We start from the raw sequence: 535587 nt of genomic DNA, 5'->3' as shown, positions 1-535587 counted from the left end.
TGCAGAGCTTTTATGGCTGCCGATGATAAACGCTCATCATAAAACTGAGTAGACTCCAGTCAATTGTTTCGCTTAGTACATACTTGTCCAAACGGAAGCACAATGCACAGACAGGAAAACTAAGTGTCACAGAACTACAGAGTGGTTAGGGTCGAAAGGGATCTCAAAGCTCATCCAGATCCACGCCCTGCCATGGGCAGGATCACCTTCCACTAGACCGGGCAGCTCCGAGCCCTGTCCAAACTGGCCTTCAACACTTGCACGGTTGGGGCGGCCACAGCTTCTCTGGGCAACCTGTGCCAGGCCCTCACCACCCTCACAGGGAGGAATTTCTTCCTAATACCCAATCTAAACCTGCTTGCTTTCAGTTTGAAGCCATTTCCCTTTGTCCTGTTATTGTCCACAAAAATCAGATTCATTACCTGGTGTGCAACATGCCAATAATTAAACAAGAGGGTCATTGATGATTTATTTCAGAGTTGTACAAGCCTGGGTGCTCAGTGGACTTCCACAAATAATGCATGCCAGTTATGAAAATGTTTTAATACATTTTAGCAAACAAAGGAGTTAGTATTCATTGGCTGCAAGTTACATAGTTCTCTTATTAATTAGTATTCTATTTGCTGGTTTTTAATGATTCTTGCTTCTCATGCCAATTAGTCTTTTGAGTCAGTGGGTTTATTGAGTTGGTGGTCCATGAGTCAGTGGTAATGATCTCCCCCTGCCAGAATTACCCTTTACCCAGTTCAAGCTGATTTCAGCATGATTGCTGAGTTGGTTTTATTAGGTTTTCTTCGGCCAGATATCCTTGTGGCCCATAAATTCTGCATGCTATGTGTCCACTATCAGTGGGTATCCTTCTTCCCTTTGTTATCCTTCCCCTGCACCTGAGATCATTAAAGCATGTCAAGCCCTAAACCTTAACAAGGCAATTCTCCCAACAAGTAATTTTCTTTTCTAACACCTGGGCATCACTTAGAACTTGCTTGTTAGCTTCTATCTATTTCAGGGATTAAATCTCCCTTCTTGTTGATTCAACTTGAAAGTATACAAGGACCAAACATTAAGGAATATCCTTTCTTATGAGAATTTTATATATTCCACATTTCACAAAACTTTCACTGCATGCCCTTATAAATAGTCTCTTTCCATCTTCCTTGTGGACTCCCTTCAAGTTCTGGAAGGCTGCAATTAGGTCACTCCAAACCCTTTTCTTCTCCAGGCTGAATCCCAGTTCTCTCAGCCTTTCCTCACAGCAGAGGTGCTCCATCCCTCTAATCATCCTGGTGGCCTCCTCTGGACTCACTCCAACAGGTCCATATCCTTCCTGTGCTGGGGACCCCAGAGCTGGATGCAGCACAGTCAAGTCCTTGTTATCCAGGGTAATGCCAAGTAGTCTGCTCACTACAGAACATGCTGAAGAGCACTTTGGAGGCCCACCTTGACATTTCTCCTGCCAGGAGACAGTGGATCTGCTTTAAGTTTGACAAGTTTTATTAACTTTGCTTCTGTGCCACACAAAGTCAAATACACTGTTTGAAGACAAGAAGTTCAAGGCCTCAGAAATAATACTGCAGTACCTGAGCCTGTAAGCCAACAGAGACTATTACCCACCTCTGCAGCAGGCTGCCTGCAAGGTTGGTTAAATCACTTGATATGTGTTCCTTAAGTAACCTCAGGACAACACAGTTTAGTTTTACTGTCCTATGATTCTTAAAATTGAATCAGTTTTACCCTGTAAAACGGGGTAACAGGGTAACAGTTTTGTACACTGCCCCTGGCAGTATAAAAAAAAAATTAACAATAGAGGAAAACTATGAATTTGCCCCACAAATGAACTTCAGAAATTCTGTATGCAGTTTTGCCAGAAGTATTTGGAGGTAGATGCCACTTGAAGCAGAAGATGGAACTTACTCAGCCATGTCTATCATGACCTAGCAGTGTGGGCATTTCCAAAAAGCCTTTCTGGGAGTTGGCACAAGGGGCATAACCCCATTTATCCCCCTCTTCTTTTTTCCAGGGTATCTTGCACCACACTGCAGCAAGGGAAGAAGGAAATATCCATCTAGAGTCAAGATACCAAAAACTGTACTTTGTAAAGCAACTTCCGTAATCTAATGTTAGCTGTGGAGATCAGAAGAGGTGCTTACTCCTAAGTCAGCACAGAAAACTTTAGATTCTATGAACTGATGGCTGTCTGCTAGTGATACAGCTTGAATAACTCCTTGTACTTTGCCCTAATTCTACAAGTCTTTGTACAAATTTTTCTCATTATAATCTACAGTCTCTCTGTGCCAGTGCTGTCTTCTGCTGCCTCCAGGTATTTGTAAAGAGTTTAACAAAGACAAGTGCCAGATTCTGCACCTGGGATGGGGCAGCCCCAGAGGTATGGACAGATTGGGGAACAAGACACTGGAGAGCAGCGCCGGGGAAAGGGACCTGGGGATCCTGATCTACAGAAAGTTGGATATGAGTCACAGGAGGGCCACCTGTGCCCTAGCATCAGGAGGGGATTCTCCCACCCTCCTCTGTGCTGGGGCGGCCTCATCTTGAGTGCTGGGGGCAGTTCTGGGTGCCCCAATGTCAGAAGGGTAAAAAGCTATTAGAGAACATCCAAAGGAAAGCTACGAAGATGGTGTAGGATCTTGAGAAGAAGCCCTGCAAGGAGTGGCTGAGGTAATTTGTCTTGTCCAGCCTGGCAGAGAGGTGACTGAGATGTGTTGTCATTTAGGAATGGTACTCCCCAGTTTATTGCTTCCACTGAAACCGTGACTGCTCACTGCCCCTTCTTCCCACCCTACCCCACCACACCGTGGGCAAGAGAGGAGAACAGGCAGCACAAAAGGTAAAGATCATGGGTTGAAGTAAGAGCAATTTACTGGAAACAGCAACGAGTTTAGAAAACAGACACTAACAGCAACAATATTTCTGACAGAGGAAATCAGCAATCCACACAGAAACCCCCCAACAGGGGACAATACCTGCTCCCTCAGCAGCACTTACTCCATTGGACTTCTGTGATCCTTGTGGGCCCCTTCCAACTCAGGATATTCTATGATGGTGTGATTTTTGAGCTGCCCTCTTGGTACAGTGCTTTTATCAAAGCTTGTTCTACCTACATTTTAAAGCCAGAGTACCACTAAAATCAAAATATGTATGTTTGTGACTATGAATATAGACTATATATATATGTATTAAGCTGTATTAAATTATCACTAAAACATCTCTTTGTGTTACAACCAGGAGTTCTTTGGGACTCACTGTCTAATCATGACTTTGACTTTTCCTTGATCTTTTTTTAGCTATGCATCTGCACCATTTATATTCTGCACAGACATTGCCATGCTAAAGGACCATGCAGAGGTCAGAGGGTTGGCTATTGGCTGTTGGCTGCACTTTCACCACCCAAAATCTATAACTGTGCACATGGAAATCCCCAGCTTATCTGTAGGCACTTGTTTGTCAAATTCTGGGATGGTAAAATTTTAACAAGATCTTGGGAAGTTCATAAAAAGGACAGAGTGTTAATTTTTGTTTGGTTATTTAGCTGTGGGAACCTGAGCAATGGAAAAGGGGGGATTGAAAAGCATCTACTGAAGTGTGAGTAGAACAATTGTGTTTCACCAATAATACTGACACCTGGCCAGTGAAAAAAATGTGAGTGGCATCTTGAGAGAAGGCTAAGGGTCATGCTGAGTTTGCAGAGAATCATGCTTAAACCTGAAACAGAAGATTGTGACCTGCATAGTGCTAAACATTCAGAATAATTCTCTTAGTAACAGCAGCAGCAGTTACTTTAGCTTTCTCCAGACTGTACTTGCATCACTTGTGACATAATGGGAAGGAACAGACTGATCAACTAGAGTATGTCTAATCAGCTAAGTACTACTTAGGTCATTGCTCCGCAGGTCCTGGGTTAAACGCTGCACTCATCCTGGGCTTCTCTTGCTTGTGCAGAGGATTGCAAGCTAAACAGGAAAGCAAAATTTCCTTACCATTTGGTATTCTTACCTCAGTGTGTGCTCTCTGCTATAGCTAATCCAGTTAGTTTGAGTCGCTGGAAAGCACTTCTGGGGATTTTAGAGGAGTATTGCCGTTGCATGGAAGTGTTCAAAAGACTTTTAGATGAGGCACTGAGGGACATGGTTTAGTGGTGGGTTTGGCAGTGCTGGGGGAACAGTTGGACTCCATGGTATTAGAGGTCTTTTGAAACCTAAACAATTCTGTGATTCTACCTGCACGAGTGACAAGAATTCAGAAGTTCCTCAAAACAAGCAAATTGGAAAGGGTGATAGTCTCAGAAAGGAATCAATGCTATTTATATTGAGTTCGTATTGCAGGTACAAGCAAGACAAGTGTTGTGACAATGGTACAGTACTCAACAAAATACAATCCAAGAGCCTTTATTTCATCAGAGAAAGCAAAATTGTTGAGATCCTTCTTGTTTTGTTGCCATAAGAAAGAAACATAATTGGGCAAAAATGACACATCTTCTAGATGGTGAGTTCTGTTTTGCCTGAGAAAATGAAATGCAGGATCAGATAAGGGCTAGAGAAACACCTCTCTTCAGTTTTCAGCTTGGTCATATGGGAACTCTTATCCAGTAGAGTGCACAGGAGCCTGGGAATACCTGGAAATACAAGCCAAGTGCTATTGAAAGTTCAGCTGTTCTTGTTGGGTGTGAAGGACTTACCAGTACCTATGTGGTGGTGGAAACTTGGAGAATGCCAAACTGAGGAGTGAGGGAAATAGGAATTTAAGGCTGTAATTGGAAAAGATAGGAAACAGTGGAAGAGAGGGACAAAGCCAGTATTGAATAAATGAAGACTTCTGCAGAAATAATACCCAAATGAAGCAATGAAGAGTAGAATAAATAACATCTATCTGCAGCCTCCTAGAAACAAGCTACTACCACATCTGATTTACATTTCTTTCAGCTCTGCAAACACTAAGCGGAAAAAGATGTAGCGAAAAAGGCAGGATTCTGAGATCAAGACCACAACTTATGCTGACTAGTGCCTGAGCCACTGAGATCTGTGGACTTCTTTCTTCACTCTGTCATATCATGATTTTGATGCCATATCAATTTTGATATCATGACTTTGTCGTGATGATCATGACAATTTGGAATTTTCTAAGGATGGTCTAAACCAGTACTAAATCTTCAGGACAGAGACAGAGGCTTTTCCAATTTTTAATATTTTGTTTCTCTGCCTAAATAATTTTAAAGACCTTCCCTAAGTAACTTAAAATTTTGTTTCTCATATCACCCCCATTATTATTTGAGGATTAATTTTAGGGTTGTTCATCATGTGTCCTCTGAATATACCTGTTGAGAAATTCATTCATTCTCCAGAACTCAGGTCAGTGGGGGTCTTCTGGCCCAGGGTCTGCAAGGGCACTGTCCTTCTTGCTGCCAGCGTGGAGTGTGACCCACCAGCGTGACCTGGGGAACTTCAGTGTGTCCCGTTATTTCCTGGCTACTCTGTCAGCCCCATGTATCTGCCAGCAGCTCAGAAATTGGCCTGAATCTGTGCCTGGTTGTGAATCAAAAGAACTCTAAAGACACCCATGCAGCCCTCCTTTCTGCACTGCAAAGCCTGCCCAGCTGTAACTAAGAACCATAGCTCACACTATGGATTATGCATAGTCTTTCCTACATGGTTCTTGAAGTGTTTAAAGAAATGTTAATGAATAAATGCTGAATCACACTCCAAGCTGAAACAGTGGAAGAGTGCCATGTATAATATTTTCACTGTTAAAAAATTTTTTATGGTTTTACCCAATGATAATGTAGGTTAAGTTACTAATAAAAGTGTGGCATATTCAGTTAATCTATTGTCAGATTTAGGAGTTATAATAAACTATCCCAGACCATCAGTAGGGTAAAAATAAGGGAAATCTTAGAACAAGTGGGATTACCAGTTGTATGACACGGTTGTATGATATATGGTTCCAAAATGTTGAAAATGTCCTGCAGACTTCTCAGTAGCTCTAAAGAATAGATTATTTTCAGTTGGGCATGTATCTCTACTTACCTGTGTTAGAGGATTCCAAATACATGCTTTCAATGTTTCTCCCTGAAATCTAGAATAAAACAATGAGTCCTCTGCACAACATACAGTCTCATAGAAACCTGCTGCTTTAACTTTTTGTGTCTATTTCTTGGTTTAAGGAGGCTTAAGTGAGATTATGGTGATATTTGTGAATGGTGGTGTGAAGAGGAATAGCAAAGCCTTCTAATATGTGGGTATACAGAACTTAAAAGAAAAGGGGTTCATCAGCAAGAAATTAGAAAATGTTTCCTAATTTTCATTTTTTGCAATCATTAATAGCAAATTATGCCTTGTAAAAATTTTGTAAAAGGAAAAATATTTGAAACAGTTTTCTTATACTTATTTTTTTGCATTTTTAAAATTCAAAACCAGTCTGTCATGTCTGTTTGCCACGGTTTTCGTAACTTTTGAAAGTAAAGCTTTAAAATTCAAATACCATCAACTGCTAAACTGTGGTAATACAAACTGTCAGTTCTCTGTGCAAACAGCACTCTATAACTTTTCAAGAATTGTGAGCTTTATTAATAGCTGGCTTAGCTCATTTTAAACCACTTTGATTTTATTTATGGCTGTAAAACTCTAAGAACTAGGTGAATGGGATGGGAGTAATTTCTCTTTTAGCTAGTTCAATAGTAATTTTCTAATTCTGCATTGTGTTTGAAGACTTGAAATTCTCAAGTAACAGACAATTGATCATCCAAATTGTAACCTGGAACGTACAACTTTTCCCAAAAAATTTATGTGCACACATTTTTTTTCGAATCAGGGTTTAGATGCCTCAAGCAGGAACTGCAGCAGCCTGTGTCTAGTTCATGGTGCTAAAACAATTAGCTGGTACTGCCAATGGAGCTTATAAAAAAATTATTACATGTTTCGTTTGGAGATTTAATTTTGCTTTTGGATTATTATGGATGCTAATATGAAGAAAATCATAAAATCAAAAAAAGAATGTCACTAAGGGCTAGCATGAATTTGGAAAGGGGGAATCAAGGTTCTTTTTTAGACAAAAATTGCTGTAGCAAAAGCAATTTCTTAAAGTAATTAAGGAGTTTTACATTATTATGCCATATTAGCGAACAGTCAGTCGCAACATAGTCAATAGGCTTCAAATGCATGAGAAGAACATGGACCTGTTGGAGCAAGTCCAGAGGAAGCTGCCAAGATGATCAGAGGGATGGAGCACCTGTGCTGTGAGGAAAGGCTGAGACAATTGGGAGTGTTCAGCTTGAAAAAACAGAAGGTTCCAGGGTGACCTAATTGCAGCCTTCCAATACCTGAAGGGAACCTACAGGAAAGATGGAGAGAGACTATTTACAAGGGCCTGGAGTGACAGGACAAGGGGAAATGGCTTCCCACTGACAGAGAGGAGGTTTAGATTGGATATTGGGAAGAAATTCCTCCCTGTGAGGGTGGTGAGGCCCTGGCACAGGTTGCCCAGAGCAGTGGTGGCTGCCCCATCCCTGGAAGTGTTCAAGGCCAGGTTGGACGGGGCTTGGAACAACCTGGTCTAGTGGAAGGTGTCCCTGCCCATGGCTGGTTTGGGACCAGAGGATCTTTAAGGTCACTTCCAACCCTGGCCATTCTGTGATACTGTGAATTTCTAGAATGTGCCCTCTGAGGGGCAGCATTGAAGAGCAGGTTTCTGTAAACAGCTACTTCTAGTTATACTATGGATTAGGTGTAAAGAAGGGATTAAAAAACTAGAGCTTATTCTCTGTTGTCTGGAATTACTAGTTTTCAAAGGTAAGTCATACGTTTGAGAGTATTAATGCCAATCTGTCAAAAACCCTGTAGCAAACAGGGTTTGCAAACTTAAACTTTCAGTTTAAGTGATAAAACCATCAGAATTCTTTCCTGTGGACTACTCAAAATCAAACAAAAAAGGTGGGCATTTTGTTAATTTTGGGTTTTCTTTGCTTAGGTTTTGGTGGAAAACTGATGGCAGAGCCAATTAGCATTTCTTTATTGTGAGATATATCAATATCATGTCATTTGAAGATGCAATATGTCATCTTGACTGATTAATTAAATGTTGAGTCTTTCATGTCAGTATTGCACTTAGACAGTATTGTGTGGGTGTGGTGACCCACTTTTAAGGGGAAGGAAATGCCTGATATTCATAAATGTTCATTGGTCAAAAGGAATGACAAAAATCTGAGGATCTGCAAACAGTTAGAAAGTTTTATTAGTGAGTTACACACTTGGCATGGAGACTGGTGTTAGTCCCTGACCTAGTATATAAGCACACAGAAGTGGGGTTTGGCTAAAATGGTAGGGTGAAAGAGGGGAATTAAAGAGGGAGGAAGGGCGGCAGGAAAGCAGGAAGGCAGGGAAGGCAGGAAGGAAGGAAAGTAGGAAGAAGAAGAGAGAAAAAGAGATCACCAGTCCTGATGCCGGCATTGATCCAGCAGAGGGGATGCTGATCCTGGTTTCAGTGGTGATCCAGCTAATAAGTGGTGATCCAGCTGTGTTGATCTGGCCCAGGAGATGTCCAGGGTCCTGGGGCACCACCCAGGCTTGAGGGGGTATCTTTCTAAGAGCACATTTCTCCACCCTGAAGACAGGTTTCTCACTTTCTGTGTAAGTTGGTTATCATGCACAGTCTGTTCTTTCAGGCCTTTCTGGAAATGGGTTGGAGGGCTTCAGGGGTCTTTTGTGGTCCTTATTCCACCCCACAGTCCATGCCCATTCTTGCCCCTATGCCATACTCTATGTGGTTCTTTCTCAAGGAAGAGTGCTGCTGCATCTCCACCTTGGCCCCCTTCTCCAGCCACATCTTGTTCTTTCTCATGGGGTGTTAATACCAACAGTCCTTGTTTATTACCAACAGTCCTTGGTTGTTTCAACAGCCATCCAATATCTATGTTTGAGACATACACATTAGCTCCCTTATCTTCTGGGAGTAGAGAGCTCAAGGGGTCTCACTTTGGACTGGGGTTTATAGAGTGTCTTGGTTTGAAAGACAGGTGCCTGCCAAGGAAGGCGGGAGCCTCCCTTGGAACAGAAAATATGACACACACCCTGCCCCCCCCCCCCCCCCCAAATTATTATACCTTTGAAGTTATGGGGATTTCAGACAAAGATATGGGAAAAGGAATAACAGTTCTTTACTAGAATATATGTATAACAAGACAAACAAACAGCACCACCAGCAGCAACAACCAACAGAACCAGGAACCCAGTGCCAGCCTCTCTCGGCTGTCGGGCCCTTTCCCCTTCGGTGCAGTTCCGCTCACAGCCGGCAGGGGGCGCTGGTGGCTCCCAGCCGGGCAGGGCGGGCGCGATGGTTCCCCGCGCCTGCAGGGGGCGCTGTGGCGCGAGCTCGGCCACCTCTCCACATGGTTAAGGGCGCCTCAGCCCGGAGGAGAGAGAGAGAAGGAAAGCAAACTAATGGAGGGCAGCTGGTTCCGGTGCCCCTCCGGACAGTGAAATGGGCTGTAGCAGTAACCTCAGAGCAGCAGGCTGGAGCAGCAGAGGCGAGTGCACCTGGGATGGCAAAACAAAGTGTAGCAAAAACTCTGGAGCTGTGCCAGGAACCACAGGGTGTGTGAGTGGGCAGGAGCTGTCAGGTTAAAGTGTAGCAAAAAGCCCGAAGCAGCAACAGGAAACATCGGGGCTGGGCGGTGGGAGATGGGCTGCTGCAGGCAGCTGCCACACGCAGTGGGAGATGCTCCCTCTGGAGTGGGGAGGGGGTCAGGGTCCTGGGTTTTCCGCTGGGGCACCCAAGCAGATGGTGAGGGTCCTTCCCAGTGAGGTCGGATGTTGAAAAGGTCCCAGTACAATGGCCGCTCTTACCAGCAAAGGCTCACCCACAATAGGAGAAGCAGTAAAGGGCTGAACTCTGTGGTGGCAACAAATTCTTCCCCGCAGTGGCGCCAACCTGACCGTTCCCCTCCGGTCCCGAGAGTGAGAGAGAGTGAGGAGCTGACCCCAGTCCCTCACCCCCCAGCCAAAATCTTGTGATATATCTGCATGTCTCAAGAGGAAGCTCCCCAGCCAAGAGATGGCAGCAAACCGCACCCTTCCCCCTCCTCCTTCTCCCAGCCGCATCTTTTGTCTCCCAAGTATCATCGTTCCCATCTCTTAGGCAACAAATGGGAGAAAATTCCCTGAGAGAAAGAAAAAAAAAAAAGGAAAAATCCTAACCTCCAACATAGAGTCAATAGAGAGTGGGCTTCACTATGCATTAGCCCCTTAAAATTGCGAGCTCCAAACAACTCACTTTGAACCACTGTTTATAGAGTTCAAAGAGAGTGGGACCTTAGTCATAGCAGTTTTTCATCCTGGCTGCAATTCAGGTCAATACGTTTTTTGAAGGTTCAGTAACAAAAATATTATTCCATTTGGGCTGTTATTCAGGCCAGAAAAATAAATTTCCAAGGCTGTGTGTTAAAAAAATAGGTGCTCACTAGGCACCACTGTTTCCTGGGAATAATGTTTCTGATAAGCTCAAGAGGGGCTTAGCCCAGGTACAGTTCATCAAGGTTGATATCTAATGAGCATTAGATCATAGTCGAGCCTGGGGAGGAGGATGCACCAGCACAATCCATCCCATGACTAAAGTCAGCTTCTCTGGGCCTCTGCAGGGGGTCACTTAATACTGGAATATTCTGGAGTCTTAATATGACTGACTGGCTTAATCCTGTACATTAGATCACAAGAATACCTGCTTCTTCTTTATTAAATTCCTGTGACAAGAGGAAAAGTGTGGTATTACTAATGACACAATGGTATTGCTTAGCCCTTCACTTGCCATCAGCTTCAGGGTGATCATTTATGAAAAGCAAAGTTCAAGGGCTATTTTAACCCCCTCTGAAAAAGCAGCACTTTACTGTCCTTACCCAACTTTTTCTTGTTAGTGTCCTAGAAGAAAATTGGCAGAGTCTTTTTTTTTCTGGACAGGAGCTGTGCCTAGGTACGATAGTCTTTGAAATTGTCTAATTTATCTTGGCAGACTAAATATGATTTCTTGTCTAAGTAGTTCATTCTATGGAACAAGATACATTCACATACCCATATCCTGTCATTGTATGATAGTCACATGCCTGATACATCTATCATACTGCTCTTTCTGGTTATAATATTGTAACTTTTCAGGGAGAGAAGATCATAGTCATAGAATGGTTTGGTTTGGAAGGGACCTTAAAGCTCATCTCATTCCGACACCCTTGACACCTTCTACTAGACCAGCTTGCTTCAAGCCCCATCCAACCTGGCCTTGAACACTTCCAGGGATGGGGCAGCCACCACTGCTCTGGGCAACCTGTGCCAGGGCCTCACCACCCTCACAGGGAGGAATTTCTTCCCAATATCCAATCTAAACCTCCTCTCTGTCAGTGGGAAGCCATTTCCCCTTGTCCTGTCACTCCAGGCCCTTGTAAATAGTCTCTCTCCATCTTTCCTGTAGGTTCCCTTCAGGTATTGGAAGGCTGCAATTAGGTCACCCTGGAACCTTCTGTTTTTTCAAGCTGAACACTCCCAATTGTCTCAGCCTTTCCTCACAGCACAGGTGCTCCATCCCTCTGATCATCTTGGCAGCCTCCTCTGGACTCGCTCCAGCAGCTCCATGTCCTTCTGATGCTGGGTGCCCCAGAGCTGGACACTCCATTCCAGGCGGAGTTTCATGACAGCAGAGCAGGTGGGGAGAATCACTTCCCTCAACCTGTTGGTCATATCTCTTTTGATGTAATCCAGGATACAGTTGGCTCTCTGGACTGAAAGTGCAGATAAATATCTAGAGAAGGTGTGAGGACTTCCTGGACTATTATGAGCTGCATTTGCTAATGAGTTCTTTTTGCTAATAAATATTATAGGTTTTGTTGTTTCTAAACTCTGTCTGCAGCTGGCAGTATTACCAAAGATGGTTTCAGTGCTGAATCAGTAGTGAGGTTTCGAGTATTGCCAGAATACCAGCTGCTGTTTGGGATTTTGCCACATTCTTCTGCATACTGATTTCTTCCTCAGAGCAGCAAAGCTTCATGAAAGAGTGTGTTGCCTTGAAAGTCTTGTGCATGTACCCATGACAGCATGATGACCTCAACTATCATCAAGTGAGGCTGTAATATCTTGTAGTGTCCTATTCAGGTGAGCTCTTAAATAAGATAAGCTAAGCATTTCCTTCAGGAGCAGCAAGTCCAGTTGCAATGGAGTGATTACTCCATTTTACATGGATGTGAGAGAACTATCTTTCTCTTCTAGGACCAAGCTGAATGTAATTTAGCTGCACAATTGGTAAGCAAAATTGATGCGTTTTTGTTTAAATGCTGGTGTTTCCAGTCAGCCAGTGCTAGCCAATGCTGGCTCTGAACATTCAGCTGCTGACCTCCCAGTGAATTGCTGCATACTGTCTACCTGTATCTTCAGCGTTCCCTGCTGAGATGAGCCACCATCATTTTTCCCAAAATTAGTTTCTAAAGGTTATTTTCATCTCTATGTTGATGTGAGTGAAGTGTGTAAATTTGCACCTGTTGATTTCTGAAAGTAGTGAAGTTTTTCCAGTAATATTTCTAACTACAGTTTTCATCTTGTTTTCCATGCAGAGTTACTCAACGGTCTTCAGTAGCATCATATCTCAAAGGCTTCAGTTTTCTTCCTTTCAGCAGAATTAGCTTTTCACAATTTCTGCCTGGAGTTTGCTGTGGAAGTGATGGGATTTTTCACCACTTGGGTTTTCAAATAATTCACAATGTAGTTATTTGCAGATGATCTTAAGGCAGGTGTAAAAATTGCTGGGTCAGCTCCTGTAAATCTGCATTACCTTGATTAAGCCAATCTCTAATTTCTCTGCAGTAATCTCCTTTATTAGACCTGTGTGATCCTATGTAAGTGAATTCAGCTATTGCATACCAATTTGCCATTAATTATAGCTTATATCCTCTTTTATAAGTCAGTGCACAATGTATTTTTCCTGCTGGTGTTAATGCTTTAATTTAATCTGATGGGGTTCAGCCATTTATGAGAGTAGAGCTTTGGGGAAAGTACATTATTTTACCTGTGTTAAAATACTACCTAGGCAAGGAGACCAGAGGTAATACCTAAGAACACTAATGCTCTGTCAGTTGCTCCAGTTGTCAGGATATGGGATGTTGGATTGTGAGTGATTTTGCTCTGTGTGCAATTTCAGGCAATACTTTTTTTTTTTTTCATTTCTTCTTGGAACATCTTCCATATGCTAGAATATTTAAAGTGTATTTTTAAATAGTGACCGGTAATCTGTGAAACACCATTTTAGCATGAATGAGGTCATATGCTACTAAAATACTACTTTTAGTAGGACACTGAGAGGAATTGAAAGTAGCACGCTAAAAAAGTGAAGGCAACAGGTGTTTTATTAGATTGCAGATATTGGCTTTTTTTAACATCTTTAGAATAACTGATACTTCATCCTAAAACTTTTTGCAAATTTGCATGTTTCCACTACTGAATATCAGTAAGTCCCAGTGTTCCTAATTTAGAGTATATTCCTTTAAGGTGTTTTTGACTAATAAAACATGATATCCTCTTCTAGCACATCACCAGTTTCATAATGTGATGCAGGACTGAAAGAATTTTGCTTGGATACCAGGCACCTGATGACTAAGAGTATACTGAAAAAGGAACAGGGCAGGCTGTGCTCCTACACAAAAAACCCCTGGAGTTATCAGCATTCTGTAATTTTCACGGAGATGACTGTAAGGTGTATGTGCAGCCTGTCAGGGAGAAGTATTTTTTGTGTTGGAAGAAATTGGAGAGTAACTTGTTTTGGTGCAATTATTTTAATCACCTCTTTAGTAAGTAAGAAATGTGGGATTTATCTCTACCCAAATGCCTTGGACTATTAATTTGAGCAAGTCAAGGAAGTGAAGCATCCTAGACTTCAATTTCCCTATTGTTTAAAATTGAGTTCTTCCCTATTTACTCTTATTAAAATAATTCAAAGAACTTCTTAAAATATGCTGTTTGAGTCCATGCTGTTGAGAGTTTTAGCACAATCACCCCAAGAATAGATAGATGATAAAACAATTACAGTCAAATCATTCATCCTGATGCTTCAACTTTGATCTTCTGTATGCAGAATGCTATAATAGTCTCACATTTTAAAAATATGCCACCTCCCATAAAGTAGTAGTTTCAGGTGACTAATCATTGTGTAAAGCACAGAGCTGATACTTAAATGCAAATCGGGGGCTTTTTGGTTTGTGCAGTTTTGGATCTTAGCCCACAATTCACAGTTTTCAGAGGCAGCACGCTTCACGGAAGCATGTAACTGTGTCCTGTTCTGGGCTCCTCAGGACAAGAAAGACATGGAGATACTGGAGAGGGTGCAGCGGAGGCCACAAAGGTGATGAGGGTTCTGGAGCATCTCTTATGAGGAGAGACTGTGGGAGCTGGGCTTGTTTAATCTGGAGAAGACTGAGATGGGATCTCAATAATCCATGCAAATATTTCCAAGGAGGGTGCCAAGAGGATGGTGCCAGACTCTTGTCAGTGGTGCCCAGTGACAGGACAAGGAGCAATGGCTATAAACTGAAACCCAAGAAGTTTCACCCCAACATGAGGAAGAACTTCTTTCCATGGAGGGGGGCGGAGCACTGGAACAGGCAGCCCAGGGGGCTTGTGAAGTCTCCCTCTCTGGAGACAGTCCAAACCCACCTGGACACTTTCCTGTGTCACCTGCTCCAGGTGACCCTGCCTTGGCAGGAGCAGTTGGACAGGGTGATCTCCAGAGGTCCCTTTCAGCCCTAAAAACTCTGCAATTCCATGAGTCTGTGAATAATACAGATGTAACTAGAAACAGTGAAATTTAAAAAAACATGGATACAGTGGCTACAAGACATGAAATGATGATGTACTTAATTTGCAAATGCACATGCTATTTAAACTGAGTGCAACTGAAGTGTCAGGCTGGAAATGTGGAGTGCCAGAGCCATCTGGAAAAAAACACCCTGTGCTATTCAGTCATCATTTCTGTCCAAGACCCTTGCTGTCATGGCTACTGGAAATTCTGCCTGTCTTAAGATTTTATGTAGAGAACCTTTCTTAGGCTTTACTGTAATGGCATGTAACAAAGGCACTCATCCCATCTGAATACCACCTGTCCATACAAAGAAGTATCTTATGATTTGGGGAAAACCCTGGCTCCATGAAAACTGATGCAGAATATTTTTTGTGACTCCATTGGAGCTGGGATTTTCTGTGTCTTCCAACAAATACTTTCACAGTAATTTGATGTGGAGCTGGAGACCAATACCAACTGCTGGTAATATTGAGCTGTAGAATGTTATTTGCAGTAATGGTTGTGATCAGAGGCAAATCTCTCTTCTGCCCCTTCCGAAGGAGAGATTTAGGGAGGAACCCTCAGTCTTTTCAGAAACACATAGAGAAAAGAGAAAATGGTCAGTGTAGTCATAGGTGCAGTCCAGCTTTCCACTAGCTGTTTGGGTCAGAGCTCTGAAATCCCACTGCAGTTAAAGACCGTCTCAAGAGATACCTGACTAATGGTGTAGCTGTCTGATGCCTTCCCGGGTCATTGCTGGGGTAAAGGTAGTGTGGGTAGGATATTTTTGCAGTTTAGTAATTTTGAAGTATAAAAAAGGTCTTTTGAGGCCACAAGGGCAACTGCTAGCTTCCAGAGTTTTGCCCTGGTGAGATCACTCCTGGACTAGGGCCAGAAGGTGAGAGAGTGAGGAAGGATGAAAATTTGACTTCAGACCTTCATGTCTTAATTTGTCCTGCAACCTCTCTATAGCTCAGCTGAGCCAAGGGAATCTAGGAATGTGTCTGTAGAGATCTGGGTTAGATAAGCTCTTTCCATCTGGAATTTAGAGATGAAATATACCTTCACACACATTTTAAAGGAGACCTGCTTTTCAAGCACTAAACAATAAAGATATTCTGTAAAATCATTCTGTAATTGTTCTCCAGTTTTCTCCATTTGTTCTAATGACAGTGGTAGCACTCAATCAAAGAAGTCATGTAGGCAGTACATGTGCATGACAGGGATTAAACTTTTCTTGTCTGGCAACAGAAAATAAAACTTTAGGCTGAAGAAATTAATCTCTTGTAATACTTCAAGATTTATCTATTAAATTGCTTGCCAGTGGTTTGAAAAAAAAAAGCTATCTGAAATCACACTAGGAAATCCTCTGACTTCAGTCAAATCTCTGATTGAGTCAGCTTCATTTATCACCACCATCACCAGCTGATCCATAAATACATCTGCTTTTACAGCCTACACTGAGATTTGCCTGTTATCTCCTCAGAAGAGCAAGGCTAGTGGCTTCTCTTAAACAAGCGTGGCTTAGCCAAAGCCAACATGAACCTAACTAAGCCTAAGAGGCCAAGCCCATCGGTTGTTGTTAGCTTTGATAGCCACTGCTATCATTTGAGAGTGTGCTTGTAGCCAGTCCAAGTTGGCAGTGTCAGCCCAAGCTGATTGGAGCTGCAGACATTTTTGCTGACTGGAGTCATGCTATCTTTGCCAGTTTGCTGGAATAGACACAGACACTGATTGGGTCATGCTGAAAACATTCCTGTCCTATGAAGCAAGTCTGTTTGTATTTCAGGTTTGCCAGGACTAATGAATTAAAAATCTTGGGCTCACCAGAGTTTGCTGCCTAATAATGCCTGTGACAGAAGGATTTTTTCCTCCCTGAAGTGTGACAGCATCATAATCCCTCATCCCTGGCAAGGAGAGGAAGGAAAAGCAGAGTTGTGGAGAAAAGTGGAAAAGGGTTATCTTTTGGGTCAGCAAAGCCTATGGGAAGTGCAGGTAGCAGCATGTTGCCCTGACAGCTGTCTCAGCTTCTCAGACCTTGTCAGTTTGTTGCTATGCAGCAGGTGCAGCCTTTTCTTTTATTGAAGCTTTACTCCATAAAGGCAACGACAAGCCAAGGCAGTGGCTGGCTCTGGATTATACAAGTGCAGACACTCCGCTAAGTGAGGTAAGGCAACAGGTGTGAAAAAAATCCATAAATCTATAATAGCATTTAATCTGAGTTCTGCTGCAGGTTTTTTACAGAGGAACAGCAGCCAGCCAGCTCTATAGGCAATTATTGGGAAGAAAAGAGCTGCTCATTAAATTTCATTAAATTCCAGATTGCCCACTCACTCTCATCTCCGTCTACAGAGATACTGTTCTTCATTCATGGAGAAAGCATGTGGGGAATTGGGGGTAGTTGGTCTGCATGTTTCCTAAAATCACCTTATTTGCACACAGGCTTCTTCCATCCCTCTCTGTTCTCTGTGATTGCTTTTTGTGATGAAGAGCTTGAGGATTTCTCAAAAAAAGGAGCGAAGGCATAAATGCAATATAAAAAAATTGGTAACAGGGTAATTGCTGTGTATAAAGATGAGTTTTCTTTTTTCTGAATTAGAATAAAATGAAAACTTTCTTTTGTGTTTCGATAGAATTCACCATTTCTTACTGAAAGGTTATTGATTTTTGCCCTCACAGAGTAGATGGTTAAAAGAGTTAATTTAAAAACATTGAACACCACAGAGTATGTGATTGGGATAAAATAACAGTCTTGTAGCAATATTGTTATGGCAACTTTAAAAACTCTAGCAGAATGCATCCTTTTTCATTTCTTAGGCTATGATGTGAAATGTGAAGTATACTCTTGTGTGCAAGACCACTTGAGATAGTCAGTCAGTGTCAGGGAAAGTGTACCAACAGCACAGAGTGATGAACAGCCTTGTTTTAAGGATTTGCTTATCACTTAAAATCTCTTCATTCTGAAGGTTTTTTTCTTTATCTTGTGTGGGGAAGTAAGGAAGGGAAATATGTTAAAGAATTTTGCATTGGTAATTCTGTTGTTTTTTAAAAACAATGAGATGTCTCAGATGTTTCTTATGAAGTGAGGGTGGGAAAGAGATCAACAATGCTCAGAAGGTAAAAATCATTTACTCTGATGATATGCACTTCAAAATAAAATATTTCTGTTGACTCCAAGAGTCTTTTCCTGAATCTAAAAACATACATGGCTGCAATTTATTTGGTTTTTCTTTGCCTCTGCTCCATAGATAACAGTTCCATTTTTGTGGGTCTTGAATAATGGGGAACTAAGAGCAGTCCCCAATATCCTTTGTATACTAGCAGAAGGAGACACTTTCAGCTTCAAATAAAATTTATTTGAAATAAGGATTTTAGATTATTTGTTGTTATTATAAGAAAAGATTATGCACTTCAAATAACAAGTAACCGTATCACTTTGCTAGCTAATATCAAGAGAGACAAAGCAAATAAACAAGAAATGGTGAAATTAATGGACCCAATGCAAATTTGATCCTCTTCCACTGATTGCATGGCAGTGATTCCAGAGAAGTGTTTGATTCACTTGTGTACCACCAAGGAAGATGATACTCCTGAAATAGTGTTCTCTTCTATTGACTGTTTGAGATTGCCAAATAATTCAGTATGAATTAGAATAACTTGGTAGAATTTTCATGCAATACAATAGCTGCTTTACTGAAAAACTGCAAGGCTATTGGCTTGGGAAACTGGCTTTTGTTTTCACTAGCTAAATACTCTGTTGTCTGCTGACAATGAATTAGTAAATTCATTGTATTTTCCTAATGAATTTTGTTTCTAATTCCCTGAGAAGTTTTAATGGTAATTTAAAAGCATAATTGTTCACGTATTTGGTATGAATACAATGCATGCTGGATACCAGTCCAGAGTCCTAAAATAATTTCTTTATGGGTAGATCTTTTGCATGCATGAAGTCCCACTGACTTCACGTTCTCCACACATAGTGCTAAACAGAAGATTAGTATCTTTGAATTTTAGCAGCTTTGTACTAGATAATCAAGGAGATTGTTTGCATTCAGCTATTCAATAGAGTTTAACCAAAACTATTCATTCGAAAGGTTAAATATACATAGTAGAGCTCAGAGTACAACTTTTCAGGGCACAGAGATGTTTTAATTACATTATTAGAGATCAAAAGTAGCTAATTCTTTTGTTGCTCAACAATTCTTTAGCGCCATATTTGAAATGAACTAGCAGTTTTCTTAATGGACAGGGTTTCATCACAGTAAAATCACTTTTTGGAATTGATGGTCTCAGAAGAATAGACGGAGGGCTGAGTAAGGTCCTGACCCAGGAGCCAAACCCATGCAGACAGACTCCTACACCTGCACAGGCTTCCACTGAAGAATCACCACCAAGGTTTGGAGACCCCATGAATTTTTGGTCATGAAATGCGTGACTTGCAGGCAGAGTTGGACCAGGGGGGTATGGGTGGAAGATAGGAGGATGAGTGCCTCCTCATTGACACCACGTGGAGTGGTGTGAACGGTTCCAATCACAGGGCAGGCTTGGGGTCATGTTACTCTCAACTCCCCACCCCTTCTTCCTTCTTCACCTTCAGAACCAGGCAGCATTGCCACGAGTCAAGGCTTGCTGAAGGGGCAATGGCGGGGAGCAAGCAGGTGAGAAGAGAGGCAGCTTCCTTTGCCATCATTCTTTCTAATCTATAAATAGCAAAAATAAAAGCAGTCTCTGCACTGAATTTCACTTAAATTCTTTTTAAATGAAAAAGTGAAATGGCGCTCCCTTGACTTTGATTCTAAACATTGCTTGGCTAGAATGGGAAAGGCAGCCGTGAGTGCATGAAAAGCATTAAAACTCATTTGTTGAATGATGTCACATGCTCTGTAATAAATATATTTTTTTGTATTATTGCAGCTGGAACAAACAAGTAAAAGCATTGACTCAAGTGCCCACATGATCACCACTGCCAGGGTACCTGCTGATAAGCCAGTACGAATTGCCTTCAGCCTCAGTGATTCCCCAGGTACAGTTTAATTTATGGAGTAAACCACAATGCTTTTATTAAACCACAACTGCTTTTAAATTTTACATTAACTTACCAGTGTTTACAATATCAAACCTAGTCCAGTGTAATGGATGGATTTTTTTCCTCAGTGGCAGCATGTGACCAGTTTCCCTGTCTGATAACTTTTAATGTTTCCATTAACAATTTCATTAGACTAAACCCACTAGATTGACAGGTTCAATCTTAACTTTCTTTTAGTGGTTTGTGGAATGCAATTAGAACTGTAATTAACTATCAAATTTACCTGCATGTGCAGTATGTCTGATTTTGTGAAATTGTAAAACAAGAAAAGTAAAAGGACAAATTTGAGTGAGCCTAGAACAGGAAGAGATTTTTTCGAGGAGGAAGGTTGGAAAGTGCCACACATGCCCAGCTTGGTGAAAGGTTTCAGGAAACAGGTGCCCCACATGGCGTGTTCTCTGAGACAGCAGCAGAAATTTCATTGATGTTTATCCTATCAGCTAGTGCTGAGGGAGTATTCATTTCCCCAAACATACCCTGTACACACACGGACCCTTTGGAGTAGATAAATATTATTAGTTTCCACCTTCAATATTGCTAAGGACCAGAAAGCTGTTGCCGAACAGTGAAAGCCAGAATGAAATAAGTCCAAGGGGAAGCTGAAAAGCATCACATAAAAATTGGCTGTTGCTTTTGCTAAAGGTGAGTGCCTTGGAGTCAGGGCTGAGATGTATTTACGGTATGAGGTATAAGGACGACTGAAACCTATTGCTGTCAAGTGCTTTATGGGACTCTATGCATTGTAGGATAATGTGTGAGGTCGCTGCCTGAGGTTTGTGTGAACAGAATCTCAGTTTGAATGCAATTTTCTATTTTAAAAATATTTTAGAATATGCATTATCTTTGCTAGCTAATTGTTGTGTACTGTTAATTTTCAGCTACAATACTAAAATACAATCTCATCCCCTAAGCAAGGGAATTAAAAACAAAAAGTCTTCATATATTATTGAACCTAACTTTCAATTCGTAAAGATGAGTGACAAAGAAAGACTGGGACAAGGAATATAAAGAAACATGTGATAATCTATGTGCCCTTTTTCATAAATTAAAATAACCTGGTAATTACATTTTCATTACAGAAAGCAGTAAGGAATCATTCACCTCTCTCAAGATACAGTCACATGGTAAATTTCTTGCAGGAATTATGGCACAAATAGGTCTTGAAGAGAGATGTAAAAGAAAGGGGAGTGCTCTTACAAATTATGGAAAAAGAATGCTAATGTGAGACACTGAAAACAAGTCAGGGAAAGCTGAGACCATGGGAAAATCAAAGAGAGCAGAGTGGTTTGTGACAAGAGACGGCAGTAGGAAATGACAAGGTTGTGAATAGCTTGGAAGAAGGGGACATGAAAGGCAGGAAGCCTAGCTTCCTTAACATTGCATCATATTTTATTTTTTACTTTTTTATCCTGCTAATAATTCCAGCCTCTCTCTTAATGTTTACAAAAATAAACTCAATTAGACAAAGGTAATCTTTTTCTTCTAAATATTGTTAAATTGTTCCAAATGTTAAAATTGGTAACATTTTGAATCCTTTATTGTATATATACAAATGTTCCTGCAGTATGCAATCCAGAATCTTCATGAGTACTCATAAAAAAAGTAGCAACCAGTAGAGTGAGTGCCATGTTCCCATCTGCATTCCCTTTGGGGATACCAGGAGGTCTAAATTTACATTATTGTTTTACTATGTTATAAGAATTTCAAGCGGTTTTATGTTTGATATATTTCAAGAAGGCAAAGGAAATAAGCTTTTAATAGGTGTGAAAATTTCCAGCAAACCATAGTTGAATCAAGAGACTACAAACAAGTATTTAACTTTTTTTTTTTTTTAAGATGAGCTACAAAAACATTCAACAGATAGACCTTTAGGTATTCCTTAGCAGGTGCTTTTTTTTTTTCCCCTTACTCTTTTATATTTTTTCACTTTTTTTTTTCTCCTTGACAAGGATATTTGTTTTCAGTGCAAACAAGAGTTACATGATGTGTGATAGTAAAGCATCAAGCTGAAGCTCATGCACTGCTAGGATACAGTAAGCTCTCCACAAGGGCTAAGTGGTGAGGAAATCTCTCAGACTTAAGCTTTTCCTTAAATTCTACCTCACTTGAAAGGCACAGTGACACATTTCGCCAAGAAAGGCTGCATCCTCCTTCCGGGGGCTGTGCAACTGCTTACTAGGAGGAACTGACAGCATAACTGGATATAAAAAGAGGAAATGGAATGCTTCTTCTGGGTGGTGATTATCTCACTGGCTAGGATTGTAACCAAGCAGTGGGTGTGAGGAGCAGTGAAAGGAAAAACTACTCTCAGCTCATGAGAAGAAATTACTTTGTGTTAACTGACCTCCAAGACCAGAGCTGGCTTATCCTGACTGTACAAGAAATAATTTGTGTTACATTATTTGTCAGTCAACACCTGATGACTGAATTTCTGGCCAGCTTTGTGAGGTATTTTTAATGTGAGAGTAGGGTAACCAGTTCCCTAAAAGTCTCAGGAGCAGCCCATCAGCAGGTGCAATATAAGAAGACAGTTTTATTGTGTATCTCTTATTCCTGTATATATAAATGTTTATGTTTGGCTCTTTCACTCAAGTTCACTAACACATGTTTCCCAGGGTGGGTCTGCACACTGTATTGCAACAGTTTGACTTAAGCTACCATTTTAAAGTAATGAATTGGAAACATATTATTTCAACCGACTTTACATCACTTGGAAACTAAAACAGCTTGAACTGAATGTGGTGTTCCAAGATTCAAGTAAGTGTTACAAAGCTGAAAATTCCCTGTGGTTTGTCAGCATCAATTTCATTTAACCAGTGAAATTCAGTGTGTCGTAATTTTTATCAATCTTACTTACAAATATATGAACTTCATGGAATTTAGACAGCTGGATTTGTTTTGTGTAATAGTTCAAAGGGAAGGTTTATAGGTCCCTATCTCCTTGCTTCCTAGAATAAAAGCTTGAATCTAGCTGAGAAGTTTTGCTCATGGTATGCGGTTATAAATGACAGGGTCTAAAATTGTTAGTGAGTTCTTTAATTTGAAATTAGTCTACCTCTGACTTTCCAGAAAAATCACTAACAACAAAGGCAAAACATACATCTTCTGATGAACCTGACAGACAGTGGAACAGTGCCGTATTTTTGTAAGCATGGCAAAATTACTTATTTTACTCCTCTTTATGCTTATTATCCTGGTGACTACAAGGAATTTTTTGCTTTTCTAGTTGATCATGCAAGACTGTTTTGCATTGGTTGCTTCTTCAAAAGCAACTTTCAAATTCCTACCCCAGCATCGTATTGGTTATAATGGCAACAGAGGCTTTCCAGCACATTGATTGAAAACCAGTGAGGATTGCTAAAATATATGGCTAAAATTTACAGAGCTAATTTCCTAAATCTACACCCAGCCTACAGGGTTCGGTCCTTGGGGAATTAGATGGGAAATCAGGTGATATACCCTCAAAGGGACATTCATCTGAGGATGCTTAGGCTTGAGTGAAAGTATATGAAGTAGAAGGATTTTGCTCTTACCTCTTCTGTTATGGACTGTTTCTATTTTTGGGAGGTCCACAACTCTTACTATTTAGAAAGCCTTCACATCCTATTCCTGGGTGGGGCAGTGACCGTTCCCCACTATTTTATGAGTGAGGTAACTGCGAGGTTGTGTAAGGTCGTGTCAGGCAGGGCTGTGAATAGAAGCCCTGGAGCTCCACAAAGCAGTGCCAAGTCGCAGTCACTTAGCCACACAGCCTTCCAGGATGAATCGGATGAGTCTATGCTTGTCTGTCAGTACCCAGCCCCAGAGCTGCTGGATCCCACAGCCCTCCCAGGACCAAGACTGGACCCTGACATGCAGTTTGCCTCTGTTGTTGGTGCAAGTTGTGGTGCTTGCAGTTCAGTTTGAGCACTTTTCCTGTGCAAGGGCTGATCCACTTACAGGATCGCAACCTACTTATGTTACCAATTTAATTCTTTAATTTAGAAGGAAGAGATCTGAATACATTGGCCCACACATGTAGCAGAAAAAAAATAGTACCTGACTGTATAATTAAATACTGGATCATAACTCAGTTACTCAAGGAAGTGGAGCTGTGATTGGCATTTCCTAAGTTTCAAGTGCTTGATATAGCAACCTTAATGTGCTTTCAACACATTTAAATTTTTATATTCTATTTCTGTCTATCTTTTTGAAGATCATAGAGAAACTAACTTGCAAGATTATACTGCAAGTGAATCAGATGTTGTTTTTAAAGGATTTACTGCCTTTAGCTCACAGTTCAGTTAAATGGAACAGCCATATAGGAAAAGATTTGGGTATTACACTTCATTGTGCCAAACATGGTGTCAGTCAGACAGCAACATGTGAAGGATTTCTCTCATTTGACTACATGATGGAGGTCTGCGATACTGGAATCTCCAGGAGACCAGAACATGATTAAATAAGTGATGCTTTCTGGAAATCAAGATTCATTTTTAAATGTGCAACATTAGCATATATCAGCTGCCTCAGGGCAAGTAGTGAGCCTTTTGTACAAAGACAATCAGTGTTAGTAGAGTTCAGATGGTCTCCGTTACAAATGACAGTTTTCAGCAGCAAATCAAGTGAGCACATGAACCTGGTGAAACAGACATGAAAATCACACTATTTCATGCACATGAACTGAGTCTTTGGTTAAAAATACATGGGTTTTAATCAGGGTATAGGTCTTTAGGGCATTTTTAAATATAGAACTTCAAAATTAGATTTGGGCTCTATGGGAAATAAGGAAATGCTACTCACTTAGAAATCATGTTACAGATACATTAACTTAGGTGGCTGTAATGAAGTCCCTGATCTGATTCTTTCGCATCACAGGATAGTGCTGTTGAGTTTGCTGGGGTGGCCATAATATACACATGTACGTTTTTTGTCCTTTCTTGTTTCCTTTTGACCAAAATCTTGACCCATTTTCAGGTGCAGTGAGTTTCTGTCTCTGATTTTTAAAAATATTTTTATTTTGAACAAAATAGGTTTTCAACATCCAGCTTGAATTATAAATAATTTTTCTTTGTCTTTCTTTATAATGACTATAGGGATGAGATGCTGTTCATAGCTGATGAAGAATCAGCCTAGATATTTTCAGGGCTTTGTGGTACAGAAAAGCCACTAACTTTATTATAAAAGGGGTCTTTAATTATACCAATGATTCCTTATACTAATCTAGATACTCATTAAAAATGGATAATTAATTGAGAAAAGGGGAAAAAAGAGGTATTTCAGAGTTTTGTTTTCTAGTTAAGGAGAGGTAGAGCAGAAGATAAACACAGATCAGGAGCTAGTTTTGAGAATGTTTTGATCTTCAGAATATTTTCATTGGCATTTCAGACATTTCTTGTATCTGATTTTTAGAGTCAATAGATTTTTAAGGCTAGAAGTCAATGTGATTTTGACTGGTTTTCTGCATAACGCCCAGTATTCTGCCTTGTAAGGGCAATAGCAATTCTTTGGAAAAAAATGCAAGAGTTTATATCTTTCCCCTTGACTTTCTGAAAGTATCCTCAAAAAATTTTAGGAGGTGAATAACTGCTTTCATTTGCTTTCCCCTTGTGTGAAATTACAGCGTTTCATTATTACCAAGTGATTTTTATTGTTATTGTGGTTGTTACTTTGACAACAGTGAAATAAGGACTGATCTGAGGCAATAATTTATTTCACTGAAAGCTGTGGGGAAAGCCTTTTGTTGTTCTTTTTGTGGAAAACAAGATTGCAGTTTGCTATGAGGATTTCTGTTAATTTTTGTAATCTAAATACTTCAGCTGAAATTCTCAAAAGAGCCTAAGAGAATTAGGAACTCAGGATAATTTCAAAGCACTGAAGTCTGTAGCATTTCTTGATGATGTTCTGCACATCAGATGATGATTTAAACAAGTCTTAAACTAGTATAACTAAAAAAAACCCCTAGCAGCTGTTCAATAGATGCTGGGGCAGGCCCATTATAAAATGTACTATGGTATGTCATAATGGTTAGGATACCAGTACATTCTATTTTTAGTACCATTGACTCAGTCACTTGAGTTCAAAAAATAAGCAGGGAACATCTGTTTATTGAAAGGATTTCCTCTACACTAATTTCTTTCTCTATTCCATCCTTTATAAAGTACTTCCAAAATTTTTAACTGATTCTTTTCAGAGTATAATCCACTTTATTTTCCAATATTCTGACACTGCATTAATTTTATTTTCTTATTAATAACTGATGCTGTGAAAAAGTAATTACTGTCTGCTGTTTCTTAACATTTTTTTTTTTAATAATTTGGAGTGTTGCTTTTGCTATGTTTTTCTGAATTTTAAAGATGCTCAAGATCCCTCCATAAAGCTACTGTACCAAAAATCATACTGCTGGATTGTCAAAACAAATAGCAGTTTAACTGCCATCTATGACTCTGGTCCAGTATCTCTGTCAGAATATTTATCAGCTATTCAGCCAAATACTCGTAGAGCAGCTGTAGCCCTAGTCAGACTGAGTCTTATTCTGTCCTTCCTTTTAGCCTTGCCGTATGATTCATCTTTCTTCTTTTAGAATATTAGTCTATTTATATGTGGTAGAAGAAAGCAATAGCAAATTAAAGGTAAACACATGCATATTAGCATGATACAATTCTATACAATTAAAGCAATTTAAGTATTTTCCAGAATGGACATGCTTGGCATATGGTGTGAAAAAAGGAGGGGGACACTCACATGACATGGGTATGGCTTTTTGATAATGCTACCAAGACAACTACTCCACAAAAATACAGGAACTTCACTTTGTTTTCTGAGGAAGTTCAAGAGCTTTTGCTTTTGTATGACTATATATTTTTTTCTTCTCTGAGCATCTCTTCCCAGAGGCCACCCAGCTCTAGCTATTTTATTGAGTAAGGCTCTGACCATGTGTTAGCCAGTATGTTTATTTTTCATAGGATAAGGTGACTTATTTTACTTTTTCCCCCCTAAGCTCCTCTGCTGTATAACCACAGAGGTTAGGAGAAAGAGGTATCAAATATTTGACAAATAATTCAGATCCTAGTCTGATCTCTTTTAGAATCCTGCTTTGATATGAGGGCCTCTTGATCTTGTTGGGGTTTTGTTGCTGTGTTCAAGTCTACAAGTACACAGCAGGTTGAAGGATCTGAACTGTGTTAGCAATTTTCTCCTGTAAGAGCCATCCTTATTTAATTTTGACACATTACAAATAACTGACTGTAAGCTAATAGTAACACTCTCTTCACCTCCCATAACCTGTAGTAAGATAAATAAACAGTCATCACAATCCAATGCAAAACTGAGAGTGTGAAAGTCACTGAGAAATAAATACTGCAGCAGCGCTACCAAGTGTGATTCATATTTCTGATCTCAGTCCAGCTACTAGCGGGCAGGTATCCACATCACAACCCTGACATAACTGGCACAATCTGTCCCACCTTTGCTGGAAGCCTGTACTAAAAAGAAAGAAACAAACAAATAAAAACACAGCTTGGTTTGTTGTCATGATTGAATTAACTCTAGCCCATAAGGATTGTAATAGATAGGTTAAAGTCCTTTAAGACAGTCCTTAGCAGTGTAATGGAGAGAGCTCAGAAAGAAAGACAGTTTAGATTTATTTGTTTTATTAAAATATCACATGTTCTACTGGGCTAACTGCTTTGTTTCTTAATCACTGCAATGCAAAATAAACTTTCTGTATTTCCAAAACATAAACTTTTCTTATTACCAACCCATTAGTGTTTTCAAGGATTCTAGTGAGGCATCTCAAGTGTAAAAGATAAGATGGAGGTGTTTTCAGGAGCCAGATATTACTGTCCATATTTGCAATATAGAACTTCATCAAACAGATTACTTGAAATGCCCTCTTTGGTAGACAATAACTGTTAACATCGTGTTTACCTTTTAGATGATGCTTCCCCTGAAAACTTCTCTTTGGCATTTCCAGAACTAGATCAGCAGCTGCAGGTAAACTTTTATTTTGTTATGACAGTTCTACTTCACATTCACTATATTTGTTGTTATAAATAGCCTCTAGTTGTTACACTAAGGTGGAAGTTTTTAGTGGTGCTTTTCTAGCCTATAAACATTTAATAAGACCGTATATATCCATAGAAGAAAACATTGTCTTTTCAAGATCTACAGAAAATTTAATTTAACATTTTTAGTCCAGCTGCAGGGAAATTACTATTTTAACAATTTCGCCTGCTTTTAAGATTTTCTATACAATTCCTGCAGTGCTGCTGCAGTGCAATGAAGAGAGTTCTCGTTCATTTGATGGGAGAAGGAATGAGACAGGCATTATATATTCTAATGCCTGCAGGCTGCACTATGATATCATCAGTTTTCTCAGAAGCATTCCAAGAGAATAGTTTTGTGACCAGTCTGATTTGTCAGCATAGGATGATGGGCCCCCAATATACTAGACAGTGAGCAGTTGATGGCAGCTCCATGGTTCACCAGGCACAAAGCCTGTTCTGCATCCAGGGATTATTTTTTCCTCTGTGGTGGTTCTGGAGTGTTTGCTAGCTTTTGTAGACTACTTCAGATCATCCGAGGAGCATTTCAACTTCCCCTGATATTTCACTATGAAGGCATTTGTTTCCTGACTGTAACTTGAGAAAGGTATTAGTAGACCATTCGTTGTCCAATAATGTCATCTTTCCTGTACCCATCAACTCGTGAGACAACACAGGAGGGCTGCTGACTTCAAGGGCTGACGCTTCTGTCCTGCTGCTCTCATCAAAAGGATGACTGAGAAAGGAATGGAGGATGACAGAGACTCTTCTTGCTCTATCCCTCTCATCCTGAGGATATGTGCAGGTTCTTCAGGCATAAGTAGGAATTAATAACTGCTTAAGATTTGGGACAAAAGGAACAGGGTAGGATGCTAACCTCTTTATTCTACTAACTTTCCAGCCCAGCGAACATGATCGGTACTTTTTTTTCCTCAGAAGAATTGAATTTGAGAAAAGCAATCATGTTTCATGGCTGAAGCACTGAATTGAAAGTAAAGAACCTGCATTTTGCTTCCAACTCCATCAGTGACACGTTGCCTAATCCTGGAGTTTCTTCATCCCTCTGTTCATCTCTGAAATTAAGTTAATGAATTTTACCTTTTTTGTTAAAGAGCATTAAGATCACTGGGTGAAGGTTGCTCTAAAAGAGCGAAGTATGATTATTGTTGCTGTTGTTGATACATAAAAACAAAATCACTAGCATAGATATAAGTACTCTACAGGACAAGTGATGATTTTTTTATTAGGACTTTTATGACCCATATTTCTGGAACCTATAATATACTCTAAATATGGAATTTCATGATAGACTGAAAATGCTCCTCTGGAAACATTCAAGTGTGCTGGATAAATAATAGCTCTTCAATAGGAGTTTTTAAGTACAAACTAACACAATCCCACTAAGTGTATCCTATTGGTCTGTTAAGTACTTGACTTTTTTTTCAAGAAAACCTTCCTTTACTCTCATGATCTCAATGTGATAACAAAATCAAAGAAACAATCAAAGGCTTTGATTCATATAATGTTCTTTTTATTATCCTTCATAAACTCTCTTGGTAATATCAGGGTAGCTGAAAGAATAACTTATGAGAACTACCTGTCTGACTCAACCACTTAAAAGTATAAAATTTGTGGTAGCATTTCATCCTTTAGCTTTTCAAGCTTATGTGCATATTTATATTTCGATGCCTTTATGTTCATCCAAGGGCAGTTAAGTCAACACAGGATTCTGAGCTGATGGAGAGGTAACATTGCATTCAAATTTAGCAATAAAAACTTGAATTTCCTTGCTTTTGTCAACCTGCATCACAGCTTCATGTGATAACTATTTTATGTAATTACAATATTTTTGATCACTTTAAAATTTCAAACAAATTTTGATACAAAGTAATCATTTACCTCATTACATTTCTTATTAATTGTGGTTTTTTTCAATTGCTATAATCCAAATTGCTGAGGGTTTGTCAGAACTGTATGGCATGTGCTTGCAATTCATGCCATCTTTGAAACAGGTAGCTCCTGTATTACAGAAACAAGTAAACATGGGCTTCCCCAGGACCTACAGAAGTAGTGAATGGTGGTATCCCTTGTCATTCCATCCATGCTTTTTTCGATCCCAAAGTGCATTAATATAGAGCACACACATGAAGGGTCATGTAAATGAACCTTTTAATCAACTGTGGCAATAGCAGCCTGAAATGCTTGAATTTGTAACAATGCTGGTACATATGTTCATAATAAAAATATCGTATCTTAGAGCCACAAGATTTTCATCAGTGTGCCATAAATACAGTCAAAAACATTTGAATTTTATTTAAAGAAGCAAACTATAAATCCAGGTTAGGTGGCTATGTAGTAATAAGCACCTTAAAAAAAAAGTAATAACTTTTCAGGTTTCAAGCATACAAAGGAAAATTTTGAAACCTGTTTTAAAAACAAACAAACAAAAAGCCTAAATTAGCTGATCCTTAAGCTGGATTTTGAAAGCAGCTTGAAAGCTATGCAAGTTCACCGAGTCACTTGGAAAATCAGAGCCTTAGAATTCTATGCATGCAGGCAGCAGACCACAGCCTGAGTACCAAGCAATTTGCACCTCTGTTTTAGGCTTCAAGCCCTCCTCTTCCTATGTTAGGCCCTGGCAGACAACTTGGCTATTTGAGCAGAATTACCTAGTGGTCCCACTTTTCCTCCCACAATCCTTCCATACCTATTCCCTGGGCAGCAGTATCAGATGGCAGGGCAAAGTTCAGTGCAGCCTCCCCTTGGCAGGGTAACAAACCCTGCTGTCCAAGCACCCAGCTCTACAGAGGTAGAGGTGGGATTGCCTGGAGACAAGGTCTTTCTAGGAGACTTAGTAAAAAAGCTCGTTTTCTATAAGAACTCTTACTAAAGGATAGTTGTATTTGCAGCTACTTTCTGAAGAACAAAAATGATCAGTATGTGTATTCTGATGTACTAGCTAGCTTCAGACTAACATGTTTTATTTTCAAATTACTTTTTTGAATGTTACATTTTTCTACATGTTCCAAGAAGCAATTTGTAAGAAAATAACTCAACTACTCTAAATCAAAACTGATATGTGGTCAACCAGACATGAAAGCCCTACATATGAGAACAGAGTAGCTTAAGCTATATTTGCAGCTTTATTCTTAAAAAAAACCTCCACAACTAAAATAACTTCCTGCTAAGTTATCAGTGAAACAAAACTCATATTAATTAATTTCTTGCTTTCAATTCCTTTTGTTTGCAATATTGGAAATTATTCTCTTCCCACTAACAAGCATTACCTGCTTATTTGGGCTTTGGTGTCTTTTCCCCCCTCCTGTGTGTGAGCCATTTGGTGGGTAGTGCAGCAAGGGTAGGCTGGTTACACTTGTCACTCTGTCACTGGGAAACTTTAACCTTTGCCTTGTGTAAAAGCTGGACAGGTCCTTGGAAGGCACTTCCTTGATTAGCTGCATAGTGGCCCCTCTGACAGACACTTTACTGCGGGTTATCTGCTGTATTTAGAAACATACATCAGCATGAAAGGCCTTGTTTAGGTCACTGAAGGGAGAGGAGGGTATCTAGTGTAAAGTACCTGCATTGCTATGCCCATTGCGTTGTCTGTCCCGTCCCAACACTTCCTGTGACTTGCTCAGTTCATCTCTCTGTTCTCCATCGAAGTCTTTATTCTAGCTGAGAGCTGGATCCTGAAGAGGGAAGAACACAAGTCACATATGGATACACAGGGTGTTCTATAATTCTTTATCTTTCAAAACCAGGTTGGATGGGGCTCTGAACAACCTGGTCTAGTGGAAGGTGTCCCTGTCCACGGCTGGGAGTTTGAACAAGGTGATCTTTAAAGTCCTTTCCAACACAAAACAATTATATGGTTCTGTGGACTCCTCTCATGAAATTGTGAGCTTGAGAGACATTTATGTCACATTTTGTATTACAAATCTGTGTAGTTAGATGGCTATAAAATTGCTGCAACAGAGAAAAAGCTCCAACCATTTATAACATCAGTTTTTTAAATCAAAGGATAGTTTTTCTTGCTTTAGTGGAGAATGCCCATATAACAGATGTAATGAAAAGTTATGAAAGTGGCAGTGTGTTGTGTGTGATATAAGCATTTAGCAGAAACCTTGTTTACTCTGGAACTTTAATTGCTTCTACTGAATGCCAGGATTCTTGTTAGACACATAAATTAATTTCAGAAAGTTTAAAAGTATACTGTGTTTTTAAAGAGGATGCTATATTTTTTTGAAATATATATTGATTCCCATGAGAATTCCTAGAGCACTGTGGTGCTCTATAATTAGATTTGATTGCCTATGAACTTGGCATGTCTCCTGTAATGCTGCTGTGATAACTTTGGTCTTAGATTATGTAAGACCATGTTATGCATGTATGTTAACATGTATGCATGTTCACCAAGTCAGAGCATCATACTAAGGTTAGAAAAGAATGGAAAATCTCCCAGGAAGGAGAGCAAAACTCACAATTGCTCTCATCCAGTTGACCTGAATTATTTGGATGAAAGAGAACTGCTTACTTTCATAGTAAAACTAGACTAGACTAGATGTATCCTAAAATAGGTATCTGAAACTGGTGGAAGAGTTCCAGTTGCACAACAAAAAGTAGCTGCAATGTGCTATTTTTGCTTGGCACAATGTGTTTTTTTCCATCGTAGAGGAGTGCACAAGGCCATATAATGAACATAGGCCACATTCAAAACATTGGCATTGGATTTTCCGGTTTTCCAGCAGAGTTTAGCTGAAAGTTACCAAATTTGCAAAAAGCAAGACACCACTCTTTAATTAGACCAGTGCAGAAGACTTCTAGACAAGTTCACGTGAGCTGGAAAAACTGCCTGATACATTGTTTTCTTGAAACTTCAACTTTTTCAGGAGAAAGTTTTAATTTTTTTTCCACAGTTAAACAAACATGTAAATGCAAATAAACTTCAGTGAATTAGAAAATCAACTGTTTTAAAGTTTTTGAACGCTTGAATGGCACTGTCAACTCTACAGCTTTTGTGGATATGGAATGCTGATATTCATATGGCAAGGCAAAAGAATTTGTCACATGAGTGAAGCAAAAAAAAAAAAATCAAACCTGAAAACTGTCATTCTGTGTCCCCCCAGCAAAGATTTTATTTAGAATACCTCCTTCAACCTGCCTTAAAAAGCAGGCAGAGAGGAAGTCAACCAGATTATTAGAGGAATGGAGCACCTCTCCTACAAGGAAAGCAGGTCCATTCCAACCCAAACCATTCTGTGATTTCCTATTTCTTCATGAACTGCCTTTGCATGTCATCTTCCAACATCTTTCATATCTGGATTCTGAACAAAAGTCTAAATAAATAGTGCATATGTCTTGTAAAGGTCTACATATATACGTGCAGTTACAGGATGGTCTATAAGAGGATCTCTTAGTGTCTACCTGCTGGATTCTGCAGAACATTTATCAATGTTACAGTGAGTTACTCAACAAAATACAAGGAAAAATCAGACTTTGTTGAAAATCAGGTGTAATAGGATAGACCACCAGTATAACTCACAGCTGTAGCTTTTGTACTAGCTTTGTGAGCAAAATCAGAGATGCTGCATGTGCATATTTTGCCAGCACAGGAAAATGAGGTTGGATGACACTGGAGCCTGAAATGAACAGGATGAAAAGTAGCAACAGTTGCCATTTAATGCAACTTACTTTTGCAGGGGTTTTTTTGCTTGTCTAGCAGGTATACTTTTATTTACATTAATTTATGGACAGGCAAGGTACTTCATGAAGTAGCAAGCTCAGGCTGTCCTAAGAGGAAGTTAAAGTATGGCTGTTTGTTTCTGAGTAAAAAATACCCCATACTGCAAATTGAATTTTTTAAGGCCTTCTGAAATTAGTCACCTCAGTAAACTAGCAATCTCTTAACATAAAAATATTATACAGACTTCATGGAATGCCATTGGATAGTATGTGCAATACTTCCCATTGCCTGGCCACAGACATTTAGAAAAGTCCTTCCAGGTGGAATGAAGATTTGTATCTCTCCTTTTCCCATGTTATTGCAGTAGAAGGTGTTTTCTAAATAAGCCCGTTTCATATCCTACTGACCAGAAATTACTCATGGATGCTGTAGATACTATCTCTGAAACCTTTCTTAGAAGTCTTCAAATTACAGAAGAGCAAACCAAATTCTCCAGTTCCAGCTGCTCCATGACTGGAAGTGTTCAAGGCCAGGTTGGATGGGGCTTGGAGCAACCTGGTTGAGTGGAAAGTGTCCCTGCCCATGGCAAAGGGGCTAGAACTAGATATTCTTGAAGGTCCTTTCCAACCCAAACCACTCTATGATATGATCCAATGATATTCTATCTAGTCATTTGAAAACATAATCACATTTATGTTTAAAAGAAAAATACACTAATAATTTAAAGGTTCTTGATATAGTGCTTAATACCATCAGACAAATTGAAAATAATTTTATTAACAGAAATTAGTAAACTGATTGTATAATTTGTTTTAAGTTTAATTTAAGTGCTAAAATATCAGTGTAAGAAAAAACGTCACTGAAGAGGAAACAATAATAGGAAGGGGTTTAAAAGTCAGCAACTGGTTCTAAGTGAGACTTAGATACTAAGTTTCTGCATGACTAGATAATTTTTAGCTCTCTATATATATCTTTTGAGTGGGAAGCTGGAATATAGAAACTGAACACTGTTTTAATTTTTAAACTGATTTAAACCAGCTAGATTAGCAGAAACTAAATTGGAAGCAAATCCAAGGTGGTTTTTGCTTTGTTTTTGCTGTGTTTTTCTTTTGAAGTATCACTGTTTGGGGACTTTCCCCTTGGTACTGTTCAAAATTGTTTTATTGTGACGCACTTGTTGGTGGCTGATCTCTGGTAGATAGCAGAGATGCTGCTTTGGCTCATCCCTGCATTCTTGGATTAGAGCACTGAGACTTCTATATTCAGTCTTGTTAAATTTATGCTTATTATTTGGGTAGCTATATGAATGGTGCTACTGCTCATCCACATTGAAATGCAATTAAAAGCCCTTTTCTAGGGATTAGATTCATCAAGTAATGAGCTGTCCTTTTCCTTGGGTTACCAAAATCTCCAAGATCAAGGAGGATGAAACAATGTGCTGCAAAACAATTCTGCTGCAACAGTTTCACATTTAGAACATGGAAAATGAGTGTCTGTGTTAAAATTTCAGGGAGGAATCACATACCATCTACAAGTACTTGCAAGGTCCATATATTACTTACATCTGTGATTTGGGTTATGTCTGAAGCCAGCTTACCCTGTCTCCTGAACAAAAATGTTTTTAATCTTTGACTCTGAATATGCTTAGTAAAATTTAAATTTCCAGTTTAGATAAAACAAAGGATTACAAGATCATAAATAGGAAAAGTCCGACTACTTGTGCTTTTCTTTTCCTAATAATGTCATTAAGGGAATATTATACTACATGGAAGAGTCAGGGTAGAACAGAAAGAAATGCAAAATAATCTACTAACTAATAATCTAATAACTCGATTGGATATTATTTAACTGGGCAGTAAAGGAACTATTTTAAGTGTTTCCTTTTACTTCAAACACGTGGCTCAAGCGTGCTATTTGGAGTTCATTTACAGTCAATAGATTCATGATGAATAACTTAAAAATACTTCCTGAAAGTGTTATGACCAAAATGTGACAGTCAAGCCTGAAGCCTGAATTAAGATGCATTCTTTTTTAAGGAGCAAAAAGCGCCTACATTTAACCAAAATGTACTTTCAAGAACTTTGATGAAATTCACATGAGGAGTCCTAGGACAGATTGGTTTTATTTGGCATATTTATTACATTCAGTGTGCGTTGAAAAAAGGCTGATCTTGCTGCAATGATATCATTTCCTGCAGTGAAAAGATGTGTGTGATAGGTCTGACCAATGCATCAGCTTTAGCATTTACATATCACTCTAGCTGAAAAAGAGGGAGGTAAGGGAGAAATCCTTATTTGAAAAATCTTCAGAGATATTTTGCAAAGCTGACAAGGAGAGTTCTGAAAATTCTTACAATGTTTGAAGTTTTACACATATGCAGGGAACTATTCTGGGCTTTTTCCTTCCATGAAAGGCCATCACTAGGAGTAGCTGGCCATATCCTGCAGTTAAGGGAACAAATTCTTTAGGTATTCTCACAGGAATTTAGATAAATACTGTATCTTTCAAAATATGTGGGGTTTTAACTAATATTTCATTCAAAAACAGTGGGGTTTTTTTCTTCTTTTTTTTTCTTAAAGCCTCTGCCTCCTTGTCATGACTCTAAGGAATCTATGCAGGTGTATAAACAGCACTGCAAAATAGCAGAAGAGTACAATGAGGTCAAGAAAGAAATTGCCCTGCTGGAAGAAAGAAAGTGAGTAGCTTTCCCAAAGGATTTACTGTTGTATATTCTCTTTGTAAAACCATGTTTGAAACATGAAGGTTTAACACTGTATTTTCTGACCTTATATACATATACACTTATATATGTATATACTTATTTATACATACCTTGTAATTGTGGCCTTCCAGTATCTGAAGGAAGCCTACAAGAAAGATGGAGAGAGACTACTTATAAGGGCCTGGAGTGACTGGACAAGGGGGAATGGCTTCCCACTGCCAGAGGGCAGGGCTAGATGGGATATTGGGAAGAAATTCTTCCCTGTGAGGGTGGTGAAGCCCTGGCACAGGCTGCCCAGAGAAGCTGTGGCTGTGCCATCCCTGGAAGTATTCAAGGCCAGGTTGGACAGGGCTTGGAACAATCTGGCCTAGTGGAAGGTGTTCCCTGCCTGTGGCAGGGGGTTGGAACTGGATTATTTTGGGGTCCCTTCTAACCCAAGCCATTCTATGATTCTATGATTTCATGCCTCTGCCTGATGGTCACAGTAGAGTACAAGTTGGCCATTGCTCTGTAAGATCAACTGAGGCCACTAAGGGCTCTGGGCCCTCAGCTTTGTGGATGTCCCTTAAATCCTTCATTGACAGCCTCTAGGTCATATAACAATCCAGTTCAGCTGGTACAGGTCCCCTTTTCAATTTTAGGTTTTTTTCAATAAACTTTGCATGCTTTAATGAAGAACATAATGGATCCTCATTTAGGCTTCAAATACTTGACAATATTAGTAAACATGTTTTTGTGAGGTAGGAATCTTCAGCTGCAGAAACAAGATGATGGGAGGGAAAATGTTAAAATCCTGTAGTCTTACAAGACAGCCAAAGAACTCCCTGAATCCAAACTATGCAGCGTAAGAAAGTGAGATGTCTTTATCCGGGTTGATGGCTATAGGCACAATATAGTTACTTTTTGCCTGAAGTGTCAAAGCTAGTTGAAGTTTCCCACTGCAAATCCCTTTCCACTGAAGGACCTGGTGTAGCACTCAGATGCTGACAGACTGGAACAAAAGCTAAAAAAGAAGATGTCCAATGTCATGGGAAAATGCATTTTGCATTTGATTCATCATTTTGCAGTGTTTCCATTTGATCCATCATGAATTGAACTAGGCCAATCAAAAGTAATTGGTATTTTAAAAAATATTAGAAGATAATTAATCATTAAAAATTTGCAATGATTTTTCAAATTTGGTTGTCTAATATAAGCTGCTCACATATGTATTTGGCAATCAATTCAGTGGAAACCACATGTCTTTGTCTACTCTGAAAATCCAAGCACAATATAAAATATTAAATGGTTGTTTAAGTGCTTGACTTTAGTTGTATAAACACCAAAGGTAGCCTTAAATCATTTGGGTTTTAGAGTCTAATATAAATCCATTATTATTATTATTGGCACATCCCTGAATCAGTTATGCCTATTTATGAAGAATGCTTGGAGCCATGAAAATGAGACATTCATTTATATTTTTGCACTTTCTGGAATTAAAAAAACATTGCTGTTTGAATGCAATTTTTTTAATCGATAAATGTGTGGTACTAGCTAACTTAGAAATGGTTTGCTTCTTGAGAATGGCAGGTAGATGCACAAAATTGTTTACCTGAACTCACAACTATCCTACTCAGCTTCTGAGCCCAGAGGTCAGCCTCTCAGTGGTGCTTGTCCTGGATGAATTAAAGGGCTTCAGGCTGGCATTTTCCTTCATTCCACCAATGAATGTCAACAGTGGAACAATGTCAGGAGGCTTCCACCACTGCTATCTTTGCTGAACCTGTTCTGTGAATTCCATGCTCCCATAAACATATGTTAAGAATGGCTGAATAAGGCAACAAATGGAATTATATTATTGTGAGTCTTATGTACCTTCTAATTACATATTTGCTGCCTTATGTTCACATGCTGTATAGCTGTGAAGTGCCTAAACATGACAAATATCATGGCAGCACTTTTCACACCTCCCATGTGTTTTAATCTGAAAAAGTGATCCTACCACACTGGGATCAAAGACGTTTAATTTCCTACAGACTGGTGCACTGTGGTTGTCTGATTTTGAGGTTTAACAAGCTGCAAGTGCCAGCTGAAGGTGTTTTTTCTCCAGATGTGGACTGTTTATAACTCTTCCATCCAGGCAGATTATCCATTTTGTAGTATTTTGGAGCAGGTCTCATGAGACTGCCTTTCCCCCATGGGCTATCTTTCCTTTCTGTAGCAGTCTGTTTTTATTAAACCCTCCAGAAACTAACTGGGACCTCTTTAGCACATGAAGTTTGGTTGAAATTGAAAGGTGGATTAGAAAGTTATTAGGACATGTGTAACTTTACATACATGTAAGCAAACAAACCTGAACACGTTAGCCTTGATTTTTATCTAAAGCTAGATAGAAAGGGAGTATAAGTGTGGAGGCAACAGAGTAAGTGAGAAGTAAAAGAGTTTTGCTCTAGTGTTCACGGATTGATGTCTAAAAACATTATCAGCACTTACAGTTTGAGAGTTAAAAGTAGTTTAGGGGGTAGCATATACTGAATGAAGAGTGGATTAGAATGGCTGGGGTGGCATGCATGTTTTGCACTGTGTGTGTATATATATATATATATATGCATGTATATACTTATGTGTGTATATACTTATATATGCACCTTGCAACTGTGGCCTTTCTCTGCCTGAAAGGAGCCTGCAAGAAAGATGGAGAGAGACTATTTACAAGGGCATGTAGAGATAGGACAAGGCAAAATGGTTTTAAACCAATAGAGAGTAGGTTTGGATTGGATATTAGGAAGAAATTCTCCTCTGTGAGGATGTTGGGGCACTGGAAATGGTTTCCCAGAGAGCCCTGGCTGCCCCATCGCTGGAAGTATTGAGTATTCCATTTTTAGAAGGGAAGGATGCTTTAACTTGTCTAAAATGTCTGATGAGATGCACAAGCTTTTGATTTATAATCAAATTGAAAACATGGAGTTTACAGTTTTCTAAAATTCGCCCCTGCTGTGGTCATCTTCTTCTACATTTGAATTTGAATGTATGGAAACGAAGATTCCCAATTGCCTACTACACCTGCTATCTATTGTCTATTTCTCTTAAATACTATTTTGATAAAATGGACGGTGATCAATTTTCATCCCTTGTAATGGGAACAAACAGCTTTTATAGTGTATATTTTTCAGTGTACATTTTTATCAAAGGCAATCACAAGTGCTGTTGGATGGTACCCTTGCCAGTGCTCCCAACTTCTCTCCACAGATCAATTCACTTGTGTCATTCCAATGGCAAGTCCCACCTGGCAGCTTCTGTACCTGTGGTATCTGCTGATAGTACACACAGAATGCTGAAGGCTGTGACTGACAGGAAAAAAGCAGAAAATTGATTGCGCAAATATTTTTTATTTGTTGGCTAGGAGGAAGAAATAATATTAACCTGACATAAATATCTGTACAAGTATTAGAGCTTTTTAGCAAAAAAAAAAAAAAGGAATAGAGATAATTCTACTTTAAACAATTTTTGTTCCAACCACCAAAGTTCAGTGTAACCTTTCATACATGAAATAATACATGCAGGTATATTTTTATATATATATATGGGGGTTTTTTAAGAAATAGAAAGTTGAAAAATATTGTTTTATAAATAGTGAAAAACATTGAATCTTTTACAAATTTTCAAAGGCTTTTACTTCTGCTTAGCTTGACTTGTAATGTGAACATCGAGTATGGACAAAGTAAAAAGTCAGTGAAGTGAAATGACAAGGGTTGCTTTTCATCAAGGCAAGAACAAAGCTTACTTAGTTTTTCTTTTGTGCAATATAGATGGCAAGAAAATGTACTAGGCTGGCAGTGGGAGAGAAGATGACAAGAATTTCACAGGAAAATGGGAAATGCCAAAGAGAAAAAGAGGTTGCAGTTTCAAAAAAGGGAAAATCAAAGGACAAAGCAAATAAGGAAAGGAAAAGAAGTTACTCAAGAACAAAAAAGGAAGCAAGAATTTGAAAGTACATTGGGTAGATTTTTTTGCTAATTTAATCATAGCTTTGTTTGCTATCTTCACTCAAACTCTTCACATTTATGCCAGCAATACGTAGTACAAGGGGAAAAAACCACTCTGGAATGGGAGACATGCTTGAAAATAAAAGAAAAGGGTGTGGAAGCGAGAACACACCACATTTAGGGCACAGAATGTAATTTAATTTATGTTCCAGAAACACACACGTATTTCCATAACAGATGGTTTTGGGTATCTAACTTTGGGTGAAAGGGATGGGATGGCTGGTTATTTTGAGCACTTGTTATATTGCTATTACTAGATAATGACCCTGGATTATGTAGTTAAATATTAGAGTTGCCATGGTTGCTAGCTCTATCTTATATTCTTAGCACTGGCTGATTATCTCTTTTTCCTCCCCCAGACAATTCTAATATAACTCTACAGAAAATATCATTTGATCACCACCTGGTTTAGGATCATTCATTTTCTTGGCCATGGATATGATTTCTTTTCCTTCTTTTACACATTACAGTAGACACAGAATCATAGAATTGTTAAGGTTGGAAAAGACCTTTAGGATCATCAAGTCCAACCACCAACCCAGCACCACCTCTTTGTTCACCATTAAACTGTGTCCTCAAGTGCCACCTCCACGTGTTTTTTAACACCTCCAGGGATGGTGACTCCACCACTTCCCTGAGCAGCCCATTACAGTGCTTGACAAACCTTTCAATTAAAAAGTTTTTTCCTGATATCTAATCTGAACCTCCCCTGGCACAACTTTAGGCCATTTCCTCTCACCCTGTCCCTTGTTCCCTGGGAACAGAGCCTGGCCCCCACCTGGCTCCACCCTCCTGTCAGGGAGTTGTGGAGAGTGAGAAGGTCCCCCTGAGCCTCCTTTTTGCCACGCTGAGCCCCCCCAGCTCCTTCAGCTGCTGCTGGTGCTCCAGACCCTTCCCCAGCTCCATTCCCTTCTCTGGACACCCTCCAGCCCCTCAATGTCTCTCTGGTAGTGAGAGGCCCAGAACTGGACTCAGGACTTGAGGTGCGGCCTCAGCAGTGCCCAGCACAGGGGAACAGTCACTGCCGTGGTCCTGCTGGACACACTATTTCTGATAAAATCCAGGATCCCAGTGGATCTCTTGGCAAATGACATACAGTGGAGATGCCTGCTTAATTTTGTGGGAGCCTTTCTTATGTTTTAGGTTGCTCTCATGACCGTAGGACTGTTTCTAAGCTTTTTAGTCTAGAGGATTTCTCCAGGTACACTGTTTCTTGAGTGTCTTTCTCAACATTGTGAAGACAAGTTGTTTTCAGACTTCCAGGTACTTCAGAAAAAGATTGGCATAAACCTTAAAGGCAACCTTTTAGCTCAGTAATTTTTTGCATTCTAGACCTGTTTTTTCATCATCTCACATGTATGCAAAATATACGTTACTTGCCAAATACTAGAAATTAAATTACAGCTTTTCTAATACGGAGACGTCCTCTTCTAAAGGAAGTGTTCTTGCCTTTGGAAGGTCCTTTCCAACTCAAACTTTTCTGTCATTCTCTGACCTTTTATGTGTTGGCATCTGAGACACATTTACATTAAAGCAAAGTTTAATGTCTTTAGTGATGTTGTTTTTAGATTAATTAGTAGACTTTGAACATGCAAGGACAATCTCCTCAGACAGCAGTTACCTTACAGTGTGTCATAATTCCCCATTATGGGAAAGCCATGCCAAATATGGGAAGAGAAAATGACCTTATGGGCACCAGTACACACCAGTTGTCGGGGAAGATACTGTACTGCCACAGATGCATGATCCTGGATACCTTGTTCACAATGGGGGAAAGACAAATCTGATTCTTTGTATTCTGGAAACTGTTTTCCTTGTGTCCAGTCCATTTCTAAATACACTCATCTGCAGACAGTTATCTGCTTAGTCTGTCACTTTTCTTTGTATTTATTCCTTGTGAATATGAGTGTTAAGGAGCTCTGTTCTCTGCATGTTCAGTCATTAAGGCCAGAACAAGAGAAATAATTTCGCTAAGACCATGCGTGCTTTTTTCCTGTTTTGGCATGGCTTATGGTTTATTGGTTTATGATGCAAATCACTAATGTTGCCTCCCAAACCCCTCCCCAAAAAAGAACACTTCAAGTGCAAGTTACAGATTGTCTCAAAGCTTTGAGTACCTCAGCACTAGTTTAGAAAATACCTTATCAATACCGTTAATATTTAAACTTGGGGTAACCATTAACAGAAAACACACATTACACAGTGCTACATCTATTTATTAAGCATCCACAACAAAGTCTAGATGGTGCAAGAGCTTAGTATGGTGTTCTCTAACCTCTGAAAGCTAAGTTCAAATCTTGGATTAGATCAGATGTAAATGTTAGTTACTGTCCTCATCCTTTTGTGAGCTCCGTAAACTACACCATTCATAACATTTAGCAATTCCCTGGTACTCTAATTTTAGATCTGTGGCAAGCTGACAGTATTAGCCTGAAACATCACCCTATCCCACAAACAGGTGTTGATCCTGATGGGAAGGGAGTAAGTAGGTTCTGCTGACTCAGAAGTGGGCAATTTTACTACCTCAGTGCAAGGAAATTGCTTTCTGTGAGGGAGGTACGAGAGTGTGGACTACAGCAATAAGTATATTTTGATTTTAATGCACTTAGAGTTTGTTTGCTAGCAAAGCTAAATCCTGGGAAGGGGGGAGGGAAGTTATCTGTGCTACTTGAGTATTACTGGAGAGCAGCATGAAAGCCATGCCTGCACAGAATGTCATCAAATCAGGACTGACATTCATTAATAGAGCTGTCTGAGTTTACACGTTGCCTTTCTGTGCCTCTCCTGGCTCAAGTCCAGAGCAGTCAGTACCATTCCTTTTCAAGTACTGAAAGTCCCCACCTGCTTTTAAGATGCTGATTACCTATTAGTGTGTTCACTGCATCTCCCTTTTAAGAAGCTCATGAGTGTAAGAAAAGTAAGGAAGAATGATTCTGAATTCATTTGTTTGGACACTTCTGATTTAACAATCTGTAATTTGAAAGAACTTAATTTAGCCCTTCAGTCCAACATTGCACCAGAGAGTAATTGCAAAGAAATATTGCAGAAGTTCTGATTTGCTCTCCAGAGACAAAAGTCTTCCAGAGAAAGTCCAGAGAGACTGGGAAAAAAAAAAAAAAAAAAGGCAACTGGAGTTGTAAAACCTCATTGTCCCTGAATGTATTTCCCACATTAAATCATTCCTCCATGGCCTCTGGCCCATGAATAAGAGCTGTCTAGCAAGACTGTCTTGCCCTCTATGAAAATTGGTTGATCTAGAATGGCGCAGCCACAGAGAAATGAAACTCTTAGTGGCTTGCTGTGTTTAAAACTTGTACAGCTATGTTGTGTTAAATGTAAACAGAATGCTACTGAGCAAAAATACCCTTTTGATATTTTCTCTCAAAAGCCTAATTGAATGCACCTGTCACCTGGTGAAAGGAAAAAGAAGAGGCTTTGCTGCAGCATAGCTGCATTACCTCAGTAGTAGAAAACAAAGACATCATATAGGAGGGTGCCTATATGCTGCCTTTTTGAGATGAATTAAAATTTCTGTAACAGTTGCTAACTCTTCTCTCTTTTTTTCCTTTTATTTTTTATCTAAGGGAAGCACAGTTGGTAGAAATGGCTGTGCCAAGGGTCTCTTCTAACTTGTGACTCTTTGAACTGCGGTAACTGTGACTGTAAACAGTCAACTAAACCATGGGCACACATGCTATCACTGAAAGCTGCAGTAAAGACAGAGGAAGGTCAAACTGATCCTAAAAGAAGGTCAGACAGAAGTGTTTTTCAAAAGCAAGATTTACAGTTTTCCTGCTCTAAGTGGTAGCTTTGCAACTACAAGTAACATAAGTGATCAGCAAACACAGAAATGTTCTCTTTTCATGAATACTCTGACCTGTGGGAATAGAACTCCTGATCTGTAGGAATTTCCTGTCTGAAAGCATTGGTCTAGCCTGACAAGAGGGCTCCTTTAAGGACTGCAGTGAAATCTATCCACTATGAAGGCATTAACAACTTCCCACTGATGATCTACAAGCATTGTTTTGACATGACTGAAAAATAAAGTCACAGGGCTATGAACAGTTAAAAGATTAACTAATCTCTGAGATAGAATGATCAAAAGAACCTTTTAGAAGGGACTTCCTGTAACGGAATTTTCGACTTAAAGGGAAAAAAAAAACCCAGAGGCCAGGCTAGCCTGGTGGGTGACTAAGGGGAGAGCAATTAGATACTCAGTGAATTACTCATGCCTTCAGTGTGTTTTAAGACCTCTTTTATCTTAACTTGTGCTGAGGTAATTTCAGTTGATACTATACAGGAAACTCCGGCTCCTGGCCAGCTCTGGTCATACAGGGCACTGTGTGAGTCCATCCAAAAGAAGCCACAGCTTAAATCCTCCTGTGTCTCCACTTAAGAAGACCAGGAAGGGTCAGGTTTGCAGCTATATCACTCTTCCTCAGCAGCAGGGCTAAGGTCTGAGCCTAAACACATTATAGAAACAATAGATGTAGTTCAGATTCAGTGCCTAGTACTTACTGACTGGATTTGTCTGTAGTAGAGAAAAGGAAACCAGGTACACTTCACAGAACTTACTGATAAATCTAACCAACCAAACAAAAACACCTCGCTCTCTTTCAATGATATCTGGTATCAAGAGAAAAATAAATTGTTATTCTTCTGGCAAAGTATTAGCAAGACACCTCCAGGAACTTGATTCTCCACCATGAACTGCATGTTCAGCTCTTACTGACGTTAGAAATCACAGAATCATGCAATCAATAGAATGGTTTGGATTGGGAGGGACCTCAAAGCTCATCCAGTTCCACTCCCTGCCATGGGCAGGGACACTTGCCACTAGACTGGTTGCTCCAAGCCCCATCCAACCTGGCCTTGAACAGTTCCAGGGATAGGGCAACCACGGGTTTTGGGCAACCTCTGCCAGGGCCTCACCACCCTCACAGGGAAGAATTTCTTCCCAATATCCCATTTCACCCCGCTTTCTTTCAGTTTAAAGCCATTCCCATGTCTTGTCACCTGTGTGAGGAGTCCCTCTCCAGCTCTGTTGGAGCCCCACTTGGTACGGGAAGGGGCTCTAAGGTCTCCCCAAAGCCTTCTCTTCTGCTGAGCAGTCCCAAATACAGACACATGAACACAGCATTTTTCAGGTTTGGTCACTGAACAGCAAACCTATCAGAGATTTTGGAAGCTTCATCTTTTAAAGGGAAAAAGCAGGACTCTAAAAAATTAATTTTCTAGGTCCTTGTTTCACGCAAGTTCAAGTAATACAAAGTAAGTTAACAACCCACAGCCCATCTTTGACCTAACACATGACAACAAATTTTTGCCTACTGCTATTTTTAATATTTGGGGGTTTTTTTCATAATCATCAGAAAAGAGCTGATTGCCAGACTGGAACAAGTGGAAAAAGAAAGCATGGATGCTGCTCAGCTGGCTAAGGAGTATGCAGAACTGACAGAGGAGAACCGAACACTGAAGCTGGCCCAGACGCAGTGCGTGGAGCAACTGGAAAAGCTCAGAATACAGTACCAAAAAAGACAGGGTTCCTCATAACTCCCAACTAGCTCATGTGAGGCAGTTCATACAGGATTGTTCCTGTGTTGGAAAGAGATTTTAAAATAAAGATCTGTTTAATATGTTGCAACACTTTACTACAGATACAGAGTATGTAGAAGTCTATATTTGATTTAATGCTTGCCACCCAGTAGCTTAATATAATGGATATTTCATCCATTATATAATGGATGCTTTATTTCAAGTAATGTAATTGAAGTTAATCTATCCCCATTATATGTTCTAGTGGATCAGGTTTCTTTTCTAAACATATTTCTTCCAATTTAAGAAGATATGGACACACTAGAAAATTATATAAATAGTCTCTGTGCTGGAAATTTGGATCATACTAAGGCATACAGCAGGGACAATATTAATATATGGAATAGATGCATGTTAATTTTAGTTTGGTGAACTCTTTTTAAATTATTTTTCCTCATGCCTAAAGTGTTTGGAAGTTATCTTGAAGCAGATCTCCTCACTGGTAAAAATTATATTTCATGTCAATTTCACACTGTTGTATAAAATCTGAGAAATTTCACATTTAAAGTTGAAGTAACAAAATCATTTTTTATCAAATAAATGCACTGCCAGTGATAATTTGCAAGTTATAAAATTAAAAGCAAACATATGAGATCAAACTTACCTTCCTCAAGTGTAAAGATTACTTGAGAGCCTTTTTGTTGTACTTTTGGCATGCAAGGAATGAAAAATTATTGTAAGAATTATAGTTTCATCATAGTTTCAACTGAGACTATGTCAGTAAAATTGTTATGAGGATCTTTTGTTCTTATTTTCTGGTCTGTTTTGAAACATAAGTGGCTGTAAGTATGGACAGGAGTTCCATGATACACAAATAACCGGGAAGTAAAATGTCAGTTTTACTTGCTCTATTTATCCCTTTATTTTCTTAGATCAACTGAAAAATCTTTGTTATACTTCAATTTCTATTCATACAGCAGTTTTTCATTAAAAGTTGATGTAGAAAAGCCCTTTTATGTTCTGAATGTTCTCAGATTACCTTGTATTTTAAACTCTGCTTGACAGATGCAGCTTGTCACATCTTCATGAGCTTGGAATTCAACTTAATGTGTTATTAGTACTGAAATGTGTCTTAGTAACTGAAAACTATGAACTTAAGATTTCCACCAGAACTTTAGCTTTGATTGTTATCACTGATCTATTATGAAAATGGAATTTGATGTTAATCAGAACAATTCCTGGCAGCAAAGGGGACAAATAAAGAATGACAAGCTGCCCGTTATTGTTCTGTGCTAATTGCCTACAGTATTCCCTGCAGCACAGGTGTGAAAACTGGCTCTGCGTTACTCCAAGCACCTGGCACTGCAGCAGGAGATCATGAAGAGGTAGCCAGAGAGGACAACCTTGTTTCCACTTCTCCTCCTGAGCCACCAGGGCAGCGTCACCATCCAAACCTGGCACTGCTTCTTGCTGTACCTGGGAAATCACCATTCTTGAGGCACGCACTTCCTGCTGGGATGCTCCTGAGCCATATAACACTGTATTTATTCCTCTTTCCTTATTATCTGAGGATCCAATTTTCCCTGTACCTTGTGGAAGTTGAAGAGGAAAAAAAAACATAATAAAAACCACTTGGAATATTGGGCCTGGAAGTGCTGGAAAAGCCTTGTTTGAGTTTTCCACTGATGGGAAACATAACCTGAAGAGGAATCAGAGTTTTGTTTTGACCACAGAATCTAGAATGTACTTTTTTGGCCTGTGTTTATGCCTTTTGAGCAAGAGAATACTCATTTTAAAATAGTTTGTCATTTTAGTCAAAGGTTTTTCTATCTAGCCTTGAAAACATCATCCAGTCAGATGATTTCAGTGAATTCATTGAAAACCATATAAAGTACATAAAATCAGTTTATTGACAAACTGGCTTTGGATGCAAATGAATCAGACAGCAGACCTTTACTTACAAATAATTGTGTTCGCCTTGAAATTTTCTATTTAAGTGCAGCCACTATGCTTTAGAGATCAGAAAAATAACAGATCATATGCTGGGAGAAAAACCTGAGGGAGAGCCACAGTCAGGTGGAGAAGGAAAGCTTGGGCCTCATTTGTGACAACCAGCATTTTGAGAATAGTCAGGGAGTATGTTTTTCCTAACCTGTAGGTACTGACCAGTCTGGAAGAATTCAGGAAATATTTTACAGATGTGCAGACACCGAATTTTTGGTGTGGTCCAGCCTACCAGCCTGGATAAATATAAAATTCTTAAACCATCCCAAACTAATTCAAGTCAGATTTCTATTCAACTTGGACTGTAGCTATGTGCAATCAAATTTTCCTCCTGCTTTTAGTTATGGTGAAAATAAAAAATTAACAGCCTTGTATGAACGTATTTGCCTGCATGCATGCTCATGTGCCTCAGAGCAGTGACTCCGAGAAACTGTATCAAATACAAATGAGTAAAATTGATATAGAAGTACTAAGGAAGAAAAATTAAAGTATCTCTTGAAAACTATTCTTAAAAGAAAAAATAGTTGGGGAAGTGGGATTCAAAGGCAGGAAGGCAGGGAAATGGAATTTTCCAAAAATATTCAGAGGCAAGTTAAATTAAAATGTAGCATAGTCAACATAACCCAGAAAATCATCCAGGTGTTGAAAAGAGTAAAGGTAGCTGGAACTACCTTCTGAGAGGTAACTGCTGTGTCTATCATCCATCTCCTGATCTGTTTATCAAGAGCATAATAGTGAGAAATATTTCACATTCAGTAAGTCTCCAATTTTGACATGCTGAGTTTTTCTCTAGATACAGTGGAGCTCTGCTGACTAAATAGCTGAAATTAAGCTTTTTTAAAAAGCATTTATCATATTGATCCTGTATTTTCCAAGTAGGCAATATGATTTGTGCCCTGGTTGAAGTGGCCTGCACATTGGGTGCTGTTGTATGTATCATGCTATAAAAACAAGTTTTATACAATTATTTCAAAGATGGTTTTACATTTTATTTCACCCAAGAATTTAGAAACCTGTTTCAGCTTTTGAAATCATGTGCCAATGAAAGGTTCAATTTTATAACATGTGACTACAGGCTGTGAGAACTGCAGTTATATTACAAAGTGTATTTCTTGTTGTTATCTAGATTATTCAGGTTAGCAAAAGTAAGCATGCCACTACCATGGTAAATGCATTTGCTTCAAACCACTTAAGAAACAGTGAAGTACATGGGTTTAAAATAAAAACAAGACCTGTGCTTTCCATTTTCTATCATTGCTAACTAACTTCCTTCCATCATAAAGAATGCTGAACAAACTCCGTTTAAGGCTTCCAGTTAGCAAGGATATGACTCATGCGGTCTTGAAACAGCCAGAGCCAAGGGTGACACTTGGAAAGTCTGGAAGATGAGGACCTGTGAGTCTGAGTTCGGTGCCTTTTTTTTTTTTTCCCCAATGTTTCCCTTTCCAGGACTACCTCTATTCTGTCTGGTTTTGTGAATTAATGATCTTTGGAAGTGTGTCACCTTCCCCCAGAGGCTTTATTGCCATCTGGGCCTTTGTGAGGATTACATGCTGCTAATAGTGGGGACAAATAGGCGCAGGTGGGACAGAAAGGTGTTCTCAGCCTTCCTTTGGGTTGTGTGGTTGGGGAGCTCTGCCATGTGACCCTTTGCAGCTTCATCTCCAGCCACAGAAAACCTTGCAGAAATGAGCTAGTCACAGTCTTAATTGTGAAGCCACTTGGTGGTTTTCCCTACCTAAAATTCCTTTCTTGATCAATGCACAAAGCAGAAGTGTCTAAAGGAACAAGGAAGACTTGTCTGGAGGAGTCTTGCCTCTCTTTCTGTGGTGGATACAAGATGTGCAATCTTGGAAAAAACGGGCTGCAGGGAAAGGAAGTTCAGTCCAGGCAGTGATGATACAGAAAGAGCACTGGCCCTGTCCAGCAGGACTGTGAGGAGAATTGACAAACCTGGGTGCTGGCATGACTTTTCTCACCCATCCTCATACTTCCACAGTCATACCTGTGCACCCACAGCTCTGAGGGTCTTCTCCCTCCTGGTGGAATGTCGTGGCATGCACATGCATGGATGATATGGTGATACATATCCTTGGATAACCCAGGATGAAACTACTGTCTTCATGACAGGCCTGGAAGGTGTGCAGCAATGAAAGACTAAGGCTGAACACTCTAACACTGTACCAAAAAGCTGGGTCCTGTTGTCCATCTTAATGGACTTCTCTGGCACACTACCAGACACTGACTGCATGACTGCACCACAGCGCACATTATGGAGGGAGGCAGGGAAGGTAGCAAAGTGGAGTTGGAGGGGCAACCTCAACCTCACGATTTCCTTCACAGAGTCACTTGGTTTTGCATTGTTAAACTGGGAGTTATCAAGATGGTCTTTCACATGCACACCAAAACTGTCAGGCTGACACTTTAAATTCAAAGTAGATTATTTTATAAGAATCTGCCTTGCTTGGGACAGTGCCAGTCACCTCTAGGTTCTTCAGTGCTCCTTACAAGTAATGTCATATGTTACTCATACCCATATGAATGAAAGATGACAACCATTCACAAATCACTGTTATCCTGAACCCAGGCTTCCTCCACTGCATGTGGTTTATTCTGTAGAAAGCACAAGATTTAGCATATGAGTCACTCTGTTTTTCTACACACCAATTATCAGTTCCCTGTTCTAAACCTCAGTTCCTTTAATCCCCCCTGACCACAATCCATCCCCACTGAGTAAGCAGCGTCAGCCTAGAGCTCAGATCCAGTTGGCTGGCGATCTTATGACATGGTCTGATGATCACCATGTGCTCAAGGTGGTTTCCAAATGCTATGTGGGATGTTTTGTGGTTCAGTGCTGCTATGTGGCAGCAAGGAATTCTACCAGCATGCAGGTGCCTGCTGTGACACATGCTTGGTTTCCTTGAACTGGTTAGAAAATATGACGGTAGGTGGTCTGTGGATTTAGTTATTTGTCTGAATCTTATCTAAATATTAACACAGGAATTAGGGAAATGAAATGAGGATGTGTGTGCTGATGTAACAATTGTGCAGCCAGATGCCAAAGTGTGCTTTGGGTGCTTAGAATGAGTTAAGTGATATGAGAACTGTAAGTGACGGAAAGGAAGTAGGTACAGCTAGGAAGAGGAACTGGTGAGTGAGCTGTTGCCTTAACTGCTTGCTTTCTGGCTGCTTATGGCTTGCACCAATAGAACATATAGGCTGTTGTCCCGAGCTCAACATTAAGAAGCTTTTGTTTGGATGTTTCCCAAAGCTTTTCCAAGCCTAGTTTACACAAACATTTTATACTGGAATATTTACTTCATTAAGGTTATGTTTTTGTCAACTATGTTTAGGATTAACAGAGTTATGCTGCAATACAGATGTCAGAGCATTGCAGATGGTTCTTCTACAGAAAGAGGAATAACCAGTATCAGGATATGACTGTATTCCGCTAATCATAGAATCATAGAAAACCTTGAGTTGGGAGGGTCCCATAAGGGTCATTGAGCCCAATTCTACGTCAACTGCTGTATTTGCATTAAAGATAAATAAAGCCTTGATAAATAGCCTATGTAGAGTAAAAACTGCACTGAAGCCAGAGCATTTCAGTACTGAAACAATTGCATCCTCAGTAATGGGCTTTTGCTGCTTTCACTGCACAAGTAGAGTTTGGTACTTCTATGAACTAGATCCCCAGTTTCCCACATGAAGGGAGAGCAGTGTGATGTTCTGTGATTGAAAAACTTTCACCTCTGTCTTGTAACTTTCTTACAAGTGTATGACAAATCTCAGTGCACAGCCCAGATTGCCTTGTGGCCACAGACTTCTCCACAGCCATTTCATCACAGTGCTCTCCCCAGCTTGGGCCTTTGACTCTCACATTCCTTTGCTATGTGTGGACAGCTGAAATAAGTTAACCACTCTGAACTTTTTAAGAGCAGTCAGAAGCAAATGCATCATTTAACATTACCTTGACTGTCTTGTGGTCAGACCTTTTTGTACTCTTGGTCTGCAAGTATGTCAGTATATATGTTTACTGATTAGATGTTAGTACAAAAAAATACAAATGTTAGTATTCATGGAAGACAGAGGCACATTCAGACATACTCCTATAAATGCTGTTCTAAACAATAGACTTATTCAGGGTATACCCTCCATGGCTGTGAAAATAAAAGCCAGCTACTCACGTATGAAGAAGTACCTCCTGATGAATTATCTGTGCCAAGAATGCAAACACTTCTTTTTGAAATAATTTCAGAAAAGGAGTATTCTTTCAAGCAAAAAAACCCAAACCACCCACATGACAGTTCCCAGCTAATATAGATTACATCCAGCTATGCACTAACTGCTAAAAATGTGCTTAAATCTATTTATAACCCTTCAAATAGCTCTCACTAATTTACATTGGTGGAACAGGCCCTTACATTTGACTGAGCTCCCTCTGGTGGGTAGCGAGACATTATTGTTACAAAGCAGAGATACCTAAGAAAATGTACAATTACATTTGTCCAAGAGGAGCTTTATTTATTTGTTTATAGCAAATAATTTTTTATATAACTAGGTAAAGGTCAGTGTACAAATTTATCACTATCTGATCACATCTGAAACTACCCAAAGAGTGATATCCAGTATTTTTAAGATACTAGAGATACTTCAGTGGAGGTGTAGTTTTCAACAAGACCTAACACTGAATAGTACCTAACATGAGCACCTGAGTTAAATGAGTGCTGGCATCCTACAGAAGCTGAGAGAGCTCATAATTAAAAATTATTACTGAAACTGAAAGTGGGTAGGTTTAGGTTAGATATTTGGAAAATATTCTTCCCTGTGAGGGTGGTGAAGCCCTGGCACAGGTTGCCCAGAGAAGCTGTGGCTGCCTCATGCCTGGAAACATTCAAGGAAAGGTTGGACAGAGCTTAGAGCAACTTGGTCTAGTGGAAGGTGCCCCTGCACATGGCAAGGAGAATGGAACTGGATGACCTTTAAGGTCCCTTCCAACCCAAACCATTCTATGATTCTATCAATTATATCATAAAATCTCTGTTTGTCTAAACTACTTTTGGAGTTCAGCTGGATTTATGTGCCTGGAAATCTGGCCTGTATGGCTTCAGACGGTACTGACTGACTGCAGGCACTTTGCAGTGCTTATTTAATGGTACAATAACTAAGAGTGAAATATGCTTTAAATAACACTGTACAGAACAACTGACTAACATGCCTCTTTTTTGCTGGTAAATTTTGATATGCCTTAAATCTCATAAACCCTAGTATTAATGAGTGACCCATTTCTAAAAGAAAGCACAAGTGTTCTCTTCCTATTTTTCTCTTTGTATTTAGGTTAAGTAATCTAAATAGGGGAAGTGTCAGGCTTTGGAAGAGTATTCTAATGCATAGGCAATGTTCCAACCACAGTTTGAGTTTCAATGACCCAAAGTGGTTGTGCTGGAATATTAGGATTGTTTTACCAGTAAGGAATTTAGTGGCTCTTGCACATCCCACAGTCTATTTGAACAAACTTGGTCTTGAAAAATTTGGGTTCCTAGAACATTCTGAAAGGAAAAAGAGCAGAAAAAGTGTGCTACTAAGTTTGGTCTTCTACTTTAGCTGCTTCAGAATTCACCTTCAATTAATAAAAATACGTTTATGTTTTGTCATTTGGCTGAAACATGGTAACAGGCAAAATTCTAGTTACACTGTATTTAAAGGTGAGACATGGAGATGAAACATATGGAGGATTTTACCAAAGACACCATTTTTACTGGCAGTTTTTGAGATCTTTGTATCTCCTGAGTATGACTGACTGTATGTGCAGTGTTTTCAGATGTTTACAATATTCTTCTAATCCTGTAAATTCTGTTCAAGGGAATTTCAACTCACAGTTTTTTATAGAGTAAATCTACCACTATATTACTGTCCAAAAGGAAATCATCACTGAAATTTTATCATGAGAAAGTGGCATTTAAAAGTGCTTAACATTGCTTTTGAAATGAAGGTGTCCAAGTCTAAATGAGCCTGGTAAGAAATCAGCAATGCCAAAAAGGCACCACATGGTAAACTGGATTTAGGCTCTGGTTCAAGACAGCACTTACTGTGGGGCACTGTGGCCACATCAAACAAGTCTCTTGAACCTATACCTAACTTGAAGCAATGAGTAGTTCCCACTGATTTGCCAATAGGACTATTCAAAGTAGGTTTATTCACACACTGAAGTGTTTTGCTGATTGAGGCCAGAGAGACCAGTGCCTCAGCTTGAACCTTGACTGTTTTGGGATTCACTGGAATTTAATTACATGCTTGGAGTTTTCATACACTGCACTGCAACAGGGCCTTTCCATTGAGCTGTCTGTGAGGGGGCTAAAAAGATCTGCACAGCATCTAATAGCAGTGAAGACCTTCTTGTGGTAAGGTGCATACAAAACCATCTTGCTGCAGCACCAGGAGCTGTGTCTAGATCCAGCTGCAGCTGCCATGCAAGCCAGCTGCTTGTAATGCAGAAGTAGTGAACAAAACGTTCTCTTTGTCATTCCTGGTAAGGACATTTGTTCCCACTCACACATCTGAAGTGACTCTGTAGGGCCATTATTTGAAACTATACGAGTATAAAAAGAAAAAAAAGCAAGCAAACACAGAAGGAAGGTCAAGTATTTACAAAGCACTATAAAATACATTCAGAAATTGCTCTTGACTAGAAGACTAACAGCATAATACTATTAAAAATTTTAGAAATGCTCCTCTTGCTTTGCTTTTTTTTTAAAAAATGTAGCAGAAATACTGGACTAGGACAAAAGTGCCATGGGTGTCTGTCAGGTGCCATTCCTCCTTTTCTCTTTCTTCATATATCCCTCCCTGTTCTTCCAGCAAGAAGAGACCTCAGCTGCTTCAAAGATGAGATAGAGAAATAAAATGTTTCCCAGAGCTGTGGTTGTAGCACCTTTTTATTGGAGAAAGTACCTTCTGCTTTTGATGCAGGAACTGGGCAGAGGAGGAGTGCTTGGATTAAAGGTGGGTCCTCTGCTCTCCACATGAATTGCTGCTCGAATTTCGATGTGTGATAAGTAAATGAAATTTTCAGTTTGTATGTGGTAAGTAAAGATGTAAAGCTAAAGCATTTCCCAGCTGAACTTACTCTGTAACCCAAGAACTTTGATGCATTGGCAACAATTCAGCACACAGATCTCTCTCCTCACAAATGCACACTTCACACAGGCCTATGTGGCCACAGACAATGCTGCTTGTGATTTCATCTCAAAATTTGATTCTCCCATGCTGTCAGCTATTCCTTTAGTCTTCGTAAATTGTGAAGGAAGAATATCAAGTTCAAATACAAAATAATCAAGTATCTGGACCTAGGAAGGAAGAAAACTCTCCCTTTAAATTTGGCTTGAACCTGTTACTACTTTTCTGATTTGCTAATCAGAATCATCGATCAATACTAATCAAAACGAAAGCTTTCATTTCCCTTCCCTTTAACAGCAACAGCTGCATGCTAGTTCAAAGAGAGCCCAGAGGTCGAGCACGGTCCCGTCCACTCTACGGCAGTCACACTGAAACACACACAAGGACACACCAGCAGACGGAGTCGAGCTCCTCAGCCGAGGGAGCTTCTCTCTAAGCTGATCGAGAAAGTATGCCAGCAGAGGAAAAGAAGTAAAAAGAGGGGACTCTCCATTTGTGCTCCACACAACAACTAACCCACGCGAACTGATAGGGACAAAGAGCCAAGGAGCTGAGGGTTTCCAGGGGTTTTATAGCGGGGGTAGGAAAGGCGGGGAAAGGGATCTCGGCCAATGGGATAGAGGCAAGTAGGCGGGGTTGACAGCAAGGGAACCAATGGGAACAACACATAGGAGGGACTTAGGGAAGGATCCAATGGGGCGTTGAGGAACAAAGAACTTTCTAGAATTGATACACATTAAAGAAGGGAAATGAATATACATAATATCATACATAAATCAGGGAGGGGAAAACATTAACCAATTGGGAGAAAACATGCAAAAGAAAGAACAAGGGACTCATGGGTTCTCACGATGACTGCAGTGATATACTAAACTTGGGTTGCTGACCACCACAGCAGATTGTCTGTGTTCTCATCAGGAGACAGTGTTTGGGGCTACTTGCACTACCACATGTCTTCTTTTCTTTTTTTTTTTTTTTTTTTTTTTTTTTTTTTTTTTTTTTCCTCCTTTCCTTCTCCACTCAGTCAGGAGTATTAAAAGATATGCCTGCAAAAAATAAGGAACTTTGAGTGCCTATAAGATGTCACATAGCAGTGAGCTCAGACCTATCATGACATGTACAACTAGACAAACAAAACTACTATTTCAGCAATTGGAGATTTTTGTCTGATGATGCACTTTCCTGTTTCAAGAGAAGGATTTATTTAACATCCCTCTGCAGCAAGCAAAGGATTTATGAAGCACATCATCTTCAGCTAGTCTCAGCCTTACTGATGCATCATTGAGGACTTTTATTTTAAAACAAATAAAGACTTCCAGCCGCATTTAAATATTTATTAAACACATTTCTAAATACCATTTTAGTTAAAAGAGTCAGTGCCAGCTAAAGGATGAAGTTAGAAGGAGTAGTCCATAATGGGCTTAGATTGCTCGCTGCGAAGTCTGAGTTTTCAAAACTAAGTACTACTTGGGTAAGCAGCATGCCATGTCTCTTGGGACTTCATTCTCACAGACTGGGTAATAGGGCTTCCTGAGTATCTTATTTTTCTGAAATAAACAAAAATTGACATGTTACATCACACCAGACTTCACCTTTGAAATTTAAGACTGTATAAAGATCTTCTCTGACATCTGACATGAACACCACAGAAAATGTCCCAGTGAGATATGAGCAGCTCAGATCACATGTTAACTGCGCTGATGCTGCCCTGGGAACGGTGTCAAGAGCAGGCAGTAAATGTTTGTTCAAACTTTAAGTGCCTGGGATAGAGGTCTTTTACTTCTGCAGTGACTGTTTAGGGATGTAGGGGTCTAGTCACCCACCAGCTGAGTCTCCATGGCCCTCTTCCTTTGCTGTCAGAGTGGTGAGGCCCTTGCACAGGTTGACCACAGAAGCTGCAGCTGCCCCTTCCCTGAAAGTGTTCAAGGCCAGGCTGGACAGGGCTTGGAGAAACCTGGTCTAGTGGAAGCTGTCCCTGCCCATGGAAGGGGCATTGGAACAAGATGAGCTCTAAGGTCCCTTCTAACCCAAACCATTCTATGGTTCTATGATTCAATTAAAACTTGGCTCTCTGCACTCAAATGCCTTCTGGGACTGCTGTTAAGACTGAGACTCCTGGTATTCCAAGTCATGTTATGTGGATATAAAAAGTACCTAAAACTCAGTTTCTGAGTAGCATTAGCACCATATTGTTTTGGCTTCTCTTGAAAGAACCATTCGAAACCAAGTACTTATCAACAAATTATTCTGCCAACCACACAAAGGTGGATACGGCACAGGCACAAACACAACACAGGACAGGAAACTTCAAATCCTTATGTTATGTCTGTGAAGCTGCAGTCATCGCTCTCTTGAAGCTGGGGGTCTGATGTAAAGCCCCACTGTGGGCCACACACAGCACAGCAGGTTTGTGTGACCTCTGTTCCTTATGGAGTCACCTCCAACTTTTGCAGGGCAAAGCAGAGCGAAAGCTGCTCCACAACTTGCTCTGCTGATTCTGCCTGTTGCTCTTCATGTATCTGGGAAAATGCAGCAAAGTTTTTAGAGAATAGAAAATGTGGCCCTTTGTCACCAGGGCTCCAGAGGTGCTATCAAAGAAGAAGCAAAAAGAAGCAAAGAAGAAGCCCAAAAGATTTAAAACATGCAGGGCAAGTGCTCCTGCAGCTCCAGAGAACTCTAAAAAAAAAAAAAAAAAAAAAAACACCACACTAAAACGAAGCAACAGTTTTAAGAAATATATTACTGTGTGGCTGCAATGAAGCAGTATGAGACACAAACTGACAGTTGTCTATACTGTATGGACAAGGATATTCAAGAAGAACTTGAGCTTTTTCACGGTTCAACTTGCAGCTTCTTCCAGTAAGTAGAAGTCCTGGAGAAAGATGGCTGATCAGGGGCAGGACACTGCTTTCACAACATGCTGAAAGAATGTTACTGTTTGGTGATCTGAGCTCAGAAATGTAGGAAATGTACCCTACAAACAAGTTTGCTCTTCTTCACTCTTTGACCTCCAGAAGGTTTTGGTGATGTCTCAGCTTAAGAACAGACTTAGCAGAGTAATAAAGATCTGGAAAGATGTGAACTATAAACTTTGTGACAGTGTATGTGGGTCTTTTGGAACTTCCTTGGAAAACTGTTTGGCACCATTTCATTCATGTGCAGAGAACAGGAGGAGAAAAGCATGCAGTGATTTCCTACCAATCTTCCTCTGCAGAACCAATCTGTAGGGTCAAAACCCCCAGGACACACCTGCTGATTCATCTCTAGTGCTGCAGGAGCTCCTGGGGACTCCAAGCAGGAACAGACCCTCAAGAGAGGGAGGGAGGAAGGAAGGGAAGGAGAGATGCATGCAGGCATAGTGCCTGGGCTGCCTGGCATCCTTTGCTGTGCCCACTTTGCCCATTAACTCTGGACAGCTGATCTGGATTACTATTTTTTTCAGTTGCTATTCCAGGTGATTCTTTCCTTGTTCTTGTTACTAATTTTCTTTAAAGCTGGGCTATGCACTCCATGAAGTCATCTCCAGTTTCACCTTTCCTTCTGCCTAATTATTTCTGGAAACCCTGTGAGCAGTTTAACCATGCATCAGGTCTGAGCCAACAGTCCTTTTTGATAAAGCTGAAATGTTTAATGTTAATGCTGTTTACTAATGCTCTCAGGGCTGAACTTTTCTGTTACCTTTCTCTGCTAGAATTTTTGTTTCTCATTTTCTTTTTTGAATTGAACCATTTCATTGTGTTTTGCTTTAGAACTGCTCCTACCTTCTGTCAGATGGCTCTTTTTATAGGAAAATTAACTTAATACCCACACCAGTGTTTTATTAAAAGAAAAAAAGAATTTGTTGGTAGCAACACAACTGTCTTAATTTATTAACAGTCAATTAACTTCCTTAATGGGTATCTTTTCCCCCCATTGTACAAGTCTGTAGCAATTAACTACTTGTTTTATAATTACTCTGCTTTCCAATCTCTTACTGACTGGCTGATTTATTTTTCCTCAATGCTCTTTCGAATGCCTTTCTTGTTTGTTTTTTTTTTAACTAACAGCAACAGGCTTTCTCCCTACTATAAGCTGATTTCTCTCTCACTGCCTGTAGGGTAGGGAGCGGACTCTGTCTCTGGTATGTCTGCTTTGACATTGATAGTCTGGAGGCACCTTTCCTTTCTGGAATTCATTTTCCTAGAAGTTTGTTTTCTGCTTTTATCTGATAATGCAAAGATATTTTGTACTTCAACAGCTTCTATAAGCATGCTGACTTTAAATTCAACAGACAACAGCACAACCTTTCTCAGCGCTTCTCATTCTTTTTCTGGATAAGTTTTTGGTTAACTAATTCAAATTCATTCCATCAGTGGTTAAACTTTATGTTTTCGCTGTAAGGATATTCCAGGACTTTATCTACCTAAATACCCTTTTTTTCCCTGAAAAAGCTTCATTATTATACACACACACACACACACACACACACCCCCCCCCATAATACTTGCTCAACTATGATGGCCATGTAGCCAATGAATCAAGGACATCTTGGATCTGAAAGTTAGCTAGCACAGTTGACAATATGTTTTATTTTGCTGTTTGAAACTCCAACATCTGAAAAAGCTCAGTTTAATCCAAGCTAATTATCACATTTTTAATGGCCTGCTGCCTGTATTTATAACTCATTAATTCCAAGCTTAAAATAATGCACATGGATTAAAATGAAATCCAGGTGATGTGTTCAGAAGAGCAGTGTTTTCCAGGTGATGTGTTCAGAAGAGCAGTGTTTGATCAACGTAAACAGACTAATGTCTGAAGAAATAATGATCAGAAGTAGATGAGAAGAGTTATGGAAAACTGGTGATGGCAGTTTTGTTATTTGTGACTTTTTAGTAATTTCTACCAAAATTATTCAAAGAATGCTCAGAGAAAAGTAATGGAAAGTCTTGTCAGCTTCAAAGACAGTGTCCCACCACCAGAAAATAGGCTGAGGAAGTCAAAGGATATAGGCAGAGGATGAACCCTGATCCTGTCCTGTTGCAAATGGGTCCTTTCCCAGCAACTTTTGCAAAATCTGTGAGCAGGTGGAGAGCAAACAGGAATCGGAACACTAATGTTTGGGTACTGGAGCTCTCCACCTAAATTTTGTACTTCTATTTTTGAAATATAATTCACAGGTGAAGGGGCCAAGGGTGAGGGGCCAAGTCCTTTCTGTTTCCAGCGAGGTGCCCCAGTCGGAAGGCAAAGGGCTGCATTTCATCAGAGGGCTTCACCTGTGCTCACAGACTGAGGAGATTGGAAATGCCACTCCTGCACCTTGAAACTCAAGCACTGCACCTAATCAGGGACGAGGCAGCAGCTTTCCTGGGCTGTGGCTGCTCTGTGAGTGCACAGCTGGGGGCACTGAGAAGATGCTCAGGTCAAACAGGGAAGGATGGAGCAAATCGAGCTGTGCTCAGGAGAAACAAGGAACATACTGCATAGTTTTGCATTTTGGAGGTCAGTTTCAGAAAACCAGGTGTATTTGTATACCTAGATACACCCAGGCATATTTCCAAACTTCTCCCACAGAGCAGTATTTGCAGTTGTGCTACTCTGTCACCAGCTCAGGGCTGCTGTTTGAACTGCTTTATCAAATTCAGTGTTTCAAACACACCAGCTATTGTGAAGTTGCCTCCCTGCCCTTTCAGCCCAGTTAATATTTTACTTCTTCTAGCTCCCCAGAAGAATCACTGAAGAGCAATACTTGCAAATAAAATGTACACTCTTCGTTTTGCAACACAAGTTTTTACTAATGTCTTTGCCAATTATTTAGCTAGAGGCCCTACCTAACCCTAGGGTAGGAGTGAAGGTGGGTCCCCAGGCCCCGATTAATACAGTGACCCCCGTGAGACACTGAGCACAGCAGGACCCCCCAAGGCTGAGCTGTGCAACCCCCTGGAAAGTTCCTGGGATGTGGGTGTGCTCTGCTTTCCCGGGGGCACTTGCTTTCAAATTAAGACTAAGAGCCTGTAAGAACAGGCTCCCCAGGGCAGTGGTCATATCACCAAGCCTGACAAAGCTCAAGGAGCATTTAGACAACTCTCTCAGGCACAGGATGGAATTCTTGGGGCTACCCTGTGCAGAGTCAGGAGCTGGACTTCAAAGATCCTTGTGGGTCCCTTCCAGCTAAGGATACTCTGTGATTGATTCTATGAGTATATGACCATGCTTTCTTTGTCAGAGACCACCATCACAGGCTTTATCTGATGAAAATGCTGTCTTTCTTGATTGAGAGAAATGTATTCTTTACTATCATTCATCAGGGGATTTATAGTACCAGTGGAGTTGTGTCACCTTGCACATTAACTCACGACCTTCTGGTTGTCCACCTGTTCTGGTAAATCACAGCTTTCTGCAGCAGCAGCAGCAGCAGACTGCTCTCCAATACACATTATTCTTTACACTACTCTTAAGATATGTTGTAATTTAAGAAAGATCATGAAAATGAGACATTTAATTTAAATATAATTTTTAATTTAATATTGAAAATAACAAGATAGGAGTTAAGAAGTTGCTTCTAATGTTGATTTCTCTATTCTGACCAGCATCAACAGTGTAAAAACTTGGCAGCAGTTGAGTTCAAACAACTGCAGCACTTGTGATAATCGATAGTGTTATTTCAAAACCAGAAAGTACCTAGAAAATACAACTGACTCTTCAGCAGTTTTTTTCTGCTGCATCATTTCCACTGCAATTGGCAAGTAACAAAAAAACCCAAGCAGGCTGCTCATGTCTCGACAGAAAAAAGTTTTCCTTTGCCTTGTGCAACTGAGAACCTTTAAACCCAAATCTATATCCAAATGTACATTTGAGAAGTTTCTAGAAATTTTTAAGTGGTTATCAAAAGTATTTCTCGCTTTAGCAACAGCAAGTATTGATATCAATGACAGCCAACTTTATATTAATAGAAACATGTGAAGCTTAGTCATCATGTCCTTACAAATACAACTGCTGGCAACATAAAAACAGTTAAAAGTTTCTTGTTGGTAGAAGAACAGCTATTAATCCCGATCAGCATGGCTGTGATGACACATGACCTCTCTCAGTCAAACAGGCAATGGACAATGAGAGACCGAACGGGCAGAACCTCAAACTGTGTTTTATCTAAATATCACTTTAAATTTCAGCTAATGTCTTAGTCTTAGCAGAAGAGGGACTCAGCCCATACTATATTCCATTTTATTGTCCCTTTGGAGTATTTAACTCACAACTCTAGAGTTGTATCATTTTGCATAAACACTATTAACATAGGCTATAAGTGCCAGTCCCAAAGCCTACATTCCCAGCTGCAGTGGCAGTTCATTTGCATTCCCAAATGCTTCTGTTTCATTTGTTATTTAACTTCAGAAGCACTGTTAAAAATGCTCCTGTATTGTTCACCCTCATCCACACCTCATGAGCTATTAATAAGGCAGGAGTCACTACTGTGTATTTACATGCAATTTCTGCGTGTATTTATTAAATTCATGTTCAGAGAAAAACATCTAATTCTGATTCATCTAAGGCATGTGAGGGAGCACTCAGAGCTGAAGGCTTGTGTCTTATCAGGTCCAAACCTTACTGTGCTCTGCTGTGTCTGCAAGCAGAGATGTAAACAAGTTGACCCTAACTTGCAAAACTCCACCTGAACTCCAGAATCCCAAACTTTCCAAGTTATTCTGAGTTGGAGGGACATGAGGAGAAGTAGGTGATATGCACAGGTACAACACACTATGGAGAACATCGCTGGCCCAGGGCATTTTGAGAGGTTGGTCAGCAGCAGGCTGCTCTGCCAAGCACTTCCTCTGGAAGCCCCAAGAGTAGCAGTGTGCTTGGCATAAGCAGGTAGAGAAGATTGCTCTGCAGGTCCTGTAAATGGTCACATCCTTTTAGAAAGGCTCTTGGGGAGTACACCCACCCCTAGACAGAAGTCTTACACAAAGCCTTACTACAACCAGCTACCCAGTAGGACAGTCCTTGAGTCAATACAGCTGGAATTTGCTAGATAGATAAAAAGAGGAGGATTTTGTACTGGAGAAAAGAATCACAGTGGCAAGGGAAATAATATGAGAAAATTAATCTCCTAAGCAAAACAACAGTTGGGAAACATCTTACAGGAAATTCAAGTTTGTAGGTCTCTTTATCAGGAAGTAAGTCTGTGGGCAAAGAAGGACCCACAAAAACTGGATTATCTCCCAGCCTTTTGGTAGTGTGGCAGCCGTTCACTTCCTCTGCCTTCCTTCCTCTTCCTCAACCTTCCAAACACTTGCTGAGGGGTAAAGCAGCAAACATAACTAAGCCGGTCTCTCCTGGGGACTGAAAACCCTGTGTGAGCTCTGCAAACAAGACATAGGGGCCAAATTCTGGAAAGATACAAAATTTGCAAAGAAACTGTCACCAACATACTCACACGCTGCTTTTCACCACTGCACTCAAGCCTAACATACATTTGTCCATTTTGGATATCAAACCATCTCCAAGACATACTGTAACAGTAGGCTGCTGCACAACCCAGGATGTATTTAAAAAGCCTTCAAGGACTTTTTCAGGTGTTTTTCTGCAGACTCTTTTGAAAAGGTCCCAAGCTATGTAAGCTCTGGCTTAACAGAGCAACCAGGTTCCAAAAATACTCAAGACCTGCATTGTCATTAAGCACCGCATTTACAGGTTTGTCTGAAAAAAAGCAAGCCTCAAAATTGTTTTAATCATGCAAGAACAGCGCCAGAGATTTTTGCTGATATGACTTTCACTAGGCATCTTGGCCTACTTCAGCCTTCCTTTGGTACTTCATCACCGTTAAGCAAAACCTGAGGGAGGATCTTAACAGGTGAAATACCAGAAGGGTTGGTATAAAGATGATGGACATGAGCTCTTCTCAATGGCATCCAGTGACAGGCAATTGGCACAAACTGGAACACAGGAGGCTCCATCTGAACATCAGGGAATCCCTTTTCACTGTAAGGGTGACCAAGCACTGCCACAGGTTGCCCAGAGAGGCTGTGGAGTCTTCATCCCTGGAGATATCAAAAAGTGTCTAGGCATGGTCCTGGGCCCTGTGTGGCCCACCTTGAGCAGGAGATTTGGACCAGATGTACCTTACAACCTCAGCCATGCTGTGGTTCTGTGAAGGGAAAGGGGAAGAGAAACACTGTTCCTGAAATAAGCTTTGACAGTGGTTTCAAGAAGCTCCTGCTTCAGTGTGAGAAACCCAACTCCAAAAATTTCTAAAAGAAGGTTGTAGGTCTCCTCAAGTCCTGGTAGAACCAGACTCCTAAGGTGTGGATCCTGAGCTGTACAAAGGAGGGAGAGGAAAATTATGAACAGTAGGAAATTCGCTGATTATTGTACGCTAAGCTGTACCTCATAAAAAATTAGCTAAGAATCAAGTTATCAGGAAATGACACTGTATAATCAGTTCCATCAGTTCTATAACAAGTTCCAGATTTGCAAGCGCACTTTCCAATTGTCAACTTGCTGTTTCCAGCAACTTTCATCCTCTGACAAGCACCAACCACTAGTTTGTGCATCATCCAGTGATCTGGTTTTGAGAAGCTATCAGAGCCAGTACAGAGAATTGCAGGTTTATGTCTCTCTCTCTCTCTCTTTTTTTTTTCCTCCTTTTTTTTTATTTAATTTTTAATTTGGATGTTGATGGCAATATCTCCTTCTGTGTCTGATTTGCACTAGGTTACTTTTTGCTGTGTGTAGCAGTTTTGGTGACTTTCACAGAACTAACCTGGAGATAAAATCAAAAGTAGAGTTAAAATTGGCCTCATTTTCCCTTCAGTAGAGTTGTGCACTTACACCATGACTCATCATGACTTGCAGTCACACCCAGGCCCATGATGAGCTGACTGGCCGGTCTTGAGAACAGAAGGCAATCCAGATAGACACAGCAGATGGGTGAAGGTTGGCTCCCTCCTCTTACTGGATCACCGCAGTGACAAAAAAAACAGCAATCACCCTGGTTTCTCAACTGAGGTTCCAACTTGGTAATGAATCCCAGAAACTGAACAGCCTCTGTTGTGGGGCATTTTAATATGCAGCTCTAGACAGAAGTAGATACTGAATCAACTTTTCCTCTGTTATGACAAATGGGGAAATGTACAACCTCAGAAAAATGAATCCCCTTTTCTGAAAGCTTTAACAGGAGAGTGACTATGTCAAACAGTCAAACCATTTTCCTGGCAAGTCATTGCATGATCAATACATGAATAAGAGCCTTATACTGTGAAATTAAAACTTAGCCGTGTTTGAATGCATGGTACTCTCCTACCTTCGGTATGCTTTCCGGCCTTAGTCAGGTCTTCAATACATCATTCACTTTTGCAATCATTCTGTGTAGCGAAAGCAAGGTGGGTGATCATAAAGAAGAATTTATTTAAGCAAAAGAGTAGGTTCATAAGGTAAAAAAATTATTTAAAAATTATTTTTAAAAAATATATTTTATCATCCTCTGAAAGCAAATGCAATTTCATTGTTCTCTGTTCTGGTCCTGATATATTCAGAGCACACTTCGGACAGCCAAAGTCCTTCAGAAGCTTTCTACCAACAAATGTTAAAACTAATCTTTCTTCAGGCATTAGACTCAAAAAGCGAATATACTTTATTTCCATATTTTCTTTAGGAGTTCTTGAACTGTTTCAGTCCAATGCCAGAAAACCTAACCTTCTGAGTCATTTAACCAGTGTTTTTGTTGTTCATCTGTCTGTCTTGGTTGCGTCTGACCTCTGGGATGATTGCAATAGAAAAAACATTCAGTTTTTCTTTCTTTCCTTTCTTCACTATGACTCAACATCCTTCTCCTCTCAGGGGTATGACTACAATTCATAGGGAATAGGTCCAAAGTTTCAAAATTTCAAGTGTCTCACCCACAAATACTTTTGTCATATAAGAAATCTCAGGGTACCTATTTTCACATATAGACTGAGCATTCCCTGAGTTATAATCTGGGGTGGGGAGGGTTAGCATTTTTCTAGAGGAGTAACAAACCAGTACTCCAGACAGCCCTGATAATGAAGTACTAAGGAGTAGACTTCTGGGTTAAAGCAGTTCAGAGTGAAAGCAGAAACCAGATACATGTGGGAATATTGCACTACCAGCAATTAGTTCTCCTAAACTAAGCACATGCAGAGGGGTCATCCCAAATTGCTACTTCAGGAGACTCTCAATAGACAGTATTAAAAATTAAAGAAAACAGATGGGTTCTTCCCACCCTAGTAGTTTGTTTTGTGAAGAGATGACTCTTTTCCCCAGCATGACCCCTGCACAGGGGAGGGCACACGGAAACAGTGGGGTCTGTTATGCATTTAGTCTGTGGTGCTGTGAAGGCACATCCTCAATCCTCCAAGCATCAGGTGTTTCACTAGGTCTCCCTCCATCTTCCCAAACCCCTGGTGCTTCCATCAGTCCATGTGTGGATCTGCATCTGGCTGGAAACTAAGAGCCTGCTGGTTTCAGGCACGGCAGTTTTCTGCCTCAGGGACTTAATTGACCCAAAGCCCTCCCAGGTTCGATCCCACAGCATTACTCAAGCCTGGAAACACTCATCGAGCCCTGCATGACATACTCTGGTTTTCCCACACGTACTTGGGTTTCCGCCTAGGTTTGAAGAGAGACACTGTGTGAAAATGCCTGGCTGTGGTAATTTCACTTCACCTCCTGAACACCTCTGGTCTTTTCCCAGATCAATCAGCTCAGGCATTGCTGTCTGACAAAATTAAAGCCATTGACAGTGTTTACTCCAAGTTCCCAGGAAGGCAAATCCATTTTTCACAAATAAATCTATTGTTTTCCTCTTTTAAGTTAAGTACCTTTATGGGGCTTTTTTAGCTGTCCTGCTGCAATTCTCGTTCTTTGGTCTTTTCATACACCTCCCCCAGTCTATCTAAGCAGACCTCTTATTTTCCACAGCTAGACACTTCTAAATTTGTTTCCCACCTTTTTGCCGTTGTTTACACATGGTTTATATCCCTTCTCACAGAATCAAAAATAATTCTCGTTCTGTTCAAGAAAAAAAGTCCCTTTTTTCCCCATTGAAATGTTACTGCTTAATTTAAGGTTGATGGGTTTAAAAATAATATCTGGGGGGGAAAAAAATGGGAAACAAAGCAGATTTAACCGAGACACCAGTTTTCATTTTAAGAAGATTTGATGTGAATCTGGACCAAATTAGCTGTAGGTTTAAGAGAATCACATTTACAATTGCATTTTAAAAGACAGTTTACTAGAATAGGATTTACTTCTAGATAGAAAGCATTTTGTTCTCATTTTTTGTAAAGAGGGAATGTAAAAATATTTTCCTATGATTAACACCATGCTTTCCCAGGATGGACAAAAGACTTTTGTAAGCCAGAAACCACAAAAAATAAGCATGTGTGTTCCCAAGGGTTTGAACAGTATCATACAGCAGAAGATGGTATGGAAATAAATTCTAAAATAATGTATTCAAAGGCTTCAAAAACCATTTTAAAATGAGAGTCAGTTTTTCAGCTCATACATATTGACACAGCCCTGAGGTTTCAGTCACTTAAACACATACCACAGTAGCTCCTTGATAGCTCGATTTACAGTTAGAAAATGTTATCTAAATGTAGATTAGAAAACAGCTTTTGTGTTTGCAAGTTCACAGGAGGGAGTGGTTTGGCTTTCATTTACTGGAATGTAAAATGGACTAATCTTCTGTATGATGGCCATAGAAGTCATATTTGATGTGGCCATGTGTGCAACAGGTCCTCAGCCTCTGCCCTGTGAATCTAGATGGGTCTTCAGCATCAATTTTTCCTAATGACTCCTCAGCACTTTCCCTGTGAAGGATTCTGATCGCAGCATCCTGCAAGAACTGTGTGGCCACGGGTTTAATGTGGGCGTTGTGTCTCTAGCCTAACCCAGTTATACACATTCCCACCACAAAAGCATAGGACAGGCGTCTCCAAAAGGGGTTCCATCACATCTGTCTCAGACACCAACCACAGAAAGGGAACAATTACCCCATGGAGATGCATATCTAGTTCCGTCAACTACACGGGACCCTAGATGAGTAACTGAGATGACAGCTAAATTTTAGTTGGCTAAAGATAGGTGAGATGAATCTCACCTTTAGCCTTGGGATATATCACAATTTACCTCTGGAGAATCTGTAACTCAAGTGTCTATGGTAGGAAACCAGCTTCAGCACAGAAAGCATAAAAAGAGGGGACAAGGGCAGAAGAGAACACACCCAATATTAAAGATGGTCTAAATATCCCATAGTATAGGCTGTGCCCTGTAGTCCACACAACTAACCTGCAGATTAGAGCACTTTCATCTCTCTGGGCCAGTATCAATCCACAGAGCAGCCAGAGCTCAGTAAATCGAGTTACAAACTGGTGGTAGCTGAGGCTGATGCTTTCAGTGTGCCAGAAGCAGTAAACAACACAGAGACAGCTACAGCCAGGCTTCGTAAGGAATTAACAACATTTGATAGAATGGGACTTAGAGTCCCATTAATGCCACCAATGTATCAGAAAAATAAATCTATTTCCAAAAAAGGGACATTTTCCCTTGCTTTTTACTGATGATATTGTCATTATTTGTTATCACATACACTAACTTTGTGAGCATTTATCATCTAAGTTTTTATATTGTTTTAAATGCTTAAAACATTTATTATTCATCTGCAGGAAGATGTATGTCCTTGATTTTCAGCTTAGATTCCCAGATCTCCTTTTCATTGGTTTTACTTCTCCTTTTTAGGAAAAAAAAAATTGACTAGTTTTTTTTTATTTTTCCTCTTCTAGTTGCGTCTAATTTCAATGCAGAAAGTACTTACGCAGTTCTTCAGTCTGACTATGAATGAGAACCAAGCTATTACACTGTAATTTCACTCCCTATTGTGTGGGAAGTAAGAATTGCATCATCCCTAAGATCCAGAACAGGAGATGAAGATCCCTTCTTGGTGGGTGCGGTCCAAGATTTCATAGTCAATCTTTCAGCCAAAGTAAGAGCTCCTTTTGTTTTGATTTGTTTCTTCCCTCTTCTGTTTCACTTTCTTCCTGACAAAAACCTTTGTGGAAGACCAAAAAAAATCCCCAAACCCCCAACTTCCAGTCTAGTAGTAGGCGTTTTAAATGTTATGCTTAAGCATTGTGAACATCTCGTACTTCTGCGACTCAATTTTTATCATCTAAACAGTTGTCTTTAAGCTCCCCTCTTCACGTGTGAGTACTACGGGATTAGGAATTCCCAACATGTGTAACAGCATGACAACTACAAGTCATAGCAAACTTAAAAAGCAGGCGTAGAAACCTGGATTCAGAATACCTTAAGTACTGTTAGTACTCAAATCTCAAGCCAAATGCTGCTTTTTGGGTATCATTATCTAATAGCTGTTCTTAAATTTAAATTTCAGTGAATTGCTTCTGTTATTTTGTAACGCAACTCTTTGTACTGGCGAATATGTTGACCAACTAGTTATAGGAGAAAGTTTCACGAAGGATGTCTGGACTTCAGGTGGCTCTCTTGAAAGCTGTTTATTGCATAGGTGAAGTTACAGCATTTCAGGGAGTGGGTATCCAGAGCCAGCCCTACAGCTGCCAGCTCCAGCTTGTAGGCATACCTGAAGCTCCTTTCTGTTCAAGTTACAAAGCATTATATACTTTTCTTTGCAGAGTATCTTAATACATAACAACCAATAAGCACCATACACAATACCTTTACATTTGCCTATAGCCTATCATAACTACTACCATCACCATATTACAGTCATTATTAATCCAATCACAAGAGTAAGTAAGTTACAATTTAAGCTTACAGTGGAAAATTCTTAGACCTTTCTTCTTCTTGCTACATCAACATTTCTTGTTTGCCTGCCATATCTCTCTTTTTGGTAAAGACATGTTTTCTATTTACTTATGCTCTTCTTGAGACTTATTTACTTGGTGAAGAAAAAGTCTTTGTTTGTAATCACATACCTTTGTCCTGCTCCTAAAAATCTCCTTCCAACTCATCTCCAACCTTTGCCTTCTCAGTTACTCAGCGATCACTGTTTCAGCAAAATATCTTTTATTCTATATCAAAACTTGCTTTCATTTCTATCTCATCCCCAGCTTCTACATTCACAGACCTTTCTGCCAAGCCTACATACCTTACCAAACTTTCATCCTCCCCAACAACTAGTAACTAAAAATAATTAAATTCTGCCGTCTTAAGAAGGTGAAAGGCCACTAGCGAACAGACATTTAGGAGAATCTGTATTAGCCTCTACCAAAACTGAAAGCCTACTGTACAAACAGCTGGAGAAAGTTATGTGACACTTAAATACAGCGTAAAACAGTGTGCGTCACTCTATGAGGCATAAAACCAATCATTCAAAGGCACACTAAATTGTTAAACTGGGTTAGAATATCTTAACAATGAAATTCCCATCAGCACTCTTGGCAGTGCATCATTTGGTGTCATTAACGTTTTATTCAGGAGCTTCTGGAGGAGGCTGCCTTCGCTGGTACCCTTGGATAAACAGGTACGTGGCATCTGGGAGGGAAGAAGGGAAAGGAGAGAGGGAAGGAGGAGAGGGAAAGGAGAGAATGAGAGAGGAAAGGAAGAGAGGGAAAGAAGAGAGGAAAGGAGAGCAGGAAGAAGGGAAGAGAGCAGGAAGAAGGGAAGAAAGCAGGAAGAAGGGACGAACGCAGGAAAGCAAGGGCAGGGCGCGGGCGGCCGCCAGGACGCGGCTCTGCCGGGGCGCTGCAGCTGCCCCGTGCGCCGGCGGAGCCGCGCATGCGCAGCGCGCGGCGGTGTGGGCGGCCGCGCGTCGGCGGCAAGCGCCGCGTCCAATCAGCGCGCGGGGTGTGCGCGCGGGGTGTGCGCGCGGGGGGGCGGGCGGCGCTGCGGGCAGTCACCTGACGGCGCGCGCCGCAGTCGGGCCGCAGCCGGAGCCGGGAGCGGCCGGGCCCGGGCGGCGCGCACGGGGTGAGAAGGGACGGGGTGAGGCGGCGGCGCTGCTGCTGCCGCCGCCCTCCGGCCCACGGCGGCGGGCACCGAGGTAAAGCCGAGCCTCACCGGCCGCCGGCGGGAGTGTGAGCGTGCCCGGTGAAGCGTTGGCGGCGGGGGTACGGAGGCAGGACCCTTCGGGCGGAGGGCGCGGCGAGGCGGGGGTCGCGGCGCGTTCACAGGGGTGGTGTCTGGGATGCGGCCTTTTTCACCCCGCAGCGCGCATTCCGTGACGCGGCCCGGCCCGTGCAGGGTCGGGGGTCCCGCCCGCGGGGGCGCCGGGGCGGTGGCGGAGGCCCCCGTCAGCGCCGGCACCGGCGGCGGCTTTCCCTCGGCAGTGCCGTGCTGCGGGCAGTGCCCCCCTTCCGCCGAGACCGCTGCTTACTCAGTGTCTCGCCCCCGGTTTGCTCGGGTGCCCTTGTGCCCCGCTGACACAGGCGTGACTGTCCCACCTCGCGTTCCCCGGTACTGTGCGAAAGGGCCAGCTCAGCCCCGCTGGGAAGCCGGCGGGAACCCCGCTCTGCCGGAATGAGACGTGAAGCTGGTATGTTTCCCTTTGGGGGGAGCCGGGGAAGGTCTGTCTTAGACTGTAAACAACGAAATACAAATCCTGTCCGTCCTGTTCTGTGTGGTGAGATCCTTGGCATGTTTTGGGGCATGGTGAAAATTTAGTAATTACAAAAGAACAGATACCCAGTTTAGCATGACAGTAATCGCAAAATCATCTACAACTCAGTCTTCCAAATGCTTATTGAATTTAAAAAGATGAGAGAAAGTGTTCTAGCAGTGAAGATAACTGTAGGTAGAGTAAATTTTGACAGACACGTTAATTTGAGGCACTTGAGGAAGGCAGTTTCTCTGTGTGAAAAACATCTGGCTGCAGTAATGGAATAATTGCAATCCAGAAGCACTGTAAATTAAGGTGATGTGGCACTCAGAATGCTATAGCATATAGAATCAGTTCTTTAATCTGGCGTAAATCACACAGCAAAGAAAAGGAAGGACTATAGTCTTGTCAACATGATGAGTCTGAATTAAACTGTCTAAGGTAAACCACGAAATACGATTTGTAATATGAGTTTAACTTTAAAGGTTACTTAAATAGCATAATTACTCTTGGATGCCCTAACACTTGTGAGTAAGCCTTTGTGTATGTTAGCAAGCAGTAAGGCCCAAAATAGGTGGATTTGCAGAGAAAAACAGTTGTCACTGAAAACTGAATACCCACTGTGTTTTTCAGAAGGTCTTCCTTTGACCTGGCTTAGTAAATCTGAAAAAAAGCGAAATTCCTTAGTATTTGAAATTCTTGAGAATTTCTAGAGTGTGTTTTCCAATTTACTCTAAAAAAGAACCTACTCTTGTTGGCTAGTGCATCTTGTGAAGTGAACAAAAGCATACTAAGTGGGGTGTTAGAGAAGTTTGCTTCACTAGCACACTCCTGATTTTAACCAAAATGCTAAAGTGGAGCTTTTAACTTTCATTAGCTGTATCTTTGAGTTGATAAGCTAAAATGTGGAAGATCTTAGTGTGTTAAATGTTGAATTTTTTAATAGGTTCTAAAATTCTTATGCAAAAGATATTTTGAGCACTAATAAACTTGTTATGGTAAAAATGGTCTAGTATTAAAACCCATACCCTTTACCTGATCATTTGGATCAGGTAGGCACTCTTGTTAGGTGTAGAATAGACAGGTCTTTGCACATGAGTTCTCTAAGTCCCAAATAACTCTGCCCTGTGGTTTAGGGAAACATAACAAGCCTCCTTGTCATGTCATCCCCCACCTTGCAAGTTTGATAATCAAAGTGTTCCTATAAACACTTTATGGGTTTTCTTTTAATCATAGTCCTGTCTCCCTCCCTGCACTGGGCATGCTGGTGTGGGGGCAGGGAAGAATGGTGGATCCGTCAGAGGGTTCACATTTGTGTCTGAATGCTGGCATTTTAATTGTCCTGTAGAATTCAACCTCTGAAAGTTTCATGGGGGAGGTTTTGGGAGTAGGAACTGTGGTATTCATAATGTGAATGCTGTTTATATGTAGTCCTTAGTTAAACCAGAGGAAGCGCGTTAGTTGATGCAAGTGTGGGTAGGAGCAAAACCTTGAGTGAGCCAAAATTAGGTGCTGAACCAATCATTAAGTTGTGTAGATTCAGCCTAGTGTGACCACAGTGGGGATAATGTGTGAGGATCCACCTGCAGCCTTCCCTGCGCCCCCCTCTAGTTCAGAGGTAAGCAATCTGGAGAGGGGACTAAAAGTAATGGAAAGGCTTACTTTGCTGTATCGAATCATAGGGTGCATCACAAGTCACTCTGTTTCCAGCAGTATGCAGTGTTTTTCAGTTAAGGCCCTCTTAAGGGTGGAAGAAAGTTTTGTTCTTGTTAAGTATGAAGGGAAAGTGTAGTATTTTGTATAAATGTGAGTTAGAAGGTCAGAATAAGGCTCAACTGACCAAACAGGTACTGAAACTTTAAAAAGGGGAAAGTGCTGTGAAGGGTAAATTGACTTTAGAAGCATTGGTGAAATACAAATAAATTGAGTTTAATCATTAAGCATACATGGGAGAGGTGTAACCTAGGATATCAGTAACTCAATGTCTTTAAATGAGAGCCTGTGTCTTAAAGAATATTCAATTAATCTTTAGAGTTGTGTTGAGATATTTTGTTTGTGAATGACTTTATTTGAGCTGTCAACATAATGGTTGTAGGTGTTTGGATTCCAGTCTTGGCACATTGACAAGTACTTTGATAAGTAAATATATGGCACTTGCTCTTCCTCCTCATGCTACTTCTAAGGTCATCAAATCACAGAATCCTAAAGTGGTTTGGATTGGAAGGGACCTTAACGATCATCCAGATCCCACCCACTGCCATGGGCAGGGAGGGACACCTTCCACTAGACCAGGTTGATCCAAGCCCCATCCAGCCTGGCTTTGAACACTTCCAGGGATAGGACAGCCACAGCTCTGGGCAACCTGTGCCAGGGCCTCACCACCCTCACAGGGAAGAATTTTTCTAATAGCTAAGCCTGTCCTCTGCCAATTTGAAGCCATTCCCCCTTGTCCTGTCCCTCCAGGCCCTTGTCCAGAGTCCCTCTCCAGCTCTCTTAGAGCCCCTTTAGGCACTGGCAGGGGCTCTAAGGTCTCCCTGGAGCCTTCTCTTCTCCAGGCTGAACACCCCCAACTCTCCCAGCCTGTCTCCAGAGCAGGGGGCTCCAACCCTCAGAGCATCTTTGTGTTCTTCTCTGGACTCATTCCAGAAGATCCATGTCCTTGTGATGTTGGGGTCCCCAGAGCTGGAGATCAGCACTTTATTTGGTACCATCCCAAAAATGTTTATTTACAGGTCAGCTAGTAAGATCACTTCTTTTGACATCATATGTCAGATAGGAAATCGTCTTCAGTTTCAGGATGGGAAAACTGAGGCAGCTTGATGTGATTTGATGGAGACCTTTGCTAGTGCTGCTATCTGAAGCCTGGTCTAATGCATGTTTAAATTTAGTTTATTTTTATATAGATATTGTTAGTTCTGATAAACCTGTGCTGTTTGGTTTTCACAGAAATGTTTCTGAAGTTCTTTCTGATTTATGTCTAAAATATTTGCAGATTTCTTTCAGTTTCACATACTGTGAAGAACAGTTGTGGACTCAAATCCAAGTTAAACAGATAATACCAGAAATGAGATTCTAAATATAATTTCCAACAAGTATTTTCTTTGACTTGGCAGTATAGCTGCTTCACAGTTATTTCAGGTTGTTTCTTGTGTCCTTCTAAGTTAAAGTACATTAAATGGTTAATTTAGTATTTATCATAAATGTTTTGACATATATACATGTAAATGGATTGTGATAGTCATTCAGCCAAGTTATTCATGTGGTTTGTTTAACTGTAGCAGTGAGTAGAATATGTAGCTCTAAGTACAAAGGTGTTTGTCCTTTTAGCAAAGGCAGGCATTGACAGTAGATTTTAGTTGTGCATGCTTTACTTATCCTAAGTGAGTATTTTATTATCTAACCTAGTTCTTATTTAAGAAAAATATAAAACCAGTTTTTACTTCTATTTTTGGGGTGTTGTGTTTGTGGTTATTTTTGTTGTTGTTAGGTGCGTTGAGGTTTTGGGTTTTTTTAAGATCTTTAGAAAGTCTGTGCATTGTTGTCCTTCCAGAGTAATTCTCTTTGAATACCAGCACAACTGAAGGGCTGTAAGTGATGGAATTTTTCAGGGAAGTCTCTGAAATCCCTTCAGACCTATTTCATTTTTTAGCAGTGAAACATACCAAATCCCACAACATGATTTTTATCCCTGATCCAAAAATTAAACAATTAGTGTAATCTAAAATAATGGTAAACTGCAGAGTAATTTGGGGTTTTTTTGGCTTTGATATGGACTTTGTGTCATCTTCTGAGGGAAACTTTTCAAACTTCTGTTCTGTGGAAAATTTCTATAGTTACATGGTATCAATCTCTTTTTTCCTTTTAAAATCATGGCTTCTGGAGGGTTGTGACTACTAACGTTCTCAGTAATCCCCCATGCTCTCCTTCCCATGTCCCAAGTTCTCATATAGTTTGCGAATACTGAGAAAAAAGTGTGTATTCAGTCTTAAAACCTGGAAAACAAATTAAGACTCTTAGCAGAGACTTAAGACTTGCCAGACTTCCCATGATTCTTTTTTATACTCACTTGTGACTTGACAAGAGTCCAAATGCAGTGTTAAGAATTATGCTACAAAAATACAAACTAGTAATTTTTAAAATTTTCATTTCTGTAATTTTGAAGAATATCATCCAGGTGTTGGACTAATAAAAAATACAATTTAGAATTATGACTCTGCTAATAACTGAAGATTGAATGTACTTTTTTCTAATGGAAAAAGCATTGTTCTTCAGCAGCAAAGCTTGCTTTTTTGCTTTTTTATCACTTTTTTCTTTTGCAGTCTTTTTCAAGGTGAAGCAATGAACATGCACACTAAAATGCTTGTTCATTCTTTGTCAGCATAATGTGAATCAGCAGCTATTAACCACCGTAGGCATTCATCTGTAATATAACTATTTCCTTAAAAGGAGAGATAGCTGGGGGCAAGGACAGAGAGAGAAAACTAGGAAAAAAGCCTTTGCAGTGTGTTTTGAATGAGCTGTGTCTTATCTAAACTGTCTTGTTTTAGCAGTGGTAGATGATAGTTGTCCCTTTGGACTTCACATCTGTGGATGACAGAAATTTTTTTATAGGCTAAAGTAAATGTAAATGTCAACCCTAAGAGAACTGATGGAGATGACTGGCCTGTTAGAACTTACTCAACAGATCAGCATAATAGTCAGGAGTAGCACCAAGAGTTTGTTTTCTCCAGGCTATATTTTTGAGAGTCTACAATTTTATTTTTTCCAACTGTTGAGAATTTGAAGTGTTCCAAGAATACAGGTATGTTAGAAGCATGGTGCTAACTGAACAGACCCTTATTGTGTGCTAGATGATAAATTAATCTTGCTAGTTTTATGATTTTGGTGATCACAACTGAATTTACGTGTGAGTGCCCAAGTTCAAGCAGCTTAGAGAGCAGTGTCAAGGTGTGTCCTGCCTGGGTTCTGCAGCTACCAAGGGGAGTTTTGCTCTCTCCTCTCTTATTTCAGAACTCCACCAGTGTACAAGTGACACTGTGATTGCTAGAGAGGATTGATAGCCAGAGTGGTATTGCTGGATGCTTGTTCAATAAGGAAAGATTAAGGAACAAGGTTTTGTTTACATTTTTAGCAATTCAAGTAACTTTTAGGTGGATCATGTACAAGAATTATATGGTAGGTGCAGATCAGAAAAAAGCCAAACACGTGTAAACTGCATTGATTTGGATGGTAGGGCTGCATAATTTATATCTGAGTCTAGGAGTAAAAGGTTAGCTCTTCTTTATGGGAATATCTGAATTGGATTTATTCACCGATGGAAAATAAGAGGCTTTTGCTCTTTAAAAGAAAGCACTGAGCTCATAGGATTGTTAACTCCTGTAGCTCAAGTGTTTTTGCTTGGCTCTTGCTAGAACTGTGGCTTAGTGGAGCTTAAAACAGAAGGACCGCAGGTCAATTTTTGCTAGTTTATTGCCCCAGTTCCTCTTAGGTGTGTTACGATGGATGGTAACAAGGTAGATTCCTGTGTTTTATTTGGCAGTGAGTCTTTGAGACATTTGTTAGTTTTGGACCCTAGATTGGATTGAATCTGGGTGCCTTTGGATGAGTCCTTTCTTCTTCCATGTTCAGCTGGTGATAAGGAAATTCCTGGTCACAGAGGCACAGTGAGGTCCTGCTGGACAAGAGTAGCTGCTCTGAAAGGCTTACTGGAGGGCCTGGTCCTTAGCTCCTGTCCAGGAGGAGAGGGAGAGCATAAAATGATTTATGTATCAAAACCTTCTCCATTCTACTCTGCTCTTCAGTCTGTTTTTTCCTGGATTTGAAAAACCTGTAGTTTGGAGGGGGGAAAAGGATTTGGAAGACAAACTTTGATATGTGGGGATGGATGCTGCCTCTGGATTTGGTGTTCCAGTTGTATCTTGGTGACCGTTAGATACTGGAATTTCATTGTCCAGGTCCTTGGATTTAGCACCAAGAGTTAAGATTGTAAAATGTTATCAGCTATGTTTTTCCTGAAAATACAAGTCTTCAAAGTAGTAAAGGTATGGCCGTCATTGATTTCCATGGGTTTTTGTGCTCTGATTTAATATTTTTAATGACACTTGAAACATTCAGACTCAGAATGTTCAAAAAGCATTTTGGTAAACATGTACACAAATGCGTGTGCTTTTGTCAGCTTCAGTGACAACCTGATGCTTTTTAGCTTCCTTCAACTCTTATGGACACGTTTGTCCACAGAGGTTGAGCGCACTTTTCATGTGCTGGTGCTGAGCTTGGGTGAAAGTTTGTCTACCTTGTGTGAGATTTTTGTGTGGATGAGGAATACATCACACTATTGTGAGTTCTACTCTGGAACTCTGTTCCTGCTCTTGTACTCTACCTGCACTGGGTATATTCTTCAACAGTATTACCTGTTTTACTACTGTTTTTCTTCTGTAACTTAGCAACAACAGTTCCTTATGGCTTTACCTGGTTTCAGCCATCATGATTCTCATCTTTGGAATACTTCTTTTTTTAGGTATCAGTGGGGAGACTTTATGGTTTACCTGAGGATATGCACCAAGTGACTCTTTAAAGCAGAGATTGTGGTGGGAGGAAGTAAAGGATTTTATATCTACCTTTATTCTCCAGTCAGCTAGTAAAGAGCAGTAATTGTTACCAGTTGTAAGCAATCAGATGAGCAAACCTGCAGCCTAATTTTAAACTACCTCACACTCACTATACCTCACAATTACCTTCCTGTAATAATGTAATGAATGACTTTGAATGCATGAGAAAAATGAGCCTTGGATGAGATATGGATTTTACAATGAGTCCTGATAGGCATCTTGCTTTGGTCTCTATACTGTGTACCTAAACATGTATTTTTTTTTTAATGTGGTTGCAGTACTGATTTTCATTAAGATAGGTATTTATATGTTTTTTGGAAATAAATATGTATATGTATAGTCATTTGGATGTAAAGATGTCTAAATTTACTGAAGATATGGTAATTTTGCAGGTAACTGTTGGGCACAGTTTTCATAATTGTATGGTAGTAAGGAGAAAAAAATGGAGTTACTTTTCTTTGATAAGGCAGAATAAAGTTTTATAGCTGGTACTTAGGAGGAAATGCTTTTGTCGTTATGCAAAAAATTGTTTATCTCAAGATCACTGATAAAGAATGAAAACTTCATAGTCGCAGGCTTGGTTGTGTTCTTAAAGCAGAACTTGATTGATTGTGCTTCAAGTGTTCACGTAGGTTTTATACTAGCATGTGTGTATGCTTATGTTCACTTCTTCTTTTAATTTTCAATCTCAAGAGTATGAGGTTACTAGGTGTGCAGGGTTTCAGGTGAGAGGAATTTGAGGAATGCTCACAGTACTAGTTTTCTTCCACTAACTGAGGGTTTGTAGTAAGTGAGCTTTCACGTTGTTATTTCTTTCACCCTTCCAACCTGTATTGTAAAAGTATTTTAAGTTTTGGAAGATCTTTCTGGACTCTCCATATTTTTGATGGTAATGTCTGTAACAAATATCTTAAAGAATATTCTTGCATGTTTTTTTTTCTTAGTATCTTTTGCGTTCAGTCACATGGTTGTTGACACCTCCTTTGTGAGCAGTGATTTCGACATACAGTCATCTGCTGACTTGTGGAATACTTTTCCGAGTTATCTGCGCTTGATTGAAGGTTACTTTAAAAATACAAATAGCATGATAGGAGTTTTAGGCTGCTTTCCAAGGATATGATTTGTTATTGTTGTTTGTAGTGTCACTTTTCCTTTTTAATACCTGGTTGCTGATGTTAATAATGTTTCTGAGAGTGGAAAAAAAACCCTGAAAATAATATTTGTAGAAAATTAAATTATGTAAAATGGACAGAAAAGCCTAGAAGGCCTATTCTTGTGACAGTTGCAGCACAAACTTGTAAGTTTTATAAAACTTCTTTAAAAAGCATCATTGAATTGTTTTCTCTGCTTCATACCTTTTCCCCTTTTTGTCCGCCATTCATAAATAAAACTAATTTTTAAATTCTGTGTGCTCTAGAAGAACAGTTACAGTAGAAGAGAAATTAAACAGTTTACAGAAGAGATGTACTTTTTCTCTTCGCTATGACAGTAAGCGTTCTTGTTGTGGATGTGTGTATAACAAATCTAGTTATAGAGAAGTTATATTGTACTCACCCTGCTGTGGAAAATCTGGTTGGCTGTTGTGACAGGTACTATCATAAATGTGGTACTGTGCTTTTATTACACAACTGGAAAACAGAATTTAGACCTTCACAAGTGTGACCTCTGTTAGTTCTTAAGTGTAACAGCTTTTTACAGTGGTTACATTTTCTCTTTCCCATTTGATGCTTTTGTTTTCACCAGCATTTTCAGTTTTCTGGTGCTTTACCTTTGGATTTCTTTTTATTGTATTTGATAGTACCTAGATTTTACAAAGACTGAGAGGAATTTAGTGTAGGGGCGGCGTTTTTTTGTTTTTGTAGGGGTTTTTTAAAGGTTCTCTTAAAGCAGGAAATGCTTATAAAATGCAGCATTTTATATTATGGATACCTCAAAAAACCTGTCATCCTGTTTAAATATAGCAAGGGCATAACTTGGCTGATGAAGTTCTCACAGTTAGGAAGCACAACATTCTGTCAGAGTAAAGTGTTAAATTGAGTTATGCTCAAACTAAGTATTTAATTCACTTCTCAAGAAACAGAAGGTAGTGTTTCAGTGTTGAAAACTGTTTTATTTTTTTTGGCAGCTGCAACATTGGGAGCTTGCTCTCAATACTTCAAGTAGTCCGCAAGCTGTTTTGAAAGCATGGTGTGGCCTCACAGAGATAAGTGAGAAGGAGCGTTAACTCTTCTCTGCATTCATGTCCGTATCTATAAAAATAGAAATAAACTAGTGTTCGTTTTAGCCTTCTGTGCTATGGAAGTGTAATGAACTGGACATTGGAGTTGATTATTTTATCAGGAAAAACCCAAAAGCAGCATATATGATATGTGTGTTGTCTATCTGAGGGTTCTTTCTTCAAAGAAGATAGAAAAAAGAGCACTGTAAGGCTTGTCTTAAAACCCTCATGAGTTTTGTCTAAGTGTTCACCCAGAATATGTCCTCACCTATAATACTTCCTTGTGCTTCCCCACCACTGTGGATTCAGTCTTCAGTTTTTCCATTTTGCCCTCTGTTCCTTTTTGGTGTTTTGGGTTTTTTTTACCTTGTAACAAATACAGAGTTATACTTTATTAAACTCTGTGTGCTGTAAGATATGACCAATATAAGTTAGGCTATAGAGCAGTCCAGTTAGGAATATATAATTTATATTGCACTGGTTGCTTCTCTTAAGCTCTTATAATAAAAATAGAATTTCATGAATAGCAGTTCCATGAGGAATTTTTTTATTCCCATGTAAATTCATTGGAAATTAAATATTTCCTAAGTTAATGAATCTATAGTCTCATTATTAGGTATGTGAAAACATTTGAACTGTTTCCTTCCAAAAATAGGCCCTTTAGAGTTAATAGTGCATGGTATATAGCACTTTTCTTTACCACTTCTTAGAGGGGAAAACTCACGTTTGTGGAACTTTTGGGATTTTTCCCCTCAAAACTTTTACTTTCACCATACATTCGTACATTTTGTTGGTGAAGTTAAGCATACAGTGTTCCATAAGGGAGTGGGAAGGGCAGGTAATGCTGATGTGCTCTGCACTTTACTGGGGTCCAGACTGGTACTGTGCTGCTGTTGCCACTGGAAATGGGGATCTTTTTCTTCCCTCTTTCTATTCAAAAGTTCACTCAAAATGCCTGTGTGCTATGCAGATAGCTTGAGCAGTGAGTAACCAGGAGCACAGCTGGCAGCGTGGTTGCTTTTTCCACAGTGTGTTTAAATATGGCCATGCCCTCTGCCCTCCCCATGTTGTGAAAGTTTCCCCACATCTGAAACCTGAGGATTTGCACTGGCTACAGTTTTGTTATTGTTGGGAGCTGGCAGATGGTAACCACCTCTGTTGAGCAATAGAACGATGAGGTAGTCCCATGTCAGCTGAAGTGAGTCTTCACAGCTGTGCTCAGTTACAGGAATTCTGGGGTAACTAGTCAAGTGTAATCTGAATGCTTGGTTTGTTACCATATTTTCTTTGCAGGATAGTTCCAAATCTGACTTAAGTGGTTTCTTGATTAAGCAAGGGCACTTCTTAGTAATCTCTTTTCTTCCTTTTAATTGGAAGAAGGGCTCAATTGAAAGTGAAATACAGTGTAAAGATCAGACTTGGAAATACTTCAAAACTTTGCACTCTCTACCAGAGCTGCCTTCTCCCTAGCCCTTCCTTTTTTTTGCAAATTTAGGAATCTTCAGAACTGTTTGATATGAGTTACATATTTCAAGGTTTTAAATATTGTATAACTTTTACTGTTGTTAATTATCCAATGGATACTGTCATTTGAGAACTTTGTCAGAAAAGAGATGGTATTCCATTGCTGGGTGATCTGAATCATAGTGATCCATTGGGAAAGCAAACTTGTAACAAGTATGACAAAACAAATAGTCGTGAACAGAAAAGGGGGGGGAAAAAGGTTGCACTAAGGTGGGAAGAGAATTCAAATTTAAAAACAAAACACCAACCTACTAGAGAGAAAATCAGGGTATTTTACCAATGCCTGATTCAGTTAGCAGACAAAATACTTTTGAAAGAAGACAGAACATATATATTTTAGTCTGCACTAGGTGAATCAGTAAACAGAAGTAGCTCACATAGTATTTTGGTGAATTTTAGTTTAATGCATCTGTTTTATTTCTCTTCACATTTTCATAGTGTTGGAGTTAGACTATACCAATTACTAAGATTGAAAGTTTAGATAATTTCTAGATGTTACAGTAAATTTATGACTCTGAATCACTTGCTGAGGAAAGAACTGTTCTTTATTGCTGAAGTCATTTTTTGGTCCGTGAGACTACAAAAGCAGTGTTAAGATGTACATATCAAGGTCTGGGTACTTTAAATGGTCACAAGCATGTTTTTATTTGAAGTACCAATTTGAAGAAGAATTAGACCAGGGCAGTGCATGTTTGACATGCTCATGTTTCAGTACCGATAGGTTCCTGTTGGACATGACTTTCAGGTGTACAACTTGTTTCTTTGCTCCCCCAGGTCTGAAGCACAGAAGCATGCTTTCCACTGAGCCTCACACTACCACCTGTGATACAGAATGTCTCTAAGTGAGAACAACAGTGTGGTGTTTGCCTATGAATCGTCAGTGCACAGTACCAATGTACTCCTCAGCCTAGATGATCAGCGAAAGCAAGATATCCTTTGTGATGTTACAATTTTAGTGGAAGATCAGCGATTTCGGGCTCACAAAGCTGTGCTTGCAGCTTGCAGCAGTTACTTCCTTTCAAGAATTGTGGGCCAGGTGGACGCTGATCTTATCATCACTTTACCGGAAGAGGTGAGTGTCACTCCCTTCTGCATTTTACCTGCCAGTGCTTCTAATCTGCTTTGTTCAATTCTCTTTTATGGTAGGTTGGGGTTTAACTGATGAGTTAAAGTAGGGCGTTTAAGGGCTGAAGGGAAGGAATTTCCAAGTTGTAAAGCTGCTGTTGGTTGAGGTAAAGGCTAGACAGATCAGAGTGTTTATCACAGGCTGCAAATAAGTGAGTGCTGTCATGGGAAATATATAGGGGAGATCTTTTCAATTAAATATATATTTTTAAATTATGCACCTATTTTAAAGGATATTTTTGTCAAAAACAGGTCTTCAGTGGTAAAGAGATACTGCACATCTAGTTCTTTTATATGACAAGAACATTTTTCAAGTAATAAATAAAGCTTAAAATGGTAATACCTTTGAATTAGTTTCATTAAGATTTGGGTTTGTATGTTTGAGTAATACAACTGTGCATATTTTCCTTGCTGCTTACTGTTATTTACAATTTCCTTTGGCTCAGTTTTCCATCCTTTTTACACACTAATCATTAGCAGCTTGAGGTTTTTTTTACTGTATTTTATTACTGTTAGGACTGAGAAAATGTATTGCAATCACTTGTTTCCTTTTTATACCCCTAAAATACATATTCTTAGCTTTCATTTAAAGGCATTCAGTGGGAACGAGCCAGAACCTGACATGTATTGGAAAAAATATATATTATTACATATCTGGAGCATCCAATACGTTTAATTATACTAGTTAATATTTAGTTAAGTTATAAGAGGTATGAGGCATGAATCCATTAAATAAACCAGAGTTGGAAGGAACCAGAGTTTGTACAGAAAATGGAAGAACATAATGGTGGTATTTACTACAAGGTAGACTTAAGAGGACACAATGTATTTAAGTATTACTGATGTAAGAACTGAATCTGCTAAAGCAACTAGCAAAAATGCTGACAGTGAATCTCATCTTCTAATTATTTGATCTGATCACTTACCTGGTAAAAGCATTTTACGACAGCAACTTGAGCTTCTCTTCTGGGAAATGCTGAAGATTTTGAAACAAGTCAGTTTGTGTAGCTGCATATCTAAGATTAGAGACAAACACTGATCACGTGGTTTGATGTGTGATTTTTTGTTTTTAAACCTTTTTAATCATCCAAAATACTTGAAGTGTAAATTGAAAGACACCAGCCCACAATCTGGGATACCAAAAATATTTTTTAAATTGAAGTACTTCATATATATCATATTGTAGAGATTGTCATTTTGGTGTAGGGTTTGTTGTTTTTTCTGCCACTGTTTTTATTCTTTGACTTTCATCCCAAATAAAAATAAAATAAATGACTACTACAAGAGTTGCTTTTCTAGGTCAGTCAGACTAAGCGTCTAGGGTTCTCTTTTGTTTGAGCATAGCTAGCTAGGAATGGGTAAGAGAAAGTGAAAGAGGTAGAGTGTTTGTCCCCTCTTGATCCTTGCAGTTTTCGCAGTCTTTCTCCCTTAAATAGAAGGACGGTAGAGTTTTAAAATACCATTATATTTTTTTCTTTCAGTGTCATTTATGAATGCTACTTATTTGTAAATCCACTTTAATGTTTTGTTAACTACACTAAGTCTGAAGACTTCTTAACATCTTATGGATAAACTGTCTTTTACATTCTACTTCCCCACATTATAAAGGATGACTTAATGTGGTGGTGTAATCATTAGTCTCTCCAGAGCATATTTCAAATGCTATTTTAAGAAATCTTTAGGTAGGTCGTAAGAGTTTACCAACAGTTTTGAAGAATGGTCTCTGTGCAAATCTCATCAACTTCCTTTCCTGTGTTGTGATCTTTAAAAAGAATGCACCAAGCAACTACTAAAAAACCAAAGTAAACAAACCCTTAGCTGATTCTTAAATTGAATTGCATGAATAGTTTATTATTTTGCTGGCAGAAGGATTCAGTGTAGTTAATGCATTGATACAGTGCTTTATTTAGCATAAAATACTGTTCGTTTTAGTAAAGGCAGGAAGCAGAGTGTGGACTTGAGTTTGAGTACTAGTAGTGGACATACTGCTTTATTCTTCATTTGCCAAGAAAAGGCTAAAGAAAGTGTCATGTAGTTGGTAATATGGGGATCTGTTCGTGCCTTTGTACTTGATTCCCTAGACACTTTTTCATGTGTAGAAGATCTTGTGCAGTTTCTAATGATGCAGTTTTGATTTATCTCTGGATTCCATGAGAGGCAACTGTTTTGAAGACATACATGTTCAGTTAAAATTACTTACTCTAAAGGGGCTTTAAACTGAGCATTCTGTTTGGTGTACAGTTTCTGGGTGCATTTCTTCTGATCTATGGGAGGAAGAAGGGAGTAGGTGGCTATAGTAGTAAGCAAGCTTATGTGGTCAAACTCCATTTTTTCAAGCATTTTTTACATCAATGGTGCATAAGACTAAGTGATTAACGCTAATTGCTCTTCAAAAAGTACAATTAAATACCAGCAGCATACTCCAGAGTAATTCGTATACAACTTGCTTTGAGAGATATCTTTGTGAGGATGGAATCCTGTTACTGGTTTTCAGCATACAGCAATATTTTTCGCTTTTAGTACTGCATTGCCAGAACATTTTATTAGGAGTTTGATCACAGTAAAGAAAACTGTCACAAAAAATGTAGGATAAAATTGTATCAGAAGAATTGTTTCAGAATGAGTTTGACCAGGTTTTCGCTATAGAACAAATCTGCTGCTTTTGTCCTGTACTCTGTCCTGCTGGCAGGACAGGTAAATTTGTGTGTTTCTCTACATAAACCCAGGTTGACTGTACTAATGGTTGGTTTGCTTGTTTGTTTTTGTAATAGGTAACACTTAAAGGATTTAGTCCTTTGCTTCAGTTTGCATATACAGCAAAACTTGTTTTAAATAAAGACAATGTGTCTGAAGTTTGCAAATGTGCAGAATTTTTGGGAGTACGCAACATTGAAGAGTCCTGCTTTCAGTTTCTCAAATTCAGATTTTTGGACTTTAAATTGGATCAGCAGGAATGTCCTCGGAAGAAATGTTGCACACAGCATTGTCAGAAAACAAACCCTAAAACTGGCAATGCGGATGATGGAGACCTAGAAATAAATGATGAAGTAGAAGCACTTCTAGAAAAGGAATATAGTCAAATTCCTGACACAAAGCCCTGTAAAGATGAAGAAAATGCTAAATCATCGCCTGCTCTCCAAGATAATGCCAATCAAAACTGCGATCCTGTACATTTAGAAAGGGGTAGTATTTCCAGCTTATCTTCCCAATGCCCAAAGTATAGAAAATTCCAGAAGGCTTTTGGAAATGACAAAGTTCATACTTCAGAGTCCAATTCCAGTATTAAAGACATTCAGGTACCACCATTTGCAGCTTCTCTTGAGAAGGAAATACCTGATAATGATGGCATACAAAAAGCTCAGGAGTGTGTGCCTATGCAGCTGGTCTCAAACTGTGAAGAGACTCAGGTAGAAATGGAAGAAGGGGAAGAAGGCATTCAGAAAAAAGAAGAGTCGAAGAGAGATTCTGTAGCTCCGAGTGTGTCGTGTCCTGTGGAGAAAATGGATCTTGCTGCTTTTCCCCAAAACTCTGCTGCACCTCATGGACTCAATTCTGTGTCTATTTCACATAGTTGTGAGCAATATGGTAACTTGAATTTCAATAGTATGCAAAACAACACGGTCTTGGCTGGAAAAACTGTGCCAGGTACTGGAGGTGGAAATGACAAAACTGAAAGCCAAGGTAACCCATCTTCAAAGGTGGATTTGTGCATTAGGGAAGCCACTAACATCACCTCAGCTGGAGATCGAAGCAGTGTGGAGAGAGAGATAGCAGAACAGCTAGCACAGGGGTTCTGGAGTGATATTCACAGCACAGATGCCTGTCAAATACATTTACCACCTGCAGTTTCTAAAGAGTACTTGGAGCCGGTGTATTCAGGGAAAAAATCAGAGTGTCCATGGCTGGGGATCAGGATCAGTGAAAGCCCTGAACCTGGCTCTCAGCGAACTTTTACAACGCTGAATTCCGTCAACTGCCCCTTTATAAGCAACCTTAGTACTGAAGGATGCTCCAACACCTCTGAAATAAGCAGTGGAGATTATGTTCAGGGTCAGCAACAAGAACCATGTCCCTATAACTATGTGATAAGTTTGGGAGAGGATTCGGAGACTGACACTGAGGGAGACAGTGAATCCTGTTCAGCAAGAGAGCAAGAATGTGAGGTAAGAACATGCTGATGTATCCTTTGCTTCCTGGTCTCTTAAGGCCATCTTAAAAAATCTAATTGAGTCTTGCGTGTTTTGTTGTTTTGGGGGTTTATTTTCTGTGGCTGCTTGTTTTAAAAAGTCTGGAACTGAAACTTTAAATAACCATTCAGAGGTTTATATGGAAGGTCACTGTTAATTCAGGGAGACTGAATTGAAGTATAAAAGCATTTTTGGTCAGATGTTGAAGTGTTAGATGCTTACATATTAGATCTTTTAAGATTTTGTCTGGACCAACTTTATCAGAAAAGGTTGTGAGTGTTAAATCAAGGCATGAAGGTTCTTTCTTAGATATTTTTTTTCTTTTATCTGCTTCAGTTAGCTTTAAGAAAACTCTAAACTCCTTGGAACTTTTGTTTAATAGAAACTTACAAATTTTCTTGTTTTTATTCTGAGCTGTGGGGTGAAGATGGGAGAGAAATGATGCTTCAGATTTAATGTGAAGTGAAAATTAAGTTTTCAAGCTGGTTTCAGTAGCTGTGTATTTAAGACTTTAACAATATCACCTTCTCCAACACTAAGGTTATTTTTGTTTCTCCAACTTCAGCAATAATTTGACACTTCCTTTCTTTGGTAGTGGTTTAGGCAGATACCATACAAGTGTAGTCTAATCCTAAAAGATTTTGTGATATACCTGGAACAATTTCTGTCTCAGTTCTTAAAATCATAGAATTGCAGTTGTAACTCTGCATGATGGACCATTCAATGTTACAAAAATTCGATTATTCTTACAGCGCTAGGGTTTTTTTCTTTTCAAGATGCAGGGCCTTACTGAGACTGAACATAAGTGGAACCGGCCATCAATACAAAAAGCTGGAATGCCAAACAAAAGGCCAGGATTGGTTAAATACATTCCTCATGTTTGTGACAGAGAAGTAGATGTTATCATTGCTGAGGACAGTACTCTTGATTTTTTTATTATTATTTTTTGCCTGTTTGTCACCAGTAGTTGCCAATCAGAGAAAAGATGTCTCTATGTTCTTTTTAACCTAAATTCAGATCTTTAACCACAGCAAGGTAACATATTCTGCTACTTAATATACTCAAATGTAAGGATTAAAATAAAGTATCTTTAGTTGGATACTCAAAAAACATGGTGATTATTTTATAAAGGTAAATATGTTTTTCAGTATTAGCCAATACTTCGTGATCTCAAATGCTTTTGTAGCTCAGGTATACAACAGTAGCAAGAGCCTGGTCCCCTCTTTTCTCCAAAACAAAGAAATACAAGACAAATATTGTAACTTCTGTATTTTAAGGAATTGCCTGTTTCAGATGAACTTTTCCTGCAGGAAAAAAAAGCATAGGTGTAAAAATGTATGCAGGATGCAGTCTTAATTGCAGCTTTGGGAGAACTTCAGACTGTGTTAATGAGTCTTGACACCTGTTTTGTGCCTCACCGAACTATAACTTACTTTCTTGGAGTGTATCACCTGAATATTTTCCGCATGCACGAGTAGCTTTCATCCTACTCTGAATATGGTTGTGAGGGTCTAGTGTAAATATGCAAATACTCTATTGCACCTGTGCTTGAACCTCCTGTAGTTGAAACCCCCTGGATTTTATCCCATCATCTGATGGCTATGTTAGTTTTCTCTTGTCTCTGAGATGTAGGAAGAAGGATGGGTTGTATGGTAAAGAATCCTTAAAATGGAAACTTGACTTGTTGGTGTTTGTGTATATCAGTTCCACCTTGGATTTACAACTGTATCTCACATTCTAGGTAAAACTGCCCTTTAATGCACAAAGGATTATCTCACTTTCCAGAAATGACTTCCAGTCATTTCTGAAAATGCATAAATTAACTCCTGAACAATTGGACTGTATTCATGATATCCGAAGACGAAGTAAAAATAGAATTGCAGCACAGCGATGTCGCAAGAGAAAACTTGACTGCATACAAAATCTTGAATCTGAAATTGAAAAACTGGTATGTATAAATATTCATTGCTGTTGTAATGTCTTTCTCTAAACATCTTGACTGGCTATCTGGCAGTAGTTTGAGACTGAGGTGATTTACTACTTTTTTCACTCAAGCTTAGAAAACTTTATCAGTATTGTATAACTTCTTGATAGCAGTTCTAGATTTTTCTGAGCCTTGCTCTAAGTACACACACCTTTCCTTCAGTGGACTTGTTTCCATTCAAATAAAACATGCATCACAGCATAATTTTTGGTGAATGATGTTTCTGAAACCCATAAGCTCTGAATTGAATTGTATAGAATGATTCGCAGACTGTTATCATACACTGTTTTCTGCCTCTTCCCCTTTCCTGCTTTGAGATTTTGTTCTTCAGCTCATGGTATTGCTCATGATCAAGTTTGCAGTTACGCAATTGTTAGTTGTGTAAGTACTGTTCTTGGAATGTGTCAACATGGGCTGGCAAACTGTTTCCTGAGTTTTGAGTGTTAAAAGTGAGACCCTTGCAGAAAGGCGGAACATACAGAAGAACTTGGGAAGTTGCTTGCCTTTTTAGCAGTTGTATCAAGATTGTAGCTGAGGAATTGATGCATCCAGATTGCTCTGCAGCCATCTGTTAATATATTTTCTCCTCCTTAAGAAGGCAATAAAAAGATGAATATGTAACTTAGAGAAATGTAGGAAATCTGAGGTTAGGATTATCCAAAAATAGCAATGGCAAGGAGATAATTGAGTGACTTTTCAGAAAAACAAGTCTTTGTTTGACACTCTCATCTCAGTTTCATAGTCAGTCATACCATGTGCATGAAATAGTTCAGTCGTTTAGGACTACTGTACTCTTTTTCTTGTTTGTGGAGCATTTTAGGCTTGGTGTACCTGAATTTGGTATCTGCATCAGCTGGAACATAGCAGTCATGTTCCATTTTTTTTACTTCAAAGTGCAAAAGGAAAATAAAATTAGAGCCAAGTGCCATGAACTGGAAACTTATTTTCCTGTGATCATCATCTTTCACTGCATCTACTCCTGCTTCTGCAATGAGGAGGTAGGCTTTGAAGGAGGGCTTGCAGTGCTATACAGCTCTGATGAGCTGACAGAGCAGGTTGTGCTCAATGAAGAAGGTGCCCTTTGAGGGAGGGTAATCAGGTGATTGTATTAATAATATCCTTACTGAAGAGAGAAGTTGCATTTCTGCCATTTCAGAACTTTTTGCCTGGTTTTGTCATCATGTTGTCATTTCTCTTATGTAACTGTCAATATTTTGCAATACTTGGGCAGGGAATTAAAGGCTGATCTGCAAGATTAGACATGTGGTTGTTTAAGAGACTAATAATTATAATATTCTTTCTTCTGTGGACCTGTACTGGAACAGACTGAAGGTCTGCTGTTTGACAGGTAACACTCAGCAAGATCTAGATAATGAGTGTTGAGTCTTGAGACTTGTGAGGTGAGGTCTGTGTTATATGAATCATCTCCTAGGCACACACATGTTCCAGTCGCATATTTTTTTTCAACTGTGCTGATAAGTTTCTTCAGAAATTCCTGAAAAGACCCTGTTTGGAGCTCTTGAGCATGTCTGACAGCCAGGGATCATCAAATTTGTGTGAGTTGTACACAAATATAGAAACATTAAGATCTGTCTAGGCATGATTTCCAGGTGGGTGGAAGAAGAAAGATGTCTGTGAAGGGCTGTGTGTGGTACATCCAGGTTGCTTCATGCATGATGGTTCCTGCCTTGTTCCTGTTACTCTGGGTCAGTTGTGTCTCAGACCTGTAAGTCGTTGATCTTCTCATGGTATCATCTGTAACGCGGTTTTGAGAGGGAATAGAATGGTGTAGCTATAGTTGGACAACTCTTGACAAGTAGATAATACTCTGTACTACCTGTCAGGTGATACTTTTTGGTGGAATTCCTCATCCAGTTTCCAGTATGTGCAGCATGTTGTCTTGTATTAGTTTCTATTTGGTGTTGCTTCAATTTTTTTCTCTCTCAGAAGATACTTGTGGTGTGTTTCTTGGAAAAGTCCTATATTTGGAACAGACTCACCCCTGCCTGACTAGAGGCTGGAAACTGGCAGCTGGCAAATAGCTTTGCAGACGAGGACCTTGGGGTCTGGGCAGACAGCAGGCTGAGCATGGGTCAGCAACATGTCCAGGCTGAAAAAAAGGCCATCAGATGTGTCCTGGACAGTGTTAACAGGAGCACAGCCAGTTGTTGGAGGGCAGTGGTTGTTACCCAATTTTGGCACATGTAACACTGAATCTTTTGCTGAGTTTTTACCTCTCCCAGTTCCAGGAGCACATTGATAGACAGGAGGAAGGTTGGATGAAGGCCATTGGGATGGTCAGGCCTGAAGTACTTCTGTGGTGACAGGCAGAAGAAACAGGGCTTCTACCTGGAAAAGGGATGGGGAAACCTAATGGCTACCTGCCCATATCTGTGGGGCAGTCCTTGAGGTTATATAGCCCTTGGTAGTGGAAGATCTTCAACTTCCTGGGGGGAGTACTTGACAGCAAGAGAACAAGAGACATTGTCGTTACAAGGAGGGATTTCATCTGAGTATAAGGAAACTTTTTCTTCTAGTGGGGACAGGCAGGCAGTGGAGCAGTTCATCCAAAAAGGCTGTGCATGCCCTGTCTTTGAGGGGTTTGTGGCATGACTGAGCAAAGCCCTGAGTTGCCTGATCGTACCTGATTTCTGACTTTGTATTGAGCAGGAGGTCAGACTACAGACCTGCTGAGGTACCTCCCCTCCCAAGTGATTCTGTAAAATTGGAAATAGTATGTTAAGTTCTACTTCTGTTAAAGAAAGATACTGTTCAGTGCTGAATCTGTTACCTGAGAGAGTTACCTTTGATCATATCTCTTGATCTTTGGTACTGATAAAGTAATATTTTTACCCCCACATATAGCCTTTGCTTATTGACCTTTTAGGCGAATCTGGGTGTTCTTGTTGGTCACTAATGTTCTGGATTTGAGAATACACAAGGGCTACTTAGAGATGCTGACTTATTAGAAACAGCTCTTTCAGAGAACAAGGAATGTGTATATTCACATTCCTTGTACTTTCTCTTGTACAATGGGATCACCGTGCCTGAGCAGGAAGGTGGAGCCAGGTGACCCACTGTGGTCCCTTCCAACCCGACCCATCCTGTGATTCTCATTTCGAAACTTTTAAAATGAGAGTACTTGTGCGGGGGAGCAGAGTAGAGGACAACTGGTCTCAAGAAGCACTACTTTGCGGAAGATTCTGTAGCTGAGGAGGAGGATGTGTCCGTGATCCAAGAAAAATGTAATTGAGATCTTGTTATATATATTATAGCAGGGTGAGGTGTGTGAACTAAGTACATACATTACCAGAAGATTCTAAAGAGCTCTCAGTTTATTATGACCTCAAAACTAACTGACATTACTTTGTAGTATTAGTATAATGCTGCTAAAATAAAATAATAATATTTAAATATATTAACCTGTCAACAACTTCAGAAGGGGGGGTGAGGAATTTACACTGGAGTAACTATTTCTGAATGTTCATTTTTGTTTTAAACAGCAGTCCAGATAATTTCATCAGTCCACAATACACACCTGAGTGCCTCTACATACACAAAAGGTACTTAAAGTGATTTTAGATTAGGTGATTTGCCTAACAGAATGGAAAAGATTATTCTGATAAGTATTGAAAAACACCTGGATAACAATGCAGGCATCAGTAACAGCCAGCACGGCTTCATGAGAGGAAAGTCCTGCTTGTCAAACCTGATTTCCTTGTATGACAGGGTAACCCACCCAGCTCGTCTAGGAAAGCCAGTATGTGTACTCCTCTTGGACTTCACCAAAGCTTTTGACAGGCTCTCCCAGGATCCTTCTGAGCACAGCTGGATAAACACATCACGTGGAGGGAGAGCAACTGGCTCATGGGTCAGGAACAAATGGCGACAAGTGCCTGGGGTGACATCAGGCTGGCACTGGCCCCTGGTGGGGTTCTGCAGGGCTCCATCCTTGGCCCTGCGCTCCTCACTGTCTTCATTAAAAACCTGGGCACAGGACTCAATGGGACGCTCCATAAGTTTGCCAATGACACTAAATTGGGAGGAGTTGTCAACTCCCTCGAGGGCAGAGAGGCCCTGCAGAGAGACCTGGACAAATTGGAGTCTTGGACAATCATCAACCGTGTGAAGTTTAACAGGGGCAAGTGCCAGATCCTGCACTGGGATGGGGCAACCCTGGCTGTGTGTATGGACTGGGGAATGAGAGGCTGGAGAGCAGCTGTAGAAAAGGACCTGGGGCTCCTGGTCCATGGCCAGTTGAACGTAGTCAGCAGTGCCCTGGCAGCCAGGAGGGACATCCATGTCGTGGGGGGCATCAGGCACAGCATCGCCAGCTGGGCAAGGGAGGGGATTGTCCTGCTCTGCTCTGCACTGGGGCAGCCTCATCTTGAATATTCTGTGCGGTTTCAGACACCACAATTTAAAAATGACATTAAGCCATTGGAGAGCATCCAAAGAAGGGTCATGAGGATGGGGAAGGGTCTGAAGGGAAAGCCGTATGAGGGGTGACTGTGAGCATTTGGTCTGTTCAGCCTGGAGTAAAGGAAACTGAGGGGAGACTTCACTGAGGTCTTCAACATCCTCAGGAGGAGCAGGTGCCTATTTCTTCTCTCTGTGATCAGTGACAGGACTTGAGGAAACAGCATGAAGTCAAGTCATGGGAGGTTTAGGTTTGATATTAGGAAAAGCCTCTTCCCCCAGAGAGTGGTTGGACACTAGAACAGGCTCCCCAGAGCAGTGGTCACAGCCCTGACAGAGCTCAAGAAGCATTTGGACAATGTTCTCAGGCACAGGGTGTGACTCTTGAGGTGTCCTGTGCAGGCCCAGGAGTTGGACTCAGTGACCCTGATGAGTCCTTTCCAGTGTGATATATTTTATGATTAACAGCTGCTCCCGGTATGCTGACAAGTAGAAATCTATTCGCAAAGTCCTCTTTCTACTAATTTTAGACAAAAAGAACTGGCAACAACTGCTCTTCTTGCCAAATCCTGCCTAAACATAATCAGTTCTTCCAAAAAGAAGTTGTAGAGGTGCAAGTACGTATGAGGTTTCTCTGCAGAAGGGGATGTGAGGAGGAGTGAAAATAATAAAACTTTACAGGAGTGAATTGACATAACAGTAGTTGTAACAACGGTCCCTGTGATTGAAACTTGAAAACTATTTAAAGCTTTTTGTGTCTTCAAAACTGTATCCTCTTTTAATTGATTACAGAATTTAAAATGTATGTGTTGCAACATGTTTGGGTTCTTTGTCCTTTTCATTCAACTTCTTCATGATGGTCTTGCTTGTTCCCTGTCCTTCTTTGCCATTTCCTCATTTTTCTTTATTCAAAAAGTTGCTGGTTTCCATGATTAGACTTCTCAGTTATCAGTGTCTTTTGATCTTCAGCCAGTTGTATCAGAAGCCTCAGAAAAATTCACAATTTGAAGCAAAAAAAAAAAAGCTTGATTTAATAAAGGCTATATTTCTCTATGTGATGTTCATTAGTGAGTTGCCATCCTGTTTGTTGCCATGTGCTTGGACAATCCTGCTACAGTGTCTCTAGGTTGTCAGTTCTTCTGCACATCTTTATTTACCTTTCTTAGATTTTCTATCTAATTTAGAAACTATACTTAACTCCATTGTTTGTCCTACAGTGGACTTGGCACTTCTTGCCAATGGAAGTTATTTTCACTTAGCGGAATAGTATCAAGAATTAAAATGTGATGTTCGATTTTCAGCATTTCAGCTTTAAAATACAGATCTCTGCGAAGACTGCTTAATGTTTTGTTGACTCATTGATAATAGTTTGTGTGTTACCCTGTAGAACTGGTGTTTCAGGAATATTTACAGTAAGTGCAACTATGTTCCATTTGTTCAACTACAAATTACTCCTTTGCCAGCATGAGTTTGGAAAAAGCTGTATATCTGAAAAACTATATCAAATAGTTGAGTTGATGATGCTTCCAGAGAGATTAGGATTGGCCTTTTGATATGTTTGATTGTGTTGCTGTGTGCTTTCTTCATGCCAAATTACTTCTGTTTCAGCAGACCAGAGTATTTAAAGTCCTGTTTTAGCTTTGATAGGAGCTGAAACCATAGTTTTTAAGTTAAAATATAGACTAAAATACTGGTTTTGTTTTTGCAGCAAAATGAGAAAGAAAACTTGCTGAAGGAAAGAAACCACATTTTATCAACTCTGGGTGAGACAAAGCAGAATCTGACTGGACTTTGCCAGCAGGTGTGTAAGGAAGCAGCCTTGAGTCAAGAGCAAATACAAATACTTGCAAAATATTCTTCTTCAGATTGCCCACTCTCATTTTTGTTCCCGAAAAGAGAACAAACAGCTGCATCTGATAGTGAGCTTGTGTTACCAGCATCTGTAGAATCAGCAAATGGTCTTTCAGGTGTAACACCTACAGCTGAGCAGAGTTCCTGTTATCAGTGTGTCAAAAGTGTGTGTGAGGCCACGTATGATCAAGTACAAGAATTGCATCCAGTTTCTGCCAGAACATTGGAGCAAACGTCGCTCATGGAGCAGTGCGGACAGAGCAGTGGCATCACAGACTTCTGCCAGCAAATGACTGACAAATGCACTACAGATGAGTGAATCTCTCCTTCCCATTGCCAGCCTCTCAAACATTGCAGCTAGAAGTGGGATTGAGCATTATTGGAAAGTAACTTACTAAGTGAGAGAAAAGATAGAAGTTTAATCTTTTGAAACTACATTGACAATTACGTGGTCACCGTTATTACTTGGCAACCTTTGGGTTTGCTCTGTGTAGTTCCAGAACATAATTTGTATGTATCATCCTTGGAGCTTTTTCTGTGTGGTGATGCCAAGGAGGGTTCAGGAAAGCTGTTGGAAAGTATAAACTCCATGCACAGGTGCTTATTTGTGAGGAAGTTTTGTTCATGTATAGAGCAGCCTGTACTCTGATTTATGCCGCAGTACTTAATGCCACTCTGCATTTTAAGGAAAGCCTCCTGACAGTTGTTTATACATAATGACTTCTATACCTGGAATTCTTCTAAGACTTCTTTTTTCCTGGTAGACAAACCTTAAGAAGCAAATATAGCTCTGTAAATGTTCATTTTGTAGATGGGCTAAATAACATGACAGGATGAGGAGATTCTGGCAAGTGCACTCTGGAATAGCTCCTTGCTTCCTGCTGTTCCCCTCCCTGTCCCAGAGAAGACTTTTACTGAATTAAAGTAGTAGGCTACTACTAGTAGTAGCAGAATTGATTAGTAGTATGCTTTTATTAAATAAGGGCTTTTGTCTTGTCTCTCTAGTACAGAATTAAAAGAACTGGAGCAGCAGAGGTGCTGCCACATACTGCTCTCTTCTCTAAATTTAGTAGGAGGAATAACAACATACTGTGGAAGGCAGACATCTGAAACTGGTGCAGTTCTTGGATGAGTGTGCATTGGATCCTCTGGTATCTGAATCCCATGGGCTTATTAAAACTCACTGCTGTATTGTGACTTACTGTCCTAGCACCTTCAAGCTTGCTGCTTGTTCGTGGCAAGTTGGAATCAAAGTATTGTGAAAGTCTAAGGACAGATTTTTTTTTTTTTTTTAAGGTATTCAGGCACCACATTTTTTTCTTTCAGTGCCTAATTGCCTAAAGTAAGTTACGAGTATATTTGTTCTCTGATGACTGGGACCAGTAAAGTTCTATTTCAGAATCTTAGTCTTCGGGATACTTTATGGCTAAACCTGTAGTACATTTTCAATGGCTTGTGCTATTAGCATAGATACATAAAAAGTTTGTTGAAGAAATGAGCTGGAGATATTTCCTTTATTACTTTGCAAAGGAGAAATTCAGCTACTGAAAGTAATCCCCATTTTCTAGATTTTTACATAGCAGTGGATGCATATTGTATACCAATGATGCTTTGTTATTTAGATGTTATTCTCACACCAGAACTAAGTATCGAACCTCACCACAGAAAACTTCGGGTTTTGCTGGTTTACAAAACATGAAGAATCTTGTACAAGCCAGTGGAATTCTTCATTTCCTACCTCAGAATGTATATTAGCTTTTTGTGTCTTTGTGTGCATGTACAGTAGGCAGCAACTAAGCAAAGGCCCTTGTAAATATTGCTTTGCAGTTTTATCTTGCAGTGAGACAAAACTTGTTCTTGGCAAGGCTCTTTTTTTTTTTTTCCTCTCCCCACCATCCATAGGTAACATAGCATTAATAAATACAGTAAGCCACATATTCAAAACAAAAATTTAAAAATTGACAGATTTCAACAGGACTTCTCATAACCAGCATGTAATACAAATGACTACACTACCTCACCTCTATGGGATTGAAAGTTGATTCAAATCTCTAGTGAATCCTTGGATTTTCATCATATATCATTACTTTTTTAAGGGAAAAAGTATGCTGATGGAGCATAGCTTGTATAAATCACAATGCTTGCAGTAACTGAAATACAGAAATAAATACTACATGGCAGACATCATGATAATTGAATTGAACTTCTTTTAAATTACTATCATTGAGATATGTTGATCCTGTATAGGTATTACTTTATGAAGCTCTCCGGGCTTTTTCTCCAGTTTCTGTAGATTCCTGGTTAATTTAATCCTGTCTCCCTCCCAGGCTGCCACCCTGAGCAGCATTTTGCTCTTATGTCTCCATTTTATTTAAAAAGCAAACCATCAAGAAACAATCAAAAACAAAATTGAAAGCCCCAAACCTCTACTGTTCCTAACTACCATCACTTTAAAAGCTGGTGATATTCTGAAATGACGTGGACAGTGGCATTAAAGCATTGTCCTAATAGTGCACATACTTGGAAATGGAATTCCTTGGGTTAAATCCTCGTTATAATGAGGTGGAGCATCTTTGTAGGGAATGGCTGTCTGGGAGCTTATCCAGTGGCCCAAAGCCCTGACACACTTGGCTGCAGATGTTGGAAAACAAGGTCAGTGATGACCAAGTGTGAGGTTGGAATATCCCTAAAAAGTTGTGCTCCACTGCTGCAGTCTGGGCATCAGCCACAACCTGAATTCCACGTAGCTGATGGTGGAGGAATTCCAGGGTGGGAATCATGGCAGTTATTGACCTATGATAAATGTAATCATGTTTTTGAACCTGATATGAACTTGATGAAGTTTGAGGGTAGGTTTTTGCCTGACCAGCTGCATCTAAATAATTTTTAAAATATTTATTTAATACCATAGACCTACAAGTTGCATGTTGACTTCTGTAGCCTATATCATCAACTTGCAAATGTTAAGAATGAATGACAATTTTATGATACAGAATTCTCAGGAAAATGTTTTTGGAGTTTGGTTTTATTTTTTTTCTTCCAGTAAAGAAATACTCGATTTTGAAATTGTAAAATACTTTGTTAAAGCATGTTTTAAAATACTTTGGACAGACTATCCTAAAGCCATAAGGGTATGATGGCATACAGATTGTAAAATAAACAGATAATTACAACAGTTGATTTTGTATTTTTCATAATTCAGTATTTTCTAAGACTACAATAAAAACCACTATCCTTTCTACAAAGGCTTTTCTATTTTGTGTAAGTCTTCTACTGGTGCATTATTCATTTACGTAGTACTGCTCAAACAGTTCTGAAAGCAGCAGCAAAGTAGTCTCTATATAGTTTATAAGCTTAATAGGCCCCAACCACTAGCTTAGCATTCTTCAGACAAAGCTGCAATCTCCTAATAAGCCAGAGAGGTAATTGTACCAAAGTTGGTTATCTGCTAAACTACTCATGATATTTCCTCAGTAGTGTGTATTTTGTTCTATTTATTTTCTTTTTTAATTGCATATTCTTAAATATATTAATATTCTTCTCAACCTACTGAAGATTAAATTTGCCATGTGGAAGATCTGCTGTTTCACATAAATGGCAGAGTCAAGATAGTCAGAATTTAAAATAAAAACCCTAAAAATGGTTAACAAATAAGTAATGAGTGAGAATAATATTGCAATACAAGTAAGTTGAGTATATTTTGTTAACTTGAGAAATAACATTTAAGTCTTTCTTGATACATTATATGATAGTCTAGTAAGAATTCAGTATGATATTTTAACAAGGTTTCCTAATCTTTTACAATCTACTATTTCATATTTACTGTGAAAGAGGAGGAGATGGATGGGAGAGACTTGGGAAGAAACAAGACACTAGTAGTCAAAATAGCACCCCAGACTGTGTATATATTCAACTTCATTAACTTGCTGAAGGCCATAAGTCTCAAGCTTTCAGGTGAACTGGCATGATTTTGTTTAAAAGTATTTGGTAATGAGATATACTCAGAAATTCTAAGTCCTATTGCAATTTTATTTCACAGCCCACTGCTAATAAATCAGAAGATACATTTCATGTCCACCTGGCAACATTTGGGACTTTTTCAGGTAAGGATCTAGGAAATAAGAAAGATTTTCAGTGAACAGCCTATTGGTTCTGAGTTTTCAACCTTCAAATCTGAGTAGGTCCCAAAATTGAGGCTATACAGGAGGCCCCATGAGAACAAATTGTTACTGGCTTCTAGCTCTCCTGAGCAGCCTGTTGACTTCAACCAGCACTGGGGCTATGTGCTTTCCTTCACAAGGAAAGATACTACCATTCACTTTTTGGAGGGCATATGCAAAATTTAAATTCAATCTTCAAAACTAAATAGGGCACAGGATTACTGCCACAAAAAAGTCCCAGGAAAGAAAGGTTTTGTTGCTGCTTACCTTGCCTGGGCAGCCTACCATCTAAACAAAAAAACAGTGGGGCAAGGTGCTCTCCTTTCCCAGGAAGGCTGTTTCACCCTGTTTCTCTCTCCTACAAATTTGGATACCACTGCTCAATCAAATGCATCCAGGGAATGATCCCACACAAGAGGTTCCAGGACAGAAAGCAGTTGCTGGGCTTTATCTCTGTGAGGCAGCCTGTCATCTGCAATTGCCACACTGGGACACAGTGCCTTCCTTCCTGGGTTAAAGCACTGTCATCTCTTTCCAGGAGCTTACAGCCAAAATTTGCCTATGACTCCAGTATTGAATTTGTCCTAGGACTGATCTAAGAGAGAAAGGGGCCAGGACAGAATGGTCTTCACTGGGTAGACAACCATTTGCAGGGTGAGCTTGTTTATATTTCCAAGGAAAGGTAATGTGATTCACATTCAGGACACTAGCTCTGCCAAATGGATCCACGCTGCAAAGGCAAGAAAAGTGTTGCTGGTCTTTACCTCCCCTGGCTAAGTTATTGTCTCCTACTGAAACACATGGTCTCTGTGCATTCCTTCCCATGTAAAAGAACTGTTGTTCTCTTTCAGGATACCTCCTGCAATTTTGAATACAAATTTTGCTTGCACAAAAAACCTTTTAGGACAGAGGGCACTTGCTGGCCTTTACCTCCCCTTGGAAGCTTGTGATCTGCACCAGCGACACTGGCAGTATGTTCTTTATTTCCAAAGGAATGGTACTGTCACTCACTTCCTGGACCCCACTTGGGAAACTTCAGGCTAAGCTCAAAAATTGAGTATGTCCAAAGATTGCTCCAACACAACAGGTGCCAGGCTGGAAAGCTGTTGCTGGCCTTCACCTCCAGTGGGCAGCCTGTGATCAGCACTTAAAAACACTGGATCTCCAGGTTTTCCTTCCCATGCAACAGTAGGTTTACCAGCCATAAGAGGAAGGTAAATGCTGCTAGAGCGTGATGTGAACTAAAGGTTGCAAATGGAATCTGACAGCTAGACAAACTTTTCTGTCCTGGCACATTGCTTTTTGCCACAACTGACAATTTCAGCTTGGGATCTGCACACGGTGTTTGCTTACGGAGAATCAGAACACAGTTACCACTTTTGCAACTACACTGCCGCCATCGTGTGGAGCTGAGCAACCGTGACGGGGGAAGGTAAAAGACACCACGAGCTTTTTGCTGTTGCATTGTTAGTGCAGGAGCAGTCAGTAAACTGGTCAGGATCTTGGCTCTGTAAGAGGGAGAGAATGGGAAGGTACATAGAGAAGGAAACTGAATAGCACCAGGGTGTGCACAGGCTGCAAGTGGAAGGTGATGCCCAGCCCTGTCTTTTTTTCTAGGGCCTTATTTTGGGGGATTTTGGAGATTTCAAATTGGCAGGTGGGCTCACCAGACTGTAGGAGTATGTGACCCTGCATACAGCTGGCAAGAACAGTGCAAAGCCCCAGTGTTTGTGGTGCACTGACAGGCAGTGAGGAGAAGGGGCAGTCCAATAATTGCTTCTTTGCTGGTACACTATTCTGTGTGAGCTGTAGCTGTTTAATTTCCTGTGTCCACAGCAGCTATCCCAAAAGCCCAATTATGTCCTTTTGTGTCCTTCAAATACCCTCTCCTGAGGTAATCTATGCCCAGGATGTCCAGGGCCTCTGGGCCAGTCACAATGGGGATTTTCTGCCATTTGTTCCCAGTCAGGCTCTCTTCAGCTTCCAGCACAGTCATTTTTGGGAGCCCCCTGTCACCCCAGAAATACAGATGGATTCTGCCCCTACATATCTTGATGACATCAGGGTACATTGTGCACCAATGTCAATTAAAGCCTTATATCTGTGCCAGGCCATCAGATCCACACAGTCCAACTGATCCAATTGTCCCTTTCCTCCACCTGGCAGGAGACAGGGTCCCTTTAGTTCTGGTCATGGTACTCACTGCTCACTTCTTGTAAACATGAACTGGAAGTCCCTTCAAGAGGATCAGAAGTAACATCAGCCCTCCTATTCTGTCTGAGGATTTGCCCACAGGAAACCAGAAAGGCATTTATGCTTGAGGCATTTCCTGCAGTGGTTGTTCTTCCCACCAGCTCATATACCTGTGCTGCCAGGTCAAATGTGGGTTTTCCATCCCACTTCTTCATGTCCTCTCCATAGTCATGCAGGTAAAATGACATGTTACTTGTGGTGTGCACCCTCTCTCTCAAGCAGGAGGTTCCTCTGCTCCCAATAGCAGAGACTCTACTGGTGGGGTGTGGGACACCTCTTCTTTTAATTACTGGTAGTCCTCTTTAAATCGCTGCAGGTCCCTGGGCAGTCTTTCCATGGACAAGACACAGGCCCAGGGGGAGGGGGGTGGAAAAAGTACTTCATATAGCTGAAGTCTGATAACTATTCTTTGTTGTTCTTCTTTCCATGACATCACTGCCAGTGACTTGGCATATGACACTGGCACGTTCTGTGGGAACTTGTCTTGGGGTGACTTTATGATGTGTATCCCATATTGCTGCCCTATGCCCAGAAATTAATTTTTGTGCCTTTCTATGCCTCTAAACTGAGCCTGAGAGGGGGAAGGAAAAAACTGAGCAAAACTTTTTCAAAGCAGTTTGCAGCTTGTTCAAGGTCACACAGAGATAGTTTTTTTTTTCCAGCTGCGGCAGGGGAGGGAGGAGGCACCCGGCTTGCGGCTTTCCAGTCAGCTTTTGGCCAGTGGTTCAGCTTCTTTTTCTCCGGACAGAGACTGAGAGTTGAATTTTTTTTTTTTTCTTCCCTGGAATTTCGGATTTTCTCCCTTTTCCACTGGACTGCTACAATATTAGAACACATCAGGAGGACTTTCCACCGAGCGCAGAGGGCCTGGCCCTGGGCCAAGCCCCAGCTCCAAGGATACCAAAGGGAGGACTCTAACACTTTCCCAGGTTTTTCTCCACAGCGAGAGATTTTATTATTTAGCATTATTTTACTTTTCCCGTGTGTTTGTTAAATAAATAGTTTTTATCTCCTTCACTTTCCTTCGAGGAAAATTTTATTTTTTTCCCTGAACCTGGTGGGGGAGGGGTGGTTGTGCCTTCCCTCAGAGGATATATTTCTAAATTTGGCCAAACCGGAACAGAACTTCTGCCACACGGTTTGTACCTGGCTTTACAGGGAATTGCTCATCATTCAAATCCTTATAGATTATCTCCAACACAGCTCATTCTCTCCAAGATACTGGGTACCTTGCTCCATGGTGTTCCACTTGTCTCGGTGCACTACTCGATCACCCTTGAGAGAATGCCTTTCCCTCGTGCTTGACCTGAGAGTTTCTGTCCTCTTCCCAATCCCCTTGTCAATGTTCACATCCCAGCACAGGAATCCCAGCTGCTTGGCTTCACTACCATCCAGTTCCATATCAAGGGCTGGGATATCCCAGCACTGGAGCAGCCAGGTCACCAGGGGCTCATCTAACTGGCAGCTGAAACCTTTTCACACATCTTACAGCTCACCTGGGGACATGGATCAGGTGATTTTCTCTGGCCCTGCCTCCTCCTCCTGTTCTGAGGGTGCTGATTTTTCATCGCTCACTAACTGAACTGATCTTGTCTTGGATTCCTTCTTCCGTACAGATGTCTTGCTGATGTTCTTTTATCCCATACCCATTTTCGGTTTTGTTTTTGTTTTGTGTCCGGGGTGGTCGCTGCTCCCCCTGCCAGCTCTGGGAGTATCAGGATGGGTGAGAGCCAGCCTGGAATTTCCTGCCAGAGTCGGGGGTGTTGGGGGACTGTTGTTTCCTTTTGGTGGGGCGATTCGTCTCCACAGCTGCGCAGCGGGATCCCTCTGAGGAGAGATACAGTTGCCATGTGGCTTTTGCCCGTTTTTTTTTCTTTTTCCTTCGGCATTGGGACTGGAGCTTGCTGGCTTGCTTCTCTGCTTCTCGGGAGCCCAGAGCCAGTGCGTGCCACACTGGAACCTGGGAGGACCGTGTCCCCTGCCAGGGGCCACCCCCTCTGCGCAGCCCGAACCTGAGACCAGCCATCGCGGGTGAGCCACCCAGGAGAGCGACTGCCCACCCCAGCCCCGCTGTTCTCTGCCGCTGCTTCAGGCCTTCCTGCTGTACTGTAACCCAACATCTGGACACGCCGCACCTTCAGGCAGCGTCCTGGAGTTGCTGTTACATTTTACTTGCCAGTTCTGGGTGTGCCCGCCTCTGCCGTTTTCAGCTGGCTGCTTCCAAGGATTCCTACTGTAGTCCACTCCGCTTCCCGAGTGGCCCTGAGACCGGCTGCCCCCTGTGAGTTTGCAAAGGGAGCCCCTTCTCTCTCTCTCCTGCCGCCATTAACCGTGTGGAGAGAGGCGGCTGGGCTCGCGCCACAGCGCCCCCTGCAGGCGCGGGGAAACAGCGCACCAGCGCCCCCTGCCGGCTGTGAGCGGAACTGCACCGAGGGGGAAAGGGCCCGACAGCCGAGAGAGGCTGGCACTGGGTTCCTGGTTCTGTTTGTTGTTGCTGCTGGTGTTGATTGTTTGCCTTGTTATATTTATACCTATATATATTCTAGTAAAGAACTGTTATTGCTTTTCTCATATCTTTGCCTGAAAGCCCCTTAATTTCAAAGTTATAATAAGTCAGAGGGAAGGGGGTCATATTTTCCATTCCAAGGGAGGTTCCTGTCTTCCTTGGCAGACACCTGTCTTTCAAACCAAGACAACAGGGGTGACTGCTTCCAGCGTGGGTTGTTCACCAGATTCAGCTGCAGGTGGTGTGGCCACAGTGCCTGTTGCTCTGTTTCCTCCTCCTCCCCGAGGGTGCTCTCTACTGACCACCAATGTCCAATAAAGAGTAGCCAGGGCCCAACACACTGCAGTAAGCTACTCACCTCTGGAGTTGCCATAGCATACTCCTTGCAAATATTCTGGCACTTTATCAGGGTCCTGGAGTTGTTCAGGGGTGAACTCCCAAACCACTGGAGCAGAGAATTTCTCAAAAAATTGGCCAATTTTCTTGTACATTCCATGCCGCTCATGACTATTCCCCCTCACGACACGTCTCTGAATGGCCGCCTTGGAAATCTCTGCTCTGCCTCCAAACATGACTCTAAACAGTGTGGAGCGCACTGAGACATAGCAGACATCGCAACAAGAATGTGCTTTCCTTAACATCCAAAGGCAATTCAAAATTCTGAAAAGCTGTTGCAACAGGCCCAAAGGAGGAAAAGGGGGGAAAAAGGGGGAAAATCATCCTTCCCCCGTTCCCCCCCCAGACTGGGTACAAGTATTAATGGACTCCCAAAGGTAGTGCTGAAGTAAGGGCAGCAGGAGAGCAGCACAGAATACACATCCCAAAGTACCCTCATTGCCCTTGATGTTATCATGTCATAAACTCATATCCACAGTACAGCAACAGAGCAATGCCGATCCCTGTCCCTGCTCTGTAAAAGGTCACCCTGAGGAGCACATACAGGAATACATCCAGGGTTAGGCACCATACCCACGTGAACGGACCAAGCAACATTGTGACCAGTGGCTCTGGACCTAATACAGCAAATGCTGAGATCAAGTTTGTTTCCAACCCATTCTTTTGTGGGTTGTGCCCTCATTGTGCCTCACATACTGGGAACCAAGTACAGCTCTCCTGGTTTAGGAATTGGTAAGGAATTGGTAATTAGTACCTTGGTTTAGGTAGTTCCAGATTTACTGCTCCCACTGAAACCACTCTGAACTATGAGCCACTTGCTCACTTCTCCCCCTTCCTCTTCCTCCTCCTCCCCAAGGCAGGAGAACTGGGAGCACAAAAGATAAAGATCATGGGTTGAGATAGGAACAATTTACTGGAGAACAGCATTGAGAGAAAAAAAAATAACAGTCACAGCAGCAGTATCAATAACAGAGAACTGTGACCGCTCCCTCAGCTCCACTTGACACTTACCTGTCACTCCCAGCCCTTGTCCAACTTCCCTCTCCAGCTCTCTCACAGGCTCCCTTCAGGTCCTCTGCAAGATGATACTGAAATCAGTAACATTTTTAGCACTGAAAGATCAAATCTGTCACTATTAAATCATACAACTACAACAGTATTTCAAATATCTAAACTATGATTTATGTATATGAATTCCAGTGTTTATCATACTGTGTTCACTCCAGAAATCCAGCTTTGAAAGATGATTTCTGACATATTGGAATAGTCAACCAGAGCCAGCACCCACATAATTTCCTTCACTCCCTTCCTAAAGGAACAAAGCTTACCAAGTTGCACTGCAACAACTCCTTGACAGATGAGTTTATTAAGCAATTTTTAAAAGCAGGTATTTCTGAGTGTGCTCTATCAATCCCAACTGTTCAAAAAAACCAACTATCCAGTGTCCCAAGGAAGTGTGCATGTTACAAATGGTATGTTTTTAATATAGTCATTTATACCACGACATAAGCACCAACATTATTCAGTATGCAAATTAATTGCTACAGTTCCCCTAAAAAAAGTTGGGCACACATGGAGAGTAGCTCTTAACCCAAGGCTATGACAGCTGTCCACCTGCCTTGAACCCCAAGATCAAGTCACTAGTGTTCTGATGTGTATCAACAGATTTTGGAAGTGGTTTTTCACTTACACTTAAATTAAATGCCTTGGGTTTTTTAAGACTAGACTCAGTTGATATTTAGTGGGAAGTGTAACATTTGAATATTTACCACAATATAAATACTTCAAAGGGTTTTTTTCACTTTCATTTTGCTCCATATCTTTAGCCACACTAACCTGAAGAAATAGGTTCCATGAATGACATTACAAAACAAAATCAAAAAAACAAAGCAAACAAAAAAACCAAACTCAAACTCCCCCAACCCTGACACAACTTAAGCAACTTAGAAAAGGAAGGAGGGTCCAGAATTCAGAGGTAAACCATTACTCCTACAAAATGAAAGGTGTTTGGAGCTTAGGAAGTGCCACCATCTACACATGCACAATAATAACAAATTCTCAGTGTTTGCCTGTATCAAAAAAAAAAAAAAAATTCAGTATTGATTCAGATCTTCCTTTTGAAGAACAGTCTTAAGAGTTCCATATTCTGAATGCAAATCTCTTTTTAGCTACTCCACTTGGAGTGCAGCACAGCTGCTTTTAAAAGGTCAGGATCCACTTCAGTGTGTCCCTACTCTTCAACTCATGTGACTTTTCACATATTTGAATGTTTTACCAGCTCTTTTGACCAATAATACGATCATTTTATTGTCAAAATAAGTATTTTTTAGCAAATGAAAAGCTCATTGCAACAGTACAACATCTCTATATCCAGTGTGAAAGCAACACGGTGGTATAAATATATGCATACATTGTATTACACAGAATATATTATACACATTCCAGTTAACCATGGAACAATTAACAGGAGTAGATGATAACTGATCATGGGCACAGAGTATTTTTGTAAACAAGATTTTGAGAAACATGAGGGAAAATCTGGTTTCTGGAAAGATGACAACCTTGGGATTCCATTTTTGTTTTTAATGAAGTTAATGATTTTTATTTTTAAGGATGCTGTATATAAGAATGCACTTTGTATTAAAACAAAGATCAATACTTTACAGCTTAAGAAACTTTACATATGTACATAAATTACACATCAGGAATGGTTTTAAAGCTCAAAATGAGTTGTGGGAAAAGTCTATTTTCCTTCTATTAGAATCTTGAACTCTTTTACATTGTGATCATTTGCGACAGTAATGGCATGATCCAGGGCTCGGATACTTGCTAGAAGCTTTATGATCTGCTTGATGTGCTCCCTAAAAAAGAGGCAGGAGAAGTCAATACAGAAACAGAACCATCAATTACATTGATTAATTTTCCAACAGAAGACTACATTATGGAGCCATATATTTCATATTCCTGCTACAGATTTATTATATTTGCTTAAAGAGGGTAATGGTAGATTTGTTAAATGCTGGGAAAAAGCAGGACAGAAGACAGAAATCAAATCAGTACCTGTTATGAAAACAAGGATAACTGGATGTTTCTCTTCCAATAAAAACTTTTACCAAGTTATCATTTCATCTGGTAATTTAGAAACACACCACCAAAAGAAAACAGTTCTTAAGAAACTTAAATAAACTTAAATCCCGAACTATTACACTGAAACACAGGACTGTACCAAGACTGGAAGACTGTTCATTCCTGTGCTGTTGCTGTTCCCATAGCACATCAGTTACTTGGCCAGCAGTAACATATCTAATCCAAACTTTTAATTAAGCTGACCGTTGGATTCAAGTAAAATGACTGGGATCTCAGTTAAAACAGGTTCATCTAGTTGGTTGTGTAAATAGTCAGAACTTTTGAACTGTATACAAAATACAGTTTGCAATTTAGAAGCCACTATACAGGAATCAGCAACAGACTCACAAGATGAAACAGTCCAAACATGGTAGCTACAAAATTTGGCAGAATCATAGAATGCTTTGGGTTGGGAGGTACCTTAAAGCTTATCTCATTTCAACCCCCTGCCATGCACAGGGACACTTTCCAGTAGACCAGGTTGCTCAGAGCTCCATCCAACCTGGCCCTGAGCATTTCTAGGGATGGGAAGCTTCTCTGGGCAACCTGTGCCAGGGCCTCACCACCTTCACAGCCAGAACTCCTCCCCAGTATCTAACCTAAATATCTTCTCTTTCAGGTTTAAAGCCGCTCTCCCTTGTCCTGACAGTATCTTCTCATATAAAAAGTCCTTCTCCCTGCTTTTTATAAACCTCCTAAAGAATCCAGGACACATAGGAGTAGTGCAAAAAAATCAATGTTTCAGTATTTCCAGCAGTTACTGTTTTCAGACACCTTAAAAATATCCCCATCTACCACAATGTAACATTTCTAACGTGAATTCAAAGAAGTTTCCAAAGACACATAGCAGGATGGAGAGAGTTACCCATGTTTGCATGCATTGCCAAAATAAAACAAATCACAAGAACTGCAACTGCTTTAACTCAAAGTAAGTTACCTTGCATTTCTCTTCTCTACATCAGAGCAACCAATGCTGTTTCTGTAAATTGTATCAGCCAGGTGAACAAGGTATCTACAGAAGTTTTCTAGCTGAGAAATAGTCTTGTCTCCTGTTAGATTAGCAAACCACTGTTTAGGGAAGCAAGTAATTACCTAGGAAAAGCAGGAAAAAGGAAGTTAAACACAACATAACAAAAATTTTAAAAGCTATGTAACATGACTTGTGAAGTCTGCCTAGTAATACTGCAGTCCCAAGACCGAACTGAGTGAAAAAATGAGAAAACTACAAAAAAACGCACACCAAAATCCAAGCAACAAAGCACTGAAACCCACAGTATACCTAATCAATCTACAGGCATGAGCCAGAGAAGGTTCTTTCTTCAGTCTGTATACTAAAAAAAAAAAAAAAAAAAAAATCTACTTTTCACTGACAGTACAACTTTTGAGGTATCAAAGCCAAGATTTCATAGGCAACATCAAGTTTTAACTATATTTTCCTTTCGGCTGAAATCCATTACTTTAAACATTGTTTGATTTTACTTACACTTTGAGCTTTCTTAATGCTGTCCTCTCCATACTCTGAGTTTTGAAAAGCCATAAGAATATATCTATTTAGCAACCCATCTATGGACAGCTCCTGGAGAGTTTTGTTTGACAGGATTCCATACCACTGGAGAAAGTTTCCCAATAACTGAAAATACAACACAGGGAAAATAACTGTTCCAAAATGTACTGAAAACAGAGTTGATCAAACACATCGAACATTTAAAAATATTTACTACTTTAAAATGCTTTGCAAATCTATTCAGAATACAGCCTCCCTTGCTGCTGCAATTTAAACAGAAAATTCCAGAGAAGAGCTCTGTTTGTGTGATCATGGAGAGCAGTTGTTCGATCAACATCAGTCTCTACTTTTCTGTTTAGCTGGGAGTTAATTTTCTTCACAGTCTTTTATTGGAAATAAACTATGATAGCCATGGCTTTGAGCTCCTCCATTCCCCAAAGTAGTATCTTTTATTCTGACAAGCACCAGGACAAAAAACCCAGGGTGAGTAAGCTACGTGACCCCATAACATTCCAGTTGAAATGATGGTGCTTCCACTTGACAACCTTTTCATCTACAAAACCAAAGACCCCTGACATCGAGCCCACTCTTTGACCAAACACCACCTTGCCAACTAGACCAGAATATGGAATGCCATGTCCATCTTTTCTTAAATGCCTCCAGGGATGTGACTCCACCACTTCTCTAGGCAGTCCATTCCCATGGTTCATTATCCTGTGAAAAAATTCTTCCTGATGTCCATCCCAAAGCTCTCCTGGCACAGCTTCAGGACATTTCCCCTCATCCTGTCGCTGGTTGCCTGGGAGCAGAGCCCATGTGGCCACACCCCACTGTTAGGCAGTGACAAGGTGTCCCCCGCACCGCCTCCTCTTCTCCAGGCTAAACAACCCCAACTCCCTCAGCTGCTCCTCATAGGACTTACCCTCTAGACCCTTCCCCAGCTCCATTCCCATCTTTGGACATGCTCCAGCCTCTCAACATCCTTCCTGAATTGAGGGGCCCAGAGCTGGACACAACATTTGAGGTGTGGCCTCACCAGCACAGAGGGACAGTCACTGCCCTGGTCCTGCTGGACACACCATTGCTGGTACAGGCCAGGTGTCCTTGCCCTTCTTGCCCACCTGGCTTGCACTGACCTGCACCCCCAGGGCCCTTCCTGCCTAGAAGCTTTCCAGCCACTCAGCCCCCAGCCTGCAGCTCTGGGGCTACTGTGGACGAAGTATAGGGACCCAGCACTTGGCCTTGTTGACCCTCATCTCACTGGCCTCATCAATCCCAAGGTCCCTCTGCAGAGCCTTCTTGCCCTCCAGCAGATCAACACTCCTGCCCAACTTGGTGTCATCCACAAATTCACTGAGGGTACACTTGATCCCCTCATGCAGATCATCAATAAGGATATAAAACAGGACTGGGCCCAAAACTGAGCCCTGGGGGACACCACCAGTGACCAAACACACCGTGAAGAGGGCACAGTGTTATCAAAGACTAAGAATCGGGAATTAAGAGTTTTTGCAAATGAAGTTGAAGCAGATTCCATCTACCATTTTCCACAAACTTGAGGAGGATTTTATTGCTACACTGTCTTAGACCAAAGGTTTACCGGACGTATTTACTGACTTACCTTAACAGAAGACCAAAACTGACGTTGGAAAAACAAATATGGACCAGAGTTCTTGTTTTCTAAGATGCTGGAAAGTAAGAAATTTCTTTAATGAGCAACCAAGACCACACCTCTGTCTTGAATTTGCTGGCTTTTTCCTTCCAACACACAGTTCATTTCCATAAATATTCCCTTCCATCTTTCTTGCCTTTGCTAAATGCTCCTAGCAGGATAACAAAAGATCTGTATCCAGGCACTGAATCACACTGGGAAAAACCCCTGTTAACTATGGACAGAAGACAGTGACTTGCGAAGAAAGGTCTAACACCATAGCTGAAAGTAAACTTACTTTTTTGGATACAAGGGCATGAATACGTCATCATCTAGTGTTCTCCTCATTCTTAGCAACAATGCCTTTAAAAGCATCTGAAACAGATAATTTTTTTTAAATGTCCAATGTACTGCATAGTAGTTAAACACTCAGATACTGATTTTTAAAGCAACAAAGAACACTTGTGACCATAACTGTAAACATAGATTCAGATTTGAGCACACAAATAGTCTTAAAGAAGTCTGTAATAATTGACAGAGCTGAAATTTGACACTTTCAATTAAAACCTGAACTCCTAATATCAGTTCCTGCATTCAAAGAAGGCAAGTAAAACAATCCAATTTCCAGGCAAAACATTTGAAAAGGCTGCAAAGATCTAAAAAAGAAAAGCCTGAGTATTTGTAGCCAATCCTTACAGTGAAACTGGAGACCAACAAGTCTTAATACATCTGGTGTACTTTTTACCTCTAGTATCTATTTTGGGGAGGCTCCATTGAGTTTCTTCTTCTAATTTATCACCATACTTTACTCCCCACAATCAGGCTGCAGAGCATCAAATAATTTAAAAATACTTTTTCTTGCTGTATTTCCCAACATAAGGTATTAAAAATATATTCAAATTCCTTAACTTATGCAACATATGCATGGAAAAACCCAACAACTTACTTGTGTATTTTTGTTTTCTGCATTCACCACTGAGGGATATCCATCTATTAGTTTCTGTACAATTGCTACCATTCTAGATGTCTGTGTGGTCGAAAAGGGATCCCAGATATTTTCAGAAATTACTGTAAGAGATTAAAGAATTACTCCACTTTACAAATACTCAAATACAGGTACTGAGACATTCATGCAATTATTTACGAAACAGTAAAATCTGAAAGCACAAACAAGCATCAAACTCCACAACCCCTTTCCTCCCATTTTCTAAGCCTATACCTGTTAATTTAGGAAGAACAACTCTCTCTACAATGGTAGGCAATAGTGAAATATCAGCATCATCTTTCACCTGCTCCTGCTCTTCACAGCCATAAAACAGCAGCGACTCAAACCACAACATTGTTTCAAAATCTCGACACTTGCCCTAATAAAAAAAACATTGGAGTTAGATTCCTAAACAAAGATTTGAAGTCAATACATAGAAGTATTATGTATGCAAGTACGATATACTCAGAAAAACAGCTTTAAAACATTCTGCCAAATGAACCAATTCATTCTACCAGCACAGTCAGTAGATGTAATGAAAAGCGACGATGGCTGAAGTAAGATTATTTTTTAGCAGTTGCCACAGATTTTAACTTCTACTTACACCTGAGCCAAACAAAAGCCTACAGATTAGGGTACAAGTCGGAAGTACACCTCAATTGTGCTGCATTATAAAACCACGCCTTCTGGATTTAAAACCTCTCTTTAAGAGCACCTTGTAATTTTTCTAACTTAACAAAATGCTTACCAGCACCAGTAACAGAGAGTAGTGAATACAGTTAGACTTGACAATTATGTACCATGTCTCCAACTAACATGAGCTTTGTTTTGTCAACCTGAAAACTCAGAGAAATAGCATGGGGGAAGGGAGAATGCACAAAAACTGCTTTAAATTTAATGAGGGCATCTTTCTTAGATTTTTCCTGGTTTGATTAATGAAGTCAAACATCAAATTAATAAAATTACTTTAATACTCTGAACTTTCTCTGAAGAGGAGTCATGCACTCCTCTGCACTCAGAGAAGAGCTGACAGAAAATCCCCTTCTGCACATATTCTCTTAGTAGATAAGAAAAAAAAAAAAAAAAACACTTCTGAAAAAAGGAGGAAGAGAGGGAGTCAAAAGCCACCTGAACTGTTTGTCCTGGTGGCATCTCATGAAAGCATACGTACGCAGGCTGGACAACGAATGCGTGCCAGGGATACTGGGCTGCCACAGTGCTGTCCTGCTTTTCCCATGTTCTCTACCTAATAACTGGGCAATGAGTACTGTGAGGAAGACTTGGAAATGGCCAGCCAGAATTCTACAGGGTATGAAGGTGTAGGTGAGAAAAAGATACATAACCTAGAGACACAAGTTTAATTCCACATAAGAACAAGCTTCTAAGTTCCACTTCTGATGAAACAGCGTATCTAGACTCACAATTTTCTCTGAAGTATTTTAAAGACTAAATGTATTTTCATAGAACCATACAATGGTTTGGCTTGGAAGGGACCTTAAAGATCACCTAGTTCCAACCCACCACCATGGGCAGCTGCAGACATGGTGTACACCACTCCCTGAGAAGGAACTGGCAATGTGCCAAACTGAATTACAGTCTGCTGGGAACATAGAGGATCAACCAGTCCAGGGCAGCCCCCAGAAAAGCTTTGCCTCAAGACAGATGCCCATGTGAAACTTCATCCCTAGAACACACCTTTAAGAGAAGCGCACATCAAAGGTGCAATTTACTTTGCTCTGCACAAGTGTGAAAGAACCACCATGTAGCAGCTAATGTAGAGGAGCTGCTTGCAGAGGAGCTTACCTCCAAAGGAGTCCAGGTAAGCAGCTGAAGTCTGATTAAAGGGTTAAACAACTTTGGTAAACAGAGGCCAATATAAGCATCCTTATAAGAAGCAAAGTACTTGGAGCGCCAAGCTTCAAACTGTGACTTAATGCAATCAATCGAGTAAAAGCTTTCCAAAACATCTTCAAAAACTTTGCCGGATTCTTTCAATATACGATCTGGCAGGGGAGAAAAGGAACAAGAAGTTAATCACCTACTCCCTGTAATGCCTCTTTCAAGACATTCTTTGATGCTCACTGCCATAAGCTGACTCCCACAAACAAAACCAAAAAAAACCCCATCACCTTTAAAAGTTCAGTTACTCCTGCCTCAAACACACAAAGCTATAAAAACAGGAGCACGTGAGTACTCTCCAATAGACTGTTTTATCACAGGTCTTACTTTAAACATTTCATGGAAGGATTTTAAGTAACCAGACATAGTTAGGATGGGTGATGTACTGGGCTGTATTCAGAGTGGATCTAACTTCAAAGCTGGCCTTGCTTTGCCTCGGAGTTTCAAACAGCTGATCTCCAGGCCCCTTCCAACCCAGATTATTCTACATCTTTGATTATCCAAGGGCAAAAACAGGAGGGCATCTCAAATAAACCGACTGAATTGGCAGTTTAGACAGGGTGGGTCCTGGCAGACACCATGCTACAATGTTGCCCAGAACATGCCTCTTAGCACTGGTCAGTGATTACAGTCCTCTAGCACCTTCTTTTCTATTTTTTTTTTTTGTATTTACAGTACCAGTATTCTATGCAGTCCAGACCTTTTTCTCTCTATATAATTTTCCCTTCATCTTTTCTACTTCTCAGGGTTAGTTTCATTTTAATTAGTCATTATTTGCTGCAGCCACGGTTGTCAATATTTGGTTACACGAGTAACCCATACACAATGAACACAACTAGTACACACAGCAGGCAGGGACACGGTCGAGGGAACAGGGGATTACGTCATACAACCACACTTTTCATACTGGGATTAAGAAAAGACACTACATATAAAGTTAGTAGGTCCAAAGTGGAGTCCTCTGTTTCACTGCTGTTTCTGGACTAACATGAGAGCTACGAAGAATAGCAAAAAAGCTTTATAAATACTATACTTATTCAGAAACTGAACAAATTTCTACAAAATGCTTTTCCACACATAAACCGCCAAGTTACTAAGTGCAATTCAGCCCCATTGAGGTTTGAATCTATATAATTTAATTTAGCAAAGTTAATTATAGCACCTAACAACCCTGAACAGTTGCTCTGTTTATCCACAAGCTCTCCCTCTATGCAGTAAATCAGTGCAATCATAAAAATGCAGTAAATCAGACAGCAACTAAAGGTGTGGAAACTGTCTGCACTTCCAAAAGACCTAACAGCTAGACAGTTCATCTAATTGCTTTTCCAATCTGTTCATACTTCAGGTCTCCACAACCACCTACAGCAATGACTTTGCCATTACCTTGACTGTGAGAAGTGACCTCTTTATTTTAAACCTATCCTATCACTTAATTTCATGGTCCCTAGCTCTCATACTGTGAAAAGTCGATAGTTTTCCTACTTGAAGAGACCAAAACCATTCAATCCCTCCTCAAATACAACACAAGTAATTCTGTGTATGTGATCCTTGCTGCTCTCCTCCTCCTCACTTCTTCTAACTCAATTCTCTTTAATCAGAGCAAATGCTAATTGTACCACAAGATTTTTCCACAATATTTGCATTCAACATTGTTTTCTATCATTTGCAAACTTTGCCAGGCTGCAACAAGACTCTACAAAGTTTTTGTCATTGCACTTCTAGAAGCTTATTCACAACTCTACTAAATACTTGCCATGAGCCAAAAAAAGATTTTTAAAGCACTGAGGTTTTCAAAATTTCACAAGTAAGACAAACAGGTATTTCAAGAATGACAAACTATTTTACAAATTGGAAGGAAGACTTTCTGGCAGTCCAAAAGCTTACTGCTTGCCAGCACAAGCATGTTTGAATTAAATAAAAAGAACCTCACTAAGGATGGGCTATTCAGTCAGCTACAAGAAACACAACAGGTTGGTGATAGAGACTATTCTGGTCACAGTGATGATCCTGGAATCAAAAGTTCCTAAACTTCTCCCAAAATATGGTGAAATATATAAATAGGGCTGCATTTGGATCTTTTTTTTTTTTCCTGTCAAATATTTGGTATTTTGTTACATAAGAGAACTGGGATTATTCAACTGGGAGAAGAGGCTTCAGGGTAACTTAATTGTGGCCTTAGAGTACCTGAAGGGAATCTACAAGATGGAGAGGGACTATTTACAAGGGCTTGGAGTGAGAGGACAAGGGGGAATGGCTTCCCACTGACAGAGAACAGGGTTAGATCAGATATTGGGAAGAAATTCTTCCCTGTGAAGGTGGTGAGGCCCTGGCACAGGTTACCCAGAGAAGCTGTGGCTGCCCCATCCCTGGAAGTGTTCAAGGCCAGGTTGGATGGGGTTTGGAGTAACCAGGTTTAGTGGAAGGTGTCCCTGCCCATGGCAGAGGGTTGGAACTGGGTGGTCCCTTCCAATCCAGACCATGCTGTGAGTCTCTGATAGAAGCTTGGGTAGCTTTTCTAACCTCGCTCCAAGTTGAAGTTTGTGATATCTGTTGAAGTTTCCTCGTCATCGCTGGAAAGGCCTTCAAGGTGATCTGCCATCTTCCCAGTTTGCTCTCTCGCTTGTCTACGGCGAGCTCTGGAAAGGAGCAGCAATATAAGCCAGCTGTCACCTGTAAAACCAGCTATACTAACGCAATAGAAACCAGCTGTTTTCCCCATCTATACAATGAATACGCCCACTTAGGCTTGTCCTTTTAGTTCTAGGAAAGTCAAGCAGAAAATAACTTTTGCTGTGCCAGCACCTCAAGCATTCCACTATGCTGCTGCCTCAAACAATGAAAAGAAACAAAACCAGCAGAGACCATATAGATATGTAATGTACTTACTATGCCTTCTTCTAGCGATTTTAAATCAGTATCATGGAATATTTTTTACACTTGCATGATAAGCTGGGATAAATAAGAACACCTCTGCCCACTACCAGCTGTAGTGTTTTCTTCCCTTTGCAGGGAAGAATCAAACATTGCCACTCATGTTAGCATGTCACACAGGAAAGTTTTATCTTGCAAGCAGACAAAGACTCCTAAAGGGACCAGATATCTCATTCTCTACCTTCTAGCCTCTCTTTCTGCAGTTCGACGCTTGACTTGTTCTTGATAGATCACTCTGTCTCGCCCAAAAGAATCAAGATTTGGTGCCATCAGTGCTTTATCTGCAAAATTACATCAATGAAAATTAAAATGCTTATTTATGGTTTATAAATGTGATGTAGGCAGTTTCGTAAGAGCCTTTTACCCACTTTTAAAACTAAGAGTACTTTGAAATAGAAAGTCAAAGTTTAAAGAAACAAAACAAAACAACAAAAAACTCCCCAAAACAAACCAACCAAAAAAAACCCCCCACCAACATCCCCCAGAAGCTTGAATTCACCAAGTGTAGAGGTTAAAACAGAAAGCAGTGGAGTTTGGAAAAATTTCCACTTAAATGTCAAATAGTTGTCACCATACTTCACTCTTATCCCTCTCACAACAGTGCCAAACTACATAAAAGTCAACAGTTTTAACAGAAATAGCTTAAATGGAATGTCCAAGAAAAGAGTGCTCCTTACATAAACACATTCACCACATAGTTTTTGAGAAGAAAACTAACAAAAAAGAAAGCAGACAAGAGTGACTGGAGCAAGAATATATAATATTTCAGAGTTCTAGTCACAGTGCTTCTAGGTTTATATGCTTTAGATTGCTTAAAGTTTAAAACATATCAAAATCTACCGAAAGATAAGCCATCTTCCCTCCTTTTTTCAACCTCTGATTATCTTTGTTCCTGGCTATAGAAAACAACACAGCTAAAATAACAGATAGCAGACAGGAGTGTTTCCAGTTCCTCCTTTCCAGGTAAATTTTAAACAGTAGACTGAATGCTAGCCACTGCTCAAGTCCACCCGTTAAAGTATAAACATAAACACTTAAACAACAGCCTATCCAAACTTCAGGAATAAATTTACATGTTCTGACAAAATCTATTTACAAATTCATCATTTAAACTATTAATTATGATCTATGTCAGTATTCCAGCTCAATACCTGAACTACTGAGAGCCATCTCTAAATTTCCAGATACTAAATAAGATCTTTCTGTAAAACCCAACCTCAGCAATGAGAACTACTGCCATCCCATCATTAAATTTCAGTATAAAAGAATCCATTCTAAGCTTCTTTCAGGAAAGAGGTTTCTAATATATTAGGTTTCTAGTTCTCACAACAGCATTTTCCTGATAAAACTGCAAGGCCATGTGATGCCTAGAACTCCAAACACAGTCCTAAAAAGACTATGTATGCTAACCACTCTATAAAGGAACGACCAACACTGACACTCTGACATCCTAACACTTTATCATCTTCAGTGAGTTCTAGCTAATGGTATTTAACAAGATTTCATCTCTGGCAACCGTGGCAGAACAGGGAAATGGCACTGATTATAGGATTTTACATCAGCAACAGGACAGAAAGCTATTTTTAAAAATGGGAAGCTCTCTGAAGCATAAAGAGGATTCCTATTAATAGGGTATTTCATCCATTCATTTAATACACTGAATAAAACCTCCTCCAAGAAACATGTATTTCCATCCAAGTCAACATTTGTGCTTTTGTGGAGTTTTACATACTGAAGAGTAGCCACCACAAGAAACCTCCTCAGTGAGAATCCCCCCATCCACAAATTCAAAGTAAGCAGGAATTTTAACTGGCTATTCTTAAACTGTACTTCATATAGGATCACTGTACTAGTCTGATTAGCCTTCCAGTTCTTTAATTTACCAGTTAAGCGTCTGAAATTAAATACTTGTGCTGGCTACAAAACAGAACATTAGACGGAAGTCTAGCCCAGTGCTTTGTGGCTTTATACAGTTAACTGTACATGTTAAATGATGTTTATATAGATTCAGGAAGGTTAAAATAAATTTTTAAGAAGTCCTGATGTAAGAAGAAAATGGGGAGTCACATGCTACCACTACTCCCACTGCCACCATGCATACATTTTTAGTGCTAGGAAAGAGAAAATACAGTTAAGAGAAACAGAAAGGAAAGATGAAGTCAGAGTTAGAGCGGTTTGGAGTTTAAAACAAAACAGATTAGAGAACTTCCATCTAAGCTTGCTTCTACTCATCTCAAGAGTAAGAATAAACTTTAAGACAGTCATACATTAAACATTTACATTTCAATTAAGTCATACTAAGTAAACAAGGTTGTTTAATGAATAATAAAAACCTTCAAGATGGACTGACTTGAATGGCTTGAAAACTCCGAAGATTCATCTTTAATATCATCTTGTCGTCTTTGGACAAGGCGGGAAGCTCGCTGTTTGTACAGCTGGTGCATTGCAGATTCAAGTTCGTTAATCAGAGGCACCTGTAAAAATACAACACACCACGTAATACCCGGATCCTGAGCTGCTCAGCTTCTGGGGTCCCAGCCTATTCCGGAGCAAAACGCTGCCACTGTGCTCCCAGCAGCACGAACTCCTGCCTTTTACTTGTTTGTATCATTTGCACCAGGAGATAGTTCAAGGTGTGGGGAAAATGCATACATTTAATGTTGGCAACTTTCAATCAGAGCACGAGCACTCTGAAAGCAGCTTCCGTGGCTTGAATGAGTCTACACAGCCAGACATCCATTTCAGAGTGCGAAATATTCTTTCCAGTACTCTTGCTTTCCCTACCAAGTGTGTTACATGCGTGCAAAAGTCTGCAATTCTCCGACATCAATTATTTCTTCTCTATCTTTAAATAAGAATGTAGAAGAATTCTATACTTCAGTGAGAAAATAACCTGACTGTACTCAAGAGAAAAAACCACCCATCAATCTAACCTACTGAAGCCAGTAGCTATTGTTTTGCTCTAACTCTGATTAGCACATGCTGAAATATTATTACTGAAATGAAATCAAACCCTGCATAAGGGTGTTATGCCAACAGGTAATTCAAATCAAATACTCCTCTAGATTATCACTAAAATTAAAACAGTATCATTCGTGCAAGTTATGCATTAAGTATAACCTTGAATAATTCAGGTAGGTCAAGTCAGACCTGTCACTTTTTTTTCTTTAATGAACTATTATTTTAGTAGCATCTCTAACAAAAATAGATATTATGACAGCTGGGAATTTCCTGACATTAAATAGCATTAAACTGCTCACTTTTTTATTTTGTCATTTCCTGGGACAAGTTAAAATTAGATCATTATAAATATTCAAAGGCAAACCAGAAGTTTTCACAATCTCTTAATTTGGAAAGGCAAGTCCTTTTGGTATGAACACTTAAGCCATGTCCTCCTTACCTCTGAGACGTATGCTTACTCCACAGTCTTCCAGCCTTTTATATTTCATTGCTGCCTACCATCCAGGATTACATTTTTTTCAAAACAAAAGATAAAATCAGAAACTGTTTCCTGATGTATTTTAGAAGGTGACTCAGCAGCTATTAAAGAACCTCCTTCAGTAAAATCTAAGACTCTAGTTTACAGCTACAGGGCCATTTCAGCTCACTGAGACTGACACACACATCAGAGGAGAAAAAGGTGTTAGCTTTGTGGGATAAACTGGGCTCCAGGGATTAAAATGAAAGCAGCTCTGCACCAACTCAAAATATGCACACCTTTCTTTTGGAGAAAAGAGTAGAGAGAAAGACAAGGAGGGAATAAACTTCCAAGTGCCAGAAGTTTATATTTGGAATTGAAGACAGTTTTGAAAACAGAAATAATAAAAAATACTAATTTTACTACAGTTTACCATAGAAAATATAGCTTCTTCTCTTAAACATGTAGAGGAAATTCTAACATTGAACGGTCAAATGAAAATTTTTCAAAGCATTCCTAGCAGTTCTTTCTGTAATTTTCTCAGGATTAAAAAAGAAACCTAGTGATATATTCAGACATATGAATCCACTCAAAATACTTCCCATTTAGAATACAAGAGACTTAGAAGCCCTTATTCTTCTATAATCAGTACTGTGGTTAATGAGTGGCTGACAATTTCACTGACTACTATAAAGTTACAGACCTCATTCCCTGTTTTGTTTAGTGAGTACCTTAAATTCAGCATTTTCAAGGGGGTTTTTTGTTCACTTTCCCTGTAGACAGTGGAAAAGCAGAAAGGTCTCTAAACATTTAGATCACAAGGATAATTCTGACACACAGAGCATGTTTTGGTAATTCGTTTTTGCAGGTAAAGTAACAGTTCATCTATTTGTGCTGTCGAACGTATGCCCAGAACAATTCAATATTTCTGTATCCACTGTACGTTCCAATATTCAAAATGTAAAAATGCCATTGCGACGAGCCAGCCTTCTCAGAAAGCATAATTTTGACAGTAATTACTTCTGAAGGAAGTCATGCAATCATCTTCCATTCTATTGGTTTTCTTATTTATGGGGGGAAAAAAGGTATCACACAGGATTTGACTTTTCTAGTGCTGTTTTCTAACATCTGCATAATAGCTGTCTTCTTATACTCTCTGCTGACCCTTAAGAATGGGCAAAGTGATACTAACATTCAGAATCTCTTCAAAATATTGTATTTAAAGATACGTTTTCATATATGTATGTATAGATATACGTATATACACATACGGTATTATTATTACGCACATATATATGCACATATCCTTAAGTATATTATAATAACTACATATATTATTATAAATAATAATAACAACACTTTAAATATGAAGCAGTCAGGGCCACAGGTTGTACAAAAAAGCTGAAGGTAATTTATCTCTACACTCAAAAGATTGGAACAATCTACTGTCCTATTGCATTTAATTTAAATAAAAACTGATACTGATTTTCTTACTTGATTTTGTCCCCTTCCAATATCTCCTCTTTAGAAAACTTTTCAGTGTCCTGTGGGCTACTGGTTCTGAATTTGATGGTACTTTTGTCATGCTGCAAGCACTGAATTCCAAACCACATTATCTGGCCAAACAATATCAAAATACATGAAATGCTCCTGTTAGATTGACCACGTCACCTGCTGCTTTCGCAATGCATTTTACATACAAGTACAGCAGCAGCCTCCACCTGAAACCAGCAAAACTTGTGAATGCCCCTAAGAAGCCTGAGATGATAAAAGTCACATCTTAAAAATATTTGAGTAAGACACCTTATGCTATCAAGGAGAACCTCCAGACATGGATTATAGTTATCACAAAAGTAATTTAACAAAAGGTCTTCAGAAAGCAAACACTGAATAGAGACACAGATATTTAACCTGACTTCTGAAATACATATTTATCTCAAAGTAGTAATATAAAAACTTATCTTTAGTAGGAATTCAGCCATCTGGGTAATGAGCACTGCCAGAGCTGCCTAGGAAAGTTATTAACCTTCAACAGCTAATGCTAATACAGACTCAGGAATATGGCTTCTTAAGTGAACAATCAGTTGCAACTAATTAGTTACTAATCAATCAGCTGGATGAATTAACTGTCCCACACTTCCTGGGTTTGCTTCTGACAGTTAACTCTTTGCTTTTACAGGACGAAGACTGGACTCTCCCAATACCACTAATAGTGGACAATTAATGTCTAACCCATCAGCACCCAGAATGCTTTTCTATTCCTCTCCCACACCTAATGGGCTAGGCAAGCAGTAGTTTAAACTACTCAATTATTCTGACAAGATATTAAGAAATTACTATACTACTACTGTATTCAAGTCAGAAGACAATGAAGAAATAGCCTATATACTGCTCACTGAATTCTACAGCACCTGTGTGTGCCTAATATGTATATGTATATATACATGTATAGATATATATATATATTCAGGAGCTCCTATTATATTTACAACAAAGTAAGTAATCAAAGCATAGTGCATAATGTAAGAAAAAAGACTAAGTTTTTGACTTAGAGGTACATAAAAGTATCACACTACATGAAAGAAATAATATTTTTAAGTGTGGGTGTCTTCAAACAGCTTTGCTAGTTTTAAAACTTCTCTCCTTCAGACTCCAGAGCAGTACCAAGAAACATCTGGCAGGAGGAAGTTTATAATAACACAGAAAATACAAGTCTCTGTTATTGTGTACAGAAAGCACTCCAGGAAGTAGCAATGTCATAATTCAGCCCTTATTTTTGCTAACCTGATATCCAACCCACGTAAAAAGGAGTATCTGAGTGAAGCTGAAATGCCAGAGTATCTATCAAATCCTGAAGAAACAAAATCTGCAAGTTTTTAGGCAATCTAAAGTCAGTGAGCTGGGAAGAGAGATTGCTGATAATCAGCTTAGCATGATAAAAAGTTCTTTTCAATCCTCAAATAACCAAACCTTTTGAAGAATATGCTCTCAAATGACTTTTTTCGAAAACAGAGGGAGATGTGGTGTTTGGCATGTAATAAGAGACCTTTTTTTTTTTTTTTTTTTTTTTTTTAAAGAGATGAATGTTTTTGCATCCTTACCTTTTCACTGAAACACTCAAGCAAGTCTTGGACATACCCTCGCATTTCTTGCAAAAACTTATACCGTTCACCAATACCCCCAGAAGACCCTTCTAATCTTTCAATTGCCTTGGTAGAGTCCTCTTGGCTTTGCTGATGTTTCTCATATTGCTGCCGATTAGCTTTGTGCATTTCTTTCATAGAATCCAACCTGAAGGGCAATGGATAAATAGTAAATTTACATCCAAAAGTCTGTCTATTTCAGACCATTGAGACATCAAACAGACAGTACAGTGCAAGTACTGAGCCTATATATGGGAAATTCTGCAAAGACATTCTCAACCTTTTATTTGTCACCTTCTCCCCTCTCTTCATGAACAGCAAGGCTAATGATTGAAACTCATTTACTAGACTGTGCTGTAGTGCATTGCATTGGCCACTCCTACAAACTTTTACAGGAGCTGATAGCACAGAATGGTGTGAGGCTGTCCCTAAGGAAAAGCTGGCTGGACAGATTGGGGGTGGATGGGAACTACAGCTTACACAAAGCATTCTTTTTCCTCTACTAACTTGAGTCACTGTCAAAGGCTGCAACACTACAAGGGGAATACAAACCAATTTCGAAGACATGTAAAGTGCAAGCTGTTCATTATATATGATTTCTCACTGCAATTGCATTGTTCATTCCATACCTTTTGCATACCTGACAAGCAGATTACAGTGTTTACGCAAAAAAAAAAACCCCCCTGTATACATTAAAAATTAAATTCTTTATCTACTGAAGGGGAAATCTCTCATTCACAGTTTAAAGGAATGCAGCTTGATAAGCTAAACACCTCACTGGCCTTTCATTTCTTCACTATAAGACTGTGCAGTGTCCAGAAGATGCAACTCAGACCTGTCTTCAACAAGATCAATGGCCTCATTTTTAAAGTTTCACTTCCAGAGAAGCAATCCAAGGAGATTTTCGAACAAAGTGTCAATGTCATCTTCACTTTGAGCTTTTTTGTTTGCCTTTTTTTTTTTTAATGGATGTGCCAGTCAGTACTTTTCCAGCGATGAAACTCTGTGTTTGCTCACCGAGACTAAAAGACACCTGAGGAACAGAAACCTAGGGGACAGATCTTTAAGTCTAAAAAGATGGTCTGTCCTACCTGTCTTTAAGCTGTTTCTTTACCAAATCAATAGTAACAGGAGTCATCTCATTACTGGGAGTTTTGAAAGGAACTGTATTATCTGTTTTTTGAGACTTGGTTTCCGATGATCCATACGCAGCATAGGTGTATGGAATGCCATACGATGAACCATAAGACAGTGTCTGGTAAGTGTTCTGGTAGTACACATTATTCACTTCCGCAGGCTGACTTGGCTGAACCTAGGGGCAGACAAAATACAATTGTACTATATTAGGCTTTAAAGAAAGGAGAAACTTATTTTTCTTACGTGTGAAAAATGTAAGCAGATACAGTTACAAAGTGTAATTATCAAGTGGGTTTAAGCATCCAACATCTAAGGTAGAAGAAACAAATGCCCTCAAGAAGGTAAATGGAAAAATCCTCTTAAATGGACAAGTGGACAAATTCTTAGTATCATTATCATTCTGAATACTTACACTATTTCTCTTTAAAGAGCATCAGAATGTACAGACTTAATTTCTCAGATGAAACAGCTTTCTGTAAACTACTCAAGTTTGTAAAGGATTTAGCCAACACTTGCAGAAACAAATCAAAAAAGAGTGCACGATTATGTACATGCCTGGGGTATGTTGATTCCTTTTCGTATCTGCTCTTGTTCCCACCTACTGAGTTCTTCATCTTGTTCCCCCGCCACTAGAGCTTCATCATCGCTTCCCTCAATACCTTCATACAAGTAAGAAAAAGAAGATAATGCATTCATAAGGGCCATGAATACAAAAACCTGAAACCATGCCTCAGTGAGAACATCTCAGAGCATCTTCCTTTCCTCTTCATGAGGAATTAAGGACACTGGCCTGTGAATTATTAGCACAGGTGTTCCACTTGAAAGATCCAATGGGTAAATTTGCAATTCACTGCGGGTAAAACCCTCTAATGTTAAAAATCTATGTGTCTTACTAATTCTCCTTTTCCAAAAGGTTATTTTACCTGCTTGCCAGCAAGAAGAGTTCTATATCAAATGTTTTACTTTTCACAACTATATGCTTCCTAAAAACAGAGTACAGGAAAAACAAGAACTGATCCTTAGCGTAAGTTTCTATCACAGCCAGCAGTGTGCACAGGAATATAGTTTTGTGCTCAAAATTTTACAAGCACATTCCTCAGAAACACAATACACCTCCAGATTGTTTGAAAAAGTGTTGTTTAAAAATGCTGAATGGCAGCACCTGCAGTGAAAACAGTGTAAACATTTATCAGCTGACATTCCAAAAAAAGGGTTTACCTATTTCCTCAGCAATCTTTTGCCTTTGGGATTTTTCCTTCACTGTAAAAACTATCCTCCTCTTCTCGTCATCATCATCATCATCACTGGCATCATTTTCATCTTCTCGAACAAGGCGGCTTTTACCTGGTTCACTGTCAACAGGGGTAAAGTCTCCAAGCTCACGAGCCATTTGACGTTTTTTCCTAGCGGCATGAATAAAAGCAGCATCTGGAATTTCTCCTAGAGACAGATGTGTGCACTGTTAAACGACCACTGCAACAAAAGAGGTGTTACAATTTCTTATTGCTCAACTCTGTCACTCTACCAAATCATCTTTGCACACAGAAAAAAAAAAAAACATGAGAGGAAACAAATCCATACTCACAGAAAACTTTTGCAAGCACCTTAGACGCTAAACATGTCAACTTTCTGAACAGAAACCCTCAAATTTGGGATCAGCACAGAAAGTCTGGCTCTGCTTCCAGCAGCTCATGTCATAGGAGCAGAAGCCTGATGTTCCTATGGGAAATATTCCTAAAGAAGAGGAAGCCCTTTATAGGAGCTGACTATTGCAAAGGGAGGAAGAAAATGAGGTGCATGACTGCGTCACTTCCTATCCCAATACTGCTCCCAGCTCTTCTTATTTTGGGGGAATAAAAAGCATCAACCACTTCAACAGACGATTACTGCTCTGAGATCAAGAGGACACCAAATCAGACACAATTAATATACAGAAGATTGTACAATCAAGGGGAAACATGAAAAGCAGACCTAATTAAAAACTCTAAAATCTACAGCACAAAACTAACTCAACTTACCTAAGTCATATAAATCAATGTGTGGACACAGGACACCCATCTGGTATTTGGGGAGCAGACTACTACAGTTAGCAAACTAGTTTCAAAAATATTTCTCAGAGTGATTTCCTTGGCCTCAGGGCCTGACTAGAACCTCAGTATACAAAACAGGATAGGAAAATATTTCAGATACCTTGCAGACCATAACTGAAACATTTGAATTAAAGAATAGATTTTAACTGAAAGCAGTTAAATCTCATGTGAAGTCACCTATTCCAAATCTATATTTTCTTATAGTTTGTCATCTACTTGAGAGATAAATTCCTGCTTCTGACATCAGGATGAAGCACTCTGTAGCAAAACATTTTCTCTCACAAGGCTAGTAAAACTCAACAACTTTAGAAAATAGTTTCTTGAATTCTCAGATGCTAAATCGTTGGAAACTATTTCCTAAAATCTCACACACATTAGTCTGCTGTAAACATTGGCTAAATAATTTGGTAACTTATCAGACATATTACAAAAACCAACCTGGGCGAAGAACATTCAGTGATGACAGAGCACTTGAAAAAGCACCACCAGCTTTTGGTTTTTCTTCTTCCTTCTCACTTTCAACTTCCATTTCTTCTTCACCATGCTCACTGTTTGCAGTCCCATCTTCTTGGCCTATATCCTTATTCTGTCCTGTCTTTTCTAGTGGTGCTTCAACTGGCAAGACAGCAAAGTCCATGTTTTACTCCTTTTATAAAGATCACTCAGATGTATTTTTTTTTTAAGATATAAGAACCAAAAGTGAAAATCAAATGAAAATGTTAAATAATAATTTTATTGTTTGAGATCTAGGAAAATACACTTTCTTAACTGTGATTAAGTCATAGACATCCTCTCAAAATAAAATGTGACAAGGCAAGCCCCACCAACCACTAAACATTCTCCACATTGTTAAGCATTAAGAAAGTGGAGGAACTCAACCTTGTGCAACCTTGTCAAAGTCTCTTACATAGGCAACGAGAAAGCAGTGCCTGTGTTACACCAAATCTTTCCACAAGAACCGACTGATTTCAAAAAAACATTTCATTTTCCTCTTGGGCTACACCCTGCATTAGGTGGGCAACATACATTTTATTACATATTATTTGTACTTGCTGCCTGTGTCTGTATGTTAAACCCAGCTAGCCAATCCAAGCTGCACATATCTGAGGTTTTAGACTCAAGCACTTGTTCAGAGAATCCAGGCTACTCTCTCAGTAGTAGCCTTGAAGTCTTTGTACTATAGCCATATCAATTAGGGAGAGCAAAACAAACTGAAAATAAGCCCACTCAGCCATGTGCAAAATGCAATGTTTTAAGGATCTTTGTGACAGAAGCAAGAATCCAGGTTTTCACAGAGGACCTGAACGTTAGCGACAGAAATGATAATTTCTGGTTTTGCTCGTGCCCCACACCACTGCATAGGCAATTTAAGGATTCTCATATGGAAGAATTTGTGGGTTTTCTAAATGCAGACAAAACCTTTAAAAATAATTTATTTAAATTTTAAAAGGGTATTTCCTGCATGGCACCATGTTCAACCCCCATTTGCCTCTCTAGATCATTGCAATCATAGATCATAAGTCTCCCAACTCGTGCTCATAGCATTACATAATCTATGTAAAAACGTAAGTGGAAAAGGAGTCACTGCACTTTACCAACGAGCTTCCCAAAAACCAATAGTACAAAGAAACTGAAGTCCCAGGCTCTATTCCAAGCTCTCAAGGACTGTACATTGTTAAAGAGATCCTTTTGCTCCAACACTTTCAGTCTGTTGTCTTAATCAAATCTACCCTAAGGTCCAAGTCCTGAAACAGGCAGCTGTTGAACAATTAACTTAACAACAAAGACCACCACTCTGCTCACCCCAACAATCCTCCTTTTCAAAGAAAATGCATTACAAGGACACATCCTGTCAGACAAGCACAGGTACATATTCAAACTAATGTTAATTCCTTCCTAATTCAATAAGCAACTCATCTGTCATAAATACAGCTGCAATTCAGAATACTGATGTCTACTGACAACCACCTAACAGAGCTGAGAAGTTTCATCCTTCTATGTTAATTTCTACATGAGAATCAAAGAGCTCTCCACCAACTGCAGAACAGCATTCATAAGGCTCAAGTAACACATTTCATCTGCGCACTACCTCATCTGTAAATGTGAAATCTTCTAGAAGACTAACAATTCATCTTGAAAACAAGAAATGAAATTACAGTACTTCATCTTTTCCACTACAAAAGTTACTATTAGTTTTGCAGTTACCATCTGTTGGAGAATTGGCCTCTGTTCTAATTTTTGATTTTTCAAGATCTTCTTTGTATTCTTTCTTCAATTGTTTTACAATCTTTTTGCTGTAACTTGATTTCTTCACTTTGAAAACTTCTTCAGTTTCTTTAAAAGAGGAATTGGATAACATTACATTAGCTCTGTCAAGCATACTTATTTAGTAAATCTCTTAACTTTGTACCTAGAACTTCACAAATGCCATTAACAAACATTGTGGGGTTCTTTCCCAGTCTAAAATGAAATTCTATGCTTTCAGTATTTCCATCAAGATTTCAAATCACGAATCTTAGAAACCAAGTTCCAGTGATTTCAAAAGAATTTCTTCTAAGACGACTCAAAACTATACAAACTGTTCAGACAACAGGCAGTGAGTCCGAGGTGACCCGTGAACACCAGCCACATCAGATTAAAACAAACTCGACACAAAGCCACGGGATAGATGCTCCTCAGCCAACACTGATGGTTCCAGGGGGTGGCTACGGGCTGCACCTACTCCCGCACAAACCTGCGGGCCACCCAGGTGCAGTGAACGCAAGACAGGTGATGCACCAGCAACACAGAGCAGAGGCAGTCTAGCGCCCTACATCACAGCTAAGCCCGCTGGGAGCATGCTGGCCCCGCAGGAGCCAGGTCGGACTGGGGAAGGGGCTCCCTACCCGCGCATCCCTGGCTGCCCGTACCATGCCCTCAGGGCTCGCCCCCTCTTGTGTGATCCCACATGACCCCACGGCACACGGGGCAACCCGACTGCCTGAAAAAATAAGCACGGATCCCGGCTCTTTAGGAGGGCCGGGGGCGCGCAGGCGGCGGGAGGGAGGCCCAGTGCAGGCTGAGCAGCTCCGGGTCCCTTCCGCAAGAAGCGACCACTCGCCTCACCCTCCTCCTCGTCCTGGAAGCTGAGCAGGCTGGCCCTCGGCACCTCTTTGTTCTCCCGCGGCCGCTTCTTCTCCTTGGGGCGCCCGGCCGCCGGCAGCCCATTACCCTGCTGGGGCTGCGGCGGCGGCGGGGGGCGCAGGACAGCGGGCGCTGGCAGAGCCCCCAGGCCTGCTCGGTCGCCTCCCATCAAGCCCAGCCCCAAGCCGAGAGCCGCGCCGTAGCTCGCGGCGCAGGCGAAGGCCGCGGGGCTGCCGGGCAGGGCGAGGGGCACGCAGCCGGCGGGCAGAGGCAGGAGCCCGGCGCCCGACGCCAGCGGCATGGAGGCCTCGCTGGGCCCTTCCCCCGCCACCCCGGCCGCCGGCGCCGGCTCCTGAGGCGGCTCCTCGTCGCGCTCCTCATCCTCTTCCTCCGAGTCGTTCCGCTTTCGCACGTTCACCCTCCGCGCCTTGCGGAACATCCCGCCCGGCACCGACCGGCCGCCCCGCCAGGCCCCGGTGCCGCCCGCTCCGGCCGCCCCGCGCCGCGGCCCAGGCCCGGCCCCGCGAGCATGGCACCGCCGCCCGCAGCGCCCCCTGCCGCCGCCTCGGCCACCGGCGGACGGAGGGCGCGCCACTGCGCCTGCGCGGCGGGGAGCGCGCGGAGCGGGGACTCGAGCGGCCCGCCCCGCCCCCGCTGCTCCTTCACGGCCGCCGCCATCTTGTGTCGGGAGAGCAGCGTGACACGGGCGGGAAAGGTGGGTGGGAGGGGCGATGATGTAAGTATAACGTGAGTTATATTAAACAAAAGGTTCGTCATACGAGATGAGTTTGTTATACAAAATTAGTTTTATTATACCAGGCGTAGGCACGTTTTGGAGACGTTGCTCTGGAAAAACTCTGTGAGCTTCTAATGCAGTACTTCCATAGGGCAAAGCCATATAAAATAGAACTGGGAGAATCAGGTTCTTGGTATCCGCTGGAGCAGAATAGGGGCGTTGGAAAGGTCACTGCAATATCGGTGCTGTGGATTTCTGTAGTTGAGGATTTTTTGCTCTTCCCAGGAAAAAAGCCCTGCAGTACTTACTTGGGCACTGGAGTAAAAGGTCTTTTGCACCAGCCTTATTCAGAACACTACAGTGGCAAAAGTAACTGGAACTTTAATTTGCTCTGATAGAAAGCCCATGGATTTTTTAACCTCGTTTATTCCCAACAAGGCCAGAATACATACATCCTCAGCTACTGCTGCATGTGTGAATTTTTGGACACCGCTGTCATGGCAATGGGGAATTACTGTGATTTAAGCACATTTTTTACCAGAGGGCAGCAGATCTTTGCTGAGGAGAAAGCATTGGTAACATTCAGAAATCAATCTATTTGTGTGTACCAGCCCTTTTTTTTTTTTAAACACAACACTATCCTGTGCAGGATTGGTGAGTTGCTAGTTTGTGAAGGCAAGGTTTTTCTCTTGCACAGACAGCTGGAGAAGGGGGTTCCTGGGCAGGTGACATGAATTATGTGTCTGTAATACACAGTCATGAGAGGTATCACTAGAAATATTTGGAATTTGGGGGAAAAGGCTTATGGTTTGTTGCCAAGGTGCTGACAAAGGAAACTACGTCTGGAGTTCGGTACCCAGATTGCAAACACTGGTGTGCTTAAATCTATTTGCAATTGCAAATAGACCCCATTAATTCCATAGTTAGTACATTGTTGATTTCAGTGGGAAAGCTCACAGTAATGGGGGGCGAGCATGTGTTTAAGTCTTCTGAAAAATTAAGTTTTGCTTCCTAGCAGAACTGCTTCATCATTGATTACAGTTATATCAATATGACTATTTAAAATAGAAATAGTCTTTCTTTTAACTTGTAGCAGTTGCACTGGTTCCTCAGAATCTTGATAGCCATTCCCCTAAGTGGACAGAGAATCCCAGAATCCCAGAATGGTTTGGGTTGGAAGGGCCCTTAAAGACCAGCCAGTTCCATCGCCCCCAGCCATGCACAAGGACACCTTCCAGTAGATCAGGTTGCTCCAAGCTTCATCCAGCCTGGCATTGGACACTTCCAGGGATGGGGCAGCCACAGCTTCTCTTGGCAGAAGTTTTCTTATATTTTAGCTCAGTTTCATGTAATCCATTGCTGGCAGTGCAAGGCTCTTACGACTTGCTATTTTAAAGCCTTTATTGTACTATATTGGTGGATCCAGTTTTAATCATATCTCACAGAATGCAAATCCTGTAGACATGGGCAAGGAGCAGCCTTTGAGCTATTTTAATAGTCTTTGGTGTATGTTTTTCAGGGAATGACAACCTTTCTTATGCAACACATCTGAAAACTGCCCGAAGCCTCGCCTCCTTTGTCAGATGAGAGTCATTGGATTGAGTATTTCTACTTTCTCACAGGGGAGAACATGAGCAGTTTGTCATTTTCATAAAAGTTGGGAGTTCCTGCATTTGGGGAAATTGCAGGTGTCAGCACATCCATCATGCAGGTGGCAGCCTTTCCCTGGAAAAATATGGATCAAATGAAGTGGTCCAGTGGAGAGTCATCAAGATGGGTAGGGGCTGGCACATGTGACTGTGAGAAAAGTGTGAGGGAACTGGGCATGCTCAGCCTGGAGAAGGGAAGGCTGAGGTTCATACATGCAAAAAAGTTTGCCAGTGAGGACAGGCAAGGCAGTGGAGCAGGTTGCCTGGTGAGGTTGTGCAGGCTCCATCCTTGCGAGCTTTCAGGACCCAGCTGCTGAGCTGCCTGGTCTGATCCCAGAAGCAGTCATGCTGTCAGCAGGGGATTGCACTGAAGATGACACTGAGATTGGCCCAGTGTTAGTAACACCAAAATCGTGAGTTCAATCCTCATATAGGCCATTCACTTAAGAGTTAGACTTGATGATCCTTGTGGGTCCCTTCCAACCCAGAATATCATGTGATCTGGAAATAAAGATTATGTGTGAGATAAGGAAGAAAGGACAGATGCAGGGAAATACCTGCCTTCACAGAGGGAAGTCCAATACCTCTGTTTCCTAAATCTCTGAGTGTAATGGGAGTAGTTTGCAGCTTGCAAAGCAACTGTGAATTTACCTGCTGAGCTGCCATCTAACCTGAGTGATTCTCTGGGGGGCTTGGGTTCTTCTGCAATGGGACCTACACGGTTATGCCTTTTTCTGTCCGAGGCACAACCTTAAAACAAAATTTGTCTGCAGATTTCAATTCTCAGCTTAGACTATATAAACAAAAATATTCTAACAATGCTTTGGAAAACAGTTGTTTCATATTTACTTTGTTCTGTAAGAAAGAGTTTGCTGAATTAATCTGATGAGTCTCTTACTTCAAACACTTCCTTGTAGAGTTCTCTCACAATCCCCTAACAGCTCCTCCTGGACAAACCGGACAGACTTAAAGGCATCCCATTCCTCTAACTCTTAGCAGGTTGCCATGCCTCTCACTACTGACTGTGTTAAATAACTCAGTAAATGAATGTTACAACGTAGCTCTCGTTATCTGAGGTTGAGAAAACATCAGAGTAAGGGAGGCTGGGAAAGTGCTTCATGATACTAGAGACGTTTTCCACACTGTATGACTTCAGCAATGAATAGCCATTGAAAAGGGAGGTATCCAGAAAAGAAATATGTGCAAGCATTTGCCTGTCTTTGTTGTGCACCTCAAGCAAGTCTTCTTTGTCATGGTTGTTGTTGCCGCAGATGGTTACGCTCTGCTCTGGAAATTGACCCTTGACCTTGTTTACCCGGAGCTTTCGAAGTCCCCAAATGGCTAGATATTCCGTTGGGAGAGGAGTGGTGCCACAGAAGGACAGCTTCAAATCCCACAACCTTGTGAAGTTGAGGACCATCTCCAGCACAGAGGTGTCTGTGAACCAGATGGTCAGGTGGCTGTTGTAGGTAGTTTTTTCCATGGTAGAAGGCAGCACTGTTTTGCAGTTGCACATCAAGTTTGCCAGGCAGTAATCACAGTCACGGATAGCCACAGGACAGCTGCAGTTGCGAACTGTGTTTTCCTTAGTGAAAATTAGCGTGTGGTTCTTCTGACTTCTCACAAAACTGATGTGTATGCCAAGGAATCTGGCCAAAATGAGAGCCAGACAAATGGAGAAAGCAGGGTAGGCTATTGGCTTCATTAGCACTGGTGCCAAGCTGTCAAGTGTCTCCTCCTTTTACTGAATGATTTAGATCACTTGGCTTTACCTATTGAGGAAAAACAATTTCTTTATTATACTAAAGATCTCTCAATGGTTAATATTACTTTGCTTTTCCACTCATCATCTGTTGCATCTATTCAGAGCCATATTGCAGTTCTGTATCAAGGGGAAAAGCACAACCACACTGATTTAGAAAACAGATTGTGACTCAAGTTTGGGATTCTCTTTTCGCTCTTCTTTTGCTCTAAATGGTTTCATCTGCTTATAAGACAGCTTGTACACTCTCTTGTCTATGCAGACAGCTCCTGAGCCTGGCCTGTGCAGAGGTAAGGACAGGACAAGGAGTTGTGCAGGACAATTCCTGCTTGTTTCTCCTTTCTGCTTTCTTTGCTTCCCACCAGACAGGGGTGACAAAGAACCCTGTTCTCTACTTCACTGAGTGAGGCAGTCTGAGAAGAGCTAGAGGCAATAGTTTTGTTTTACAGCTGAATTGCTAAGTAACCACTGTGATAACCTTTCCCTTAAACTGAGTGTGGGATATACTGGGAAAAGGGAGGGAGGGAGGGAGAGCAGTTAAGGGCGAAAGCATTGCTGGACACTGCGTATATCCTTCTGAGCTATGTGGAGTGCTGATAAATCCTGATTTTGATCCATGTGAAGCTACATCTGCTCCAGCCTTAGTCTGTAAGTTTTGAGGACCAGGGACCACCTCTCATTATGTCTTGGCACAGCAACTACTATAGGATAGATCCAGGCTTTTTCAGTTGCTCTGCCCCCACTTTATTTATCGTGGCAAAGCAAAATAGCAAAGCAAAATAGCAACTCCACACATACCTATGACAATGGAGCAAATTTCCATCCCAGCATGGGCCATGTCAAATGGTTGGGAGCATGTTTGGTGGGATTCTTGGATTCTCAGCTGCCAGCCCGTTGGTTTTCAGAGTGGAGTTGGATTTTACTAGGAGCATATGTGTTCTCCTGACATATTATTTGTTATATGATGGTACAGGCAATGAAGCAGAACGCAATTTCTTAACACAAATTACAAGGAGGTTGGGAAGTTTGTCTAATTTGATGTAACTGTTTTGAAGCACCAAGAAGCATTAGAGACAGGTTTGGACCAAAGATGACAGGTTCTAGTGAAAGCAGCAGTAGGGCACATGCTGGACAGAATTTGGTCCTTATCATGTAACAAGATTGATTCACATCCAGAATGCTTGTCTCCAGCACTTCAGAAAACATGGCAATACACCTACAGTTTTGTAGACTTCTCTTATTAATATTGTTCCTGTTACTGTTTGTTTTCTTATCTCATTGCTGTTTCCAATAAACTGTTCTTATCTCAACCCATGAACATTGCCTTTTGTGCCTCCAGTTGGAGGTGGGGGGAAGGGATCGTGGGAGGCTTTTTTAGTGGGAGTACTAAATTGGAGAATACCATTCCCAAACCATGACAGAAGGATGCAGACATTTAAGTTTTTAAATCAAATATTTAATCTATGTTGTGGAACATACCAGAAATTCCAGTCCAACTGTTGGCTGATGTTTAACTCCAAAAGTCAGACTCACCCAAGCTGTAGCTGTTGTGGTATCGTTATTGCTAGTAATGTTTCCACTATCTAAGCATCTAATCATATTGAAAATCCTATTACTAGACCTCCACACTGCTTATTTTCTCAGTCCTGAACAGTGGCTAACAGTTGTGATAGACCAGAAATCTGTAATACCAACACAGCTTCACAACTAAATGAAATTATTTGGATTTTTCTGTGTTGGAGGTAGTATTTGCAAGAAATTCTAGACAAGGTTGACAACATGAGTTTGGACTAAGTAAAAGAGATTCAAACTCCCACCTGTGTCAAAAGGAGTGATACTGGTGATACTGCTTTTTCCACTTAACATTTGAGGACTTTAATATTCATAAAACATCAGACTAAAATACTTTGATGCATCCTCATTAGTTTTAACTCTTGTTTCCTTTATTTTTCTCAGTACCTGAAGAGTGGAGAACCTTTAAAGTTCTCTACTGGTTTGCAGCCAACCAAAGAAAATTCTATTTCAGGTTTAGCTTAGCTGATAACATTCGAGCTCCATCCATCAGAATCCAAACAAAATTCTAAATTCTGGCATTCCAGGAAATTTAATCTCTAGAAATACTTTCTATCCTTCTCTGCTCCTTGCAAATCACTGATAGGATGAAACATTCCTGTCCAGTTCTCAGGATTTAGTTTCTGTGTGGCTTTGGTGAGGGATGTGCAAGAAGGGAAATATATGTTGCAGGTATGTGTCTGTGAAGTGTCAAAGTCACCTGCAATGCATCTTTACTTTACTAACTACTATCCACAGAAAAATGTGCATTATATAGTTCTTAATCAAACCACATTGCTGTCTCCACTGCTTAAGGCTTGGAAAATTATTTGCTTTCATTTTTAAGGATGGGGGAACTGCCTTCAGTGGGGCTCTTGGAGATACACAGAGCCCTTTGTTGTAATATTGCCATGAAGATGAAATAAAATATGGGGTGATTTTCTTGCCTGTTGTGGTTCTGTGTTCTCCATCATCTCCAAAATTAAAAAGAACATGGAGTATCTTTAGAAAAGTGGAGAATGGTGTGTGTAGTACATCTTTCCACCATGGTCGCTCTCTGAGCATTACCCACTTCCCTTAACAGAGATAATTTATCCCTGAACTCACCAAAATAGTTTTAGACGCAACCTATAGAAACACAAAGAATGCAACAGACTGTGCTAAATGTCAAGAATTCCTGTGCAATTTTCTAGGGAAAACTGGTGGGTATATCTTCTCTTCCCTAAGTTTTCAGTAAAATTTAGCTAGACTTTCAGTATAATCAGTACTACTATTTAAAGTTTAATCCACCTGACACAATGGATTTTACAACTGGTTTCCATAAGCTATTTGACATTTCCTTATGTAACGTAGCAGCTATAGAAGTTCTGTAAAAATCATAGAAGCCTTTTTCAGCTTTCTAGTTTATATTAGAAGACTTTTGAACTCAGGAAACAAGAATAGGATTTCAAATCTGAACTTGGCAAATTATCTGAGTGCTCTTCCCTCACTGATGAGTAACCAAAACCTACCCGCTTTTATGTATCTGTTCTGGTGAAAAGAATAACTCCTTTGTCTACAGAAGCTCAAGCTGAGAACAAGCTGGTTTGCATTTTATCTCCATATAATTGTCCAAAACAGCTGGTTTAGACCATCATTCTTGTCCAGCCTTATACCCACTGTTCATCAATGCTTGAAAGTGGCTGGAGTAATAAAACTGGTAACACATTTGCATACCAAAAGTGATTGAACTTTTAAATTATGAGAGAGATGATTGATAAATACATTTTTATTAAAACACAGAATGACTCTGTAGCCTAAATGTGGCATGCACTGAAGGAGTCTTGGACTACTGCTGAAGGTTTGGTTTAAACTTTCAGTTAAAAGAATCTAGAGCTCTACCAGGCTGCAAGGTGACCTCCAGCAGAAATAATATCACCTTGGTAAATACCTCTCTTTGTCCAATCCAGCAAAAAATAAATTTGTCTGAACAGATGGTGGTTTATTCTAACAACATGGTTTCTCCATGGTGGTATTATTTCTAACAACATCCCAGACAACCATGTTTCAAATGATGCATGCCCTCCACTCAACTGCACTGGTTCTAAGTTGGTCTCATACAGTCAGCTAGAAATTACACAGTGTTTTGAAATTATGCTCTGTGATTGCAATGTTACCTTTTATGAGTTACTGGTCAGTTTTTGTTCCAGTGGTAAACTTCAACAAATTCCCCCACCCCTGCTTAGGTAAATTAGAGATAAAACCTACATTCCTGTCCTTGCCATCTTTATGTGCTCTGGTTTGGAACATACAACTAGAAGTAGAAAAAACAAGAGGCCAGTAAAACTAGGAGATAAACAGCTGCTGGGCCCTTTCACCAACCACCACCACCCCACCTTGCTGCCCAGAAGCAAAGTGTGGCAAGCACTTAGTGTGTGATAATGAAGTGAGAAATCAGTGTATAAGAACACTGTATAAGAACTCATTAGTGCCTTGAATAGTAATTAGACTGTATTGCCCAAGAGGTCTTTTCTTATGCCACGGTAAGCTGTCACCCACATTCACTAAGGAGTGGTAGCATATTGCTACCCCCTGGAAATTACTTATAGTTAATCCAATTCTTCAAACAGCTGAGAGTGTTTCCACAGCAGTTACCTGCCAATTACAGCATTAAAACACCTCAGAAAAGTTTTGAAGTGTGGATTTTGGTTTCTATGAACTGAAGATACCTCAGTTCTGGTTACCTCAGAGGGCAAAGGTTCAGCAATTACAAGAAGAGTTTTGATAGAAACTCTGCCACTGAAAGGGCTTTATGGTAAATGGGGAGGTGGAAGTGAGATATGGTTGAGATCAAAAGATACTTAATTGGCCTGAAGATGTTAATTATCAAGAAGACCTTGGTGATTAGCATCATTTTCTTGATTTTCATCTGGCTGAAGTCTGAAGCTACCATTGTTTTCCTTGTAGACATCCCTGGGAGTGTTCAAGGCCAGGCTGGACAGGGCTTTGAGCAACCTGATCTAGTGGAAGGTGTCCCTGCATATGGCAGAGGATGGAACGAGATGGGCTGTAAGGTCCTTTCCAACTCAAAATATCCTGTGATTTTATGAGGGGCTGGGTGAAGGAGAGGCAACTGCAGCCCAGAGCTGGGATGGAGGAATGAAGGAGAAACAAGGAGTAAGAATCCTTCCTCAACAAGTCAGGAAGCTCTTTAACAGGCACAATATACAGAAAGAAAAAAACCTGAGCTCCTGGGGCAGTTTTTTTGCTAACTTTACAAGCCTGTTTTGACAAAAATAAAGGAAAAGAGAGAACATTTCTCTAGAAGAGCCCCCCATGCTGCTCTTTCTGTGGCTCCTGATTAGTGTGGTGTATATCCAATCCAGTGTTTGTTGTTCAGTAATGAGTTGTTCCTTCCATGCAAGAACTAGCAGAAAACTAGATCCCAGAAGCTGCCTCAGAGTCCCTGCAGCCTGCAGCACTGGCCTGGGAGGGGTAAGGCCACTGCTGCTTTGCAGCTGGAATCTCTGCAATAGAGAGGGGAGAAAGGAAGCTGTACTCTCTTTGTGTGCAGCACAAAAATCCCAATTATTTTAGGGAAATTTTGCTTACTTCTGGTAGCAATAACCTGCTTCTGAAAAAAATTATTTTGAGTGATCTAAATGTAGTAAATCATGTGTTCATTTTTTTTGTCCTGAGTGGGGGCCTCTTAGGTGAAAATCAGACTAGATATTGATAGCAGCAGAAAATTGTTTGTTTGATTGTTTCAGCCAGGCATGGTTTTAGATGTGTATCCTCCTTCCACCAAGGAAAACCCTGATTTATTATGTGTTATCCCAAAATTTTTCTAGTACAAGATTCCATCCCTGTTCCTTTTGCTTCACAGGTTTTGACTGCTACAGGAGATTTTCAGTGCTTATTTAGTAGTAGCATCATTTCAGGTTTTCGAATTTGCTTTGATAATTCCACTTTTTTTTTTTTCCTAATTGTAGGTCTGTCTATTAAGAAAACTGCAAAAAAACAGTAAAAAGCCTTTGACTATTGTGTGAGAATACTACTATCACAAGGAAAGTTTATCCTATTCAATGGAAGTTCCAAGCCTATGAAATTAATTTCTTCACAGGCTGTTTTCTTCCATTCTTTCTTCAGAAAAAAACTAATTAAAACCCCTCATTGATCACTTGTGCTAACATACACCCATCTGAAAGTGCTGTATTAATCAAAGAGGACCTTGAATCTGTATAATCTTGTGCATCTTGAGTAATGTACACAGGATGAATAGCAAACCCACCCAATTTAGATCAAAATGGCATTTTGAACTGAGCAGGTGTTAAAATACAAGATTACAGGAAAATGCAGTGAGTCAGTCCCTTAATAAACCTAATCTGAGTCTTGACTGCAGAGCAGCTACATAATCTGACCAGAAAGCCCTAGGGAGACTGCGGCCTTAAGGAAAACAAAATGCTGGGTTTGCTGGTTTTGCTGCATGGGAATTTTAGGAATTCCTAAGTGGGCTGATGGCTGAGAGGAATTTTGTTTGCTGTCTCTTTGGTTGAACAACTACTATACTTATTTAGTTAGTCCATAGATAAGTTGAGGCAAATAAGTTTGTGATCAAAGCTGAAGTTCTACAGCCTTTCAGGCTGCACTATGATCCATTCTTGTTGTCAATAGCTTGAAAATTATATTTGTATCTGCTTGTGCAGCAGAAGCTGGAGCTACTGGCATTAGGTTGTAGCAGTGGAGTGCTCAAGTGTAGTGAAACAAATTCCTTCCCAGCAAGATAAAGTAGATAATACTGTAGCACTGAACTTGAACAATACACTGACCCTTGAAATATTCACTGTATGGGTATTTTGATACTCAGGTGTACACAGACTCCAGAACAGGCAATTCATCTATAAACACCTCTGTAAAATCCTCAAGCCTGGCCATCCTATGCAAAGCTTCTGTCCGCAGCAGAGGCAAACGTTACAGCAGGGAAGGCTGTGACATGGAACTGCAGGGAGGCAGAATATTAGGAGAAAAGTCAAAGGAAAGGAGGAAATCTTCTCCTCCCAAAGAATTGGGAGTGGTGATACCTCCCTTCTTCCCCCAGATGAAGGTCACCCTCAGCAGTTCACAGCCTGATTATTCCCAACCTTGAGAGAGCAGAAAGGAGGCATGCGCAAGATCTTCATTTTCATGCTGTGTTTCCTACATGCAGCCTGCACTTTTCCTAATAAAGAGCAGGGGACCCAGATGAGTGGCAGGATTTGCTTTGCCAGAACACACCTGAAGCTATTCCAGCTTGGAGGTGTGCACAGTACATGCTGTCTGGAAGACGGACATACACTGACCTGGGTATTCACATTTGAATTGCATCAGGATAAGCATTTACATAAATGAAAAGTGAGAAGGAAGTGTTACAAAGCTTTACCAGCATGGGAGGAGAGAACTGTTCTACATAGATGTAAGGTAGAATGATTGGTGGAGTTGTGCTCCCTGGGATTTAAAGTTCAAGTATTCAAAAAAACTCAAAAGTGTGTATCCATCCATAAGGCATGAATGTGCAGGCTCACAAATGCACAGGTGAATTGTATTTTCATACAAGAAGTACTTTTGTAATTGTAAGGGATGCACAGTCAAAGCCCTGTTTGTTCATGTGTCCTCAGAAAGGGACACCTTCTGGGAAGCCAGGTGTTCCAAGGATGGGTGGTCAGCACTGTCCAAAAAGGACTTATCCTTGGTGGCTCAAGCTGAGAACTTCAACACTGAAGTACTTACATTCATTTTTAAAAGACTTTTTTAAATTTTCATTTTTTTATGTCAAACCAACTACTCCCTGGAGCAAGGGCACTTACACTGAGTGAACTTTAGGAAAGAAAGTTTGACTACAGTTTTGGTTATTTCCCAGTAACCTTTCTAACGTGACCTGGGACAAAAGTTGAAATTAAACGTTACATGAAACTAAAGATTTGCTAATCCCAAAACATAATGCTGAAAATTACAGTGTATTGTAGCACTTGGGTTTCTATTGTTCAAATCCTAAATTAGGGGAAAAAAAGTGAGAGCAGAAAGCTGCATGATCACAAAGCTGGTATGAAATATTAGTGGTCACTAAGCAGCTGGAGACTGAAACTCTGGAGCAGGGCACCTTGGGGCCAGATAGCTCAGCTCTGTTCACTCAGATAGTGGATGTTGTCATTGCCATTGAGACTCCAGAGCTACACAGAGATAGTACATTTACTTTAGTTTGTCCTTACTGTATCACTGACTTTGTTTATAAATTAAATTACAGAATAAAACAGAGGTCCTAGATGCTCTTTCCTCGAGCCTTCTCTTCCAATGCTCTTCTCAAGGCAGTTTTTACTGAATAAAATCTCAGCTCCTGTCAGCTGGAATAATTCCCATGAAAATTCCTGTCCCCTTTAAAGATTTGTCTAAAGGAGTCTTTGCAAAATGGAGCAAAATCACCCCACCATTCTTTGTGGTTACTATTCATAGAACTATTAATTATTACCTTAGGCATACTAAACAATTGCAACACATGAAAGATAAACTTTGCAGAATATCCTACTTCACCTCGACTACAAAACAACAAATTTCAAACAAAAATACCTGCTAGGAAGAGTTGGAGAGGGAGAGATGGCCTCGTTCATAAAAATACAAGCTATTAAATGTTTCTCTCTTATTTACCCCCCTCCTTTAGAGCCAAAACAGTGACTTACTCTTTCTCTGGATGCCAGCGGATGGGTTTGTCTGTGATCAGTTTCCCGCTTGGCTGAACTTCTCAGCTGTGGCTGGGAGTGGGGTCAGTCTGCAGGGCAGGCAGCAGTGCCTTGTCTCTCACTCGATGCTGCTCTTTATGTTGTCATGAGCCAGCACCCCATGGCATTCCCCCACCAGCCAGGAGTGTGGTCCAAGGTCTGCCCCAACCATTAACACCACCCGTGCCATTCTGTCAGGCACGAAGGGCTGGCCTGGAAATGCTCAGAAGTGCCAGCCAGCTCCCTGCTCGCTCTGTGAGGGGAGCTGGGGTGCTTGGCTGCTGACCTGTGTTCACGGGGGATTGGCCAGCCTGGTGTGCACAGACAGAGGCAGGACCTCTGGCACTTTGCTCCCCTCATGGCTCTGTGCTGGCCATCCACCTGGGGAGCCCTGTGACTGTCCCCATGGGACATATTCTGCTCTGTCTGCTTCCTGGGGACTTTGAGTGGAGGTTTAAAACAGAACTTCAGGCACAGTTGGAAAGCCTGCTCAGTCAACTGGAGGGAGTAACTGGAAAGCCGTAAGAGGAATGCCTGAGATCACCTGGCTTGAGGAGAAGAGGAGACTGTGAGGGGAAACCTCATAGCAGTGTGCAGCTTCCTCATGAGGCTGCAGAGGGGCAGGCACTGATCTCTGCTCTCTGTGACAGTCCCAAGGGAATGGCCTGAAGATGTATGAGGGGAGGTTTAGGCTGGATATTAGGAAAAGGTTCTTCCCCTAGAAGGTGGTTGGGCACTGAACAGGCTTCCCAGGTCACGGCCCCAAGGCTGCCAGAGCTTAACAAGCATTTGGACAATGCTCTCAGGCACAGGGTGGGATTGTTGGAGTGTTCTGTGCAGGGCCAGGAACTGGAATCAATGATCCTTGTGGGTCCCTTCCAGTTCAGGATATTCTATGATTCTATGAAATTTTCAGTCACAGCTTATCAGAGGCACAACTGGCTCTCAACTGTTCAAACATTGTGTATGCTTCTCCACAATCCAGCATGGAAAACGCCACCTTTGTGGCATGTTTTACATTCCTGTTTTCACAGCAGAGTACCTACTGAATGCTAGAATTTCTGCTGTTAGCCTGGGACTAACTGTCCTGAATAAGCAGAGAGATTATTTGCAAGGACTCATGAGCAGCTTCACAAGGAAATGCAGTAGGAGTACCCTAAAAATAATCATGAGGCAATGTGCTGTGGGACAAAGGCACTCTAGTAGGGCACATGTAAGGAACAAAGACTAAGATTTGCTGTGGTTCAAATGAAAAGATATTTGCTGCTTTTTCAAAAATGATGCCTGGCCTTTACATGCCCCAGGTCCCTCTGGGAATGGCCGATAACTGGTACCACTGAAAGGGCATTTGGCCAAAGTCAGGAGGAGTTAGGGTGCCATTCAGGGCCTGGACATACAGGCTTTTTTTTTATCTAGCAAACAGTGCACCTGGCCAAGCCATGAGCAGACAGTTTCTCCAGAAAGCTGTGGGAAATGGTGTCAAAGGCTTTACTAAAGCCCAGGTAGACACATCCACAGCCTTTCACTCACCTACTGAGCAGGTCATCTTGTCACAGAAGCCAGGTTGGTCAAGCAGGACCTGCCTTTCACAAACCCATGTTGGCCAGGCCTGATCCCCTGGTTGTTCTGCATGTGCCACATGATGGCACTCAGGATGGTCTGCTCCATCACCTTTCAAGGTACCTGAGACTTTTCCTCATTCTTTGTCTCTGTGTTTCCCCAGCCATCCAATAAAGGAGATTCTCCTTAGCCCCCGTTTTGTGGTTAATGTATTTATAGAAACATTTATTTTACTGTCTTTTACAGCAGTGGCCAGATGGGCTTCCACTCTTCTCATTTTCTCCCTGCATAACCTCATGATATCCTTGTTGGTTTCCTGATTTGCTGCCCCTTCTTTCAAGTGTCATAAACTCTCCTTTTTACTCTGAGTTCCAGACAAAGTTCTCTTCCTTCTGGCTGCTTCTTTCAGCATACCCTGCTCCTGTGCCCGGAAGATTCCTTATAGCACGTTCAGCCTTCCTGGCCTCCTTTGCCCTTCAGGACAGCATCCCAAGGGACTCTGTCAACCAGGCCCTTGAATAGGCCTAAGTCTGCTCTCAGGGAGTCCAAGGTGGCAGTTCCGCTGACTCCCCTCCTTACTGCTCCAAGAATCCAAAACTCTATTCCTTTCATGGTCACTGTGCCCTGGGTAGCCTCTCACCATAGTAACATGCACTAGTCCTCCTCTCCTGACAAACAGCACATCCAGCAGGTGCCTTCTCTAGCTGCCCCCTCACCAGCTGTGTCAGGAACATCTCTTCTACACACTCCAGGAACCTCCTGAACTCTCTCCTCTCTACTGGATTGCCCCTGTGAAGACAAGGGCTGGCCATCATGAGACTTCTTGTCTGCCTCTTGGTCCTGGCTGGGTGATCTGTACCCAGCTCCCACCTGGATATCTGCCCTGTTGGCCTTCCCCATGATTCTTACCCACCAACCCTTGACACTTGCATCACCACTGTCAGGCTCTAGACAGTCAAAACACTCCCTCACATACAGGGCTACCACACCACCTCTCATTCCTTGCCTGTCCATTCTGAAGAGTTCATCACCATCCATTGCACCACTCCAGTGGTGCCAGTCATCCCGCTATGTCTCTGTGATGGCAACTATGCCATAGTTTTCCTCTTGCACCATGCCTTCCAGGTTCTCCTGTTTGCTGCCCACGCTGCAGGCATTGGGGCAGATGCACTTCAGCTGGGTTATTGATCCTGATGCCTTTTTGGGGAGAGAAGCTCCAATTCCTGAGTGACCATTCTCAGGAGCTTCCATGGTTTCTAGCACATCAATAACACTTGCATCCTTGCCGCTTCATGGATCTCCATTCCCTACATCTACTGAGATGGTAGCCTGAACGACCTCACTAACACACCATCCCTCAAACAGCATCAAGCCACTCCCAGGCTTATCTCCAGTGACCTGGTTTTTATCTCCTTTCCCCTTCAAATCCAGTTTAAGGCTCACTCAACATGGCCTGCTAACTCCTGCACAAAGATCCTTTTCCCTCTGAGGCAGGTATACCCAGTCTGCCACCAGTAGGCTTGTTGTCATCTAAACTGACCCATGATCAAAAACCCCAAAAATTCTGTTGGTGGCCTAAAGCCAGGGATTTGTCTGTACAACTTTCCTGTTTCTACTCTGAGCAGTAGCCCCCCCAGACCAACCTCCCCAGTTTTACTGCTGACCATGACATCCTGTGGTTTGGAATATGCCTGGGGTCAGTTGGGGTCCAATGTCCTGGCCATGTCCCTTTCCAACTCCTTTCACACCCACACCCTACTTGCTGGTGGGGCAGCGTGAGGAGCACCAAAGACCTTGATGCTCAGCACTGACTGAAACATCCCTGGTTTATCAGTGCTCCCTCCAGCAAAAATCCAAACCACAGCCCCAGGGAACAAATGGAACGCCTCCTCTGCCCAACACAGTACCTTCTCCATCCCTTATTCTATGCCATGTACATCCTGCTCAGGTCCAATACCCACCACCCCCTTCCCACCCTTAGCTATCATGCACAGATATTATTCCCCTCATCTATGGACCACTACTATGAAATGTACATAAAATGCCCATAAAATGTCCACAAATGTTCACAAAATCATAGAATCACAGACTGGTTTGGGAGGGACCTTAAAGCTCATCTTGTTCGAAACCCCTGCCATGAGCAGGGACACCTTCCACTGGACCAGGTTGCTCTCCATGCCCTATCCAATATCGAACATTTCCAGGGATGGGGCATATACCTGCTCTAGTTTGGCTTTCTGCATGGCTGCAGTGCCTCTAAGGGTGTACCTGCTCTTTGGTGGCTTATGCATGGCCACACACTTTCAGGTGTTCCAGCATGACCTCCAGCACAGCTACAGACAACTTCAAGGTGTACCTTCTCTGGCATGGTCTTATCCTTGGGGCACATTCCCTTCAGAGGTGCTCCTGCTGCAGCACGGACATACCCACAGGTCACAGTAAGCAGAAGCAACCACTAATGAGAACTAGACTAATTTACAGTAAGGCGAGCACAGGAGCCTGTGGTTTTACTTTCCCTTTCTCCTTAGCCTCCAGGGCTGCCCTGGCCAGGCTCTCCTCCCACCAGAGCTTACTTCTTGTCCCAGGTGCCCCGAGGGGACAGTGTCTCCTTCTCCTCACCAGAGTCCCCCTAGCTGGATTCCTGCCCTCAGGCAGGAATAGTGCTGCTTGTGCTTCCCCCACTACAGCAAATCCTCTGTGTGCCATCCCAGTGAGCCCCAGGACCCCTCCTCCTCGGTGTCCCCAGCACCTCCAGCTCTCATCCCCCTGACCCCTCATCACCCATTGATAACCCCCATATCTGGCTGTTGTCCATCTCCCTGCTGGCTGACGGGGTCCCTCATCTGGGGAGGACCCTGCTCCTGATGGACATGAACCCTGCCAGTATTTGGGGGTGATGGGCGAGCATGGCCAAGTTGCTGCTACCAGCATAGGAGGAGTCAGAGGTGGCTGAGCCACATGACTGATAAAGTCTTGGGGGTTCACTTTGGCTTTGGCGCCCAGCTGTAGGCTGCCATCCCAATGTCATGAGCCTTGGTCCCATGGTCCCACTGCTTTGTTTCTGAACCTCCAAGCGTGCTGTGCCCTGCTGTGCAGACCTGGGTCCCCAGGGAGAGGTATTGCTGTTGACCTGAGCCACAGCCTACGCTGTCCTCAGCAGCACAACAGGGATTGGGGGAAGCACTGCGTGCTGGGTCAGGAGCACCCCGCACCCATGCACTCAGAGGGTCAGGACATGCTGCTGGCTGGGACCCAGTAGGGCTGCTCCTCCCAGCAGGGTGACACAGCAGGGCAGGTCTCAGCTGGTGCCGGCATCAGCGTCTGGGTCAGTGCTGGGACATGTGCTGAGGAGGGGCTCTGGACTGTGATGCAGCTGGGGTGCTTTCCCCCAGCCTGCCCTGCATCTCTCAGCAGCCCCTCCCAGGCCCTGCCACTCTCCCTGAGCTGACCTTGCTCCTGCTGCCACACCTCTGCAGCCACTTGAGGAGCAACCAGTTGCTTCCCTGTTCACAGCACCGTGGCATCTGGGGGCTTCCCTCAGGGTGGCTCTGCCCTGATGGAGCATCTACCCTGATGGAGCAACTGCTGGCCAGGACCCTGGCTGCTGGCAGCCCCCCACACCAGCAAGACCTCCACCTCATCAAGGAGATGATGTTGGACATGGCCCCCACCTTCTTAGGTGCTACTGTGTCCACAGGAGCATACCAGTGCCACCAATCTATCCGTGTCAGCTGCTCCACCTCCACCTTTCTCTGGAAAACAGGCAACCTGCCCTTCAACTGGGATGCCATCTTCATGATGGAGACCTGCTACAGTGTCCCTACCAAGGACTTCTTCCATGAGGACAAGGAGGTCCTCATCCCGCTTTTCCAGATGTTTGAGGTGGCTGACATCGCCCTCTTCCAGCTCTGTTTCTGACTGTGCTCAGCACCTACAACTGTGAGTTTGTGAGAGGTGATGAACCCGCAAGACAGTCTCTCCCGCCACTGGGCCACGGGGACATGTGGCAGGGAATGGTCCTGTCCCACCAGCCCTGCCAGGACAGGGATGTCTCGATCTTGGTTGTGGGGTGGGCAATGGGGGCGTGTGCCATGGGCACCATGGCCTTGAGCATCTCTGAGCTGCTCTGACCTGGGGTTTGCACTAGGATCCATGGGCAGCAAAGTGTGACACAGCATGGCATGGCACAACACGAGATGGCACAGCATGGCTGTGCTGTGCAGTGAGGAGCATGCTGCTGCCATCACACTGCAGCAAGGAAAAGGGTCGGGGATGGAGCCACCAGCATCACAGGGACAGCAGGACAGAATGGGGGACACAGAGATATCCACACACAGTCCTGCACAGCAGGTATCTGTGCCCAGCTCAGCCTGGCCATAGTGCCACTGCCCCCAGGATATTGGCTGAGCCTGGCAGAGGCCTTTGCTGAGTGGCAGCTGGGGTGTCGGGATGCAGCTGAGTGTGGGGTCTGTGAGAGGCTCTCCCAGGGATGGAGGCTGGCATTAACCGAGCCTAGGGGGTGTAGCAGGGCTGCCTTGGGCGAGTCCCTGCCCAGGTGGCTGCGCCGCTGCTTGCCTTCCCCTGGCTCCTAAGAGTCACTGTGGGACTGGGGTGTCCCCAGGGGGCTCCTGTGGCTCCCTCCCCATGAGGGCAGCTCATGGGGGCTGCATCTGGAGGCTTCTCCATCCCCCCCATCCTTATCCCTCACATTCTGAGCATCCTGAAGTGTGACGCCCATAGCCCAGGGGTTGCTCAAGGGGTTCGGGATCTGTTCCCCAGCCTGTCCCACAGCCCAGGGGGGTTGCAGCCCCCACAAGCACCTGAGGGAGCAAGAAGGAGGCTGGCACCCAAGAGCAGGGGCCCTGCCAGCACAGGATTGTTAGGGGGGCTGCCCCATGGAGCAGCAGATGGGACTCAGCAATGCCATGCTGATGCCATGAAGATTTTTGCCTTTTCTTTTATACCCCTGTTATACCTTTTACAACTTCTGTATTCCTAGTGCTTTTTGCCTACATTCTTGGACTTGTTTGTTAAGCTAAGAGACTAAACATTTTAGAAGCTTCGTAGTTAGGGATCAGTGTGCCCCAGACCCCAAGGTCCTCTCCAGAACATATTCTGTAAACCAAGATAGAACCATCCAGGGGAAGGTTCCTTGGGGAGGGGGGCTCACTTGAGCCTCTCATTGGGGAATCTTTGATAGATATGCTAATTAGTAAAACCTATAATGTTATACCCAATGTTGGGGGGGAAGAAAGAGAGACACAGAGACACAGGGAAAGACTCGGTGGGGTGCATCTCGATGCATATGACCTGGATGTGTACACCTAAGGATCCTTAAAAATAAATACCAAGGTAAAATCCCTTTTCCCCTTCTAATCATGTATGCCTCTTGATTTTAAGACCAGGAAAAGGCATGAGTTGCTGGCGACCACAAAGGGACCCTAAAGACCTTGAAACTCACAGTCTTGGGTTGGAACACATCTTGCTTTGCCCCTCTCTTTGCCGGCAAATTACAGAGGAGCCAGAGCAACAATCTAAGACTGTGACCAGGACTTTAGGACCCAGCACGAAAAGGCATCAATGCTGGGGAACAGCCCCAACCCCCCAGGTGCAGAGAGGGATGTGATGGGCCCATCTCCCGGGGCCCCTGCAGCCCAGGCCTTCCCCACCCATCCCCTCCTCCAGGGCAGGGCACAGCCATGCTGGCAGGTATTCCCTGGGCAGAACTGGGACTGACTGTGGCTCTCCAGCCCTTCACCAGGCAGGAAGGGGTTCAGGAATGGATCCTGCCCTTCACAGGCACCACGGCTACCTCCTCTCCCTCCCTCCTCATCCCACAGGTGCCCTCTACACCCATGGGCAGCACCATCTCCAGGATGCAGGTAACACTGGGCAGCCTTGATGTAGTTTAATAAACTCTGGGGTCCCAGAGCCAGCTATGGGCAGGGCTGGTGCCAGCCAAGGCAGCGCTCCTGGCTCAGCTTGGGGCACCAGGAGCCCCACTCACAGTGGGGTCAGCACATGTGGGGCCAGCACATGTGGGGCCATGCAGTCCCCAAAGCAGGTAACAGAGACGGGTCTCTGGAGGTGTCACATGCCCAGGCAGTGGTGTGGGGCTGTCAGAGCAGGGCACTCACCCAGCATGAGTTGCTCCCCCACCTCAGCCCAGCCCCGCACTCTTGCCAGTGACAGGGGCCAGTGCTGGGAATGGCCATCGCACCTCCCTGGTGTCGACACCGAGGGGACTGAGCACCACGCAGGTGAAGTTGGTGTGCAGGTGCTGGGTGTTGAAGGAGCTGAAGTGCAGGTCACGGTGCAGGGCCAACCCTGAGCCCTCCAGCGCCTCTCTGTGGACCCAGTGGGGACCAATCAGTGCCCACTCCAGGCTGGCAGACCCTGCCCCAACCGGGGCTGCCCCACTGTCACTGCCCCTCAGGACCCCTGTCCCCACACTCACTGCACTGTCCCCTCACGCACAGCCCCGTCCGGGTGCAGGCTCTCCACGAAGGAGCCGTTCTCCAGCCAGTAGAGCAGCGTCAGCTCCGGCAGTCCACTCAACGCCTCGCACGACACGGTCACGCTCTCACCTGCAGCCGGAGGGGGCCTGAAGGTCAGGGGGGCTGCAAGGCTCCCCAGTGCCCCCCAGGAACAGGCACAGCCCCCCTCCCCAACTAAGGGGAACATCCCCCCACCTCATCAGCACCCCGAAATCTTGACTGTGGGTGGAGGATTCACCTTGTGTCTGCCGGAGGCTGGCACAGGAGTTGACCCCCACTGCAGCCTCTCCACCCTTAGGCCCTGCCATGGCAGCGAGGGTCTCTCACCTGGGTGGGGGGGCTCTGCCGGCATCCGCAGGATGGTGATGCTGGGCGGCGGCAAGGCCATGGCACCTGGGGGAGCAGAGTGGGGTGAGGCGGGAGGTCAAGAGTGACCCCGAGACCCCACATTTTTGTAGTGGGTGAGGGGGCACGGTCCCATAAAGGGACAGGGGCACTGCTTGTCCCCAGACCCCTGCACAGGCCTCTTGACGGGCATAGAGCCCGGGGCTGACCTTAGGCTCCCCGGCCCCCCAGTAACCCCCACTTACCTGTGCAGCGAGTGGCCAGGCCCCAGCAGAGCAGGAGGATCCAAGCGGGGGCTCCCAGGGGCCCTGCAGGCAAAAATGGAGCTCAGTGCTGGGCACACAGGGATGCTCCCCATGAGACTGGGGCGGTTCCCCTAGCATTCCCTGAGCCTGGGATGGTCCTGTCCTCTCAGCATCCTCCCAGCTGGCCATGGTCCCCCCAGCATCCCCCAAGTGGAGGATCCCGTACCCTCGCATCCACCCAGCACCCCCCGAGTCTGGGATGCTCCCGTACCCCCCAGCATCCTCCTCCCCGGGTCCCTCAAGTCGCGGCTGGTGCTCCTCAAGGCTGTCTGCCCACCGCTCCGGTCCATGCGGAGAGACCGCGGCTCAGACACGGGGCGGCGGCGCTCCGGCCCGCGGCGCTTTATCAGGCGGCCCGGGGAGGGGCGAGAGGCAGAGCCGTGACTCACCGGGAGCCGCCCTCGGTCCCGGCCGCGGCGACGTGGCGCGACGCCACCACACGGGGACCCGCACCTGGACGCTGATGTGTGTCGATGGGTCCTTTGCCGCCATGTCCCCAAGCCCCCAGAACGTGCCTAGTGTCCCCAGCACTCCATGTCCCTGGGCTCTCTGTCCCCTGCACCTGGGGGTACACAACCCTCAGGCACTCCCATGACCGGCATCCCATGACCCTCCCCGCCCCACATCCCCCCCTGCCCCTGAGGGAGCATCCTTGGGCTCCCCAGGGATGTAGGAGTGGGGCCCAGCTGGGCCCCCCAATGTCCAGCACATAGGGCGCCGGCTGAGTGTCACAGGATTCTGAACATGCTGGTTTGCTCATCAGTGCTTTGGGATCAGGGGCAAGGCACGGTCTGCACAGAAGGAAGGTGGGTGAAGCCCCCAGGAGACTGAATAAACAATGGCTGGGGGAGCCTGGGTGCTGGCCCCTGGGTGGCCCAGCTGGTGCAGGACAACATCTTAGCAGATAGAAACCCCTAGGGCTTTAGTTCTCGGCTGCGGGAAGTCTCAGCAGGGGACTGGCTGTAGCAAGCCCTCTCCTGTGTCCCACAGCAGTGCCCCAGCCCCAGAGCCAGCCCCGTGACAGCAGACGTGGTTTCAACAATCCACTGTCTACAAAACCAGGGGCCAGCCCCTGCACCCCACTCCCCAGCAGCGCCAAAGCCGGGAGCCAGTGCAGGCACAGCCATAGGGCAGAAGCAGCCACTTGAGTCACAGGCCCTAGCAAAGGCCTGGAAAAGTCCCTAAACTCCCAGTGAGTTTTGTTATCCCTGTTCCCAGCAGAGCAGGAAGGTGGCAGGAACAGCAGTGTGATCTTGGAGACCTGGCAAGCGTGATACATTCCCAGCCTCCTGCTGGGATGAGGCCAGAGGCTGCATCTTCCCCACAGCAACCATGGGTATCCAATGGGCAGTGATGAGCCAGAAGCAGCAGCCAGCTCCTCTGCCACCTCCCTGCTCCCACCAATACCAACCAACCAGCTGAGCTCTGGATCCTACAGGGTGAAAGAGGTGGGCAGGAAATGCAGATAGGTGCTTGGTCATCGTCCACGCAATATCCTTCCCCCGGGACAGACGAAAGGAGGAACCATGGCCTTGCCCCGCAGCAGGGAAGACGATCAAGAAAAACCCAGGGCCGCGCCTCCGTTTCCAGGGCTCTTATTTTGGTGTTTGGCACAACACTGCAATGTGATTTCACCCAAAAGAAAACTCAGAGGGTGCAGCAGGGTGCTGGGGTTCCCCGGGGGGAACACAGCCCACACAGCACCCACAGCCATGCCACCACTGTGGCCACTTCCCAAATCCCCTGAGCCAGGAGCTGCCTTGTAGCCATCCACCAGCCCCAGTGCCCGCAGAGAATATGACTCAAGTCTTCACATGCCAAAATACCACCACTGGCCCTGGGATTGGGGAATTTGCCCCCACTCACTGCCAGAAAGAGCCCAAGGCCACTCGCACCAGCAGGACTGTGGCATGGCTCGTACCAGCATGGCCAGGAGGATGTCATGGAGTAATGCTGGGGCAGGGAAACACCAGCACCAGCCCAACCTTCACTCCATCCCTTTTATTCCAGTGCCAAGAGCAATACCCAGTGAGGGCGAACCCGCGCCCTGGGGCAGGGGCACCCACTCTTGGCTGCTCTTGATGTACCATTACCATCACCCAACAGGGCACAGAGAGGAACAGCACTGGCCCCACTCCATGCCTTGGCTGACCCCCCCTGAGCAGTCGGGACACCGCTGGCCTCCAGGGAGGAACACAGAAAATTTGGGAGCATATAAAAGGGTTCCCCAAGGCAGAGCCCATCATCAGCATGCCAGAGAGCAGCTTGTTTCCTCCTGGCACACCCATGGTGCCCAGAGCAGATGCAGCAGCCAGGGGTAGCCAGGTGACCTTCCATCCCCTCTTTCAGGGCGCTGGGCTCCAGCCTCTCCTCCGCAGCCCCCATATCCCATCCTCACTGCCAGCAAGGCTGCTCTGGGGTACCGGCGTTGGAGCCGGCAAAGCCTTGGCCCTTCTCCCCATGGCCTCCCCTGGCAGAGCGGCAGGAAGGAGCTGGAGAACAGTCCCCAGCCCAAAGCTCAGCCCAGCAGGGCACTGCGAAGGGCTGGAGAGGGGCAGGGAAAGGGGACAAGCGTCTCTTTTTGGCTCCAATAGAAAGTTTTAAATATGCTCATTAAAATAATTGCTTTTTAAAAAAATCCTCCCCTAGGCCCGGCAGGATGGGCCCCAATGTTGCTGTCCTCAGGGGTGACCAAGGTCCTGAGAGGTGACGGAGCAAAGCCAACATCCCTGGTGGCAATGTCCTCTCGTGGTTCTGCGGCTCCCCACCATCTGCCCTTACTCCAGCCCCAGGATGTAGTTGATTCCCTGGACCAGTCCGATGATCACTGGCTGCCAGGCCACCAAGTAGCGCAGCCAGTCCAGCAGCTGCCCATACATGACGTGTGGCCTCTCCCAGCTGGGCAGGAAGGAGTTAAAGAGCCATGGGGAAATGAGTGAGAGGAGCGTGACCCACCCAGAAGCCACCCAAAGGTGCCCCAAAGCAGGGACAGAGAACACAGTGCCCAGGGAGGGATGGACAAGCACCCAGGGAAGGACAGACACGGGTCGTCATGGAGGGATGGCTGTGGCCAGGCTTGCCTTGGGTTTTGCAGGGTCTCTGCCACAGCCACATGCTGCAGCAACCTACGCAGGGTGCCAGACAAGCCCCTCACCCCTCATGTGCTCTACCCACTGCTTCCCTTCCCAGAGTGCTGGCTCCCAGCAGGAGAAAGGATACGGATTACTGAACATCCTCTTGAGATCCACCTTCTCTTTGCAGTATGGACACGTCTGCTTCTTCCCGACAATGCACCAGCCCCGGATGCAGAACTCATGAAACCTGGGGAGCGGCATGTTAAGGGGAACTGGAAGAAGAGGGGGATACACGGCTCAGTGTGGAGGAAACCACGAAGCCCGAGGAAGTCCCCCCAGAGCCATGGAAACATCCCGCCATGCGAGGATGGTGCATTGAACAACCACAACCCTTTCCTAGAAGGTGCAGCAGCTTCCAGGGACAGCGAAATGAGTTCATGGGGCAGCAGGACGGAGCCAGGGTGGCAGCATGAAGGCCCTGACCAGTGCATTGGCACCAGGGAGATGGAAACTCTTCAGTGATGGTGCCCAAGCACTGGGAAGGTTTGGACAGCTTGGGAGAGATCTGTGAATTGCAAGCATTTTGGAAGCCTTCTTCAAAAGCTTCTTGGGGATTAACATTTATGGAACTTCTCTGTAAGTAAGGGTCTGACTTACAGGTGCCTGCTGTACTCTGTCACAAGGATTTGCACAACTTGAGCACAGCCTGGAGAAGTTACAGGAAGACATGAGGCGGCTGCAGCTGACTCTGCCATGTACAGGGGTGTTGCTGAGCAAATAAACTTTCCCCAGAATATCTCTGCTGCTCAAACCATGGAAGAATGCCAGGGAGCAGCAACAGGAGTCACTCCCTTGTCAGCCCTGGAGCCATTGATCCAGGAGTGCCCAGCCAGCCCTCACCCCTGAGGACCACCAAGGAGCACTGACCAGCTCCTCTGGCAGCCACACCACCCCAAGCTGCTGCAGTCCCAGGCCCTTGCACAGGGTCAGCCATAAATCTCACCAACAGTTCCCAAGAGTTAAATTTAGGCCCTGAGTTTTGCCTAAAAACAGCATGACCTTTGCTCAGGCCCAGTTTGGAAACCACCTTGCAGGCAGTAATGCACAGGGTGCCAGAGGAATCCCATCTCCACACTGAATCATCATGGGGAAAAAACCCTGACCCGCCACCCCAGCTGAGGCTGAGCACCAGCCAGGACTTCCACTTTCAAAACCCACTTCACATCAATCAGCTGACAGGAAGGGCTGAGTGACTCCAGCTTGCTGGAAACCCTGGAGGAGTTCTGGAGAAGGAGGAATCTGCTGGGCTGTGGCCAGAGCAGGTAGCGACCAGCAGTGCTGGACCAGGGGGCTGCTTTCAGAGGGGGGCCAGCAGTGTTTCCCCACAATTCTTCCTTATGGACACTCAGGACCCACTGCAATGGGTCTCTGATAAGGGGCCAGTGTGGCACGGAGCAGGGATGCCTCATGTCCCAACCTCACACCATCATTTCCCCCTGAACATTTGCTGGGCACTGCCAGGCAGATGGGTCACAGCGGATTTATCAAAAGCAGGAAGAAACTGAGGTGCAGCTCCATGGCTGAGCAGAGGTAGCTGAGGAGGAGAAGGAAGAGGAAAAAACCACTCGTGAGTGGTGACAAAGTAATTTCAGGGAAACTTCTTCCCATGCCAAGTCAGTGATGACACAGACACAGATCACATGCAAATTCAGCCAGACAGCCCCAAGTCCCAGAACAGGTATTTCTTCACCCAGTGCGGGAGAAGCCATGGGACAGAAGCTCCCTGCTGCCCATCCCAGCATGGGGCCGGTGAGGCAGGGGGCTGGCACCTGCAGAGAAGGATACACGTGGTTGCAGGAGAGGCGGTAGGTGTTCTCAATGATCCCCTCCTCATTGACATCCACGAAGATCTGCTGGCCACAGACGGCACAGACGCTGTCGGAGAGGTGCTTGGTGGGCATCCCTGAGGCGCTGTAGAACTGAGCGAGGGCAGAGCAGAGGGAGAGCGGTGACAGTGGCAGGGCACGTGTCCCGCGCCCGCAGTGGCACAGCTAAGCTCTAAGGAGGGCTGGGGTCAGCGCCCCAGGAGTCCAGCCTTGGCCTTTGGGGCTTAAAAACCTTGTTACAGGTCCGGCTGCAGGAAACAACTACAACAGGACAGCTGCTCAGTGATGCAGTGGCCTATCACACCCCAGCCCCATGCACCCCCTCTGCATGTTGAGGGGCCACCCCTCTTTGCTCCCCAACAGCCAGGTGGGTCCTCAGCTGCCTGCCAGGGCTGTGCACCCAGGGCAGAGACTGGGGGAGAGCAGGACAAGCTGGAGGTCACAGCCTTGACCCAAAATGACAACCTTGGGCTGCCAGTCAGATACAGCCCCCACCTCTGGCCCTGCAGGTCCCTGACACTCCTTCAGCAAAGCATAGAGCAGCCACCCTCCTCCACTTCCAAGCCTGATGGCTCAGCACAGGCCTGACACAACACGCAGAGTGCAGGCACAAAACCAGGTCCCACACACTCCAGCTGCAAGGGACCCCTCAGGATCATTGAGTCAAACTCCCTGCTCCACTGCACTACCTAAAACTAAACCATATGACTAAGAGACTCCTTGAACTCTGGCAGACTTGGTGACATGATCATGTCCCTGGGGAGCCTGTTCCCTCTGGGTAAAGAACCTTCACCCCATGTCCACTTCACTCCACTTTCTCATATCTTACTGCTGGACAACCACCTCCCCTGGCCAAACGGTGATGCTGTGCCTGATGCACCCCAGGACACAGTTGGCCCCTTTTAGCTGCCAGGACACAATACTGACTCATATTCAACTTGCTGTCAACTCAAACTCACAGGACTCTCTCCAGACTCTTGTTCCTTTATTTGTACCTATAACCAGGATTACACCACCCCAGGTGGAGAATCTGGCACTTGCCCCTGTTAAATTTCACACAGCTGGTGCTTGCTCAGCTCTTGTCTGTCCAACTCTCTCCAAAGAGGTCACAGCTCCTCTTGGTTTAGTATCATCAGCAAAACATGCCTCTAACAGAGCCCTGGCACAGCTTTGCTCTGAGCATCCAACAAGAGCCCTGGGGATCTAAGAGAGACCCAAGCTGTGCCAAGGTGTCCTAGTGTGGCAGAACAGGGGCTGGACCAGAACCTCAAGGAGGAGCAGCAGCAGAAAGCTCAGAAAGGAGGAAGAGGAAGAGGAAACACAAAGTCCAAGACCCTAAACAGCTGCTGAAAAGAAGAAACATGACCTACTCCACTGGTGTCCTAGGTCATGTATTTTTAGTGGAGTGGGTTATTTTGATACCAGGTGAGCGGGCTACAGAATTTAGGCCACCGTGTCCTCTGTCCACAGGGACAGCAAAAGTTGTAGCCAGGTACAAGGAAGGAAGCCCACAGTGTGAATCCTTCCCTGGTGGCTGCAGGTCACAAGTTAATACAAGCACAATGTGGTCCCAGAAATGGGAGTGTTCACTGGCACTGGAGATTTTAAAGGCCCAGGAAGAGAAATACTTGCCAGTTTAGCAGGGCTAAACAGATCATTCCACTTCTCCATAGAATCAGAGAATGGCTTGGGTTGGAAGGGACCTTGAAGATCGCCCAGTTCCAACTTCCTGCCATGGGCAGGGACACCTTCCACTAATCCAGGTTGTTCCAAACCCCATCCAATCTGGCCTTGAACACTTCCAGGGATGGAGCAGCCACAGCTTCTCTGGGGAATCTGTGCCGGTGTCTCACCACCCTCACAGGGAGGAACTTCTTGTCCTTCCGGGGATGACGGGACCCTGCCGAGGCTTCACTCTTCAGGAAGGGTCTCAGAGCAACTCTTGTTACATTAGATCCAGGGACCCTTCCTTGAGAGAGGAATTCCCATTTGAGGGAAGCCAAAGCTGCTGCTGAGACCAACATGTTTCAGGCCCCCTGACATGGGGCCCAACTCTGGCCTGGGGGACAGTCCATCGTGAACTCACCCCGATGGTTGAGGCCATGTAATCCGCACACATTTCAGCAAAGTCCCGTTCCAGCACTCCGTAGTAAAGACCATAGAAGAGGAGGGAGATGCCGAAGTCCATCGCATCTTCTGGTTTGATTCTACAACAGAAAAACCATCAACAGATTTTTTTTCTTGAGGGCAAAGCCACTCTAATCATATTCCAGAGAATGTATTACTCCAGAGAAGTAGTCGACCTCTCTAACCATGAAGTTGGTTTGGGCTAGAGTCCTCTGCCACGACCCATTGGCTGGCTGCTTCTTGCAGGTTCCTCTTCATCAGTATAGCAGAGAAAATGCCACTGCTGCCCCCAGGCTGGACACCACAGAGCTGGGGGAGCTGCCAACAAGTGAGCTGGAAGGATCGCTCTCCAGCAATCTGGACCAGTTCAGGTACCAGCACCTCACCTCTGATCCTCCCAGGAGTGAAAGAACACCCCAGTAGTCTCTTTGGCCCCATTAATCAGATAGCCAAATAAATTGTTTTTCCAAAGTAAGAGCCAAAAGTGTGTTCCACCCCATCGCCCCAGCAGTGAGAGCTGAAAGATTCACTCACCTGAATAATAAGTTAAGACCAAAAAGCGTAAACATGACAGCCATGTACCCCACGATCCCAGTAGCATAGCTGATCTTGTATATTAGTAGAAACCATTTATAAACCAGCCTGGAAAGAATTAAAACAAAGAATTTAATGACTTCATTTGTTCCTGAATGAAAGTGCTTTATTTATTCAAGAGTTTTATTTTTCACACCTGTAGAGTTTTTGCAGACACTTCACCTACCCCTACACATGGGCAAGAGCTTTACATTGCTAATTCAACCTGTCATGGGCTGCTCACAGTCTTGACTTCCAAACTAGAAACCTCATGATCTCCAAAGGCCATAAGGAAGCATGCTGCATGCTGGGAATGCCTTGGGTGAGGACACCAGCCCACGTGGAATCCACCTTTCCACCCCCAACCCGGGTATCAGGTACAGTGGGCTGGCTGCCAGCAGCCAGTTAAGTGCTTCACACCCTTTCACATGTGCAGGGCTCTCACACTCCCAGGGTGCAAAGCTTAACACACATCTGTGGCAGGGAAACTGGAAAGAGCTCCTTGTAATGGTTACCCTGGGGCTGAGGAGCTTCTGCAGGAACAGCAGACAAACCTGGGTGTTGTCTGTACCAGAGGCTTTCGAGTTGCCCGGAAGGTGACAAAAGCTGTGACTGCTGAGAAGAGCACCCAGATCACCAGGAACCGCCACCAGTTCAGCTTGATAGTGAAATACAGAGGCACTACCCACATCTGGAAGAGGGTCACCATCTGCAGAACAGATGAAAGGCATTTGGAGCTGCTCTGCTCTGCTCCTCAGACATCAGAAACATCCTGTCAGTCACGGCGGCCATTCTCCTGCCTGCATCAAATGGCCCTGAATTGCACCAGGAACCTGGGGAGGTTTGACCTGTGGCACCTAAGAAGAGCTCAAAGCTCAGCTGAGGGCATGAGTCAGATACAGAGCAACTGAAGGGAGCTGGGGAGGCTCAGCCTGGAGAAAAGGAAGCTCAGGGAGGACCTTCTTGCTCTCTGCATCTACCTGAAAAGAGGTTATAGCCAAGTGGGGCTCGGTCTGTGCTCCCAAGTAACAAGACATTAGGAAAAGGCCTCAAGTTTTGCTAGAGAAGGTTAAGGTTGGATACTGGGAACATTTCTTCCTAGAAAGGGTGGTGAAACCCTGGCACAGTCTGCCTGGGGCAGTGATGGAGTTACCATCCCTGGAGGGATTTAAAAGCTGTGTGGATGTGGCACCTGGGGACATGATTTAGTGCAGGGCTTGGCAGTGCTGGAGGAACAGTTGGACTCAATGATGCCAGAGGGCTTTTCCAACCCAAACAGTTCCATGATTTTGTGAGGGAGTCAGAGGCAGCAGCCACATGGTTTTCGGTAGCAAAGGGTACAGCTGGCGGGAGAACACAGAGGAATCATCTCCAGAGAAATGTATGGGAGATGATCCACACAGCTAGTTGTTGTAAGGCAGCTACATAAACCTTTGCCTTCCCAGGGTCCCAACGCTGCAACCACAGACACCTCAGACAGGTATTACCCAAGGCAAGAAGGTTTTGGCTCGCCTCTGCACTACAGCCTATTCCCAAAAGGATCTACAGCTGTGCAGCTGAGCTCCCACAGCACTGCTGGAGGGAAACAGGCAAACAAGTTTGGTTTAAAGTTCACAGAGGACTACAGGTACTACCTGGAAACATTAAATACAATATTATTATTACTATTATTATGACAAGGAAGTCAGAGTGAAGTTGCTTCAGGTAACTAACAGACCCAGACAAGCTGGTGGCATCAGCAAGTGGCAGGTCTGCTCAGCCGAGTGCTGCAGGAACCATCAAACCCAGGCTGCAAGCAGCAAGAAGCCCCCATTGCTTCCAAGGAGGTACCCACAAAATGCAGTTTCCCTCAGGACAACCCCCAGGATCTGCTTGTCCATCCCTGATGTCAAAGCACTACATCACACCGAGTTATTGGCATCACTTCCAACAGAAACCTGAGGCCTTCAGGTTCATCCATCCTCATCCCCAGTTAGAATCCCCCACATGCTGGGAGAAACAAGAGAATGCTGGGAAAGCAAGGGAATCACAACACCAGACAACAGGAAAACCAGGAACACTTTTCTCATCAGCAAAAGGAGGGCATCGTTCTACACTCGCATCCAGCGTCGGGGGCAGAACGGCTGTGGGGGTAACTTACATTGTAGGAGCGAGGGTGCCGCTGCTTCCACTGAACCAGGAGGAGCTGTGCCACCACAAGCGTGGCAATGAGGATGAGGACCATTTCGGCATGCATCGCCTCGTGCCCACGGTGCTTGGCATGCATCCGTACGTGCTCCACCCTGCAACGACCAGGAAAAGGCGGCTGAAGAGCACGCTGGCACAGACTGCATGCTGGGGGACAAACACCTCAGGAGAGCCAGAAAAACCAGATGGAAAAACAACACTAAGAATTGTAGCTGTGAACAATCCAGACGAGAAGGGACAAAAGGCTGCTCTGGGATCAGCTCATTTCTACACTGTGAAAGCCAAGAACAACACTTTGCCCATCTGAGCAAGAAGGAGGTGGAGAACTCCCACTGATGTACCTGGACTAATGAACATGGAGTGCACAGTCGACATAACTCACAGTCCCAGAAGGGGCAACGTTAGAAGGCACCACCAGCGAGGTCATCTCTTTCAACCATCCTGATCAAGCAGCGGCTTTCTAGAGCACATTGCAACTGTTTGACCCAGAGTGTGTGCTATTTCTCAATACCAAACCCTCGGCCCAGTTTTGGGACCACTAACACTGTTCTCCCTCCTGTCCAACACGGGAAAGGCTGGAAGGGTCAGGGTGGAGAGTGGGGGGAACAGCTAACACATGGCAAAACCCCCAAACCCCAGCAAATTGCTTCTCTCCACCCTGAGCATGCTGGAACAAGTGATTTCCAGACTGATACTTGCCAGACACCTGGGGTTTCTTTGCCCAGCCTTGTGCTGTTTGACCAAAAAACAAGGTGGAATTAAGAACTGTGACATCCTTATGTCTTGGTCTCCAGGTGATAATATTGTTCAAGAAGTTAGAGGAAAAAACATCCAAACCCAACAAATACGCCGAATTCTCTGATTTTAAGTCATTCTCTAGAAACTAATACAGAATCACAAAATCAGGCTGGAAGGCACCACAGTCAGTCATCTGGTCCAACCTCCCTGCTCAGGCAGGATCATCCTAGAGCACATAGCACAGGCTCGCATCCAGATGGTTCCGGAATATCCCCAGTGAGGGAGACTCCACACCCTCTCTGGATGATCTGTTCTAGTGCTCGGTCACTGCACAGATAAGAAGTTCTTCCTCATGATCAGAAGGAACTTCCTGGGCATCAGTTTCTGCCTGTTGCCTCTTGCCCCATTGCTGGGCACCACCAAGCAGAGCCTGGTCCGTACTCTGACCGCTCCCTGTCACTGACAGACATGGATGAGGGCCCTCTCAGTCATCTCTTCTTGAGGCTGAACAGGCCCAGCTCCCTCAGCCTTTGTTTGTAAGAGAGATGCTCCAGTCCCCTCATCACCTCTGTAACCTCTGCTGGACCTGCTCCAGGAGCTCCATGTCTCTCTTGTCCTGAGGAGCTCAGAACTGGACACAGCACTTCAGAAGAGCCTCACCAGAGCTGAGCAGTGGAGCAGGATTACCTCCCTTGACCTGCTGGCAATGCTCTATCCAATGCACCCCAGGATCCCATTGGCCTCCTTGGCCTCCAGGGCACTGCTGGCTCAGGGACAGTTTGTTCTCCACCAGGACCCCGACACCCTTCTCCATGGAGCTGCTCCAGCAACTCGGCCCCCAGCCTGTGATGGTGCAATACTGAGAGTCCAGCCTCACTGTGATTTTCAATAAGCATCTAGATGAAATTGGTTTGGCTAAGGGAAAAAGAGGAATTTTTCAGGCCCCTTACTATAAGACAGACATTGAAAGGCTGGAGGGTGTCCAGAGAAGGGCAAAAGAGCTGGAGAAGGGTCAAGAGCACAAGTCTGGTGAAGAGTTGGCTGAGGGAGCTGAGGGGGCTCAGCCTGGACAAAAGGAACCTTGGGGGGGATCTTCTTGCTCTCTAGAACTCCCTGACAGGAGGGTGGAGCCAGGTGGGGGTTGGGATCTTCTTCTAGGTTACAAGTGACAAGACAAGAGAAAATGGCCTCAGGTTGTGCCAAGGGAGGTTTAGGATGGATATTGGGAAAATTTCTACACAGAAAGGGCTGTCCAGCCCAGGCACAGGCTGCCCAGGGCAGTGGTGGAGTCCCCATCCCAGGAGGGATTTAACAGACATGTAGATGTGGCACCTGGCAACATGGTTTAGTGGTGGCCTCGGCAGTGATGGGGGAACAGTTGGACTCAATGATCTCAGAGGGCTTTTCCAACCTAAACTATTCTGTGATTCTATATTTAGCAGCAGTTTAAAATAAAAAAACATTAATATTGCCTTTTAAGACAGCTCATACTTCCCTCCCAAAAAAAATGCTGACCCTTTCCTGCCCCACTGTGAACACATGCTGGGCTGCTGGTAGCTCTGGTCAGTAGCAGGAGCTCAGTTGAGCTGTATGCTCCAAATCAGCTCCCAAAACACTCACCTCCATCTCTCCTCTGGGGACAAGTGTGAAAGATCAACCTAGGGAAAAAAAAAAACACCCATGAAATCAGCTGCTGGGAAACACTGGATTCAGATGCTTTAAATAACAAACCTTGACATGCCCACAGTGCCGGCACCGCCCAGAGTTGTCCTTCACCTTCCCAGGCAGAGTGGGAAGAGCAGAGACTCCCCCTGCTCCTCCACCACTTACACTACCATATTTTATGGGAGCCGAGGCTCTGTCCACCATCCCATGCCACCAGAACCAGAGAACTGGCTTAAATCCCACATTCACAACCCAGCCAGGCGTCTCAGGGCACAGAGTGGTGATCCCAGTGCAGCCAATGCTCCCACCAGTGGTAGGAGTCCAAAATCCCTGTAGGCTGCAGGACAGGGGACAGTATGTCACACACCAGTAACAAACCAGTGCCAAAATCACAGAAAAATAAAGATTTAGGCCTTGGTTTTCTGAGATAGCTGGAAATTCCTCCCAAACATTACAGACAGGAGCTACCAAGAAAGAGCAAGGGGAGCTGCTGTTATTAGTGAAGATTGACAATGGATACCTGTATTCCATCTTCTCCCGTAAGACTCACAAAAAGTGTGAATACTCTCACTTTTGGACAGTGGAGGAATAAGGGAAGCTTCAACACTGCATTTCTGCTTTCACTTGGAGCTTTATATAGAACCATAGAATCACAGAATGGTTTGGGTTGGAGAGACCTTAAAGCACATCTTACTCCAACCTTCCTGCCATGAGGACACCTCCACTAGACCAGGTTGCTCCAAGCACCGTCCAATCTGCCCTTGAACACCTCCAGGGATGGGGATTTCACAGCTTCTCTGGGCAAAACCTTCCCTCGATATCTTCACCTAACTGCTGAGGAGCCTCCAGCACCAGTCATGTCCCCACAGGGACTCACTGACTGGGCAGCACACCCTGACACACGGCACTAGGGAGGGAATCCTGCAGCTCTTCCCATCACCTTTTCTTGGTGAGACACAAACTCAGATTAAACCAAGAGCAATTCATCTGAACTGGGAACGTACACGTGGAGTTTAAAAATCCTCACAGTGCTGGAGACACTCCAGCATTGCTGAGGTGTTGGAGATGAAGGTTGGAAACAAGCCATAGCAGGGACTGTTACCGCTCTTTCCTGCACACACCAGAACTGTGTACACAGGAACGAGCTCCACCTCACCCCACTGGGTACAGGGCCACAGGCTTGGCTTCAACCTTTCTGCCAGGGCTCTCCCCAGGCTGGTGCTGCAGTCAGTCACCTCACCTGCCTGGTCATCACCACCAGCACACAGGTGTCTCCCAGGCAGCAGCTCCGATCACAGCCAGGCTCAGCTGAGAATGCACAGCTGCCTTGTTTCCTCTGTGGCACCTAATTACAGGTGAGGAGATAGGGAAAAACACACGGCAGCAATCTGTCTGCCCGATGTGGAACATCTGCTGAGCTTCACCCCAGAGCAACACCTGTGAGAAATTCAGCCCTTGAGAATCAAGTCCTGAAGAAACACTTCAGGACTTAGATGCAAAATCTAGAGCTATGAAAATCCTTGTTGGACCTCTCTGGCTTGCGTCCGAAGCCAAGGGAAGGTGGTAACAACCTGACACCAAGAAGGGTGTTTATATCAACCAAATTCCCCAAGCACCTCTGTTCCTAAAGCAGCCACGTCCAGATCCACCAGTTCAGTAGCTGTGATGTAATTTGGAGCAAGTACTGCTCCAAATAAACAAGAAAAAAGGAGATTTTAGAATGTTCGCTAGTCACTGCACACAGGAGAAGCTGAGAAACCCGGAGTGCTTGTTGGCTCCAGCACAGGTCAACCCCTCTGCGAGCTCTGGGAGTCACCCAGGTGCTCCTGCTGCCTCCCCCCAGGAGATCCCCACTCCTCCCAGGCTCTGCCCCAACCCTTGCTGAATGAAGATGTTTGACAAGCACCTTCCAACCACAGCGAGTATTTTCATTCCTATATAGTGGCTCAGCTCACTTCTCTGTACCACACCAGCAGCCACTCCACAACCACAGGGTTAGTCCCATCTTAGAGACTGGGACACTTACCAGCCTCTTTCCTTTGGCATCTTCCCTGAATCTCCAAATTCTTCCAACAAATTAACTCAAGCTGCCTCAGCCCCAAACCCTGTGGAAATCCTGCTGGCATTGCTCAGAGAGGGCTTCCTCCGAGCTGTGCTCCCAAGCCAACCAGGGATCCATTGGACACAATTTTCTATCAATTACCTAGGACTGAGCTTCACCAGATTCCCCAGAGCTCAAAGCTCCTGAAATAACTTTATTAAGAGGGGGGCCAGGATGTGACAGAAGGGATGTTGGGAGGGATCTGATGACTGTCAGACAGGATTTGGCAAAGCAGCCACCCTGAATCTGACCTTCCAGTTAACTCCTCCTTGATCTGCACGCTCTCTTAACACAGAAGTTTTGGGTTGGGGCTAAAAATGCACAGCAATGGTGAAGGAAGCACCTGCTCTTGCTAGCAAGCATTCATTCCACTTCTAGTTTGGGGTTGTCTTATTTTAACATACAGGTTTTGGGTCTTTTGTGGGTTTTGGGTCTCTTTCTAACCCCAACAGCTAGGTAAAAGAACCTGTACTCCTAAGTCTCCCTTTACCAAGAGGGCTTTGACAAGAACAATCAGGTGACTGAAGCAGCTGAAGATCAGCTCCACCAGGTGTTCAGCACCAGCCCACTCCTGTTTCAGCACCCTCCAGCTGCCACACCAACACAGAACCCAGTGTGCAACCAACTACAGTTCTTAGACTAACTTTTTGTTTAAAAAAAGTAATTAATAATTCTTCTGTTCCCTGTCTCCTCTGTGACTCATGATTCTCTCAAAAACCTCAGCCTCCTCTGGGTGATGACTAGGAGAAACTGGATATCTAGGACTAAAGTCTAATCCTCTCCTTGGATGTGGTATCACAGCCTTTGGAAGAACCTTGTGCCACTCCCCGGTTTTCTGCAGGGGCTGATGCCCCAAAGCCTCCACAAAACTGTGATCTCCACCACTGGGACAGTCAAGGAATAACCTCCTCTAAGAAAACAAAAAGGCTGTTGATATGGATACCACCAAAGCTGGAGCCACACATTCCTCACAGCCCAGGGAGCTGAGAGGATCTCTGGGCAAACATACATGCCACTGTGAGCTGGCTGTAATCTACTTATGCTCTAAATCTCCAAAGGAGGAAAGAAGAATGCCTTGAGGATGGAGAATAACCAGCTGCTGATTTCATTTCAAAGCTCCAGAGCAACTGACAGCCCTGATCTCACCTTTCCCATAGCCCCAACCTCAAACTTTGTCTCCCAGCACCTACCAGGAATAACCTAAAATAAGAGAAAGATAATTCTCCACAGCATTTTAAGTCCAACCAAAGCAGGTTGGGAAGAGGCACATTCTTTAGTGAAAGTCTGAAGAGATTTTGGAATCTCAATTTTGCATTTTTTCTACTCATAAGACAGTGCAGGAATATGGAGCAGGGAGCAGAAATGTCCCAACTGATCAAACATTTGGATAATTGGAAATGAAACCTTTCCTCCCCACAGGCAGAGCCAGAGCCACGGGACACTCAGCTTTATTCCACTGGAATGTTAAACTGCTTTCAGGTTCCCACCACGAATGGCTCATCAGCGATCTGCTCTGCCCAAAGAGCTGCCAAGACCTCAGGACAACACAAGCAGATGGGTTTTGTACCAACAATTTGTGGAATCACAGGGATAAGCACAGTCCTATAATACACCTCCTCATGACGCCCTCTCTGTCAGCCCCTGATGGAATAAAAAATGGGAATTTCGCTTCTGAGGATCAGAGATTTGGATCTTCCACATTTTTACATACGAAGTCACCAATGAGTATTTTAAAATATAACCAGTAGCAACTCAAGACTGACTGATCTGTGGTTTAAGCCTCCCATCACCCCACTGCACCCACTCTCTGGCAGCAACCCAGGGCACAGGGAGGTACAAGCTTCCACAGCTCAGCCATACACCAGGGAATCTCCACAGCTTGGCCCTGACAGGAATCTTCTCCAAAACAACCATCAGCATCTGAGAATTTTTAAGCCACACCATCAATTCTTGAGGAAAAGCACAAAAAAATACCTGACTGTACCAGCTAAGTGACTTATGCCCCCTGTGCTGCTGCTCCCACAGTGCAGACAGGATGGAACCAGGTTCTCCTGGTTCTCTACAAGTGGAAGAAAAACTCCCAAGCATGAAGCACAGGGGACGGTGAAGAGCCCGGGGCACCAGTGCCGGAAAGTGGCACGCACACTGTGGCAGACGCACCCACCCTGATTCCAATTCCATCTTTCCAAACAGATTTTTTTTAAACAGTTTTGTAGTTTTTCATCCCCAGGAACCTTTAAAAGCCAGCACGGTAAAAACAGCTGAACTTCCATCCCTGCCCTCCCGACCCCCACTGTCCCCTGCACCATGGGCCCTCCGAAGCTCCCAGTGCCACGCTTCCCCAGGACCCCCAATGTCCTCCTACACCAAGGATCTCCCCCAGCCCTAGCACTCCCCACACCTACTTGCCCCAAAGCCCTACAAGCTCAGAGTGACCCAGAGCCGCCGCCGTCCCATTCCAAGGACCCTCAGAGCTCCTCAGTGCTCACCCCCACCCTGCTCCCCCAGACCCCGCGTCCCCTAGGCCCCGCGTCCGCTGCGGCTCCCCTCCACAGAGGGCCCCACAGCACCGAAGCTCCCCGCCCCCGCCTCCCCTGCCCTACCCGGTTCCCCCTAGCCCGGCCCCCACCGGCCTCGGCCCCCGCACCTCCTCCACCTCACGCTCAACGGGGCCGCCAACCTCCACCTCCAGCACGGCCGCCATCTTGCCCCGCCCCCCCCAGTAGCCAGCTCTTTCCGCCGCGGTCCGCCAATCACCGGGCAAGCTGCCGCACCTTGGGCCAATCGCTGGGCGCGGCGCTGCCCCAACAGCCAATCAGGAGAGGGGAGGAGTGGAGCAGCTGCCAGACGCGCCACTTCGGGCGCATAAAAGCGGTGAGCTGTCACGGCTGGGAGCGGCTGCGATTTACAGGCGCACAGCGGTGCGTGTGGCGCCCCTCCGCAGCACTGGCCGCCTCCCACCACGGTGGCGGCAGAGTCCGTGCTGCCGGGCCGCCGCCCTGCCCCCGCCCGCCCCTTTCCGCTACCGCCTCGCGCTGTTCCGGAAAGGGCACGCGCAGCAGATGGCTCCTGAGCCCCGCCCGCACGGGGCTGTGGCGCGGCGTTGCCTGGGGACTACGTGTTCTGTCAGACGCCGCGGCTGCCCCGGGCCGGGGGCCTGAACCGGACCGGGGTCGGGGTCGGGGCTGAAGCGAGGCGGGAGCGGCGGGGCGGGCGGTGAGGAGCGGGAAGCGGCCACGGGGCTCGGGGTCACGTGATGTGGGTGGCGGGAAATTCGGGAGCGGTGCGAATGGGGAGCTGCGGGGTGAAGGACTGGGTGGCACTGGGCTGGGGAATGGCGTGGAGAGGCTGTGGGGCAGAGCTAGGGGTTTAATAGGGCTGGGAAAGTGGGGAAGGACTGGCGGGCTACTGCGATAGCAGAATAGCTCTGGGGCATTGTTGTCAGTCTGGGAACACGGGGCGTGGAGCTGAAGGGAGTTGTGGGGAGGGACTTGAGGGCACTGGAGGGATAGAATAGGGCTGGGGCTTGTGGGATGGATATGGGTGGCACCCGGGTAGGAGAATGGGGCGGGAATGGGCGGTTATGGGGTGAGCTGAGGGCACAGGGGTGGCTGCTCGGGGCTGGGGGATTGTGAGTCAGATGTGGGGATTACTGCTGGGGCAGTAGCCTGAGGGGTGGTGGGGCAGGTCTGGGGGGCACTGAGGCGGTGGGAACTGCTGAATGGTTCCAGAGCTAGGAGACGCTCAAGCCTATCAGACTGTCCTCTCCCCACCAGGCACTGGAGGGATCCGAATAGAAGTTACATTCTGGCAGTGTTGTCTCCAGAGGATCCTGAATGGCTCCAGTTAAAATCAGCTATGTGGTGTCCTTCTCCTCCCAGGTGCCTGGGAGTTTCCTCTGGGGGGCTTGGTGTGGGGGGCAATCCCTCTGAGCTGCTGGGGTCTCTGAAGAGGTGGGTCAGGATGTGACAGGGTGCAGCACTAGCTGCTGTTGTTAGGCTGAAGGGCAAGAATTTCTCGTGATTCTTGCTCTCTCAAAATAGGGTGTTGTTCCTGTGGGTTACCAGAGAATTGTGTGCTTTGCCCCTGTGCCCAGAGCAAGCTGGAGTTGGAGGGGAAGGTGTTCAGGGAGGGCTTGGTGCATGATGCTGTGTCCCTGCTGTGTGTGCAGGACCCCAAGTACCCGGCAGAGAACCTGCTGAGTGAGGATGGCATACGGCCCTGGCTTGGCTGCCCCAAGGAGCACAGCAGGCAGCTGAGTGTGGAGCTGCAGCTAGAGAGAGCCAGTCCCATTGGCTACATTGACGTTGGTACTTCCCTGTCCCCCACCCCCATGCAGGAGTGCCCCACAATTGGGTCAGCAGCTCTGAACTGCCTTGCCTTGTCCTTCTCACTGCTCCCCAGGGAACTACGGCAGCGCCTTTCTGCAGATTGAGGTTGGACGTTCCTCGTGGCCTTGTGACCAGCCCTATCTCACCTTGGTGCCCACTGTCACACTGATGACACCAGCTGACTCAAAGCAGGACCAGAATCGCTGTGGGGTTAGGATGTTTAAGGAAGGTAAGGATTGATCCAAAGGAAAAAGGTATGGGGAAGAGCTGTAGGCCTGGTGGTGGGATGGAGCTGACGTGGGGGAATGGTGACGGAATTGGGCTGGCTGTGGGGTGAGATGGGGGGCTGGCAGTAGGATGTGGCTGATGGGAAGGTACAAGGGCACAGGTAGACCAGTGGTCAGGGTTGTTCATGGCCTCAGGAGAGCTGGACCAGCTCTGCTCCACTGCCCCGGCCTCTCTTGTGCCCATAATCCCTTAGATGTCCTGGGTGGCACAGCAACAGAGCACCAAGCAGAGGCAGGAGTGGTGTTGCGACAGTGGTCACTGCTGTGCCCCATCCACCCCAGCTGCTCTCCCCCACAGCAGATTTCCTGGAGCTGACAGTGGGGCAGAAGTGGGACCGTGTGCGGCTCACCTGCAGCCAGCCCTTCAGTCCGTGCAGCCGCTTCGGGCTCTCCTTCATCCGCCTGCGCACACCACAGGAGCAGGAACCTGAGCCCCCCCGGCCATCCCTGGATGCAGTAGGTGTCTCTCCCACCTCCATGTACCCCTCTCCATGGGGAGGCAGCAGGAAGGGGCAGCTCTTCCATGGACACCACTTGTGCCCCATGGAAAGCATGGGAGGCACTTGCTGGGATGAACCAGGACCAGGGGCCATGCCCAGAGTGGTGGGTGGGCACAAGGTACCTGTCTCGATTGCCTGTGGCCTCCCCTTGTCCTGCAGGAGGATGCTGAGCTCTCAGACAGACCCTGGTGCTCCAGCCCTGCCTTTCACCGGACTTCCTTTCCTGAACCATGCTTGTAAGTGGCCTGGTCTGGTCCACCCCATCCTGTTCCCCACACTGTCCCAGTGTGGCCTGGAGCCCCTTGAAGTGCTTCCTTGGCACCCAGAGCCCCAGCTCCCACCAGCTTTCTCTTCCTGTGAGGCTGACACTCCCTGTTCTCAGGAGATCCAGGGAGGAGGAGCAGCTGAGGAGCCGCCTGTGGAAGCTGGAAGCAGCTGCCTGGAGCCCAGCCCACCTCAGCCGCTCTGCCCGGATGGTGCTGTTGGCAGCACGGAACCAGGGGCTGAGGCCCAGAGCTGGCACGAGCACCCTGGGGAGTTACCCGGAGTCCATGGCCAAGGACGTGGGAGGTCCTGCAGTGCCAGGTGGGTGAATCTGCACAGCTGTGTCCTGGGTTTGTCCCCAGACACTGTGGGCAGCAGGGCAAGGTGGGAATTCTGTCCCTCTGCTCTGCTCAGACAAGACCCCACCTGCAGAGCTGCCTCCAGTTCTGGGACCCCCAACATTGGAAGGGTATGGAGCTACTGGAATGAGTCCAGAGGAGGCCATGGAGATGCTCTTGAGGGCTGGAGCCCCTCTGCTGTGGAGGCAGGCTGGGACATCAGCCTGGAGAAGAGAGGGTTCTGAGGAGAACTGAGAGCCCCTTCCACTGCCTAAAGGGGCTCCAAAAGAACAGGAGAGGGACAATGGCTTGAGAGGACAAGACAAGGGGCAGTGCCTTCAAACTGTCAGAGGACAGGGTTAGATGGGATATTAGGAAGAAATTCTTCTCTGTGAGGGTGGTAAAATACCAGCTCAGGTTGCCCAGAGCACCTGTGGCTGTCCCATCCCTGGATGTGTTCAAGGCCAGGTTTGAGGCGCTTGGAGCACCCTGGTCTAGTGGAAAGTGTCCCTGCCTATGGTGGGGAGTGGAACTTGGAACAAAATGAGCTTTAAAATCTCTTCCAACCCAAACTGTCCTGTGTCTCCATGATTCCTGCCTGCCTGCTCTTCCACAGGCTCTGCACTGGATGTCTCTGCAGCCCCCCCAAGCACCTGCAGGCAGCCGGACAGGCACTGTGCTCCCAGCCCTGTTGGCAGGTAATCCCTCGGATCACTGTCTTCCTCCTGCCCTCACCCTGGCCACTTACTACTCAGTCTTTCCCAGATAGCTCTGTGCCCAGCCCTTCACTCTCTTGGGCAGGCAGAATATGGCATAGGGTGCCTTCAGCATGTGACCCCTCTGCAGGGCTCCAGCTGCTGCCTCAAGGCCACCCAGGGTGAGAGGAAGAGCCCGAGCCCGCAGCCCCCGAGTGAGACTCATTGGGAGAAATGACAGGGGACAGGCCAGCAGTGATGGGGAGACAGGCGTCTGCCCCATCTGCTCAGGTGGGTGCTTGGCAGGGCTGTCCTCTGGTGGCAAGGGGACATTGAGCAGCAAATGGGGATAGTGGTGGCTGTTCCATAGCTGGGACACATCGCTCCTGCTGGTGCCCTGGCACAAGAGGGACATCACAGTGTATCCTAGGCTGCCATGAGAACCATCAGGGAGGGTGTCAGTCCAAACTCTGTATTATCTCAAAACCAGCAAGCCTGTGACAACCACATCACCTTCCCTTTCCACAGGCTACTTCCTGCTGGATCTGCTCCCCACGCATGCCTCCCAGTGTGGAGAAGACCCCACCACAGCCTGGCCTTTCTTGTCCTCTGATGCCTGGGTGTCCTGCCCCATTTGTCAGCTGCCCTTTGGCATGGCAGAGGTGGAGCAGCATGCCAGCAACTGTGGGGAGATACCAAGGGCCCTGTCCTCACCCCAGTGCCTGCAGTAGGACAACAGAGCTGGGGACAAACCCTGTGTCACCATCCCCGGGGGCTGAACCTGCAGTGCTCCAAGGGGCAGAGACATTGCAGCCCTAGGACTTTTGTGGCAAGGCTGGTATGAGGATGGAGAAGGTGCTTCCAAACCCATGGCCAAGTTTGGTGGTGTTTGAAACACTGTAATGGCAGGAGTTGCTACTAGAGAAGAATAAGTTAAAAGAAAGAAAGAAAAAAGACAAAAATCTGCACTATGTGTGGTACTACAGCAGGTTCCCTGGGTGAGCATCCTGCCTTGGGACACCCTGTACATTGATAGGACAAGGAGGAGGTCATGATTTTCCTCCCCTCAGGCCCTGATAAGGGTTCCAGTGCATGTCGACTGTAGGAGGAGGAAGCCAGGACCTCCAGAGCAGGTGAAAAATACACTTTATTTACAAGTAGAAACATTTAAAAATGTTCCCTCAGCTTCCCCAGGAGGAGCAGGAGGATGGGGCAGGTGGGGGGGGGGGGGGTCCCACACACAGGGAGGAGGGGGCGTGGCCCTAGGGATACCAAGTTTCACCTCTGTCCCTGTAACTGGGGCTGCAGGAGATCCCTGGGGAGAGCTCAGTCCCTCCAGCCCCAGCCTGGTGCACCCACGTGTGTTTCTAGCCCTCAACCCCTGTGCATCCCCTTGCCTTGGGTCCCAGGAGGGTTTAGGGTGACAATGGGTGCAGGAAGGGCAAGGGGGCCCTGCCATGCCCAGGCACCCCCACAGTTGTCAGTGGGATATGCAAGGCAGTCATATGGATGGCCCCACCTGTACCCCCTCAGTGCTCCTGGGCCCTGGAGGGTCTGGGAGAGGTGAGGGGATGCAGGTGGGGGCCAGGACCCAGCCAGCAACGTGGGGACTGGGGAAACCTCAGGATTGCTTGTCCTTGCGTGACTGGCGACTGGCCTGGAAAGGATGGAGTGAAGAGGGGATGTTAGGGACCATGAATATGACCAGGCCCCATGCTGGGACCTGCTGTTGCCATGGCACCCCAGGGACAGCAGGGACTGTCCCCCTTTCCCCCATGGCCTGCATGAACCCAGGGCAGGGGTTGGGGGCACTGGGGTGAGCATGAGCTCAGAAGTGTGCCCAGGGGCTCAGGCAGTACCTACCTTGCCCTTGGGAGACTTGGCAGTGGCGATGCGGGATGAGCGGCGGGTGCCGCTGCTGGTGGAGGGTGTGGGAGTGCTCCTCTGGGTGGCTGCCCGGCGCAGCAGGCGCCTCCCCAGCTCCCTGGGGGTGTTGAGGATGCTGAATGCCATCGACTGGCGCCTCTGAGCCTGCGGAAGAGGGGCAGGACCATCAGCTCAGGGTAGGACAAGACGGGTCCCTCCTGATCCCTCTTTTTCCCTCTGAAGCTTACTTGCGTGGCTGGCTGCTCACTCTCTTGAGTAACCTGAGAGCTGCTCTGCTCACTGCGGTCCTGGGCGGTCTGGGACCGTGGGAAGCAGCTGGTTGGCTTCTTGGACTGGAAAACAGGAGACCAGCTGGTACTGTCATCTGGGGGTCACCCTGCTGTGGGGCTGGCAGCAATGGGAACTGAGGGGCTGCAGGGTGGGGATGGGAGTGAGGGTGGCAGTGGCCAGGGAAGACAGAAGGCTCAGGCCTTTGCCTCTGGAATGGCCTCTTTGCCAGTGCTGGGAGCATCAAGAGTACTAGACACACCACTGGATGCTGGGAATGCTGGGCACTGGGATCCAGGATCAATGGGAACATGTGGCACATGGGGGTGTTACCCACAGGGCCACAGCAGCTCCCTCAAAACCTGGAACACCTGCAGTTGTCCCCAGTAGGGTGCTGTGATGGGGGGCTGGGCTGAGCTCACCGGGGGGGTGTCAGGGCCCTGGTGGGTCTCCTCCGAGAGGCGCTTCCTCTGCTGCCGGGTAGTGATGCTGCTCGGCTGGGTGGGGGCCTGGGTGCTGCACTGGCCACCCGCCATGCTGCTGGCGGCGATGATCTGGGAGGGCTGCATGCTGGCACGTCGCAGTGTCTCTTCTGGGTCCCCCATCTTCACCTCCTCATCTGTGATGGTTCCCACGGAGGTGGAGGGCTGGGGAGGGTATGTGGGGATGTTGCTGAGGGGCACTGTCCATTCCTAGACCCCTTCCCAAACTCCAGTTCTGGAGAAAGAGCTGCCTGACCTCCCTGTCCCCCGCCTTACCATTCTCTCTAGGGAGTAGCTGGTCTTCAGGTGCGGGGGGCGGGCCTGGTTCCGCCGCTGCAGCTCCGCAATGCGGTTCCAGTCATCCAGCTGCTCCGGCTCTTCCTGGCATGTGCCCAGGTTCATGGTGCTCCGGCCTAAATCCAAAGCAGGGAAGGATGAGGGGGATCCCAGGTAAGAGTTGACCCCTCAAGCCAGGGCAGAACCCCACAGCCCAAGTGCCTACCCTGCCCACACACACCGAGGCTGGAGCTGCTGCTCCCCTGCAAGCGCAGGGAGCTACGGGTGACTGGCCGGTACCCAGGGAGGCCCAACAGTGCTGAAGTGCCAGGCATCTTCCCTGGGGAGGAGGTTTCCAGCTTCATAGGAGTTTCCTGGGAGGGGAAGCTGGTGAGGGAACGGGTGGAGGCATCTGAGTGCAGATGGCCCTTAGCAGGGGAAGAAGTTTTTGTGGACTGAGCCAATGGGATGTTCTTGATGCAGACCAGTTCCTCAGACTCTGCCTGTTTCTGGGAGAGAAAAATTCAGAGATGAGGGGATCACAGATGGGCTTATGCTGAATGGACCTTAAAGCTCATCTCCTTCCACCCCCCCTTCCCTTGGCTGGGACACCTTCCACTAGACCAGGTTGCTCCAAGCCCCATCCAACCTGGCCTTGAACACTTCCAGGCATGGGGCAGCCACAGCTTCTCTGGGCAACCTGTGCCAGGGCCTCAGCACCCTCACAGCCAAGAATTTCTTCCTGATATCCCATCTAACCCTGCCCTCTGTCAGTGGGAAGCCATTCCCCCTTGTCCTGTCACTCTAGGCCTTTGTCCAAAGTCCCTCTCCTGCTCTCTTAGAGCCCCTTTAGGCCCTGGCAGGGGGTCTAAGGTCTCCCGGGAGCCTTCTCATCTCCAGGATGAACACCCCCAGCTCTTCTAGCCTGTCTCCAGAGCAGAGGGGCTCCAGCCCTTAGAGCATCTCTGTGGTCTCCTCTGGACTTGCTCCTGCAGCTCCATGTCCTTCTGATGTTGGTCCCAGAGCTGGAGGCAGCACTGCAGGTGGGGCCCCACCAGAGTGGGGCAGAGGGGCAGAATTCCCACCTTGTCCCGTTTGCCACTGTGCTGGGGATCAGCCAAGGACACAGTTTGACTTTAGGCTGCCAGTGCACATTGACAGGTCGTGTTCAGCTTTTCTGTTCCCAGCATGCTGGGTCCCTGTGCAGTGCTGCTCCCAATCCCTGCATTCCCCAGCAGGGGCCCCCGCTCACATCTGTCATGGTGATGTTGATGGTAGTGCGGCGCCGGGCTGAGCGGGTCTTGCACCCGGAACTGAGCGAGAAGTCACCCGGGGAGTTGGCACTGCTCTCCAGCTGCGATGGTGTCTCACGGAGGATGGGGGTGAAGTGGAGACTCTCCAGGGACGACTTCTTCTGGGGCAGCCGCTGAGACAGCAGTGACTCTTCACTGTCAGACTGCACCACTGAGACTTCCAACTGAGAGCTGGTAGCCTTCCTGCAGAGACAGGAGATGAGGGTAGCACCAGAAGGCTTACCAGGCCATCAGGAACAATGGATTTTTGGGGTGCTGGAAGCAGATCAATCTGGTACCTGGTGGAGTCAAGCAGCTGTGCCTCATCGAGGCTATCAGTGCTCTGGTCGGCCACGTTCTGACAGAAAGTCTCCTGTCCCTTTACTGTGGCAGTCATCACCTGGAACTTGCCGAGTTCCCGCACCTGTTGTTTGGCAACCTCCACCTGGATGGGAAGCAGGGAGGAATGGATGGATCTATCGTCCAAGTGAGGTGGTGATGGAGACGAGGACAAGGAGGGTAAAGCCCCACTATGCCATGCCCACCTGAGCTTCCAGGCTGTGGATCTGGCTGGTAAGATTCTTGCAGCTCATCTCAGATTCCTTGGCCTGCAGGATGCTCTGCTGTAGCTCCTTGGCCAGCCTCTCTGATTTGCTCTGAAGCTCTGTGTTCTCTTTCTGCAGGTGCTCCATGGCCTTCAGCTTCTCTGCTAGCTCCTGGTTCTGCTGCTTCTTGGCATCATAATGACTTTTTGCCTTCTCCATCTAGGATGTCAAGCAGAGGAATCCTGTCAAGCTTCCCAGCAGTGTCAGGGACAGTTGGGGCCACACTAGCCCCCAGCATACCTGCCCTTTGTAGTACTCAGCTGCCTGCTCCTTCTGGGTTAGCTGCACCTGCAGCTCTGCCACCTTCTCCTTATGGCTGGTGACCACTGCCTGCAGCTCCCCTTCGAGTGCCTGTGGGCAGGGGAGAGACCAGCTTAGAGGCAACCCAGGTGAGCCCCGTGGTAGCTCCAACAGCTCCAGGGCTCAGCCCCCAGGTTTTTGATCCCTTTTTACCTTAACTCTCTGCTGCTGGGTCCAGGTGGCCTTCTCATGCTGAGTCAGCTTTTTACTCAGCTCCTCCACCTGAAAGAACATGGCTTGGTGAGACCATCTCCAGGCACAAAACTACAATCTTTCTGCGGAGGAGCACATCCCCTCCTCTCTAGCCGGCTCTAGGGCACGACGAGGAAATTTCCTGCCATGCAGTGACTGTTCAGCACCACCCACTGCCAAGGAAGATCCTGGGACAGGGCAAGGTGACAGTCACCCCATGTTAGTCCTTATAGCAAGGTCGGTTGGAACTACCCAAGTGTAAGGAACAGCCACGTGCTGGAAGCAAAGCCAGTGTAAGTTCCCAGTGCCCCAATGCTTGCGGCCTGGAGTCCCACAAGTTACCCAGCACTCTTGACACAGGTAGATAGCTGCTGCAAGTTCTGGCCTGGCCATGCTCTCCCTGCTCCAGGGGATGCTTGAGGAGGCCCCGGCCCCTGGTCACAGCCACAAGGCCTCTGCAGAGTCCTGGGTAACTCTGGCTGGGACTAGACAGGGAAATGGGGCTTTTCCAGCATTGTTTCCCAAGTGCTAACTCCTACCATATCTGAGATCAATGCTGCTCTAGCTACATCTGGCCCATGCTGTCTGAGCACAGCTGCTCCTACCAGCTGTGCCAAGAGCTGGGCCTTGGTTAAAGGGGATGGGGGAGGGGAAGGGGAAGCCATCACAGGAGTGACAGTCCTACATTGAGGAGTCCTGGATGCTCCTGACAGCCACTTGCTGCGTGTGCTGCCATGGGGCATGTGAGAAGCCATGCCAAGTGGCAGACACCAATGTGAAGGGGCAGGTGACAGGTTGGGACCCCAATTCCTACCCCCTCCCCTGGGGGTGAAGGTGCCCTGAGACCCGGAGCCAAGTGCCCCATGGCTGGGTCCATATGGTGACCAGTTCACAAGTGGAGAGGGTGGTTCCAGTGGGAAGTGGCAACAAGGAGGGCTGTGCACTGTCACTGAGCAGCCAGCACTTGGTGTGTGTTACCTGCTTTGTTTGGTCCTTCTGGATTATCTCCAGCTGCTCCACCTGCAAGCATAAAAGGTAAAGGTGAGTACACAGCCGGCACATAGGCTGTTTTTCATAGAATCACAGGCTTAGGTTGGAAAAGCCCTCTGAGATTGAGTCCAACTGTTTCCCCAGCACTGCCAAGACCACCACTAATCCATGTCCCCATGTGCCACATCCACATGTCTGTTAAATCCCTCCAGGGATAGGGATTCTACCACTGCCCTGGGCAGACTGTGCCTTGGCTGGACAACCCTTCCAGGGAAGGAATTTTTTCCTAATATCCAACCTAAGCCTCCCCAGGCATAACTTGAAACCATTTCCTCTTGTGTTATTTGTTAACTGGGAGAACAAGTTACCTGGGAGACCCCCATCTGGCTGCACCCTGTTTTCAGGGAGCTGTTTCACCCTTTCAGGGGAGAGGTCCCCCCTGAGCCTCCTTTTCTCCAGGCTTAGTGCCTTACCCCCTCCCCCCCCCCCATGCCCTCAGCTGCTGCTCATCAGACTGGTGATCATTCCCCAGCTTTGCTGCCCTTCTCTGGAAACACTCCAGCACCTCAGTGTGACAGTCAGTCCCTTTCACACCTAGGAGTGTCCCACACCCCCAGTCCCTGTGCTGAGCAGGACATGGATTCAGGGGTGTGCAGAAAGCCAAACACACCCCTTTTCCAGGAGGGCTCCCCCACCCACAGCCTCTCTTCTGGGAGTGGGACCCTACCTGAGTTGTCAGTCTTTGCCTCTCTTGAAGGAGTTTCTTCCTCTCTTCCACGGCTGCTGCTCTGCTGCTCTCGTATTCCTTACTCATGGTTTCCAGCTTCTGCACTGCCTCCTTAGCCTCCTGCCTGCTGCTGCTCACTAGCTCCTCAGATGCTACCCGCAGCTGCTCCAGCTCCTGCATGTGCCGCTCCCTGGCCTGGCCCAGTTCCGCCTCAAGCTGCCGCTGCCCCTGGCTGCGAGTCTTGCTGAGCCCCTGGTTCTCCTCAGCCAGCCGAGCATTGGCCTGTTGCAGCCCTGCCAGCTGTGCCCCTGCCTCTGCTGCCTCAGCCTGCAGCCGCTGAATGGCCCGGTCCTGTTCTGCCAACTGCTCCCGCAGTGACGGCACCTCAGCCACCTCCAGCTTGGCCTGCGCTAGCTCAACTTGCAGTGTGGACACGGCTTTTGCTCTCTGCTCCAGGTCCTGCTGGTGCTGGCTTTCCAGGGAGGCACGCTCAGCCCGGGCGCTGTCAAGCTCCTGCTGCAGGGCAGCCAGGAGCTGCTCCTTCTGTAGGCACTTGTCTTGGCAGACCTTTGCCTCCTGCCGCAGCTCATCCTCCCGCTCGCTCTGGCAATGGCGATCCCGCTTCAGGGCCTCAATGGTCATTCTCTGCTTCTCCATCTCTTCCTGGCACCGCTGCACCTCCACCTTCATCAGTGAGCACCTCTCAGCTGCACGGGAGGCTGCGGTGGCCATCTCTGTCTGCAGCACCCGCAGCCTCTCCTCCAGCTTCTTGCTCTTCTCCGACTCAGCCAGGATCAGGCGTTTCAGCTCCTTGCTCTCCCCTTCCTTTTCTGTCACCTGGCGATGGAGGATGGAGACCTCATGCTCCAGGCTGCTGATCAGGCTGTTCTTCCTCTCCATCTCCTGGATGCACTGGGACACTTGCTCCTTCCAGCTCTCCTTCTCCTGCACGGCAGAGCGGAGGGACACCAGCTCCTTCTCTGCAATCTGCAGCTGCTCCATGGTGCCTTCCAGCTCCTTGGATTTGAGCTTCTCCTGGGAGAGCTGCTGGGAGACTCCCTCCAGTGCCTCAGCAGCTCTCCGGGCATCCGCCTCCAGCTTGGCCACGCGCTGGGCTGCTGTTTGCTCTGCCACAGCCATCTTCTCCTGCAGGGAAGAAATCTCAGCCCTCAGCTTCTGCTCCTCAGTCTCCTTCTCTTTCGCCCATGACTGAGCGCTGGACAGGTCAGCCTGGAGGCCAGCCAGCCGCTCCGCCTGGGCCTCCAGCGCAGCCACCTTCTCCTGCTCAGCCTGCAGCTGCTGGCAGGCCCGGCCATGCTCCCGGCTCAGCGCCTGCATTTCCTCCTTCAGCCGCCTGCACTCTTCGTCCTCCCCTCGGGCAGCAGGAGAGGCTCCCAGCGGCTGCTCCCGGCTCTCCTCCAGCACCTGGCGTGTGGCCAGCTCCTCACCCCGCTCCAGCAGAGCTGACTCCCGCTCCTGAACCAGCTGTTGTCTTTCTGCCTCCAGCTCAGCGATTCTGGCCAGGTTGCCCTCCAGGCACTCAGCTGCCCGTCTCTTCTCATCCTCCAAGATACCCTCAGTGTTACGCAGGGATTCCTCCAGGAAGAGCAGCTGCTCCTGTAGGCGGCTGTTCTCCCGGGCCAGCTTCTCCCTCTCAGACAGCCTCTGCTGGCTCTCCTTTAGCCTGCCCTCCAGCTCCTGCAGCTGGGCTTTCAGTTCCTCTACTGCCACTCCCTGCTGCCGTTGGGCACCCAGCTCCAGGATCTGGGCTTCCAGTTCGCTGACCTTGTGGCTCAGTGCAGCCTTCTCCTCATCCACAGCCTGCAGCTGGCTGCTCAGGGATGCGTTGGCCTGCTGGACCTGCTGCAGGACAGCATCCCTTTCCCGCAGGGTCTCCTCGTGCTGGACACTGAGGGCAGCCAGCCGCTCAGCCTGCCCCTCAGCAGCCTGTGCCTGTAGGTCTCGCTTCAGCCTCTCTTGGGCCCGGTGGCTCTCAGAGAGGGAGCTCTGGAGACTGGTGACAAGGCTGTCCAGCTGCTGCTTCTCCTCCTCCAGCCGCATTCCTTTGGCGGTGAGGCTGGACAGCTCCTGCTTCAGCTCCTCCAGCTGGCAAAGAGAAGAGCAGGGAGACTGTATTAGGTCTGACTGAGACAGAGAGATAGTGCTGCTCAGCAGTAGCCAAAACACTAGTGTGGTATCTACACCTTTCCTGCTACCTATGCAAAGCACAGCACTGTGAGAGCTTCTAAGGGAAAATGAACTCTAACATTCCTGTAGAGAAATGGCTGAGTGAACAGGGACATGTATACGTGCACAATCCAAGCTATATTAGTGAACTGTCCTTGACTAGGGAAAAAAGAGAGGAGCAATGCTGATGTGGCAAGCAACAGGATGTTGCAGAGGGGGATGCTGACCATAGAAAGATAAAAACTTATGTTAGTTAGGTCGCGTGCATATTAATCTGTAACCAATCGCTTGCTATTAAAGGCCATGTGAACAGTAGCTGTAACCCAATAGTATGGAGCTTGCTTATGCGTGCTTGGGGAATTAGGGTATAACTGTGGGTCTGACAATAGAATAAATGGAGTTCCATCATATCTCTGAGAAGTGTGGTTCAGCCTGGCAGATCTCTGGCTATTCATTCCCCCCATCAGGGGTCTGGGAGTGGGCAAGATGCTGGGACGGGACACAATGTGGCCAACTGACCCAAATTAACTAAAGGGATATTCCACACCATATGATGTCAGCTCAGCTATAAAAGCTAAGAGACGTAGGAGAAACAGGGGCCATTCGTTATTTTAGTGTTTGCCTTCTGGAGCAACCACTCCACGTGCTGAAGCCCTGCTTCCCAGGAAGTGTCTGAACATCACTCACTGATAGGAAGTAGAGATTAACTTTTCTCTTTGCTTATGCACACACAAACTTTCACTTTTCCTTTTCTGCTTTAGTAAACTGCCTTATCTCAACCTTCTAGTTCTTTTCCATCTTATTTTTCTCTCCCCTGTCTCACTGGGAAGTGATAGAGGAACTTGGTGGGTGCCTGCTGCCCAGCCAAGGTCCGACTACTATAGGGACAAAACATGCAGCCCCAGGTGTCACTCAAGCTGCAGCCCACATGCTCACCAGAGCCCCACGTGCTGCATCCCACCGGGAGCTGCCCAGTGCCTGCCTTCCCTCCCATCACCCCCCCCAGCGCACCTTGCTTTTCCCTCAGCCTTGTGCCACTCTGCTCCCTTGGACCAAACACCTTTTTCTCACCATGCAGGAGATACTCCCTTCACAACCAAGTCATGTGGGAGGCTGGGGGAGCCAGCAGCTCCCTGGGAGCAGTATTTGCAAATTCAGCCCAAAAGGGGCTCCCTGCAGAGTGCTCAGCCCCACATCCCCTATCCAGCAGCAGAGAGCAGCAGGATCTGCCCCACATGGCTTTGCCATGCATCTCCTGGCACCTGCTGCTCTCTCCAGCTGGAGTAGTTTACCATTCAAACTCTTGCTGCAGGAGCCCCAATGTACCTTCAAAACGTCCCCCATGACTTCTCCCTTCTCCTGGGTGCTGCACTCCTCCAGCTTGGCCAGCTGGTCCTCCAGCAGAGAAATCTTTCCCTGTAGAATCTCGATTTTCTCTTCTGAGCATTTCTGGGGACAGAGACAGGACTGAGCACGGTGCGAGGCAGAAGAGCCAAGCAAGGAGAGGCATGGTTACCCAGTCAGTAATGACACCACACTTTTCCAGCAGCTTTGTCTCTCCCCACTGCAAGGTCAGCAAACTGTTCCACCATGGGGAACCCTTCCTAGGAACAGGGAGAGGCTTCCCACAGGAGTTGGCAGTTACACAGCTTCTCCCCGTGTGTTGGCACAAATGGGCAGGAAGCTCCTGGCTGCTGCATCCTGCTTGCAGTTGGCATGGCCCCCAGCTGGGGGGGCTATGGGGGAGCTACACGGGGGCACCCACCACTCCCAGGGCCTCCTGACCTTATCCTGCAGGGCAGCATGCAGCTCCTTCTCCAGTTGTCGCTGCTTTTCCTGCGACTGTGCCATGGCAGTGTTGTGCTCCTCCGAGAGCTCATTCAGGGCTCGCTGCAGCTGGACCATATTGCTGGCGATCTCCCGCAGCTGCCAAATGAAAATCCCCCCCAGTCCAGAAGATGGTCAGAGTGTGCCTTTGCTGTCCAGGGCTCTGCCTACTCCCCATTCCCAAGAGCTGCAGCACACATGGGTGTCCTGGGTTCTGGGTGCTCACCACAGGCAGACAGCTCCACCCAGTCCCCAGTCCCCCACTATAGTTCCTCTTTGGATCAGGATCCAGCGCCAAAGGCAGGCTTGGTCACTGGGTCAAAGATCGCATGAGCAGAACCATAAACATCCCAGCATTCGGCACTGCCATCAAATCCTCCCCCCCGGGTTCCATCACAACCATCTGGGCTGTGGGGACACGGAGAGGACACTGGACCCCGTACCTTGAAGGAAAGATCCCCATTTTCCTCTGAGAGCTTGTTGATTTTTCGGTCCATCTGTGCTTTTTCAGTCTTCAGGTCCTGGCATTGCCTGAAGGCCTCGTGCAGGCGCCCCACCAGGCTGTGGGAAAGGAGGTGGTTAAGGAGAGGGTGCACCCTGGAGGCAGGCAAGGATATCACCTGGAATCAGTGATGCTAGATATTGCCAGGGAAACTAAAGGTTCCAAGGGATCTCCATGCCTTGCTGTGACTCTACCATCAGCCCAGCTCTAAAACTGGGTCCCAACAGGTGGCAAAGCAGAGAAGAGATAAGCAATGTTTGTGCTTTGCAGAAGCCAAACCACTCCAAACTGAGGGCAGAGGCAGCTGTGGGACTCCAGCCACACCCCTGCAAAGGGACATATGTGAGGAAAGGACAAAAAAGACACGACACTTCCAGTGGCGATTGGGATGCCTTTCCTGAGTAAACAATGGCACAGGGCCAGGGCAAACACCAGGACACAGTGTGACAGGTGATTTCAAGTGTGTGATGAAGCCCAGTACATAGGATCAAAGTGAAGGCCTGGGAACGGGGCTGGAGTCAGGAGTTCCAGGATCACCCTGAAAGCTTCCCCTTTTCCAGGGCAGGTGAGAGCCACATGGACAGCATACCCTTTTCACATAATAGGAATAGCTGCTCCCATGCAGGATTTGGGTTAAGAGTGGGCTGTTAGAACAGGCTGCGTGGTTTGGGACTGGATCCCTGCCCACTGCAATAAAAATGGGCTGCAGGCCATAACTGCCCTGAGGGCATGGGCAGCACGATAGTGGCACAGCCATGTCCTGGGCTGATCCCACAGCATGGGCAGCAAGGGAGGAGGGGATTCTGCCCCTCTGCTTATCTCTAATGGGACCCCACCTGCAGAGCTGCTTCCAGCAGCTACTTCTGATACTGTCCCCAGTATCAGAAGGAAGTGGAGCTGCTGGAGTAAGTCCAGAGGAGACGCTCCAAGGGCTGCTGGAGCCCCTCTGCTCTGGACACAGGCTGGGAGAGACTTGGGGGTGTTCAGCCTGAAGTAGAGAAGGCTTGAGGGACACCTCAGAGCCCCTGCCAGCACCTAAAGGGGCTCTAAGAGAGCTGGAGATTTTGGACAAGAGTCTGGAGTGACAGACCAAGAGGGAATGGCTTCCCACTGACAGAGGGCAGGGTTAGATGGGATATTAAGAAGAAATTCTTCCCTCTGAGGGTGGTGAGGCCCTGTCACAGGTTGCCCAGAGAAGCTGTGGCTGCCCCAGGAGGGTTCAAGGCCAGGCTGGATGGGGCTTGGAGCAACCTGGTCTAGTGGAAGGTGTCCCTGCCCATGGCAGGGCGTTCCAGCTGAATGAGCTTTAAGGTCCCTTCTGACCCAGACCCTTTTTTGATTCTGTGCCTGCTGTCTTCTCCCCAGGGCACAGCAGCAGAGGAACAAAAAGAAGGTTTGCTTTCTCCCGTTTCATGTACTGCTAGGGAAGAGACAGACAACATGGGGTCTGGGGATGTGGGAGTGACAAGGTCCCGCCTAGCAGGAAGGAGAGGATGTTCCTGGAGGACTACCTCTCATTCTTCTCCCTCAGCTCCTCCATTTCTTTGGGCTCCAGCTGGTCTTCAGCTTGCTTCTCGTTGAGCTTAACCAGGCGATCGATCCGCTGCTGCATCATGGTGATCTGAGCATCTGGGGAAGTGGGCAAGAAAGGGCTTGTTACCAACTTTGTATGCCACCTGAAGCCCCCACAACAGCATTTCTGCACAGAAACCTGCAGCAGGAGATCCAAGAGCCAGGCTACCAGTGGTGCTGCTCAGCATAGGTGTTGCTTCAGTCATGGCTTTTGTTGCCCAGGATATATAAGGGAATACGAGAGGGAAGGAGGAACCTGGAGTCTCACTTGAGGCCTGGCAGGATGGACTATGCCTGAGCCGAGTTGTGGTGGGGTCAAAACAGAAAAGTCAGAGAAATAAGGAGAGATGTGTAGAGAAATGGCTGAGTGAACAGGGACATGTGTACGTGCACAATCCAAGCTATATTAGTGAACTGTCCTTGACTAGGGAAAAAAGAGAGGAGCAATGCTGATGTGGCAAGCCGACAGGATGTTGGGGAGGGGGATGCTGACCATAGAAAGATAAAAACTTATGTTAGTTAGGTCGCGTGCATATTAATCTGTAACCAATCGCTTGCTATTAAAGGCCATGTGAACAGTAGCTGTAACCCAATAGTAGGGAGCTTGCTTATGCGTGCTTGGGGAATTAGGGTATAACTACGGGTCTGACAATAGAATAAACGGAGTTCCATCATATCTCTATGAGAAGTGTGGTTCATCCCGGCAGATCTTTGGCTATTTCTGGCGCCCAACCAGGGACAGTTCCTTCAAGGAAGATACACTCGCCGATCACCAAAAGGAGGGTGACGATGACGAGCGACAGAGATACTGCAGGTGGAGAGTGTCGACCACGAGTCAAAGGATGTCGGTCAGGCCGGTAAGAAGGGTCGCTACCTTCCCTCTGTCATACCCTGCTAGCATGGATTTAGAGTTTGCGGCAGGACAGGAATTACTCCTCAGTATCTTTGCTAAGCAAGGGGAGGAGGTCAAGGAAAAGGATATAAATAAGCTCGTTTTATGGGCGCGGGAGCATGGACATTTGCGAGTCCCCCCCCTCCTCTTTGATGCAGCCGAGTGAAGTAGGGGATCACCTCTGGGACTGTACTATCCAGTGAAAAGGGAAAGAAATGACAAACTTAGGGCCCACCTGGAGAACTGTTATAAATGCCTTGAAAAATATGCAAGCCGAATCAAAAGTAGCTGCCGCTGCGGTGGAGGCAATTGCAACACCGGCTGGGGTTGTCGCTCCTGCCCGAACTACGCAGCGCAGAGGGCTGAGTGGACTGTTTAAAAGCCCGAGCGCGATAAAAAGGCAGAAAGCAGAGAAGCACTTTGAGACTGTCAGTGAGCTCCTGCGGGAGCAGGAGAAAGAGCTCTTGCAATCAGAGCCACAAGAGGAAGTTACCACCACCGCGCCTCAGAGCAAACTGCAGGCAAACGCGGAAGTTACAGTCGGCCAGGCAATGGGCGGGGCAGCGGGCGGACCTTCTTGTCAGCCGCGCCCCTACCCTGCTTGCCCGCCCCCTCCGCAGAGATCCATCCCGGACCACAGACTGTTTCTCTGCCACAGACTGTTTCCCTGCCGGAGCCACAGACTGCTTTTCAGGCGGAGCCACAGACTGTTCCTCTGCCAGATGATGACATACCAATGACAGAGGTGACAAATGAGCTACGTGCTCATCCCCCAGGATCTTGTGTGAACCCACAAGCATTGGAAAGATGGGCTCGTCAAGTAGAAGAGGCAATGAATCAAATGAAACAACACTTTGATTGTGCTCTGTCTTCTATGGAAGAGAAGCTCCATCAGAAGCACGAGCCACAACAGGGTCCCACCGAGTCCCGAAAGGGTGTGGCCCAGACGGCCCTGCAACTACAGGAATGGGCTCGAGTCGAGCCCTCCGCTCCACCTCCCGACTTTGAGCCAGGACGTGGCACGTACAGCAGATGTTCCCAACCTTTGGGAAGTGAACCTTCGCTTGGTGGCTGACAACCTCACATTAGGACGACCACTCGGAGTCTGAGAACAGTCACCGAGTGTGCATGCTAATTGCCGCAGAAATTGTTTATGCTGGTATAATAGCTTGTGCTTGAGCTTGTGCTGTGGGGGCTGTGGGGAAGAGCTTATTAGGGGAACTTGGAATGTAGATAAGCGAGGTAGTTTATGCCGAGAATGTTATCAAGTGCCTGAGACAAGAAGTTTTAGGCAGTGTGCATCTATCGTGCTCGGAATTCCACCACAATGGATTAGAGTTAGCTCATTCAGGGATCCACACAAGTTTTTACTAAGCTTGGAAGTGTGGGCAGGGAAGGAAGCCATCAGTCGTCTGCAAGTGAGTAAAAAGACCACTGTAACCCAGGCATGGTGCCCTACATGTGGCTCCTCCTCTCAAGTACTTTCACCCTGAGTAAAGCTGTGATAACTTCAGTGTCAGAAAGAGAAAATGTGTGGGTAACATGGGCTCACCAGGCGAACCAGACGGACTTCTGTCTGGCCATGGGGTCGGCAGCAGATCCATTTCCCACATGTCTAATTGGCGTGCCATGGATCTCACTCGAGGGCACGTTTCAAAAATGGGTGACAGATATAGGGAAAATCAATGAGGAAGTGGAGCAACAAATGCAAAGCAAAAGAAACCGGGGCGAGTGCTTAGGTTGTTGGTCTAGTTACCAGCACTCCTTGCAGCAAACCCGTATTATCGCCAATTTAACAAAAAATGCAACCTTGCCTCTTCAAGAGCTACAGCTTTATGGGTCCCTCTTTCCCAGTACGCTTGTTAATGTAACACCATGGACCAACTGTTCCAATGTGGTGCCTCCAATGCAATATGCCTCCTTTGCACGGAAACAGAATGTATCAGGACGCTCCATTGGAGGCTGGAACGTGCCGGCCACGTTGGGAGGAGCTGAGTCTATTGACACAACCGGAGGAAAGGTTTTACCTCCTGGAGTGTTTTTGATATGCGGAGATAGAGCATGGAATGGGATTCTGCATAGTCCAGTTGGGGGTCCTTGCTACCCGGGAAAGCTAACTATGTTTGCCCCTTCTATACGAGCATGGAAAAACATTACGGCATCAGAAAGCTGGAAAAATAGGATGCGAAATAGATACCAGCGTAGTGTTTCCATGTTTGATAAAGACTGTAATGATAAGGTAAATATTATGAGTTTGAGTGCATTTATACCATTGGCTATTTTTAACCCAGGGGGTGCTGCAGCTCATGGCTATAACAATCCGAAAAAGTTGGCCTGTTGGTCAGAAAAGGAATTTAATAGGACTTCCCATATATTAAATGAGCTTTTAACTGATGTAGATAGCATTAGGCATGCTACAAAATCGAGCTGCGATTGAATTTTTATTGCTAGCTCACGGCTATGGTTGCAAAGAGTTTGAAGGTATGTGTTGTATGAACCTGTCAGACCATTCCCAGAATATCCATCGACAGCTCTCAGAACTGTAGGATGCTTTTCAAAAGATACAGATCCATACAGACAGCTTCTCTGAGTGGCTGTCCTCGCTTGGTCTGACAGGGTGGTTAGGAAACCTGGTTCAAGAAGGATTACGTCTGCTAGCTACACTAGTAATTGTAGCAATAATAATTTGTTGTGTTTTTGCGTGCATACAGAAAGCTTTAGAGAAAGTTGTTCATCGGGCTTGGCTTGTGCAAGAAGAAAAAGGGGGAATTGTAGAGAAATGGCTGAGTGAACAGGGACGTGTACGTGCACAATCCAAGCTGTATTAGTGAACTGTCCTTGACTAGGGAAAAAAGAGAGGAGCAATGCTGATGTGGCAAGCCGACAGGATGTTGGAGAGGGGGATGCTGACCATAGAAAGATAAAAACTTATGTTAGTTAGGTCGCGTGCATATTAATCTGTAACCAATCGCTTGCTATTAAAGGCCATGTGAACAGTAGCTGTAACCCAATAGTAGGGAGCTTGCTTATGCGTGCTTGGGGAATTAGGGTATAACTACGGGTCTGACAATAGAATAAACAGAGTTCCAGCATATCTCTATGAGAAGTGTGGTTCATCCCGGCAGATCTCTGGCTATTGAGATGTGTGCCCCACAGACACCTGCACCCCAGGACATCCTGCTTGTGACTCACCCTTCTCCATGATGAGCTTGTGATTCTCCGCCATCTCCACCTCCAGCTCTTCCCGGTTCTCTCTCTCAAAAACCAGCTGCTCCTTCAGCCGCCGCAGCTGGAACTGGGGGGTCTGCATGATGTCCCCCATGGGCGAAGATGGAGTGCTGGGCAGGCTGGAGGGAGGCACAGAGCTGGATTATCCTGAGCTAGTGCAGGCCCCATGCAGCCAGACCACTCTGCTACCCCCATCTCTGGGGCAGGTTCTCCTGCCTGGCTCCCCAAGGAACTGATGCCTTAAAAACCATTTTTTCCATATTTGCCCCTGGAGGCCTCCAATTAAAGACCAGCTTTTATATTACCTCCTATATTAAAATTGTCTTGTATGTGTGTTGTTTTATTCCTAGATTTTTAAGGCATCAGTTCCTCCCCCTTCTGGTTCAACCCTCTTCTGGAGCCCCCCTTTTGCCAGTTGTTTACGGGAATGTGTCTTGGGAGGGTGGCTTGTCCTTGGTTCCCAGAAGAATTAAGATTAGGAGAGGGTCTTTGGAATGTGTTTTGCCTTTCTGTCTATGGGGGCAGGAAAAATACTGGAGACAGTTAGGAACTATATAACTATACAATAATAGTCTACAGAGCTACGAATATATATGAAGAAAATATAAAAGCAAAAATCATTTTGGCATCAGGTTCACAGGAAAAACTTTGATGCCAATCACTTGAGCCATGCTCCTCCTCTTGACTGTACTAATGCCAACCTCTAAGTGCTGTGGAAAAACCACCACCAGCATGCCCAGGTGGCCAAGGGCATCCTCGCAGTGACCCAGCAGGGTTAAAGCAGTGACTTGCCCCCTGTGCTGGGCACTGAGGCACCTCCAAACCTGGGTTCAGTCTTGGACCCCTCACAAGAAAGACACTGAGGTACTGGAGTGTGTCCAGAGAAGGGCAACAAGAGGTGGGGAAGGGTCTGGAACATGAGTCTGATGAGGAGCAGCTGAGGGAGCTGAGGGACCTCAGACTGGAGAAAAGGCTCAGGGGGGACCTTATCACTCTCTACAACTCCTTGAAAGGAGGATAGGGCCAGGTGAGTGTTGGTCTCTTTTCCCAGGTAACAAGGGACAGGACAAGAAGAAATGGTCTCAGGCTTTTCCAGGGGAGGTTTAGGTTGGATATTGGGAAAATTCCTTCCCTGAAAGGGTTGTCCAGCTATGGCATAGGCTACCCAGGGCAGTGGTGAAGTTCCCATGCTTGGAGGGATTTAAAAACCATGTAGATGGTTTTTGGAGACATGGTTTAGTGGTGGCCTTGGCAGTGCCAGGGGGACAGCTGGACTCAATGGTCTCAGAGGATTTTTCCCACCTGAATGATTCCATGATTCTAAAAGGAGCTAGAGCCAAAGCTCACCCCCACCATCCACATCACACCAGAGCAATGTACAGCAGGACAGCACCAAGGCAGAACAGGGTCTTCCGGGAGTCAGCATGCAGCCTGGCTACATCTGCGGGTCCCAAAAGCCACCCTATCCACTCCCCCCTTTCCTCATTCCCCCTGGCAGCCAGGAGGCAGGGGACGTACTTGGTGCTGCGGAAGGAGGAGATCCTCTGCAGCTCCAGGAAATGCACCTCTCGCTTGTGTGGGAGAGGGGACAGTGGGGAATGCTCCTCAAAGCTGCTGCTGGACATACTGGACGAGGATGGCTCTGCTGGAAATAAAAAGGGAGAAAAAGGCTGGGATCTTTAATATCTGAGGGGCTGAGCAGCTGAAATCTCAGGGGCATGGGAACCACAAATCCCAGTAGGGGTGGAACAGCCCAACTGAGGAAGCCATAAACCTGCCCTACATCCCCATCCCTCCAGCTCCACAGCCCTTCCCCAAGCACTCTGCTACCGCGAGACCGTCAGCATCCTACCTGCTCCACTCCTCCAGGGAAAGGCTGAGGTACTGCTGAATAGGAAGAGCCAGCAGTTCTAAGGCAGCCCTGCTCTTGGAGTTTACAGGGTGCTGTCTTGTAGCTGAGGGCATCCAGGTGGTGCAGCTGCCTTTATGGCCGGGCAGGTACAGCAGCACAAACAGGAGGAAAAGCCAGGGCCCAGCACTCACCTTTCTTCTGCAGAAATGGCTCCAGATTCTCATTCAGGCACTCCTCGTTATCCAGCACAAATTTGAGGATCGATGCCAGTTCAGCCTGTGTTGGGAGGAGCTGCAGAGTTAGCAGCTCTTCTGCAGGTCACAAGGCAGCAACCACAATAGGCGTGAGGCAGTGGGCAGCTCCCTGCCTGCCTGTGCCGGTGCCCACACTTGCTGCCACAAGCTTTTGATAGCCCAAAACCAGAGAGCACCACAGTGCCCACTCCACACTTTTTCAATGGGACCCAGGAGGGCAAGTCTCGGACCACCTCCCCTCAAAGGCACTGCTGCTTCCCCCTGCACCCCAGATCCAGACGAGGAACCCCAAAGGGATTACCTGGGTCTTGTAGTCAAATTCATTCCAGTCCCCAGGGTTCTTGCAGCTCATAGAGGTGTGATATAGGAGCAGCACAGCCACCTGAGCAAGGCAGGAAAAGCACCACTGACCCCAGGCCAGTCATAAGCACATTGGTGCCGGCTGGGACTAAAACATGCCACGTAGTTACCTTGGCCAGTGCCAGCTCCTCTCCATCCAGGAGTTTCTGTGCAGAGACCAGGTTCTCTGCAGCCAATTTGTGTCTGCAGAGCTCTGCAACATGAAGAATTCCTAGTCATACAGGTGCCACTGGGAACACTGCCTCCCCTGATGTGACACTCATGGCCAAGAGGGCACTGTAATGCATCCCCAAGGAGAAGGGACATGGGGCAGGATAGGCTGAGATCCCAGTGGTCAGCCTTGGCAATTAACTCTGACCGACTTCTATAGAACTCCCTTGAACTCCACCCTAAATCTGAGCCTCCCCAACTTGGCATCTCCCCTCCAACATCAGCACAAACAGAGAGTTCCATCTCTGGAGGGTGGGATATGAGGTGGGATATGGTTTCTTGCCCCCAGGAAAGGCTGAGCAAGAGTGTGAGGTACTTCCCATTTCCCCTCCCAGGATTTCTGCTTGGGTAAAGGTTTTCCACTGGGATTTGAACAGCTTGAGTCCAGGTACCCAACTAAGAAAACTGCTCCAAGGCAGCATCACCAGAGCAGCCACTGGCACCCTGCCCTTCACACCCAGGACCTCCTATGCTCTGAACCCAGGCTCTGGCAAGGATTTCCATCTGGAAGTTTCCCATCAGGAAGCTTTCCCTCCCACAGGCTGCTGCAGGAAAGCTGCTGGCATCTCACAAAGCTGCCGATGCAGCATGGGGGGGTCACTTTGTGGAGGGGGAAGCTGCAGACAGCAGAGCAGACCCCCTCAGGGGTCAGGAGCACTGAAGGGGCAGTTGCTTTCCCCAGCACCAGCGGAGAGTCTTACTCTGCAGGAAACCATGGATGAAGGAGATCCTCTCTGGCAGCGGCTGGTCCAGCACAGACTCCCCCTCCTTGCTCCCGTGGCTGGAAGAGTGCAGGGCTTGCGTTAACTCTTACTGGAGGGATTAGACCAATGCCAAGTTTTGTGCAACAGGGTTCACTGAGCCTGGGGCTGGCTCTGGGGCACTGCTCTGCCTTCCACCCCCGCACCAGGGGCAGAAGAGCCAGGGGCGGCCGTGCCATGCATGGGAGCGGAATGCCCTGGAATCTCCCTGCTGGGAAAGCAGCTGGAGCTGGGCAGCCGACGCCCCCCCGGCACTGCTTCCTCCTCTGCCTGCCAGCCCTGGCATCCAGCACAGCACAGGGAGCTTGTGGTGGCCCCACCAGCCAGGAGGCACCACAGGGGCCAGTCCATACATGGAGCCTCAGGCTTTTCTTCCTGGACTTTGGGGAGGCTGAAGCTTCCTCTTGCACTTATTTGCAACTACGCTCTTCCTGAGCAGGTGCCAGTTCACGGAATATCCTGAGTTGGAAGGGACCCACAATGATCATTGAATCCAACTGCAGCCCAGAAACAGCATGCTGAAACCCCACACCAATCATGCTTGACCAGCACTGCTTCAGTACTGGCACTTACTCCCAAGGTGCCAACACCAGGAACCTGGCCCGGGACAGGGGCTGACACGAGGATTTGCCCCTCCTCACGGACTTCCCCTGGTGCCACCGGGAGCTCCGCAGCTCAGCCAGCTGCTGTGGTGGCTGCCCTGCTGCCACCCCACTTTATCAAGCAATGGCTAGGCCTCCTTAGAGAGCACACGCCACCGGGATCCCTACTAATCCGAGCTGGAGCACAGACCCAGGAGATTAACCAGGTCTGACTAAATATATCTGCGGTGCAGGCAGCTCCTTCCTCCCCACCCACTGCAAGCAGATCCCTGCTCCAAGCAGGCTCTTCTTACCCCGCGCAGGAGGTAATTATAGCAGACGGGCTCCCAGTGAGCCTCCCACCGGAAGGGTTCAAAAGCAATGCATGGCAGCCTCACACCCTCTCAATTTGTTTTGCCAGCTCCTTAACCACCAGGCTTCATCCTACCTCTGATGGCCATTATGGTCTGTAGGTTTTAGTTGCCCCTTGCTCCCAGGCAACGAATGCAATTTCTGAAGGAGGCATTCCTCCCACCCCTGCCCATCCACCTCAGGTCCCAGGATGGAGCAAACAGGCTCCATCCTAACCACACTATTCTCAGCAGGAGCCTGACATCCACAGGCAACAGAAGCACTTCATGAGGCAGAAACTGTCATTCTTTACACTGCTTTCCAGATACAAGGCTTCCTCAGGATCCCAAGGCTGCCACTCAGGAAAACTTGCTGGGCTGTTCCCTCATCAGAGCAGCATCAACGGAAATGAATAATCTCCTGTGCAGCTGCAGGAATCCCTGTGCCACTGGCAGCAGCACTCAGGTCTTTTCTTCAATGCCAGGAGCAAACCTAGATGTTAGTGCCAGATGTGATAACAAGTCTGAAATGACAGGACTCTGACCAAAACACTCCCTGGGCAGCTCTGTGGGACCAAATAGCTCTGCCCAGGGCTCTGCAGGCAGACCCCAGCTGTGGAGTGGCACACAGGAGATGGAGATCACAGCATCTCATATGCCAGAGGAGGAATGAATGAATACCCCAAGACCCCCACTCCCACCCTGCTCAAGAAAAGAGCCCCTTAGCTCCTGGGGGCCAAGGCCATGGCTCCAGGAGGCAGCCCAGACCTAGCTGGGTCATTTGAAATGTGCATACAGCTACCCATACTCACATTTTGTGGATAATTCTGATGAAGACACTACAGTCCTGGAGCTGGGACAGATCCTTGAGGGGATCGGGACAAACCTTTGTGCTGTTCACCTAGAAATGGGGTGGGACAGTCAGAAGGCAGAAGCCAAGACAACACTGTGCTGTGCCACCCACCACCTCCAGTCCTGGCAGGGGACAGTAAGATTCGTCTGGGTGTGAGAGTAAAAACACCCCTTCCAACCACCCCTGCCCAGGGAACAGATGAACATGAGCCCCACAGCTCCACATCTGTGAGTTTGGCACAGGTCCCATTTATCAGGCTGCTGGAGCCCCTCTGCTCTAGAGCCAGGCTAGAAGAGGTGGGGGTGTTCAGCCTGGAGAGGAGAAGGCTCCAAGGAGACTTTAGAGCATCTGCCAGCACCTAAAGGGACTCCAAGAGAGCTGGAGAGGGACTTTGGACAAAGGCCTGGAGTGACAGACCAAGAGGGAATGGCTTCCCACTGACAGAGGGCAGGGTTAGATGGGATATTGGGAAGAAATTTTTCCCTGTGAGGGTGGTGAGGCCCTTGCACAGGTTGTCCAGAAAAGCTGTGCTTGCCCCATCCCTGGATGTGGTCAAGGCCAGGTTTGGATGGGGTTTGGAGCAACCTGGTCTAGTGGGAGGTGTCTCTGCCCATGGCAGGGGATTCCAGCTGAATGAGCTTAAAAGTCCCTTCCAACCTAAACCATTCTATGATTCTTTGCTTGGACTTAGCAGTGCTTTGTGAGACAGATACAACAACCCCTTTATAGTACAGCTGCTGCCTGCTTCAGGTTCAGCTCCATCTCCCAGGCAGTTTCCATGACCAGACCAAGCCATTCCAGCATTTCTGGTTACTCAACAGGAAGGGTGAGCAAGGTTTCTCCTGCAAACACCCACCTGCCCGGGACCAGTGGGAACTGGGCTACCCTAGGACCTGCCCCAGCCACAATCCCTCCCGTGACCAGCCCAAGCATTGTGCCCTGATGCTGCCAGCAGCACATCCCACCTATGCAGTGAGCTCCAGCAAAGGAGGGGGGACTTACCCAAGCAAGGAGAGCAGCAACTCTTGCACCGTGAAGAGACATTGTGGCCAGCCTGCCAGGTCACTGCCTAGACCTAAAGACACCAACAAAGGTGGGGGGGTGATAAAAAAGGTAAATTAATTATGCACCCAGCACCAGGCATTTGTGCCCACCAAGGGAGGACATGCCCCTGCATCTGGCCAGCTGTGCAGGAGCAGCCAGCATCCTCCTGCTTCCCCACAGGCACAGAGTGGGGAGCAATGCTGAGCGGCAGCCAGGTCTACTCCCACAGATTAGGATCCTGACAAGGGGTCAACGGAAAACTGCTGCTCGGGCTCCTCATCCTCCTGCCGTGCCTCCTTCCCTCCCTTCTCACCTCCAAATGTCACTAACACTTCTTGCCTGGCAAGGCAGTGGCCAAGCCATTGAAGCGCTGCCAGCTCCCCTTCCCACTGCTGCTGGTCAAAGAACCACCTGCTGGGGGCACAGGGAGCTCGCTGGGCATCGCTGCACTGGGTGGGAGCAGGGATGAGCTGCCCTGACGTGATCTGGGATCACTGCCAGGTCCCCTTCACAGTGACCTTTGCCTCCACGCTCCAGTGCCACCCTGGTAGTCTTCCAGGGGAGGGGACTGCTGGGAGCCAAAAAGTCACCCAGATGAGGAGGGGGCTCCTTACCCTGTATTGCATCTGGACACCCCCGCCATGATGGGCCAGGGGCCTGGTAGGGATCTGCAGCTGCTCAGCACAGCACAGCCAACCAGTCATGGTGGCTTTGGGGACTACAGAGCTCCCACTGCTGTCAGTCCAGCTGGGAAGCATAGGATCCTCAGCAGGACAGGTCCTCTCTCCAATTTGGCTAAAACCCAGCTCCTTGTCCCATGGCTGGGTCACTCAGCACCTACTGTCCCTCCACCCGGTGACACAGCCAGGACCTCTCCCTAAAAATCCACCCAAAAGCAGCGGGCAAAGCACTCGTGCAGCACTGGATGCAGACCCTCGGAGAAAACCGTGCTCCACCACCGTCGAGCTGGGTTTTACTGGAACCAGTCTGCAGACACGCTCGTGCCTGGCATGAGATCCGGACGGACAGGGCTACCTGCTCCTGCCGCGGTCACAGCCTGGCTCGTCACTGGTGACACTGGCCACCCTGAACATCTGAGACAACGCCATGACCCTCCGTGAGGACGTGCCATTCGTGATGGCAGGCGGGAAGTGGTTGGGGAGCCCGCCAGCAGCCGTGAGCGCCTTCCAGCCGCATCCTCGAAGAGAGCAGCTGCAGGAGGGCGTTGGGGACCGGGGAACGAGCCCCGGAGGTGGCGGCGGCCGCGGCGGCATTGTCCTTCCCCGCTTTCCCCTCCGCCGCTCCGGTCACAGCACGGCGTTACGCAAGCCCGCGCTCCGGAGCTCCCGAAGTGCCAACGTGCCGGGGGGACGCACCCGCGGGCTCCGGGCTGTCCCAGGCCAGGGGTTCGGCTGCGGGAAGCACCCAGGCGGGGTAAGCGACCCACGGCAGCCCCCGCGCACGGACGGGCCCGCAGCTAGCGCGGGGCGGAGGGAGAGAGCAGCCGCCGACCCGAGCGCCCGGATGTTGGCGAGCCCGACGCGGCCACCCGCGGCCCCGGGGACCCGCACCTCGGGCGCTCGCGAAGCGCCGGGCCGGGAGCCCTACGCTGCGGCGGGGCGGCGGAGCTGGGCAAGCTGAGCTTCGCCTCCCCCGCCTCCCTTCCTCCGCGCCAGCCCCGTGGAAAACAAAACAAGGAAGAGGCAGAAAGTCTTTGTTGGGGCCTTACCGGGGCCGCGCGGCCGTCGTCGGCGAGCTGGGGTTAATCCGCCATGAGCGCTGGCAAGCCGGGGAGGATCAGGGAGCCAGCGGCCACGCACAAAAGAAAAGTTGTTGAGCTTCTCTTCGGCGGGGCTGGCAGGCGGCGGTTCCCCTTCCTGGCCCTGGGCCACCCCACGTCACCGCGCCGGGGCCGCGCTCGTTAAAGGCGCACAGCACAGAAACCTCCGGCGCCGCGCCATGAGGAAGGGGAATCGTCCGACCCTGGCCATGGACGCGCTCACTGCCATCACCCTGCCCCGGCCCCGGGTGACGGAGAACTGCTGGGGCCGGCACAGACCCGCTCCCGGCCCCAGCGCAGCTCAGGAAAAGCCGGGGGCTCGGCAAAGAATGGCCCCCGATGCTACGTCTCCCTCTAACCTCACTGGAGTCACATCCCAGCTGACCCCTGAAAAATTCCCCCCGATACGCACACACCCCGCGGCCATGGATTCAACGAGAACCGGACCCTACGGGCCGCAAACTGGACCTGGCAGGGGTCGGGCGAGGAAGGAACGCTCACCCCTCGCTGCTGTTCCGGAAACCCTCGGAAGTCATCCCCGCAGTGTCTGGGCTGCCTGAGGAGGCTCGGGGCCGCAGGATGGAGCTGCCCCGAGCACGGCACAGGAAGGGCAGAAGGAGAGGGTTCTTTCAAACCGGCGCTGGGGGCAGCAGAGGAACCCGCGAGGAACGCGGCCGCCGAATGCCGCTGGCGAAGGCTCGGACTTAGCCAAGACCCGGGAAACGAAGGATCACACGCCCGAGCCCCAACGCTCCGGCCGGGACCCACCCCCGTCCTTAGGGAGGAGGACGTCGCTGAGCTTGGCCGGAGACGGAGGCTGTGCCACAGGCGTGCCCCGCCGGCCCGAGGGTTTCGCGCCTTGCCTGCCTGTGGCAAAGCCTCGCTGAGCGCTGCGGCCCCGAGCCCCCGCCGAGGGAACCGCCGGGGCCCGCCCCCTCCCCGCAGGTGACCTCAGCTTTCCTCGTACCGTGGCTGAGGATCGTGTCCGTCTTCGGCGTCCTCGGCGTCACCGGGGTCGCCGGGGCTGCAGTCGTACTGATGGTCGAGTACCAGACCGGAGCCGACAAGGTCTGGGCCGCGGCCGCTCTTATTCGAACGGCAGCGCCCGCCCCCGCTGCTGCCCATTGGGCGCCGCCGGGCTGGGGGCGTCACGCAGGCGGGCGGACCGCGAATCGCGGGGTCCGGGACACAAGCGGGACTGCAGCGGGGAGCGCTCTGCGGGTCGCCGGGACACACGCGGGGGTCCGGGACACACGTGGGACTGTAAGGGGAGCGCTCTGCGGGTCGCCGGGACACACGCGGGGGTCCGGGACACACGTGGGACTGTAAGGGGAGCGCTCTGCGGGTCGCCGGGACACACGCGGGGGTCCGGGACACACGTGGGACTGTAAGGGGAACGCTCTGCGGGTCACCGGGACACACGCGGGACTGTAAGGGGAGCGCTCTGCGGGTCACCGGGACACACGCGGGGCCATGGGCTCCTGGGGAACTCATGCAAGAATCCAAGCGAGGGAAGCCCTAGTGTAAGGGGGTTATAGCGCTGCCTGGGCCCAAAGGGAACACAGACAGGGGCCTCCCGTGAAGGCATAGTGACACACATGGGACCACGGGGATGCGTGGGAGTGTGAATCTCAGGCCCCCACTCAGAGGTGAAGACACACGAGGGGTCCTGGGTGCTCGTAGAAGGGGTTGTGTGGGGCCACATGCAGGGCAAGGAGTACATGGAAGCCGCCAGTCAGTCAGGGGACATGGGGGAGGGGGGGGACTCTGGAGGTGTGTCACATGCAGACACCCCACTCTGCCCTGCAGTGCCAGCTGGGCAGGGGTCCTCACCAGCCCCCAAACCTGCCCTGACCTACTAGTGGGGCCTCATTTCACTTGGGGGGGTCCTGGGCTTGTCCCCACACCCACAGCCCTATTTCATCCTGTAGAGGCCCAGAGAAGTTGAGTTTAGTCATGGACTGGATTGTGGTGGTGCATCCCCCCGCCACTGCCCAGGCCCCATCAAGACCTGCGAAATGCTTGTTAGGCCTTCGCCTTCACCAACAGCATCTGGGCTAAGCCCCTTTTGAGCTTATCAGATATAATCTGTTCCAAGGAAGTAACAGATGTTTAACAAGCATCTGTTTTTTAATGAACAAACTTGGAAACTCATTTTTCTTGCCTGAGTAACAACCCAGGTGAAACAGTATTTTTGTTATTGAACCTTCAACCAACTCAAATTATGGCCAGGATGGAAAATTACTATGACTAAAGCCCACTCGCTTGCAACCTTCTAGACAGCAATCCAACGTGAGACCATTTGAGCTCTCATTTATAAGGGGCTAATGCATACTGAAGCCCACTCTCTAATGATGCTATAAACTGCAGTCCAAAGTCTCACAGAGCATTCTATTCCCAGAATATAAGAGAGCTAACTTGTATGTCTCAAATATAGATACTGGATGGCTGTTGAACCAATCAAGGACTGTTGGTAATAAACAAGGATTGTTGATATTAACACACCATGAGAAAGAACAAGATATGGCTGGAGAAGGGGGGCAAGGTGAGATAGGCCAGCACCGGAAAAAAATCCTTGTTGTAGTTCCTGCTGATAAGCACAAGACAGTACAGCATAAGCACAGGAATGAGTGGCAGGAAGCGGGCATGGACTATAGGGTGGGATTAAGACCACCAAAGACCCCCAAACCCCTCCGACCCATTTCCAGGAAGACCTGAAAGAGCAGACTGCATGATGGCTAATTTGCATAGAAAACAAGAAATCCATCTTTAGGATGGGGAAACCTATCCATAAAAAGGTACCCTGCAATTTCCATGCCAAGTGTGTAATTTACTAATAAAACTCTTGATTATTTGCAAACCCTCTGACTTTTGACATTCCTTCCAACCACAAGCATTTATAAATCTGTCATAGGTTAGCAAGCTAAGTCTTGGAAGTGATGTTCTTCTTACAGCTTTCTCTATGACCTGACAGAACCTATCAGCTGGCCAGTTAGAATATGGACAATTCTTTAAGCCACTTAAAATTGTGACCGCCTCTGTGATCCACACTTAAGAATAGACAAACTCCCCCCCAAGCTCTCTCTCGTTTCCGGCGCTGGGACAGGTGGCTGCGGGGCCCGTGTGGGGGCCAGTGGGCCCGGCCAGGCCCTGCTTGGGCCAGGCCGGGCCGGGCCACGGCCATCCTGGAACTGACGGGCCCGGTTCCGCCCGCAGAACCCCCCCACAGCCCTGCTGTGGGCAGCCAGAGCAGCCCAGCTCCCCCCACTCTCCACTGGGATAAGCCACATTCCAGCTGCAAGGCTGAGATGAGATTAACCCTTTTATTGCTGTGAAGAGCTGAAAACCTGAGGGAAGAGAAAGAGGAGATGCTTAAAGCTGAAATTCTGTTGTGAAGCTATGATATATCAGAGTATCCCGTTGTAATTCCATGAAGATATGGGGGGTGGAGTGTTCAACTCGTAAGCAAAAGCACCTGCGCTGAGATAGGCAGATGCTGATGCAGCTGTAACTTCATGAGAAGTTTGGACAGGGAGAGATGGACCAGATGAGGACTTTTGCTCCAAATGGGAAAGGAGAAAACCTCAGTTCCTAGAGATGCTCCCAGAGATAGTCCTAGAGATGAAGATGAGGAAGACCCTTTGCTCCCAGGGAAGGAGAAGGGCCTCTGTTCTTAGAGGTGAAATGCTCCCAGAGATGGGTGAAGAGAACTTTTGTTTCTGAATGGCTCAAGCTTAAAATTGTACCCCAAAAAACTTCAAGAGTGGACCCTCGAAAGCAGTTGTGGGAAAAGCTGCAAGTCGGGGGAAGGGACTCACATGCGAGCAGAGAGACTCCTCTTCCTAAATGGACTGAACAATATTTGGAAGTGGGCGGCTGTCTCGTTGTGATAATGTTTTCATAGCACAAGCAAGAAGAGACTTCTCTTTCTAAATGGACTGAACAAGGTTATTATGGAAGTGGTAAACAGACTGAACATCTTAAGGGTTGTCTTTGAACATTGTCAGTGGGAGAAGGGAGGAAGGTGGGGGGAGGAGAAGAGCTCTGAAGGTGTGGTATAGTTTTTTTTTTCCTTCTTTTAGGTCTGTTAATAAACTTCTTTATATTCTTTCAAGGTTGGTGCCTGCTTTGCATTTCTCCTAATTCTTATCTCACAGAAGGTAAACAGTAATGAGTATTTTGGACCAAACCACTACACTAAATTGGTGTTTCCGCCTGGTTACAGAACCAAACCCGCTACAAAATCTTAGGTGCTTCCTTCCCCTTAAGGGTGGGTCATCACACATTCCCTGTCCCCCTGTCCTCTTGGCCCTGTGGGACACGATGGAAGAGGTGACAAGGGACAGACAGATGTGTGTACCCCTCCCCACCATGGCACAGCTCCCCCATCACGTCCATGCTGTGTGCGACGGAGAACAGTGGAGACAGGCACTGGATGAACGTGGCTTTATCTACTGTGGCAAAAAATAATAGTAATTAAAAAAAAAAAACCAACACAAAAACCAAAATAAAGGTCTAAACATGTAAAAATGAGAAGGGATGGTGTTGGAGCCACCAGGCCCCACACAGAGCATCACATCTGCCTGGTTCCAGCCCACCCATCCTGGTGACCTGGCACACAGTGCTGACCCACACCAGGGCCTTCTTGCACCGGCTGTTCCCTTTGTGCTCATCCCTGTGCAAGGCAGCGTCCAGCTGACACAGCCTCCTCCCCACGCACACCCACCCACCCATGAGGAGGAGAAAGCCTCAAGCAATGCAGGTGGGCTCGATGTGCCAATGATGGGCGCCTTGGCATTTAGTAGGAAACAGGGTATCTGTCCAAGTTCTGTGGCATCACCGTGGGGAGGGAAGGGATATAAAGAGAAAAAAATAGGGAAAAAACCAAAAACAACCCAAAGCGGTGGAGCAGAGGTGGTGGGGGCAGGCTCAGGGGATGCCAAACTGTACAACCAGTTCTTCTTTGGCGTCAACACGGATCTGTGAGAGCGCACTGAAGGCGTAGGCAGCTATCCGGGACACCTGCGGGCACAAGGACACGGCTGCGTCACCGATGGCTCCTGCAGCTCCTGGTTATCCCAAATAAACTATCGCAGGAGATTAACCTCCAGCCCTAACAAATCCCTAAGCCTGTTCTGGGCTTTGCCCCCAGCTCTAACAAGGCCTTAAACCTGACCTAGGCTTTGCCCTCAGTTCTAACAAGTCCTGCCAGAGCTCTGGGCAAGCCAGCAGGGCACCACTGCTCCTCTAGGATAAGGATGTGTCTCTGGGGAGCATCGCAGGGGCCCAGGGCTCACCCCAGCCCTGCTCACCTGCTGCAGGTCTGCGAAGGGGACAGGGTCACTGGCAAGCACTTGGTGCGGTTGGTTAGTCAGAGACGGCAGCAGTGGGAGCTTCTTCCAGTGCGTCAGGTTGCTGCTGAGCATGGCCAGCCGTGTGCTGTGAGGGGAGAGCAGAGAACATCAGTGCCATGCCAAGACATGGGGACACCCAGAGGATGGGTGCTGCACCCCCAGGGGGAGAAAGGGAGAGCAGTGGTGCTGCACTCCCAGCATCCAGCTCTCCAACACAGGAACCTGTCAAGCAGAAGCAGTCACATCCAGCCCCCCACCATCTGCCCCAAGGGCTGGGTGAACACAGGAACCCTTTGTCCTGGGCTCTGCTGCCTGCACTGCCATGGGCCTTCCCTGAGCAGGCTGCACCCTGCTCTCCAAGACGCCACAGCCCTACTACATGCTGAGGCCAGGCCAAGGCCCCAGGGACCTGCCCAGGGACACACATGGCTGTGAAGGGACTGCAGGCACCCCAGGGGAGAAGCGTAGGTCCCACCTGTACTGCCTGGCTCTGTCCATGTACTCGTGCTGCTCCATGCCCTGGGAATCTGCTGCCGACACGTCGATGATGTTGCTGCAGAGACACAAGACAGTGGCTCCCACTGGAGGCTCATTGCTCCCCCTGAGTTCCCTCCCCATCTCAGAGCATCCTCTGACCAGGGCAGACAAAATCCAGCACCCACCCGCACCTCAAAACAAACATCTCAAGGCCAAACTCGCCCAGTGAATGCTGCCAGCTGGACACAAGTGTGCCAGGCTGGAGTGGCTGTTCTCCAGGAGGGAAATGCCAGGGAATGTCTGCCCACAGCTGCCCTGGGGCAGAGGCAGGCAGAATCTGCAGGAAGCTGGGGGCTGGTCTGGGCTCTGGGGACCTTGGCATGCAGCCACCTGAGGAAAAAAGCAGGGACTGCTGGGAGGACAATGCACTCGGCAGATGTCCTGAGAGCCCCGCTACCGAGCCCTGGGCTCACAGAAGAACTGGGCTCTTACCCAGGGCCCTGCCACAGCTCCACTGTGTGCACCCCACAGCAAAGTAGCACTCAGAGCTGCTGTGGCCCTGCATGTTGGACACACATGAGTGGCCAGTAGCTCCCCAATGCCAGGCAGGGAGCAGAGGGGCCTTCAAGCATCCCAAAGCCCTCCCAGCCAGGCTGGACACAGGCCTCTCCCCACATTGCCCCTATGCATTTGAGGAAAAGCCTCCTTGGAAGGGGATACAGTGCTGCTGCCCCCCCAGCCACCCTCTCCACATCCCCATGGACTCACTTTCTTATCCAAACCCTGCCCCTATTTCCAACCCAGCAGCTGAGGGGTCACCTCACATCTGTATTCCCATGGGGCTCAAAGCTGAGGGAAGGGGCTGTCTGAGGGCAGAGGGACACAGGGGGCTCTGCCACAGCTCCTCCCTTGCCCTCAGCACATATGGCTGATCACCGGGGCCCACAGCCAGGCAGCCCCCCAGCTGCATGCCACATCCAGGGTCACCACTGGTCCCCGAGGCATGCTGCCTGCCCCATGGGCACGGCCTGAGACTTACATGGCTGTTTTGGCGAGGATGGAGGACAGCATGGCCTGCTCATCGGTGCGTGCCGACGGGAGGTTGTGGTAGCTCTGCTCCGCTCCATTCAGCACTTTGTTGGGTGGGCTGGCTGCCGGCTCCAGCAGCCGCTTTGTCTCTTCCTCCTAAGTGAAAGGCAAGAGGAAAATCAGCCCTAGCTTCCCCACATCAGCACCACTAACCCCAGGGAATGAGGCAAGTCTCACCCTCCACCTGCCAGAAGGGCTCCCTGTGCATCCCAGTGTAACCCAGGACAGCCTCAGCGCTGCTGGGGCAATGGCCAGGCACCTCTTTACCCAATTCTTTTGCTTTTTCCCAGCTGAAGTCCCCCCAGCCACAAGGACAGCAAGTGTGGCTGAAATCGGGCAGCACATTTGGAGTGGCCAATCCTGCAGGCAGGAGTCTGCAGCCAGCATCGACCTGCATGAAAACCCTGCAGCTAATGACGATCTACCGTGGCTCCACTCCTGACTGGGCACCACAGACACCCCACCCTGCAACAGTGGGGGGCTCACCTGAGCCCCATCTGCCACAGCCCAGGGACACCGTGGTGTGGGGGGTTCCCAGAGTCACAGGGCATGTTTCCCCACTCACTCCAGGAGGTGCAGAGCTGCAGCTCAGCCCTTAATCCTCTGGCTTTTCTGAATGGTGCTGCAGGGGCTGTGAGAAGAGCCCAATAGGGAGATCATGGGCACAAACACGCAAGAGAACAGGATCATAGAATCAGTAAAATTGGAAAAGCCCTCTGAGCCCAACCATTCTCCCAGCACTGCCAAACCCACCACCAAATTGTGCCCCAGGTCCTCCAGGTGCTTTTAAATCCCTCCACAGATGGGGACTCCAACACTGCCCCGGGCAGCCTGTGCCAGGGCTGTACAACACTTTTAGGGAAATTTTCCCGAATATCTGACCTAAACCATCCATGGCACAACCTGAAGCCCCTTCCTCATGTCCTGTTGCTTGTTCCCTGGGAGCAGAGACAGACCCCCCACCTGGCTGCACCCTCCTGTCAAGGAGTTATGGAGAGTAAGAAGGTCATCCCTGAGCCTCTTTTTCTGCAGGCTGAGGCCCTCAGTTCCCTCAGCTACTCCCTGTGCTCCAGCCCCTTCTCCAGCTCCGTTCACTTCTCTGGACATGCTCAAGCCCTTCCACGTCTGTCTTGTCCCAAGAGGACGCTCAACCTGTGACCCATGGTGGGCTGGGAGTGCAGCCACTCCTCCACACATGCCGTCGGTGGCATCTCCAGCTCCTCTCCAGCCAGAAACTTCCTCTCCCCTTTCTCCTGCTGGGAAATGCTGCTGCGATACTCTAGGCCAGGCCCTTCTCCTTCCTTTCTCACGATACAGTGGGAGCCGGCTGGGCTCCCCGGGGACGGGCTATCACAGCCGAGCTCTCACCGCACCCGCGGATTAAGTTTCGCGGGACAGGTGACAGCCCCAGTTCTGCCCTGGCCCCTGAGCTTCGCGGCAGTCAGGCTGTCCCAAGAAGGAAAAGCTGGCGCTGCTCCCGCCGGCGCCGTTTGAGGCCTTGGACTTACACCTGCAGCGGGACGGGGGAAGGGTCTGGGCCGATCCCCGAGCCCCCGCCTCCAGCCCCCACGCGGCACCAGGGGGCCACACGAGGCGGCGCGAGACACGCGAGGAACGAGTGACACGAAGGCGGCGACAGGCGGGAGCGGCGCTCAGAGGGCCCCGGGAGCGGGGAAGGGCCAGGCCTCACCGGGGACGCGCCGCCTGCCCCCCCCCCCCCCCCCCGCGACCGGGCAGCCCCGGGGGAGACGGGAGTGGGGCCGAGCGTCCCTCCCAGCGCCGCCCCCGCCGCGGGCCTCGCGTCCCCCCGGCGCCAGGCCCACCTGGTCGGAGGCTTCGGCCTCGCTGCTGTAGCAGCAGCCCATGGCGAGCGCGGCCCCGGCTCCGGCACGGCCCCGCCGCGCGGTCACGTGAGCGCCGAGTCACCCCGGTCACGTGAGCGGCGGGGAACACACACACACACACACGCGCGCGCGCGCGCGCGCGCTCACACGGCCGCGCCCGCCGCCAGGGGCGCGCGTGGTGTCACGTGGGACGGGGCGGTGCCCGCACGTGGGCTACGTCACGCGGCCTAGCGCGCGGTCACGTGTCTGCTCCCAGTGCACCGCCCCCTCCCCCCAGTGCTCCCCGTGTGTTCCGGGCGCGCTCCCGTGCTCAGACACCGTGTTCCTAGGGCCCCACGTTGTCTGTGCTTCCAGTGTTCCCAGTGTTTCCAATGCCCCCAAGTTCACAGTCCCCCAACACTCCCCATGTTACCAGTGCTCCCAGTGCTTCCAGTGTCCCCAGTGCTCATAGTGTCCCCCTGTACCTGGTGCCCTCAAGTTCCCTGTGCCACAGTGGTCCCAGTGTTCCCAATGTCTCCAGTGTTCTCAGTCCTCCAGTGCTCCCAGTGTCCCAATGGGACAATGTTCCTGATGTCCAGATGTTTGAAGGATAAATTTGTTGTCAATAGATTTGCCTTGTTACGGTTTAGGGCTCATATGCTTCAACAATCTCTGCACAGGGGAGATTTTCAAAGCCTGGGCCCAAGGTTATGCTACTGATAGTGGACACAAAGGGTGCAGAACTTCCCATTTGGCAGAATTCCCAAGATAAGTAGGAAAGTAACAAAATCAACTCAGTAACTGTGCTGAAATCAACTCAGACAGTTGACAGGTAGTTCTAGCACTGGGACCACCGATTCACAAGCACTGACCCAAGAGATCCACCAACACAAAAGGGGAGAAAGACTGTGCATGCAGACTAATTAACATACAAAGCATGGGAATCATATAACCAATAGAAAGTAGAACACTAATTAATGACAGAACTAGGTAACTCACAGCCAATGAAAAATAGTTTTGTTTGCTAAATGTATAAATAGTGAAAAGTTTCAATAGGTGTGGTGCTGGCTTTGTAGATTGGCTCCCCAACCCCCCTCTCTGTGCACAACTGTAAATAACCAAATACCTCATTTCTTGCACACTGGGGGAAGAACCTGTTTTGGGACTACACCCTTAGTGCTCCCACTGTCCCCAGTGTTCCCAGTGCTCCCAGTGTTCCCACATTCCCCATGCTCCCAGAGTTCCAAGTGGTCCCCATGTCGCCTTTGTTCTCGGTACCTCCAGTGTTCCCAGTGTCCCCCTGTTCCCAGTGCTTCCAGTGCTCAGAATATAAAGTGGGGGGTGCCTGCCCATGCAAAGCGGTGACTTAATTCCTTGTTTTGCTTTGCTTGTGTGCATGGTCTTTGCTTTCCCTATTAATCTGTCTATGTCAATCACAACCCACGGGTTTTCCAGCTTTATTCTTCCAATTCTCTCCCTGATCTTGCTGATGGGGAGGGAGCAAGCGAATGTATTGGGCTTGGTTGCTGGCTGCGGTTAAACCATGACTGTCCTTATTTGTCGCCCAGTGTGGGGCACTGAGGATTGAGATAACAATAGATCTGTCCAGAGTAGGTTGGAAACAAACTTGATCTCAGCATTTGCTGTATTAGGTCCAGAGCCACTGGTCACAATGTTGCTTGGTCCGTTCACGTGGGTATGGTGCCTAACCCTGGATGTATTCCTGTATGTGCTCCTCAGGGTGACCTTTTACAGAGCAGGGACAGGGATCGGCATTGCTCTGTTGCTGTACTGTGGATATGAGTTTATGACATGATAACATCAAGGGCAATGAGAGTACTTTGGGATGTGTATTCTGTGCTGCTCTCCTGCTGCCCTTACTTCAGCACTACCTTTGGGAGTCCATTAATACTTGTACCCAGTCTGTGGGAGGAAGGGGGGAAGGATGATTTTCCCCCTTTTTCCCCCCTTTTCCTCCTTTGGGCCTGTTGCAACAGCTTTTCAGAATTTTGAATTGCCTTCGGATGTTAAGGAAAGCACATTCTTGTTGCGATGTCTGCTATGTCTCAGTGCGCTCCACACTGTTTAGAGTCATGTTTGGAGGCAGAGCAGAGATTTCCAAGGCGGCCATTCAGAGACGTGTCGTGAGGGGGAATAGTCATGAGCGGCATGGAATGTACAAGAAAATTGGCCAATTTTTTGAGAAATTCTCTGCTCCAGTGGTTTGGGAGTTCACCCCTGAACAACTCCAGGACCCTGATAAAGTGCCAGAATATTTGCAAGGAGTATGCTATGGCAACTCCAGAGGTGAGTAGCTTACTGCAGTGTGTTGGGCCCTGGCTACTCTTTATTGGACATTGGTGGTCAGTAGAGAGCACCCTCGGGGAGGAGGAGGAAACAGAGCAACAGGCACCGTGGCCACACCACCTGCAGCTGAATCTGGTGAACAACCCACGCTGGAAGCAGTCACCCCTGCACAGAAGAGGGAATCCAAGACAAGATCAGTTCAGTTAGTGAGCGATGAAAAATCAGCACCCTCAGAACAGGAGGAGGAGGCAGGGCCAGAGAAAATCACCTGATCCATGTCCCCAGGTGAGCTGTAAGATGTGTGAAAAGGTTTCAGCTGCCAGTTAGATGAGCCCCTGGTGACCTGGCTGCTCCAGTGCTGGGATATCCCAGCCCTTGATATGGAACTGGATGGTAGTGAAGCCAAGCAGCTGGGATTCCTGTGCTGGGATGTGAATATTGACAAGGGGATTGGGAAGAGGACAGAAACTCTCAGGTCAAGCACGAGGGAAAGGCATTCTCTCAAGGGTGATCGAGTAGTGCACCGAGACAAGTGGAACACCATGGAGCAAGGTACCCAGTATCTTGGAGAGAATGAGCTGTGCTGGGGGTTGAATCTACTGTAGGGATTCAAATAATGAGCAGTCCCCTGTAGGACCAGGTGTCCAGTGGACACAATCCTTGTGGCACAAGTTTGTACAGAGCACACCATTGTCATACACCAACTCATTGTCAAGGAAATTGGCAGAGGGAGCCATCTGGTATTGTCTGTTGTCAGGAAGGGGGTCTTCTATGTGAATAGTTTCTTTTCTTGTACCCCCTGTCATTAGTATTGTTGCTGTTACTGTTAGTTTTCTTATATCCAGTAAATTGTTCTTATCTTAACCTGAGGTCTTTACCTTTTGCGCCTCCAATTCTCCTCTCCATCCTGCTGCTGTAGGAAGAGGGAGAGGAAAGTGGGGGAGAGAGAGAATGGGTATGGTTTTCAGGGTCTCGGTGGGGGCACTGAACAGGGGAGTAGCATTCCTAAACCACAACAGATCCCAGTGCCCCAACCCTCCACACCCCCAGTGCTCCCAATACCCCCATGGTCCCAGGCCCCACAGTGTCCCCAAAGACCACTGATTCTGGCTCACAGTCCTCCCGGTGCCCAGTGCTCCTGACTCCCTGTGCTCCTGTTACCCAGTGTTTCCAGTACCCAGTGTTCTCAGTGCACAGTGACAGGACTCCAGCTCCAGTATCAGGACCACAGCTCCTAGTACTACACACCAGTATTGGGGCCCAAGCTCCAGTACTGGTACCCCAGGCTCCAGTATCAGCACCCCAGCCCCAGGCCCCTTTCTGCAGCCCAGGACCACCTCCCTGCCCCAGCCTGGCCCCGTCTCCGTTGGCAGCCCCACTGAGCTGGTAACTGGAGCTCTCAGCTGCAGCTGAGGTGACACCATCAATAATTGAGTGGCAGCAGGGCTCCACGCAGGACTGCCTGCCGCTGCCTGCCTGGAGTGTGAGGACAGGTAGGTGCCACTCCCGTTGCCCTATCCTGTTGCCATGGCTGGGGACCCCCAACAGCTCAGGGTGTGGGGAGCAGGGTGTGGGAAGCAGGGTCTGAGGTGCAGGATATGGAGGGGTGGGAGCAGAAAAGCTGGACCAAGGGGGGTGTAAGGGGTTGTGCTGTACGGTGCCCCTCAGAGCAGCCCAACCCCCTGAGATGCCAGCCCTGCCAACCCAAATATCAGGACTCCAGCGGATGGGTTCCCAGCACTCCCCAGCCCTGGCACAGGGACCCCCACAGCATCCTGGGGTGCCCCAGCCCTGCAGGCCCAGCAGCACTGGAGCCCAGGGAGAGGTACTTCCAGGGGGTGCACAGCATAGCCAACTCGTGGCATGAGTGGGAGCTGTGAGGCTGGCACTCTGGGAGGATGCCCCACCACAGCGTCCCCTGTGATGGGATAGATTTGCCTCATTATCGTTTAGGGCTCACATGCTTCAACAATCTCTGCACAGGGGAGATTTTCAAAGCCTGGGCTCAAGGTTATGCTACTGATAGTGGACACAAAGGGTGCTTTGAACTTCCCATTTGGCAGAACTCCCAAGATAAGTAGGAAACTAACAAAATCAACTCAGCAACTGTGCTGAAATCACCAGCCTCACTCGCTTGTGATGGTGTCTCCGGTGATTGCCCTGGCCTTCCTCCCCTTCATTGTCACTCTGCTGATCCGATACCGGCACTACCTGATGCTGCTGTACCGGGCAGTGCTGGTGGCCTGGCTGCGGGACCGGCTCACCGGCACCTCGCGGGAGCAGCGTGCCTTCCAGTACCTGCTGGCCCATGCCATCCCTGGGGACCCCCACCACATCCTCCAGACCTTCGATCAGTGGTGCTACCACTGTGAGCACCTCAGCTGTGTGGGGCCTGAAAAAGGTGAGTGCCACCCTTGCTTGCCCACACCACACTGGGCATGACACTGGGCACGGCCATGGAACCATTAGTATGGCCATGGCACCAATGACATGGCTGTGGCACTGCCAGCATGGCCACAGCACCACTGGCACAGGCATGGCAGCACTGACATAGCCATTACAGGGTTGGTGTGGTCATGGCACCATTGGCATGGCAGTGGCATTGTTCATATAGCCATAATATCATTAGCATGATTCTGGCACCTTTGACATGGCCATTGCACTGCTAGCACAGCCATGGCTTTGTTGGTATGGCTATGGCATCAGCGACCTAGCTGTGGCATTTTTGGCATGGCTCTCCTCCATTCCTCTGGGCACTGGGAAACTGCTTGGCACCTTCATCCTGCCCAGGGCTTGGGTGGCACAGGTTTGTGGGTGCTGAGAGGCACATGCCATGTCAGGGCGGATCGTGGAGCGGGTGCTGTTGGAGCGGGCACCACTGCGGGTGCTGGAGCTGGGCACGTACTGTGGCTATGGCACCGTGCTGCTGGCACAAGGGCTGCCCCCAGGTGCCCGCCTCTACACCATCGAGGGGGACCCCCGACATGCTGCCGTGGCTGAGAAGGTCATCCGCCTGGCCGGCTTCAGCGAGCAGACGGTGAGCACCCGGGTACTGGGAGAAAGCCCAGGTCTGCACCTGAAACCAGGGAGGAGATGGGTGGGGGTCCTTTGCTGCTGTGGCAGGGACTGCAGCACCTGCTGGGTAGCATATGTGGGAAGAGAAAGGTCCTGTCCCATGTGGACCCGTCACCACCCTGTGAAGCAGGGTGGTGGGTGGGCACCCTGACACGCTGCCCCAGCGACTGAGGGTGCTGCAGCACAGGTGGAGCTGATCGTGGGCCCCTCAGAGGAGGTGATACCCCACCTGCGGGAGAAGCATGGCCTGATGAAAGCCGACTTGGTCTTCATGGATCACTGGAAACGCTGCTACCTGAGGGACCTACGGCTGCTGGAGAGCCACCAGCTGCTGGCTGAGGGGGCCACCATCCTTGCTGATAATGTCCTCTTCCCTGGGGCACCCCACTTCCTGCAGTACGCCAAGACCTGCGGCAAATACCACTGCAAGGTGCACCGCGCCAGCCTGGAGTACTTCCGCGCCATTCCTGATGGTATTGCCGAGCTCCGCTACACCGGTACCTGCTGAGCAGGCGGCAAGCTCCTGCCTCGTAGTGGCCACGGTTACTGCGGGAGTACCAGGTCCCCAACCCCCCGCCTCGGCCTCAACATGGGCTCTGGAGGAAACACGGTGGCTGCTGTGGTCTGTGGTGGGGTGCAGTGGGTGGTAATGACGTGGCTCATTCCCTGTAGTGCTCCTGCCTGCACTGCACAGGAAGGTCTGCCAGTCACCCCAGTGGATGGTGGGGAGCAGCCCTGCACTTGCCTGGGTGGCACCCCCTGCCTGCCCTGGTGGCCTCACACAGATTTGGGGTTGTTTTCTTGAAAACTGAGTTTATTAGAAAAGATGTGTCAGCTCCAATGTGCCAGGTGGCAGTCTCCCCTCTGGCTCCCCTGGGGGGCTTCCCTCTCAGCCCCCCATCCTACACAGCATCTATGGCAGGAGGAGCTTCACTGAACTGTCCTCCAGAGCCATGGTGGGCAAAGGCTCTACCCCAGCTTCCAGTTTGGTGTGGTCGTGGCAGAATCAGATCATCCACTGGTCCTGATCCTGCTCTGTCCCTTCCATGTCCACCTGGGAAAGAAAGAGGTTTGAGATCCCCCACCAGAGAGAGAACCCAACAGAGGGAGTGAAGGATCGAAGACAGCCCCCAGAGCTCACGCTCAGGGTCCCACACACTGCACATCCCCTACTTTGGGGTCTATTTACCTCATTGATCTCCCCATCATCAGGAGACTCATTATAATCATTCATCTCATCCATATCCTGCATGTCCTCATCATCTTCTGAGTCCTCTTCGCTGTCTTCATCATCTTCATCATCCTCCTCCTCCTCCTCATCATAGTGCTGTGGACACAACAGCTCCAGCATCCCATCTGCCCCTCAAGCCCTGTGGCAACCCCCCAGTTCCCAGCCCACACACCCACCTCGGATGCTGGCTTTCCTATGGGCACCAAGTTGTTGTCCTTCTCAGCGATGCTCTGGAGCTGGGGAAGGGAGAGAGGTGGGTGAGCACCCCGACAGCTCCACAATACCCTGGCAAACAGGCCCTTCTATCTCAGCTGCTGGCTTGTGTCGCTTCCTGACCATGCCTATTTCCAGCTGGCAGCTGCTCACGGAGTCCTGCTGTCTCCCTGGCATCCCCCAGCCAGGCAGGGAAGAGCAGCTACAGACATCTGCCTGAACACCCTGGCACCAGGCAGGGTGGTCCCAATGATGCTCTGGGGCTGAGAAGGTTCAAGGTGTCCCCATATGTGGTGTGAGGAGCTCAAACACAAAGTTTATGTATTTCTTTATCAAAAAAGAATCAAATTTGAGGCACCTCATCAGCCAGACAAACACAAACACAGCAGACAATTAAAGCTCAATTAAAATACGTCAGCACCTCCCACCCAGAGGGACCTGGAACCTCTTCTAAGTGCTGGGGTTTTAATTGATTTAAACTTTTTTATTTAATTATAAAAACTTAATTACTGAGGGTTTTTTAAAAACTTTAATCAAATAGATATTCCCCCCCATACTCGGGGCACTGCAGCACCAAACCACGCTCATAGCGCAAACACTTGTCAGTTACCAGGATCAGAAATCGCTCCTCGATTCCCTCGGGAGATTAGTTAATTAATTAATTGGCAGCTGGTGCAGGAGCCTCAGTTCAGCAGCAGCTTGTTAATTAACCCGCACACAGTAAACGGGGAGCTCCGGGAACAGCCCGCACCGAGCCAGGGTGGCACACGGATCACGGACACGGGACCAGCGGTGCCCGAGCCGGCAACACCGGCACAGGACGCTGAAGAACGGGCACAGTCGATGGACACGCGGGGGGAGCGACGCACCGGAGGAGCCCCGCGACCCCCCACCCCAGGCACTGCCTCGGGGCTGCAACGAGCACCGCGGCCGTGCCCGCTGAAGGAGGAAGGGCCGCTTCCCCAGCCCCGAACCCGTTCCCGGCCTCCTGACACTCGAACCCACGGCCCCACATCTCCCCCCGCCCCGGTGCCCACCCAGGCCTGGTGCTGCTGCTCTTGCTGCTGCAGCTCGGTCTCGTCAACGCACGGTCGGTCGAGGTTGAACCAGAGGGACTCGGTGAGGCGGGGCAGGAGTGAGGGGAACAGCGTGGACATGGTGGGAGCAGCGCCAGGCCGGCGCCGGCCGCCGAGCCGGAAGTGGAGTCCAACCCGGAACCAGTTCCAGCGCACGGAGCATGCGCGGAGGGAGGGGGCCCAGGCCCGCAGGGGGAAGGACGGGCGGGGCGTGGTCTGGGGCGCCGCCCGGGGGCGGGGCGACCTCTGATTGACAGGTGATGGGCTCCCCCCCCCCCGTGCGTCCGAAACTGACCACCCCCGGAGTTATCTGGGAACCCCGGGGGATCGGGGACCCCCGTGAGGAGGTATTTGTGATCCCCACGGAATACCTGTGCCTCCCTTGGGGTATCTGTGACTAATGGTGGGTATGTGACCCCCACGGGTACCAGTGACCCCAGTGGGGAGATATCTGTGATCCTCATGGGGTATCTGCTCCTTTGGGGGCAACTGCCGTCCATGGGTGGGGGTATCTGTCACCTGTGAGGAGGTATCTTCCCCCGTCTTCAGGGCATCTGTGACCTCCGGGGCATGTCTCGCCCACCCATCATGTGTTCCAGGATATCTTCCCCTCCCCCCCCCCGCCCCCCGCCCCAAGGCATGTCTGACACTGGAGGGTTTCTGTCCCCCCCGAGCCACAGGTGACTGCTCTCCCCCAGGGTATCTGCTCTCCCCTCCATGGGGCATCTGTGATCCCGTGGAGTATCTGCAATTCAATGAGGGGTACTTGGCTTTACCCTTTGGCCATCTGTGACCCCACAGGGGTACCTGTCCCCACCAACAACATCTCTTACCCCCCGGCTCACTCGCAGGCACCCTGTGGTGTTGGGGGGCCAGGTCCTGCCCCTTGTGCTGGTGTCAGGGAATCAGTCCACCTCCCACGGGAGGGGAGGAAAAACAACCACAGGTGGATTTTGGCTGGTGCTGGCCCCAGCCTGGCGCCAGGAGGATGAATCCCAGCTGCATGCCGGGCTGAGGGGGCCAGGATGGGCACGAGTGTCAATCCATGACACAGCGGGGTGCCAGGGCGGGGTGCACTGTCTCCTCCGTGCCCTCAGTGCTGCCCAATCCATCGCGTTCCCACGTCCCGTGATCAGTGGCCAAGGGTTGTGCTGCGCCACGACCTTTGAGATGAGCTGCGCTCGTCCCATAGCACCTGGAGCCCAGCTTCCCACCAGGTAAGAGCCCTGACCCCTGGCACCCCCCAGGTAAGATCCCTAACCCCACTGTTAGTGGTCCTGGGCAGTGACCAGTGCTGCCACACTCGCACATGCACAGTGGGGGACTTTGTCCCTGCTGTCACCGTGTCTCTCAGTGCTGCCGTCCTGACCGGCTGTCGCCCTGGCAGAGCAATGGCAGCGGTGTTAGCTCTGCTGGTGCTGGTGGCCTGGCCAGCTGCCAGCGCAGCAGTGGCGGTGGCGCAGGACTCACTGCTCAACGTCTGCATGGATGCCAAGCACCATAAAACAGAGCCTGGCCCTGAAGGGCAGCTCTATGGGCAGGTACGGTCCTCACCCACTGCGCCAGCACCCACTGGTGTCACTCGCTGTGGGGTCACCAGAATGGAGGCTGGGGGGCTCTGTGCCCTGACATGAATTCCATAACCCAGTGTCACCCACCTGTGGGCACTGGTGCTTTCCACGGACCCACAGCAGGTCCCAGCTGAACCCTGGTGGGTCCTGATGGGTCCCAGCTGAGCCCTGGCTGCCCTGGTGCAGTGTGTCCTCTGGAAGGACAATGCCTGCTGCACTGCCAACACCAGTGTGGAAGCCCACCAGGACCAGTCCTACCTGTACAACTTCAATTGGGACCACTGTGGGGCCATGCCAGAGAAGTGCAAGCGCCACTTCATCCAGGACACGTGTCTCTATGAGTGTTCCCCCAACCTGGGGCCATGGATCAACCAGGTAGGTGCAGACCCCCCCCTCACCCACCTACCAGGATCCCTGGGGTGAACTGGGGAAAACTAGGGGCCCTGCAGGCAGACAACAGCTGGCGGAAGGAGCGGATCCAGGATGTGCCACTGTGCCAGGAGGACTGCGAGCAGTGGTGGGAGGATTGCCAGGATGCTGTCACTTGCAAGGTCAACTGGCACAAGGGCTGGAACTGGACTACAGGTGAGTGGGGGTTTCAGGGCACTCCCCTATCATGCCTTGACCCTCTGGTGGGTCTCCAGTCACCCTCCATCTTGCTGCAGGGGAGGTTGTGTCCACCTTCCCTGGTGGCTGTGAGTGGGTCTGTGGGTGGAGGGTCCCCATGGGGTGGGGGTGGCAGCCAGGTGAGAATCCCCTGTGCATGTGAGGGGGTCAGGGGGTGTGAGGGTCCTCATGGGGTGTGGGATGTGGTGATTGACCCTGTGCCACCTTGAGATCAACTCTGTCTTCCCCAGCAATGCCAGTGGGGACCCATCTGCACCCCATGCGCAGGGGAGCATCACCCTCCATTTCCTAAAGCCCCCACTTCACCCTCTGCCCCACCCCAGGCACCAACCAGTGTCCCAAGGGTGCCATGTGTCAGAAGTTCAAGTTTGTGTTCCCCACGGCGGCTGCACTCTGCGAGCAGATCTGGTCTGGCTCCTACCGCTACACATCCCACCACCGTGGCAGCGGTCGCTGCATCCAGATGTGGTTCGATCCTGCGCAGGGGAACCCCAATGTTGCCGTTGCCCAATATTACGCCCGTGGCAATGCTCCCCCAAACTCCCCGCTTTCCATCCTGCTGGCCCTGCTGCCCCTCATCCTCCTGGCCCCACTCTGAGCAGGAGGGGCTGCAGGCAGGAGCAGGGAGTAGATGGTCAGGGGGGTCACCAAGCTGCCCTGTGCCTCCCCATGGGATGTCCCCAAGCTATGTCCCCCACAGGCATGGGGCTCATGAATAAACACTCCTGCCCTGCTTAGTGTTGGGGTGCTGTGGGGCTGGGGATTGGGGGGGCAATAGGATAGTTGAGGGACCTGGGAGTGTCTGATTGTCTGATCCTACTTCTGGTGAGGAGATGAAGCAGACCCATTCATTTGTACCGACCAACCTGGCTGCCTGGCACTGCCTCCCCCAAACCACTGTGTCGGGCAAAGCAGAAGGCACAGGGCTGCTTGCCACTGGGGCCCAGGGGGATGGGATCATTGAATGTGTCCCAGCACCTGACACAGCTCCGGGGATCACTGACACCGGGCATTACCTCACTGGTGCACAGGATGGGACTGGGAAAATTATGGGGAAAAAGGGGAGGACATCCCGGGGAGAGCATAGCTGTCAAGGGAGTTCTGCCGGTCCGGAGCCCACCCCAGGGGTCTCTTTCCCTACATGCTCCGTGATCCCAGCTGTGGGGTGGCACTGTCCCGATCCCTGGGCCATGGAGAAGTCCCCGGTTTTGATGGCGAAACCCGGTCGTGCCCCCCACTTTTTCAGCCCCTGGTCCCAGCCCGGCCCCAGGCCTGCCCCACCGCAGCCCCCCTTTCCCCAGTGCCCGGCTCCCTGCTACCCTCACACCGCCGGTGCCCCCGCCTCTCCCTTCGGTACGCCCCTGGGTGCCCCCAATCCCCCGCTGCTCCCCTGGTGTCCCTGTCTCTCCAAATGCTTCCCCCCTCCCTGGTGCGTCCCCCCCGGTGCTCCCCATCCTCCCCATTACTGCTGCCCGCTACCCGGTACTCTCCGCCCCTCGGTGCCGCTGCCCCTCGATCGGACCTCCAGATGCCCCCCTGAACACCCTATTCATGGCCCCGGATCTGCCCCGGTGCCTCTCGCGGTGCGACCCCCAGGACCCCACCAATGCTCCCCCGTCACCTCACTGCTGCTCCCCCAAGCTCCGTCCTGCTGCTCCCCCAGGATCCCCCGCGGGTCCCCTCCGGTGCCCCTTCGACCCCCGCGGGTCTCCTCCCGCAACCGCCCCCCCGGTGGCCATCCCGGATCTCCCCGTGCGCCCCTGGGTACTTGGTCGGTGGCCCCCTGGGGGCCCCCGGTGCCCCCAACGCCCGAAGCCCCCGCGTGTCCCCTGGATGTCCCCGTCCCCCCACCTTTCCCCGCCCCGGAGCCCGCCTCCCGGGTCCCCCCTCCCCCTCAGAGCGCGGCCCCGCGGCGCGGCCCCGGCGGCGGAGCATGGCGGGCGCGGGGGGCGCGGGGGGCGCGGGGGGCGCGGGAGGGGCAGCCCCGGTGCCGGTGCCCCCCTGGTACCACCGGGACCTGAGCCGGGCGGCGGCCGAGGAGCAGCTGGCGCGGGCCGGGCGGGACGGCAGCTTCCTGGTGCGGGACAGCGAGAGCGTGGCGGGGGCCTACGCGCTCTGCCTGCTGTGAGTGGGGTGCGGGCGGGGGGGTGCCGGGGTGACACCCACGAGGTACCGGGGGGGCATAGGGGGAGATCCGGGAGCGGCCATCGGGGGTGGCTGGAGGGGGGGGGGGGGGCACCGGGGGGGGACCGGCTCGGGGCCGGGGGAGCTGTGGAGGCATGGGCAGGGTGTCGGGGGGAGGACCGGGGGCGACCCTGGGGGAGCAGCAGGGGGGAGTTTGGGGGAGCACCGGCGAGGTACCGCCGGAGCTTTGGGGGGCTCCCGGGAGAAACGGGGCGGGGGTACCGGGGGAGATCCGGGCGTAGGAGTGGAGTATTCAGGGGGGCACCGAAGAGGCCTCGGGGATGGTCCGAGGAGAGCAGGGGGTCGGGAGGGGAGCCGGGGATGGGTCCTGGGCGAACAACGGGGAGGATCTGGAGGAGCACCAGCGAGGTACCAGGGGAGCACTGGGGCGTCATGGGGGGGTCACTTCAGGGAATCAGGGGAGCACTGGGGTACACAGGGCGGGTGTCCAGGGAAGCACTGGCAGGGGCCCGGGAAGAACAGTGGGAGAGGAGCCGAGGGCGGGAGGGAGGGCTCCAAGGGAGCACTGGCAGGGGAAGCAGTAGGGATCACTAGAACGGATCCAGGGGAGCACGCAGGGAGCTTTGGGGGGGTAGCAACACCAAGAGGGCAGCAGGCAGAGGCAGGGACCCACCTGTGGTGATGCAGCGTCCGTGGGGGTCACCAGTACTGTGGGGGTTGCTAGGAATTTGGAGAACTCGGTTGATAGGAATTTGGGTACAGGGAGACTGGAGCAGCTCTGGTCAGTGGGTGCTGGCGGGGCACAGACGTGAGGAGACCTGGGGGTTCAGAGGGACCTGGGCACTTCTGGGACACAGAGCATCAGGGGAATGGCACCCACTCTGGCCTGGGTGTCCCGGGAGACCAGACACCAACAGATGGGGGGGTGCTGGAGGGGCTGGGGATCTCTGGGCACTGGGGGGATACTGGGCTGGTTCCAGGGGGGCTGTGACACCCACATTGCTACCATGGGGGTCTATGAGATGGGGGGCCTGGCCCCTCCCCCACACTCTTGGGGTTCCCGAGCCTACCCATGGCACTGGGGGGCCCCAGCTCCTGCCCTCATGTGTGGGGGTCCGCAACTTAGGGAGGGGGAACAGCTTTGTGCCCTTGAGTTCTGCCATGGGACTCCATGGCTCTCAGCTTGTGCCAGGTCTTGTGTGAGTGTTGACAGCCCTGGGGGTCCTGAAGTGCCTTTGCCTGGTGGTGCATCCCAGCACCCCACCATACCTGGGGCCTCTGGCAGCTCGGTGTGCTGGTGACGTTCCATGTGCTGGGGTGCTCCTGGGGAGCTCCTGGGGCATGCCACTGGCTTTGCTCGAGGCTGGCTACCTGTGCCAGCACCTGGACCTTGATGTGGTTGTGGAGTGGTGGTAAGGGCACCTCAACTCAAAGCTTTTCTGTGCCCTGAGAGCCTGTGGGAGAACTGGGAGTGCACTGTGAGCTGGCCTGCCCTGGCCTGGGGTTGCTGTGTGCTGGTGCCACATGCAGGTGTCAGGCATTCAGTCTGCATGGTGGCATGGTTGTTCTTGTCCGTGGACAGTGGCAAATACAGTTTCCCAGCCACGTGGGCCCAGCATGGCTCTGGGCACTGGCTCCCCACCACAAAGCTGGGCTGGCGAGCAGCACCGGGCACAGCACTGGGAGAGCACGCGATTCTGGCACCTGATGGTGCCATGGGGCAGGAGGTCATTGTGGCACCAGTGTGGGTGACAGGGGGCTGCAGAGAGCATGGTGGTGCAGGTGCCTGGGTAAGGGGTGTCTCTCATTGATCCCCCACGGGATCACTGCCTGGCGAGGAGGCCATGGATGCCACATGGCTGGGCTGTGGGATGGGACCACGCAGCATGGCAAAACCCGTCATGGGGATGTCAAGTTGAGAGGCTGCACTCCAATAAGGACTATTGGGAGTCCCTGGTAGTGTGATCTCACCAGGCACCAGGCACCCCCATTGCCAGTGAGTGGGTGGACAGGGCTGTGGGGCCATTGGCCCCGGCTATTGCTGGAGCCCTAAAAATAGCTGCAGGGTCAGGAGGAGGAAAGGGAACTGCAGCGGGATCCCGGCAGCGTCGGCTTCCTTTAACCCTCCCGCCGGTGCATCATGGCCTCACCGGGCTGGATGTGGCAAACCAGGCCATCTCACTGTGCCCTCACCATGGCACACTGGGGTGTCTCACCGTGGCATACCGGGGTGTCTCACTTGTGGCCTCACTGTGGCATATTGGGGCATCACTGGAACCCACAGTGCTGTGGCAGTGGCACCACAGGGCATGCTGACATTGCCGGTTGGTGAGCAGTGCCAGCGGGGACAGTTCTGGTGTGGTGTCCCACAGGAGCATGGGGGCTGGAGCCTTCATCGTGGCTCACTGCCAGTTCATGGGGACACCAGTGCCAGGGTGCTGCCAGTGGGCATATGGTGTCCCCCTCGGCACAGTGCCCACACCTCCCTCTTGGTGGAGTAGGGTGGTAGGTGCCCCTCTGTGCGCCACAGGGCACTGGGGACATGGGGGTGCCTGCTGTGCTGTGGCAGGGTGCTGGCTGTGCGTCAGAGCTGACAGGGGAGTCCCGTTGCTCCCGCATAAAGGCTCTTTGTGTCCAAGCCCGGTGCTTTCTGGCCCCCCCGTCATGGCTCACCAAAATAGCAGCCACCAATGGTGCGGGACTAGGCAGCCAGGGGGGCCCTGTGCTGGGTGTCCCTCCAGCCCCCTGTTGGTTATCCATAGGGAAACCCTTGTCCTCCCCCACAGCTGAGGTTCCTTCTAGGGGTCCTGCTCCTTCCCCCTCCAATTTGGAGTTCTACATACTGGTGCTGTGCTGGGGTTCCTCTTGCACCCCCCATCGCACCTCCACTGGTGTTCCTGCTATGGAACATTAGGACTTCCCACAGAGACCCCTTATGCTACCTTCATTTGGAGCTGTCTCTTTGTGCCCCCCCATCCTACCAGCTGGGATTCTCCCACAGACTCCTTTGAGCTGGGAGCTCCTGATGCCCTTACCCAGCCCAGCGGGGTTTTCCATACAGGCCCCCCATAGTGGATTCCCATTCAGCTACCCTACCGCTTGGAGGGTTCCCTGTGGTCCCACCCCCCAGTGACCTCTGACTGGGCGTGGGGCACCTGGGAAGACCCCAACAGTGCTGGGGTGGGTCATACCTGCAGAGGAGGGAGGAAAAATGGGGTACCTGGCACTGCAGGGGGTGTGGTAGCACCAGGGGACCTGGTGCTGTTGGGTGGTGGCAGGGTAACCAGAACTGTGGGGTGACACCAGGGGACCTGACACTGTGGGGTAGGATGTAGGGGCATGGCACCCTGTCCAGGCACAGCATGGGGGGACGGATGCTGCCTTGTCCCAGTCCTCCAGCCCTGTGTCAAGGTGCCACCGGGCCAGGGGGCACAGCAGCCGAGTGGACCAGTGGCTCTGGTGTGGTGACAGCCACCTCGATGCTCATGGTGACCTCTGTGGCCACAGGCCAGCTGAGAAGCCACCGTCCCTGCTGACAGCACTGGAGTGGGGAGGTCTGGCAGTGCCGAGGCTCCCTGTCTCCTGGAGTCCCTGAGATGGGGACGGGTCCCAATCCTGCTTCTTGCAGCCCCTGATGTTGTCACCCCATCTCTTAGCGCTGCCCGTCACCCCTGCCCCGGGATCACGTCCCTGGTTCCTGTCAGCTTCCACTGGAAAATAAATTGTTTCCTGGCGTCCTGGCTGCCAGGTCCTGCCTGCTCCTGCCAGCTCCTGCCTGTGTGTCACGTTCCACTGTGGGGAACTGCGGAGACTTCTTTTAAAAATGGATGGTCGGGATGAAATTAAGCCAAATGAAGCAAACGTTGTATCTGAAAAACCGTTTATTGGTAACAAAAAGGAGAAGGAAAAGGAGTTGCCCAAACAAAAGAGGGCTAGAACAGACAGAAAAGAAGAAAGGAAAATGGAAAAGGAATAGGGGAGAGGAGAGAGAGAGAGAGAGAGAGGACAGAGAGGAAAAGAGGGTGTTACCCCCAGCGAGGCAGGGCAGTGCTGTCGGTGTCCAGGCGGCGGGGGGTGTGCACGCTGCCTGCCGGTGGCCGGGCTGGCTCTTAGCGGGCCTGCGCGGCTCCCGGCGGGGCGCGGCTCCCGCGGCGACGGCGCCGGACACGCGGTGAGTGGGCACTGGGGACGGGAGGAGCAGGACCCCGGGCAGGGTCATGGCGACCGGCTGGATCGGGGCGGCAGGGCGGGCAGTGATCGGCGCGGCAGGGTTGGAAGCAGGCAGCCCAGGCAAGGACGCGGGGCGAAGTGGCAAGGCGGCGGTCAGGCACACAGGAAGGCAGGACAGGTGTGGGAGCGAGCCAGCGAGGGCAGGAGAGCCAGCAGGCAGGCGGAGGCCATGGCAAAGGAGGGAGTGAGCGGGAGCAGCGAGCAGGAGCAAGACCCAGCGAGCTGTGACGCAGTTGGTTTTTATACTCCTCTGGCCCTTCCCAAAGTCCACCCGAGGACAGGGAACCAACCTTTCTTTGCCGTCTGTTGGCAGAGACCTTTTCGTGACCTGATTGGAGAAGCCCCTCCACAGTATCTCCTGCTGCCTGCCTCATGGGAGGTGTTGCCAGGCGAAGTCCTCCCAGAGACCAAGGCTGCTTCTAGCTGCCTCCTGCACGTGGCACATGTGCGCCTCTCCTCCACATGCCTCCGACAGCCATTGTTGAGGCATAACTAAAACTGAATTGGCTCCTCACACTGCGCCTGCCAGCTCCTGCCTGTGCTGTGAGCTGGGGACAGTGCCTCTGGCGCAGACAGGCAGTGTGGCCAGGGCAGCAATGGTGGGGTCAGAGCAAGTGGGGGAGTCCCTCTGGGACTCTCAGCACCTATCCAGGACTCCCAGTACCCATCCTGCAAGCATTTTCCCGTGGGTTTTCCATGGGTTTCCCTGTCAGCTCCTTGCATGCCATGGGGGATAGCGGTATTGGAGCTCCTCATTGTGAGTGCTGGTGAAGTAGGGGTCTGGCTGGACAAGTACTGGGCATCCCTTTGGGGCTGGTGGAGGCCATGCAGGCAGGTGGGGGGATGCCACCCAACCCCCAGCACCCTGATGCCCTCCCTGCTGCCACAGGTTCCAGAAACACGTCCACACCTACCGCATCCTGCCGGACGAGGAGGACTTCCTGGCTGTGCAGGTGGGCAGCGCAGGCATGGGACACCCTGTGGCTCACGGGCAGTGGGGGTCTCCAGCTCAGCAGTGCTCAGTGTTGACCTCATGCCGTGAGTTTGCCTGTCTCTCTGGCTGTGCTGGGCTCAGCCCTGGCCCAGTGCCACATGCGTGCCCGACTGTGCCGGATGGCTTGGCTGTGCTCGTCTTGGCTGGCTGTGGCACCGGGTATTTTTAGAGCAACAGAACCCTCTTTGTGCTGGCCAGGCGGGCAGGAAAAGCTGCTCCTGGGAGGGAGGAGGCCAAGGGATGGCTGCTGCCTGCACCCTGCCAGCCCACCTACCAGCCCTGCAGGCTCCATTGCACCAGGGCCTGCTCTCCACCGGGAGGCTGTGGGGTCAGCCCCCCATCCTGCATGGGGGCCCCTGCATGGAGGGGTTCCTGCACGGTGGCATCTCTGTGTGGGAGGATATCTTCATGGGAGTCTCTGCATGAGGGGGTCCCTGTGTGGGCGTCTCTTCATGGGAACATCCCTGCATGGTGGCAGCTCTGCATGAGGGGATCCTTGCAAGGTGTTATCCCTGCCTGGGGGTCCCTGCATGGTGGCATCCCTGGGTGGTGGGTTCCCTGCTTGGTGGTGTCTCCACCTGGGGGGTCCAGTGATGCTGGCTGCAGGCACTGATGGCCCCGGTGTCTCCACGTCCCCGCAGACGTCACAGGGGGTGCAGGTCCGGCGCTTCAAGACGCTCAGCGAGCTGATTGCCCTGTACCTGCAGCCCAACCAGGGGCTGGTCTGCACCCTGCTCTTCCCTGTCGAGAGGGAGAAAGAGAAGGAGACCGCGGAGGACAGGGACTACTCGGGTATGGCAGGGTGACATGGGCGGGTGAATAGGGTCCTGAGGCCCCTGGGGTGGTGGTGACTGGCCCCTTATTGCCCCGTTGCAGATGGAGAGGATGAGAAGCCGCCGTTGCCACCGCGCTCCGGCTCCACCAGTTTCTCTGGCAGCTCGGTGGGGCTCAGCCCCACTGGCCTGGGACCATCTGTGCCGGAGGGGCCAGTGGAGAGGTGAGGGTCTGTCTGTCTCCTGCCTGTGCCCTGTCTGTCCCCTGCTCCTCCCTGCTGGCTCTTACCCCCTGAGTGCTTTGTCTGTAGCACCAATGGGCTCAGCAGCATCTCCCATGAGTACCTGAAGGGCAGCTACACCCTGGACCTGGAGGCGGTGAAGGGAGGGGCTAACAGCCTCCCCCACCTCAACAAAACCCTCGTCACCTCCTGCAAACGGCTGCACAGGTGGGTGCTGGACGCTGGGGCAGATGGAGGGACAGCTGTGCCACCCACTGAGCTGGCTCCTCTTGCCCCTCCAGTGAGGTGGACAAGGTGTTGGCAGGGCTGGAGATCCTCTCCAAGGTGTTTGACCAGCAGAGCTCCCCCATGGTCTCCAAGATCCTGCAGCAGGTGAGGGCAATATGGGGACACAGCAGTGGCAACCCCCCACCATGGTCTGCACCCACAGACCCCACCATGGGTGGTGGGAAAGCCTGTGGAGAAATACCCAGCATCCTACCCCATCCCAGGGACCCTGCTGCTTGGGGTGGGGAGGGAGGATCTGTGGTGGTGTGGGGTTCACATCCCAGTGCTGGGGTGACCTGCTGGGGGTTCCAGACAGCAGGGCAGAGCGGAGAGCAGGAGCTGGAGAGCCTGGTGCTGAAACTCTCTGTGCTGAAAGATTTCCTGTCCTCCATCGAGAAGAAGGTGAGGCTGGGGATGCAGGAGTGGATGGCCTGATGAGGGTGTCCTGAGGGGTCTGGATGAACTGGAGGGGCTGTGGGGCTGAGGGCACTGGTGGGACTGGGGCAGCTGACAGGGATTGCTAGGCTGGTGGAGCTGGGGGTCTGGAGATGGGCTTGTGGGATTGAGGCACCAGAGGGACTGGGGAGGGCCAGTGGAGCTGGTGCTGGTAGAGCACCATTGGTGCCCTGTGGACTGTGAGGGCTGGCGGGGCTTGGAACATTGGTGGGACTGGAGGGGTTGGTGGAGCTGGGGGGACTGGTGAACTCTTGGCTGACCCTGCTGGGGGCTCTGGCAGGCACTGAAAGCCCTGCAGGAGATGAGCTCGGCCACCCCCGCCACCAACCCCCAGCCCCTGTCCCGCAAGGCCAAGAGCATCCCAGTGCAGACATTTGAGGTGAGCCCTACCCTACCCTCTGCCCTGCCCAGTTTTGGAGTTTTGAGGGGATTTCGGCATCAGCTGAGTGCCTCTGGTGTGACACTGAGGGCACAGACTCCTAGGTGTCTCTGGGGGAGGTCAGATGCCAGATTGGGTGCTGGGGTCTGCCCTGTGTCCTCCCTCATCCCAGTGTCCCCTGGCAGGTGAAGCTGGATATCACCCTGGGAGACCTGACCAAGATTGGGAAGTCACAGAAGTACACGCTGAGCGTGGATGTGGAGGGGGGGAAGCTAGTGGTGCTGAAGAAGCAGAAGGACTCCCAGGAGGACTGGAACACCTTCACCCATGACAAGAGTGAGTGGGGAGGCATCTGGGGGGCCCCAGCACGCGTGGAACTGCCTTTGTGCTGGGGAGCATCCCTGTGGGGCTCGGTGGGCTGGAATCTGGGGGATTTCCTCATGCCGGGGGTGTTCCCATCCTGGGGGTCCCCCAAAGCATGGACTGGGGGGGTTGCAGCACCCAGCTGGCCCCCAGCACCCTCCCAGTTCTTGCCACTCCTTGCCAGTCCGGCAGCTGATCAAGTCGCAGCGGGTGCAGAACAAACTGGGCATCGTTTTTGAGAAGGAAAAGGATAAAACGCAACGGAAAGACTTCGTTTTTGTCAGTGCCCGGGTGGGTAATGCTCAGCTGGGGGTGGCAGCGCACAAGGGGTCCCTTGTGGGGATGGGGTGGGGCAGCATCTAACCCCTGGGCCCTGGTAAGGCTTGGGGACAGGCGCTGGGTACTGGTGCCTGCTGGCTGGGTGATGTCCCTGAGGCAATCCTCCATGCCCTGAAGATGCCAAGTTTGGCTGAGCCAAAGCAGGGGGGCTGGAGAGGGTTGTGGGTAGCCCCTCTGCCCCCCCTCACTGCCCCCTCCTGCAGAAGCGCGAGGCCTTTTGCCAGCTCCTGCAGCTGATGAAGAACAAGCATTCTCACCAGGATGAGCCTGACATGATCTCTGTCTTCATTGGCACCTGGAACATGGGTGAGCGGGGTCGGGGGCGGCCCACAGTGGGGTGTCAAGGCCCTGGGGTCCCCCCTAACTGTGCTGTACCCCCTGCAGGCAGCGTTCCCCCCCCGAAGAACATCACTTCGTGGATCACCTCCAAGGGGTTGGGCAAGACCCTGGATGAGGTGACGATGGCCATACCGCATGACATCTACGTCTTCGGCACCCAGGAGAATTCCCTGGGGGACAAGGAGTGGGTGGACTTTCTGCGCACTGTCCTCAAGGACTTCACAGAGGTTGAATACCGCCCGGTAAGAACCAGGGGGTCCAGGGGACCCTGGGGGCTGTGGGTGCAGGCACTGGTGGGTGGTGGAGGTGTGTGATGCTCAGTGTCCCGGGGTTCGCTGTGCTCTGGCTCTGTGACACTGGCTGTTTGGGGGTGCTCTCGTGGTGCTGGGTGGCTGTGGGTGCTCCAGGTCTGCTGACACCAGGTATTTTGGGGTGCTCTCCTGGTGCTGGGTAGCTGTGGATACTGGTTGATGGTGGTGGGATTCCCTGGGGAACAGCCTTTGGTGGGAGAGGCTGGGATGAAGCAGTAATGAGCATCCACTGTGGATGCACCAGAGGCCCCAGCACATGCTGGCAGGGGGCTGAGGGTGCTGGCACCCACAGGTGGCCATGCAGTCCCTGTGGAACATCAAGGTGGTGGTGCTGGTGAAGCCAGAGCATGAGAACCGCATCAGCCACGTCAGCACCTCCAGCGTCAAGACAGGGATCGCCAACACCTTGGGTAGGGGCACAGCAGGGCCTAGAGGGACACAGGGAGTGTGCACTGCACTGGGGGGGTCCTGGGGTATCTGCCTCGTGGGGGGGTTCTGTTGTTGCATGTGTTGCATGAGGAGGAGTCTCAGCATGTGTACCTTGCATGATGAGGAGTCCTGGTATGTGGGCATTGCATGGGGAGGGGTCCCAGTGTGTGTGTTGCACAAGGAGGGGTCTTGTTGATGCGCAGGGAGGGGTCCTAGAGCACGTGTGTTGCATGAGGAGGGGTTTGTGTGTGTGTCTCACGAGGAGGGCTTTATGTGCAGCGCACAGGGAAGGCTCTGGGAACGTTTGTGTTGCATGAGGAGGCTGTGCATGAGTGTGCTTGACACGAGGGGGACTCTGGGGGGCTGTGTTTCGTGAGGAAGGCTCTGGGTGTGTGCCAGGCTGCACGTGCTCGTGCTGGCTGGCCAGGTGGGGACTGTGCCCCATCACCGTGACCTGGAGCCGGCTGGGTGCCCATCCCTGAGGGAGGATCAGGGGTTGCCTGATCCCATCCCATGTCCCCATTTCCTCACAGGAAACAAAGGCGCTGTGGGTGTCTCCTTCATGTTCAATGGCACCTCCTTTGGCTTTGTCAACTGCCACCTGACCTCCGGCAATGAGAAGACTGCACGGTGAGCACCCCCACCCTGGGCTGGGCCAGGAGAGGGCTGTTGCCCCTGTCCCCATGTCTGTGATACGCTATCCCTGTGTCCTGTGCTTCAGGAGGAACCAGAACTACCTGGACATCCTGCGCCTGCTCTCACTGGGGGATAAGCAGCTGAGCTCCTTTGACATCTCCCTTCGCTTCACCCACCTCTTCTGGTTCGGGGACCTCAATTACCGCCTAGACATGGACATCCAGGTCTGGGAAAGGGGGTGGGGGTGGGGGTGTCAGGGTCTCCTTCCCAGCCCAGTGCCAGCCCCTCTGTTCCTGCAGGAGATCCTCAACTACATCAGCCGCAAGGAGCTGGAGCCGCTGCTGAAGGTGGACCAGCTCAACCTGGAGAAGGAGAAGCACAAAGTGTTCCTGCGCTTCGGTGAGGACTAGGGGGGCTCCAAGACGGTCTGGGGGTGCAGCCCCTGCTGTTGGGACTGTCCTGACCCACTGCTGTCCCTGCAGGTGAGGAGGAGATCACCTTCCCCCCAACATACCGCTATGAGCGAGGCTCCCGGGACACCTATGTCTGGCACAAGCAGAAGCCCACGGGGGTAGGTGCTGGGGCAGGGGGGGTCGGGGGAGTGGAGGACACCCCAATCTGAACCCCCACCCGCTCCCCCCCCCCCCGCCAGGTGCGTACCAACGTGCCGTCCTGGTGCGACCGCATCCTCTGGAAGTCTTACCCTGAGACTCACGTCAACTGCAATGCTTACGGTGAGCAGCGTTACCACCCCCAGCACCCTCCTCCCTGTTCTGGGGACAGTCCCCCTTCCATCCTGACTGCTTCCCCATCTGCACTGGCTGCAGGGTGCACAGATGACATTGTCACCAGTGACCACTCGCCCGTCTTTGGCTCCTTTGAAGTGGGAGTGACATCCCAGTTCGTTTCCAAGAAAGGTGCCTATGCCCATGGAGATACTTTGCTGTCCCCCCACCCCTCCATGGTCCAACCTCTCCCTCTAAGTGGGGAGGTCCCAGGGGGATTCCAATGCCTTGCTTCTCCATGGAGGGCTTTCCAAGTCCTCAGAGCAGGCATACATCGAGTTTGAGAGCATAGAGGCCATTGTGAAGACATCCAGTCGTACCAAGTTTTTCATCGAGTTCTATTCTACTTGCCTGGAAGGTGAGGGCTGGGATAGCAGTGGGAGGTCCCAAAGGGCTTGAGAGGGGTCCCAGGAAGCTCATGGGGTCCTGGGAGGCTGATGTGGTGATGCCATCTCCCTCTACCACCACAGAGTTCAAGAAGAGCTTCGAGAACGACAGCCAGAGCAGTGACAACATCAACTTCCTCAAGGTGCAGTGGTCTTCCCGGCAGCTGCCCACGGTGAGGAGGGGCTGGGGGCTGACAGGGTGGGTGCTGGGGAAAGCTGCAGGCAGGGAGACCCCCACTCAGTGCCAGCACCCCATCCCCTTGGCCACAGCTGAAGCCCATCCTCTCCGAGATTGAGTACCTGCAGGACCAGCACCTCCTGCTCACTGTCAAATCCCTTGACGGTTACGAGTCCTACGGTGAGTGTCCACTCCAGCACCCCCTAGCATTGCCCCATCACCAGGGGGTCTGTGGGGTGCAGACCCCCAACTTCCCCCACTGTCACCCCCAGGGGAGTGCGTCATTGCCCTGAAGTCGATGATTGGCAGCACAGCGCAGCAGTTCCTCACCTACCTGTCCCACCGCGGTGAGGAGACAGGCAACATCCGTGGCTCCATGAAGGTCCGGGTGCCCACGGAGCGCCTGGGCACCCGCGAGAGGCTCTATGGTGAGGACCCCTCACCCTAGGGGGGATGGTGGGGACAGGACTCCACTGCTGAGCCCCTGTCCCCTGGCAGAGTGGATCAGCGTCGATAAGGATGAGACGACAGCCAGCAAAGGGAAGGTGCCGCCAGGTGCCAGGGCCACCCAGGACTATGCCAAGTATGGGGGACAGGGCTCGGCAGGGTGGGGGGCACCGGTTCCTGTGGGCCAGGAGGTCTCAGGGATTCACCTGAGCACAGGTACTGCTCAGAGCATTCCTCTGGGTTGGTGTGTGGGATGTGACTGGGGACAGTCCAGGTGTCACTTCTGTGCCATACAGGGCACGGATGGGGCTCTCAGCCTCCGAATGTGGCGCTGGCTGTGTTTTGGTGACTGAACCCTGTGCTGAAGGGCTGAGCCCCATCCTGGGCATCTGAGCCCTGACTTGGGCTGCTGAGACTCATTCCACGGGGTCTGAATCTTGTCCTGGGTGTCCTCGGGGTCTGAACCCATTGCGGAGGTTCAAGCCCCATGGGCCACCCAGCACCTCCTGTTGCCAGGTCTGCAGGGCGGAAGCCCACCAGTGCTGAGCCCCCCACCACCACTCTGGCAAAGCTCCCAGAGGAGCCTGAGAAGAGCAGCACTGCAGCAGCACCGCGGCCCCTTGCCGCACACCGTGGCCCCCCCAGGGATGAGGCTACCCCAAGCCGGTGAGGGAGTATGGGCCGGGCTAGGGAGGGGGAGCGGTCTGGGGGTGCCATGCTCACCCCTGTGCCCGCAGGTCCAAGGCGGAGGCAGTGCCAGAGCTGTCAGGGGGTCCCCTGAAGAACAGCTTCAACAACCCAGCATACTACGTGCTGGAGGGCGTCCCCCACCAGCTGCTGGTGCCGGGGGACCCTGGCAAGCCCCCCAAGGCCAAGGTGCAGCTGGCAGTGCCGGAGCGCTGCCGGTGCCCCTCGGCAAGCCGGGGTGGCGAGAGTGATGAGGAAGAGGACCTTGGCACCCTCAACCTGCCGCCGCCGGATTTTCCCCCGCCGCCACTGCCGCGGGAGCTGGAGCTCCCCCCAAACACCTTCTTTGGCATCCCCAAGGAGCTGCCAGTGTCCACTGGGTGTGAGGACCCCAAATCCCACCCTCCTGCCTTTGGAGAGGCTCCCCTACCCAAGCTGCACCCCCGGCCACCCCCAGCCGCCAGGGCTGGATTTGGGATGGAGGGGGCTGGTGGGACGCCTGTTACCGGGGGGCTGCCTGCAGTTGGGGGCCTGCCCACTCCCGGGGGGCTGCCAGGAGGGCTGCTGGATGACCGTTCCTGCTCCGTGCTGCAGATGGCCAAGACGCTGAGTGAGGTGGACTACGGGGGTGGGAAGGGGAGAGTGGTCCCCCCACCGCCACTGCTGGCCAAGGGGGGGCTGCCTCCCCGTTGCCTGCACCCCGACTATGGCCGCCCCCTTGCCTTCCCTCCCCACTCCATCCAGGAGAGCATCCAGGAGGACCTTGCTGAGGAGGTGGGTGATAACAGGGTGGGCAGGGGTCCTCAGCACCTCAGCTGGGGCTCCCTTTTGGGGGCCCCATGGTGCTGAGGCTGTTGGGGTGCAGGCGCTGGGCCGTGGTGTGGGCGCCGTCCCCGGTGTGGGTGAGTGGCTGCGGGCGCTGGGGCTGGAGCGGTACGAGGAGGGGCTGGTGCGCAATGGCTGGGATGACCTGGAGTTCCTCAGGTGAGCAGCCCCCCAAAACGGTGGGGAGGGACCCCCACCCACTCCCACCACCAGCCTGGCCGACCTAGCGGGTCTGTGTCTTCCCCAGGGTGTCAGTGATGCCTGGGTTCTGGGGAGGTCCGTGGGGGTGCTGCCCTTGATGGTCCTCACTGTCTCTGGGGGTTCCCCACTACCCGCTGAGGGTCCCTGCTTCCCCTGGAGGTCCCAACTGCCCCCAAAGGTTCTGTGCTGCCCTGAGGGGGGCCCTATTGCTCTCAGGGGTCCCAGCTGCCCCAAGGTGCCCTTTGTCTCTGGGGATCCCCACTGCCCCCTGAGGGTCACAAAACGCCACAGCAGGGACAGGATGGAGCCTGAGGGGGCACCCAGCAACCCAAGTGGGGGCTCTAACACCCCCAGGTGGGGACCCCACCCGAGGCTGGGGTGCCCCTCGGGGGCAGTGAGCCCCACATTTGTGTCTCATTCCCAGTGACATCACAGAGGAGGACCTGGAGGAGGCTGGAGTGCTGGAGCCTGGCCACAAGCGCGTCCTTCTGGAGAGCCTCCAGCTCCGCAAGTAGCTGCCACCGCACGTCCAGCATCCCGTGCATCCCATGGCCCAGCATCCCAAACCCTGCAGCCATGCATCCCAGACCTTGCAGTCCTGTGTCCTGCGGCCCAGCATCTTGTGTCCCACAGATGCACATCCTGGATCCCGTGGCTGTGCATTCTGCATCCTGCTGCCACATATCCCGGACCCTGTGGCCCAGCATCCTGCAGCCGTGCATCCCGGATCCTGCGGCTGTGCATCCCAGATCCCTCAGATCCTGTGGCCATGTGTCCGCAGCCCAGTATCCTGCGGCCACATATCCTGGGCCCCATGGATATGCATCCCAGATCCTGCAGCCGTGCATCCTGCAGCTGAGGATCCTTCATCCCACAGTCCGACATCCTGCATACATTCATCCCACCATCACCAGCAGCCAGTGGAAGCCCCCGGACCTCCACAGCCCACCCCCCACCCTGGATGTGGGGTAATGGCGTGGGAAGGGGGCATGGGGGGACAGCAGGGTGGTGGGTCCTGGTCAGATAATTTCACATGAGGGTTCCTACCGGGTGCCCTCATATTTAAGTTATTTTTTATTTATTGGGAGAAGGGATAGGGGAGGGGGTGTTTGAGGGTAACCCTGGGATCCTGGCTCCCCCCATGGCCCCTCACAGCTAGAAGGAGGAGGCTCTGAGCAAAGTCGTGTCTCAACCCAAGTGCCTTCATGATGCCTGGGATGGGATGGGATGGGATGGGATGGGATGGGATGGGATGGGATGGGATGGGATAGCTCAGCCTGCCCCCATGGACAACACTAGTCAGAGCTCAGGGTCCCCATCCCCACCTCTAAGGATCTTGTTCCCACCCTGAACGTCCCATCCCCACTGTGAGGGTTCCTGTCTCCACCCTGGGCATCCCTGTCCCCACCCCAGGGCACCTATCCCCCCGAGGGTCCCTGTTCCCAACGTGGATGTCTCACTCCCACCCTGGAAGGTGGCACCAGGGGGTGCCTGTCACCATCCCTGGGGGTCCCATCCCCCTGCTGTAGGTCCCTGTCCCAATTCTGTAGGATCCTGTCTCCACCCTGCACATTCTCTTTGCACATCAGGAGTTCTACCCTCACCCTGATGATCCCCATCCCTACCCTGGATGTGCTGTCCCCATCCCTGGGAGTTCCTGTCCTCACCCCATAGGTCCCTGCCCCTACCTCCAGGGGTTCCATCTCCAGCCCAGGTGTCCCTGTCCCCACCACAGGGGTCCCTGTCGCCAGTCCTGGGAGTCCCATCCCCACCATGGGGATGGGACCTGCCCTAGGGGTGCCTGTCCCACATCCCTGAGGGTCCTGTCCCCACCTTGGGGGTGCTGCTCCCATCCCCAGGGGTCCCATCACCACCCTGAGGGTCCATCCCACCCAGAGGTTCTGTCCCCAGGGCTCCTATCTTCCCCATACTGGGGATTCCGTCCCCACCTGGGTGGGTGTTGTCCCCACCCCCGGGGTCCCTGTCCCCACCACAGGGGTCCCATTCCTGTGTGGTGGGGTCCCCATCCCCACTCTGGGAGTGCCTGTCCCTGTGCTGGGAGTCCCATCCCCAGCCCAGGAATCCTGCCAGAGCAGAGCCAGATCAGTGCCTTCCCCCAGAGCCCACCCCACACCACCAGTGCCTCCGGGGCATACCCCCACTCCCACCCAGTTTGCCCATTAGGTACTTGCTGGGTCCATCCCCCCGGGGTTTGTGTTGCCCTTGGGGGCAGCAGGGCTGGCAGCCGGGTCCCCTTGTGGGTGCTCAGCCCCCAGCCTTGCCAAGTGTCCTTCTGGGAGGGCCCCCAGGGTGGGGGTCCCCAGGACAGGGGTCCTCCCACCGTGCCTTCCCCACTGGGATGCCCCCCCCAGGCTCTCCCTGTCCCCAGGGGGGATGGGGGGGATGCTACCCCACACCCCACATCCCCCCACTCCGGCTGAGATGAAGGATGGGCCAGGCCCCCTTGGCATCCCCCAACGTCCCCCCTCTGTTTGTAACTGGGGTGTTCGGTGTGAACTTCCCCCACTAAACCCCCATCTTGTTGTGCCCAGTGTTTGGTAAATCTGGAGTGATTTTTGTCATGTTTCTTGCAATGGGTGTGATGGAGCTCTCAGTGTGGGGAGGCGGGGAAGGGTCTGGGGAGGGGGGCAAGATGGGGAACCAGGGTGAAGAACTGCGTCCCAGCATGATCTGTGACCCTCCCAAGCTGGCTGTACTGGTCCCAGCAAGGTGGGGACCAGGTCCTTTTGTCTCCTTGCCCACCTTGTGTACCTCAGACTGCTCCCCCAATAGCCTCGCATGCTTCTTGTCCCCATCCCAATGCCCCCAAGACCTTGTTCATTATCACCGCCCAAAAGGTCCTTAGAGGCCAGGGGCCTGTGTGGGGCATCCCTCTCCTCACCCCACTTGAGGGGGTTTCCCATGGGGTGCCCCCTCACCTTCCTGCAGCTGCTTGGGGTCTTCAAGTGGGGAGCAGCCAAAATAATCTCTAAGGTGCTGGGGGTCTGTGGCATCACCTGGGGGGTTCTGGTGGGTTTCAGAGGGTTTAGGGGTGGGGACTATGCAGCACCCCCACCCCTGCAGCCCTAGATGGGGGTGGGGTGCAGCAAGGGCTGAGGGCCAGCAGCAGCGTCAATAAATTAAGTTTAATTTGGATTGGTGGCATTTGCAAATGTGGGTAATAAATTACAGAATGGTTAAAAAACAAAAAAAAGTGGGGAACCCACCTCGGGGGGGACTGGGAGGGATACAGGGGGAACAGGGACACGTGGGTGGGCTGCCAGCATCCTCACCATGAAGCCCACCAGCATGGCAGCACCAGTGTAGTGGGTGGCTGGGCACGAGGGGCCCACCAGCACCACCGCCCCTCGGGGACCCTTTGGGCGGGGATGGGCGGGGAGGTCCCAGCTGCACCCGAGCTCCCACCAGCCTGCTGCTGGCAAGGGGTCGTGGCTACTCCGAGACATCCCACTGGCTGCTCCGGGTGGTCCATCTCACAACAGCCCCCTCAGGGAGGCCACCTCACCCCCAGCAGTTTTGGTGCCCCGTCCCCATTGGCAATGCCTGCAGCAATGCAGGTGAGTGCTGAACCTCCCAGCCCTGCGTTTACTCCCCAAAGTCTTCGGGGGGGGAAGGGGGTGGGGGGGTGTGTCTTCTTCCCGCCAGGGTGCTGCTGGGGGGGAATCCATGTCAGCAGGCAGGATCTGGGGGAAATCAACTCCTCCCCACCCCAAGGGGCGTCTCCGTGCCGGACTCCCCGGCACTGCGCACCCCGTGGCCCCCAGAGCCCCCCCATAAAGTGCTTCCTCGCCCCCAGCCCAGCGGCACAGCCCATTGAGGGGGGGGGGTCTCCTGGGGCGATGCTGGAGCACCCGCAGTGCTGTGGGGAGCCCCGCATCTACCCCTAAACCTGGAGTGCGCCGGGAGCCCCCAAACCCGAAGGCTCTGCCAGGGGCACGCTGGCTGAGCGTGGGGGTGGTGCCCCCCGCCTGGCACCCCATGGTCCCGCAGCACCCATCGGTGACGGTGGGAGCTGCCCCCACTCCGGGTCCGTCCCATCAGCGCAGGGTCCGGGAGGTGGCGGGGGCGGTCCCTGCTCCCTCTCCCCGTTTGCTGAAGCATCATGGCTGGGTCCGTGGTGGGGGCGGTGGGTGGAGGGTGCAGGGTGGGGGCCGAGGGGGGGTTGGGGAGCAGCTGGATCCGGCGATTCAGCGATCAGAAGAGGTTTGTCTTGATGCCGTTTGGTTTCCGATGGAAGGAGGAGAGGACGCCGGAGAAGGGTCCCGGCACAGCCTCGGTGGGCTGCCAGGCCTTCAGCAGCTCGGCCGTGTTGGGGGCACCGCTGCCGCCCCCCACCCCTGCCCAGAGGGGTGCCTTGAGGGGCTGGGGGGCATGGCCGGGTCCCAGGGGTGCCCCCGCGCCAGGGCTGGGGCTCAGGCTGCCGCCGGGGCTGCCGATGGCAGCAGCGGGCAGGGACGCCGTGCTGTCTGGAGTCGGGCTGCAGTTGGATTCCTTGGATTCGTCGTCTTCTGAGGAGGAGCGCGGCTCCGACTTCTTCCCGGTGCTGCCGGTGCCACTGGCACCCTTGGCATTGGCCGCACGCTCCTGCTTGCGGAATTTGGCCCGACGGTTCTGGAACCACACCTGGAGGGGATGGAGGGGATGGGAGCACCCCTTGCCATGGTCCCTGGGAGCCCTCCCAGGCTCCGGGGTCCCCCCCACAACCCTCCATTCCCTCGGGGGAAATGTCTTCCGCATCACCAGAGGGATCCATGTATCCACAATAATGTGGATTTGTGAGGTCGACGCCGGGCACAGGCGTGTGCTCTGGTGTTTGGCAGAGGAGGGAAATGGGGAGAGGACATCCTCACACTGCACCCACACCTGCACCTCGTGGGGTCAGAGCCCACCCCCACAGCCTGCACCCCCCAGATCCCCATGGTGCCAACAGTGGGTTCTGCTTCACTCACCATTCCCCCTGGGAGGGAGGGGGCCAAGACCCCCACTCCTGTGGGTCCCTACATTCCTATGGGGACAGGTGTTCTGACAAAGGGGGTGTCTGCACCCACCGAGGGGGGTCTGCAGCCACAAAGGGGGGTCTGCACTGACACAGGGGGGGATCCCACACAGAAGGACCCCACAGAGAGGGTTCTCCTTTGACACAGGGTGTCTGCACTCACAAAGGAGAATCTGCACCTACACGGGGTGTCTGCATCCCACAAGAGAAATCTGCACTGATGCAGGGGACATCTGCACCCACAAAGGGCCACTCTCTGTCCTCCATGGACTCTCACCAACCTCAAGGTGTTTGGGACTGGACTAAATCATTGATGACAGTGACAGTGCTGTGGCATGAACCAGTGCCTGCACACTACTGGGAGCCAGGCTGTCCCCCGAGCTCCCAGCAGAGCAGGGCTGTGTCGACAGTATGTCCCCCTGACTGCGGTGGTGCCAAGGCCGAGTCCCTTCCTGTGCCCCCTCCCAATGCAGGGAGCAGAGCAGCAGCGTCCCATGGTCAGGATCCCCGCTCTGGTGGGATCAGAGCCCCGCACCTCCATCCCCAACCCCCCACCCCCTCCTCCCTCCCCGGAGCTGACCTGCACCCGGGCCTCGGTGAGGTCGATCTTGAGGGCCAGCTCCTCGCGGGTGTAGATGTCGGGGTAGTGGGTCTCGGCAAACACCCTCTCCAGCTCCTTCAGCTGGGAGCTGGTGAACGTTGTCCGGATCCGCCGCTGCTTCCGCTTCTCGTTGATCCCCGACGGGTCCGAGAAGAATTTGTAGGGAACTGGGAGAGAAACGGGAAGTCAGTGCGGCCGGTACAGCGGGAGGGCTGTGGTGGACACTGGGGCACACTGGGCAGGGGGCATCAGGCAGGGATGGACCAGGAAGGGATGGACTCGGAAGAAAGGGACCAGGAAAGGATGCACCAGGCATGAGACACTAGGCAGAGATGGGTCGGGCAGGGATGAATTGAGCAGGGATGAACCGGGAAGGGATGGACTGGGAACGGGTGGACTGGGAACGGATGGACTGGGCAGGCGACACTGGCCAGGGATAGACGAATCGGGGAGGATGAACTGGGTAGGGGTGAACTGAGAAGGGATGCACCGGGAAGGGAAAGACGGGGCAGGGATGGATCGGGCAGGGATGAGTTGAGCAGGGATGAATTGAGAAGGGATGAATTGGGAAGGAATGGACTGGGAAGGGATGAACGGGAAGGGATGGACCGGGCAGGTGACACTGGCCAGGGATAGATGAACCGGGGAGGATTAACTCGGCAGTGGTGAACTGGGAAGGAATGCACAGCTCAAGGATGGACTGAACAGGGATGGATCGGGCACAGATGAACCGGGAAGGGATGGACTGGGAAGGGACGGACTGGGCAGGGGACACTGGCCAGGAATAAATGAACCGGGGAGGATTAACTGGGTAGGGGGGAACTGAGAAGGGATGCACCGAGAAGAGAAGGACGGGTCAGGGAAGGATTGGGCAAGGATCGCCTGGGAAGAAACAGACCGGGAATAAACGGGTAGGGGATGCACTGGGCAGAGGAACCGGCCAAGGACAGATGAATTAGGAAGGATGAACTGGGCTGGGGTGAACTGAAAAGGGGTGAACCGAAAAGGGGTGAACCGGGCAGGATGAATCAGGGGATGGACCGGGCAGGGTGAACCGGGCAGGGCGGGTAGAACGAAGGCAGGGCTGGATCGCTGCCCCCGCTGCGCCTCCGGTCCCTTTCGTTCGTTGCCGGCGGGACGCGGGGCCTCGGGGCAGGAGCGGGGCTGGGGGGGCAATGCGGTGCCGGCACGGATGGGGCCGCCGGTACCAATCGGCGGCTCCTTCGTTGTCGGCGCAACCACAGGCAGCGCCTCGGCGGTGGCAACGAATGCGGAGCGGGGAGCGGGGTCCCAGCGGCGAGGACCTTCCCCCAGCCCCGTTCTGGGGCCACCACCGCTCCAGGGATCCCCGGCGATCCGCGGCCGTGCTTGGGAGGGTTCATCCCCACCGGCGGAGGCGAGCAGGGAGACCCGGGACGGGGGGCGGTGGGGACCGAGCCAGGCAGGGCCAGCCTGGGCTGCGGGCACCGGCAGCACCGGGAACCGGCGGGACCGAGCACCAACAATGCCAGGAATCGGTAGCACCGGGAATCGATGTCATGGGGAACTGACGGCACCGAGGACCGACAGCAGCCGTTACCGACGGCATCGAGCCTGAGAGTGCCGAGCACCGGCGGCAGCGGGAACGGGCAGCACCGGGCACTAGTGGCAGCGTGCACTCATGGTACCGAGAGCCGACAGTACCGGGACCTTGCAGGAACGGGCACTGGCGGCACCGAGAACAGACGGTTCCGGGAATAGGCGGCATCGAGCACTAACGGTGTTGGGCACTGGGGGCACCGGGAACCGATGATATCGGTCGCCAACGGTACCTGGAATCGATGGCTACGAATCCTGACAGTGCCGGGTACCAGCGGCACCGGGAGCCGATGGTATCGGGCACCGACAGCACCAAGCATTGACGGTACTGGGCAACAACGGTACCGGGAATTGGTGGGATCGGGCACCGGCGCTACCGGGAACCGGCAGTAATGGGCACCGTCGGCATCGAGTCCTGCAGTACAGGGCAGCGGCGGCTCCGGGAACCGACAGTATCGGGCACCGACGGCACCGAGCACTGACGGACGGTACGGGAGACCGACGGCTCCGGCAACCGATGGCACCGAGCCCTGACATCGACGGCAGCCGCCGGTCCCGAGCCCCGGCAGCTCGGGTCCCCGCCAGTTCCGATCCCTGCCAGCCCCGACGGCGCGGCCGCTCCCTCACGCCCGTCCAGGGAACCGGGGGATGTCCCTGGTGGCTCCCGGCGGGTCCCTCTCCCTTACCTGCCGAGTAGGGCGAGGGCTGGTGGTCGCGGAGGGCGCCCAGGGCGCAGCTGGCGGAGGCGAGGGGGGCGCAGGCGGGCGCGGGCCCGAAGCCCCCCCGCATGGGGCTGTACTGGAAGGAGCCCGCCTGGCTGCAGGGGCTGAACTCGTAGCTCGCCTCCATGGCGGCCACGCAGGACTCGTAGGAGTTGAGGTAGGAGTAGTCCATGGCGAGTCCGGTGCGGCCCCGGCTGCCGCCCGCCCGTCCCCGCCGCCTCCTGCCCGCCGGGCCCCCGCCCGCCCCCGCCGCCGCCGCCGCCCCGGCCCGTTAATATACCGGCGGGGGGAGCGCGGACAAAGGCTGCGCTCGCCGGGGGCTTTTGCATGACAATATCTCCCGGGGACGGCGGGAGCGGGCGGAGCCGACACCCCCCCTCCCCGCAGCCCCCCGCCCCCCTTAACCCTTCGTGGGCGCACGCACCCCCCACCTCGGGCCGACTCCGGCAGCCGCCACTTCGGGGCGGGGAGGGGGAGCGGCCCCTGGGCACCCCCCGGAGCAGCACTCGGCAGGCCCGCTCTGGGACCAGCGCTCGGACCTTCCCCCCGTGTCCCCATCCGTCTGTTTCATCCCTGTCCCCAACGCCATCACCATCCTATCCCCATCCCCATCCCCATTCCCATCCCCATCCCATCCCAGTCCCGTCTCTGTCCCCATCCCATGTCATTCCATCCCACATGCATCTCCATCCTGATCCCTATCTCCATCCCTGTCGCCATGCCATGCCTCTGGGACTGAGCATCCCAGGGGCAGGAGGGCAGCAACGCCACCAGACCCCATCCCTGGGTGTCCTCCACCGTCCCCGCGTGCATGGGGAGAGCGAGGAGGCTTTGGAGGGGTACTCAGTCCCACCCCTCTCTCCTAGAGGGGCTCTGGCCTTTGCAATCCCACTCCCCAATTTTCAGCCCGGATGAATTTCAAAGCACCCCATCCCCCCAGCCCCCTGCAGGGACCAAGGAAAAGGCTTTCGCCCCTTTCAGCGGCACCAGAGGGGGATGCGGGGAGGGGGGATGCGGGAGGATTTGGGGAGGATTTGGCGGGATTTGGGACATTTTCAAGACAAACACTTTCACCAAAGAGGATTTAGAAGTCTAATTGTGTCCAATGAAGGGCTTTGGGCCCCCCAGGAGGCCGGGGGGGCGGGGGAAGAACGAACTCTGGCTGCGTCCTGTGGGATCGGTTCGAACCTGTCCTGCCCCATGTCCTGCCCTTTATCCAACTCCGCACCCTGTCCCACCTTCTACCCTATATTCTGTCCCATCTCCTGTCCTAACCTGTGTCCTTCCCCATTTTCTGCTGTGCATCCTGCCCCGTGTCTTGCCCTGTGTTTTATCCCATATCCTGTCTTGTGTCCTGCCCCACATCTTGCCCCATGTCCTGCCGTGTCTCTTGGCCCGTGCCCTGCCATCTGTCCTGCCCTATGGCCTGCCCCATGCCCATCCCGCATTCTGCCCCACGTCTCAAGCCACAAAGGGTCCTGCTCTCTCCTGGACTCCGTTCCCTGGGAACAGCCCCCCCCGCCCCTAGCTGGTCATCTCTGTCTCCGCTCCCCCGCCGGAGCCCCCGGTGGGTGCTGGTGGTGCCTCCCCCCCCGCGCCCACCCCAGCTGCGCGGCCGAGCGGACAGGTTGCTAAACAAGTTAATTCGATCAGGGCGTGGGGCTGGCGCGGAGCGAGGCCCCACTGTCGGGCTGCTGGAGCTGTGAAAAGTTAATTCAATTAAGTTTTCCCTCTAAACTAATTAGGCAGCAATCTGCCACGCAAGGAGCTGCTGGTGCTACCCAGAGCCGGGGGGAGCCGGGAGGGCGAGGAGGAGGAGGAGAGAGATGCAGGGGGGAGAGCAGAGGGAGGGGAACGCGGAGGGGAGTGGGACGAGGGGTACGGCCAGGGAACTGTCCTGCATCCCCGCGGCTCCCGTGGGATGTGGATGTGGGTGATCCCTGCGGATTGTGGTGGATGAAGGGAGATGGGTGCTGGCAGCAGAGTGCCCAGCTGTCCCCAGTGCTGCCGAACTGGGAGAGGGGTGAAGGCTGACGCCCCCTGCCCCCAAAATGGGACAGCGGGGAGGGCTGGGCACAGTGGGGGAGATGGGGACAGGGACCCCTGTCACTCCATCCCTCTGTGTGCTGGGGGCTGCCTGTGGGCTTGGAGCTATGTCCATGTGCCTGGGTGGGTTGGGGTCCCTCCAGAGCTGGTGGGGGGAGATGATAGGACCCTCTCCAATGGGATGCCCTCTGATAGGACTGCTCCAAAGGGACCGTTCTGATGGGACCCCTGTCTGATGGGGGACTCCTTCCAATGGGACTCCTCGAGTGGGACCCTTCTGATGGGTGGACCCCCTCTGATGGAACCCCTCCAATGGATCCCATGCCGATGGCACCCTCTCTGATGTACCCTCTGCAGTATCCCCTCTGGTCACACTCCAGATTCCCCCAGCTCTAGCCCCAGCTTGGTTGGAATGACAGCACCCACCTCATCATCCCTGTATCTCCCACACTCTCCAGCCTTCATCGCCCCATGGAGTCCCCCAGGTTATGTGTCAGGGGGTCCTGGTGGGTCTCCCAGCCCCACAGCTGCTCCCAATGGTGCCGGAGGCCTCTGTCCACTGCCACACTGTTCCTGGGGACAAAGATGGGGTGCTCCAGGGTGTCCTGAGCCCCCACTGGCGGCACCCTCTGCACCCTCCTGACTGGATCAGGAGCCAGCATGGGGTTCTGATGCTGGGAATTGAATGTGTCTGGCACAGCCCAGTGGTCCTTCCTCCAGATCCCGTTCTCCCAGGCACTCTTCCTGGCAGTGGAAGCCCATTTACCTGTGTTGGCACCAAGAAGGCGACCTCTAAGGGTTGAGGAGGGCCCATGTGGTCCTGGCTCTTGCGTGCGGAGCTACGATCCATGGGGCTGGCACAGCTTGGCACAGTGTGACATGGCATGGTAGAGCGTGGCACAGTGTGGAATGGAATGCCATGGCATGGAACAGGATGATGTGACTTGGCATGAGTGTGACCTGGCACAGCATGACGTGGCACAGTGTGATGGCACAGCACGGTGTGACGTGGCACAGCACAGCATGGCACGGCAGGGCACACCTGTAGCCCCCTGCACACCTGAGCACACAGTGAGGGCACGCCCCAGCGAACAGCTGTGCTCAGAGCTGCACACCCACGTGCACCTGTGTGCACCTGTGGAAGTGAATCTGACCTTGGGAGGCTCCAGCGGAGCCTGGTGACACTCCCAAACCCTCCAGGGATGGGATCCTGCTCCAGGCCCCAGCATTAAGCCAGAAAAAAGCTACTGGGATAGGAAGGGGGTTCAAGGCATCCCCCACCACACCTCCTTGTATCCCTGGAAGACAAGAACCAGCACCAGAACCAAATGCCGATGAGGACATTGGGGTAGGAGGGAACAGTGGGATGAGGATCCTGGCTGCATCCCAAGGGACAGTGATTCAGAGCTAATTAATCCTGAGGGGGCTTGATTTCCATATGTATTTCATGTTCTCCTCTTTGAAACCCATGGCTGGGGTGGCCCCATTAGTGACCATGTCTCCTATTCCACCATGAGCAGCTCCCTGAAGGAGCCCCCATGGGGGGGCCACAGCCTCCATGTCCCCATGGAGACAACTTGGACAGCTCAGTTCCACCTGAGATACTAAATATTTCCTGGAAGGTGGTCATGAGAAAAAGGTTCAGTGAGGGGTTTGCACCAGGATGTTGCCTGGCTGGGCTGGGGAGATGTGACAGTGGGTCCCAGCTCCCAGTGGTGTTCCCCACTCTTGGTGACATTCCTGGCTCCTGGTGACGAGCAGGAGACCTGGGAGTGCCCTAAGATGAGGATGGTGGTCCCAACGGCTGCTCCTTCTGGGGACACAAAGGGTTGGATGCGCAAAGCATGTTTATTGCCATAAAGAAACAGGGACAATACAGAGCAAGTGCGTGCCTGGTGGCTTTTATACTCACACTCAGTTCCCATCCCCCACCTTGCCAGCCCAGCTATCCCAGCAAGCCCCCTCCCATGGGAATGACAAATTCATCCCAGCTCCTGCATGGTCCACAATTTGCTTCCCCCCTCCTTAAAAAACTCCAACACCCTGTGAAACCCCAGGACCTCCACTGACCCATCCCTGAATGGCACCAGGGCACCTTGTCACCCGCAGCTGCACCCCCAGAGCCCTTCATGCCCACCACGGGGCAGCTCCTGCCCATATCTGTGTCCGTGCCTGTGCCTGTGTCCATGCCCAGAGGTGGCAGGATTGCAGCTCTGCCCTCTCTGACACTGCTCACTCCAGCTCTTGGGGTATTTCATTGCCACTGTGAGCGCCCAGTGCTGCCTACAAGAAGTAAGTGATGTTTTCGGGGTTCAGCGGTGCCTGGATCTCCAGTTTTCGGGCCTTGCTGTCCTTCTCTACAATCTCCAGCCGCAGGGTCGGCACCTTGGATTTTCCTGTGCTGGAGGAAGACCCCTCTGTGGTTTTCAGCAGCTGCTTGTCCGAATCCTCCACGGTGATCCTGAGGGTGCAGCCCCGTGGCAGCAGGTCCTGTTCATAGGCAGCTGCCAGCTGGTTCACCACACGCCGCTCCACCTGAGGGACAGACCAGATCCTGACAGGAAAACCCTGTGGAAAACCTCCCATGCAGACGGCCAGCTCCTTCCCACCCTCAGGTAGTACAGAATCATGCAACCTTCTCTTCATCCCACTTATGCCCTGTCTCTGGAGTGTGGGTGTGACACTTCCTTCCCCAGACCACTGACATCTCTCCAGAGACGAGGAGGGTCAGACCCACAGTCATGAAATCCCAGAAGGGTTTGGGTTGAAAAGGACTTTTTAAAGTTTGTTAACATTTCATACCCCCTGCCATGGGCAGAGACACCTTCCACTAGACCTGGTTGCTCCAAACCCTGTCCAGCCTGGCCTTGAACACTTCCAGGGATGGCACAGCCACAGCTTCTCTGGGAAATCTGTGTCAGAGCCTCACCACCCTCACAGACAACAATTTCTTCCCAATATCCCACCTAACCCTGCCCTCTTGCAGTTTGAAGCCATCCCCCCTTAACCTATTACTCCAGGCCCTTGTCCAAAGTCCCTCTCCAGCTCTCTTGGAGCCCTTTTAGGCACTGGAAGCTCTAAAGTCTCCCTGGAGCCTTCTCTTGTCCAGTTTTAACACCCCCCAGCTCTCCAAGCCTGTCTCCAGAGCAGAGGGGCTAGAGCCCCCAGAGCATCTCCATGACATCCTCTGAATTTGCTCCAGTGACTCCATCTCTCTTTTGATGCCTTTCCAGTCCTGGCTCTCCGTGGGCAGTGGGGCTGGAGGTGACAACATGAACTTCACCCCAACTTCCCTCTTGCCTTCACCTCGTGTTTGATGGAGCGGGCACCATAGTGAAGGTTGTAGCCATCAGCCAGCACGTCCATGACCTCCCTGTCCCACAGCAGTGTGATGTTGTGCCTTGCCTTGGCCTGCCGGGGGGAGGGAAGGAAGAGGAGGAAGAATTATGGATGCCCCGCAGCAAGCCTGGCACCCTTCTCCTTGAGCAGCGAGGATGCTGCACTGCAGTGCTGAGAAGGGCTGAGCTCCACCAGGCCAGTTCCACCACAACAAAAGGACCCCAAAATCCCATCTAGCTCCCAGAGAGCTCACACATGCAAAGACCAATTAGACAAATGACATCTCTGAAGGTGGCCTGGAGCTCCAGTCCAAGAGGAACCATCTCTGCTGCTCCCAGAGGTCCTGATTCTCCCCAGCACCCCAAGTCCAACAGCTTGTATGATGATAGTAAAGATACACATCATTGTGTCTACCCAAGGATAGATGCTGCGCCAGGGATTTTTTACAGAGTTATTCTGAGAAGTCCCCTCTAAAGCCCTTGATGTTTTTTTACCTTTTTGGCCCAAAAATTGAGCTCCTTGTTGACCAGCTGGATGAGCTCTGAGTGGCAAAAAGGGAGAAAATAGACAATTTCATTGATCCTGCCCAGGAATTCGTCCCGTCTGAAGTGAGCCTGCAGGGACAAGGGAGGAGGTCAGCAGGGAAAGGGATGGTGACCCCGATGGGAACAGCAGTGAGAGTGGCATTGCAGAAGGAGCTCCCCAGGGATCGTCCCACCTCCCACAGCTCCCAGCAGCCATCCAACCCCATGCCATGGAGCTGGACAGCACCCAGAGATGCTTCAGAAACATCTTAAAGAAACTGAAGGTCACAGCGATGTCACTGCAGTCAGGTTTTCCTGACCTTGGGAGAGCAGAGAGCCCCCAAATTGCACTGCAGCGCTTCCTGTCCTGTGTCCCCTTCCCACCATGCATCGTGGCTCCACTCCAAGAGTAAAGAAGCTGTGCTTTATTTCTGCTGGGCTCTGACCTTGCTGAAAGGTCCCTCCAACATTTTTAGTGGGGTTACATCCCTTCTCTCATAGCTGGGAGAGAAACACAGGGAAGGAGTCTGGGACCAAAGCTCAGGACACCTAAAACATCAGCCATGAAAACACTGTCCATACCTTCAAGATAGGGCGAATAACCTTTTCCTTGAACTGCTTGGAAATGGTGATCTTGTCAGTCATCTGGACGTCCTCTGGAAGAGAGGTGGATGGCAGGCGTCAGTAGGGACAGTGGGACAATGGCTTCACAAGCTAGAGCTGAGGGCAAGGAAGGGTCTGGGGGGTACTGCAGGACAGACCTGGGACCTCCACATGTGTCAGCAGTTTGCTTTGGCAGTGTGGTGTCCCTGCACTTGGCATTGTGGACAGCAGTTCTGGGTGTCCTGTGGTGCTCCAGGGGAACATCCTATGCTGATGTGGCTCCCTTGAATGGCCAAAGAGCCCTGGCTCTGCCTCTGCTCCCTGCTCTGTGCCCACAGGAGCTGCTCCCAGAGGTTTTGGGCAGCTGAGGTGCCAAGTTGGGCTCCACAGCTGCCAGTGACCTGACACACAGAGCACACTGGCCCTCTGGGGCTGTGAGCACTGGAAGAGTCTATGGTCTCTCCCGCAAACACCCATCTCATGTTCAGGGTGCCTGCGGCACTGCTCTGGCTGCAGTCTATTTCCCTCTGCTGACTGCAGATGGAGCCAGGGTCTGGCTGCTCTCGAATCCTGGCTCCCAGCCACTCTGGATGCTTGGCTGCAGCATCACCCATCTTCCTCCCAGTGCCACATTCCTCTTTGTCTTCATCATCCCAGTTCTTCCCACAGCTTCACCCATTCTGCACCCATTCGCCTCCATGTGCTGTTTGACACCAGGGTGCTCACAGCAAGATAGATTCCTGTGCTCTGGATTGGATCCCAGCATGCAGGGCAAGGGAGGGGACACAGACCCATGTTGGGTGCTGGGAGCCTATCCCAGCTATGCAGCCCAGATGAAGATTGCTGCCCCTCACCAGCAGTGGCAGAAGGGGTTCTCAGGCTCCACTGGATAGGTGGTTTAGGTTGGAAAAGCCCTCTGAGACCATCAAGTCCAAGCATTTCCCCAGCACTGCCAAGCCCACCACTAAACCATGTCCCCACATTCCACATCCACACATCTTTTAAATCCCTCCAGGGATGGGAACTCCACCACTGCCCAGGGAAGCCTGTGCCAAGGCTGAACAAACCTATTGGGGAATAAAGTTTCCCAATATCCAACCTAAACCTCTCCTGGCATAAATTGAGACTGTTTCCTCTTGTCCTGTCACTTTTTACCTGGGAGAAGAGACTGATGCCCACCTGGCTACATCCTCTGTTCAGGCAGTTGTAGGCAGTGAGGAGGTTCCCCCTAATGCCCGAAGTGGTGCAGGGTGCTCTGGAATCACCTGATCCAGTTCCAACCCCTCTCTCACGGGCAGGGATGCCAGTAGGTCTGTCCCAGTGTTTTGGCAGAGGAGAGCTGGAAAGGCAGAGGAGCCAGCACTGCTACCAGCATTCCCACTTCCCACATGTAATACCTGCTGCTGCCACTGGTGGATGCAGAGCCCACTGGGGAAGCAGCTCTTTCCCTTTATCTTCCCATTTATCTGCCTGCCAGGCGCTTTAGTGACCTCCTGCCGTGGCATCTCCACACTGAGAGTCAGGAAATGGGCAGGAGCTCCTCTAAACGCAGTTGAGGGCAGCTGCTGTGCCCAAATGCCCTCCCTCGCTCCTCTCCTGCTGCAGCTGTACTGTCCCAGAAATTAAAATTCAATGCTCTCCTCATTGAGCAGGGAAACGTTTGGCATTTTCAAATGTTATTCTGGAAAGTTCAGTTGACGATGTGTTTTGTCCTTTATCCAGCCTGATAGAAGTTTAAAGATTCTGAATTAAGTCAGCGTCGACGGCCACTTCTCCAAAGTAAAAGGAAGAGACAGGGAGAAAGAAGCAGGAAAACAGATTTGATGCCAAAATCCAATGTTTTTTCCTACTCCTATGGAGCTGATGAAGGAATATGGTGTATCTGAGATGGCACAGGCTGCTGGATACCTTGAGAAAGATGTGATGTCCAGACAATTAAGACCATAAAAAGATCTTAAAAACCCCAAAGTAAGTTTTTTAAGATTGATGAGAAAAGAAGGGATGCAGTCACTGCCCATGGCTGCCTGGTTATCCAGGCACACCAGCACCTGATGGAAACAGGCTTTCCCTCTGCTCCATGTGACAAACACTGTCTAAAAGGGACAGTCCCTGGTGCTAGCATCACTTTTCATCTGTCCATCCTCAGAGTTACCAGCAAAGGCACTGGAGGTTGCACATCAAGTTGTTAATTTCCAATATCAGAGACTGCCCTTGCTCTCCTCATTCCCCTTTTATTACCAAATTCACATTTTGGGAGATTTTTCTCCAGCAGCCTGGTATGTGAGGCCAGGGCTCCCATTCCATGGGGAAGTAAAATTCATTAAGCTCAGTCCTTTTGGGAAGGACTGAGCGGAAACAAAACTTTTCCTCTTTAATATGAGCACCTGAACCAGCCACAGTCTTTTGCAGGAAGCATTTAGAAGGGTCCCTAAAGAAAAGGGGGATTTGATAAAGAGAATCATGGAATCCCAGAAGAGTTTGGGTTGAAAGGGACCATAAAGACTATCCAGTTTCAATCCACCTCCTCTGAAATCCTCATTATTTGACACTGCATCCTTCAGAGGGAGATTGTGTCTTTGAGGCTCTGTCCAACCTCTCAGCCTTTCTCATCTTGTACTCACTTCTTGTTTCATGCCAGGTTGGATGGGGCTTGGAGCAACCTGGTCTAGTGGAAGGTGTCCTGGCCTGTGGCAGGGGGTTGGAACTGGGTGGGCTTTTAGGTCCCTTCCAACCCAAAGCCTTCTGGGATTTCATGACTTCCTGGCAGAGGAGCATTCCCAAGTCATGTGGACCAGTTTAGGACCAGTGGAGAGGGGACTGAAGGGTCTGGGTGTGCCCCCTGCCGAGGGATGGCTGAGCTGGTATCAAACAAAGTTGTGTTAGGAAGGAGGGAGATTCTTTAGGGATTTGAAGATTGAAACTCCAGTACCTAAGTTTTCTGCGATCCTTTTCTTGCTCATCTCCATGGCTTCTTGCCGGAGCTGCAGTGCATGCTGTGCAATCTCCTCACTGGCCACATTGGAGGTCATGATGAAGATGGCATCCTTGCAGTCAATGGTCTTCCCCTTCCCATCTGTCAGCCTGCCCTGCAACAACAGCAAGATGACACCAGCCGTGTCAGCAAGTGCTGGAGGACATGGCCAAAACACCAGGAAAAAGAACATGGGTCCCGTTTTTCCCCAGAGTGGATTTAATTTTGAAGGGATGCCCAAGGATTGAGGTGGAAGGAAGCAAGGATGAGGTTGGAGAAGTCCTTGTCTCTCCCAGGAATGGCAGGAACTTGTCCTGCATATGGTCCCAGTGTGCCCTATCCAGGACAGAACTGATGGAAGCGCTGGGAGATGCCTTGCCAGGAGGAGGGTTGGGCCAGTCCATGTCCTCATTCAGCCTGGAGAAAAGGCAGTTCAGGGAAGACCTTCTTGCTCTCTACAGCTCCCTGACAGGAGGTTGGATCTGGTACGGGAGTCTTGGTCTCCTCCCAGGGGAGGAGGGACAGGACAAGAATAAACGGGCTCAAGTTGCACCAGGGAAGGTATAGGTTGGAGATCAGGAAACAATTCTTCCCTGAAAGTGTTGTCCAGCCTTGGCACAGTCTACCCAGGGCAGTGTTGGAGTCCCCATCCCTGCAGGGACTTAAAAGCTGTGTGAATGTGGCATTTAGGTTTAGTGGTGGGCTTGGCAGTGCTGGGGGAATGCTTGGACTTGATGGTCTCAGAGGGCTTTTCCAACCTCAGTGATTCCATGACTGTGTGGCTGCCCATATGTAACTCCCCAGCCTTTGACCCTCTGCCTGCCTCCCTGTGGTGGTTTTAGGTCTGGCACAAGCCCCAGGTTCAGCTCAGGACTGATGCTAATGCTAATCCTAGGCTTGACCCTAACCCTGCCTGTGGCTGTGGTTTGGGCTGGGCAGAGCCCACAAATAACCATGTTATGGCTGTAACAGAGTGACCTGAGCAGCAGAGCTCCTCATCCCTGTGGGATCACCTGGCAAACCAGGGCTGCCCAGCACCACCACTGCTGCGGTGGCATCAACCCTCAGCCCCCCAAACCAACCCAGGAACCTTCCAAAGTACCAGTGCTCTTGATTAATAATATAAAAAAGAGAGGGAAATAAGGAAAAAAGCAGCATCTCCCCAGGCTGTTTCTTTCCTCAATCCATCTCCAACAGCAGAGATCCAGCACAATGACACAAATCCTTGTTGGGTGCTTGAGATTAACATTTGGGTTATTGCCCTGTCAAGTGCCTGGTACAGGAATTGATTTCACATTGAACTGCTACTGTGATGATCTATGCAAGAAAAATGGTGTTATTAATCCTTAAAAGAAAAACAAAAAAAACCCCTCCAAAACCTTCCAGCGTGTTGCCCTGGAGTTTGGTGGCCTCTGAGGACAGACTGGGACCTTCAAAATCAACCAGAGAGCTAAAGAGTGACTTTGGACAAAGGCCTGGAGAGACGGGATGAGGGGGAATGGCTTCCCACTGCCAGAGGGCTGGGTTAGATGGGATATTAAGAAGAAATTCTTCCCTCTGAGGGTGGTGAGGCCCTGTCACAGGTTACCCAGAGAAGCTGTGGCTGCCCCATGCCTGGAGGTGTTCAAGGCCAGGCTGGATGGGGCTTGGAGCAACCTGGTCTAGTGCAAGGTGCCCCTGCCCATGGCAGGAGAGGTGGACTAGATGAGCTTTTAAGGTCCCTCCCAACCCAAATCACCTGACTCCTCCACCTGTCATCCCTCTCACTCCTCACTGTCACCTTCTGCATGTCCCTTGTGTCGACTCTAACCCAAAATGTGGATTTACCTCATCAAACAGCTGCAGCATGATGGTGAGCACATCAGGGTGGGCTTTGTCCACCTCGTCAAAGAGTACCACGGCATTTGGGCACTGCCTCAGCTTTTTGGTGAGCTGTCCACCCTCTTCATGGCCCACATAGCCGGGTGGCGAGCCAATGAATTTTGCCACCTGGGAGGAAGGAACAGGAAAGGTGAAGGCTGGTTCCTGGACAGTGCAAATGAAGCCCTTCTGGTAGCTTGTCAGGCCACCACTGCTCTTTGCTGCTGACAAAACAGGTTCTACATTCTTTGTGACACCTATTGCACCCCAGGTATCCCAAAATCAGCTTAATAAGCAACAATTAAGCAAAATAAAGATTGAGCAATTCCCTGCCCAGATCTCGAACCAGCAGAGCATGGACAGGCGGGAAGGCACCAGCCCTGCTTTGCTATGCAGGGTCTGAGCAACCTGTCCCAGATGTCCAAGATTTGTTTTCATCCCTTTTAGCCTTTTTAAGAGCAAGGATTCAAAGGATTATGAGTGGCAGGTGGTTCTGGTGCAGAATCAAAGCCACAAGTAGCCTTTGTGGGAAGAGGCCACAAGTAAAATACTTTTCCTATGTCATCACTGCTTGACACAGTGTTTTTTTAAAATGAAGTTTAGAAATTTAGAAAGTTATATAGAATAATATTTCTGACAACAGGAATGTTTTGGCAAAATGACAATTTCTGACATATAGCTTGGTGCATCTTACATCTACCTTACATCTATCTTACATGTCTGAGCGTCATCTGAAGCCACAGTCCGTTATCACAGAATCATGGAATGGTTTGAGTTGCAAGGGACCACGTAGTGCCAGCCCTACTGCCATACACAGGGACACCTTTCACTGCACCAGGTTGCTCCAAGCCCCATATAGTCTGGCCTTGAACACTTCCAAGGATGGGGCAGCCACAGCTTCTCTGGGCAGCCTGTGCCAGTGTTTTACCACTGTCATTGCTAGGACCTTGATGCTTTTTGGGGAGACAGAGCCCTCCAAAGGGATTTAGGACCCCCTCAGCTCCAGGGGTGACCCTGGTGAGATACTCCATCCCTCCTGTAGCACCAGAATTGGGCAGGAGTTGTGATGGCAGGGGTGGACTTGGCACTACTGTCCTGTCTTCTGCTGGATTCTCCCCCTTTCCTCCATGGAAGGTAGGCTGAGGCAATGATCCCACACTGGACTTAGCAATGTTTTGGGGATAAGGGGCTTGGGGTAAGCTGTGCCTGCCTGGGCATTGGTTGGTGCTGAACAGCATGTGGCTGCAGGTTTTCATGCACAAGAAGATCCTCTGGATTCCACCATCTTTTCTCAGGTGCTCTCTCCCCAAGGGCAGACCCCACCCCAAGGGAACCCACAGCACTGGACACATATTGTTAAACTTTTCCTTGTTCCTTGGTCTCTCTTCCTAATTTGCCTCAATGTCTTGGTTCCAGCCAGGACAGGGTTAATTTTTGCAGTAGCCAGGAGGGGCAAGGAGTCTCTTCTGGGGAGAACGGGTTCCTTTTGGTCAAATAAGAGTGGTAGAAGGACATGGTTCTGAGCTGGAGGGTGTGGCTGGGTTGGGTCAGTGGGCATTTTGCATGTGAATCGCTCTCTCTCTTTTACATACTTGTGTAATTAATATTGTTGCTTGTTTGTTTTCTTATCTCATTTCTGTTTCCAGTAACTTGCTCTTATCTCAACCCATGGTCTTTACCTTTTGAGCTTCCAGTTCCCCTATCCAGCCCGATGCCATGGGGAGGGACAAGGGGACGTGGGGCGTGAGTGAGTGACTCGTGGTTTGGAATGGGAGCACTAAACTGGGGAGTACCATGCCTAAACCAGGACACTCAATTAAAGTTGCTTTCTGGCAACTTACTTGCAATTTAATTCACAACTTGGAACAACTCCTGCTGTTCTGCTGTGCTCCCACCTTGACACCCCAAAATGCCCATTTTTTCTGGATTAAATTTGAAGCTGCTCCCTTTCAGAGCCCATTTACTGACCTCATGCCTCTCCTGGAACTCCGACATGTCCAGTCTGATGAAACCCTGCAAGAGACTTAAGATGAGATTTGATCAATCTGCTCACTGCCAGAGCTGGAGCGGTACTGACAGAGGTGAAATTTTCTAAATAAAATAGAAAATTTTTGTGGTTCGGCTTTTTAGAAATCAATCACAAGAAGAATGCAACACCCCTCCACAAAAATCCAACAAAAGTCATAAAGCTGAGGTGAACTGGGCTTGTAGGTGAACCGGGCTGAAGTGAACTGAACCTGTAACAGAGAATAGTGTTAGTGAATTTATAGCTTCCACCCAAGTTTCCATTTTGCATATGAAAAGCTGATGATTGACTGCAGGTACTGAATGTCCTGATCACGGAGCTGTAATCCACATCCTGGAGGTGAAAGGAAAATAAGGGAAGGAGAGGGAAGGGGAGGGAAGAGGAATATTTCAGTTGGAAAGGACCTACAGTGATCATCCAGCTGACGCAGAAAAAGCCAAGCCTTAACTTCCCAGCATCATCCTGGACATGGTCAGCTGGACATAACCACTGTGCATGGTAGAGAAGGAGACATATGTCTGGGAATACATCTCATCTGGACATGTGTACGTGGCACACACATGGACACCATTACATGGGGATCTCAGAATTAGAGAACAGAATTTTCTGTTTGGGTTGGAAAAGCCCTCTGAGACAACAGAGCCAAACTGTTCCCCCAGCACTGCCAATCCCACCACTAACCCATGTCCCCAAGCGTCACATCCACACAGCTGTTAAACCTCTTCAGGGATGGGGACTCCGCCACTGCTCTGGGCAGCCTTTTCCAGAGCTGAACAGACAGGATTTTCCCTAATATCCAACGTAAACCTCCCTAGCTCCAGCTTGAGGCAGTTTCCTCTAGTCCTGTCATTTGTTACCTGGGAAAATTATGGAATCAGAGAATGGTTTGGGTTGGAAGGGACCTTTAGGACTATCCCGTTCCAACCCCCCTGCCATGGGTAGGGACACGTTCCACTAGACCAAGTGGCTCCAAGCCCCATTCAACCTGGTTTTGAACACTTTCAGGGATGTGACAGCTACAGGTTCTCTGGGAAAAATATTCCCATGCAATAATTTCCCTGAAAATTATTAAAATGTCTACCCAGGGCAGAGCAAGATGGAAAAAACTGACTCCATCTTTCAGATGAAAAAGGGACAGTTCCAGGTTTTCCTTTCTTAATCCATCAGTTCCTGTGAATTGCTGCCCCTCATCAGAGCCTGTGGGGTGTATGACCCCCTCTCATCCCTCACTGGGGCACCAATGGCTGAGCTGGTTCATTACTAATAAATCGCAGATTCCTGCTGCTATCAAAGTAACACAACACTCAGGGTTTAACTGATTTCCCCACTGGATGTCTGGCCATGGAGCAGTTCCACGTGCGGGATTAGGGATGAGGGTGCTTGAGATCCAGGATTTATGGCTTCTGGAAGGCAGTTATAGAGGGATGAGGAAAAGAAACCGGAACAGCTGTTTTTACAGTCTTGGTTCCAGTTTGGTCTTCTTTCTACATGTGTCGCCGCATTGTGTCCATTCACTGCTGGAGGATGTGGGGAAGAGGGATTCATCTGCGCACAGCTCTGCTTGTCTTTCCTCCTTTTCCCTAGCTCCATGTAGGAGAGAGCTAAGCAGCTCTTACAGGTAGGCAGAGGCTTAAATGTGAAACATGGGAGAGAATGGAATGGAACAGATTGGAATGGAATGGAATGGAATGGAATGGAATGGAATGGAATGGAATGGAATGGAATGGAAGACTGGTATGGAATGGATTTGAATGGAATAGAACAGAATATTGCAATGGAATAGAACAGAACAGAGCAGAATAGATTGGAAGTGAATGGATTGAAATAATTGTAATGGAATAGAATAGACAGAATGGAATGGAAAAGAACAGAATAGAATAGGATAGATTGGAATGGAATGGAAACCCCAGATTATCACTGAAGTGTCCTTCAGCAAAGCCACCACCTCCATGAAATAATTCCAACTCATCTTCTCTAAAAGCTGCCCACTGGGTAACAAACTAAATAATTCAAACTGCTTCTGGATACCAAACACTTCAGCACTTAAAATTCTGAGCAGGAAATCAATGTTGCATTGCTACAGTCCATATCGGCAGGATGTGACAAGTGGTGGAGCTGGGGACATGGAAAACAGATTCCTGGAATTTTATCCTTCTAACAATTTACAGTGATATTAGTAATAGAGGCAAAAAAATATGTTCACAACATAGGATGTCAAAATGAGAGCAAAATCCATCAGGGAGCACAAATGTTACATCCGCTTAAATTTTTACAATTCCAATATTCTGGTGACATAGACAGGAGCACAGACAGTGTCCTGGGCTGATCCCACAGCATGGGCAGCAGGTGAAGTGGGGATTTTGCCCCTCTGCTCTGCTCAGGTGAGACCCCACCTGCAGAGCTGCCTCCAGCTCTGGAGTCCATCGAAGGGGTGTGGAGTTGTTGGAGAGAGTCCAGAGGAGGCCATGAAGATGCTCTGAGAGCTGGAGCCCCTCTGCTCTGGAGACAGACTGGGAGAGCTGGGGGTGTTCACCTGGAGAAGAGAAGGCTCCAGGGAGACCATAGAGATCCTTCCAGTCCCTAAAGGGGCTCAAGACAAGGGCATGGAGGGACAGGACAAGGGGGAATGGCTTCCTGCTGACAGAGGGCAGGGTTAGATTGAAGAAATTCTTGGCTGTGAGGGTGGTGAGGCCCTGGCACAGTCTGCCCAGAGAAGCTGTGGCTGCCCCATCCCTGGAAGTGTTCAAGGCCAGGTTGGATGTGGCTTGGAGCAACCTGGTCTAGTGGAAGGTGCCCCTGTATTTGACAGGAGGGGTGGAACTGGATGAGCTTAAAAGGCCCTTTCAAGCCAGACCTGTCTGTGACTCCATGACCTTCACAAGTCTGTCTCAGTGCAGCAGAAGCCCTTTTTCAGGGCAGCACAGCCACACAGTGAACCCCCTGATGAACCCCCCTGCCCCATTACTGCCAACACAAAGCTGGGATGAGCCATTACCTTTTTGACGTCCTTATGGATGTACTTGGCTGTTTGCTTGGCCAACTCTGTTTTACCTGTTCCGGAGAGGGAAAGAAAAAACTTGCATTAAACCAGGTCTGTCCATCTTCTGTCTGTTCATCAGCTCTGCTAACACCAGGGCTGGAACTTCCTGCAACCAATACGTATATTTTTCTTGGGAAGTGGGTATTGCTGTTTTATCTCCAAGATCACACCCCACTGGGGTTCCCAGCCTGGGCAGGGTGAACTGGTGCATTGGAACAGCAGCATCTCTGCATTGGCTCCTTCAGCTTTAATTGATTCTCACATGATGGGAGCAAAGCTCCCATCCCAAAGAACAAAAAGATATGGATAGATCAGAGTTTTGCTATATTGGATAGATCAGATTTTTGCTATATTTACCCTCAATATTTCAAGTTCCTCGTGCAATCTCCAAATAAAGAATTTCAAGAAAATGGGGTGTTTTTTCTTCACTTTATATAAGACGATGGTCAAAAAATTCTGGGACTAGAAACAATCAGTAATGAAGCAAATCCACCCTGATGAGGGTAAATACATGCATCAACTCATGCCAGGCCATGTCCTGTGCTCCCAGACCATCCATCTGGGGAAAAAACTTAAAAAGGCAGTTTTATTGAAGTGTGGGTGCCAGAAAACTTCTCTTCCATACTGCTACCCCCCAGCATGACATTGCTGACTTTGTCAGGCTGATCAGGGGAAGGACTGGGCTGATTTTGACTCCTGGGGTGACCAGCAAAGCTGAGGTGAAGCCTGTCACCCCTTTGGAAGATGGATGCTCTGGGGGTTCACACTTGTCCCTCGCACACCCATCAGCAGTGCACTGCACATGGCTGCCTGTGGGATTTACCTGCACACTGAAAAATAAATGAGCAGGCACAGAAATAACTATTCTGAAGAAAAAAAGCCATGTGTTTTTAAAAGGAAATTAGATTAAAAAGTACATTCTTACTGGAGTATTGTACATCTGCCCACAGCTGTATTGCAGTCACAACAGATCTGGTGGGTCAGATCAGCAAATCACCAAGAAAAGGGCTAAAAAAATGGGAATTCATGGGGAATTAATTCTACTCCACCTGATAAATCTCTGCCAAAATTCTGCATTTGATTTCAGTTAGAGCTTTGCTGACTTTGGATGATGCTGGATCAGAGCTCCTAATGTGTAAGGATGCAAGAAACTATGTTTGGAAAGGATAGGCAAGGCAAGGAAGAGAAGAGAAGAGAAGAGAAGAGAAGAGAAGAGAAGAGAAGAGAAGAGAAGAGAAGAGAAGAGAAGAGAGAAAAGAGAAACGAGAAGAAAAGAGAAGAGAAGAGAAGAGAGAAGAAAAGAAAAAAGAAAAGAAAAGAAAAGAAAAGAAAAGAAAAGAGAAAAAGAAAAGAAAAGAAAAGAAAGAAAAAAGAAAAGAGGGAAGGAAAGGAAGAGTAAAGCCCCCATGGAAGGCCATGGGAGTGGAAGAACCAACAATTTACATCCCTGAGCCTTCAGGTCTGCTGTAGCAGGGCAATGAAGTATCAAAAATATTTTATTCTGATTTTATACAGCTTTATAGCAACTTATTTGGAGTTAATGCTTGTCCTGGCACTGTTCTGTGGCAGTGCATGGTCTCGCCTGTGCCCCTTAACCCCTCCAGCACTGGAGCATCAGCACCTTCTTGAGCCCTGTGGGAGGCAGTGGAAGCAGGAGAAGCCCTGAGGTTGCTCCAAATGTCACAGATCAGTTACTTTAAAGCTGTTTTGTTGGGGTTTTTTCCACAACTAAAAGTCATTTGGACCATTTCATGAACTGATCAGCTGTCATGTGGCATTTGATTGGGCTAGAGGACAAATCTTATCGGTGTCAATAAAATCCTGTCGTTTCAAAGCAATCTGTGCCCACAGGAGCAGACAAACAGAGATTCAGTTTGCAGGCAGCAAATTTTCACTATTATCCCACCATTCCCACTGGAATAGAGGGGTTTTCACTGGAAAGTTGTTAATGTAACACTTTTACTCTGAAAACTGCCCCTTTTTGAGACTCAGAGTGGGGGTTGTCCTCTGGGATAACTCAGCATGAGGCTGGATGTGGCTGGGTGTGCAGGTGTCCCGCTGTGGTCACCCTGCTGGATGATGGGTGACCTGCTGAAAGATGACAGTGTGTTTAACTGGCATTTTATTCCGACCCTGCAGCCCTGCAACAGCTCCCACCCCCTCCCCTCGGGGCTCTCCATCCCCCTCACCACAACCCAAACGTTACCTATTCCAGATGATCCCAAGAAAAGAAACACCAGTGGGTGCTCCTCATCATACCAGCCATTTTCCTTCCTCCGAATAGCTGTATTTGAAGACAATGAAAACAAAAAAGAGGGGGGAAAGCATATAAATCAATGCCACAAAGCAAGTGTAATTATCACTAAGTATACACTATGTTTTACTGCTCTCTACCCACTCCCAGTCCTCCCTGCCATTAGTGCTCTCTAATTTGATTAGCCAGCCAAGGCCCCAGAGACACCTAATAAGGTTAGCATGGATTTGGAAAGCTGCCCAGAGCAGATTTCGGATAAAGTTTTCCAGGATGTGCACTCAGCGTTGCCAGGGAGACGGCGGAGGAGGGGGACAAGGATGGATGGATGGACAGAGGGATGGAGAGGCACACCGCCTTGCCAGCTCCCAAGTGCAGCCTTTCTGTGAGGAAAAAACAGCAGTTTTAAAGAGGTTTATAGGTTATTTCTGGCATGGAATGGGAAGAGGGAGGTGGCTGAAGGTCACAAACACTCTGAATTGGTGCAAGGATTGGGAAAAGTGTGGTGATTATCTCAGTGCCTCTCTGGACAGCAGCATCCAAGTGAATCCTGGGTGAGATCCCAGTGGAAAATTTTACAAAAGGCAAGAGCCCGGATTCCCTCCCAAACTCCCAGTCCAATCAGCACAGCCCTTTCTCAGGACAGACATGGATCTGCTGTGCAGAGTGGGTGATGGCTCCTACCCCCATGGGTGCCCACAGCTCTCCAAGGTGCTCTTCAGCTCCTGGAGCAGCCTCAGGCTCTGTGAGCGTGCTCACCAAGCCAGTAACATCATTGCACTGGGCTTAGTTGAAGGAGGAGGAGCTGCTTTTGAGTCCAAAGGATCAGATCTCATCCTCCACTGGCTGGATCTGGTCTCTGGAAAACAGAAGTGGTTCTCCTGGATCAGACCAGCATCTAGTTCAATGTGAGAGATTAACTGACATCCCAGCCTTACTGCTTTATCCACAGTATTTCAATCCAGCCTGTATTACAGCTCTTACACGGAGTTATTCCTTCCCCATGAAATTTTCTAAGGTGTTTTGTAAGAGAGAACATGCACTGTACAGACTCAGGACCCCTCAGACCCAGCAAGGTCTCATGATTGGCACATGGCGCTCCCAGATGCAGCCGAACCCAGAATGTGGCTCATTAGGAAGCAGGGCATGAAAACAGCAAGATGCCTGAAAATTATAACTAACAGGAATTTGAAGGTAACAGGGGAAAACAGCAGCACTGGAGGTGGGATGAGCAGAAGGAAAACACTGGGAGAGCTGTGGCTTAAAGGTCTTGGAATGCTGCTGCACACAGGCATGGCAAAGCTCGGCCTCTGCTGCCTTTCAGTGGTGCCCAGAGCAAAAGCAGGAATAAAGCCAAGAAACTATAAACCCACTTCTCTTTGTGACTGTCACCCTCAAAACACAGCTCCCTCATCTCCTTCTGGCCACTATCCTGGGTCCCAGCCTCTGTCCCTGTGCCTCAGTCCCATGTCTCCCTGGAACGAGGCACTGGCTGGCTCTGTGTGGAGCTATCAGTTTGTTTTCTTCCCAGAGCTGGCAGGAGAGCACAAGAGTGGCCTTTAAAACTGGGGGATTCTTCAATTCCATCTCAAAGTCAGTCCATAAAACCCTTTTCTTGATGGGGTATGGTAAATAGAAGACACCTAAGAAAAGGCATCCTAGACATGGTATGCCAAGAGCTCTTCCTGCAGGGGAGAGCAAACTGACATGGGAAATAAATAGTGCCATTTTGCACGTAAAAAGATTTGCATATAAAAATATTTAAACAATATTTCCATTTTGCATATAAAAATAAATGGAATGTCACAGCCTACAGCCTGACAGGGAAATGCTGCCTCTGCCAGTAGGGACACGCTGGGATGATGTTAAACAGCAGCAGCTCAAGTGAGATATTCCAGCAGCTGGATTGTATAGCTGCATGGAGGGGTCTCATGGGAATTTGGAGCTGCAAGATCTGCATGAAACCGAGCTCCTCAGAGTCCATGTTTGTATTCCAAGAGACCCAGGCAGCATGGGAGCCAGCACACCCGGTGAGGATTAGGAAAACAAGAGCAAAGCCTCACTGCAAGAACAAATCAATGAGCTGAGGTTAATGACGAGGGGTGTGAGGAGTGACCTGACCACAGTCATTAAGGATCTCCCCAAGAAGGCACCGAACTCGCTCAGCTACAGAGAAAATTAAGGTGCTCCAGGGGCTGGAGCAAGAGGATCAAACTACAAATAAAGCAGAACAGTTTTAATAACGAGGGTGATTAACCACTGCAGCCACTTAGGAAGAGAGTGGGACTGAATTCCTAATCCCTGTAAAGTCTGCAGGGAAAGCCAGGAGGGCTTCCCAAAAGGCAGTGGTAGCTCAGGATGAAGATAAAGATTTGCATCGCTGCCCAAATATAAAAAAACCCCCAGTTTAACCTTAAATCTAAGGCATGTAGAATCACGTAATTGTAGAAGGGTGTGGGTTGGAAGACCCACAGTTCCAACCCCTTCGGAAATGGGACTGAGCACTGGGATTGTGCATTTAGTGGGAGCTGGACCCCAGTGCTGCAAGAACTTGCCATTCCGTGCCTGGACACAGGCAGATGCATTACCTGTCCCCTTGGCCATGTTAATGAGTCCTGACTCCTGGCAAGTCTAAATTAGTTTGGGCACAGGGCCAGATGCAGCACTGGCTGGTGCCTGGCTCTGTCTCACCCTGCCTGGGCGTATCAGCGCAACAGACCAGCTTGGCTTCAGCCAGCGATCTGGCTCTGTCCAAAATCCTGGCCAAAGCCTGGTGGGAATCCTGTCCTGCCCTTCAGCTGCTCACTGGTCATGTCACCCCTGGAAACAGCCACCGCAGGAGATGAAGAGGAGAAAATGCTCTGCCACTGGCAGGGAGGTGCACAGAAGGGTCTGTGCTGCATCCCTCTGTGTGCCCTTCCCAGTGCTGCACATGCTCCTTCTCTGTGCTTTACAGCAGTGAACGGGAGGTCAAACACCTGGGGTGGGGATATTTCATAAAAATTGATGGGGAGTAACACAACTGCCGATAATTCCTGCAGCTATCTCAGCTAAGATAATAATGGTAATAAAGGTAATAAAAGTAATAAACTTCTGCTTTGGGGCATGGAGTGACCACTCACAGGGTCAGCATGTTCAGGGTCCAAAGACAGTGGGGTTAAGTGCCGCCTTCTTTCCCTCCCCTCTGCAGCAGGATGCCAGAGTTTATGGATAATGCTCAAAGCAACTCCATGGATATAAGGCACCCCTTAAAAAACTACCATAAAGTTAAGAGCTTGAGATTCAGCATGTGATCTCTGTCAGAAGATGCTGAGCATCATATTTAGGAAGAAATTCTTCCCTATGAGGCTGGTGAGGCACTGGCACAGGTTGCCAAGAGAAGTTGTGCCTGACCCATCCCTGGAAGGCGAGGCCAGAACTGGGGTTAGAGCAACCTGGTCTAGTGGAAGGTGTCCCTGTCCATGTCAGGGGGTTGGAATGAGATGGGCTTTAAGGTCCCTTCTAACCCAAACCATTCCCTGATCCCTAGTCAGCAGGTTAGTCAAACCATCAGAGTGATAAGGTGTAAACGCTTTTCTACAAGCAGCCTTAAAACAATGAGCTATTCCAGCACACAGCACTCTTGAAAAAACTGTTTGGAAAAACTGAAAAAATCTGGATATCCCTAGGGAAGGGATACTACTCCCTAGGTTCCATGACTGGGGCTGGAGGAGGCTCTCCCAGGTTGTCCAGTGCAGTGTTCAGCTTCAGCAACAGGAACAAAAGCTCCATCCCAGGCCAGAGCAATGCTCAGCTTCAGCAGCAGCAACAGAAGCCCCACCCTGGGCCAGGGCAGAACATCAATGCCAGTTCCAAGGATGAAAGTCTCAGCTAGGAATGCCACAGGAGCACTCTTCTCCTTGGAGTTTGTACTCCCAAAGTAGCTGCTGGCCACGCTGACTGTTCTTCATTGTCACCCAAGCATGAAATCCGTGCTCTGCCTCTGGGAAAGCTGCCCCCTTCCTTCCTCCTGGCAGAAGTAAATAAATAAATAAATAAATACCAGGAGGGAGGTCACACTGCTGTGCTGAAATCTCATTATGACATTCAGCCGCAATGTCCAAAACAAGAGCCTGATGATGATGACGCTGGGGCCTTCTTCTGTGGAGCTGTTCCTGGCATTGCTGCCGTGCTCTCACTTTATTTCGTCCATCTGTAACGGTGTGACTGCAGCCCTACGTCTCCGAGAGGCCCTTCAGCCTGCTATTGAACTGATAAATTCACTGTATTACTTTACACAAATCAATACCCCAGCAGTTATCAGCACTTGATGTGACTGAAATTGGTTTCAGCCAATTTGTGAGTGTAATAAATGTCCATTTATCAAATCAATTCATTCTGCAGGGCTCCTCGGCCCGTCCAGGTTTGGGGTACCACGGGGTGAAGGCTCTGGGGCCAAACTTGCTGTGGGATCATTGCCTCCACCCAGGTTCTGCATTGATGCTCCAGGGTCTGCAGCATTCCCAAAGAAGTGCTCTTCCAGCCCTGCTGCTGGCAGCTCAGGGTTATGGAACTCCAAATTAGACCAAAGCTGCATCCTTGCAAAGTTTCACCTGACCTACAGGCAGCAACACACATCAAAAACCAGCCCTCATAAAGGATCCTATATTGTCCAAAATAACCCAAATTTTCTTTGGGCCAGAGCAAGATGATAGTCCTGCTCATCCATTTTCCTACAGCTTTGAAATACTGACTGATTTCAACATCACACCTGCTCAAAATTGGGAATTTTATCATTAAAATGTAGATTTTTCTGCACTACCCTTTCTTCAAAATCCCTAAAAAATAAACAACACTTTTCCTTCCTCCCTCCTCAACTTCAGGAAGAGCTGGAACAGATTGCTTCAATCCTCAAGGTCTATTCACCCTAAAAGGGGGAAGTGGTGGGTTTGAACCACCCTACCTCTAAGTAAGCACTGACTGGCAAACATGGTATATCCATATAAAAAAAGGTATTCTTTACCTGGCATAATATTTAGGATATTAGAGCACAAAACAAATACACATACATATATATACTAATCTCAGAGAGGAGAGATCCTGCTGATCCCTTCTGCCTCCGCATCTTATAGTGAAAAGGCAAATCAGCCCTAACCAGATCCAAAGCTCAACCATTTATGGAAGTGCCTGGAAACAGAACCCTAAGCCTTTTAGCTGCTCATTTGCATGTACCAGTTAGAGAATCCCAGCAGCTCCTGAGCCAGCAGCAATGACCTGCCTGTTTCTGATGCCAGGAGATGGAATATTTAATGGGGATTTTGTTAAGATGAACCGAACATCTACACCCACTGAGGGGGGTGGCCAAGCTGCCTCCCACCATCACCCAGTCAGGCACTGGTAGCAACCTTGTGCCCTGGGAGATGCCCAGTTACTATCAGTTAACCCTCATCCACCTTCTCCCAGTCCTGTCCTGCTCCACATAGCAGAAAAGAGTGATGCAGGGCTTGGATATATCTTATGGAGGCAACAGGGAAGGATTTTCCCTCTGTGGCAGTAATGCCATGCTGTCAGGGCTGTGGCTGCAGTGAGCTCCCCACCAGCATTCCCGGTGCATCCCCTTGCATGGGGTTGCTGAGATAACAGCTAGACTTGGTGATCTTAGAGGGTTTTTCTAAATGATTCCATAATTCTGTGATTCCATTCTATCCCCATCACTCCAGATCTGTGCTTCTAACCCCAGATCACACGTTCTCTTTGTATTCCTGGCTAAGCCCCTCTGGAGACTGTTTGGATCATGCACCGAGTGACGATTAAATCCAATTATTCAATTAAGGCACCAGTTATAAATTAAACATATCAGCCAGGCTCAGTGGATCTGAAGATATGGTGTGTGGCAGGTCTGCTCACCAGCAAATGGCAGTGGCAAGGGCAGAGCGGAGTGATGTAGGGTTCACAAAGTGGCAGGAAAACCAGCTGGGCACAAAATAAATAACAAAGATAGTGAGGAAGTGCTTGAGAGAGAAAGTCCTGCCTTGAAATTCATCCTTCTGGACAAAAAACAGAAAAGAAAACGAAAAGAAAAACAGGGCAGAAGGGAAGGAGGGAGGAGGGGACAGAGAGTCTCCTGCTACCTTTTGGTCCAATATCCCGAGGCTGCAGGGGTATCAAGCACATTCCCTATAATTCAATAAGAAAAACCTCCATAAAGGCAGGGACGTTAATGCGCAGAAACACCACCTGTGTCAGGAACAGGCACTGCCCATTAATCACAGCTCCCCAATTAGCTGGGGCTGCTGCCCCCAGGCACAGCCGCTCTCTGAACACACAGGGTGCCTGTTGTCTTTGCAGGAGTATAGACTCCTTCCCAGCTCCTTCCTGGCTCCTTCCCAGCTCCCAGCTCACACTGGGCTCCTCTTTGTTAACTAAAGGCAATGGGTTTGTGTTTCTGACAGCATGCTCCTTGTCATTCTGCCCTGGCCTCAACAGCTCTTATTTTGCTGTCCCATTTTCAGGCATTAACTGGGATGCATGGATGGGTCAGGAATTATTGACAGAATCCAGAGGCTTTGGACTGGCAAATCAAACCCAGCCCAGCTTGCTGGAGCCTTGATTTCATGGAATCACAGAATGGTTTGTGTTGGGAGGGAGCTTCAAGCTCATCTCATTCCAACCCTCTGCGATGGGCAGGGACACCTTCCACTAAACCATGTTTCTCCAAGCCCCATCCCACCTGACTTCAAACACTTCCAGGGATGGGGCATCCACTGTCAGTTCCCCAGCAACCTTGCAGACCTGCCCAGAGGCAGCCTCAGATCAAGGCTTGAGGGAACAGCTTGTCTTCCCTGTGGAAGAGGTGTGGGAGGGCAGAGTCACCAGCATGTGAAGGGTCCTACCTGCCCCCACTGTGGCTATGGCACTCTCCTGACCAATTATGTGCTCTTTTAGCCGCTGTTCCAGTGGGAATCTCCGCCGTTCCTCCACCTCCCTCCTGCGCTGTTCCTCCTGGAACTGTGGAGGGAAGAAAACATAGGGATCAGAGGCTTTATGAAGCATTGGGTCAGTACACAGATGTCAGAGCCCTGTATGGGGATCTCTCTGACATGGAGCCAGAGCATCCCCAGGGCAGATGCAGTTTGGTCTGGATGCACCAGCCCTAGCAAGGGGAAATTCCTGGATCTGTTGTGGATGGAGGTTGGGGTGAGTGGGAATGGGGATCCGGCTCTGCTGATGGGAAACCAGACCCTGTGCTACCACCTCTGTACTGGTGACACGGAGGGAACAATGGCACTGCTCAATAGCTCTTAACCATTAGGAGCTGTTTATTTTGGGAAATAAAGCCATGACTGTTCACCTAGATTTGTCTTCCTACCCTCCACACATCTCCTGTTCAAAGACTCCAACCAGATCCTGCAGGGATGACAGAGTATCACCATGCCTTACATCCATGAGAGCTGGAGATGGACTTTGGACAAGGGCCTGGAGTGACAGGACAAGGGAGAATGGCTTCCCACTGACAGAGGACAGGGTTAGATGGGATATTGAGAAGAAATTCTTCCCTGTGAGGGTGGTGAGGCCCTGGCACACGGCTGCCCAGAGAAGCTGTGGCTGTTCCACGCCTGGAAGTGTCCAAGGCCAGGTTGGATGGGGCTTGGATCAACTTGGTCTAGTGGAAGGCGTCCCTACCCATGAAATTAGGTGAGCTGTAAAGTCCCTTCCAACCTAAAACCTTCTGCGATTCTAAGATCTTTAGAAAGTGCTGCTGAGCCCTTCCTGCCACAAGCTGAGCTTGGCCACTCTCCACTGAGACCATTGCCTTGGGAAGATTAATCCCCCAAAACCAGACTCAGATGAGGACAGAACAGAAAGAGCCCATGGGATTTGCCAAGTGAGTAACTGCACCCACAGAACAGTCCCTGTCATTCAACCCACCTCACTACGGGGAAACACCCTCTAAAAAAGCCAGAAGGCAGCTGCCAAAGTTGCAGCAGGATCCAGCTGCTGGAGCCAGAGTGGATAACACCCAGCCAGGCTGCTGACGTCTCCTGGGCTAGCAGCGATTCTGACAGAAGTTAAAAAATAATAAATAGCAAACAATCCAATTTTGGCCAGTGCTATCAGTCTCCTGTGTAACAGAGATGCCATCAGCCCTGATCCTCACACAGAGCAATAACTTCCCTGCAGATCCCAGTGGAGCAGCTCTGGGACAGACATTCTGCCTGCGCTGATCCCCCCAGCGCTGGGTACGATCTCACCATACATCTGTGTCTGTCTGTAGGATCCTGACAAATCTTTTCTCTCCCTCCTCTCTGGCCTTTTGGAAGGTGCAGGGATGTGATCAGTGATGTTAGGACACCCAGTGATTCTCATGGGTTCATGGAGAGTGGGGAAGATGTGCAGGAAGAGAAGGAAAGGACACCCCTCCTCTGCAATGCCTTCTCCCTCCTTGGAAAACTGACATAGTACAAGTCCTGGGTAGGAAGAAAGTCCCTTTCATGGGTAAAAGACCAGTGTTAGAGCTTTTTCCATGCTGTCTCACTACGGTCTTCTGCTCAGGATCTGTTCTGGAGAGCCCTGCTCTTAATGCCAGCTACTCAGTGGGCCTGAAGTGCTACCAGACAGCTCCTAGCTGGGTCATGCTGCCGGCCTGGAGCATCCTGAGCTCACACTGTGCAGGGGACACCGGGACAAGAAAACCCACCAAGAAAAATGTATTTTAGATCCATCCATGACAGAACCTCTAAAAAAAAGCCTCACTAATCCTGGACTTTACACAAGACACAAACTTGCACTCCTTTCTCATCTGTTTCTCTCTCCATACATATCTAGCCGTTCCCACCTCCTCACTTTGTGGTGTGCAATGGTGACGGTGGGGACCATGTCCTCACCCTCCGGCAGCTAATCTTCCATTGTCCTGATGAAACTTGTCTGGCTCAGCACTAGCACTTAAGTGGAGCACAGTGGTGCTACCTGCTTGTAGAGCAACACAGGGAGGAGTGCTCTGCTCTTATGTTGGAGGCAACTGGACTTCTGCACTCACCTCCTGATGTGAGGTCAAAAGCATCAGAAATCTTAATTTTTAAAAAGAGAAGGACTCAGTCTGTGCTTCGGCAGGTGGTAACAGCTGTCTGCCTGTCACTGGGGTGGGCATGGAAGTCATGGAGTCACAGCAGGGTGACTTTAAGAAACCTTACAGACCATCCCATTCCAACCCCACTGCCACAGGTAGGGACACCTTCCACTAGACCTGGTTGCTCCAGGTCCAACCAAACTGGCCTTGAATGCTTCCAGGAATGGGGCTGCCACAGCTTCTCTGGGCAATCTGTTGTCAGAACCTCACCACCCTCACAGCAAAGAATTTCTTCCCAATATCCAATCTAACCCTGCCCTCTGGCAGTGGGAAGCCATTCCCTCTTGTCCTGTCACTCCAGGCCCTTGTCCAAAGTCCCTCTCCAGCTCTCTTGCAGCTCCTTTAGGCACTGGCAGGGGCTCTAAGGTCTCCCTGGAGCCTTCTTTTCTCCAGGCTGAACACCCCCAGCTCTCCCAGCCTGTCTCCACAGCAGAGGGGTGCCAGTAGCCCTTGGAGCATCTCCATGGCCTCCTCTGGATTTGGTCCAGCAGCTCGATGTCCTTCTGATGTTGGGAGTCCTGGGGCTGGAGGCAACTCTGTAGGTGGGGTCTCACCTGAGCGGAGCAGAGGAGCAGAATCCCCACCTTCCCTGCTGCCCATGCTGTGGGATCAGCTCAGGACGCAGGGGGCTTCTGGGCTGCCAGCACATGTTGTTTTAAGGAAGAAAAGTGGAGAATAAAATAACTGAACCTTTTACCAGCAGGAGAGGTAGAATTATCTGCTGGGTAAATGCTCTCTCGAGCCCAGCACCAGTAAGGAAAGCTGCCCTGAACAGTTTGAAACTTGCCTTGGTTTTTATGCTTAAGTAATAGTTGAAGGAGAGAAAGGAAATATATCTCTGGAGCTGTTCCTGAGGAAGATGATTGTACTTGTATATAAACCACCAGACTGCCAAGCCAGCCTGTGATGAATATTCAGCTGGGGGGGAACTGGTGCTCCCGGGGTTTCATCCTCCCCAGCAGCCACATTCCACCGAGAGTCTTTGAGAATTTATTGCTCATTTTAATCACTGCTAGAGAATGAATAGGCAGAACTATTACGGGATGGACATATCCCATAGATTTTATTTACATATCCTTGTGACAGAATAACAAGGAGTTTTCATATGTATTTTTAATTTATTTTGATTTCCTTTATTCCTTAAAAAAAAAAATCAAACCACAACTGTGTGTGTGCTTTTCCTGAGCTTAGACCACACTTGCCTTGTGTTGAGGACTCTTAAGCTGGTTCGCAGTGGTGAACAGTCTGAAGAAATTTAAATAAGCACTCGTGTATCTATGACTAAAAGGGAGGGAAAAGCCCTTGAAACTGGTGTCTTTCCTCTGTCACTGGAGGGGTAGCAGCCTCTGGACTGAGCTTGGCTCTTGCAAATCTGTCTTTGCCATTCAGCTCCTCTTTGCACCCTGTCAGACCCATCTGGTGACCTCCCCTGTCTCCATCACTGTCTGCTGAAGGATTTTTAAGGAATACTTCAGCCAGGAAGAGCACACAGTTGCCCTTTCCCTAACCCCCTTCTGGAAGCAGCAGTGTGAGACCTCCTGACCAGGAACTGGTGTGCTTCATCCCAGTGAGTCACCTTTGATAGACCTTTCCAAGAAAACAAGCCTCCAGCTGTGACTCACATGCTTCTTTTCCCATCCTGAACATCCTCAGGTTGCTGACTTAAGCATATTTCATGAGAAAAATGTCTCTTCTGGTTATTTGCAAACTGGCTGTTGGTTAATCTGGGCACAACCTTCTATGTGGAGTTTGGGGCAGTGAAAGCTCATTTTAACCTTTCTTTAAACCTGCAAGACTTACCTCAGGATTTATTTTGCCCTTCCTATGGAAGAACCCCTCTCCAGACCTCCACAAAGCTGTCACAGATCATGTCCCTGACATCTTCTGAGCTGATCAGTTTATATCCTGCTTTCCTTTAATCTTTCAAATTCTTTTTCCTGTAAGGTGGAAGACACTGTCACCCTTTGCAGGTTTTATGCCAAGGGTTGGTTCTTCTGGTGTTGTGCTCATGGACCTCCTTCCTTGGAATGTTTTCCCATAAATGCAACCATACTTGGGAGGGATGCCGGAGGGATAATGGATAATGAAGATGATGAACACGGAGGTACTCCAAGGGCTGGATCGCCTTTGCTCTGGAGACAGGCTGAGAGTTAGGGGTGTATACCTGAAGAAGGGAAGGCTCTGGGGAGACCTTAGAGCCCTTGCCAGGGCCTGAAGGGGCTGCAAGAGAGCTGGAGAGGGACTTTGGACAAGGGCCTGGAGAAATAGGTTAAGGGGGGATGGCTTGGCAGGGTTAGATGGGATATTGAGAAGAAATTCTTCCCTGTGAGGGTGGTGAGACCCTGGCACAGAGTGCCCAGAGAAGGTGTGGCTGTGCCATCCCTGGAAGTGTTCAAGGCCAGGTTGGATGGAGTTTGGAGCAAGCTGGTCTAGTGGAAGGTGTCCCTGCCGATGGCAGTGGGGTGGAATGGGATGAGCTTTAATGTTCCTTCCTTCATGAGTTTATGAAAACCTGCTCTCAGAGCTGCCCAAGTGACCACATAGTGCTGCTGGCTACAAAAGCAGCCATCAGGGCCACAGAGGACAGCCATGGCAGCATTTCCTTTGCCAGGAAGGAGTATGGAGAGCCCCAGAGGAAAGATCACTCTGCCCCTACTTAGGACCGAGGTTTAGCGCTGGGGAATGAGGTTTTGAAGTCCTGTCTGAGCAATGACTTTCAGAGGTGAGCACAGAGAGTGCAGCAGTTGACACCTGGTGGGTTTAGTTCATGGTAATACCTCCTAAGTGCAGTAATTGACACAGTTTTAATTACCTTCATCCTCCACTTGTGGAGGTTTATGGCATGCAAGTTTAAATTCCAAACCCATAGAACAAACACTGAGGTGCACAATGTCAGAGGAACTTTGCAGCCAGAACAAACCTGGTCCCCTTGTGCCTCAGCTCCTGCTCTTGCGGTCTGGTGACAAGGGAATGCCCCTTCTCTGGGATGCAGGGAGTCCCCTGCCCTAGCTGATCTGCGCTGCTTGGAGAGATGATGCTCACAAAGTATCACAGAAGGGTTTGGGTTGAAAGCGACCTTAAAGCTCACCCAGTTCCAACCCCTGCCACGGACAGAGATACCTTCCACCAGACCAGCTTGCTCCAAACCCCATCTAATCAGGCCTTGAACACTTCCAGGGATGAGGCATCACTCATCACTGCTGCGATGGCCTCTCCTACCGATTGATAATTCACCAAACAAGGCCTCTGCCCAGGAATTTTAAACTAAAATATCCCTGAAATCTAGCTGCAGATCTCTCATTATCTAATAGCCCACTGCTCTGCAAATGTACTGATTCCTGGCATTTTTATTGGAACCACGATGGCAAATATGTTTCTTTTCCTTCTTTAAAGCAAATGGGACACGGTGTGCTCCAGCTGCTCGAGGAGACAGTGAGGCTGACGGGATGAGACCCCACCATGGAAATGGGTGTCTTTTGCCTTAGACTGGTGCACACGAACACACTGGATCCCAGGCCACAGCTGGACTCTGGATTCTCAGCCCTGCTTGTTTGACAGAGAATTTCAGAAAATACAGTAAAAACAGGCTCTGGATTTTGCTGAATCCAGGGGTTACAGAGCAGCATTACTGGTCCTGGGCAGGTCACTCCTGAGTGAGAAATGGTAACTTGGAAGATGAGGGCACAGCCACAGCCACAGTTAAAATACTACAGAAGTGGGGTTTTTTTCTTATGCATCATGTCGTTAATTTTTACAGACTTCTTTTGGAAAAGAATGAAGCTGTAGGGGTGCTAAGGTGGTCTTCCATCACTTGCACCATAAAATCATAGAATGATTTGGGTTGGAAAAGAGCTATTCAGATCATCGAGTCCAACTGCTCACCCAGCACGGCCAAGGCCACCACTAATCCATGCCACATGCCACATCCACATGACATCTCTTTTAAAATTGTTTTTGTAGTGGGAAAGGAAATCCAAATTGGCCAAAATCTCAGGCTCACCTTTACCTCTGATGCTCTCAGAAGGTTCATGACTTCCCCTTCACGGGCGTAATCCAGCGGTGTGTGTCCCATTTCATTCTTCTGCAGGGGATTGGCACCTGATGGCACAAGAAATGAGTAAGATGAGGAGCTCAGAGTTCAGTCTTAGGGCAGAAGGAGCAAGAAGCACATCCTGTCTGAGTTCCCTCCTAACGTTTTCTCTGGAGGGTGTCTGAATCAGAAAGAGAGAATGTACAACCAGTGGTTACAAGTGCGGGTCTCCAGGGACGGAGAAGAGGGATTGTCACTGCTAACAACTGGCTTGTCAGGGAAGAGCTGCTGAGGGGGGATGAGAGCACATGGTCACCAGAAGGAAATACAGTCTCACAAAAGCACCCACTCTCAGTCCTGTGGGAGCCACATGGGACCATTACAGCTTCAACTGGACACACTGCCTGTGCAAGCTGGAGCTGAAGCTGGAGCTGAAGCTGGTGCTGGCTGTTGCCTGCAGGCCAGCTGCCCCACTGAGTCCCTGGAGCACTTCTTGAGGGAAACCACACCCTTCCGAGGAGTTTAATTAAAAAAAAACCAAACAAATCCCAAGGACTGAAGCGGAGTGAGTCAGATGGGCACCCCACAGAAACACACGCACACGGAGAGAGCTCTCCCTCCAAGATACACTGGATTGCAGAAGAGCATTCTATGTCAAACTGGTCCAGTTGCAGTGATGAGAAGTATATGGAGGGAAACTTGGTGATACCAGGAGACAGGGATAATGGGCAATAGCCAGAGGGGCAAACAAGGCCTTGGGATTCATCTCTGACTCTCAGCATCTCAGGAGCTCTCTCCAAGGCAGAGATTTGTCACTAACACTGGTGCACTCCATGACCCCACAACAGCTCCTAACCCGGAGAGTTATGAGAATGAACCTTCAAATTGGTTCCAAACCCCCAAAACTGGTGCTGAAATTGACCATCCCACCAGTTATCAAGCCTTGGAAAGCAGCCTGGTGGAGGAAGAGCCCAAAACTGTGCTCAGCAGGTCCGGGATGTCTTCCATCCCAATCCTTCCACTGCAATTCTGTGCAATGTGCTCCTGTGTGCACATGGCACTTGGTCCAGATGACTTCACTGGTGTCACTTCCACCCTGAACAATTCTGTGATCCTGATGTAAACATGGGAGTGAGACAAGTACCTTGGCAGAGGCAGGCCAAACTGCTCCTGTGCCATGAGACAGCGCAAAGCACCAGGAGTGCTCAGTAACAGTGAGCAGCAATCAGTATAGATGAATGAAGTAAGGGGAGTCTGTGGGAGCGGAGCCAGAGAGATTAGCCATTCCTAGGCACTGGCATCAGGGAACTATATTTGCTTACAGAATGAAAAATGTGCTCCATAAACATTCGACACAGACTAATTTCTATGGCAAGCCTTGTCTTGACAAATAAAGAATATGATCAAGACAGGTGAGATTACACACTGCTGGGGCCGGCTGCTCCATATATGTTAAAGAGACACTGCTCCCATGACCCTCCCCCCCCCCCCCCCCCGCCAAAACCCACCTGGGTCTGTGCAGTGAGCAGTGGGGCATGTTCCTGACTTCTCCAAATGATGACATCCTCGAGGCTAGGCCTGCTCTCATTTCTGATGGAGGGTTTGTTTGGCTTTGCCCTGGATCTATCAATAATGGCTCTCCAATATTGGCCTAATCCCCCTGTTAATGGCTTTGACGACTTGACTAATTGCTGCAATAATTGATAGAACCCGACTCCTATAACTGGTCGATTCCAACCTCGAGTACCGGCAGCAATAAAATATTATGCTGCCATAAATAACAGTATCACTTGGCTTGCTAATAGAAGGTAAAAGGGCCACCGGTCTGTCAGCGCCCCGGCTGACCCCACTCCACATCTCCACCTCCTCTCCTGCCCTCTCCCACCCTGTGCCACAGGCTGCAGCAGTATCCAAGGGGACGTCAACCTTCCACGACTTAATAGAAGGCAATTTGTCACCTCCCACTCGCTGTCTGTAGCTGGAGATGGACACCTGGGCAGCACCTCAGGCTGTGCAAGCCCATTGCCTCCTCCCACCCTCCATGCTCATATTAGAAGGCCCCGGCTGATAATATTTGATAAATAGCGTGGGGGTTCTCTCCCTTCACCCGCCCAGTGTTGTAGTGCTGCAGCAGCTGCAGAAGGTCACTCATTGGGGAAATATGTTTCTGTCAGTGGGATCGAAAAAAGTTTAGTGGAGTGACAGGCCTCGATTTTTCAAATTTTATTAACTCCATCCTCTTAACAATTTGTCTTGAATTCCTTCAGATTCTGGATAACTGTCAATAGAGCTGGTGATGCAGCGGACCCTGGTACTTGGGTCCCCCACTGCTGTCAGGATAGGGATGGGGACGGCAAGAGGAGAGAGAGATGGCAGGAGGGAAAGGAGAATGCCAAAGGGCACAGACAGAACTTGGAGGAACATCCCGGTAATGCTTCCTGTGTCCTCAGCAGCCCCGAGACCCTGCTCCTGTCACTCCATCCTGCCAGGGCAAAAGAGCAGCAGATCTGAGCCTGCTGCAGCCAAAACAAGGTTCACACTTCTAACAGGACAGGGCACACAGTGGCATTGGAGCCTCACATGGACAACCAGAGAATGACACTGCTCTGAAGATCGGACAGATCACAGCTTGAGAAAGCCCTGAGCACTGGGACAAGGAAACCACTCTTGAGGACCTTGTTTCATAGCCCAGCCAGATGGTGTGAAAACTCCTGCTCCCAGGCATACCCACAGGTAGCCTTCAGCTGAGTGTTTGGGTCCTGAGCTGTTCTCAGGAGTGGGTGTGGGGACAGAGAACTGGCATGAGACAGTCCCTATCCCGGTGCCCCTCCGAAGGTCCTGCCTGCAAATGAGATGGGCAGCAGCAGTGGCCTGTGGTGATCTGTGGTACAAAAAGACAAGACCCCAAAACGTTCAACGTCTCTTTTCTTCCTTCTTTGGTGTCCAGAAGGTACAGTATGGTGGAGGTGGCAACCAAGTGCTTGGGCAAGTCTCCAGCACAGAAAACAGCAGTGCTTCAGTTAGGAAAGTCAGGGAAAGCCATTCTCCCAGTATAAAGCCATTTGACAAGGACAGAATCACAGAACATTTTAGGTATGAAAAGCCCTCTGAGACCATTGAGTCCAACCACTCCCCCAGCACTGCCAAGGCCACCACTAACCCAAGTGCCACAACTACACAGCTTTTAAATCCCTTCAGGGATGGAGACTCCCCCATTGCCCTGGGCAGCCTGTGCCATGGCTGGACAACCCTTTCAGGAAAGGAATTTTCCCCATATCTAACCTAAACCTCCCCTGGCACAACTTGAGGCCATTGCCTCTTGTCCTGTCTATCACTTGTTACCTGGGAGAAGATATCAATCCCCACCTATATAATACAGCCATTGCATTAAGCCACTCTCCCTAGTATAAAACTATTCTCCCAGCACGAAGTAATTCTCCCCACTATAAAACCATTCATAGAATCACAGAATCACTGACTGGTTTGAGTCCAAACAGACCATAAAGACCACTTATTTCCAGCCCTCTTGCCATGAATAGGGATGCCATTCTCCCCAGTATAAAGCCATTGAACCAGTACAAAGCCATTTTCTCCAGTATAACACCCCAGCATCAAGTCTGTCCTGAGTGGAGGGTCCTGGGCAGGACAGGTACAGGCCTGGGCACAGGCAGAAGGGATGAACCTGAGGGCACTTCTCTCTGCTCGTCATGGCACTGCACCCAGGAGTACCTCAAGATCTTTCAGCAGGCTCTGTGAACACCCCTTCTGCTAGGTCACCATCTTGGACCCATCCTGTGCTCCAGCACACTGGGGGGACTTGGGGAGCATCCCTTTCCCTGCAGCAGATTCTGCTGGATCCAATATCCCGGAATTGGGCGGGAAATAAACTAATTTTTCTGTTGAAGGGAACTAAATCCCAGAAAGAGGAGCCTGGAAGTGCCAAAGCCCATGGTGGTTGCTGCTGAGGATGCTGGAAGTGGACACATTGCATGGCCATGACCCCAGACCAGGATGTCCCCATGTGCCACATCTACACATCTGTTAAATCCCTCCAGGGATGGGGACTCCAACACTGCCCTGGGCATCCTGCGCCAGGGCTGGACAACACTTTCAGGGAAAGAATTTTCTCTAATACTCAACCTAAACTTCCCCTGGTGCAATGTAAGGCTGTTTCTTCTTGTCCTGTCACTTGTTGCCTGGGAGAACCTGGCTACAACCTCTTTTCAAGTAGCAGTAGAGAGTGAGAAGGTCCCCCTGAACTTCTTTCCTCCTGTGAGGGGCACAACACTGACCCCAAGATTTGAGGTGCGATCTCACCAGTGCCCAGTACAGGGATCAGTCACTGTCCTGGTCCTGTTGGCCACACTACTGGTGACACAAATCAAGATGTCCTTGGTCTTATTGTCTACCTGGGCACACACATTTCACCTGCACCAGCTCCAGTTCCACCACATCAAGTGCTGCCTAATGCACAGCCCTGGGCTGGCAGCAGCTCTCACAGAGCTCTAGGGGAGCAGGATCTGTGCTCCCTTGGTCCAGTGGTCTCACTCTCAAAGAACAAGAAGCCTTTCCAACCTAAGTTTGTCCAGCCAGGTTGGATGGGGCTTAGAACAACCTGGTGTAGTGGAAGGTGTCCCTGCCCATGGCAGGGAGTTGGAATCGGATGAGCTTAAGGTCCCTTCCAATCCAAATCATTCTGTGATTCTATGAAGGAAGGATTTAGACTTAACTAAGAATTACATGTTTCTGGAGTAGAGTTTACATGGAAAAGCAACACCCAGAGCTCTGAGATGAAGGTCAGATGCTGACAAGGGCACGTAACAACCAGCAAGGAGAGGTCCTCTTGGAGGTGCAGCTTAACCAGTGCTGCCAAACCTTGTGAACCAGACTGAACACAAATCTTTAAGTACTTGGACAAATACAACAGTAATGCGTAATGTTCAGGACCAGGATGTGCAAGCTGGAACAGAGGAAGAGGAGGAGGCTGGTCTGAGCAGCATGTAAGCGGGACTGCAGGTAAGGACTGAGCTCCACTGGTAGAGTGGTGAGGTCAGGTATTAAAGACTGGAAACAAAAAGAAGGTAAGAAAAGCAATTGTATGAGCCAGTGACACAGGATTTGTACAGAATGAAATGCCCTGACTGAACAGGGAAAATACAGCACAAGGTTCACCCCTCTGAGAGATTGAAGGGCACTGCAACACACTGAAAACTAGCCCGAGGACTGCACGGGTAAAGAGCACAACACCAATAAATTGTTAAACTGGCAAAAACCAGAGACTAAGAGCTCTGGCAGGCAGAAAGCTCCCAAGACAAGGCACAAGCCTTAATTCAGCTTTGGACAAAGCAAAAGGCTTTCTCCAAACCTCAGCTCCTAAGCACCACACTGCAATGGGACACATGTTCATGCCAAACTTCCTCACCAGAAAATCCAGCAAAGAATCCATGGTCAAGGAACTTTGTTCCACAAGGGAAAAACATGGATCTTGCTAGAAACAAAGCAGCAGGTAACTGTCAAAAACATGGATGTTAAAGACTGAAGAAACTTGTGATATTTATTAAAGTCCTTATCATAAGAAGAGTTAGGATCTTAGGAATAAACCACACCATCATCCTTCCAAGCCCAGGGGAGATGAAGAAAACACAATAAAGTGTTTGGTCTGGCAAGTGAAATGTAAAAAAAACCCACAGGTAATAAAGGATTTAAAAGAAGCCCCTGCTTTAGGAATTAAAGCTAGGACCTCTGAGCCTTATCAGAAGCTGGAAGTCAGCCTAAGGGGGTGAGTTTCCATAAGTGATAAAGATCAAGGCCAGGCTGGAAAGGACTTGGAGCAACGTGATCTAGTGAGAGGTATCCCCATCCATGGCAAGGATTTGTAACAAGATGAGCCTGAAGGTTGCTTCCAACCCAAAACTGTGCTCTGATTCTACGGCAAATGGGAAAGTTGCAACAGAAGTAGGGAAAGAAAGAATGAATGAATGTTTTGAATGTGTGCACCTTTCACTGTAGCTTTACTGGAGCCTGAGTGTAAGTTGGTCTATGCCTACTTGACAACTGCGTGTGAAAATAATCCACCTGACTCTGGACTCTTGTTTTGTAAGGTAAGAGAGGAAACTACAGAATCATACTCTTCCCATATATCCATCACCCTCTCTCCCTATACCCATGTGTGCAGAGCTCTTAAGTTCATGCCAAATATGATGTCACTGTCAAGTTTGTCCCCAGAAACACCTCAAGAGGGATCTATTTACTCCCCTGCCCTAAGGGAAAATTACTCCTAAGTGCTCCAACACATACAGAAATGTGCTGGCACTTTGGACTCTTATTACTCTCACTACAGTGGGATGCTGGATGCCTCGATGCTGGGAGATGATTGGTTTGTAAATCCCAGTTTCATAGGATTTTAATTACTGGTCTGGCATGGTGGGGAGTGGAACTGGCTGTGGTCAGACGAAGGATCGATACGCCGGCCCAGAACATATTGAGCCTCGGCACTCACAGATGCTATTGCACTATTTAATCATCTTTTGCAAAATTTACAGTGCAACAGAAGGAATCAATACGGAATTTATCACATTCCCTTGTAAATATGAGCATGGAGAGAGAGAGAGACAGTCAGGCACTCTGGCATGACAGCTGGCCTGGGCAGCAAACCTACACAGCAGACCACCCAGGACAGCTACCATGCCTGGACTCACCAAAAAGGGCCCAGCCAGCTGCTGGGACATTCCTGGGGACAGCTGCATCCACAGTGGCTGCATTTGTATGCTCTGACCTGCTTGCAAGCTAAACCTTGTCCCAGCTACTCTAAAGGAAAAATGGGAGGAAGCCACACAGGTTGTGCAGAGCCTTACTCTGCACAGCGTGGTTTGTAGAGCCTGAGTCATAGAGTCATAGAATAGTTTCACAGAATTTTCTGGGTTGGAAAAGCCCCGCCAGACCATAGAGTCCAACCACTCCCCCAGCACTGCCAAGGCCACCACTAACCCATGTCCCCAAGTGCCACATCCACAAGGCTTTTAAATCCCTCCAGGGATGGGGACTCCAACACTGCCCTGGGCAGCCTGTGCCAGTGCTGGACAAACTTTATGAGGAAACCTCCCCTGGCACAACTTGAGGCAGTTTCCTCGCATCCTGTTGCTTGTCACCTGGGAGAAGAGCCTGATCCCCACCTGGCTCCACCCTCCTCTCAGGGAGTTGTAGAGAGGGAGGAGTTCTGCCCTGAGCACGTGTTTACTCTGGTAACTGCTAACTGCAGCAAGACCTCAATGTCACTTTCTCAGATGTGTTAAAACCAAAGGTATCTCCTCTCTGTCACCAGGAACTGGCTGCTGGGGACCTGAAAGCCTACTACTCTCTGGGGATATCCTTTACTCTCCCTCTTGAAGAAAGGACCCTTTTCATGTGGGATGCAACAGAAAACACTCCAAGACGTATTATGCAGTAATTAATTAGAAATTAATTGGGTTAGAAAAGCCCAATTAGAACCTGATTTTTCCAGAGAATACTATAAGCACTTTTGCTTTCTGATGTCCAAAGCCCATCCCTTGCAATGCTGGCTCCATAATCTGTTTACCCATCACTCACCCTAGTCACAAGACCGGCAATTACATTCCACTGAGGAGAGGAGTGCGCAACATTATGAACAAATGCACTGGGCTAAATTTACCAGCAAATCGAGTTCAGCAGACCAGGTTATTGCAGCTTCAGCTAAAATGTTTTCACAAATGTATGTTTGTTTCTTCCTCCTTCTCTTTCCCATCTAATTAGAGATGAGGGACTCGAAGATTACTGAAGAGGACCTTTGGACAAGGGCAAGGAGTGACAGAACAAGGCAGAATGGCTTCCCATTGACAGACAGCAGGGTTAGATTGGGTAGTAGGAAGAAATTCTTGGCTGTGAGCGTGTTGAGGCCCTGGCACAGGTTGCCCAGAGAAGCTGTGGCTGCCCTATCCCTGGAAATGTTCAAGGCCAGGTTGGATGGGGCTTGGAGCAACCAGGTCTAGTGGAAGGTGTCCCTGCCCATGGCAGTGCAGTGGAATGACATGAGCTTTAAGGTCTCTTACAACCCAAACCATTTTGTGATCCTGTGATTCCACTAAGGATGTATTGCAGGAGGCATTTCTGTTGCTGTTGCACCAAGAACAACACCGTCCAGGATTGGGTTCAAAGGCCAGAAGTGGCTATATTTAATTATATAAATCAGCTTATATAGCTTTGTTTGCAAGAGTGTCATAACACTACTGGGTGCTTGACCATCCGCCTCCCAGAGTGATTGGCTGAACAGCATAACAGCCATTTCCAAAATATTTTTCCCAGTGTGGAAAACAAAACACAAACAGCTTGTGCACATGTGAGATAGTTTACAAAACTTCAAATCGTTTTCCCAGCTAGTTTGCGTGAGAAAGGAGACTTTCACAAGCGGCTGTAAAAAACAGGAAAATCTCTCTGCTAGCTCTTTTAGCATCTACACATTTCCAATGCAGTAACAGCCTGGTCAGCCTGTGTGATGGCTCTAGGAGGAGCTGGGAGCAGAGAGGATGATTTCTGAAGATGGGAAGTAGAAAGCAGGGCAGTCAGGGATGAGGAGAGCACTGGGGAGAATGGGACACATATGGAGCCTGCTCAGGTTTGGCAGGAGGGCATGTGTTGGTTTCTGCAGTGGGGATAGAGAAAGGGGAAGTCCCACCAACTGGCATGGGTCAGACTCTGAGGGAAGGAACTGTTCTTTTAGGCAAGAATAGGAAATAGAAGCCCCTACTCACTTATGTGCAGAAGCAGAGTAGTGCACTGCCACACAACCGTGTGAAAATAACACTTCCACATATCAGCAGATGACAGTTCAGACAATCCCTTGCTGCATGGACACACACACACACCAAACACACCTTGGAAAAGCACCTGGAAATGAATTTTGAGATCCAAGAAAAATAGCAGCTGAGCACCAGGGAAAACCTCACTTCCACGCTTCTTCCTGTGCCTAGTTTCTCAGGTGTATACAGAAGGAAGTGCTCACAATATTCTGATTTTGCATTTTGTAAGCTCCAACCTAAGAACAGATCCTGCAGCATCTTCTTCTGTGCTCTGTCTAGGGTAATTTTAGTTTACTGAAAGGTTACCACAGCTATGACAACTCTTCCCCCAGCACAAGGCTGTGAAAGCGGAACAGTATCTCATGCTGGGAGAGGGGTCACTTACCTGCAGAGCAAATCCCTGAGCAGCAGCAGTGCTGTCCCTAGCTCTGAATCACAGAGTCACAAGATTGTTTGGGCTGAACAGACCTTAAAGCCCACCTCATTCCACTCCCCTGCCATGGGCAGGGACACCTTCCACTAGACCTGGTTGCTCCAAGCTCCATCCAACCTGGCCTTGAACATTTCCAGGGATGGGGCAGTCACAGCTTCTCTGGGCAACCTGTGCCAGGGCCTCACCACCCTCACAGGGAAGAATTTCTTCTCAATATCCAATCTAACCCTGCCCTCTGTCAGTGGGGAGCCGTTCCTCTCTTGTCCTGCACTTATCCAGAGTCCCTCTCCAGCTCTCTTGCAGCTCCTTTAGGCACTGGCAGGGGCTCTAACGTCTCCCCGGAGACTTCCCTTCTCCAGGCTGAACACCTCCAGTTCTCTCAGCCTGTCTCCAGAGCAGAGGGGCTCCAGCCCTCGGACAATCTCCATGACTTGCTCTGGACACATGAATCAGTGCCTGCCTGAGCTCCTCTGTCTCCCTGCACTTCAGAGACAGGTTCTGGAGCAGTCCATTTGTAGAAGGGTGGTTGATGTTGGCTGTGCTCCATGGCAGGGTTACGCCATTGCCAGAAAGCTGCACCTTCTAATACTGCTGATTTCACTTAAATACTGACATAATAAAAGCTCCCTCTGAAACAAGGAGACTTTTGTCACCAGCGAGCTGGTGACCCTGCCTGCCTTCCTTCCTCCGAGCCACACACAAAGTCCCTGGAATCGATTGTGCCTGCAGTAGCAACTGGTGCACTCTGTGGATGCGAGTGCTCACCCACCCCTTCCCCAAACACTGATATTTATGGTGTCGCCTCAGGTCAGGGGACTGTGAAATGTCACCAACTGCCCGAAAGGACAACAGAGCCGCCACTTCGTCTCGCGGTCTGCTGGGCACACACATGCTGACCACAGGGCTATAAGGTCCTGGAGGGGTCAAGCGAGTCACTGAATGGGCCACAAAAGGCTAGGGACATGGGGTGAGGGGCAAGTGCAGGGGGCTTCCCTTAAAAAACAACAGGGGGGTAGGGAAGTGGCTGGAGCAGAGAGGGGCTGGGCGGTTAATGGCTTTGGCCTGAGGGCAGGGTACCATCGAGGGAAGTTAGAGGGAGATTAAATGAAGAGTTAGTAAAAGGCAGGTGTAGGAAGGGAGCAAGGGGAGCCTGTTCCATGTCAACAACCAGGAGCCACCCTGTGCACGGATGTCAATGGCAGCACAGGGACATTACCCTCACAAAGGGCTGAACGGTGTTCAATCTCCACGCCAAGACCCTTGGCCATATATTCATCCCAGATTACACAGACAAGGAGGCAGGGATGCCCTGCTTTATTATTGCATGGAACTGGGAGGAGGGGAATGCCCCCACTGAATGCCATGAAATCCTCCTATCATGTGCCCATCAGGAAATCAAAACTTGTTGAAAGGGCAGGAAATGGTCTGCTATCACCCCAGCAGCTCAGAGTCCACTTGACAGAAAGGTGAAGCTTATTGCATTTAGCAAATAATCCTCATAAATCCTCATCCTAACCATGACTGCAAAGGGTAAGTGGGTATTGTGGATGGTGAACAGGGATTAATCTGAGGAACACTGTGAACTCAGCCTTGGGGTTCTACCAGGGCTCCAACGGGATCTTTCACACCATCACCGAATGGAGATTCCCACCGGTGGGTTGCTGTCTCCAGGATCTGAGCACTGGGACATGCTCTGCAAGACAAGGACTTCCACTTGGAAATGAACTCTTGGTGTAGGCCCTTGAAACGGAACCAGAAGGATTTCTGTGGGGCTGGATTAAGAATGGAACAGTGATGAGTGTGTGTCACATTTTCTGGCTAAGTTCTGAATTTTCACTTTGATTTCACACAATCCTTCCATTTGTACCCAAACAAACACAGTCCCACAGATTGTCTTTTTTTTCTGAGATGCAAGTGAGTTCTTTTGAGCTGAGACACTTTGCTACAAACAAAGAACTCTCTGTGGGCACCAGGCAGAGGAAGGGCCACTCACAGGGATGGCAGTGGATCCAGGATACAGAGATACAGAAACATCTCTGGAACAAAAAGAACAGTTGCCTCTGTGAAGTGAGGCCTGGATTAGAACAGTACTCAGAGAGCTAAGCAGGGCACAATTGGAGAAATAAGCTGGATTTACTCCTTACAATGATTTATTCAGGATGGAAAAATTCTTTAGTGCCAACTTCACTTATTTGCACCCATCTTTTACCTGTACTTAGGATAACCAAGGAGCTGCCTTGATACTTACAATCAACTGATAATATGTGTCATGCAAGGAGGCTTTCCAAGGCAGAAAAGAGAAGCAGGTATCTTTGTAGAAAATGCTATCCAGATGATTCTGCCCTACTCAGGTGAGACCCCACCTGCAGTGCTGCCTCCAGCTCTGGGGTCCAACATCAGAAGGACCTGGAACTGCTGGAGTGAGTCCAGAGGAGGCCACAGAGGTGCTTCGACAGCTGAAGCTCCTTTGCTCTGGAGACAGGCTGGGAGAGCTGAGGGTGTTTAGTCCAAACCATTCTGTGATTCTATGATTCACACCATGACATATGTGAAACACTCTCCAGCCTCAAGAAGTGCAGACTCTGTCTGCACATATCTGTTCCCAATATTTCTATGACAAGGACTCTTCCAGCACTTCAACCCCACTGCCCTGGGGTGCTCTCTGTAACACCCCAGGGCCCCTTGCATTCTCCTGCAAAGCCCTTCCAGGTCTGCGCATTCACAACCCATTGCTCAAGCAGGTAAAGCCCACTCCACTCCACTCCACTCCACTCCACTCCACTCCACTCCACTCCACTCCACTCCACTCCTCCTGTGGGCATCCCTGCCCACAACTGTGGGATCCCAGAGGTCTTGTTGGAGCAGTTCCTTCTGACTGCCAGTGCCCATGGCCAGGTGACCACTGAGCACATGCTGTTGGTCCATGAAACAGACATGCAGACAGACATATGCTCTGGGACCATTCCAGATTCCAAGTTCACACAATGTCCACATGTGCTGCGAACACAGAGAGGGGCTTCTACGTCAGGACCCAATTTGGGCCAGTATTTTTGTCTGAGGAATTCCCAGCCACCATCTACACATATCCCCACAGCTTCCTGAGCAGCTGCCTGCTTTTTCAGCTCTCTTCCCTGCAAGCATTCCCATGGAACCCTCCCTTTGCAATAGATTTTCTTTCATTGGCTCCTTTATTTTTGGGTTAATTTATGGCCAGAAGCTGGGGTTCTGGTATCTGTAAGGCTCCCAGAGAAACCCTCACCTGGAGTTCAGTGCTACAGAATCTCACCCTTTCACTCTTATTTTCTATTTGTGAAAAATAATAAGCATATAGTACAGACGAGTATCAAAGTTCAGTGTTGCCACAATTATTTTTCCTCATCCCATCTGCACCACAGATGCTACTTTCCATTATCTTTTTAGCTGCTTTCTTAAGGAATGAGCCTTATGTGAGCACGTCATACCATTATATACTTGTCTGCTTCCCTAAAATTAACTTCTAAGATGCCCACACCACGAAGACTACAACATTCTTCAAATTTTCGCAAGAATCAGCATCTGGCCAGCCAGACCCTAGTAAGCCTGTCTCTGGCAGGGCTAGGCTGGGAAAGGTGGCCACTTGATGTTCCACCTGGCAGAGGCTGCTGGCAGCATACACCTGAGGCAGGCACAGCATTGCTGCAGCTGGCTCATCTCCAGGTGACCTTGGGGATATCGCAGGGAGGAAAGCTGTTGAAATTGCTGGAGGAGAAGGAATGCTGAGGACAAAGGATGTCACAACTATGGACCAGAACTATGAACCAGCTTGGTGGTCTGAGGAACAAGGTAAAAGCACTGCGCAGGTGCAGGTACACACTAAGCAGATGCCAGCTCTGGAGAACAGCACAGCAGTCACAAATATCATCCCAGAAGGAGCAGCAGGAGGGTACATATAAAAACCGTTGTCATGGCAGCACATTCCTATTGTGTTGGCTAAACGCATCTCATTCTACTCCACTAGTGCTGATAAGCTTTTTCCCCATGAAGACAGTTGAGCACTGAACAGGCTGCCCAGGTGAGTATACAACAGATGAGAGCAAAGCAGGCTCCATAAGGAGAAGGGCCCTGTGATTTAACCAGGAGGACCAGTAACTGCATAAGCTAATTCCTACCAATTCTCACAAGAGCTGCATTGTCCTGGTGCCAACTGTACTTGAGCATCCACAATTTTACCTGGGTACCAGCACCTGTCCTGTGCCTTGTCCACAGAACAGATCTGTTTCTGGCACAGCAGGGACTCTTCCATTCCACAAAGGAACATCAGGGACATGACAGGTGACCTGAGTAAATACTGCAAGAGGAAAATGATCTAAGCAGAGACCAATGGGGGCATCTGGACACCCAGTCAAGCTATGGGGCCCTCAACATCAGAAGGGTGTGGAGCTGCTGGAGCAAGGCCAGAGGAGGTCACAGAAGCTCTCCAAGGGCTGAAATCCCTCTGCTCTGGAGACAGGCTGAGAGAGCAGGAGGTGTTCAGCCTGGAGGAGAAGGCTCCAGGGAGAACTCAGAGCTCCTGCCAGGGCCTAAAGGAGCTGCAAGAGAGCTGGAGAGGGACTTTGGACAAGGGTCTGGAAGGACAGAACAAGGGGGAATGGTTTCCCATTGACAGAGGGCTGGGTTAGATTGGATATTGGGAAGAAATTCTTCCCTGTGAGGGTGGTGAGGCCCTGGCACAGGTTGCCCAGAGAAGCTGTGACTGCCCCATCCCTGGGAGTGTTCAAGGCCAGGTTGGATGTGGCTTGGAGTAACCAGGTCTAGTGGAAGGTGTCCCTGCCCATGCTAGGGGGTTGGAATTGGAGTATCTTCAAGGTTCCTCCCAACCCAAACCACTCCAGGATTCTATGATTCTCTGGCTGCTGAACTGCAGGAAGAACGGGAAAACCCAATGACTAAGGTGAGAAGAGCCACCAAAAGCACATGAGAAAAAACACTGGAAATTAATGGGAACACAGAAACCAAAAAGTAAAGAGATGAAAGCAGACAGCAAATCACACTAAATTGTGACAGTGACAGAGTGTGTGTGGCCTGTGTCTGAACCTGACAGTTCTGTGGGATGGGCTGACTCAGAAGTGCTCCTGGCCCATGAGCTGGGTGGAACTACAAAACTCACCTGCATCCAGCAGCAGTTTGACTGTCAGGTAGTCATCAGCCAGAACTGCATAGTGTAGAGCTGTGCAGCCCTTGAAGTTGGCTCGGATGTTGAGACGGTTGTTGAAGTCATCCTCCCGGGTGACAAGGACTGCAAGAGACAAAGAGTGAAAGCTCAGCTCATTGAGATAACTACAGAACTGCTCATCTGGATGTGCAGCAGAAGCATGGACCCACCACCCCTTACCAGGCAGGAAGCTTCTTAAGGGCTTCGTGTCTTCTTCTAGGACGACCAGGACCCCACTGGGGGTTTCTGGTGGCCATTGTCCCCACTCCACTGAGCAGCAATAGAGATAAAGACAACATGGTTTCCATGTATCCCAGTGACTGCCTACACAGTGCCCAGGCAGGGGAGGAGGTGGGTGGAGAACACCTGAGCAAATACCTCAGCCTTTTTCCAACCATTTATTGTAGAATAACAGGATGGTTTGACTCGGAAGGGACCTCAAACCTCATCTGGTTCTACCCCCCTGCCATTGGCAGAGACACCTTCCAAGAGACCAGGCTGCTCCAAGCTCTATCCAGCACTTCCAGGCATGGGGCAGCCACAGCTTCTCCGGGCAACCTGTGCCAGGGCTTTGCCACACTCATAGGGCAGAATTTCTTCGCAATATCCAATCTAAATAATGATTTTAGCAAACAGAAAGGAAACTGCGACAGGAAAGAATGCTGCTCCGCTATGGCTTGACCTTCAAGCAAATTCCTGATTTTGGGAGTCTCCAGCACACAAGTCCATGTGTCGCAGAGCACAGCTTTGCAGGAAGGGTCTACAGCACCTCTGCTCTCCTGTAGCTGTTCTAAGGATCAGGCTTTAGAAAACCTGGATTTTAAACTCTTTGCTTTAGTCACCAGCAAAAAAAAATAAGAGAGAGTCACTTTTTAAAGGCGCAGACAGTGACAGGACAAGTAGGAATGGCTTCAAACTAACGGTGGGCAGGATAAGATTGAATATTGGGAAGAAATTCTTCCCTGTGAGGGTGCTGAGGCAATGGCACAGGTTGCCCAGAGGAAGCCCCATAAATACCCTGCCCCATGGAGCATGAGTGATGGTGGGACTGTCATGTGTTATCTCCATTCAAATGAACACTACCCACCTGGTGGGCCAAATTCTGCTCCTGGAGGTGTGTCCAGCTCCTTGGTGAAAGGGTCTGTACCCAAAACTCAGCAGACCCAGATTCAGGGACAGGAAGAGCTTCCAAGTGCTCTGAGCACCTTACTCTGTGCTACGGCAAAGCAAGCAGAGCTGGAAAACGGGTGTGCCACAGGGACTTCTTCACGGTCCCTCCTAAGAGCCATCAAAAGATTTCCAGGAGATTTGAAAAGTTCAGAAGAGAGAAATGCTGTGATGAATACCTGATGCTGTCCAAGCCCAGCAAGTCCACTAATGAACCACAGTCCCTCCAGGAAGATCAATTAATGCCCTGGCTCCTTTTCTTCCCTGGGTCCTTTCTCCAAGCACACAGGGTGAGTATGTATATTTATTTATTTGTCGTCATTTCCTACCCAGGGAGGAGCAGGATAATGAACTGCGTGCGTCAGGGAAGATGAATCTGAGATACTAGGGAGCAGTGCAGTAAAGAGATTAAAGTGTTATTATTGTTGGTTTTTTTCCCCCATGGTCCGTTGTGACAGCTCGGCCGTCATCTGTAAAAAATGTCTCTGAGAGAGATAATCATCGGAAACTCAATAAAGCGTCAGGGGAAGCCTCGTCCACCATCCATCACTGGGTGCCTGGAAATTTTCAGCCCTCTGTCTCCCTTCCTGCCATCCATATAAATGTCTGTAATATATTTTGTGCAGTGGTTGTGGAGCACACCCTCTCTGTTTGGATGTTTTTATGAAAAAATATTTACACACGAAATATGTAAATGTCTAAAAAAAAAAGGAAAAAACAAAGGCAGTTTCTCTCTCTCTTTTTAAAAACGCAACTGAATTTATTCTTTTTAATAAAACATGTCAACCAAAGAATTAATGCAACTTCTCATGGAGTGTCCTTATCTTTTCTTCACCCCAAAATATATAACATTATAGAGGGATGAATGCAGACAAAAACAATTAACTTTCTTGGTTGATATACTTTATCTTAAATAAAGTCTATGTACATGCATTATGTATTGGCATTCTATTGCTCATTTTTTAATGTAGTTTCATACATTTTACATTCCCTGCTATAGGGATGTGATCTATGTATGCTCTCTCTCCCATCAAGGAGTAGGTCTGCTGCACGGGTGGGTCACAGTGAGGGATGAGAGCAGGGAGCTTTTACAAATACAGAATAACGCCCTGTCAAAGCTGTCACTTCACTGTTCCATTTTCTTAACTCAACCTGTGCTTTATGAAAGGTTCAAATATTACACCTTCATTAGGTTTTCACAGAGCTTTTGCCTCTCAGCACTGAGCCAGAAGCACAGACAGGCCCGTGGATAATGTCACTGTGTCTCAACAGCATCCATGGTGTGGCTGCAGGACGAGGGAAGTGACCCTGTGCTCAGTGCTGCTGAGGCCACACCTGGGCTCAGTTTTGGGTCCCTCACTCCCAGAAGGACATTGAGGCACTGGAGCATGTGCAGAGAAGGGCAATGGAGCTGTGGAACGGTGTGGAGCATGAGTCTGGTGAGGAGTGCCTGAGGGAGCTGAGGGGGCTCAGCCTGGAGAAAAGGAAGTTCGGGCGGGCTTTCTCACTCTCTAAAACTCCCTGACAGGAGAGCCGAGGCAGGTGGGGGTCAGGCTCTTCCCCCAGGAAACAAGGGACAGAACAAGAGGAAACTGCTCAAGCTGTGCCAGGGGAGGTTCAGGATGGATATTGTGAAAAATTTCTTCATGGAAAGGGTTGTTAAGCCCTGGCACCGTCTGCCCAGGACAGTGTTGGAGTCTCCATCTCTGGAGGGATTTAAAAGTCATGTGGATGTGGCACTTGGAGACGGTTTAATGGTGGCCTTGGCAGTGCTGGGAGAGTGGTTGGACTCTATGGTCTGGAAGGGCTTTTCCAACCAAAATGATTCCATGATTCTATTCCATGACTCTATGACTCAGGCTCTGCAAACCATGCTGTGCAGGGTGAGGCTCTGGACAAACTGTGTGGCTTCCTTCCATTTTCCACTCAGAGCAGCTGGGACAAGGTTTAACTTCCAAGCAGGTCAGAGCACACAAATGCAGTCACTGTGCAGGCACACACAAATGTAGCTGTACTCGGGAATGCAAGCCCCAATGGCTCGCTGGGCTCTGGCAGGGCAAGGGAGATGTCTGGGAAATATCCTGTGGCCTGCTAGCTCAGAGGTGAGGTTGGCAGTGCTTGTCAGCACAGTGTTTGGATGGGGAAAAGGCTTCTGGAATAGGAAAGGAAAGACAGAGGGATTGAGTTCTACCAGCATTCCTGCCAGTGTGAGGAACAGAAGAATGAACATGCAGCTGGCTGCTCCAACGCACAGCTGGGCACCAAGAATCCAGACATATCCTGATAATCACAAACCCAAGAAAATTTTACCACCATTTATTGTCAGAAAAAGTAGAAACAGTCTGGGAAATTTAAATAGGTCTGAATAAACAAAGCAGGTGTCTGAGAAACCTGGCCTAGTGGAACACATTCATGCCATGGCAGGGGGTTGGACTGGATGGGCTTTAAAGGTCCCTTCCCACCCAAACCATCCCATGATTCTATGATTCTGAGTCTGCATCAACAACCCAGTGATGAGGATAATGAAGGGGTGAGAGTGGAACCTGAGATCTGCCAAGAATATCCATAATGAGATGATGTGACTCTGCAGAAAATGACCTTGTTTCCATGGAAAGGCTTCTGGGGATGAGAGCTGGTACTGATGCCTGCCCATACCCAGCAGCAGTCACTGCAACCACTTACATCATTCAGCTTTATTTCAATTGGCCAAGTCCTTCTGCATTTCACAGCTTCTCATAAGATTTGGATTAAGGCTGCTTAATAGGAATGCAGTGGAATACACTGCCTTGAACCCCTCTCCTTCCCCAAGACATGGCTGCATGTGGGTCAGTGGAATGACATTCCTATCTATGACTTTGTATTATGCTCTGGCTATATAAAACCAGTTTATCTCTGGTAAATTGAATTATTGTTTCTATATAGTACCTACATAAATTTTCTTTCCCCTTCAGACACACACTCACCCAAGTACCATCAATTACTTTGCATTTAAATAGAAGAAGATGAAATGAGCTCAAAAAATCCCATGACGTCAGATCAGGAAACAAAATTTTGGGACCTGAAAAGCAGATGTCAGTAGCTACACACAAACCATCTTACCTTCCAAGGAATGGAGGCCTTTTTCTTTGGCAATCTCATACACACTGCTGAAATCATCCCCAAGGTTTGGATCTGCATTAGCTGTGAGCAGAGCCTTCACCACACTGTCACAAAACAGAAGGAAAGTAAGGCAGAAGTAGTAGATGAGGAATTGAAGCCCTTCAGAGACTGAGAAGTGCTCAGAAAGCCCTCCTCAAATATTCCTGGGAATGCTAACATTCCAGGGAAGTTAACCCACAACCATAACTGAACATTTCAACAACTAGAGCTCCACCAGCATATGGTAAAATGAATGAGATGGGGAGGCACTGGAGGAAGGGGTGACACTGTAGAGATATGCAATCCTCCTGAGGAGATGCGCACAGAACATGCTCCTAGCACAAGGCATGTTCCTAGACACAGACCTTGGCTTCAAGGTCACCCCTGTCCCTGCAAAAAGGAAGATTATTGTAACATTCTGAAGATTAAAGGACACAAAACTACATTGCTTTTGGGAGGCAATGTACAGCACCTGAACCTCTGATATTAAAGGTGCCATCCTACCACAAGAAGTGCAAACAACTTCTACAGCAAGCAGTCTAGAGGAGGCTCTGAAAATAATCAGAGGGCTGGAGCACCTCTGCTCTGGAGACAGGCTGAGAGAGTTGGGAGTGTTCAGCCTGGAGAAGTGAAGGCTCCAGGGAGACCTTGGAGCCCCTGCCAGCGCCTAAAGGAGCTGCAAGAGAGCTGGAGAGGGACTTTGGACAAGGGCCTGGAAGGACAGAACAAGGGGAAATGGCTTCCCATTGACAGAGGGCTGGGTTAGATTGGATATTGAGAAGAAATACTTCCCTGTGAGGGTGGTGAGGCCCTGGCATAGGTTGCCCAGAGAAGCCATGGCTGTCCCATCCCTGGGAGTGTTCAAGGCCAGGCTGGATGGGGCTTGAAGGAACCTGGTCTAGCAGAAGGTGTCCCTGCCCATGGCAGGGGGTGGAATGACATGGGCTTTAAGACCCATTCAGCCCAAACAATCCTGTGATTCTGTGATTCTATGACTTGAACTTTACAGCCCTTTTAGACACTGGAAGGGGCCCTAAGGTGTCCCTGAAGCCTTCCCTTCTCCAGGCTGAACAACCCCAGCTCTCCCAGACTGTCTCCAGAGCAGACGTGCTCCAGACCTTGGAGCATCTCCTTAGCATCCACTAGACTTGCTCCAGCAGCTTCTGATGTTGGACCCCAGAGCCAGATGCAGCTCTGCAGCTGGGGTCTCATCAGAGTGGAGCAGAGGGGCAGAATCTTCTCCCTTGCCCTGCTGCACATGGTGCTGGGGATCAGTCCAGTACATGGATTTTGGGCTGCCAGCAAATACTGCATATTATGAACATGCTGCAGCAGGACAGAACACACGGGACACACTGCCCAGGCGGTTTTGGTGTGGAAATTCTCACTCAGTGCTTCTGAATCCAAACAATCATCAGGCCAGAATTAGATTTCTCACTCTTTCTGAAAGCAGCTTGAAGCCAGTTAATTCTTAAATTTTTTTCCAGCGTGCAGGCTTCTCATGACAACTAGACAGTAACTCATTTGTTAGCATTCATCACCAGTGACATGGCTCACAGGCTGACAACGATATGCGCCGCAGCCTGACTGACATGTACCTGCAGGCTCTGGCTTGTCAAGTCACATCTGGAATTTAACTTAAGCTCCTCTCTCATTTACCCTATAAATGCATTAGCAGAATCAAAGGTGGTGATTTTATTATTTGAGCACGGTACAACAGAGGCCGGCTCCTTACCGGCACTGATGCGCTCCTCACCATGTACAGGATCACCTCTAGTGAGCACAGCGCCAGGACGGGGGGTGGGGGCAGGAGATAGAATCATGGAATTGTTAGGTCAGAAAAACTCTCTAAGATCATCGAGTCCAACTGTTCCCCCAGAACTGCCAAGCCCACTGTTGCCTAGAAAATAGAATAGAACTTCCCAACAATGTTAGAGTGAATATAAAAGAAAACCTTTACTTGAAAGCTTTCAGGTACACAATATGGTGAAAATTGTACATGGTATAGTAATTCTACAATTTTTATAAGGTTAGTTGATTAGTATACTTATCATATACTGTCCAATTAAAAGGTTAGTTGGTTAGGTAATAATTCCTGGGGTTTTGCTTCACTGGAAGCAGCCCAGAGGTTGCTTTTGCCCCACTTTTGTCAAGTCTGGTCCAGATTCTGGTTGGAAAAGAGAACCTCCTTGTAGTCGGTTCTCTTCTCGGAATAAGACTAAACAATATTTAGGAATGTGTTTATAAGGTTAGCTTATTGTACCCAAACGTAGGGAGGAAAGACAGGAAAAATACTAGAAGCTACAGCTATGCTTTAGCAATCTACAAAGCTACAAATATATGAAAAATATAAAAAGCTAAAAATCTTAGGCATCATTCTCCCCTAAACTACATCCCATGTCCCTCCAGGAATGGGAACTCCACCGCTGCCCAAGGCAGACTGCACCAAAGCTGGACAACCCTTTTAGGGAAGAAATTTTCCCAATATCCAACATAAACTTCCCTTGGTGCAACTTGAGGCTGTTTCCTCTTGTCCTTTCACTTGTTACCTGTGAGAAGAGACTGACCCCCACCTGGCTCCACTCTCCTTTCAGGCAATCCCTGTGAGCATACAGAGCTCATTTCCATCTGTACTCCATTTATATCCATATTTCATTTAAATCCATATTTCAACAATGTCATTTGTTCCATAATATTTAGGTTGAGAGGTTCTGGCTCTTGTTCTGCAAACAGCAATTTCCAATTATGACCCTTCCCCTTTTCAGTCATCAAGAGCATGCTACAATGCAGAGGTTCTTGAATGGATCAAATTGCACAGCCATGATCAAATTAGATATTTGATGGCTTAGAACAGGCACTAAGGTTGGGGATCATAAAAACCTGGAATGCTTGGGGTTAGAAGAGACCTTAAAGCTCATCTCATTTCAACCCCCATTGCCATGGGAAGGGACACCTTCCACTAGACCACCTTCTGCTAGACCTTGGTTTCTCCACGCTCCATCCAATCCAGCCTGGAACATTTCCAGGAATGGGGCTGCCACAGCTTCTCTGGGCAGCCTGTGCCAGGGCCTTACCATCCCCACAAGGAAGAATTTCTTCCCAATATCCAATCTAACCCTGCCCTCTGTCACTTTCAAGTCATTCCCCTTAATCCTGTCACTCCAGGCCCTTGTCCAAAGTCCCTCTCCAGCTCTCTTGGAGCCCCTTTAGGCATTGGCAGGGGCTCTAAGTTCTCCCTGGAGCCCTCTCTCCAGGCTGAACACCCCCACCTCTCTCAGCCTGTCTCCAGACCCTGGAGCATCTCCATGGCTTCCTGTGTACTTGCTCCAACAGGTTGACATCTTTCTTGATGGTGGATCACCTCACGTACTTACAGACCTCAGCAGTGGAATCCATGAAGCCCAGAGCAGCCTCTCATCACAGATGTGCTCACTCTCTACCACCCAAATCTCTTAGATGAGCCTGAAGTTTCTCTCAGTTCACTAAGTAGTTTTGATCTTGTTTCAAGTGTGTGAGATGACCCATGATCTTCAGTAAGTTCCAGTGAGACATAATCTCCCTGTCTCATCCTCAGGCCTCTGTGGTAGTGCATCCTCTGCAGGCCACACTATGATCTGAGAACAGACAGTGTGATGCCAGGGAAAAGACACTGATCTAAATATCTGCTCCATGTTCAGAAGAGACATGTCTACACTCTCTTGCTACACTGCTCCTTAAGGCCACATCAGTGAGGACATACCAAGCAGGAGTGCCACAACAAGCCTGTAGATCCTTCTGGACCACCTTAGGAGCATTGATAAGGCATGGGACACAAAATGTATCCTGAAATTCCTCCAGCACCTCTAGGAAGGGCTGCTCAGCATGCCTAGCTCCAGTCCCACCTCTGCTTCAGAACTTGGACCTTTACCAGCCCTCTGGCTGCAGCAAAATGCAAAGCAAGAGAGCGGTCTGGCTCCAAGAAAAGCCCTGTGAGGCCAATTGCATGGCCTTAGACAGCCAGAATAGATGCAGCTGCAGGCCACCAGCCCAGGCTCTCCCACCTCTGGTCATTAGGTAGGTCAGACCTATCTTCGGCATCTGTCTGGCACTGTACCGTCTGTCAAAGACTGTGGAACACAGGGAGATGCGCCACATCCAGTCTTTCTAGCTGGGAAAGCTCTAGCACAGGTCACTGATCTGTGCAAAGTTCTTCTGGAAGATCCAGTGCTGGATTCCTCTGGAAACATCCTGCATCTCCACTACTTGGTGCTGCTGTGGTCAACCCAGTCATCAAGAGAACTGCACCAAAGACATTGAAGAGGAGGTCCCCATGAAAACAGGAGCTGCAGGATGGAAGACGGCAGGGCAGGTTCTGTCCTGTTTTTTTGTGGGACCTGTGTTGACAACCTCCATGCTCCTAGAGATGGACATCTACCTACTGAACAGAAACCATCATTGAATCATGGAATCACAGCTTTTAAATCCCTCCAGGGAGGGGGAGTTCACCATTGCCCTGGGCACCCTGTGATAGGGCTGGACAACTCCTTCAGGCAAGAAATTATGTGCCGCACTTAAGCCTTTGATGATCTTGCCCTAGCAGCTGACTTACTGTGATCCTTGCAATTAGGGCTTCCAGTATCCCCACCAGGCAGCTGGGCCTCATGGATCACTCAAGTCTTTGGAAGCACAGGTTCTGATATGGTCAAACCACCCTTCTAGTACCCCATTTGCATGGCTATCATCACCAAAGAGATCCCTCTACTTCAATTTTAGCTCACAGGCTATGATATACCCTCAGGTCCCTGAATCTGCCTCATTTTAAGGGAAATGATCCCAAGTCCCAGTGTAGGACTTTAATCCACAACATTAGCCCAGGAGTAAGCTCCAGGTACTGAGGGAGTCATACAACTTGTCATTTCCTTGACAACTCCAGCCATCTGCCTTTCCTGCCCTCAGTGACTACATTGAAATGAGTGTTCTTCCCAGGCACTCCAACAGATACTACCTCCTTGTGCTCTTGGATACTCAGGAAGCCCTCTCCTTTTCATTCATTGTCTACACATTCAGCATTCTTCTCTGGGAAGTGACCTTCTGTGAGAAGTTGAGCAGAGGACCACAACTGCTAGACGCAAGGTGGTCTGAGAGTGATGCAGCAGGCGGTGGTGGCAGAACTGCTCTGCTCTCCCTGTGAATTACCCTCTGCACCATATTCCCTGTGGTTAGAAACATTTTCATAGCTCTTATGATGGCCAGGAGGCTCAAGTTTACTAATAAGCACAGATATCATTGCTTCCTGGCAAAATCTGTTGTGCCAAAATCCTGGCCCTAGTCTAATGACAACACATCACACATCCAGCCTCCCTTTCCAATCATCTTTCAATCTCATCTCCTGCTTTTGGGATGTGCCGACCCCTCCAGGCACTTCTCCATCAGCTAGATGTTCCTGGAATCACAGCTATTGGTTGTACCTATCCAATCTGCAGGTAATGGGACATTCAAGCAAATTACCCTGTAGGAAAAGTAACAGCAACATGAAAATGCACAGGAATTGTACTCAGCAGTTATACTCAAAGCATGTGAATGTCCCTGGAAAAAAGGAAGGGACTTGCAAAAGCGGGTGATTAAGGGGGCTCCAAGGGAACTGGAGAGAGACTTTGGACAAGGGCCTGGAGTGACAGGACAAGGGGGAATGACTTCCAAGTGACAGAGGGCAGGGTTAGATGGGATATTGGGAAGAAATTCTTCCCTGTAAGGGTGCTGAGGCCCTGGCACAGGCTACCCAGAGAAGCTGTAGCAGCCCCATCGCTGGAAGTGTTCAGGGCCGGGTTGGATAGGGCTTGGAGCAGTCTGGCCTAGAGGAAGGTGTCCATGCCCATGGCAGGGGGATTGTAACAAGATGAGCTTTAAGGCCCTCCCAAACCCAAATCATCCCATTATAAGTGAGTTTCAAACAGAGGATTCTCTGGCCCATACACTTTTTGTGTTCCTCCTCTTGCTGTGAGGCCTTGGGGCAGAACAACACCCCACTCCAGATCCTAGGAGTGGGACGCCACTGTCCAGCTCCAGCTTCCCTCCATAACTCACCTGTGCTCAACAGTCTCAACAAGCTGAGTTTTAATTTGCTGATCAAGTTTTGATTGGATTAGAGACAGAGCCTATTCATCCGCATTAATATAAATCTAAATTGACCCCGGTGATGACTCAGAGGGCAATGCTGAGCTAGAGTTGGCTGGGCAATTCAATCGATTGGGGAAAGTGCTTTCTGCTTGTAATGGCTGGACTAACATATTGTTCAATAAATAAATACATATATACAATACAGGGGGTGGGGAAATCAATGGTGAGGTGGCAGGAGGTGACTGGGGCTGCGTCAAGAGAGACGTTGTGCCTGGACCAAGGCGCCGGCAGCTGGGGTTGGTGAACCAAGAAGCCTGGTGATCCCCATGACCGTGTGTTATCAGCACAATGCAAACGCCTGGGTGGGTTTTGATATGCGGCTGCCCTGAGCTCTGGCAGGAGCCACATGTCCTGCCTGGACACAAAGAAGATCCTTGTGTGGTTATATCTTAACTGTGTAAAACTCAGCAGGGCAGGAGGGCTGGGAGGAGCTGCTGCTCAGATGAGGCTAAATGTGGATGTGTGCCTTCCCAGGAGCATGTTTACATCTACCTATGGCACAGAAAGCCAGGCACCTGCAGCAATCCTTCATGCTGTGATGTGTTATTATTGACCCAGATGAAAATGACTGACTCATCAAACAGGGATAAAAAGGGATTATGGAATCCAAAAAAGGGGAAAAAAGGGTGGTAATTGTTATATTGTTCAGTTTTCTTTAAGAGTGTGATGAGGTGAATCATGCTTCAAAGGCAGGGTGAAGGCACGCAAGGGAGTTGAGGAGTGTTAGAAGCCCTGCTCCCTGCCTGGAGCAGTAAGGAAACGTGAAGAGAAGCCATTTCTGTGGCTTGGAGAGGTGCAAGAACCTGCTAAACTGACAATATCATATTGTGCCTGAGCTGCAAGACATCAGATGGTGTACATCCCTGAAAAGAAGGATGAGATGGGGGCGCTGCCAAGGCAGAGGCATGGGTAACAGCTGCAGGAACAGCCAAGTGGTCACCCAGAAAGGGAGTGGTTGAAAGCCAATGCCCCAGTTTGTAGGATCAGACCCTCCAAACATTCTGTCAATCACAGCTGAAACCCATGCCCAACTCCTCAGCTCTCTGACAGGTGATGCATTGGGCCATACCTTCTTCCCAAGGTACTCAGATATTTCTCCAGCTCCACTGCAGACAGCTCTGAATGACTTGCCTAAAGTGAAAAGAGTGAAAAAAACCCCATGGAACAGATGTATGTACCTAATATAGATAACAAGACTGCACCAGTTCATCATGTCACTGCCTGTAGACAGGGAACAGCTCCAGATCAGTCACCCTCCACCAATCTCAGAACAAACCCACTAGAATATCACTACGCATGAGGAATTGCCATTACCAATATAAAACAGCCACACAGCACCTCCAATGCACATGTGGAAGAGGCACAGTTCCCAGCAATGTACACCAAGGCAAGGAGCAAACTACTTCTTGACTCCTCTCCCTAAGGAGGGTTGGAGGAGGGCAGGGGATGGGACAAGGCCACGCTGGGCCAAGCTCTGCTGGTTCTGGTTCCATGAGAGAGCCTTTGACCCACAGCTCCTTTGATCTATACAGAAAGGCAGAGAAGGAAAAGCAGAGCCGAGGCTCAGGGAGGAGTCACTTGACATTGGTCATTCCCAGAAGAAAGGTGTTGAGAAGCAAAGGTGAAGAAATGCAAAGAGTTCCTGAAGAGGAAGGTAGAAGAAGAAAGGGTGTGCCGGAAGCCAAAGCTGCAAAAAGAAAATGACGATGAGTAGATGATGTGGACAAATGTCAAGAGGGATTTGGAGGCTAAAGCCCCCAGTGAAACAGGAAGACAAAGCTCAACATGACCTGACAGTGCGCTGTCAGAAACCCATGCCCTGGGCTGATCCCACAGTATGGGCAGCAGAGGAGGGGGCGATTCTGCCCCTCTGCCCCTCTCAGGTGAGAGCCCACCTGCAGTGCTGCCTCCAGCTCTGGGCCTCCCAAAATCAGAACAATGTGGAGCTGCTGGAGTGAGTCCAGAGGAGGACAAAATGATGCTCCAAGGGCTGGAGCACCTCTGCCCAATTAAGACATGGGTATTGCTGCTGCTGCTACTGTGAAAGCCATTATGGAGCCTAGCACAGGCTTGAACCTCTGAGAAAGGAACCCCTATGAGTGCACCCAGGTGCTCCTCCCCACCGCCTGAGCCATGTAGTAAACTTTGGAAACCCTAAAATCACAGAACCATTTAGGCTGGAAAACCCCTCTGAGATCATTGAGTCCAACTGTTCTCCGAGCACTGCCAAGGCCACCACTAAACTTTGTCCCCAAGTGCCACATCCATATGATTTTTAAATCCCTCCAGGGATGGTGACCCCATCACTGCCCTGGGCAGCCTCTTCCAGGGCTTGACAACATTTTCAGGCTTGGAATTTTCCCTAATAGCCAACCTCAAGCTCCCGTGGCACAATTTGAGGCTGTTTCCTTTTTTCCTGCCCCTTGTTCCCTGGGAGAAGAGACTCACCCCCACCTGGCTCCACCCTCCTGTCAGGCAATTTTACAGAGTGAGAAGGTCCTCCTGAGCTTCCTTTTCTCTAGGCTGATGCCCCCAGCTCCCTCAGCCACTCCTCATCAGACTCGTGCTCATGCTCTAGCCCCCCCCTTCAGAATTGCTGCCCAGGGGTTGTGCCAGTGCTGTGGAACAGGAACAGAAGAAGGCTCCAGTGTTCTTTAGAACTACTCAAACTTATCCCACTGGGACTCAGACTTTCCATGCTGCTCTGTGCCTTAGTTTCCCCTTTCACACAAGTAGTTCTCTACCTCAGAGGAGGCTGATAAGATTATTTGATATTTCACTGTGACTTTATTTCTGTGGTAATGATAAAAACTGGAGTAGCTGTATATAGAAAAGGTCACTATGCTACAAAATACAGACACACAGCTGAAGTCCTACCTGCTTTGGGGTTTCATTTATGATAGCTTTATTGCTTATTTTAACAAATGCACAAACCCCACAAAGCTCTGAGTGTGCATTTAATTAAAGATTAAATACTAAAAATATGCCAATGCTATAGTAATTCCGCCAGCAACGGGAATTACAGCATAAAACCTTTCTTTGCTCCTGTAAACATGGTCACAGCGAATGTGTCTTTAGCCCATGACCCAATTACTACCTGTACCTGGATATTGACTCTGTCTCACGTAAAAAAGGAATCCTAAATGTCCCTCTCCACTAGATCCACTGCTGTATCTCCCCTCCCAGGTAGACACCAGTGTCCTCCTGGAGACTTATCCATGGGAATTTGCCTTAATGCCTCCCCACATTTTGGAAACAAGACATTTCCAAGAGGAAGAAGATGATCATTGTTTTGCTGTAAAAAGAAAAGATGGAACCCAAACTTGACTTCCAGCACACAGGATTTCATCTTGTAGCTGATGGCAACTGACAGAAATCATTAAAGCAGTGCCTCTGGAATTAAATTAAACAGATGGACTAGGGCTGTCTAATTGGAAGAGTGAGGGCTGTGGAAATTGGGAAACATGACAAAGCTAAAGGACAGGTCACAGAAATCACCAGCGGCACAGTGGAGACTGAAAACATCGTTCTTCTCTGAAAAACACCTTTGGAAAGTCAGTAATCTGAGGATGAAGGCTTCCTTTTTCTTAGCTGAAAACACTCATCTCAGTTCCCAGCATCCCAGCCCTTCAAAACCATGCTGAGGAACCTGTGCAGGTATCAGCAGCAGTAAAAGAGGAAGTGGTGAGAGAGCCAGTAAATTAAACACTGGAATGACCTTGATCTTGTTGCAGGCAAACAGTACCTGCAGGTCCTGCTCAGCTGGCTGCACCTCAGCCATCTCTGAGCCAGGGACAGCCCAGCTCACCTCTCCAGCAGCTGTTGGCCTGAGAAGCTAAGGACCAGAAGTCATAACACCGTCAAATCCACCACATCAGGTGGATTACACAGGAATTTGGACAAGGGGGGATGTCTTCACACTGATTGAGGGAAGGGTTAGATTAGATATAGGGAAGCAATTCTTCTTTGAGAGGGTGGTGAGGCCCTGGCACAGGCTGCCCAGAGAAGCTGCGGCAGCCCCATCCCTGAAAGCGTTCAAGGCCAGGTTGGCCAGGGCTTGGAGCAGCCAAGTCTAGTGGAAGGTGTTCCTGCCTGTGGCAGGAGGTGGAAGTGGATGATCTTCAAGGTCCCTTCCAACCCGTGATTCTGATTGTGAGATCAGTTGCTGTGGCTGGAGAAAGCAGATTTAGAGCATAACCTTTTACAGAGGGACCACACTCTAAAAACAAAACCATCCTGCATCCTTGTGCCTGTGACTTCTCCCTTCCCCAGTACACCCTGGCCACAATGTCTAGTCTGAGTTACACAGTTCTTCCTGTGGACTAGGTCCATTAGCAAACCATTTGTAAGGAATTTCAAACTCTCTGTGGGTCATGTTCCAGCTCAAGCATTTCCCACTCTGCATTGTGGACATTACAATTCTACAAACAGGATTGTGGGTCAAAACCTTGTCTAGCACAATGCCGGAGCATTGTGCAGATGGAATAAGTCTGGGTTGCATTTATGTTTGCCTCCATAAAGGACAGAATCAGAATTACAAAGGTGGGAAAAGACCTTTGAGATCATCAAGTCCAACAGTATCTAATTACTCTTCTGCTATATGGAGACAAGTTCTACTGAGCTTCAGGTATTCAAGGTCTTCTTAATTTTCAATTTAAGTCAGTATTCATCCAAAATGTGGGAAAAATAAACAGAATTTTCCCAACACAGCCAAAACCTTTTTCTTTTGGCCAGGTACACAACAAAGACAGATGCAGTGATGGCTCTGCCCTCTCAGCAAGGATCAGTCTGGAGTCCACACATTTTTTACTGTCAAGATGTTTTCATTAGCATTTCCACTTGATTTTAGGCCTGATTTTAGGTAATTATTGTCCCATGAACAGCCTTTCTCCCTGTCTCCCCTTAGCCTTTGCAACTCGGGAAGCCCTGTTCTGCTTCACCAGTCACTCGGAATGGTCAACAGTCGTCACACTCTGCTGCTGACCATTGTCCACTGGGAAAGGTGGGAGGCTCCCAAGCCCATCCCTTCGTGGACAGGCAAATAACAGGGCCCGTTGCTGCTCGGACATCAAAGTTAAACAAACAGTCCCGAGCCCCCACCTCTGGGCCTGTCTTAAGGAGCTCCCTGAGGAGGTCACGACTTTCAGCTTGTCATAGCACACATCAAAGTTTGCACCACACACGAACTCAGCACATGGATTGGAATAGTGTCACCCGAGAGCGGATATTCAGCCTTTGTGCACTGCTTTAATCCTGTGTTTTCCCAAGTAATTAAGCTTTTTTGCTTATGAACTTGTGACTAAGTAAAGCATCCCCAAGAGGTTGTAACATCAAAGCTCATTCTCCCGTCTGTCCCACATTTTCCAAAATTGGATTTCTTTTTCTCTTTTTTTTTCCTTAAATAAAAAAACCCTAATTGAATTTAGTTGTAGACTGAATATATTTAGGAGTGTCTTTAAAAGGTTACAAGAAGCCAGAGTGATCATCATGGGAACTGTGGAGCAAGGGCACAGCATTCAGCCTTTTTGCGCCAGAAAGGCTTGAACGAAAGCCCCAGCCACAGCCCCACTAGTGAGAAGGGATGGGACATCTCTTACAGGAGCGATTTTGGCTGGTGGGGTACCCACCACAACAACATCCTGCAGGTATGGGCTCATCCATGGCCAAAACCTGAGAGCTGCTGTGGAATGGCACCATCAGTTCAGCTGTACCATCTGCAGAACTCGGGAGCAGCCTGCCCTGATCTGTCACACCACATACTGGCCATAAGGAAAGTGACAAGCTCCCTTGAGTTAAGCTCTACAACACATCCCAAACTTTATGGGAACTCTCTACAGAGCTCAGTATGGCTTTAGGAAAAGGTTGAAGTGAGTCAGAAGGATGTGAGATGCACATACCTGGAGTTCCTGCTGATGGCTGCCACCATGAGAGCTGTCCAGCCAAGCTTGTGTCTTGTGTTCACATCTGCACCTTCTTCCAACAACCTGGAGAGGGGAGAGATATGGTCAGGAAGCAGATATGAAGAGAGCACCCCAAGTATCCTGGAGCTAATGAGGGAAAGCAGAATGTTTTACTGTGCAGGCACCTACTCCAGCACAGCCCAGAAGACCCCACATGAAGTTGATTCAGTACAGTTCTCACAGGTGACCAAACTTAAACATCCAGGTGATGGCAATCCCACTCCTTTCAAAGGGTGCAGTGCCAACATCTTCTTTTCTTTCTTTCTTTATTTATTCTATTTAGCCTAATTCCTGAAGAACCAATCAGCAGCAAAATGGATAAACCCAAATTTCAATGACATTTGGATCCTTTGGCTGCAAAGCACCCATTAGGCTTCAGAAGCGGGTCAGTGGACCTCCAAAGCCCATGCCATCTGCAGATACTTTGCAGTTTTCTCATATAGCATAAGAACAAATAAGACAACCCACAAAAATACCAGGCACCAAACTATCCTCAGTGCTGTGTCTCCAAAATTTTCTCAGCTTTTGCAAGATAATGGCAAGGGACATGTTCTTGCAACAGATAATTTAGCTCATCCTAAAACAAGTGCTGAACCCAAATAAAATGAAATGATAGTTCTCTCTGCAGACCACAAGGAAAGGGGGAAGTTCAGAATTGACACACAAATTTTACAGTGCTCAAGTTAAATGAGACAAACTCTAAACCCTGCATGTTCAAATCATAGAATCACTGAATGATTCACAGAAGGGTTTGGACTAGAAGGGACCTTTAACACCATCTTCTTCCATCCCCTCTGCCATAGGCATGGACACCTTCCACTAGACCTGGCTGCTCCAAGCCCTGGCCAACCTGGCCTTGAACACTTCCAGGGATGGGGCTGCCACAGCTGCTCTGGGCAACCTGTGCCAGGGCCTCAGCACCCTTACAGAGAAGAATTTCTTCCCAATATCTAATCTAGATCTCCCTTCTGTCAGTTTGAAGGCATTTTCCCTTGTCCTGCCACTGTCTGCCTGTGTAAAAGGTCCCTCTACACAACCAAATCCATGATTACAAACCCATTTTTCCTGCAGGAGCAAGGTGCTGCTGGTATCAAGGCAGGGCAGCCATGGGTCAGGCTTTAGAAAGCAAGGTGGACCATGCAGGAGTCAGCAGTTCTCTGCCCCTTGGCTTATCCTTCTCCCTTTTTGCAAATTAAGGCTTTTCCATCTTCCTTTCTGGGTGAGGCTGTCTCTGCACAGTGCATCTTTCACACAAGTGTAACAGGAAAGAGCTGTCATTAAACTTCCTGCTGGGAGAGCCACAAGTGAAGACACCAGCCATGTTCCACCTGTGCAAGCACCACACTTGAAGTTTCAAAATTCCGCCCAGAATCCCAGGCAAGGAAGTCAAGGTCAGTTGTGACCGCTTGCATGCACTGAACAAGTCAGATCTCCGCTTTAAGGACTTGGAGAGGTACACATCTGAACTCGGACAGCCTTTCCAAACTCCTTGCTCTTGGTCTGCTCTGGTGGCAATGCTGTCAGATGGTTAAGAGTGCTGGTACGGAATGAGTGAAAAGGAGGTAAACGAACCATATTCCTCTTCCTACAGTTGGAAAAAAAAAAGGAAAGCAGGAATGCTGGTCCAGGGAACACTCACAGCTATACCTACGGTGTCTTGCCAACCTTCCTCCACCTCATTGGAAACCTTCACAGTGGTTTCACTAGAAACTTATCCCAAGGAAGAAATATACTCTTATATACTGAGGCACCTGGGGTGTTCAGCCTGAAGAAGCGAAGGCTCCAGGGAAAACTTAGAGCCCCTGCCAGGGCCTAAAGAGGTTCCAAAAGACCTGGAGAGGGACTTTGGACAAGGGCATGGAGTGACAGGGAGGATGGCTTCCCATGGACAGAAGGCAGGGTTAGACTGGATATTGGGAAGAAATTCTTGGCTGTGAGGGTGGTGAGGCCCTGGCACAGGTTGCCCAGAGAAGCTGTGGCTGTCTTATCCCTGAGAGTGTCCAATACCAGGTTGGGCAGGGCTTGTGGCACCCTGGCCTAGTGGAAGGTGTCTCTGCCCATAGCAGAAGGGTTGGAACTAGATGGTCTGGAAGCTCCCTCCCAACCAAACCCTTCGATGCTATGATATATGGTATGATAATCCTAAAGTTATGTCCAACCAGCAATACCACTGCCTAAACTTTGGCTCATATCTTGAACACAGCTGAACACAGTTCACCCCACTGACTGGAGAAACTACCCAGATAAACATCATCTGAATAAAAAGCCTGTATTCCTCTCCAGTTGGACTACTTGCCTTATTTGACTGAGACTGGGGCATGAGAGCCAACAGGCAGATGGCTTCAGCCAAGCTCTACACAGAAGCATGTTGGTGAACTCTTCTGACTCAAGTGGTGGTATGACATACAGTTAATGGGTCTGGGTGGACAATTTGTCCACCCTTTTTTTGACAGAAGGCATGGCCACCACTGGTGTCCTGGTTCTGGATGCTCTGAACTGTTCATCAGGCACTTGGACAGAGACCTAATAGCTGAAAGAATAGAATCGTAACTGGCAGCCTTCATTTGCAGCTCCCAACTGTGATTCAGGAGGCTGTGACCACTGTAAATGATCACAGCATTGACAGAAGGTTTATGCTCTCTTTACCGGGGTTACAAGCTGAAGTTTAATGGTAATGAACTATCTGGCAGGTCAACAACAGGACCTTGGTCCAAAGAAGTTTGATACTTGAGAACAAATTTTCACATAGAATCCATATCAGATCCAATTTTTATTTCTTTTTTCTATGCAGTTTAATATCTGAAGACCCACTCAGCACTGTGATGGAGAGCAGGGATGATTCACCTACAGTCTTATGGGGGTTTGGATCTACTTGCCCTGCACATGACTAACACAGGTCAGGCTGCAGCTCCTGCATTATACAATGGTCCAGTAAACTCATCTGGGGAGTTGCACAAGACCAGCCTTGGTCCCCCACAAGGTATGGCATAGAATTATGGAATCATTTGGGTTGGAAAAGCCCCTCTGAGACCATTAAGTCCAACCATTCCCCCAACACTGCCAAGCTCACCACTAACCCACGTCCCCAAGTGCTACATCCACACATCTATTAAATCCCTCCAGGGATGGGGATTCCACCACTGCCCCAGGCAGCCTGTGCCAGGGCTGGACAACCCTCTCCATGAAGAATTTGTGAAAATATCCTTATGCTTTCTCCTTTGCCAGCGCCACATCCCTGCAAGTGAACACTAAGAGCATGTTGCCAGTTCTGCTGTCTGAAGAGCCCTCTCAGACAACAGTCTGCTGAAAGGAGAAATATTCCTGTGCAGCCCCAAAGCTTTCCATCCTGGTGAGGCTGGATGTGCCCAGACACACAAGGGATAGCAGATTGCTATCTGCAGAGATCAGCTCCCGTTGCAGCTCCGCTTACAGAGATGTTTGCACTCACAACAGAGATAAGACAGCCTGACTCAGACCCACGGCCACTGCTGGTCACACCATCACCTGCTCCAGCTGGAAGGACACTGCCTGCGGGAGAAATCCATACCACAGCTCCATCTGTGCCGTGTCCTCTGTGAAGGCACAGGGAGTTGCTCCCCCAGCTGGAAAGCTGCACGCTCACTGCCACTACAGGAACCAATTCCAGCTCCCGCAGACCCTGAGGAGCCATTCCCACCAGCACCAGAGCTGTCAGGATGCTGCAACGGCAGACATCTTACTGTCTCCCCCTGATTCACCCCAGCTGCTTCCAAAAATCCTTTCCCGGACATTGTGATGCCTAGTCCCCTTCCACTTGTCTCTCAGAGTGGTGTGGACCAACATGTTCAAGCTATTTCTGAATTTCATTGTATTTACTTGTCCATTTGAAAGCAGTAACATTCACATCACTCCCTTCCTACAGCACGTCAGTGTGACAGCCTATAGCCACAGAAAAGCCAGGAAATAAAGGCAGCTTGATGACAAGGGAGAGGGAGCCTGAAAGAGGAACCCAGAAGGGGCAAGGCAACCCCAACACCAAAACTCTGCAGGATGGAGGCACACAAACCCCTACAGGCTGGGAACTTTTGCCTGGCAATAAAAGCCTTAAAGCCCAACACCAATCACTGATTAACAGCCTCAGTAGAGTTTAATTAATGTAATTTTGCGAAGTATCAGCCCTATTTGCACTTGGCCATGGTATTTATATGATTTTACATTAAAGGGGCAGAGAGACCATCCTGGTCACCTTCTGCCAGCCACTGGGTTGCTCTGCTGCAAAGGGTCAGTCTTAATTTCATCTGTCATGAGATTTAACATTTCATGGGAGGGTTTGGACTGGAAGTGACCTTGAAGATCATCCAGTTCCAACCCCGTTGCCACAGCCAGGGACACCTTCCACTAGACCAGGTTGCTCCAAGCCCCATCCAACCTGTCCTTGAACACTTCCAGGGATAGGGCAGCCACAGGGATGGATATTTCTTCCCAATATACAATCTAACCCCACATTGTGTCAGTGTGAAGTCCCCCTTCTCCTGTTACATTTGTTTTCTCATAAATGGGACCTGCAGTGAAACTCTTCAGCATCTCCCTGTGAGACAAAGGACAGGACATCAGCCTTTATTTAAAATAAAAATATGACATTTTAAACTAAAATATGAGAGATTTACATTAGATATTGGGATTCACATTCCCTGTGAGGCCCTGGCACAGGCTGCCCAGAGCAGCTGCGGCTGCCCCATCCCTGCAAGTGTCCAAGGCCAGCTTAGAAAGGACTTGGATCAACCTGGTCTAGTTGGAGGTGTCCTTGTCCATGGCAGAATGGTTGGGACTAGATGATCTTTAAGGTCCCTTCCAACCAAAGCCATTCTGTTATCCTGTGATTTTAGAATTCTCAAGGCTCTTTGGAGTCACTGAAAAATACCTGTAAACTCACTGAAAGGCTTTTTTCTCTACAGACACAGTGGAAGGACATACTGAATAATGAATTATCTCCATTCCTTTAAAAAAAAAAAATCCTAGTCTGGCAGTCAAACCTGTTTAACCATTGTGCATCCAACAGGAAGGATGTTGGAGCCTCTCCTGTGGGATTAGGTTACAGCTTGGAGCAAAGGTACTAGGATCAGTCAAGTAGTTTTCCATTCAGGAATCTAGATCACCATAAGCATCTGGAATGCCACATCACTGAGCCCAGTGAGAGAATTACTCGTATCACATCATCTACCATAATATGCATTGACATTTCATTTAGGAGCTGGATTCCTTTTTTTTTTTTGTTAAATCATTGCAGGATGCTCAGCAACTTAACAGATTTTCAGACAACTGAACTTTATGTTCAGGGTCTTCAGGCCCATCACTTACTTTTTCTCTGCCTGATTTAATGATATGACAATCAATAAAGCCACGACCACTGCTCCGATCCCAGACAGCCAAATGTATTTACCAGAAGGAGTATTTTATTTTAATTAAATAAAATCCTCTGATCAATGTTTAGGATGTTTATCCACATTTTAACCAAGTAAGAGCCAGGACACTCACCTCCTAAGGAGTTTCTCACATGGATACAGCTCTATTAGCGCCATTTCCAGTGTTCTCAAATGACAAACTGTTCCTTGACTGTGGCAGTGCCACCAAGATGTCCCTGCCCATGGCAGGGGTTGGACTAGATGACCTTTAAAGGTCTCTTCCAACCCTAATTCTTCTGGGATTCTGTGACTCAAGACCCAGTCAGGAGAAGAACCCCAAGTCAGAGATGGTGCTGTTTCCGATGGGGGAAGTACTCATAATTAAGGGATTCCAGTTAAACTTTTTTTTTTTTTAATGGTTTCAGGGCAGAAAGCTGACAGAAGGCAGGGTTAGATTGACTATTAGGGAGAATTTTTGCCCTGCAGGGGTGGTGAGGCCCTGGCACAGGCTGCCCAGAGTCTGCCTCATCCCTGGAAGTGCTCAAGGCCAGGCTGGATGGGGTTTGAAGCCACCTGGTCTAGTGGAAGGTGTCGCTGTCCATTGCAGAGGGTTGGAACTGGGGGTGAGCTTTAAGGCCCTTTCCAACCCAAACCACTCTGTGATTCCCTGATTCTATGAACTCACTGTCTGCTCTGGAATTTGCTGGAGGAATCTGGGCAGAGCAGCACCCACTGCTTTGTGCATATGCTCTATTTTACCTCGAGACAGCAGCTCCCAAAGCTTCAGCACTTTGATCCCCGCAGAAGAGATAAAGAGCCCACGTCGGCAGCGATGAGCCTTCTCCCCCCACTGCCCCCGGACAGATGTGCCTTCTATTCACCCCGCCACTGGGGTTCTGGGTGACTGACTCAGTGACACTGCTGAGCCCAGAGGGCATGTTTGAGTTTGTGCTCAGTGCCGGGAGCATGCCCAGCACTCCCTCCTGACAGGTGGAGGAAGAGGAAGCTGGAAACTTGAACTTTTGCAACAACAATAGCTTCTGTTTCTCTCAGCCCTGTCCCAATATGTCACTGTTTAACTGCAGAGTGGGGGACACTCTCAGATGTGCTCACCCTCTTGGGAATGGCCCTCTGCTTTGCAGAAGAAGGGGGGAAGAAAAACATCCCAACTGAACAATATCTCGGAACACGAAAGCACAATCCCTGCTAGAGGCCAGGGAAAGGATCTGCCTGGACAGGAGGACACAGCAAGCTGCTAAAACCCCTTTGATGCAGCTGCTGTCTTCTTGCATAGAGCTCACGGCTGTTTCTCACCCCTCACCATCATTCCAGGGCCAGTAACACACCATGGTGCTCCGTGAAAACGTATGGACTGGCACACTGGGGGGCAGGGTAGATGCAGATGAGATGGGAAGACAGGACAAGGCAAGGCAAGGCAAGGCAAGGCAAGGCAGAGAGGAATAGCATTTCTCTGCAGCTCTCAAGGCAGGAAGGCTGCTCCCAGGACATGGGGGGATCCTGGAGGAATCCTGGTAACCCTAACACTGACAGCCAAACAGGCCATGCGGAGAGACCAGTGGCCAAGGAGAAACTCCTGGAAATAAGTTTTCAAAATCAAAGGGAAGCTCTTATAAGGCCAAATTTCAGGACGTAAAGCAAACTCTGAAAGGAGAGCAGGTCTGAAGGCACAGTGGATGGGCAAAACCACCATAGGTGAGAGCACACAAAGTGGGGAAAGTCAGAGGTACAACCCAAGCTTGAAAAGACTAATACAGACATGCAAGTAGCTGTGGCTGCCCCATGCCTGTAAATGTTCAAAACCAGGTTGGTTGGGGCTTGGAGCAACCTGGATTAGTGGAAGATGTCCCTGTCCATGGCAGAGGTCTGGAACTGGATAAGCTTCAAGGTGCCCTCCAACTCAAACCCTTCTGTGATTCTACAGTTGGCATCACCAGGTTTGGAAGAGAATGTGAAACCTTACATGGAGTAGCCCCAGTTCAGGCACCCTAATGCAATAGCTGAGCTGTGTGCCAGAAAAATACCCCACCAGCCTGCCAGCCTGCTCTGGCAGAGGCCAGCAGCAGAAGTGGGAAAAGACCCTGAGTCACCACTGTTTGCAGAGGGATTTGAGCATAATACACTAACTTCTGGCAATCCACTTCCACTGGAGGTGGCTTGTGTTACCTGCTCAACTTACTCTGCGCAGGTCCAAACTCAAGTGTCAAGACTCCCTCACATCCACCAACATTCACAGTTTATGTGCTGTGTAAGCAAGCACTCGGCATGTTTTTAACCTGCTGCCTGACATCTTCCAAGGCGCCCCTCAGCTCCTGAGCTGTGAGGAAAGTGGAATAATTGCTCCCCTGGTTGTACAGGCCACATCCATGCTGGTGGACTGCTTCTCCTCCAAACCCAGAGCGGCTCAGAGAGGCTATCCTGCACTCAGCCCTGCTGATAAACACCTCCACTAACTCGAATTAACCCTATGATGGTTCCCAGATACATTCCACACATCCAGAAACTCCCACACATCCAGGTGTGTTGGTGTCTGCTTCCAGAGAGAGGGATCTGGGATTTAAGGGCTTTAAAGCTGTTTGGGAAAGAACCATGAGATCTCCTGTCTCCCATGGTTGGCTTGGTGCCGACAGCAGTGACACTGCTCTGTGACTCAGTGTGCAAACTCAAACAATCCTGTGAGGCCAAAATACACCAAGAAACAGATTAAAAAGGGCAGTTTTCCAGCTATGTAGTACAGGAAAGCACAGCACACACAAGTCTCCCCAATACTTCATTGCCAACGTGAAGAAATCTGGGCTGTTGTATCTGCTCTGAATTCCCAGAGCCGCAGGCCAAATCAAACTCAATAACCAGTAACAAAACTTCCACTGAAACCCAGTCCTGGATAATTTGGCCATTTAGGAGAAAAGATTAAAGGGGACATTTACATGATAAACATATTTTCATTCTAAAAACCCCAGATGTCTGTAACTCAGATACACACAGACAAATGCAGGCCCAACATCATATAAACATGGAGCAATGGAAATACATGTAATTATAAATCATCTCCCTGCTGAAGATGTGTCACAGCTGTTCAGGACCGAGATAAAGTACATGATGGCTAGTGGCCAGAGGCCATCATGCTCCAGGAGCCAATGACACGACTCTTCTGTTCACCCTACAAAGCATTCAGGCATCCCTCGAGCCTCAGTCACGACACTCACAGTTATTCTGTGAGAGAAAATGCTTCAACAGGTACAACACGGGATACCTGCTCCCATAAAGGCCCACCTCCTCCACACAGTGTCTTCCAATGATCTGATGTTCCAAGTAAGCAAAGCCTGACTCACTACAGAGGGATTTTTTACCCAGTCTCTGAATTCAAATGCAGTCTTTGAATTCTTTAACGAATCCTTGAGCCAGGAAGCAAACAGAAGGTGCTGCTGTACCCCCAGTCCACTGCCCAAACTGGAGAGAATTGACAAGGTTACAGTTGGGAGACACCTTAAAGCTCATCTTGTTCCTACTTCCTCTCATGGGCAGGAACACCTTCCACTAGACCAGTTGCTCTAACCCCTGTCAAACCTGGCCTTGAACACTTCCAGAGACAGGGATGGGGGAAATCTTGCTCAATGACCTCTGCTGCTTACAAACAGGGAAGAAGACACAAGCACAGTCTGGAGGAAGCAGCACTGTGATGAGTCAGAGCCAAGATGAGTGGTGCTGCTTGAAAACAAGAGAGATCACTGTTTGGGGCAATCAAGCCTGACTTAGTTGTTTCTGCATCTCCTCCACCTAAAAAATCAGCTTGAGGAGAGCAGACTCAGCTGCAGCAACTGACACAGAGCTTCCTGCCCCACTGCCATGTCCCTCTGGACCCCTGTGAGAGCAGGAGAGCACCTGGTCAGCTCCAGATCTCATTACCACACAGATTTGGGTGGCTGCCTGCTGTTAGGAATGAGGCTGATAACAGGCATCTGACACATACTCTGTGTCTCCATGAGTCACAGTTGCACAGTGCTGAGGAAAACACTGCTCCATCATGGTTATCTGGTGAGAAAACTGCTAAAAGCCTGTGCTTTTGGGGTGGCTTATTAGGAGACAAAGCTGGAACACAAAGAATCAATATTATTACTGAATATCAACACAAGTGGGATTGAGGTGGGCATTTTTTATGCCTTTGTTTCTCGCTTTCTCTCCAAATGCACAGAACAACTGAGGCTGAGGGAAATTATCTACATTAATTAGGTGTTATCTTCTGTGCTGGCTAACAGCATGAAGGGCTTGGAGGGAAGAGCTGGTTTGCCACATGCTCCAAAGGGGATGCTCTCAGAAGTTAACACGTTCTTTCACCTCAATGAAAAATTCAGCCTGGTTCCCTGCATTGAACAAGTGGTTAAAGATGAGAAAACTTGTCTGGGAGCTCAGAGGAGCTCAGGGAGAGGCAATCCTACAGCAGAGGGGCTGGATCCAGCCTGTGGATTTGCATTCTTCCCTCAGCAATACAAACATGTGTGTTCCAGTGAGGTCTGTCTGGTATGCCTGAAAGGCCTGTTCATTCTCAACAGAGTTAAAAATCACTGCTTGGAACAATTACAGAATCATGGAATGGTTTGGGTTGGGAGAAACCTTAAAGTTCAGCTAGTTCTAACCCCCTCTGCCACAGGCAGGGACACCTTCCACTAGACCTGACTGCTCCAAGACCTGGCCAACCTGCCCTTGAACACTTCCAGGGATGGGGCAGCCATAGCTGCTCTGGCCAGCCGGTGTCAGGGACTCACTACCCTCACAGGGAAGAATTTCTTCCCAATATCTCATCTAACTCTGCCCTCTGTCAGTCTGAAGCCATGCCCCCTTGTCCTGTCACTCCAGGCCCTTGGAGTCCCTCTCCAGCTCTCTTGCAGCTCCTTTAGGCCCCGGCAGGGGCTCTAAGGTCTTCCTGAAGCCTTCTCTTCTCCAGGCTGAACACCCCCAGCTCTCCCAGCCTGTCTCCAGAGCAGAGGGGCTCCAGCAGCCCTTGGAGCATCTTCATGGCCTCCTCTGGGCTCACTCCAGCAGCGCCACATCCTTCTTATGATGAGGGCCCCAGAGCTAGAATCAGTACTTCAGGTGGGGTCTCATGATCTTCTTGGTACCTCCCACCCTCTCTCACATGGCCATTTTCTACACTTTAGACCTAAAAGATTGCATTTCCTAGTCACTATATTCTCATGTTTTCATGTGCAGAGGGCCATGACCAGCTGTCAGCTGAAGAAGGCACTTGGAAAAGGTCAGCACCCCACTTCAAACAAGCCTGAAGCTGTATTAGAAATACCACCCTCTCAGCCTCCCCTCTCCTGACTCCCCAGGGGACAGTAGTGTGAAGGGAGGACAGGTCATGTTCCATGTATGGTGCTGCCCAGCTGGATTGTCACACTCCTGCCCTGTCAAGGCTCAATTTGAACTTTGCCCCTTGCAGGTGGAGAGAGCACTGAAGGCAAGACTGTCTCCTCTGTCAGCTCTGCAGTAGCTCTGGCAATCCTGGGCTCTGGAAGCTTGTTGTCAAGAGATGCATGGAATCAGAGAGTGGTTGGGGTGGGAAGTGACTTCTGGAGATCACCTTGTCCAACCTTCTCCTTAAGGAGGTTCACCCACAACAGGCTGCACAGGCTTGTGTCCAAGTGGGGTTTGAATATCCCCAAGGAAGAAGACTCCACAGACTCTCTGGGCAGGCTGTTCCAGTGCTCTGTCACATTCATAGTACAAGGTTCTTTCTCATATTGAGATGGAACTTCCTGTGCACCAGTTTCTCCTGATGCCCCTTGTCCTGCTGCTGGGCACAATCGAGCAGAACCTGGTCGATCCTCTGACAACCTCCCTGCAAACACTGACAGAAAACGATGAGCTCCCCTCTCAAGTCATCTCTTCTTGAGGCTGAACAGCCCCAGCTCCCTCAGCCTTTCCTTGTAAGAGGGATGCTCCAGTCCCCTCATCATGTTTGAGGCTGAAACTGCCTGCAGCAGGGCGAGTCAGTAGTTTTCACCATTCATGCTTTTTGCACAAGCAAAGGCATGTGCCAAGCAGAGTTAGGCAAAAAACTTCAAACAGTGGGAAGGCTGCCAGACCCACAGGGAACAGGATGGGAAGGAGAGCCTTTGCAGAGGGATCTGGACAGGCTAGCTCGATAGGTTGAGGCCACTGTATGAGGTTCAATAAGGTCAAGTGCTGTGTCCTGCACTTAGATCACCACAACCCTGTGCAGAGCTACAGGCTGGGAGCACAGTGGCTGAAAAGTGCACAGCAGGAAAGGCTCTGGGGGTGCTGGCTGGCAGCAGCTGAACGTAAGTCAGGTGTGCCCAGGTGGGCAAGAAGGCAAATGGCACCCTGACTTGTATCAGCTACAGTGTGGCCAGCAAGCCCGACGCAATGACTGTTTGCTTGTACTAGGCACTGACTAGGTACCTCAAATCCTGTGTGCGGTTCTAGGCTCCTCGTGACCAGAAAGACTTTGAGATGCTGGAGAAGGGCATCCAGAGAAGGGCAGTGGAGCTGCTGAAGGGTCTGGAGCAAAGGGGCTGATGAGGAGTGGCTGAGGGAGCTGGGGGGACTCAACCTGGAGAAAAGGAGGCTCAGGGGGGACCTTCTCACTCTGTACAACTCTCTGAAAGGAGGGTGTAGCCAGGTGGGGGTCAGGCTCTTCTCACAGGAGAGGAAACAGCCTCAAGTTGTGCTATGGGAGGTTTAGGTTGGATGTTTGGAAAAATTTCTTCATGGAAAAGGTCGTCAAGCTCTGGTGCAGTGATGGAGTCCCCATCCCTGAAGGGACTTAACTGACATGTAGATGTGGCACTTGGAGACATGGTTTAGTGGTGGGCTTGGCAGTGCTGGGGGATTGGTTGGACTCAATGATCTCAGAAGGCTTTTCCAACCCAAATGATTCTGTAATTCTGTGACAGAGCACAGAAACAAAGGGAGAAGCTGTAGATGTGCAGCCCAGCAGGATGGCATACAGCCGCCAGCCCTGCCCTGACCAGCTGGAGCACAAAGCATCCCTCTTGCTGTTCTGCCTGGCCAGGCTCACAAATCACCCAGACATCCCTAAACAGCAGCTTCCTGCAATTACAAGCAGCAGAACACATGTGCCAATTAGCTGCACACCAATATCCTCTTTGGCCCTTGATCCAGGCCAGATCTCAGCCCTAGGGTGCAGCAGACCCAGGCTGCTTCATCCAAGATCCTGGAGACTGGATGGAACATCCCCTGGCTGCAAGCCAAGAGGGCTCTCCTCTCCTTCTCCTTGTCCTCGGCTATCCTTCTCTTCTCTTTCCTTCTACACAGAGACAGCAGCTCCCACCTCCCCAGGTGCCTGTGCTGGGTGGGAGATCTCAGCCAGAGACAGAAACACATGTGTGGTGTACACAGGAGAGCAGCAATGTCTCTTCCCATCCTACACGAGCTGTCAGGCTGTCAAAAAAATCTGAATTCCATACTGGATGAGGGCAGCACTCAGGACCTGGGACACTTTTCGGATTCTGAGAGATACCAGGTAGGAGTGCCAGGCTCTGTTCAAGAAGCAACTCCAAGGTTCTCACGAGTCTCACTTTATGGGAGACTTGCTTTCCTCCCACAGTCCTAGACCTTGTCCCCTGGCACTGGGTGCAGCAATTGGTCAGTGACACAGCAGTGCTGCTCACAAACCATCCTGAGAACCTTTGAGTCTCTCCCGGCAGGTTTGGCCACAGGAAGAACATGCCTCCTGGGGACCAGTCACATGCTGAGCCTGAGAAACTGGCTTTTTGTTACCACCTCAGGGAATGTAATGCTGCTAGATGCTCCTGAAAGGTGCCATGGCACCACCCCAATGGGACAGGCACAGCCAACTGTGACAAAAAGCCTGCTGCCATGGGAGAGGAGCTCTGGAGATGCTCCACTCCCTAACAGCTATATCTTTGGTCACCCAACCACTCACTTCCATGACTTCCTTGGGCAGGTGGATCTCTCTCCTCTGCTCCTTATGGGACAAAAGGCTCTTGGAGAACTCCTGGCTCAGGCTGAGGAGCCCACAAGGGCTGTTTGTTCAGAGACAGACCCCAACAAATGAGCCTCTGTGGGATGTCACTCACAGGGGTACGTTCTATCTGCACAGCACAGCCTCACACTGCCCTCTCTCAGCACAAGGAAGTGCGATCCACCTCCTACTCAACAAGTAATGGTGCTCCCCATCTCTCCCCACCCACTCTGGATCTGAGATGGTGAGGTGAGCACCCCATGGGGGCTGGGAGCAGCCAGCCCCTTCCTTTCCCAAGTGCTGACAGGCTTTCCTGCCTTCCCAGCCCTTGGCACACTGCTCTCACACATCTCAGAACCCTGCTCACCTCTTGACTTCTGAAACGTTGTTAATCCTTGCAGCTTCCAGAAGAGCATCCTCTGAAATGCAGAAAGAAGGGAGAGGGAGTTAGTATGGAGGCACACACACAGACATCCTAACCTGGAATGTGCAGGGGCTGCTGCTGCTCAGAGCTCTCATTGACCACCCCAGTGAGCAAGGGGCTATTCCCGTGAGCAGGTTACCCAAAAACTTCTCGCTGTCTTGGTGACTGACCCCTGTCCCCCATCACACACTCTGCGAACAGGGGGCTGTGGGATGCAGCAGGAATCCCAGGGCAGTGGGCACTGTCACCCCAGGGTGTCACAGCCTCAGTCAGAGGTTTCCAGACACCACAGCAGTGTTCCTACCACAGAGTCAGAATGACACCCCCTGGCTAGAGATGGGAAGAGCAGCACCCAGCTCTGGGAAATGAGATAAGGGATGGTTTGTGTTGGGAGGGACCTTAAAGCTTATCTCATTCCACCTCTCTGCCATGAGAAGGGGCTCCTTCTACTAGACCAGGTTGCTCCAAGCCTTGTCCAACAGGTCCATGAACACTTCCAAGGGATGGGGCAGCCACAGCTTCTCTGGGCAACCTGTGCCAGGGCCTCACCAACCCTCAGAGGCAAGAATTTCTTCCCAATATCCCACCTAACCCTAGCTTCAGGGTTAGAAGAACCCAGCCAGTGGGAAGCCATTCCCCCATATCCTGTCTCTTCAGACCCATGTCCAAAGTCTCTTGCTAGCTCTCTTGGAGCCCCTTTACCCCTGAAGCATTAAGGGTAACCCCTTCCCTGGAGAGCTTCCCAGGCCAGTGCCAGTGGGCAGGTTCCATTCCCCGAGGAGGGACCCCACATCCCCTCCCAAAGGGCACAGGACCCTCTGTCCTGCATCCCGCCCCTCCCGCCCCGGGGCCGGCCCCAGCAGCGATAGTCACCCTTGGACAGGCGGTCCCGCAGGTAGCAGTAAGCCAGCGCAGCGATGAGGGCAGGCAGCCCTGCTCCCGCGGAGCAGCTCCCAGCGCCGCTCTGATGCCTGCCGGGGTCTCCCGCATGACAGCCGTGCTTCTCTGCACCTGAGGGCCATGGCGTCGGCTCTCTGAGGGATGCCATGAAGCTGGACGATGCTCCTGGCACAAGGCAGCCAGTGCTGACCAGGCCGGTGGCAGGTGGCCGGGGGGTCTGCAGTGGGGCCAGACCTGGAACAGGCAGCCCTAGCTTCTCTGCTGTAGGGGTCTCCTTTAGGCCTGGCCCATTAACTACGAGAGAGCCCCCTGGGCCTGACCCTATTGGTAAAGTGGGGCCTGGCGGAATAGCTGGCGGAGACCCCCCGGGGACGGCCCCCCTTACCGGGGGTTTCCCCCCCGGGCCCCTCTGTCTCCCCCTGCAGGCCGCGATCCGCCACGGCAGCCTCGCCCTCGGCGGCGGCGCGAGATCACGGCGCCCCCTGGCGGCCAATATCGGGAGCAGCCGCGGTCCGGCGGTCCCGGCCCCCTCAGCCACAGCCGCCGCCGCAGTCCCGTAGGTCGCACGTGATGGCAACCACCATCGCCGCGCTCGGAGGAATCGCGCCAGCCCCTGTGGCAGCGGGCGGAACGCCAGAGAGGCCAGCATAGTCCCCTCGCTCCCCGCGCTGCGCCGCTCGCACCTTACCCCCCCCCCGTCGCTCAGGCCGGTGGACCAAGATGGCGGCTGCCGGCCGGCGGAGCAAGATGCGGGAGGCGCCAAGGCATGCCGGGAGATATAGTCCCCACCACGCCCTGCGCCGCGCTTGTCCACCGCCGCGGACTACAACCCCCGGGAGGCACCGCGGCGCGGCCCGCCCGGGGCATGCCGGGAAAAAGGCGTCGGACACGGGACATGCAGGGAAGTGGCTGCGGGCTCCGGCAGGGGGCGCAGCGCAGGGGGGCGGCGGGGGAGCGCTTTGAGACCCGCCCGTGTTACGCAGAGCGGTGGCGCGCGCGCGGGCGCGCCCGGACGGGCCAGCACAGGCGCGCGTGCCCGCACACTCTGGGCTGTATTTGCACCGTACGCACACGGGCACGCGCATCGAACCACACGCACCACACGCACTTCGAACACCACACACATCAAACATCACACACACACCACACACACGTCACAAAAGTACACATCACACAGACACACCTGCACTCACGCATGCACGGATGCACGCGGGCACACACATGAACTCACATGCACACACGTGTATTCACACACATGCACACACGGGTGCACACACACGCGTGTGCACTCGCACACACGGGTGTTTCTGCGTGCACACATGCAATGCCACACGTGTGCACACAGGAACTTGTGCACACCTGTGCATACGCATGCTCTCCTGTGTACACAACTCCCGTGCAGCCGTGCACACACATGTGCAGCACTCGTACCCCCAGGGAGGACTTGCACATGTTGTGGTGGTACGAATCCTAGGCATCTGCTGCAGGCCGGGCTGAGAGCAGATGCCTCTGGGGGACGCCTGTGTGGGCACAGGCACGAGCATGCATGTGTGTGTGAGTGCACGTGTGTGTGTATGCTGTCCTCCCAAAGTTGCCCATAGCCCTTTACTGCCCCAGGATTTGCCACCAGCAATTCCCATTCCAGCCAGTTCCTCCTGTTTCACCCCAATTTCCCCCATTTCCCCCCATTATCCCAGCAGCCATTTTCCCAGTTTGCCATCCCACCATCATTCCAGCACTTCCACAGGGTCCCACAAACTCCTGGGTTAAACAGAGCTGCTAAGAAGATGCATTTTAGGGATTTGATTTTTTAAAAAAATCTTTTTTTAAAAAAGACTTGGGTTTATTGCCTGAGTTATTGATTCCTGGATTTAGCTCTGCACACTGCTGGCACATGCAGGATGGCAGAGCAGGGATAAGGATTGGGAGCCAGGAGACTGGGAAAGACCCAGGAGTGTGCGAGAGGGTGTCAGAAATGGGCATTTCTGTGCCCAGACTGGGGCTAGCAGGACTGGGAGTTGTTACAAACAGCCCAGTACTCCCAGTTCCCCAGTCTACTTCCCCAGCTCCATCAGCTCAGTGCTTCCAGTTCCCCAGCCCAGCTCCCCCAGCTCCATCAGCCCAGTGCTCCCAGTTCCCCAACCTAGATCTTCTAGTTCAATCAGCCCAGTGCTCCCAGTTCCCCAGCCCAGCTCCCCCAGACTGACTGCTGACTCCCCTTGCTCAGTTGCTCAGTTCAGTTCTTCCAGCTCTAACAGCCCAGTTTCTCTAGCTCCCCAGCTCCTCCCATCATGCTCCCCAGCCCAGCTCATCGGCTTCCCCAGCCCAAATACCCCATTCCCCCAGCCTGTCCTCCCTACCCCATGACTCCCGTCTGTGTTCCAAATTGGGAATGGCATGTGGTGCCACATGGCTGGGCTAGCTGGGATGGTGGGTGCTCCTGCTTCCAGCACCAGGACTGCAGGGGGCTGGGAAGGGCTGTGGTGTGATGGCTTTCACCTTTCCACTTCCCTGGAGACAGGGTGGGAACATCCCAGGCTTCCACCGCAGAGCAGCCAGAAAGGGCAGGGAGAGAAGGACGAGGGGAGAGGGTCCCCCAGCCCCAGCCACAGCACCCTGTCCCCAGCCATCCACTGCAAATGTCCACTTCCAGTGGGACAGGATGCCAGAGATTCCCTTGGCTCCTTTTCCCAGGTGAGGATGCTGGGAGCAGTGGTGTGGCATGGCAAGCCCTGCAATGCCAGGTCCCTATCTCCTCACAGGTGCTGAGCATGGTGACATCCCTGTGCTCCCCTATCCCTCTGACTATTGCATCCCTGGAAGAGCCTAATCCTGGATAAGGGGCTCGGTACCACATTCCCACTGCCGAGACAGGCTTTGCTTTGCCAGTCTAGGTACATGCCATGCTGCTCCATCATCATTTACACAATTATTCATGGGAGCTGGAAGAGGGTTCCTAGGTGCTCCCAACTGGAAAGAAAGAAATCCTGATTCGGCAGCATTTTCGGAGCTGGATGGGAGCCAGAGCCTGAGCTCTTCCAAAAATAACATCCTAGTCAGCACTGCCAGTGGCAGCATGCCCACCTGCTCCTGGCCACAGTACCGTGGGGATGCCACAGCAAGGCCCAGCACTGGCACAAAGGATGGATAATGCTTATGTGCTGCACGGGTACAGGGCATCGGGTCACAGTGACAATGTCTCATAAGGGTGACCTGCAGCCTGGAGAGGGGCTGCGGGCCTCTGTCCTGCACTTGTGTCCCCTCCTACCCCAACTGGAATCATGGAATCATTTGGGTTGGAAAAGCCCGCTGAGATCATTGAGTCCAACCACTCCCCCAGTACTGCCAAGGCCACTACTAACCCATGTCCCCAAGTGCCACATCTACACGGTTTTTTAAACCCCTCCGGAGATGGGGACTCCACCAGTGCCAGGGCTGGACAACCCTTTCTGTGAAGAAATTTTCCCACTATCCAACCTAAACCTACCCTGGTGCACAGTGCAGGTGTCCCTTCGAGTGCCACAACTCTCTGCACTTGTGTCCTCCAGCTGCTCCCGGTCCTCCCACTACCTGGGCTGCTCCCCTCTGCCATGGGCTGCCCTTCCTCCCAGTGCTCCCAGTTCCCGCCTGGTCCTCCCGGTTTCAGCCTCGACGTTCCCAGTTTCCCCCCGGCTCCTCTCAACTGTTTCTCCTGGTGCCCTCCCCCATCGAAATTCCCCCAACTACTCCCTCCTGGTGCTCCCGCCCCCCCCCATTTCCCCCCAGGTCTCCCCCCGATCCCGCCCCTCGGTGCTCCCCGCCCCGGTCCCGCCCCCGGCCCGCCTCTCCCGGTCCCATCGCGCCCCGCGCCCCGCAATGCCGCCGTAGGGGCCGGCGCCTCCCGCGGCACCGGCACCGGCGGGGTGGGGGTGTTCCGGGGCCATGTCGGGTCACGACGGCGGCATGTCGGGTCGCGACAGCGTGCAGATCCCCGACGACCGGGACTTCGGGGCGTTCCGGGCGCAGTGCGAGTCGGAGAGCGGCTGGAGCCTCACTTACAGCAAGGGCGGGGTGGGGGTCTGGGTGCAGCTGCTGGAGCCCGAGCGCGCCCTCCACAAGATCAAGGTGAGAGCTCCCGCTCGGCACACCCTGGCACACGGTGAGACATCCCCACCCACCCTGGGCACCCCGGTCCCACCCCCGCTCCGGAATCCCCTCGGGACTGGGGTACCCAGCGGCACGGGGATGGCGCGGGGACCCCGCGGGGGACCTGGAGGCAGGAGGGACCCTGGGGCGATGCTGCACCTTGGGCTTGGGAGGGGAGCGGGGACCCCACAGTGAGTGGGAACTCGGGGGGTGAACCACTACCCAGGGGTGAGTGGGGATCCCAGGGAATAGTGGGGTCCCTCAGGTGATGCAGCACCTTGGGGCGAGTGGGGACTTCGCCGAGCTGGCCCCCGATGGCAAGCAGGGATTAACTGGCACACCAGGACAAATGGGCAGTCTGGGGGATTGGGGACCCCAGGACAAACACAACTCCAGGGCCGAGCCAGGGACAGATAGGCACCCCTGAGGACAAAGGGGCTGTACAGGGGGCACTGGGAACTCAGGCCCCCAGGGTGTGTAGGGCCATGGGTCCTGGGTGCTGCCTATCCCCACTTCACCCATTGGGAGCCCACCTCCTATGCTTGCTGCACACCAGGGCTAGGCTGGGGGACTCCTTGGAGCCTGTGGCCGCCAGCCTGCGGTCACTGGTGTTGCTCCCCTTGCCCAGAGCTCCCTATGTCCCCACTGCATTTCCCAGTGGGTCCCTTCCTCCTCGGTGCCAGTGTGCTGGCACAGGCAGGTGCACGCTCATCCTGGCTCATCCCTCTCGCAAAGCGGGACACCGGAATGGCAAGGGACAACTTGAGACAGGAGCAGTGTCCAGATGGGGTTACACTGGAGTCCTTGGCTGGTGTCCCTGTCCCTGGTGCCACCTTCATGAAGCTGTCCTGTTGTAGTGGGTGGCATTGCCCTTGCCACGGTGCCAAGCCCGGGTGGTGGCAGTGGTGGTGACGGTGGCAGCAGTGACGATGCGGCCTGCTCACACACTGCTCTGCAGCAGCTGTGCGAGCAGTTGGCACTGCTGGAGAAACCTGTCCCTAGGGCACTGGCACTGCCTGTGCCCGGCTCCTGCCATGGAACCACTGGGTTGCTTCCACCGTAGCACGTTGGAGGGTTTGGACTGCTGTGACCGAGGAACAGGTCTCTGTCATGCCCTTGTGGCAGCAGTGAACCCTGGGAGGGGAGGATGGTGGTCTCTGGGGTGTAGGGACTCTCTAGTGCCATTTGCACCCTACCCTGTCCCCACAGTGGTGGGGACCCGTGGTGGGTGGGATGTGAACCATCCATCACTGTGGTGTCTGGGCATGGTGGCATGGGCATGGCTCTGTGGGACGGTGCATCCTGGCCCCCCCTGGCCCCCCCTCCTCTCTCCCCCCAAGCTCCTCGTGTCCCCCAGCCCTGCTGCTTGCTCTTGGGGGTTGCATCCCAAAACATCCCCTGGATTGAGGTTACGCTTGGGTGCGTCCCCTGCCTGTCCCACAGTCCCAGTGTGCCACGTTGGCATGGCAGGGACCCAGCCCACTCCAGGATGTCCTGGCCCGGCTGCTCCCGCCACAGCACCTGGAGCTGTCTCTTGCCTGCGGGGGTCCCTGAGCCAGGTCCTGCCCCTTTCCACGCCCTCCTGGACAGATCCTGCTTGGAAAGATCCTGCTGGGTGTTCATGTGTTGATTCCACTGGCTATTGGAGACCCTGTGGGGTAACAGTTCTTGTCCCCACCCTGTGGCCCCCAGCAGTACCCAGGCCCACTATCCCACCCAGGATAAGATGCTCCTGCTGGATTTCGAAGGGCTGGACACACGTGGCATTGCTGATGTGGCAGGGCAAGGTGCAGCCCAGGGGTTTGCCCCTCACGCTGGGGGTCTCTGTGTGGGTGCTGGGGGTTCTCTGCAGGAGCTGTTCTTTCCCAGGAGCTGGTTTCCCCCTGAATTCATCCTGGATTCTTTGCTTAATTAAATGGAACCTGAAAGTCTCGCCCTGCTTTGAGGCTGCCGCCCCCTCCTCCCCGCCCCCCTCCATTAGGGATGCAGCTCTCGTCTAACCTGTTTTCTGAAGGCTGGGAACAAGTTGGTGCCATGGCTGATTCCTCAGTGGGACATTTGGTGGCCTTGGGACTGGCTACGGGTTGGGGCACCCCAGCCAGGACACCCCATCCTAACCGGTGGGGCAGTGAGTTGGTGCCTGGGAATCTGAGGTGTCCCAGGGAAGATGGTTTCGCCTCTAAATGGGCTGCTCCCGAAGGATGGCCAGGAGCCATCCTGTGGGTTGCAGTGGAATGATCTGGGGTGTTGGTGAAGCCGCCAGTGTGGCTGAGCTTGGGGACCCCCTTGGTGGCGGCAGCCCTGACCACTCCCCCCAGGCAGGGGTGGGGGAGTCTCCCCTTTGGATCTGCTCCTGTCCCAGTCTGGCACCCATTCTATGTTCCCTCGGGCCCAGCATAACCCCAGCCCTGGGGACTTCATCTCTTCCTCCTCCACCTCCTCTTCCTTCTCCTCCTTCTCGCCCCATCAGTCAATATTGACTCAAGGCTGGGGCGTGCAGCTCCGGGCGCTTCCCAGGTGGCACCATCCCCTCTCCTGCTTCGACCCCCCGGCACCCCCTGGGATGTGAGTCACCTGCAGGATAGGTCCTGCACTACTGGCTTGACTAGCCTTGCTGCTCTGGGAATAATCTGAGCATGGTGCTGGGCTGGCCTGGCTGCAGGTGGGAGCAGGGGTTCTCCAAGCAAGTCATCCAGGCAGGCTGTCCCCAAAACTGCCCTGCAGGGCTGGGTGTTCCCAGACAAGTTTTTGGGTGAATGGAGGAGCTGGAGATGGGCTCTGTGGAGCAGGGATGGTTCTCTGAGATTGAGGATAAGCACTGTGGGGTTGGGGGCAGACTCCATGGGCCAGGGATGGATCTGTGGGGTTGAGGATGAGCACTGTGGGGGTGGGGCTGGGCTCTCTGGGGCAAGGATGGGTTTGAGGATGAGTACTGTGGGGGAACAGGCTCCGTGGCTGTGTCCCACCAAGGGGCCATGTGGGGCCATGGCTGTGCCCCATTGCTGGGTGCTTCTGTGCCCCTTCCCGGGGCTGGGGGGGTCTCCAGTACCATGTGCTGGGGTGACAGGGCCACCCCTAAATCCTGAACCCCAGGGTCTGGGGGACAGAAGGGGCTGGTGCCATCCCTGGGGATAAACAGGAGCTGGTGGCATTCCCAGGGACACGTGCTGGCTACTCTCCTTGCCCCATGCTTGGCTCCAGCACCCTTGACCTCGGCAGATGGCATCCCTGCTACTGGGGTAGCCACCCTCACCTTCTCCCTTCTCCTTGTCTCCTTGCCTTCCCTGGATCTGGCTACCGTGATTACAGAGCAGCTCCCCACTCTGCACCCCCCCAACCCCTTCCGTGTGATCCATGCTGCTCCAAGGCATCAGGCAGAGCCCCACGTACTGGCTCCCCTGTGCAGGGATGCCACTTTGAGGGGAGCACAATGATGGGGGGGCAGGTGGGAAGAAGGGTCCCCTAGTACCCGGGACTCAGCTACACACTGCTTTAAAGCCCTGCATGCCAGTGCTATGGGGTGGCTCGGGGTGGCTCTGGGTGGCTCTGGGTGGCAAACTGAGTTGCTGGTTGGGGTCCCCACTGCCTCCCTTCTGCCTGAGGGTCCCCACTGCCATCCTCTTACGAGTTCCCCACAGCCACCTTCCCACCTGGGGGTCCCAATGGCTACCCTTCTACCACGATGTCCTCTCTGCCATCCTGTTGGGGGTTCCCACAGCTGACCTCCTGCCCAGGGGTCCCCATGGCCACTCTCCCACCCTGGGGGCCCCAGGTTGTTCTCTCATGCCCCCTACCTTGCAGTGCAGGATGGAGTGCAGGGACGTGCCGGCGGAGACGCTGTACGACGTGCTCCATGACATCGAGTACCGCAAGAAGTGGGACACCAATGTCATCGAGACCTTTGACATCGGGAGGCTGACAGCCAACTCCGATGTGGGCTACTACGCCTGTGAGGAGGGGGCCGGGGGATCTGGGGGATCCTGGGGGAGGGCTGAACCCCAGGGCTGCTACCACTTCACCCCTGGGTTTGGCATCTAGGGGATCCATGGTGTCTGGCATTGAACGGAGGGCCTGGACACCGGCTTGGGGGAATTTGGAGGGCAGGAGGGGAGTCCATGCTTGGAGGTGGGTGTCTCACTCCAGAACATCCCACCTGGTGCTGTCCCTTAGGGAGGTGTCCCAAGCCCCTGAAGAACCGGGACGTGGTCACACTCCGCTCCTGGCTGCCCATGGGCTCTGACTACATCATCATGAACTACTCTGTCAAGCATCCTGTGAGTTTAGCAGGGCACCAGGGGTCCTGTGGTGCTGGGCTGGGGCTCACTCAGAGCTTGGGGGGATGGGTTGGAGAGTTGAGAGGCTGCTCTGGGGGGTTGTGACAGCCCTGCTTGTGGCTGGTGCCTGCTGTACCCCACCTGCCCTGCCTCTGACTCATGTTCCCACCTTGTTCCTCACCACAGAAGTACCCCCCCCGCAAGGACATGGTGCGGGCAGTCTCCATCCAGACAGGCTACCTGATCGAGGGGACGGGTGCCAAGAGCTGCACCATCACCTACCTGGCGCAGGTGGACCCCAAAGGTAAGAGAGGGACCTGTGGCTCTGTGCCCTGGAGCTTGGCACCCCCAAGTCCTTCCCTAATGTCAGTGTGTGCTTGGGGAGACTCAGTGGGGTCTTGGGGGAACTCAGGGGGGGCTTACTGGGGGCTCAGGGTGGGCTTGGACCGGGGGTCTCATGGGTTCTCAGTGTAGGCTCATTGGGAGCTCAGGGTGGTCTCTGTTGGGGCTTAATGGGGGCTTTGGGCTCAGTGAGGGCTCAGGGTGGGCTGGGTGGGCTGAATGGGCACTCACTTGGACTTAATGGGTGCTCAGTGGGGATTCAGTTGGGGCTCTGGGACTTCAGGGCATGGTCAGTAGGGCTTCAAGAAATCTCGGGCTGAGCTCAGAGGGACTCAGGGTGGGTTCAGTAGGGCCTCTGGATATGCTCAAGGTGGACTTGGAAGGGCTCATCAGCAGGAGCATCTCAGGACGCAGTCAGAGCCAGACAGACCATGGAGCAACGTCAGGAGGAAACATCTTGGGCCTGTTCTCTTGAAATCTTTTATTTTGGGGGTCAAAGAGGGACCCAAAATGCTGAAATCACTGGTTTTGACCTCTGCAAGAGCAGAGAGCAGTGTGGATTGAACCCTGTTCCCTCTCTCCAGCCGCATGTCCTTGGTGAGAGTGCCGTGGGGGTCCCATGTGTGGGGGTCCTGGTTTTTGGGCACCTGGGGGATGCTGGGGGTCCCACTCCCAGCTACCCCTTCCTTCTCTCCAGGTTCTTTACCAAAGTGGGTGGTGAACAAATCCTCCCAGTTCCTGGCCCCCAAGGTGAGTTTGTGGCCTTGGGGGGGGGGGGTCTGGTGTGGGGGTGAGGGGTCCCTGTGCCCATCGCGCTCTTCCTCCCAGGCAATGAAGAAGATGTACAAGGCATGCCTCAAGTATCCTGAGTGGAAGCAGAAGCATGATCCTCACTTCAAGCCCTGGCTGTTCCCGGAGCAGAGCCGACTCCCAGCCCTGGCACTCTCCGAGCTCTCCCTCCAGCATGCGGATTCCCTGGAAAACATTGATGAGAGCTCCCTGGCTGAGAGCAAGGAGGACCGTGGCGAGGGCAGTGACGAGGACAGCCTGACCTGATTCCCCTAGGAACTCCTCTCCTTGTTCCCCAGGCTAGGACAGCCTGACATGACCCCACTGGGGGCTCCTCTCCCTGTCCCCCCACTTCCAACATGGTTTGTGTCTCTATCTCGCACACCTGTACATGTGCACCCCCACTTTGGGTTCGGGGGGACCCCCCCATTGTTGTACCCCTGTCTGGGGACAGTAGGGACATACTGGGTCCCCCAGGGTGGGAAGTTGAGGCTTATCTGGTCACTTAGCCCTTGTGGGACACCAGTGTTGTCCCTATTGGTGGCAAACCCAATAAGTGCCCTTCAGCTTTTGGGGGGCCAGAGGAAAAGGGGGGCCCTGTGCCTGCTCCCTAGCCCTGGAGACCCCCCCACTGTGCTCCCCATCTGCCCTCCATCCGTGCTTCCCATCTCTGTTATGGTCCAACAGAACTGCCTTCATCCCATGGGACCCCCGCCCCCAACAGACCCCCCAGGGGCTGCTTGGGCACCTGCCTGCACCTCTGGGCATGCAGAGGGGTTTGGGGGGCTCCTGGCACCTCCTGGCATGCTGGGAAGGAGGGCCTTCGGGGTTTTTTGGCATGTCCAGGCATGTAGAGGGGAGGCTTCTGGGCTCCTGGCACCTCCAGCATGTTAGAGGGGATATTGGGGTCTTATAGCACCTTCAGGCATGTGGGAGGAGTTGAGGGGCTCATGGCACTTGCAGATGTGCTGTGGTGGGTGTTTTGGGGGCTCCTGGATCTCCATTCATGTTGGGGGGCGGGGGTCTTACGGGCTCTCAGCATCTTCAGGTTTTTTTGGGGGAGGTTTTGGGGTAAGCTCGCACCTCCAGGTGTGCTGGGTGTCTCTGGGGGCTCCCAGCATCTTCAGGCACATTGAGAGGACTTGGGGGGGCTCCTGGCACCTCGAGATGTTCTGTGGGTCTCTGAAGGCTCCTGTCCCCTCCCCTGCCTTTCCAGGGTGGGGACCCTTTCCAAGCTGGGTGCCTGAACCCTTCCTCCACTGGAATTTGAGGCCTTGACTGGGGGTTTGGGAGCTGGTCTTTGGCCATGCTCCTGCCCCCTCCTTTTCTGGGGGTGCAAAGGGAGATGGGAGATTTTGTACCTTGTACCGGAGCCGATTATTTAGGAATAAAATAATTAAATCTGGCATGGGAGGGACTCAGCCTCTGTCCCACTTCAGAGCCATCCCTGTCCCCATAGTGCGCTCTGGAAGGGGGTCTCTGCTCATGGTGGGTCCTGGTGGGACCCTCAGGGGTTATGGGGACCTCCAGGGGGGCTCTGGGTGACAGAGAAACCCCTACAGTGAATTTGTGCTGGGCACTAACTAGGGATGAGGCTACAAGCCCTTGTAGCGGGTTTTCCCACAGCCCCAGCCAAGCCAGTAACACCAGTCCATTTCCCCCAAAAGCACCTCTGGGAGAGAGGAGATGGGGTGCTGAAGTTTGGGGGCACTCTGTGGGGGTACATCGTGGCTTCTCCAGAAGGAGAATCCTGGGGAACAGAGCTGACACCCCCAGGGACTGTGGGCCCTGTGTGGAGCGATGGAACTCTTGTCTCCTCCTGGGGTGCACGCAGGGGCAAAACTACTTGTGCACTCCACTTCTGCCCCCCCTAGTGCTCTGGGCACCCCAAAACCTCAGCAGGCCCCAGCCCTTCTCTGCACCCCAGCAGGGTTTTGGTGGGTGGCGTTGCCCAGCATGTGCCATTCTCTGTGCCTGTGTCTCTGGCACCTGTGGGGATGGAATGGGGACTGGGTATTTGCTTCCCATTTCTCCTGTCAACTTCCAACCCCCCCGCCCTCCCCCCTCCCCCCTCCCCCCCCCTCCGCCCTGATCCCAATTAAAAATACAACCCAATTAAAAAGGAACCTGGCCACCACCCCCCTGGCAGGGTGAAAATGGAGCTGAACTGGAGACAGGACGTACTTCAGTGGCTCCGGAGCCAGGGGGGCACGAGGTGGGCAGGTGCTGGGGTAAAGCAGCGGGGTTTAGGTCTGTCAGCTCTGGGAGGTACAGCCGGGGACCCAGAGCTGTGGTACCAGGGAGAGAAGATGACTCCAAAGGGAAGTGGAATATGCTCTGGCACACGTCTGGTGCCAGGGGTTTGAGCAGAGCCAGGGCTCAGGTAAGATATATGGAGGGGGGCAGTGATCTTGGGGCTGTGCTGGAGACATCCTCAGGTGCTGACATCGGTGATCCCTGAAATGCTGCTGGGAAGGACTACAAGGCTTCAGCCCTTCAGGGATGAGGCTCGGGCATTGCCGCTGGCCCCTGGGGTCTCGGACAGTACTTGGTTGTGTGACACCCCCAAAACTGAGTAAGGCCATGGCACCCTTATTTTCTGCTGAAGGCTCTGGGAGGGTATCCCACTGGGAGGGGATCCCCCTGGATGGATCCGAGGGTCCAGGATAGGAGAGCAGGGGGATGTGATGGTTCTGGGGAGCAGGATGGGATAACGTGGGGAGTGTGATGGCTCTGGGGAGTGGGATAGGGGAGCAGGATGATGTGATGGACTGGGGGAGTGGGAATTTTGGGAGTAGGGGGGATGCAGGCAGTAGAGGAGCTTTTTGGGATATTTCACACTGTCCCCCTGGCTGAGCCCCACCGAGCACCATACCCTAATTGTGGGACTGAGCCACGGCCCCTCCTGCCCGTAGCCTCGCGTGGGCGAGGGGCCTCGCGGGGGGGCCTTCCCTCCCCCGGAGCAGGCAGCCAGCGTGTCCCGGTCCCTGAGAGCCGGGATGAAAGGACCATTGTCCCAGGCTGGGCAGCCGTGAGGGCTGGCCATGGACACCCCACGTCCCCTCTGTGTCCCCAAACCCTCCCACTCTCCTTCTTACCCCCCACCAAGACCTTGGGAATTGTGTGGGGAGGCAAGAACCCCCCCCACAACCCATGTATTATTTTTTTGGGGAAAGTCCTGGCAGTCTTCCCCTTGAATCCTGTTTCCATGAGGCAGCCAAAGCTCCGTGCCGGGAACAAGCCTGGGCCTGGCAAGGGGGGCCCTGAGTGCCCCCGCCCCGGGAAGCGCCCCAGCATCCTCTGGGAGCCGCCGCTGCCACCAGACCGAGGTACTGGGTGCTCCAGGGGGGCTGGAGGGGAAACGCCAGCTTGGGGGGGGCGGGGGGTGCACTCCACCTCCTCAGCCGCGGTTTCTCTCCTGGGGAAGGTCGTATTTCTTTCCACGTGCTTCTGTGGGTCCCTGGACACACAGTGCTGGGGGGACACTGGGGTACTGGGAGCTGCTGGGGCAGTGGGGGGAGTATGGAATGTTTCCCTGCTCAGGGCAACAGCGCTGTGCCCCCCCGTCGTTGGGGTACTCATGCCCCGGACTAACTGCAGTATACCCCACCTAGCTCAGCCCCGGTACTCCCCAACCAAATGCCAGTATGCCCCAGCTCGCTCTCAGCACACCTTAGCTCAACCGCAACATGCTCCAGCTCACCCCCAGCACACCCGAGTTCAATCCTACCTCAACCCCAGTACATTCCAGTTGAACCCTGGTATTCCCTAGTTGCCCCCCAGCTGCCCCAAGCAGACCCCAACTCATTCCCAGCACAGCCCCACTGAACCTTGGTATACCCCAGTTCACCTCAGCACATCCCAGCTCAAACCTAGTATATTCCCAGTATTCATCCCAGTTTAATCCCAGTACTCCCCAGCTCCCCCCAGCACATCCCAGCTCCTCCCCAGTATATTCCAATTCACCCCAACACATCCCAGCTCAATACCAGCACATCTCAGCTTAACTCCAGTTTAACCCCAGCCTTCCCAGTTCGCTTCCAGTCTATCCCAGCTTCCCTAAGCAGACCCCAGGTCAGCCCCAGTCTCTAGAAGGCCCTGGCATTGCTGATAGCCCTCATTCCTGTGCCACTGCAGGGGTCCTACTGCCTGGTTGGGGTGAGGGACATGTTGGGGGATACTGGGTACATGGTGGTGCTGCTGATGCCAGGGTGAAGCTGGGAAAAGGGGACCCTGAGGGCCCAGCTGGCAGATTTGTTTTCTGCTGGGACCCTGGCATGTCCCCGTTCACGGCCAAACAACAGCGTCAGCTGTGGCTGTGCCAGAGCCCCTGCCAGCAGTGCCCGAGCCACACCAACCACCACCAATAGCACCTAGATGCTGGGTAATGCTGGTAGTGGGCTTCACTTGCTCTCCTCCTCCTCTTCCTTGCTGCTTCCCAGTCTGTCTGGCGAGGCCTGGAGCTTTACCAGTGCTGTGCAACTGGAACTGGGATGGCTGGTGGTTGCTTTGTCCTCCAGTAATGCCAAGCTGGTTCCATGAGACACCTTCACACTGCTGGGGCCATTGGGTTGGTGTTTGGGGTGCCCAGGGGCTGCACCTGCACAGCGGGTTCCTAGGTCTAGCACAACTGCAGGGACAGCAATTTTAATTTGTGGATTCAGCCCAAAAAGCCAGTTTTTGGAGGCACAGGGTTGAGTGCTGGAGGTGGGTGGCTGTTCTGGGGTGCTGGGAGGAAGGTGGCAAGGAAAACAAGAGCTGCCGGTGGTTTTCAGCTACTGGGAATGAGCTGTTATGGGCCACAGCCAGGACGTCAGGGGTATGGATATTTAGAGCAGTATTAAGGATGCTTTTACTGCCAGAACTTAGAAACAGGGTGAACCCTTGGGATTTTGGGGGTGTCTCAGGGGAGGCAGGGAGTGATGCTCCCCCATGCAGGGAGTGATGCAGCTCCTGTGGCAGGACTCTGTGGCCATGGGGGATTTGATGCTTGGGGAAGCTTTGCAGATGGGCCCCCCAAATCTACAGGAGAGCGGGGGGCTGGCTGTGTAGAAAGGCTTTTGCAAAGCGGGGGTGGGTGCAGGCGGTTGGCGGTCCCTGTACTTCTGTCCCTGCACTTCTGTCCCTACTGCAGCATCCCCTGGCTCGGCTTGGCTTGTCTGCAGTGCTGTGGTGGCCAGGGGGATCCAGGGGGTGGCCCTGGTATGGTGTGACCCTGCTGTTGGGGACAGGGCCTGTGCATGGGGTTGTACCCCAATGAGCATGAAGAGGAGGCGGGAGGGCTGAAAAGTGGACACCCCATCCACAGCTGGAGGGGTCACCCCTTCCCTATGAGACTTTCATTTCCCACTTATGGGAAAGTGAAACAGGGGCCCACATGGTTTCAGTGCGGGGTGTTGGGTGATGGGGCTGATTTCCCATGGAGGAAGGAGGTGCCGTGCTTCGCAGGGGGACCCATCAGGGACCCATCCTCTGCAGCTGTTGGCACAGCCCCCCCCCAGCATTGCCAGACCCTGGGATATTGGGGCTCCTCTGGGGTGGCTGTGCACATGCGGTTTGGCTTCCTGACCCAGTTTGCTGGCAGCTTCCATAAAGTGTGTCAGGAGCTGAGAGCATTCCAGTGGAACTCAGTGGGTAGTGACAGCATTGCCAGATGTATTTACCCCTTTTATGGCTGGATTTACCCATTTCTGGTCAGATTTATCTCCTTCTTCACTGGATTTGCTAATTTCTGGCTGTATTTGCCCCTTTTCTGGCTAGATTTGTGAGGCAGGCAGCAATGCTCTGGAAGGGAATGCCAGGAAAATCGCCTGTTTGTTGGTGCCACAGCCTGGGACATGTTTCAGCTTCCCAGGTTTTACCTCCACTGGGGAAGGGGAATGCAAGTGGGACCTTGGGGAAACGAGGAACCCCCAGTTTTCCTGCCCCCTTGTCCCAGACTTCTCACCCACCTCATCACTGTCCACCTTCCACCTCTATGCACATCCCCCATCTCCACACAGAGCTGGCTCGGGGCAGTTCCCACGTCGGGGCACACCCTGGCGTGTGTGTATGTGAGCCCTCAGGCCCCTGAGCAGGGGGCCGGGCACCCTCTGGCTGCTGCACATGAACCACCTGGAAATGGCAATGCATGTCAGAGGGAGGAGGCCCCAGAGAAGCAATTCCACTCCTGGATTGTGACTCTGCAAGCCTGAACTCGATCCCTGAACAGTGCCTGGGTGGTTTGAATATCATTTGCAGTTTTTTTGGCTGAGAAGATCTTGAAAATGAAAAAGCTTCACCCTCCCAGGAAAGACCTTGGGCGCTGCCACGCAGATGGGAACCCACTGAGGTGGAGTGTGGAGGGTTTGGGTGGGAGGGAGTCTGTGGAGTGCTGGGTGCTGTCCCGGGACCCTTTGTTTGCTTTGGGGTGTTTGCTGCTTGCTGAGGATTCTGCTTGAGCAGTTTTGGGGTGAGGATGTGGTGCTTTTGATTCCCAGCTGGGCTGGGAATTTGCGGTAGCCCTGGCAGGTCTGTTGGGGACATCAGGTTCAGCCCCTGGATCCAGCAGGGACATTGGCCTCATTCGGGCTGGCCATGGCCCCTGGCTGAGGATCTTTCCTTAATTTAGGCAGGAAAGGTAAAAATTGCTGTGATGCGAGACTGGTTGCCCAGTGCTGCTGGAGCATGGCAGCCGAGGAACCCCCTTCCCACTGGTGGCCAGCCCAGTTCCCACAGGTCCTTCTCCACCCAGCTTTGTCCCCTGTGCCCACAGGAACCCTGGTGGGTAACAGCTTACTGCCCTCCCTGGGGATCCACAGGGGTCCTGGGGTGGTGGGACATGGCAGCCACCTGCCTGCTCGTCCCTTTCTGTCCAGTGGCCAGAGCTCAGCTTGTCCTGCTGCCCCACAATGCCCCGTCCTTGGTGCCTGGTTCCTGCCACAGTACTGGTGAGCTCTCACTTCCCTGAGATCACCCTGCCTGGCTCTTCCTTCCTCTCCTGCTGAAAGCCCTGCCCCGTCCTTCTGTCACCCAGGGCTCAAACAGCCTCAGGATCCGGCCTTCTCGTTCCCCATGGCAGCTGTGGTCAGTGCATCACCGCACTGAGGCCTCACGGTTCTCTTGGGGCCCAGGGTGGCTATTGCACCACATCCCAGCTCAGAACTCTGCTCGGCTTTCCGGAAAGTTCCCACTGCTGAGGTGGCGTTTGAGGAAGTCCTGGGGCAGGCAGAGACCCCTTGGCAAACTTCCACCACGCCAGCTGGACCACAGGCAGGTCGGCCACCTCTTTCTGCTGAGCCGAGGGACCGTGTGCTGGTAACTAGCTCTCCTTGATTAATGAGCCCACAGACCTGGGGAAGGGGAACATGGGGTGCAGGCAGGGTTTGCCTATATTGGAGGAGGAATTGCAATGGGAACTAGATCTATCATGCGGGTGCCAGAGACCTGGCAGGGCTTCTATGCTGGAGTTTCCTGTCTCCTGGCCACTATCCTGGGTGCCATTGAAGGGACAGGCAGGGGAGAGCTGTGGGATGCCCACCACTTTACTATCTGGTGCTTGGGTGCTGAGTGCAGCTCTGTCACTGACATACTGATGGCCCTGGTCACACTACTCGATCCCCGGCACTTCGTTAGGGGTAATGTTGCTTACCTGGGGGAAGCCAGAGCCAGTGAAGGGAGCATGCTTGCCTGTCACTCCCAGTCAGAACCCATAGCCTCCCCATGGCATACACAGCTCCTTAATCGAACAAGCCCAGCCCTCCCTAGTGCCCCACCTGAGGGTTGGGAAACCCACGGCCCGGAGAGCAGTGGTGGGATGTAGTGGGCAAAGGGTGGGCACACCCCTGCAGCACAGGGGGCTCCTCCCTGTGCCAGGATGCTCAGCTCTGCTGGGGGAAGAGGTGCATCCTAAACCCTCTGTTGAGTTGAGGGCATCTGAAGTGGGCTGGGGTGGCTGTAGGAGTCCCCCAAAAAGCAGCCAGCACCCAAGTTTGGGGGTAGAGGGGCTGGCTGAGCCCCTTGGTCCAGACAAAGGGGACCAGCACCAGGGACCCCCAGATCCTTCATCCCCAGCACTTGGAGAGTGAGGGCTGTGTGGGTTTGGGATGGGGCTTAGGGGTCTGGTGCTCATGTATTTTTGCATCCTGGCTTATCCCCCCAGAGCAGCAGTGCCACCGTGCCAGGGTGCTAGCAGCCCTCACCATTCCCTCCTCACACCACTTGTCCAGCCTTTAAGTCTCTTACAAAACAGCCCCTGTGGTGTTGCCTAATCCCGGGGAGGAATGTGGTGGGTCAGCACTGGGAGGATTTGCACTTGGCAGGGGCCACAGCCAGGGTTACCCCCTGATCCCCAGCAGCCAGCTGGGTTAAGGCATCTCCCTGTGTTGATTTTGCTTCTGGAATATCCTCATCTTGTTAAGCACTGAGGTTAAATGATTAATGATTGAAGGAGGGAACCTAGCGAGGGCCTGATGAATGATTTACTTGGTGAGGGCAAAGGGCCTGACAGCGCCGGGGAGCTGCTAGCCTGGCACACTGGGGACCCTGCGCTTCCCTTGCTGAAGTTTTGTCCCCATCCTTGTCCCCGGTGAGCAGCTAAGAGGGCCCTCAGCCACCCCAGGTAGTGCTGGGACAGTGCCAGTGGTGAGTGCTGGTGCAGCTGTCCCTTCCTGATAGGTCTGTCCCACCACTGCGTCGATGTCCAGGCACAACACTGGGGATGTTGGCACTGGTGTCAATGGGTGACACTGGCAGTGACTCCTTGGCTCTAGCCAGGAGGGGCAACATTTGTGGGAGCCCCATACTGGTGTCACCGTGTTTCTCTCTGCTCCTCCATGGTGTTTTGCCTCTGCAGGCAGCACCCAGCTGGAGTTGAGCCTGCCTGTGTCGGTGTCACTGGGATCTGGTGACAGCAATGTCACCCAGCACCATCACTTATCCATTTTCAATAATAGATGAGGGCTTTCTAGGTGTGGAGGTGGGAGAGGGAATTTTATTCTGATCCCGGGATTTTTGTGCTGCTGGTTGGGATTGCTGGGACCAGTGGGAGGTCCTTGGTACTGCTGGTTTCGCTGGTGCTGCCAGCAAGGAGCCACAGGGCTCAGCCAGCCCTGGGTCCCCTTGCTCCTTCCTTGGACGCTTGGTCCTTGAAGCCTGAAGGAAAGTCAAACTGTGCCAGGGAAGTGGCATTATGGCCAGATCCCAGCAGCACCACTGGGATGCTGGTGTCTGGAGGTGTAGGGGTCACTGGCTGTGGGGACCCCATGGTGCCTCAGGCTTGGCAGTGTCCAGTTAGTGCTGGGTGGAGGATGAGCCTTGCTCAGCTATGCACTGTGCACTGAAACCGCAAGTGCTGCTGAGGGCTGGGACCTGCCTGAGTCACAGAAAGTGTGACTCTGACAGCAGATCAGACCAACCTATTTATGGCTCCAGGAAATCCTCTGGCTCCTTCTTAGCAGGTCTAAAAAAACCTCCAGCAAACCCAAAATAAGATGGTGCCGGGGTCACTACCAGTGCTGTGTGTGCCGGCATGATGGGATCTGCCTCCTGCCCGGAGCCTGCCAAGGCTGTGATGCTGGTGGGTGGGAAGGGCAGGATATTCCATCTGCTGCTTGTTGGGATAACAGGGATTTGCCCCGCCAACAGCTATGGTGTGGGATTGGTGTTCTGCTGCAGGAGCTGGGACACCAAGCGAGCCCCCATGTCCCAAGCTCTGGGTGCCACAAGGGCACTCTGCTAGGTGTGTGCACCAAGGGTGCTGCACAGGTGCTCTGCCAGCACCCTAGGGTGCCATGCTGGAGCAATGCCAAGGACAGAAAGGGCTCTGGAGCTGGGAACAATGCTGTGGTGGGCATATGGTCTGTGAGGAGGGGTTTGGTGCCATTTGGGTTGGGGGCTCCAGCAGCAGCACCCTGCCACTGCTGTGATGGGGACAGCCTGGGAGAGGGGACAGCCTTCTGGATCCAACTGTCCATGTCACTCCATCCTGGCTTGCTGCTGTAAACTGGAGAGCTGCATCCCGGAGGGTGACAGCCCTGAGGTGCAGCCAACAGTTCCTCTGCCCTTGAATCAGGCATATTCAGGCATATTGCCTGATTATCCACAATGTGGGACCCCCTTTCCCCACTGCTCTGTCCCCCAGCCCAAATGTCACCCCGTGGGACCATGCTGGGGCCCCATGGTGCCTTCACCTCTAAGGGGATGGCCTCTATGTTTCAATGCCTAAAGTGGGACCCTCCAGCATTTCCACACTCCTGCAGCCCCCCAGTTCAGGATTGGGTGATCCTGGGGACACAGCGTGGTTGGAGGCCATAGGAAAACTAAGTGGCTTCACTGGGAATGTTGGTTTTGGGACCCCAGGCTTCAACTGGTGTGTGTCTTGGGACTGATCCTGATCCTGTTGTCTCCATTCCCAGGTCCTGATGTCATCCTGAGCCTCGCTGGCAACAGGAGATGCACTGAGTGGTGCAAGTTTCTGTGGCCAGCCCCCTGCCATGGAGGAGGAGGGGTCTCTGCCGGTTGCCGCCTGGCTGTCTGCCCTCCACCTCGACCAGTATGTGGAGAGCTTCCAGCAAAGCGAGCTGTGGTCAGTGTGGGACTGCCGGGCTCTGACAGATGAGGGGCTCACCCGCCTTGGGGTGCTGCTGCCTGGCCACCGCCGCCGCATCCTCCTGGGGTTGCAGAAAGCCTTCGCTGAGGCCCCACTGCCCGCCAGGACTCAGCAGCCCCCTGCCAGTAAACCTGTCCCCATGAAACGCCACATCTTCCGCCTGAGCACTGCAACAGGGCCGGAGCAGCTGGAGCCCCGGTGCCTGCCAGTGCCCAGTGGGACCCCACTGCTGGAGCCAGAGCGGAGTGCAAGCTTCGCCCAGCTGCCCCCACCCATCCCACCCAGGGTGGGCTGCCGCCCCCCCCTCAAATTCTCGCCATCACTATCGGGGGGCAGCCCCGAGCCCTGCCCTCCGCCCTGCAGCCATCTCCCAGCCCTGGAGGACCCCTCACCACCAGCCCTTGGGGATAAGCCCCCTGCCGACAGCCAGGTGAGACCCCCACTGCCACCGCTGCCAGCCAAGCGACACCAACTGGAAACCAAGTGCCAGAGCCTGAAGGGCCCCCCACTGCCCGACCGCCCCCCTGTGCTCCCCCCCAGGGCTGTGTCCCAGAGGAGGTAAGGGGGTGGCAGGGGCATGGGCTTGGGGATGGCCAAAGGTGGCAGGGTCTGTGGGGGGGGCTATTGTCATGTGGGTGGGACCCTCAGGGTCATGACACGTGTTGCCTGGGGTACCTATACCCTCCCCAGACCTTAGCACATCTCCTGGGGGTACTCCCAGCCTCAGCACATCCCATGAGGGTACTAATCCTCCCCCTAACCCCAGCACAACCCCTGGGGGTATCCCTGCCCCAGGCCACAGCACATTTCCCAGGGCTACCAGCACCAGGGTGTGACTGAGATACTTATTTTGGCTGTGGCTGGAGTACCCACTCTGATCACTCCAGTCACCCAGGTCACCCAAGCCTGGCATGGGCTGGGGCGCAGTCCCTGCAACAATGTAGAGCCCTGCCTTGCCCACACCTGCAATGTGGGCAGTGCTGAAGCCTGAGGAACTCTTCACACCAGTCGGTGCAACACAGTGAACAGCAGCGCAGAGACAGCGTGGGGCAAACTTGCTGTCAGCTGCTGTGGCCAGATGACATCGGAGCAGGCTGGAATTTGGGGACAGCAGTGCTTGCAGCCCCCCCTTTGATGTCCCAACCTCCCCAGTGCACTCCCAAATCCTGCGGAGCACAGGCAGGTGTGGACTGAGGACTGGGAGTGCGGTTTGGAGGGGGCAGAGGAGCTCCTGGGTGCCAGCACCCTCCCAGGGTGAGGTGGGGAAATGTCAGCAAGCTTATGTGGCCCCCTCCAGGGAGTCCCCCCTGCAACCTCCCCAGGACCCACAGACTTCCCAGCACTCTAAAGGATATGATCCTGGAGCTAGGGTGTCTAGGTGGTCCCCTAAGGGACGCCCTAAGGGGGTCCTGGGAGTGGGGTTGGGTTTGTCCTGAGTGATGGTGCTGGATGGGACCTCGTGTGTAGTCAGGATGAGAATGGGAGGGCTGGTGGCTGGGCTCCCCGTCCAGCTTCCCATCCCTCTGCCCCAGAGGGCTTTTTGTGGTAAGGTGGGTGGAGGTGATCCCTCTGCCTGTGCTCTGACCCCTACCTGGTGCTGATGCATCAGGGAGTGGCCTGGGATGCTGAGCTGGGCAGGGGGCTCAGGCAGCTGATGTGGGGTGCTGGCATGCCATGGGGTGGGCAGCACCTGTCCCTAGGGCTCCTTGGACTCCGGATCAACAGTGTCCATCCTGACACCCCAGGAACTGTTCCTACCACTGCATTTCTGCACCCAGATAGTCACCCAAATCCTCCTGGAGCCACTCTCCATCCTGCCCTGGCCAGGAGGCTCGCCGGGCATGATGAGGCCGACGGCTGCCACTTTGGTGCAAGCTGTGCTGGCTTGGTGCTGGACGTGCCATGGGTTTGGTACTTGCCGTGCTGGTTTGGTGCCAGCTGTGCCGTGGGTTTAGTGCCGTCCGTGCTGGGTGTTTGGTGCCAGCTGTGCCAGAGTTCTGGTACTGGCCGTGCTGAGGATTTGGTACTGGCTGTGCTGAGGATTTGGTGCCGGCCATGCTGAGGATTTGGTGCCGGCCATGCCGCTGCTCCGGCCAGCTCAGGAAGTTTTTGCTGCAGTGCAGGAAGTGCCGGGGTGAGAAGCTCCGCTCCCCGCCGGCCTCCCCCAGCCCTCCCCGTGCTGCCGATCGGTCCCACCGGGGTTCCCGTCACCTGCCCAGGTAGGGGGCACGGGTGGCACAGTGCCAGGCGTGCCGCACACAGGCAGGCGGCGGGGGCCGGGGCGGAGGGATTTTTGGGATGGGATCTAGCGCTGCCGGCGCTACCGGGTGCGAGTCTCGCTCTGCCGGCTCCAGCGGGTGTTTCCTGCCCTGACCTGTGTGCGCACAGGCATTGTTGGTCCCCTAGTTCCTGCTGCCCCGGGGACGGGCGCTCTGCCGCGGAACAGGCGCTGCCCACCCTGGCAAGGCACCCCGAAGGCTGTGCACCGGAACTCGGGGGCTGGGATTCCCCCCTGGAGCTGCCCCGAGGGATTTGGGGGTGCATTAGGGTCCCTTGGGAGCGGAATGCAGGACCATGGTAGTCAGGAGGGGATGGGCCTCGCCAGGTGGCGGTGGCTGAACAGCACCCCCAGGACTCAAGGGTGCTCCAGTGGCTTGGCGTACTCTGGGGTCACCATGGCAGAGCCCTGGTGGGTGGCCATAGGGCCCTGGCACCTGGTGTGCCATGCACTCGTAACATATAGATTACATGTATGCATTGGGGCTTGGCAGCGACAGAAGGGAGTATGTATGGGTGTAAGTGTGTATAGATGGGTGTATACGTGGATATATGTATTTCTCACATAGATCTTGATGTTGTAGTGAGTATATACAGGAGTATATCTGTGCATCCATATATATGTTATATGTGTATTATATGGATATATTGGGGAGTTCAGGACTAACCAGCTGAACCCGAAAACACATCTCAAAAGTTACTTTAATTGTATGACCAGGAATATATTTGCTACAGGTGGGTTCTTGTTTTGAGAACATTTGGGGATTATTTAAAAATAATTATTTAAAAATAAAGAGCTATCATCTCCTAAGAAATTCTTCCCTCTGAGGGTGGTGAGCCCTGGCACAGGCTGCCCAGAGAAGCTGTGGCTGCCCCATCCCTGGAAATGTTCAAAGCCGGGTTGGATGGGGCTTAGAATAACCTGGGGTTGTAGGTATCTCTGCCCATGGCATGAGATAAGCTTTAAAGTCCTTTCCCAACCAAACCATTCCATGATTCTATGACTCTGGCCAGTGCCAGTGCCTGGCCATGCCCATGGATGGAGGAGGTGCCGTGATGCAGGACAGCTGGCACGGACAAGGAGTGCTTTCAGGAGGATGAGGGTATTCAGAGGATGAGGGTATGAGTCACCCTGTGGCCAATGTTGGGTCCTGGCTCTGCGTGTGGGGCAGCATGTGCTGGGAGCTTGGGAAGCTACCCACACTGGGGCTCCCTGGAGTGATGGGTGACTGGCTAAAGTGCCCTGCGCTGGGTTAGAGGGAGCTCCACAGCCCCAGGGTGCTGCTGTTAGCCCCAAACCCATCTCCTGCCCCCATGGGGGGACCTGACCTGGGTGCCTGCAGCCAGTGAACACGAAAGGCCTGGGGGTGGGGGGTATACTGCTGGGCTGCCCAAGGACCAACAACAGTGGGGGATGCTGGCCCATATTGAGGCTGATAGTTGCTCACATCTGGATGATCTTTGCCCATGCTGTGGTGATGCCCACATTAGGGTGATGTTTGCCCAGGTCTGGATGGTACTTGCCCACATCAGGGTGATGCTCGCTGCATCCAGGCTGGGGCTGGGGCTCTTCGCCAGCAGCTGTGAGGCAGCTGCATTGGTCTGGCCCTGTCTCTGGGTGGGGATGAGCCCCCACCATAATCCCTTGTGGAGGTGGGAGTGCCCACAGGGGAGGGACCTCCGAGCATGAGGGCTGAGGAAGAGCCAGAGCACCCCTGTGTATGCAGACAGCCCGGGAGCAGAGCAAGTGACCTGGGCATTTCTGGGGTGACGCCACCCACCCATCTCCCCTCGCTTCCGGCTGTGCTGCCGTGGTCCCTGGTGCTTCCTCCTAGCTGCTTGCAGAGCCATATTGTGGTTTCCTCCAGGCCATGTTCACCTCCGGGTTCTCACCATCACCCCAAACCCTGGGCCACCCCAAGCACCCCTGTGCCACGAGGTGATAGGATCATCCCAGCCCTGCTGGGTGTGGGATGTCTGAGATACTACCTCCCACAGGTTGATGGCAGCAACCGTGTTCAACACCAGGAGCTCTCTCTCACCACTTCCGGACTTGATGCCCCCCTCCCAATGCCAGCAGCAGGGCTGTAAGCCCCCCAGTTTTGGCCACTGATGGCTCAGACCTAGACACCCCACAGAGAGTCCCATGAGCAGTGGATGCTCATGTCTGCACCCTGATCGTGGGGGGAGGCTGTCAGTGAGAGGGGCACCCCCTCTGCATGCCCAGGGGATGGTCTAGGGATTAGAGCAACCCCCTGAGCAGCTGGTGGGGGGGGGGGGGGGGGGGGGCTGTAGGAAGTGATGTCCAAGAAAGTGATGACAGAAGACTCCTTTTTGGAGAGCTGGGCGAGCTGGGCAGGGGTGGTGGCCTGGGCAGAGGTTTGGCTTTGGGGTGGTGCCTGTGGGAGAACAGCCCTTTCTGCCCCCTTTAGAAGGGAGGCCTAGATAAGGGACAGCAGATAAGGTGCTGCTCAGATAAGGGACAGCACATAAGGCACTGGTTTGCCACTTCCCTAATGGCAGAGGTGGCACCAGCCAGACCCTGCCTGGAGCAGGACTGGCATCCTTCGGGCATGGCTGCATGGGGGGCCAGGGGGTGCAGGAAGTGATGGGGCACCCACACTATCCCATGGAGCCATGGGGGGACATGAAGCCCAGGGATGCTACAGCAGCAGATGATGACATGGAGAGCAGGCAGACCAGTGGGGAGGGTGTTTTCGGGAACTGGGGTGTTATTTGTGCCTGAGCTCTGTGAGTGCCCATCCTGTTGGTCCCTGGGATAGTGGAACTAGGGGCTGGACAGGACTGGGGCTGGGCCAGAAACCCTCCTGAGAAGTCCCCATCCAGGAGATGAGGATTGTCCAGGCTTGAGGCTTGTCATCTCACTGCTGGCCATGGGGCTTGTGCTGCAGCCCCCCAACTGCAGCCCAGGGGGCAAACACCACCCTGGGTGGCTGCACAGATGCAGACCCCAGCCAGGCTCTTGCTGGAGGCTCTGTGGCTTGTGCACTGTCACCTCCATGTCTCCGGGTCCCTGCACACCTGGGTGCCCCAGCAGCTCCTGCCTGGTGGTGTTGCGATCAATGCTGCTGGGCCCCCCTGCCCACACTCCCCTGCCCATGCTCCCCTCCTTCCCTGCCAGCATTCCCTAATGTATGGATGGTTGTGGCTGGTTCCCATGGAAATAGCTGCTGAGAAATGAGGTCAGGCTGACCCAGGGAGAGCCAGCACTCCTGTCTTCCCCTGCTTCCTGCTCTGGCCAGGGAGAAGTTTCCTCTCCAGCTCACCCCAAGCTAAGGGAAAGCTCTTCTGCAATGAGCCATGGTGCTAGGAGGCACATCCCCAGAAACCATGGGGTACTAATGGCAGTCTTAGCCATGGAATCATGGAATCTTAGCTTGGTTTGGATTGGATGGGACCCTAAAGCTCATTTAGTCCCACCCCCCCTCCCAAGGGCAGAGACACCTCCCACTAGACCTGGTTGCTCCAAGCCCCATCCCACCTGGCCTTGAACATTTCCAGGCATGGGGCAGTCACAGCTTCTCTAGGAAACTTGTGCTAGGGTCTCACCACCCTCAGAGGGAAGAACTTCTTCCCAATATCCAATCTAACCAGCTGTTCCTTCTTGTGGCTGCGGTGCGAGGTAGCTGGAGCAAGGATGGCGATGGTGCCAGCATGCAGGTCTCCTGGGACTCACCTGCCTGGGGCTTGGGATGGAAATTCTGCCCACTACCTCTTCCCTCTCCCTGGATTCAGGGATGCTGCAAAGGTGCCTTGTATTTTTATACCCTGGAGAAACTTCTTAATTTCCTGCCCTTGAAAACACCATTACCTTTGAGTCTCAGGAAGGCAGGAAGCAAGGAACAGGAGGTAGGAGTGTCTGAGCCCAGCTGCTCCGGGGCTCTGTGGGGAGGAGGACAGTCCCCATGGCCCCTCTCTGCACTGGTCAAGGTTTTGGGGCTGGGGGCATGGCTCACTGACCCAGGAGAAGCTCCATTTCCAGGAGTTCTTGCTACCGTACCAGCCACCCCGGATCTCCAGTGTCCACCCCACTATAAGGAATGGCACAGAGCATCCCTAGGACCCCCATCCTGCTTAGGGAACCCTGTGGCCACCAGCAAACCAGCTAAGGAAGTGGCTCTGCCATTGTTTAGACTGGAGGAAAGAAAACAACCTGCTCTGGGATGTGGCTTCAAGGCTGTGGGCAGCTTGGGGTGTCCCAGAGCCAGATAAGGATCCTGAGCTGTGGAGCACACACAGGAGAGTGAGGTTGGATGCCAGGAAAACATTTCCAGGTTAGAAAAGTAGTCATATAAAGCACAGGAAAGGCTTTGCCATGGAATCTTAGGAACTGGTTTGTGGGTTTGGGTCTGCTGAGGTTTGGTCCCTTTTGGGGGTCCTCTGTGACCCCCTGCAGGTGTATCAGGGTGGGAAGTGGGGCAGGAGCTGGCATAAGGCAGTGCTTGCTCCTCTCTCGCACAGCATCCCTGCCAAAGAGGAGCTCCCCATCACTGAAAGAGCACCCAGTGTCACCCTGTCCCCCCCGTTTCCCCTGCCTCGCACGAAGACGCCAGCCCTGACGCCACCAGCGCTCCCCTCCAAGGCCACCCTTCCCTTTGTGCCGGAGTTTGGTGAGTACAAGGGGGGCCCCTCCAGTCTTCCCCTGTCACAAATCTTCCCTTGGGATTTCCATCCCATGGGTGCTGTGCCTTCCTTCCTGTTCATTTGTTCCTCTGTCCTTGCTGGGGTCCCTTTCTTCTCTATCCTCTTTCTTGCCTTCTGGGCTGGGTGTGCCAGGGGTGCAAGATCTGGGCTGGGGGATTTAGGGTGTGTGAGGTCTGAGCTGGGGGCTTCAGGGAAGGGGTGTAAGACCTGGGTTGGGTGTTTCAGGGATGCAAGATGTGGACTGGGGGTTTGGGTGCATGTTCCTAGGGCAGAGCAAACGTTTCTGTGGGTGCTGGAAGCGCCCACACACACTCACAGAGGAAAAGTGAACCTATCAGGGGGCTGAAATGCAGATGTCCCTGGTTCTGAAGTCCCAGGACCGTGCCTCTGCATCCCCCAGCCCCTTCCTCAGGGTATCCCTGGGGCTCAGCCAACTGCCAGGAGCAATGCTGAGTTGGGGACCCCCATGGAGGGGTGAAGGTTTGGTCTTGGGGTGCAGCCCTCGTTGGACTATAATTCAGCTGGAATAGCTCTGCTGGAAGGAGGAGGAAGGGCTGAGCTGTGTGGGGTACTGGGTACCTCTCAAGGCCAGCGAACCTGCAGGAAGCAGTACTGGTTTAACTGGGAGCTGGGGTGTGTTTCAGAAGCTGGGAGAAGCCGTGGACAGGGAGCTTATCTGTTGGGGGCTGTAGGGAGGAAAGCTGCTCCCACCCTGATGGGTTTGGGATGCAGAGGCTGCAGGGGGTTTCTGTGGTGCCAAGGTGAGCATCTACCTGCACCCCTCAACCCCCAGCAACCTGGGAGCATCCTCACCTTCTTCCAGGGCCCAAACACCATTATCTGGGTTGGGGTTTTGGGAGGATTCTGCTCCAGATTCTCAGTGGGATTTGGGAGTGGGTGTCTGCCAGGGCCAGGCTGTCTGGGGGCACTTGTTCCCTATGGGTTTACAATCCTGACCAGGATTCCTGCTGATGTGGGTGCTGGGTGAGAGGAACTATCACTCGCTCCCATCATCCTCTGGGATCTCATTTCCATGGTGCGAAAGCTTGGGAGCTGATAAGGAATGGAAGAGGAGGGAGGGGAGTCCACCCTGGAAAACAAGCTGTGGGAAAAGCCCCTGGGAACCCCCAGCAGCAGGAGCTCCCAGGCAGAGACACGAGAGCCTGGATGAAACCATAGTGCTGGGGCTGGTGTCACCAAGTCCTGTTCTGGCGAGTGTTGTGACAGTGCTGGGAAGTGCCACTAGCAGGACTTTGCCCTTTCCCAGCTCTTCCCCAAACTCCTTGATAAAACCTTTTTTGTCACAGGGATGGGGTGGTTATTTGCCAAGGGCAAAGCAAGGGGAAGCCAGCCGTGCCTGCATCCTCACCCTCCCCACAAGCTCCAGGGTAGCAGGGGAAATTGGGACCCCTTGCTCCACCCCAGCTGATTCCCAGCATTTCCCTCTCTTTTGTCAGATGACTCAGACTACGAGGACTCGGCGTGGGAGGAGGAATTAGCCAGACCGACGGGGGAGATGGCCAAGGTTTGTCCCACCATGGGGCTGGAGGTGGGCAGGACCTAGCAGGGTGACTGGCCCTAAGGACAGGTACCGGCCTTGGGATGCTACACAGATACCGGTTAGGGCTGGAGGAGCATGTTGGCAGTAGCTAGAAAGGGGGTTCTGCCTCACTGAGCACCCACTGTGTGTCCCATAGGTTCCTAGGGAGTACCCCCTGGGTCTCCCATGGGGAGTGGAACCCTGGGGTTCCCAGGAAGCACCCACTGGGTCTCCCATGGGGGTTGAAACCCCAGAGCTGGAACTGGGTCCTTCAGTGTTCTCGGGAAGTACCTACCAGGTCTTTCAGTGGTGCTGGAACTCGAGGGTCCCTGGGGAGCACCCACCAGGTCTCACCCCAGTGTCCCGAGGAAGCACTCACTGTGTCCTCTGGGGTCTCTGGGGAGCACCCACAGCTGTGCAGCACCCCGCCACACTCGTGCTCAGAGTGTGTGCTAGTAGATCTCTCCAGCACTGCATCTTGAATGTAATCCCTGGACTGCGAATTTCTATCTGCCTCCCTTGCTCCCTGGGGTGGGAATGGATGGATTTGGGGAGTCCCAGCATCTGCAGAGCCCCCTGAGCACCTGAATCCCCCATCTGCCTTTGCTAGGGAACACCAGGGCCAAGGAGGCGATGCCGGATTTCTCATAAAGCTCCGACATTTTTAGCTGCTATAAATAACCATCCTGGTGTTCAGCTCCTCCCTTGACTGTACTTCCCTCTCTCTGTGAGCCTCAGCATGCCTCTTCCTGGGCACCCTGGCACTGTTGAGCTGGGGATGGGCTGGTGACACAGCATCGTGTCCCCTCTCCTTCCATCTACCCTGCACCCTCACGGTGCAGTGGGGGCACCAAGGAGACCCCACGTGTCACCTGTGTGTGTCTCTGCAGGAGGATGCTGAGCCTAGGATGGGGCGACCACGGTCCCTGCGTTTCAACAGCCTCTTCAGTGAAGACGAGTTCGGCGAGGACCACCCCGATGCACCCCCTGCCAAGTATGAGCTTGGCTGCCATGCTGTGTGCAGGGGACATGTGTGTGTGCGGCTGTGTGCATGTATAGGCAAGGGATATGTGTGCATGTACCAGGGAGTGGTTCTGTGGGGGGGGGTGCGAGCACAGGCAGAGAGCTCTTGTGCATGGCAGGACGGGTGAGTGCACAGGTCAGGGCTTCTTGTGTGTGCACAGCTCCACAGTGTGCACACATGCGCACACACAGGGCCTGTGCATGGGAGCACATGTGAGCGTGTGTGAGCAGAGAGCAGCTCTGCGCATCACTGGGTTGGGGCTGCGGTCTTGGGGGTGCCCCTATCCCCCCTCCCAGAGCTGGGACTCAGGCCTGGGCTGTCCCTGGGGCTGGGGGACATGCCGGGACCCCACTGAGGGGACTGTCCCCAGTGTCCCCGCTTGCATACAGCTGGCCTGCATTGCCTGTGCCTCAGGGAAGGTCACAGGGAGGCTGAAGCATGCGGGGGAGCCTCAGCCCCTCCCGGGACCCGCCAGCTCTTAACCCTCTCCCTTGGCTCCTCATCCCCAGTGGTGGCAGCAGCTGGAGTGACAGAGACCCCAGCTTGCATCCGCCTGCACCTGCCTGCTTCCCTGGCAGCAGCCTCGGCCCACTCAGTGACAGCATGGATGGCACCAGTGCCACCACCCCGCTTTCACCCACCATCAGAGCAGGGTGGCTGGACAAGAACCCACCACAGGGGTGAGTGATGTACTGGGGTCCCTGTGTGACATGTAAGGGTGATTGTCTCCTCCTTTTCCCACCTGTAATTCCTGCTCATGGGGATGTACTTTTGCTGTGGTGAAAATCCATTGCTAGGCATTCCTTCCACTCCCTTCTAACCTGTGATTTAGATTAGAACCACCAATTTTTCATGGAAGAGCCTTTCTCAGAGCAGGTGCCACCAGTGGTTGTACTGACTTGGCCGAGTAGGAGGGGAGGCTGCAGCTCGAGCTTCCTCCTCCTGCATCACTGGGAAAACAGCTGCCTTTCCTCTGGGGGAGCCCTGGAATAGCGGTGACCACAAGAGAAACTGTCAGGGATGAGATGGGGAGTCTGGGCTGACCCGTGCTTTTGGGATCCCTGGGTTTGCTGCAGGAGGAGGTGGTGATGGCCCCTATCCCATGGGATGGCAGCCCCCAATCCTGGGCTCATGGTGGAAAGTCAGGGTGGTGCAGGAGTAAAACAGGGGAAGTGCTGGGCTTGTGTCGTGTGCTCCAGGGTGAGTGAGCTAGGGAGTCATAGGGAGCCCAGTGAACCCAGTGAGCACAATCAGCACAGTGTGCACAGGGAGCCCACTCAAAGAGCCCCTGCACTACCTGGGAGGCAATGATCAAGCAGGAGATGTGATGGATATTTGGGGGCTACTTAATCTGGGCTCCGAGGAAGCCCCAAGGTAGCAGTTCCACCGAGGAGGAGCAGAAAGCTCAGCTCTGTTGAGCAGCCGCGCTGCTGGGGAAGTGAGAGCAGCTGGAAGGTCCCTGGGAAGCTGCTCCAGCAAACCTTGCCTGAGTAAACAAGCCCTTGAGCAACCACTGTGTCCCTGCCACCGCACCAGGCCCCAGTCCCACCAGCAAGGGGGACCTGGGGGTTCAGTGCTGGTAGGGGGCTGCATGGCAGGGCTTGCTGGAGCTGTGTTGGAAAGGGCTTGGCTTCTCCTGCAGCCAGGGATGGGCTGGAGAGTGTCCTGCCTTTCCCTGTGGTGCGTGGTTGGTCTGCATGCTCAGCTGGGGAGGGCAAAGGGGTCTCTGGTGGGCTCTCTTCCAGTCCCAGGGTCCTGCCTCTCATCCGTATCCCCATCCTGATAGAGATGCACAGCTTCTCCCTCTGCTCAGGTGCCAATGATCCTGCCTGGAATGTGCCTCCACATCCTGGAATGTGGATTGAACCCTGCCTGGTTGTTAGGGGCAGCCCTTGTTCTCAGCTCCATGTTTTAATTGGTGCCTGGAGGAAAGCATGAAGTCCCCATTGCTGTCCCCAACAGCAACATGAGGGCACAGGATCAATGGCTGGGGACTTCAAGGGCTGGCCGGGACAGGCCTCTCATCACTGTGCAGGATAGAGGACTGGGGACATAGCACAGGAAGTAGGGCTGGGGACATGGCACAGGATGGAGGGTTGGGGACATCGAGGGCTGGGGACACAGGGCAGGATCAATGGTGAGGTAGCCCCAGGCTTTTGGCAACTGGGGCGTGAACACGCAAGCACAATCATCCTGAGTTCAAGGACATCCCCTCCAACGGGTCCCTCCGGTCCCCTCCCAGGTCCTACATCTACCAGAAACGCTGGGTGAAGCTTGACGCTGATTACCTCCGCTATTTTGACAGTGAAAAGGTGGGTGGAGAAGATGGATCTGGGGGTTTGGGATGAGAAGGTGGCAGAGGAGCTGCCCCAGCAGGACCACCTCCCTCTGGGGATCCCAAGTGGGAGACGTGGCTGTGCCAGGGAGCAGCCATGGCTGGGTGCTGGGGGTGAGACGTGGGAGGCTCAGAGCCTCCTGGACATGGGAGTTGGAGCATTGGGAACCCGAGGCCACAGCCATGAGCAGCATGTCTCCCCACTCCCTGACCCAGGATACCTACTCCAAGCGGCTCATTCCCGTCTCCTCCATCTCCCGCGTCGGCAGCGTCGGGGACCAGAAATTTGAGGTTGTCACCAACAACCGCAACTTTGTGTTCCGGGCTGAGAATGATGGTGAGTGACAGGGGTCCCTGTTCCCCAGCTGCTCTCCCTTCTCAGCCCACGGGATGAGTCCCATTGGCTCCTGGGCCCAGGCTGATCCTAACGCATCTTGCCTCTGGCCCCACAGCAGACCGCAACGAGTGGATACAAACCCTGCAGCAGATTGCAGAGGAGCGGAAGAGCAAAGCTCCAGAGAGGACATTGATGTCCTCAGCCACTGACAGTGCCACTGAGCTAGCCGATAAGAGTGGCTTCCTGGAGCTACGGGGCTTTAAGCACAAGCTCTTTGTGGTGGTGGCTGGAGACAAAGTGTTCCTTTACAAGAATGCAGAGGTTGGTAGCTGGGGGAGCTGTGGCACTACGGGAGACCCTGATGCTATTTCAAGGGGGACCTGTTCCCTTTGCACTCCCAGCCTGAGCAGAGCAGCAGTGAGCCAGGACACCCAGGCCAGCCACCCCTCAAATGGGGACAGCACAGAAGCCACGGAGTGCTGACCTCCGAGGTGCAGCCCTCCCTCTCTGCTGGCTCTGAGTCTTGGGCTCTCCCAGGAGCATCACACCCACTGTAGCTGCTCCAGAGTCTGCAGTGCCCTAAGTACCCTCAGGATGAGAGCTGGGCGGGGAAGGGACACAGTTACCCCACCTCCCAGGCATTGGATCCCATCATCCGTCCCCCTTCATCCCTTGCCCACCCTCCCCCACCAGGACTATCGGCTGGGGATTGGCATCACCTACATAGAGATGAATGTGGGGAACGTCAAGGAGGTGGATCGCCGGGGCTTTGACCTCACCACACCATACAGGATCTTCAGGTGAGCCCAGGGTGACGAGGGGGTGCTGAGGGTGCTGCCCACCCTGAGCCATGGTGTATCTCACCCCCATCCCTGCTGGCAGCTTCTCTGCTGACTCAGAGCAGGAGAAGGAGGAATGGGTGGAGGCCATGCAGCAGTCCATCGCTGAGGCACTCTCCAACTCTGAGGTGGCCGAGAGGATCTGGGCAGTGGAGTCCAACCGCTTCTGTGCCGACTGTGGCTCCTCCAAACCCGACTGGGCCTCCATCAACCTCTGTGTCGTCATCTGCAAGAGATGTGCAGGTACCCATATCTGGAGGGGCACAAATGGGAATCCTTGGGGACTCCCAGACCTTTCCCACCCCAAAATGGGTCTCTAATGGCTCATCTCACTGGCAGGGGAACACCGGGGATTGGGGCCTGGCATCACCAAAGTCCGGAGCCTGAAGATGGACAGGAAGGTGTGGACTGAGGAGCTGATCGAGGTATTGGCACAGACCAGTCCCAAAAAGCCCTTTTTGGGGATGACACCCTGTTCCCTCTCTATGGCAGAGCTGCTGGCTGTGGGCTGGGGGGTCCTGGAGCACAGCAGGGCTCTTCCAAGCTGATTCCAGCCCCTTGGGGGGACACGACGGTGTGGCTTGGCTGGGGAGAGGATCCCCAGCAGCCTTTCATTCTGTCTCTGTGGACCCCTGGCACCCAATTCAGCATGCCGGTGAGGACAAGCGGCACTTATGTGCCCCCGCCACAGACAGATGGTGTCTTTTTGTCCATGGGGACATGGCTGTGGAGCGGCCGGAGTGGCTGTGGGGCCATGGCTGCGGGATTGGCGTGGGGCCGAGGGCAGAGCGGTATGGCCGCCGGCGCGGAGGAATGTGAGGGCGCAGCCAGGGCCGGGATGGGTGGGCGGGGGGAGCTGGGATTCATTTCAAGATCTAACCTGGCAGCCATTTCCCGCCGGCAGAGCCTGGCTGGCTCCGTTCTTCCCATCCATCCTGCTCAGATCCTGCATTCCTGCTTGGCGTCCCACCCGCGCAGCCCCCGCCTCCGGCACTGCCTGCTCCCCGAGCTCCCAAACGCTTCCAGCTGCTGCCTGCGGCTGCTCCCTTTCCCCTCCCCCATCTGGGAACGCTGCCTGAAACCACCCCAGCATCCCTAGGGCCCCGGCTCGCACCGCCCCTCCTCGACCTTCGTATGCACCCCTTCCACCCCTAAGAATTTCGGGGTGCTGGCAGCGTCTCCCGTGGGTGTTGAGGTGATGTGGGTCTCCCTGAGACAGGGCTAAACCTCTTAATGGCATTGTTCAGTGGGGGTAGTGGGGTGGCAAGAGGCCACCAAAAGCACTTTGAATCTGTCCCCATGGATGCTGAGCACCACCCCACCTCCCACAGCTGGGTGCTGCTTTCCAGATGTGATTTTTCGGGGCAGGAAGGGGAATTGGTAGCCGTGGGGGCTGTCAGAAGCTGCGTGCCTGGAGTGGGTGGGTGCACCTGCACCCTGCCCACTCACACTCCCCACTCCCTCTACACCACCCATGCTCTTCCTGCACCCCACTGCTCTCCTGGGCAGGACCCTGCCCCCAGCAAAGCCCTCCTACATGCCCCAGCAGTATTGTCACATTGGCCTCTCCTTGTCCTTGTCCCCACAGCTCTTCCAGCAGTTTGGCAACATGATGGCCAACCAGTTTTGGGCTGCAAATGTGCCTCCCAGTGAGGCCATTGGCCCCACCAGCGGCAGCCAGGAGAGGAGGCGCTTCCTCATCGCCAAATACCGGGAGGGCAAGTACCGCCACTACCACCCACTCTTCGGCAACCAGGAGGAGCTTGACAGGGTCAGTGGCCCCCAGGGATGAGCACCCACTTGAGAGTTCTGCCTGGGCGCAAAGTGATGCTGAGCTAGGGTTCTGAGGCTCTTTTGGGAGTGCCCACCATCCCTCCCTGCCTGTATTTCTGCCTATATCCCCCTAGCCCCCATTGCACATCCTATGTCCTCACTGTGCACCTCAAGACAAAGCCTGGGGTCTCCAGGAGAGATGAGCCAGCTGTGGGGACAGGGTAATGTCTCTGTGATGGGGCATAACCAGCTTCATGTCCAGGCTGGAGAGCCTTGTCCAAGACAGGATCTGCCTACCACAGCCAGGCAACCTCTTCCTGGCTTGGAAATTGTTTGGGGTCCAACTCGGCTGGATGGGGCTTAGGGGAGCTGGTGCTGGGGGCACACCCCAGTTGAGGCAGCTTGAAATCCCTCCCCAGGAGTACCTGGCCAGCAGCCCCGATCACCAGCCATGGCACGAATTCCCTGTGCTGGCTGCTGGCAGGGTGCCAAACTAGAGCGTCACACAGGGAATGCCACACAGGGAATGCCATCCTGGCGCTCTGACTGCCAACCTTCGCCTCCCACTCTGCCATGGCTTTGCCCCTGCCAGGGCTTCTCCAGTGTTTGCACAAGCGGTGGGGGTACACGGGGGGCCCAGCCGGCCAAGGGAATTCGCATGTGGGCTTGTTTGTTTTCCTACTCTGGCTCGGCCGGCCCGCCCCGTTGCCGTATGACTTCACCCCGGCTCCTTAAGGGAGGGATTCGCAGCCGGCTCCAAACTTTTTCTCCCAGTTTGAGCCTCCTTTGTTCTGACCAGGCGGCTGGGAGGCGGCCGGGAGGCAGCCGGGAGTCCGGCAGCTCACTGCGCTCACCCGGATCCTTTTGCTGGGGGTCTCCTTCTCCTCCTCGGTGGGAGCCTTCAGCTTCACCGCTGTCTTCCTGGCTCTGCTGCAGGCTCTGTGTGCGGCCGTCACCACCAGTGATCTGGCAGAGACGCAGGCTCTGCTCTTCTGTGGGGCATCGGTGACCTGTGACACCGGGGACCCCCAGTGCCCAACACCCCTGGCCCTGGCTGAGAGAAGTGGGCAGCGGCTGCAGATGGAGTTCCTGCTCCAGAACAAAACCTCAGGTAAGGGCGGACCCCCTTGAAGCTCCGCCATGGGCTCACACCCACTAACAACATTCCTGGAGTTGCCGCTGGGGTATTCTGGGGGACACAGCTGCGTTTTGAGCTGATCCCAGCTCTGTGTCCTGCCCAGCAGCTTCCTGGCAGGAGTCTCTCCATCTGCTGGCACTCTTGAGAGTCTGTGCACCACGCGAGAGGGAAGAGAGGCTTTGGGGAACCCCCTGCGCCCCTGGGGGCTCAATTCCAGCTGGAAGCACAGATCTGGAGCCCAGCTGGGGATGCAGGCTGGTGTTGCAGGCACGAGAAGGGACAGGAGAGAGTATTCCCACACCATCCTGGCATGCTAGGGGCATTCCAGGCAGCTTCAAGGGACATCCCCCTGTCAGATGGGCATCTCCCACCTCTGGCATGCCCCTGCGGTGGGAGGGCTGACCCCCTAATGACCTGTCCCATTCTGCTGGATGTGCCCTGCCCTTGAGCTCGACTCCAGGAGGGCTGATGGCTCCCACGGGATCTGCACCCTAATGCAAGGTGAACCTCTGACTTTGGACAGGTGGGCAGGAACACTTGGGCAGGTGGAACAGAGGTGTGGGGGGCCGGCCAGTGCCTGCCAGAGCTGTCACATTGCCTTGGCAGCCAAGTCTGTCCTGCAGAAGTTGGAATTTGCCCAGGTCTGGGGCTGGCCCAGCTCTTCCTGATGTGTCATCACTAAAGGTGTCTGGGAGAGCTGTGAGGCCTCCCAGCCACCCCAGTGAGCCAGAGAAATCCAAAGCTCGGGCTCATACTGCTGATGCCAGCAATCTCCAGTGTCCTGGGATTGCTGGGGTGCATGAACCCAGCACTGCATGAAGCAGGGCTGAACTGAGGGAGCAGGAATCTGCCTCATCCTGGATTCCCCATCTGTAGAGCTCCAGGCACCCTACACTCTGATCTGGGTGTGATTTAGGAGTGTCCCTGCATCCTATCTCAGCTTGATCCCAGAGGGAGTGGGGGTTGCCTCTTGCTGGCAAGGTAGGGAAACTGAGGCAGGGGACATGACTGTGATCAGATCAGGAGGCTGTGACAGAGCCCTGTGCTGTTATTTCAGCTGCAGGACTGTGATGCTCTGCCCTGCACCTCCTGCAGAGCAGCAGGGACCTTGGACAGCCTGGGAGGACCTCAGTGGTGGGGGAGCTTGGTCCCCAACTCCCCACATTGTTCCCATCCTGTCCCAGCTCAGTGCTTAGGGAGGGGTTTTGGGAAGGGCTCAGGATGTGGGATGACTCCCACGCAGCCCTGGATTTGGGGACCAGCACTGCTCCTTGCACCCCACCTGTGCTGTGGTGGGAGCTCGGGGTGCAGCCTGTGGGATGCTCCTTGTGCTGAAATGGGGGAAACCCAGCTGCCTCGTGGGGCTGGGGGAGGAGGGCAGCTCCCCATGACAGACTGGTCTCCCTGCTTGCAGAGCCGCCACGCCTGGAGATGGTGGGCAGTGAGGAGAAGCCCTACTCTGTGCACCTGCCCTCCATTACCCACAATGGCTTCCTCTACAAGACTCCCTCCATGGCTAAGCCCATCAGTGAGCGGAAGGGCCTGGAAGGTACATGTGTGAGACAAGGGAAAAGGGAGCTGGGAGATTCAGAGCAATTCCCCTGAGAGGGGAAATTGCACCCTCCCCTGTTCTCTCAGGCAGAGAGAAGGGGTGGGGAAGTACAGCATCACCTGGTGGCCTGGTTTGGTGGGGGGTCACATCAGATGGGCACCCAGTGGGTGCTGCTGGAGTGCTCAGGCTGGTTTGGTGGGTGCTGTGGGGTGGGCCAGAGCTCAGGGGGGCTGCTCAGTGCTCTCCTGTGCCGTGCAGAGTTCAGCCGGCGGTGGTGCACGCTGCAGGATGGTGTGCTCAGCTACTATGAGAACGACCGCAACGCTGTGCCCAATGGTGAGATCAGGGTGGAGGAAATCGTGTGCCTGGTGAACAACCCACTCCATGCCCATGGGTAAGGCTGCACTCCCCTGGAGCACCTCTGCTCCTGCAGGGCCTGGCACAGCTTCAGTGGCATCCACAAGGGGTGGCAGGAGGGGACTGTAGTCCCCAATCCCACCAATGGCCCCTGAACCAGTGGCTTTGCAAGGATTCTGTATAAATAATTTGCAGCCCCTTTGGAGCATCTTTCCAACCCTTTAGTAAGACCTTTGCAACCTCGTTGCAGCTGCTTTGTAGTCCCTCTGGAACCCTGGTCCAACTCCTTTGTAACCATTTTGTGGCCCCTGTGCAGTCCCTGTATCCCCTGTTGGAATGTGTCTGGCAGCACTGGGATGCTGGAGTGCCCACGGCCATGGTGAGGGGATCCCACATTAGATCAGCCATTGTCAGAGCCATCAGCTGCCATGCAGCAGGATGCTTCCACCCCTGGAACACCCCTATCACCCACCCAGCTCTATCCCACCCCTGTGGGCACCCAGGCTCCCTTTTTCCTCCCTCCTGAAGGATCGAGAGCACGTTTGAGGTGTACACCGAGGCAGATCGACTCTATCTCTTTGGGGTGGAGAGCCCTGACTCTGCTCGAGAATGGCTCAAGTCTATTGCCAAGGTGGGATGCAGGGGCCTGGGGTGGTCCTGGGTGCTGGTGGCGACTGGACACAGTGGTGCTGATGGATTCCTCTCCTCCCTGGCTCAGTCATTTGTCCACCCCCGCGCTGAGGAGCTGCTGGCACTGGACTTTGAGCGGCTTGGCCGACTGCATTACAAGGGGGGTCTCACCCTGGAGCATGCCCAGGAGGGCTGGTTTGCCCTGGTCGGCTCCATGCTCCATGTCTGCTCTGAGGATGGCCATCGGCAGGAGCCTCTCCAGCTGCGCAAGCTGCAGGAGCTCTGTGAGCGCCCCTGCCCTGCTGGCAGGACCCCCTGGCTGGGAGGGAGGGTGTGTCCCCCAAATCCTGCTCTAGGGTGCACCTAGCTTTTGGTGGGAGTCTGGTGGGTATTGCTCCTATGGAGTGTTCCTTGAATGAGAGGAAATGCAGCTGCTATTTTTCCTCTTCATCCTCTTCCCCCTCTCCATCGTCTTCCCCATCCCTGCTTGTCAGGAGCTGAACCTGTTGGCAGAGCCTCCCACAGCATGTGGGTCTAGTGGAGCTGGGGCACCACATATTCCCATAGGTAATGGGCTCCCTGCCTTCCTTTCCAGCCATCCAGGGGGACCATGAAGTTCTTGTGCTGGTGGAGAGGCGGAGGTAAGAGGGTGGGGGAGAGGGAGGCCCCCCCAGCCAAAAACCCCTCCTTGTTCTGGAGTGTCTTTGCCCTCCTTGCCATGGCTCTAGACCCCCAAAATTGAGTTGGGATCACCTGCAGGCCCCCAGGGCCAGCCTTCCTGGGGGTTGCAGACATGCAGTGGGGTGTGGGGGAACACCTAGCCCCCTGCTGAGCCCAGGCATACTGGCAGGACACTGTACATCCAAGGGGAGCGGAAGCTAGATTTCCTGGGCTGGGTCCACGCCATCCAGAAGGCTGCAGGCAGCTCGGGAGACACCTTGTCGGAGCAGCAGCTGACAGAGTCGGACGTCCCACTGCTAGTGGACCGCTGCATTGACTACATCACCCAGTGCGGTATGGGTCAAGTCCTGGGATGCTGGTGGGGACCAGAGCGTGGCATTTGGGTCACCCCACTGGTGTGGCGTGGCAGGCTGAGAACCCGATGTGCTTGTGGTACATGTTTCCCTCCCTCCCTGAACATCTGCTTCAGCTGTGTGGGAGGGCTCCATCTGCAGCAGGGCTTTGGCTCCAGTTACAAGAACACCTGTGGGATGGTATACTCTGTGGCACCTTGCAGTGTTTGATGGGGAGCTGGTGGGCCAGGAGTGGGGTCTGTCTCCTGCAGAAGGGGTCTCATCCCCACTGGCTCCATCTCAGGGCTGACGTCTGAGGGAATCTACCGCAAGAGTGGGCAGAACTCCAAGACCACCAGCCTTCTGGAGGTGCTGCAGCGGGATGCGCGCCGCGTCCGCCTGAAAGAGGGCGAGCACCAGGTGGACGATGTGGCCAACACCCTCAAACGCTTCTTCCGTGACCTTGGGGATGGGCTGTTCACTCGGCGGTGGGCCCCAGACTGGCTGTGGGCCACAGGTGAGCTCTGGGGGCTGCTTGGAGATGGCAGGAGGAGGGGCGTGGGCTGCCCAGTTCTGTGCAGCCTATTTGTCCACTTCATGGGTTGGAGAAACATATCTGGGCTCCACATGTTCGCCTGTGCTGGGGTCTCAAGTGGTGGGTGGAGAGTGGAGTGTGTTCACGCTGCCCCTGTGCAGACTTGTGCTCTGGCAAGGGTGGGGCTGAGCCGGGGGAGACAGCTAGATCCCGCTGCCCTTCCCTTCTGGATCCGGTCACTGGGGATGGATGTACCCAGCAGAACACCCAACAGACACAGGCTATGGCCCCATGGAGCTGGGATGCTCTGACTTCAGAGAGCTGGGATGCTCTAGCCTTGTGATGCTCCAGCCCTGTGGAGCTGGGATGCTCTGGCCCCATGATGCTGGGATGCTCCAGTCCCATTGTGCTGAGATACTCTGTTCCCATGAATCTGGGGAGATCTAGCCCTGCAGAGCTAGGGTGCTGTGGCCTCATGGAGCTGGGGTGCCCTGGCCTCACAGGTCTGGGATGCTCCAGCCCCATAAAGCAGGTGTGCTCTTGCCCCATGGACCTGGGATTCTCCATCCCTAGGATGCTCTGGCACCTTGGAACTGGCAGGTTCCAGCCCCATGGACCTGAGATGCTCTTTTCCCATTGAGCTAGGATATTCCAGTCCCATGGAGCTGGGTTACCCTGGTCCCATAATTCTGGGATGCTTCAGCCCTGGCACGCTCCAGCTCTGCAGACCTGGGATGCTCTCTGGCCTCATGGATTTGGGATGCTCTATCTCCACGGTGGGACAGGAGAGGGGAAGTGGAGTGTGCAGAGGGGATGGTGTGGCCCTGAGCCTTAATCTCCACTTCGTGCTCCTCCATGTTCTTTCTCTCCCTCTGGCAGCGCTGGAGGATGAGGAGGCAAAGGTTGGCAAGTACCGGCAGCTCCTGGCTGCCCTCCCACCAGTGAACCGGGCCACGCTGAAGGCACTCATCAATCACCTCTTCCGGTATGGCATCCACCTGCTGGGCACTGACCTCTCCACTGTGGGGTCCTGGGGGGCTCTGGGATGTGGGGAAGCCCTCATCCTTTGGCTCATGTCCCCAGCAAGGAAAGGAGAGGAGTTTGGGGTCAAGCTGTGCCTGATGCCAAGCATCATGTCCTGCGTGGGGGTTGAAGGAGGGGTCCCGGGGGGGCTGTGGGGCAGGAATTTTAACAGAGTTCCCCACAGGGTCCAGTGCTTCTCTGGGGAGAACCAGATGAACACACACAACCTGGCCATTGTCTTTGGGCCCACACTCTTCCAGACGGATGGGAAGGACTACAAGGCAGGACGTGTGGTGGAGGACCTCATCAGCCACTATGTGGAGATCTTTAATGTAGGTTCACCCCTGGGTCGCAGCATGTGGGCATTCACAGGGAATGCAGAGGTGGAAGGAGGAGGAAGTCGGGTCTGCTCTGTCTGCAGACTTCTTGCTTTGGAGACAAGGGGAGAGAGGACCATACCTTTTCAAACCCTGGAAACCTGAAGCCTGGAGCCACGATGGTCTGGTCAGCCCTGATGGCTTCTCTTCCCTGGCAGGTCAATGACCAAGAGATGAAGAAGCAGCAGGACGAAATCACAGCCATCATGAAGATGCGGGAAGCATCATCCAGTGGAACACAGGTGGGTTCTGGACATGCAGACCTCTTCTCCTGGGGCCCCCCGTGTCTACTGTATCATCTCCTGGACATGCCCTGGGCAGGGGATGTCCACACTGGTGGGGGGGATTTCGCCCACACATGGGAAGCAGTGGGTCGAAGCACTTTACTGTTGCCCTCCAGCAAGCTGGGGACTTCATCTGCACTGTCTACCTGGAGGAGAAGAAGACAGAGACAGAGCAGCATGTCAAGGTGAGCAGTTGGGCAGAGGGTGAAGAGGGGACAGGGGTCCCCTCGTTGTATGTCCAAGCCTCTGTAGTGGCATGGAGACTCATGCTGAGCTGGCACCTCTGTGGTGTGAGGATGGAAGGGCCCTGGGCACGGACTGATGGAGACTTGCCCCCTGCCTCTCAGATCCCAGCCACGATGACAGCTGAGGAGCTCACCTTCGAGATCCTGGACCGGCGGAAAATTGTTATGAAGGAGAAGGACTACTGGAGCTGCTTCGAAGTGAATGAGAGGGAAGAGGCAGGTTGGTGCAGGGGCATGAGGGTGGTGATGAGGGGGAGAGAGATGGAGATGGGGATGATGTTAGGGACGGAGATGGGGATGCAGATGGGGATGAAGTTAGAGATGGGAATGAAATGGGGATGAAGATGGAAAAAGTGATGGACAGAGTGATGCAGGTATGGGGATGGAGATGCAGATGGAGATGGGAATGGATATAGGGATGGGTATGAAAAATCTCTCCTTGTGATTGCACCATGGAGCAATCTGGGATTGAGCACAGCTGCTCACCACATCCAGTTCACACATGGCCGAGTACTGCAGATGGGCTGGAGTTTGGGCCAGGATGTCCGTCTGTATCCTTTGGAGTTCAAGTACCTTTGAAGTTTGATGGGGAGAGGTGTCCAGGTTCTCCAGCCACCAAAGGGAGCAGCCCTAAGTTGCCTGTAGGCGGCAGCAAGGGAGAGATCAACAGGAGCAGGATGAGACCCTGGTCCTGCCTGTTGGTGCCTTGAGCTCCTGCTGCCAGTGGGTAGGGGTCAGTCTCTTCTAGGTGACAAGTGACAGGACAAGAGGAAATGGCCTCAAGTTATGCCAGGGGAGGTTTAGGTTGGATATTTGAGAAAATTCCTTCAATGAAAGAGTTGTCCGGCCCTGGCACAGGCTGCCCAGGGCAGTGGTGGAGTCACTGTCCCTGAAGGGATTGACAAGACATCTAGATGTGGCACTTGGGGACATAGTTTAGTGCCAAGACCGAGGCAGACCCTCAGGACACAAGTGTGACACTCTCTGGATGGGAGCTGGCCCAGGGGACACTGCCTGAGACCTGCCTGTGCCCTTACTGACAGAGCGGCCCTTGCATTACTCGGAGAAAGTTCTGCCCATCCTGCACTGCCTGGGGACAGAGAGTTACCTGGTGGTGAAGAAGCAGATGTCCATGGAGAATATGCTCCTCTACCTTGGTGAGAGGCAGGGGCCATGGTCTGGGCAGGGAGAGAAGGAAGGGGATGGGGTGGGGTGGGACGGGATGGGATGGGGATTGGACATGGATGGGGATGTGGAGTGGAGGGGAGGGGATGGAGAAGGGGATGGGAATGGGGAAGAGGATGGGATAGGCTGGGATGGGATCCGTGCAAGTAGGAACCAGCTCAGTTAGCATGTGACTTGGAGCCCCCTGATACGGTGTCATGGCCAAATGCTGTGCCTGGTGCAGTGGGGAAGCTGGTCCTGCCTGTCCTGCCTGGCCTGGGAGTTGAGGGGCAGTGCCAGGGCTCCGCAGCAGCTGGAGGGCTGCTGTGATGGGGGCGAGGGTCTGGCTGCGCCCTCCTTGGGGGGCCTGACCGGCCCCTGGGGGGCCAGAGCCACTCAGGCATGTGCCTCTAGCCAGCAGAGTGGGTGACTGCAAGCATGGCATGATGAAATTCCGGGAGGAGAGGAACCTGCTGGGGCTTGGGCTGAGCACTGGCTTCCACGATCGCTACTTCATCCTCAACCACTCCTGGCTGCGCCTATACAAGGAAGTGCGGGTGAGCCCTGCCTCCCACCCTGGCCCTTCCCCTTCCCCTGGCCTTCCTTGGCCCTTCCCTGCCCTGCCCTTCCTGGGCCCTTCCCTGCCCTGCCCTTCCTTGACCGGCCCTGCCCTGCCCTGCCACACTGTGGCTGTGTGGGGATTCCCTGATGACACCGGACCCATGTGGGCTGGCATTGCTCGGGCAGTGCAGGCAGCAATGGGGTTGCCATGGCACAGGCAGTGCAGGCAGCCATGAGCAATGTGAGCAGTTCCGGAGCTGGCCCCAGAAGTGCTGTCACCCACACCTGGAGCAGATCCCAGAGCTCCTGGTCAGTGGCAGGGCTAAGAGGGGACATGCTGGCATACTGGCTGTGCAGGGACAGCCACTCCCTGCCCCCCCCGTTCCTGCTCGCCCTGATCTGACACTGCACCCTGGCACATCACCACTCCATCCCTATGCCCTGCCCTTGGGCACAGGGAGGCTGCAGGGAGGGTGCCCCACCTCTGCTTTAACCCCTCTCCTCTGTTGAACAGAGCCTGAGGCAGCGGAGCCCCCCCTTGGAGAGCGTGAGTAGGGAGGGGAACAGGGGGCTTAGCTGGGGTGCAGGGGCTCCCATGCCCTCTGCCCTTACAAGTCTGCCCAGGGTTGACCTCAGATCCAATCCAGGGTCAGTCCCAAATCCAATCCCGCAGCACACATGTGCCAGTCACCGGAACTGTCCCTGGTGCTACCATCTCTCCCCATTAGCCCCCAGCATTGTTTGGCCCCTCTGGCTTGGGGGTCCTGCTGTCTTTCACTCCAGGCAGCCAGAGCTGGGTCTGGGGAAGGGACCATAGAGGATGGGGATGGGCTGAGCTGCTTCCCCATCCCGTGGGCATTGGATCGGGCTCTTGTAAGTCAACACTGCTTGCATGTGAACATGGATGGAGGCATGTGTCCAGTGTGGCACCTGCTTTTGGGTCATGGCAAGGCACATCCAGCACTGGAAGGGTCCTCATGCTGTGCCATGATGGCGGTGGGACATTTTGGATTGTGCTCTGGGTAGAGTGGGTCTGGGTCCATCACTGCTGTGACTGTGGCCATGGCCATGATGCTGAGGAGGGGTATGAGGTGGGATCCCCATGGGGGATGTCTCGTTCCAGGTTCTCGAGACTCTGTCACAATGTGCCAGTGTGGGTCCCAGCTCTGAAGGCAACTGGCACTGTCTAGGGGGGACAGGCCACTTGTGTCCCTTTCCTGCTACCTGTGGCCCTTGCCATGGGTGACAGACACATGCTCGGCTCCATGCTGGGCATGCTGGGCTTCACCCTCCTGCCTGTCACCACATCACTACAGCTTTTCCTCTCTGCTGGGGGGTGGACCCTATCCCAGCACTGGTGGGGGGACCATGGTGGGTGGGGACAGGTCTAGCAGCCACCAACCCAGTGCCGGTTCCCTGTTTTCCCAGAGTCACAAGCCGGAGAAGGAGTGGCCTGTCCGAAACCTGAAGGTCTACCTGGGCGTTAAAAAGAAACTTCGACCCCCGACATGGTGAGCAGCCTGTGGAGCCGAAGGATGAGGATAGGAGTGGAGATGGGGTCAGGGACAAGGACAGGGACAGTTTTGGCTGCCGGACCCGACCCCTGCTGGCCGGGCCTCCTGCCACCAGGTGTCAGAGCAGCTCTGTAGGACGCTGCTGCAGCCTGGTCTAACCAGCAGGGACCAGGCTGTCCCTGGCACTGTCCACAGCCCTGTACTCGGTGCTGTTCCTGCCGTGTCTTTCTCCCCCGCCCTGTTTCTGGCACTGTCCCCGGGGGTGTTTGTGGGGCTGGGGAGATTTGCAGAACTGGGGGAGGGTTTGTGGGGCTAGAGGGGGCAGTTGCAGGGACAGTGGGGGGTTTGCAGGGATGGGGGTTGGCAGGGATGAGAGGGGTTTGCTGGGGTGCTTGGCTAGCAGAGGACGGCAGCATGGGCTGTTGGGATTCATGTTTTCACTGTCCTCTTCCAGCTGGGGCTTTACAGTATTCTACGAAAACGAGAAGCACGAGAAGCAGCAATGGTGAGGGAAGGCGACACGGGATACTAAACTTATCCCTGGGACAGATGGACATGTGGCAGCTCATTGGAGCCTTTGCCATGGCAGGGGGAGATGGGGAATCATAGAAATCTTGAAATGGTTTGGATGGGAAGTGACCTTGAAGATCATCCAGTTGCCCTCCTGACACTGGCAGGGACATCATATGTGTGGAGACAGCCGGGCTGAGCACCCATGGCCCCATACAGGTTCCCCCTGGGACCTGTGGCTGTCCCCTTCAGTCCCCTGGGGTCTCATGCATAGCAGCAGCTGAGGTCTCTGAAGCAGGCGGGTGTCCCCAGAGTGGGCAGAGGGGACACCCTACTTGCCTCCACCACCTCCTCTGGCTGCTGACACTGTTTCCACAGGTACCTGTGCTGTGACACCCAGGCCGATCTGCGGGAGTGGTTCGCCACCTTCCTCCAGGTGCAGGTAGGGAGTGGGCCAGATGATCACTCCCGTAAAAGTGGGGCACCCCATGGGGGACAGTCCCACAGGGATGCTTAGCCAGCAGAAACCCTTTGGGGTATCCAAGCATCCCTAAACACCAGCACCTCAGAGCAAAAGAGAGGTCCTGGGTTGGGTGAGTCTCCGGTCTCCATCACTGTCCCCTCTGTCTGCAGAATGGGGGTGCCCTGTGGCCCTCGGAGCGTCCCAAGATGCGGGCGGCACGGCCACAGCAGGATGCCAGGTTGGGTAACATCTCCCTCATCCCGCTGCGGGGCAATGAGAGCGAGATGAGGAACAGTGTGGCTGCTTTTGCTACTGACCCCCTAACTGTGAGTGATCTGGGGGCACTGGTGGTCCTCCATGTGGGGCTGCATCCCCCCTGCATCACATGATAGGGGGTCCCGGTCTCCAAACCTGGGTGGGGGATATCCTGGCTCCCATTCCTGCTTCCATACCTTATGTACTGCATCATCTCCAGTGATGGATCTGGGGGGGCAGGCTGATCCTTTGGGGACTGGCGGGGTCTCCTGTGTCCAGGGGGGTCCCAAACCATGTGATGCAAGAAGAGGGGATGCTGCCATGCTCCTGATTTTTTCCTCTAACAGGCGTGGATTTTCTGTCCTAGTCACAGATCAGCTCCCCATCCTGGTGTCTGTCTGTCTGCAACAGCTGTCCTGCCTGGGGGCTGTCACCCCTTGGGTGTCCCCCAACCATGTGGGTGCGGGTGCTGGTGTCTTGCCCAGCCACGGGGCTGGCAGTGGGACAGAGACGATCCCACTGCCTCCAAGCCAGTCGCTTGGGCCTTCGTTGCTGTTATAAACCGGGGGACAGGGCCATGCCAGGGGAATACCCCAGTGGCATCGGTTGGGCATCATCCAATGGGTGCCCAGGGATGCCCCAAGGGCAGAGAGCAGCATCTTTGCTGCCCTGGAACCCCTGCACAGGCTCAGGTTTATAACGGGGGGCAGCCGGAAAGCCTCCAGGGGCTTTGCTGTGGGCTGTGCTTCGCAGTGTGCATGTGGTTGTGTGGTCTGGTACAGGGGACCAGCGCACCAGGGCTCCCAGGGGACAGTGGGTGAGTGTCCCCTGCCACGGGGCCAGCATGGGGAGGGGTGCTGGGACAGCAGTGACCCTGGGGGGACCATGGTTTCTCTTGCTGGGGGTTTTCCCTGTGTCCCCCTGGGTACCATGCTGCCAGTGAAGCCCAGACACAGAGGAGGAGGCTGAGGATGAAAGGTGATCTGTCTGCCCTTTGTCCCCAGCTCCTGCGGAACGTCTGAGCTGGAGAACTGACATGCCAGTGAGTTTCCCCCCTGCCTGCACCCCCTGTCCTGATCTGGTGGCAGTGGGAGCCAATGGCTCTGTCTGTCCTATTGCCATCTTGGCTTGGGGACATGTGCCATGTCCCCAAAGGTGGAAGGGGGTTGGAAGCGCCTGCTCTGTCCCCTTCACTGACACTTTGCTCTCCACTTGTGCCACAGGTTCATTTCCAAGTGGGGCAGCCCTCGGGGTCCTGCACCAGCCCTGCACCCTGGCACCTGCCAGGGGTCTTGCTGCCTCCGGAGCCTCCACTGGGCCCTCTCACCTTCCACTGCGGGGACCAAGGGCAGCCAGGAGGGGAAATGGCAGCGAGGCCACCCCCCACCCCACCCCAGCAGAGCTGGGCTTGGGAGCCATTGCCAGACAGCCCATGGGGTGTCAGTCTCCTGACTCTGTGCCCCAGCTGCCTTTGGCCACCGCTTCTTTTCCCAGCTCCAGGAGGAGAAGCAGAGCCTGGCTGGGAGCTGCAGTTGAGGGCTTTTACGTTTCCTCTTCCATCCCCTATTTTTAAGTCTTTCTCCTCTAAAATGATAAGGCAGGTGGGAGCTGCCCTTCCTGTGGGATGCCAGACGAGCCCTTCCCATGGGATGCACACCTGGCCCCAGGCACCGGCATCATCATACTCCCATCACTCCTGGGGAAGGGTCCTCTCCATGCCGGGTAGGGCAGGATGACAAGAGCTTGAGTATTCACCCAGAACTGGAAAGTGGGTGCCCCTGATCTTTGTCCTCCATCCATCAGGGTGGAAATGGCAGGAGCAGCCCCTGTGTCCCACTGCCACCTCTTGATGATATTAAAGGTCTTAAGAAACAAAATGGGAGTGTTCAGGTCTCTGCCAGCCACACCGGGTAGGGAGCACTGGGAGCTGGCATCCCGGAAGAGCAGAGGGATGGTCCTGGATGCACCTACTGGGTGGTTACCAGAGAATGGGTACCATGGAGAAGGCTGCCCTTTTGGGGACAGAGCAGTAGCACCCCAGTCCCAACAATCCTCTGCTGGCATTGCTGAGCCTTGCCAGTGCAGCCAGGACACTGTGCCAGTGCTAGAGTTGGGGTCTGCGCTGGACTGCCACTGTGGGTCACCAGGACTGGGTGGGAGCTACCAAGGAACACGTGTGCAGGTGTGTTTCAGGGCCTGGGCCCCTGCAGTGTGAGGCACAATGGGCATTTCAAAGCCAGAGGTTGGGAGTTGTCTCCATGGGTCATGGCAGCCATGGGAACTCCCCCCTACAGCCCATGGCTGATGCTGTGCTCTGCTGCTGCATGCCAGTGCTTGTGACCTTGGAACTTGCCATGGAAACCCGTTGAGCTTTACCTCACAGCCATCGTGGCAGGGAACACCCTTGGAGCTCAGCCTGAGTGGCAGAAGGCAGCTGGGCCTCTGCTTTCCTTTGTTTCCAGGGATGTGGGGATACTAACCCCTGCAGATGTGGTGGTGCAGGGGTGATGGGAGGCAGGGATGCTGGTCCTCAGGGATGCAGGGATGGAGGGATTCAGGGGGCTGGGTGTAACTGCAGGGCTGGGAGCATCACTCCCTGCTGAGTTGTCTGCGGCAGCCCTGGATGGGGGTGTCCCACCACCCCCTCCTCGGGCTGAGCCGCCACAGGGGCTGTTAGTGAGTCATGCGTGGGAGCAGGAGGGCTGTCAATCACCTGCAGGCACTGCCGGCATGCAGGATGGTGGCAACAGTGCTGGCAGTGTCACCTGTAGAGCTGGAAGGTGTGGAGGAGGCACCAAGAGGGAGACAGAGGGGAGGCACCTGTGTCCCCACTGCCCCCTTAAAACAGCACGCCACAAGCCTCAACTACACCAGTGTGTGGCTCAGGCCCCTCGTTGTGGCAGGGTGAGGACCCAGGTGTTGGGGAGAGAGGAAGAACCTTCACCACCCCTGGTTTCATGACCCCTCTCCCATTCTGCTGTGCCAGGCTACCCCATGGGGCTTCTGGTGCCTAGGACTCTGTGGGCCGGGAGCAGATGCCTGGCACCAAACCTCAGGGATGTGCCAAGAAATAACGTTAGTGCTCAGCTTTTTTAGATACTCATCCATTCACTTATCCATCCATCCATCCATCCATCCATCCATCCCTCCCTTTCTCCCTCCTTCCTTCCCCACCTCTATCTCTCCCCCATCCCACCACCATTCCCTCAATCCCCCCTTCCTTCAGCAGCCTACCTGTGTCTCTGGTCATGCAACTGTCCCTCTTATCCTCCTTCCCACTCACCACCAGGACATCCAACCACTTCATCTTGCCCTGCTCCAAACAAACGCTGACTCCTAGCCAGCCAAGCTTCCAGCCAGAGCTGGGTCTGTCCTCCCTGCACCCCACAACAGACTGGGGGCAGAGTGTGGGTGCAGCAGGGGATGCTGGGGACCCTTCTGGATCCCATGAACATGAGATTTGGGGTTCACTTCATCTCTAACCATGTTCTTTGGGGAAGGGATTGATAGGGAGCTGCTGGTGGCCCACTTGAGGGAAGCTGGGAGTGGGCAGGAGGGATGCAATGGTGGTGCTGGGAACCCCTGGATCCCATAAGCATGAAGTTGGGTTCTCCTCAACTTCATACTGTTTTCTGAGGGAAGAGATGGGCAGTGAGCTGCTGACAGCCCATCTGAGGGTAGCCAGGATGCAGTGGTGATACTGGGGACCCCCCTGCCCTGATGTCTTCAAGCCCAGTGAAAGGAGGAGGGGCCAGGACACTCTGCAGCACCAGCACTACTGCTGCACTGAGCTGGTACAGCATTGCCCTGTGGAGGGATGGATCCAGCCAGGAGCCTGTCACTCCAGAGCGGGATGGATGGGGCCTCTCTCCAGCTCTCGCTATTCATAGTGCTGCGGAGGCGAGCGCCATGTGACACCCCACATCGGCAAGTGATTAATTGCAGAGACATTTACAAACAACTTAATAAACTGGCATTGGGGGGGGGGGTTGGGCACGTGAGGGTGTCTTCTGGCTCCTCCACAGCCACAGGCTGGGACTCAGCTGGGACCTGGCTGAGACCCACAGCCTCTTCCCGGAGTGCCAGAGCCCTTGGAACCGTCACTGTCCCTGTCCTTGCCCATGGTCTGGTGGTGGTGGGAGCATCAGTGACCTTGTGTGCCAGACACATGGATTAGTTGAATGCCAGGCTTGATGCTGCTATTCCTGAATGCTGCCATTCCTGAGGTGCTGCCTGCCCTGAGTGCTGCCCTTCCTGGGCATTGTGTCTTGTGGTGGGGATACCTGACATTCACCGTCCTCATCTCAGGTACCCTGAGGAGGAGGCAGGTGGTGGCTGGACACCCCGGCATGATGCCACAATCACTCCATGGCATCAGTACAGGTTGTTTCCACGGGTTCTCCCCTGCATCCCGCACCCAGGGCAGCTCAGCCCACCACTCTGCATCCCACTGAGTGGCTTCTACCCCTGCACTCCCCCTTCCCCCTCAGTAATGAACTCAGCAGATTATCGGGTCCTGGGTTATTAGAGAGCAGCCATACTCCAGCAGACTTTAAACCAGTCATTATTCCGTCAACAGCCCCATTAAACTGTCACTGGCTTTTTCCAGCCTTTCTCCCATTATTTTTCTCTTTTTGTTGCCTCCTGCCTTTTCTCCATCTATGCTTTTTTTATCAGAGCATGTGGCTGCCAACACACTCAGGATGCTCCCAAGGGGTTCACCACATCCCTCTGCTATCAGTTTACCCATCCAGAAAATGGGATCAGGCTGGAGAAGGATTTGAGGAAATCTACCACTCCCCAAACTGACACAGGAACCCCCCTCCCCCCTCCCCATTCCACTTTCAGCCTGTCCGAGTGATGGAAAGAGGCTCTGGATGTTGGAGAAGGGAGTGAAGAGCCCATGGGAGGGTTTTAAAAGCAGAAAGTGAAGGGGCAGAGGAAAGGCCCAGCTGCTTGAAGCCTTTTATCCTTCCCAGTGCTCTCCCCCCTCCCCCTGCTCTGCACACTCCCAACTTCCTCTCTGGCAGCCGCCCACTCGCCACTAGGCTTAATAAGAAAAAGAAAGGAAATTTAAATAGCTAGATAAATGTCGGGCTGGTATGGGGGGAGGAAAGGCTGCAGAGGTGGGTTTTGCCTAGGAGGGTCCCATGGGATGGGTGATCTTGCCTCTCCCAACTCCAATGGGGTACTGGCAGGGCCAGAGACTCAATGTCATGTGCAGGTGGTAGGTGTTGGGAGCTTGGTGTCTTGGGGGAATGGAGAAGGTGTTTAGGAAGGGATGTTTGCCCTTGGCTTCGCATAGCCAGAGCTGGGCAAGGAGACATGACTAAAGCAAGATGGTGATGGGTGGCAGAGGTGAGAGCCAGACTGGGATTTTCCCTGTCAGGGGACCTTTGCAGTGGGCACAAGGACCAGGGGGCACAGCCAGCTGCTGACCCTCTGACCAGCAGAAGCCAATGGTGTCACTGCATTCCAGAGCATGTGAGTCTGGCATCTGAACAAGGATGCTCTGGCTGATGGCTGTTTATCCATCACTGTCGTGGCACTGGATCTGATGAGGAGCTGGGTTTGTCTTTCTCTATTAAGTACATGTTAATTTGCATTTATTTAAAAATAACAGAGCTTTCAATCTCTTTGTTAGCATCGGAGCAGCAATGCTACTGGGTTGTCAGCTCAGAGACATCCCTGATGCATCCGTGTCCAGGGCTGGGCACAGAGCCCAGCTAGGATCCCTTAGGGCTAGGATCCCCAGGGAGATGTGTGCAATGTGGGACAGGCAGATACATAGAATTGCTGAGTTGTCAGCATCCTGGCTGCTGCGTGTCCCTGGGGTGACAGCCCTGCTCCCCTCTGTGCTCCAAGACTTGGTGTGGGGAGAAACAGGGATGAGCTTTTCAGTGATGGTGGGGGGACTCAGTGCCCCCTGGGCTGTAGAAGGGTCACAGAAGGGATCTGAAGCATCTCTGGAGCCTCCCTGGCGCAGCCCTGGAGCATTCTTCCCCAGGTGGAGGCTCAGTGCTGCTCCCTGAGCTACAGACAAGACTCCAGCCATTTCTTCTGCAGGTTAAGGCAGTGAAATCCCTGTGGAATCAATCTTTTGGAGACACGTGGCTTAATGACCACAGTGCTCCAAGCAGTGACATGGATGTGCCACATGTCATGCAGGCTGGGCACCCATCCCCTACCTGGTCCTGCATGCACCAGACATGGGTGCAGCTGCAGAGGAGCAGGCACAGCTCTGCCCAACCACTCATAGATGACATCTGTCTCCGGTTCACCAGGAGTCCAAAATCTCTGCTTCCCCTTGTTCCACCTGCTGGGAGATTCCTGAGGAGCCCATGCTGGGCTGTGACTCCCATATGTGTGTATGAGCACCCCGTATGCTTTCACTGACATGGCATGCCTGGATCTGCAATTCCATGGATGACCATGCATCCAAACACACGCACACATGCTCAGGTGCACACACGTGTATTTATCCCACCTGAATACGTACCCAAGTGAGCAGCAGCTCCATGGACATGCGGCCCTGAGCTCCCTGAACGATGTCACCCCTCTTCCATGTGGGCTGCCACTGAAATAGCAATGAGCTTTGGCTCATTGAAGACAAGGAAGATGGCAAACCTCAGTCTTGAGTGTTCATGGAGGTCAGGCCTTGAATAAAAGGAAAAATAATAAAGAAAAAAAATCAACATAAAGAAATAGCAAAATAAAGAAACAAATAACAAAATAAAGAAAAATAATGAAATAAAGGGAAGCAATAAAATAAGGGGAAAATAATAAAAAGTAAAGGTGAACTTTAAAAATCCCTGAGACTTTATAAAAAATACAGGGTAAAAAAGCTCTTTGAGGAGAATCACTTCAAATTGGCTATTTATCGGTGCAGCATCCCGCCGGGAGGTTTCCATGGCTACCTGGCAGCCAGCAGCCGGGGCGGCAGCATGCCAGCCCCAAGTGCCTTGCCGCGTGTCCCTGCTGTCCCCCAGGCCATGAACCTTTGTGCTGCACCGGCGGCGCCTGATGCTGCTGGTGTCGAGTGAACACCATTGCCCTCAGCCCCGCCGTGAGGTGCTGCCCTTGAAGGCTCAGATCCTGAGGGTTGGTACCCACCTGGGGAGATGCCCAAGGGACTAGAGGCTGGCACTGAAGGCACGGCAGGAAGGGGGTGTCCTTGCAGAGCCCCCTGTGTTAGGAGCAGAGCTGAGCCCCCACCTGGGAAGGAGGGAGGGATGTCTCAAGGCACTTCTGCTGCCCAGAGGAGCACTGAGTTCCCCCTTTACCCCTGGAAACCTCATCACTGCTTCTCCCCACCCCAAGAAACCCTGGAACATGGTGGGGAGGAGGCTGTCATCCAGAGGACATGCTATCACCACCCTGGAGGAGCTGAGCCCTCTCCTTCCTGCTCACCAGCCGTGGTTTGAGGCAGATGGTTGGGAAAGCTTTGGGAAGAGTCTTTTGGAGCCTCGTGCCATCCCTTGGGGATGCTGCTGCTGGGTTTGGAGGGATAATGTGCAGGAGCATTCCCAGGTTGGCGGTCGCATAGATCCCTTCCATGATCCCGAGGACCATCTTAAAGGCAGCCTCTCTCCATGGAACCCCCATTCCCCCTTCTGGGTGCACCCATGGGCCATGACAAGGGGACACTGATTGACCCTGACCCCTACTGGAGGTGCAGGGACACTTCTCATCTGCCCCAGAACTGTTGGAAGGCAGAACACTGGGACACCTCTTCCCAGGAACATGGAGCTCCATCCTGCTCTTCCTGTGTCACCAAGGCTGCCTGATTCCTGCCCTGTCCCCTGTCCCTTGGCTCATCTGCCACCCACCCTGGGGGCATGGGAGTGTTGGGTGCAGAGGAAAAGCCCCTCCACTCCATCATCTCCAAAGCATGGGTGGACCCCTGCCTCTGGGTGACGGGAAGGGGAAAGAAGGGATTTTAGACTTCTGGTCTCAATCTGCACCCCAGTGCCACCCCAGGACTGGATGCCTTGGTGCCCACATGCCCTCTTCCACAGGCAGGAATGTGAGAGCTGGGAAGGGCTCAGGGGTGGCAACAAAGATCTCCAAAACCTTGAACATCTTTGGGATGAGGAACCAGTGGAGGGGGACAGGTGTGGGTCCTTGGTGTGAGGGAGGACTATGGGGATGGTACCTGGATCGTGGTACCTGGTAGAGCCCTGGGAGCACCCTGGGAGAATCCTTATTTCTCCTGACAGTTCTTAGTACCAGGGTCTGATCCTGCAGCCCTGCTTAAATCCCTGTTTCCCACTGCCTGTGTGCTGAGTGTACTCCCCAGCACAGCCCAGGTATGGATGCTGCCACCTGGAGAATGGCACCACAGGGACATTTTCCCCTACTTTGGTCTCGGGGACACATCAGACCATGGGAGGAAGGAAACATTTGAGGGAAAATGAAAACTGAAGTTGGAAAGTGGGGGCAGAGGGTCTCCCCACAACCCTTACTGTCCATGAGCACCTCATTCCCCTGGCTCAGCACTGGGGAAGGTCACCCGCCTGATGTCCTGAGTGTGATAGAGCCAGCGGGTCCCTGTCCCCTCCCGCACCCAGCTGACAGATGTGACCAGGCAGGGTTACACTGGGGGAAGCTGGAGGGCAAGTTCAGTGACAAGTGCTGGATGGGGCTACAGGAGCTGGCACCAGCCACCCTCCTGCTGCCCTGTCAATCCCAGGGGCCTGCAGGCTGAGGGGGCTGTGGGTGGGGGGACTATAGGCTGGGGGGGCTGCTGAGACCAGCTTGTGATGGTGTGAAACAACCCTGGAGAAGGTGGCTGACTCAGATCTCTTCCTCTCCCTCCTCCCTTTCCCCTTCCCTTTCCCCTTCCTCTTTTCTTTCCTCTTCCTCTTCCCTCTTCCCTTTTCCCTTCCCCCTCTCCCCTTCACTGTCTTTCCCCTTTTTTGCCCTTTTCTCCCCTTCTCCCTTCCCCTTTTCCCTTTTTCCTTCCCCTTTCTCTTCTTTCCTTTTCACCATCCTTCCTTTTCCTCTTCTTTCCCCTTCCGTCTCCAAATCCCATTTCCAAAGCCAAGGAAAGCCCTTGCCTCCTCAGGCTACCCGAGACCCTTCCTGTGGTGTTCAGAAGCTCCATCCCAGCTCCAGCACCTTTCCAGCCAGCAGCACCAAACCTGGATGGCGCCAGTGTGGAATGGGCTGGCACTGGTGACAGCATTGCCCCAGTGTGGGTTGTGGGATGTAGTGGGAATGCTGCACCCTAACAGCCCCCAAACAGCTCCCTGGGATACCCATCCCCACCCCAAAATACACATGAGGTGTTTCTCCCTGTTCTGCCCCCATCACGGGTGAGCTGTTGGACCTGTGGACATGGGGAATAATTTTCTGGATCACTGTGAATTTATTTCCTTTTTTTCATTGAGAACATCTTGTACCGACGTTGCAATAAAAACAAGGCTCCAGGTTCCTCTGTGTGTTTTTTTTCTGTTCTTTATCTGTTCCCAGGATAAATGTCAATGGAAATGGAAAAGCTTTTCTCTGTCTCGCTGTTTTCTTCCCTCCCTGAAAGACTCCTCAGGTTTGTGAGGGAAAATGGTGGAAAAATCAGAAAGGGAAAAAAATCCCCAAAACTTGCTGAGATGGAATTTCCTCATGGATATTTCTGTATATGTGGCAGGACCAGGAGAGATTAAACAGATATGTAGATGTGGCACTTGTGGATGTATTTTAGTGGTGGGCTTGGCAGTGGTGGGGAACTGTTTGACTTGGTGGTCTTTGAGGGCTTTTCCAACCTTAATGATTCTGTGATTCCATGATTCCAAGTAGGAAAGTGTACCATGGCACGCACCATCCCAGGAAGCTGGACTGGGTGTCTTCAGAGGAAGGAAAGTATCTCCTTGCATGCACAGCAAGGGAGCTCACAGCTGTGAGCGTGATGTAGAGCCCATTTGTAGGGAAAGTATTCAAGGAACAAATTGCTTTGTATCAGCAAATACATCTCCATTAGCGCTGGAATTGGTATCCTGCACAATGTATGCTCGAGAACAAAGCCTGGCTATTCAGAGCTCACAGAATTCAATCCTGTGGCTGAGGAGTCTCAGCAGAAAGCAAAGCAAGTCTCGTTTCGTATTCACACCACAAATATCACTATGAGACCACAGAGATGGAGCACTGCCTACGGAACTCTGGCATCACTTCACCTTCCCAGCAGTAAATAAAGACATGCAGCCCATGTTGGTGCACAGTGCAGGATCCCCAGCAGGTCCAGCAAAGAGAAACAAGAGAGATTTGTAGGAGACATTGTGTCTGTTGTCATGTCTCCCAGGACCCTCTCCCTCCAGCCAGGAGGCTGGGCTAAGGTGCCCCCATCAGATGCACCTGTAGAAAGTTTCTTGGTGGATCTCGCTGGTCATCACTGGGGCCTTGCTCCTGCAAGATGGATCAATGAAGCCCTGGTTTGAGTGGCTTTTTAGAAGGAGATTGGACCAGGAAAGTCCATGCTCTATAGCAACCCTGCTAGACAGGGAACATTACAGGGAGGGGACAGGCCACCCTCCACCAGGCACATTCCTTCTACTCCCCATGGGGTGGAGGGGCTACCCAGAGATGCCCATCCAGCAATGCCCATTCAGTGATGCCCACCCAGCAATATCCACACAGCAATGCCCACCCAGAAACGCCTCGTGTGTTTCCAAACAAGAACTAGCAGGCATTTATCTGAAAAAAACCCAGGAAAATCAACTTCAAACTGAGCATTTTTAATGAAGCACACCAAAACATTCCAGGAGCACTAGAAGCATTCCATCAGGCTTTTTCCAGTTCTCAGCCTCTGTGGCACTCCTGGGGCTTCACACACTGTGCCGCTATTTGTGGAAGGACTCTAAGAAGCTGCTTGGACATGGGGCAGAGTTTTCTCTTGAGGAGAAAATAGTACAGAGAGGTGTGGAGTTGAGAAAAACATCTCTTAAATACCAGGAATAACATTTGGAGAGGGGAATAAAAGGGGAGAAAGCTGGGCATCACACTGGCCACATGGAAGGAGTCCCAGGGGGTTTGGAGCAGGCTGGATGGTGGGGATGTGGTGCTTGGGTCCATAGTGTAGTGGAGGGCTTGCAGTGGTGGGGGAATGGTTGGACTTGATGGTCTCAGAGGGCTTTTCCCACACAAATTCCATGATTCCATGGTAATATGCAGACATGATGGTCCTTGCCTGGCATCTGGGGATGGATGGTTCCTTCTGGTGGTCCTTGCACCCAAATCTGCTCTGATCTTCTCAGCTGCTTCTGCGTGGAGACCACTGCAAGAAAAAAAAATCTATTGGGAATAAAAGGCTGGGATAAAAACCCATGGGAATCAGCTTTTCGGGGAAGGAGGGGACTCCTTGTAGACGTCTTCATGCCAAGATGATGGGAGTTAGCAGCTCACTGGGTGTGGGATGGTCCATACATGGCTGCCACCTTGCTCCCACCATCCACCATCCACCACTGCCACTGCAGAGTGTAGGGACCAACTTGGCCACCAGCCACTTTGGTGGGAGAAGATGAATGAGCACTGGAATGGCTCCCAGTCCTCAGGGCATCCCATGGGGCCCCACAGTGGGTTCCCTCCCCAAAGGAGTGCAGGATATGAGCCCAGCCAGCTGATGTAAACCTAAGTCATTAAACCTGAGACTCAGGTGGAAATAGGGATTCGATTAAAGTGATGGTCCTTAAAATAATCTCAAATTAGTCCTGGCTCTACTCTCAGCTCTTGGGGGAAAATTTGGGCAAGTAATTGCAGGTCTGGGCCTCAGTTTCCCCTTGCAGATAACAAAGGCAGAGGATCTTGTGTAACTGATACAATCCACTGCCTATATCTGTAGACCATGGGGATATTAATCCTGGTGAATTTGACAGGAACTGATGTGATGTGAGCACTTATCTCTTAGTATCTACTGCTGCCCTGAACATCCCAGCTGGTGGATTCACAATGGAGCAGGGAAGCAGCAGCCCATCCATTGTCACTTTAAAGTACATTCCTCCCTTCTCCCCACAGGCAAATGACCCTGAAGAGATGAAGGTCTGCAAGGCTAGTGAAGAGCAACCAAAATAGCTCTTTTGGTGCAAAATCTCAATACACTAAGCCAAGTTCCCAGTTTGGGAGTATGGGTTGGCCCTGTGGTGCAGCACACAGCATGGGGAGAGAGTGCAGAGGATGCAAGTACTTGTGGAGGGATGCAGTGGAGCCTGCAGACCCCAGAGGTGCTCCTGGATTCACCTAAGTGGCTGTGCTAGCTCAAAACAAAGGTCCATGTCTCCCTGTTGCCAGTGGCCCAGAGATGCCTAGGGTGAGGGAAAGAACAGGGCGAAGACATGCATCTTTGTTAGCAGCATAGGCAGTGGGATTCAGGGTACCCCTGGCATGTTTACTGGCAACACCAAGCTCTGTGGTATGGTCACCATGCTGTAGGGAAGGGATGGCACTGAGGGGGATCTGGACAGGCTGAAGAGGGGGGACTGTGCCAGCCTCATGAAGTTCAACAAGGTTAAGTGCAAGGTCTTGTACCTGGGTCAGGATAATCCCAAGCACAAACACAGGATGGGTGGAGAATGGATTGAGAGCAGCCCTCGGAAGAAACACTTGAGGGTGTTGATGGATGAAAAGTTCAGCATGCCCTGGCCATGTGCACTGACAGCCCAGATACCCACTGTGTCCTGGGCTGATCCCCAGGAGTGTGGGCAGCAGGTAAGGAAGGGATTCTTCTGCTCTGCTCTGCTCTTCTCTGGTGAGACCTCTCCTGCAGTGCTGCTTCCAGGTCTGTGGCCCCAGCATCAGAAGGACATGGAGCTGCTGGAGGGAGTCCAGAGTAGACCATGGAGATGCTCTGAGGACTGGAGCACGTCTGCTGTGGGCATCCCTGCTATGGCTGAGAGAGGTGGGGATGTTCAGCCTGGAGAAGAGAAGGCTTCGGGGAAACATTAAAGCCCCTTCCATTGCCTAAAGGAGCTCCAAGAGAGCTGGAGAGGGACGTTGGACAAGGGTGTGGAGTGACAGGACAACAGGGAATGGCTTTAGTCCGACAGACAGCAGGGTTATGTAGGATATTGGGCAGAAATTCTTGGCTGTGAGGGTAGTGAGGCCCTGGCACAGGTTGCCCAGAGAAGCTGTGGCTGCCCCATCCCTGGAAGCATTCAAGGCCAGGTTGGATGGAGCTTGGAGAAACCTGGTCTAGTGGAAAATGTCCCTGCCCATGGCAGTGGAGTGCAACTGGAGGATCTTCAAATGTCCCTTCCAAGCCAAACAATTCCGTGGTTCTATGATCCTGAGCCAAGACCTTCATCAGCTGGATGACCTCCTCCCAGTCTTTGTCCAGGACCTGGTCCCTAGTAGCTTCACCTTTTGTCTCTAATGCTTGTGCTGGAAGAAGTTGAAATGCTTAAATATCTTTGAAAGTTCAAGTTGCTGTTGCTCCTTCTTTATTCGTTCCCCTTGTGCCAGGAGGTGTGAGGTTTGATAGAAACCTCTGACCTGGGTTCAGTGTAGGATGGATGTCCTTCCCCAAGGTCCCTCTTGGAAGTGCAGCTCCAATGCATCGGGTCTTTGGCTGGAGAGCACAGGCAGCACTGGCGCTGCAGCAACTTTTACCCTTCTCCAGCTACTCTCTGGCACTGTCCCACCCTGCTGACAGCTCACTCTGCCAGACTCCAGACCATGTGGCCCAGGACAGGAGATCAGCAAGTTCAAGCTGGGGATCGCCCATGTAGCTGGGACTGTTTGCAGGGCCTCCATTCTTTGGCAGGAACCTGTTTGTGGGCCAGTGTTGTCCAATATTATAGAATCACAGAACCGTGATTTGGAAAAGCCGTCTGAGACCACTGAGTCCAACCATTCCCCCAGCACTGCCAAGCCCACCACTAACCCACGTCCCCAAATGCCACATTTACATGGCTCTTAAATCCCCCCAGGCATGGTGCCTGCAGTGCTTGACAACTGTATTGGGGAAGAAATTGTCTCTTATATCCAATCTAAACCTCTTCTGACAAACTTGAGGCCATTTCCTCTTACAGAAGAGGAAATACATTACCAGTGCTGCTCAGTGCCCTTGGGAAAGCAACCTGCCTGTGGATCGAGTGTTGCCTAGTGCAGCTCAGTACCCCTGGGACAGGAACCTGTGGGACCAGTGCTGCTCAGTACCCCTGGGACATGGACAAGTGGGAACAATGCTGCCCAGTAGTGCTGTGTGCTGCCGACGCCACCAGGGCAGTAGCCGAGTAGACGGGGCTTGCGGTCCCAGCCAAAGGCGCCGGGTGGGACGGCTGCCCCCGCGAGGAGCACGGTGAGGTAGAGCCCGTGGCCACTCTCTAGACAAAGGCGGCTGCTCCCCGGCGCGGCGCGGCGCACGAGCGAGGCCGGGCGCGGCCCGGGGTGGGCGGTGGCGGGCGGCAGGTGCGGCCCCTTCAGCCCCTCCGCTGAGCGGCTCGGCCCCCGCCCAGCCCCGCGGAGCCGCAGCAGCGCCGTCAATCAGCGTCGCCCCCCCTCCGTCCTCCCTTCCCGCACGCCTCGGCGCGCTGCATCGGGCTCGGTGACAGCAGCGAGCTGAGCGCGGCGGGAGTCTCCGCTCCCAGCCAGCACCGAGAGTCGGGCGCGGCGGCGGCGGGGCTGGGAGGGCTGCCGAAGCATGCGGAGCCATGGGCCAGGGCTGCGGACACTCCATCCTCTGCCGGACCCAGCCATACCAGGCGGCCGCATCTGACATGTGAGTTCCCTCCCGCCGGCGCCGGGGATGGGGGACCACGCCGGGAGGGAGGGATGCTCTGGGAGTGATGCTGGGCAAAGGAGCGAAGGAGACATCAGGGACGCAGGAAAAAGTTCCTCCTGCCTGACAGCTGTCAGCGAGGGGGTGGCAGGGAAATGACAAGAGGCTGCGACCCCTCCCTGTTTCCCACTTGCCACCTATGTTAGCCCTGGGGCAGGTCATCACTGGTGTTTCTGTGCCAGAGGGCTGGTGTGAACAGAATCCCCCTGTTTCCCCATCATCCTCATCCCATGATGATTACCTGCAAGGGTGGAAGGCTCCTGGCCCAGTGGTGGGCTGCAGGGGGGGCCCGGGTGACTTTGTGAAATTCAGGTCAGGCCTCTGAATTGTGGTTTTGGCAGCTTCACACAGGGCAAGAGAAGCCACCCCCTGCACCCACCCACTCACCAAACAGATTTGGGGGTCCCGGTGTCACAGTGCCTGTCTGTATATGGTGAGGTGGGAATGGGGCTCCATGGGTCATGGTGGTCTCATGCTGCAGCAGACACAAGGGACTTTGTGTAAGAGCATGGAGTGACCTTGCTGAGGGATGACAGTGCTCCCTGGAAGCAGGGAAGGGTGATGCTCTGAAGACCCCACGTGGGAAGAGGGGCTGAGCTGGCTAACGGGAAGCTTGCAGTGTCTCAATTCCCGTCACCCACAGGCTTGACTGGGGCTGGTGGAGACCCCCTTCTCTGTGTGCACGCATGTGCAGCACTCACGAGGCTCCACAGCTGCTGGGGAGCAGGCCATGCATGGGCGGTTCACAGTATGTGGGTGCTCTGACTCCTGGGTACCAAGAGATCTGGGGTGCTCCCAATCCCTTCTCCCCCTACTCCAGCGGGATCAGATCCCACGTTGTCAAAGGGTGAGCTGAACCACAGGAAAGAGATACAGGTCTTAGGGTAAAAAGGCTTCTCAATGCTTGTATTCCTTTGTCTGGCAGTGCCAGCTCCACATGCTCAGGCTCTGGCCGAGCTGCCTGGCTCAGCAGCCCACACCAAGACGACCAGAACCAGGAGGCACATCGCTGCACTGGGATGTGCCCGGAGCAGCCTTGGGTCTCGTGGAGCAGGTGCTTTAGGTGATGACAGGAGTATTGGGGTGCAGGGAATCTTCCATCCACTCCTGCCCCAGTGCTACACATTTCCCTCACCGGGTTTTCGCACCTTCATGAGTTGACCTTCGGATGAGGACTTTGTCCCTCTCCATAGAAAATACCCTCCAGCATCTCCATTGCCTACATGCAATGTGTGGCTTGGATCTGTCTTCTCAAGGCCCCAGTAGGTGCCGATCCTCCTACACTTCCGTGGGTGCTGGGTCTGTCTCTGCAGGCAGCATCCTTCCCTCAGTTCTCCTGTCTCACTCCCTGGTGCTGTGTGTGCTTTGTTTCCTGCAGAGATCCTTCCCTGGTGCTGCCTGAACATGTGCATGTGTCCTTTTCTTTAAGCAAAACACACAAAGGTCTTGAAATGCCATGCGATCCCCATGTTCCCTCCTGTCTCTGCTGCTGTTTAAAGGCTTTTAAAAGAAGTAGGTGACAGAAAAGATTGGTGTAGCTGTGTTGGCTGTGCCCCTCAAGCTGCCCCAGGCAGGCAAGGTAGGAACAGTGAGTCCAGCTGCTTTCCCCTTTTACCCAGGATACGTCCTTCATAGATATTTGTCCCTATTCCTGTAAACCCCAAGGGGTATATAGAAGTGGCAAAGCTTGCAAAGAGCTGTCAGAGAATGATGCCCTTAGCCCTGCAGTGCTCCCTGGAGGGGTTGCAGTAGTGAGATTGGTGCTGTGGGGAGGGCTGCTGCCTGCTCCCTGCCTCCACTCCAGCCCTGCGGTGTTTGATGCTGGCTGGCAATGATGCGTGAGACTGGGATCCAGTGGCCCAGCTCTCCCATGTGCATGGTGCATTTTTTGCAAGGGGATGCAGGTGCAGCATTATCCAGGTCACATTTTAACCCATTTCTTCCTTTTCTCCCACTGGGAAATGTGTTCCCGGGCGGGTGGATGCTGACCTGGTTAGCGGTGGGTGGGATGTCAGGGTGCCTGGAGCTGCTGCTGTCACAGCATCTGACAGCAGCTGGGGCTGGGGAAGAAGCTACTGAGCCCTGGGGATGGAAAACACAGAGGAGGAGATGCTGCTCTGAGCACCCCTGTGGAAGGCCCCAGGTCAGGGCTTCCTTCAGGGCAGAACACTGGCTGGGATGCAGGGGGTGTGAGCTGGGCATTGGCCTTGGAGCACCTGCAAAGGTGAGGGCAGGTTGCCAAACCACCTCGAGAACCCCCCTGACCCTTCATGGCTATTGCTGGTCCCCAGGCTGCATGTGTAAAGTGCCATGGAAAATACCCACTCCATTGTCCTGTCAGTTTGGCCAGGATGGCTCTGCTCCTCCCCAGGCCCTCACTTGCCAGGGAAAGGGGTTCAGTGGAATGAGGTTAACCTGGTCCCCCATTGTTTGGGTTCTTAGGTGATGTTCTCCAGGTTTTTTGAAGCCTGGGGCTCTTCCTACCCTTGTAACTGGGGCTCTTCAGGATCACCCACCTGCCTGGGCACCCAGCCCTGGAGCCTGGAGGTGCCTGGCAGGGAAAATGGAGGGGAAGCTCCTGGTCGCAAGCTTCCTGCATTCTGCATATGCCAGGAGCTTCCCAGCACCCTGCACCTGTCCATGGGAGATCTCCAGGGTGAGTGAGAAATTTCCCCTCCATCACCCCAGGGCATCTCCCTGAGCATCTTCAGCTTTAGAATAGGCAATTGTTTGGAAGTGTTGGGAATTGGGCCAGATTCTGGCTCTGTTAGTGAGGACCCTCACCAAGTGTGCCCTGGCCATCATCTCCAGCAGAGCCCTGCACGTTCCCTGTGAGCTGTGCTGCTTTGGGGGCTCTGGGAGGCTGAGCATCCATCTAGGGCTGAATGCAGGATTCCCTGGGGGCAACGGTGGATGCAGCAGCAGTTTCTGGGAATCCCTCTTTCCTCCTGCTCCCCTCTGACCCTGGTCCTTGCTTTTTGCTTTTGTCTCATTCCCTGCTCCACGTGGCTCAGCGGGAGCTGTGCTGGGCTGCAGACAGAAATGCCAGCAGGGCCCGGAGCTGCGTGGGACTTTCTGCCTGTCCAGCTTTATCCTGTCCTCCTTAATGGATGGGCCTGTCTGGAGCGGGGAGTGAGTGGGATGGAGAGTGTTGGGAGATGCTTTGTCTGCTACCATGGCTTCATCTGCGCAGCAGCAGCAGCAGCAGTGGGGTCAGGCAGTGGACAGGCTGCTGAGTGTGGGCAACAGGCAGCCTGGAGCTCAGATCCCCCTGGCCAGGGTGCCAGCGGTGGGTGGAAAGTCTCACCCGCCTTGCAACAATGGGCGATGACAGCAAGATTTGATGTTTGAGGAGTTGGAGCCTGAGCTGTGGGATGATTGGTTTGGGTTGGAAAGAACCTTAAAGCCCATCCAGTTCCAATGTCCCTGCCATGGGGAGGGACACTTTCTACTACACCAGGTTGTTCCCCATCCAATCCGGCCTTTTAGCAAGGTCTACAAAGGTGTAGGAAGGTCTACAAAGGTGTAGGAAGATGTTTGGAAACACCTTGTAGGCTGTCCCCAAACCTTGTCATCCACACAGCATCCTCGGGGAATGGACCAGTATAGCAGCCTATGGGACTTGCTGTCAGGAATGTCCCCGAGGCTGGTTATTTGGCAGCAGCAGCCCTTGATCCGCTCCTGTCCCAGATCCTGCTCCCAGTACCAAATCCTGCTCCTGGACCCATGTTCTGAGCCCTGCCTGCATCACTGGTATGTGGAGTCAGAGGGGAGGAAGGACTTCGGAGAAGCTTGAGTGGGTTCAAGCCTTCTGGGTCTTTGTCAGTTTGTATTTTCTATGATAAATCAAATAGAACAAGGAGGGGCATTTGGAAGTGGGGTGGGGTGCATTTCCCACTGAAAATATTAAACCCTGACTTTTTTGGCTGGGGCTGGGTTAGGGCTTAGCCTGAGCATTGCGGCCATCGAGGACAGCTTCACTATGTGTCTCGGCATCCCCAGAACCCTCTGCTCTCCACCCAAGGAGGGAAAAGCAGCCAGCAGCTGCCAGTGCAGCCCTGGGACAAAGTGCTGACTTAGCCAGAAGCCTCCCCTGGCTCCCAGTTGCTTTTCAGCCCCTTCCCAGGCTGTTAGTAACTTGCACGTTTCAGCTGGGTGACTCAGAAGACAGCGAGAAGATATTTATAAGGAGCATTTGAAAGGCAGAGACTGGTGAAGGGTTTACTTCCTCCTCTTCTCTTGAGCTGTTGCCAGCTGAATGTGGCTGTGCTTTGCTTGGCTGTGGAGTGGGGTCTGGTAGGTAACCTGTCCATGTTCCCTGAAGTTCAGTGTCTGCTTGCTATGGCGTGAGGATGCTGATGCTCCAATGAAAGCCTCCGTGCAAACCCCTTGTTGTTTACAGGCACACTAAATCTCACCCCATTGCAGCAGAGCCCTAATGCTACTGCCTGCGAGGAGAGCCAGAATTTGGGAATACAGGGATTTTCAGCCCCAGCGTGTCTGATGGTCCCCAGGCTGGCTCTGAGGCATGGAGCCCTGCCAAGCGGGGGCATCGATCAGCCTGGTGAGAATGGTGGTGATGCTCTCGGATGTGTGTGCAGCTTCTTGGTGGTTTGGGGTTTCTCCTCACATCAGAGCTGTCCTGTGTACCTACTCCTGCAGCGAGGATGTCTCCACAGCCCTGTCCTCAAGCCAATACTTGGCTTGAGCCTGGGTGGAAGGACACAGGCCATGCGTATTGCTGTGTTTTCCCTTGCTCTCCCCAAAATGGGGTCTTTCCCCACGTTTTTTACTAGTGTGATCACAGACGGCTGGATCTGTGAATGGAAAAAGCAGGTGGAAACCATGAAGGTTTTAAGTAAGAAATTGGGGTCGGGGAAGGTGGTGCTAGTGATGGGGAGCAGTGCCAGTGCCAGAGTCCCTAATCTCCTGACTCAAGCAGGGTGATGGCAATTTTCAAGAATTTGATTGTCAGCTGCTCAAGCCAGGAACTCCTGCGGGTGCTGGGAGGAGGGTCTTGGATCCTGAGCATGAACATCCTGGGGAGCTGCAGGATGTGGGGACCCCCTTGGTCCTTCTGCAGCACCTCAGGGGTGGAGCTTGGCCTCCCTTTGGCTGATGAGGGGCTCGGACTGGGCCTGAGGTTAGGATTAGGGTTAGGGTCAGAGCTAAGGTTAGGGGTAGAGCTAAGATTAGGGTTAGGGTCAGAGCTAGTGCTAAAGTTAGGGCTAAATTTAGGTCTGGGTTTAGGGCTACAATCAAGTTTAGGGCTAGCGATTGGGTTAAGGATAGGTTTAATGTTAAGGCTAAGGCTAAGTTTAGCATTAAAGTTAGGTCTAGGGCTAAGATAAAAAATTTAGGGTCAGGTTAGATCAAAGATTAGTGTTAGAGCTGGGGTTAAGTCTAGGACTGGTGTTAGGTCTTTGGCTAAGTTTAAGGCTCAGGTTAGTATCAGGACTAGGACTAATTTTAGGTTTATGCTTAGGTTTAGGTTTAAGCTTAGGTTTAGTGTTAATGGTAGCCTAGGGTTAGATTTAGGGCTAGGGTTAGACCTGTGCTGAAGGTTAGTGTTACCATTTGTGTTAGAGTTAGATTTAAGGCTTAGTTTAGTGTTAAGGTTATAGTTAGGTTTAGATTTAGAGCTAGGCTGGGTCTAAGTTTAGGGTTAGAGCTATGGCTAGGTGTAGGTTTATGGTTAGGTCTATGACTAGCGTTAGGGTTAATGCTAGACTAGACTTAGCGTTGAGTCTTCCAGGACAAAGGCATGCAGTGCCCTCCATGCTCCCTCAGCAGAATATGCTCCATTTTCCCCATCAGCACATCCTTGTGGCCTTCCCATCCATGTTTTTCCCCCTTCAGCTGAGCCAGAGCCTGTCTGGGACCGGTCATGTGGTTTGATTTTGTCTCCCAGCTGTCCTGGTCTCACTGGGGAGTGGGACAGATGCTGAGTCAGCAACACTGCTGGATGAAACCCCCAAAACTGGAATGTTTTGCTAAAGCTCAAGCAAGGAAAAATGGTGCTGGGTGTGGACAGAGCAGGTCTTGAGGCTTGAGAAGAGTCTATGTGGAAATGCCAGCCAAACTGCTGAGGGCCAAACATTCCCCAAAATCAGCCTGAGGGCACTAAGGTGCCTTTTGGGTGCCGGTTTCCTTTGATCAGACCCAAGATGCAGGCAGATGCAGCAGCAGAGTTGGGTGAGCATTCACTCCAGAGGATGCCGCAGGAAATGAGTTGCTCATGGTGGGTGCTGGGTATAACAAACCCCGTGAGCCTTAGGAAGAGGTTGAGGGGGCCTGCTGTTGAGTCTGACTGTCTCCAGTCAGAAATTATGCTCCTGGGAATGGCCGTCAGCCCCTGTCAGGCACCTGTCTCTGATCCTGCACCTACCAGATCAACAAGACACACCTGGAACTTCTTGGGGTAGGATTTGTGCTATGTTGTGCCATGCTGCAGACCAGGTGGAGGGGCCACGAGTGCCAGTAGCTCCACATGGTTTGGGAACCCAGGGTTCAGGGTAATGCCAGAGACATGTCCTTGGGGCCCCCCATGTTCAGCTGTGACCATCTCTCCCTCTTCAAGGACACAAAGCAACCTGTCCCACTGTGCTGCTCCTGTGAGAATGCATGGATGGAAAGAAGGTCTCATCCTCCCAGCAATACTGTGGGAGCTGGCTTCTGGGGTGTGTGGGTATGCTGTTTTGGTGAAGATGGAGGGCTTTGTGAAGGTGGGGGCTTGGCGCTGCTGGAGAACCCCCTCTCCCCTGCTGCGCAGGCAGGGACAGGGACAGCAGGTCCGTGGGCTGGCGAGAAGTGCAGAGTCAGGCACGGTGTGCGCTGCCATGCACAGAGCCTGGAGGGAGCTCCGTGTGCCAGCCGAGAGTGCAGAGAGCCGTAGCGTGGGCAGGGGGACCCCAGTTATGTTCCCCAGTCCCCTTCCTCCTGAAACTCCAAATCTGCAGGCACTGCAGAGAGCCCAGGTGCTCCCAAGAGGGACCGCGGTGACACTCTGGGAACCCTGTTTCTGTCCTTACCTGTGCAGCTCAGTTGGATCCTGGCTCCTGAACCAGTCCCTGTCTGTCACCAGGGACTGTGACACAGGGAAGAGGACAAGGCTAGGGACTCTTCTCAGGTGGCACCTGGCTGCCAACCCTCCTGCCAGCGCTCTGTCCAGGCACAGTGTGGCAGGGAAGCTGGAGCCAGCAGTTCAACCACAGAAAAGCCATTAATTAATGGAAAGCGTGATCCAGGATTAAAAGCCCGACATGCTCCGGCACTGGTCCCAGTACCAGTGGGATCTTGGCTGTGCCAGGGACCAACCCAGAAGGATGCACCAGGGGAGGCTTAGTTTGGATATTAGGGAAAATTCGTTCCCTGAAGGGGTGCAGTGCAGGCTGCACAGGGCAGTGGTGCAGTCCCCATCCCTGGAGAGATTTAAAAGCTGTGTGGATGGGTTAACATGGGTTAGTGGTGTCCTTGGCAGTGCTGGGGGAATGGTTGGACTTGATGGTCTCAGAGGGCTTTTCCAACCTAAACGATTCTGTTTCCATGATTCCACATGGCATCTCCATGCCCATCCCAGGGCTGAGCTGCATCTCTCTGCCGGTTCCATCTCTCCCCCAGTACCCACACCAGCCCCATCATTGGAAGTCCTCACAGCCAATCCCCATCCCCAGTTGCCCCCTCCCCTCCTCTCAGGGAAAGCTGAGGCTTTGGAAGTTAAAAACTCAACTCAGCTCTGGGAAACAGGTTGAAGGTGTCAGACAGAGCCACTCTCACCCTGATGAGCCTCCAAGGCATGCGTGGCTTTGAGCTGTGTCCTCCTTTGTCTCTCCACAGATGGTCCCCACTCCCTGCACTAACTCTGGCTCATGGGAATATTGGGATCATTTGGGAGGAGGTTCTGGCCCAGTGAGTGGCTCCCACTTGTGCCATGTTCACAGATGGAGGATCCAGTGAGAAATCTGTGGTGTTGCTTGGGAGACCATCCCTGCTTCTGGGGGGCTGTACTTCCCAGAAAGCATGGGGCATGGAAAGCAGAGGCAGGATCCTGGCTCCTGCTCTATTAATACTATTTTTAAAGGAAAAAAATGCAGGAAAAGAAAAAAAAAAAAAAAAGCAAAGGGTAGATGATGAACACATGCTGAACCACCATCAACGGCAGCTTTTTTCCCCCCTCTAGTTATCAACTAAATGTACTAATTGAAAGATGAGTTGGCAGCATCTGTAGTGCTGCATTTATCCAAGGACAATTCCCCAGGGATTCAAGGTAACTGTGTGTTTTTTCTCTCGCCTTGCTATGCTCCTGCCTGGTTGGCTCCCTTGGGGTGCTGGTGGCTTTGCTTGGAGGTCCCCCGTGGTGGTGGGATTTGCAGGGATGCCATGCAACAGGGATGAAGATTTGCAGGGCTGCCATGCAATGGGGACAGGGATTTGCAGGCTTGCAGGGCTGCCAGGCTTTCCAGCCCTATCACTGAGGCCAGCTGCATTCCTGTGGCTCCTGGCAGCCCCGGGAGCTGCTCTCCCAGCCTGGCAGCAGGGGCAGCTGGCTGCATAGGACCTGATGCTCCAGGGTGGAGCACCCGGAGCAGTGTGTTTGCCAAGTAAACAGGGCTTAGCCTTCTGCAGCCGGATCAACAGCCTTCACACGTTTGCTCAGCAAATAAATCCCACCCGGCAAAGCTTTGGTGCCACTGGTCCCCTTCCCGCCATGCTCCTGCCAACTGGTCTGTCAGTGCCCAGCATCCTGCAGCACCTGCCCATTATTATGCAGGTCTGGAATTACGAAAGGCTCATGATGGCTTCAAATTAAACATGGCAGCTCAGCAGCCATCCCTTGCCTGGAGATGCCAGGGTGATGCTTAACCGTGTGTGCCCATACTGGGATCTGTCCTGTGGATGTGCAGGGTGAAGTCCTTCAGCTCCAGGGAAATATTTTGGCTCTGGACTGAGCAATTGCGGGAAACATGCAATTTTCTGTCACTTCTGGAGGCTGGGGAAGGTGGAAACTGCATTGGCAGGTGTTGGTCTGGGAGGCTGGCTGCTCTGGTGATGGAAGAAAGATGTCTGGGTGTGTGGGGATCCTGGAGCGCCCTATCCATGCCAGAGCACCATACCCTGCCATTGCTGCTTCCCTTGCTCCAGGCTCTCCTGTGCCCCTCCTCTGCCCCAGACCATGTTCCCTCTGGGGTCCTTATCCCCCCATAACACACTGCCCACAACGAGGGTTCTATTGAGGTGGGGACAGATGCCACCTCCCCCCTTCCCTTTGCCTTGCGACTGTGGGATGTGATCCCAGCCATTTCATGGGCTGGTTGGCTGCTGCTCCACTTGTCATCTTTCTCTGCTTCCCATTTATTTTCCCCTCACAGATATACTCTCGAGCCCCTGCCACCTGCAGAACTGGGACAACCCCCTTTGCCCAGGCACTACTGTCCACCTCAGGGACCCATTTTCTTCCTGTTCCCTCATCCCTGAGGGGCTGGAGGCATATCCTTCCTTTTACCTTCACTCCCAGAGCAGCAGGACTGTGGCTTGGTCAGGATGTGCCTGTGGGTAGTGAGCATCCCGTCTCGCTGCGCCATCCCTGGCAGAATGGACAGGCACCGGGGTCACCACTGTCACCCCATGGGGACACTGCTGCTTGCCCTGCCACAGAGCTCTCTGGTGCCGGGGCCAAGCCACCCTCCAGCCTTCCAGCTTCTCCAAAGTCACCAGAGTCACTTGTGCACTTCTAGGCCACTAAGTGCTGTAATTACAGATATGCTTTAATTAACATAATTGCGTTTCTACACAAATAAAACATTTGGCGCAGTTAATTCCAAGGCTGCAGCTCCAAACACGAGGTTTCCTGGCCCCCCTGTGGAGATGGCAGGGGGTCTAGCAGAGAGTGGGGTTCTTACCTCCCTGCCAGATCATCCCAGTCCCAGCCAGGGCCTGAGCCAGAACCCCCCATACCCCACTGGAGTGCCCTGCCCTGGTTTGGTGGGGACAGCTGTGCTAGCAGACACTAGGATTGCTGGGATATGGCGCTGGGATTGCTGGGACACGCCACCAGGTTTGCTGGGATATGGCACTGGGATTGCTGGGGCACTGTACTGGCCTTGCTGGGACACAGTTCTGGGTTTAAACACAGCAATTGTTTTGTTGGGAAGTAGCAGTGGAATTGCTGGAGCATGGTACTGGACTTCCTGGGATGCAGCAAGGGGATTGCTGGGATGCAGTACTTGCTAGGCCATGCCACTGGACTTGCTGGGAGATGGCGCTGGGCTTGCTGGAACACCATATTGGGCTCAGTGGAACAGAGCACTGGGATTTCTGGGATGCAGCAAACCCAGTGGTTTGCTGGGACACAGAACTGGACTTGCTGGGATGCAGCCCCAGGATTGCTAAGACACAGCACTGGGTTTGCTGGGATATGGCACTGGGATTGCTGGGCCATGGTGCTCAAATTGTTGGAGCACCATATTGGGCTTGCTGGGATGCAGCACTAGGGTTGCTAAAACATAGATCAGGGCTTGCTGGGACACAGCACTGGGTTTTCTGGGACACAGCTGGAGTCCAGTGGGTGTTCACCCTGGCTGGGCAATGGGCTCAATGGGTGGATCTGGCCCCTCCATCCCATCCCAGAACCTCCCACTGAACTGCCCCCAGGGTGCTCCCAGCACCCAGAGGCCCCTCACCCCCCATTCCCTCTTTAGCAGACCCCAGTGCCCACTACAGTCTTGGGAGTCTTTGGATGAAGGCTGGAGCCAGCGGCAGCATCCCAACCCTTTGCCAGGAAGATGCCAGGAAGAACTGAGAAAATGGCTGGTGCTCATGTGCTAAAATGCCCTTTTCATTTAAAAAAAAAAACAGAAGAAAAGGGGAAAAAAAATTCCATTTCTCTCTGGCTGAAAATGAAAGTGATTATGTAACGAGCAATAAATTACGGAAAGGAATGAGTCATTGGAGCAAATCCCAAGAAAGGCACAGTATTTTTAGCTCCAACACCCTGTGCTGTACTGTGCATTAACCCTTGCAGGACTTGGCCCCCCACTTCACCCTGCCCCCAGGCTGACCCCCCCCAGAGGCACCATATTGGTTTCTGTGAGGATTTTGTCCCTGTGACATTCCCAAGGGAAGATGGAAATGATGTAAGCTGTGGGTCCCTCATCCCATGGCCCTTCTTTGTATGGGATGCTTATGGGTAGTCCAGGGAATACTGCTCACCCCAGATCCATGTCCCCATCCTGGGCTAAGCCCCTGCTTTGCTTCCCCTCTGCTCATTCCCACTGGGATAATTAATCCTGATCCCTTCCTGAGACCCTGGGCACCACTGTTGTTTCCTTGCCAAAGAGCCTGAAGAATTAATTAGGAAATAAAAGCAAGGAACAAATTAATTGGAAGAGAAGTAGCGAGGGAGCGAGTGAGCAATCCTGCTTTAATCCAGGTTAAATTGGGGAGTGATTGCTTTGTTAACAGAAGAGATGATGAGAGAGAATTGGAGCAGGCAGGTGCCAGGCGAGACAGTGGCAGCAAGCATCCAGATGCCAAGGGATGCCCATGGAGAGCTGTCCTGAGTGTGGAGGAAAATCCTGGCGACACGAGTGGGAAGCTGGAAGAGGAATTTGGAAGAGAGGCTCAGAGCATCTTGGGGTCAGGGCTCAGAGTGTCCCAGGATCAGCACTCAGACCAACCTCGGGGGCCCAGAGCTTGGAGCACCCCTAAGAAGAGGGCTCAGAACATCCTTGGGATTGAGGCATGGAGCACCCCTGGGATCAGGGCTCAGAGCACCCCTGGGCTTTGGGCTTGGAGCACCCATTGGAACAGGGCTTATAACATCCCTGGAGTCAGGGCTTGGAATATCCCTTTCTTGAGTGACATTATCATTCATGCCCGCTTTTGGAAATCCTGTGGGATTCTCAAAATCCCCAGCACAGGGACAGGGACCCTCTTCCTTGTGTGCCACACTTCTTTGGGGTCTCCAAGCTGGTGGGAACCAGGCCTGCTTCTCTGTCTCTGAACAGATCCCTGGGTGCTCATGGTGGCACTACACTCCATTGTCACCTGGCAGCAACCCCACCCCTAAACAAGAGGCCAAGGAGAGTGGCAAGGATGAGTGAGAGCCAAGTCCTCGTGTCCTGCAGCTGGAGTGGGGTCAGCTCAGAGCGACACAGCCAGTGCCAAAGGATAACATCTCCTCATCTTTTATTTAATCTGGCAGTAAATTCCTGTCTTCCATATGCTTGGGCTGGGCTGGGATTTTCCTTATTGCTGCTGGGCCACCTGGAATAGTGGTGTGGCACTGTATGTCCAGGGGCTGCTGTACCCCCCAGTACATGCTGTCCCACAGGCACCTGCTGTCCCTTCTCCTGCTGCATGCTCTCACTCTGGCACGTGCTTTCCCCAAAATCCATGTGTCCCTCCAGAGACATTCTATCCCTCCAGGCAATCCTTGTCCTTATGGACAAGTGCTGTCCCTTGTCAAACATGCTGTCCCTCTGCGCACGTGCTGTCCTTTCAGGCACCTGCTCTCCCTCAAGACACATGCTGTCCCCAGGTGTGCAGTGTCCTTCCAGACAAAGGGTGTCCCCCAGATGCACGCTGTTCTCTTGGATGTCACCTGTATGGACACATGCTGGTCCCATGAATGCAGGCTGTCCCTATGGATACATGCTGTCCCTCTGGGTTCAGGCTGTCTCGCACGGACATATGCCGTCCTCTGGGATTCAGGCTGTTTCCATGGACACACTTGTCCCTGTGGATGCAGGCTGTCCCCATGGATACATGCTGTCCCTTTGGACACACGCTGTCCCCATGGATACACTCTCTCCTCCTGGATTCAGTTTGTCCCCATGGACACATGCTGTCCCCCTTGGGTACACACTGTCCCCCTGGATGCATGCTCTCGCCATGGCATATGCTAATCCCCCGGACGCAGGCTGTCCCCATGGATGTCCCCTCTCCCTCACCCCTCTAAGGGTGCAGTGGGGATGTGTTCTGTCCCTACCCACACAGGATACTCTCATGAGACAGGCTGTGTGTGACTCAGGAGATGAAATCCCACTAGCCAGGGCTGGTGAAGATGCTGGTGGCCACCATGGCTAAAGCTTGTCCATGAGGACTGTCTGAGCCAGCTGGGAAAGCAGCCAAAGAATGGGGAGAGAGGTATGGAAACAGAGCCAAGAGCCATCTCAGCCCCACAGGGACCCGACCACCATAGTGGGACCAGCAGGGCTCTGCCATCATATTCATCCCCCTAATTAGCCCTGTGGTGTGTGTGGGCTGCTGGTGGCCCCCCAGCCCCTGCCATGCTCTGAACTGTCTCCACAGAGACCCTCTAAGGGCTCCATCCTTTACTCATCAGCGGTATCACTTAATCAGCTGGGCCCTTCCTTATCCCTTTGTCATCCCTCCACAGAATCTGCTTGGAAGGAACCTACGAGGAGCATCAACTCCTGGCCCTGCACAGCACCATCCCCAAGAGTCACACCCTGTGCCCAAAAGTACTGTCCAAATGCTGCTTGAACTCTGTCAGGCTGGTGCTGTGACCACTTCCCTGGGGAGTCTGTTCCAGTGTCCAGTCACCCTCTGGGTAAAGAATCTTTTCCTAATATCCAACTTAAACCTCTCCTGACACAACTTCAGACCATTCCCTCAGGTCCTGTCACTAGTCACCACAGAGGAGAGATCAGTGCCTGCCCCTTCTCTTCCCCTCACAAGGAAGTTGTAACTGCAATGAGGTCTCCTCTGTCTCCTCCAGGCTGAACAGACCAAGTAACCTCAGCCATTCCTCACACAGCTTCCCCTCAAGGCCCTTCACCACCCTCATTGCCCTCCTTCAGATGCTCTCTAGTGGCTTAATGTCTTTTTTATCTCATGATGCCCAAAACTGCCCCAAGCACTCGAGGTGAGGCTGTCCCAGTGCAGAGCAGAGCAGGACAATCCCCTCCCTCGCTCAGCTGGCAATGCAGGGCCTGATGCCCCCCAGGGACACGGGTGTGACTCATGTGACTCATGTTCAACTTACTGTCGACCAGCACCCCCAGGTCTGTTTCCACGACACTGCTTTCCAGCATCTCATTCCCCAGTCTGTACATACACTGGGGTTGCCCCATCCCAGGTGCAGGATCCTTGATGAACTTCACACACTTGGTGATTGTCCAACTCTCCAATTTGTCAACAGCCCTGCCCCATTTTTTATTGTCTGTGAACTTGCTTAGTCCGAACTTCCAGTCCTGTGTCCAAGTCATTTATAAAGATGTTGAAGAGCACAGGACTTCCTCATCCCTTCCTCATCCCTTTGTTATCCCGCTTTGAACCCAATAATAGCCCAAGCCCCAGACCTGATGTATCCAGGTCCCTGCAGTTGGCACCTGTGGGGGCCATCCCCACAGAGGGGCTGGTGCCAGGGCACCCCCTTCCTTGCCCAGCCTGAGATCATTCTGGGCTGTGGCTCCTGTGGTGGATCAAGGGATCCACCTGGATCCTGGATCCCACCCTGCCGGGGTGCTGGAGATTTCTGGGGGTGACAGTGGTGCACACACACACACTCACACACACGCACACCTATCAACAGCTGCAGGCACAGCTCTTCTTTGCTTCCACACATTCCCAACTCTCCTGCTGCTCCCAGCAGGTCCATGCCATGAACCCACCTGGTACCTCCTAGCGCCCCCAGCATTATGCCTGGCATTGCTCGGGCAGTGGATGCCGCAGCATTCTCTGTCCCACTGCATTCCCTGCCCTGCAGCATTCCCTGCCCCGCTTGGGCACTGCAGCTGTGTTCTGGGCACTGGGTGGGATTTATCCATGGGGAAACCACAGAGCAGTAAATGGGATATTGATCAGATGCCATTGTGGGGATTAGTGCAGAGTGGAAGAGCAGATGAATTGATTTCTGATGGGATTTAGAGCTGTCAGTGTACCTTGGACTAGCAGCTCCAGAGTAATAACAGCCCAATTCATTCACAGATCAGCAGGTCCATTAGTGGCCTTGTCAGTTCAGCCTCAGTCGTCTCTGTTCCATGGGCAGGACCCCAGCCCCATGTGCCACCTGCATTGGCCACTGCGTGTCCCCTCCTTCCCCGGAGGACAGGGATGCTCCAGCCTGTGCCTCCCCAGAGCCAGGATCTGGCCCTGGGTCCATCCCGGTGCCACAGTTTAACGGAGCATTGCTGATCCTACATGACTCACAGCAGTGCTGGCGCAGCTGGGAACAACCTGCCATGCTGCCTCCTGCCCCACTCTCCTCCCATCCCAGTGCTCCCAGTATATCCAGCATCCCCACAGATGCTGCTCTGGGGGCAGGTTGCTGCAGTTGCTAGGGATGGGGAGAAACAGGATTTCAGGGTTACACAGAGTGTAAAGGCTCATCTTGGTGCCTTAACCCCCCAAAATCCTTCAACTTTGGGCATTTGATGCCATTTGCTGCCAGCACCTCCCAGGGGAAAGTTGGAGTGGGGTTTATCTCAGTGTCTTTGGTGTGGAACATTCCATTACCATGGAATAAGGGTTAATATTTACTCGCCTGCATGAACTTTGCTCCCATTGATGTTATCAGACACCCTCCAGATGGGATACGGGGTGACTGCTCCCCAAGTTCCCAGGAAGAGACAGGATGCACAGCACCAATTGATCCACCCCAGGTTGGAAACAAGGGAAAACTACAGAGTGGATGGAAATATGGGAAGCCTGGCTGGGAAGCCCACACTGCTGCCTCTCCTCAGCACCTACAGTTATTCCCCAGCAGCTCCAGGGCCTGGTTCTGAGGCTGTGTGTGTCCATCTGACTGCTGCGATGTTCCCATCCAAGGGATGCCATTCCTGCGGTGCACAGAAGAGCCAGGGAGCAGCTCATAATTACCCCGGGTCATTAACAACCTGACTGGGAGATGAGCAGTGATGCATGGATGCAATGGCAGTACTGCAGCTCAAGTCCCTGCACCCGTGTGTCCCTGCGCCCGTGTCCCACTCCCCTGTCTCCACGTGCTCCTGTGTCCCTGCGCCCGTGTCCCACTCCCCTGTCTCCATGTGCTCCTGTGTCCCTGCTCCCGTGTCCCTCCACCCCCATGTCCCTGCACCCGTGTCCCTTTTCCCTGTGTCCCTGTACCTGTGTCTCACTGTCTGTCACCAGGCCTTTGTGCCTATACCCCTGTGTGCCACCACCTGCTCCCAGCCCCCTCCATGTCCCTGCAGCTCTTGTATCCCTGCACCCCTTTGTCCCACTCCCTGCCCCCAGGCACCCCTGGGGCGAGCACTGGGGACAGCTCCGTGCTGTGTCCTTGTGCCCAGCAATGGCTTTGTGTTCCCTGGGCAGCTATGCTGGCTGTGAGCTGCTCCGTGGGTGGCTCTGGTGACAGGAATGTGCCAGGTTTGTCATGGATCCTGCCAACACTCGGCTCCTTGGGGTGTTCCCACTGCCGGCCCCACTGGGAATCTGCTATTCCTACCGGGCATCTACTTTATTCATGGACCCCCGGACCTGCATCCGTGCCAGCAGGACCTGTCCAGGCTGGGGTGACACTTGGTCCCTGCAGCAGGGTGAACCCATAGCGGGGGATTCCATGCCCTGATCTTGGGGATCTGGTGGCTCTGGTGGTGTTCTAGTCAGGACGATGGGCACTGTGAGAAGCTGCCCTGGGGGGGCTGCATTGGTTTGAGGTATTCATGATCCTGTGCCACCCCGGGGAGAGATGCCCGTCGCCCTATGTCACCCCCAGGGGCAGGACCACCCTGACGCCGGGGCTGCTGTGGCAGGGTGGCCGGCACAAGCCACCCGGGGGGCCCCGGTGGCTTTGGCCACTAGATGGCCCCGCGGCTCCACTGGCCACCCTGACCTCCGGGACGCCCGGTCCAGCATCCGGGGGGTCGGGATTCAGGGAGCGAGATGGAGGGCGCAGCATGCAGAGTGTCTCCAAACCCTCCCCTGCTTGGCCCCCGCCTCGAGGTGGCATTTCCTTGTCACGACTTGTCCTAACGAGGGTTTCGAGACAATGCAAGAAGGTCGAGTCCTTACGAGCCACCAGCCAAACCCTAGAGCATCCTGTCCCTGAAGAGCACCCTGGGGACAGGGACACAGAGGTACAGGGACACGGTAGTGCCTGGGTACAGGGGAGTGGGACACAGGGACATGGAGGAGCAAGGATACAGGGGTGCAGGGACACGGGAGTGCCTGGGGACAGGCGAGTCCCGGGATGTGGAGGAAGAGCAGGCCATCTTCCCCCAGACCAGAATTTCCTCCTCTGCCCAGAGGAGGAGGAGGAGGGGGAGGGATGGAGATTGTCGCGCTGCCGGTGTCCCTCTCACCGCGTGACATGTGGCCATCGTGTGACGGCTGAGGACGTCGATCCTCCATGCGGATTCCCTGGGGCCTCTGGGGTATGGGCAGCATCCCCAAATCCTGGTACTTGCCTCTGGTGGGGGGGAAGGGGGGGAAGGGGGGGGGGGGAAGGGAGGAGGTGTCACTCCTCACTGAGGGCAGTGGGGGGTTATAGGAGGGTAGGGGCGAACAGACCCTATCAGGGGTCCCCGAGATGGGCGTCCCTCGCTATCCAAGAGAGGAATGTTGGGTAGGACCCCTTCAGTATCCTACGGGATGGGGGCAGGGAAGACTTTCTGTACTGAGCCCTGCATCAGAATTACCCACGGGCAAGGGACGGGGTGAGATTTCGGCCCCCCCATCAGGGAGGATGAGAGGAAGACCGTCCCAACCCAAACGTGAGGCGCAGCCTTTAAGGGGGCAGAGGTCTCTTTATCTGGAGACTGCACGGGGTGGGAGAGCGGATTGGGAGGTGAGACACGCCCCAGAAGGGAGAAGGGGCAAGGGGGCAACTCCTGGCCCGATCCCCACGAGGGGAGGGTTTAACAAGGAGGGGGATTGTTGTCCCCCAGATGCCAGACCCGTGAGGGCACACCCGGTACCTGCCCCATAGGAGAGCACTGCCAGCCCCGCGCCCCAGAGCGAGGCCACCCAAACTGGGGAGCAATGCCCTGATCCTTTCCCCACATGGGCACCCCCTCCCCACCCCGGGTTCCCCCTTCACCACCCCACACTGGGACTCCCACCCCGACCTCATACCGGGGAGTGATATCCCAACTCACTTCCCACATCGAGACCACCCTCTCGACCCCCGCCCCACGCCGGGGACCCCCACCTCATATTGGAGAGTGATGTCCGACCCCCTCGCCACCCCACACTCCCCCGCCCATCCTCGCTTCTTAGAACCCCGCGGAGCCGCTGCCCCGCACAGCAGGTGCGGGGCGTGTCATGATCGGACGTATCGTGACGGGGCGTGTCGCGACGGGGGCGTGCACGCAGCCCGCGGGCGGTGCGCGGGTGCGCGGGACCGGGATGGTGCCGGGATGGTGCCGGGATGGTGCCACGGCTCCTCATCGCGCTCCTTCGCTTTTTCAGCCGCGGGTTCCTGCGGGCGGGGGACGCCGCTCCCGGCCCCGAGGCGCTACAGGTAGGGACGTCGGGACCTCCACCCCGAGGGATCCCCCGCACCCCCCTCTCACTCGGGACCCTTCTCTTCTCAACCCGGATTTCCAGCCCCAACCGCGTCCCCTCCCATTCGGGACCCCCATCCCAGCTATATCCCGTTCCACCTGGGACCCTCAACCCACCTCCCCTCCCTCCCGGGAACTCAGACTCGCCTCCGCTCCTACCCGGGACCCCCGACCTACGTCCGCTGCACCTGGGACACCCGATTCACGTGCCCTGCTTCTGGGGACCCCCACCCCAAACCATCTCCTCCCACCCGGGACCCTCAACCCTCCTCCCCTCCCAAACCACGACACGCGACCCACCTCCTCTCCCACCCGGGACCCCCATTCCCACGGCCTCCCTTCCCACTCGGTCCCGGGGGTGGTGGGGGTCCCCGTGTTTATGCTGTGGGGCAGGGTTGGGAGCCGGCGCTCCCGACTCGCCGTGCTCGGCGCTGTAAGGGGTAGGGGGCGATGGGACCGGGGGTTGCTGGACTCCCCATCCCTTCCCGCACCAGGGGTGGAGGGGGCTTTCCCGAGCACGTTTGCACCCGCTTGTCTCCCCCTTTTCGGTGAGGGGCTCTGAACCCCACGGGGAGAACCCGACAGGGAAACTGAGGCACGAATGGGGCTCCCCGGGTGGGGACGATGGTGCCCCCCCACCCGAGGCTTGAGGACACGCTGGGTTTCACGTAGGAAGGAGGCAGCGGGTTGGGGGCGTGCAGATCCCGGCGGGATCCCGGGAGGAAATGGGCTGGACCGAGAGGGAGGGGGGTCGGCCCGGTCCCGGGGGGACCCCCACGCCCTCCCGCAGCCGCCCCAGGAGCCGGGCCGCGCTATGGGGACTCTCCAGGACACTGTGAGCGACCCCGGGGAAAGGGGTACCCAGGGGGTCCCGGGGGACCGGTGGCCTCGGGCTGGGGGTCCATTCTGTCCTGGGGCGTTTGGGGGTGCGATGTGCTTGCGAGTGTCTGGGGTTCTGTTTGTCTGGGGCAGTTGGAGTTCCCCCTTCCCTGTGTCCCCTTGCCCCGCTGGCGGTGGGACCCCCAAGAGCTCGGCTGTGTATTCCATCCTGCGGCCAGACCTCGGGGTGGGGGTGCTGGGAAGGAGGGAGCCCCCAGCAGGACCCAGCTCTGAGCCCCCCACCCTCCTTGCACCAACTGCACATTTTAGGGAGATGGAAGCTGCATCCCAGTATGTGGGTGGGAAAACACTTGGTCCTTCCTGCTCCTGCGCCTTCGAGCACACCCAAATTTGGGGAGGGGATGACTTGAGGGGGGTTCTTCCCCTCTTGCGACTGTCTGTTCGCCTGGATGGATCTCTGACTGGTGTGCTGATGGTTCTGGGTGTGAGAAGCGTGGCCTTGGTCCCCTTGGGGGTACAGCTACTTGGGGGGCTTGGGGAGCTCCAGGGGGCGGCGGCTTCAAGACAGGAGCGAGGACCCGGAGATTCAAGCTGGGAAACGAAGGGAAGGAAACGCTGTCTGGGAAATTGCCGAAAGCTGCTGACGGAGAGAAAGGAGCTGAGCAGGGCCAGCGTGCCCCGGGTGGGGGGGGGGAAATGAGCCCCCCCTCCCCTTCCGGATGGGAAGGTGGTGGCTTGAGGACATCAGAACTATCATTCAGCTTGGGGCTGGGATGTGAGACTCCTCACTGCCCAATGCAGTGATATGGGGTTCCCTGTGATCCCTCTCAGTCCCAGCCCCCAGAACCCAGCTGGGCCTGACCTAGGTGCTGGCAGCTGGGCAGGCTCTGAACCCTGGACACAACCCCCCGAGGGGATCTGGGGGTGTGGGGGCAAGGGAGCCACAACTTCCAGCCTGGGGAGTACAAAACCCACACAGATGGGGTGGTGGTGGGCAGACTGGTTTTAACCCAGTGGCACCGAGGAGGAGGAATGGATCGCATGGTGGGGCAGAGATGCATTCCTAGCTGTCCCTGGTGTGTGAGGCCACAGTGGCAGTGGGATATGACCCAGGATGTATGAAAAGTGAGTGGTGGGTATGGATCCTGTCCCTTCTCCAGCACAGGGTGAGTGAGGAACAGCTTATCCCCCACGAAATACCACTGGACCCCAGTCCCCATTGGTGTCCTGAGCGCTGACTGCATCTGGAACTCCCATCCCTGAGCCTGGGAGGGCATATAGGATATATATAGGGCTTGGGGTGTTATTACCTCCCAACACCCTGTAGTGGGGTGAGCCTGAGAATGTCTGTTCCTCCTCTCCCTCCCTGCCACCAGCTCCAATGCAATTACTTGCAGACTGGATCATGAATCAAACCCTAATTGATACATGTTCACAGCCTGGAGAAGCAGGAGGGGTTGGGGGCCGCCGCTGTCCCCAGGGGTTGCGAGGGGGCTGTGAGGGACTACACTCGGACACCTTTAGTGACCTGCCATGGATCAGGGAGCCTCAGCCAGCATCGTGGGGCTGCTCCTGCTTCAGTTTCCCCCCATGTGGGACCGGCCATGTTCAGTGGGCTGAGGACCCGTTGAGGGCAGTGAGGGGACATGCGTATGCAGGCGTTTGTCCTTGTGTTTCCTCTGGCGGACACAAACATATCAGCAGGGCAATAAAGGGGAGGAAAGGGCTGTGGCGGCTTCTTTCCATTACATGCGGCAGGGCTGGCTTCCTCCCACCCTCAGCAGGGCTGGGGGGTAGAGCAAGACCCCCAAACTGGGATGGGTGGGAGGAAAACACCCCAGTGTTTCCCAGCCAGGTGGTCCCCACAGGCCATAGGTGTGGGTGTCTCAAGGAGTGACTGCTTGCGGGTGTGGAATCAGCCTGTGCTGGCACTGCAGTGCCCTGGTGCTGATTTTTGAGGGGCAGTGGGGTTTGGGATATAGGTTCCAGAGCTCTCATGCCCCATGACATCACCCAGGAAGGGACGTCTGAGGTGGAAGTGCCCTGCTGCACCCCAGGCAGGGGAGCTGGGATAGAGGTGTTCCTGCTGCACCCCAAGCAGAAGGAATTGGAGAGGGTTAGTCCTGCTGCACCCTGGGCAGTGAAAAGCTGGGATCAGGATGCTCCTGTTACAGGATGACATGGTGGCATCTTCCCTCTGACTGGGATAGGCCCCTTGGGTGACCTTGGCTTTTTGGAGTCGAGCTGTGATATTTGGCAGGGAGGTGATGGACTGGGATCCCCTGCAAGCCTGGGTCTGAAGGGTGACCCTCTGGGAGCTGAGTCCATGGATCTGGGGACTGGCCTGGGACCTTTGCAGCTGAATCCCACTGCATCCCCACCCTGGCCACTCCATGGATGTGGGGGGGAGGATGGTGGGGACCTGCCCAAGGGAGCTGTGGGGTGGAAAATGCCAGGGAGCAGAGCTAGCTCCCGGGTCTCCCTCCTCGTGGTGCAGGAGAGATCACTGCTCCTGGCCCGGCTCTGGCAGATGCAGGTTGTTCGGCACCTTTGGATGCCCTGGCCACAGCTTTGGGACCCCCGATAGACAAGGGGGGGTTGGAGGCCAGACCCCTGGCTGGGTGCTGACCCATTAAACACCAGCACTGTGATCCTTTCCTACATGTCATGGGCTTTGGGCTTTTCCTGGCTGTGCCTCAATTTCTCCATCTGAGTAGCGAGACCCCCACAATTCCTAGACCCCTTCATGGCAATTAAGAGCTGCATCCCACCACCGAACCCTCTTAGACATGGAAAATAAGAGCAGTCCCTGTATAGACAGAGTGGAACCCCCTGGGGGGGGGGGGGGGGCGCAGCTCTGCCAGCCTTCAGCCCCCCACACCCTGCTCCGGAGCTCTGCCCCAAATCGAATTCCTCCCCAGCTGCAGATGGCCAGGAATTCAATTTTCCCAGATCCCATCAGAGGCTGATAAATGAGGTCCCTAATCACTGTGCAGATCCCATTAGTGCCAGCCATACCAGGAGGGGATGCAGGAATGGATGGGGGAACGCTGCATCTCCCTTCCCATCCCACTGATTCCTATCTCCCCATGGAACCTAGATGTCCCCGAGCCCCTCTCTGGCTCCATCCCCAGAGCTTTGACATGATGCTCCCAAGTAGAGCCAGGCACGGAGACTCCTGCATGGCTAATCCACCAGAAAACATCTAGGAAAGTCCTGGAAACCCAGCCAGGTGGCCAGTGTGGATGGGAAGGGGCCTGTGTGCCAGGGAAATTTTTGCACCAATGCCATGTCCCAGGAATGCACATCATACCAGCTCCCTCCCAGCACTGCCAGTGTCAGCACCCAAGGCATAGTGCCAGCTGGGTGCCAGGATGTCTCTGTCCTTTGGGGTGAAGGCACCCGCATACCAGGGATTCTCCTAAACATTGAGCAGTTTCCCTGCAGCTGCTGTAGGAGGGTCCATATGTCCCCTCTCTGACATGGGTTAGAGACAAGTGACAGTGAGACGCCCAGTCCTCACCACCTTCTTTCTTAGAACAGTGAACTAATTAGTGACAAATTAGTGACAGATCATTAGGCTAGTGGCCGAGCCGGCTGTTCCAAGAAGGCCACGATGTTCTGGGGACGGAAATCCTTGAGGAGTGTGGCTGCTGTCCCAATTTGTCCTGCCCAACAAAGGGACATCAACAGGAAGCAACCTTGACTCTGGCCCTGTTCTCTTGGCCCCAGGAGGCCAGGCCAGGATGTGGGGGGACAGACAAGGAGCACCCTAAGGGCTTGTGAGCTGCCAGAGTTTGGGAAATTTGCTTGGTTCAGCAAAACATTCCACTCAGAATGTGCGGGGTCCTCAGGGAGTGGCATCTGCCTGGTTCCGGGCTGTAGAAACTCCATGTGCAAAGGGTCTGTGCAAATGCCCTGTGCAGTGTGAGCATGCCAGGCTCCAGTGAGGCTGACGTATGGGTGAGGAGGAGGAGGATGGGGTGAGGGATGCACTGAGCTCCGGGGAGACACTGGGCTCAGCATGGCTCATTCTACCTGGACTAAACTCTAGTGCCATCCTAAGCAGATCTTGCACAACCATGTCCCTTTGCAGGTGGGGAAACTGAGGTAAGGAACCTCCACAGAAAGGGAAACTGAGGTAGGCACAGGCATACAGGGCTCCTTGCGTGCTTTTTTGGGATGGCTGATTCCACAGACTTGCATCCTCCAGCCCTTGGAAGCCTCAGCCTGGATCGCTGGGTGCCAGGGTGTCTCCATGACGGAGTCCTGCACCCCAGCCCTTGCTTCCCATCCATACATTGCAACAGAACCCCAGGCAAACGACCATGAGGAGACAAGAAATATCCCAGAAGTGTTTCCTTCCCGTTTGCCCTCATTATCCCCCTGGAAAAGATGAGGTAATTAAGGAGCTACCGTGTTACAGGTTGTTGCTGCCTGATTAGATTAAAGCAATGTAATTTGGGACTGAGAGCGGTGCTGGGAGGAAATGGATGGATGGCTTCCCGGCTGGAGTTGGGCAGAGCTGCCAGCTCTACCCTCCATCTATCCCTCCATCCTCTGTTGCCCTGGACCTTGCTCCAGGGACACTGCTGGAGGGTTATCAGGGGTGCTGCTTTGGGGGATTAGGGATACTTCCTCTGTTTTCTCACCCCTACGGAGAGGATTCCCTGGGGAATTGTGGCTGCGGGGCAGAGGGAAGGAGCTGGGAGCAGTGTGGGGGGCAGCAAGGACAGGGTGACGGGGTGTCAGTGTCACTCAGCCCATGGCAGAGCTGAAGGGTATCAGGGATGCTCCTGCGGGGGTGGGAACAAGGGTGCTGCCTCTATTTCCCCAGCTCTATGGAGAGGATTCCCTGGGAAACGGTGGCTTTGGGCCTGGCGGAAGGAGCAGTGCCAGGGACAGGGAGAGGGTGACAGGGCTTTAGCAGTGTCACTCTGCCCATAGTACAGCTGGTGACAGCAAAGCTGTAACCTGCTGCCTTCAGGAGTCACTTCCCTGCTCTGTAGCTCAGTTTCGCCCCTCACACCCCAGTGTCAGAAGCTGGTGATCTCCTGCCTGGCCCTGCCTGGCCCTGCCTGGTCCTGCCTGGCCCTGCCCGCTTGTTGTCAGCCCTGCGTTGCCAACACACCGCCAGAGCTTGGCTATATTTAACCGCCACGGCCGGAGCACGAGGCCGAGCTGCCGGGGGGAGCAGCCCCCCAGGAGGGGAGTGGGGCTGGGGGGGCTCGGCTTTGCCGGAGGTGAGAGAGGAGGATGAATCACGGCTCAGGGATATTTTGGGATATTTTTAACGCTGCCAGATTGCTCGGCAAATGCTTGGGCAGGGCGGCGCGGGCGCAGGCTGGGTGTTTGCTGGCAGCTGTGGCTCAGCTTGGGGGGCCTAGGGGGATCAGCTGCTCCCCGTGGTGCTGTCACCCTGCAGCCATGCATTGGAGAGGTGACAAAGGCAGGGACATCTGTCCCCATGCACTTGGAAACAACTCTGGGTGTGATGGGTGGGGGCAAAAGGGAGTCCGGGAGCAGCATCTTCCACCTTGAAGGGGAGGCCAGAGGGGAGGAAGTTTCCCCATCACCTCCCCTGGAAAGGGGAAAGGGCTAGGAAAAGGCAGAGCTGGGGCATGGGAGAGGGGGTGGGTGTCTCTGCCTGCAGGGTTGGGGCAGGCAGGGAACCCTTGGACAGTGACACATACCCAGGCACCCTGTGGGTGGGACACAGGGAGTGGTGAGGGGCTGTGAGGTAGTCTGCCTCCCAGGAATCCAAATGGGATTTTGCTTTTCGCCCGTCAGATGTAACAAGATCCAGAGGCTAGTGGCTAAAAATGCATCCTATCTGAAGAGTCCACAGTGGGAGGGAGCCCTAAGCCCCCAGCCCTGGCTCTCAGCATTGCAATGAGGTGACCACATGGTCACCCTCCTCATCCAGGGCTCTGCTCCGTAGGGAATTCCCTGGGGAGCAGCTCCTCTGTCCTTGAATTCTGTAAACCCCCTGTGAGAGATATAGGGGCTGGTGAGATGGACTGCAGGGGGGTCCTTTGCTCTGCCCCAGACCCCTCCTTGATGTGTTCTGCACTCCCAAGCATCCCAATCCCTTTGCAACCTGAGCCTGGAAAATCCATTGGGAAGGATCTGCATGGGGTTTGGGTACTGGGATGTGCTGCCCACAGGCACCGAGACCTGCGCACTCAGCATCTCAAATGCTCTAATTTGATTTGGGGCCCACAACTGGGGGTGAAGTTGTCCAGATGGAGCGATGTCCAGCTCCATCCCAAAGGTGATTGCTCAGGCAGGGGCTAATAGACTAATCCACTGCCGAAATTAATTGGGCTCATTTTCCTTGCGTTCCCAGATGGATAAAGTCCCATTGGAGGGCAGGAGCCGAGTGAGCTCTGAGGGCTCACTGCGTCATGGGTGCCTCAAGCTCAAGGGGTCACCTCTGGCAGATCATTTACTTGGAATTTTTACAGCAAAGCTGGGATGGAAGCTCGGCAGGGAGATGATTCATTTCCTCGAGGTTCCTTGGGGAGGGTTGTGGCAGGAGTCTGCCACAGAAGGCTGGGCTGCTGCCAGCATCCCTCTGCAGAATCAGCACCCATGGGTGCTCTGGCAGCACCGGCCAGATCCATCTGGGGCCTCCCCAGCCCAGCATCCCCTTGCAAGGCAGGGTGACGGACCTGCAGCCCTGCTCAGCGCTCCTCCGGGAGCAGGATGCTCCCAGGCACCAGGTATTTCTGCCTGGCTCTCTGTGCCTGTTTTCCCATGGTTAAAGAGGAATCCAGTGGGTGGCAGGTCCTGGTTTTGAGCTCTGCCTAATGCAAACTCTTCTTGCCGAGTGCCTAGGTGTGTCCCCACCCAGAGAGAGACCCCAAGTTCCAGGTACCCTCAACAGGGCTGAGCTTCCCAGTGGGTGCTTCACTGCACTGGATCCAGCCTCTGCCTTCTGCCAGGGCCTCCTCCTCACCCTTGGGGGGCCTCCATTCATCTCCCAGGAGCAAGGCCAGGAGAAGGGGTGCAAGCTCAGAGACCTGAGACCCTGTGAGGTCAGTGTCTTCCCCCTCCAGGCCCCCACCCTCCACATGGCAGGTGTAAAATGAACCTTTCTGGAGAGGAAGCTGGCCAGGATGGGATTTCTCTATTTCATAAACATCCGGAGAACTGAGGGTGCCAAGGGGGACAAACCAAGCTTCCACAGCTGGTGAGGGGGAGGCAGGGGACAGATGTGGCTGATCCTCTTGAAAAAAGTCATGTTTTCACTGCTGGTCATTTCCTCTGGTAGAAAAAGCTGCTTTTACATCCCAGCAGCATCTGTGGAAGCCTGGGATGGGGGCCGGGGAGCCTGTGCTGGGGGTCCTCACCACCACATGTCTGGGGACAGGATGCTGCTGCAGCTATCCAAAGGGGAAATGAGGGGAAAAAATAGCAGGGAAAAATAAAAGGGCCATTTTCCATGAGGGAGAGAGCAGGCAGTACTCTGGAGGCTGGCCTGTGGCAGGATTTGGCTTTGCTAGAGTGGGGGGGTCCATGTTGGAGCAGAGACAAATCCTTACTCTAAGAAGATGAATGGTGTCATTAATCTTCCACCAGCTTCAATGGGAATATTGAGGCAGATACGGCTCTGGTGTTGCACTGCACCGTGGGGTGCTGGCCAGCATTGAGGTCCCATGAGTCACCCTGTCAGCTCAGGAGTCCAGCAGGGTGAGACCAGTATCCCTGTCCTCTCAGGCCAGAGAAAAGGTGACAACAGTCCCCGGGTGGGAGTCCCACAGGGCCACGTGTGCGCACCATGGGGACAGGACAGGGACAGGGTGCTGTTCACCTGCTCTGCAGGAGCAGCATCCTCAGCTCCTGGGGCTGTCAGTGATGCCATGCTGTATCCCCTGCCCACACCCTGTCCTTGGATCTGTCCCCAGAGCCTTCTCTCCATGCCCATCTCCAGGCAGCATTTCCCTCCAGAGCTGCTGGGTGTGCAGCACCTGGGATAAGGGTGTTGGACTTTGCTCCAGGAGCGGAGAATTGCAATCCCTCAGTGTTTCCTCCTGTTTCAGTGAAGTTAATTAACCCGCTGTGCCCACTTGGGAAGTGTTACCATAGCTCTGCCCTCCATGGAAGCTGGGATGCAGAGCAGGTGGCTGATTGTTTCATCTCTCCACTGGTGCTGGGGATGCATGTGCCAATGCAGCCTCATCCAAACACCCCAACATCTGCGGAGTAGAGATGGATCTGGAGGAGCCCCCACCCAAACTGAGGTAGTGCCTGGATGGTGTGGATTGCTGGGAGTAGGACACTGGTGACTCCACAGAAAAGGGAAAGGCTGTTTATGGCAATAACTGGGATATAGCTATGGTGGTGGCTCTGGCTGTGCTGGCTCTGGGCCCTGGCTGTGTCCCAGCAGAGCCCCCAGTGTGGGTCTGCAGCATCCCCAGGGCTGAGGGACAGAGGGTGACAGGGAGCGAGGGTGTTGGGGTAAACCTCTGCTCTGGGCTGGAGGATCTGGACTGGGAGTGGGACGAGTGAGACAAATGGAATTAGTGGGATGAGCAAGTGGGATATGCAGCATGGGTGGGACAAGTGGAAGGAGTGGGACAAGCCATTGAATGGGATGAGCCATTGAGTGGGATGAGTGGGCTGAGCTGGATGAATGGAACAAGCAAGGTGAGTGGGATGAGTGGGATGTGCAGGATGAGTGGGACAAGCAGCTGAGTGGAATGAGCCATCAAATGGGATGAGTTGGATGAACTGGATTAATATAGTGAATAGGCTGAGTGGGATGAGCAGGATGAGTGGGAGAAGCAGTTTAGTGGGATGAGCGGGACAAGTGGAATGAGTGTGATGTCCTTCCCAGCCCACCCTCACTCTCCCTACCTTCTTCCTAGGCTGCAAACCATCCTGCCAGCTTCTGCTGCTGTGTCCTTGTCTTGGGAATATCTTCTTTTAGCTCCTGCAGATTTCCCCTCACTGTGTCAGGGATGGAGCCATATTCCCAGCCCTATTAAAGCCTCCACCCGTGTCCAGCTGCCACCTGACTGTCCCCACACCAAGAATGCCACTGGCATTTGATGCCCCAAGCAGACCCAAGGGACCCGTTCAGGCTCTGCCCCATCTTCCCCTGCCCCAGGGGGGCCACTGTGGAGGATCTGGTGGGACAGAGGGATGGCAGGACAGCCACCTGGCTGAGGCCTGGCTGTATTCTACAGTGCATGTGTCTCCAGTGTGAGTAAGTGACTGGAGATGCGGCCCTGTTGGAATAACATTCAGTGCCGATGTCTTCAGCTGGAAGCACCCTCACCGCCAGCCACACTCCCAGTGCCACTTGGATCTGGCCCCATGGCTGAGTATGCTCCCCGGGTGGGTAGGTGGCATGGCCCTGCATGGGGCTGCTGTCCTGGATGGGGTCTTGGGGTGCATGACAGCCCCTAGGTCTGGTTATCAGGAATGGAGCCTGGAGCCACCTGGCAAAGCTGGGACCAGAGGAAGAGCAAATCCCAACGCCATCATGCAGTGTCTGATTTGGAGCATCTACTATTTCTGTCATAACATCATCCTTATCCCACTCTCCCAGACAAGGGCTGGAGGCAGGAGCAGAGCTGGGAGAGTTGCACCACAGAGCCCACTGTGCCCCCGGATTTTCCATGTGTCCATCCCAACACCTCTGTCCCACCACGGGGTTGTAATCCTCAGATAAGCTTTTATCCATCTCCTTGCCTCATTTCTCTTCCCACTGGTGCTTTATGGCATGAGGGCAGTGTGGCTCAGTGCCAAAGCCTCCTCTCCCTTTCCACCTCCCCACATGATGGATGCTGACCAAAACAGGAGGGTTTGGCCCCAAAAAAGGCACCAGGCAGTCTGGAGGCCACTGCAAGGGGTCTGGTGGCAGGAGGACCTGTGCTGTGGCAGGGGTAAGGGAGAGTGGTGCCTCAGTGCCCCTCCACATGGTATTGGCCCCCAGAGACCCCCTGTTCTGCTCTTCTCACTCTGCAGGATGCTCTGCTGAGCCTGGGCGCTGCGCTTGATGCCACCACCCTGCGTGATGCCCTCCGCCATGCCCTTGTCACCCTGCTGCCTGCTGTGGTAGGTGGGGGTGCATCTGCATCCCCCAGGGGGCTGGGAGGAATGGGGAGCAGAGCATCCTCCTGGGCGGGTGGGAGTTGTGGGGTTTCTGAGACCCCCTGGGTTGGGGGGAGCCCTGGAGGGACTGGAGGGTGGATTCTCTGCTGGTTGATGCTGGGGTTCTGTCTGGAGCAGGGTCTCCTTATCCCCAACCCACTGCAGAATTCTCCCCCTATATGGGCCACCTGTCACCACCAGGGTGCTGTGGTGGCCCTGGTGCTCATGGTGGCCCCAGAGTGCTGGTGGCCCTGGGGGTGCTGGTGGCTCTGATCCTGGTGACCCTGGTGCTGGTGGTGGCTGGACATTGTGCCAGTGCCATTCCACGGGGCCCCTGGCCATGGCTGGGTGTGAGTGGTGCACACTTGTGTAGGTGAGTGTGCACATCTGTGCGTGACTCTGTGTGTGCGCAGGGGTGTATTTGTGAATGTGTGGATGTGCAAATGTGGGTGTGCAGGTGTTTATGCAGATGTGGCTGTGCACGTATGTCTGCACACACGCATGTGCTGCCCCCTCCTCCAGGAGCACGTCTATATCTACCTGCTGGATGGGGACACACGGCTGCTCTGCGATGACCCCCCCCATGAGCTGCCGTCCAACGGGAAGCTCAGGTGAGCTTGGCCACCTCCCCAGCCCTGGGCGTGGGCACATGCGTGGGGCTTGGCTGGTGTGCATGAACAGACGTACATGGAAGGCAGGAGGCTTCCCATCCCTCTCCACATCTCCATCCTCATTCCATCTCCATCCATGTGCCAGTCCCCTTTCCCTTCCCATCCTCATCTTCATCCTGGATGTGCACACATGTGCACAGGGGCTGTGTGTATGTACAGGGACACACATGCTGGCACAGGGGCTGTGTGTGTACAGGAAGACACACGTTTATGCCCAGGGGCTGTGCATGTGTGCAGGGACACACATGTGAATAGGGGCTCTGCCTGTGCAGGGACACAAGTATGCACATGTGCTGCACAGTCCTTGAGCCTGTCCTCATCCCGTGGGTGTCTCCGCCCCGGGGGTTGCCCCTTCCTGGGGGTTTTCCTTCCCAGGTGCCCTCCCCAACGGATGCTCAAAAGTATCCCTGTCCCCACAGGGATGCTGTGCAGAAGCAGAAGCGGCTGGAATGTGGGGGGCTGCTCCCTGCTGAGCTCCCTGGCCAGCATCTGGGACCCCTGGCAGCGCCCCTGGCCCCTGGCACACAAGGTGGGAGCTGTGGGAAGGGTGGTCTTGGGGGACATATATGGGGGTATGGGCATAGGGCTGGGTGGTAGGTAGGTGGAGGGATAGAGGTGGGAATGGAGGTGTGAGAAGATGGATGAGTGGATGGATGGATGGTTCATGGGTGGTCAGAGGCAGTGGCTGAGACAACAGCATGTGGGTGAGTGATGGATGCACAGACAGGTGGGTGGAAGCAGGATGGAGGCATGAGGGACAGGTGGGCACTGGGACTGAGGGGTGCTCTCAGGAACAAGTAAGCATGGAGGTGGGCAGATGGATAATGGATGGATGGGAAGGTGGATAGATGGCTGGGTGGGTGGGTCATGACACATCAGGACATAATAGACATGCACCCCAAGAGCTGAGTTCCACAGTTCCGGGCTGCCCCTGGGGCCCACCTGGGACCGACACTCTCTCGCTTGTAGTGCTCATCATCCCGCTGGTGGACAAGAACAGTGGGGCCGTGGTATGCGTCATCCTGGTGAGTGCAGGAACATGGGCAAGGCTCTGGGGCAAGGGAGAGGGCCTGGACTTGGGGGTCCTAACATCACTCCTGCTCCAGGTACACTGCGGACAGCTGAGCGACTCTGACGAGCAGAGCCTGCGTGCGTTAGAGAGACATGTGAGTGAGTCCTTCTGAACTGTGGGACCTGCCACCTGGGGACCTACCACCCTTTCCCCAAGCCCTGCTGTTCCTTGTCCCTTCTGCTCCATCTTGCAGGCCCTGGTGGCATTCCGACGCCTGCAAGCCCTGCAGAAGTTGCAGCCTTGGCCCCAGGTCAGCCTCTCCACCAGCTCCTCCCAGACCTCTCTGGCCAAGCCCGAGAAGGCACCTGACAGCAGCTATAGTGACCTGGACTGCAAGATCCTACAGCTCTGTGGTGAGTGGAGGGACACTGGGAAGGGTGGGGGGTGTGGACAGGGTGAAACCATGCTCAGCCCCTCACAGCACTGCCACCCTTGTACAGGTGAGCTGTATGACCTGGATGCCGCCTCGCTGCAGCTCAAGGTCATCAACTATGTGAGTAGTTGCTCCACCAGCCCCCTACCCCCATCTGCCCCCAGCCCCAGGACACACCAGAGAGCCCCATTTTATTTCAAAACAAGAAAATCCCCCAAAACTGAGTAAAGCCTCAAGCATCAGCTGTGCAGTCATCTGTAGTGACCAGAGTGAGCAGCCTTGTAACAACCATCAATAGTCTCCAGAGTTAACCCTCACCCTCACCACAAAAACTCTGTGAGAGAACGTACAGGTTTCTCTCCTGCTCTCTATCATTCTGTACCTCAGTATGACCCTCAGTAGTGTCCAGAGTGAACAGCCTTGCCCTTGCCATCAGTAGCCTCCAGTGTGAACCTGCTCGGTCACAGGAAGGAGGTTCTGGAGAGGGGCACCTGGTTCCCTGTGGCATGTGTGGGTGCCCTGGGCATAGGGAAGCAGAGGAGGGGCTGGATCCTACCTGGGGAGTGCTTGGGGCAGGCTGGGGTGCTGACCATCCCCTTACTCCTCAGCTGAAGCAGGAAACTCAGTCTCTGTGCTGCTGCCTCCTGCTCGTCTCTGAGGACAACCACCAGCTCTTCTGCCAGGTAGGTGCCACCAGGCTAGTCCCCCAAGCTTGACCCCCACAGAGGATTACATGACACCCCCTGACATGGCGTCATCCTCATGGGCACCCCCTTCTTCCCATCTCTTCCAGGTGGTGGGGGACCGTGTCCTGGATGAGGAAATCAGCTTTTCCGTGAGCAGGGGGGAGTGGTGAGGGGTTGGGATGTCAGGGGGGTGGGCAATGGGTGCCACACGCTAACATGTCCCCTCTCCCCGCAGCTCACCTTTGGGCGCCTGGGGCAGGTGGTGGAGGATAAGAAGCCCATCACCTTGAAGGACATCAGTGAGGTGGGTACTAGCTGTGTCCCTCCCACAACTGGGGACATGGGTGTCACCCCAATGTCCCATGGGGCTTCCTGGGGAGGCCAGGCGTGCTGGTTCCAGCCCCATCTCGCCTCTCCCTGCAGGAGGAGCACAAGCAGCTGAGCAGCATGTTGGGCTGCGAGGTCACCTCCATGCTCTGTGTCCCTGTCATTAGCCGGGCCACCTCCCAGGTGGTGGCACTGGCCTGCGCCTTCAACAAACTGAGTGGGGAGAGGTGAGCAGCATTTTGGCTGGGACTCTCTGTGGGGCTGCACTCCCTCACTTTTGGGGTGCTGGAGCATTGTCGCTGTGGAGAAAGGGGGGGACCAATAGGGACAGAGAACTGAGGTGTGCCCCCGCCAGCTACACAGACACGGATGAGCACAAGATCCAGCACTGCTTCTGCTACACCTCCACGGTGCTCACTAGCACCCTGGCCTTCCAGAAGGAGCAGAAGCTCAAGTGTGAGTGCCAGGTGAGCATGTGTAGGGCTGTGTCACATGCATGTGTGTGCCCCATCTTGCACTAGTCACTGATGACATCCTCTCTGTCCCCTCAGGCCCTGCTGCAGGTGGCCAAGAACCTCTTCACCCACTTGGGTAGGTGCATGGGAGAGCACCCATGGTGAGGGAGTGGAATGGGGAATGGATGACCAACCCCTGCCCCAGCCCCAGAGGGTGGTGGCACTGGGGTCTCTGTCCCCAGCCAGGGAGAACCTTGTCCCTTTGTTGGGGAATGGTCACAGAAGGGTGATATGAGCTGGCACAGAACCTGGCACGCACTGATGCTGCATGGCTGCATGCAGGCATGCATGTGGCATGACCACAGAGCTCTTAGAAACGTGTGTGCACACGTGCAGCTGCGTGTGTGCACTGCTGAACGCACGTATGTGCTGCTCACACGTGCACATGCCCCACACAGCCCCCATCCCTCTGTGCCACCCAGACCTCCTGCCAGGGCCCTGAGCTAAAGCTCCCCCCCTTTCATTGCATGAGTGGGGGATGAGGGAGCAGTGCTGCCCGGCTGGGGGTCCCTGACCCTTCACTGCTTCCCCTGCAGATGATGTCTCCGTCCTGCTGCAGGAGATCATTACGGAGGCCCGGAACCTCAGCAATGCTGAGATGTGAGTGGTGGTGGTGGGGCACACAGGTGAGGGGGCACGGGGGGGACACTGAGCTGGCCTGTGGGTGTGAATGGCAGTGGTGTGTCTTGCAGATGCTCTGTGTTCCTGCTGGACCGGCTCAGCCATGAGCTGGTGGCCAAGGTGTTCGATGGTGGAGTGGTGGATGACGAGGTGAGCACAGGATGGAGTTGGGGGGCCTGGGGTTGTGTCCCTCCCCCCAGGCCTTGCTGGTGATCTTCTTCCCCTGCCCGCAGAGCTATGAGATCCGCATTCCGGCAGACCAGGGCATTGCCGGGCACGTGGCCACCACCGGCAAGATCCTGAACATCAAGGATGCCTACTCGCACCCGCTCTTCTACCGTGGGGTGGATGACAGCACCGGCTTCCGCACCCGCAACATCCTTTGCTTCCCCATCAAGAATGAGAGCCAGGGTGAGGGGGTGAGGGAGGCACACTGGGAAGACGGGGGCACAGGTCTGGCCCAGGAGGTGCCTCAGTCAGCATGTGGTGGTTCGGTCACTCATCATGTGGACATGACACTGTCCCCAGCATGCAGTCACAGGCACAGCATCATCCCTCACCCGTGGGCACGAATCCTGCTCAAGGGGCACAGTCCTGGCTCAGTCTGTGGGCACAACACTGTCCCCAGCATGTGAACACCATTCTGTCCCCAGCCCACAGGCACTGTTCTGTCCCCAGCCCATGGGCACCATTCTGTCCCCAGCCTGTAGGCAGAACACTGCCGCAGCACATGGGCATGACCCTGTCCCAATCCCATGGTCACAGTCCTGTCCCCAGCATCAGGGCACCATTCTGTCCCATGAATGTGGGCATGGTCCTGTCCTAGCCCTTGGGCTCAGTGCTGTCTCCTGGCACAAGGGCACAGTTCCTGGGTGTGATCATGTCGCCCCGCAGACACTCAGCACTGTCTCCCAGCCCATGGCCAGGATTCTGTCCCAGCCCATGGGCACATGGGCATGATCATGTACCCTGCATCTGGGCATGATCCTGTCTGCCAAGACCTGAGCACAATATTGTCCCTGGGCATGAGCCTGTCCCAGCCCCTGGGCACAACACTGCCCCCAGAATGTGGCTGTCATCCTGTCCCCAACCCACAGGAACAGCACTGTCCCTGCTACTTGGGCACAACCCTGCCCTAAGCCCATGGACACTGTGCTGTCCTCAGCACACAGACATGACCCTGTACCCAAAACAAGGGCCTGATACCCCTGGTGTCCCTCCTCTGCTCCAGAGGTCATTGGGGTGGCGGAGCTGGTCAACAAGATCAATGGCCCTTGGTTCAGCAAGTTTGACGAGGACCTGGCCACTGCCTTCTCCATCTACTGCGGCATCAGCATCGCCCATGTATGTGCTGGGGGATCCTCTACTTGGAGGGGGTCACACACAAGGTGGGGTCCCAACTCTGCCACAGCACAGAGGAATGGGGATGGGGGGATGTGTGTGTGGGGTCCCCATTCCTTGGGGACAAGTGGTGGCCATAGGATGGGAAGGGAATTCATGGGCATAAGAATGTGCTGTGGTGCCAGGGTGAGCTTGGGGCTGCTGGAGGGTGTCTGCCCACCCCCAGCACTTCCATAACCTGATCCTGCCCCACAGTCCCTGCTGTACAAGAAGGTGAATGAGGCACAGTACCGAAGCCACCTGGCCAACGAGATGATGATGTACCACATGAAGGTGAGGTAGCATGAGGACAGGGATGGGGACAGGGGTGGGACCCTCACTGCCAGCATGGTGCACCCACACTTTACCCTGAGGTGGTTGCACAGTTGGGTGGTGGTGATACCCCAGGGCTCTTTGCTCTCACTGTGGTTCATGTGGCCTTTGGAACACCTGGGGACCTGGTCACAGTGTGGGCCACTGGCTACGGCTCCTGCAGGTGTCAGATGATGAGTACACCAAACTGCTGAGTGAGGGCATCCAGCCCGTGTCCACCATTGACCCCAACTTTGCCAGCTTCACCTACACGCCACGCTCGCTGCCCGAGGATGACACCTCTATGGTGAGGACCATGGGGACAACTGTCAACAGCAGTGGACAACTGCCACCATCCCCTGCCTGGCCTTGGTCAGGTCATATACCCCAATGCTGGGGTGCTGGGGTGTTGGGGTGAAGGGATGTGGCTGCACCCCTGAGCATCGTCCTGCTGGGCAGGGGCAGGGGTGTCTCGCGGGGAAACTTACTGGGCATTGTCACTCCCTGCCACCCACTCTGTCCCCTCTGCAGGCCATCCTGAGCATGCTGCAGGACATGAATTTCATCAACAACTACAAGATGGACCGTCAGACGCTCACTAGGTGAGTTCCCATCCCTGTCCACTATCCCTGTCCCCATCTTCATCTCCATCCCCATCCACATCACTATCCACCTTCCCCATTTCCTTTTTCTTCCCCATTTCCTTCTTCCCCATCCCCTCCATCTCCTTCCCTGTCCCCATCCACATCCTCATCACTATCCACCTTCTCTGTCCCCTGTCCATATCCTCATCCCTGTCTCTATCCTCATCCCCATCCAGATGACTGTCCACCTTCCCTGTCCCCATCCCTCTCCCCTAGCTCATTCCCAACCCTTCCCCATCCCATCCTCACCTTCATCTCCATCCCCGTGGCTGCCTGGTGGACACCTGGCCAGGTGGAGGTCCCTGTGGGGTGAGACCTCCCTGCATGGCTTTGCCCCTCTGTCCAGGTTCTGCCTGATGGTGAAGAAGGGGTACCGTGACCCTCCCTACCACAACTGGATGCACGCCTTCTCTGTCTCCCACTTCTGCTACCTGCTCTACAAGAACCTGGAGCTCGTTAACTACCTGGAGTAAGGCCAGGCACTATCCCTGTCCCTGTTCTCCATCCCCTGTCCTGGCTGGGGTGCTCCCTGCTCTCCTGCCTGCCTCAGTTTCCCTCCTCCCCCTCCGCAGAGACATCGAGATCTTTGCCCTCTTCATCTCCTGCATGTGCCACGACCTGGACCACAGAGGCACCAATAACTCCTTTCAGGTGGCCTCGGTGAGCCGAGCCCAGAGCTGGGATGGGGCAAGGGGGAAGGGGGGGTATGGGGACAGGGACAGAGCTGTGGGGGTCTTCACCCCCATAGCTCCATCATTCCGGCTTCTCTAACTTGCAGAAATCGGTCCTGGCTGCACTCTACAGTTCAGAGGGCTCTGTCATGGAGGTAAGATCCCCCAGATCCTCACTGCCCATCTGTCCTGGGTTCTGGCTGCATGGCAGCATCCCTGCCTGCTCCCTGCCTGCTTTCATGGTCCTGGCTTCTCCCACAGAGGCATCACTTTGCCCAAGCCATTGCTATCCTCAACAGCCAAGGCTGCAACATCTTTGACCACTTCTCCCGAAAGGTGAGCCCCCCCACCTTTAACACCCCTCTCAGGCCACCCCCTGCCCATGCTGAGCCCCTGCATTCTTGCCAGACCCCCTGCTCCCCATCCCTGGATCCTAGGGGATGTGGGAGCTGGCAGGGGCACAGAGCTGGTCATGGCAGCTGACTTGCCCACAGGACTACCAGCGCATGCTGGACTTGATGAGGGACATCATCTTGGCCACTGACCTGGCCCACCACCTCCGCATCTTCAAGGATCTCCAGAAGATGGCAGAAGGTGAAGCTCCTGGGATGGAGATGGGGATTGGGATTTGAGGGGTGGTAGGAACTCATCCCACCAAGGCTGGGAGGTGGCACAGGTGGTTCCAATGTTGGGGGTGATAAGGGCTGGGACATGACACAGCAGGTCCTGGCTGTCCCCAGAGTCCTCATGTGTGGCATGATGGGGGCTATGGAGCTCTGTCCTGAGCTCCCCATCCCAACCTCTGCCCCACACTCTGCCCACAGTGGGATATGACCCCAAGAACAAACAGCACCGCAGCCTGCTGCTCTGCCTGCTCATGACCTCCTGTGACCTCTCTGACCAGACCAAGGGCTGGAAGACCACCAGGAAGATTGCAGTGAGTGCCACACCATGGAGCTAAACCCCCTGAATGCCATCTCACAACCTGCCCAGGCTACCTGCATGTCCCCAGGCACTAGGGACACACCAGCTCCTCATGGAGGAGGTCCCTCCATGCAGGACCCTGGACCATGCAGCAGTCCCTCCATGCCAGGACCATGTCCCTGCTTGACTCAGAGCCATGGGGAGGGGTCTGGAGGGCAGGAGGGATGGGGGATCATCCCAGGCTGCACTGCCCTTGCTGATGCCTGTCTCTTGCAGGAGCTGATCTACAAAGAATTCTTCTCCCAGGGTGACCTGGTAGGTACCAGCTGGCAGGGTTGGGCTTGGCCAATGCTCAAGGCACCAATGGGATGGGGGGCATGGGCAGTGAGCAGAGAGGTCTTGCCTGGGAATGGGAGGAAGTGCTACTGGCAGTGACCCCCCTCACCATCCATACAGGAGAAAGCCATGGGGAACAGCCCGCTGGAGATGATGGACCGGGAGAAAGCCTACATCCCTGAGCTGCAGATCAGCTTCATGGAGCACATTGCCATGCCTATCTACAAGTGAGCCCCAGTGCTGGTGCTGGGGTGGGGAGGACCCCCTGCCACCCCCACCTCTGTAAGGGTGGGATGGGGGTGCTGTGTGTGGGGGGGTCTTGCAGGTGTTGGGGGGATTCCAAGCAGTGGGGATGGGGTTGCACTCAACTAAGGGGGTTGCACTGAAGTAAGGGGGTGCAGCCCTGTGCTGATGGAGTGCATCCCCCACTCCCCAGATTGCTGCAGGACCTCTTCCCCAAGGCGGCGGAGCTCTACGAGCGGGTGGCCAGCAACCGGGAGCAGTGGACCAAGGTCTCCCACAAATTCACCATCCGGGGGTTGCCCAGTAACAACTCCCTGGACTTTCTGGATGAGGAATATGACCCACAGGCCCCTGACCCCCAGCTCAATGGCTGCCTGGAACCTGAGGCAGGGCAGCCCCCTGAGGCTGAGGCCGAGTGACGGAGGCGATGGGGGGGGCCACAGCCATGGCTGGGCCAGGAGCATCCCCAAGCCTCATCCCCCAGCCAATGGGAGGAGGTTTGGGGGAATATCAGTGACTCTGGACTACCACGGCAAGGGCTGTGTGCTGCCAGCACCCACCACCAGTCCTTCCCCACCACTGGGTGACTGTCTCCGCCCTCCAGGGCAGGTGTTCAGGTGTCCTGTCCACCCAGTGGGACACTGCCTTCGTGGCTGGGAGCACCAAGGGACACAGTGGGGCTGGGGGATGGATGTGCTTTAAGCTGCCTTAAGACTGCAGGTCCTGTCCCCATAGGGTGACAATAGGAATGATGTCCTTGGTGGAAGCACCCCTAGAGGGGTCAGTCACCATGACATGGGTGTGCGTGGGTGAGCAGGACAGAGGGGGATGGTGCGGGCAGTGGATGGCGAGGGTCAGTGGGAGAGCTGGGGGGTGGCTGTAGAGCATATGGGGGGTGTTGCCATGGGCCACGGATCAGGTCCACGGAAGAAGGTTGGCTCCAGCTGGAGGAGGGAAGAGACACCAGAGTGGGATGGCCATGGCCTGCATCCCCTGCTGGGTTCCACACTAGAGAACCAGTTCCAGCCTCTTCCCAGCAGCTGCTGAGCATCTGTTGGCTAAAAGCCCCACCTCCCTAGGACCCCTGGACCCACTCACCCATGGAAGGGCTCATATCTCTCACACAGCCCAGTCTAATGCAACCACACAACCACGTCCCCTGCAAGGGCTACACATGCCAAGGCTGTGGGGTCCTGCTGGTGGTTTGCATGCACAGGGGAGGCTGTGCTCCAGAGGGGGTCCATCTGGTCCCATTTGTGTCCTTGCTGTGTCCTCACTATGTAGGTGTTCCTCTGAGGTGGCCACCTGGGAGCCTCCTCACTGCAAGCAGCTTCCCTGGTGACCGTGTTGTGAACATCCCTAGCTCACAGTGGCTTCACAACTCCTGCCACACCAACTTCTGTGCATGGATCCTGCCAACATTTTGGGATCCCTCTGGTCCTGCAGACCACCATGCATGGACCCTGCCATTTTCCCGTGGTCCCTCCGGTCCTACTTGGCACCATGCATGGATGCTGTTGGTCTACCATGGTTGATCTGGTCATGCATGGATCCTGGTGGTCTTCCACCACTCCCTTCTTGTCCTGACTGCCACGCATGCACCCCACCATCTCCTGTGGTTTTTCTGGTCATGCAGACCACCATGCATGGACCCCGATGCTCTCCTCTGGTTCCTCCTGTCCTACAGACCACTGTGCATGGACCCTGCTGGCCTTCCTGTGGTCTCTCCAGTCCCACAACCCAACCCATATGGACCCCCTCAGTCCCAGGGGCTCCACCAGCCTCCAGGGTCCGACCAGCTGTGTGTAACCCAGGGCTCTGTCACCCCAACCAAAGCCACTTGAAACACCCATGAGCAGGGGAACTGCAGTGAGCAGCTCACCCTGCTGGGGCAGAGCTGAAGAGGGAGCTGGGGCTGAGGGTGGATGCTCAGCCTTGAGGGATTAGGGTGCACTGAGCCCCCAGGCTGCATCATCCAGCTTATGGGAGCTGAATGAGTCCACCACCACAGCAGGAAAAGGCGATGGGAGCAGCATGGGAAAATTCTGGCACTGCTGGCATTGGTGTTGGTCACATTGGGATCAAGAGTGGACATGGGGCCATTTGCCACCCCATCCCCACTCCTCTGCAGTATCCCATGGCACTATCCCAAATGGTGCCACAGCAGGTCCCTCCTGGATTTGGGCTACACAGTGGCTGCTTCACTCCTTGGCTAGTCTGTTAGCATGACTTGCCTATGTTCTTAGGATACCTGGAGCATGTCTCTGCAGGAGCAATGGGAGACCCCAATGCTGAGCTGCTCCACGTGGATGAAGTGACCTGAATTCCTTCTGCCTTACCTACTCGGAGATGCCTTTAGTGAGATGCTTTGCCTGAACCCTGGTGGGACCCACCTGGTGACCGAGTCTGTCTGTTGGCCCATGGCTTTTCCTCCAAGAGCCCCTTAAGCCTTTTTCCCCCTCCCCACACTGCCATAGGGGGTAGGGATGGTCCCAGAAGGCAGCAAACCCCCAAGCTGCAAGAGGACAGCAGCTCCATCCCTGTTGTGATGCTGGCACAGCGCTGGCACCAACGTGCCAGTAGGTACAACTGTTCAAAGAGAGTCCCTGCATCCCAGGGATGCCTGACGATGCAGGGATCTCTCCATCTGATAGATGCGGGGGTGTCCTGCACTTGGGTTCTGCATCCTGGGTACTACACCATGATGGGGGCACACAGGGATGCCCATTTCCCAGCCGTATCCCACTTTTCCAGCCCCTGCTGCTGGTGTGTGTAGGTAGTCAATGCTTTCCTAGCTCCTGCCCCTGTATATACTCCTCTGGATACTGGGGAGTGCAGCTGGCACCCACCCCAGCTCACCCACAAGTGTGCACAGGCGTGTGTGGGTGTGCAAACCTCCTCCAGCTTTTCTGTCCTTCTGTCTTGCGGCACTGGTTGTTCTGGACTCCAATGGAGCCTGAGGAGGAGATGACTTCTCTTTCTTCCTTTCCTCCTCCAGCTTTTCTTATTCTCCTTCTCCTCTTCCTCCTCCTTCTCCTCTTCCTCTTCCTCCTCCTTCCCCTACTGTTTCTCCTCCTCCTCCTCCTCCTTTATTATTATTTCTCTTTTTTTGGTGGGTTTTGGTTTTCCTAAATAAATTTCATATGTCAACCTCCCTGTGACAGGTTGGTGGGTGGCCTTGTTGGGGACTGGGGAGATCCAATTAAGACTTAGGAACCCACAAATCACCCTCGGGGAGGAGGGGGGACGGGGGGGGGTGTGGAATCCAGGTGGGCTCTGTAGCTGTGACCCCTCAGGAAGTTCCAGCCTCTCCCTGGATGTTCCACTCCCATGGAATGCTCCAATGCCCCAGGATTCACTGATCCCCTCTGAGTGCTCCAGCTCCTCCAGCTGCTCTGGTCCCCTCCCTGTGCCCTGTTCCATCCTGAAGTGGTCCAGAATCCCAGGATGCTCCAATACCCTGGGATGCTCTTTCCATCCCCATCTGCCAAGTTGGGACCCCCCATGCCTGGACAGGAACCATGCTGGGACCCATCCAGCCTGGCAGCAGGGGGAGCTAGGCCTGGGGCAGGATCCAGCTTGGGCTGGGACTGCAGTGGGATCCTGGGCTGGGATGCAGGATGAGGCCTGTGTTGGGACCCCTCTGTGCCTGCGCTGGGACTGGGGAAGAATCCAGCTGCTCCTCTGGCTCCCATGGCCATCCTTGCACAGCCCCAGAGGGTACCCTGTAGTCTGCCCATCATCCTTGCATCAGGGCCGTGGTTTTTCATTCCTGCCGTCCTGCTAGGGAGCAATTTATTATCCGAGATCAATGCAGCACTTTTATCCCAGCCCAATCTGACAGCTTCATCCTGGGCTGTGGCGTTTGATACCCAGAGGAAGAGTCCCCAGAGGCTTTGGTGCTGGCACATGCTGGAGCTCCACAAGCTGCCAAAATTGGGGTGAAAAACTGCCCAAACTACCAAATGTCCCCATCCTGCTCCAAGCGCCAGTTCAAATCCTGGGATTAAATCCTTTAATCCTCCGAAGTAGTCCCAGAGCAGGGACTCTGCTCTGCTTATGGTCCCCAGCCAGGAGCTGCCCCCCTTCTGCCTCTGCCACCGATGGCTCCATGCCCTTGGGTGACATCCCTTCCCGGATATGTTAGGGTATCACAGCCACCCCTCCAGACCCTCACTGCAGCCTCTGCCCATTATTGCTTCCTTTCCTTTTGTCCCAGTTCATCCCTAAGGTGGGGTGCAGGTGTTCCCAAGGATGGGATAAAGATGCCCCGTGGGTGAGGTGCAGGTGTCCCCACGGTGGGGTAGATCTGTCCACCCTTGGTCCCCTCCATCTGCCCCACAGTGGCCGTGGGGGCGGGATAGGGAGGAGATGTTTCAGCTGGGGATGGAGGTACCAGTGGAACCACCTGAAGCCCGTTAATGATGGGCTGCTCTGCAGCAGGAGGCGGGCGGGAGGGGGACGCAGCCAACTGGGGTGGGGGGGAGGAGTACCGACGTATTCCTGCAGGGAGTGCTGGATTCCATTGGAGGAGCGGATGGACACCTCAAGGGCAGCGTGCGCGCAAGTGTGTGTGTATACCTGGGGTGTGTGCGCACACGTGTACGGGTGTGTATGCACATGGGGTGTGTGTGTGCACAGATGTGCACGTATGTGTGTGCATGTGTGTTTGTGTGCGCACATGGATGCGTGCACACACGTCTGTGCATGCATGTATGTGCACGTGTGCGTGTGCACATCTGTGTGTGTGCCTGTGTGAGTTCACGTGTGTGCGCACGTGTGTGCGCATGGCGGTTGTATGCAGGTGTGCGCGCATGTATGTGCAAGTTACGTCTCTGTGTTCACAGACACCTATCTCTGTATTCACACTGGTGTGTCTGTGTCCACACACGTGTCTCCATGTGTACACACATGTGTCTCCGCTCACACGCAAGTCTCTGTTCACACACACGTGTCTCTGTATGATCACACACGGGGCTCCCCCCGCCCCTGTATGTCCACATGCAGCCGCTGGGGGGCGCCCTGAGCCGCGCGCGTGCTCCCGCCTCTGTGTGTGGGCGCGTGCTCGTGTGTCCCCGCGCGCGCACTGCCCCACACTCTCCTTCCCCTCGCCGCCTTCCCACCTTCCCACCTCGCCGCCTCCCCCGCCGCCGCACCCCCTGTCCGCCCCGTGCCCCCTCCCCGTATTCTCTCCCCGTGTCTTCTCCCCGCCCGTGCGGCCCGCGCGCCCCGCCGCCCCCCGGGCCGCGCCGCTCAGAGGCGGGCGGAGGCGGCGGCGGCGGCGGCGGCGGCGGCGGCGGCAGCGTCCACACCGGAACCGGGCCCTGCCGAGCACCTCCGAGCGTGTCCGAACGACTCCGAGCGGCTCCGACCGGTTCCGAACCTGCCCGAGCGGTTCCGAGCGGCCCCGAACCGGCCGGCGTGGCGTCCGCCCGGGCCGAGCCGAGCGGTTCCGAGTGTTTCCGAGCGTGCTCAAGCGTTTCGAGCGGTTCCGAGCGGGCCCGAGCAGGGCCGCACCGGGCCCCGCGCCCGCCCCGCCACTGCTGCCTCCACCATCCAGCCAGTAATTTTCCAAGCCCAGCCGGCGCTTCCCGGCTGAGCCCGCAGGATCGGCGGGGCCATGGGAGACAAAGGCACCCGGTGAGTGAGGACCGGGACAGAGCGGAGCATCCCGGGGGGGCATCCCCGGGCATGGGGGGTGGGTGGGACAGGCGCTGCCCGTGCTCTCCGCTGGAGCTGCCGGGGGTCCCCCGGGGTCGCCCTGCTGCTGGGATACGGTGCCCCCCCGGGGGGTAGTGAGGATCCGGCGACTGGGAGTGGTAGGGGGGTGTTTGGCGGGTCCCACCGAAGGTCCGTGGAGTTATCGGGGGCGTCACTGCTCCCTCCCCATGAGATTTGGAACCTGGATGGATTTGGGGTGGGGGAGGCTGTTGTCACCCCGGTGACCCCAGGGGACCCAGGCCCTGATGTCACTCCCGGCATGCGGCACATCTGGGGGTGTCAGGGAGCACGTGCCAGCCCTGGAGCTCGGGCGTGCGACGCCTTCATCCCATGGGAATTCTGCCATGGGGATGCTGTCTTTTGGGGACCCCTGTGCCGAGGTGGCTGGGGACCCTCCCTGTGCTCCCCAGGGCTCCAGGTGCAGAACGTGGCAGGACCCGCTGGGCTGCACATCCTGCAAGGTGCTGTTGGGATTTGAGGGAGAGGCTAGTGACTCCTGCCAGCCCTTGCAGGGAGGCCTGGGGGGGGTCTCCTGTGACACCCACTCGCCGGCTGGCTCTGGCTGTGGCAGTGGAGTGGTCAAGGGGTTGACACTCCCATTCTTCACCCCACTCCCTTTCTGTCCTCTTGGCCATTAATAGTGGCCATTAATCAGGGATTACAGGGTGCTCCTGCTCACCTCACAACACCATCGCCCTCCCCTTGCTCATCTCCATGTCCCCTGGGTATCAGGGTGAGGGGCCCTCGGTGCAGCCGCTGTGCCCGCCATGGCCACAGCAGGAGAGAAGGATGAGGGGGTCTAGCCCTGCCTGGGCAGAACCTTCCAGAAACATTGCAGTGTTTTGGGGTGGCAGGATGGGAGTTGTGGGTTCATGTTGGACTCACCCAGCATTTTGGGAAGGGGCTGTTGCTGCTGCCAGCCTGCCCGGGTGTTGGTGCCCCAGCTGCGGCTGACAGCATCCGCTTCCCCCCGACTCAATATCCTGCATTCTTAAGAATTCATGTTGCACTCCTGGAGCAGGTGGACAGCCCCACAGATCAGGGGGCTGGGGCACCCACTGAGTTTCCCCCAGCTGCTGGGTGCAGTCCTTGGGATGCAGCTGATTTGGCCTCCAGAGGTTTTCGGGTGCTGGGGGGAGCTTGGTGAGCGGCATTCCCATCAGCAGGCATGCTGACAGGAGAGGCATGAGCTGATCTCCCTGCCTACGCAGCGTGTACGGAGGGAGCCAGGAGGGAGAAGAATTAGGCTGACAAATCCCTCTTCCTCTCCAGTTTGGATCTCCAAACCCAAATCTACTTGGTTTGATCAGGAGGTTCAGCTGTGGGAGCTGATTTACTATCTGATACCCCAAAAGCCCATTTCTGCTGATTCCTGCAGTGGCACCCCACTTTTCTTGGGAGTCACCAAGCCCTGCAGTGGGAAGAGCTGGAATAAACAGCTGAGTTGATGGCTACTGGCACCATCTATCACCTTTCCCTGCTCTTCGCACTCAGCACCCAGCTAGGGCACCTGCAACCCCCACACAGGATGCACAGCTACTGGAATTCCTGGCTGCTGGGATTCCTAGCCTGTGGCTTGAGGGTGGTTTCCTGGTGTCTGGGAAGTGCTGCAGTGGTCCTGGTACACCAGAGCCTACACCTTGGCATTAAGCTCCCCTTGCACCCTTCTTCTGACCCCATAGTCCCATCCAGCCCCTCTGTAGCATTCCACCATAGCATCTTGCTGCCAGGGGGGTGACCTTCACCTACCACCGGATCTGCTGCTCAGTCCCTCTACCATCCCATTCATCCTTCTGGATGAAGCCATAGGATCTGGGAGCAGGACAGGGATCTCCACTGGGAAGAGAAAGAGCCCTGGAAGGTGGCCCAGGAGGGAGACTCCTGCTTCCTGGATGTTGTTTGAAGAGCAAACTCTGGTAATAACAGCAGGATCCAGACACATCCCAGATCCCACAGCTGAGGTACTTCCTCGCCAGGAAAGTCTGTGGAGTTCTGACCTGGCTGGGGGATGCTGCTGCTGAGCCTGGCAGGGGTAGATGGATGGATGCAGCAGGAATGCAAGATGCAGCATTGGGCCTGTGGGATGCTCTTGCTTTGGGATCGGCTGGCATGGTGCTCCAGGCTCATCCCGGCACAGCTGGCAGGGAGCCTCTGGCCGCCACCACGGGGTTGTGTTGAAGTGTATGATGTGGTTGCTGGCGGTTCCATTATCCCCGGAGGTCCCTTCTAACGTGGCTCTAGCTAATTAGATCCGCCATCCAGCCTTGTTAGTGTGAGAGCTGGCAAAACCCCTGGATTCTCTGCCCTGGGTTCAAAGGCAATCAATGGCATTGCTGTCAGATCCTGTTCCAATGCCCAGGGGAATCAAATCCTCATAAATCTTCCCAACTAAGATCCAGTGGACCCCATTCAATTATTGGCCACCCAATAAAGCCATCATTAGCCCTGGCTGGGTGCCTAACAAGTTCATTAAGGGATGGGATCCCTGGCAGGGAGAGGGCAGGAGAAATGGGATCCGGCTGTGCAGCAGCATGACAGGGGCTCGGGGAGCACTGGGGCTGCCAGCCCACGGCATGAGGCCCCAAGCTCCTGATGGGCAGCAGCGGAGGCCACTTCCTGCCTTGTGTCTCCTGTGTTTCGACACCAGGAAGGGCTGGAGGGGGAGGGAAGGCTTCACACTTCCTCCTTTCCTCTCTCTAGATCCGGTGGCGGGTGAGGGTCACCCCACTGGCAGCAACAGGCTACCATGTCCCCATGTGCCCCTTCCCTTCCCCCACTGGTGCTTCCGGAGAGAGCTGGCCCCCAGCACGTACATCTGGGGAGATGTGAGCTCCTGCACCCATGGTGTGGGGCCAGGCAGGGCTGCTGCACCCACAGGATGAGGGGGCACCCTGTGCTCATGCATACACAGTGTGGAGCCAGCCTGGGCTCCTGCATGCACAGTGTGGGGCTGTGTGGGTCTCGAATTCTGTGGAGCTTCTGCACCCATAACGTGGGGCTTCTGCACCTGCAGTGTGGGGCTGGGCAGGTCTCAGGCCCTGTGGGGCTCCTGCCCCAGTGTGGGGCCAGCATGAGTGTGTGCCAGGCAGAGTGGTGAGAAATGGCTTCCCGCAGCGCCTGCCATCACCTGCCATCGATCTCGCTTGCACTGGGTTCATTAGCGGCTCTGTTAGTGTCCCCAGGGCTGGGCAGGAACATCACCGCCTTGGCTGCCTTGCCTGAGGCGTGCTGGGGCTTCCCAGCACGCCTCAGGTTGTGATCCAGCATGCTGGACCCTCTTTGGGGTCTCCCTTGGGAGCTGGTCTGTGGGATGCAGGGTGACAAGGGGGTGACAGGCTGGCAGGGGATGCTCCTCATCCTGCTTTTATGTAACACTTCAATAATTACCCATGAAAATCCTGCTGTTAGTTGCTCTGGGCTCTCAGGAGGATGCATCCATTGCCTCTCCATTCCTGACTCTGGAGACTGATCCTGCCATGGCTTTCAAACCCCAAAAATTGTGGCATGCTGATGCCCTTCCATGGCACGTTGAGGCCTTTATTTCCCCCAGTTATTTAATTGGAGCAGCATTCCCATTAATTCCATCTTTCCTTGCACCAGTGCGGGATCACACCCTCACCAGCAAACCCTCATGACAAACATCCACCTGCAGAAGTGCTTTCCCATTTTGACTGGGAAAAATCAATCCCACAACCCCCACAGGGAAAAGCCACCCAGGAAGGGTCAGCAGGATGTTCCTGATGTTCTCAGTGGCTTGGGACACCCAGAAGGATGTCCCAAATATTTTATGTGCCTGGCAGAGGGTTCCTGGGGCTTGTCTGGGGACAAGGGAATGAGGGGCTTCAGCCCCTTATCCAGATTATGTCCTGCTTCCTGAGCAGAGCTTGGCCAGGCTGTGCTGGTCCCCATGGCTCGCAAGAGAGTGGGATGTGGAGACTTTGGGGTGCAGGAACACACATAGGCAGAGATATGGAGATGCAGGGACACAGGGAGGTGGGGACACAGGATTTCAGGGATATGGGAGTGAGGGGTGTGCCCACACATCTCCTGATGCATCTTACCCCATTGCCAGGGTGGTGGTCACCCCCAAGCTGGCACTCACTGGCTGCTGCCTTCCCTGCCTGCCCCTTGGCTGGGTGTGGGCAGCTGCAGGCACCAAGGTGACTGAGGGCTACTCCTAGTGTGGCTGAGGGTCCATCACCCCGTAGCAGCCTGGGGCATTTTGGCAGAGCCAAGCAGCTGCCCTGGGAAATTGTTTTTTTTTTTTTCCAGCTGAAACCACTACTAATCTTCCCGGATGGTTTTAATGGAATTTAAAGGCAAGGAGGGATTATCTGAGGAGAACCCATTATGGGTGGCTTTGTGCCAGGGCAGGCTCCAAAAAATCTGGCAGCGCCAGGCACCCTACTTGCCTCTGCTTGCTCCCTGCCTGCAGCAGACATGCATTTCCCAGCAGTGGCATGTTGGACCCACACCCTTTCTCCCATTCCTCTGTGGAGTCTTCCAGAGGGATTTTGGGAGCTGAGAGTGGTGTCTGGGGGCTAGTCCCATGTTTTGGAATGGGAATGAAAAGCTCTGGGGACAGGAGCACCCCAGACTTTTCTTGCCTCTCCAGTGGCTTTGGGATGCATCAATGTGAGGTGATGTTAAGGTGGGTTCACCCCAGGGGATGCTCCCATCCTGTGTGCCTTGACCCCATGGTCCCACACTCTGGTCCCCAGGGCAAGCTGGGTGCTGGGGTGCTGCTGCCCTTCACAGTAGTCTCTGGGCACCATCCTCATGTGAAGGGGTGGGCTGGGGTCCCGATGCCTCCCTTATCCAAAGCTGGGTCCTGGCATTGGGTGCTGAGGGTTGGATGCACCTGGCACCCAACAGGACTGTGCCAGTGGGTGCTTCTTCCCCCAGGGATCCTTCCTGGGGGGAAGCTGGACAGCTCCATGGGCAGGGAGCCAGGAGCGGAGTGGGGGGTTCAGGAGTGGAGGGTGCCCCCTGCTCCAGCACTCACCCCCCCTTTGCTGTTTTGCAGGGTGTTTAAGAAAGCCAGTCCTAATGGGAAGGTAAGGGGGACATGGTGGTGGAAACCATGGGGTCACAAGCATGGCTGGGAGTGGGGGATGGGCATGTCCCTGAACCCCAGATCCACCCTGCGCACTGCTGCCTGCCTCAGCATCCTGCCACAGCAGCGGGAAGGGAAACTGAGGCACAGTGGGGCTGGGTGGGGCTTTCCCAAGGTCAGGGGTCAAGCAGACAGGTTTTGGAGTGCTGGGGTGCAGGTGACCCTGCCTGGGGGGGTTTTGGGTCTGGCAGCAGGAGCTGAGGCAGAAAACCTTCCGCCAGGCAGCTGCCTGCCCCGTGCCTCAGTTTCTCCATCAGGAGAGAGATGAGAGGGTGACACTGGGGGGCTCATCCCTGCTCCACAGTGGGGTACAAACCCCTGGGGCGACACCCAAGGGTCCCCAGATGTTAAGTGCCTCCAGGTCTGGGGACATCTGGAAAGGTTCCAGGCTTTGCCTGGAATGGGGTGGGGTTGACTTTTGGGTACCACAGGTACAGGGTGACACTGGGGATGATGAGGAATATGGACCTCACTGGGTGGTGACAACATGGGGGCCCTGGGGTTCTGCTCTGTGCACCCCTGACACACTGTTCCTCCCTGCAGCTCACTGTCTACCTTGGGAAGAGGGATTTCGTGGACCACATCGATGTAGTGGACCCCGTGGGTATGTGGTGGCAGGAGGGGGACCTCAGTTGCAGGGAGACGCATGCCAAGTGGGCTGGGCTGTCTGGGAAGAAAGATTTTGGGGAGCAGAAAACTGCCGATTTGGGATAATATTCATGTCTCGCTGTGGCTTTGCATATGCCCTGGGTGTGGTAGGTACAGACTGGCTGGCAGCTTGGAGGTGATGACTCTCAGTGTAAAGGGGGAACATGTTCCCCCCTCAGCTGTGCTGGTGTCACCCCAAACCCTGCCTGTACATTCCTCCCTAACCCTACCAGCACATCCTCTGACCCTGACAGTGTGTGTCCCCCTGCCGGTGGTGTCCCCCCATCCCAGTAGCATGTCCCCTGACCCTGCCATTGTGTCCCCTAACCTTGCCATTGCATTCCCTGATCCTGCCAGTGCGTCACCCTATTCCTGTGACGCATTTCTGTCCCGGCCGTTCCCTTGCAGATGGAGTAGTGCTGGTGGATCCTGAATACCTGAAGGAGAGAAAAGGTAATGTCTACCTTTGGGATCCCTGGGGCCACAGAAGTGGCACTGCCACAGGGCGATGCTGGCATCTCCATGTAGTCCTACCCAGGCATTGGCATCTCTGGGCCCTTTGGTGACATTTTCCAGCCCCCCTGTCCCCACGACAGGTTCCCTGTCCTGTGGAGAATGGGGGTGCTGTGATGGGCATCCCAAGGCACAGCTGGCTGCTGAATCCCCATATTCTCAACATGGCATGTCCTCAAGCCACCACTACTTCCCAGTGCTGGTGGGACTGGCATGAGCCAGAATGCCACCTTGCCTTCGTGTCCCCATGGTCCCTTCCATGACCCACAGCCTGCTACCAACTTCCCCTTGTTACCCTCTCCAGTCTTTGTGACATTGACCTGCGCCTTCCGCTATGGCCGTGAGGACTTGGATGTTCTGGGGCTGACCTTCCGCAAGGACCTGTTTGTGGCCAACTCCCAGGCCTTCCCCCCGGTCCCCGAGGACAAAAAGCCCCTGACGCGGCTGCAGGAGCGGCTTATCAAGAAGCTGGGCGAGCACGCCTACCCCTTCACCTTTGAGGTAGGGTGACAGCGGGTGCTCTGGCGTGCTTGAAGGGACAGTGAACCCTGCGATGGGGACATCAGGGTCCCATCTAGCCCTGTGGGGTTGTGGTTGGGGGTGAGATGCTGCTATCTGTGATCAAGACACAACTTTTGGTGGTGGATCTTCAAACTGGTGAGCAGAGAGCAGCCATCAGTAGGGAAGCTGCCAGTCCATGTCAGCACTGGGGGCTTCATGCTGGCACTGGGGATCCATGCCAGCACTGGACAGCTCTGGCAGGGAATGGCTGGGGGGTAGACCCCCTGCTTCATGCACCTGCTCCTTCAATTTCCCCGGCGCAGCTTTGGCAGTAGTGACCACCCACTCTGGAGCTCTATGACATTTTACAGGGCTCAATCCTATGGCCTCAAAAATGGCCCTGATTTCTCAAAATTCCCCTGATTAATTAAAGCCCTCTAAAATAATGTATTTTTGTAACACTTTGGGATTTGGGAAATGCAATAGTAAAATGAGGAAATCCTTCCTGGATTTACTTGTTTTCGTTGTGGACAGGAAAGGGAAGTGCTGGTAGCCTCTCAAAAAGCTCCTCACCCCCCTTTCCCCTCCAGATCCCCCCCAACTTGCCGTGCTCCGTCACACTGCAGCCAGGCCCAGAGGACACGGGGAAGGTAAGATCCCTCCATGTTCCCGTGCCACCAGGCTGTGATGAGTGGGCACTGCTAGGGTCACCTCTTTGGGGAGTGCAAAGAGGTTTCCCTGCCTCCTTCTCCTCCCTTCCTGGTTTTCAGGCCTGTGGGGTGGACTACGAGGTCAAAGCTTTCTGTGCTGAGAACCTGGAGGAGAAGATCCACAAGAGGTAAGCAGAGAGGATCCATCCAGCCTGGATGGAACTGGCATGCTCCTGGGGCTGGCAGCAGGAAAGGGGCACCCCAGTTTGCTACCCAGCTTGGATGAGAATGTTTTCCAGGATGAGATAGAGTTGTCTTCCAGGATGGGGCTGGAATGGGGGTGCTCTCCAGGATGGGGCTGGGATGGAAGTGTTCTTCAGGGTAGGGATGGGTCAGAGAACATCTTGGGGCTGGGATGGAGATAAACACCACTGTGCAAGGAGCCCAACACTTGCTGTGGGCAACCTGGCCCAGCCATCGGGCTTCCCACTTGTAGCCCTGGTGGGCATCCAGACGAGACCTTCCATGGCATCCTTCTGACCCAGCAGACCAGAAGAAGGATTTGACCCAGAATGGGCCAAGAAAGAGGGTAGCCTGTGGGCAGCCTGAGTTCTCCTCTCACTGTCTTCCCCCAGGAACTCAGTGCGCCTGGTGATCCGTAAGGTCCAGTACGCACCAGAGAGACCCGGCCCCCAGCCCATGGCAGAGACCACCCGGCAGTTCCTCATGTCAGATAAGCCACTGCACCTTGAGGCATCCCTGGACAAGGAGGTGGGCAAGGACTGGGGGGGGGCACACTGGTGGGGTGACCCTGGGGATCTCACCATCCCCCCTGCCCTGCTCCCCTGCAGATCTACTACCATGGGGAGCCCATCAGTGTCAACGTGCATGTCACCAACAACACCAACAAGACCGTGAAGAAGATCAAGATCTCAGGTGAGGAGCAGGGCCATGTCCCCCACTCCATTGGTGTCCCTGTCCCCATCCCTGTGGGGGCCCACCCTGATCCCTATCTCTCTGTGTCTCACCCCAGTGCGCCAGTATGCCGACATCTGCCTCTTCAACACTGCCCAGTACAAGTGCCCTGTGGCTGTGGAGGATGCTGAGTGAGTACTCCTTGGGGACATCATGAGGAGCCCTGGAGACCTCGGGGGGGGGTCTTGGAGGAACCTTGGAGGTCTCCTGCCCCAGTGCAGCCCCAGTGGGATATTGCACTTGGCAAGCAGGGAATGGTGGGAGGAACAGGGAGATGGAGACCTTTTTTCTGGTGGCATCTTGGGGATGCCACCCTCTGCGTCCCCTGGGAAGGAGATGTTCATCAGGTTGGGGCAGGGATGGGAATATGTGGAGAAGTTCACCAGGCTAAGATCGAGATGTCTGGGGTGACCTGTGGGGCTGTGGGAGCTGTGGGTAGCTGGGGCTCTGGCTGATGGTGGCTGTCATCTCTAGTGACATGGTGGCCCCGAGCTCGACATTCTGCAAAGTCTACACCCTGACCCCCTTCCTTGCCAACAACCGGGAGAAGCGGGGGCTGGCGCTGGATGGGAAGCTCAAGCACGAGGACACCAACCTGGCCTCCAGCACGCTGTGAGCCCCTCCACCCCCCAGGGCTCCTGTCCCCCCTGCAGCGGGGGGGCAGGACCTGGCCCTGGTGGGCATCCAGCCCCTGCTCCAGGGGTGATGCTTAGGGTGGAGGAGACCCCGGGGGGGGACCTTCAGGAGGACAGGGGGCTGGTCCCCATGGCCAGTCCCTCACTGATGCCCACCTGCCCCTTCCTCCAGGTTAAGAGATGGAGCCAACAAGGAGATCCTGGGCATCATTGTCTCCTACAAGGTGAAGGTGAAGCTGGTGGTGTCACGAGGAGGGTGAGTGTTGGGCACCCCCCACACCATGCTGCACCTTCTCTCTAACCATGGGACTGGTCTGTGCTGCAGGTGGGGCCCCATCACCCTTAAAGCTCCCCTGGGACTAAGCAGCACAGGCGGGACAAAATGTGTGTGGGGGCTGTGTGTCCTTGGGAGGGGACAGTGACTAATGTGTTGTATCCTTTGACTCATGCCAGCCTGCTGGGAGACCTCGCCTCCAGGTAACACTCCACTCCCCCCAGCATCCCCCAATCCTCACTGCAGCCCCGCATTGCACCCCTCAGCCCTTCAGGGTGCTACCACTCTGACCCCATGCCTGTCCTTGGGATTCCACTGTGTTGGGGATGCTGTCTCACCCAAAGCGAAAAGCCTGGCAGAGGTGGGGCTGGGCTAGTGAGGCTGGGAATGTTGGCAGGGTTTGAATCCTGCATCCTCCTCCTTGTACTGGAGTGAGAGGCCTGTGGGTGCTGCTGGGGAGAGTGAGCAGGGCACAGAGGTGGCTTCATAGGGCTGAGCATCTCTGGATGTGGTTACATGAGTCTCTGGGGCTTTCCAGGTCTTCATCCTCACATCACTCCCCTCCCACAGGGTCCTATGGGGACCACAGGACCACTCGTCCTCCCTTGGGGCACTTCTTTGTCTGAGTTCTGTCCTACCTGCCCCGGGGCAGCTCGGGGCTGTGCTCAGGCTGTCGTGTCCTGATGTCACCATGCCCACCGAGCACTGGGAAACTTGGTGCACCTCCTGCCATTCCCATGGCACTGCTGGCTGCAGCCTAAGGACAAGGGATTTGGATCCCTTCCATAGCTTCTAAAGACAAGATTTTTGCCGTGCTGCTCTCCCTCCTGATGCCCCTCTACTTTCCAGGGAGCCTGTGCTGATCCCCCACCCTGGGGTCCAAGCTCAGCCAAGAGCCATGAGAGCTGCTGAGCAGCTCCATGGAGGATAACACAGGGGTTTGCCCAGCTTTATGGTCTCTACAGCAGCTGTAATGAGGGGTGCTGCTCTACTCCTCCCCTGCAAATTTGCCTTGCTCTGCATGTAAAGTGCAGGCAGGCCCATGCTTTACCCTGGTGTCTCTTGCAGCGACGTTGCAGTGGAGCTGCCCTTCACGCTGATGCATCCCAAACCCAGGGAGGAACCAGTACACCGGGACAGTGAGTGTCCAGGCCTGGGTAACAGGGCCAGCATCCCTGGGGGTGGGTGGGGGCAAAAGGGGCCAGTGAGGCTGTGGGGAGGGAGATTCTTGGTTTCCGTTGACCCTGTTCACAGGGCCTCAGTGTTAAAACCATGGGGGTGCCCCCATCACCCCAATGCAGCCAAACTCTGGGGGGTTGCATCCACACACTGGAACAGTGGTGACAACCCCAGGGGAATCTCAGCCACCCCAATGGGATGGCAGTGATGACTGCAGGGGGGTCTCACCCACCCTGCTAGGAGGGCAGAGATGATCCTGGGGAAGGTGTCACCCACCTCGGTGGGATGGCAGTCACCACCCTGTGACTAACCCTGTGTCATCCCTTTGTTCAGTTCCAGAGAATGAAGTGCCCATAGATACAAATCTGATAGAACTCGATACAAAGTAAGAGACTAAAATACACTTCTCCCCCAATTCCCACATTCCATGTGGGAATGGGAAACATGGCGGTTGCATGGCAGCCCCCCAACCTGCTAACACCCGCTGTGCCATGGGATTGACACGTGTGATTAACCCCACACATGTCACCTGTAATGCATGACGCGTGCTGTTCCCCTCTCTCTTCTCTCCTCCTTTGCCCTTCCCTGCATGGCTTTCCAAAAAACAGGAGAAACTGCAGTAAGAGCCTGCTGGGATCGTGGGGGGGGGGGGGGGGGGGGGGGAGGTTGTCACCACAGTGTTCCCCAGGCTGGTGATATGTTTGGGAGGTTTTTTATCCACCCAGCTACTCCCTGCAGGTCTGCGGTTCCCCCGGAGTGGGGCAAATGCCAATGGCCCTGATAATGCTGCACCTGCTGGAGAGCTTGAGGGCTCTTTTTTGGGTGCATTGGGCAAGTATTAATAAGGCTGTGAAAACTGAGGCTGCTTGCTGAGGGGTGCAGGGTTTTGGGGCCCCCTGAGCTGCTGGAATGTCGTGGCGGTGCAGGTTGAGTTCACCAGGCAAGCTGGGACAGCTTTGCGGGGCAGGGGGTGTTTCACCTTGCACCCCACCTAAAACCCCTCTCCCTTGTGTCCCCACTAGTGATGATGACATTGTGTTTGAAGACTTCGCCCGCCAGCGACTCAAAGGCATGAAGGATGACAAGGAGGATGAGGAGGAGCGGACAAATTCCCCGCAGCTCAATGACAGATAAGCGAGCCCCACCCTGCTCGCTGCCCCGGCCCAGGGACACCCCTACATTAGGCTGCTTCTCTTTTCTATAATTAATTAATTTTGTTTTCTACCTGTACTGGGAGCCTACGGATCACCCGATGGCCACAGGACCTATAACCGTCCAGCTGTGCCGTGTTGTCTCTTCATCCAGCTGCCAGAGCTGCTGTTTCCCGTGCAGGGCACAGCCAGGGGGGCACTGGAGGCAGTGGGGCTCACTATAACCCCGTCCCTGTCCAGCCCCCTGCCACTTACCAGAGCCCTTTCCTATGAGCTGCCTCTTTTATGTGTTTTATATAAGCCCAGTCTCAACACCAGTTTGCTACAGGGAGGGGGGCTGCAGCAGAATAGGGGGGGTGTCTTTTTTAGGCAGCCTTCTCATGGGAAAAGGCACCTGTGCACCTCGGTGTCCCCTCCTTTCACCCACGGCCAGTCCCCCTCTGTCCGGCCCTGCTGCATGTGTTCCCTCCCTGGGATGCACGAGCCTGGCTTTGACTTTGGCCCCTGCCCCAGCTGCTCCAAAGCGGGTGGGCAGCACCCACCCTTCTCTTCCCCCAAGCACCCCCAAAGTGGCCACCCCAGGGGTCCTCCCAGCTGCATTCATTATCACACCAGTATAATCATCCTGGAGGAAACCAGCTCAGAGCTGAGAGCTGCTGGGGCCAGGTTAAGGTGGCAGAGGGGATTCTGTGGGTCTGTGCCATTGGCCACACACTGCTTGCTCTGGGAGAGGCCTCAAATGCCTCTTCGCAGCCATGGCAGGGTCATGATGGAATAGCCTTCTCCCCACCAGGATGTTGCCAGGGATACTTCTGTCCTGCCAAGCTGCAAAGCCCTCCTGGTTGATGTTTCTCTCTGCCTGCATGGGATCTAGCACCTGTTTGGGGGTGGGGGAGAAGCAGGGCATTTGCCACCCTAACCAGTGTTTGAACAGATGCTTGTACCTCCCAGGTTGGTGGTGCTTGGACTCCCTCCCCCCCTCCAAGGGTCTCTGGTCCCTCACCACCCACTGAGAGGCCATTCCCACTATTTATTGTGCTGTTGCAGTCAGCGTTGTCATCTGAGAGCATTTTGTGGGGATAGCTCCATCCCCCACACCCAGTTTGTGGGGTGCTAAGCTGAGCCCACCCCCCTCCCCCGTAATTTTTGGGTAAAGCTGATGGGCAGCGTGGTACTTCTTTTTGTAAAGTGGTTCCTTTGTACTGATCATTGATACCTGCTGCTTTGGTTTCTCCACCCTGTCTGTGATGTTTCTGTGTTCTGTCAAATAAATTATTCTAGTTTATTAAACTCAGAAAAAAAAAAAAAGAAAAAAAGAAAAAATAGTAAAATACAGTCCCAATGCCTGGACACTTCTGCTGGCTAAGGACAGGGGAGCTGGCACAGGCAGAAAGTCACAGAACCATGGAATGGTTTGAGGTGGAAGGGACCTTGAAGCTTATCCAGTTCCAACCTCCCTGCCATGGGCAGGGACACCTTCCACTAGACCAGGTAGCTCCAAGCCCCATCCAACCTGGCCTTGAACACTTCCAGGGATGGGACAGCCACAGCTTCTCAGCTGTGCCAGGGCCTCACCACCCTCACAGGGGAATTTTTTCCCTCCTGCACAAGGACCAGGGAGCAGCAGCACCTGTCCCGCTCATGCCACCCCATCCCTCCCACTGATGACAGCTTCCCTGGCATGCAGAGACATGTAGAGAGGAGCCTAGGAGGAGATGAAGGATTCTGTAGTCTGCAGCAGGGACTGGGCATTATTTTAGAAATGAAAATGCATGGCCATGCAGTACCTGATGAGCACAGGGCACTAATGAGCTGCTTGTTAAACAAGCCATGTCAGCGTGTGTCTTGCTGAGGAACTGCTCAGGGCTGATTGTTTTAAGGATCACAGAATCATGGAGGTTGGAAAAACCCCCTAAGACCATAGAGTCCAATGGTTCCCCCAGCTCTGCCACGGCCACTGAGCCATGTCTCCAAGAGCCACATCCAAACATCTGTTAATGCTGCTCTCATCCTCTTTGAGTGCAGCAGGAGCCAGGACTGGGGGATGAGCCAAATAACACCTCCATTTATTTATGGGCCTGAATTCGGAGACCTTCACGGAAGGGCTTTGGCTTGTTCCCTCACAGGCAAGGAAGGAGAAGCCCTGCCTCAAGTTGTGCCAGGGGAGGTTTAGATTGGGTATTAGGGAGAATTCCTTCCTTGAAAGGATTGTCCAGCCTTGGGACAGGCTGCCCAGGGCAGTGGTGGAGTCCCCATCCCTGCAGGGATTTTAAGAGATGTGTAGATGTGGCAATTGAGGACATACATGGTTTAGTGGTGGGCTTGGCTGTGTGTGGGTAAAGATTGGTCTCTATGATCTTAAAGAGCTTTTCCAACATGAATGATTCCATGAGTCTATGTCCCCAGCTGTGTTACCTTGACCAGGGGTTAAAACGCTGTGGTCTCAGTGAAGACAGGCCTTCTGGAGGACCTTTCTGTGGTGAAAGGAGAGAGGAGAGAGAGGTTGGACAGGGAGAGCAGGGGTTGGACACATTTGTGTCCCCTGCAGCTTGAGCTCCCCTTGCTATGCTGATGCTGTGGGGAGGGAGAGACTGTCCTTAAGTTGGTCCACTTCATGGGTGTCAGCATTTGTGCCACAGGCTGTCCCAACCTTCCCCACCAAAGACAAACCTGGCTCCAGCAAAGCCAAAGTCCCTACAGTCACACAACCAGACTCTGATCCCACACGGGCATTGACAGAGGCTCCATGCGGTGCATTCCTGGGAGCAATGTCCCTATTGCCTGCTGCAACTTTTCAGATCCCTCCTGTGTGCATAATCCCTTCCCACAGCATCTGTGAGTTCTTAATATTTTTGAAATCTCCAGTCCCCTGTCAAATCTGGTTCAAGCTGAACAAGAAGGCTTAAGTTATTTCAGGAAAAAAAAGGGAAGTTCAGATGGATACAAACTGAGCTATTGCTTAAGCCCTGTTTTGAAAGCCAAGCAAATTCAGTTCCCTGTCCTGGTTACACTATCTGCATCACTGTGATGTGGGAGGGGGTCAGCTTCTCCACATGTCCCAGTGAAGGAGGCAGTGAGGAAGAGGTAGCTGGGGTACTGGGAAGGCTCCAGTGGTCTTCTCTCCTCCTCAGAGCCCACCTCCTCCAAGGTGAGACCCTCCCTCTGGGGGGTGTTTCCCCCAGGAAGGAGAAGCCGCACAATCTGAGTCTGCACCAGATTGCCAAATTGCCTGCTCCCAGGGTGCTTGAAAACTCACTGAGCTCCAGGATCCCTCCCTAGGAACCCTTCATGTCTGTGTACTATACTGCCCTTCCTGGGGCTGTTACAGGTCCCAGTCATGGGGCAGAAAGGCCACCTCCTAAATGCAATAACCTGCAGGTCCTGGTGCAGGGGAAGGGCACACTCAGCTTTACCACAACCGGAAGGAACTGACTCAATAACAGATGGAGAGACTAGAGAGCCAGGAGCCCTCCCTGCTGCCTGCACTGGGGCAGAAATGCTCCCAGGCTCTTGGTCAGAACCCATTTCCCCCAGTTCGGCTCTGGCTCAGCTGGATTGGTTTGGCTGTGGGCCCTGGGCAGTGGAAAGGATGCTCAGGCACTCCCGCAGGAGAGCTCAGCTCCTCCAGGACTCAAACAGGCTTTTGCCTTAACTGATGGTGGTGACACAGACCCATGGCTTTAGTAAGTGACAAAGCATCAACATCCCCAGTCTTGGGCAGGACATACTGCCCCTGCTTCATCTGCTGCTGGGCAGAGTTTTGGGATGAGTGGAAGCACTCACATGGCTTGTCCTGGGAGAAGAATGGAGCAGGTTCCAGGCTCAGCTGCCAGGCAGAAAGCTGTTGCCATGGCACAGAGTGAGTCAGTACAGCACATTCCCAGTGTAAAGTTTCCCCAGGTACTCTTGAAGTACAGCCTTCACCCCACCTCACCTGTCTTCAACCCCTCCTCACCTCAGCTGACACCCAGAGCAGAAGGGAACCCTTTGCAGGCAGGTTTTTACTTCTCAACACCTTGGTGACAGCATGGGTGTTGCAGGAGTCATCGCTTCCTTCCTCAGCCCAGGAAATCACATCAGTTCCATCAAATCTAAACTTGCAGTTGGTGGGAAAAGAGCCAAAGGACACCAATGCCTTGTCTCAGATCAGGTGCTCTCAGGATCTAGAGGGGGAGGGGCAGAGCTTGGAGCAGGCTGGGGCTGGAAAAGTTGTTCCTGTTCCTTTCGAAGGCTGCAAGCAGGAACACAAGTGGTTACACTGAGACTTCCTGAGTAGCGGCCAGGCTGCTGCTTGTGACACACGTGCATGTGATAAATGTCAACAACCCGCGGGGGGTGCAGCTTCCCCTTCGTGCTCTGGGCCTGGAATACAGTGGGTATCCCACAGAAGAGCCTGTTTCCTCAAACTCCTGTTTTTTTCATGAAATCGGAGAATGGTTTCGTTTTGAAGGGACCGCAAAGCTCATCCAGTTCCAACTCCATGCCATGGGCAGGGACACCTTCCACTAGATCAGGTTGCTGAAAGATCCATCCAACCTGGCCTTGGACACATCCAGGGATGAGGCAGCAGCAGCTTCTCTGGGCAGCCTGTGCCAGGGCCTCACCACCCTCACAGGGAAGAATTTCTTCCCAATATTCCATCTAACTCTGCCCTCTGTCAGTGGGAAGCCATTCCTTGTCCTGTCACTCCCGGCCCTTGTCAAGTCTCCTTTTTGACCCTCTCCCTTTCTGCAGACATGACACAAGCCTATGATCAAACAACAGCAGGATGTTCTCTGCCAGCAGCCACAGTCAGAACCACAGGCACAGCTCTCATCTGAAGGCTGGCACACAGGAGAACAAGTAACAGCCAAAATTTTTACTATTATTAAAATAGAAACTTTACAATTGGTTCTGCTCACTGCAACAGTCTCCAAACAGTATCTGCAGGCAAACAGACACCCTGCAGCCAACACAAACTAGAGCAGAGGCAGGAAATGCCTCATCTCACCAAAACACCATCTACCCACCCTTCCCACAGGGCTGAACCCAGTCCCAGACATGCAGGGAACCATCACTTGCTGCTGACAACAAAGTTCTGGGTTTCTGCAGATGCCACGTGTGCACAGTGACCAGGGGAGGGTCCCCGCTGCCACCTGCTCCGCCAAATGCATGGCCTTTGTGAACGAAGATGGGCTCTGCTTCCCTGCCAGAGCTGTCCCAGCTCTGTGTGTCATACACATGCACGGTGCCATCAAAACCTTGGATAAAATGGAATTAGAGAGTGCAGAAATTAATTGCTTTGCTCTAGTTCAGCTGGGCTCAGGATCATCTCCCAGCAGGAACAAGGAGAAATGGCCCCACTAGAAGCCTGTGAGAAGAGAGCAGGTCTGCCTCTGAGGAGCATGTCTCAAGGAAACAGCTGCTGGGGAGAGCCCGGACCAAATCCCTAAAGTTTGTGGATTTATGAGTGTGAACTTGCAAGGCTCTGGTCAAGAGGCAGCCTAGCTGCCCAGCTGGCGTTATCAATGCTGTAGCCTGCAGCCATGCTGTCACTGGCACTATCATGGCAGTGCTTATGGTCAGCCTGGGGCCTTTGATCTCACAGAAGGGCAGCAGGCATCTCCCAGAACCCATCCGCAGGCCCCTTCCGGAGCTGTTGGAAACAGGCAGCTGCAGAGGACGATTAGCTGGCATTTCCACTGGCTCCAGGGGCAGCTCTGAAAAGCCACCCTGTCATGGGGGTTTTAGGTGGAGTGAACTGGGCCTTGACAAAAATATAAATCAAAAAGCACCCAGAAAAGGAGATCTGCCCTAAGCACCTACCTGAAATGGCAAGGCAGCCTTCCAGAGCAGGAGCCCAGGAGACGCACAGGAACTCTGCACCTGAGCCAGGAGAGGGGATTCTGGCCTTTGCCAAGGCCAAGAACTCAGATGTTTTCCTGAGGTCTGTCAGGGTTAGGAGCCCCCTGTTCGAGAGGCAAGCTACAGGCTGGGAGCTTGGCTCCAAGCCCTGAGCTCCATGCCTGGTGCCCATGCACCACTGCTCGCTGCATGGCGCTGAGGGCACTGACACGGCCTCCACGAGACTCTGAGGCTGCCGGACGTCGGCCAGGCACAGCCGGCCTGTGGTGCAGCACAGAAGCAGTGTGTTGCAGTCCAGGAAGGCCAGGCTGCTGAGCTCCTCGCTGCCTCCGAAAGCTGGAAAAGAGAGGCAGGTCACAGGTCAAATGAGGAGCATTTTCAGGATTTCTGTGCTGCAGTATTGCCTGAGAAAGAAAGCAGGATGTATGCTCAGGAGTAATACGTCCAGCTCCAGGGCCCCCAGCATCAGAAGGACATGGAGCTGCTGGAATGAGTTCAGAGGAGGCCATGGAGAAGCTCTGAGGGCTACAGCCCCTCTGCCCTGGTCACAGACTGGGAGAGCTTGGGGTGTTCAGCCTAGAGAAGAGAAGGCTACAGAGAGAAGAGAAGCAGCCCCTTCCAGTGCCTAACAGGGCTCCAAGAGAGCTGGAGAAGGTCTTTGGACAAGGGCCTGGAGTGACAGGACGTGGGAGTATGGGTTCACACTGACAGAGGGCAGGGTTAAATGGGATATTGGGCAGAAATTCTTGGCTGTGAGGGTGGTGAGGCCCTGACACAGGTTGTCCAGAGAAGCTGTGGCTGCCCCATGCCTGCAAGTTGGTTGGGGCTTGGAGCAACCTCGTCTAGTGGAAGATGTCTCTGCTCATGGCAGGGGGTTGGAATGAGATGAGCTTTAAATGTCTCTTCCAAGCCAAACCACTCCCAAGATTCTGTGAGTCCCTCTGGCACAGGGACAATGACAAACAGACATTCTTTTTCCTCAGCACTGTGATACTGCCACTGGACACACACATCCCCTCTTCCCTCCCCAGGGATGAGCTCTGTGGGGACTGAGTCTCACTGTGTAGGTGAAGGCAGAGAGTCCTCAGATCCCCAAGGAAACCAGACCTGCACCCACCACCTGTCATAACCAGGCTGTCACCCCCCTTGTTTGGGACAGCACACACAGCAGCCCTCTGTGAACCCAGTTCTCCATACTGAAACTATCTGCAGCACTCTGGTAGTGCCAAGATTTGGGGCAGAATCGTGATAAATCAGTGTAATGCAAGTGGTAAGCAGCTGGAGATGGACCTGACCATTGTCACCTCTTTCCTCAAGACAAAATACTTGTGGCAAATATCTTTATAACCACTTGCACATGTCTGAAAGTACCTGCTCAGTGAAATGTTTGCTACCCAAGCAATTAGCATTGCTTTACCCAAACCCCACCTTTCCAAAAATCAGACATTAGGCTTGCCTCAAATACCTGCTGTGTAGACATTTTTCCTTGATTCAACCTCTGTAATCTGGACTCTGTCAAGTCTTGAGCCGTGAAGGACCCATGGGGCTCTGGCTGAAATGGTGGCAATTTTAGCCCAGGATTGCCCAGTGTCATTTTCTGTTTCTATGGGGCTTACAGATTTGATAATATCTATTAGGAAGAGACAGAAACAGCTGTAAAACACACTGAGAGCCAAGCAATCCATCAGATTAAGCCATTTCACAACAATGCCTCACAAAGCTAAAACTGACCTACAAAACCAGTAAGAAATCTAATTATGCCTAACCCCCTCTCCAGGATAAAACCCCTTTCCAACCCATTCAATGAGGACTGACAAAAAGCCCAGCAAAATACATGAAAATTTGTGAATCAAGATGTTTATGTTCAATGAAGAAGTTTTTTTCTTCTAATGACTTCCTTTCTGGTGGTTTACAAGTATTTCCCAGTAGCAGCCTCAACAATGGTGATCCTTTTTGAAAGAAGTAAGGTGGATCACGGTCTATCACAAAAAGCAATGGATGAAGCTCCTTTATTTCTAACCATTGGTGTTACTAGGGGGACACTGTGCCAACTACATGCAGTACAAGGCTGCTGTGACAGGCCTAAACATACTGATTTCCTGACAAGGTTTGTGCTCTTAAGTCCAAACCACCAAAACTGGTGTAGATCCTTGTCTTGTACCCTTTTTCAGCCTGTGCCACACAAGGCTGGTCACTCAGGACATGGAAGTGGCACTCCTCGCCCCATTTGAAACAAAGGTAGAAGGGGAAGCTAGAAATGTGTGATGCAACAACTACATTGAGAAACCACTTGAGCTCAGAAACCCTTACCAGAGTCTTCTGCTGACACCTGCCAGACCTGGAGGGAGCTGTCAGGTGGGCCACTCGTTACCAGCAAGCTGAGGAAACAGAAGAGTCTCACAGAACTTCTCAGGAACAGAGAACATTCTTGTTTTCCCCAGCCTGGGACAAACTGCTCTGCTGCTTCTGTAAGCAGAGCTCCTGCCTCTGCTTGGAGCAGAGTGGTGGCTGGAAGGACCATAATCCCAGAACTCCTTGTGCAGGGATGCTCCACACAGCCGATACAAACACAGTCCCAGGCAACGGCATTTATGACGATATTTTATGAGGATCTGATGAGGAGTGCCTGAGGGAGTTGGGGGGCTCAGCCTGAAGAAAAGAAGGCTCAGGGGGCACCTTTTTGCTCTCTATGACTGCCTAACAGGAGAGTGCAGCCAGGTGGGGACTGGGCTCCGCTCCCAAAGAACAAGGCACAGGATAAGAGGAAATGGCCTCAAGTTGCACCAGGGGATGTTTAGGTTGGATATTGGAAAATTCCTTCCCTGAAAGTGTTGTCCAGCCTTGGCACAGGCTACCCAGGGCAGGAGTGGAGTCACCTGGAGGGATTTAGAAGTCATCCCTGGAGGGATTTAGAAGTCATGTGTGGTACTTGGGGACATAGGTTAGTGGTGGGCTTGACAGTGCTGGGGGAATGGCTAGAATCAGTGGTCTCAGAGGGCTTTTCCAACCTAAATGATTCCGTGATTCTGTGATTTAGTTATCACATTTTCCAGAAGGACTAGATTAAGAATGATGCAGACAGCCCCAAAAGTAGTCAATGGGGACTTGTGTAGGAGAGACTGAACAAGGGATATAAATCAGCCAGAGGTGTTTGTTTGGTCTAAATCCAGAGCAGGAAAAAAACCTTCTGAACCTGCATACATAGAGTCTTGCAGAGCAGTGGCGCCAGCCACCAGTGTCCTACTCTGCTGGAGAGCACTTCCACACAGTGCCAAATGCAGAAGGGTAGAGCAGGAAAACTCTACCAGCCCCTGCTGCTCAGAAGTGGGGTAGGGAGGGATCACTGGTGAGGCAGCAGCAGTTCTTGGTGTGTCACTGGCCCAGACTCACACTGGTCTCAGAGCTGGCAGGATTGACCAGCTGGGTTGGGAAGCAGGTATGGAAAAGGAGTTTTCTCTCAGTGGGTAAGTCCTCTCTCCATCTCCAATACACCCTGGGAAGGGCCTTGTGGTCATACCTGGTGTCCGGCACATATTTCAGGCTGTATACTGGGCGCTGTGAAAATCCACCACATTCTACCTTGAAATCTCTCTCTGGACACAGACCCTAGAAATCAGAGGCAAAGTAATTTCTTCACACAATGGTGCACAACTTGTGCGCAGTTAGCACAAAAAAATGACAGAGACACAAGGCACAGTCTTGCTTGGTATAGCTCTTCCCCATCCAGTGTTGCCTTTTGCAACAGGAGATCGAGGACTGAAGGATCCCAAAATAGTCAGAACAAAAATCTGGAGAAAGCTGCTGCCAAGAGCTCTGTCTGTGTTTGTTGCCATCTGTGCACATCTGGCTCAGGAGCTTTCTGCTTACCCAGTGACCAAACACCACCTTCTACTCTAGTGCAGGGGTCACGCACCCGAGGGCCAGCCTTGGTGCTCTGCAGGGTGGTCCCCCAGGCCTGGGTTGCTCAGCAAGTCCCTTCTTCACTTGCCTTACTGTTCTCATGTGTCCTCTTTCCCCATGAAATGCTTTCATTCACACACCTGGAAATGAAGTGTCCACAACCCAAACTGTCTGCAGAGCAGCTGCAAGATAACATGACTGGACAACAACCAGGTGACTTATGTGCTTTACCTTTCAACCAAAGCTGCTCAGTCCCTGGCCATGTCCTTGTCACAGCAACAGGTAACACCTCATGAAGGCCACCAAGCCCTGACCTGGTCTCTGAAAATATCAGGCCAAGGAGGTCAGAGGTTGGGTGCCACCATGGCTGCAACACCCACCTGGGTCTCCTTTGTCAGCAGCGTTGGTGGTGGGATCAGCTGCAGGATCTCGTTCCCGTCAGACTGTCCATAGCCAGCTACACAGACACCTTGGGGGGAGGGCGTGAAGAGCCAGAAACACGGTGAGGGCTACCCCCCTGCCCAGCCCACCGTCCCTGGGGCAAACCTGAGTTACCGCACAGTCCATGGACTCCCAGACCCAGAACTCGAGCCCGGGCCGAAACCGGTACAGCTCCAGCCACTTAGCCCTATTTTTGGGGTCCTGGCCCTGCACCTTGGCCTCCCTTCCGGGACCCCAGCCTGGCCCAACCCTACATCCTCCTTTCCCCCTTCTCCCTCTACACGCGCCCCAGGCCGGCCCCAGGGCCTCCTTCTTTCCTCCGACCAGGCCCAGCCACCCCTCCCCGACAGACCCCAGCCCAGTCCCTCTCCTCCCCTCAGCACTCCCCGCCTCGCACTCACGGCTCCCGCGGGCCCATTCGATGATCCGGGTAGGCGCCTGGAGCTCGAAGGCGTGCAGGTCGCGGTACCTGCAGGGAGAGGGCGGGTATGAGGTCGGCGGTGCCCAGGTCAGTGCCGGGTGCCGGGGGTCCGGGGGTCCCTCACAGTCGCAGCGACTGCAGCAGCCACTCGTCCGCCGCCTCCATAGCAACGCCCGCCCGCCGGCGCGCTCGTGGCGTCGCCTGCCGACGCGCGGCAGTGACGTCACCGGGGCTGAGGCGCCGCCATGCGCGAAAAGGGCGGTGTGTGACAGTGCGGGAGCCCCGCATGGCGGGGTGGGCTGGGCAGGGCCTCAAAGCTTATCCAGTTCCATTCCCCTGCCGCGGGAAGGGACATCTTCCACTAGACCTGGTTTCTCCAAGCCTCACCCAACCTGGCCTTGAACACTCCAGGAATGCGGCAGCCACAGCTTCTCTGGGCAGCCTGTGTCAGGGCCTCACCACCCTCACAGCCAAGAATTTCGCCCCAATATCCCGTCTAGCCCTGCCCACTGTCAGTGGGAAGCCATTCCCCTTTTCCTGGCCTTCCAGGCCCTTGTCCAAAGTCCCTCTCCTGCTCTCTTGGAGTCCTGTTAGGCACTGGAAGGGGCTTCTTCTCTTCTCTCTGTAGCCTTCTCTAGGCTGAACACCCCAGCTCTCCTAGTCTGTCTCCAGAGTAGAGGCGCTCCAGCCCTTGAAGCATCTCCATGGCTTCCCCTGGACTTGCTGCACCATCTCCATGTCCTGATGTTTGGGGTCCCAGAGCTGGACATGTTATTCCTAAACATAAAACCTGCTTTCCCCCTGCCCTGTTGCTCCAGGCCCTTGTGAAGCCTCTCTTCTTTCTGTTCCTCTTCCTTTTGGTCTGTTTTCTTTTGCAGACATGACACAAGCCTATGATCAAACAACTGCAGGATGTTCTCTGTCAGCAGCCACAGCCAGAACCATAAGTACAGTCGAATCTCTCATTTGCTAGATCATATCCAGCTTTTCATCCAGTAGAATCTTCAATGCTTCATGTTTGAAATTCCTTGCTGCCTCCACGGCAGGAGTTTGGAATGAGCTAAACTTTAAGGTCTCTTCCAACCCAAACCATTCTATGGTTCTGTGACTGTGCAGCAATGGCATCTTTCAAAAACCAAATATTAGGTACCTTCAACTGAATGCAGATGAGTCATGTGTTCTCTGACATAAATATGTAAAATTACAAGAAAATAGAAGTATAAAGTAAGTTAAATCCTGTCTCTTAGTTGAGATCCCATGGATCACTGTGTTAAGGGGAAGGTGTGATTATATCTGTTCTGAAGACTATCATATAGGGTAAAGTGATATAATTAGAGAGAGAAATATTCAGAAAGAGCAGGAAACATGCACAGATTTCCCAAAGAAGCTATGGCTGCCCCATCCCTGGAAGGGGCTTGGAACAACCTGGTCTAGTGGAAGGTGCCCCTTCCCATGGCAGGGGGGTTGGAAAGAGATGTCTTTGCAGGGAGTAGGATGAGCCATCTGCAAATAGAGCTGTATCTGGGTAATGTGAGGGAACATCAGTTAAATCAGTCTGTGGTTTCTTTGAAATGTGCATCACTTGCTCACACTGGGATGTTCTCCATCATCAGGTAGAGGCAATAGGCTCACTGGATTCAGGGTGATGCATCTTCTTAAGTCATCTTATGATTGCCGTGGTGTTAGAGCTTGAGTTGCTACTGCTGTCACCAACTTAATGAGTCTGGTGCTCCGGCTGCACCTGGGTCCAGTTGTGGCCAGCTCTTCTCTGTCTCTTCGTTCTTGTTTGCTTTAGTCAGAGACTTAGTCAGTTCCCCCAGCCTTGGAATCCACAGCCAACAAAACCCTGCACCTTCGAGAAAACCTTGTACCTGCTTTTTGTGACCGGCCATGGGAGGTCAATTATTGCCTCTGTTCTTTCTGGATTTATCATTTGTTGCCCCTTCCCCAAAATAAAGTCTAAATATTTCACCTTCCTTTGGCACAGCTGAAGTTTGGTTGGACATACTGTTACCTTTTTGCTAGAACAATACATAATGTACAGTGTCTGCTACACAAGCAGAGTAATTTTATACCTTAATTGCAGTGCATTAGATGCCAGAATTCTCTGCAGGTACAACAGGACTGTGAGATGGATAAGGAATTGGTTGCATGGTCACATCCAGAGGGTGGTGATCAGTGGCTCAGTCCTGATGGACATCAGTGACCAGTGGTGTCCCTCAGGGGTCTGTATTGGGACCAGTGTTATTTCATATCTTCATTAATGACACAGATAAAGGGATTGAGTGGACCCTTGGCCAGTTTGCAGATGACACCAAGCTGACTGGTGGAGGTGACCCACATGAAGGATGGGATGTCATCCAGAGAGACCTGGACATCTTGAGAACTGGCTCTTGGGAATCTCATGAGGTTTAACAAGACCAAGTGCAAGGTGTTGCATCTGGGTTGAGGCAAGTCCAAGCGCAAATCCAGACTAGGTGGAGAATGGTTTTGAGAGCAGCCCTGCTGAGAAGGACTTGCGGGTGCTGGTGGGTGAGAGGCTGAACATACCCCAGCTGTGTGCGCTAGGAGCCCAGAAAACTCCTGTGTGCTGGGCTGCATCCAAAGCCCCGTGGGCAGAAGGGAAGGGGGGAATTCTCCCCCTCTACCCCACTTGGGTGAGACCCAGCTGCAGAGCTTCATCCAGCTCTGGGGTCCCAGCATAGGAAGGACATGGACCTGTTGGAGCAAGTCCAGAGGAGGTCATGGAGATGATTAGAGGAGTGGAGCACCTCTGCTGTGAGTAAAGCCTGAGAGAATTCAGAGTGTTCAGCCCGGAGATGAGAAGGCTCCAGGGAACCCTTAGAGCCCCTTTCAGCACCTAGAGGGAACTTACATGAAAGATGGAGAGAGACTATTTGCAAGGTCATGTAGTGACAGGGTAAGAGGTAACAGCTTCACGCTACCAGAGAGCAGGGTTAGATGGGATATTGGGATGAAATTCTTGGTTGTGAGGACGGGGAGGCACTGGCACAGGTTGCCCAGAGAAGCTGTGGATGCCCCATTCCTGGAAGTGTTCAAGACCAGGTTGGATGAGGCTTGTAGTAACCTGGTCTAGTGGAAGGTGTCCCTGCCCATGGCAGGGAGTTTGGAATGAGATAATCTATAAGGTCTGTTCCAACCCAAGCCATCCTGTGATTCTGTGATTCTACTTCCTGAAGACCACAACAGAACTTTAAAGCATTTTCTCATTTACTTTTTTTTTTTAATAGCAAAAGTATTTTCCATCCTATGTGTGATAGTCTGGGGTCTTCTTTTGGAGCCATTGGATCCTGGCGTGTCTCTGAGTGGCTGCTCACCTGCCTCTGGCCTCAGGCTCCTGCCATTTCCCACCACGTGGAACTCAACCTGCAGCTTGCACACTGAGCTAACAGTCCTAAATGTATTCCTTAATAGTCCATTTCCTAGTCTGGGATTTTGAACATCTCCCCTGTCTACAGCCACATTTCCATATTCTTTCAGTTAAGCTTGGAAGCCCATTTGACCTGCAAAAATGCATAGAACGGTAAGAGGATAAGAGAGAATTTATTCTCCACACACAATTTGAAAGTCTTTTTTTTCAACATTTGTTTACATTTTTCAGTGAGTGATAGAGTGAAAATCAAAGGAATGCCACTTGGATTCCCTCCCAAGGGAACAGAGAGGTGAAATGTCATAATGGGTTGATATTTGAAGAATGGTTGATTTGATCTATAAACTGTTAACTGCCCAAAACAGTTGTCGTTCTGCAGTGCCAGGGGACCTGCTCCTGCCTGAGCAACTGGCCATTTGCCTGGCCAAATAAACAGCAGAAAGGTGTAATAGTTTTTTGTCAGTAGACAAATAATGAGCAGAGGGTTGAGGAAGAGGAGGAAGGATGTCAGCTGTTTTGTGCAATGGGTTTGTGGAGCACTGCCGAGTGACTTAACAACACCTAATGTATAGGAAGGCAGCAATATATCTCTGTATGTCCTGTCCTCTCAGGATTGGAGCTCAGCTGGATATCCATGTTAAGAGGAGGATTTTCCCAAGAGGGTTTTGATGAGCTCAGAACAACACTCCTCAGAAACCATCTCAATGAACTATGTGCTGGCTGTTTGGCCTCTGTGCTTAATGGAATTGATCTGCAGCTGGGAGAGTAGTCTGATAGTCAGGCAAGGAAAGCACAACTGGAATGATAAAAAAGACAAGAGAAGACGAAATAACTAACCTGACATCGCCAAACAGCAAAGGACAAAGACATGCCTGAACAAAGCCTACAGTGGTCCAAAAGTATAGATAGAGAACTTGTTGGAAAAATGAAGCTGAGTTAGGCAGTGTGATGTGCAGAGAGGTCCCACCAAACTGTGCTGACTCTGCAAAGGAGGAGGTGCTTCACTCTCAACACTACCTCCAAATTCTTCCAGATTGTGGTCCAGAGGGGCCCATCCAAAAGCACAGTGACAATCCTTATGGTCACATGCCCAAAAGAAAACATTCTTTACAGTGTGAAAAATAAATCGTGAGGTGGCCCTGTGCTCCTCTGCGGAATAGCACAGCAGAGACATGCTGGATGAAATCCATCTCCTAAGATAAATTTGTTACTCTGCTTTAGCTGCCACTCTAGTAATGTTCAACCTGTTGGGTGCAAAGGTGACAGTCTGATGCCCCTGGTCATGGGCTGCCGTGGGCTATGTGACTTGTACCGATCCATTGGTGTTTGCTATGTTGGTGAAGGGAGGGGCAGTGGGAGTTCCCAATCCATCACTGAGGTCATGGTCATGTTGGAAGCAGTGCTACAAAGGCAGCAGGGAAGAGAGGACACCACGTATGTTGCAGTGACCCCTATCTTCAGCCCGGCCAGCACCTGTGGTGTGCGGCAGGAGTGGGGAGCAGCCGAAGGCTCGAGGCTTTAAAGCTGCTCCTCTGGAGTTCAGCTCTGCCCAGGGGAACTGAAGCTCCAGGTGCTGTGGCTGTCAGCAGCCCCGACAAGGGAGAGGATAAAAAGTTGCAGGGAGGCTTGCCTTTGGATACAGTTTCAGGCTTATTGCGCGTAGTGAGTCCAAGGAGCACAAGCAGAGATCAGACCTGTGCAGCAGCTTATAAAGGGAGGTATTACAACGGGGATGGCCTGACAGGGGACCAATAGGGGTCTTTGGGGGAGGGATATGGACAGGGATAGACATTCACGTGGACCAATAGTCTCGACGGGTGGAGGAAAAGGGGTCACATGCCCCAATGGGACCTCGAGGTTTAGGGGATTTCCAAGAGCGGAGGTATCCGAGGGGGCAGGGTCTCAGGGGATTGACGGGGACCATAAAAGGGTAAATTAGGGAAGGCTTTGGTGACAGGCACAGAACAGTCCAGAACTCTGGGAGGGGTTTGGGTGATTGATAGGGAAGGTGCCAGAACAAGTGGAGCGGATAACCATTTTTTGGGAGCACTGAGGGAGCAGCTTGGATCTGGGACAGACCAACTGGGAGTAGAAGTAGGGAAGGTAGGGATGAACCTTTTGGGTACAAAGAACATACAAAAATACAATAAAAACATAGCATCACCACACACGTAGAAGGTGAAATATGGTTGTAGCTGTCTTTTTGCAGCTTAATAGGAGTGCTTTTTGCATTTCTCAAGCCATTTTCACCTCAAAATTGAAAAACAGTTTTGTACTCTTTATTAATTGCAGAGCAACTGTGTTCTTGTAAATGTTCTGCCATGACGACATTCACAAGTATGTTCAAAATGAATTTGTTATCTTCATACAGTTTCAAAATTACAGGTTTTCCTGCAAGGTAGACTCATGACTCCTTCATTTGCACATTTATTTTCCCTGTCCAGGCTGGACTACTCAGCTCCTGCATTCCTTGATTTTCACTCATTGTCTGTAACAGCTAAAAACTTCTCATGGGATGCAGTGAGGGTATGGCCCATAAAACCACTCACTCACTCCCCTCCCCTCCCCAGAGGGACAGGGGAGACAAAAATCTACCGAAAGGCTCATGGATCAAATAAGCACAGAGAGAGATCACTCACTCATTACTATCTCAGGCAAAACAGACTTGATTTGGGGAAATTGGTTTAATTTATTATCAATCAAATCAGAGTAGGATAATAAGGAATAAAAACCAAATCTTAAAACACTTTCCCTGTACTCCTCTTTTCCCACTCTTCTTTAGTTCAGTTAAGGCTCAGCTTAACTGGTGTGGAGTCCTCCAGCTGCTGCAGGTGGATCTCTCCTCCCCCATGCCCTCCATGAGCTGCAGGGGCACAGCTGCCTCACCATGGGCTGAACTATCGGCTGCCAGGGAATCTCAGCTCTGGCACCTGGAGCACCTCTTGCCCCTCCTTCTGCACTGACCTTGGACACTGCAGGGCTGTTGGACTCACATATTCTCTCTCCTCTGTCCAGCTGAAATAGTCCAGTATTCTTTACTTCGTTGAATGCTTTTTGTGAGAGGTGCTGCCAGTGTTGCTGATGGGCTCAGCCTTGGCCAGTGATGGATCGGCCTTGGAGCCACCTGGCATTGGATCTGCCAGAGATGGAGGAAGTTTCTGTCATCTTCTCACAGAAGGGACCCCTGTAGCCTCCCCACTATCAAAACCTGGCCACACAAACCCAATACAGAGGAGTTGCCAAAGAGTCTGAATATCCCCACTGTAGACCAGAGCAGAGGGAAGACTTCCCCCAGGACAACTGCCCTGACTTTGGGTTGTGCTGCCTTGTGGGTCTGCACTCAGCCTGTGCCTGTGGCGTGCCCCAAGGTGCTGCAGAAACGAGCCTCTAACCCTCTTGTTGCATGTTATTTCGGAGTTAGAACTCTTCTCTCCGGAGACAGCAAAAAGCCGGCATTACTCCAATGAGAACACTGATGCCAAGAACATAACTTGTTGACCAAGCAGAAGGAAAGCAGACCTCAGATCCTTCCAATTACAGCTTGACAGACTGCCAGTAACTCTCTTGCTGTGGGAAAGGACATGGAAAAAACAATTAAGAGGGCTCCTATAAACATATCAAGGAGATGGTACTAAGGCTCATTTGACAGCTGAGCATCTGAGCAGAAAAGGTGACTTTGAGCGCCTCCAGGACCAGGCCCAAATCATCCCCGAGGCTGTCCTAAGAGACATCAAAGGGTAGCAGAGGCAGCGCTGCTCCAGGTCCCAGATGATGCCACTCCCACCCTGAACTTTTCACATGTTAGACAAGGCACAGAAGAGTCTTCTATTAAATTTATTGATTGTCTAAAGAGTTCTATTGAGAGGCAGGTCAAGAATGCAGAAGCTGGCAAAGAGATTTTACGTAGTCTGGCAATGACCAACTCAAATTCAGAGTGTAAGAAAATTTTAAAGGCCCTCCCTCTCGACCCTAAGCCTACAATAGACCAAATGATTGAAGCCTGTGCCAAACTGACATCTGCTGAACACATAATAGCAACAGTGGTCTCAAAAGGAGTGGCTGAAGCCTTAGTGGCATCATCAAGGGATAAGTGGAGGTGTTTTAACTGTAGAAAGCCTGGACATTTTATAAAAGACTGCCTAAAACACCGTGTAGCCAAAGGCTCTCATCGACCTGTGGGGTGCCCACCATCAGACTGCCCGACTTGTCAACACCACCAGCAGCGGCATTCAAGAAATGCCCGGCAGAGCGCGGGATGGCCCTGTGCTACACCTTTTCAGGAGCCGTGTTTGCCTCGGCCCACGCAAGAGAGAAGGCCAAAGATACCATCTGACAGTTCCTCCTGGCATTTGCCACCCTGGGCATCCCTGCAGGCCTGAGGTAGCTTCCAGGAAAGAACATCAAGCCTTACACTGGCCCAGCAAACACTGCCCCCATGGACACAACCCCGCCAGAGACCAACAGAGAACAACCTAAAGACCAAAGAAATGCAGCCCGGAGACAGTGCAGATCTCCATTACAGACACCGATCCGCCGTCCTGTTGCCAGAACTTCAACCAAGACGTCGAGCGGATGAGTTTAACTCGTGGTATCTCCTTAAGTCTTTCCCAATTTGCCTTCATTATTGCAGTCCCTATCCCCTTCATCCTCCTGTTGCTTTCCCCCCAGCTAATATTCCCTGTCTCCACCCCTCCGCTTTGCCCTTCCTGCAGCCGTGCTCCCCAATACCTCTGTGTCTTGGTTTTGAAAGACAGGTGTCTGCTAAGGAAGGCAGAAGCCTCCCTTGAAGTGGCAGATATAACCCCTTTCCCTCTGAGTTATTATATTTTGAAATCAAGGGCCTTTAGGCAAAGATGTGGGAAATAGGAATAACAGTTCTTTACTATTATATATATATATGTGTATAACCAGTCAAACAAACAACAGTAACTCTGGCAGTAACAGCAAACAATCACAAACCCAGTCCCAGCCTTCTCGGCTGTCAGGCCCTTTCCCCTCGGGTGCAGTTCCGCTCGCAGCCGGCAGGGGCGCTGGCGGCTCCCGGTGAGCAGAGCAGGTGCGATGGTTCCCCCGCGGCTGCAGGGGGCGCTCCGGAGCGAGCTCGGGGAGCACGCGGCACCGGTGGCCTGGGATCCCGGGGAGGGATGGGACAAAGGCTTCACAAACCCCTGGGCAGCCGATCCCGGGCTCTCGGGAACAGCAGGCTGGAACGGCAGGCTGAAGCGTCAGGCACAAACACAAATCCCGGGTGGCAGATGAGATGTATCCAAAAGGGGGTACCCCCTGGAGGTCCACGCAGGCAGGGAGAGCACGGCTACAACGCAGCGAAAGCTCGAAGCAGCAGCGGGGCAGGGCAGCCACAGCCCGGCCTCCAGCAGGGCAGCGAAAGCGGCTTTGGGATCCTGGCGTTGTTTCCAGCAGAAAGAAAAAACGGCCGAAAAAATGGAACCAGCAGCTCCTTTCTTTGCAGCTTCTCTCTCCGGACGCTGAGAGCGAACTGACCCCACACCCAGGTGTAAACAAAGGAGTAGCCAGGCCCGCCCCACTTCCCTTTTTGTCTTTCTTAAGTACAGCTATTTGTCCCCTAGCAACATGCATATGGGAGAAAATTCCTTTAACAGGAAAAAAACTAAGACTAAACTAAAACCCCAACACTCTGTTGGGATGCTTTCTGTTGCATTGCACTCCCCCTTTTATTTACTCCTCGTTACCCTTTCCTCAGCCATGTAACCCCATATCCCGTCACCTCATTACCACCCCCTTTTTCCCAGGCTTTTAATTAATAAACAAAGGGAAATGCAAAGAGGGAGAGAAAGGAAGGCCCCCTCCTGAAATTTTGCAAATTTTTTTAACAATCTTGTCTGAAAACCCCAACAGAAGCAGCTACCTGAGCCTGTACCTGCACCCAACACCATGATGCCCAGCACCTGCCTTGCCAGTTTCTTCTGGATGCTCTTGACAACATTGGCCGTGGATGCTTGGTTGGTAGCGCAGCCCAAGGAGAACGTATAGCGAAAGCATCCATGCCAGCATCCAAAAGATGAAAGACTTAATCATAGACTTGAAGAAAGAAAAACCACCTGAGTGGTTTGAGGACTTGCTGGGACACTGGGGACTCGCAAGGTGTTTAGCTTCCCTGTTGAAAGTTGTGTTATGGATTCTTTTAATCTTTTTTGTTGTTTTGTGTGTGTTCGGTTGCTTAAAAACCCTTGCTTTTGAGATCCCTAGGAAAAGCCCTTTTAATTAATATAGAAAGGGGAGTTGTGGAGGCCGGTGGGCCTGCCGGACAAGGAATGAAAGGAGTCCTGCAGTGGGATAAGTCCTAGGTTCCTTTCCAGTTTATGGTGACTGAAAGGCTTCCCCCAGAATGCTTTGTTCTGTCATGTTAATGTAACCCAGTTCTGCTCCCCTGGTTGGCTCAGTTGGCTGCCACAACCCTTGTTACCTGATATGCCCTCAGAGTTTCTCTATTGGTTCTCTTACCCTGTGTTGGGGTTTTAGGAGCTCTCTAGTTTTTATTTTTTTTTCCTTTTCTTTTTTTTTTTTTCTGTTAAAGGAATTTTCCCCATAAATGTTGTTAGGGGGACAAATGGCTGGGTACTTCAGAAAAACAAAGAGCTGGCTGTGGGGTGGGGCACATCTGGCTACTCTTTTGTTTCACCTGGGTGTGTGGGCAGTCAGTCTCTGGCATTTGGACAGAGAGGGAGGCTGCTTTCTTCAGCTGCTTTCTTCGGCTGATTTTTCCTTCTGCTGGAGAAGCCCCGGGATCCCAAGCCCGCCTTCTTTGCCCCGCTGGGAGCTGGGCTGTGGCCACCCTGCCCCCACCGTTGCTTTGAGCCTTCACTATGTTGTTGCCCTGCTCGCCCTGCCTGCTCAGACCTCCAGGGGGTTCCCCGTTTGGATACATCTCGTCTGCCACCCGGGATTTGTGCTCGTCCCTGCCGCTCTAGCCTGCCGTTCCAGCCTGCCGTTCCAGCCTGCTGTTCCTGAGAGTCCGGGATTGGCTGCCCAGGGGTTTGTGAAGCCTTTGTCCCATCCCTTCCCGGGATCCCAGGGCACCGGTGCCGTGTGCTCCCCGAGCTCGCTCCGGAGCGCCCCCTGCAGCTGCGGGGGAACCATCGCACCTGCCCTGCTCACCGGGAGCCGCCAGCGCCCCTGCCGGCTGCGAGCGGAACTGCACCCGAGGGGAAAGGGCCTGACAGCCGAGAAGGCTGGGACTGGGTTTGTGATTGTTTGCTGTTACTGCCAGAGTTGTTGTTGTTTTGTTTGACTGGTTATATACATATATATATATATATATATATAGTAAAGAACTGTTATTCCTATTTCCCACATCTTTGCCAAAATCCCCTTGATTTCAAAATTATAATAACTTGGAGGGAAGGGGGGTTGCATCTGCCATTCCAAGAGAGGCTCCTGCCTTCCTTAGCAGACACCTGTCTTTCAAACCAAGACACCCTGGAATCCCCATTGCTCTCCCCAGACTTCTCTGGAACCTTGCACGAGTGCAGATGCATTAAAATCTCTCCTGTAGAACCCCATGTGAAGACCCTTCCTGCTCATTCATTGTTGGACTGTTTTTGCTAGCTATCCGGTGTGTGTGTGCAAGTGTGCTGGCTGCACCGAGCGGCTTCCTCCTTAGAGGCGCTCTTGGGAAGGTCGCGGCGCTTTACCATCCAATAGCACCATGACACTTTCTTACTGGCCCTCAGCAGTAATAAAAGACAGATGATTGCAAATCTTCCCAATATTCTCCCTTAGCATCCGCACTAAGACCTAGACAGATCTGGTCATCTACAATAATGCTTGTCTGGGAGGGGGCAGGTACCTTGGAAGTGATGTCAGAAAAAAAAATCCACCTGTGAAACAGTTTTGCCATTGTTAGTGTCTGAAAAGTAGGGTTTATAAAAGACTTAAGTGCAGCCTGGTTGTACAAAATGTGCCATTTCCATGGTATTTATAAGGAGAGCAAAGTGACAGACCTGAGCATGCATTTTTTATAAGATCTCTCTGGCTTCACCCGATTTAAATTCAGTAGCAATGATGGACGCAAGGAAGGATGAAGTGTTATGTTGTGGAGGTTGTTTTTCACAGTATTTGAGGGAACAAAGAAGAAAAATGGTACAAGTAAACAACAAACACTGCTATGGAGAGCTGAGGGTGGCCAGAGCAGGATCTGGGAAGACAGTCATGGGCGAAAACCAAGATAATCCCTGTACTGCTGACCCAGGAATGGTTCTTGACTTCTGAGACTGCTTTTGAGAAACCAATATACACTTTGTACACTCTGCTAGTCAAAGTATACTTAGGTGTTTTTGACTTATCCCTTTGCCATTGTGCTTTTTTCTCACTACAGTTGTTCATAAGACCCGATACACATCCTGTTCCTACAAATCTGAAGGAAGAGGCAGATATATATTAATGAAATGATTCCATGACAGATGCTATGAAAGGACATTGACTGGATAAAACTAGTGAGAAACAGTGGCTGAGTCTCTTTAGTCATTCATTTAATTATTTAATTTCATTCAAGACTTTTCTTTCTCCAAACAAGCATAAAATGATGATCTTGTGTTCCAGTTCAAGACAAACCAAAGGGGAGACTGAACTGGGTTACAAAATGCATAGAAACCATTTATCCCTCAGGAACTGAGTAATTAAGAGTTGAAAATAATTGAAGGTAGTGTCAGTATTAGTAGGAAGTACCCCATGTTCCTTCTCTATTCATACCCTTCTCAAGGTACCTGCCTGAGACTGGTGGGGGACTGGGCTGGGTGCACCCTTGGGCTGACCCTGCACAACCATCCTGAACTTGGTACAGTAATGCAACACCATTTCCCCAGCTCCCAACCGTGTGTGGCTCAGAAATTCTGTTATTATCCTACCCAGATCACAATGTGAACACAACCTTGGAAGTACAGATATTTGATGTGTGCAGTGAATAACTTGGGGTCTGGGAGACCCAGATACATCTCCTCTGTGCCACGGGAGAGTGAAGGAGAGAGATTTTCAACTTTTTGCCTTGTAAATTAGTTATTTTTGGAACTAATGTTTGCATTTGATGCTGTGAAATCCATGTCTCCTGAAAGGAGAACTCTACTAAACCACCACTGATCAACTTCTTCCCTTTTGGTGGAACTCAGCATCTCTGTTTTCCTTAGAAATCTTCTCCCTGCCATATAGAAGCAGGAAAGTCATCCTTAAGTAGGTCACTGGCTTGTCAGGAACTTGGTATTCTGTGTAGGTTAAAGGGAAGAAGTTAGTCATAGCCCTGGGACTACACCTCAAATTTGCTTGAAGGTACAAAAAATAAGCTTTGACTTTGGTTGGTCACCTCAAAAGAAGAGTGCAAACTCTTTCTTTTTCCTTCTAATGGAAAAAAAAATTAGCATCAGGAATATTTGAACATGAAAGAAATGCAGAACAATTTTGTTTTAATAATGTTAAGCCTCACCTAAATTACAGCTGGAAAATAATGGGCTTGGGTAACAGAGATCCTTTCTTGGGGAAAAATCCAACCACTTTCTTGGGGAAAAACCCAATCATCATCCATTTCTCCTCTGGGAGCAGCCAGGCAGGTACCCACAGGTCAAGTGTGCAAGCAGCAGCAATGCATCCTGCTAGCAAGGATGTTAAGGGATATCACTGGCCTCCTCTCTACTTAAAAGAGAAGAGTGTCCTTATAGGATATTCATTAAAATATAATTACTCAAAATTATTTCAAAAAATACTTTGCTAATTCAATAAAATATAATTATTCAAAAATATTTTTAGAAGATTTAGCAGTATAATACATTGAATATGAAAAAAAGAAATGTTCAATAAATTCTGAGTTATTTTACTATGCAGAAAATTTATTTCCCCCAAAATGAAGGAAAAAGGAACAGAAACATCCACCTCCCCCCCCAACCCAGAGACAAGCTGATAAGTCCTAAAAAAGGAAGTGAGTGAAATAAGTGATTGAATGTAGAATCATGGAAGGGTTTAGGTCGGAACGGACTTTAAAGATCATCTCATTCCATCCCTGCTGCCATGGGCAGGGACGCCTTCCACTAGACTTGGTTGTTCCAAGCCCCATCCAACCTGGCCTCATCCTGTCAGGAAGGTTTAATATAAATCTCAAGTTATAAATCATGTAATATAAATTATTATATCTTAAAAACAAACAAACAAACAAACAAACAAACAAACAAAACCCCCCAGTGGCTTATATATATGTATAAAAATGAGTAAAAGCTAAAAATGAGATGGAAATTATTCCGTTACAGGCAGCTGTATCAAAATCAGAAATGAACTGGGCCCTCTGTGTGTATTCATGAGTGGAAAAATAAAAGAGACGACTCTGAAAGGGAAAAATGAATTCTTGTAACAATTTACATGACAAATATGTACTGATTAGTACATGAACTGATTAAACTGTTACATTTTTTCCCCACACAAGATATCACTGGGACAAAAGACTTATCAGCATATACATGTAAAAATTAGTAGAAGAAGCAGATGAAAATATTCTTGCTCCATGTTTATCTCCCCAGAGCCAGTGTGTGAGCTGAGCAATTAACATGCAGGACTCTTACAGCAGGAAGTGGACCTGGTCACAATTAATGTGACTGACAGCATTCTGGCACCTGATGGCCAAGGCCTGCAGGGTCCAGGCTGGGCGGGGGGCAGACGACATCTGCCTTGTCCTGGTCCTTGTCTTGCCGTGCTGACCACGGTCTGCAGCTTCCTGCACTTGCACACATGGAAGACCTCACCTTGCAGAGCTGCCTCCAGCTCCAGGGCCCCCAACAAAAGAAGGACATGGAGCTGCTGGAGCAAGTTCAGAGAAGGCCACAGACATGCTCCAAGGGCTGGAGCCCCTCTGCTCTGGAGCCAGGCTAGAAGAGCTGGGGGTGTTCAGCCTGGAGAAGTGAAGGCTCTGGAGAGACCTTAGACCCCCTGCCAGGGCCTAAAGGAGCTGCAAGAGAGCTGGAGAGGGACTTTGGGCAAGGGCCTGGAGTGACAGGACAAGGGGATTGGCTTCCCACTGCCAGAGGGCAGGGTTAGATTGGATATTGGGGAAAAAAATTCTTGGCTGTGAGGGTGGGAAAGCATTAGCACAGGTTGTCCAGAGAAGCTGTGGCTGTCCCATGCCTGGAAGCGTTTGAGGCTAGGTTGGTCAGAGCTTGGAGCAACCAGGTGTAGTGGGAGGTGTCCCTGCCCATGGCAGGGGTGTTGTAACCACTAGACTCTGCCTAGCAGGCTGCTGCTCCCTGAGAGCTCAGCGGGGGTTACCCAGGGCTGTGCAGTCAGTCGCATCCCGGAGTCCATTTCGGACAGCCCCTTGATCTGGCTCTGGCAGCCAACAGTGTTACAACGCAGTGGATGGCAAAGGAGGCGAGAGGGATCTCTCATAAGGGTTTGAGATGGCTTTAATCACATCTTGTCCCCGTGATGTTCAGAGGTAGAGAGACAACGTGGTCTGGGTGCGGGGTGGTTTTGTCAGGGGCCTAAGGGCGCTCCCTGGGTGGGGATGGGGTACAGGAACAAACAGGGAGAAACCAAGGGAGTGGCCAGGGCTAGGGCAGGGAACAGGGAGAACATGTGAAATAGGAAAAGCAATGGATTAACAGATCCCCACAGAGGGGCATGGAACTGGGTAAGGTTTAAGGTTCCTTCCAGCCCAAACCCTTCTGTTATTCCATGATTTTATGAAGACAGTGAGCACTAGCATCCCTGGCAGCCCATGGTGTGTGCAGCAACCCTGGGCTCCATGCTTATCCCTGCTTTGTTCATGCAAGAAACAGTTTCTTGCTCAAGCTGAAAGACCTGGGCATGCCATTTATTTTCATGCATTCTAGTAATTTAATTGAGCTTTCTGTGTAAGTAATTTTTGAGTACTTTGTGGCTGATGCACCAGCACCTTGTTGGTACATTTACCCAGAAACAGCAGAAGATGGAAAGTCATGTGCTGCTTTGGAGGCCTCAGAACAAGAGGGAGGTGAAGAGACAGGTCAGTCACAATTAGCTACCAGGAAGCATTTAGTAACGATAATGTGTATTCTCAAGCAAGTGTTTTAAAGGTGTGCTGTCAAAATTATCTTTACGCTTACTTCAGTCGTATTTGAAGCAATTGAACAGTTGAAGTATGTGTCACAGCACTGAGGAACACATTGGTTCCTGATGGAGTGGCTTCAATCAGGCACAGATCATTCCTCCTTTTCCCAGGGCAGTGGCTTGGACAGGCTGTTAGTGGTGCAGAATGGTGATTTTTATTACCACGTCATTAAAACTCACTGTGTTCAGGAGGTTTTTTATGGACGTGATGTGATGTATCAGTGCACAAAACATGGTCCCCAGACAGTGATAAGGCCAGAAACATTTATTAGAAAAGCATACAGTTTTTATAATATTTTTACCATCAGATTAAAATAATATGCCTCTAGACAGCCAATAGAATAAATGATTCAAGCATCAGACCATTTCTTTCAGACCAAGCGTTTTGTTATAGCTTATTGCAAACTACTGTGGTTCTGTTACATTTTAGAAACTTTGTTACATCTTCTCCCTGGCTCAGCAGAATAAGCTGTTTTTATTTAAGCAAGTGGTCTTCGTTCTTCTTTTATTAAGCCTCCTTTGTTTTCTTGCCCCACCAACTCCCCCTTTTTTATTTATTAAGCATTGTGAAGCCACTACAGTGTGTGTATGCATTAGCGTTACTTGCTTTATGTTTTGATTGATAAGCCATTGAATATAAGAAAAGATACATGGCAAACACAGCATGATCATCAAAAGTGCTCCAAGTCCCATTATTGCTATGGCAACTAAATCTTTGACCCAGGTCCAAAATGGAAACTTCTCAGCTAAGAAAACAAGCCAAAAGGATCCCATCCCTGGTTTTGCTGCAGTTCTCCAGACAGCTCCTTCAGTTCCTGGATGCTTTTGTGAATGGAGTCGGAGGAGTCACTCAAGTTCATACAGCACATTCCCTTGAAGGCTTCACATCTGTGTCCCTGGGCTAACAATAAAAAGTCTATCATTGCTCTGTTTTCCAGTGTCACATGACGTACAGAATCGACATGTGTTAACAATCCTGTTAAAGCATTACTTGTAGCGTTACTCTATTTTGTAAGCCAACAACCTAGTTTATTAATTGTGTTCAAGACATGCGCAGTACCAATGAGGCAACTAAAGAACTAAAAAATCTTTATGTAGTATTCCAGAATTTGGCCTCGGAGTCACAGTCAGGGCCAAATGACTCAGCATTATGTTTGTTTTGCTTATGTCATAGTGTCCAATTAGTTAATATTTTGAGACATGGTTAAATGACCGAAAGCGCATGGACCTCCCACTGCTTTTCCTGGAATGCCTTTCCATGCTCTGTTGCCACATATTAGAAATATGTTATCAGGCAGACTTATTGCATTGATGTTTGTGGTGACTTGTGAGGGAGTAGTAAGATTACACCAGGCAGAGGCATTATGGTAAATGCCAGTGCCACTGATGTCAACTCCTGTGTTGTCTGCTTTTGGATCATTAAAGTAAAAACACACAGGAGCTTTTATAGAACCTATTATGTCCAACTCTTGGGTCTGCAGTGAGAGAGCAGGAAAGTCACTTACTTTTCTCATGCCTCCATTAGCACTGCCCAGGTACCATCCCACAGATCGGTCAGCATTAGACTGCCATGATCCCAAACACCATGACGATCTATGCTTACCTGGAGTTGTACAATCATGTGTAACTGTTTGATTGTATAACTTGTTCCATTCATCCTTCATCAAAGGAATGCCAACCAGATATGTTTGAAATGGATCACTAGGACTGGTCATGGATATACAAATGGTAGATTGGTTAATTGCTTTAGCTAATGTGAGCCAAACATTGGTCTTTGGTTGTGGGACCCGTGCTTCATTCACCATCCTCAAGAATCTGCTGAGGATGACAAAAAAGCTTACGTATGTTGTGCCTAAACCCATTGTAACTGATTGCCAAACCAAAATTGTGATGCCTTCAAGTCTTCGTTTCCTCTGCAGCAGGTTTGATGTTCTTCACAGGTAGCCAATGAACTCCTGTGGATAGAGAAACACAACCATAACCACGTGCCCATGTTAGCAAAGGCACAGGGCCTAGCCATTGTCTCTGCAAATCTTTATAATAATCAAGTGGTTGAGAATCTGTCAAAGCATCATGGGAAAACCTTCTTTCACTTGCTGTTTTGTTATCAAATCTGGAAATACTTAAGAAATTTTTAAAAATGTTGCTTTGTCCAATTGCTCCTGAGGTGATATATCAAGGGGATTCCCCTTTTTTTGTTTGAGAAGCATATTCTTTAAAAGGTCATGAGTGCATTCTACAATAGCTTGACCTGTTGAGGAATGAGGTACGCCAGTTAAGTGACATATACCTCAAGCATGAAAAAAGGTTTTCACTGATTGTGAGACATATGTTGAACTGTTACCAGTTTTCACTACTTTAGGAACTCCTAAAGTAGCAATAGCTCATAACATGTGTTTAATGACATCTCTTGACTTTTCTCCTTTATGAGCAGATGACAGTGGCCAAAAGACTGATGCAGAAGATGGTGGCAGGCATCAGCCCTTTATTACCCCACAGCACAACCTTTTATACCTTTCTCCTGTATCACTCACATGCTTCTTATTGCAGAAATCAACACACACCTGAAGGGATACAGCTCTTACTTTTCAAAGTTGAGGCTGCCCACAGCCCACACCTACTCTCCTACAGTTCCCCCTTTTTTTTCTTTTTAACTACAAATGTCATGTTTACCATTTTCTGTAGGGCTTTTTTCTAGCAAGTATGGTATAAGAATTTTTTTGTGTAGTTTGCATTAATTCTTATATAATCAATTTTTAAATCCATACTCTTAAATTTCTTATCAAAATCTTAAATCTATACAGTACATACTAGAAACCTATACAGCACATACTATCAAAATCTTAAATCTATACAGTATATACTCCATTTGAGTCCAAAAGACCTGGGGGGTGCCTGTAGATCCAAACCCTCTAATCCCTCTCTCAACAGGTTTTACACTAGGTACTTGCACCACAAAAAGATCTAACAGTATTTTATGCACTTTGGTGTTGCCTTTGGTGACTGAGGCAGCTGTGATGACATGCACTCTGGCACTCCCTTTGGTTCTGACGCTGAGTTTGCCGCATAGGCCCAGAAGGGGTTGGTTGGACATGTTGTATCTGGGTGTGTGCCTTTGTTGTGCTCTTCTGCCCATTTCTTGGAGGCCCTCTGGGTGGCAGCGCTTGTCCCTGGTTATCAAACTTAGAACGGCATTGTTTGGCATAGTGCCCTGGCTTGCCACAGTGTGCACACAGCTTGACAGTACGTTGCCTGCCATTCCCTGCCACTGAATGGCCATGAGGTCGGTTAGGGCAATTTCTCTTGAAATGCCCTCCTTGACCACATCGAAAATAACTCTTAGAAATTTGCACAACTGCAGAAAGTAGTTTTGTAAGTGTCTCCATTTGATATTGTGTTGGGAGGGGGTAACTTTTAGGCGATACCAGCAGAATAGGATCTTGCACAGAAGCAGTCGTGAGGGGAGAAGGAGGAGGAGGAGACAAAGGGGAAGCGGCCACAGCAGGAGCATCGGCTGCTGGGGCAGTGGCTGCAGTAGCAGCTGCTGCTGCTTCTCTATCGGCTTTTAATTGCAGCAATGAGTCCTGAACAGAGCGCCAAGTTGTTAGTGATCTTGTGGCTATTTCGTCCCCCTTTGTAGCTGCCTCCCATAAAGCTTGCCCTGCTTCATCCCAGGTTTCAACAGAAAAAACAGCCTGTACATCCGTTCTTGCTCCATTTCTTTTGCACCAAATGAGCAAGGTGCGCAATGCCTGCTCCTCACATTTGATGCCTCTCCTCTGCAACACTCACAACAAAATGTTCAAACCAGATTTTTTTTCTGCTGATATTTGAGCTCCCATGTTTATGTTCCCAGTCGCTCACCTCGGGTCAGGTGTCTCTTTCTGCTTTTGTAAATCACCCAGACTTCTAGGCTCTCACTCTCCGCCTATCTTGCTTGACTGGGCTCCACCGCCGGCTGTTCTTAAGTCCGCAGTCGCAATCTCATCATGTCAGGGTCACCATTTGACGGTGGCCGAAAGTCTGACACTGAAGATGGCGACAGGTATCAACAGGCATCAGCCCTTTATTACCCCACAGCACAACCTTTTACACCTTTCTCCTGTATCACTCACACGCTTCTTATTGCAGAAATCAACACACACCTGCAGGGATACAGCTGTAACTTTTCAAAGTTGAGGCTGCCTGCAGCCCACACCTGTTCTCCTACAAGTGGAGGTAACAAAAAATTTGGAGTATGTGTCAACTGATACATGCACATATTTTAAGGTGTTAAAAGAGGAAATGTGTGTAACATCTATTTATTAAATTTCATTGACACCTAATCTTCTTGGATTTGTACCTACTGTAGGTAAAGGTGTCAAGCATGCACAATCAGGGCAAGAATGAACAACTTGTTTAGCTTGAGAAAGAGTAAGATTAAATTGTTTGCTCAAAGCTTTTGTATTCTAATGATAAAATTCATATGACAGCTTTGCCTGTATAATCTGATTTGGAACTGTTGCTGTCATAGTTAGGGCGTCCGCAACTGCATTGCTTTCCACCAGAGGTCTAGGTAAAGATGTATGAGACTTAAGATGTATAACATAATAACAATGAGACTCGCATCGAACATAATCATACAAAGTAGATTAACAATATAAAAATTTTTTTGTTGTGTACTTCTTTTAGAAAGGAATGTTCAGTTTGGTTTAAAATATTAATTACATACAATAAATCTGATATTAAGTTAAAGGGCTCATTTTTGAGCAATTGAAAGGCCTCTACAGAGGCTGCTAATTCGACTAGCTGTGTTGATCTTGGCTGAAAAACCACCGAGTTTTCTTAATCCCCTGCTGAATTTTTCCAGGCAACAACAGCTTTCTGGGTTTTCCCAGAGCTATCGATGAAAACTGTCTTTGCTCCAGGTAGGGGCTGTGATGATATTAGAAAATGTGGCTGTAAAGAAAGATCTTTTAAACATTGCAAGAGTTTATTTTTAGGCAAAGAATAAACAATGTTTCTCAAGAAGTCTGTCAAGGAAGCCTGTAAAGATAACGATTCTCGGAACATATCCTGAAAAGAGTGTGAAGACAAAGGAATGTGAATGTGAGAAGGATCTTCCTCACTTAGGATTCGACTTTTTTTTTTGTCTTGTGGAAACAAGTCTAACAATCATGTTAAGCAATGTGGTTATTGTTTTTGAAAATGTGTGAGGTAAAAATATCCATTCTAGCATCCACAACTGTTGCTTATCATCACACCACTGTGCTATTAGTGCATATGGCTGGAATTCAGCCAGGATAAGAAAAAGTCTCTGTCTTGGTTTGAAAGACAGGTGTCTGCTAAGGAAGGCAGGAGCCTCCCTTGGAATGGCAGATGCGACTCCCCTTCCCTCCGAGTTATTATAATTTTGAAAATCAAGGGGCTTTCAGGCAAAGATATGGGAAATAGGAATGACAGTTCTTTACTATTCTATATCTATATGTGTATAACAAGCACAGCAAACAGAATCACAAACCCAGTCCCAGCCTTCTCGGCTGTCAGGCCCTTTCCCCTCGGGTGCAGTTCCGCTCGCAGCCAGCAGGGGCGCTGGCGGCTCCCGGTGAGCAGGGCAGGTGCGATGGTTCCCCCGCGGCTGCAGGGGGCGCTCCGGAGCGAGCTCGGGGAGCACGCGGCACCGGTGGCCTGGGATCCCGGGAAGGGATGGGACAAAGGCTTCACAAACCCCTGGGCAGCCGATCCCGGTGTCCAGCTGGACCCTTGGGAACAGCAGGCTGGAACAGCAGGCTGGAACGGCAGGCTGGAATGGCAGGGACGAGCACAAATCCCGGGTGGCAGACAAGATGTATCCAAATGGGGTACCCTCTGGAGGTCTGGGCAGGCAGGGCGAGCAGAGCAACAACATAGTGAAGGCTCGAAGCAATGGTGGGGGCAGGGCGGCCATGGCCCAGCTCCCAGCGGGGCAGGGAAGGTGGACTTGGGATCCTGGGGTTTCTCTGGCAGAAGGAAAAGCAGCCGACGAAACAGCCTCCCTCTCCGTCCAAATGCCAGGGACCGACTGTCTGCCCAGGTGAAACAAAAGAGAAGCCAGATGCACCCCACCCCCAATGTGTAGGTCTTTTGTTTTTCTTAAGCAATTTGTCCCCCTAGCAACACGTATGGGGAAAATTCCTTTATCAGAGAAAAAAAAAAAACAGGAGAGCTCCTAAAACCCCAACAGCCTCCATGGTAATTCTGCTTGTCATCTGGATACAAAAGAGGTCTGAATTTTATCTGTTACGAGTTGCAATGCTTCATGGGCTTCTGCATCTAGCTAGCGAGAAGATGTTAAATCTGTGTCTCCTTTAAGTAAATTAAACAAGGGTGACAATTCCTCAGTGGAGATATTAAGGGTAGGTCTGAGCCAATTAATAGTTCCTAATAATTTTTGCAAATCATTTAGTGTTTTAATTGAGATCTTCAGCATAATGGGCTGAGGAACAATTTTTTGTTTAAATAATAGAAACCCTAGGTATTTCCAAGGTGGTACAGTTTGAATATTGTCTGCTGCAGTACAAAGACCAAATTTGTCAAGAGACAGTAGCAAAAAGGCAAAACAGTTTTGCAATACAACAGGGTCATCTGCTGCTAGTAGTATATCACCCATATAATGATACAACAAAGTCTTTGAAAACTGTTGCCGCACCGGTTGTAAAGCACTTGCTACCACAAACTAGCATATTGTAGGACTGTTTTTCATTCCTTGTGGTAATACAATCCAGTGGTACCTTTGCATAGGTTCACTGTTGTTCAAGGATGGTAATGAAAAAGCAAACTGAGGTGCATCATCAGGGTGTAATGCAATTGTGAAAAAACAATCTTTTAAGTCAATAATTAACAATTCCCAATTTTCAGGGATCGTTGCTGGATTAGGAATTCCGGGTTGTTGTGTGCCCATTGGGGTCATTACTGAATTGAAAGCTCTTAGATCTTGTAAGAGTCTCCATTTGCCAGTCTTTTTTGGAATCACAAATATTGGGGTCTTCCATGGGCTAGTAGAAGGAACTATATTTCACAGATCCAATTGTTCTTTGACTAATTTTTGTGCTTGTTGCAGCTTGTCTTTTTTGAGGGGCCACTGAGGGACCTACACAGGAGTATTCGTGTTCCATGTGAGTTTAAGTCTTGGCTGCACATTAGTGGCCCCCTTTAAAAATTTGTTGTCAAAATCAGTCCCCACTGTGACAACAGATCTCTTCCCCACAGTGTACATGGAGTAGAAAGTACATACGGTTTGAGCTGTGCTTGTTTCCCTTCTGGCCCATATACCGTGAGTTCTTTTGCTGACTGCTGTGGCATTTGCTGACCTCCAATGCCTGTGATGATTGCTGTTGGAGCTGTCAAGGGCCACGTGGGTGGCCATTCACATTTGCTGATGATGGTTATGTCTGGCCCAGTATCTATTAGTCTTGTGAAAGACTTGCCATCTACAACACAGATTAGAAAAAGTTGTTGCACTGAAATAAGTTTAGACCAATAAATGTTAGGGGTACCTGCACTCCCCAAACCTCCAGTGCCCCTGTTAACATTGATAGATGGTATTGATTCTGTATCTAGCAATATAGGAAGTGGGATCAGTTGAGCAATTCACAATCCTGCTAGAATAGTACAAGGTGGGTTAGGAGTCTAAGTCATGATTTTTATTTCACCTCTAGAATCAGAGTTGATGATTTCTGGTAAAATAAAAAGTCTCCCTGTAGATGATGATGATCTCTCAAGTAGTGATGCATGATATTTAAAAGGAACAGGTCTAGTTAAACCTGTAGGTATAAGGTGAACCGATGTGTCATTTATTGTGGTTGTGGTGGAAACTGCCAAGTTCAAGCCGGCACTGCCTGGCGTTTCCCTGATATAGCTGGAGCTGTGGGGATTAGCTGTGGCTGGATCCTGTTTTGTTGAGAGGCACCGGATCCTGTGCCCCCCTTCAAGTTTCCCTGCTTTGGCAGGGGTCTTCCATTTTGGTCAGATTTTGAACGGTATTGGCTACTCCAGTGATAGCCTTTTTTGCATCTGGGGCAAGGCCTGCTAGGTTTTTTATTCTTTTGCTTGCTCTTTGGGCACTGCTTTCTCACATGACCTTCCTCTCCACAGTCAAAGCATTTAATTGTTGCCTGGGTTACTTGTAGCTCTTGAGCTAAAGCAGTTGCCAACAAATCTGCTCTGTATTGTTCTGTACCAATATGTGCACAGGTTTTGATAAAGTCAGTTACAGTAATATCAGGTTCGTTTCTGATTGGATCAATTGCCTTTCGACAGTCAGGATTAGCATTTTCATAGGCTAAGGATTCCAATAAAGCTTCTTCTGCAGCTGGTAATTCAACTTGCCTATTCACAGCTGCTTGCAGATGATCAATAAAGGTGATGTAAGGCTCTTGGGGTCCTTGCCTTATGGTGGAAAAGCCAGGCTCAGTCTTATTAACATCTGGTACTCTTCTCAGAGCTTTCATAACCAGCACTCTCACTTGGTTAAATATTTCTGGGGTCATACTTAATTGATCCCTTATAGATGCCTGAGCTCCCATCCCTACCAGATGATCCCCTTGTTATTTCAGCATTACTAGTGTTTATATTTGCAGTACCTGCTCTTGATATGTCTTGGTATTCAGACCACCGAATTGAATACTGTCCTAGTGTCATAATCAATTTAAATAAAGCTTTCCAATCAGCAGGTAACATTATAAAGCTTTTTGCAATAGACTCTGTAAGTCCCATTGTATAGAATGATTGCAGCCCTTTTTCACTCATAGACTTTCTTAACTCCTTATCTATATCATAAGAAATTTGCTCATGATGAAGATGTCTGTTATGACAAATTACGGGCATAGCTTTGAGCAATTCAACAACTCCTTTATCTACTGCTTGTTTTTGGCAAGTGTCTAAAAAGTGTTTTAGCTCAGAGGGCAGCAAAGCTTCATTATCAGTCACATAGGGTGGAGGATTTAATTGCTGTTTTTAACAGCTTTGTGTTACTAGATGGTGCTGCAGCCGTTGCTTTCATCGGTTATGGTTTCATAGTAGGATGCAAATTACAGTCTTTTAAATTTATGGGATTGTTCTCTGGTTCCTCCTCATTAATTCCCTCCTCCTTTTGCAAAATTACTCTATCGTGACGTGAAAGTGGTGGTGTTGATTCGGAAGAAGTATCTGCTGACAGATCTACTGCGGGCTGATAAATTTCATTCAAATAATGAAAAGATCGTAGTGCAGAATAAACAATTCGCCATGTAATAAATTAATCAGCATTAACTGCTTGGTTCTCTGATTGATAAGTCTTTAAAGCATCACTCACTTCCAGTTTTCAAGGTTATACAATTCCTTTACTTCATACCATGGACAGTTAGCCTTCACCCACATAAGGAGTTCTATAAGCTTTCTTTCTTGAATTCTATAACCTTGCTCCCTTGTGATACGTAATAAAGAGTTTTTGTGAAAGCTTTCTAATTTATTTATATTATTCCCCATCATATATATATATGTATATATATATATGTATATATATATATATATAGGGTTTTGGCTTTTTGTTTGTTTGTTGGGTTTTTTTTTTTGTTTGTTTGTTTGTTTTTTTATCTATAAAATTTATTTTTTTCCCCAACTGCTCACAAGGCTGACCTGTAATTGCTCCTTAGCCTGCAATGAGAAGGATGTCCTCGATGATTCTTGAAATCCACCCTTTGGTACAGCTGGGAATACACTGCTGGTCCAGAATTGTCTCAGAGATTTCGTGTCCCTGTTAATCGGACGCCATTTATGGTGTATCAGTGAGCAAAGCATGGTGCCCAGACAGTGATAAGGCCAGAAACATTTATTAGAAAAGCATACAGTTTTTATAATATTTTTACCATCTGATTAAAATAACATGCCTCTGGACAGCCAATAGAATAAATGATTCGAGCATCAGACCATTTCTTTCAGAACAAACGTTTTGTTATAGCTTATTGCAATCTACTGTGGTTCTATCTGTTACATTTTAGAAACTTTGTTACATCTTCTCCCTGGCTCAGCAGAATAAGCTGTTTTTATTTAACCAAGTGGTCTTTGTTCTTCTTTTACTAAACCTCCTTTGCTTTCTCGCCCCACACCATGAGCTGATGTAGCATCATGGTTTCATTGCAGGTATTATCTTTAAAATAAAAGGGGGTAGGGCTACTTTAGGATAGTGTCTGGTGGGCACAAGCAGGATCCGGAGACCAGAAACCTCCTGGAAGTGAACAAATGATTCTGCAGTTATTGATGTAGGTTCAGGAGCTTTAAAGCTTACAACGCATTGCAAAAGCCCAAAGTGGCATTACTCAAACTAATCCAGAATTTCCCTTAAGTACAAGAACACAGAGCAATTATGCATTAGAGAAGGATTAATGAATATAATGGGTAATCGGGGTGAAAGCAGAGAGATCCAGAGACAGAGCGCAGTTGTAGGTGGAGTTTTCTTGCCAGCTGGGGATTGCCTGGTACTGCCCATGCTGAATCAGCTCACTCATGCAGGCTCTTGCATGTGCTTAGACCATTTTTTAAATCATTACATTTGACACCACAAAAACTGTGTCAAAGGGAGAATTGAGTGGGGCCAAATATTTCTTGTTTGTGCCCTTTGCACATTTATCTGTTCCTGGGCAAGCTCCATGGTTAAAATTTGCTCTGTGTGACAGGCCTGGGCTGAGTAGAGCTCATTGACTTCTACAGTTTGTACATCCAGCATGTTAATTGCTGGTAGCAATTGGTTGGTTAATGGGTGATTTGGGGAGGATATTCCCAAAATCACAGAATCACAGAAGAGTTTGGGATGGAAGGGACCTTTAAAAGGTCATCCAGTCCAACACCCCTGCCATGGGCAGAGACACCTTCCACTAGAGCCGGTTGCTCCAAGATACATCCAGCCTTGGACACCTCCAGGGATGGGACAGCCATGGCTTCCCTGGACAACCTGTGCCAGTGCCTCCCCACCTTCGTAGAGAAGAATTTCTTCCCAATATCCAATCTAACCCTGCCCTCTGGCACTGTGAAGCCGTTCCCCCTTGTCCTGTCACTCCAGGTCCTTGTTTAAAGTCCCTCTCCAGCTCTCTTGGAGCCCCTTTAGGCACTGGTGGGGGCTCTAAGGTCTCCCCAGAGCATTCTCTTCTCCAGGCTGAACACCCCGGGTCTCTCCCAACCTGTCTCCAGAGCAGAGGGGCTCCAGCCCTTGGAGCATGTCTGTGGCCTCCACTGGACTTGCTCCTGCAGCTCCATGTCCTTGTGTTGCAGGCCCTGGAGCTGGATGCATTCTTTTCCTCCCAGCATGGTGTTGTTCAGTGGCAGCATTGTGTTGGGGTCCCTTCCCCCTGCCATGGAGCCCTGGGAGATGGGCCCTGGGGGGGAGACACGGGGTCTCCCTGCCCCTGGTCAGCTTCATTCCCCATTGGTTGGTTTGGGTTCCCTGATAACGCCAAGGACCCTTGGGTCCCGTGACTGGGGAGTTCCTGAGCTGAGCCCCGGCCATGCGGCTGGAGAAATAAACATCTCTGAAACATCTACCACGAATCTGTCCATATATACTTCGTTTCCACGGGACTCCTGGTTTGCAATATACTTGTTGCAGTAATCCCCGCTGCAACAGCATTGCCCCTTTCTGATAGGGTGAGTGTACAGTAAGACTGTCCAGGTGGCACTTGTGATCTGCAGATTTCATCAAGCAATGAGGAGAACAAGAAGTTGACCCCACACAATCGTGGGTGGCTTCTTTGGCACAAGGTGGGAGATGGAAATGAAGAAGACACATTAGCATTCCCCTTGAATAGTTCCTAGGTGCTCTGGTGGTAGAAGAGAGGAGGAGGGGTTGCTATCTCTCAGAAAGACAACTTTCTAAATGCTTTGGCTTTTGCAGACCTATGCATGGCTAAAAAGATGCTATTGCTGAAGTCATTTTAAGCATGGGGACTCACCTCTCTGTTGAACAAATAGCACAACATTTTATTATTATTATATTATTGTTATAAATTATCCCCTTGTTGTGGTAGGTTATCAGTAAATTCAGCAAAACTGTAGCAATTTACAAGACTGTGTGAGTGCTGATAAGTAATTTTTTCATCTGAATGCCTCATACTATTATCAGGAGGCAGCATCTCTGAATGTCACTCCTTATTTTGTTCACCCAATGCAATCACAGTGCACTGGCACTGGCCAGGCTGTCACTATAAATAATCCACACTCAAAGGTACAAAAATAACATTTTATCTCAGCTCTGTTGAAAGCAGGAACAGCAATGACAAAAGTCTTCACAAGCTTCAAAAGCATTCATATAAATCAAAGCAAATATACTGTTTTTTTCTAACCAAGGTGTTTCTGAAAACAACCTTATCAGTCATATCCAATATCAAATTATGTCAGAGGAAACTATTTTCCTTTGAAAACATGGAAATGGAGTTTCTCAACAGAAAAGAAACAGCAGAGCTGTGCATTTTGGCATTACTAAGGCTTTTTTTTTTGGTGTGTTATTTAAGCAAACTGTGGTGGTAGAATTTAGATTTGCCGTACAATTTAGATTCACTATAAGGTGACTACTGAAAAAAGACAGAAAGAGCAGTTGTTGATCTTTATTGCTACGATGCAAAGATGCATTAAATGAAGTCCCAAGGGAGTCATACCCAGATCAGCACTGTGCAATACCTATCCCAGCAGCCTGCAGCTAACACAAATCTACCTGCTGGTAGATTTGCAGAGAACTCCATCAGAGAAGTATGATGAGTGGAAAGGAGACTCAAAATTCTTCTGCTGTTCAATGAGGGAAAAGAAAAGCAAAGGAATGGGACGTAGAAGCAGGAGTTACTGATGTCAGTAAGAGAAGCGATGTAACCTTTCCCCATACTCATTGATCACAGGACTTCAGAGCAGAGGCACCTGGCCGTAGTCCCAAAGACTGGCACTTCCCAGGTGCTTCAGGAGGGAAGGGAAAGGCAGAGCACTGGAAGGTGTTCAGAAGTTTCGCTAAATGAGGGGAATTACATCCCCAGGACATCTATTTCTGACACACTAATAAGGAAGATTCAGCTCATTGCAGGAGGTTGCCCTGAGGTGTTGTCTCCATCCTTGTAGGTCTTCAAGTACCAGATGGATAAAGTGGTGAGTAATCTGGTTCGACCAGGTCAGACTGACTCTGTGTGGATGAGGAAGCTGAACCCAAGACCTCCTGAGATCCCTTCCACCTAGGTCATTTATAATCCCATTAGCTAGAGCTCAAAACTGTTGTCCTGTTTCAAGCTGCCACCGCCCCTCCCCCATCTGCCACCCATTCTCTCCCATCTTGTCTTGCCCTATTCCACCTCCACTTACCACCTGGACCCTCTCCTCTGAACTCCCACTGGTATCCAGCTGCCTTCAGACCTCACCTTGTGCCTTTCCCATTGGCACATAACTGAATTCCAGAAATTAGGGCTCTGTTAATGCTGAAATTATAATTCTTCCCATCAGAGCATTTAAATGGAAACTGCTGCATCACATGTGCTTGCCATGTCTCCTTGTGCCCGGGGGCATGGTGCTGGGCAATAGCCAAGCTCAGTCCATCTTCTGCCCATGGCATGAGACTTCCCTCCTGGACAGACCACCTGGAAGGAAGGCTCCCAGCTTCCTCGGTTGCCTGTGACTCCTCAGGTAACAACCTTGAAGGAATGGTGTTGAGAGCATGGTTGTGAAGCAGAGGGAAGACAAAAATCGCAGGGTGACATCAGCCTTTTAGGAACCCTTCAGTGACACCCAGCAGAAAAGACAAAGCACAATGGACATGATGTGGGGCTGCAGGAGCAAAACTGGAGCAACATGTGAAGGGTGAGAGCCAGCTGGGGCCAGAGAAAAGCTTCTGTGGGTGGGTTTGTGGCAGGGGGAACACCAAATAATCACTTTTGAGGGGGACAAAGCAATAAAAGCGTTGGTGCAGTATTTGGGGATTCAGGGCACTGTGTGAGATAATCATGCTTTTGCTTTGGCTCTGTTTGCTTCTCAGTGCTGGTGATAGCCCTGCTCCATTTTGGGGGCAGTTAATGGTGCTGGCCAGATGTTTTCAGAGAGCTCCCAGGTTGTCTTCATGCCTTTTCCCAAGTGTTAACACCTAATTTCCAACTTGTTAATGCATGCCCTGTGTAAATCAAAGCCAACACGACTGCTCTGTTGTGCAGGATCATGGCAGTTCTTCCCAAATCAATTTTGTTACCCTTCATATTTGTGTCATGGGAAGTTTTGACCCTTGCTCCTTTTCCTTCTCTGCTGGAAGCATGGCAAACTACATGGGATTCAAACCAGACCCTGACTGTCTTTCATTTACTTTCTATCCTTGTGAACAACGTCTCTATTAACCAGGTACTGAGAGGACACTTTTTTTAACCCATGGTAGCTTTGTTCCCTTTTGGGTTTTTTTATGTGGGTAAGAGACAGAAAGTAAGTATTATTCAAGGAGGAATTGCATACGGATATGTCTGAAGTGAATGGAGTAATGCTGACAGACTTCTGTATACTCTCTCTCTTGGTTTAAAAGACAGATGTCTGCCAAGGAAGGTGGGAACCTTCCTGGAATGGAAAATATGACCCCCTTCTCTCCAAATTATTATAACTTTGAAATTAAGGGGCTTTCAGGCAAAGATATGGGAAAAGGAATAACAGTTCTTTACTAGAAATAACAAGACAAACAAACAGCACCACCGGCAGCAACAACAAACAGAACCAGGAACCCAGTGCCAGCCTCTCTCGGCTGTCGGGCCCTTTCCCCCTCGGTGCAGTTCCGCTCACAGCCGGCAGGGGCGCTGGTGGCTCCCGGCCGGGCAGGGGCGCTGGTGCACTGATTCCCCGCGCCTGCAGGGGGCGCTGTGACGCGAGCTCGGCCGTTTCTCTGCACTGGCAATGGCACCTGGGGCGATGGGGGAGGGGGGAGGTAGCTCCCTTTGCAAAACCCACAGGTAGCAGCTTGTCTCAGTGCCACTCCGAGTGGCGAGCTGAGCAGTGGGTTGGAACAGCAGAGTCAACCATACCCCTGGGTGGCAAACAAAGTGAAGCAAAAAGCCCCAGGGGATCTGCAGAAACAGCAGGGGGGTTGGGCTGCCCTGGGAGAAGAAAGAAGGTGGAGGGGGGGAAGGGGGGCTGTTTCAGTTTTTTTTTCTTTTCTCTGGCTCTCGCGTGTCCCATGTGTTATCGTGGGGACAACAGCAGCAACTGGGCTCCAGCAAGCAGCCTGGAAGTGCTTCCTCTGGAGAGAGGAAGCGGGTGGGGGGGTCCCAGGTTTCCCCTGAGGCACCCAAGCAGATGGTGAGGGTCCCTCCCAGTGAGGTCGGGTGTTGAAAGGTCCCAGTTCAAAGGCTGCCCTTGTGAGCAGAGGCTCACCCACAGTAAGGAGAAGCACTGAAGGACAAAAGTCCGCAGTAGTAATGAATCCTCTCCACAGCAGCAGTCCAAAACCAGAACTGTCTCCCCTCTGATCCCTGAGAGAGAGAGCTGAGCCCAGCCCCTGACCCCCAGCCAAGTCTTGGTTAGTGCCCCCTCCCCTACCCCCCCAGCCTCTCATGGTATCTCTGCACTTCCCAAGAGAAAACCCCCCAACCAGTGAGCTCACTCCCAAGCTAAGAGACTGCAGCAACTACACCCCTTCCTGCCTCCTCCCCATCCTGGATACATCTTTTGTGTCTTAAGTATCATCATTCATCATCTCTTAGGCAGCAAATGGGAGAAAAATTCCCTGAGAGAAAGAAAAAAAAAAAAAAGAAAAAAACCTAACCTTCAACACCCTCATAATAGAAATTCTAGATAATTTGAAAATCGTAACAGAGTAATGTAGGTAGGCACCAGCCTGGGGGGATGGACCAAGGAGAATGTTCTCAGCAGCAAGAAGGGGGAGGAGGGTATCTATTGATCAGGTCAGGTCAAAGAGGAGCTGTCTCATCTCAGACACAGCATCATCCCTGCTCTGAAAAGTCAGGTCACCCTTTGTCTCGGTTTTGAAAGACAGGTGTCTGCTAAGGAAGGCAGAAGCCCCCCTTGAAGTGGCAGATATAACCCCTTTTTCCTCTAAGTTATTATATTTTGAAATCAAGGGCCTTTAGGCAAAGATGTGGGAAATAGGAATAACAGTTCTTTACTCTCTCTCTATATATATGTATATAGCCAGTCAAACAAAACAACAACAACTATGGCAGTAACAGCAAACAATCACAAACCCAGTCCCAGCCTTCTCGGCTGTCAGGCCCTTTCCCCTCGGGTGCAGTTCCGCTCGCAGCCGGCAGGGGCGCTGGCGGCTCCCGGTGAGCAGGGCAGGTGCGATGGTTCCCCCGCAGCTGCAGGGGGCGCTCCGGAGCGAGCTCGGGGAGCACGCGGCACCGGTGGCCTGGGATCCCGGGAAGGGATGGAACAAAGGCTTCACAAACCACTGGGCAGCCAATCCCGGACTCTCAGGAACAGCAGGCTGGAACGGCAGGCTGGAACGGCAGGGACGAGCACAAATCCCGGGTGGCAGGCGAGATGTATCCAGATGGGAGAACCCCACAGAGGCCCAGGCAGGCAGGGAGAGCAGGGCTACAGCGTAGCGGAAGCTCGAAGCAGCAGCGGGGCAGGGCGGCCACAGCCCGGTCTCCAGCAGGGCAGGGAAAGCGGCTTTGGGATCCCGGCGTTGTTTCCAGCAGGAAGAAAGAAAGGCCAAAAAGAAAGAAGCAGCAGCTCCTTTCTCTGCAGCTTCTCTCTCCGGACGCTCAGAGCGAACTGACCCCACACCCAGGTGTAAACAAAGGAGTAGCCAGGCCCGCCCCACTTCCCTTTTTGTCTTTCTTAAGTACAGCTATTTGTCCCCTAGCAACATGCATATGGGAGAAAATTCCTTTAACAGGAAAAAAACTAAGACTAAACTAAAACCCCAACACCCTTCCGGGATATGGAAGAGGTGACATTTCAAATCAGAGGTGTGCAACGAAGACCAAGGATTTTATGACCTGGAAGGTCTGAAGTGAAGGACTGACACTGAAAGACCCTGAAAGATGCCCAGCTCTCCACAGACTTTGCCCAGATTTCCAAGGAAGAAATGGGGAAGAAAGCCACTAAGCCAGGAAGCTGAAGTAAAGCCTGGTTTGGGAGTGGTTTCCCAGTTGTTCCTGGGTTCTCTGGGGTTCAAGTCATAAGGCTTTTCTTCTCTTCCAAGAAAAAAGCCTTGCCCTCACTCCTGGCTATTTTCAGACTGTCATGGTGTGGTAAATGCACAGCAAAGGTCACATAGCTCCCTGAGAGTGGAGGGAGGCAGTCAAAAGCAGAAAAATCTATGTGGATGGCACAGGAATAAAGACAGATCTCTGTGTCACCAAGTGCTGCACTGTTGGTGCAAATGGATGAAAAATGGTGTTAAACCACCAAGAGAATGATGAGTTCCTTCTCCAGACTCTGGGAGCTTTGCTATGGCACATCCCAGTGGAGATGCTGCGTAATGAGGGCTCTGGCTGCAGGTATACCCACTTCAAGACCTGCAGCTTTACATTTTTAAATTTAAAAACGCCAATAAATCAAAATGTGTATCACTCTACTGTGGCTGTTATGACATTTTCAGCCCAGATTTCCATGGCTCCTAAATTTATAAACATCCCTGGAAACCACATGGCTTTGTATTTCCCTGCTGGGATGCTGCAGCATCACCGTGTGAGCTGAGCAGAACTGATCTAAGGAGAGAAGTGTCCAGCCCACTCACCCTGGTGACTCCAAACATTTCCAGGTGCAGACCCTTCTGCATAAGAGAAATACAAGAGGCAAGATGACTTAGCCTTGTGGATGGCTCTTTTTTTCCTTGTTGGCTATGGAGGAGCTCAGCTGGAGAGGTTGGCTCTGAGGGATGAGAAGGGGGGACATCAAATGAAGGGGATGTCGCTTGCGGCACTCTTCAGAGACTTTTGAGTGACCCCAGTGAGAATTGTGTCTTCTTTGAAGGGAAGAAGGTGCATCAGGGTACCCTTGGGTGCATTCTCCATGGTGTGTGGTAGTAGGTGAGGCAAACTTTCAACTCTTGCCTTGCAAAACCAAACAAAAACAACAAAAGAAAACATGTTTTGAAGTTTTTGTGTTCAATTATGAGCATAAAGGAGACGTGGAAAAAGATTATCTGCTTTTACAAGAAATTCATGCAGAAAAATTCTGATTGCAAAGTAGATTACATTAATATTATCATTTTAAGCTATTGTTATGTCTTGGTTTGAAAGACAGGTGTCTGCCAAGGAAGACAGGAACCTCCCTTGGAATGGAAAATATGACCCCCTTCCCTCTGACTTATTGTAACTTTGAAATTAAGGGGCTTTCAGGCAAAGATATGAGAAAAGCAATAACAGTTCTTTACTAGAATATATATAGGTATAAATATAACAAGGCAAACAATCAACACCAGCAGCAACCACAAACAGAACCAGGAACCCAGTGCCAGCCTCTCTCGGCTGTCGGGCCCTTTCCCCCTCGGTGCAGTTCCCCTCACAGCCGGCAGGGGGCGCTGGTGCGCTGTTTCCCCGCGCCTGCAGGGGGCGCTGTGGCGCGAGCCCAGCCGCCTCTCTCCACACGGTTAATGGCGGCAGGAGAGAGAGAGAAGGGGCTCCCTTTGCAAACTCACAGGGGGCAGCCTGTCCCTGTGCCCCTCCGGATGGTGAAATGGCCTGTGGCAGGAATCTTGCAGCAGCAGGCTGGAACGGCAGAGGCGAGCAGACCATGGGGTGGCAAACAAAATGTAGCAGAAACTCCACAGCTGTAGCAGGAACTGCGGGGGGTTGCACAGACATGGGGTATCAGATTAAAGTGTAGGGAAAAACCCAAAGCATTGGCAGAAGATAGCAGGGCTGGGCAGTGGCAGCTGGGCTCCCGAAAGCAGCTGGGAGAGGCTCCCTCAGAGGGGGGAGTGGGGAAGAGTCCTGGGTTTTCCCCTTGGGCACCCGAGAGTCCTTGAGTCAGTGAGGTCGGGTGTTAATAAGGTCCCAGTTCAACCCCCACTTTTATGAGCAGAGGCTCACCCATGGTAGGAGAACCAGTGGGAGGACAAAAGCTCCACAGTGGCAGTGAATCCTTAGGGCAGCAATGGTCCGGCCCCAAACCCCACCTGTCTCCACTCCAATCCCGAGAGAGAGGAGCTGAGCCCAGCCCCTCAGCCCCCAGCCAAAATCTTGAAGTATCTCTGCCCTTCCCAGGGGAATGCCCCTAAGCTACAATAGTGCAGCCAGCTGCACCCCTTCCCCTCCTCCTTGGCTACATCTTCTGCCTCTTAAATACTGTCATTATCATCTCTTAGGCAACAGATGGGATAAAAATTCCCTGAGAGAAAAAGAAAAAAAATAAAAAGAAAAATCCTAACTTCCAAATTGTTATAATGGCTTAAAACAATCTGACCTTTGCTTCACACCCATGTATACATAATTTGCAGGACGTGGAAGCTTGTGACAATAGAAGGGAATCTCAGGCATGAAGAAACAGCAGCAAGATGAGGGGGAGAGGGCTCTCATGATGGAAGGGGAGACCTTCAGATGAATGTGGACACTGATAAGCCCCTTGGGGTGCAATTATTTTTGTATGGATGCAAAGCTAGACATACATTGATTTGATTTTCAGATTTTCTTTCATTTTGAAATGAGAATGAAAAAAATCAAACCATGGTTTTCCTGCAAGGTAATAATAAAATTACAGAATCACAGAATGGTTTGGGTTGCCAGGCTCCTTCAAGATCATGAAGTCCAGCCCCGTGCCATGGGCAGAGACACCTTCCACTGCACCAGGTTGCTCCAAACCCCATCCAACCTGACCTTGAACACTTCTAGGGATGGGCCAGCCACAGCTTCTTTGGGCAACCTGTGCCAGGGCTTTCCCACCCTTACAGGGAAGAATTCCTTCCCAATATCCCATCTAACCGTACCCTATGGCAGTGTGAAGCCTTTTTCTGTCACTCCAGGCCCTTGTAAATTGTCTCTCTTCATCTTTTTGTAGGCTCCATTGAAGGAGCCTGAGCTGCTGGGATGGGGAGGGGCTTCAGAAGAGGGGCTGACATCCCCAAAGATGACATAGAGTAATTTAAGGGTAATAAGGAGTAATAGGTAAGAAAATCTGGTGCTTGGATAGAAAATTAGGTATTTTGCAATGCTGTTCTGGCTAACATAATAGTTGAGCATTGTAAATATTTGGGGTTTGTATTCATCAGCAGAGTGCCTCTTGTGGTTCAGTTATGCCTGGAAAACCGGTGCTCAGAGCTTGCAGCTTCTTCTGCTTGATGTAATTATTATTTATTTTTTGTTTCATAAATAACTGAGATGAAGGTGTGGAGCAGAAAATGCATTATGAGAATGCAATATCTTGTACAAGGCAGCTGTGTGACCCTGTGGATATTAGGATAATGCTATTGCTGCAGATAACAAATACTATTAGTTGTAAATGGTTTCTAGCTGTTAGGCAAAGTTATTATATTGTCAGATGGGATGAATGAGCGAAGTAGAAAAGGATTTAGGATCCCATCTTGGCAGTTATATTCTGTGATAATATTCTGCATTGGTTGCAGGCCTCTCAGCCCTCCCTGCTCTAACCTTGCCTCTGCATGCAGGTGTTAGGAGCCAACTAAGGTATTTGTTTCCATTTTGAACAGCCAACAGCACTTCCAGGGGAAAAAGTCCAGTTCCTCAAAGTGAAGGAACAGGTCACACTGCAAAAGGGGAAAACAGTTTCAAAACTATGTAAAATCCTCTGGGTAGATTTTCTTCTTTTACATAATGTGGCGGTTTAAAACCAGCTGGGAATTAAACTCCAGATAAGCCATTCCTCCTCTCCCCTGCCCCCCTCCAGTTAGAGAAAGGCAAAGGCAGAGACTATGGGTAGAGATAAAAATTTACTGAAAGCAAACAGCAATGGGATGAGAAATGAACAGTAACAGCAATATTAATAACATGAGTATACAAGAGAGAAGGTGCTTTACACATCAAAGATGTTCACCACCTGTGGGGGTTTTAAGAGTTCTAGTTTTTTTCTGTTAAAGGAATTTTCCCCCCATACTGTTGCTAATTGCTCGGTACTTAAGGAAAACAAAGAGCTACCCACTGAGGGTGGGGTGCGCCTGGCTACTCTTTTGTTTCACCTGGGTTTGGGGGCAGTTTGGGCTCGGTGTCCAGAGAGAGAGAAAGCTGTTTTTCCTACAGTCGCTTTTCTTTCTGCTGGAAACAACACCCGGATCCCAAGCCCGCCTTCCCTGCCCCGCTGGGAGCTGGGCCGTGGCTGCCCTGCCCCGCCGCTGCTTCAAGCCTTCGCTACGTTGTAGCCGTACTCACCCTGCCTGCCTTGACCTCCACCTCCAGGGGGTTCCCCGTTTGGATACATCTCGTCTGCCACCCAGGATTTGTGCTCGTCCCTGCCGCTCCAGCCTGCCGCTCCAGCCTGCTGTTCCTGAGGGTCCGGACGGACACCGGGATCAGCTGCCCAGTGGTTTGTGAAGCCTTTCTCCCATCCCTTCCCGGGATCCCAGGCCACCGGTGCCGCGTGCTCCCCGAGCTCGCTCCGGAGCGCCCCCTGCAGGCGCGGGGGAACCATCGCACCTGCCCTGCTCACCGGGAGCCGCCAGCGCCCCTGCCGGCTGCGAGCGGAACTGCACCCGAGGGGAAAGGGCCTGACAGCCGAGAGGGCTGGCACTGGGTTTGTGATTCTGTTTGCTGTTACTGCCATAGTTGTTGTTGTTTGTTTGACTGGTTATATATGTAATAGTAAAGAACTGTTATTCCTATTTCCCACATCTTTGCCTAAAAGCCCCTTGATTTCAAAATTATAATAACTTGGAGGGAAGGGGGGTTGTATCTGCCATTCCAAGAGAGGCTTCTGCCTTCCTTAGCAGACACCTGTCTTTCAAACCAGGACGCCACCTTGACTCAGTTCCATGTGGCCGCCAAGACAAAGACAAGGTGGTAGGTGTTTCCACAGCCTGGGAGGGACATGCAGTTTTTCCTGAGACAATGACAAGAATATTGTGTGCAGTTTTGGGCACCACAGTATAAGAAAGACATTAATGATTAGAAAGTGTCCAAAGGAGAGTAATGAAGATGGTGAAGGGCCTCGAGGGGAAGCTGTACGAGGAACGGCTGAGGTCACTTGGTCTTTTCAGCCTGGAGAAGAGGAGGCTGAGGCTTATTGCAGTTACAACTTCCTTGTGAGGGGAAGAGGAGGGGCAGATGCTGATCTCTGGTAACCAGTGACATTCCCGAGGGAATGGCATGAAGTTGTGTCAGGGGAAGATTAGGTTCAATATTAGGAAAAGGTTCTTCACCCAGAGGGTGGTCAGGCACTGGAACAGGGTCCCCAGGGAAGTGGTCCAGGCTGCTAGAGCTCAAGAAACATTGGGACAATGCTCTCAGGCACGTGGTGTGACTCTTGGGGATGGTGCTGTGCAGGGCCAGGAGTCAGACTCGATCCTTGTGGCTTCCTTCCAACTCAGAATGTTTTGTGATTCTGTGAAGATGGCAGTTGTTTCCACAGTTGGCCACAGTTTCCCTTTCCCGAGCCAGAGACAAAGAAAAACAATGATGGACAAACCCCTTAAGACATCTTGTCTGGGCTGCGCTGCTCTGACTGGTGCACTGGGCTTGGCTGTGTCTGGCAGTATTCAGCTGAGCTTGGCTCAGCTCGGCTCAGCTCTGTTTGCTGCTGCTCTGTTCCCCACAGGTGCTTCCAGCACTGGCACCCATGGCACATGCACTCTGATGGACCTGGCTGTGTTTGCTGCTTGGAGCTGTGTTCTGAGGGATGAGAAGGGACACGCAGCAGTGGGAGAGGGGCAAGTCTACAGTGGCAACTGTGGCAACTTCCCCAAAGAAGAAGAGAATGTCACCACTTCTGGTGTGCATTCACCGTTTCCTTCCCCCCGAAGCTGCACTCTGGTGATGATGTGAGTGGTATAGAATAGCAACCTTGTGGTGCCCACACGGCTCTAGGCTTCTAGAACATTCTTCAAAAACGTCATTCTCCACACCTGTGGGAAAAACTAGGACATTAGCCACCCCTGATTCTGTACCACCCACTCATGCCCAGATCCTACACCTTTCAGCTATATAGATAGACATATATATATATAAATATACATAAGCACAGTTATCATTTCCATAGGCATGACCATCCCTTCCAGATGTCCGCTGAGTTCATTCAGTTCATGACTTTGGGTTCTATCCTTCCTAGATGTCTTCCAGGGCAGGAGGGCAGGTGTGCTGTTGGCTGGTTGCTGCATCAGGAGCTCCCAGCTGGTGTATCTGGAGCAATCCATCATCATTGGCCATGGCACTTCTGACACAGAGTCATTCAACAACCAGTATTATAGAATTCAACATTACAGACTGCTCTGAAAAATCAGATTCCTCTCCAGGTACACATTGTGTTTCCCCATCCCTCTGCCTTACCCACCAAGTGCACCCAGGCCATTGAGCAAAAACAATCCCAAGGATGGGTTTGCCTTTACTTGAGGCAGGATTAATCCAAACTGTCTTCCCTAACACATTTCTCATATGCACCACGGGGACTTTATCCCTTTCTATGGTTCGTGGGGGTTTTGATTGGGCAGGGCCAGCTTGATTGGTGAAGTGTCAGTTGTTAGCTAACCACGTGGCCTTCTCTAAGTATAGATCCCAGTGTTTGAAGGTCCCGCTACCCATTGCTTTCAATGTGGTTTTTAACAGTCCATTGTACCATTTAGTTTTCCCAGAGATTGGTGCATGACAGGGAATATGATACATCCACTTAATCCTATGGTCTCTGGCCCAGGTCTCTAGAAGGCTGCTTTTGAAATGAGCCCTGTTGCACGACTCAGTTCCTTCTGGTGTGCCATGTCTTGCTTTTCAAAGTCCAGGATGGTGTTGTGGGCAGTGGTGTGAGGCACAGAGTACATCTCCAGCCATCCAGTGGTTGCTTCTGAAACTGTAAGCACCAGAATATAACCAATCTGCCATGTAGTCATGCTGGCAGTGAGCGGCTGCACTCAGGCTCTTCCCTTCACTGCAGTCTCCTCTCCTTCTCAGGAAGTTCTAGGAAGGTCCCCTGCTTCTTGAGGCTAAGTCCCAGTGATACTACAATGTGCAAGGAGGAACAGAAATACCAGCCATGTATTTCAAGAGATGAATGTGCTGGAATGATGCCTCCTGGTGTAGCTCCTATAGGCAGTCCCTGTGAGGCACCCAGAGGGGTCATCTGTGGTTTGGGGGAGGTTTATTCCCTTATAATCATAGAATCACAGAATCCTTGAGGTTGGAAAAGCCCTCTGAGAGACCATTGAATCCAACCATTCCCCCAGTACTGCAAAGCCAACCACTGTCCCATGTCCCCAAGTGCCACATCCACATGGCTTTTAAAATCCTCCAGGAATGGGGGCTTCACCACTGCCCTGGGCAACCTTCTAAGATGTGCTGGGTCAATGCTAAATTTTTGTGTGTTTTTTATTTTTTTGTTTTGTTTTTGTCTTTGTTGTTGGGGGTTTTTTTCTAATTTTTTCACCCTATTTTGCCCATGGGTGTTGGAAGGGGAGGAGTGGTGCTGCTGAGGTGTCTTAGCATCTCACTCCTGTGGCTTCAGTGGCTGATTCCCCATTGTGCTTTGTGGTTCTGAGCCTTCCCCCAAGACCACCATGGGACTTTCATGGCAGCTGGTAGCTCCCTGCTGGCACTGGGGGAAACCCAAATGTGTCCTTTCTCCTTGGCTTAGTTTTTCTTTCCTGGTGATTAGCCATGGGAAGAGCACAGCACTCCCCATTTCCTCACAGGCCATGTGTCTTGGGGTGAGTTTATGATGTGTATGCCATATCACTGCCCTATGCCCAATAACTAATTTTGTGCCTTTCTATGCCTTTAAACTGAGCCTGAGAGGGGGGAGGAAAAACTGAGCAAAACTTCTTCAAAGCAGTTTGCAGCTTGTTCAAGGTCATGCAGAGATAGAGATGGCTCTCTGTGTTCAGCTGCGGCAGGAGAGTGAGAACGGAGGGATGCACCTGGCTTGCTTTCTTTCCAGACAGCTTTTGGCCGGTTTTTCAGCTCCTTTTCCTCCGGAGAGTTGAACTTTTGTTTTCCTGGGACTTTGGATTTTTTTCCCTTTTCTCTGCTGGACAGTTTCAACATCAGAATACAATGGGAGGACTTTCCACCGAGGCCTTGGCCCTGGAGGTAGGCCCACCACCCTGTCCCAACTCCAAGGAGGGGGAGAGAGAGAGACTACGGAAGGACTCTGAAATTTTCCCAGGTATTTTCTCCACAGAGAAATTGTATTATTTAGCACTATTATCCTTTTCCTGTGTTTTTGTTAAATAAATAGTTTTTATCTCTTTCACTTTCCTTTGAGGAAAAAGGTTTTTTTGCCAAACCTGGTGGGGGAGGGGTGGTTTGTAACCTGCCCTCTCTCAGAAGATATATTTCTAAATTTGGTCAAACCGGCACATCATGTTCTCTCTCCTTCTGTATTACAATGAATTTTTAATAATTTTCCAGCATCCCATCCCAGAGTTTTCGGTGGAGTTTTCAAGCCATGGGTGAAAAAGGCATGCAAGTGAGATTGGATACTAGGGAAAATTTCTTCCCTGAAAGTGGTTGTTGGGTGCTGGGACAGGCTGCCCAGGGCAGTGGTGAAGTCCCTATCCCTAAAGGGATTTAATAGATATGTGGATGTGACACTTGGGAACACAGTTTAGTGGTGGCTTGGCAGTGCTGGGGGAATGTTTGATCTCAGTGGTCTCAGAGGGTTTTCCAACCTGAATGGTTCTGTGAATCTATGGCCCTGATGGGGGGACACCCCTCTGGGATGAGCACCTCCATGATGCTGGACTTTGCACAGCTCCCTGTTTGATGTGCTGGCTGTTTCCTGTCCTTGAGACACTTGGAAACATCCATGCAATCCAAATAGTAGCTGAAATTCATGTATTTAGGGCTTTTTCCTCAGGAACACTTGTGTCTGAGAAATGACTTGTTGAGAAGAGTCAAACAATTCTATATGTATCAGGAGGAGAGTGCTGGAAGCACTGGGTAAGGATAATCTCTGTTTTATGATGCTGCAACCAATATAGGATTATTATACTGAGTTTTTATGGTTATCCTTTAAAAACTATGTTAAAACATAAAGAGGGTTGGAAGAAAAATCCAGAGAATTGTTAAAAGTTTGGAAAGCATGTTTTACAGTCTGAGCCTCTGGGCACTCATTTCATATGGAAGAGTTGGATCATCATGTGTGAATTTACATGGGCCACAGGGATCTGGTGTCAGACAAAAAATAGAAAAAGGTCTTACGGTGAGAAATTAATTACACCAAAGTGGGAATAAGGCTTAAGTTTTTAACAGTGAGAGTAACACAAAAATAACATTTTGCTGGTCATGATGAACTGTTCTTCATTGCTGAACACTTTGTTAGGGGAAGGATTTCAACTAAAACCTGAAAACAATTGAACTAAATTGAACTATATTGTTGTGCTGCAAGGAGATGTCAGCTCTTCCAGAGGCACAGGCCACAGTCTGCAAAAGTTGGGACCAAGGGAGAATTTGTGATACATGACACCTCTAACTCAGGCTAATCGTGGAATTCCTCAAAGCTCGTTAGAGACCTCCTTGTCCCATGGAAGCCTTTCAGGCACCTGAACATGGTGGGCTTGTTAGTGTGTCAGCAAGGTCCCTGGAAGAAACCTGTCCTTTGACATTTGTGCAGGTCTCCTCTCTTGCAAACAGGGGATCAGTGCTGAGTTTTCATCTGCTAACTAACACATGGACGTCTTTGGTTCCCTGATTGGATCCCATGGTGCCTCCTCATGTGGAAGAAGAGCCTCTGCCTGAGCATGGTGGCCACTTTTAGACAACTAAGATGATGCCATGCCATCGCCTTTGGTGACTCTTACACAGCTCCTGCTCACATGCTTGTGATAGAGAAGATGCTCTGCACATTGGAGACTCAACAGAAAACAGTGAAAGTCTACAGACATTTTAAAGCCAACGTCTTCCATCCAAATCAACCACTATGTTTAGATTAATTTTTTTTATCCCTTTTTTCAATTAATTCCAATCTATGTGTCCATGTAGTGGACAGTGCAGGAGAGTCCATGTCATAGACAGCACATCTGGCTGTTTTCTTCTCCAGCACCCTTGGCTGGAGGTCCATTGCTTGGAGGCAATTAAGAGTATTGATGATTGATCACAGGAGGGTGATATTACTGCATGGGGAACAGAGACCCTTCTAGGCTTACACAAGCTGTTGAAGCAATGGGTTGAATCTGGGCTGAATCATCATCTCAAGTTAAAAATATTAAAAGCACAATGCTACCCCCATATCTCTGTTGCACACCCCAACACCTTTATTGAGCTTTGAAAGGTTCTGTTAAACAGATCCTGTGGGAAAGACATAGATTTCAGTCTGCTAATCTCAGAAAAATCCAGGCATGTCTCAAAAGGGCAGAGATTTGCACTAGACTAATGGCCTGCTCTGGAGGAAAAAGTAACTGAATAAACTAGATGAACAATCCCATTTTCTGATGCTTGGTAGTGTTGACAGTTGGTGGTTCATGGTGGTTTATTGTCTTTTGCTTCATGTGGGCTTCCCTAGTGCAGGAGCCTGTGAATCACACTGTTGGATGTAAGAAGTGGTTGATAGCACTGTATTGCACACAGACATGGTTTCATCCAGCTGTGCCTGCTCCCTTTCAAATTATCTTTTACTTTCCCCACAGTTCTGCAGTACTGTGAAGTGATTTTGTAGTTTCCTTACCTGGGAACAATGAGGTCCAGGGTCACCTCTGTCATTTGTAGAGAAAAGAACTTCTGTCACTGCAGAAAGTCTTTAATGGAGGAATTAAAACAATGTATCCTTCATGGTGGAGGAAAGTGTAAAGAAACATGATAATGCTCTAGTTCAGGTTTATTTAGTGCATTCATGGCTTTATTTAGTATTTTTTCAGCTTTTTTTTAGTGTGCTAATGGCTTTATTTAGTGCATTGGTGATTTAGTCATGGAAGGATAAAGGACAAAGTAGAAAATTATAAATATTATAGCAAGTCTACTAAAAGAATCATGGAAATAGGCTGAAATATATTAACAGGATATACCCTAGTTCAGGGAAACCACACAGAATGGCAAAGGTGATGATGTCTTAATTAATCAGAGGAGTGATATAATAAATAAAATAAAGGTTTCATTCCTCCTTTGGAGTTGATCTGTAGTATTGAGGGGATGATGTGGACAAATGACAGTGTGATGAGGCCAGAGGGATGACCAACACTGTCACAGCGATAGGGAACCCCAGTATCTGGAAATGGGCACTGAAGTCTAAGCATGTGGCTTGTCCAGCTGCCAGGTGGTCACAAAAGCAGTGATGACCCATGTTTTTGTGCCTGGAAGCTAGCGAAGAGGTCAGTGTGATGATGGGCACAGGTATCAGCAGTGCAGGGATCCAGGTGCTCACTTCTAGCTGGATGCTTACTCTTCTTGTCATCTTGGCTGGGTAACAGGGGAGGTTGCAGGTGGCAGGGTAATGGTCATAAGCCTTCCAGGGCCTAAAGGAGGTCTGAGACAGCTGGAGACGGACTTTGGACAAGGGCCTGGAGTGACAGGACAAGGGGAATAGTTTCACAGTGACAGAGAGACGGGTTAGATTGGACACTGCAAAGAAATTTTTTCCTGTGAGGATGATGAGGCCCTGGCACAGGTTGCCCAGAGAAGCTGTGACCATCTGTGTTGGGTTGACCCTGAGTTGATGGACAGTCTTTAAGACCAATTACGCTTCTCACAATTTACATATTTAAACCGCACGGAAAGGCGGGACTTCCCCTTTTTGGTCGGAGCTCGCCTGCTGGAAGGTGGGGGGACTCCGAGCCTCCCGGCCCCGCTGGGCCGGGCCGGGGCCACTGCCCCTTTCCCCCTTTCCCATCGCTGCGGCACGGACCCTGGGTCACTGAGGGGGACTGTCCCAGAGCCGCAGGCAGCTAAAACCAGCCATGGACTGCTCACAGCTAAAACCATCCAGCGCGGCTTCTGGGGACAGGCGGGTCCCTCTCCCCTCCATGCGGAGCCGGCGGAGCCAGCGGGAGCCGGCAGAGCCTCCTGTCTGCAGCCAGCACACTCCGTGCTGAACTGAAGAGGACACCACGCAGCCAAGCAGCACAGAGGGAGCGAGGCTTTCCCCACCGTAAAGCCCGAACAAGAACACTCTTCAACATGGCGGCTTCAGAGTCAGAGAGAAAGAGAAGTGAGTCACGTGGGACGGAGCTGAGCATGGCGACAGGAGAAAAGAGGGCGGTGCCGCGATTCTGGCGCGCAGCTTAAAAGAAACCTTCTTGCATGCCGTGGTAAGAAACTGTAATACCACAAACTGTTTGTCTCTTTAATCCATTTGAAGAACATGGGGGGGGGGGGGGTGGAGAATCAACGTGTGCCTATGAAGTTTGTGAAGAGTGCCTATGCCAGGCTATATAGAAGCAGTGAGAGGCTGTTAGAGACTTGTAGCGAAGAAAAGCCTCTGTGTGCAGGCCAAAATAACTTATCCTTAAAAAGATGAATAACCCCATGTGATGGCCCATGTTCTGTAGTGTGAAAGAACTGTGAAATTCTTCATGGGAGAGATGTTCTACACATAGCAGACTGTTTGTTTCCGGGCGGGTCTGCTATTGGTGGCAGTTTGGGAACCACGTGCAACTGAAGGAAAACCCTTTTTTCCTTAAGCATAAGAGAGAGACTTTTCAAGAACTGCAACACTGACTAACATCCCATGTTCTGTTATCCCTTGTGTGAGCTGGATAAAAGGAGAGAAGTGCTGGAAAGAAGGGGGGGGGGGGGGGGGAAATTTACTTTAATTTTGTTTTGTTGTTTTTCTCTTTACTTTTAATTCTGTTAGTAATAAAGCTCTTTCATTGTACTGCAACTGTTTAAGGTTTGTGCCTGCTTTGCTTTTCTCCTAATTCTTATCTCACAGAAGGAAAATAAGTAAATAATGAATATTTTGAATCAAAACCACTGCATTTAATTGGTGTTTCTGCCCGGTTTCAAACTCAACCCGCTACACCATCCCATCCCTGGAAGTATTCAAGGCCAGGTTGCATGGGCCTTGGAGCAATTTTGTCTAGTGAAAGGTGTCCCTGTCCATGGCAGGGGGTGGAACTGGATGATCTTAAACCTCCCTCCCAAACTAAATTGTTCTGTGATTCAATGATGATTCCATAAAACAGGCTGATGTTCAAGATATTTCCCTAAGGAAATTTGCAGAGCTTCTGTGAGGAAAACACTTTTTGGATCAAGTCTCTGAGCGCCTTGCATGACAGAGCTCAGCTCCTCTTGTCTCTAACTCATAATGAAGATGATTTGGATTCTCTGTTGGAGATGTGGAGTTTTTCTGTAGGTAGTACATTCTTCAGCTTTGGGCACAAAAGTCAAGGATTAGACCCACCTTGCTTTTGGTGTTCTCCATTCAGGGTCTCCCCATAGGGACTGGTCATTTGGGATCCCTTTTCTGGTCCGTGGGGAAAAGGCACATTTGGGGCCACGCAGGTCCTTTGCCCCATTCTGCACTGAGAAGAAGATGAGCCATGGTACAGAAATGCCCACCTCTCTTCTCTAAGGGAACTCAGGGAATTGGCTCAGGGGCAGTCCATCAGCCCTTTTTTTTGCTGGATTACAATCTTTGCTACCCAAAGTCCTCCTCACTGTTTTTCATACTCAACTGCCGCTGGTTGGATACTTGCAGCTCACTGCATTTCCCATGGCCATTGCATTTGTGTTCTGCTCTTGTTGCTGAATTTCAGATGAAAAAGTAGAATTTCTTTTGACTTCCATGTTGTTTCCTGGTACATAAAATACTAATGATAATGATTTTCATTCTAATTCTTTTGGCTGATATAGGTCATCATGATGTTTTTACCATAGTCAGAAATGTTTCATGACATTCAAAGACACTTAAAAAAAAGTAGAAATGAGCTAATGACTTCAGCTCAGATGGAGAGGGACACACTGTGTGGCAGCTTATAGCCCTTACACATTGTTCCAGTTTGGCCGAATTTAGAAATATATCCTCTGAGAGAAGGCACAACCACCCCTCCCCCACCAGGTTTGGGGAAAAATAAATTTTCCTCAAAGGAAAGTGAAAGAGATAAAAACTATTTACTCAACAAACACATGGGAAAAGGATAATAATGCTAAATAATAAAATCTCTCGCTGTGGAGGAAAAAAACTAGGAAAGTGTTAGAGTCCTCCCTCTGGTCTCCTCAGAGCTGGGGCTTGGCCCAGGGCCAGGCCCTCTGCGCTCGGTGGAAAGTCCTCCCGATGTGTTCTAATATTGAGCAGTCCAGTGGAAAAGGGAGAAAATCCAAAATTCCAGGGAAGGAAAAAAATTCAACTCTCAGTCTCTCTCCGGAGAAGAAGAAGCTGAACAACTGGCCAAAAAACTGACTCGGGAAACAGCAAAACCGGGTGCTTCCTCCCTCCCCTGCCGCAGCTGGGCAAAAGTTGCTATCTCTGTGTGACTTTGAACAAGCTGCAAACTGCTTTGAAAAAGTTTTGCTCAGTTTTTCCTTCCCCCTCTCAGGCTCAATTTAGAGGCATAGAAAGGCACAAAGTTAATTTCTGGGCATAGGGCAGCAATATGGGATACACATCATAAAGTCACCCCAAGACACACATCTTTGTTTTATGTAATGTCACTCTACAGTTGTATTATTCATATAAACTTGAGATACTTTTTGGATTTGTCCAGGAAGGTTAAGACAGCATGTGCCATACTTTCCCATTTATTTTACATTATGAGCTTTTAAAATTCTTGAGGTAAAAAGATTTTCTTCCTTCTCAACAGAAATAGTTTCTTTGTTGCTCATAAAGATTTAATGCAGAAAGGACTATTCTCCCAAAACCTATGGAATATGCTTACTTGCTGCAGAAAAATACAGCAACATTTTGGAAACTTCCTACAACTTCAGTTCAAGCCACAAAAGAGCTGCTGGCCTTTCATGGGCACAAATTCCCTGGGAATTTATCTCTTTTCTCTAACAGTGTGTAAATCATAACTAAGATAATGTTTGTAAGAAAAAACCACCCTTGTATTTGTTAGGTTTGAGCTAAAAGGAGAAGGAGAAATTAGGCTTAATTGAGGTTTTATGCCTTTCCTTGGTTTCCTTATCCCACTTTAAGAGAGGGGTAATAAAGCTCACTTGGAAATGTTTAGTGCATGGTCACGAGTAGTTTGGAGTAATGGTTGATCTCATGCAATTTCCGAACTTTATTAAATCTCTGGTAATTTTCAGATAGTTTTACCTTTCACCTAGAAACTCCTCTCCATAACCATATGGGAGGGATCCATTTAATATTACAAATAAATAGATTTTCTGCCACCCAAGATTTAAATGCAATTGATGTTTTGTTTACTCTCTACCTCTCATCTAATATAACCTTCTCCATTTCTCATCCTTGTTATTACTTTTCCAAACTGGTGAGCTTTGAGGATGTAATTTATACAAAAAAATTCTGTGCTATTAAAAAACCCAAGATAATTTATTGTGCTGAAATAAAATTCCCAGCACGTAAAGTCCTTAAAGTTAGCATGATTTGAAGATGTTTTCAGACATATTAGGTCAAATTCTCATCCCTTGGAGCCTGTTGACATGGACTACAATCATATTTTTCCATCCTGGACCCCAATAGAAAAAATTGAATCAAAATGAAACACTTAATTAGTCTGAAAAGTATTTTCCTATTAACTGAATAGTCGCAGCAATAACTCACTTGTAATTTGGAGTTAAAATGGTTTTCCCCTTCTTTAGTGTTATCCTTAGTGGGAAGTGGATAACTCCTGCAATAAATCAACGGGCACAGCTACTGCTGATACCAATCACATTTGAGTGTGCTGCCCTGCTCCCCAGAGATGCTCTCTGGGAGGTTTTCTTGGCTTGAGCCCACACATTTATTTAACCCACATGTTATTTTCCCAAAGGAGCATCTCAACAGTTTTGAATGCCCCTCACAGCAGATGGAGATGGTACAACCATATACTCAGGAGCAACAAAAGAGGAATTTCCACTACCCAGCATTTGTCATGTGGTGGAAGTGGGCTGTTGTGTCAAGGCCAATGGAGAAACTCTGAAGGAAGATTGGTTGTTTCTTCCCAGCAGGTATCTTTGATGGAAACCTGCCCTCTGGCAGTGGGAAGCCATTAACCCTTGTCCTGTCACTCTAGACCCTTGTCCAAAATCCCTCTCCAGCTCTCTTGGAGCCGCTTTAGGCACTGGAAGAGGCTCTAAGGTCTCCCTGAAGCCTTCTCTTCTCCAGGCTGAACACCTCCAGCTCTCCCAACCTGCCTCTGGAGCAGAGGTGCTCCAGCCCTCAGAATATCTTTGTGACCTCTTCTACACCTGATCCAATAGGTCCATGTCCTTCTGATGTTGTAGCCAGGTGGGGATCAGTCTTTTCTCCCAGGTAACAAGCAACAGGATAAGAGGAAAGAACCTCAAGTTGTGCCAAGGCTTGGGTTGGATACTGGGGAAAATTTCTTCTTGGAAAGGGCTGTTCAGCCCTGGCACAGTATGTCCAGAGTACTGGTGGAGTCCTCATCCCTGGGAGGATTTAAAAGCCACATGGACGTGGCACTTGGGGACATGGGTTAGTGGTGGGCTTGGCAGTGCTGGTGGAACAGTTGGATTTGATGATCTCAGAGGGCTTTTCCAACCCAAATAATTCTGTGATTTTATATCCTATTGTCATTGTTTGACACTGGCCCAATGCCAGTCACCCATGAAAGTCGCTCGCTCACCCTCCCCTGCCACAGCTGGGCAGAGGAGAGAAAAATTAATGAAGGCTTCATGAGTTGAGATAAGGACTGGGAGGAGAGAAAAACCAAGGCCGAAACAGGCTCAACTTAAAGGTACAAAGTGAATTTATTACTAACAGAGTCAGAGGAGGATAATGAGAAGTAAAATGAGCCTTTAAAAACACCTTTTCTGCCCCCGAACCCCTCCCTGCTTCCCACCGACAGCGCAGGGAGACAGGGCATGGGGGTTTTGGTCAGTTTGTCACCCGTGGTTTTCTTCTGCTACTCGGGGGGAGGAGTCCTTCCCCTGCTATGCCATGGGGTCCCTTCCCACAGGAGACAGTTCTCTGTGAACTTCTCCAGCATGGTTCCAATCTCACGAGCAGCAGTCCTCCCAGAACTGCTGCAACATGAGTCCCTCCCATGGGCAGACAGTCCTCCCAAAACTTCTGTGGTGTTGGTCACTCTTCCATGAGGTGCAGTCCTCCACGGACAGGCTGCTCCAGCCTGGAAGCAGGGGCCCTCTCTCTCCACCAGGTGTTCCCCTGGATCACAGCCTCCTCCAGGCATCCACCCACTCTGGCATGGGCTGTGGGTGGACCTCTGCATCCCCCGTGGATCCCCATGGGCTGCAGGGGGACAGCTGCTTCACCATGGTCATCACCACGGCCTGCAGAGGAATCTCGGCTCCAGTGTCTGGAGCACCTCCTCCCCCTCATTCTCCACTGACCTTGGTGTCTCCATGTTTCCCTCACATGTTCTCACCTCCTCCTCTTCTCTGAAAAAAACTGTGCCCCACTTTGTTTTGATTTTCTTCTTAAATATGTTATCACAGAGGGGTTACCACCATCTCTAATTGGCCCAGCCTTGGCCAGCGGCATGTCCATCTTCAGAGCCATCAGGGATTGGCTCTGCCAGACATGGTGGAAGCTTCCAGCAGCTTCCCCCCCTGCTACCAAAAACCAGGCCATGCAAAACTGATACACCTATGATTGTCAGAGCAATTTCCCACTTGAATTTCTGATTTCATCCAAGTGGACATGGTGCCCCTCATGGTGAGTCCCTGGACACTCATATTAAAAAATCTTTCCTGTAACATTTGGGAGAAGCTGTATTTCCAAACATGTTTGTTTTGAAATACTGATTTTTACACTTGGGTGGCAATACCAGTAAAAACAGTGCAAATTGATCTCTCAGTGACTTGGAGATCTTTGGAGTTTTAGGAATGTTTTTCATAATAATTAATATCCAGGGACAAGCACAATCAAAGCTTGCACAGCTAGGGCTAGAGCATGCTGAAGCCTCAGGGAGCCTGAGCATCAGGTAGCCTGGGACTTAGAGAGCATGCAGTGGGACTTCTAATGAGATTAAATCCTTTCAACTCTATTTTATTTTGCAGCTCTGCCACGTGAAGGAGCTCCAGGGGACTTGGGCTGTAGAGAAAGGTTACACTTCAGGCTGCTTTGCAGATGCGGTGCATCATCCTGGAGCCATTTTTTTTGTCCAGCTGTAAGTAAACTCATGAACACCCCTGTGTTCTGTGGATGTCCCAGGGTACAGCAGGGGTTTTCATTCTCCTAATTATGACTTGCTGGGAAATACTTTCATTTTCACATAGGTGCTGGAGTTAAAGAGAAAAGATTCAGTGAAGCATTAATTTATGTAAAAAAAAAAATCCTTACATTGATGCTATCTGAATTAACTTTTACTGTCTTTATTTAATTTTTACTTAAAATTAAAATAACATGTCTGCATGTCTGTTTTTAACTATTCCTAGAATCACAGAACCAAAAAAACATAGAATCACAGAATGGTCTGGGTTAGAAGGGGCTGTTAAACATCATCTAGTTCAACCTGCTGCCATGAGCAGGGACATCTTCCACCAGACCAGGTTGCTCAGACCCCTGTTCTCTCATTGAGTAGATTCCTTTACTGATTTTGTACAGCATCCCCTTCTCTTACCTTGGGGGGAGGGGGTGTGGGGTTAGAGAGGAGTTTAAATGTCAGCTCTGCATTCATCTTTTCTTCTTCCCCTCCACACTGCTCCCTACTAGAGCTGGGCATGATGCCATATAGGACCAAACAAATGCCTCAGGAATAATGATCCCAGTTTGCCCCAGTTTAAAAAAAGTACTTAACATACCATTGATTTTGAATTTCAAAAGTTTGGGTAGGAAAATGCTCATTTCTTTTTATGGAGATAAAACACTTGGAATCACTCTTCAGCTCCCCAGTTTTACCAAGTGTGCACAATCAATTCTTAATAAAATAGTGGAATAAGGGCAGATTAATAAATGGATATGCTATGAATATGGTATCATGGCTGGATCTAATCTGTATTTGGATGCCATAAAAATGAATTTCCCTACAGCATGTGAATTTTATATAAATCACCCCCAGAGCTCAAGTCGCAAAACCAAAAACTGAGAGAGGTACAGGGTCAGGACAACAATAACACCCTCTTTCCCCCATTGTCCTTGTGTTTTTTCTTTGCACCAGGCACCTGGCGTCCTGTTACAAAGGGGTGAAGGACTTGGTGATTCCCAAACACACAGTCTTGTGCAGCTCATGCACACAACCTCCAGGATGCTGTTCAGGTGAGCAGCCCCAAATTTATAGGCAGGGCTGGAGGTTTTCTAGGGAGTTGGAGGTTGAGAGGTTGGTGTCAGTGTGTTGATTCTTGAGTCAACTCATCTGAAGAGCCCAGGCTGGGTAGATGGGGAAACTGAGGCTGATGGGAAGCCATAGGACCCACTCAAGGTGCAGGTGTGGGAGATTCCAGCTCATACAAATCTGTGAGCAGTGGTAACCCAAAACTTGCTGTTTCATTTTTCCTTTTGCTTAGCTAAAATTTTTCAGTTAAAGTAATTGTTTTTTAATTTCCTCATTTTGCCCAGAGATATGCATACAAATAAAATTCAGCTGGAAGCCCAGCACGCTCTGGAGAGCTGCTGGGCTGTAGGATACAGGATGTTCACATCTTCGGTCATTCCAGCTCCAGGACTTCACAGGCTCCCGACTTGCATGGAGAAATCTCCTCCTTCTGTGCTCTAACACTGCCACCCCCTGGCACATCAACACTTCCAGGGATGGGACAGCCACCGCTTCTTTGGGCAACCTGTGCCTCACCATCCTTACAGGGAAGAATTTCTTCCCAATATCTAGTGTAAATCAGAGAATCACAGCATGGTTTGGGTTGGAAAGGACTTCTAAAGCTCATCTCATTCCAAGACCCCTGCCATGAGCAGGAACACTTTTCATAGGCAGGGACACCTTCCACTAGACCAAGGTGCTCCAAGTCCTGTGCAAACTGGCCTTGAATATTTCTAGGCATGGAATATCTACCACCTCTCTGGGCAACCTAAATTCCCGAATTTTGCACTGTGACTCCAGGGACATCCAATAAAGCCACCAGTGGGTGCATCAAAACAAACATCACAAAATGGCTCTCCATGTGGTGCCCTTGGGTTCTGCAGCCACCCATGACCTTTGGCTGCCCTTGATCCCTGGGTCCTCACCACCTTCGACCACTGAGTCCCCTAGCAGCCCTTGACCCCAGAGTCCCTTGGCCTCTCACAATTCCAGGGTTCTCAGCCACCCTTGACCCACGGGTTCTGCCATCGCCTTGACCCTCGTGTGCCCTCAATCCCCAGGTCCCTAGGTTGCCTGTGACCTGGGTTCTTTGGTTGCCCTCAACCTCCAAGTCTGGCAGCCACCCTCAAACCCTGGCCCCCTGGGCCCCAGACCACCCTCTGCCACACTTGACTCCAGGTCCCCAGCTGCCCTTGATCCCAGGGTCCTCAGCCACCCTCCATCACCCTTGACCTTTGGGTCCCATGTCCACCCTGGACCCTGGGGTCCCCAGCTGCCCTCCACTCTGGGGTCCCCAGTTGCCCTTGGCTGCCCTCAACCCCAAGATACCCAGACTGCACTCAACTCCCTTGACCAGCCTTGACCCCAGGGTACAGGGCAGAGGCAGGACCTGAAGATAGAAGACAGTGGGGACCCAAAGGTCCAGTGGGGCAAGGGCCACAAAGGGGAATAGGGGACCAGCTGCTTCTTCCCTGCTACCCCACAGACTCACCTCACTGGTGCACTGCACCCCTCCCCTGCGCTCCTCTTTGGCACACGGCTCATCCCTTGGCATCTCCATTGAGATATGCACAATCTCCATATCCAGGTACAAAGTGCTCCCTCACATCTCTGGGAGATGATCTCACCATTGGTCCTTGAGAGACCCACTTGGATCAGCCCTTCCCTTCCACTAGGTGTGCCCAGGCAACCCCCCCACCCCCAAAAGCTAAAGCCTCTTCCTGTAGAGGGATTCCTTGTGGAATGGGGGCATATGATACCCCAGGAGAGCTTGGGCACCCCAGGGCTGTTGCAGAAGTACCCCTGATGGGGCCTCAGGCTGAAGATAGGCTTGCAAGGCACCTGCTAGCCGGCAGCCTTGAACAGCCTTGGGAAAAGGTATACACTGGTCAGCTCCCCCACTGCTTAGAGGCTTTCTCGTGGGAAAGGGGTGTGAACTTTGAAAAGTATAACTTGGTGTAACGGAACAATAAAAGGGGAGCACAATGCTCAAATAGTATCGGTGTTCGTGTCATGACTCTGGCTGGGCTCTCCTGCACCCGGGACCCCCTCCCGCCCCGCTACATCTTCCCATGGCAGTCTGCCCCATCATCCTCCTCACCTGTCCTGCAAAACCCTCAGTGCACCCCCAAGTCCACCCCAAGACTCCATCACTCACATCCCCTCCAGGTCCCACTGCCCCTCCCAACCTCCCTCACACTCTTGGAGACTCCCCCAAAACCACTCAGTGTCCTCTCAAAATGCCCTTTTGCCACCCAAGACCCTTCCAAACTCCCTCTACCCCCTTCCATCACCCACATTCCCCCAGGCCACCCCAGCCACCTCCCCCCATATTTGAGGAACCCCCAGCTCACCTGTCAGCAGGAAGTTGAGCTTGGCAGCCCCCATAGTGCCATAGGGACCCCCTGGATTTGGGTGAGACACCCCTCTTGGTCATCACAACAGGTTCACATTTCCTACCATTTTAGATCCCTTTCACCCTCACACCATGCTGCCTTAATTTAAGCTCCTAAAATAATAAAGAAGAGGGTTTCCTCTGAATTCTAATCTCTCAGATGATGGAAAAGGGGGATTTCCCTTCAATTTAAACCCTTAAAATGGTGAAAATTGAGTATCCCACCTCAGTTTAAACCCCAGAAGGAGGGAAAATTGAACTCTTCACTCAATTTAGTGGCCCAAATTTTTCCCCCTCCCACCACCATTTTTCCCTCAAAAAACACTGTTTTTGCAGCTTTTTGACATCTTTTTCCCTCATGAAGGTGTGAGGGACTGGAAATATAGATGTTCTGAGAATATCCCTTAAAATGGAGGGTTCTTCTTGATGTAAATTTTAAAGAGGGATATAAAGAGGTTTCTCTCAATTTAAATCTTTTAAAAATGAGGGAAAATGGGGATTCACCCTCCATTTAACCCTCAAAATGATGAAAAAGGAGGATTAGCCTTTGATTTAAACCCCTAAAAGGCTTTCACATTCCATATAAACTATAAAATAATAGAAAATTGGGATTCCCTGTCAATTGAAACCTTTAATAAAAGGGAAAAAGTAGCTTTTCCTCATTTAAACCCTTAAAATCACAAATAAAGGAAGATTCCCCTCAACTGAAACACAGAAAAGGATAGTAAAGGAGGTTTCCCCCTCAATTTAAAGCCTTTTTTTTTCCCCTCAAAATCCCCAGGTGAAGAGGATAAGGATGATGAGGGGATGAAGCTCCACACCTATCACTGACTCTGCCCCCTCTGTGTTGCAGAGTGAGATGGTCCTAGACCACCCCTCTCAGCTGGTATGTTGGGGGGTCCCCACCCCCCATCACCCCCTTCCCAGGGAGATGGATTCACTTCACTGAGAGAACATGGAGATGCGCACCCCAAATCCCCCCTTCCCCCATACCCCCAAGCTGCCCCCCCACATCTCCCCAAGGTGGTGCAGGGGGTGCCGCAGCAGCTGCCCTGTGTGTGTCACCTCCCCCACAAATACAGGTGAGGGCTCCCCAAATTTTTAGTGTGTTCTCCACCCCTTAGGCCTCCTCTCTACCTCCTTCCTACCCCCCTTCCTCATGGGTGGTCCCCCCAAATTTCTCCCTCCCTTCCAGTCACTCCTCACCCTGGTCAGCAGCTCTGTGGCCAGGTAGTCAGGTAAGGGGGGAACCACAAATTTGGGGTGGGGGCCCCCCAATTGCATGGGGAGTCCCCCAAACCCTCCTGTCCCTCCCCTGCAGCTGCTTGACACCCTGGAGACCCTCCATTCCCTCAGCACCCCAATACAGCAGCTGAGATGCCCCCACCTCCTCAGACTGGCCGTACCCCAAAGTAGGGGGTGATACCCACAATGCTTCGCAACCCCCACAGCTGGGCAGAGCCTATAGGGGGTCTGGAGCTGTCCTGGTTTCCAGTGAAGGTGAGTGACCCCAAATCCATCTGGTTTTACCCCAAAACACTCACCCCCCACAGAAGTGATGGAGGGCAGCTGGGGACCCCAAGGTCGAAGGCAATGGCGTGTGACTGGGGTTCAGGGAGTTGAGGGTGGCCAGGGGACAAAGGGGTTGAAGGTGGTATAGATCTGCTGGGGACCCGGGGGTTGGGGGGGAGGGTAGTGGAAAGCTGGGGGGGGCCTGGAGATCAAGGAGGGCGAGAGCAGCAACGGACCTGGGGATCAAGATATACTTGATGCCAGCAGTATGCCCATGTGGCCAAGAAGGCCGATAGCATCCTGGTATGTATCAGGACTAGCGTGACCAGCAGGACCATCGAAGTCATTCTTCCCCTGTACTCAGCGCTGCTGAGACCGCACCCTGAGTACTGCGTCCAGTTCTGGGCCCCTCAATTTAGGAAGGACATTGAGATGCTTCAACATGTCCAGAGAAAGGCAACAAGGCTGGTGAAGGACCTGGAACACAAGCCCTATGAAGAACGGCTGAGGGAGCTGGGGCTGTTTAGCCTGGAAAAGAGGAGGCTCAGGGGAGACCTTATCACTCTCTAAAATTCCCTGAAAGGTGGTTGTAGCCAGGTGGGGGTTGGTCTCTTCTCCCAGGCAACCACTGACAGAACGAGAGGACACAGTCTTAAGTTGCGCCAGGGGAAGTTTAGGTTAGATATTGGGAAAAAATTCTTCACTGAAAGAGTGATTGGGCACTGGAATCGTCTGCCCAGGGAGGTGGTGGAGTCACCATCCCTGGATGTGTTTAAAAAAAGACTGGACATGGCACTCAGTGCCATGGTTTAGTTGATGAGGAGGTGTTAGGTCATAGGTTGGACTTGATCATCTCAAAGGTCTTTTCCAGCCTAGTTCATTCTGTGATTCTGAGACTGTGCGATGGAGAAGACAGCCATGAAAGCTGATGCTGGCTCCTTCCCCCCAGGGTGCTCCCCAGCCTGGGTGTGTGTCCTGGCTGCCCATCTCGCTGTTCAAACCCTCTGCCATTTTTCCCAGAGCCTGGGAATGGCATCACCACCTCATTGTTCCGCATGTGTGGTGAGGTGAGGAGCTGAAGGCACGTGGCTTTCCCGGTTCTCTGCAACTTGCTGAGAGAAAGAGTGTGTGGATGAGGCTTGTTTTGGAAAACAGAGATGCCATGTTTAAAACAGAGCTCTCATTTTCAGCTTCAACAAGGGTTTGCCAGAGAAAACATACCAATGCCAGTTTCAGTGGGAATGAAGCTGGAGCATGAGGATTCAGAAGAAACTCTCTTCCTCTCCCTCCCAGGCTGGATGGTGTGGTGAATCAGAAAAAGGAAACTTTTTGTGGGTTGACATAAGAAGAGTTTAATAATTGAAACAAAGTAAAATATAATATTATTAATAATGATAATAGTGATAACAACAACAATACTAATCATGAGAGCCCCAGACAGATAAGTGATACACAGGACAATTACTCACCACCTCCTGACTGATGCCCAGCCTGTCCCTGAGCAATGACTGTCCCCTCCTGGCTGACTGCCCCAGTTTATATACTGAACGTGATGTTCTGTGGTATGGTGTATTGGATTTACACAGCCTGCATTTTGATAGTGGGGGGCCACAGAGGTGGCTTCTGTGAGAAGCTGCTAGAAGCTTCCACAACATCTGGTAGAGCCAATCCCTGATGGCTCTGAAGATGGACATGCCACTGGCCAAAGCTGGGCCAATTAGAGATGGTGGTAACGCCTCTGTGATAACATATTTGAGAAGAAATCAAAACAAAGGTTGGGGCGCAGTTTTAATTCCAGTCAGAGAGGAGCAGAGTGAGAATATGTGAGACAAACAACTGTGCAGACACCAAGGTCGGTGCAGAAGGAGGGACTGGAGGTGCTATAGGTGCCGAAGCTGAGATTCCTCTGCAAGCTGTGGTGCAGCCTGTGGTGAGGCACCTGCCCCCTTGCAGCCCATGGAGATCCACAGGGATACAGAGATCCACCCACAGTCCGTGGAGGAGACCCACATCAGACCGGGTGGATGCATGGGAGGAGGCTGTGACCCCATGGGAGACCCGTGGAGAGTGAGGCCCTGCTCCCATGCTGGAGCAGCCTGTCCTTGAAGGACTGTACCCCATGGAAGAGTGACCCATGCTACAGCAGTTTTGGGAGGACTGTCTGCCCATGGGAGGAACTCATGCTGCAGCAGTTCTCAGAGAGCTGTTGCTCGTGAGATGGAGCCACGTCAGAGAAGTTCACGGAGAACTGTCTCCTGTTGGACGGACCACACGGTGCAGCAGAGGAACGATTCCTCTCCCAGAGCAGTGGGAGAAGCCACAGGTGATGAACTGACCAAAACCCCTGTCCCCTTGTGCTGCTGGGGTAGGCAGCAGAGCTGGGAAGGAGGGAAGATTGGGTGGAAGATGTTTTTAAGCGCTTGTTTTACTTCTCATTATCCTGCTCTGATTTTGTTAATAATAAATTCTCATTATATCTCAAAGCTGAGCCTGTTTTGCCCTTGATGGTATTTAGTGAGCTATCTCTCCTAGTCCTTATCTCAACTTATGAACCCTTCTTTGAATTTTCTCTCCTCTGTCCAGCTGCAGCAGGGGAGTGAGTGAGTGGCTTTTGTGAGTGCCTGGCATCTGGCCAGTGTCAACTCATGACATATGGAATATCACTCTGGCCAGTTTGGGTCAGCTGTCTGGGCCATGCTCCCTCCCAGCTCCTTGTGCAGCTCCTCACTGGCAGAACACAGGACATGGAAAAGTCCTTGATTTAGAGTAAGCGCTACTGAACAAAAATGTCCATGTGTTCTCAACATTATTGTCATAATCCAAACCCCAGCACATTGCCAGGTACTGGGAAGAAAATCGACTCTATCCCAGCTGAAACCAGGACAATGGGAAATGCTGGCAGCCCAGAGAAACACGGGGCCTGCCTGGAGAGGAGTGGAGGGGCTGCACAAGTCCTTGACCACCAGAGCATCAGAGAGAAGAGAATATGAGGAGACTCAGCCTGGAGGGATAACACAAGGGAGCAGGATGCTGATGGAAAAGCAGAGGCTGCTGTGTGCAGGGGAGCCACAGGCAGAATGAAGGGAGGAGGATGAAGAAGAGCTTCATTCACTGCTCAGCAAGAAAGAAGAACAGGCACAGGAGGATGCAGGGAATGCAGAAGAGTTTGGTAATTTCTTTTTTTAGCTTTAATCTTCATAAAAATCTAGATGTGACCAGGTAGGTAATGAAAGGGGAGGTGAGAAAACAGGCCACAACAGGAGAGGTAGGATAAAGGAGAATGTAGATGTATAGCACGTGTTCAGTCTGGGAAAGATCGTGAATATGCTGGAGAGAACAGGAAGAGGAACAAACCCAGCCAGAAAAAGAAGAGTGTTTATCAACCCATCTTCAGGGTGATATTGAATAACTGTTCACTGGATGCTTCTGTGTTTGAGAACATTTGTGCCACAGAAGATTAACTCAGGTGGTTTTTGACTTATGGCATGTCTGGGTGTCCCTGTCAGATGAAAATCCAGAGGCCCAACAGAACTTTTGCTAAAACCCAGACAGAAAAGAGATCCTAGAGATGTGTGTGTACAGCAGTTGCTGCATTGCTATGATTGGTGTATGAACTCTGGCTACTTGGGCTTGTGCCATGTCCCCAGCCCCAGGGCCTCAACGCTCCCACCAAGGACCAAGTCTCCATCGGCTGCTGGAGAGGATGATAAGCTGGAGGCAGGCCAAGTTTCGGGCATCTTACAGGAGTTTGCTGAGGGCTGGTCAGAGACAGGGGACTGGGTTAAATCACAGTGCTGAAACAGGACAGTTGCCTTCAGGGGCCAGCTCCATGCACACAAGATTTCAGATGGTTTCATGGAAGCAGTCATTTTCCAAGGCTAAAGAAGTACAACTGCAGCATGAAAACCTACTGTTTCTCCCTTAGCGGAGCTGATATAGGGTATCCTTCCCCTCTGCAGCCCACAGCATCAGCCAGGCAGATCCTCTCCTCATTCTTAGACCTCTTGTTCCCAGGTCAGTCCCAGGGAGAAGTTGGGAGAGTGATTAGGGAGGTCCCATGACAAATGAGGGGCTGCAGGGCCTGGCAAGAGTGCTCAAGGTGGCCAAATTGGATGTGTGAACTGATGTGAGTTGGTCATGGCAGGTGCCTTGCATGGGAGAAGCAGAAGCTTCCATGAGTTCATTCAGTCAAAACAGATACAGGGCCAAGGACCAATGCTGAAATATATTATATCCACATAGGCCTGATGCCCTGAATGCCACAATACGATGCTTGAAATTCCACTTGGTTGAAATTCAATATTTATTAAGCACTAAAGCTTTTTTTGCTATTATTCAAATTTACCCAGCTGTGGATGTTCTGCAGTTTTCAAGTGGAAAATGGTTCGGGTATCAAAGTTTGTTTGCCAGACCACCTCAGCTACCTGTCTTCTGGGCTATCACAGTCACTGATTCCAAAGCAACGCTGGAACTGAAATAACATTTCAAAATCTTGAAATGCTGCAGGAAACCAACTAAACTTTCTCCACTCTAGTCAAAAAACTGTGGGCAGGAAGAGAAGGCAGCAAACTGACTCTGCATGGCTGAAGCTTCATCCTTGAAGTCTTCACTCACCAGGAGCAACGTCTGAACACTACAGAATGGTATCTGTTTGCAGATGGACTGAAATTAATGTCTTTAATAACCGTGGTTTATTGAATATTTCTTCTGCTGTAGTACTGGATGACTTAAAACATGGACTATGAATCTGGTGCTGTAAATCATAGAATCACAGAATATCCTGAGTTGGAAGGGATCCACTCAAGTCCAACTCCTGGCCCTGTGCAGGACACCCCAAAAATCCCACCATGTGCCTGAGACTGTTGTCCAAACAGTCCTTGAGCTCTGGCAGCTTTGGGGCCATGACCATTCCCTGGGAGCCTGTTTAGTGCCCGACCACCCTGAGTGAAAAACTTTTTCTTGATATCCAACCTAAACCTCCCATGACTCAGCTTCATGCCATTCCCTTGAGTCCTGTCACTGGTCACAAGAGGGAGGAGATTGATGACTGCCCCTCTGCAGCCCTTCATGAGGATGTTGAAGATTGTAGTGAGGTGTCTCCTCAGTCTCCTCCAGGCTGAACAGACCAAGAGACCTCAGCCACTCCTCATACAGAGCCTTAAGGCCCTTCATCATCCTTGTTGCCCTCCTTCAGATGCTTTCTAATGACAATGTGTTTTTTATTTCATGATGCCCAAAACTGCCCCCAGCACTTGAGGTGAGGCTGCCCCAGTGCAGAGCAGAGCAGGACAATCCCCTCCCTTGCCCAGCTGGCGATGCTGTGCCTGATGCCCCCCACGACATGGATGTCCCTCCTGGCTGCCAGGGCACTGCTGACTACGTTCAACTGGCCATGGACCAGGAGCCCCAGGTCCTTTTCTACAGCTGCTCTCCAGCCTCTCATTCCCCAGTCCATACACACAGTCCATAACACACAGCCCTGTCTCAGCTGCAGAATTTGCTTACGCACAGAATTACAGAATGGGCCACGTTGGAAGGCACCACAGTGGGTCATCTGGTCCAACCTCTCTCCTCAAGCAGGGTCATCCCAGAGCACATGGCACAGGGTTGTGTCCAGACTGTTCTGGAATATCTTGAGTGAGGGAGACTCCACACCCTCTCTGGATGATCTGTTCTAGTGCTCGGTCACTGCACAGATAAGAAGTTCTTCCTCATGATCAGAAGGAACTTCCTGGGCATCAGTTTCTGCCTGTTGCCTCTTGCCCCATTGCTGGGCACCACCAAGCAGAGCCTGGTCCGTACTCTGACCGCTCCCTGTCACTGACAGACATGGATGAGGGCCCTCTCAGTCATCTCTTCTTGAGGCTGAACAGGCCCAGCTCCCTCAGCCTTTGTTTGTAAGAGAGATGCTCCAGTCCCCTCATCACCTCTGTAACCTCTGCTGGACCTGCTCCAGGAGCTCCATGTCTCTCTTGTCCAGAAGAGCCCAAAACTCCAGATATGGCTGAGCAGAGGGGCAGGATCACCTCCCTTGACCTGCAGGCAATACTTTCTCTTCCTAATGCACCCTGGGATTGCCCTATTGGCCCATTGGCCAGTGCACCCCAATGCACCCATTGGCCTCTGTGGCCCTCAGGGCACTGCTGGCTCAGGGACAGCATACTGTCCACCAGGACCTCAAGGTCCTTCTCCACAGAGGTATACTCCCTTGCATGTGAACTCTGCTTTGGTACATTATTGCTTTAAAGGACAAATCTAAAATCTGTTAATCTAAACAGTTCTGATTTTAAAGGAAGTTCAGGCTTGGCTCTGAACATGCAAACACATGTGACTCGTGGCTGTTCGCAAAAAGAAGCATCACAGAAGCACAAACACTCCTTGCCAATCCATTTTTTGAGTTGTCTGTGAAACTTTGGCACCATATCCCGAGAACACCATATGGAAATAAAGCTTTTGTTTAACCTACTTATGTGGGCTCCCTGTGGAGGTGATTGTCCGCCTGGCCAACTCTGTAACTCTGGCTCCCTGAACACTGCCATCACATAGAAAGCACTGGGGGGAATAACTGTTGGTTGTTATCCAAATAAGGTGCCAGAGGTTATTCATGGAGAGATGTCATTGAGATTGCTCTGGTTGACTGCAACACAGCCAGAACAAGAGGGAAGTATGACCCCCTACTCCTGATGGGTTCAAGCCTCAGGTCCTGTTTGTAGAGTGGTCCCAGGATCTCCATTTCTCGCACTATGGAGGGGAGGGATCAGCCTGAAAATCTTCTCCTCTTTACTCCTGCTGCTGTAGCTTTTTCCTTGTGGCTGATATTATGAAGACTGCTGACTGTGCACACTGGTGTCTGTGTGTGTGGAGAGGGACAGGAAACATGACAATAATGCCCTGACCTGAGGTGAGGTTAGAAGACAAAAAGGTCTTCATTTAGTTAGGATGAACCTGCCTTGCTTGCACACCCAGGCACTGTTGTCTGCATGTGCCCAGCCAGCAGAGAATTGGCAGGTAGAAAGAAAATGAGTGAAGAATCTCTCCAGACAGGAAGTCCTCCCGTTGTGATGGGACAGTAGGTTTCACATCCTGAGAGGTCTCTAGCAGATCATTCCTCATATCTGGAACAACAGGAGGCCCTAAGCAATGATAGGAACAAGCCTTGCATGTTGCTTCTGTGGACTCGGAAAAGGAAAAGCACAAATGGATGCTCCTCAGAAAGCATTGGAGGTGCCTTTGTGATTAAATGGCATCTGCCTGATACCTTTCCCTGACACTGGAGCTGGCTGATAAACTTCCTTCCCCTTCCAAACACCCAAATTACATGTTTGGAATATCCGTGGCTCCAGACACCAGATTGTTTAGGATGGTGCTTGTTGGGCTAGGGACCGCTGGTGGTAGTAATTTAACAGGTGAATCCAGCACTCAAGAACTGGGGACCTGTTCAGATGCAGTCACCACAGAAAGACAAAAAAGTACTGCCCCAGTCACTGGACAATGTGCCATAAATTGTGGGTTTGGACAATATGGAATCATAGATTAGAATCACAGAATATCCTGAGCTGGAAGGGACCCACATGGATCATTAAGTCCATCTCCTAGCCCTGCACAGGACCATCCCAAGAACCCCACCGTGTGCCTGAGAGTGTTGTCTGAACACTTTTCCAACTCTGGCAGGCTTCATCTTGTGACTATGCTCCCTGGGGATCTTGGGATTATGGACATAATCTCCATGTTGCCTAAGGCTATGCGAGTCCAGAGACAGTGCGGTGATCCCTGTACATGGCTTCAAAACAAAATCCCAAGTAAATATGTAATCAGGATGATAATAAATTCACTGAGTGGCAAATTAAGGTGTTGATGAGAAGTTACTCTTGTTCACTTTCCTCTGGACATAGACAAAGTCCATCAATATGAATATCACCTTTGCTGCCCTTCTCACTGTAATAGGTCATCTGAAGAGAAAAGGCTGGAACACTATGTTTAGGCAATACCTCTGATATTTATGTAAGTCATGGGACTTGCAGTGTTGGACACATTTATCCTCAGTACCTCACGCCCTGGTGCTGGACACATTTCTAGGAGATATGAAGGGCTGCATGGCAAATCCCTCTGCTCTTTGCAGCTACAAGGGGAAATGAGTCGAAAATTACTTGAAAACAACCCCCCCCCAAAGGTGAATGAATGTATCTTCTCCAAGCTTTCACTTTCTGTGCCCCTCTGCTATCCCATACTGGCATTGTGTAGGAAAAGGCACATCCCTGCTGCGGAAGTTTTTTTTATGCTACCCTGTATTTGCCATAAGAATGAGAGAAATATTTTGCTCTTGATTTTGTACAGCTCACTCAGTTTCAGCAGAGTTTATTTATAGAGAGAAAAGCGACACACGGAGACCTCCCTGTCCTCTCTAAGCTGGAACAAATATTTCGCTATACTCCTATTATTTTCATGCCAAAATATTTTATCTGAACTAGATTTTAACCAATCACAGGAAAACCTTCAGCATTAAAAAGAACAGCTACAGCCCATGAAACAATTAACTACTGCTCACTTCTGTAACATCAAACGCAAGGTACAAATCTGATGAAAGTGTTTTTTGCTGTATATGTCGGTGCATACATATATATTCGTATGTGTACATGGAAATAGATATGCCTGCATACACTTAATCAGCACCCATTTACCACGAGAGGGCAGGCAAAGAATATGAAAATCAGTTTTTCTGTGCACATGTGAATGAGCGAATCATTCAGTAGCCAGAAAATATCACTACTGTTTTCTTTAATCATCTCCAATGACTTTCTTATTATAGAATCATAGAATAGTTTGGTTTGAAAGGAACCAAAGTCATCTAGTTCACTCCCCCTAAAATGAGCAGGGACATCTTCAACTAGACCAGGTTGCTCAGAGCCCTGTCCAGCCTGGCCTTGAGCACTTCCAGGGATGTGGCAACCACAGCTTCTCTGGGCAACCTGTGCCAGTGTTTCACCAACCTCATTATAAAAAACATTTTCTTAATATCTAAACTAAATCATCCATCTTTTAATTTAAAACCATTACCCCTTTTTCTAGTGCAACAGGCCCTTCTAAAAAGTTTTTATCCTGAATCTCAACCCATACAACAACCTCATAGGGCACAGTTTGATGGCTATTTTTGTTTTTGTTTATTTGTTTCGAAATTCTCTGCATTTTTCAAGGAAGAAATGGACTGAGCTAAGAGTGGTTCATCATGGGTTAATCACAAGAAATGTCAAAAGTGAAAGGTGAGAAACTTCCTCGGTGCTGTGGCTAAAATCTCTCTCATGGATGGCAGGGGGTTGGTATGTGTGTGTCTGGAGAAAGGGAGAGGTCGGTAGGAGCTGTACGTCTACCAACTTTCCATCAGGCATAAATGGGTATTCACTTATGTGCAGTAGAAGGACTAGTCTCTTATCAAGCATGTCTTACCTGAGAGCTGAAAATGACCGAGATCTAAACATAGCAAGGATAGGTTTGTCCATTCTCATAGTCATGGGTCCTGGGAACAGCTGATTTCATCCATTAAGTTGTGAAGTGTGCTATCAGCAAGAGAGACCTTTTGAGAATGTCCAATGAGCAAAGAAGAGCTTCTCTTCTTTTAATTCATTATATGGAGAGGATAAAAATACAGTAATCTTAATGCCAGAAAGCAAATCCAGAGAAGCGCACCCCTTCATCCAGGAGATACTTATGATATGGCATAGACAGACCTTCTAGAGAGGTCATGAGATCTGTAAGGATCATTGTCTAAAACACAGTGCCTTTGACCTGAGGAGGAAAAGGGGTGTACAGTCTAACCCCAGAAACTGTATCCCAATTTCTTAACAAAGATCTTTTAATTTTTATATGAGGACATGATTTACAGGGGTACTGAGGCTTTTCATGGAGGAATTCTGTTCAGGGCTTTGCTCAGTGGGATGATGGATGTCAGACCCTCAAAGCAACAACAGAATGGCAGAATCACTTAAAACATTTGCAACACATTCCAGAAATATCATCCCAACTGGCTTCTCTCAAGGAAACCTGGAAATTATTTTAAGGAATTGATATGTCCAACCTGGGCTGAAAAGCTGGGATTTACACCAGCAGGAGGTACACCCACAACCAGCAAAAAAAAAAAAAATCCCCAAATTTTCTGTTTCCTGACTACAAGAGGGACTCATTTCCCTTAATTTTGAATCTGTGTTAGTCATTCACCACTCCCTTGTTCACAGGAGAAAGTTGGAGCTCCTCGTGGGTGACTCATCTGCTGGAGAATGAGATGAATCACAAGCAAGAAAGGCTTCTATTTTCCTCCATGAGCTGTGGAGGATATCAGAATCAGTGGGTCCTTTAATAGATACCAACCCTGTACATGTCTATGTTTGATCAGAGGTATCACATCTTTTTCACCTATGACATCATTCTGGGGTTACAAATTTCTAAGAGAAGAAGGAGACCAGGAATTTACTCAGCTCTTCAAAGCTGCTGCCATTACCTCTTCTACCTGTCAGGGAGCTGGTGATACATATTTGAGCATAATTATCTGTGCTTCTGTGTTCCCCATATTTCACCATTCCAGTGCACTAAACTTCCTAGTGGAAACGTAGACTGTGCACTGGGTCTGAAGTTTTTGCTGAGTGCATCCCACCTCTGAAATCTAGAAGATATTCAGCAGCAAATTAGGTTTCAGTGTTTGTAAAAATCAGATGAGTAGGATTGTTTCCTTCAGATTGTTGCCCTATGTCTGATTTCTCAGTCCACAGAAATAACTCCAGCATTCCCCTATGTCTCCCAGTGTATCCCTAGCTTCATTCTTTGGTCCAAAGGGGTTGTTAGATGGCACAGATACTTTTCTCCTCCTGCAGTATGTTCATCTGAAGCAGAGCACACAGGGACTGTCATGACAGACTGTCTGCACAACAAGGACCATGCTCAGGGTTTAAGTCAGGGTTTCAATCCTTTTTCTCTATGGAAAAAATTCCAAAAGATGTCATTGGGGGTGGAAATTATATTCTTCAAGAAAAGCTAACACACTGTGCGGGAAGCAGAGACGTTTTGGAAATAACACACCTGTGAGCTATAAATAAAGTGGTGACATAGTGATGGAACAAGGGCTTGTTATGGGAAGGATCAAAGGGTTTAAGGAACATGACAAAAATAGAGCATTTCTAACCAATTTCTTCTCTCCCTAGCATTATGATTGCAAACTTCTTTTGTTTTCAGTGCTTGCCTAAAAAAACCATAGAAGGAGCAAAATCACACTCTCAACCAACTGTGGTGAAATCCTTTTCTGCATGATCTGAAAATTACCTGTGTCATCATCAGCTTCAAGGCCTTGTACATAGAATGACAGTAATCCTTTCACTATAGCTTCCCTCCAGTAAGTCATCATCTAGCTAAAGAGGTAGAAAGAAGGGGCAGCAAGAAGGGAAAATTGCTTATTTCAATGGTGTTTGATAGTTTAAACTGATTTTTGTAAGGTCTGAGTCAATAGCAGGGACTGAAAATGCCAGACATGACTGACATCCATTTCCCCACCTGAAAGGATACCAAGAGAAGGAAGAATGGATGACATTTCACACTTTAAATGGAACCGGAGGTTTAGAGTGAAACATGATCTTTAACCCCTTTAGCACAGACAACAGAGAAAACTGTTCCGCTGCTTGTTTGGCACCACCTGATTCATAGATCCTCCTGCTATTGCAGTGATAGAGCAGAGTTATGAGAAATATTTGCAATAGAAACCACATCAGTCTCATTTGGTTTGCATTTCAGGATAAACCAGATTTGTTCCATGGAGTACAGTTTCCTGAACCTCCTGATTAAGCTTTGGGATGTTCAAACACAGGCTAGAAGATGTCCCTGGAGATTGTAGTGGGCAGAAAAAGTGGTGGGCAGATAGTAGTGGACAGAAACACCTGAAATCTGGGTTGGATGCAGGCTACCTCCAACCATCTGAGCTGGCAGGGCAAGTGCAAGCGAGGCAGGAGCTCTCTGTCCTTATTTCCATCTTCTCAAGACCTGGCAACTGCAAGCCATACCTCAAAGTCTTGCTGGGCAATGGTGTATGTCTGAGGTCCACAGGGGATGGGAAATAAAATCAGAGGGCCCTGGAGACAGTTTTGGCCCCTCACAATTCAAACACAAATTCCATTTGCCCCATTTCAACCCTCCCAAAATTATGAGACTCTGAAGCTCCTGTGATATGAGCTTACTTATCTGGGAGTTTTGCCCACATTTTTTTCCTCTCCCTTTTCCCTTACTGCCTCACTGCTGCATGCCCCAGCAACCCCCACATCTGGGGAAATGTTTCCTTCCCAACTTATTTGTATTATTTTCTGTGGTGTCTCAGTCTGCAGAAGACCCTTATCACCAAAACCACCTCATCTTTATCCTGCAGTAGTGCCTACTTACACGAGGAGTTTCCACAATATCTGCCACTTCAAGTGATGTACAACATTCGTAAGCACTCCACAAATGTCTTGAGCACCGTGAACGTTTCATTCTTGTTCAATTTTTTGTCATTGCCCGCTAGGGCATCAGGCAGTGCCTGGGGACCCTGTCACCTAAGAGTGACAAGATGAGCCAGAACTATGCCCAGGATTGTGCTTATCCTTCGAATCACTGATTCATAACATGGGCGCAGCTGACTGCTTCATAGCTGGTCATATCTGGCTGGGTGAGTGTGAAGTGCCCCAGGAGAACTGGACACGTGTTTTTTACCCTGCTTTTGGGATGAATTTCACACCTACTTTAGTCACTGCTGGCTGATTTGGAGCTAGCTAAGGTATGTCTCTTTTGCAGTTGTACATGGAGCTGTCTGCATCTTGCAAGGTCAATGTCTTCATGGCCCAAGGTGAGGTGGACCTGAGGAAGATTATGGCTGGGACCAGAGGGGACTGAGCCAAGTCTAGTCCAGGGAGATGCCAAGAGCAGCTTCTTCTTCAAGTTCAGCTGAAGACACAGTACCTGAGACCTGCAGGTAACATACGATGAGACAGATAAGGGACAGGAGTCACAGCTGACCAGGACAACTTCCCTGTTCCGCTCACCACAAGCATCAGCACCAAGACAAGCCAAAATCCCAGCATGTGACGCATCATCATATTCCCAGCGTCAAACTTCCCTCAACACCAGCAGGAATAGAAAAAGGGGCCAGAGCAAAGCTCTTGGACCTCTTGTTCCTCGTGTTTTGGTTTTTTTTTTTCAAAAAGAACAAGCTATAATCGGAGCAGGAGGAAAGAAAGCATAAATATTAAACCTTGTTTAGTCTTGGGAAGTGTAATTTATAATTAGAGTTGGTCATCCTGTTGACATGATAGAACCTATTTTAAGTGTGAGGTGAGCACATGGTCAACCTCTAATCTTTTGCAAGTGATTAAAAACTGCCAGTTCTTTTCTTCTTGTCTTCTCTCTTTTGTCTTATTTTTCTTCTTATTTTTTTCCTTCTTTAATATAATTTCTAGAAAGCAACTGGGCTAACATTAGTTCAAGATAATGACACTTGTAGTGGCAGTGATGTCTTGGAGCTTCTCAGCAGCTGGGAATTTTGCTTTCTGTTCATGCACTTCTGCTTGTCTTCATGCCAGCCCCACCAACCAAGCCTGTTCACCTCTACTATGGAAGAGTGGGAATCCCATGAGACTTGGAGGGGCAGGAGATAGTGAGGGTTGGCTTTGTGTGACCAGCACTGACCTGTGGCCTTTTTGTTTTGAAGTGGCATTTGCCAATTGCCACATCCTGCTGCCCTAGTACCAGCAGAAGTTATTGCAGGACTGGTGCTTGTAAGAAGTTTTGGAGGCAAGATCCTACAAGTTTGCAGGGTGAGGTGTCCCTCCTGGGGTCCTCAGGTTCTTTCATGGGGTATGCATGGATACATCAATGCTGTCAGATAACCCGGCTCCTCACATCAACCACATTGGGGGTTAGGTCTTCCGTGGGCACCCTTCCCCACCAAGCCAGATTGTCCTCTCCAAGTTGGGTGTAGTCCTTGGGTTTTCTTCAGGGCCTGGATCAGGTTCGGCTGCTTCTGCTCCGCACAGTCCTCCTACACTATTCTAGAGCAGCTTTGCACACTGTCCCCATGTTACTCAGGGCACTCTAAAAGAAAGTGAAACAATGATGTCAAGGCTCTGGGGTCACCATCCAGAGGTAGATAATGGAGTGTTACACACCTGGACATGTCCAACTTGCCCTAGAGAAGGGCAAAGTTTGTGCGGATCAGGCCAGGGATCACTCCCTGGGAGTGATCTTTAGTGGGAGAGATGTAACTGGAAAAGCCATCTGCACTCAGGTGTCACTGGGAATAAACCATAGGTTGACCCAAGTTTCCGCTGCCCACACACCAGAGATGGAGTCTAACAGTAGCAGGATCTGTGGGAATTATTCCTTCTGCTTCCATATACTCCGAAATTTCATGTTGGGAGCCTTCCTATCCTTTCTGTGATGGACTATTTTCCTATTAGCTAGCCATGCATCGCCTGGGAAGTACAATTGTACCTCCATCTCTAAGAAGAAGGTCTGCAGTCATCCTCCAGGCTTGGCTACTGTGACATCAAGTTGGCCATCAGGTTGTCCTGGTGTGGTGACAGGAACGGGATACAATATATCCTTGTTCCTTGGTGAACTCCCTTTGTCAATCTGTCCAAATAAGCTACTGTGGGCTGAGTTTTGGCCCATAATAATAATAGTAACAACAACGACAACCACAACAATAATAAAAAATATGCATATACAGCTACACCTGTACATGAGCAATAGCCAAGGCAGTAATAAAACCGTTATTGTTTCCTTCATTACCATTATGTACATGTTGCTATTAAATGGATTAGTCTTGTTGCAATCTTATTGCAACAGCATGAGCAAGGTGTATTTACTGAGATATTTAACAAACCACATTTTTCACATTTGTAGATTTTTTTCATTTTGAATTTCCCAGTGTGGTGCAGGTCTGAAGTAACTCTGACTCACAGGACCTGGTGTGCTACAGAGAACGAACCTGTTGCAGAGAAGCAAAAGCTGGAGCCTGCAAATGTTTAGCAGAATTTACAAAGCTGTTTGGCACATGGTATAAAATGACATAGTTTTTACCTGATTTTAATAAGCAAATCCAGGAAAGCAGGACAGAATTGATGCTGTCTGGGAGAAGGGAGCCAGCACCTCATTTTTTTAAATGAAAATTCTTGGCTATTGTTGCATATCTAAGTGAAAAGGGGATAAAACATATGATGCTGAAGGCAAACCTCTCCTCTGAGGGAGATCACTCTGTTGAGATGATCCTCGTACATGCAGGGGAGAAGGTGGGAGGTTTGTGGTGGTCCCTGGGATGTTTTCTTTGATCCCTGGTGCCCGTGGGAGCTCCTCAGCTGGGTGGCCATGGGGAGGTCTTATCCTGGCTGGTGAAGCCAAGACTCAGTTTGGTCCTAAGACATCCACTGAAGAGCTGGCAAAACCCTGTCAGAGGTTTACAGTGCTGCAAACGATCATGCAGAGCCAGTGAACACCTGCCCAGATATCGGAGCATGTCTAAGCAGATGTAGACAACACAGACAACGTGCAAGTCCCCCACCAACTTACACAAAAGCATTGCAACTGAAATAGAAGGGAGCTTTGCACCCAAAGTAAAGAAAGCAAAATTCATCCCACAGCCCTTTTTAGAAAGTATTTATGTTATTACCCATTCAAGCATTAAATTGAATTTATCCTTTCCCCCAAGGGTGTGTTTGGCCATCCCACTGCAGTGCCATGGAGATGCAGCTGACCTGTTGGGACACCAAAGACGATGTGCTTGCTCTACTCCTGTATACCCTTTTCCTACACACCTCATCCTGCATGGACTTGAAATGTAAGCTTTGTAGCCAGCTCAGTGCCCCTGATTTACCTCAGCCCCTGAGAATCTCCAGGCTGACAGCTGTGGGACAGGCACGGATGACTTGAGAGACAAGCACGTGTCCCCAAAGCCTGTGGAGGGGATTTTTTGTGGTATTCACAGAATGTTTCATGTGTCAATACGAGACAAGCATAATTACCAGCTGAGAGGCTGCAGGAAATAAGGCAAGCCTGAATGAACAAAATGGAAAAGAAAAAGAAGCGCAGAGGACACACACATTTTAAAACTGTTACGGAGGTATGTATTCACATGCTCTGGGGAGCCTGGGAATATACAAGAGCTCATGACTGCAAAGGAATGAATTCAAGGACTAGTCTATGGGGAGTATTTTTTTTTCCCTGTGACTTCAAACTTCTCTCGGCGCTTGCAGAGTTTTAGTCAGCTGGCATGCAACAGAGGTACAACTTCCCCAAGGAAACTCTTCCTCGGCTTGCGCTGGAAAGGCTGCTGGGAGAGTCAGGGAAAAAAAGGCTGCAAGCAGAGACGAAACCTTCTCCTCCTCCAGCCACAGAGCAGGTATGTGGAGACGTGTGTGAACCCGGGAGCCTGCTGGAAAATTGCGCTTTCAACTGCGGGAGAGATGAGAGCTCTGGTGACTTTGAGCTGCAGCCTTTAAAACTAACACAGATGAGGAAGGTACTGTATAAATAAAATGTTCTGTGTTTATGAATAGGCTGAGGAACTGGCTAAACACACTGTGTAGATGGCTCTATCCACCCAGTTGTATATTTAATCCATCAGGGACTTGCACTGTGTGAGTTAGATCATTTACATTAAGGAGGCACCAGTTAGTTTGTAACAATACAGTTGTCATACACTGTCTTTGTTATTATTCTCCATGTTTGCAGGAATAGGAGATGGAGAGATGATTGGTTTTTTCTTTCTTCTCAGGACTTCAGTCTATTTATGCTGTTACTGCATTATAGCCTTCTGAACCAGGAGTGCTGCAGAGATCAGCATTATACACCAATTAAATGCCACTCACCCAGCTTTCCGACCCTGAATCCTAATATAGCCTTGGGCAAATCACACAGTCCCTGAGTAAAATAGGCAAAATGCTATTTGGCTCATCTGCTCTTCTTCCTATCAGTGCTGTCATTGAGCTCTCTCTGTTGGAGCATGAGGTGTGAGATGGCAGGGTTATTTTGCTGCTCTTAAGATCCTGACAGCTTGAATGTCACCTTGGGTGGATGATGATTTACAGAGAGGGGTTTGCTGCATCTGGGCTGTTATCATGAAAATGAACATTTAGGCAATATTTGGAAGTAATAAAGTTTTAGAAAATCACAGTTTATATAAAAGTCACAGTAAATTTTCTAAGGCTAAGCCCAGTTGTAATTTGGATAAAAGTATTTTTGATAAAAGACAAATATGCTTCTCTTAAATAGAAGCAATAATTTGGCTCTGCACAACAGTGATAATATGGGTTTTCTACTAAGATGTAATCATTTAAACTTTAAAATAAACATATTACTCTAAAATGCTGAAATCCTCTAGTTTTCAAGAACAAAAATTTACAACCAGTCATCTCTTTTTAAAGCAGATGATTATGTCTTAGTTACTGTATCAGTGCTTGGCCTTTTACTAATACAGTGATGGATGGATTCAAGGAGGGATATCAGTATTATGTAAAATCTATCAGAAATAATTTTCCTCACCTCATTTTGTCTCCTACTGGATCTTATAAAATGAGTACACCCTTTCCCAAATACTGACCACACTGTCTATAAAAAGTAATATTGCTGAATTAAAAAAATATTTTATAAACTGGTGAGAAAATATTCTGGTTTGGTTTCTGAATGTGAATTTTGTTCTCCAGGGAGAGTGTTTCATGGTTAGATAGTTTAATCTGCAAATGCCAGTACATGTCACTTTTTGCTGATGTAAGAGTTTTCACTTTCCCATCTCCCTCTGTCCCTTAGCCCATCCCCTCACTCACAAATTCTCCAGGCTTGTGGGTTTCATTCAGTTTTTATTCATTTACATTTTCTTTCCTGGAGAGATTAGGAGGACAAAAGGTGAATAAAATAGGGAACCTGGCTAAAACGTCAATAACTGGAAATGTTAATTTTTGTGGGGAAATGCTGTTGGCTGAACACATGATAAAGATGCACATGGAGAGAGGACAGAAAGAGAAGGAAGGCAGCAGCTTCAAAAGACAGGAGAAAAGCCTTGCTGGGTTTACAAGAGATGGAGGAGTCTCTATTTTGATATGTGGACTTGACACCAGAAAGACTGGGGGCTGCATCTGCCTGTGAGATGCCAAGCACAGTGAAGATTGCAGGAGCAAAACAAACCCAGGAGAATCAGTTTCTGGAGATGCTGTAGAGTGTCAGGAGCTGGAGCTGTGCCCCAGCCTGTGGCTGAGGACGGCATTGACTATTTATTTTTTAATAGGGTTGATATTAATGTTGTCTCCAACTCCCTTGTGGGATGAATCACCAGGGAGCTATTCTAGCCAAAAGGGAGCAAGACTTGTCCCACTCCTGTGTTTGCAGTTCAGACCCACTTTCTAAGGCAGGAACTTGTTTCATTTACTTCTCTGGAGATTTTGATTCATAGAGCTTGACACAGGATTCAACCAAAAGCAGTGCCTTAGAAAGCAGCAGCATTATGGATGGACGGACTCCAAAAGGTCTGGAGACTAAAGACACAAAATTGTCAAGACATTTTCTGGTTTTTCTGAAACCCTTGGGAACCTGCAGCAGTTTACAGACTGACTGGTGAGAGCCAGCAGCTAGGATTTCTTTTGCTTCTTGCTCTGGGCCATGCTGGGGAAAGGATTTGGAGGAGAGGAGAGGTCTGATGAAGTGCCCCTCACTTCAGGTGACAGAGGGTGAAATTCAACTGACCTTGACAGAAACTGAGTAGGAGGTGACTGCTGATACACCACTGGAAAATCAGGATTTCACAGAGTTGCAGGTGCAAACCCTTTGGCATCACTGGGATGGCACAGCCCTTGCTATTTTGTGGGCAAAAAAGCTTGATTCTCCAATCTGCATGATGGAGATGAGGCTGGCTGGGGCTCTGAGCAACCTGGGCTAGTGGAAGGTGTCCCTGCCCATGGCAGGGGGCTTGGATGATCTTCAAGGTCACTTCCAAATGTGGCCATTCTATGATTCTATGATCCAGTCTCTGACTGATGCAGGTGACATTTGCCCTGCAGACATGTCTTACCAAGCCAATACCATGCTAATGTTTCAACACCACTTTAAGGTGTAAACGGCTGGGTAGCCCAAAGCCAAAAATATTGAAAGTTTGGGAAATCAGCCAAATGTGTTGGAGGCTTTGAAACTGTTTGCTGCCAGATCCCCTTTGGGAAAGGACAAAGAAGGCAGGGATCACACTGATCTTTCCCAGTGTAGCTGGTGTCCTCCAAGAATGTGTTTTTATTGAAGCAAAGCCCTGAGCAGTAGAATCAGTGCATGCCCTTCCCTCCTGCTTTGGCATTTGTTTCTGTCCAGGCTCTTCTTTACAGTTCAGCTGGCACAGCTGCCTGGTTACTCAGTAAAACAGCTTGAGGAACAGAGCTGGCTTTTTAAAAAGCAGAACCAAAATGTCTGCTATTTTTATTCCTATAAATCCAAACTTCCTAACGTGCTCTGAATATCCAGGTGTAGAAAAACTGTAAGCTGCCATCATCCTGGCCACTCACTGCTCTTAATTAGAGGCATGATACCTTGTACTTCAAATCAGTATTTGAGGTTTGCCTTGCAAAGGTGTCTGTGCTTTTCAAGTGCTACTGCACACTGCTGACAAGACAAACTCTAAACCCAGAGCATCCAAAAGGCATTTAAATCTCTGGATATCACAGTGGTCCCCAGTTTCAACATGAGTTTCCTTCTTACCCGAAGGGGATTGCAAATGGAGAGCTTGACTCCAGGGACCGTGCCAAAGGGATGAAGCGAAAAACAGCACTGCAAGTAAAGCTCAAGACATGACATGCTTGGGGGAAGGTGATCAAAACTAATCTGATGAGAGCCCAGTGAAGGGGAACTTGTCTGAGGTTGTGATAATCTCACTGGTGGACAATTCTCCTGAGAGCTTAATGTGTATTTTTCTGTCCATTGCACCTAATCATGCCCTCCCCTGTCACCTTGTCATAGTATTTTTATAGCTAGACAAGAAACCTGGTCTAGTTGAAAGGTGTCCCTGCTGATGGCAGGAGGGCTGGAACTAGATGAACTTTAAGGTCTTTTCCAATCCAAGCCATTCTGGGTTTCTATAATTCTGTGATTTATACCTCTAATTTCAGGATGCATTACCAAGCAAACTAAGAGCCCAGCTCTTTGGCACATTATTTCAACCATGGGAAAAGTGTGTTGTGGCAGTTCAGGCTTGTGTCTCTGGGAGAAAACAGCAGGGAAATCTATGTAGAGGAGGGTTTTCCTGAAGCAAGACTTAATTAGCAAAAGGAAATGAGGAAACCAGCTACTTCAGCTCTAGAGGGCAGCACAAAATAATAAATAAAAAGCTGAACTTTGGCAATTTGAAATCATCTTCTGCATGACAAAAGCACCCCTTTGCAGTGGGAATTCTTCCCAGCAGATCCAGTATATTCAGCACTATGTACTCACAACCAAAAATTCTGCAGCTTATCTGAAAAGGTCTTTATTGAGGCCTTTATCCCTAAATCCTGCCTCATGCTATGAAAACCCATCAAGTGTGTTGTAGCCAGCAATGGACCCCTGTTCTGACAGCAGACTGCAGTCACACTCTCATTAGTGGGATGACCGCAAAAAGAAAAAGTTATTTCTTCCAGAACAGGTTTCCGGATTCTGGGGTTTATATTTATCAGCCATGAATTTTAAACATTTAATCCTCAAGCACTGTTTCCCTAAAGATGCAAAGAGAGGTTTAGGTGCAGGAGATTACAACCCTCCAGGAATGCAACTTGCAGACACAAAACCCGAAAGTAAACACACTGTCATGCCCCACGCACACAGCCAAACAATGGCATTGCCAATAAGTTACTTATTCTCCTGAGAAAACCCACAGCCTGATCCTGACAGTTCCTTTGGCAAAAATCCCCGTTTCTCAGTGCCTGCCCCAAGGAAGGGCTTCAGGATGTTGCACAGTAGCCGACTCTGTCTGGAGAACAGCGGTGGCTAGGACCCAGCAAGAGCCCGGAGAGGAGTGGAGAGGAAGACAAGCAACATAATTTAAAGCAGACACTGTCCCAAATAAGGTTATTTCCCTGAAAATGCCTTCATTCTGAAGTTATGAGTGAACCTCTAGGTGTCTAGAATGGGTGAACATGAAGCTGAAGAATAATTGCATCGATACCAGGACTGAATTGATTTTGAAGAACTGGATATGCTTTTTAAAGAGATGATAAGCGGTGTTTGGGGATGCAAGAAACCCTTGAAACAAGGTAAATGTGAGATAGTCACTCTTTTTACCCCTGAAGGCTCTAACTTAACAGGAAAAAGTCTTGTGTGGAAAAGGATCAGACCCTGGGGAGTTTGATTTGTGTTCTGTGTGTTGTCTTGTATTTAACTTTCCTTGGCACAGGACAGCATCTCCGTTAATTGTCTATGCAGTAACAAAAATTACATTTGGGGGAAATCTGGAAAGTTCTGCCTTTATTAGCTGCAAACAACATCTATGAAGTAGTTTCAAGATTAATATTGTGATAGAGATGGAGGCAAACATTGTTCTGATGTGGAAACTGGGAATAAATTGTTATTATTCCATGGTTTGAAATGCGTCTTGGGGCAAATTACTGGTCTTCTCTGCCTTCTCTGCCTTTCCTATTTGTTAAGTGTACATGGTTAGGGTATGCTTTTTCTAGAATTATTTTACCAAATTACTGATTCTCCTTGGGGGTGGTGTTGACTGAAACCACCTGTATTTTTCAGCAGGGGTTGGCACTGGGTGGTTTTGAAGTACTGTGATGGAAAGCTGTGACTTTAAATAGGGTTCAGAGCTCAATCCTGCTCTCAGTTATGCTAGGATTTCTATCACAGCTGCCAGTGGGAGCAAACTGGCACTGATCGTGAAGCTGCTTCAACTCTGGGAAAGCCTCAAAGCAATAAAATCTCCTTTAAGTTGAGTTGTTGCCACTGCTGCTCCCAAACTGTTTTTGTAAGCTGTGGATTGAGAGATCAGGAAGGGTTTAGCGCCAGTAGACATCCTCTCTCACACCAAGGGAATGGGGCCTGAACTTGGCACTGGGAGAGGGTGGGGGGATGCTGAGACCTGCCCAGAGGGTAGAATGGAGGGGAATGCACTGATGTGTCACACTAGAGGTTGCTGAGAGGGATCTAAAGGTTGTTCAGAGAAAAGCTAGGCAGGAAAAGCTCCTCAGCTGGACAGCTGAACTGAAAACTACCCTAGGAAGGGAATCTCCATGAACAAGGAGGTTGAGCTGTACCATGACAAGTCAAGATGAAGTAGCTTCAGGTTGTGGCAGGGGAGTTTTAGTTTGGATATTAGGAAAAATTTCTTCACCACAATGGTTGTTAAGCACTGACACAGGCTGCCCAGGGCAGTGGTGGAACCCCATCCCTGCAGGGATTTAGCAGACATGTGGATGTGGCACTTGGGGACATGGGATAGTGGTGGCCTTGGCAGTGCTGGGAGAATGGTTGGAGTTGAGGGTCTTAGAGGGCTTTTCCAAACTAAATGGTTCTGTGAGGACAGTCTATGTGGTCTTATGCTGGAAGAGAGCACCACATCCTTGGTGAGCTTCAGGATATGACACCTTGAGGGACACCTTGGAAAGCCTTAGAAACACCTCAAGGGACAGCATCCTTGCTTATTACAGATTTGCCTTACACAGCAAACCATTACATAATTTTTTTGTGTTCAAACAAATCAATTTCCCAGCTGCTTTATAAACCTAAAATTTAGGAAGTTTCAAAGTATGTTAAGACCCTGGATTGTGTCAGGTTTATTATTTAAGAGGCAGAGACACTTTTTTTGCACTGACAGTGTGACGAGGGCAGACATTGCAGAGCACATTGGCCACATGCTGTCCCTCAGGGTGGTGCCCTGTTGAGGGTCATACTCTCAGCTTAATTCATTGTGTCTGAACAGAAAGGATTTCCCTCTAAGGGCTTGGAGAAAAGCCTTGTAATCATTGGTATGTTTGTCTTTTATTGCCACCTCAGTAAACTAATACTCAAATGATAAAAATAAATTTCTCCTCCTTAGAGGAGGTTCCAACTGCTCTAAGCATGGGGAATGAAGAACAGAGGGGGACAACAGAAACATTATAGATGGTGACACCAGCAATTCCTCCTTCCATAGGATGATTTCAGCATATTTTGCAAACATTGATTCAAAGGTAGAGAATTAACATCCTTGGTCTGGTTTTAATGGGGAGGAACACACTTCTGATCCCATTACTGAGACCTGTTCTTTCCCCTTGGGGTCACAGATCATCATCCATCACTAGGGTTTTTTTGTGAAATGGAAGGAATATGCAAACTGTACACAGAATAGCTGTGGTCTAATCCTCCCCAGTTTCTCTATTCCTAATACACAGCTCTGTTCTCTGGTTGGGAAGGGGAGAAACAGGCAGATTCCCATCAGGAGCTTGGCATTGCTGTTCAGTGATTGTCAGTGCTGTCAAGGGCCATCAGCTGCATCCATCAAAGTGACTAAGCAGAGGGACCTCCATCAGCTGGGAATGATCCCATCTCTTTGTTTCCAGCTTTTCCATGCTCTGTGGCTGGAAGCCACTGAGCAACAGTACATTGATGCCAGTGACTTGTGCATGGGATTGGGGTTGCATTTGGAGCTGTTTGAAGCAGGAATGCTTGCCCTTGGCTTTGGTTCCCTTTTTCCCCCATTGTCTAGTGACAGGCCTCCCAGTGCTGTTTGCTCCTTTTGCAATTCTCTGCTCTTTTATGGAGTGCTTTCCAAACAGTTAAACTCTTATGAATTCTCTGTTTCACCCAAATCCATTCTGTTTTATATGTCTCTTTGTAAGGCAACTGTCCTTGTCCATGGCAGGGGGATTGCACCAGATGACTTTTAAAAGTCTTTTCCAACCCAAGCCTGAGAAAGTTCAAGAAGCATTTGGACACTCTTGGGGTCAGGATGTGACTCCTGGGGGTGGTGCTGTGCAGGACCAGGAGTTAGACTCAATGATCTTTGTGGGTTCCTTCCAACTTTACATATTCTGTGATTCTGTGGAACATATGGTTCTATGATGTCCTGTCAAATGTGTTTAAAAAGCTGTCTGTACCTGGAAAATGAAAAATCTCTGTCCATTCCTTAAGCTGTTTGCATTAACTTAACGAGGATATACACGTAAAATGTCTTTGACACTCTGGGATAAGAGGAGTAGAAAATGTTGTGGATGGAAATGAAAACTGTTCCCACTTCTGGTTGTTTCTGAGTGGCACCCATTTGCTTTGCTCAGGACATGGCACCCCAAAACTTCAGCCCAGTTGAAAGCGTCTGAGCTGTGTCTATGGGGAGCGTGGCGATAACTTGGTCTCAGTAGTTTTCTTTCTCCATGATGCCAGACACCCTGCCCAGCTTGAACATCTGGACTCCGTTGAGTGTCCTGGATATCATTTAGGCAGCAGCTGAAATCACACTGGGGAAACCCCATGAAGTGCTTTGGACTTTCCTTTCAAGTCCTCATATAAATCTCTTCCCACCAGGCTGAAACGGATGCAAAGCTACACAGGTGGGTCATTAGTGCTGTATGCTCAGAGGTGGCTTAATTTATTGCTTTGCTTCTGTCCTTCTTCATGTTAGATGATGACCTTCTGCCAGCTTTTGCATGTGTTGACCACTGTGTCCCATATAAAATCTAACCATAATTATTTTTACCTGCAGAGCCATGAAACTGTACATCATTTTCTTCCTGGCGGTGGTGAACTATCAACCCTCAGAGGGGACATCCTGTGAAATGGTAAGGCTGTGTCTGTACTTAGGCCCCTTGAGATCCCGAATGAGGTCGAGACCCCCTTGTTACAAGCATTGCACAAGCAGCTACAGTCTCTGAGAAGGGAAACCCCCAGAAGCAGGCTCCCTGTGATGGCAGAGGTGGGATTTGCAGGATGAGGGGATGCTTAACAGTCTGTCATCAGTCTGTGTCCTTGTTATAATGACAACACACAAAGGGCAGGAGGGGGTGCAAAGAAGGGTAATTATCTCAGCTTTTTTTCTAAGGAGGACCTGGTTAAAAGAAATTTGATTTATTTCCCTAAGATTGTACAGAGTTTCTGTGGCTAAGACAGAAAAAGAACTTAGACTTAAAATCAACTCTTTTATATCAGTTGTTCTTTGTGCTTTAATTAAGGCATCTTCTGTGAAATACTTCTATATCAGCTCTTTTGTAATAACAAGTGAACTGACCTCCTCTGACCTGATGCAGCATTTCTGCCAGGGAAGTTGTACCTGACTTCTGCTGAAGGGAAGAGAAATGATGAAGACTCTTGCTCCAGTACAAAATCTGCTCCTTGAATTTTTGCAAGCACCTGGTACAATATTATAAATGATATTCACAGCTGAACTTTCTCCCTTCCCTCTCCAAGTGCTTCTGACTGCACCAGGATGTTTAAAAATACTTTTTTCCCCCTTGAACATTGAAGTTGTTCAACACAAATCCTCAAGAATTTCCAAAATAGGGAAAAAATTATTTGCTAGATGTACACATCTCCCTTGTGGGACTCATTCCATTCCTGCCCACCCTGCCATATTGCTACACTTCCTGAATTCCAGAGAAATTAAGACCTAGTGTATATATAGAAAGATCTTGGGAAGGTGACTGGGTAGCTCAGTTCCTTGGCTGGAGAGGGAACACTGATGAAGCCACTGTAAACAGAACAGCCTGGGTCCCGTGTCATAGTCACATGAAGGCTGGGTGAGGCACGCAATAATCCAAGCAGTTTCATCCCATTTCTTGATGGGTCACAGACCAGGCTGATTGCTGAGAAGTAAGCACACACTTGTTTGCTTCCAGTTTGCTCCACTGTAAACTTCTTTCATCATGCCAACACAACTACGCTGGGATAAAATCAGCCCTGACAAAAACACGCTGCAGTCAGGGGCCAGGATACTCGCCTGGTGTAAATCAACAGCTCAGCATTGCTAATGTCCATGCTGATTGCCTTCCTTCACTGGACATTTGGTGTGGATCCAAACACAGCTTAAAGAAAGAAGGAGCTACTGGATTAGCTGATTAGCTGTCCATTGATAGTCCTACATTACATCACAGCCTCACTGTTTTATACTGTACTTTCCCTGTGGTCGCACCTTTAGAATAACAGAGGCTCAGAAGTGGAAACTTTAATCCCAAATCTCATGGAAGAGGTTCACAGTCAGAAACCTTTTGAGGCTGCTTTCTGAGTCACCACAGGTGTTTCTGTTGCTGAATTAAACCCTCATAGAAAAGATTTTAGGAAGTAAGCAGTCCCTACCAGACCCCTGACATGGGGGTGAACTGCACTGAATAATCCTGTTACGACACATCTATCAGTTTGTGAGACAACAAGGAACAGATCAAATGTCAGGCCATTCTTCCTAACTCACATCGTTTTCCAAGTATAGGCAAAGCTTCAACTATAGCATATTTTACCTCCCAAAGAAAGGTGATTTTGCTAATTCGTATTAATTGGCAAAGGAGGAGATTTCAAATAATTTATAGAAGGGAAGGGATCTTAGGAAATCCTATTTTACCTTTGCCTTGAGGTGATGCAATGACAGATGCATAACCAGATGTCATAGGTCAGCTGATGTGTGGTACCCAGGCAAAATGCTGAGGTTTGATTGTGTTTGACAGCTAAACCTCTACCTGGGCAGCTCTTCTAAGAATGGTCAGGGACACTGTGCAAGTACGGGTCAGTGCCAAGTGGCTCCAGCCCAGATTCTTGATTCAATTTTTCACGAATTGATAAAGGAGAACTCAAGGGTGGGCTTGAGTCCAACTCCTTTGTGTAGGGCTCTTACTAAGGTGGGTGACAACTTCCACCCAGCGCTGAGCAGTGAAGAACTGGAGTCAGAAACCAAATGATGCCCAGCTTTTGAACTGTCGGGTCATTTATTTTGCTAGCATCTTAATGGGACCAAATGGTCCTCACCCTCCAGTACTTCTTGACAATGGACTTGAAACACACTGGTGGCAGCACTTGCCGAGATGATGAAGTCAGAACATGAGACTAACAAAAACCTCTTTTCCAGTCGCAGGCTACTAACCCATTGGACTAAGGGGTGAGAGGAGAGGAGATACACCAAACAGATGCTGTTTGCTCCATCCCACTGAGACACGCTTCATCTTTTTTCCTACTCCTGATGAGAAAGAAGTTCATGCATTTGAGCCTTGGGGGAGAAAAGATGGTGCAGAAGAGACAAGATAAGAAATTTAATGAGGATCAAAATAGTCAGTGAAAAGGAATGAAAGTTTTAAAAGAAAAACGAGAGGGGAAATGTTATAGGAACAAACGGCAGACAGTGGGAGGTAGAGAGTTTATTACTCCCTTTTATCACTGGGAATGTTCTGTGGATGGAGATTAAAAGCCAAATCATGCATGGTGAATGGTGGCTGACCTCTCCCCCATCAACTTCAATGCAAAGCAGATTGTTGGCATTGATAGGAGTTGCATCAAGATTTTGCTAAGACTCTAGGTGCCCAGGGGCAATGGAGAGTGCTCAGCACTTGCTGGGATCTGGCTGAAAGTGTGAGAAGAAACCTGGCATCTGCCTTAGGAGGCAAAGCAGTTTCTGCTTTTTCACTCTGGATTTTTGTATCCTCCTGGCTTCTTCCTCTTCCAAAAATGAGTAAGAAGATGTTTCCTGCTCTGCTATTCATGCTTCGGAAATAAGGCCAACTCTGGGCATAATTTAACTCCAAATGAGAAAGTGTACAGTGACTTTGCAGGAAAGAAATATTGTCAGGGAGAAGCCAGGAAATTTCCTTTATTTTGCCTAATTTTTTTTTTTTTTTTTTTTTTTTTTTTTTTTTTAGCTGAGGGAGATTTGAGTGAGTTGGAGGGAAAAGAGGAAGGGGTTTAGGTTCTAATAGTCAATTTACTTGGGATCTTTGGGAAAAATGTGTCATGGATAGCACTGTGGAGCAGCTTGTGTACATCTACAGTTTGGATGAGCACTTGCACTTCTCTGGCACATTCTTATGTGTTCTCCAGAACCCAGAGGATGCAAAAGAGATTCACAAAATGCTGACTAGTGCCCCACTTCTCCTAAACAGATCTGCCACTTCATTCACCTCAAAGTTCATATAAAACAGATGGGATTTAATTTTTTTGACATTTAATATTTTCTTGATGTCTGAAAAGCTTTGCGTCATGGAATCTGGATTCTGCTTCTCTAGAGAGGTTAAGATTCAACTCTCTTTCTTTCATTCATTCTTTTGTTCTTTCATCTTTCATTCTTTCTTTTGTTCTTTCTTTTTTATCTACCTTTCATTCGTTCTTTCATTCTTTTGTTCTTTTGTTCTTTCTATGACCCAGACACCCAAATACATTAATAACAAGAGTTTTCCTCCGGTAAATTAAATGCCGCCTAAGCCTTTCACGTTCCATTTCCTCCTGCTGTATGTTCTCCTTAACAACAAAATAGAACCTGATGGTTATGTAAGGATGATCGTGTTCATGTTTCCAGTGTTCCTTATGAACACCCACACCAATTTTTGCTCTGGACACAGAACTCAGTCCTAGCTGCAATTAACAGCTGCAAATGTTAACAGATGCATCCAGGAGATGGATTTGACTTTGATGCTTGTTTTTTTTTTCTCTACCCTGCTGCTGAGAATTAGCCTGAAAAGGCCTGACCCTCACTGCACATCACATCTTTTTCCCTCTCAAAAACTGAATTTACATAATTTGTGTTTTCAGTGTTGTATCACAGGCGTCTTGTGTGAGTGGTTTCATAAAGCATGCTCCCCATGCAAGTAGAAGGGAACTGTTGCCTTAGGAAAAGGATAAACATGGAAGATAAAAGCAGAATGAGTTCGGAGATTGGCATCAGAAATGTCTCAGTTGTTGAATGACCCCTTTGGTTAAAGTTGCCTTACTTAACTAAGCCATAGCTAAGGGAAGGCATATTTGAGCATGTGACTATGAAGGAGAGACAGGATTTGTGCTACAGGATCCTTATAGGTTTTTATACCTCCTTACTCTGGAACCCATCTTGCCAACAGAATGAAGCTCTTCCAAGTATTGCTTACTACTGCAAGTAGAGTCTGCAATATCTAATACAGTGATGAAAGTGAGAAAATTAAACATCAGCATAAAAGTGAGGAAATGGTGCTTGATTGCAGAGAAACTTGGGACTGTTCAAATGAGTCCAGGAGGAAGGTACAAACCCGAGAACTTTTAATAGTTGTCACATGCAGATAAAACTCTACTATTCAAAGTCAGAAATCTCTTTAAAATGAAATGAGTGCTGTTAGCTGCAAAGAAGCTAATTGGGATTGTTGCTCTTGCTGTCTGAATGCTCAGAAAAAGTGATCAGTGCTTCAGAAGAAGCATCTGCCTGGATGCTGAATGTTACTTTTCTTACATTTAATGCAAAGATGTTTTACATTTGTCATGTGACAACTCCTTTTCTCTCTTTTTCTGGCAGGCAAACTCTCAGGCATTTTGCCACAACAAAAACCTCCACCAAATCCCTCATGAGCTCCATCCAAATGTAAACAAAATAGATCTGTCTGGAAATTTGATTCAAGGCATTCCTGAAATGTCATTATCATTTTACACTTCCCTTCAGTGTCTGGACTTAAGCTCTAACCAGATAAGTTTCATCACGCCTGGAGTCTTTGCACACATGATGAGTTTGCTGGAAATAAATTTAGCCAACAATCACTTATATGAGCTTGCTCAAAATGGCACAGAGGGGATTGGACTCCTACCCAAGGTGGAAATACTGGACTTGTCCCACAACAGTCTGTACAATGGGATGGCTGAGTATTTCATTAAAGAAGCTCCAGCACTGCAGTATCTTTCCTTGGCAGACAACAGTATTATAATGATATCACAAAAGATGTTTTGGGGATCTCCCAACCTTGTGGAGGTAGATCTTCAGAGCAACATCATCATGGAAATAGAAGAAGGTGCTTTTGAGACTCTAGTGAGCCTGTCCAAACTCAATCTCTCAAAGAATTCAATTACTTGCATCTCTGATTTTAACCTCAGGCAGCTGGAGATACTTGACCTTAGCAGGAACAGCATTGAGACCTTCCACACCACAAAATCAGATGATGAATATAGCTTAAGGTGTTTGGATCTGAGTGAAAACAAACTGTTTCACTTCCCAGTGTTCCCTCAGGTAAATAAGCTGGTAACTCTGAATTTATCAAAGAATTTAATCCAACTCACTGCTGAATCCCCTCATAATAAAATGGACTCCGTGGAAAATGAATGGCTAAATGCTTCTTTCCATCTTCGTGATCAGAAGCAAAGTAGAAACAAAAGTTTTCTGTATTTATCCCAGCTTGTATATTTAGACTTAAGTTATAATGAAATCAAATCCATTCCAGATGAGTTCTTTGAATCAATGTTGTCCCTTCATACCCTTAATCTCAGTAAAAACTGTCTTCAGGCATTTGCAGTAAGTTATGACAGTGCATTGATCTCTTTAACTGTCCTTGACTTGAGCTACAATGCTTTGCAGAACCTTCTCCTTGATGCTGGTGCATTGTCAAATTTGAAGGATCTTTATATTCAAAACAACTATCTTCAAACCCTGCAGTTTGACATCTTCTCAAATCTTCCTAGCCTCAGACTGCTTAATCTACAGAGCAATAATATCAGCCTTTGCAGCATGTACTCAGGATTAGCTAAGCAAAGACTTGCTGGAGAGGAAAGTGGTTGTATATCATTTGTTGATTCTCCTACTCTTCAGTACTTGTATCTAGCTGACAACATGCTGAACATCCTACCAGCATACAGCTTCTACAAGACTTCTCTGGTTGTCTTGGACCTCTCCATGAACCCTGGACTGAAAATAGAACTTAAAGCATTATCAGGTCTGGAAAAGTCTCTGGAATGTTTGTATTTACATGGTAATAGCCTGATAGATTTAAATATTGACTTGCCTTGTTTTAGTCGTCTTAAACATTTAAACCTCTCTGAAAATCAGCTGAACTGGCTGCCTAAGTGGGGTAGTGACTCTCCACTAGAAGTTCTGGACCTACGGAACAATAGGTTCAGTACATTACAGAACAGCAATATTTTAGCATTAGAAAATTCACTTAAAAACTTGTATCTCACCGGGAACCCACTCAACTGTTGTGGAAACATCTGGCTTTCATCAATAATCCAGAACAAAAATGTTCAGATCCCCAATGTGGAGCATTTAATGTGCCAGCACACTCAGAATTTTGGATACCAGGATGAAATGCACGTCAGGAACATCAGACCAGAAGACTGTGAAAAAGAGGATCTGAAGAAAATCAATTTCCTTATTATATTAACATTTGTGTTAGTTTTATCTGTGATCATCGTTGGCGTGGGGTCATTTTTTTGTTTCCGCAGGCAAAACTTCAGCCATCAGTTTAAAGCATAGGAACACAAAATGCCTTGGAAACTGAAGAAATCAGGTGCTACACTGACAGTGCATAGAAATGAAGGGTAAAATTCTCATCTTTGATTTTCGTCTATGGATTTTAAATGCTTTTGAAGTGCCCCTGACTTGCACCATTGGTCTGGGTTGTGGGGACTGGAAGATGAATTTGCCATGTTTTGCAGATCCACAGTTTAACTCAAAGACGAGAAATTTGACCCTTGTGTACAATATATATTTAACTGAGTTTAATGTGAAGAAAGTAATCTCTGGGGTGAAGGCTTTTTTAAAAAAAATCCTGGAGCATGAACTTCAACCAGCTAACATTGAACCGAAATGTTTATATTTCTAAGAAGATGTGTTGGGAAATCACTGCATATGGTTGCATTTCAATGCAGAAGAATAATATATCTATTTTTAAGGGTCATGGGAGGTTAGACTGCAAAAAGGTGTTTTGAAGATACCAGTGTGAAATAATGCATAGGGAACACAGTCCTGGGGCATTATTTGGATCTGTCTTTCTACTGTCTTTCCCCAAAATTATATTATTGTCTAGAGGATGTGCTGCAGGAATAGTTCTGTAGATCCTCGTTCTGTGCTGGGCCTAACATGACTAGCCTGTTGTGTTGCTAGAAGTTGTCACTGACAAATGTTATGTCCTGTACTCTCACAGAAAATTCACTCTTTTGAAGGGAACATGATGGTGGGAGCCTGACCTGCTAACAGGGTTCAGTGACTTTGAAAAGGAACTATATCAGGTCTTCTGTTAATGCCAGGAACTGTCTATTCAGGCACATAAGAGAAATAGAGGTCAAACTGAAACCTGTCCAGGTAAATAACTCAGAATCAAATTGCTGCTCAGTTTCCATTTCTTCCAGCTAGTGAATGTCAAAATTACCACACTACAAAAAAGGTGTATAATTATATTTTTTAAGCAGTTATATATGAAACTGGCTGGTGGTTTTCATTGTGGAATTTTGTACAATAAAAACACCTTTGAATTTTGTAAAAAGCACAAGGCTGTGGATATATTAAAGCACCAGCTTGGAATGCTCCACAGATTAAAAGAAATGTCTTCCTGTTTTTCTATGGTGTTCAGACTTCACCTTAGACCTTTACCTTGTGGTCCTGAAGCAGGGACAGCTGCTCCATGTTTTAGAGTACAACCAGTGGAGAATAAGGAGATGTACTGGAGATGTAGGGAAGACTTTGAAACAGGTTGCCCAGAAATGCTGTGGCTGCCCCATCCCTGGAAGTGTTCAAGGCCAGATTGGATGGGGCTTGGAGCAATCTGGTCTAGCAGAAGGTGTCCCTGCCCAGGGCAGGGGATTGGAACAAGATGATCTTTAAGGTCCCTTCCAAACCAAACCATTTTGTGATTTCTGTGATGCTATGAATTTGAGCAAACCATCAGCAGCAATAGGGCCTGATCTAACATCTATGAAAGCCAATGCTACCCTTTGGCTCAAGCCCTTAATCTTGTAGGAGAAGGCTTGCACAAACAGCAATCCAAGGGATAAATTGGAAGCTCAGTGCTGGAGATGGTGAACTTCTCCTTTGGTGTGAAAGAAAGCCAAGCTGTGTGCCCAGATACTGATTTGCCATACACTGAGTTCATGGCTTTTATGTCTAGCATGGCGAGACTATTTCTCCTTCTGTGAGAGGCAGTATTAGCTTGGCTGCCATGACTAGAATTAGTTAATAACCTGATGACAGAGCCAAACCTATTTAATTAATGGTTTTAATACTGCTTTTGCTTTGCTCTACCAAAAGGAAGTGCTTGTTAGTACTAAACATCTGGGACTAATTAGACTTCCATTGACTTCCCTGGGAGCAGAAACAGTTTTTTTGAGGACTAAGTCTCAGAAGTAAAGTGCAGCATGGCTCATTTGGATTTTTCTGTTAGCAGCATAAGCAACCAAATAGTGATATGAGCCTGCTTCAGCCAGTTCTTTTACTCTGGATGAGATGAGAAGCATGAGGGGAAGAAAATATGAATAAATTTACAAAGAGAGGGAAAACAGGGGAAAATGGGAGCTCTACATTACATTGTTCAAAATTATTCAAAATAGGGGTATGTAGATCTCAGCCCCACCTCTTGCCTCTCCTGCGTGTTACTGTGCCTGCAACAAGCCCAAATGCTAAAGTACCTGATCCTACATCAAAGGTAGCCATTGCTCAGACATTACACATCTTTTCACCAGTCAGGCCTATTGTCCTAGTAGGTTGGTGTCATGGTTTAACAAAGCAGAATAATAACCCTATCCCAGTGGAACCAGGACAGTAGGCATGATACAGGCTCTTTTGACTGTTAGAGCATTTGGGATTTATGCAGTCAGTGCAAACTCTGTTTTCTTTAAGTTGCCACATGCAACAATTGTTTTCCTTTCTGTGATACCTGAAGAAGCCACCTAAAAACAGAGACTAGACAGGAGTAAGGAAATAAACGTAGGTATTTATTTGAAAGACCTTCAAAGGTACCCCCTGGGGAGCCAGAGGCTACTGCCAAAAATGGACCCCAAGATGGATGACAGGTCACGAGGTATTCACACTTTTATAGGTTTGGTTCATTTGTGTATCAGGGTTAATTCTCCAATTAAAGTTTCAGTTAATGATGCAGTTTCCCCAAGCTCACCCCCCTCTTAAGATATTGTTTTACACATTTTGGGCCTAGGATGGTCTGAGTGTCCTTGAAGAGCAGGCATGGAGAGGCTTTGTTAGGTCCACCTAGCACGAGAGAGCAGAAGTTAACAGGCTACAAGAAACTTCAGAGTTACACACTAAGCAGTATAGGATTTGAAAAATATGAAAGTTAAAACCTAAGGCATCATCTGCAGCTGTTTGCATGAGACAGGACAATAGAAACACATAATCCTAAACTGGTTTGGGTTGGAAAGCACCTTAAAGACCATCTCATTTCAACTCCCATGCCACGAGGAGCGATGCCACTTACTAAACCAGGTTACTCAGGGACCCATCCAACCTGCCCTTGAACACCTCCAGGCACGGGGCAGCCACAGCTTCTCTGGTCAACCTCACAACCAAGAATTTATTCCTAACACTTAATCTAGACCTCCCCTCCTTCAGTTTAAAACCATTCCTCCTTGTCCTGTTACTATCTGCCCATATAAAAAGTCCATCTCTCTCCTTCTTATAAACCCCTTTAGGTACAGGAAGGCAGCAATGAGGTCTCCCTGCAGTCTTCTCTTCTCCATGCTGAACAACAATAGATCTCCCTTGAGCATTCCCTACCACAGTTTGCTGTGTTTTCCTCCTGAAACAATCCTCTGTAGTGGGATCAAGTAGATGTAACTACTGGAAGCACTGGAAACACTCCCAGAGAGGGTCCCTACAAGCTCAGCAAGTCATGACTCATGTTGGTCATCCATGGAAAATCAAGTCTCAGTTTCCAGAAATTTGATTTTTTTCTTCAAAGCCAAGACAAAATAACACCCTAGCAGGGTACCAGTCTCTGGCCACAGATCTCTGCTGGGACCCTGCTTAGCCCTAAACTAGCCATGATGGGTTAGTATACAGGACAGTAAGTGCCTCCTAATATTTTGGAAACTCAGAGAATTTCCTCTCCCTATCTATTCCCCATGCCATTCAGTACTCTCTTATTTGCCTGTGGAGAAACAAACTGAAAAAGTGTCGGTTATCAGGGAAATGGGATGAAACCAAAATGGGTGGAAGAAGAAACTGAAAATGCATGGAAGAACTTTCTGTAGAAGTCCTATCAGGCTATGCTACATTCTTTCACAAGCAAAGACATCTGGAGGCTGATGCAACATGGATTAAGCAAAATTTTGGTAAATATAAGGGAACAACCCTGCAACACTGAGTCTCTTTTCTCCCAAGGTATTGATCATGGCTGTTCTGCTGTGTTGCAGAGCCAAGTTAGTTCCACAGATTCCCTCCTCTGGTCCCTTCTTAGCAGCTGTCGCATCAGACACACATTTGGGAGACACATGGGAGACCTGACTGCAGCCTTTCCATACTTAAAGGGGACTTGTAAGAAAGAGGAAGAGTGGCTTTTTACAACGAGAGATAGTGACGGAGAAGGGGGAACAGCTTTAAAATAAAATAATGGAGATTTAGATGAGGAAGAAATTCTTTACTGTGAATGTGGTAAAACACTGGCACAGGTTGCAAAGAAGCTGTAGATGCCTTATCCATGGAACTGTTCAAGGCCAGGTTGGATGGAGCTTGGACCAACCTGGTCTAGTGGAAGGTGCCCCTGCCCATGGCAGGAGACTGGAACTAGGTGTTCTTTAAGGTCCCGTCCAACCCAAAACATTCTGTGACTTCATGATTTTCCAGTTCATAAGAAGTATGCTCTATGAAGAAACATTCTGGAAAGTGACTGTAGAAGAGATTCCCCTTTACTGTTCCTGACTTTCCCAGAAAAGGGGGTGGAGATGGGAGTCTCTGGTCTTGAAGACCAGTGAAGGAGAGAATTCC

General features: G+C 49.9%; 21 protein-coding genes and 1 long non-coding RNA gene across 63 annotated transcripts; 12 read left to right on the top strand and 10 right to left on the bottom strand.

Moving 5' to 3' along the window:
• Positions 1-16912: 16912 nt before the first annotated feature.
• MAP3K7CL (MAP3K7 C-terminal like) lies at positions 16913-46899 on the top strand. 3 transcript variants are annotated; one of them, XM_048295935.1, is made up of 6 exons: positions 16913-16978; positions 19061-19206; positions 19726-19834; positions 27813-27871; positions 36187-36302; positions 45727-46899. In XM_048295935.1, exons 3-6 carry the CDS (start codon positions 19765-19767, stop codon positions 45905-45907), a joined length of 426 nt encoding a protein of 141 aa, XP_048151892.1. In that variant the 5' UTR covers positions 16913-16978; positions 19061-19206; positions 19726-19764; the 3' UTR covers positions 45908-46899. The 3 variants fall into 3 exon arrangements, with proteins under 3 accessions (XP_048151892.1, XP_048151893.1, XP_048151891.1); XM_048295936.1 differs by lacking the exon at positions 16913-16978 and having other exon boundaries at positions 18662-19206; XM_048295934.1 differs by lacking the exons at positions 16913-16978; positions 19061-19206 and adding an exon at positions 19299-19469.
• A 22128-nt stretch (positions 46900-69027) lies between these two features.
• BACH1 (BTB domain and CNC homolog 1) lies at positions 69028-98733 on the top strand. Of its 5 annotated transcripts, none has more exons than XM_048293733.1 (5): positions 69028-69047; positions 82767-83064; positions 85889-87280; positions 89046-89252; positions 95416-98733. In XM_048293733.1, exons 2-5 carry the CDS (start codon positions 82825-82827, stop codon positions 95875-95877), a joined length of 2301 nt encoding a protein of 766 aa, XP_048149690.1. In that variant the 5' UTR covers positions 69028-69047; positions 82767-82824; the 3' UTR covers positions 95878-98733. The 5 variants fall into 5 exon arrangements, with proteins under 5 accessions (XP_048149690.1, XP_048149686.1, XP_048149688.1 ...); XM_048293729.1 differs by lacking the exon at positions 69028-69047 and adding an exon at positions 70974-71087; XM_048293731.1 differs by lacking the exon at positions 69028-69047 and adding an exon at positions 70974-71154.
• Positions 98734-106209: 7476 nt separating this feature from the next.
• On the bottom strand, positions 106210-130377 carry PAXBP1 (PAX3 and PAX7 binding protein 1). Of its 2 annotated transcripts, XM_048293683.1 has the most exons (18): positions 129863-130375; positions 128963-129091; positions 127196-127372; positions 125886-126107; positions 125223-125326; positions 124622-124842; positions 123489-123678; positions 119320-119443; positions 117151-117250; positions 116559-116674; positions 113943-114142; positions 112374-112518; positions 112101-112222; positions 111453-111529; positions 111125-111191; positions 109483-109629; positions 108937-109091; positions 106210-107734 (listed from the first exon to the last, which is right to left on the bottom strand). In XM_048293683.1, exons 1-18 carry the CDS (start codon positions 130317-130319, stop codon positions 107617-107619), a joined length of 2871 nt encoding a protein of 956 aa, XP_048149640.1. In that variant the 5' UTR covers positions 130320-130375; the 3' UTR covers positions 106210-107616. The 2 variants fall into 2 exon arrangements, with proteins under 2 accessions (XP_048149640.1, XP_048149641.1); XM_048293684.1 differs by lacking the exons at positions 106210-107734; positions 108937-109091; positions 109483-109629 and having other exon boundaries at positions 111122-111191; positions 111449-111529; positions 129863-130377.
• Positions 130378-130663: 286 nt separating this feature from the next.
• Positions 130664-133970, bottom strand: C2H21orf62 (chromosome 2 C21orf62 homolog). The gene has a single exon (XM_048293681.1). The coding sequence runs from the start codon at positions 133968-133970 to the stop codon at positions 133302-133304; it is 669 nt and encodes a 222-aa protein (XP_048149638.1). The 3' UTR covers positions 130664-133301.
• A 9171-nt stretch (positions 133971-143141) lies between these two features.
• Positions 143142-152489, bottom strand: LOC125321223 (interleukin 18 binding protein). Its single transcript, XM_048293682.1, has 6 exons — positions 151180-152489; positions 150954-151016; positions 150691-150756; positions 150324-150453; positions 150087-150213; positions 143142-147672 (listed from the first exon to the last, which is right to left on the bottom strand). Exons 1-6 carry the CDS (start codon positions 151301-151303, stop codon positions 147274-147276), a joined length of 909 nt encoding a protein of 302 aa, XP_048149639.1. The 5' UTR covers positions 151304-152489; the 3' UTR covers positions 143142-147273.
• A 103-nt stretch (positions 152490-152592) lies between these two features.
• RNF121 (ring finger protein 121) lies at positions 152593-168267 on the bottom strand. 5 transcript variants are annotated; one of them, XM_048293675.1, is made up of 9 exons: positions 168139-168254; positions 163219-163256; positions 160814-160955; positions 159228-159382; positions 158635-158742; positions 158060-158180; positions 155933-156066; positions 154233-154334; positions 152593-153911 (listed from the first exon to the last, which is right to left on the bottom strand). In XM_048293675.1, exons 1-9 carry the CDS (start codon positions 168229-168231, stop codon positions 153791-153793), a joined length of 1014 nt encoding a protein of 337 aa, XP_048149632.1. In that variant the 5' UTR covers positions 168232-168254; the 3' UTR covers positions 152593-153790. The 5 variants fall into 5 exon arrangements, with proteins under 5 accessions (XP_048149632.1, XP_048149634.1, XP_048149637.1 ...); XM_048293677.1 differs by lacking the exon at positions 168139-168254 and adding an exon at positions 168012-168088; XM_048293680.1 differs by lacking the exon at positions 168139-168254 and adding an exon at positions 168012-168088 and having other exon boundaries at positions 152593-153925; positions 154236-154334.
• Positions 168198-172915, top strand: XNDC1N (XRCC1 N-terminal domain containing 1, N-terminal like). 3 transcript variants are annotated; one of them, XM_048293674.1, is made up of 10 exons: positions 168198-168285; positions 169141-169245; positions 169536-169674; positions 169769-169924; positions 170284-170438; positions 170642-170718; positions 170865-171067; positions 171701-171782; positions 171931-172070; positions 172308-172915. In XM_048293674.1, exons 2-10 carry the CDS (start codon positions 169201-169203, stop codon positions 172508-172510), a joined length of 1200 nt encoding a protein of 399 aa, XP_048149631.1. In that variant the 5' UTR covers positions 168198-168285; positions 169141-169200; the 3' UTR covers positions 172511-172915. The 3 variants fall into 3 exon arrangements, with proteins under 3 accessions (XP_048149631.1, XP_048149629.1, XP_048149630.1); XM_048293672.1 differs by having other exon boundaries at positions 170281-170438; XM_048293673.1 differs by having other exon boundaries at positions 168201-168238; positions 170281-170438.
• On the bottom strand, positions 172909-198328 carry NUMA1 (nuclear mitotic apparatus protein 1). 6 transcript variants are annotated; one of them, XM_048293667.1, is made up of 26 exons: positions 198018-198328; positions 195229-195301; positions 194186-194274; positions 192383-192462; positions 191582-191664; positions 191413-191493; positions 191049-191133; positions 190524-190650; positions 188970-189124; positions 184825-184942; positions 183255-183372; positions 182770-182910; positions 182311-182433; positions 178798-180903; positions 178059-178100; positions 177042-177110; positions 176829-176939; positions 176529-176747; positions 176283-176428; positions 175944-176187; positions 174918-175200; positions 174692-174828; positions 174356-174580; positions 173894-173998; positions 173643-173810; positions 172909-173436 (listed from the first exon to the last, which is right to left on the bottom strand). In XM_048293667.1, exons 2-26 carry the CDS (start codon positions 195268-195270, stop codon positions 173401-173403), a joined length of 5133 nt encoding a protein of 1710 aa, XP_048149624.1. In that variant the 5' UTR covers positions 195271-195301; positions 198018-198328; the 3' UTR covers positions 172909-173400. The 6 variants fall into 6 exon arrangements, with proteins under 6 accessions (XP_048149624.1, XP_048149625.1, XP_048149622.1 ...); XM_048293668.1 differs by lacking the exon at positions 198018-198328 and adding an exon at positions 197552-197907; XM_048293665.1 differs by lacking the exon at positions 198018-198328 and adding an exon at positions 197000-197520.
• A 3153-nt stretch (positions 198329-201481) lies between these two features.
• LAMTOR1 (late endosomal/lysosomal adaptor, MAPK and MTOR activator 1) lies at positions 201482-205949 on the bottom strand. Its single transcript, XM_048295546.1, has 5 exons — positions 205794-205949; positions 203921-204066; positions 202880-202957; positions 202363-202489; positions 201482-202072 (listed from the first exon to the last, which is right to left on the bottom strand). Exons 1-5 carry the CDS (start codon positions 205833-205835, stop codon positions 201980-201982), a joined length of 486 nt encoding a protein of 161 aa, XP_048151503.1. The 5' UTR covers positions 205836-205949; the 3' UTR covers positions 201482-201979.
• Positions 205950-210157: 4208 nt separating this feature from the next.
• TOMT (transmembrane O-methyltransferase) lies at positions 210158-211969 on the top strand. The gene is made up of 3 exons (XM_048295473.1): positions 210158-210501; positions 210941-211137; positions 211363-211969. Exons 1-3 carry the CDS (start codon positions 210240-210242, stop codon positions 211681-211683), a joined length of 780 nt encoding a protein of 259 aa, XP_048151430.1. The 5' UTR covers positions 210158-210239; the 3' UTR covers positions 211684-211969.
• ANAPC15 (anaphase promoting complex subunit 15) lies at positions 211969-213851 on the bottom strand. The gene is made up of 4 exons (XM_048295475.1): positions 213657-213851; positions 212583-212642; positions 212365-212502; positions 211969-212229 (listed from the first exon to the last, which is right to left on the bottom strand). The coding sequence occupies exons 1-4, from the start codon at positions 213774-213776 to the stop codon at positions 212182-212184; spliced, it is 366 nt and encodes a 121-aa protein (XP_048151432.1). The 5' UTR covers positions 213777-213851; the 3' UTR covers positions 211969-212181.
• A 120-nt stretch (positions 213852-213971) lies between these two features.
• LOC125321978 (folate receptor alpha-like) lies at positions 213972-216630 on the top strand. Of its 3 annotated transcripts, XM_048295471.1 has the most exons (6): positions 213978-214042; positions 214793-214912; positions 215050-215236; positions 215453-215641; positions 215716-215851; positions 216217-216630. In XM_048295471.1, exons 2-6 carry the CDS (start codon positions 214866-214868, stop codon positions 216489-216491), a joined length of 834 nt encoding a protein of 277 aa, XP_048151428.1. In that variant the 5' UTR covers positions 213978-214042; positions 214793-214865; the 3' UTR covers positions 216492-216630. The 3 variants fall into 3 exon arrangements, with proteins under 3 accessions (XP_048151429.1, XP_048151427.1, XP_048151428.1); XM_048295472.1 differs by having other exon boundaries at positions 213972-214912; positions 215083-215236; XM_048295470.1 differs by having other exon boundaries at positions 213972-214912.
• A 1185-nt stretch (positions 216631-217815) lies between these two features.
• Positions 217816-233899, top strand: INPPL1 (inositol polyphosphate phosphatase like 1). The gene is given in 28 exon segments (XM_048293974.1): positions 217816-218017; positions 223158-223221; positions 223904-224054; positions 224139-224259; positions 224347-224484; positions 224559-224649; positions 224857-224946; positions 225281-225379; positions 225565-225715; positions 225927-226033; positions 226285-226387; positions 226466-226662; positions 227024-227141; positions 227694-227790; positions 227882-228020; positions 228096-228195; positions 228279-228367; positions 228449-228530; positions 228624-228713; positions 228826-228939; positions 229052-229140; positions 229238-229325; positions 229418-229573; positions 229644-229728; positions 230109-230258; positions 230330-231062; positions 231064-231263; positions 231730-233899. Coding segments are annotated over 28 exon segments (3924 nt in total). The 5' UTR covers positions 217816-217826; the 3' UTR covers positions 231821-233899.
• A 532-nt stretch (positions 233900-234431) lies between these two features.
• Positions 234432-239416, bottom strand: PHOX2A (paired like homeobox 2A). Its single transcript, XM_048293975.1, has 3 exons — positions 239188-239416; positions 236903-237090; positions 234432-235949 (listed from the first exon to the last, which is right to left on the bottom strand). Exons 1-3 carry the CDS (start codon positions 239393-239395, stop codon positions 235521-235523), a joined length of 825 nt encoding a protein of 274 aa, XP_048149932.1. The 5' UTR covers positions 239396-239416; the 3' UTR covers positions 234432-235520.
• A 3682-nt stretch (positions 239417-243098) lies between these two features.
• Positions 243099-317285, bottom strand: CLPB (caseinolytic mitochondrial matrix peptidase chaperone subunit B). Of its 2 annotated transcripts, none has more exons than XM_048293917.1 (16): positions 316543-317285; positions 315613-315664; positions 301815-301901; positions 289723-289826; positions 285412-285540; positions 270996-271087; positions 264756-264870; positions 257839-257916; positions 255588-255643; positions 252535-252579; positions 250534-250695; positions 248665-248821; positions 245715-245788; positions 245103-245222; positions 244576-244680; positions 243099-243804 (listed from the first exon to the last, which is right to left on the bottom strand). In XM_048293917.1, exons 1-16 carry the CDS (start codon positions 317216-317218, stop codon positions 243553-243555), a joined length of 2304 nt encoding a protein of 767 aa, XP_048149874.1. In that variant the 5' UTR covers positions 317219-317285; the 3' UTR covers positions 243099-243552. The 2 variants fall into 2 exon arrangements, with proteins under 2 accessions (XP_048149874.1, XP_048149873.1); XM_048293916.1 differs by having other exon boundaries at positions 270990-271087; positions 316543-317284.
• A 3108-nt stretch (positions 317286-320393) lies between these two features.
• On the top strand, positions 320394-327505 carry STARD10 (StAR related lipid transfer domain containing 10). Its single transcript, XM_048295130.1, has 6 exons — positions 320394-320673; positions 324496-324643; positions 324865-324968; positions 325155-325272; positions 326008-326060; positions 326139-327505. The coding sequence occupies exons 1-6, from the start codon at positions 320491-320493 to the stop codon at positions 326364-326366; spliced, it is 834 nt and encodes a 277-aa protein (XP_048151087.1). The 5' UTR covers positions 320394-320490; the 3' UTR covers positions 326367-327505.
• A 1593-nt stretch (positions 327506-329098) lies between these two features.
• On the top strand, positions 329099-367702 carry ARAP1 (ArfGAP with RhoGAP domain, ankyrin repeat and PH domain 1). Of its 11 annotated transcripts, none has more exons than XR_007201486.1 (35): positions 329099-329428; positions 336494-337245; positions 343447-343595; positions 345087-345154; positions 346060-346163; positions 346703-346873; positions 348436-348505; positions 348745-348865; positions 348981-349186; positions 349559-349665; positions 349748-349947; positions 350044-350129; positions 351293-351475; positions 352414-352588; positions 354030-354164; positions 354426-354561; positions 355053-355155; positions 355243-355438; positions 355750-355795; positions 356005-356168; positions 356472-356684; positions 357582-357687; positions 357910-358057; positions 358261-358344; positions 358503-358571; positions 358734-358851; positions 359675-359788; positions 360210-360352; positions 360871-360903; positions 361785-361867; positions 362325-362375; positions 362759-362822; positions 363014-363554; positions 364103-364140; positions 364322-367702. XR_007201486.1 is itself a non-coding variant. In XM_048293663.1 (35 exons), the coding sequence occupies exons 2-34, from the start codon at positions 336572-336574 to the stop codon at positions 364131-364133; spliced, it is 4419 nt and encodes a 1472-aa protein (XP_048149620.1). In that variant the 5' UTR covers positions 329099-329428; positions 336494-336571; the 3' UTR covers positions 364134-364140; positions 364322-367702. The 11 variants fall into 11 exon arrangements, 4 of the variants coding, with proteins under 4 accessions (XP_048149620.1, XP_048149618.1, XP_048149621.1 ...); XM_048293663.1 differs by having other exon boundaries at positions 363014-363081; XM_048293661.1 differs by having other exon boundaries at positions 363014-363169.
• A 9873-nt stretch (positions 367703-377575) lies between these two features.
• PDE2A (phosphodiesterase 2A) lies at positions 377576-419230 on the top strand. Of its 2 annotated transcripts, XM_048293941.1 has the most exons (31): positions 377576-377802; positions 396256-396307; positions 407169-407258; positions 407817-407905; positions 408385-408494; positions 408935-408990; positions 409072-409131; positions 409231-409390; positions 409478-409530; positions 410019-410093; positions 410204-410245; positions 410332-410400; positions 410520-410650; positions 410779-410890; positions 410975-411014; positions 411475-411538; positions 411631-411709; positions 411793-411970; positions 412791-412903; positions 413156-413233; positions 413436-413558; positions 413783-413853; positions 414242-414364; positions 414468-414555; positions 414674-414721; positions 414828-414902; positions 415061-415160; positions 415391-415503; positions 415767-415805; positions 415947-416053; positions 416263-419230. In XM_048293941.1, exons 1-31 carry the CDS (start codon positions 377735-377737, stop codon positions 416486-416488), a joined length of 2832 nt encoding a protein of 943 aa, XP_048149898.1. In that variant the 5' UTR covers positions 377576-377734; the 3' UTR covers positions 416489-419230. The 2 variants fall into 2 exon arrangements, with proteins under 2 accessions (XP_048149898.1, XP_048149897.1); XM_048293940.1 differs by lacking the exons at positions 377576-377802; positions 396256-396307 and adding an exon at positions 397150-397185.
• A 2189-nt stretch (positions 419231-421419) lies between these two features.
• Positions 421420-434722, top strand: ARRB1 (arrestin beta 1). Of its 4 annotated transcripts, XR_007201554.1 has the most exons (18): positions 421420-421709; positions 426817-426847; positions 427450-427510; positions 427963-428007; positions 428372-428568; positions 429159-429218; positions 429339-429406; positions 429854-429989; positions 430070-430154; positions 430252-430324; positions 430668-430805; positions 431001-431084; positions 431282-431305; positions 432171-432241; positions 432615-432666; positions 432890-432900; positions 433304-433411; positions 433513-434722. XR_007201554.1 is itself a non-coding variant. In XM_048294394.1 (17 exons), exons 1-17 carry the CDS (start codon positions 421690-421692, stop codon positions 433550-433552), a joined length of 1293 nt encoding a protein of 430 aa, XP_048150351.1. In that variant the 5' UTR covers positions 421420-421689; the 3' UTR covers positions 433553-434722. The 4 variants fall into 4 exon arrangements, 3 of the variants coding, with proteins under 3 accessions (XP_048150351.1, XP_048150353.1, XP_048150352.1); XM_048294394.1 differs by lacking the exon at positions 432890-432900; XM_048294396.1 differs by having other exon boundaries at positions 433304-434722.
• Positions 434723-438275: 3553 nt separating this feature from the next.
• WDR73 (WD repeat domain 73) lies at positions 438276-444224 on the bottom strand. 4 transcript variants are annotated; one of them, XM_048294797.1, is made up of 8 exons: positions 444163-444224; positions 444019-444086; positions 443557-443645; positions 442794-442882; positions 441587-441654; positions 440742-440906; positions 439238-439612; positions 438276-438672 (listed from the first exon to the last, which is right to left on the bottom strand). In XM_048294797.1, the coding sequence occupies exons 1-8, from the start codon at positions 444201-444203 to the stop codon at positions 438434-438436; spliced, it is 1134 nt and encodes a 377-aa protein (XP_048150754.1). In that variant the 5' UTR covers positions 444204-444224; the 3' UTR covers positions 438276-438433. The 4 variants fall into 4 exon arrangements, with proteins under 4 accessions (XP_048150754.1, XP_048150757.1, XP_048150756.1 ...); XM_048294800.1 differs by lacking the exons at positions 443557-443645; positions 444163-444224 and adding an exon at positions 443408-443497 and having other exon boundaries at positions 441587-442696; positions 442794-443316; positions 444019-444106; XM_048294799.1 differs by lacking the exons at positions 443557-443645; positions 444163-444224 and adding exons at positions 443190-443316; positions 443408-443497 and having other exon boundaries at positions 441587-442882; positions 444019-444106.
• Positions 444225-491072: 46848 nt separating this feature from the next.
• LOC125336471 lies at positions 491073-495015 on the top strand. Its single transcript, XR_007207763.1, has 2 exons — positions 491073-492626; positions 494661-495015. It is a non-coding gene; the product is annotated as an uncharacterized LOC125336471 (long non-coding RNA).
• A 20593-nt stretch (positions 495016-515608) lies between these two features.
• On the top strand, positions 515609-532193 carry LOC125321486 (transforming growth factor beta activator LRRC32-like). 4 transcript variants are annotated; one of them, XM_048294405.1, is made up of 4 exons: positions 520540-521017; positions 524124-524290; positions 524443-524518; positions 529189-532193. In XM_048294405.1, exons 3-4 carry the CDS (start codon positions 524447-524449, stop codon positions 531127-531129), a joined length of 2013 nt encoding a protein of 670 aa, XP_048150362.1. In that variant the 5' UTR covers positions 520540-521017; positions 524124-524290; positions 524443-524446; the 3' UTR covers positions 531130-532193. The 4 variants fall into 4 exon arrangements, with proteins under 4 accessions (XP_048150364.1, XP_048150363.1, XP_048150362.1 ...); XM_048294407.1 differs by lacking the exons at positions 520540-521017; positions 524124-524290 and adding an exon at positions 515609-516159; XM_048294406.1 differs by lacking the exons at positions 520540-521017; positions 524124-524290 and adding an exon at positions 516167-516279.
• The last annotated feature ends 3394 nt before the right edge of the window (positions 532194-535587 follow it).

The sequence above is a fragment of the Corvus hawaiiensis genome, chromosome 2 (assembly GCF_020740725.1).
Source record: "Corvus hawaiiensis isolate bCorHaw1 chromosome 2, bCorHaw1.pri.cur, whole genome shotgun sequence".
Classification (NCBI taxonomy): domain Eukaryota; kingdom Metazoa; phylum Chordata; class Aves; order Passeriformes; family Corvidae; genus Corvus; species Corvus hawaiiensis.
This window is presented reverse-complemented; position numbering and strand designations above follow the sequence as displayed.

Bases quoted from the DNA above. Each gene is read 5' to 3' on its own strand.
- MAP3K7CL (XM_048295934.1), top strand. The intron at 19,835-27,812 runs GTACAGTTTAAT...TTTACCTTTTAG, and splicing joins CAGCCTCAGTGATTCCCCAG to ATGATGCTTCCCCTGAAAAC. The intron at 27,872-36,186 runs GTAAACTTTTAT...TTTTTCTTAAAG, and splicing joins AACTAGATCAGCAGCTGCAG to CCTCTGCCTCCTTGTCATGA.
- BACH1 (XM_048293733.1), top strand. From the start codon at position 82,825: ATGTCTCTAAGTGAGAACAACAGTGTGGTGTTTGCCTATGAATCGTCA. The intron at 87,281-89,045 runs GTAAGAACATGC...CTCACATTCTAG, and splicing joins CAAGAGAGCAAGAATGTGAG to GTAAAACTGCCCTTTAATGC. The intron at 89,253-95,415 runs GTATGTATAAAT...TTGTTTTTGCAG, and splicing joins AATCTGAAATTGAAAAACTG to CAAAATGAGAAAGAAAACTT.
- PAXBP1 (XM_048293683.1), bottom strand. From the start codon at position 130,319: ATGTTCCGCAAGGCGCGGAGGGTGAACGTGCGAAAGCGGAACGACTCG. The intron at 119,444-123,488 runs GTAAGGATGCAA...GTATTTTTACAG, and splicing joins TTGAGTGTTTCAGTGAAAAG to GTGCCTCTGATTAACGAACT. The intron at 107,735-108,936 runs GTAACTTACTTT...CCTCTTTTTTAG, and splicing joins GTAGAGAAGAGAAATGCAAG to GGAGCACATCAAGCAGATCA.
- C2H21orf62 (XM_048293681.1), bottom strand. From the start codon at position 133,970: ATGAAGCCAATAGCCTACCCTGCTTTCTCCATTTGTCTGGCTCTCATT.
- LOC125321223 (XM_048293682.1), bottom strand. From the start codon at position 151,303: ATGGACCGGAGCGGTGGGCAGACAGCCTTGAGGAGCACCAGCCGCGAC. The intron at 151,017-151,179 runs GTACGGGATCCT...TTTTGCCTGCAG, and splicing joins GGTGCTGGGTGGATGCGAGG to GGCCCCTGGGAGCCCCCGCT. The intron at 150,757-150,953 runs GTAAGTGGGGGT...CTGCTCCCCCAG, and splicing joins CCTGGCCACTCGCTGCACAG to GTGCCATGGCCTTGCCGCCG.
- RNF121 (XM_048293675.1), bottom strand. From the start codon at position 168,231: ATGCGCCCGAAGTGGCGCGTCTGGCAGCTGCTCCACTCCTCCCCTCTC. The intron at 156,067-158,059 runs GTGAGTTCACGA...GCCCTCGCTCAG, and splicing joins ACATGGCCTCAACCATCGGG to TTCTACAGCGCCTCAGGGAT. The intron at 153,912-154,232 runs GTATCCTTTCTC...CTTCCTGCCCAG, and splicing joins AAGAGGATGTTCAGTAATCC to CTGGGAGAGGCCACACGTCA.
- XNDC1N (XM_048293672.1), top strand. From the start codon at position 169,201: ATGGCTCCAGTTAAAATCAGCTATGTGGTGTCCTTCTCCTCCCAG. The intron at 170,719-170,864 runs GTAAGTGGCCTG...CCCTGTTCTCAG, and splicing joins TCCTTTCCTGAACCATGCTT to GAGATCCAGGGAGGAGGAGC. The intron at 172,071-172,307 runs GTGGGTGCTTGG...CCCTTTCCACAG, and splicing joins CGTCTGCCCCATCTGCTCAG to GCTACTTCCTGCTGGATCTG.
- NUMA1 (XM_048293667.1), bottom strand. From the start codon at position 195,270: ATGTCTCTTCACGGTGCAAGAGTTGCTGCTCTCCTTGCTTGG. The intron at 184,943-188,969 runs GTGAGTCACAAG...CCACTTCCCCAG, and splicing joins CAAGCTCATCATGGAGAAGG to ATGCTCAGATCACCATGATG. The intron at 173,437-173,642 runs GTAGGTACTGCC...CATCCTTTCCAG, and splicing joins CCAAGTCTCCCAAGGGCAAG to GCCAGTCGCCAGTCACGCAA.
- LAMTOR1 (XM_048295546.1), bottom strand. From the start codon at position 205,835: ATGGGCTGCTGCTACAGCAGCGAGGCCGAAGCCTCCGACCAG. The intron at 204,067-205,793 runs GTGGGCCTGGCG...CCTTTCACTTAG, and splicing joins AGGCCGAAGCCTCCGACCAG to GAGGAAGAGACAAAGCGGCT. The intron at 202,073-202,362 runs GTGAGCAGGGCT...TTGTGCCCGCAG, and splicing joins CCTTCGCAGACCTGCAGCAG to GTGTCCCGGATAGCTGCCTA.
- TOMT (XM_048295473.1), top strand. From the start codon at position 210,240: ATGGTGTCTCCGGTGATTGCCCTGGCCTTCCTCCCCTTCATTGTCACT. The intron at 210,502-210,940 runs GTGAGTGCCACC...ATGCCATGTCAG, and splicing joins CTGTGTGGGGCCTGAAAAAG to GGCGGATCGTGGAGCGGGTG. The intron at 211,138-211,362 runs GTGAGCACCCGG...GCTGCAGCACAG, and splicing joins CCGGCTTCAGCGAGCAGACG to GTGGAGCTGATCGTGGGCCC.
- ANAPC15 (XM_048295475.1), bottom strand. From the start codon at position 213,776: ATGTCCACGCTGTTCCCCTCACTCCTGCCCCGCCTCACCGAGTCCCTC. The intron at 212,503-212,582 runs GTGGGTGTGTGG...TTGTGTCCACAG, and splicing joins TAGGAAAGCCAGCATCCGAG to CACTATGATGAGGAGGAGGA. The intron at 212,230-212,364 runs GTAAATAGACCC...TTTCTTTCCCAG, and splicing joins ATGATGGGGAGATCAATGAG to GTGGACATGGAAGGGACAGA.
- LOC125321978 (XM_048295470.1), top strand. From the start codon at position 214,866: ATGAGCTGCGCTCGTCCCATAGCACCTGGAGCCCAGCTTCCCACCAG. The intron at 214,913-215,049 runs GTAAGAGCCCTG...CGTGTCTCTCAG, and splicing joins GGAGCCCAGCTTCCCACCAG to TGCTGCCGTCCTGACCGGCT. The intron at 215,642-215,715 runs GTAGGTGCAGAC...GGGGCCCTGCAG, and splicing joins TGGGGCCATGGATCAACCAG to GCAGACAACAGCTGGCGGAA.
- PHOX2A (XM_048293975.1), bottom strand. From the start codon at position 239,395: ATGGACTACTCCTACCTCAACTCCTACGAGTCCTGCGTGGCCGCCATG. The intron at 237,091-239,187 runs GTAAGGGAGAGG...TTTCTCTCCCAG, and splicing joins GCCCTCGCCCTACTCGGCAG to TTCCCTACAAATTCTTCTCG. The intron at 235,950-236,902 runs GTCAGCTCCGGG...CATCCCCTCCAG, and splicing joins TCACCGAGGCCCGGGTGCAG to GTGTGGTTCCAGAACCGTCG.
- CLPB (XM_048293916.1), bottom strand. From the start codon at position 317,218: ATGCTGGCCTCTCTGGCGTTCCGCCCGCTGCCACAGGGGCTGGCGCGA. The intron at 301,902-315,612 runs GTGAGCAGGGTT...TCCCCTCTCCAG, and splicing joins AACGTTTCAGAAGTCAAGAG to GTTGTTGGAAGAAGGTGCAG. The intron at 243,805-244,575 runs GTGAAGGCAAGA...TCTGTCCCTCAG, and splicing joins CCCGCTCCATCAAACACGAG to GTGGAGCGGCGTGTGGTGAA.
- STARD10 (XM_048295130.1), top strand. From the start codon at position 320,491: ATGTCGGGTCACGACGGCGGCATGTCGGGTCGCGACAGCGTGCAGATC. The intron at 324,969-325,154 runs GTGAGTTTAGCA...TCCTCACCACAG, and splicing joins ACTACTCTGTCAAGCATCCT to AAGTACCCCCCCCGCAAGGA. The intron at 326,061-326,138 runs GTGAGTTTGTGG...TCTTCCTCCCAG, and splicing joins CCCAGTTCCTGGCCCCCAAG to GCAATGAAGAAGATGTACAA.
- ARAP1 (XM_048293661.1), top strand. From the start codon at position 336,572: ATGGAGGAGGAGGGGTCTCTGCCGGTTGCCGCCTGGCTGTCTGCCCTC. The intron at 355,156-355,242 runs GTGGGATGCAGG...TCCCTGGCTCAG, and splicing joins GGCTCAAGTCTATTGCCAAG to TCATTTGTCCACCCCCGCGC. The intron at 356,685-357,581 runs GTGAGCTCTGGG...TCCCTCTGGCAG, and splicing joins AGACTGGCTGTGGGCCACAG to CGCTGGAGGATGAGGAGGCA.
- PDE2A (XM_048293941.1), top strand. From the start codon at position 377,735: ATGGGCCAGGGCTGCGGACACTCCATCCTCTGCCGGACCCAGCCATAC. The intron at 409,531-410,018 runs GTGAGTAGTTGC...CTTACTCCTCAG, and splicing joins AGCTCAAGGTCATCAACTAT to CTGAAGCAGGAAACTCAGTC. The intron at 415,806-415,946 runs GTAGGTACCAGC...CCATCCATACAG, and splicing joins TCTTCTCCCAGGGTGACCTG to GAGAAAGCCATGGGGAACAG.
- ARRB1 (XM_048294394.1), top strand. From the start codon at position 421,690: ATGGGAGACAAAGGCACCCG. The intron at 421,710-426,816 runs GTGAGTGAGGAC...GCTGTTTTGCAG, and splicing joins ATGGGAGACAAAGGCACCCG to GGTGTTTAAGAAAGCCAGTC. The intron at 429,219-429,338 runs GTAAGATCCCTC...CCTGGTTTTCAG, and splicing joins GCCCAGAGGACACGGGGAAG to GCCTGTGGGGTGGACTACGA.
- WDR73 (XM_048294797.1), bottom strand. From the start codon at position 444,203: ATGGAGGCGGCGGACGAGTGGCTGCTGCAGTCGCTGCGACT. The intron at 439,613-440,741 runs GTATTTGAGGCA...TCTCTTTTCCAG, and splicing joins GAAAAATGTCTACACAGCAG to CTTTCGGAGGCAGCGAGGAG. The intron at 438,673-439,237 runs GTAGGTGCTTAG...ATTTTATCCAAG, and splicing joins AGGCTGCCTTGCCATTTCAG to GTTTTGATGGCACCGTGCAT.
- LOC125321486 (XM_048294404.1), top strand. From the start codon at position 520,995: ATGCAAGAAACCCTTGAAACAAG. The intron at 521,018-524,442 runs GTAAATGTGAGA...TTTTACCTGCAG, and splicing joins CAAGAAACCCTTGAAACAAG to AGCCATGAAACTGTACATCA. The intron at 524,519-529,188 runs GTAAGGCTGTGT...TTTTTCTGGCAG, and splicing joins AGGGGACATCCTGTGAAATG to GCAAACTCTCAGGCATTTTG.